This window comes from Halichoerus grypus, chromosome 10 (assembly GCF_964656455.1).
Source record: "Halichoerus grypus chromosome 10, mHalGry1.hap1.1, whole genome shotgun sequence".
NCBI classification, from domain to species: Eukaryota; Metazoa; Chordata; class Mammalia; order Carnivora; family Phocidae; genus Halichoerus; species Halichoerus grypus.
In genome coordinates, this window is record NC_135721.1 from 58,103,593 (window position 1) to 58,583,592 (window position 480,000).

At 40.3% G+C, this 480,000-nt stretch overlaps 4 protein-coding genes, 1 long non-coding RNA gene and 2 pseudogenes across 9 annotated transcripts in view; 4 read left to right on the forward strand and 3 right to left on the reverse strand.

Annotated features, from left to right (window-relative positions):
* Positions 1-26,128: 26,128 nt before the first annotated feature.
* LOC118545241 (ferritin light chain pseudogene) lies at positions 26,129-26,858 on the reverse strand (annotated as a pseudogene).
* Positions 26,859-30,838: 3,980 nt separating this feature from the next.
* B3GNT2 (UDP-GlcNAc:betaGal beta-1,3-N-acetylglucosaminyltransferase 2) lies at positions 30,839-216,184 on the reverse strand. Of its 2 annotated transcripts, none has more exons than XM_078056497.1 (2): positions 216,049-216,184; positions 30,839-33,340 (listed from the first exon to the last, which is right to left on the reverse strand). In XM_078056497.1, exon 2 carries the CDS (start codon positions 33,329-33,331, stop codon positions 32,138-32,140), a length of 1,194 nt encoding a protein of 397 aa, XP_077912623.1. In that variant the 5' UTR covers positions 33,332-33,340; positions 216,049-216,184; the 3' UTR covers positions 30,839-32,137. The 2 variants fall into 2 exon arrangements, with proteins under 2 accessions (XP_077912623.1, XP_035963263.1); XM_036107370.2 differs by lacking the exon at positions 216,049-216,184 and adding an exon at positions 58,431-58,704.
* Positions 125,265-311,686, reverse strand: LOC118545239 (COMM domain-containing protein 1). 3 transcript variants are annotated; one of them, XM_078056501.1, is made up of 3 exons: positions 311,544-311,686; positions 216,049-216,330; positions 125,265-125,505 (listed from the first exon to the last, which is right to left on the reverse strand). In XM_078056501.1, exons 2-3 carry the CDS (start codon positions 216,310-216,312, stop codon positions 125,398-125,400), a joined length of 372 nt encoding a protein of 123 aa, XP_077912627.1. In that variant the 5' UTR covers positions 216,313-216,330; positions 311,544-311,686; the 3' UTR covers positions 125,265-125,397. The 3 variants fall into 3 exon arrangements, with proteins under 3 accessions (XP_077912627.1, XP_077912626.1, XP_077912628.1); XM_078056500.1 differs by lacking the exon at positions 311,544-311,686 and adding an exon at positions 300,328-300,504; XM_078056502.1 differs by lacking the exon at positions 311,544-311,686 and adding an exon at positions 220,088-220,234.
* LOC118553957 (mitochondrial import inner membrane translocase subunit Tim8 B pseudogene) lies at positions 211,694-211,937 on the forward strand (annotated as a pseudogene).
* CCT4 (chaperonin containing TCP1 subunit 4) lies at positions 311,154-325,520 on the forward strand. The gene is made up of 14 exons (XM_036121196.2): positions 311,154-311,432; positions 314,031-314,083; positions 315,360-315,449; positions 316,407-316,515; positions 317,122-317,264; positions 318,549-318,670; positions 319,112-319,244; positions 320,371-320,510; positions 321,992-322,088; positions 322,170-322,280; positions 322,375-322,505; positions 322,632-322,866; positions 324,850-324,963; positions 325,222-325,520. The coding sequence occupies exons 1-14, from the start codon at positions 311,306-311,308 to the stop codon at positions 325,234-325,236; spliced, it is 1,620 nt and encodes a 539-aa protein (XP_035977089.1). The 5' UTR covers positions 311,154-311,305; the 3' UTR covers positions 325,237-325,520.
* Positions 325,521-335,131: 9,611 nt separating this feature from the next.
* On the forward strand, positions 335,132-358,661 carry FAM161A (FAM161 centrosomal protein A). 2 transcript variants are annotated; one of them, XM_036121192.2, is made up of 7 exons: positions 335,132-335,792; positions 343,830-344,068; positions 346,223-347,389; positions 347,749-347,916; positions 349,710-349,809; positions 356,626-356,780; positions 357,216-358,661. In XM_036121192.2, exons 1-7 carry the CDS (start codon positions 335,592-335,594, stop codon positions 357,352-357,354), a joined length of 2,169 nt encoding a protein of 722 aa, XP_035977085.2. In that variant the 5' UTR covers positions 335,132-335,591; the 3' UTR covers positions 357,355-358,661. The 2 variants fall into 2 exon arrangements, with proteins under 2 accessions (XP_035977085.2, XP_035977087.2); XM_036121194.2 differs by lacking the exon at positions 347,749-347,916.
* Positions 358,662-414,840: 56,179 nt separating this feature from the next.
* LOC118530124 (uncharacterized) overlaps positions 414,841-480,000 on the forward strand; it is a 78,983-nt gene continuing 13,823 nt past the window's right edge. The window contains exons 1-2 of the long non-coding RNA XR_013441776.1: positions 414,841-415,077; positions 456,363-456,434. This is a non-coding gene — a long non-coding RNA (uncharacterized LOC118530124). The remainder of the gene's footprint in view (positions 415,078-456,362; positions 456,435-480,000) is intronic.

Sequence of the window (480,000 nt, forward strand, 5' to 3'; positions counted from 1 at the left end):
CAACAGAGAGGTGCAGTCCTAGGACTAAAAGAATCCCCAGGAGGGGAGGACTGAGCAGGCATTCCCTTGTTTTCTTGGAAGTGGCCACCAGCTCTGGGCTCCTTTCCCCAGGTATGACCAACCCCATTGTGCTTGCTCCCAGACTCTGACACTTTAGTTTGGCTGAAGTGAGAAGAATTCTGGAGATGGACATTTTTTAACATATACTTGCATATACGTATGCACATCATTATTCCCACTCACTACTACAACTTGTTCCATATCTGCATATGAATTTACTTCCTTCTTTTTTACAACTGTGTAGCATTCCATTGTATGGATGCACCATAATTTATTTAATGAATCCTCTATTGAGTAACAGGGTGTGTGCTATTACAAATGCAATAAACACCGTTTCAACTGGAATGTTTTAGGGTGAAAGTAACAGAATACCCAACTAAAGGTAGTTTAAACCACAGGATTTATTATCTTATGTAACAAGAGATCTAGAGCTAGGTGGTCTCAGGGTAGATTAATTCAGAGGCATAACAATGTCATTAAGGGACAGATGCTTTCCCTTTTCTCTTGCCATCCTCAGAGTGATGGGGTTTGTTTGTATTTATTTATTTATTGCCCTGGGTTTGTAAGTAAGATGACTGCTCAGCTCCAGACATTCTACCATCATCCAACTCTGTTCAAAGAGAAGTAAATGTCTCCTTACACATCTCCTTTTCTCCAGAAGGAAAACTCTTCCCAGAAGCCGTGCTGTAGACTTCCCATCACATATCATTGACTAGAATGTGCCATCCATAAACCAATCACCGGCAAAGGGGGATAATGATAGAACTATCATTATTGGCTTATTCCAGTCAAACCTGATCCCCCAGGGCTGGGCAAGGACATGCTTTTCCTGAGCATGGTGCTTCCTGATACATGAACCAAACTCAAGGTCCTATAGGCAATAAGAAAGGGTGAAATGTCTATTGGGTAGCAACCGAGAGGGTCCTCCAACTAACACTCTTACATCCAGCTGCATGTATATATGCAAGTATATTCATAGGACAAAGTCCCTGCAATAGACTTGCTGGGTCAAAAGAGTTTGTTCTTTCAAAATGTTGATAGACATCAATGGATGATTGGGTCAACAAAATATGGCACACACATAAAATAGAATATTATTCAGCATTAAAAAAGATGAAATTCCAGCACATGCTACAACAGGGACAGACCATATTATGCTCAGAGAAATAAGCCAGACCCAAAAGGACAAATATTGTATAATTCCACTTATATGAGGTACCTAGAGTAGTCAAATTTATAGACACAGAAAGTAGAATGGGGGTTGCCAGGGTCTACAGGGATGAGGAATGGAGAGTTACTGTTAAAGTTTCAGCTGGGGAAAATGAAGAGTTCTGGAGATGGATGGTGGTGATGGTTGCACAACAGTGTGAATGACCTTAATACCACTAAACTGTACACGTGAAAATGGTTAAATCGGTAAATTTTAGGTTATGTATATTTTATCACAATAAAAAAAATGTTGGTAGATATTGCTAAATTGTCCTCAAAGAGGCTTTAGCATTTAACTCTCCCACCCCTTAGTGGATAGGGCAGTGCTAGGGTTCTCCATTTTTGAGCGTAGTGCTAGATCAAGGGTCCCCGAGTGGCAGTGAGGGTCTTGGTAGATTTAGGAGACCAGCAATATCTTTATAAGATCAGCAACAGAAAGGTGCAGTCCTAGGACTAAAAGAATCCCCAGGAGGGGAGGACTGAGCAGGCATTCCCTTGTTTTCTTGGAGTGGCCACCAGCTCTGGGCTCCTTTCCCCAGGTGTGACCAACCCCATTGTGCTTGCTCCCAGACTCTGACACTTTAGTTCTCTGGCTGAAGTGAGAACAATAGTCTAGTCCCTCACTTCCCTTTGTTAAGAAAAATTATCCAAAAATCAGAAATTCAGCAAAAAGATTACTGGGCACTCTTTCAAAGCCACATGACTGTGAGTCTGTGTAACAATCAGCCTACAAGTCATCTGATTTTTCTGAGGGAGGTAACCGTTTGACCTAATTAGGCTGAGCTCTGTAAAGTTACATCGAATGTGTAAAAGAGAGGCATGTTTTGCAAATGACCTTTTCCCTGGTAGAGATGCAAATGATTTCTGTCTTGTAGAAAAGATGCGCAGTTTGATTGCCCTGTGAGGTGATCCGCTTGTTCCGTATCTAACTCAGCCATCTTATCCTGGCATTCTCTTCACTGACCAGATACACTTCTGTCGATTCTCCTTGGAACTAGCTTTGTCATCATGCCGGTTCCCTCATTAACGAGCTAAATGTTAGCTCAAGGGCTCACTATATGTTCGTATGAGAACTATGTCTTTACCTTTTGGAAAATGATACTTTGACATTCTTAGCCCCGCTGTCGCAGGCTTTCACAATGACTTTGCTAAATATGAAAGTAAGGGAATAACAGGAGGAACTTACGAAGCAGAAAAACAGTCTGGCTTCTGATCCTATCATAGTTAAGGTGTTACCTACTTCACACCTCGTCCCCAGAAATGACAAGTGGCTGCTGCAGAAGGCGGTGGTGACCCTCCTGCGTTTCCTTCCTAGCCCTACACCACCCGCAGAGACAGGGACATCTGACCAGCTGCCAACTCCAGGCCCTCTGGCACCTCCAAATCCAGGCTCTGAGAACATCAAAACCTACCACTCATATTTGGACCCTGTTTTGCAATTTGGGACTTGACTTTCCCCCAGATGTTGAGCAGGACTGAAGAGGCTGGTCATGGCTGTGTCCTCCCTCCTCTGGACCCCTTCTCCCACCCTGGTCAGACAGCACTCCGACTCTTCCAGCACCCAACAATCTACTGCACCCTCACTATGCATGTCTCAGGGGTGGGCTGGGAAGTCCTCAGCCTCAGGGAGTCACCCTGTCCTTTAACCTTTCCATTCACATGGCTCAAGCTGTGCCTTCCCAGGGTTTTCCTTCTCATGGCCACTTCACTCCAATTTCCTGTTCCCATTGAACGCCTGTGTCATGCATGGTGGCTGTTTCCTTCTTTGGTCCCAGCCCAGGAACCCAGTGCCTTCTTGCTTTCCCATCACCTGCCTAAGCAGTGGTGTGCAGCAGACCCTCATACAGGTTTGGAGGTGGTTACGTTACAACACTGTGTGGCCGCCATTTTCACATTTACTAGTAGAGCCCACAGGCCTTCCTGCCTTCTGAATATTTCCCTGGCTCTCCGTTCTCCGGCCTCACGCTGTGCTATCTGGATGGTAAGTCCCTCCCAGTTCCTTTCTCTAAACCTCTCCCTACCCCTCCCTTCTCTTCCCGACCCCTCAGGGCTCTTTCTGGGGAAAGTGTACCCCGAGCTTTCAGCCTGGATCTGACCTAGCGTTCACCTTTAGCATGGAGGCCAGCAAGGTGGTCGCCTGGGACAAAATAAGACATTTCTCTACAATGGGAAGGTGGCAGCAGCTGGTTCTTGTTTTAAAAAGTAAAATTTTCTTCTTCCACCACACATGGGAGAGAATAATACAAATATATAGCAAAATGGAGGGAGGGAAAAGGGAATTTTTTTTCTGTCACATGGCTCTCAGGGAAATTGTTCCTAAATTTGCCGTATTTATATTCTCTCTCTCTCAGAGCCCAAAAAAAGAGCTGGATTCAGAATTGCCCTTTAGGGAAGAACACAGTTTTCCAAAACGCAGAGCAAATCTTTTGGGCACAGTTTGTTTGTGTCCTCCCCCAGGCACATAGTCCAAGGGCTCTTTGCTGTACCGCAAAATGATGGGGGCCTCAGGAGATGCTCTCAGCAGCTATTAGGCTGTTCACTCCTGAAACACCAGCATGAAACCTGTCAAAGACAGCAAAACACTCCTGTGCTGGGTATCAATTCATCATCTCCATACGTTAGCCAGCCAAGCAGTCCCCGCAGTTAAGTTGCATGTTGCAATTTCTAAAAATAAAACTTCCTAGTTTTGAGTTTCACCAAGCCTTAGGTTTGGTTTTGCAATATTATATATGTGTTCCTACTTCTTACATTGTCTCAACTTTCATACTGCTTTTAGGAAACTTCCCTTTGTGTGGAAAGATTGGCCTACAGAAAGCTTCCTGTTGACCTTCAATATGGGAGGATATCAGACCGTATTAGTCTCTTTGGGCCGCCATAACAGAACACCAGTGACTGGGTGGTCTAAACCACAGAAACTTATTTCCCAGCTCTGGAGTCTGGGAAGACCAAGATCGAGGTGCCAGCAAGGTAGGTTTCATTCTGAGGCTCCTTCTCTGGCCTTGTAGGAGACTGCCTTCGCACTGCGAGCTCTCTTCCTTTTGTGCACACAGCAACAGAGAGAGCTCTCTGGTGTCTCTTCTTTGAGGGCACTCATCCCCTCACGAGGGCCCCACCCTCATGAATTCATCTAATCCTGAACACCTCCTGAAGACCCCACCTCCAAATACCATCCCATTGCCAGTTAGGGCTTTAACCTATGAATTTGGGTGGGTGTGGGGGGAAGACAACATTTAGTCTATAGCAGGGTCTCAGCCTTTGGGGCAGTCTCTCCAATTCCCAATCCTGTGATGCGAAGTGACAACCAAGGCCACAGGTTGCATCTTAAGCTCTGCAAAGTCTTCGTCTTATCTTCCATGACTATAAATAGGAAAGTGTATTTAAAATTATTACCCTCGTTTTTAAGGGTTTTTTTTTTTTTTTTTTTTTTACAATCCTCTTCAAATACTTCATTAGAATAGTAGGTAGTAGCATTCCTCTGAATGTCAACAAGTTTCTGCCAAATGTCCTTCTACTGGAGAAAAAGAAATTCATGCTAAATACAGGCAGATGACAGTAAGTTCCTCTCTGTGGTGATCTAAAAATAGCACAGAATGCTGCATGTTAAAATGCAATAAAAATGCACAATGACTTTCTTTTCATCCTTATATCTCCATTTATGGAGTGATTCATACATAAGAATGCTCTGTCACTGGAAGAGCACAAAAATCAAATTTCACCATGGCATATTTATAATTGCTACTAGGAAAATATGCAGTGTTAAGACAGTGGGTGATTCTTTCTCCTTTGGTCTTCTTTTTCTTTCCTGTGTTGTTACAATGTTAATTGTACATTTATTTCTAGAACAATAGTAAATAATGATAGCTCACATTGGTTGAATTCTTAGCATGTGCCAGCAATATGCCAAGTATTTACACTCCCTACCCCTTTTAAGCCTCACAAAAGCCCCACGAGGTAGATATTGTTATTGTTTATGAAACCACACACAAAAAGTTAAATGTTAAGTATTTATAATTGCCTCCCTGCTCTTCACCTCCTAGGAAGGTAGTTTCCTTGGAGGATTCTTTATTTTCCTTGGTGGGTACTGTTGGGGACAGGTAATGGAGAAGCCAGGAGAGAGGGGGCTAATGTGAAATAAAGAGATGGAGACTCTGAGAAGCTAGAGGGAGTGGGGCAGACTAAGGGCTGAAAAGGAAGAGTGAAGAGAAAGTGAGGGTGGGTAGGAGGGATAGGAGGAGCCTGGCAAGGGCCAGCAGGCTGCAAGAGAAGGCTAGAGAGAAAAAGAGCTACATGCCATGGTCACTACAGAGAGGAGAAGAATTTGGGGAAAGAGTGGGAGATTTGGAGAGGATTTTTCAAAGTTCAGGTACACAAAGTATAACTTACTCCTTCATGGCTCCAAGAAAGCCTCAATATAGACTCTGCCAAATATCATCTAATCTAAGACACCACTGCCTATAAGATGTAATCAATGGCAGGGTACATCATTATTTTATGTGCCAGCAAAAAGGTAGGGAGGGAGGGAGAGAGTGAGGGAGGGAGGGAGGGAGAAATTACAAGTCCACACCATTTGAAAACATGTCCTGATTTCAAAGAAACACAATAGATTATTCCATAATCCTCTCTCAGTCAGATTTATGGGTTTTCTTCTTTTTTTAATGCAACATTATTTGGTGAGATCGGATCTGAGCTGCCCAGGAAGGCTTGACTATATTTTATTTTTTTTAATTTTTTAAAGATTTTATTTATTTATTTGACAGAGAGAGACACAGCGAGAGAGGGAACACAAGCAGGGGGAGTGGGAGAAGGAGAAGCAGGCTTCCCGCGGGAGCAGGGAGCCGGATGCAGGACTTGATCCCAGGACCCCGGGATCATGACCTGAGGCAGACACTTAACCGACTGAGCCACCAGGCATCCCTTGACTATATTTTAGTTACATGCATTTTATAGATAAAATTGAACCTCAGAGAAGCTAAGTTACTTACCCCTGGGCTCATAGCTAATAAATGGAGAGCCAAGATCCCAACCCAAGTCAGCTTGATTCCCAAATATGTGTTCTCTACTTTTTAATTAAGATACACAGTCAGTAGTCAGCCAGTATTTTATTAAACCTGTATTTAGTAACAAAAATAACTTTTGAATTAAAAAATAACAGCTTTAGGGGTGCATGGGTAGCTCAGTCTTTTGAGCATCTGACTCTTGATTTCGGTTCAGGTCATGGTGTCAGGGTCATGGGATTCAAGCCCTCTGTGGGGCTCACGCTCAACAGAGTCTGCTTGTCCCTCTGCTCTGCTCCCCCCCTGCTCTCTCTCTCTAATAAGTAAATAAATAAAATCTTTAAAATAACAGCTTTTTGGGGCGCCTGGGTGGCTCAGTCGTTAAGCCTCTGCCTTCAGCTCGGGTCATGATCCCGGGGCCCTGGGATCGAGCCCCGCATCAGGCTCCCTGCTCAGCGGGAAGCCTGCTTCTCTCCCACTCCCCCTGCTTGTGTTCCCTCTCTCGCTGTGTCTCTCTCTGCTAAATAAATAAATAAAATATTAAAAAAAAAATAATAAAATAACAGCTTTATATAACATCATTTACACATCATTGTGATTCAGAACTACCTATCCCATCTGGAACAAATTGTGAGAAACCATGACTTGGGCTTTATGGCTCAAGAATTCCTTTCTCTTTTCAAATTATCTTTAATCAAATAAGGGTAGGATGGTCAAATACCTGAATATTCATCAGGAGGGTCTAAAACCAAAGCAAACTCTGTACTTCTACTAAGCAAACATTTTCTTTTGGCGACAACAAAAGGGAAGCCTTTCTGTGATTCACAGAAATAGAGAAACATCAAGCTCTAGGACCAAGCTCTAAGGACAAGTTCTAGGACCTAGACCAAATATATAAAATGTAGGGTGCCTGGGTGGCTCAGTTGGTTAAGCGACTGCCTTCAGCTCAGGTCATGATCCTGGAGTCCTGGGATCGAGTCCCACATCGGGCTCCCTGCTCGGCAGGGAGTCTGCTTCTCCCTCTGACCCTCTCATGCTCTCTCTGTCTCATTCTCTCTCTCAAATAAATAAATAAAATCTTTAAAAAAAAAAAAATGTTCCAAATATATAAAATGTAAATGGGTGAGCAGACCATGAAATTGGGAAAAAGTGTCCAGTCTCACTAATAATTACAAAAATCCCAGACTCTCTGATTCCACAACAGGTACCTGACAACATAAACATAGTGTTGGTTTTCCAACACTAACTGGCACTTTTAACATACTGGCCCTTCATCCAAGAATGCTCCCCCCACCCCCACTAATGAAAATCCTTCAAGGGGGAATCAAAAGCTTCCTTTTCTGTAAGTCCCTCCCAAATCCTCCAACAGGATTAATAGCTATTTCTGGATTCTCTTCTCATGATTCTGATTTTCTTCCTCCTTGGTTTGCAGGTTGTTGATAAAAGACCTCTTAAGTAGATTATCAGCTCTCTGAAGACAGGCATCATTTGCTTATTTGTTGGCTTGTTTTTAATGAATTCATGCTTGTATAAAGGTTGAGCCCAGTGACTGCTATGTAAAGGGGAGCTGACTGAGGCCCAGAACAAGGACCACTGTAAGAGACCAGAATATGCCACCCCAAATACCTCCTTGAGCTTGTGTTTTTTGATAAACAGCAGATACAGAAGAAGCTCTGAAAGCAGGGTAGAAGTTACCATTTTATAGGGGAAATTTACATTTATAAAGGAAATCTCCATTTGTAAGGGTGTACCAGAAAGAGAAGGAAGACTTTAGATCACAAGAGACTTACCAATAGAGAAGGCACTGCCTTAAATCTATATTAATAAACCTTACACTTGTGACTGTACTCTTCCTGGTCACTTTACCATAACTTCCCTCCCCACACTTCCTTTGTTTTAGCTAAAGATGGTATTTCAGCTCAAGTTCTCACCACCTCTTTGAGTTATTCTTCCCTGAGTTTCTCCCATATATATGAGATACACATGTTAATAAACTTGGGTTTGTTTTTCTTTTGTGCATCAGTCTTTCATAACAGAGGCCCCAGCCAAGAACCTAGAAGAGTAGAAGGAAAAGGTTTTCTTCCCTGCCCTACACCACCTAACAGTTGAACCAGATGGACCTGAGAATGTAACTGCACTTTTCCAAAGAACACTAGCTCCTGCTGCTTCCCCTCCAGTAGCTATTCTTTTTTTTTTTTTTAAGATTTTATTTATTTATTTGAGAGAGAGAATGAGAGACAGAGAGCACGAGAGGGAAGAGGGTCAGAGGGAGAAGCAGACCCCCCGCTGAGCAGGGAGCCCGATGTGGGACTCGATCCCGGGACTCCAGGATCATGACCTGAGCCGAAGGCAGTCGCTTAACCAACTGAGCCACCCAGGCGCCCCTCCAGTAGCTATTCTTGATAGCAGTAACAATAACAACAAACGATATATTAAAAACCAAAAAACTTAGTACATAAGGAATGAAAGAAAACTTTGAGGTGATAATGTTATATCCCTTTTTCTTCAAATGTTATTATGGAAATTGTCAAAAAGTTGAATCAAAAAGTTGAAATAGATAGAGTGAATTTCATCTATATTCATTAGTTGTTAACATTTTTTGCCTTTTTTTTCTGAACAATTTGAAAATAAATTGTACATCCAGACACCACCACTGATTATTTCAGCATGCATCTCCTAAAAATAAGGACATACACCTACATAACCATAATAATACTATCAATAATAAAAATAATTTCCTAACATTATCCAACTCAAATGCAAATTTCCCCAACAACCCCCAAAAATGTCTTTTACAACTAGATTTTGTTTTGTTTTATTCAACTAAGATCTAATCAAGGTTTATACATTACATTTCATTATTTCTCTTTAGCTTCTTTCAATATAGAACAATCCCTCAGTTATTTTAATTATTTATGATATTTACTTTTTAAAAAGTACAGGCCATATATATGTCTTACAGAGTATTCCACTATCTGATTGTGTTTGTGTGTGTGTGTGTGTGTGTGTGCATGTGTAATGCAGTGTAATGTGTCCTTCTACCACCTGTGTTTCTTATTAAATACTGAGGTTGGGTGATTCAGGTTAAAACTTTTTGGTAAAATTGTTTCACAGGTGATGCTTTATATGTCATAGAGTATCTCATCAGAATGCACATATGAGGTGTCCCACTCTTAGTGACTAGGTTGAACTTCATGGTTAAAGTGCTGATCAGCAGACATCTCTCTTTGCAATGAGTAAAGACCTTGTGGAGTACATCCTGTTCTACCTTGTTCATTTTTGCAGCTTTCAGTTCCTAGCACAGGCCACGCCCAGCAGGTGGATGAGTTCTACATTGGCCCTACCAACTAGAGTTGAGCATAAGCATCCAGATCTCATGAAGGTACTTCCTTTAATGGATTATTCTGGAATAATGGAGACCCTGCAGCCCTAGGAGATGGCAGTAGGAATCTCCAGTGCAGGTGCTGAGGGGTATCAAAGTTTCTGCTGATGCCTCAGGCTGAGTTCCCAGGCCCAGACTAAGTGCTTGGGAGGAACTGCCTTCTTTCAGAGACTGCTGGAGGAGGCTGCCCAGAGCTTTGGAAAAGGCAGAAAACCAAAAAAAAATTTTTTAACTGTCATTTCAAAGCTGAGAATACTTTTCTGTTTTGCAGTAAGTGAAGACTTGGAATCTCCCTTAGTTCTTGGAAAACCACCTCCCTAGTTCATTAATGTTATGTAAATTTTAAGCAGGAAATGTTTGAGCTAAATTGCTTATTATAATATAAGAGGTTATCTATGCTTTTGCATAGTCCTATCTCTTCAGAGTTTGTTCCCTTTTTTTTGTTTGTTTGTTTTGGGGTATGTGTGTGTGTGTTGCTTAACCATGGTTTAAAAATTCTCCTCACCTGAAAACTGTTCCTCATTCTGGTGGAGAGGGGTGTAAGGGGCACCCCACGAAATAGTATGTGTGTATTTATCATGTTATCATGAGGGCACCATCCACAGAACCTCCTTCAAACTGAGTGGAAGAATATGAACAGACTGGCTGCAAACAATCTGGGACCAACCCCTGGGCATTCCCAGAAATACCTGGGGCACATTGGCAGGGTAGCTTAAAATCATCTTATCTGGGTGTGAAAGTAAAACATGACCTCACTGTGATGTAGTTTGATACCATGCACAAAATGCTCTTACACCAATATGCACACATAAAACTTCTCTGAAAAAGCAGTGTGGGCAGGGCACCTGGGTGGCTCAGTTGGTTAAGTGTCTGACTTTGGCTCGGGTCCTGATCCCGGAGTCCCAGGATTGAGCCCTGTGCAGGGCTCCCTGCTCAGCAGGGAGTCTGCTTCTCCCTCTGGCCCTCACCCTTCTCTTGTGCTCTTTCTCTCTCCCTCCCTCTCAAATAAATAAATAAAATCTTAAAAAAAAAAAAAAGGAAAAAAGAAAAAGCAGTGGGGGCATAGGAAGTAATGGACACAGAGGTAAGAGACACATAAGAGGCCCCCACCACCATCACTGGCAGCTTTGAGAGAGAACAAAAGGGCACATGTTCGCACCAAATCCTTTCACATTTTTTTTTTTTTTAAGATTTTATTTATTTATTTGACAGAGAGATAGAGAGCACAAGTAGGCAGAGGGAGAGGGAGAAGCAGGCTCTCCGCTGAGCAGGAAGCCGGACATGGGGCTCGATCCCAGGACCCCAAGATCATGACCTGAGCCGAAGGCAGCCGCTTAACCGACTGAGCCACCCAGGTGCCCCCCTTTCACATTTTAAACAGGCAAAGACTGTCTTCTTTGGCCAGGAGTGGAGGGTAGCTATTTATACAATGTCACTAAAAATGAATCAGTGCTAGGTAAATAGCAATTCTGTCATCTGCTGGCCTTGGTATGTTATCAGTGGGTCAGAATGTGGCCACATTAGAGTGGATCTCTTTAGTGGGATGAACACATTATCCAAAAGTATCTTGATTTCTGGAATTCCAGTCTTCTTATTCCTAGAGTTCCTAAATACCTTAAACTTCTTGGCAATAAAGTTTGGGGAACAGTCCACCAATCTCCACTTATCTCAAACCAACCATAAGCCCCCTTCCAAGTCCCCAAAGACAGGCAATGCACTTTGAGGATCCACCCCGTGCAGGGGCTTGGGTAGCCCTGGGACTGATTTTGGTCAGGCAGGTGTGGTAATAGCACAGGGCCCAAGACCTCAAGGTCTTGTCTCCCTTGTCATCTTTCTTTGTTAATTAAATGTTTTTGTCTTGAGAGATTATCTATTAAAATAATCATACTGTTTTTCAGTTTTAATTTGTTAATATGGTGACTTAATGTTGATTCATTTATTAATGTTAACCAATTTTGCAATCCTGGAATAAACCCTACTTGGTTATACTTATCGTTTTTAGGTACTGTTGGATCAATTTGTTAAAATTTTATTTAGAATGTTTGCACCTATCATCATGGTGAATACTGGTCTGTAGTTTTCTTGTAATGTCTTTGCCCAGTTTTGATATTAGAATAATGTTGATCTCATAAAATGAGTTGGGAAATGTGCTGTCCTCTTCAATTTTCTCAAAGAATTTGTGTGGAGTTGTATTTCTGCCTTAAATGTTTGGTAAAATTCACCAGTAAAGCCATCTGGGTCTGGATCTTTCTTTGTGGGAAGGTTTTAAACTACAAATTCAATTTATTTAATAGATTAGCGCTATTAGATAATCCATTTCTTCTTTGGTAGTTTGTGTCTTTTAAGAATTTTTTCCTTTTCATCTGAGTTGTCAAACTTGTTGACATAAAGTTGTTCATTCTTCCTTATGTTCTTGCTAATATCTGCAGAATCGGTAGGGATTTCACCTCTTTCATGCCTGATTGGTAATTGGTATCTTATTTCCTTTATGGTCTGGCAGGAGGTTTATCAATATTATTGATCTCTAATAACCAGCTTTTGATTTCAATGATTTTCTCTATTGTTTTCCATTTCATTTATTTATGCCTTGATCTTCATTATTTCCTTTCTTTTGCTTCCTTTAGTTTAATTTGTCTCATTTTTCTAGTTTCTTAAGGTGGATACCGAGGTCATCGATTTGAGACCTCTCTTTTATTCTACTATGGGCATTTAATGCTACAAATTTCCCCCTACTGCTCCTTTTGCAACATCCCACAAATTCTGTCATGTTTTCATTTTCACTCAGTTCAAAGAAGACTTTCTAATGTCCCTTTTAATTTCTCCTATTACCTATGGCTTATTTAGAAGTATGTTATTTAGTTTATAAGTATTTGAGAATTTTTCCAGAGGTCTGTAATTGATTTCCAATTTAATTCCATTATAACCAGAGAAGATACTTAGTATGACTTTAATCTTATAAAACTTATTGAGACTTGTCTTATGGCCCCAAATATGGCCTACCTTGGTAAATTTTCCATGTGCACTTGAAAATGTATGTTTTGTTTTCTTACACCGTATACAAAAATAAACTCAAAATGGATTAAAGACCTAAATGTGAGATCTGAAACCATAAAATTCCTAGAAGAAAACATAGGCAGTAATCTCTCTGATACCTGCCATAGAAACATTTTTCTAGATATGTCTCCTTTGGTAAGGGAAACAAAAGCAAAATTAAACTATTGTGTCTATACCAAAATAGAAAGCTTTCACACAGAGAAGGAAATCATCAACAAAACAAAAAGGCAACCCACTGAATGGGAGAAAATATTTGCCAATGATATATCTGATAAGAAGTTAATATCCAAAATATATAAATAACTTATACAACTGAACGCAAAACAAATAATCCAATTAAAAAATGAGCAGAAGACATGAACAGACATTTCTCCAAAGAAGACATACAGGTGGCCAATAGACACAAGAAAAGATGCTCAACATCACTAATCATCAGGGAAATATAAATCAAAACCACAATGAGATATCACCTCACACTTGTCAGAATGGCTAGAATCAAAAAGACAAGAAATAAGTGTTGGCCAGGATATGAAGAAGAAGGAACCGTCGTGCACTATTGGTGGGAATGCAAGCTGGTGTAGCCACTGTGGAAAACAGCATGGAGGTTCCTCAAAAAATTAAAAATAGAATTACCATATGATCCAGTAATTCCACTACTGGGTATTTACCCAAAGAAAACAAAAACACTAATTCAAAAAGATATATGCACTCCTATGTTTACTGAAGCCTTATTTATAATAGTCAAGATATGGAAGCAGCCCAAGGTCCATCTATAGATGAATCGATAAAGAAGTGGTATATACATACAATGGAATATTACTCAGCTGTAAAAAAAGAATGAAATCTTGCCATTTGCAACAACAGGGATGGATCTAGAGCGTATAATGCTGTGAAATAAGTCAATCAGAGAAAGACAAACAGCATATGATTTCACTCATATGTGGAATTTAAGAAACAAAACAAACAATGATAAAAAGAAACAAACAAAAAAACAAACTCTTAAATATAGAGAACAAACTAGTGGTTACCAGAGGGGAGATAGGTGGGGGGATGGGTCAAATAGGTGAAAGGAATTAAAAATACACTTGTGATGAGCATGGAGTAATGTATAGAAGTGTTGAATCATTATATTGTACACCTAAAACTAACATAACACTGTATGTTAATTATACTTGAATAAAAAAAAAAAAAGAAAATGTGTGTTTTGCTCTTGTTGGGTGGAATGTTTTAAGTCAAGTTCATTGATAATGTTATTCAAATCTTCTAAATCCTTTAGGATGTTCTATCTTACTGTCCTATCAATTGTGGAAGGATGGGTAATGAGATCTTCAACCATACTTGTGAATTTGTTTATTCCTCCTTGCTTTAGTCTTTGCTTTATGTATTTTGAAGATCTGTTAGGCACAGGGCGCCCGGGTGGCTCAGTTGTTAAGCGTCTGCCTTTGGCTCAGGTCATGATCCCAGGGTCCTGGGATCGAGCCCCGCATTGGGCTCCCTGCTCCGCAGGAAGCCTGCTTCTCCCTCTGCTTCTCCCCCTGCTTGTGTTCCCTCTCTCGCTGTGTCTCTCTCTGTCAAATAAATAAATAAAATCTTCAAAAAAAAAAAATGAAGATCTGTTAGGCACATAAACATTTATGATTTTTATATCTTCTTGATGAATTGACCACTTTGTCACTATAAAATGACTTTATCTCTATGAAATCAACTTTGTCTGATATTAATATAGCCACCCCAGCCTTCTTCTGACTAGAATATGCATGTATATATTTTTCCATTCTTTTACTTTTACCCTAAGTAATTTTATTTTCTTTTTTTTAAAGCCTTGAGGTTTTTTTTTTTAAGATTTTATTTATTTATTTGAGAAACAGAGAGCACAAGCAGGGGGAGGGGCAGAGGCAGAGGGAGAAGCAGACTCCCTGCTGAGCAGGGAGCCCAAGGCGGGGCTGGATCCCAGGACCCTGAGATCATGACCTGAGCTGAAGGCAGATACTTAACCGACTGAGCCACCCAGGTGCCCCGCTAAGTAACTTTATATTTAAGTGTGTTTCATGTAGGCAGCATATCGTTTGGTCTTATTTTGATAACTAATCTGACATTATTATTTTTTTTTTTAAGAGAAAGAGAGAGCATGCATGTGGTGGGATGGGGGGGCAGAGGGAGAGGGAGAGAGAGAGAATCCTAAGCAGGCTCCAAGCACAGCGGGGAGCCCTGCTGTAAGAGGCTTTCTCAGCCTGTGATCTGCAATCTGCATTGGGACTGAGAGTCAGAAAATGCCTGGGGCCCCCAGCCTTTCTCAAGAGCTTCCTATTAGTATTTCTTAGCCAGCATAAAAAGCATGAGAGCCAGCATAATGACAAAGATCAGATTAAGGATACCGCCTTCCTCTTAAACATACTGTTTCTTTTTTTAACATTTTATTTATTTATTTGGCAGAGAACACAAGCAGGGGGAGCAGGAGAGGGAGAAGCAGGCTCCCCACTGAGCAGGAAGCCCGATGCGGGGCTCAATCCCAGGACCCTGGGATCATGACCTGAGCCGAAGGCGCCGAAGGCAGACGATTAACTGACTGAGCCACCCAGACGCCCCTTAAACCTACTGTTCCTGATGGCCTCAAGCAGCTGTCCTTATGTTAAGGAAGAAAGAACTGCCACATAGAGCAACCAGTAAATAACTGAAATTTCAGAATGCTGACCTCTTTAAATGAGATTTTATGCACTATGTGGCCATGGTTACCCAGTCAGATAGCTGTCAGGAGGCCAATAGCTGGAAAGCCTCCTAAGTGTCAGCAGGAACTTGTATTGTCAACAAGACCACACATCAGGCCTGCAAGCTGCTCTTGAACCACAGGATTCCCCATCTGGTTGCCCGAGTCTGACATTTGACTTTGCTCCTTTCAGCACAATACCCTCCTGTAGGCCAGCCTTCTGTTTTACCTGGAGCCTCAAATCTGTCATAGTGACCAAGTTAGACCAGTAGCCTTCTCCACATTTCCCACACCAGATTCCCCTCTGCTACTCCTTACAAGGTCTCCCTGACACTAATCAAGGGCCAGCAGTCTGTGTGCTGGACCAGACTTAGGCTAGGGTCTGCCACCCAGTCTCCACCCTGCCCCGCTGGCAAGTCCAATCTCCAGGTACCAGATCCTCCAGTCGGGCCTGAACTGTTGCCATCACCACCCAGGTGTTGAAAGAGAAGACTTCGGATGAAATCCACCTGCCTGCCCAGGCAGGGTCCTTGATATATGGTCAGCTATTAGTGTTTCTCTCAATTAATTGAAATGTCTCTGAATATGACTTCCACCCAAGGTTCTCAATTCACAAAGAACTTCCCTACTTTCCCCTCCATCCAAACCACCCTTCAGACAGAAGACTTTTTTGATCATGTGTCCCTTTTGCCTTCTCTCCTCAAAACCACAACATTTTCAGTTGAATGAAACCTAGAAAAAATCACTGAGCCCTACTAAGGATATGTAAGATAGAGCTGGACTCAGAGGTAGAAAAGCAGGAAGAAGGAATTCTGATCTCTGCATCAAGGAATTTTTTTCCTACTTGATGGGAAGTGGAGTAGATCCAGGCTCAATGGATCCTGAAGCTTATGCAATTTTGTGGGCCTCTAAGAGAAAGAATACAAAACTCCAAATACACACAAATTTTTTTCTTAAAATAAGGAAGTAAATCACAACAAATTAAAAACTATATAAACTTTAGAAATACAAGGATCATGAAACCCAGAAAAATTACATATTTTTTTAAACAGATATAGCTCTTTAATACTTTTTCCCTACATTTTCTGGCCCACACACTCTCTGGTTGCTCCTTCATATAACAATAAATTTGTGAAATAATTTTTTATAGAAAAAACAGAAGGATAATTTAGTCTTTCCTCTACCATGTTTGAACAAAACTTGTTTTTCATTGACAGTTGAGAAAAGTCTCTTTCAACTTCTCCAGCTCAGCTTCACAATTCATTATTTGTAATATGTATATTGTTGGATTTTTCCCAAATTTGGGGAACACTGTCAAGTTCATTTCGCATAGGAGCTATATATAATTTCAGGGACTTTCAAGTTTTCTTGTTCAGTGACTCATCTTATTCTTCAAATTGACTACACTCACTACCCAGTTTGCCACCAATATTTTCATAGTGGCTTATTATGAGCTATATATCCTTTTATGTTATGCCAATGTTTTATATCAGGACAGCAAAAACTTAGTAAGAATGTGTATAGATGTGCTTGGGAGATGCCATTTCAGGCTGGAGAGCAGTCTGAGCACAAGCAGGCCCAGAAAAGACAAGAATTCCATGGATGAAGCAAAGGGTACATGGATAGTGGTGATGGGTAATAAAGACTAGGGTGTTAGACCAGGCCGGAAAGTGGAAAATAGTGTCAAACAAAGCAAATATCTGAGGACAGACTCTCATGTCTTTAAGTGTAAGAATCAAAGCCTCTGATGAATCACTGAGAATAAGAAAGCCAACGTAGTCTAGTGTTAAGTCCATGAGATGAAACTTGGAATGAATCCTAACTCTGCCAAGTACCAGCCTGTGAAACTTTGCTAGCAACAACATGACTTTACACAGAAACGACTGTAAATCAGGTGAATGTATGCCCCTAAATTCCACTAATGGTACCTCCAAGTCAACTTTCCCTTAGCCAACTCCTCAAAATACCCCAGCCATTCCCACACCACCAGACTCAAGAGGAAGTATGAGGGAGGGGAAGCTAAAGTAGTAAGGGGCACCAAGCCCTAACTGACTGCAGTTAAAAAGTTTTCTGCAAATCTTACAAAAACATATGACCACATGAACACATTGCTAGGGACTCTCCCAGGGCCATGCAAGGGGCTTATGCAAGGGAGGAGCCCAGAAACTTAAGTTTCTCTAGTTTCATAATACATTCATCTCTTGGGGGAGAGCATAAAACAAAAACCACATACACACTATATTAATTATCTCCTCTTGAGTAACAAATTATACCAAAACTTAGTGCTTTCAAACACATACATTTATTATCTCAGTTTCTGAGGGTCAGGAATCCAGACACAGCTCAGTTGGGTCCTCTGCTTCATGGTCTCTCAAAAGGCTGCAGTCAAGGTGTTGGCCTAGGTTCTGCAGTCTCATCTGAAGACTCAACTGGGGTAAGAGTGGCTGCTAAGTCATTCATGTGGTTGTTGGTAGGATTCACTTCCTTGAGGACTCTTAGATGAGTAGCCTCACTTCCTAGTTGGTAGATGGCCAGAGACCACCCTCAGTTCCTTGCCACATAGCTCTTTGCAACATGGCAGCTTGCTTCATTAAAACTAGAAAAGAGAGAGTTTGCTAACATGACAGGAGTCACAATCATTTTGTGACATGGAAGTGACATCTCATTATCTTTGCTGTCCTCTATTGGTTACAAGCAAGCCACTAAGTTTAGATACTTGGAGACTCCATGAAGTGAGCTGGTCTCTAGAATAATTTTCAGTCTCCCTCCACTGGCAGGGACACCAGGCAGGACACAAGCTGCCTGGTTGGCCTACAGGGTGTGGCGGGAAGTAGGAGTGACTCTTATACGCTCTAGACACAGGAAGTGGTGGGGATGGAATGCCAGACTCCAGTCCAAATGGCTCATGCTGAGATTCAGATCTCAAAATGAGTCAGTAAATGCAAGACTGGGACAGATATCAAAGCCAAGAACAGAGGCACATGGGAGTTGGACGAGAAGAAATTCAGGTAGTCCTTTAGGTAAGTGGCCAGCACCTATGGCAGGGTGTTTACCTGTCCTCAGGTTATCTCTGCATAGGCAGTTGGTCCAGTAAGAGGCTGAGATACGACAGACAGAAAGAACATAGTAAAGAGTTAGCACCTATGTGGAGCAAACACTTCCCTGCTTTTTCTTCCTCCTCTCTCTGGAGACCTTCAGAGCGCCCCTCTAGCTTTCAACGAATATTACCATGTTCATCTATTCATTCAGCCAACAACTCTCTACTGAGCTCCTATTATGGAAAGGTATAGAGGTGAACACAACAGGTACCTGCCCTTCAAGAACTTTTCATCCCAAGAAAACTGAGTGGAAAAAACAAAGATTAAATTCAAATTAAATCAGCCAATATGGTTAGTACAAAACCTTAGGAAAAACACTGGAAATCTGAAACCACTGCCTATTCACTCACATACTTCTCCCTTAAATATTCTCTGCATTTATGCATTCATTCAACAACTACTTCTTGAGCTCCTATCATGGGTAAGGTACAGAAGTGAAAAGGGCAGTCACTCCTCTGCCCTATTAGAACTATTACTTCAGTTGGTGGGAGACAATATGCAAGCAAAGAAACCAGTGCTTTGAAGACAAAGGGAGTAACAAGACAGCAGGCACTAGGAGCTCCAGACGGATAAGACAGAACTGGCCTCTACCCTGACCACCTAGTCCAACAGGTGACAGATGGCAGGGCAGCAAACTGACCATGCCCAGTGAACTACAACCCTTTGCCCAGAATGCACCCCGATTCCACACAACTAGTTCACAGACAGGCAGGGGTCTCATGGCATCATGGGATCAGAATTATGGAATTTCAGCATCAGGAAAGCCCTTAGGCTTTTATTTTATCACCAGCACTGGGAAGGAATATATGGACAATTCAGGGAAGGCCCCCGCCTGCAGGGGGAAAGCATTAAAAGGACACTCCTAGTGGGCAGTAAATCCAGTGTAGCCTAATGTGAAGGTCTTGTCTTTTACTGGTATTGGGGGGAGCTCAGAACTGATTGATTCGGTCTGTTTCTTTGCAAGAATTAGAACTGAGTCCCTGCCTTACCCTTTTTTCCCCTTAGATTCAGTGAAATTTTATTTTTAGATAAGTTTCTTGAGATATAACTCAAACACCATGCAATTCACCTATTTCAAGTGTACAAAGTCAATGGTTTTTAGCATATCCACAGAGTTGTGCAACAATTATCACAACGAATTTTAGATCATTTTCGTCATCCCCAAAAGAAACCCCACACTCCTGAGTAGACATGCCCCATTTCCCTCCAGCGGCACCTCCAAGCCCTAGGCAATCACTATCCTGCTTTACCTTTCACAGCTTTTCTGAAATTAAAAGGCCACATGCTCTGTGGGTCTCAGTTTTCTCACCTAATAACACTTCTTCTCAGTGGCCACAAACCTTCCACAAACAGGCAAGTCTGTGAGTAGAACAACAGGCTTTGCATAGTGAGTCACCAGGGCGGGGTGTGGATCAGACTTTGGGATGACAAAGCCTGAGTGAAGCAGCTGATGGAGGCAAAAGTCCCTGGACAGCAGGGTCAAAGGACTGGCAGAAATGCCACAGCACCAGTGGCGCTTTGGTGGGTCATGATAGCCTCCCACATCATCTTCTGGAAGGCCCAGGGAGACAGTCCCGCAGTGGAATAAAGCTCTGGGGCTTTGGAGTCAGAGACCCCAAGTATAAATACTGGCTCCCCACTTGCTAGTTGTGTGAATTTGGGCTGACATAAATTCTCAAGCCTCACCTTCCTCATTGGCCAACTGGAGGAAGAAACCAGGACTGGGATAGGTGGATTGCAGTGTTCAGGCTCACAGAACATCCCCCTCTGCAGCTGAGTGCTTGACACACAGACGGACCCCCAACCCTTTCCCCAGTGAGGCACGGAGGTCCCACCTCCCCATGTCTGCCAATACCAAGAGCATTTTTAAAAGAATGATCACTTGATTATGAAAGCATTGTCCTTTGGCTGTCCCAACCTTTGCAGCTGTGCTGCTGGGCCCCAGCTGCCTCAGGCCTGGGAGAGTCCTGGGCAGCTTGGAGCGCAGAACTTCCTAATGAGCATCCATCCGCCTTCCCCCTCACAGCTGCGCCCGGCTATTCACTACCCCACTATGGAGGAGCCAGGGTCTGGACCCAGGCGCTCCTTCCCTTGACCATAGGACCCCACACAGGGGACCCACACCCCACACTCAGGTTGCATGGGCAGCTAAGCACCTCCCCCTGCCCAATCCTTTCCCACACCACCGGCATTTTCTCCCAAGGAACGGGATTTTACCCATGCAAACACACACAGACACACCCGTCTACCTTTTGTTGTTGTTGGCTCTTCATGTGTCATCAGAGCAAACACAAAAGAACCTATCAAACTGAACCTGAGAGAGAAGCTGTAAACTGTCTCGTCCGGGGATCTCCAGACCTACACTGAATATACCCTGGGAGAAAGGAAGGACTCCCCTGCTTCCTGAGTCTACCCAAATTCTTTGTCCTAAGACAAGTCTATCAACTCCCATCCCCAGCTGCCTACCAGTATCTCAGGGTAGGAACCTGGAGACGCTCGCAGCCGGCCTCAACCTAAAGCTCAGGGAAGGAGCCAGGTTTTCATCGTATCAGCCAGGACCAAGAAACCCAAGCCCAGCAAACCTGAGCAACAACGGGGCTGTCTTGGCTCACAAGGCTGGTGAGGCAGGGGTGGTGCTGGATCCAGGGCTCCACAACCCCCATGTGTCACCTTTACTCTCTCTACTCCCCCCTTTCTGCTTCCATTGTTCTTTGGCCAATGGGAAGCTTTGTGCAGATAGTCAGGGAGCTGGCAGGGTAACTCTGTCAGCCCCATTTAGCAACCCTGAGAAAGAGCGGCTCCTCTCTTCTAGCCCTGGAGGGCTCCAACAGGCCCTGCTTGGTCACGTGCCCAGCCCTCCAGTCCTGGGGCTCGGTCTGTCTCGAGGAGGAGACGCACAGGCGAAAGCATTCTGGGCAGGCAAAAATAGTAGCCACAACAGTCCCCTACCTGGCAGCTGTTTTCAAACATGAGAAACCTCTCCTCTCGGAGTAAAAATAGAGCCTAAATGCTCTAAAGTAGAGGAAGCGTCTGGAAGGCCCAGAAAGCTGCCAAGAACAGCCGTTCTGTAAATAAAGCGCTGTGTGCTAGAGTAGGACAAGGAACCTCCTGAAAAGTCATCGGTAACAGGCTGTCCTTGAGCACCCTGGCATCTCCCGACCATTCTCATGTAGAGGCAACAAGGTTACTTTAACTTGGGTATCCTTGCCCAGTGTGGGAAGAAAGGGCAGACTTTGGTGCTCTTTCCACCCCTGACGTGACTCTCCTTCTCTGGTGGGACCCCTAAAGTTGCCCAGTGCTGCAATCTACCCCCTCATTGGAAAAAACTCCACCACCTTCTACAGGAGGAGGTCCACCTCTGGCCCATTCCAGGCCCATTAGGAGAGTGACTGTGGGTCCTCAGGTTCTGGTCCAGACTCCCACCACAAGGGTATGGGACAGCTTTCCCCCCCAACTATGATTACCTCAGAAGTAAACACATTTTGGGGGTGCCTGGGTGGCACAGTCAGTTAAGCCGCTGACTCTGGGGTTTGGCTCAGGTCTTGATCTCAGCCTGTGCTGGCTCTGTGCTCAGCACGGAGTCGGCTTGAAATTCTCTCTCTCTCCCTCTGCCCCTCCTGCTCATGCTCTCTCTCTCAAATAAATAAATCTTAAAAAAAAAAAAAAGAAGAAGAAGAGGTAAACACATTCTTCGAAGACAGATGAACCCTTCCTCCTGTCAGCCCAGGGGCTTTGCCCTTACCCTGGAGTAATGGTAGGCTCTCGCTCCAACCTGATCCCCACGTGCTGAGGAGCTTTCAGCCCTCTGTACCCTTCTTGAAGCCTCAGATACTTTTTTTTTTTAAAGATTTTATTTATTTATTTGACAGAGAGAGACACAGCAAGAGAGAGAACACAAGAAGGGGGAGTGGGAGAGGGAGAAGCAGGCCTCCCTGAGGAGCAGGGAGCCCAACGCGGGGCTCGATCCCAGGACCGTGGGATCATGACCTGAGCCAAAGGCAGACGCCTAACCATCTGAGCCACCTAGGTGTCCCTCAGATACTTTTTTTAAAGATGTATTTATTTGTTTTAGAGAGAGAGCACAAGTGGGAGGGGCAGAGGGAGAGAGAGAATCAGACTCTGCACTGAGCGCAGAGCCGGAAGCCGGGCTTGATCTCATGGCCCTGAGATCACAATCTGAGCCAAAACCTAGAGTCAGACGCTTAAACCGGCTGAGCACCCAAGGCATCCCAAAGCTTCAGATATTTTGAATGACAGTGCCAACCGCACGGTAGGAAGTGACCAACGAGAGGTGGATCAGCATGGGATGAAGAGGATAATGAGGGAACAGCAACAGTGGCCAACACCAGAGGAGGAAAACCAGAGAAAGAACAGGGACAGAGGGAGCAACACTGATGATGAAATAAGCAACAGCCACAATTCACTGAGCACTTACTACATGCCAGGCTCTAAGCACTTCACATGCGTGAACTTATTTAATTACTTGTACGTTTTAAATGTACAAACTTTTAAATGTACAAATGTTCCCCAAGATATTTTTTAACCACAAAGAGAAAGATAGTAACTTACAGAGGAGAAACCCAGTCAACATGTGAAAAAGCACCAGGAATAGGACATTATTGGCACCAGAAACCCCCAACGTGATGCACCGAGGACAATACATCACTTCTGTGGTATTCTTGCCCAAAATACACAACCTCATTCTAATCGTGAGAAAACATCGGACAAACCCAAAATGAAGGACATTCAACTCTTCAAAAGCACTCTTCAAAAGTATTAAAGTCATAAAAGGCTAGGAAATGTGAAGAAACCGCAACAGATTGGAGGAGTCCAAGGAAAAATAACTCCTTGCCATGTGGGACCTTGAACAGGATCCTGGAACAGAAAATAGTGTAGGCAATAGAATGTTGATTTCCTGTCGTTGGCTTGTCCAGTGCTGACTGTGACCACGGCAACACGGTCAGGGAAAGCTGGGTGGGGGGAGATGGGTACTCCCAGTACTACAACTTGGCAGTAAGTCAAAAATTAATTCAAAATTTAAAATTTTTAATTATTTTTGAATTTAAAGTTTTCTAAGTGCAAGATTTCTCCAAACAAATCAATCCCCCTCAGAAGAGTAACTTTAGAGAACTGGTCTACCAGCAGAGAAAAATGCCCAGACCTTGGATAAGGCAGAGAGATTTTTGTCTGCCATATTGTTAGAAATTCACCACAGCTGGGATTTTACTGCTCTAATAGCCCCTTTTTGTTAAGTGGGTCCTCAGGTGCAGGGACCGTACCAGCACCCACTTCAATAAGCTTTTCTGCAGTTTCTGGAGGTGTGACCGCAAGATGGGCTGCCTCCGACCACGGAATGCTCCTCCCCAGCCTCGGGCACCAGCGGGCTCACAATGAAGTTGTTCTGCATCTTCTGTCTTATTCTTCAACCCAGCAGGACTCAGGGAGTGAGAAAGTTCTCAGCTTTCTTGACAGTGCATCACAGCCCCCCTTCTTCATTCCTTCCATGGTGACTCACTTTTGGAGGCTTTCACAATCAAATAAATAAAGGCATTTCCCACCAACTTCAAGCTCGACAACTTCATCCCTCAATGTCCACCACTCCTTTCTCATATCCCACAGAGGAAAAACCAGTGTGACACTTTTGCTGTCTAAGTGGTTGGGGTCTGCCTACGTTTCATTATCTTCTTTACCTTTCTTTGTGCTTCCCTGGGTTTCTCCCATCTCACCAACCAGGCTGGCAACAGCAGTTCGGAGGTTGCTGCTGAGAATCCTTAGCCCTGGCCTCTGGGCTGACTGCAGCTCCAGGAGCAGACACTTTGGTCCTCAAGTTTCCAGGGAGCAAAACAGGCGGGACTTGCACCTTGTCACTGTGCGTCCGGGACCTTGGCGCACGTCATCTGCCTGCTGGGCGTCTGCCCAGTTAGGTCTCCTGCTAGGCCCCTGCAAGCCTGCCCCTCGGCTGTCTTTGTGCTGAGCCAGCACAGTTCTGTTTTCATTCCCTTCCGTCCACCCCACAGACTGGAAACAAATTATCCAATGATTAGTTAACATCTCATCCTTGTGCCACATTTTGCAAGGAGATGGGACACGTGGACAAAGGAATTCTGACCCCAGAACAAGAGGAGGCAGAGCCCAGGGGGTTATTGATTCAAAGGAGGCGAGGGCTGGGCCTTCCTCTAGTGTCCAAGGACATTTTGGGTGGGGCCAAGTGAGGCTGGGAGGGCTTGATCACTTTGCACCCACCCAGGAATTTTTGGCAGCTGAAGGGGTGCAGCCTGGCTAGGGTCGGCTGTCTGCAAATGAAACCCAGAGCCCCCTTCCAAGGTCACCTCCCTGGCTACTGAGCTTTGCAGAGAGGGCTGCATGAAGCCTAAGGTAGAGGCAAACAGCTCTGCCCCCAGGCCCTTCCAGGCCAGTTCCAGCTGTCACCACCAGCAGATTAACAAACAGGGAGGACAAGGGGCACCATGTCACAGCACAGTGGGGACTGTGTCGAGGGGAGGAGGTCAATGTGGCGAAATGCTACAGAGGTCAGGAATGACGAGAATGACGAGGGCTGGGGCCTCCTGGCCCAGTTCAGGAGAGCGGGCAGTCGTAAGTGCTGGCCTCCACCTCCTACTAAAATCACCTTGAAATGACAATAAAGGGATGTAAAAATGAAGAAACCCAGGCAGCACTGGCGACAAGGATGTTACCATCAACAGAAAGATAGGAAATATACGCAACTGTATTATTGGACAAACTGGATAAGGGGAGGACAGCCCAGAACATGAACGAGGGAACACTGCAGGGATATGGGGTTGGCCTTCCCAGGGGAGCCCCACAAAGGCTCCCAGCTTGGAGAAGACGATGGGGATGACTTACTGGGGGCCTGGCTGCACAACAGCTGGACCAACCCCTCCACACACACACACACACACACACACACACACACAGTTGGGTGATCATGGGCTCAGATGCTTACACGCCAAGAGAAAGGAGAAAAGGCAGCTCCAGCATCTGGGGTCCAGTCTACCTGCTCAATCCCTGAAAAGATATGGGCCTAAACAGGACACTACTTATACAGACCCGCACTCAGCCTTCCAATGCAGAGAAGTAGTCTTTGGGGCAAACAGCCTTGAAAAGAAACCCTTCCCAGGAACTTATACGAGTCAGTTCAGTACATTCATTCACAGAAGTGGCCAAGGATCATTTAGTTTTCTCTTCCATGAAAATTAAGGTGAAAAACAGGCGCTGGGTGGCTCAGTTGGTTAAGCATCTGCCTTCGGCTCAGGTTATGATGCCGGGGTCCTGGGACTGAGCCCAAGGTCAGGCTGCCTGCTCAGCGGGGAGTCTGCTCCTTCTGCCCCTCCACCCGCTCATGTTCTCTCTCATATAAATAAAATCTTTAAGGTGAAAAACAGCATAATTAAGGCCTGAGATACTTCAGTAAGAATTATCAAAATAAAACAGAGCTAACTCATCTAAGTCACTGCATCCACAAAGAACAGGCTGCTATGGAAAGAAGAGTAATAAAAGAACAAGATATTGTTTGGGAAATTAAAAAAGAAAAAACATGGCCAAAATAAAAAAAAAAATCTATAGAGGGCTAAGCAAAAGAATGGTTAAGACTGGAAACGAATTTTTCTTTCTTTTTGCTGCAAAAAAGCTTTATTGTTTCCATTTGGTCCAGGCTTGGGAGAGGGCTCCAGGGTGGCTAAAAAGCTGCCTCGTGGCTTCAGGGAGAGGCTGTGGTACCAGCCCTGGCACCTGGGTGGGAGGGACGCCAGAGGGGCCCCTCAAAGGCTGCTGGGCCCCTCATCGTGTTCGCGGGTGAGCCTCTCCAAGAGATCCTCGCCCAGCCCAGCCTGGGGGCCAGCCGGCCTGTGGAGGTGAGTTAGGTGGCGGCACATCTTCTTGGTTACTTTCTCATCGTGGGTCTCCAGCAAGTCACAGAGATGGGGGCCTGTGTGTGCAGAACCCAGGGCGTGCAGATCCAGACCCGCCTGGTTCGGGTTCCTCTCCAGAACCGGGGCGGCGTCCGTGGTGTCCAGGGTTTTCCAGCACTCCTCTTGGGACCGCTTCCGCACATCCTGGGAGAAAGCACAGCCTCCTCGCTGATTTTGCATCTTCAAGAGACGCTCATCCCCCTTGTGCTTCTCCTCAGCCAACATGCAGAAGTGGCCCGCGCCCTCCAGAGCCACATCGTCGAGGTCAACATAGAAACTTGGAGAGAAGCAGGTGTAGGAGACCTGCAGATGCATGCTGACCACGCGGGTGACGGCGGCCTCCACCTCAGTGGAATAATTCTGAGGAATCTAGGAGCTCGCGGTTGATCGGTAATGAGGAGTTAAACTCAAAATAGCATGTTGGCTCATCCCGGAGGCAGAGGATGGCCGAGAAGATGGCTCTGAAGGTTGTCATTGGAAAAGTTAGAAGGGGGTCGGAGGCTGGTAGAAGGAGAGTCCCTGGGTCTGTTCCGTCCAAACACTGTTGAAGCAAGAGACAGATTGGCAGGACCTCAGGGCGCACTGCCGGAAACCAAATTATTTTTGTATTGGATTGCAATGCAAGTTACAGCACACTCTAATTGACTAAAAAAATCATTGTATACTCAGAATGGGTCACTATCTTGGTGGGAAAATTATACCTCAATAAAGCCATTATAAACAATAGCCCAGCCCCCTCAGCCTTAAGAGGGATCATTCTGGGGCATGTTTCCCACACTGCTGTTCTCCAGAGATGTCCCATGGGCTGAACTCCAGCTCCATGGTAGCAGTTGGCTTAACACACACTCCTTGTTGGTTGCCTTCCTTCCCAACATCACCTCCTCCCCAAACTGTGTAACCAAAAAACTACTCGTGGTAGAATCCTTCTCTTAAGGTCTATTTCTGGAAGAACCCAAACCAAGGGCAGAATATTTTTTCATTTTGCTGCAAGTTAAGAAGAAGTGGTCAAGTTGGTGCAAGGATCAGGGTTACTGATGACATTTCAATAGAATGGTCAGGGAAGCCAATCTGGGGAGGAGCTTGGTGATGAACAGAAAGGGGATGTTAGTTGAAGACAGGCCAAGAAAAGGCATGTCACAGATGGTAGGTTACCAGGGCAATGAGAAGCCCTTGCTAACACTCAGGATGCAATTTCTTCATGTGGCTTACGCTTGAGTATGACAAGGAGGACAGCACTTCCCTGATGCAGGGCAGCTGTCGGGAAGCCGCAAGCACCTTTATTCAACCACCAGGCCGCTGACTTAGAAATAAGCCCTTGGATTACAATCAGATTAGAAACTTTATTTTTGCCGCTTCGAAGAAACCTCCCCTTTCACAATGCACACTAGGCAGGAAGAAAGCAATTGTCAAAGCTCAAAAGCCACCATGGTTTCTTGGGTGGAAATTGCTAAACAGGGAAAGTCACACAAAAAAGTGAGAGAAGCAGAAAATATTCCTCAAAAGGACTCCATTTTTTCAATTTAAGAGTTTTTTCAATTTAAGAGTTGCATATATTATACATATATGCATGCAATGTAACACACAGTAATGCTGTATTTCAATTATTCTAAGATGTAATATTTCACATTTTAGTATCTCTGCAATTGAGGCATATCATACAATATAAATCATATTGAACTGACTTTTAATGGTAAATAAAATATTACATCTTAAAATAATTGTTATCCAATGTCACAAGATTTTTTGGCTCCTTAAATATAAAAAAATGCCTCATTCTTGGCCTCTCCTTTCCAAAGCATTACTTTAAGAACTGAATGAATCAGGACAAATACTTCAATTTTTTAGATTTACTGTTAACTCTAACAAGGTGAAGTTCTGCTTCAAGATTACTTGGCAGATGTTCCTAGCATTTAAAAAATTAACCAATATACAATTAACATTAAGGAAAAACTGAATTTATCCAATAATCACAGCCCAGAGCATGAAAAATGTTTTCAACTGTTCTGAACAAGAATTTTTACTTCATCTGACATTTTTCTTAAGAAGGCAAATCATATTGAATTAACATTTGGCCCAAGTAAAGGTTTCATTCATTTCACTTTTCCTGGAAGTGAGAATAAGTCATCCTTTGCCTTAATAAATGCATTTTCCCCTTTCTGCATCTGAGGGAACCAAGACAACCCAGAACACCAAATATTCTAGACCACTCTCATCAGGGTCAGAAGTAGTAGGAGATGGTCACACTTGGGGAGGCCTTTAAATTTGGATTCAACTTCCAAGGGATGCAAAGTATTCCTTCAACCTCTTGCCCTTCTCTTCCATTCTCCCTTGACCAAATCAAGAAAGGAAACCAGGGTCAAGGATGTCTCCTTCATCCTTTTCCTCTTAACACCTGCCTGGGTTCATGAAAATTTAAAACCAGGCAATGCTCATTCGGTCTTGACCTTCAAACATAAAATCAACATGATTTGGGAGTAGCCAAGAAAAAGGTCCAAACGTGTTTCTGCTGAAGCCTCAATTGAGCAGTTCTCAGTGAATTAGACTGTGATGCTTACATCCATGAGGTGGAGGCTCAAGGGAGAATCCATCTTGTAAGCACCAAGAGAGGGCTTCATGTCCTTAAAGATCAGTTGGTAATCATAATGGAGCCCAATGCATATGTAAAGCTCCAAATATCCCATTGCTAAAAAGGACACAAACCCCAACATGGACATGGATTAGGATAATACAGTCTTTTAAGATGCCCCTTTAGAGGCAAGAATATACAATGGGGAAAAGACAGTCTCTTCAACAAATGGCGCTGGAAAAACTGGACAGCTACATGCAACAGAATGAAACTGAACCACTTTCTCACACCATATACAAAAATAAACTCGAAATGGATTAAGGACCTAAATGTGAGACCTGAAACCATAAAAATCCTGGAAGAAAACATTGGCAGTAATTTCTTTGACATCCATAGCAACATTTTTCTAATAGGTCTCCTGAGGCAAGGGAAAGAAAAGCAAAAACAAACTATAGGGACTACACCAAAATAAAAAGCTTTTGCACAGCAAGGAAATCATCAACAAAACAAAAAAGGCAACCTACTGAATAGGAGAAAATATTTGCATGATATATCCAATAAGTGGTTAGTATCCAAAATATATAAAGAACTTCTACAACACCCAAAAAAAAAAATCCCGTTAAAAAATGGGCACAAGACATGAATAGACATTTTTCCAAAGAAGACCTACATATGGCCAACAGACATATGAAAAGATGCTTAACATCACTAATCATCAGGGAAATGCAAATCAAAACTACAGTAAGAGAGCACCTCACACCTACCAGAATGGCTAGAATCAAAATGACAAGAAATAACCAGTGTTGGCAAGGATGCAGAGAAAAAGGAACCTCCATGCACCACTGATGGGAATGCAAACTGGCGCAGCCACTGTGGAAAAACGGTGTGGAGGTTCCTCAAAAAATTACAAATGCCATACGATCCAGTAATTCCACTACTGGTATTTACCCACAGAAAACAAAAACACTAATTCGAAAAGATCTATGTACTTCTATGTTTACTGAAGTACTGTTTACAGTAGCTAAGATACGGATACCAAGGCATGACACTCAAGTGTCAGTACGTAGATGAATGGGTAAAGATGTGGTAATATACACACGATAGAATATTACCCAACCATAACACACAATGAGATCTTGCTGTGACAACATGGATGGACCTAGACAGCATTATGCTAAGTGAAGTAAGTCACGTACCATATGATTTCACTTAAAGGTACAATCTAAAGAACAAATGAATAAACAAAACACAGAAACAGGCCCATCAACACAGAGAATAACTGATGGTTGTCAGAGGGAAGAAGGTGGGAGGATGGGCAAGATGGGGGGAGGGGAGAGGGAGACACAGGTTTCCAATTATGGAATGAATAAAATTCACAAAGATAAAAGGTATAGCACAGGGAATATAGTCAATGATAAAATAATAGTGTTGTACGGTTGACAGACGGAAGCTACACTTGTGATGAGCACAGCATAATGTATGAAGAAGTTTAATCACTATGTTGTACACCTAAAACTTATAACATGGTATGTCAACTACAGTCAAAAAAATTTTAAAAGGTGCTGCTTTATTTCCAATTACATTTTCTACTCACCACAAATGGAAGCATAAATAAATATTTATTTTCCTCTTTCAAGACTCTAGATGGGAAAGCACTTCTAAGAATTTTAAATGCAAAGACAGAGAACCCACTGAGACAGAGAAAAAGTTATATTCTACTATATAAAAAAAGTTATTATACTACAGTAATAGTTTCTGGGGGGAAATGGTCTCTTTTGGGAAAATGTAATCAAACACAGGAAACAAAAAGAGATCACAGATTATTACACATTACACAGGACAATTAAAAATACAGTGACTTTATTTCCATCTTCTTACAGTCCCCAGTATCACATGTGGTAAGGAGCATCATCTCTATAAACACAAACATTTTTCAAGAAAGCATGTTACAAGATAGGATATGTAAGCAACAGTTTGGCAGAATTTTATCAACTCTAGTAGTTCAGAGCCCCCCTCCCCCACAAAAAAGCCAAGTTTTAAAATGCAAAAATAACAGTTAGCTTTATTTAACATATGTTACACCTTAACACTTAAAATACCATGCTCTAGTTAAATATTTCATCAACAACACTGTATACAAATAAAATATTACACAAAATATATTTAAGAAAATGTTTTGGTCTTTGATCTGAACAATAAATAAAAACACAGGCACTTCTACACTGAGACAGGGAAGCAGTCACTACTCAGAATAATTTTGTATAAGCGGCATGTGAAAATATGGCAAGAATAGAATCCTGGAGTTTTAAACTGACAATCCACTCATGAGAAGGTCTGCAGTTTCCATCTTTTCACTTAAAGTTCAGAAATGACATATGCTTTCCTGGGTCAATTCAATTTTCAGCTGACCATTACAGAATCATACTCATTACCGTCAAATACTAAAATTTGAGAACTATCATGATACCCCCCAGCAACCCAAATACAAGAACAGTTAAACTTTCTCCTTAATACGGCCCCCTAAGACCATAACAAGGTAAACCGGATAAATGTTACACACTGATTCTCATTTTGCAAAATTAACTGACCTGATTAACACAAGAAAATACTGTTGGGGTGGCAGGAAATTATGACAGAAGTTAATTTTTCTAGACAATTTAAAAATTTCATCCAAATTCCATGAAAATAAATGGAATTCCATTCAACAAAAACCACTGGATCGTATAAAACAAAGTCTTTGTAGCCAGTAAGTTTATAAACACCTAAACTGCAGGTAATTCACTCATTATAATGTAAAGTAGGAATATGATGATATGGGGGCAAAACATAAATAATCTAAAACGGTCAAATTCCAGAAACTTATGATTTCAGATAAGAAGGGAGGCAAATTAGAAAATAATGGCCATTAGCCACAGGAAGGATCAGAACCAATCATCCCCACCACATCCTCCATAAAAAAATTATCATCTGCTTTCCCTCTTCAGAAGGTACCACACTAGAGGGTTTAGAGGTCCTCAAATGGATACTACTAATAAAGGCAATTCTGATGGTTTAACATAGAAGTTACCCCTAATGTGAAAGAACACAACATGGGAACTATTCAAGATAGGTCTTTCTATGCAGAACTTAGTTTGTATGTATTTCAGCAATTTAAATGAGCATCTTGCAACCGAGACCAAATATCAATCATCTCTTGAGGTTTTCTACTATGTACTAACATCAAATCTACATAGGAACAAATGTTATTCTTGTTTTTCTCCTCTATATCAAATGTCTTGAAGCCTTTATGTTTCTCCGGAACAAGGCCGAGCTTCTGAAGGCACATTCCAGTATACACATCATCAATGGGGTAAAGAAGGACCTGGTCAGTGATGTTATACAGCCTCAGGGCCAGGTGGCCAGAGTAGAGGAACCCACCTCCCCCCGCATAAGGCGGATAGACGCCAGTGTAAACAACTTCTGGGATGTAGTACTTCAGTTTCTTATCCCGATGGGGTCCAGCATTGTGGATCACATCACCTATAAACAAATCTTTGGCTTTGTTTTTGGGTAAGCTATTCAAGTAATTCAGGATGTGATGGGTATTCACAAAAACATCGTCATCGCCCTTGAAAACGAACTCGGCATTTGGGCAGGAAGTGCTCACCCACCTGAGAAAGAGCACTTCTTTCAGGGACAAGTTGAAGAAAGTGTCTCTGTAGTTCCACATAAGAATGTCTTGGTGCTTCTCACTCTCAAATTTCAGCATGTCTGACAGGTCTGGGTGGTTGTCCTCAGGCGGGGTCTGACCCAGTAAGAAGACTCTCACCACCGTCTGGTTCCCCACATGGGTTTCTCTGCCCCAAGATTCCCGAATTGCTTGCCTTCTAGCAAAATGTGGGATGAGGGACTTTATCGCCAGTATTAAAAAGGGTTTCTTTGCACATTTATCCGGTTGATCTATAAGTAGTGAATAATTTCGACATCTCAAATACAGCAGAAAGTCTTTAAATCTGTCTGGCAAATTGCTGAAACCTGAAACCACTGACATGACCCTCAGGTCAGGTTCACAGAAGTTTAGATGGCTTATGTTGGAAAACCCATATGCGTCCCCTGTGTGGTTGGCCAACGCGTTCAAGATGGGGTTGTACTGCCTGTTCAGCTTCTCTTGTTCTCTGTTCCAGTAAGCCACAGGGGGGTCCGAGATCTTCCAGAACTTTTCTTTGGGTATTATTACTTCCCCCTTTCCATTTTTTTCTTGGCTGCTACTTTTGGAGACTTCCACAATCAAATAAATGAAGACATTAACCATCATCAGGATACCCAACAATTTTATTCTTCGACGTCCAACACTCATTTCTCATATCTGGAATAAAAAGGAGGAGCACTGTATTAATTAGATAATTATTAATTTGCATTTGCGGACATATGTCACTTGTCTCTTTATCTTCTCTGGAATAGTGGTTTAGAACACAGATTCTAGACTTGTACCGCCTAGGTTCAAATCAGGGCACTACCATTCTAGCTCTGTGACTGTGGGCAAATTGTATAACTGACGTCTCAGTTTCTCCATCTCTAAGATGGGGACAATAACCCACTTCATAGGATGGTTGCGAGGGCTCTACGATTTTATATGTAAAGCTTTGGAAACAGTGGCTGGTCCATAGCAAGCAGTACATAAATGACTGTAAATAGTGTGGCTGTCTTAGACACCTGAGGGCAAAGAGATGCATTTACTAAATAACCTCACAGGTGTCCAACTTCCTTGCTTATAAGGACACCCATACAAATCAGTGTGTTGCAAACTGACTTGCTCACAATTCATAGCAAATACATTTTATATTGTGACCTAGTAAACACATGTAACTGTATTTATATGTGTGTTACAACTGTGAGTTGCCATGTAATTCACAAAAATTTTCCATTTTGTTCTATTTCATTTTTTAGAATATGGTGGTCCCAACCCTGAATTGTTTCTCAACCCACCATTTAACAAATGAAGAAAACCAGGCAAGGGAGACAGATTAAGATGCTTGCCCAGGGTTGCAGGGCTAGGAGGTGGAGGAGACACTAACCACACCGAATATTCAGAAAATGGAAAGCCTCACACCGGCTTTAACTGACTGGCCCAAAACTGAGAACGACCCAAATACCATCAATAGAAGAATGGATTATCAAACTGTGGTATATTCATACACTGGAATAACCCTCAGCAATAAAAAAGGAAATGACTTCTACTCGCAGCAACACTACAACACTGTGCATGAAAGACAGACCTCAGGGGCGCCTGGCTGGCTCAGTCAGAGGAGCACGTGACTCTTGATCTTGGGGTCCTACGTTTGATTCCCAGGTTGGGTGTAGGAATTACTTCAAACAAAGAAACAAAGAAGTGTTTATAAAAAAAAAAAGAAGAAGAAGATGACAACTTTGGGGCACCTGGGTGGCTCAGTCGTTAAGCATCTGCCTTCGACTCAGGTCATGATCCCAGGGTCCTGGGATCGAGCCCCGCGTTGGGCTCCCTGCTCAGCGGGGCATCTGCTTCTCCCTCTACCACTCTTCCTCCACCCCCTCATGATCATGCTCTCTTTCTCTCTCAAATAAATTTTTTAAAAAAGAGAGAGAAGAAGAAGACCTGAAATTCCATTTATGTCAGGTTCAAGAAGGCAAGATTAATCTAGGACCTAGAAATCTGAAAATAGATAGGGATCGACATTTTGACTGGGAAAGGGCAGGAGGGAACTTTCTAGGGCATAGAAATGTACTATGTATGTCTTGGCCTGGACGAGGGTTTCATGGATGTATACATTTGTCAAAACTCAAACTGCATACTTAAGAGCCTCTGCTGTTTATAGCAAAATGAAAAAGGGAAATGAAAATGACATTTTCGTGAAATATCAAAGGCCAAGAATAGATTTCAGGCTGTGGGCAACAGCAGAAAAGAAGAAAGAGTAATAAAATAGTTTGCTGGATATAACTCCAGAGTTCTAGCACTACTGAGATAGATAACCGACCATAAGAACAACCATTTAGATAAGCTCGACATTAAAAGACAAGCCATAAAATAATAATAAATAGATAGATAGATAGATAGATAGATAAATAAATAAATAAATAAATAAATAAATAAATAAATAAATAAAAGACAAGCCATTTGGCAATACACTGTAAGGAATTTTCTTATCAGGCTAATTCTACAACTGAGAATCTATACTTAGAATTCCTAAGAACTCTTGCATTCCAGGCACGGTATAGTATCCTCCTTGATATGGTGAATCTACGAAGTAGGCGTTGTTACTTTTATTCCCATTTTATACCTGAGGAAACAGTTTTAAAGAAGTCGCTGTTAAGGGCAGAGATGGGTTCCAAGGCCACCAAGTCAATGAGGTTCCAAGGCCACCGAGTCAAATGGTAGCCACTCTCCTCCGACCTCTAGAAACAAAGCTGGGTGTCCATTTTAATCAAGGGTAGTGTTTATTATTATTTTTTTAATATAAGAGGATTTTTAGGTTTACTGGGTTCTAACAAATAGTCCCAAGGTAGAAATGTCTGTCATGCTGCGAATGTTGCTAAGTTATCACACGCCAGACAGCCCAGATTAGATGGGTTGGAATTCACAAGTTCTTTTGTGTCTCTTAAAATCTGTCTAGTAGATCCCTATCTAGTTGCTTGTGTTTACCACTGCTAAATAGCTTTGGTTATAGACACAGCAGTAAAAGATGTTTAAAAAAAAAAACAAAAAACAACAACCGGGGCGCCTGGGTGGCTCGGTCGTTAAGTGTCTGCCTTCAGCTCAGGTCATGATCCCAGGGTCCTGGGATCGAGCCCCACATCGGGCTCCCTGCTCAGCGGGAAGCCTGCTCCTCCTTCTCCCACTCCCCCTGCTTGTGTTCCCTCTCTCGCTGTGTCTCTGTCAAATAAATAAATAAAATCTTAAAAAAAAAAAAATCCCCTATCCCATACCCCCACACCCCTAAAGCTTTTGCATATCTAGAAAACAAGGCAGATGACAAAGTTATGTGGGAGCCCCCTCAGCTCACCCAGTAAGCAGCTCCCCCATCACCACCCCCATTTCTCCCCTCACTTCTCAACCACTACCCACCTCCACCCCTCAAGAATCCCACCACTTAGCCACCAAGAAAGGGCCATTTTAAAAAATATTTTATTTATTTAATTATTTAGAGAGTGAGCAAGCAGGGGCGGGGGGGGGGGGTGGTAGAGGGAGAGAATCCCAAGCAGACTCCCAAGGCAGGGCTCGATCTTATGCCCCCGAGATCATGACCTGAGCCGAAATCAAGAGTCGGACGCTTAGGGGCGCATGGGCAGCTCAGGATTAAGCGTCTGCCTTTGGCTCGGGTCATGATCCCAGGGTCCTGGGATCGTGCCCCGCATTGGGCTCCTGCTCAGCAGGAAGCCTGCTTCTTCCTCTCCCACTCCCCCTGCTTGTGTTCCCTCTCTCACTGTCTCTCTGTCAAATAAATAAATAAATAATCTTAAAAAAAAAGAGTCGGCTGCTTAACTAAGCCACCCAGGCACCCCAAGAAAGGGCCTTCTTAAACTTCCTCCAGAGAAGGCAGTTTAAAAAAACCACAAGACATTTCTTACTCCTTAATTCCAGTTTGAAAGGGCCCCAAGGCACATACAACCTGAATAATTCAAACACCCACACCCAAGTCTAGGGTCCATATCCTCCTTAGGTCAGCTCCTTTCAAATGAGCTTTTGGGCAAATCTAAGGAGCAAACTGAAGGTCTCAGTCCAAGACACCTTTGGCAACTTAAACCTCTTTGCTCTGGGCCTTACTTATAAGGAGAAGAGAACTCAAATGGACACTCAGAATGTACTTGCATGGGGTACCTCATGCAGGTAAAGAAATCGCCATCTTTTAAGAAAATAAATCATAATTTTAAGGGTTGTTCTTTTTTTTTGGTTTCTAGATGAGACAAAATGGTTTTCAAAAACAAGTGATTCTCTCTAAATTGGGATAACTCTCCTAAAGCTACAGTAGCACTTGACCCCGTACCTCTGATGTCTACGTCTTGGGTGCTTCATGTAAACAGCTTGAAGGAAGGGCAATAAGGAAAAGAATGAGGGTGAATGGAGAAAGCCTACAATGAGGAAAAAGATTTGGAAGGTACTCAGGAAAAAACAGCACACACTGAACAGCTAGCTACTGAAATTTTCAACTCAGAAAAGGAATATGGGTATCAGGAGACTACTTCTGAAAGTTCTAGAGTAAGAGAGATCAGCTTAAGGAAGAAAAAAGGAAAGCACAGAAGTCTACATAGCAGGTTGTGAACCTGTGAGTTAATTTTCCTAGGTAAAGATTCCGGGAGAATAGTATGTGAGATGACTGCAGATAAATGAGCTGGTTGTACATCCAGGTTATGGGGCAGGGTTATGGCTATTTGGAACCCAGCCATAACTGTCTGAGTGATGGTCTGAAGTTTCTGTCATGGAAAGCACCATTCCTTCTTTTGGGAATACTCTGAGGAAAACATTAGGCTTGCCAACCTTGGCCAAGATTTCCAACTTCATCCACTGCAATTCAAGCTTTTATTTCCATGATCAAGACCCAGCTAGGACTTCCATCACCTTGGCCAAGACAGGGCTCTGTGGCTCTCAAAGGGACACCATCCCCACCTTCTATCTGCTCAAGGATTCCAGACCGCAGAGTGTTTTCCTGCGCAATTCTCATTTGCACCCCCTAAGGGAAGCTGAAAGGAGAGCCCCTTAACAGTGAGAAAAATGGGGGCCCACAGACAGTTAACTGAGCTGCCTAAACGTTACACAGGAGTTAAGTGACAAGGGTGACATGATGCAGCTTTCTGGTTACCAACCCAGGGCTCTTTGGATCTCCTTTTTCTACAAGGCACAGCCACATTCTTGTAACCTGACCCAGGCAGGTCAACAGTAAAGTCTCAAGGGCTGGCTCAAGACTAAAAAAAAACCCCAAAGCACAGGAAAACTCTATTTGTTAGCTCAAATGTACCCCAGGTACATTTGATCATTACCAAGACTCTCCAAAGAATGGGAAATGGGAGTGCCTAGAAGCTCCCAGCCCCCCTTCTGAGAATGGGCCAGCCTTCCCGGGTCCAAATTCCCAAACATGCATCTCAGGCTAACTCTTACCACTACTTGCTAAAGGGCATTTCTTCCAACCTGAGAAGGAAGGATGGGAAAACCAAGATTCTCAATTATACATTTCCATCAAGTTGAAATGCCCTCTTTCATTTGTGACCTGGGCACGGTTCCTCGCATGAGAACTCTTAAAACAAACCAAAGTTCATGGAAAGGAGGATAAAACAGTGACCCCCATAAAAATATCTGTGGGAAAAAGCTCTCTGAATATCTGACTAAATATTCCCATTGCAGACATAAAACCAATACGTGTCCTTTTCTGAGCAGGAAATTACATTGCTTAAAAAGAATTTGAGTAAGAAAACTTACCCCAAAGCTGGGGAAGATGTTATACAACCCTTACTGTGAAACACAGAAGTTTTATGGTGAGTAACAGAAATAAGAGAAAATCCCATATGCAAACAAAGAATAACCTTAGCTTTTCACCTTGTGCCTGGGAGGAAAGCCTCCCCCCGATAAGGTCTGAACAGTTTTGAAATTTCTAAAACACTTCAGTTGGTTCTGTTTAATGGAAAAGAACTTCCTTCTTTATTTTGCAGTTAAAATATTTAGAAAAGCAAGGTAGAAACAGGAAAAATACACTTGTTAGCTGAAAATGGATTACAAAACAGCACAGATACTATGCTTAAACTATGTGAAAATTCAGATAAAATAACCACACAAAACCAAAACTGGTTTAATCGGGGTGGTAGGATTGTAGGTTATCTGAACATTCTTTAATGCTGCCACACCATGTCCATCCTTGAACAGCCTCTACCGCACACATCTAGCCCTGGGATGGGGGTGGGGAGTATAGCACACACACAATTCCTGATGCTGGGTCCCCATTTTTATGAAGCTAGCTGAGTTATGGCCTCAGTTCCAAGTCACTCCATCATGTACTGGACCCCACAGGGTTCAGCAGAGGCTCTGTGACAATGTCCATCCCCAGCCCATCTGACAGCTTTCCTTGGGCCTGTGCTCTTTATCTGAAGCCAGCTATTAGGAAGGACTACGAATACACGTGCCCTATTTTAATAAATACTTAGGTACCTGCCAGGCACCAGCAATCCTGTGAGGTAGGTACTCTCAGAGAGGTGATTTAACTTGCCCAAGGTCACACAGCTGGTAAATGGCAGAGCCAGGATTCAAACCCAAGCAGTTTTAAACCCTGATATAAGTGAACGCTGCCGCATAGGGTTATGACTAATGGGACATTAGTCTTATTTTCCATGGCTAATCTCCTTAAAAATTATTAAATATTTTAAAGCTTTACATTTATACATTTGAACTTACAAAACTACCATGAGTCAAAGCCAGATATGGGAGGCAGGGTGGTAAATAAGTAAACTTGATTAATGATTACTGTATAAGCCAAATTCTGGGCAAAACCTTCACATACCTCATTTCATTTCCCAGTATGCAGTCCATGCAATCCCAGTATTTCATTCAGGGACACTAGAGAGGGAACCATGGAAGGGGATGATCCTAAAAGGTTTCCTCCAGTTCTGAAAGCCCTAGAAACACTCAAACAAAGTGCTGGCCAGAAAACATTTTAATGTGGCCATCAACAGCCAGAAGAACGCATTCTCAAAACTCCGACTTGGGGATATTCTCTCTCTCTCTCTCTCTCTCTCTCTCTCTCTCTCTCTCTCTCTCACACACACACACACACACACACACACAGCGCCAAGGTTAAAAAGAAAGGCAAGACCTTCTGGTAACCATTACGTAAAATGAGCAGCCAACCCTGTCCAGCCAGGCTGAGGCAAGGAGGCTTGAAATCCAAGCTCTTGATTCAACCACAGTATGGGTTTGCAGCCTTCATGTCCAGTAGCCCCTGCTTCCTGCTCACTCTCCCGCACAAAGCAGACACACAAACCCTCAAGGGGCAGAGAGCCCAAGTCCACTGCCATATCACAAGGACAGAGGAAACACATACGTACACGCTTTGGAGAACTGGCACATCATTCTGCCGGGCCGCTGCTCTCCCCCACCCTCCAGGAGCCTGGCGAGAGGGGCTCTTCTAAAGCCTTACCTCCCAGGCTGTTCCCATCTGTTGCCTGGTCCCTGCCAGCCCTTTCCAGGCTCTGCTCCGATAGAGAGAGACAGGGACAGTTTGCAGCTAAGTGGTTCTGGGGGAGAGAACTTGTGCAGACAGTGGGGTGATCAGGGTGTGAGGGAAGCAGCTCAGTGGGACCAGAAGAGCTGGGCCATACCTAGAACCTGTTCCTTAATAGGAACAAGAAGCCCGGTCTGGGTTCTTGCCAGGGCTGGGGCAGGGAGGCCCAAGACTTCCCCCATAACCTCACCTAGAAGCTGGCGCAGAGAGAACATGCATGTGTCTCTGACGTTGCTTTCTTATCTCTAAGTCACGGAACAACTACCATCTACATGCAAGGGATCTGGTTCATAGTCAATAGTATGAGTATTAGTACTTCATGTTTGAAATTAAAAGGGAAAAGAACATATAATGAATCTGCTTACCCATACATCCTCACAGGCAACATCATACATGAAAGTGTCCAGTAGGACATGTTCTCGTCCCCAACTGATACACAGTTCTCCAAAGCCCAGCACGGCTGATGTCCTCAAGTGGTATTTATCATTTAAGATAAAATTATCACTAAGTTCATTCTTCAAATAAACATGTACAGAACTTTCAGAAAAGGGGAAAGAAGAAAATTTAGCAAATGATGACAGGGAATTAATCCTTGCAGAGGCCATCTTGACCCTGCCTTTAGTAAAACTGACAACAGTTTTAGATGTTCAGTGTAAAAGATCATGTAGCTATAAAACAAGGCTGGTAGATGTTTGAGGATAGAAATGTCCCAGATCCATTTTCACTTTGAAGGTCAGCCTGGCATCTGGAGTCAGCCCAGAATTAAATTCTGGTTACGCTACCTACTAGTTGTATGACCTTGGGCAAGTTACTTGACTTCTCTGAGTCTGTTTCCTCATTTGTAAAATGGGAAAGATATAACCTACCATTCCAGTCTGTTTTCTACCACTCAATGGGCATTCAATAGTGCTCCTTCAAGGGTTCTGATTCCTCCAACACTAAGCACATTTCTCAAGTTTTGTCGTTCATTGCCCCTTTTATAAATTCTCCCTCTCTAGAAACCCATCTATCCACTACCTTGAACATCACCTCCAAAAGGAAGACCACAGGTCGACTCAGTTAACTCCAGGTATTAGCTTCTAAATGCTTTGTAGGGTCCCTCTTCCCAGGTCCCCTATTTGTAATGGGTCGATTTCACAGGCACCTGGAGGTACACCCCAGAATTCCTTTAAATTGCTGCTTCTTCATGCTCTCCCCGTCCAACCAGGAGCCGAGTCCCGTGTTCCCACAACATGACTTGCACCTCCTCGTCACCTCTCCTCTATTCTATTCAGGCTCTACCACTGGCTACCGCGACAGCCTACTGCCTTACTGTCCAACATGCTCCCAGATACGCCCTCCCCCTCAACTACTCAGTCTTTAGTCCCCTGTACATGCACCCTCTCCCTGCTCATGCTGTTCCCCGGTTTGGTCAAACAACCACCAGCAGGCTACAGCTCCCTCAGAGAGTTAACTACCTGTGTTGTCTTCTAAAACTCCTCTCCTCTCCATCCCCAGGGCTAGAGCTCAGGGCCTCATGGCCTCTTCCCCTCTTCTACAAGATCTCCTGCGAAGTGATATGCCCCGGCCCAAACACCAGCCTCAGTCCTCTCACTCACATGCCCTTCTGGTCCCAGCCAGGGCACTTCCCAATGATTCCTGCTTCCCTCCACCGTCTCCAGCCAACATCCCCCATCATCTGCACACCATCCACACTTGAACATTCAAACACAGCAAACACATTTCTCTTCCAGAAAAATCTCAGCTTCGCTCTGCCATCTGCAGAGTGCCCTCCTTTTGCTAAGGCCTTCCTGAAGAGCTTCTCTTCCTTCCAAATAAATTAGTTCCAGTGTCACCTCCTGGCTGGAGCACCCACCTCCCAGGAGTTAGGGCATCCTCTCCTGCTCGTGTTGGCCTGGGCATATTCCGTATCGAGGTCTTCACACGACACCACCATTACCCCAGCCCCAGCACATGCACCTGAGAGTCATTCCACATTTGCTAAATGCACAGATATTTTGGTCATCTGGTCAAGTTCATTGAATATAGTGAGACAGTCAGTAGAAACTAGATTAAACATATACACCTTTTCTCCAAAGAGATAACACTGGAAAATCACTTACTTAGTGCTCGTAAATGACACACACATGTATTTATATAAATCTCTTTTCAAAGTACTGAAGTACAATAGAAAAAATTTTAAAGGATTTTTTCTAGAGTTAAGAGAGAGATGAATTTCAGGAGTAGTGAGTCTGTATTAAATCTAGGAGTTCGGGGACAAGATCGGAAGAGGTAAATGGGGATGGACACTATGGCCCAGCCCCTCATTTCCCACAGTCAGCCCCAGGCCCACCAATGCACAGGGAATGCACCTGTGCGGGGTGGGGGGAGGAAGGGGGGAATGCATGTGCATGGGATTCAGGTGAGGGCTCCATCCCTGCCCCTGCAGCAGACCCCCTCTCCGTCCTATCCCCAAACAGGGGAGCCTCCATACCTCCTTCCTGGCGAGGGGAGGACCTTGAGCAATTGTTACCCCCATCAAGGCTGTGACAGTAGAGGCCCAGGGCGAACATGCCTCAAGGAAGGAAGGCCCTTGGTACAGACTTAAAATTTGAGGGGCACCCACTTCCCTAGGTGGGAAATCATCTTAGAAAAGAAATGCTGAAAGGCAGGCAGTTGCTTCCTGTGGAGTTTTTTTTTGAGAGAGAGACAGAAACAAAGAAAGAGAGAAAATCTTAAGCAGGCTCTTCGCCCAGTGCAGAGCCCTATGCGGGGCTCAATCTCATGACCCTGAGGTCGTGACCTGAGCCAAAATCAAGAGCTGGACGTTTAACTGACCGAGCCACCCAGGCGCCCCATCCCTGTGGAGCTTAACGTGTGCTGGAAGCCCTTGTTAGGAGCTGTACATGGCTATGCCTTGGTAAGTTTCCACTCCAAGCTCCAGGACCTATCTACAAACAGTGCAGTCTGGCAGGCTCTCAACAGGCCCTCAGAGAAATCCCCAGATTTCTCTCTGATCCATCCTTCTGTTTGCTTAGTTGGGTTACATGGGATGCATTTCAGTCTGGGTCTGACCAGGAGGCAGAAACCACACAAGTTTAAGCACAAGTTTCAGAATCTGGTAACTGAGTAAGTATTAAGATGGAATAGAATTCTAAAGGGTAGGCTTTGGCAGGTGAAAATTACCGGAAAAAGGACAAACGTGGAACAGAGGTTCAGAGCTTATTTGAGAAGATACGGATGGCAGAAAGTTCCCGGGTTCCCAGGCCAAAGATGGTCCAGTGCCCAGGAAAGCAGGCACAACCCTCCGGGATGCAGGAACAAAGCCTGGAACACACAGGGTCACCATCAGGAGAATGAGAGAAAACAAGCCTTAGAGACCGCTGGGTGGGGCATGCAGAGAGAACAAGGGTGCAGAGGGCGTCACCACGCACAGGGAATCAAGAGTGCTGCAGGAACCAGGAAGTAGAAGGGGAGACCCCCTTCTACGGCAGGTTAGCATGTCAACATATGGCTTAGACGAGAGCAGCTCGTGGCCACAGCCTAGGACAAAGACCCGGCGGCCAGGATCATGGAACTCCAGTATGAACATACGTGGGGCTAACGAGGGGGGAGGGGCAGGCAAGGAAGCAGTGACCTGGGGTGAGCCCAGGCTCCCCCATCCTACCACTGTTGCCAGAGCTGGAAAAACCCCTGCCCTGTAGGCCCCTAGGCGTGCAGGCAAAACAGCAGGTTCTACAGGAGCCTGGTTCTAGACTCTGGGAACCAGGAAGGAAAATCCCATGCTTCTGCAACATCCTCTTCAGAGCCTCAACTTACAGAAGGCAAAGGTAAAGTATCTGAAGGCCCTGATCCATTTTCACATATCAGCAACACAGGGTGAATCTGGAGCTGGCACAAGTTCCTGTCTCTAAATCACCGACCCAAATTCGTCTCCAAGCATACTTCTAAGTCTGAAATTAGGAGGAAAGGTTTATCATAAAACATGGGTCTGGTACAGTAAATCGGTAGACAGGCAACACATAGGTGACCGTCCATGAGTGGACAGCAGAGGTCAAGGCAGGACCTGAGTGAGGCACAGGGCGTCTGCAGGCAGAGGTAACACAGCAGGTCTACGGGCTCAGAGACCACACTGGGAAGAGGAGGTAAGCGCTGGTGGGCCCAGGGCCTCCCCACAGAAGAAGAGGACCCATAGTGCGCCTCACTTACAAGTGCAGCCACTGGAGAGGTTGCCGGAATGTGTTCTCTTTCTTTCACAGGCCCTCTATTTAAAAAAATAAAGAAAAGAAAATGCACTAAATCACACAGGAATATGAAATAAGGGAAAATGAAGAACTCCAAATTGATGTCCACGTTGAGAAACAAAATACAGTTGGCTTCTGCATTCACTGAGATTTTTAGTTTTAGTGGGAGGGGGAGGGGACAGAGGGAGAGAGATCTTCAGCAGGCTCCACGCCCAGCACAGAGCCTGATGCGGGGCTCGATCTCACAACTCTTGAGATCGTGACCTGAGCCGAAAGCTGAAATCGAGTCGGATGCTTAACGAACTGAGCCACCCAGGTGCCCCACTGAGATTCAACTTCCGTACAGCAGATGCAGTTCACAGAGGAAAGAGCATGATCTGAGAAGTCTGTCCCCTATCAGCAGAGCTCTCGTGCATCTCTACTGGAACACAGGAATCTGTTCTGGCTTACCAATCACGACCAGTGAGTTGTTTGTGAATTTCCACATAATCAAAAAAAATTGATGAACTACCTCATAAATGCATCTTTTTTGTCTTATTATCTCCTTTGGAAAAACTACAGAGAGAAAGTAAACAATCAAATTATTCTCCTCTCCTCCCCTTCCATCCCCCCACCAAAATGAAAGGCCAGACTGGTTTATCTTCACCGCACACCCAAGAACACGGAGCTATCCATGTGTTGACCGTGGATGCTGCCTTTTTAATCTTTACAAAGAAAGGATGTCTCCCTGTTTTAATTTACACTGTTCTTTTCACATGCTTCCTTCCTGATTTTCCTACTCCTCATGCCCTTTCCCATTTTTCTATGTCGGTGGTTCTCTTCTCATTTAATCTTCGCAAGCTCAAAAATGTGAAGCAATTTGTCTGAGGTTATGGAGCTAATCCCGGTGGAGCCAGCATTTGGACCCTGGACCCTGGACCCTGACCCCAAGACTGAGCTCTCACTCTTTTTACCACACAATGTTGGTGCTCAAGAAGATTTCAAGAATCCCCAAATAAAGTTGGACTTAAAAAAAACCAGTAATTTAGTAATGAAAATCTTAATCAGCATGAGACAGAAATCCTGTAGCTGGCCTGTCAGGAACTGTTCACTGGTTGAAGGTGCCAGAGGTCCTGATCCCGTAAGGCAGGCACCTTCCCAACCAGGGCTGGAGTCCCCGCAGATGTGTGCAGGTATTTATCCACACTAAAGAACAAGGGGCCGGCAGGGGCTTAAACTGGCCCAATCACAAACTCATCCAGGCAAACCCTTTTGTGAGAGCTGTTCACACAGAGAAAATGCTGCCTTCTCATTCCCCTCGCCTCCAGCAGCAGGGCCTAAAGCGAGGGATCCCAGCACGGCCCTGTACCCGGCTACAGGTTAGTGCAGAGCTGGCCCGGAAGTCAGGAGAGGAGAGGATCCCGGCCCATGGCAGAAGAGATGATCAAAGAGTGAGTGCTGGCCCAGAAGTCAGGAGAGGAGAGGATCCCGGCCCATGGCAGAAGAGATGATCAAAGAGTGAGTGCTGGCCCGGAAGTCAGGAGAGGAGAGGATCCCGGCCCATGGCAGAAGAGATGATCAAAGAGTGAGTGCTGGCCGCACACTGTACCGTCTCACCCTCTCACTGGTTTTCTCCATCCCAAGCACACCCGTTCCACACGCACAGATCACAGACCAAGTTTGTTACCACAAAGAAGCCGTAAGAATTTCCTCTCCAGGGCCTGAAAGCTCATCTACTCCAATCACCTCATTTTCAGAAGAGGAAACCAAGGTACCAGGAGGCCCAGAGTCTTAGCTGATGCCCCCGCCCCAGGGAGAATCAGGTGGGTGAGTCCGGCAGTGAGAATTACCGTTAGTGACAAGTCTTTTCCTCACAGTCCGCAGCTTTAATTCTAGGCCTTCAACAGAAGTAAGAAAAAGGCAAAAAGGCCCACCGCCCCCGGACCCCTCTCCCGGGTGTGTTTGTATTACTTCCCCTTTGCTGTTGGAACGCCTAACACACACGTTTATCTGACTTATCCACGCTCGTTGGTAACAAGTCTGACACACCCACAGGATGTGGGGGGCCTCAAGGACAGGGGCGGGCCATATCCACATTCACTTCTGTATCTCTCGTGTCTGCCGCTCAGACAGTATATTGATACTTAGTCAATGAATCTGAGGATGAGGAGGACATAAAAGGGGAGGAGCAGTAAAGAAACAAGGACTAACTAAAATTTTTACCTTTTTGATCAAGAGTCAACATTACTCTAAACAAGTCATTGTTGAATACTTTCACACACAGGCCCTCCATCTCCAGCCCCCCAGAGTCCCGTACCTGGCCCCTGGCTATTTTTGAGTCTAGGCCACTCCTCTTCCCAAGGGCCCTAAGCCTTCTCCAATTCCAGGGCTTTCCCCCTCAAGGCCTCAACCCTCAGCCATCACGGAAGCATTAAAAGGTGTCATATCTCGATGCAGCACATAACCTAAAAACATCTCTAGAAACAGTCTAATATGATTAAATAAATCTATAAACAAACATAGGCCCAAGGGTTGGAAGGCAATTACAAATTAATAAAAATGCACAAGCATAAATTACAGTACTGGACTAGAAAAGAACCCCATTATATAAACTAAGTTACCAAACTGACCTTGTATAAATGCTTCTGGAAATAAGTAGGCCATCAGCATGGCTTGGCAATCTTGGTGTAAAGAGATAGGGAGGGGAGGAGGTAATCCGGTGCCTGGTAATGTGGGCTCCTTTTGTCTACAGACACTTATAAAGAAAAGCTGATGAAATCAAGTTCAGAGAGAATATTTTCGTAGAAGTATCGGAAAAGAGATTACTGTCCTTTTTACATAGTAAAAATACATGAAAATTTCATCTAATGACTAACTTGTTAACAAAATTAAAAGTTGACTCTCATCAAAGTTTTAAAATTAACTTTCAAAATTATGTCATTGCCCCACCACTTAATTCCGTGGGTTGTGATAACTGACCACAAAAAGAAGCAGAACTTTATTTTAAAACAATCACCTTAATGTTAAGCACCTGGACAGCCAAATCCAATCTTCCATTTTCTCTGGCATAGAGATTTATCTAAGTCACTTCCCACAAGCTCTCCAGGCAAACTTTCAAATCAACCACTGTCCTTCCCACTTTTATTAAATTATACTTGGCAATTCTTGACCCTATGAAATGTAGAATGAGAGCATGTCCATCAATTTCCTGCAAAATAAAAGTTTCCATTTGTCTTCCTTCTAATATAAAAATATAACATCCCCAAATCAAGAAAACATTGTTTGAACATGCTGCAAACTGAGATTGCAAATAACGTATCAGACTTCTTTTGTAACTTTAATATTTAAATCAACACCAATGACATTCGTTGTGTTTATGTTAACACTTTCGTAAAGAGCACCTGCCCTTAGTTACAATGAAAGTGACACCAAGGGGCATGAGTACCACGCCCCTGTTTCCAGGACTCCAGTCACACCCATTCAGAGTCCCTTAGAGGAGCAGCCCTGAGTTGACTGCCTGACTCATTCTTCTAAAAAAATGAATGACAATCGTAGAAAGTTGTGCAGAATTGGCTTGTGCAGAGATTTAAATCATGTTGTATTAAAATCGAAGGACCCAACAGACCTAATACCTTGCGGGGAGAGGGGAGACAAGAAATGAAGGAATGGGATAGAAGTACCAGGGACACTCCTTACAATAAGACTAACAAGTGCATACCAGCCTCTACCCATTCACAGAGGGCTTGTCCACATGCCAGGAAGCATGTCAAGGACCCAACTGGGTACTTAGTCCTGTGAAATGGTTCCCGAGGTATCCTCATTTTACAGACAAGTCAACTGCTTCCAAAACTGGCCCGAGGTTCCCAAGATGGAGAGTGAACGGAAGGAGAGTGGCAGGAATTGGGAAGCCGGATGGGTTCACATTCCTGTTGCTGCCAAACTTGAGGACAAACATGGAGCTGCATGGATGGCATGGTTAGGGTACAGGGGAGGTAGGCATCCCCATCCTCATTAAGCACTCTCACAAAGACCTGATCCTAGATTCAAGTATGCTACCCTCACAATCGCCTCTCAGAGAACTCTTAGGGCACCTGCACCCCTTAAGAACAACTCCTGTCCTCCCCTCCCACACCTTTGCTCATGCTAGCTGCCTCCTCCACAAGGACACCCTCATTCCCTCAGTGCCCTGTACTTAATCTTCCCTCCCAGCACTCGGGATTCCCCCAAAACTGGAACCTCCCAAAAGGAATACCAAGAGCTAGTTACCCAGAACCCACCCCTCACCCCTAGCAATGCTTCCCAGCCCAAACGGTCCCAGGTGAGCCAAGATCCTACTCTCCTCAACCCCGGGGGGAGGCGGGACCAAAGCAACCCCCCCAACATGTGCTGTAATCGTGAGGTGAAAGCATCCCAACCACACACTGAGTGCCAGCCACCACTCCTTACACAGAGTATCCAATTAAACGGGGCTGCCCCTGGGATGTCACCTCTCCTCCAGAGTCAGGGACCATCCTCATCCCAGAAGACAACCTTTCTAGTGACAAGTGACCCCAGGGTGGCAACTTCAGAATGGGGTACCAAACAAGCAAACTGCCCCCCCCAGTTCCCTTCTCCTAGATTCCTCTCCCTTTCCTGCCTCTTTTCCCTTCCTCACATGTCAAATTTCAAGAAGTTACTAAAAGAAGCTTAAGGATTGTTTTTTAAAGTTGCTTTTTCAAATATCAAAATAAATCGTATAGATTGAAAATACACATCCTCAAAACGGACATTCTGGCCTTTTATCCAAATGTTCTATTAAAAGGGGGCTGTTCAAGACTTATGTCCACATATTTAAAGAGATGAAATGGTAACACTTCTTTCTTTGGCCACCTGCCAAGAAAAATTTATGTTGCCAAAATAAAAGAGATTATGTTTGCTCAATATATGAGCACAGGACAGAGCAGCTTAGAAACGGGGCCTCTTTTACCAAGCAGCTTAAATCATCTAATTTTAAGTATGTCTGTGAATGTCACCTTCACATGTCATAGGCTATCACCTACTTGGAAATATTAGGGACTGTAGCAATCGTGTATCACCCAGGGTCCACTCTCTGCTCACCTCTCCCTCCCCGTGGGGGGTCCAAACACTCCCATGGTTTCTACTTCTCCAACTGGTGACCTGGAGGTCCAGCAGGACATGCCCTCCCACTCTGGGTGGTGCCCACACAGCCTCCTACTCATGCATGGGGTACGGACAAAAACAGAGAGGCCATCATGCTGAAACCAGTGACAGCCACCTGAGGCTTCATTCTATCACTCTCTGTATCTGCACTGGTTGGAAAATTTCCATTATAAAGAGGATTTTTTTTTTTTAAAGGATCCATCAGAAACTTAAGGAAAAAAAATTCAAAAGAGAGAAACATTCTGTTAAAAATAGGAGTATTCATGAGAGATATTTTAAGTTCATTTGAAGAAAATAATTCCTTATGTGGCAAAGAGAAGAAAAATAAAATGGCTGCATCTCATTTACTTTAAGAATAAAAGCTACGTAAGTTCCTTATAAACAAACGTCAAATTCAGCCATAAAATAATAAATGTAAAATATATTTCGTTAGTTCCAAATGTTAAATATTTAGAAAAGACGGTATTTGTAACAAACCCAATTAGACCCTTGCAATGCTGAACAAATATATTTGATTCTGAAAACATCACTAGGCTTCCCAATGAATAATCTAGAGCTAGACTTGAAGGTTTTATTTTGTTTTGGTTTGGTTTTTTAACACAATTGTGTTACTCTCTGATCGGGACTCAAAAAAGAAGCACTTCAGAGAAGCATTTGTATGTTAAGTGCTTTTCAAAGAAAATAAAAAACAACATAATTCTGAAGCAAAAATTAAAAACCTTAGCAAGTTTATGGTCCATAGAAATAACCTTACTGGAGTGTTAACGCTTTCATGTTCATGACTGCATTGGATTTAAACAATCAACATGTGAGGTTAGCTGTGTAGGTTTTTTCCTATTTTGTGGGGGTGGGGGAGGTAAAAGAAGCTAAGTAGGTTGCCATGGTTACAAAGGTTTTGTTTTTTTGTTTTTAAGTCAGTGCTACAACCAAAATTTACTTCAAGTTCTCCACATGGGCCACTGTCCCCATGGGCCACTACAGTAAGCCACTCCCCAGCCCTCGTAAGATTACTGTGCCCTGTGACAGTGCTTGATGTACCCCTGGGGTCCCGTATGGAGGGTGGATCTCCATTCTCCTTCACCTTCAAAGCTCTCCCTCCCAGTAGCTCCAGGCACAAGCCCCTCTTTCCCTTCTCTGTCAATATCCTGAAAAGGTTCTGCTCCTTGTCATGCCCTGACCCTCCCAATTCCCTTCATCTTCTAGAATCATCATAGTCCTTGGCCTCTCCTGACTTCCCAGGGCACCTAACACCCCAAAATTCACCCCAAATTCAAGAACACTGAACCCAGATTCTCTTCCTTGTTCTCCTGCATCTTCCCAGCTTTGCTCCTGGCCTCATGCCCCCAAATGGATGCTCTCCACAGTTCTGGGCTCAAGCTTACTGCTGGGTCTTCCCTTGCTCCTATCCCCTGGACCCTCAGAGACACCACTACAGCCTCCAATGTCCTAAATGTTAAAAAGATCCCCAATGTACCTCTATCTGTATGATCACCCCTTTCATACTTTCCTGTACTGGTTTCCAAATCCCGTCCCACCAACATGAGTCTTTTTATCTCTCACTCTCTTTCAAATAAATCACATATATACACTTTAATCCTGTACCATCCCTGGCCTGGTTTGGGCACTCACTTTTCCTCCAGAAAGATTAATGAAGTGACCGAATTCAGCAAGTATCAAGCACCTACTCTAACTGAGCAGTGTTTAAAACAGACAACCAAGAATAAAGTTACGTGGCCAATTATCGGAAGGTTGATAAGAACTCAGACAAAATACAAAGGACAGTACAGATGATAAGGGAAACCTCTCTTCTCAAAAAGAAGGTGCAGAAGTGGGGCAGGAAGAGGGAACAGCCAGAGGCAGGAGAGCGCAGAGACCAGTGTGGCTAGAGTCAACGGAACCAAGAGCCTGGGAGGTGACAGAAGAACCCTGGCTTTAGTCTGACAAGAGCAGGAGCCACTGGAGGTGTCTGAGTAGAGAAGTGTATAAAGTAATTTCAGTTTTTAAATATTCCTCCACCTTCTTTCAGAGAACAGACCGTTGAGGGGCAAATGGGAAACCATTCCCCATCAGGAGGCTGTAAAATGACGGCCCATGATCACACCTGCCTTGCATCGACCTGTCAGGCTCAAGCTCATCTTCCTAAATGCAAGCCTGACCCTGACCTGTCACCACATTCTCTCTGCAGGAACTTTCCATGGCTCCCACGACCTCCAGAACTATCCAGTACCACTTCATTGCATGGTCACTAGGGTTGCACCGTGTCCTATTACCCCTTCCTAAACACCCTGGCCTCCAAACCCACAGGATCACCTGCTATTTCCCTGACACACTGCCATAAGCCTGCAATACCTGCCTCTGCCCTCCGAAAAGTTATTAATTCATCCATTAAGGCTAAGCCCAAACACCACTTCCTCAGGAAGCCTTTCTTGGCTGCCCCCCAAACTGCACATTGCTTGCACCTCTACAAGAACACTCTTTCATCAGTTCTGGGTTAGAGTTTCCACAGACTGCTAACTCAAGGGCAGAACTGTGTCTGACCTATCTAGGAATACACATGGGGCCAAGCACAGTGCTAGGCATACAGTAAGTGCTCAATTAATGCATGCTGGCTAAGTGAACAAAATGCTCATCTGATTATACATCATCTTGAGGTCTTAGGGGGAGGGGGGTCCCAAGGACAGGTTTTCTCTCTCAGCTACTGTAATCTGGAAGACAGGGGTCCTGATGGGAGTGTTGGGGGACTGCATGCCCAGCACCCCTGACAATGGTAGAGCCACAAGTAGGGGCCAGAGTGGGGATGGATTTGAACCTAAGCCTTCAAAGCCTCACACCCTCTCAGCCAGATGTATCTCTAGGCAGGCCATACAACCAGTTTTAAATTTGCCCAAAGTATCAGCAATGTGTTTTTCCTAAGCCCATTTTAGAAGTGTACAGATGCAGAGAAAAGAACCTAGAAGGATCCAAACCAAGTTAAGAGTAGTTACAGTGTTAAGAGATGGTGAAATTTTCTTTTCCTTTACCTTACCTTGTTTTTTTCCCCCTAAATAAACATCATAAGAAAAAAAGTCTTTTAGAAAGAATGCCACAGTACCACCCGAGTTATATTTAAAGAGTGGCTCCAAAAATAGAAAGTATCCAAAAAGCCCACCAGAACACTGGGAACATGAGAAACACTGAATACGTAATACTACTTGCAGAGGAAGATTATAGAAGTTGCGAATGTTTTAAAAGGTTTGTCTGAGCATGCTATGGTCTGAGCCTAATAACTGGCCCTGTGCTTTCACTTCTGAAATAATTATTTCACAAAATATAAAGCAGTAAACATTGTTCTGGATATCCCAGGCAGTTCTGTTCCCTCTTATCTAAACTCTTCCATAGATTTCATAATCAAGTGTAAACTGTCACCATTGCACCCTAGCTTATACCATGCAAGTGACAGCAAGTGACTGATCGGCTCTAAATGGGACATTTCAATGACTGTCATTTCATGACTTACAGAGAAAATGTCAATTAAAAATAACAGGAGGGGCGCCTGTGTGCTCAGTCCATTAAGCGTCTGACTCTTGATTTTGGCTCAGGTCTTGGGGAGCCTGCTTGAGATTCTCTCTCTTCCCCTCTGTCCCTCCCCCACTGCTCGCTCGCTCTCTCTTTCCAAAATAAATAATTTTTTAAAAAAATAATAGGTGATCAGTTATCAAGACATAATATGTCTTATTTAAGCTGAAAGCTACATCAACAAAGTGTTGAATCAACAAAGACTTGGCTTCTAACTTTCAGCAAAAGACCAACATAACTTTTATAGTGAAATAGCATTATTAAAACAAGGAAGATATAATTGCTTTAGTTACCACTTTTTTTTTTTAAGATTTATTTATTTATTCCGAGAGAGAGAGAGAGAGAGACCACACACGCATGAGTTGGAGAAGGGGGCAGAGGGAGAGAATCTCAAGCAGATTCCCTGCTGAGTGTGGCTCAATCCCACGGCCCATGAGATCACGACCTGAGCTGAAATCAAGAGCTGGACGCTAAACTAACTGAGCCACCCAGGTGCCCCTTTAGTTATCACCTTTTTAAAGAAATAAAAGGGGGACAAGGAAACCTCATGTCAAGCACAGTGCTAGATATTTTAGGTGCATGATCACATTAATCTTCCTAGTAAATCTGAGATCGTTTCATCTCCCCCATTTCACAAATGAAGAACCTGAGGCTCAGAGAGGTTAAGGAACTTAGTCACAGTAACCACAGTCACACAGTGGCAAAAACCAACTCAAAACCAAGTCTGTTTCACAAAAGACTATACACAGTATGATTCTGTAATTCCACTTCTATTAGGTTCAAGAACAGGCAAAACCGATCTATATGAAAGGAGTCACATCTAAGATGATATGAAAGTTCCCTCTGGAGGGCGGATACTGACTAGAAAGGGCGCAGGCACCTTTTGGGGTACTAAAAATGTTTGCTTCTTGAGCGGGGTGGTGGATATACATTCAGGAGGTACATACAATATTAGAGCACTTCACACTTTACTGTATGCTATTACCTCAAGTTAAAGAAAAAAAAATTCCTCATCTGACTGACTCCAAGTTCATACTCTTAACCACTAAACCACCACTCCGACAGAACGTGGCCACACTCTAGAATTGATTCCCTCGGATTATCATTTTTTAAAAGTATTCTGGTAAGCAACGTACATCCTAATCACATCAGAGTGAAAACACTGGAACAATAAACCTGTTTTTAAATGCCACAGAATGAAAAGTAGAAAGTATCAATTTCCTGGCTACTGGGAATTTCCCCTCTGTAGCCACATCAGAATACAATTTTAAACCCTGCTCTAAGTGAATGTTCACAGATGCACAGAAAATCATTTGTAGCAAAGTCATCTATGGAAACACCTAAAGCTAAAATTACACAAAATATTTCAAAACATGTTACATACAACCTTATCAACAATGCTAACTCTTAAAAGAAATCTGAATTTTGGGGGCACCTGGCTGGCTTAGTCAGTAGAGCATGAGACTCTTGATCTCAGGACTGTGAGTTCAAGCCCCACGCTGGGCATGAAGCCTACTTAAAAAAAAAAGAAATTTGAATTTTGTTACAAAAATTAAGAAAGGCAAGCAGACAAAGCTGATGGGCAAAGAACATCAAGTTCACAGTAGTGGCAACACACAGTAAGTGCAAAATCTCAGCTCAGAGTTCTAACATAGAGAAAACTGGTACAATGAACTTTTTCCAGCAGGAAAGTAATTGTGCCACAAATGCCCTAATAACAAATTCTCCATCAAGTACAAGTGCTTCCCACCGAAGTTCTGTTCAGACTAGCAAAGCCTCATCACCAGGTGATGATGAAATCATTACATCAATTCTCTTAAAGTCTTATACCACACACATATACCTCTTATTTGAGCAGTAATTGCCTCTCCAGAGAGAGGAATTTATTCATCCTACAATTTGGAGAAATCTCTGGCAAGCACCTAGTTAACAGTTATCCCCCCCTGGGGGTGAGTGTGGGGGAAGAGACAGCTGTTTCTACACACCTGTTGGCTACGGGTGCCGGGGTCCTTCCTGGGTGCTTCTGATTAGGTCAGCCGGGAAACCCAACCTTCAAACTGTCAGAGCCTGGTTTAACTCATGTTTTAACATTCTGTATACACTAAAATTACCAGGCAATTGATTGAAATGATTTTAGTTCCCTCTGAGAATCTGCGTATAAGACCAAAAGGCCTTTATGAGAATTTTCCAGCATTTGTAAGTCAGTTATACATCACAATTGGGCATGTTGCAATAGATTATATAACCAAATATTATCCCAGGTGCAAGAATCTTAATGTTTATAAAAGTAACCATTGGCATTTATTAATTGTTAAAGTCTTTAACAAACTGTCCAATAAAACTGACAAAAAAACTAAGTAAAGTCAAATATTGTGGCTATTAAGCAAGTTAGAAAGAATTAAAAGCACTGACCCAGTATGTTAAGAACAGAGGACACTTGAGGCACATTCACAGCCCCGGGTCAGGATCCCTAAATTATGGTTCCAAAAGAAACAAAACAAAAAAACAGGCATTACCAGAAAACATTAAAACTTAAAGTTTCAAAGTTTCTTTAAGAAACAATGGATTCATCTTTTCTCTTATCCTGCATCAGCTGAAAAAGCCTCATGCATTTCTACCCAGAACATCTTAGCTTTGTACCAACAACGCATCACGTAAGGCAGAATGATCCATTTTTTTTAGATTCCTCATTTCCTAATATAACTCCTTTTTCTCCAATGTACCTCTAAAAAAGGCACACATTTAGGAGCGCCTGGGTGGCTCAGTCAGTTAAGCGTCTGCCTTAGGCTCAAGTCATGATCCCAGGGTCCTGGGATGCAGTCCCTCCTCCGACCAACCGCCCAGTCTGTCAGTCCATCGGTTCACAAACTGGTAGGCTTCCGGCTCAGCTCTCCCTCTCCCTCCCCCTGCTTGTGCTTTCTCTCTCATTCTCTCTCTCTCTCTCTCTCTCTCTCTCTCGCCAATAAATACATAAAATTTTAAAAATAATAATAAAAAATTAAAAAGGCACATATTTGAACAACTTGTATAGTGAAAAATCAACCATGAATTATCAGTTCCACTTTCCTGTTTTAGCAAAACTGTAGTGTCTTAGCATTGGAGAAATCTAAATTGTTTTTTTAAACACGGAACTCTTCAAAACTACAAGCCATTACTCAGCTATCCATCAGAAACCCAGGCAAAAAAATCGTAATTTTTACAAGCATATTATGTTTCTTTTCATCAAAAGATTACTTCATTTCTTGGATTTTAAAAACTTTATCTGCATCTGCCAAAACTGGCTGATTTCAGTGTCAGTCAGACCAATCTAACTGGTTCCCAGTTACTGTTTTTGGTAAGGGGAAGTTGATGCCTAGAGGAACTTCTATACTGATTACACAATGACCACCACCCATTAAGTGCTTCTTAATTCCCGTGATGCAGAGCCCGGAGTTGGACAGACATTATCCTATCTGTCTTCAAAAACAATCTTGTAGAGCAGGGGCTGCCATCCCCAAAACCCGTTATGGAAAATAAGACTGGGATGGTCAACAACCTGCCAGAGGTCACGGAACAGTATGTGGCAGATTCGAGACCAGTGAACAGTGAGGGTGGGAACTTGAACTTTTATGGAGAATTAGGCCTTTCATCAACACACATGAAATGAAGAGCAGTGAGCCCCTGCTGTTGGGAGATGGCCGAGGGGAAAAGCAGTATTTCAAACTGAAAAAGTAATTTCAAACATTAGATCCAAAGATACAGACATTCGCAAAGCTGGGCAGGGGGGAAAGGTTTTCTCATGTAGAGAATTCTATAGGGTTCTGCAATTCCCTGGTCTTAAAATCTAATCTGATTTAAGAGCACAGGACTCTGTGTGTAACAGTCTCCCAAATTCCACCAGGCTTAATAACCTCTATTCAAAAGAAAGAGAAGTGAGAACTAGGACAGTGGGAAGAAGTGACCACCCAAGCCTGTCCTCCCACCGGGGTAAGCTGTCAGATCCACATGGGCACGACCAGGAGACAGCTCGGCTCCAGAGCCCTCAGACTGGGTTAGGCTCGGATCCCCCCGCTTTCCTGGTCCCGATCCTGACCCTGTTGACCACCTCCCGAGGCAAAATACACCGGGAAAATGTTATAACAAGTAGACGCCCATATTCACCAACTGGTTTAGCAATCTGCAATCTACAGCAAGGCTCCAACGAGGGAGGGGCCTCCCTTGGTATAATTGTTCTAAAGTATCTTTCCACGAAATTGGGAAGGTTCACGAGGCCATGGGGGATAGGGGAGCAAAGACAAACATACCATCCCTGAGTTTTTAAGCAGGAGAGGGAGCCTCCTCACCAACCCAGGCTTACAATGTGTTAATTTCAGAGATAAGCTTTCATGCCCTGACATTTGTAGGGAGAGAATGGGTTCTGGGGCTCCCCCCTCCTAAGTGCAAAATACCGTGGCCGGGATATTAAGGTGACTTGATTTTACTACCTCCAGAAGGGTCCGCCTGACGTTCCCGGGCAGCCTCCAGGATCTCCGCCCGCAGGGTCCCACCGAGCGCCCCCACGCCCACCCTTCCAGCGAGGTGTTTTGCCAAGGCCTGCCTTACACGCTCCGGGCAGCTCCCACCCATCCCCCTCCCCAGGTCTCAGACTAGTAGCCTGGTTAATCATTCAACGCCGGCGGCGTGGAACAATTTTTTAGAGGTCAAAGCGAAAGGTTCTCCCTAAGTTTCACAGAAACCAGCCTTTGGGGACCCGGAGGTGGCAGCGGCAGGCAGATGGGGGTGGGGAGCGGCGGCTGGCGGCTCTTTGGCTCGCAAAACACCTGATCTCCCCATGCGGCAACCGAGACCAGCGCAGTGCGAGGGTGGGGTGAGGGGGTGCGAGTGAGAAAATACGCACGGCCCCCTACCCAAAACGCGGTGGAAGCCAAGTGAGGACGCCGGCCCCGGACGCCCCTTCCCAATGCCTGCATCACCCCCGCGCGGGCTCCCCCGGAAGTTGGGGTGCAGCGAGGAGGGGGGATGTCCCAGGGCCCCGTGGGGGGTGGGGGTGGAATAGGCAAGAGACTAAAAAGACAGTCCGCTGCTGGTTCCGTTCTCCTCTTCCTCTAGGGTAAGGAAGCCGGAGGAAAGGGGGGACGCCTAAATGCGGCGGGAGCCACCCGGGAACGGTTTCCTCCTGTGGCGCGCCGGTACGAAGCCGGAACTGGCGAGGAACGGGACTGCGAGGGAGAGGAGTCAGTGCGGAGCAGCGGGGAGCGGGAAGCAGAGATGGAAAGGCGGTGGAGACGGGGGGGAGGGGAAGAGGGGCGGGAGGGGACCCTACCTTGTCCGGGAGCCGCTCCTGCTCAGCGGGGCGGGGGAGGGAGATCCCGGCCGCATCCACGTCCCGGCCGCTCGGCGCGGCTCAGCCCGGCGACTGCCGCCGCTCCCGCTCCATACGTTGCTCCGCGAGGGGCGGCCCGGTGGTGTCGGCGGCGGGCAAGTCACCGGCACGGCTCGTCTCTGGCACTTGTTGCCGCCACCGCCACTGCGCCTCTCACTCCCGGCTCCAGCTCCCCGCGCCGCCGCCGCCTCCGGGCGCCCGGGTAGGGCCCCGCCTTCGCCCCCGCCCGGCGCGCCAATCAAGCCCGGCACCACCCCTCACGTCACCGCCCAGCGGGGCCCGCAGCCCGGCGCCCCAAGTTTGGGGAAGGCCGAGCTCCAGCCTGTCTGCCAGTTGGCGCCCAAGATTCGCCCAGGCTGGTGCTCCTCCTAGCTTCCAGAGACCCTCCGGGGCCCCCAGGTCCACACGTGGAAAGTAAAGGGTTAAACTGGGGGGAAGGGGCCCCCAGGAAGTAGACCCCCTCGGAAGCACAGGACAGTTCGACCATATTCCAACCCGGGTCTAACCTAAATCTCTCCAACAGCAGGTCGCCCCTCTTGCGGGGCGCCTCATGTTGGGGGACTAAGCACAGAGCCTGGGTAGGACTCCAGTGACCTTTTCTGGCCAGAACCAGTTTGTGACTGGGCCTAGACCGGACCACGGCCGACGTTCCAGTGTTTGGGTGCGTGCGCCCCTGCAAAACCCGGAGTTCCACTGGGGAAGGGGGAACCAGGGCCACAGTGGGACTTGACCGTTGCTCTCTGCCCACCCATTACTTGTCGCCACCTCTTAGATCCCCAAATAACGCCCTAGAGCCCAAGGCCTAAATGATGCCCTACTTGGCACTGCCACCCGATCTTCAAATTTATGAAGCCGCCCAGGAACTGGTGAGGGAGAAGTTTTAGCTCTCCTCCTTGCGGTGTCTTGCAGAGAATTTCCTCGAGGTTCCACGCGCATCTTGGAAGCCATAAAGGCAAGATGTCCAGACGCTGCGCCTCCAACCCGCGCCGCCGCCCAAAGGGGCAGGGCGGACACCGAGGAGCAGCCTGAATGGCTGAACTCTGACACACACCTTCGGCTCCCCACTGTTGGGTGAGGACACCCACCGGCCGAAACACCTGGAACCACAGACGCACCCTCAGCCCAGCGCCCCCTCTGGCTCGCCAGAGCACTGCATTCTAAGGTGAGTCCCAGCCCAACTTTGGGGGCCCCAGGTAAGCCTAGCGCAACCGGATGGGGAGGTTGCGCAGGTCTGAAAGGCCCGGAGCGGCCAGCTTGTCACGCGCGTGCTCCGTGGGGAGGCAAGCCTGGCCCGAGGCCCATCAGAAAGCACCTCCCTCGCTTGGTCCTTATCTCTTAAGGAAAAAAGAGATCCCCTTTACACAACCAGAGCGATCAATTAAGGACACTCCACCCTCAAATATTTGCATTTTTCAGAAGGCTTTCTGAGGCGGAATTAGCCGAAGGGGAAGGAAATGCAAATGTAGGAATTTCAGGCACCTAGGAGCTCAGCCCTATCGAGTGTGGGCCCCTTACTCTTATCCAAGCTCCGAGCAAAAGACCACTTTGCTGCTGGACGCACTGAGCCACGTGGGTCACGCTAGAAACAGGAATTCAGAGTCAGATCTGGGAAAGTTTTGATTTTCAGCCTTCCGACCTTTTTGCTTTTATGTTGATCACGTGATTCTCCTAAGACTGAAACATAAAAGTCAAAGAAACAAGTTGGATTTGGTCTATTCCTAGAAAAACACAAAGGATGCACACCGACTGCTAACCACGGTTATCCCAAGTGTGGGACTGGAGAGTGGGAAGGAGGGAGATGAATTTTGTACCCTTATACTGACTCTGCATTTTGTATTTTTCCAGTTATATTAACTGTCAATTTAGAAAGCTAATAAAACATTTTTAAAGAAATACAGAAATTAGAAATTCTTCAAGAACTCTAGAGAAAGTATAAATTAATAAACAAAGCCTATGCTTTCATTCTGCATCAAAATAATTATTCCTGAGTCCATGTTCCTTGGTTTAAATAAAGGTATCTCTAGGCTGCTGTTCTGATTAAATGCTGTGGTGGGACAAGACTGACTTCTGAAGATTTTTCTGTGCCGTCAGACTGACATACTGTTTTCTATGCGCGTGTGTCTTCCCTTTAAATGGGCACCCAGTAGCCATAGACATACTTTTAGGGACTGCCTGCCAAGGAGTTTTTTTAGTAAAGGAACTGCTACAGCGTAAGTTGGGATCCAACAAGGAAATTAAGCTTGTGTCCTTCGTAGCTGCCCAGGCCCTGAAATTTAAAAATAAGGGCATTCTCTCCATCCTGCCATTAATTAATGCAGCTGGGAGTGTATCTATAACAGTTAACACTGTACCTTTGGGGGAATTACTCAACGCTAAGTTCTGCACCCACTTGGCTGTAGTCTTTACTCTTGCGTTGGGGCCTGGGTCCATCATCAGTAGGTAAAGATGTATTATTTATTTATTTAACAAATATGTGGTGACACTGGAGTGGTGAACATGACAGACAAACTCTTCCCTCTTGGAGCTCACAGTTTCACTGGGAGAGACAGCTTCACAATTCAATGCACTGTCAATTATATAATGACAATTGCGGAAGTACAAGGTGGTGGGACCATTTGGGAGAGTCCAAGAGGAGGTGACATTTGAGTTGAGCTCTGAAGGGTGAGCAGGATTTACTCAGGCAAAGAGGAAAGTGGAACGGAGTTCCTGGCTGGTTTATACTACAAGGGGATGTGGTTGAGGGAGAAGTTGGAGAGGTAGGCAGGGGCTATGTTTTGTAGGGCCTAGAATACCATTTTCAGTAAGATCACTCTGACCAAATGTGAAGAAGGAATAGGGAAGAGGGAGAAAGGGGGTTGAGGGATAGTTAGGAGGTTGTTGCCAAAATATAAATGAAAGGGTTGGGGCGCCCAGCTGGCTCAGTCGTTAAGCATCTGCCTTCGGCTTAGGTCATGATCCCAGGGTCCTGGGATCGAGCCCCGCATTGGGCTCCTTGCTCAGCGGGAAACCTGCTTCTCCCTCCCCCACTCCCCTTATTTGTATTCCCTCTCTTGCTGTCTCTCTCTCTTTCAAATAAATAAATAAAATCTTTAAAAAATAGGGCTTTTTATCTAAGTGGTAAAGCAAACAGAGAGAAGAATACCAACAGGACTTGGTGATTGCTTAACTAGGGAGGAATCAAGGAAAACTCCCAGTTCCCTGCTTCTTCAACCAGATGGACAGTGGTGCCATTTTATCAGTTGGGGGACCCTCAGGGAAGAGAACCGAGAAAATCTTCCCAAGGTTCACATTTGGTCAAGGTGGGTCTGAGGTGCCTGTGAGGTGCCCAAGTGGAGATGTTGAGTAGGTCATTGGTCGTATGGTCCGGGTCTCTGAAGAGGGGCTGAAACTGAAGTAGTAAGTAGAGGTGGTAATAAAGCCAGGAGAATACGGTGGTCTCCTCGGAGAGTATAGAGCTCGACTGGAAGAGGGCCTAGGACTTACCTAAAGGCTGAACAGAGGCAGACTATCCGCAGATGAAGCAGAGGAGCTGCCAGAGGGGCAGGAAGAAAACTAGGAGCTTGGGGAGGGAGGGATTTCCCAGGGAAAGAACATGTTATAAGGAGGCAGTAGTCAACAGCACTCAAAATGGCTGAGAGACCCTAGGGAGATGAGCACTAAATAACATCCCCTGGATTGACTGACCTTAGTGTCATTGGGAGTTTCACAGAGCAGTGACTGGTATAGTGAAGGGCAAAGAGATAGACTGGAGTGGACTGAGGAGTGAGTGAGTGGTGAAGAAATGAAGAACGGTACTTCATGCAGACAGAAAGGTTTGAAGGGTCAGAGAGAGAAACAGCTGGAGAGGAATGTTCTATCAGCATTGGGTTTAGGATAGAGTAACTTGAGTGTGTTTAAATGCAGATGGGGAGGATCCTATAGAGAAGAGGAAGATGAAGGTATAGCAGTGAGAGGACAATGGACAATAAAGGTTCCTGTGACCATGGGAGAGGACCAGAACCAGAGTATGGGTGGAAAGTCTAACCTCATGCAGGAGGCTACCTCCTCTATTATAACAGGAGGGAGGAAGTTGGAGGAGGACTGAATCAGGCAGGTTTGGTGTGGGACATTGAATCCTTCCACAGGATGACTTTCTCTTGCTCTGTGACATACAGGAGGCTGGGGGTGGGGCAGGGAGAGCTGACAGATTTGAAGAGAGTGGAGAAGGTGTGACAGAGTCCTTGCAGAAAGTGGGAAGGTTGAGGGGTGCCTGGGTGGCTCAGTCGTTAAGCGCTTGCCTTCCACTCAGGTCGTGATCCCAGGGTCCTGGGATCGAGCCCCGCATTGGGCTCCCTGCTTGGCGGGAAGCCTGCTTCTCCCTCTCCCACTCCCCCTGCTTGTGTTCCCTCTCTCGCTGTGTCTCTCTCTCTGTCAAATAAATAAAATCTTTAAAAAAAAAAAAAGAAAAGAAAGTGGGAAGGTTGAAATGGCAGTATGGCAACCCACTTGAGGTTGGTGGTGTGAACTTATAAGGTACCCTTTGGCCCTCCTATGTGATTTCCTCCAGGAGAGCTCAGGTGTCTGCTCTGGTGCAGCTCAGGTGAGGGAATTCCTAGGGTAGAGGAGCAAATTCCTTTTGCCAAGGAATTGAGAACCTTGGCAAAAGTGAGGTTGACATGATGAATGATAAGAGAGAAAGGAATCAGTGGGCTGGAGGTATCAAATGTTTAGTCATGTTGGAAGAAGAGGGGGTTGCTGACTTGGGTCAGCAATCTGGATGCTTAAGTTAGTGGTTCAGGAGGTAGAGAGATTTAATGACAAAGCCAGGATATGATAGGGGAGAGTAGAAGAGAAAGTCACTGGAGAATATGAGGCCAAGGGAATGAGAGGCAGGGTATTGGATAGGTCACCTGTGTGGGCAGTGAAGCCACCCAGGAAGATATGGGCAGGAATTGAAGTCAAGGTCATGGTATGAAGGTCACGGAGCTGGGAGCTCAAGTCTTAAGAAAGTGAGGAAGAGGGAATGACAAGGAGGTTAGAAGATGGGAACCACCAGAAAGGAAGAGGGATATGGCTAGGCAGTGGTCTCCTCAAGAGTGGAAGAACAAGAGTGTTTGTAAGAGGTGGAGGAGAAATGATGAGAGAGAGAGTACTAACCCCACCTCTGGGCCCTGGGAGACACAGAGACGAAAAAATGAGCACCTTCATCTCCTAGAGCTTCAGGGAAGCAAAGAAGGTGGGGATTTCATTCTGAGTAGAGCTTAAGGATAGATGGATGGATGGATGGATGGATGGATGGATGGATGGATGGATGGATGAAGCAACCTTCAATTCAGTTTGCTTGTTGAAGTCTGCAGTCCCAGAGGATTACATAAAAAGATTTGGAGGGTGGGAGTGAGTAGGGGTGGGAGTGAGTAGATGTGGGAGGTCAGATGCTGGGAAAAGCAGAGGATTGTGCCTGATGGTGGATAGAGGATCCATGAGAGAATGATAATGGAAAGAGAAATGAGTGGTCTCAGTGAAGCCTGACCTGGTAGCTCTGTAAAGCAGGGCCACATCCCCCTCACTTGTTTCACCCCAAGATTTCCATCAGGGAAAAGCATGTGAGTCACACCTCCCTTCTCCTTCCCCCTCTTCTCCACTAGGGACTTCGCTGTCAACACATGAGCTCCTATGGGACTCTTGGCCACGAGTCAGGAATCCCAGGCTTATCTCACCTCTGCTACTCACTTTGTCTCTTCCTCAGGCAGGTTGTTGACCTCTTCCGTCTCAGTTTCATTGTATGTAGATGCTAAAACACACACACTTCTCAGGACAACTATAAGGAGTAGAGAAGATAACTTAAGTAAAAGCACTTTCTAGGGGCACCTGGCGGCTCAGTTGGTGGAGTATGTGACTCTTGATCTTAGGGTCATGAGCTTGAGCCCCATGTTGGGTGTAGAGATTAGTTTAAAAAAAAAAAAAGGCACTTTCTAAACTATAAATCACTGTAGGAATGTGAGTGATTTCCCTTGTCCAGAACGCCCTCACATACATCCGTATGTCTCCCAGGAGCCCTCCCAAAAAGATCGCGAGTCTTTGCTCTAAAGGAAGCTGTAATCTTGCTCAGAGACAGGACAAACACACCCAAAACAATTAGAGAGGAATGCACGGCTGTGTCTGATTAAGTGCTAAATTGTAAGGTGCAGACAGTAAGAGCTCTGAGATCAGAAAAGAGAACAATTAGCCAGACTTGGGAAAGTCTGGGAGGCTTCCTGGAGAAGGTGGGGTGAAAGGCACCCAGACTGCTCACTGAAGCTGAGAAGACTATTGGCAAGTGCTCGTTCCTTTGTGGCTACAAAGACTGTCAATGGGACAGTCTGACATGGGTCCACAAAAAGCTTCTAGGTCACAGATGCTCTTTTGGCACCCCTGCTGCCCAACCTGTTGTCACCCCGATGGCCGTGCACCTTCTCAATCATAGTCTGGTGCTCCCGCCAGGTGGTTGGGCAGCCTGGGCTACATGGCTGATCTTCTGGGCTCTGCCCTGGGCCTCTCATGTTTGGTCACCTGTGTGCCTGGTGAAGAAACAGCGGTTGATCTTCAGCAAGTTTCCTGGACCGTCTTTGGCGGCAGCACACGTGCGGTATTTTTGCCCGGCCAGACTGCAGGTTGTGGAAGAAGCGATCCCAGCTGCCCCTCTTGCTGCCATTTGCCTCACTGTACCCAGCCAGCCTAGGGGACCTGCATGTCCACCGAACCAAAGCCTGCACCAGCTCCCACACCTGCCTCCTTTGCTCTTTACTGCCTCTGCTTCATTGTCCAGGAGCACCCATCAGCCCACCATTCGGATACCACCCCACGGAGCTGCCACCCTAGAGCCCAAGAGCTGCAAGCCCAGAGCTCCCTTCGGCCTCCTTGGTTGTATTGGAGCCACGGGAGCCAGCCAACTCCTGCAGCCCACTGGATGTGGTTCAGAACGATGGCCTGCTTCCTCGGTAGCTTGCCCCATGGCCTGGTTGTTCCCTCCTCCTTCCCCACAGACCTGGGAAAGTTCCCATCATGCTTCAGGGGCAAGCGGACACAGGCAGCCGCAGTGGCAGCAGAAATCCCTAAATCTTGTGTATGCTGTGGACTTAGGTTGCTCCAGAAGGACAGCAGTGTTTTGCGAGTCTGTTAATCAGTCCCAGTTGGAGCCATAAAAACCACAGTCACCTCTGTCAATGGCTAAAATATTAATTACTGATGCAAAGTGTGGAATCTGGGCACTGGAATTCTTGGAACTCCAGTCCAAATCCCTTGGCACTTGAAAATGAGAAAAAGGAGGTCCGAAAAGTAGATCTCGGAAGGCCAAACACCTGATACTAGAGATAATCTCTTGAATGTTGGTCAATTAAGTCACAGGTTAAAAATCACCTGGCTTCTAAAGCAGGCCCTTTATCCCAAGATTACTTTGACTTTGCAACAGCAGAAAGACATAAAACCTCATTATCAGATGCAGATACCAGAAACCAATGTTATGATTCCCAGGGGATTTGCTCCATCTCCCGCAGAATCCTGAGGCTAGAAGAACTCAGAATTCCCAGGTGAGTAAAGTCCAGCCTGTGTATGACGTTGTGATGGTGTATAAGGTCAGTAATTTGAAGGGGCACCAACAGCCATCTCTACTAGGGTCGTAATATTGTTTGGGGAATGGAACTCTCATTAAAGAGAAATGCAAAATCATACTTGTAATTATTATCAAACTGCAAAATTACATTCAAGAGGAGAGGCCCATAATTGCAGCATCAAGCATGAGACAGTGCCATTAATATGATTATCAGGGCATAAGCCTATTAGAGAACCTAATGCCTCTTTGCTGGCATCATCCTGCCAGCTACCCCAGGTCTGGAAACCGTCTCAGTTGTAAACAGAACTGTTACAAAACAGGGACTTGCAAGGGGCATAACAAAGATCTGCTGACCTTTACCAAAGGTCAAAGCTGCCCGGCTAAGGAGAACAGAGAACATTTCTGAAAAATGAAGACTTATCTGCCAACTCCAGTTGGCTCTTATTGAGAAAGTAAGTATGCTAAGCTCCAAGTCCTCCCCAGTTGTGCAGCCATCCAGGTATGGGTATAACGGTGAGGCATGTGCCACCTCAGATGGATACAGGAGCCTAAGTCTTGGCTGCTGGTGGCGAAAAATCATGGTATGGAAATCTACAAATCCAAGTTCAAATCCCACTCTGTGTGTCCTCATGGGTATAGTAAAATCTATCTCGAAGAGTTCCCAAGAAGGGGAAATAAGGTCATGCATGACCAAGTGCCTATAGATTCCTGGTGCTTAATAAGTTTGTTTCATCTTTGGCTTTGACAGTGGAACCAAGTCCTCATCAGGATGAAGTACAGGTGGTATCTTGGCATAGAATCCTAGGGATTATCAACATTTGTCCTGGGAGCCCACAAGAGGAATTGCTACTCTCTCTTTATTCCGAAGTGTTTGGATATCATTAATCATCATCACCATTGAGAACAGGAAGATCAATTGGCTATACCTGGGAGGAGCCACCTGATTGGTCTTTTAGGACCCAGTGACTGATGAAACTCACTTGGTAAGATGTGTCATAGCAAAACTATTGCCAGGAGGGGCAGGGCCTTTCCCTTAAGCAGAGAGAAATCAGAGAACAAGGGACCCCACAGATGGTTCTAGTTACTTTCACTGTAAGCGTCTTTGCTGTAGTCATCTTTGCTGTGAGCATTTTTGTCAAATAACTAAGTAGCAATAAGGCAATTTTGCCATTAAAGATTAAAAAGTAGGGGTACTTGGCTGGCTCATTTGGCAGGGCATGCGACTCTTGATCTCAGTGTTGTAAGTTGGAGCCCCATGTTGGGTGTATAGATTACTTAAAAAAATAAAATCTTAGGAGCACCTGGGTGGCTCAGTCGGTTAAGTGGCTGACTCCTGGTTTCAGCTCAGGTCATGATCTCGGGGTCGTGGGATGGAGCCCTGCATGGGGCTCAGTGCTCAGCGGGGAGTCTGCTTGTCCCTCTCCCTCTCTGCCCCTCTCCTCTCTCTCTCTCTCTCTCTCAAATAAATAAATAAAATATTTTTTTAAAATCTTAAAAAAAAAGAAGTAATTGGTTGACAGTTAACTGGTTGACAGTTTGGTTTCATTTCTCAAGGCAGTCCTCACATTTGTATATGCTGTAAATCTTAGCTCTCATAATGGTCTATATGGTGGCATAGAGTTTTGAACCCACATTTCCCTAGAATTCTGGAACATCTATCAATGGACGAGTGACAATATGCCAAGAACAAACAGCAGTATAGAAGGCTTTCCCAACACAATATCCCAGTTACAGATATGCATCCTAGTTTTTGGAATCTGATGCCTCTCTTAATGAAGGAAGAAATTTTAGCAAAAAAAGAAAAAGCATGATGCCAAACAGGGAAACAAATCAACAAGAAAAAAATAAAAGTATACTACTCTGAATGAAAGACTTTGAAGACAACTACTTAGGTACAATCTACAAAATAAAATCAGTTATTGGTGCAGTATTACCATGAATCAACATTATACATTTTGAAGGTATTCAAGTATTTCATATTTTGCAATAAAGTCTTTTAAATCTATTCATTTTCCAAGTTTCATTATGTTCTTTTTAATGAATGTCCCTCTTTTATTTTTTGCCATTTTATCTTTTATGTCAAAATTGTCTTACAGCCAATAACTCATATGGAGGAAATGCTTGAGGCAAAGATGCTTAAGGCAAAAAACCAGCACGCCCATGGATAGTCTTAAAAGGGAAGCAGGATACAAGTAACAAGGTGGATAAATCTCCAAACATGTTGAGTGAAAGAAGCCATACACAAAAGAATATACATGAAGTACAAGAACAGGTAAAAACTAACCTACAGTGATAGAAATCAGAACACCAGTTGCCCCAGGGATAAGAAGAGAATTAAATGAAAAAAGGTGTAAGGGAACTTTCTGAGATGAGAGAAATGTTTCATCTGTTGATTGGAATGATGGCTAAGTGGGAGCACACCATTATCAAAATTTACCACACTGTACACTTTTTTTTTTAAGATTTTATTTATTTATTTGAGAGAGAGAGAACACGAGAAGGGGGAAGGTCAGAGGGAGAAGCAGACTCGACCCCAAGACCCCGGGATCATGACCTGAGCCGAAGGCAGATGCTTAACCAACTAAGCCACCCAGGTGCCCCTCAAAAACATTTCTACTGGCAGGTTTTACTCTAGCTCATACTGCCAATTATCAGCCAAAGGAATTTTATACACTGTATACTTTGAATTTGTGCATTTTACTGTTTATAAATTAGACCTCAACTAGCAAAAAAAAAAAAAAAAAAAAGGCAACAGTGTATAGATGGAGGGAAGTACAGGCAAGTGGGAGAAAGAAGGGGCTCCCACCCACTACCATGCTGGGCAGTTTCTTCAGTGCCAAACTGAGACAGCTACAAACTGACATTTCAGAATCAACTACAGATAGGAGAGGATGCATTTTTCTAAAAATTAGTATCCTCTTCTGAGCCACACATTAGGTTTAAGCCCTTGTTCCTCTGCAAATTGAAATCCTTTTCATTCCATTTCCTTCACTCCTCATCTAAAGCTGTTCTAGGACATGGTTTTCCCGGGGCAGCGCCCTTTAGGAGTCACCCTCCCTCCACTCCCAGCTGCACAGAGACATTTTTGGATTTCATTAACTCTAGAAACTTTGTGCCTATGAAACTATAGAAAAAGGAAGCCAAGTTTAATTGATCAGCCAAAATCAAATTAATGATCATTATAGAAATCAGAAAAAAAGAGTTTGGGTCACCAGGAAACTTTCCGGAAGAATCTTGACAAACCTTTCAGAAAGGGGATACCTGGCTGGCTCAGTCAGTGGGACATATGACTATAGAGCTAGGGGTCGGAAGTTTGGGCCCCATGTTGGGCATGGAGCCTACTTTAAAAAAGAAAAAGAAAGGCATGGAAAGGAAGGGAAAGGAAGGAAAGAGGAGAGGAGAGGAGAAGAGAGGAGAGGAGAGGAAAGGAGAGGAGAAGAGAAGAGGAAAGAGAAGAGAAGAGAGAAAAGGAAAAGAAAAGAAAAAAGAAGCCTATGTGATTTTTCAGGGAGCTCTGGTTCTGGGATATCTCAGAGTTGTCCCAAATTGGGGTGACAGAGCTGGGCCTTTACTCCCGCATCAACCAGCTATTAGATGTGAGCTGCCCTTGGGAAGGGGAACATGGCCATGGGCAAGGTGGCTCTTTTTGGCAGAGAAGTCTCAGAAAGGGGCTCAGCTGCCAGCGGCTGCTGTCAGCTCCCCTCCCAGTAGATGGGGAAACAGGTGCTTCAATCTTGGAGGGAGATCTGGGGGGTACAACATGTCATCCACTATGGGGGGATGGATGTTGCATTTGTGGTCCCACACGTCTCCTAGAGACCAGCTAGGAGTCCACACTCATGTCCAGAGAAAACAATGTATATCGGCCTTTACCAGGACCATCTCTGGAACCCAGTCATCTCACCACCCTTCCAGTTCCTTTGGAAGGGGTGATAGGAGAGCCTTTGTCAGCTACCAGCGTAGTTTTAAGAGTAGGACAGCTAGGAGGTGGCTGTGTGGACTGATTTTGGGTGGGACCTAAGCCTTCAGACTTAAGGGGCATGATGCCCACAAGAATGAAAATCCACCGGCTTAGTCTTGAACAAGCCGAGAGCCTGCTAAGCCCTAGCATCTGCTGAACTTCCCAAATTACACACATTAAGCTGTTCAGTTTCACGTTTCCACCGTGTGCTTCCTGCCAAGCTTCCTAGCGCAGTCTACACAATAAGAAAATCCAAACGAGCAGTTAGAGCAATTATGGATACGCCGGGTCAAACAAATAAGCCTTTATCTAGGACTTAAACAGACATAGTCAACAAGGGTCTAATCCAAAATTGAGTCTTGGACAAAGAAAGGCTTTGCAAAACAAAGAGAGGTGGGGGGTAGAGATATTTGCATTAATTGTTTTCTCTGTCTCCCTGAAAATACTAAAATAACGTATTATTCGGCCTCCCGGTGCGGCTCTGTCCCGCCATCCCCCAACCCTAGCTTCTTGAACATTCTCTAACTCTATTACTTACCTGGCTATAGGGCCAGCTCATAGGAAATGTTATGCTAGGGTATGAAAATAGTCATCACTGAAAGGAGCTGGGAAATTTACTTTGTTCATTGTTATGTACCTAATTAAATACCCAAGAATTAAAGCCGTAAGTGTGAGTGTTGTATATAAATGCAGGAAGTACAGAGACCATGTGTTACAGAAACCCTAAGCGTTTCAGCTAAGTGAGAAATTCTAAGTAAAGTGAGGCGCTTCACTAGTGTAGTGGGGAGCCACGATATGATAGAACTTTATTATTTTGTTATTATTATTTTAACAAGAGAAAGCAAATTTGTACTTACTCATTCTAGCAGTAGAGACCTCTTGTGGATATTCATTGTTCTGTGGAAGGGGGAATACAAAACAGTTCTCTTTTCTTTATCCTTTTTCCCTCTCTGGAGTGACAAAGGCCGCTCCTCCTCATACAGGTCCATAATCCTGTGCAAACCCAAAATCCAACACAGCTCTGGAAAACGAGATGGCGCTAAAACTAACTTGGCAACAAAATCTGACTAGAACTGATGAGAGGGTGGTTCTAGTTTGTATTTATTCTGTCTCACTACCCATATGTTAACGTGTTTGACCGTAGGGGCTGCCGCAGACACATTAATATGAACGACAAGACATATTTTGGGGGAATTATCAGCATATAGACGGTAACTGAAGTCATGGGAATAGCAGAGATGGTCCAGGGAATGAAGAGACTGAGAAGAGAAGAGGGCCCAGGACAGAGCCCCTGGGAACCAGATGTAGGGAATGGGCCCGAGGGAGGATTCAGCAGAAGGAAGTGAAGAAGAAGTGAGATGGGGGGGGAGGAAAACGAGGTGTAGAGATGCAGCGGCCCAGGGAAGAGAAGGTTCCAGCATGGCAGGGTGGTTATCAGCCCTGGCTGCGGAGGTCAGTGGTGGACCAGAAGGCAGCTAAGGCATTTGCAACCTCAGAGATCTTGTCTTCTAGAAGTCTGAGAACATGTCTTAAACCTATATTCTCTTTTGAACAGCACTGAGCTGTGCTTTGCTCATTGTAGGTGCCCAATAAAGACTTGTTAATTAATTGATTATGTCAGTAAAAGCCATCGATCAGAGAGGCAAACCTGCTTTTGTGAGGCCTCATTTCAGATAAAAGCCTGGGAAGACAACAGACAGAGCACAGAGAAAAAGCACGAGAAACCACTAAGAAGTGAGATGGCGAGTTCGCTCACCAACAGGAACAACTGGAAAAGAGAACATTTTGCTTCTTTCTACAGGGAAGAACAGTAGGGCTGGGTAATGAGAAACAGTAAAATTGGTAGGTCTTTAAGGTGGAAAGTGTAAGAACTATGGTGCAGAGAGAAAACAGATTAACCAAATAAATATTTATTCTTCAACTATGGGTCAGGGCAATTTATAGAAACTTAGAGATAATCAAATCAACAATTATTTCACAAATGATATAATAAACAGAGTCTGAGAGACTCTTTTAAGGGAACAGTCAGTTACTGACAAAACCTGGAGTCAAACTGAGGGCTCAGGGTCCAGTCCAGTGCTATTTGATATAAACATAGAACCTCAGTCCCAGGGGCGCCTGGGTGGCTCAATCAGTTAAGCGTCTGCCTTGGGCTCAGGTCCTGATCCCAGAGCCCTGGGATCGAGTCCCACATCAGGCTTCCTGCTCAGCGGGGAGCCTGCTTCTCCCTCTGCCTGCAGCGCCCCCTGCTTGTGCTCTCTCTCTCTTTCTCTGACAAATAAATAAAATCTTAAAAAAAAAAAAATGTGTGACCGTTTCCTACTCTATCATCTAATACCCAGCATGGTGCCTGGGTAGAAAGGACTCAATCAGCCTTCCTGAATGAAAGAATGAGATGTCCATTCTTGAAAAGATGCAGCATTGGGGCGCCTGAGTGGCTCAGTCGTTAAGCGTCTGCCTTCGGCTCAGGTCATGATCCCAGGTTCCTGGGATCGAGCCCCGCATCGGGCTCCCTGCTCTGCGGTAAGCCTGCTTCTCCCTCCCCCACCCCCCCTGCTTGTGTTCCCTCTCTCGCTGTGTCTCTCTCTGTCAAATAAACAAATACAATCTTAAAAAAAAAAGAATGAGATGTCCATTCTTGAAAAGATGCAGCATTGGGGCACCTGGGTGGCTCGGTCAGTTAAGCGTCTGCCTTCGGCTCAGGTCATGATCTCAGGGTCCTGGGATGGAGCCCCGCATTGGGCTCCCTGCTCAGAGGGGAGCCTGCTTCTCCCTCTCCCTCTGCCTGCTCCCCCTGTTCGCTCTTTCTGTCAAATAAATAAATCTTTAGAAAAAAAGAAAAGTAAAGCAAAGATGCAGCACATCCTTTCAGGTGAAAAAGAAGTTCTCATGACTTGACTTTTTTAGATCCATTAGTTCCAACAGGTAATCTCTGCTCTAAGATGTCAGGAAGACCAGGCCTCATGGTACCGAAGGGTCACCATTTCCCCTCTCTAGATATTCAACAGTGCCCAGCTGGCTATTCCATTCACTAGCTGTCCCCCAAAGTCCCAAGCATTGGGAAAAGACCAAGAGCCTACTCGAGCATTGATGGCTAATTAAGCAGTCTGCTCCAAGACCTCCAGGTCCTCATGTCTAAGGTCAAACATGCCATTCTGGCCCTAAAAAGACCCTAGAGACAGTTTCTCCTCTTCAGTGGCAGGTTCAGTCCTGGCTGATGTGCGGTGGCATTAGGGGCCAAAAGCTGTTCTTATTTTGCTTCTAAAGGTCACTTTTAGATACCAGAAAAAGGAAGTTTTAACCTCTACAGCTTGGAACACAACATTCTAAAAACAGTTGAAAACGCCTTGGAAAGTTCTCAGATGAAGTTAATTAAAACCTTCCCCTGTCCTAAGGGTCAATGCTGCTGTTTCAAGTTATCCCGCTGAGTCTCTGGATGAGCAAGTCTCCCAGGGACTGGTGAATTTAGTTTAGAAAGCTAAGCCACGTGGAGAGTGCCAAATGTCCCTGCAAGGGAACCAGTTGTTTTCTGCCTTAAAGTTTCTAGGCCAGAAGTGTAGGAGAACTCAAAAACATTCCCTTTTTCTTTTTTAAGATTTTATTCATTTATTTGACAGAGAGAGAGAGCACAAGCGAGAAAAGGGGCAGAGGGAGAGGGAGAAGCAGGCTTCCCATGAGCAAGGAGCCCGATGCGGGGCTGGATCCCAGGACCCTGAGATCATGACCTAAGCCGAAGGCAGACGCTTAACCGACTGAGCCACCCAGGCGCCCCTCAAAAACATTTCTCCTAGCAGCTTTTACTCTAGCTCATACCTCCAATTATCAGCCAAAGGAATTCTATCCCTCAGAAACAATCAGGAAGAAAACCTCTCTGATACACAGCAGGGAGTACCATGCTCACCATCAGAAGGGCTAGCTTTGCTCTGGGAAGAACTGATGGCGTCAGCCTCTCTGTACAATGTCAATAAGCTCATGTTGCTGAAATGGGACAAGAGGGTTACATAGCAGGAAGGCAGCGCCTCACTTGCTCTCAGGCTACACTCAGAGATTTCTTAGTACAAGGAACTGAGCCCTGCCCGCGCTTGGTGACACACAGCTGGGAGGCATTTCAGGAAGAAGGGAGCCATTGTCCCCAACAGGATGCACACTTCGCCAGCCTGTCTATTTATCAGCCCAGCCCAGGTTGGCTTCTCTGCCTGTGGATCAACAAGGTCCTTCTCAACAAATGTCAAGTGTGTTTGTGCTTTAAGATTCCCAGGAACAGATGTAGTTGAGGTAGCTAGTTGCAACTTAGGGGTTATTTTGCCCAGGCTACTCAGTGAATGCTGACTGAGTGGCTGACTTAAAAGAAACAATGCCATTTTCCGAAACTGGAAAACCAAAGTAAGACCCAGATTCCTGACCTCTAGGAGTTTGTCATCTAGTAGTAGGGGGCCCTGGGAATTCAGCCAGGGGCTCTGCCGTACCCAGTGTCTCCTATACAGGGGAGACTGCCCCCCCTACAGCACTCTGCTCAGAGAGAGAACGCCAAGCTGTTCTAGGGCCAGGAATGGCCACTGTGAGGCTGGGGCCAGGTGGTTAGCCCAAGGGTCACCCCCATAGGCTGGGCAGCGGCCTCTGTGGGCCAGCACAGAAACAGGAGCTGGTCCAAACCTATGGGCAGAAGAGCTAGAATCTGGGTGCAAATGGAGGAGGCAGAGGGCAGACGTACGGGTAGGAGCTGGGTCCTTCAAGGCCATGCCCTGTAGAGAAGCTCCTGTGACCTGGCTTTACCTCTGTTCCTGCCTTTCCTCAGGCCCAGCTCCCTTCCTTTTTCTGGGCTCCTCTGTATATGTGCCCTTCTCATACCCATGCCTAGCACACACCTGCTCATACCCACTACCAGTAGTTACGGTAACAAGAGAATCTTTTTTTTTTTTTTTTTTGCTTGTTCGAATTTTTATTTATTTAGTTAGTTAGTTAAGATTTTATTTTTGTGTAATCTCTACACCCCATGTGGGACTCGAACTTACAACCCCAAGATCAAGAGTCACATGCTCCACTAACTGAGCCAGCCAGACACCCCTCTGTATTTATTTAAAGTATAACAAGAAAATCCTTCTTTATTCCTGACCAAGAGGAAAGAGGGATAAGAGGAGTCAGGCAATAACCATGGTACAAGTTGGAGGGCTTGTGATCCTGAGCGTTCAGTCTGGATGTAGTTTGCAGCTTTGCCTAGGCCTGACATGGCCAGAGGGACTGTCAGCTCCATGAGGGCTGCCTTGCTCACTGCTGTGGCTCCTAGCTCAGTGCCTGCACAAAGCTGGTGATCAGTTAAGGGCTGGCTGAATGAAGAGAGAGAAGCCAGGCAGATTAAGTTTAGCATTCGCTGTTTTCTGTGTGTTACGATCTCTCCACCTGAGGCTCCATGCCCCAGGAGGCTGACCTAGAGTTTCTATATTCAAGGGTTTCTTGGTTCTCTGACTTCCAGTGGGGTTCAGCCAAATGGGGAGCCCTTGCCGGAAATCAAAGGGAAGGAGGCAAGTGATATAGGGCTATCCCTCCCCCCACTGACGGCTACACTGTGTAAGGTGGCCCTCTCTATCCCATCCCTCTGCCTGCCAGGTCTCTCATTCTACAGGCTTAGGCATGGGAGTGACTCCCCATCCAGTGTGATCAGCCCCAGGTAATACCCATCCTTTATGGTGTCCCCACCAACCTTTCTAAATAACCCCTTTATTAAAAGCTCCTCAAAGCATCTGATTTGAAGGTAGCATCTGTTTCCTGCTGAGACCCTGACTGACAGAGTTTCCAAAAATCAATTGTGTACATTTTGCTATCTGGTTTTCTCTATGTACCAGTACATTCTGCTCCACTCTGTCAGCAAATACTCATCGCTTCACAGAGGAGGAGGAGGTTTGCTCAAATTGGCCTAGTATGGGGTGAAGATGGTGGAGTGGCAGAAGGGAACAAGGGAGTATCCTGTCTCAACACTAGCAAATGCATTGCATAAATGCTAAGTGAGGAAGACCACTGGTCGCTACCTTGCTCAGGACAAAGTCTCACCTTCTGTCAGGCAAGAAAGCTTTCCTTCTCAGATAAAATTAGTTTCTTTGGCTAAAAAACCTTTGTTTTGAATTACGCTTTATTGCACAACTACAAAATAATAATCAAAGGTTCTGTTGGTGAGAAGGCCACCGCTCCTCTCTGACCGCACAGTTAATTTACCCAAATTAATGCAGCAGAAGCAGGGGGTGGTGGGTGGGGGAATCTACTTTTCTATGTCATTTTTGCCTTTTAAATTTGATAAGCCCTTGAAAAGCCAGGGTTATTGAGCATGTCAAGCTGTGCTCCTCTTTCAGCTGTTGGTGCTGGGGTAAGCAGAGTAGGTGGAAGGGCGATTTTTATTTTTATGACAATTTATCCTCCCTGAACATACTAATGGGGAAAAGTACATTTTAAATTTTCTAAAAAAAGAGACTAAAAGGGTCTCATATGATCCAAGCTTTCTCTCACCTCTAGGAAAAATATCCTCCCTCAGCTCTTCGGTGCATATTATCTTGTCTACTTGGGATCTGCTTTTAAAACAGGTTTCCTAATAGGGAGATTCAACAGCAGTCTAAGAGAGAAAGGCCTGATTTCCTACCTAAGACTCAAATGGAAAAACATGGGATCTGCATGTATTTGTTCTCTTTTTCCGCCCCCCTCCCTTACCCCTTTAAAAAAGGGGTAGACTAGTTTCTTTAGTTCCCCGTCTTTTGGCAACAGCCATTTGAAAGACAAATCATGTGGTAATTATTAATTTTGCATGGGATCAACTCTGGCCTCAGCTTTCATTTGAGATGCAGTTACATGAAAAACAGACTGAGTTAATTTCATCCCCTCTGGGGTTGCTTGGCAACAAGGCCTAGTTCCCGATCATCTCTTCTCCTTGGCCCAGAGTGATCTCTTTGGGGTGTCACTCATGCTGAGGCAATCATCACCCTGCTGCTGTCACTCCTGAATGTGTCCCTGTGGTCTTGATGGCACAGGGGGTTTGCGGCTTTGCCCCAGTCACACAGCCTGGGGTCTGTGTAAGCCCTGAGCTTGTTAGCACAGAGAATGAACTACGCTTGGGGAATTTGGGATTCAAACAATTGAGGTTAAACAGGAAAGAGAGGGAGCATGAGCAATGTCTGAGGGGATGCTGGAGGGCAGGGGGCTGAAGACCGTTTTTTTTTTTTTTTAAGCATTACTATGTTCTGATCTAGAAATCTTTCTAACTACGTTGTTAAATGATAAATGCAAAGTCCAGAACAGTATGCATAGGATGCTAGCTTTTGGGGGCAGGAAGAAAGAGAAAAGGAGGAGGTATGAAAATATTTTGTTTATGTCTGCATAAAGAAAAATACAGATGGTCACCTGTGAGTGTTTGTGAGGTGTGAGCGTAATAGGGTAGAAAGGGCAGAGGCGATGGGCTCCCTCTACTTGCTAGATGGGATGCTGCCCAATTCATGATTCACTTAAGAAAGTCAATTAGATCTTCAAAAAAGAAAAAAGAAAAAAGAAAAGAAGGGCAGAGGCAAGAACAAGACTTTTCACCTGTGTACCTCTTTATACTATTTCTCTTTAAAAACTAAAAGAATGTGTGTTGTCTGATCAAAAAGATTTCAAAATAAATGTTAAACAAATGTTAGAAACCCAAAGCAAAGTGTTAATGTTTGGTAGAGCTGAGGAAGTTCATTGAGGGTATATGGTAATTCTTTGAAATGTTTTCGCTATTAGTAACCCCAACAAATTTTCTAGCCTTCCCTTCCTGTTTTAACACCATTCTTCCTATCTTTTATAAAGGAGGTCAATAGGCACATTTTGAACATTTTGAATGACTTGGTAGGAGATAGGGGTATCTTTAAGATTTCTGAGCTGCAGAGAAAAGCCGTCAGCTAGGAATATTAGCCTTAATCAGAGTATGCATCCATCCCTGTCCCAAATGGCTTCAGCTGTGGTCCCTGAAGATCTGAGAAGAAAGAAGCGGCAACCTCGTCAGGGACTGGCCTGAGAATGGAACTCCCGTGGTAGAAGCATAGCTCTTCAATTCATACAAGCCCTCAATTGTACCTTCATGGGGCTCTCCTGGATATCTCTCAGTGTCCTCTCATCTCTGCAGCAGGCAGCCATCTCCTCATCTTCCAGATCATTCTGTTGGTACCTTGCTCCACTAGACTAACCTCCTTGAGGATAGGTACAATGGCCGAGTCATCACCACACACAGCTCCCTTGGCATAGTAGAAGTACATACTTTTTTCTTAAATTTTTTATTTCGAAGTAATAATTGATTCACATGAAGTTGAAAAAAATATACAAAGCCAGAAATGCCTGTATTTAAAAAGAAGAAAAAACCTTACATCAGTAACCTAACTTCCCACCTAAAATAACTAGAAAAAGAAGAGCAAACTAAATCCAAGGCAAGAGGAAGGAAAGGAAAAAAGATTAGAGAGGAAATAAATGAAATAGAGAATAGAAAAACAATCGAGAAAATCAATAAAACCAAAAGTTGGTTCTTTGAAAAAAATCAATAAAATTGATAAACCTTTAGCTAGACTGATGAAGATAAAAGGAAAGAAGACTCAAATTACTAAAATCAAAAATGAAAGAGGACGTTACTATCAACTTTACAAAAATAAAAAGGACTATAAGTAAAAATTAAGAATAATTGTATACCAACAATAGATAACATAGATGCCATAGATAAATTCCTAGTAAGAGAGAAGCTACTGAAATTGAGTCAGTAAGAAATAGAAAATCAGGTGTGCCTGGGTGGCTCAGTCAGTTGGGCATCCCCCTCTTGGTTTTGGCTCAGATCATGATCTCTGTGTCGTGGATCAAGCCCTGAGTGGGGCTCTGTGCTCAGCAGGGAGTCTGCTTGAAATTCTCTCTCTCTCCCTCTCCCTCTATCCTTTCCCCTGCTCATGCTCAATCTCTTTATCTCTCTCAAATAAATAAATAAATTTTTTTTTTAAAAAAGAAATAGAAAATCAAAACCACAATGAGATATCACTTCATACCCACTTGGATAGCTATAATCAAAAAGACAGACAATAACATGTTAGTGAGGATGTGGAGAAATTGGAATTCTCATACACTGATGGTGGGAATGTAAAATGGTGCTGCATCCTGGAAAACTGTCAGTCCTTCAAAAAGTTAAAAGAGAGTTATCATATGACCCAAAAACTCCACTCATAGGTACATACGCAAGAAAATTGAAAACATATGTTCAAAAAAGTCTGGACATAAATGTGTATAGCAATATTATTCATAATTGTCAAAAAGCAGAAACCACCTAGATGTCCATTAAGTAATGAATGAATTAACAAAATGTGGTATGTCTATATGATGGAATATTATTCAATCACAGAAAGGAATGTAAAACTCAAACATGCTACAATGTGGATGAATCTCAAAAACATGCTAGGTGAACAAGGCCAGACACAAAAGAACACATATTGTATTGATTCCATGAAAGTGAAATTTCAAGAACAGGCAAATCCACAGAGACAGAAAGTGGATTAGTAGTTTCCAGAGGATAAAGGAGGGGGAAACGGGGAGTGACTGCTCCTGAGGATAGGGTTTCTTTTGTGGTGATGAAAGTGTTCTAGAATTAGTAGTAATGGTTACATATATGTGACCAATATACTAAATTGGACTGTGAATATACTAAAGCCTATTGAATTGTACACTTCAAAAGGGTTAATTTTGTGGTATATGAATTATATGTCAATTAAAAAAAGAATGAATAAAAGCAGCAGCTAATGCCTTTAAATATGTAATGAGAGATTCCATTTACCTTTTACTCAGATCCGCCCTGTGGTGTATAACTCTACACCATATCACAACCAGGAAAATGACATTAGCACAACGCACAAAGCTTATTTAGGATTCACCAGTTGTACATGCCCTTGTGTGTGTGTGTGTGTGTGTGTGTGTGTGTGGAGTTCTACGCAATTTTCTCATGTGTAGATTCATACAAATACCACCACAATCAAGATACGAAACTATTTCATTATCACAAGTGTCCTTCCTGCTACCTGTTTTACTCATGCCCTCCCTCTCCTCCATCCCTAGCCCCTGCCAACCACTGCTCGGTTCTCTCTCTCAATAATTTTGTTATTCCAAACTTAATATAAATTGCTACATAATACATAAATGTAATCTTCTGAGCTGGCTTTTTTCACTCAGCATAATTCCCTTAGGATCCACCCAAGTTGTCACATGTATCAATAGTTCATTCTCTTTATTTATTTTTAATTTTTCTTTGGTAAGGCAGCATTTTATTTACTCTTTCCATTAATAACTAATATTTAAGAACATTTACAATATTAATAGAACTTAATCTAAGAAAAGTTCAACTTACTTTTTTTTAACATCTTGATACTGGGTATTAATAAAAGATAGTCAAAATAATTATAGTCAAAATTATTACATCAAAGATCACAAATAAATACTTGGTGTTAGTATATCTACATACAATTCAGTTTTTGGTGTAAAGTTCTTTGGCTACAAAAAAAGAATATTTGGTTTATGTCACGAACAGTAATCTCGCTTTCTTTTTTTTTTTTTTTTAAGATTTTATTTATTTGACAGAGAGAGACACAGCGAGAGAGGGAACACAAGCAGGGGGAGTGGGAGAGGGAGAAGCAGGCTTCCCGCTGAGCAGGGAGCCCGATGCGGGGCTCGATCCCAGGACCCCGGGACCACAACCCAAGCCAAAGGCAGATGCTTAATGACTGAGCCACCCAGGCGCCCCAGTAATCTCTCTTAATGTTGGGATGGCCTCTTGGTATTTTTCTGCTGTTGATTTTTAGCATAGTTATATCTGTGCCTATAGGAATGGAGTTAGTGGAGAGGTACTCATCATGTACTCCAAATAAAAGGACATAGCTGATTACTGTAGGAGGTAAACAGGCAAGGCAAGTGCCCAATATTTCTGAGGCCAAAAGGTTAAGCCTAAGGAATCTAGTCAAGATTCAGGAATAAAAGTCCATACAAGATATAGTATAAAGCCAAACTGGGAGCTCAAGAGCAAAGCCATAAATCATTCTTTCTGGCAATGATGATAGTGAATTTTCCACCATTTTCCTGATGGGTTTAGGCAGTCTCAGCACTAAGTCCTCTGTTCAAGCACTGCAGAGGGTGGGGGTAAAGAGAGAAAATTGAAAGGCCAAGGTGTGAAGGAAGGTACCTCTAGCCCAGGCATGGGTGCACCAGAACTCTCTCTGGGAGTGGTAGAGGAGACACGTCTATTTCCTTTATTTTAAAATAATTTTTTATTTTCAGAACAGTCTTAGATTTACAGACTTATTATTTAGATAGTACAGAGAGTTCTTATATACACCACACCCAGTTTCCCCTACCATTAGCATCTCTCATTAGGATATTAGTATGGTGTGATTAATGGGCCAATCTTGATACACTCTTAGTAACTGAAGTTCCTACTTTAGATTTCCTCAGTTTTCCCCTAATGTCATTTGTCTATATCAGGATCCCATCTAGGATACTATATGATGGTTTGCAGTTATGTCTCCTTAGGCTCCTTTTGGCTGTGACTATCACTCAGACTTCCCCTGTTTTTGACAACACTTGAGAGTTTTAAGGACTTCTGGTCAGATATTTGTAGAAGGTCCTCCAATTGTGCTTTATCTGATGTTCCCTCATGATTAGACTGGGGAAATGTGTTTTGGGGAGGAAGACCACAGAGAAAAAGCGCCATTATCATCACATCATATCAAGGGTACATACTATCAACATGACTCATCACTGCTGAGATTACATACCCTTGATCAATTGGCTGGGATAGTGTTCGTCAGAATTCTCTACTGTAAACTTTCTCTCTCTTTTTTTTTTTCCTTCCATACTGTATTCTTTGGAAGAAAGTCACCATGCACAGCCCACATTTAAGGAATGGGGAATTATATTTCACACCCTTAAGGGTAGAACATCTATATCAATTATTTACAGTTCTGCATGGGAGATATATCTAATGTCCTCAATTTATTTATTTACTTAATCACGTATTTATATCTGTATGGACTCATGAATATTTATTTTATACTTAGGGTTACAATACAATACTATTTTATTTATTGTGTTGTTCACATTGTTCCAGCTTTGGCCATTAGGAGCTCATCCAGTTGGCCCCTATATCTCCATATGACCATCACTGTGAGGTTGGTTTTCTGGATTTTTTAGCACTCTATTACTTTCTGGCACTACAAGATGCTCTAGGATCAAACTGTATCTTTCCTGTCCCATTCCCAGAATCAGCCTTTTCTCCAAGAAGCCTGATTCCTTTTATTGAAATGGTGTTAATAACCAAGATCTGGGCTCTAGGTGTGTTCCATGCTACTAGGTGTCATTTCTTTTCTTCTTCTTTTTTTTTTTTTCTAAAGATTTATTTATTTACTTTAGAGAGAGAGAGAGAAAGAGAGCATGTGCAAGCAGGGAGAGGGGCAGAGGGCAGAGGGAGAGAGAGAGAATCTCCGGCAGACTAACCGATGAGCATGGAGCCCAAGGCAGGGCTCAATCTCAAAACCCGGAGATCATGACCTGAGCCGAAATCAAGAGTGGGATGCTCAGGGTGCCTGGGTGGCTGTCGTTAAGCATCTGCCTTCAGCTCAGGTCATGATCCCAGGGTCCTGGGATCGAGCCCCACATCGGGCTCCCTGCTCCACGGGAAGCCTGCTTCTCCCTCTTCCACTCCCCCTGCTTGTGTTCCCTCTCTTGCTGTGTCTCTCTCTGTCAAATAAATAAATAAAATCTTAAAAAAAAAAAAAAAAGAGTGGGACACCCAATCAACCGAGCTACCCAGGCGCCTCTGGGCTGTCATTTCTTTTAAGCCCTCTCAGTTGACAGAACAAATAAATATAGGTGTGTATACTAACCTATATATACACATATCTGTAAATATTTATATCTGTAATCATCTGTATCTATGTTAAGCTAAATATGAGTTCATACTGATATTTCCAACTCTAACCCACTACGACATAGATTATTCTAGCTTCTTCCCCTTCCTTATCTGTAACCTCCCACTCCAACAACAACCTGGCTCCTATCACCCATCATTCATTTAATTCTTCAATTCCAGTATACATATATAGTGGTTTCAGAATTGCTAACCCATACCCCCATGGGAAATGGTATTTATGTATAATTCCTTTTGCTGTTAGTTTTATAAATTCCTCTCATTTCCAAAGTTATTGAGATATATTTATATTCTTGGGTCACATTATGTATTCCATTGTGGGATCTCCAACTTCCTAAATGATTTTTTTAAATATGCATACATTAAGATTTACTCTTTGTGGTGCAAAGTTCTATGGGTTTTGAAAATGCTTAATGTCTTGTATTTGCCATTAGAGCATCATACAGAATAGTTTTACTGCCCTAAAAAAAAAATGATTTGTGTTTCACCTTTTCAAGGCTCCCCTCTTCTGAACCCCTGGCAGCCACTGACCTGTTTATCATCTGTATCATTTTGCCTTTTCCAGAATGTTGTATAATTGGACTCATACAATATGTGTTTTTTTCAGACTGGTTTCTTACACTTAGCAGTATACATTTAAGATACATCAATATCTTGAACAGCTCACTTCATTCTATTGCTGCTTAATATTCCATTGTATGGATGTACCACTTTGTTTAGTTATTCACCTACTAAAGGACATCTTGATGAGCTTTTGGTTTGGGGTGATTATGAATAAAGCTGTTATAAACATTTGCATGCAGGTTTTTGTATGGCCATATTTTTCAAATCTGTTGGGACATCAGTTTTCAAGTCAGGAGCATGATTGCTGGCTCATATGGTAAGCCTACTTAAGTTCTCCCTCTATTCCCAGTTTGCTAAGTTTATCATGAATGGCGGTTGTAAATTTTAATTTATTATAGATTCACATGCAGTTTAAGAGGGTACCTGGGTGGTTTAGTTGGTTAACCGTCTGCCTTCGGCTCAAGTCATGATCCCAGAGTCCTGGGATCGTGCCCGCATTGGGCTCCCTGCTCAGCAGAGAGCCTGCTTCTCCCTCTCCTCCCCACTCATGCTCTCTCTCTCAAAAAATAAACAAAATCTTAAAAGAAAGAAAGAGAGAGAGAGAGAGAGGGGAAGGAAGGAAGGAAGGAAGGAAGGAAGGAAGGAAGGAAAGAAAAGAAAGAAAAGAAAGAAAGAAAGAAAGAAGAAAGAAAGAAAGGGAGGGGCGCCTGGGTGGCTCAGTTGGTTGAGCGTCTGCCTTCAGCTTGGCTTTGGTTGTGGTTCCGGGGTCCTGGGATCAAGCCCCACGTCTGGCTCCCTGTGGAGCAGGGAGCCTGCTTCTCCCTCTCCCTCTGCCGCTCCCCCTGTTTGTGCTTTTTTGCTCTCTCTCCTTCAGATAAATAAATGGAATCTGAAAGAAGAAAGAAAGAAAGAAAGAAAGAAAGAAAGAAAGAAAGAAAGAAAGAGAGAGAGAAATACAGAGAGATCCATGTATTGTTTACCAGTTTACCCCAGTGCTAACAGCTTGCAAAACAATATTAAAACCAGAATATTGACATTAATACATTCACCAATCTTACTCAGATTTCTTTAACTTTTGCTCATTTGTGTGTGTTTATACAGTTTAATCTCATGAATAGATTTATATATCCACTACTACAGTCAAGATACAAAAGAGTTAAAGAACCACAAGGATCTCTTTTGTTTCCTTTTACAATCATATCCATTTCCATCCAGCACCTCTTCCCTACATTCCTAATCACTGGCAAATACTAACCTGTTCTCCATTTCTAAAACTTAGTTATTTTAAGAATGTTATATAAGTTGAATCATTCAGTATGTATCTTTTTGGATGGGCTTTTATTTGGACTCAGTATCATTTCCTTGAGATCCATCAAGTTGTTCTGTGTATCAATAGTCTGTTCATTTTCTATCGTTCCATAGTATTCCATGATGTAGAAATACCTAAGTTTGTTTAACCATTCATCTGGTTGAAGGACATTTGGGTTATTTTTGCTTTATGGCTATTATGAATAAAGCTGCTATAAACATTCATGTACAAGTTTTTGTGTGAGCATAGGTTTTTATCACTCTAGGATAAATACTCAAGGAGTGCAATTGCTGGATAATATGGTAAGTGCATGTTTAGGTTTGTAAGAAACTGCCAGACTGGTTTCCAGAATGGCTGTACCATTTTACATTCTCACCAGTGATGTAAAAGTGATTTGGTTTTCCCGCATCCTTGCCAGCATTTGGTGTTATCACTAATTTTGTCTCAGTCATTCTGATAGATGTGTACATACTTTTTTTTGGGAAAGCCATAAATATTTTAAAACAATTGAGTCAGTACCTACTGGTTAACGTTGCCTGTATGCCCAGCTCCAGGTTAGGCTCTTTGAGTGTGGAGGAAACCCAGCTTCCGTGCAAGGACTGGATAGGCAAGACCAGAGTACGAGAGGTGCCAGTTCCTCCCAAGTCATTCTGACAAGCCCTGTGAGCTCACCAGTAATGCTGTGTGTTGGATGATAAACTCTGAGTCCCTAACAGAAACCCGTGTCAGGGAAATCTCTGTGGAGTTCAGAAGGGAAAAAAAAAAAACAACCCAACATCTGAGTTGAAGGCAGATGTATTCTGTGGAAGGGTAGGGGAAGGAAATTATTGGATCCAGTCTGGCTGTTTGAAGCTCCAGGTAAAAATAATGGCATTTACTCTCTGGGTCTCCAAAAAGAGGTTCAGATTCTGCCTGTGTTTTGCAAAGAAATAGGACAAAGCTAACAAAGGCCCACCTGTGGCAAAATGAAACTGATTTTCAACCTGAGAGAGCATCCTATCTTTTTCTAGTAGCTGTTAAAGAAGAGTCCTAGATTATCATCCAAGTTCTCATTGTCCTCAGCTTCTGTCTATTGTATTAAGCCTAGGGCATTAAGTTCCATTTACTGAGAATTGTGAATATGGACTGGACAGTTATTGAATCTCAGTTATCTAAGGAATAGATGACCTTGATATATCAAAAATATTTAGCTTTTTTCTTAAGATTTTATTTATTTGAGAGAGAGCGAGCACACGGGGGGAGGGGGAAGAGAGGAGCAGAGGAAGAGGGAGAAGCAGGGGAGCCAGACAAGGGGCTCTATCCCAGGACCCTGGGATCATGACCTGAGTTGAAGGCAGATGCTTATTCGACTGAGCCACCCAGGTGCGCCAAAAATATTTAGCTTCAAAAAAAAATAATAATGCTTTAGGGGAACCTGGGTGGCTCAGTCGGTTAAGCATCCAACTCCTGATTTTGGCTCAGGTCATGATCTCAGGGCTGTGCGAGAGAGCCCCAAATCAGGTTCCACGCTGGGTGTGGAGCCTGGTTAACATTCTCTCCCTCTCCCTTTGCCCCTCCTCTCTCTCTCTCTCCTCCTCTCTAACAAAAAAAAAAAAGTGCTTTAGACAAAGGTCGATTTTGTCTGAAATGACACAGAACACTGTGCTCAGGATCTCATAGAGGCATAATTCTATCAGGGGACTTTCTGGCCTTCCTGGCATACCTTTCTCCACCCCTGCCCTTCCTGACCTTCACCCCAGGGGACATCTATTGTCTATACTCTGCTCTGATTTTGCTAAAAAGTATTTATTTATACCCCACCCTATTCCAAAAAGGCTTTGAAGAAATTTAAAAATTAAAATATTTTCCTATATAAAACAGAACAACAAAAGGACCAACAGAACTAAAACTAGTTAGTTAAAAGGAGCAGCAAAAGTAGATATGGCCAAATTTGTGTTTATCAGCCACAACAATTATATTTTGCTTTAAAGAATGCTCTTAGCTTCTGATACTCAGCTGCAACAATACTCTTTTAGAAAGTTATCATTTGGGGCGCCTGGGTGGCTCAGATGGTTAAGTGTCTGCCTTCGGCTCAGGTCATGATCCCAGAGTCCTGGGATCGAGTCCCACATCAGGCTCCCTGCTCAGCGGGGAGCCTGCTTCTCCCTCTGCCTCTCTCTCTCTCTCTGTCTCTTATGAATAAATAAATAAAATTAAAAAAAAAAAGAAAGCTATCATTTGAATTTCCCATATGATGTCTTCAAAATTCTAGTTTCAACTTATATGCCCATATTTTCCATTTCACTATTTCATTCTTCAATTACTGAGCTTTTAGTGGCTTATCCACTTAAATAAACATCTTAAGAAGGATTTTCCAGTAGTCTATGACTCCAGCTGATGGCTATTAACCCTTCTGGAAAATTCAACAGATGGTCCCTCTGTTGCTCCCATAGACAAACATTATTCATCTCAAAAACTTTCTGACGATAACTTGCAAAGATGTGATGAAGCCAGTTTTTCAGAGAGAAAAATCAGCTGATGAATAAACATATATTGAGGTACTCCTGTTAATCTATGCTACCTGAGGTTAGGGACCTTGTTTCTCTTGTCCACTAATGTGCCTCATACAGTGCCTAGAACCATAATAGAGTTCTATTTACTAATAGACTATTTACTAAAAATTACTGAGTGCCCTCTCTGCACAGGAGACTCTTCTCAGCCATTCTGGGAATATGCAGAAATAAGGGACTCCAGAGTTCATGACCAGCAACCCTTCACATACACACCCAAGTCCCATCAGCACATATATCCATTTAATGGTGGGTAAAAGCTTTAACTTTCTATGCAAAGGCCTTTCAGAAGACCTGAGATTCCCTTTGTGGTTCCCATCTTCTCTGGAGGTAATAGAAACCCCACACAGGCCCATCATGTGAAAGTGGGAGAGCCATATCCTCTGAAAAGCCTTGGCTAGTTGCATGTAGGGATATTCTAGCATGTAGTCACCCCCTCAACCATTCAGCCTCTGGGAATGGCCACAGTGCCACCATTTCATGAAGGAAACACAGTAGCATGAAGATAGGTTCCAAATGACCTCTTAGATTCTCTAAGTTTTGTGGTTGTGGTTTATCCCAGTGCCATGACAGGGCTGCCTCAAACTGGGACCAGATCTCCCAAGCTACAGGCTTTAGTGCCCCCCTGGGCCATGTTAATGCTGCCACCTGACTTCCCAGCTGCAGCCCCATCATCTTTTCCAAGTACTTAAGTGCCCATTAGTTTATAGTGCTGCTCAGATGCTGTAGCACTTTATGTCTGGCTCCTGTCCTCTTAGGCAACAGGCAAATAAATGTTTATGGTGGGAAAAGACTAATAAATAAACCATGAGATACACAAACTATGCTCCAAAACTCTAACTGGAGAGTAAAATCCCCAGACTATTTTGATCCGACTATAATATTTCTCTTTTTGATAAATACGCACTAAGAGAGTACAGCAAGTTTCTCAATCTTGCTGTTGGCATTTTAGTCCAGATGAGTTTGGGGTTTTCTTTACGATTTTATTTTTAAGTAATGTCTACACCCAATGTGGGGCTTGAACTCACAACCCCGAGATCAAGAGCTGCACGCTCTACAGACTGAGCCAGCCAGGCGCCCCAAGATAAGTTTTTGTTGGGACTGCTGCCCTGTGCATCGTAGGATGTTTAGCACCACCCTGGGTCTGTAACTCACTGGAAGACAGTAGCAGCCCCAGTGTCTCCGGACATTGCCACATGCCCTGAATGAGAACCACTGTTAGAGAGTAACACAATCCAAAACCAAGACCTACGAAAACAGGCGATGAATACATCAACCCAAAGCTGATGATGGAATTTGATCTTAGAAATAGGCAAAATTTCAATAATTGGTGAATCTTGCAACTTTCTGTAACTTAGATTTTTTTTTTCAAATAAAAAGGCTCTTTTTTGTTTTAAATAGTGCAAAAGAGATAGCTTGGGTTCAAGCTCGATTCTTCTTCTTTTTTTAAAGATTTATTGAGATATAATTCACATACTATACTACTGACCCATTTAAAGTGTAAAAATCAATGTTCCTTGTTTGTGCAACCAGCTTTATGCAACCATCACCATAGTTAATTTTAGACATTTCCAGTCTCTCCCCAAGAAATCCTCTACCCATTAGCAGTCATACAGACTGCCCCCAGGCAACCGCTAATCACTTTGTCTCTATAGATTTGCCTGTTCTGGATATGTCATATAAATATAATTATAAATGTAATAAATTTAAATGTAATATGTGGTCTTTTATGACTGGCTTCTTTTATTTAATATGTTTTCAAGGTTCATCCATGCTGTGGCGTGTATCAGTCATTTCTTTTTATTGCTGAAAGATAGTTTTTGGTGAATGTATATTTTCATTTTTTTTAAAGGTTTTATTTATTTATTTGAGAGAGAGAGAGAGAGCATGACCGGGGTGAGGGGCAGAGGGAGAAGCAGACTTCCTACTGAGCAGGGAGCCCCATGTGGGGCTCGATCCTGGGACTCCACAATCATGACCTGAGCCAAAGGCAGATGCTTAACCGACTGAGCCACCCAGGGGCCCCTATATTTTCATTTCTCTTGTGTATATTCCTAGGAATAGAGTTACTGGGTCATGTGATAACTCTAAGTTTATGATTTTGAAGAACTGCCAAGCTGTTTTCAAAAGTGACTGTAGCATTTTACATTCCCACCAGCAGTGTGAAAAGGTTCCAATTTCTCTGCATCCTCCTCAACACTTACTGTCTGGCTTTGCTTATAGCTATCTTATCTCATTGTGGTTTTGAGTAGCATTTCCTTAATGACTCATGACGCCGAGCATTTTTTCATGTACTTACTAGCTATCTGTATATCTTCTTTGGACAAATGTCTATTCAAACCTTTTCCAATTTTCAGAAAATTAAGCTTTTTATTTTGAAGTAATTACACATTTGCATATAGCTGTAAGAAATAGAGAGATCCTATATATCCTGTACTCAGTTTTCCCCATGTAACATCTTGCAAAACTGTACTCCAATATCACAATCAGGATATTGACATTGATACAGTTAAGACACAGAACATTTCCATTACCTCTCTGATCTTTCATGTGCCCTTTTATAGCCACACCCACTTCCCCTCCTGCTCCTACCCCTCCTTACTCCTGGCAACCACCAGTCTGTCCTTCACTTCTATAATTTTGTCATTTCAAGAACAGTATATAACCTTTTGGGATTGCTTTTTTCCACTCAGTATAATTCTCTGGAGATTCATCTAGATTGTTGCATGATCAACAGTTTATTTCCTTTTATTGCTGAGGAATATTCCCTTGTATGGATGTACCAGTTTGTTTAACCATTCACCTGTTGAAGGACATTTGGGTTGTTTCCAGTTTTGAGCTATTACAAATAAAGCTGCTATAAACATATGTGTACAGGTTTTGGTTTGAACATATGTCTTCATTTCTCTGGGATAAATGCCCAGGATTGCAATTGCTGGGTTGTTTGGTAGTTGTATGTTTAGGTTTTAAGAAACTGCCAAACCAATTCCCAGAGTGTCTGTATCATTTTACATTCCTTCCAGCAATGTATGAGTGATCTGGTTTCTATGAGTGAAGACCGAGTGGGGGAAGGGAGACCTGGTCCTCTTTTCTGTGCTTGCCTGCTATGGAGCTTTTGCAACAAGGGGATGTGGGAGAGGGGTGAGAAAACTGGCAGCCTGTCCCTCCTGGGGTTAAACTGTGATCCCAGACTGAGAGATTCTGGAGAGGAGCCTCCGCTTTCTTGGCTGCACTTGTATGGAGTATAATGCCTGAGGTAGAACTTCTAGAACCTGAAGCTGGGAGAAGGGGTATAGGAGCTTGTCCATGTCTCAAATGCCATAGCCTTTTGTTCTTACTGAGATTTAGTAGCTTTTCTTGGATGAATGTTTCTTCATTTGCAGTATGCCCTGAGGACAATTTCCAGAGACTTTAATTTTTACCAAATTGTTGTTTGCTGGGGAGAAGGTCTACTGAGCTCCTTACTCTGCCATTCTGGAAGTCCCAACCCCTCAAGCTTGATTCTTGATTTGATCAAGAATCTGATAGAGGGGAAAATCCCCCAGCCTGCCAAAGAATTCTCAGTTCCTCGAACATTGGATCATCCCAGATCCCCCGTGGCCATGGCCAGCACTAGAAGTGCTGTTGCCTCCCTGCTGTCTTGGCAACCTAGTAGGCTGGCAGAGGTGCACTGCCCAGACAGCTGGGGTCTGGTCTGCCTTGACTAGGAAAATAGATCTTTTTTTTTCCCCCTAAGGGAGAGTGGATATGTTAGATAATGTAAAATGGATTCATGATGGAAGACTGAAACCAGTACTTGAATTTTAAACCCAAAACACTGCCAATTCCAGAAGCATATTGTCTTCATCAACTCAGCTGAGTGGCTTATTAAGCTGGTCACTGACAGAGGAGTCAGTAGATCAGGCTAAAGAAGTAAGGCAGGGACAAGCTTTTCTGTTTGTTTAAATGGATAATACAGTAACATGGTTCACAGAATTGTATATAGTAGGAAGCCTCCCTGGCATTCCTGTCCCTCTACCACCCGTTCTCTTCACCCACAGGTGGGTATTTTATAAAAGCAACTACAGACATTTATCTTGTTTTCCTTAGAAGGGCTTGGGTTTGAATTCCAGTTTTGTCCCTCTCAAAATGAGCTGTGCAATCAGAGATAAGTCACCTCACCTCTTTGAGCCTCAGATTCTTCACCTGAAAAATGGGAATAATAGTACCTACTTCACAAGGTTAGGGTGAGCATTAAGTAAGATTGTGTCTAATGGTGCTTTCTAAAAGTGCTATGCGAGCACCAACTGTTCAAATGGGAGCAGCATCCATGTACCAGTAGTGAGGTAGAGATTGGCTGTACTCAGTAAGTGCTGCGGGATCAGGAATTGGTGGTGCTGGGGAAGCACCTGAAGCTGACTGGGGAAGAGAGAACATGGGCCACAGGGAAACTCCAACATGGCTGAAGTAGGCATGAGATAGGGTGTGACTGATTTGCAAGGCAAAAACTTTGGGAAGCCAGTGACATACAAAAACCACCAGGAGGTCGTTGGAGGACCTTTCCATCTGTCTATCATCCATATACTAAAGGTAGCCAGCAGGGTTCAAGGCTAGCTGTGGCCCTGGGAAGAGGGCCTCTTTTGGACTACTTTAGAGACAATGTTGGGCTTAACCTAAAATAGTTTTGGTAGGCTGGTGTCTTCCAAAGACCATCCAGAAGGACCTGTTCCAAAGATCATCTGGAATCTATTACAGGGCCAACCCAGGACTTCTGATGTAGGCTCAGGCCAGAAATAAAAAAAATAGGACCCAAACTGAGTTAACCTTCCATCTGTTTCCAACTTTTTTCTCTTTGGCAGCAGCAGGAAAAACAAGAGAAACCAGAGGGTCATGACATAGAGTCCAAAAAATGTCTTAGGTCTTTCTCTACCTGGGTTACTACGTTGAAAACACCTTACAGGGAGCCTGTCCTAGATTCTTATTATCCCTTGGAACCAACTCCAAAGGATCATAGAGATGGTGAACTGAGGAAGAGGCCAACAGTCTCTGAATAGGATGTGATAGACAAATCTCTGCCCAGGAGAGACGTGTACAGCAGGAAGATAAGTGGGAGGAGGGTGTAGAGAAAGCCAGTTCAGAGGCTGGAATTCCCATTGCTCGTCCTCTTTTTGGGGGGACTTCTACATGCAACAAGACGAATAGTTACTAGTTGCTATCCTGAGGGCTACTTCTCAGGCCACAGATTCTGCAGCTTCAGCAAGTTTCTCACCAGGTCTGGCTGAGGCAGGGAGGCCTGAGGTTGGATAATGGCTGAGGGAGCACCAAGTCAGACCCCAGAGACCAGCAGAGTTGACTGTCCCTCTGCAAACTCAGAGTTTACTTTTAATGAGAACTGAGTATTTATTTTACAGCCAAAATGAACTTTAGTTGCTGAGGCTGAGGAGCCTGGGTCATTACCACTCTAGCCTCAGGGATACTTCCAAGGAAGGGTCTAAAGCTCCCTGTCATGAACTCTGGTATGTTCTGGAAGCATTCCACCCTCTCTTTCTAACTCTCAGAGACTGATTAAATAAGAAATTGAAGAAGAGGGGTGCCTGGGTGGCTCAGTCCGTTAAGCATTTCACTCTTGGTTTCGGCTCAGGTCGTGATCTCAGGGTCATGAGATTGAGCCGTGCAGGGCTCTGTGCTCAGCAGACAGTCAGCTTGAGACTCTATCTCCCTCTTCCTCTGCTCCTCCCCACCCACGCTTGTGCTCTCTCTCTCTCAAATAAATAAATCTTAAAAAAAAAAAAAAGAAGTTGAAGAAGAAACAGAGGGTTTGAAAGGGATGCATCTGTGAAGGACTGAAGGGTGAAAAGGAGCAAACTGGGAGAGTGAAAAAAAGAACTTTATCTTTTTGTTATTGTTTGCCTTTTAATAACTGTTTGCTTTTTTGTAAAGCTGTCTATGCTTTCCTTTTTCTTCCAGCTTTTTATTATAAAAAGTTTCATTTCTTCAGCAGCCAAAAAGAAAAAAAAAAAAAGAAAAATTCCAAACCCACAGAAAAGTTGAAAAACATGTACAATGACAGTCAAAAGAATCCATAAAAATAAACTGGACTTCATCAAAATTAAAAACTTCTGCTCTTTAAATGACACTGCTAAGAAAAAGACAAGCCACAAATTGGGAGAAAATACTTTTATCTGATAAAGGACTTGCATCCAGAATATATAAAGAACTCACACAACTGAATAATAAGACAACAGATACCCTAATAAAAATGGGCAAAAGACTCGAACAGACATTTTTCCAAAGAAGATATACAAATGGCAAGTGAGCATGTGAAAAGATGCTGAACATCATAAGTCATTAGGGAAATGCAAATTAAAACACATAATGAGACACCATAATGCCCTGAAATGGCTATAATCAGAAAAACTAACAACACCAAGCCTTGTTAAAAATGTGAAGAACAGGGGCATCTGGGTGGCTCAGTGGTTAAGTGTCTGCCTTCAGCTCAGGTCATGATCCCAGGGTCCTAGGATCGAGCCCCGCATCAGGCTCCCTGCTCTGCAGGAAGCCTGCTTCCCTCTCCCACTCTCCCTGCTTGTGTTCCCTCTTTCACTGTCTCTCCCTGTCTCTCGCTCTCTGTCAAATAAATAAAATCTTAAAAAAAAAAATGTGAAGAACAGAAACTCTCATATGTTGCTGATGGAAATGGAAAATGGTACCAGCACTTTGGAAAAGTTTGGCAGTCTCTTATAGAAGAGTTAAGCATCCCACTCCCCGATATTTACCTAGGAAAAGTGAAAATTTGTGTTCACACAAAAATCCATATGCAAATATTTATAGTGGCTTTACTCATAATTGCCTAAAACTGTAAACAACCAAAAGTCCTTCAGCTGATAAATAGATAAGCATTGTGGTACATCCATACAATGGGATACTACATAGCAATAAAATGGTACAAACTACTGATGCATGGGAAAACATGGATGGATCTCAAACATACTATGCTAGACATCATGGGCTCCATTGTGTTTCCCCATCAAAAAATATTAAGTCCTAACCCCTAAACACCTCAAATCGTGAACTTATTTGGAAACAGGGTCATTACAGATATAATTAGTTAAGATACTAGAGTGAGCCCTTGCTCCAACTGACTGGTGTCCTTATAAGAGACACACAGGGAGAACCCATGCAATGACAGAAGCAACACACAGGGAGAATACCATGGGATGACAGAGGGAGAGAGTGGAGTCATGCAGCTGCAAGATATGCAATGCCAAGGATTGCTGGTGATGCCCGAAACTAAGAGAAAGACATGCACAGACTTTTCCCCAAAGCTATTCAGAGAGCATGGCCTTTCTGACACCTTGATTTTGGACTTCTGGCATCCAGACTGTGAGATAATAAATATCTATTGTCTTAAGCCACCTACTTTGTGGTACTTTGTTACAGCAAAGCCAGGAAAGTTAAAATAGACTCAAGGGCATTTATATGACATTCTAGAAAAGTCAAAACTACAAGGATGGAGAATGGATCAGTGGTGCCCAGGGTTGGGGCTAGGATGAGGGGATGACTATAAATAGGTAAGGGAGAATTTTGAGGGTGATATAAATATTCTAGATCTTGATTGTGATGGTAGTTACACGATTGCATGTGTTTGTCAAAATTCATAATACTTTATAGTATATAAATTTTAAAATTGAAGTTTAGTCTATGTAAATCATACCTCAATAAAGCTGATCCCCCTAAATTCATAAACTATAAATAAACAACAACAAAAAAAACATTATACAGTGGCCATCTGTATACCTTCTACCCAGATTCAGTGGTTGTTAATATTTGACCGCATTTGCTTTATCTATATATGTATTTTATTTTTGCTGAATCATTTAAAAATAAATTGCAGATATCATGACACTTCATCCCTAAAAATTTTATCATACATCTTTTAAGAATAAGGACATTTTTCTATGTAAGATATATAAGAAAAGTAACAATAATTCCAAAGTATCATCTAATATAGTCAATATTCCAACTTCTCCAATTGTACTCAAAATGTCTTTTGTAATTGCCTTTTTCTGACCGAGATCCAATCAAGGATCATATAATACATTTGGATGTTATGTCTCCTCAATCTCTTACTCTTAATTAAGATAATCTTCCCATCTTTTTCTTTTGATGACTTTTTGTCTAGGCCAATAGTCTTGCAGAATATTCTACAATTTCTGGATTTGTCTGATTGCTTCCTCATAGTTTTACCAAATTTTCTTCTCTTTATTTCCTATAAACTAGAAGTTAGGGCTGGAGGCTTGATTAGATTCAGGTTAAACACTTTCGGCAAGAACAGTTTACAGGTGATAGAGATCTATTTTTCCATCTGGTTGGCCTCTCTGTAGACCTATCTTCCTGCCTTTCTTTCTCATACCATAGGACTTGTGTACCTATGCAACAAAATCTTGTGGAGGGACTAGTACCAACTAGATATTGAGGCCACAAACACCAGTAAGACAGTTCCTGCCCTAAAGGAGATTAATGAAGGAAATAGCACCTTTTCTCATGAATTTATTTACTCTCATCAAATATATTTACTAACTGCTAGAGGAGCCAGGTACCATGCTAGGTGGTGGGGATACAACAGTAAGCAAAAACAAATATGGTCCCTGCCTCCAAGGAATTTATAGTCTAGTAAGTGAGACAGATATTAATTAAAAAAAAAATCCAGAAATAACTTGTGATAAATGCTATGAAAGAAAAGCATAGAATATGACTCTGTATAATGGGAAGAGCTGAGTGTATCATTTGAGCTAATCAAGATACTAGGCCTAACTTCTGGTTATAGGAAATACTGGGGATAGGAATTTTAAATCACATGGCCTTGAATTAAAAAACCCTAACCAGAGAAGTTCAGAATTATAGCCAGACCAAACCAGTGGTCTGTGCTGTCATCCAAAAGAACAGTGGATCCTGCAAGAAAAGATGGTTTGTTAAAGCCTTTGACTTTATTCTACTTTCCTGAATATTCAGGTTAGACCAAAGGGCTCAAATTTGTGTTGCTTCTCGACGTGGATGGAACTGGAGGGTATTATGCTGAGCGAAATAAGTCAAACAGAGAAAGACATGTATCATATGACCTCACTGATATGAGGAATTCTTAATCTCAGGAAACAAACTGAGGGTTGCTGGAGTGGGGGGGGGGGTGGGAGGGATGGGGTGACTGGGTGATGGACACTGGGGAGGGTATGTGTTCTGGTAAGTGCTGTGAATTGTGCAAGACTGTTGAATCTCAGATCTGTACCTCTGAAACAAATAATGCAATATATGTTAAGAAAGAAAAAAAGAAGAAGAAGAATGTAGCAGGAGGGGAAGAATGAAGGGGGGGAAATTGGAGGGGGAGAAGAACCATGAGAGACAATGGACTCTGAAAAACAAACTGAGGGTTCTAGAGGGGAGGGGGGTGGGAGGATGGGTTAGCCTGGTGATGGGTATTGAGGAGGGCACGTTCTGCATGGAGCACTGGGTGTTATGCACAAACAATGAATCATGGAACACTATATCTAAAACTAATGATGTAATGTATGGGGATTAACATAACAATAAAAAAATTTATTAAAAAAAATTTGTGTTGCTTCTAACAGTAATTATGATAGTTTTTTAAAAATAACTTTTTCCTTAATCCACACAACTAACAAGTAGCAGAGTCAGAATTCAATCCAAAATTGCTGGCTCCCTCCAAAGCACCTGTATTTGACTATGACATAACAATGTCCCCAGAAATAATGATAATGATGCCTACCAAGGTGAAGCTAAGGGAAAAGGGTTTTTTGTAATGTAAGTCAAAAAGGGACAGATAGATATTCTTTTAGCACGACAAGGACACAGGAGTGATGCCAGCAGGAGGTTAATTGGCTCAGTATGAATGATCTGGTTATTTTTAGGTGCTTGAATAGGAGGCCAGACCAAAGTGGCCAGAAGTTTCCACCCCCCACTCTCCTTACCCTCCATCAGGAATAAAAAATGACCGCTTTTAAGAAATAAAAAGCAGGGCGCCTGGGTGGCTCAGTTGGTTAAGCAACTGCCTTCAGCTCAGGTCATGATCCTGGAGTCCCGGGATCGAGGTCCGCATCAGGCTCCCTGCTCAGCGGGGAGTCTGCTTCTCCCTCTGACCCTCCCCCCTCTCATGCTCTCTCTCTCTCATTCTCTCTCTCAAATAAATAAATAAAATCTTAAAAAAAAAAAAAAAGAAATAAAAAGCAGTTGGGATCTGAGGGGGAAGGAATAGAGAAAAGGATTATGGGGAAGGGGAATATGAAAGAGGAGGCAAGGAGAGGTTGAGAGGAAGTCTGCTGACCAGAGTTTGGCTCTATAAGTGCCATGGCCAGTAAACCCCCTTACTCATGGTTGTACAGCTTATGGAAGTTACTCAAATCTCTGTCATGCCATGCACTCTAGTTTGCTTAGAATATGATACATGAGCCTGAAAAAAAAGATTCACTCACCATGCTCCATGATTCTGTGTATTCTTCAACAGCCAACTGGAAGATAGTTTTGTTAGGAACTGTTCCATGTTGGGCTTCTAGTAACTTCCACTAATGTCAGGCACTGTGCTAGGTGCTTTAGATACACTCATCTCTAATGCTCTGAACAGCCCACCAGCAGAGGTCCCCGAGACTAAGCTACTCACCTAAGGTCACAAAACTACCAAGCCAGAAAATTTTTAGTTGTGCCTGTCTGACTTGGACACAGCTAAACTAGCCCAGAACAGTGCTTCTCAAACTATCTGTGAAGGACCAATTTTTATTTCAATCTATCACAGCTTGACAGTTTTGGAAGATACATAATTTTATAAAATATAAAATGAGAAAAGACATGCACAATACAAGCCCAAACTTACAATCAACAGACGTACTCTGTGAAATTGCTGTAAATGTTTCTAAACACTTACTCTGAACGTCTGTCTTCCGAGTGAATCTTGTCACGGAATGACACAAGTAGAGAGTAGTAGTTCTGGTCATGAGGGCACATCAGTATCATTCCTGAACTTTTGCCAAATACACGTGCCTGCACTCCACCCAGACTCTGATTCAGCAGGTTTGACATGTTTAATAGACACTTCCCAGGGGATTCTGATGTCCATCCCTGGTTAAGAACCACTGCTATCCTGACATGTTGCCAAAGCTACTGTTTGCAGCTTGGTACAAAATTCAAAGAACCAAAATCCTCTTTCAGAATTCACTGAAACCAGTACTGGGCATTGTGGTGGGGAAAGGGAGGAAGGGCAAGAATGCCAGGGAATTGAGAAATTCAGGAGTTGCCCTCCCTAACATCTGCATCATCACCTGGTACTATTTCAATATCCTTTCAACTTAAAACTTTTGATGTCTGGTTCAAGTATGAAAACACCCTGAGCAGCAAATTAGAGGCAGTCAAAATTTTATTTTGCAGATAGCCATTCCCATCTAAGGTGACACCTCTATTTTGTTTCCTCCTACTTACACAGCCTTGCCTTTATAAGAACAGGCTATCTCCTGTATCCTGCATTTGAGGGATTCTGGGAACTGTCAACCCCAGAGAAAAACTGTGAGTTCTTAGTTTATCCTAGAGGACAGCAAGCTGGTGGCACAGCCACTAGGGAGAAACAACCTGGGAGAAAAGCACTCCACCTTTTCAGTTCAGGGCCAACAGTGAAAAGAAGATGCAGGATGAGGCCTCACAGGAAGGCTCAGAAGGGACTTCAGTGAGAATAGGAAGTGCTAGTGTGTGTATTCCCTCAAGAAAAAAGTCCAGTGACCTACATGACCCCAAGAGAAGTGAGAGTTGATAAGATGCTTGTGGAAAAAAAAATGACAAGTAGGCTGACTGAACCAAAATACAATTTATTTTTTTCATAGTAATTACTTTTTATTAGTATTGCTGGTATGCACGTGTGTGTTCAATTGACCTTACCACAATGTTAAACAAGTACATACAGAGTTTGATGTACACAATGTGTACTGTTCTCTCTCAGTTCCAGTCCTTGATGGGTATATTCATATAGCAGGTGCTCAATAAAATTTGGAAATATTCTTCCAATTTCATTGTCTGGAATAGACTGAAAACTCCTTTGATGGATGTTTCCAGACTATGTCAAGGGTTGCTACAAATCAATAAGAAAAAGGCAAACAACTCAAAAGAAAAACAGGCAAAAGATATGGACCATTTCACAGAAGAAGAAATAAAAATAGCAAAGAAAAGATGCTCAACCTCACTGATGACTGAGAAAATGCAAGGCAAAATGAAACATTGTTTTTGACTCATTATACTGGCAAAAAGTGTGTTTATATTGAGATACTTTCATACACTGCTTGTGAAAGTATAAGTTGGTTGGGCTACTTTAGAGGGCTATTTGCCAATATCTCTTTGTATCCTGAGTTTGAGGGATTCTGGGAACTGTGCTAGACTCACACCAGCTTGCAAGAACTGATTGTACATATCTCTTCCCAATTCCAAGTTTACTAATGTCACATTAGTAGTTTGAAATCAGCCATGGCGGGAAAACTTACACAATGGAAATGAGCAAATGCTACAATTCAGTCCTTATCCCCCTTTTTAGAAGACTAGTTGCTAAACATTTATCACATTCTACACTCTGTTTACTAGTGTCTAGAATCTAAAAGGCACGTAACCCATGATATAGCAATTCCTGGTGGGTTTGTTTTAAGTAGGCTCCACTCCCAGTGTGAAGCCCAACACAGGATTTGAACTCATGACCCTGAGATCAAGACCTGAGCTGAAATCAAGAGCTGGTCACTTAACCAACTGAGCCACCCAAGTGCCCCAGCAACTCCTGTTTTGTAAGATATCTTTATACATATATACAGAGGGGCATGTGCAAAGCTTTTCACCGCAGCATTTGGGCTTCAAAGGATGGAAGGTTCTGGTGAGACCTGTTTACATTTTTTTTGGAATGTCCCAGCACCCAAGGTCAATGCCTCCTTGACTCAAGAATCAATGGGTTGGTAGGGGAGAATGCTAGCTGCTGACTCTAGTAAAGCTCTATCCTGATCAGATAAGGGAAATTCAGATGAGATTTCTTTCAGCATATTCTGTAGCTAAGATGTTTCCACTTTGAAGTATTCTCTAGACCCGTTTCGTAGGTTGGTGGTCTCTGCAGTACTAATTTGTAAGTCTCAAGACATGTTGTTGAGGATAAAAGCAACTTGCAGGACATGAAAACATACAGTATGATTGTACTTATGTCACAGAAATATATAAAACAATACCGTAAATATGGGCATATAGTGTAAGTAGGTAAAAATGATTAAAAAACTGGAAGGATTTACACTTAAAGTGGCCATAGAGGTTACTGCTTGGGAAGAGGAGGAAACCAGGATAGCTGGTATTGGTCATAGGGGACTTTAGTCTTAATTTGTAAGCATTAAATGCTTTTCAAGGGCAATGTATCCATGTGTTATTTGCATAAAGTTAAAACTAAAACAAAACAACTCCTTGTAGATAGATATGTCCATAAGCTGCCAACCAAATCCAAGATCAGGGTTCTGAGCTCATGGGAGGCACCCTCCTACTCCTGGCATTCAATCCCTCCTTTAGTGGTCCAGGCCTCTTGGGCAGCCCTACACTTGTCCCCCCACCCAGGGCATTCTGGTAACTTTGTGGCATATCTAGTCTGATTAAGACCCCTAATGGCCTCTGAAAAGCACTGAGAAGATTATGATTCTCATCCCTTCTCTGCATTTATAATTTAAAATACTATGAAACGGGGCACCTGGGTGGCTCAGTTGTTAAGCATCTGCCTTCGGCTCAGGTCATGATCCCAGGGTCCTGGGATTGAGCCCCACATCGGGCTCCCTGCTCAGCGGGAAGCCTGCTTCTCCCTCTCCCTCACTTGTGTTCCCTCTCTCGCTGTGTCTCTCTCTGTCAAATAAAGTCTTTAAAAAAAAAAATACTATGAAAGTAAAGAAATACCATAGAGTACTGATTTTTCCTATAACTATGGTGATGCTTTTGATAGTTGAAAAATTTTAAATCTCTCAAGAAGCTTTGAAGTTTAGCTGGGAGCATGTGTTTAATTCTGAATAGCTGGGTGATTTCGCACCTGGCAATGTTAAGGGTGAGAAATGGAACAAATCACCAGCAATCTTCAGTCCTTCTCCAATATAAGATTTAAAAAATGGAAGGGAAGGACAAACGTTTAATCACTGTGTGTCTCCTGAAACTAGCTCAACAAACCATGCACACAGTTAATTGGTCAAACTTCCGGGTGCAAAACTAGGTGTAGTATTTGATCGATAAGGAATGGGCCTGGTGTGATGCACTGCAACCACTTCTGTCCTGGGACTCCCATAAGGCAACAGGGACTTGCTGGGTCTTGCCCCTCCAGCATTGGTTCCCCGGCTGCTTGCCCACAGGAGCTGCAAGTTGATTCTTCCGGGATCGGATCCCCAGGGAAGAGATTTCTCCAGCTCTTCAGGGACCTTCAGAATCAAATTCCCTTAGCTTTTATTCAACTGTTCCCTATGTGTACAGGGAGAGGGAAGGAGACTATTTGTTAAACTTTCACATTATCCTTCTCTATTTACTAAAATTACATGCATGAGCATCAGTGAAGAGAAGGATCAGCTTTTCCCACCTGTCTCAGCAATTGGGTGGAATTGGGTGCATCTGATAGCTTTCTCACTTAGATGCTCCTGGATCCAGATTATCTAGTTGGTTATTATTATTTACTTATTTATTGTTTACTATTTATTTATTTATTTACTTCCTGATACCGGGGGAAAAGATTTTTCTCTAAATTCTCTATAGGACATATTTGAAGTGGTGGTACACTAACTGGCAAATGGCTATTTCTATAGTTTAATGGACCATATAGTAACCTATGAAGTTATTTGCTTTCTTTCAGCTCAGAGGGGATCTGAAGACAGGCACCTTCTCGGTGTATGAGGTCCAAAGCCAGTGGTCCTTCTGTGCCCAGAGGATTTAGCACCTCACCTCTATCCCCTGACCTGGCCAGCCAATCCAAGTCAGATTGGGGCTCCGGGGAAGAAAAAAATGTTACATGGCCCTTCTGCCTTCTTGTGCCATTCTTTGGCTGATATTGGTTAACAGCAAATACAAACCCTTTTGGCAAAGTTCAGTTTTGTATTGATTACCTTCACCCCCTTTAAGTCTTCCACAACCGAACTCTATTTTGAGGGACAGGGCAGATGGGGATTTTTTTAAAGAACCCTCATTCCTTCCTACAAACTGACTGGGGGACATGAACATGAATCTTGTAAGGTTCTTTTTTTATGTTGTAGGGGAGAAAATTTGCCACCCCCCAAATTTGTCTCTTTGGCATATGGATTATTTTAGGCTGATTATTTTTAAGAAACAGAAGGCTCAGGAAGAACCTTTGTCCTTCCCCCTAACTGCCTAAAACGATTTAAATAGAGGATCTCCTCTAGGAAGAGTTATCACCCTAGATAACCACAGCATAAAATGAACCTGGGTGGTGGTCAGGGAGAAACTTGGCAAAGTCTGTTTGTTAAAATTCCGTGTCCTGTTTCTGTATGGTGCAGTGAACATTTGTTTACCAAACATACTTACTCTTTTTCATCTTCCTGTGAATCGTCTTCCTTCCCTTTGAAGTACCAGACCCCTACCTCTTTCTCCTTAGCTCTGGGTGCCATAAAAGCCTCAATTGCCTGACTGCCTGTGAACATCATGTTCCTTTGGAGCCCCTATAGGTAAGGAATTAAATTTGATTTTCTCTTGTTAATGTGTCTCAAGTCAATTTAATTCTTAGACCAGGCAAAAGAATCTTGAAGGGTAAAGTAAAAATTTTCCTTTCCAGCATTTGGAATAGTTCACAGGATAAACTTTAACTGACTGGACGTTACTCACCCTGGGACTGCTATAGCTGAAAGATCCTGGGATTTCTTTTTTTTTTTTTTTAAAGATTTTATTTATTTATTTGAGAGAGAGAGAATGAGAGAGAGCACATGAGAGGGGGGAGGGTCAGAGGGAGAAGCAGACTCCCTGCCGAGCAGGGAGCCTGATGCGGGACTCGATCCAGGGACTGATCCTGGGATTTCTGACAAAAAGTTGGCAGAATATAAGAATTCTTACTACCTCGGTTTCCTGGATCTCTGCCTGCAGGGTCTAATGAAAGTGAGAGTGGTGAGAGGCTTTTTCTTTATCTAAATTTAGATTAGCAGGAAAAAATATGTGTGAAACTAGGTCATTGGGTATAGCAATTTTGGTAAAAATATGTTATGAGTACTCTTTTTCAATCGATCCTTTTCCTCTCAGAGATGGTCACTGTTTTCTTTTGCCTCTTTTTTTTTTTTTTTAAGATTTTATTTATTTATTTGAAAGGGAGCACAAGCCAGGGGAGGGGCAAAGGGAGAAGGAGAAGCAGACTCCCCACTGAGAAGGGAGCCCCACATGGGTCTCAATCCCAGGACTCTGAGATCATGACCTAAGCCAAAGTCAGACGCTTAACCGACTGAGCCACCCAGGCACCCCTGTCTTTTTTTTTTTTTTTAAGAATTTTATATTTTTTATATTATTATTTATTTGAGAGAGAAAGTGAGAGAGGGGAGGGTCAGAGGGAGAAGCAGACTCCCCACTGAGCAGGGAGCCCAATGTGGGACTCGATCCTGGGATTCCAGGATCATGACCTGAACCAAAGGCAGTCACTTAACCAACTGAGCCACCCAAGTGCCCTGCCTCTGTCTTTTGGGTCATTTGTCATAGGTATGGAAAACCATAGGTCTGACTAGGCTTTCCTCTCATCTTGTTCTGTCTAGAAAGCTTAGCTTTATAACCAATGAGAATATTCTCTCTGGTCTCTGCCAACTGGAGGATGCACATACCAGCATGCATCTGGTAAGCAGCCCAACAGGCCGTGGCTCTAATAGTCAGCATTGTCTGTCCAACTGTGCCAGCTCTCAGAGGAATTTGTCATAAGGGGTTCTGGTCCCTAAGGGGCTTTTGTCACCTCAACCTTCCTTGTCACTAATTTGGCCAGAAAGAAACATAGGTTGCATTCCATTTGTGGCTAGATCTTTCTTAGGCTAATTTTGGGAGTAAACTTTCTGGATCTTGTGAGGGCTCCATTTTTGCACTCTCCTTTGGGAATGCCTCTTTGGTCCATGGTTAAGCCATAAAAAGGCTTATTGGTTTAAGTCACTATTGAGACTAATGTAAGATCCTACTTGTCAATGGCCAGATGATGGATCCTCCAAATTGGCTATATTTGAAAGAAAAAAATTCTTTTTAGAGATCTCTCACTGTCTTATTGGTATCACAGCTAGCCTTAGGGACTCCCTTAACAAGATCAAAGAACAGAACTTAGAACAAAAATCAAAGTCCACTCAGACCCCTTCCTATTTGCCTTCAGACATTTGCAGATACTGTAAAAAAAATCAGGACACTGGAAATACAATTGTCCTGCATGTAAGAAGAAAAGAAAAAAAATGAGAGCAACTGTCCTTAACTTTTTTTTTTTGCAACTGTCCTTATCTTACAAATCTTTGCAAAACTAAAAAAATGCGACTCTAGAGGCAATCAAACATCCATCTACTCCTTTTTTTTTTTTTTTTTTACCAATCCTAAAACCTCCCCTATTTATCTCAAATAACTCGCAAATTATTGGCCTTAGAAAACCGAAGTCTCTCTTGGAGAAACTTGCATTCTTTCTCTGTCCCTTGAAGATATAAATCTTACCATGTCTTTGAAATATAAACACCTCAGGAGGTATCTAAAACAACACCCACACTTGCCTAAGACTAAAGAAAAAAAAAAAAAAAAAGAAAGAAAAGAAAATGAAACCTTTTAAAAACACAAACTGCAAAAAGGGCTAAAACTCTAGACCACAGCCTCTTCAAAATTACTTTCAGGAACAAATACAAATCTTAAAAGTCTTCTCCAGAAATAGTAAGAAACCTTAGGCCACTGAGCAAGTAAACTTAAATTATTCCAACTGTTACTTATAATGTAGTGAGTTTTATATTGTTTTAAAAGAGAAGCTATAAGATCTCTGTATTTGTCAATATGTATGTCTATTTCTGTATGCTCTAGATATGGTATTTTTCTACTTCCAATGGTATTGCCAAAATTAATCTGAAAAAGGAGTTCATTTGATTAGCTTAAAGAAAAGGGCTTATATAACTTTAGTATTTATAAAAATTCTCAAAAATAAGATAGAAACTTAATCCAAATGAATTTCAGGTTCACATGATATAGGAAAATATTCAGTATTAAAGCTAATTTAAGGTTGCTGGTTTGATTAAAATAAACATGTCTTAGACTTACCAAGATTGAATATAATACAGACAAACAACTTTTTATTCTATCTGGGTTTCTGAATCAAATAAGTTCATGTTATCTCTAACTTTGAATGGTGGCTGATTTTGTCTAATGTCTCATGAAATTTTCATAGGTAATCTAAACATAATTGTTGAGAGCAAATGATTCAAATAGGTGTAAATGAGTTAAGAGTTTTTCAGTGAACTTTTTAGCAAAAATTATGTTTTATGGGGGGTGTCTGGCTGGCTCAGTCAATACAGCATGCAACTCTTGATCTCAGGGTCATGAGTTCAAGCCTCACAGGGGTTAGAGATTAGCTAAAAAAAAAAATGTTTGTTTTGGGTGCCTGGGTGGCTCAGTTACGCGTCTGCCTTTGGCTCAGGTTATGATTCCAGGGTCCTGGGATTGAGCCCCGTGCATTGGGCTCTCTGCTCAGTGGGGAGCCTGCTTCTCCCTCTCCTCCCCACTTGTGCTCTCTCTCATTATCTCTGTCGCTCTCTCTCTTCAGTAAATAAGTAAAATCTTTAAAAAATTTTTTTGTTTTATGGTATGTGTAGCTAAAAAGTTTCCAAAATCTTTTTGGGAACCTGAAACTTAAAAATTTTGCTTAGTTAAATTAAACAGTAAGTTAAACTCATTAAGTATCCAAATCATTTCCCAATAAGATAAAATACTGAACATTAATTACTGCCCTTTCTGCCTGTGAAAGCCTTCCATTTTACAGATACTTGGAGCTCCTTTCTAGTTGGTAAAAAGAATGCTACTCAATTCATGAATCTTGCCAATTGGATCTTCAAATTTACTTAGTTGAATTTTTTTTTTAAAGATTTTATTTATTTACTTGAGAGAGAGAGAGCACATGAGAGGGGGCAGTGTCAGAGGGAGCAGCAGACTCCCTGCTGAGCAGGGAGCCCGATGCGGGACTCCATCCCGGGACTTCAGGATCATGACCTGAGCCCAAGGCATTCGCTTAACCAACTGAGCCACCCATGCACCCCTAGTTGAATATTTTTTAACACTAATACAGAGCAACAAAAAATATTGTGTTTGTTGGTAAACATGTCTTGTGTTAAGATGAAAGACTGTATTATGAAGCAAGTTTCTAGAAATTATAAAATATATTAGTAAATATGCCAATCTAAAGATTGCTGGTGTAATAGACAATTCACAATTGCTTACTACTTCATTTTCACTAGAAACTAAAGTTTCTATGAGTTAAGAATTCTAATATATGTGATTGACACTACTAGAAATAATAAGGGAAACTCTGTATACAAGGAAATTTGCATATGTTTTGGGTAAGATAAGTTATGAGGTATGGAGATGTTTTTGTTAAGGGAAAGTAAATTTGTCCTAAAGCAAATCTGGTTATAAAAAAGAAAAAGGGAAGTGAGGAGCAAGATGGCGGAGGAGTAGGAGACCTGGATTTCGTCTCCTCTCAGGAATTCAGCTGGATAGGGATCAAACCATTCTGAACACCTACAAACTCAACAGGAGATAGAAGAAAAGAATAGCAACAATTCTCTGAACAGAAAAGCGACCACTTTCTGGAAGGTAGGACGTGCGGAGAAGTGAATCCGAGGCAATATTCGGGAGGATAGACGGTGGGGGAGGGGCCTCCATCGGCCGCTTCTGGCAAGTGATAGAGCCCAGGAGCACAAAATCGGAACTTTTAGAAGTCTGCTCCGCTGAGGGACGTCACTCCGGTGGCCAAGTGGGGGGTGGAACCCTCGCGGGACAGTGTGGTCTCAGGACCCTCGGGGTCACAGAAAGACTGGGGGTGCCTGAGTGTGGCAGAGCTCCCAGGTATCGGAGCAGGGAAGCCGGCTGCAGAGACAGAGCCCAGGCGTGGGCTCTCAGCTCGGGGTTGCCATAAACCGTGATCCGCGGCACAGTCGGGCCACTGCTCCTCCAGCAGGGACCCAACAAGCGGCAGATCCGGGGAGACTCACCTTCTTCCCCCGGGAGGAGAGGCGCGGGAGCGCACCGTGGGGATCTGCTGGGTTTGGAGACTCCACCCAGGGTTGGGTGCCAGAGATAGAAACGCGCAGTCACAGGCTGGGTGAGCACGGGGTGCGGCCGGAGACCGGGGAGACGGGAGTGACTGACTGCTTTTCTCTGGGGGCTCACTGAGGAGTGGGACCCCGAGTTCTCGGCTTCTCCGGGGTGGAGACTGGGAGGCCGCCATTTTCACTCTCCGCCTCCAAAGCTGTATGGAAAGCTTGTAGGGAACAAAAGCTCCCGAGAGCAAACCCGAGCAGATTACTTAGCCCGGACCGGGCAAGGGCAGGGAATTCCGCCTCCGGCAAAGACATTTGGGAACCATGGCAACAGGCCCCTCCCCGAGAAGATCAGCAAGAACAGCCAGCCAAGACCAGGTTTACCGATCAGTGAGAACGGCAGAACTCCAGTGCTAGGGGAATACTGCACATAGAATTCATGGCTTTTTTACCATGATTCTTTAGTCTTTCAAAGTAAATTACTTTTTTTAACTGTCTTTTTTTTTTTCTTTTTTTTTTTTGAATTTTTCTTTTTCCCTTTTTCAACCAACATCTTATCAATCCCTTTTTTAAAAAAACATTTTTATTTTTCATTTTTAGAGTCATATTCTATCCCTTCATAGTAGTTACCCATATTTTTGGCATATATATATAAGTTGTTCTCTCTTTAAAATTTTGAGATAGTTTCTTCTAACAGATCAAAATATACTCTAAATCTCTAGTGTATGGTTTTTTCTACTCCCCTGCCTGATCACATTCTCTCCCTTTTTTCTTTTTTAAATCCTCTTCTTTTTTCAAACAACTTATCAATTCCTTTTATAAAATTTTTTATAATTTCCATCTTTACAGTCATATTCCATCCCTTCATCATATCAACCCTTATTTTTGTACATATATAAGTTTTTCTTTCTTTAAAATTTTGGGAGGCACTTTCTTTTAACAGACCAAAATACACCCAAAATCTAGTGTGTGGCACTGATCTATAAACCAGCCTGATCATATTTGATCACATTCTGTTTTTGTTTTGTTTTGTTCTGTTTTTGTTTGTTTTTATCTTTATCTTTTTCTTTTTTCTTTTTTTCTTTCTTTTTCTTTTTTCTCTCTTTCCCTTTCTTTTCCCACTGCTTCAGGTCTTTTCTGCTTTGTTTAGAGTATATTTTCTGGGGGACGTTGTTACCCTGCTAGCATTTTGTTCTCTCATTAATCTATTCTCCTCTGCACAAAAATGACAAGACGGAAAACATCACCTCAACAAAAAGAACAAGAGGTAGTACTGACTGCCAGGGACCTACTCAATACGGACATTAGTACGATGTCAGATCTAGAGTTCAGAATCATCACTTTAAAGATACTAGCTGGGCTTGAAAAAAACATGGAAGTTATTAGAGAAACCCTTTCTGGAGAAGTAAAAGAACTAAAATCTAACCAAGTAGAAATCAAAAAGGCTATCAATGAGGTGCAATCAAATATGGGGGCGCTAACTGCTAGGATAAATGAGGCAGAAGAAAGAATCAGTGAGATAGAAGACCAAATGATGGAAAATAAAGAAGCTGAGAAAAAGAGAGATAAACAACTACTGGATCACGAGGGCAGAATTCGAGAGATAAACGATACCATAAGACGAAACAACATTAGAATAATTGGGATCCCAGAAGAAGAAGAAAGAGAGAGAGGGGCAGAAGGTATAATGGAGCAAATTATAGCAGAGAACTTCCCTAATTTGGAGAAGGAAACAGGCATCAAAATCCAGGAAGCACAGAGAACCCCTCTCAAAATCAATAAAAATAGGTCAACACCCCGACATCTAATAGTAAAACTTATGAGTCTCAGAGACAAAGAGAAAATCCTGAAAGCAGCTCGGGAGAACAGATATGTAACCTACAACGGTAGAAACATTAGATTGGCAACAGACTTATCCACAGAGATCTGGCAGGCCAGAAAGGACTGGCAGGACATATTCAGAGCACTAAATGAGAAAAATATGCAGCCAAGAATACTATATCCAGCTAGGCTGTCATTGAAAATTGAAGGAGAGATAAAAAGCTTCCAGGACAAACAAAAACTAAAGGAATTTGCAAACACGAAACCAGCCCTACAAGAAATATTGAAAGGGGTCCTCTAAGCAAAGAGAGAGCCTAAAAGCAACATAGACCAGAAAGGAACACAAACAATATACAGTAACAGTCACTTTACAGGCAATACAATGGCACTGAATTCCTATCTTTCAATAGTTACCCTGAATGTAAATGGGCTAAATGCCCCAATCAAAAGACACAGGCTATCAGATTGGATTAAAAAACAGGACCCATCGATATGCTGTCTGCAAGAGACTCATTTTAGAACCAAAGACACCCCCAGATTGAAAGTGAGGGGGTGGAAAACCATTTACCATGCTAATGGACACCAAAAGAAAGCTGGGGTGGCAATCCTTATATCAGACAAATTAGATTTTAAACCAAAGACTGTAATAAGAGATGAGGAAGGACACTATATCCTACTTAAAGGGTCTATCCAACAAGAAGATCTAACAATTGTAAATATCTATGCCCCTAACATGGGAGCAGCCAATTATATAAGGCAATTAATAACAAAAGCAAAGAAACACATCGACAACAATACAATAATAGTGGGGGACTTTAACACACCCCTCACTGAAATGGACAGATCGTCTAAGCAAAAGATCAACAAGGAAATAAAGACTTTAAATGACACACTGGACCAAATGGACTTCACAGACATATTCAGAACATTCCATCCCAAAGCAACGGAATACACATTCTTCTCTAGTGCCCATGGAACATTCTCCAGAATAGATCACATCCTAGGTCATAAATCAGGTCTCAACCGGTACCAAAAGACTGGGATCATTCCCTGCATATTTTTAGACCACAATGCTTTGAAACTAGAACTCCATCACAAGAGGAAAGTCGGAAAGAACTCAAATACATGGAGGCTAAAGAGCATCCTACTGAAGAATGAATGGGTCAACCAGGAAATTAAAGAAGAATTAAAAAAATTCATGGAAACCAATGAAAATGAAAACACAACTATTCAAAATCTTTGGGATACAGCAAAGGCAGTCCTGAGAGGAAAGTATATAGCAATACAAGCCTTTCTCAAGAAACAAGAAAGGTCTCAAGTACACAACCTAACCCTACACCTAAAGGAGCTGGAGAAAGAACAGCAAATAAAGCCTAAACCCAGCAGGAGAAGAGAAATAGTAAAGATCAGAGGAGAAATCAATGAAATAGAAACCAAAAGAACAGTAGAACAGATCAACAAAACTAGGAGCTGGTTCTTTGAAAGAATTAACAAGACTGATAAACCCCTGGCCAGACTTATCAAAAAGAAAAGAGAAATGACCCAAATCAACAAAATCATGAATGAAAGAGGAGAAATCACAACCAACACCAAAGAAATACAAACAATTATAAGAACATATTATGAGCAACTCTATGCCAGCAAATTAGATAACCTGGAAGAAATGGATGCATTCCTAGAGATGTATCAACTACCAAAACTGAACCAGGAAGAAATAGAAAACCTGAACAGACCCATAACCACTAAGGAAATTGAAGCAGTCATCAAAAATCTCCCAACAAACAAAAGCCCAAGGCCAAATGGCTTCCCAGGGGAATGCTACCAAACACTTAAAGAAGAATTAATACCTAGTCTTCTGAAACTGTTCCAAAAAATAGAAATGGAAGGAAAACTTCCAAACTCGTTCTATGAGGCCAGCATTACCTTGATCCCCAAACCAAAGACCCCGTCAAAAAGGAGAATTACAGACCAATATCCTTGATGAACATGGATGCAAAAACTCTCACCAAAATACTAGCCAATAGGATCCAACAGTCCATTAAAAGGATTATTCACCACAACCAAGTGGGATTTATCCCTGAGCTGCAAGGTTGGTTCAACATCTGCAAATCAATCAATGTGATACAATACATTAATAAAAGAAAGAACAAGAATCATATGATCCTCTCAATAGATGCAGAAAAAGCATTTGACAAAGTACAGCATCCTTTCTGGATCAAAACTCTTCAGAGTATAGGGATAGAGGGTACATACCTCAATATCATAAAAGCCATCTATGAAAAACCCACAGCAAATATCATTCTCAATGGGGAAAAACAGAGCTTTCCCCCTAAGGTCAGGAACATGGCAGGGATGTCCACTATCACCACTGCTATTCAACATAGTATTAGAAGTCCTAGCCACAGCATTCAGACAACAAAAAGAAATAAAAGGCATCCGAATCGGCAAGGAAGAAGTCAAACTCTCACTCTTTGCGGATGATATGATACTTTATGTGGAAAACCCAAAAGACTCCACCCCAAAACTGCTAGAACTCATACAGGAATTCAGTAAAGTGGCAGGATATAAAATCAATGCACAGAAATCAGTGGCATTCCTATACACCAACAACAAGACAGAAGAAAGAGAAATTAAGGAGTTGATCCCATTTACAATTGCACTCAAAACCATAAGATACCTAGGAATAAATCTAACCAAAGAGGCAAAGAATCTGTACTCAGAAAACTATAAAATACTCATGAAAGAAATTGAGGAAGACACAAAGAAATGGAAAAGCGTTCCATGCTCATGGATTGGAAGAACAAATATTGTGAAGATGTCAATGCTACCTAGAGCAATCTACACATTTAATGAAATCCCTATCAAAATACCATCCACTTTTTTCAAAGAAATGGAACAAATAATCCTAAAATTTGTATGGAACCAGAAAAGACCCTGCCTGAATAGCCAGAGGAATGTTGAAAAAGAAAAGCAAAGCTGGTGGCATCACAATTCCGGACTTCAAGTTCTACTACAAAGCTGTAATCATCAAGACAGTACGGTGCTGGCACAAAAACAGACACATAGATCAATGGAACAGAATAGAGAGCCCAGAAATGGACCCTTAATTCTATGGTCAACTAATCTTCAACAAAGCAGGAAAGAATGTCCAGTGGAAAAAAGACAATCTCTTCAACAAATGGTGTTGGGAAAATTGGACAGCCACATGCAGAAGAATGAAACTGGACCATTTCCTTACACCACACACAAAAATAGACTCAAAATGGTTGAAAGACCTCAGTGTGAGACAGGAGTCCATCAACGTCCTAAAGGAGAACACAGGCAGCAACCTCTTCGGCCTCAGCCGCAGCAACTTCTTCCTAGAAACATCGCTAAAGGCAAGGGAAGCAAAGGCAAAAATGAACTACTGGGACTTCATCAGGATAAAAAGCTTTTGCACAGCAAAAGAAACAGTCAACAAAACCAAAAGACAACCGACAGAATGGGAGAAGATATTTGCAAATGACATATCAGATAAAGGGCTAATATCCAAAATCTATAAAGAACTTATCAAACTTAAAAAAAAAAAAAAACTTATCAAACTCAACACCCAAAGAACAAATGATCCAATCAAGAAATGGGCAGAAGACATGAACAGACCTTTTTCCAAAGAAGACATCCAAATGGCCAACAGACACATGAAAAAGTGCTCAACATCGCTCGGCATCAGGGAAATCCAAATCAAAACCTCAATGAGATACCACCTCACACCAGTCAGAATGGCTAAAATTAACAAGTCAGGAAACGACAGATGTTGGCAGGGATGCAGAGAAAGGGGAACCCTCCTACACTGTTGGTGGAAATGCAAGCTGGTGCAGCCACTCTGGAAAACAGTATGGAGGTTCCTCAAAAAGTTGAAAATAGAGCTACCATACGACCCAGCAATTGCACTACTGGGTATTTACCCCAAAGATACAAATGTAGGGATCCAAAGGGGTATGTGCACCCCAATGTTTATAGCAGCAATGTCCACAATAGCCAAACTATGGAAAGAGCCAAGATGTCCACTGACAGATGAATGGATAAAGAAGATGTGGTACACACACACACACACACACACACACACACACAGGAATATTACGCAGCCATCAAAAGGAATGAAATCTTGCCATTTGCAATAACGTGGATGGAACTGGAGGGTATTATGCTGAGCGAAATAAGTCAATCAGAGAAAGACGCGTATCATATGATCTCATTGATATGAGGAATTCTTAATCTCAGGAAACAAACTGAGGGTTGCTGGAGTGGTGGGGGGTGGGAGGGATGGGGTGGCTGGGTGATAGACACTGGGGAGGGTATGTGCTATGGTAAGCGCTGTGAATTGTGTAAGACTGTTGAATCACAGACCTGTACCTCTGAAACAAATAATACATTATATGTTAAAAAAAAAAAAAAGAAGATAGCAGCAAGGGCAAAATGAAGGGGGGGACATTGGAGGGGGAGACGAACCATGAGAGACTATGGACTCTGAGAAACAAACTGAGGGTTCTAGAGGGGAGGGGGATGGGGGGATGGGTTATCCTGGGGATGGGTTAGCCTGGTGATGGGTATTAAAGAGGGCACGTACTGAATGGAGCACTGGGTGTTATACGCAAACAATGAATCATGGAACACTACATCAAAAACTAATGATGTAATGTACAGTGATTAACATAACATTAAAAAAAAAACCCTTTTGACATTTTGACAAACTATCTAAAATTTAAACCTTAAATTAAGCTGTTTTAACCTCAAAATAACTTTGGAATTTTTTAGAGCGTTCTTGAAAAATCACAAGATTTTTCTCTCTCCTTATAAAAGATGTTAAACGAACTAGGCTTATTTAATATGTTAAATTACATGAAAAACATTGTCACATAAATGAATAATCTTTTTAAATTATATTGTATGGGTAAATATTAATGTAAGTGTTCTAGAAATTGTATAAAATTCCTAAAAATTCTGATAAGTCCTGGCATGTCATAAGTCATAATTTTAGTTATTACCTTAAAATGTTGTATGTCACAGAAATAACCAAATTTCCTTGTCAATCGCATTGTAATGAACCCTAATCAGAGCTTTAACCAGGCCATTTTAAAGTTTTTTGTCATTTACAGACAGTTATTCTTTTGCTCTAATGCTTTTACAGAAGTGTTCCTGCAAAAATGCTTGTATTGGATTTCTGATAACTTTAAGATCATAAATCTGAACTTGATAAAAATTTCTAGAATAGAGAAACAGGAACTTGTTCAAGAACAAAAATGAATTATATGGGACTGAATAAACTGAGGAAAATGAATATAATTTTTATCAAATTCTGTTTATAATAGTGCTGTTTTGTAATTTTTAATTTTCCAGATAAAAGGAAACATTTCCTCTTTAACTATGCCTTACAGCAACTTGGTAAATTGTACCTGTGCAAGCAGAACTGAAACATGTATCTTTTTCTCCCTACTGTATCCCTCTAGAATTCAAAAGCTCTTAATGAATATTCTTACTCTTATGGCAACATGTTTTTGCATAAGTTCAATAAGAATCTGTTCTTGTAATGACACAACTGGAAACATTGATTATATTACCAAGGCTTTGACTGTAATGTCATATTTGAGAGATGTACATAGATTCATATACGATTGGACAGCTTTAAGAAACTAAGGTTGACTTAATGGAACCAATAAAGCCCTTTGGAAGTATCAGCCAGATGCCTTGCTTACAGTGTTCCCAGCAGCCTTACCAGGTGAGTGAAAAAGGTCACTTCCTGGCAGGTACAGGAACCTCAGGATATTTTGGGGACCTGGAGAAGAGATAAAGTAACCCAAAGCTATAGGTATTGCAGGCAGTCTAATGACAAGTATTTGGCAGCTAAAAGTACAATTTGGAGATTCCTTCTGAAAGGTCCCAGCAAAGTAGATTTAAAAGAAGCTACATGATCAATTGCTCTTCCTGTTGCACTTGCAGAAATAATCAAGCCAAGTTTATTGAAACAAGGCTTAGTTTGCAAACAAATTAGTCTTAATTAGGCTATCTTTGGTAGAAATGAGGGTGACTGTTGAGAGAAAAAAACTGTTTCAATGGCACACCTTGTGGATATTAGATTCTCATTGTAAACTGGACTAAATCCTGAACTCTTGTTTCTTCTAATGTCTGGCTACAGCCCTCCAAAATACCTGCCCTTCTGCCCTTCTGACTTGGAATCATTGAAAACTAAAAGTGTCCTTTCCCCTGAAGCCCTATAAACTGAATATGAATGCCTTTATAAACTTTGAGAAATCACTACAACAGCTCATGTATGGATAATGCTTGTGCCAATTGTTGTGTAGCCACTCAGAATGATCATCGGGGGCATTCATTTGCAACCGAGGAAAATCTAGCAGATTGCCACTGCCTGCCTTCACTCCACCCAAAGATACCTTGAGTTGGACATTTAAAAGTCTCCTAAATTGGCTGCTATCACAACTCAGAAACTGGTTTATAATTTGCTCCACTCGTTACCCACTATTTTTATTTCCTTAGAAATGCCTCGTTTAATACCTGAGTATTTGAACCACAAGCCTACTTTGAAAGTGCACCTGCATCACAGCCTGCTGAAATGAGTTTAACTGAACTGACCTATTCTCAGGACTAAAGGACCAACTCAGTAAGATGAAACAATCTGCCAACTTAACTTGTAAACTGTGAACTTCTTGGAGAAGTTTCAAAGGCCGTACTGTAGGGAAGGAAAATGTGGGTTTTAGGCTGATTATTTTGAAGAAATAGAAGGTTCAGGAAGAATCTTTGACCTTCCTCTCACTGCCTAGAACAATTTAGATGGAGGACCTCCTCCAGGAAGGGAGCTATCATCGTAGATAACCACAGCATAATATAAACTAGGGGTGGCAGACAGGGAGGAACTTGGTAAAGTCTGTTAAAATTCCTGTTCCCACTGTTTCTGTATGGCCTAGCAAACATTTGTTTACCAAACATATTTACTCTTTTTCATCTTCCTGTGAATTGTCTTCCTTCCCTTTGAAGTCCCAGACACGTATCCTATTCTCCTTCATTCAGAATAGCAATATAAGCCTCAATTGCCTGATGTCACCTGTGGGCCTCCTATTCTTATGGAACCCCAATACATACATAATTAAATTTTATTTTCTTCTGTTAATATCTTATGTCAATTTAATTCTTAGACCAGCCAAAAGAATCTTCAATAGTGGAGGAAAATTTTTCCTCCCTAAGAACGTTCTCCTCAATTTCCCTTCCTTTTCTAGAATCTAGGCCCCAGGGGTTCTCTTCAGAAGGAAGATAAGCAACTCTTACAAGAACAACAGACCTCACCTCCCTTCCCAATCAAGTCGGAATGAGTCCACAGCTCTGCTAGGGATGCTACAGAAACTGTTTCTGGCCTCAACTCCCCAAGGACGGAGTGAGCTTTGGGGTTTGCTCACTTGCACAGTCCCATGTCTGTTAGCAGTCAAGGTTCTCTTACTCTGGCTATGTTTAGCTTTGTTTGTCTTCCATGGGAACATAACTGCATTCATCTCCCTTTTCTCAGCTCTCGATTTATAACAGCTCATCACCAAGAACCTGAGCTCCAGATGATGAGCCAGGTATGATCCAGGTTTGTAAACATCCACCAAGGAAAAAAAAAAAGACCCTTTCTATGAAGAGGTGTGACCCCACACATTCCTGGAAATGTGTTTCCTTTCCACCTCCAGATCCAAAGACATACTCCCTATCCTTCACAATTCTGTCTGATCTGCTGATAGATGTGGAGAGTTAAAACCCCTACTATTACTGTATTACTGTCAATTTCTCCCTTTTTGTCTGTTAATATTTGCTTTATATATTTAGGTGATCCTTCACTGGGTGCAGAAATATTTACAAGAGTTTTATCTTCTTGATGGATTGAGCCCTTTATCACTATGTAATGCCCTTCTTTATCTCTTGTTATAGGCTTTATTTTAAAGTCTGTTTGTCTGATAAAAGTATTGCTACCGCAACTTTTATTTCCATTTGCATGGATTATCTTTTTCTATCCCTTCATTTTCACCCTTTGTGTGTCTTTAGATCTGAAGTTAGTCTCTTGTAGGAAGCATACAGATGGGTCTTGTATTTTATCCATTCAGCCACCCTTTGTCTTTCAATTTAAGCATTTAGTCCACTTTCATTTAAAGTAATTATTGATAGGTATGTATTTATTGTCATTTTGTTGTTTTCTGGTTGTTTTTATAGTTCTCTGTTCCTTTCATCTTCTCTTGCACACTTCCCTTGTGATTTAATGATTTTATCTTTAATGTTATGTTTGGATTCTTTTTTCTTTATTTTTTGTGTATCTATTATAGGCTTGTGGTTATCATGAAGTTCACAAAAAACAACCTTATATATAGCAGTCTATTTTAAGTTGGTGGTCACCTAAGTTCAAATGCATTCTAAAAGCATTACATTTTAGCTCCATTTTATGTTTTTGACATCATACTTTACAACTTTTCATTTTGTGTATCCCTTAACTAATTATTGTAGATATAGTTGGTTTCACTACTTTTGTCTTTTAACTTGCATACTAGCTTTATAAATGGTTGATCCACTACCTCTACTATATGTTTGCCTTTATCAGTGATATTTTTTAAAAAATATATTTTCTTATTTCTATTTACAGCCTTTTCTTTTCTGCTTAAAGAAGTCCCTTTAGTATGTCTTGTAAAGCCAGTTTAGTGGTAACAAACTCTTTTAGCTTTTGCTTGTCTGGGAAACTCTGTATCTCCCCTTCAATATGAATGATAACCTTGCCAGTTAGAGTATTCTTGGTTATAAGTTTTTTACTTTCAGTACTTTGAATATATTGTGCCATTCCCTTCTAGCTACAAAGTTCCTGCTGAAAAATTAGCTTATAGTCGTATGGACAATCCGTTATATGTAACTAATTGCTTTTCTGTTATTCCTTTTACTTTTTAATTTTAATTATGATATATTTTGGCGTGGATCTCTTTCGGTTCATCTTGTTTGGAACTCTCTTTGCCTCTTGAACCTGGATATCTGTTCCCAGGTCAGAAAAGTTTTCAGCTATTATTTCTCCAAGTAAGTTTTCTGCCTGCTTCTCTCTCTTTTCCCTCTGAGACCCCTATGATTCAAATGTTATTATGCTTGATGTTGTTCCAGAAGTCCCTTAAACTTATCCTCATTTTTAAAAATCCTTGTTTCTTTTTACTGTTCAGCTTGGGAGATTTCCATTACCATGTCTTCCAGATGACTGATCCATTCTTCTGTATCATCTAATCTCTTATTCCCTGTAGCGTGTTTTTCTTTTTTGTTGTATCTTTCAGCTGTGATCAATGCCTTCTAAAATGATGCTTTGAAAGTATAACTAGTAATATATTTTTGTGTGCATAGAAAGTATCTGGAAGGAAACACACCAAACTGTTATAACAACTACTTCTAGGGATAGAGACTTTTTATTTTTATTTTTTTTTAAAGATTTTTATTTTTAAGTAATCTCTTCACCCAATGTGGGGCTCAGACTAACAACCCTGAGGCCAAGAGTTGCATGATCTACTGACTGAGCCAGCCAGGCACCCCAGGACAGAGTTTTCTTTTTTAAAGCAGAAAGCAAGGGAGAATCATGTTTTGCTCCAGTTTTGCTCTGATTTAAAAATTAAACTATGAAAAAATAAAAAATTATGAGTAATTTTTTAATGAGCATGTATCCATAGTATTTTTTTTTTTTTTTTTTTAGAGAGAGAGAGCAAGGGAGGGACAGAGGGACAGGGAGAGAGAGAATCCAAAGCAGACTCCACACCTAGTGCAGAACCTGATACAGGGCTCGATCTCATGACCCTGAGATCAGGCCCTGAGCCCAAATCAAGAGTTGGGTGTTTAACTGACTGAGCCACCCAGGTCCCCCTAATGAGCATGTATTATTTTTATAATTAAAATGTTAAAAAAATTTTTTTTGATCTCTGTTCCACAGTACCATGGGTAGATCATGTTGAGAAAACCACACTAATGAGGAAGTAGCTGCTACAAAATTCACTACAGACATTGTTACAATGAAGTAATGGCCAAGAGTTATGGTATATTTAGCAAGCTTGGGTCATGGTTGTCCAGGGAGGATAAAGACAATCTGCTGCCTACCTGGGTACTGAGGACAGCCAGGAAGCCCCACGTGGCAACAGACTAATCTTGCACATTGCATCCAAGAATGAGTGGCATTGAGTGGACAGTGAGGCCAAGGTCATCAGAAACATCAGAAACATCATTAGGCTCTACAAAGAGCCTCAGCAGCCTCAGCACAGAAACAGGTCTAACATGGATGCAGGCTGCAAATGACATAGGACCTCACATCCTGTAGGTCATATCTGCATACAAAAGCCATCACTGTAGGAACTGTCACATTGAGCAAGGACACAGGTTTTTTTTTCAAGCACATATTCTTTTGGAGGGTTTGGCAGATAGAATATGGAAATGGAAGATACTGCCCTGAGGTCTCTTCCCGACCATGGCCTTGTGCAAGTCCTCTACCCATCTGTCCAGATGTTTCCGCCCCTTTTTAAAGATGGCAAAATGGCTTCTACCAAAAGCTTCCCAGTCATTTTGAGATCAGTGCCAAATCTTAGCCATGATTCTAAAAACAGCCACTATTTATGAATCATAAAATTCCCCAATTTATTTTTATTTCTCTAATGTAAAAAAATATAATAACAGTATTAAGGATTTTAACTATTTTCATTTTTTAGCCTAAAAAAAATTTTTTTTTAAGATTTTATTTATTTGACAGAGAGAGACACAGCGAGAGAGGGAACACAAGCAGGGAGAGTGGGAGAAGAAGAAGCAGGCTTCCCGCTGAGCAGGGAGCCCGATGCGGGGCTCAAACCCAGGACCTTGGGATCATAACCTGAGCCAAAGGCAGACACTTAACGACTGAGCCACCCAGGCGCCCCTAGCCTAAATTTCTTTTTAAACTAACAGTTTAATTTCTTCCTGCACTTGTGCAATCCATATTTCCCCACTTCCTCCTGTGAATAAACAGAATTTGAAACAGAAATCTAGCCAAGGGGCACCTGGCTGGTTCAGTCGGTAGAGCATGCAACTCTTGATCTCAGGGTTTTGAGTTCAAGCCCCACAATGGGCATGGAGCCTACAAGAAAAGAGAAGAAAAGAAAAGAAAACAAAACTAGCCAAGAGTAGGTAGGTAAAAGAGAAACAAAAAGCCTAATTATAGTCCTTGGTGAGTAAATGATATACTCATATTTTGCAATATGCTCACATATAGGTTTAGTATTTTATTCTGATAATATACGTACCATTTATCTGACAGAAAGCAGGCCTAGGCAGGTTCCCTTATAACAAAAGTTACTTCAGTGCTGTATTCAGTCATGATGCTGTGACAGTCATGGCCATCCCCAGGTAAGGGAGAACTGAGAACTGACTGAACTTAGATAAAAAAAATTGCTATTTCTCGAATTTTGAGGTAAAGAACTGTATACTTTGCAAACTACTTATGTTCTGTTTGGGTTTCCCCTTCCGCTAGCTAAGTCACCATCTAAGATATTGAAAAAATTTTGGCTGGAAAGTTGGGACAGCTAAAGTTATAAGGGGCAATTGTCCTACTAAGACCATCCCTTCCAGCATCCTGTTCTTTTAGAAAAATATCCAATCATTTTTGAGCTGACTCTAGAAGTCTTCCTTCTTATCCTTGTCTCTTCACTGGTTTAGATATTTATTGTGTACTTCAGAAAACATTATATTCCAACATCTGTTTAACATTTAATTTCCATACATATTCTGTTTTCCAAATTTTCACTCAGGTCTAAAAAAAGAATTTCAGTAACTATTAGCTTGACACCGTGTCAGCTATTAAAGATTCAGATACTAAATGTCATCCTTTGCTTTTCACTGCCTTCTTGCATCTCGGAGAGACTAAGTCAAATGAAATTTTTAAGTGCTACAGTTCTTTTTGAATCATCATTAAAGAAGACAAAAAACACAAAATAATCTAAAATGGGCAGAAAACCTGAAAAGACATTTTTTCCAAAAAAGACATACAAATGACCAATAGATCCATGAAAAGATACTCAGCATAATTAATCATCAGGGAAATGCAAATCAAAACAACAATGACATATTACCTCACACTTGTCAGAATGGCTAAAATCAAAAAGACAAGAAATAACAAATGTTGGCAAGAATATGGAGAAAAGGGAAACCTTCTATACTTTCGGTGAGAACGCCAATTGGTGCAGCCACTACGGAAAACAGTATGAAGGTTCCTCAAAAAATTAAAAACAGGTTACCACATGATCTAGTAATTCCACTACTGGATATTTACCCAAAGAAAATATTAATTCAAAAAGATAAATGCACCTCTTTGTTTACTGCAGCATTATTTACAATAGCCAAGATGTGGAAGAAACTCAAGTGTCCATCCATATACAAGTGGATAAAGAAGATGTGGTACACACATGCATGTGCACGCGCACACACACACAAAAATATTATTCAGCCATAAAAGAGAATGAAATCTTTTTTTTTTTTTAAGAGAATGAAATCTTGACATTTGCAGCAACATGGATGGATCTAGAGAGTATAATGCTAAGTGAAATAAGTCAGAGAAAGACAAATATCACATGATTTCACTCATATGTGGAATTTAAAAAATAAAACAAATGAACAAGGAAAAGACAGACTCTTGAATATAGAGAACAAATTGGTGGTTGCCAGAGGGGAGGTGGGTAGACAGGATGAGTGAAATAAAGAGGATTAAAAAAAAAAAAAAACACTACAGGAAGAGAGGTTAAGTAAAGGAAAGGGGAGGCTGTAACGGTAAAATTTAAGCCTTCCCTGATGAAGCCAATAGAAACCAGAGCTTCCAAGAAAAGCCAGGCCTGAGATTAAGGCCAAATCCTTTGCTCCTATCAACATGAAACTACTGAATGCTGAAGTTTCTTTCTGACTCTATTATAAAAGCAAATTTTGGCTTGCCTGGACTGTTTCTAAACAGACTGAAGTTAGAGTGCTTATTGCTCAAGTAGGGACAATTTCTGCAAGGCCTAATTCAGGATAAAGCCTATTTTAATTTTACCCCACATTTCTTGAACTCAAAATAAAGTGATTTTAACCTAGGATTACCAAGGTAGGAAATCTAGTGGCATCTGCTGGGACCCTTATGCCAGTTTTCTCCTTCCCTGGTCCTTTCTCCACGCTTGCACTATTCCCAGGGAGAATTCCTGGTTTAAATGTCCGTTGCAAAGATTTACAAAAACAAGTCAGTCCCCCAGAATTAAAACAAAACAAAACAAAAAAAACCATAATATCCAATTAGGCAAGAAAGGGGGTGATTTATTTTCATACTTTCTTAGAGGTTATACAAACCGATATAACGTTTCTGGAGAACTATTTGGTAATATTTATCAAAGTCTTAAAAACCATGTGTTCCACTTCCAGAAATTTATTTAAGGAAAGGCAACTCTTCACCTAGTTCCAGCCTTCTTTCTGTTGTCTCTGTAGGTTAGGCCGATAGGTCATTTAACTGTCCTTACTGTGGTCTGTATTCTCACAATAGACTATAATAAACATATATTCCTTTGGTAATCAGGTATTTAAAAAATCACCACTAAATATACCACACACAAACACGCGCTGTCTACAACCACTTGTGTTCCAAAATGTTTAGTGTTAAGTGTGGCACCACCTTCAGCAACCAGTTTCTTTTACTACTATTATTATTATGAAAAACTCAGTATCCATTAACAGATTTTCTAATGACCTAGGGTTTGGGGGTTATGATAAAAAGCCTATATCCACTTTTGTGGCTATGAATTTTATAGGATGACCTCAACAGAGCTTCAAACCACAATGATTTCCTCTCCCTGTGAGCCCATGGATTGTTCTTTTAGGCTTTCACAGACTTTCACTGGATATGTGAGTCAATACTAATGTGGTAGCTACAGTTCTTCCTTCCGATGACATCTGGAATCCCACTATATGTTGGGATACTCTTTTCCTCCATTTTATAGTAGAAGACATTACCTAAATTCTCCTGGATCACATGACAGTAGCCCTGGAAACAGAAAGCAAGTTTTAATAGTTCTTTGGCCAAACCACACGCCTTCTCTGAATCTATTTACCATACTGTTTCAAGATGTTTTCTCAAGGGTCCACAGGGGCTACATTTAAGACCTTCTGGTCATTGTTTGCTAACTGCTGGGATGGTTTTAATCAGACAGGAAGCCAATATTTTCAGCTTGGGTGTTGGAAGAGTTCCTAAAATGTCTGCAAACTGATTTAGGAGGAAATGTTTGAAGAGAACTTATTCCTGCCCTAGAATAAACTCATTAGAACTGACATATGGTGTAACCACTGACCAAGAGAACTACATTTTTTGAACACATTACATCTCAAAGGCACCTGGGGTTTCTAAATGTTGTTAGTATCAGACGATAAAACCTGTTAAACAAGGGCCATGGCCTCAATATACTGGTTGACAGCTTCCTCCTTTTAGAGTATTCTTGGTGTTTGGTATAACTTCTCTATGAGGACCTAGTTTTTACACTAGTTTTCTTTCTTTTAACTTTTTAACTTTTTATTTATTTTTTAACTAAACTCTACACCCACAACCCCAAGATCAAGAGTCACATGTTCTACCGACTGAGCCAGTCAGGTGCCCCTACATTCGTTTTCTTGAAGAGGTTTTATTCGATGACCCAAGTAAAATTTTCTGATGTAAAAGATCTCAGCAGACATTTTTCCCTTCATACAATCCTGACTTGAGGTAAGCGAAGGGAGTCCCTTTGTGACAAGGACCGTTTAGTTCTAGGTTCCAGAAAAGCCCAAGTTTCTCAGTGGTTCGGATCAAACCAGACCCCCCAGATTTAGTGAAGATGAATCCAAATGCCTGAATCAGGTCCAGGAGCACTGCAGGTTTTACCAGGGTCAGTAAACCTTTTCTAGGTTAGGCAGGCTCCTCTAAGCCTCAGCTGAAGACACATGGCTTTTGGTCAGCCTTGTATTTGCATGAAAAAAATGTTTTTTTCCAGGGCGCCTGGGTGGCTCAGTTGGTTAAGCGACTGCCTTCAGCTCAGGTCATTAGTGAGCCCCGCATCGGGCTCCCTGCTTGACAGGGGCCTGCTTCTCCCTCTGCCGCTCCCACTACTTGAGCTCTCCTGCTCTCTCTCTGCCAAATAAATAAATAAATAAAATCTTTTTAAAAAAATGTTTTCTTGGGCGCTTGGGTGGCTCAGTCATCAAGCGTCTGCCTTCGGCTCAGGTCATGATCCCAGGGTCCTGGGATCGAGTCCCACATCGGGCTCCCTGCTCCGCGGGGAGCCTGCCTCTCCCTCTCCCACTCCCCCTGCTTGTGTTCCCTCTCTCGCTGTGTCTCTCTCTGTCAAATAAATAAATAAAATCTTTAAAAAAAAAAAAAAGTTTTCTTGCCCTCTTTCTAATTCTTCCATCATTTATCATGTATAAATTCCTAAAATCCTACTCCAGGAACAAACCATCATAGCAAGGGTTTCTAAAGTTGACTCCACCTAGTCCTACAGAATTCAAGTCTCTAGGGATACAGTCCTGGAAGCCTTCTTTTTAAAATGCCTTTATGATGGGGCACCTGGCCGGCTCAGTCAGTGGAGCATGTGACTCTTGACCTCAGGGTTGTGAGTTCGAGCCCCACGCTGGATGTAGAGATTACTTAAAAATAAAATCTTAAAAAAAATAATAAAATGCTTTTATGAGCACCTCTACATGCTGCAAGTAGTACAACTGTAAGAGTGAATGAAAGGGAAAGAGAAAGAAATCCCAGCAAGCAGAGACAGGCAAGATTTGAATTTGAGGATTTAATAGTAATGGGGGGAAAAGATTTTTTAAAAAAACAACAAAACAACAACAAAAAAACCCAGGTCACTGGGGAGCGATCATGAACACCTTTGCTTCAACAACTCCATTTTCAGCTAGGCTGGCTGCATCAGTGTGCTGATACTTTCTTCTACCTCTGAGAGCTTCTTTAGGAGTTGATTGACCTTGACTTCATCAAATTCCAAACACAGAAATTCAGATTCCTGGAAAACATAAAAGGATGTTTTTATGAGAGACCCTCAAGAAAGCCAAGGCTGTGGACCTGGCCTGACCCAGTTCCAAAGGTCCAGGGCCCCCTACCTAGCAAGTCTAACTCAGGCCTCAAAACCTAAATGATATATTAGCCAGCAAAGAAAATCCACACACTTAGTTCCCTAAATAAAACTACTTTGATGAGGTGTTTCATAAATGGTAAAGAGGTATACAAATGTCAGGTGTTCTCATGATGACTCATGTGAGAAGCTCTTTTTGTCTATCATCACATTTGATCCCGTAACAATTTTTAAGGTAAGTACTTAAGTATTGCTGTTATATCGATGATGACGCTGAGGCACAGAGAGGTTAACCTGTATTACAAAATCAGAAAAAGGCAGACTCAGACTGTGAACTCGCAGCTCTGGCTGACTCTAAACTCCATACTGTCTCCATAGCACCATAACAATGGAAGAAGGATTTGGATTGGGTCTGTGTTAGTCTGGTAATTGAGCTACCTTGGATTTAGTGGTTATACTAGAAATTTTAACAAGTTGTGACCAAGTTGCTTGGGAAACATCAACCAGATAATTGAAAGATAACCAGGTCTTGAAATAGCCTTAAACACTTCTGAGGCCTTTCCACTTGCTGCAAGCCAACTCTCCAAGATTTCTATAAACACATTCCCTTCAAACACTGTTAGGATCAATCAACCCTAGATTAGGTAGATATCAAAGAAAAAGGCCTTTGAAGTGTGGTGACAGAAATTTCATGTACAGTGTACAAATCCTTGGTCCACATTGTGTCAAGTGACAAGGGCAAACTATATGTATCCAAGAGTGATTATATTCAAGATTCTTAAGAACAATAATCATGTATTTTAAAGCAGTATGAATTCTCAGAGATCATGTAATTCAACTACCTTGTTTTTTAGATAATGAAATTGAGGCCCCAGGCATGGTAAATGTTGACGGCAGAGACACCACCAGATTCAATGCTCTTTTCTCTACCTTTTCTTCTCTAAATACATGGTATTTCCATCCCTATCCCCAAAGTGGCAGGTAAAAGGAAGACCAATAAGCCTTTTCAGGGGCACCTGGGTGGCTCAGTCATTAAGCATCTGTCTTCTGCTCAGGTCATGATCCCAGGGTCCTGGGATCGAGTCCACATCGGGCTCCCTGCTCCACGGGAAGCCTGCTTCTCCCTCTCCCACTCCCCCTGCTTGTGTTACCCTCTCTCGCTGTGTCTCTCTGTGTCACAAAAATAAATAAATAAAATCTTTAAAAAAAAAAATAAGCCTTTTCAGTGGGACCAAGTTACTCTCTCATTAGCTAGAAGAACTTTCAGGAGATTTTGGAAAAGTATTTTTGCTGTTGCTAAGTTGCTATGCTGAGTGTTTACTGATGGCACTGAACATACCCCAGGAGAAACAAGTGCAGAGGGAAAGGAAGGGCCTCTCAGATGAAAACTTGCCAAAGAGAGAAAAGACTTTCCCTAACTACAGGGAACCTTTTCCTCAAACATGTATTTGGATAGGAGAGGGGTATAGAATGTGAACTTAGAAACTGCCAAGTTTAAAAAAGAAAAGAAAAGAAGAAAAAAGAAAGAACGAAAGAAAGAAAGAAAGAAAGAAAGTCAGGTTTTCACTTAGTTGAAAGTAAACCAATTTAAAGAAAAGAAAGATACTCCTTGTGTTGAGGAGCTGCAGGAGGGATCACCTCCTTTAAGAAAGAAGAACATATTTATGGCAAATTAGATAATTCAGTTAGCTAAATTTAGAACAGGTCTCAGATTTGAAAGCCTCTTATTCTTCATTCAGTTTTATTAGCCTTTAAAACATTTTTGAACATTTGGCCTTTGAAACAATGGTCTAGAGAAAGTAATAATTACCAGTCTAACATATATATTCAGGAAGTTGGCAGAAGATAATGAGATAATGTAACCCATGTTTTACCTCAGTGAAAGTGCATAACAATAACAAATCACCTGGTTTTCCATTTATATGGAAAAGATTATCAAGGACTTTGATCACAGAAATAGGAATACCTGAGCAGAGTTTATTAATAAAAGCCAGGATCTTTTCTGACTAGGGGTCATTACTTTGTTACAGATTTCAGTACTCAAATTATCTTTCCTCAGACATCTAAGTATCAGTGAAGCTATTTATTTATTTATTTTTAAATATTTATTTTTTTATTTGAGAGAGAGAGAAAGAGAGTGCAGGGGGTGGGGGGAGAAGAGGGGCAGAGGGAGCGAGAGAGAGAGAGTCTTAAGCAGACTCTGCACTGAGCACAGAGCCTGACATACGGCTCAATCTTATGACCCTAAGTTAATGACTTGAGTTGAAACCAAGAGTTGGATGCTTAGCTGTGCCACCAAGGCGCCCCTGAAGCTGTTTATTTTTAAGGGAAATCAACTACCAGAGAGACTAGCAGGCTAGAAAAACAGAGTCCAAAGTTAAATTTTCCATCCACTCCTAACTTTTACCTCTCTGCCCTTGAAACAATGCACATTAACAGTGTTAGAAAGACACATGTAACCACTTATGATTCTTGAAGAAACAGTTTATTTGGAACTATTAAAAGGCCTAGCTTTACCTAGTTATGCTATCAAAATATTTTATCAGGTATTCAAGAGCCTTTAAACCGGGGCTTACTACATGGGGCTTTGTTCAGATTTTTGCATTTGGCTGGGGTACACTACAGAAAATACATCTAATGCACTTAAAGATATCTGTAGGAATGCAGATGATGCTTATCAAGCCAGAGACAAAGTATAAGAACAATGTGAAACATCTGATTTAAGTTTGTTTTTTTTTTTTTTTTAAGTAATTTCTACACCTAACAGGGAGCTTGAACTCATGACCCCAAGATCAAGGGTCGCATGCTCTTTCAACTGAGCCAGCAAGGCACTCTTGAAACATTTTTTCCCCCAAAATCATCCAGCCAGGTCTGGGCCTAACTGGTTATAATAACAAGAAATGACAAGACTAAACTCCTGGATTTAAGTATCTGAGTCAAGAGTTAGAACCTGCTTTTTTTTTTTTTTTTTTACATTTTATTTATTTATTTGACACAGAGAAGGAGAGAGAGCACCAGCAGGGTGAGCAGCAGGCAGAGGGAGGGAGGGGAAGAAGCAGGCTCCCTGCTGAGCAGAGACCCCCCCGATGCGGGGCTCGATCCCAGGAGCCTGGAATCATGACCTGAGCCGGAGGGAGACGCTTAACTGACTGAGCCACCCAGGCACCCCGAACCTGCTGCTTTTTAATAGAGTGTAGATACAGCATGTGGTGGAATCAAATCGGTTAGCAGATGAATAAGCAAGCACATCATTATCAAGAATATGTAGTCTGTGATCATGGGGGAGTACAGCAGTGTATTAAATTCAGGGTTTAAATAACTATTCCAAATTAGAAAAGAAAGCAAAGGCAAAATATTAAAATATTCTCTCCAAGTGCAAAAGCTAAAAAGTTATAAAATCCTAAGAGATCTAAGAGGCCACCATCTCAAACCAACAGAAAAACCCAAGCTACCTTTAATGATTTTGGAGAAAGATATCTCCCAGGTTCCTACCTTTCCCAGGTAACCACTCTAATATTCTTCAGGAAACTCTTACTTGCCGAGCCTAGATCTTTAGTGCTTTAGCTTAAACTCATTGCCTAGCAGGGTCAGAGACTATAACTAATTATTAGTTTATATAATAATTGAAGGCTGCCATTAAGCAAGTGTTTGGTTTTCTCCATCTACATGCTAAAACTTCTTTGTGTATAATGTCTACTTAAATGATTTTGATATCTAGGCCCATAAGCATACCAAGAAATTCTTTGGCAAAACAATACTACAGTCACAAAATGCTAAAATAAAAAATAAAAAGAACAATGACTTATTAAATACTTAAGTGGAACCATTTAGAATAAATTAATCATAAAACAAAACAGGGGTGCCTGGCTGGCACAGTCGGTAGAGCATGTGACTCTTAATCTCAGACTTGTGAGTTTAAGCCCCGTGTTGAATGTAGAGCCTACTTAAAATAAATAAATAAAAATTTTAAAAAAAATCTTGAAAAATAATAAAAATTTAAAAAAACAAAATAGAAGTCCTATATCCAATTTTCTCTATTTTTATTATTACCTATGCAAAATTGCCACAAAGCTTTATTCCCCAATTGACTGGTTGTATTTAGCATTATAACATGACTCTGGCAAGTTCTACATGTTGTGGTTTCTTGAAAAAGTACTAAAGTTAGGGGACAGAAGGTGAGAGTGGGAAAAGGTGACCTAGGATCTCCTAACCAAGACTGATTCAAGAAGGCCACATACAGCTGGCCGGATAATATATGGCTTACTTCCCCAATTTTTCTTTTAGCTACATTTATTAACACAAAGGGAATCTTGGCTAAGCCTAAATTTTAGCCATGAAGCCTCCCTCTATTTAGGCTGTCCTTTCATAAACTTAAATTAACCTTTGACCCGCAGCTCTGTCACTCTGTGTCTTCCATGTTTAACAACTTGACAGAGAAAGAGAACATGCAGCAAAGGTCAAAATTGGCAATGGCTTCTTGAAGAGCAATTATATAACAATTGAAAATATAGATATCTATAATAAAGAAACCCATACTTCATGTGGCTTTTTCAGAATTATATTGATACCTTGCTAGAGCTTTTTTTGTAGCAAAGGATCTTCCACGTTCCTTCTTAAGGAAATATTTATCCAAAATTAAAATTTTATAGTTCCCTGAAAACTGTGACTATTAATAAAGATACCCATACTTCATGTGGCTTTTTCAGAATTATATTGATACTTCTCCCAATTCTTTTAGGACACCTTGCTAGAGCCTTTTTTGTAGCAAAGGATCTTCCACGTCCTTCCTTAAGGAACTATTTATCCAAAATTAAAATTTTATACTTCCCTGAAAACTGTGACTATTCTCCACTTGTCCTTTCCTATCCATTCTCCACCCGTCTTTGCCTTGTTCCATGTCCTATGGGGCTGTTCTCTAAGACTGTGTCACTCCCTTATTCTTACAGCTGGGTTCTAGCAAGAGGAATGAGGTCAGGCTATTTATTCCCCAAACCCCAATTCCCTCTCCTCTGTTATTTCCAATATTTTCTATGTGCGGGTATTGTTTCTTCATTTCCTACTTTACTTCCTGGCCTCAATCACTGTTTTCAGTATAAACATAAAGATGAGTCTCTTCAGACTGCCAAAGTACTTATCACCGAACACAAACTCCAAAGATTAGCAGAGCAAGGATTTTCGTCATGCCTAAATTGATAGGAAGGCTGCCCTCCAAGTGGTTATTACCCAAAACCAATATCTGACTTTTTTCTACTATCATTTACTGAAATTTTGTATAGCAGCACTTCGATATTAAGGAAGAACAACAACAATAGCAACAACAGCAGCAACAACCACCATGTAAGATCAGATTTCATTAAGAATTTGCATCAAGGATCTTGATTTCAGAAACGTGGGCTCATCTCTACAACCTGTTCTGATACCCTATATCTAAAGTAATGGATAGCTGGGCACCTGGGTGGCTCAGATGGTTAAGTGTCTGCCTTCCACTCAGGTCATGATCCGAGGGTCCTGGGATGGAGTCCCACATCAGGCTCCCTGCTCCTTGGGGAGCCTGCTTCTCTCTCTGCCTCTCTCTCTCTATCATGAATAAATAAATAAAATCTTTTAAAAAAAAGAATAAAGTAATGGATAGCTTATGCTGCAGCTTAAAACAATACTTCAAAAAAGAAAACTTGTGATTTATAATCTTTTTAAAGTTTGTAATTTATAATTTTTTATTTTTAATTTTAAAAAATTTAAAAAAGATTTTATTTATTATTTGAGAGAAAGAGAGAGAGAAAGCATGGGCGGGGAGGAGCAGAGGGAGAGGGACAAACAGACTCTGGGCTGAGCACAGAGCCTGACACAGGGCTCCATCCCAGGACCCTGAATCACGGCCTGAGTCAAAATCAAGAGTCAGCCGATTAACCGACTAGGCCACCCAGGCGCCCCTATAATCTTTTTTTTTAAACAAAAATTGTTATTTTTATATTACAAACAATGGTCCCTACTCAGGCCATTTTTATGCTGAGGAAATCCTCATTTCAAATACAATAGCTACGAGTTCTACAGCTACTGTGTGAAGGGCCTGCTAACACAATTTTCAAAATGAAAAAAAAATTACAAAGCAAATCATCCTATTGGGGATGAAAAAAGATGAAAATTAGACTCTTTGGGAGGCTGACTGCAATTTAATGACGGAGCAACTAAATTAAAATGATTCATCCCAAAACTCAATAGGTGTCCATAATATGCTAAAAGCTATGTGGGACTAAGACAGGGTCTTCAAGAACTAAAAGAATCCACTCTAATAAATGAAATACAGCACTGCCTCGGCACATAGCAGGTGCTTTCCGAGCGAGAGCAGCTTCGAGAGGAAGTGCTTATCCATCTTCCCACAATCTCCTAGGAGAGCACAGAGTATTACCAGTGTATTACAAAAGCATTAACCATCAATGGACAATAATTACTGAGTTTTCTGGAGTTGTCATTCAGGCATTTCAAAGGACGTTTGTGAAGACAACCTGACAACTCCCACTAATCCTTATTATATTAAGAAAACATGGACTTTTCATTATTTAACTAGCAACTCAAGGGAGAAAAGAGACATCGAATATACAGGAAGTTGCAGATTTACCACTGACTGAAGTTACATCTAAGGCACCACCTAACTTCAACTTTCTATACACAGGTTTTATATAAAGTGACAACATTTTAAAATATAATAATTTCAGGGGCGCCTGGTGGGCACAGTTTGTTAAGTGTCAGACTCTTGGTTTCAGCTCAGGTTGTAATCTCAGGGTCATGAGATCGAGCCCCGTGTCAGGCTCCACATGGAGTCTGCTTCAGATTCTCCCTCTGTCCCTCCCTGCTGTGCTCTTTCTCTCTAAAATAAATAAATAAAATTTAAATATATAAATATATATATAATAATTTCAGATCTTAATCATTCAGAGGCCTGTTATCTGGGTCTCTGCTGCTTCACTTCTTCCTCCTTGTTTTGGTCCTATTTCCACAAGATGGAAAAATGAAGTGAAATTTAAACTGGTTAATCTGACTAAATCATACCAACTCCACAAAAAGTTTTATAGACAAGGAGATTAGAGCTATTAGGAGAAGCTTCAATTGTACCTTCATATGACAACTTTTGAAAATCATACCCATATAGTGCACTTGAAGCCAGAAAGATCTTTTTTCCCAATTTATTTATTTTTAAATTGAAGTATGGTTGATATATAATATTATATAAGTTTCAGGCATACAACATTGTAATTCGACATTTATATACATAATGAAATGCTCACCATCAAACACCATACAATGTTATTATAATATTATTGACTATATTCCCTATGCTGTACTTTATATCCCATGACTTACTTATTCTATAGCTGGAAGTCTGTACCTCCTAATCCCCTTCACTTATTTTGCCTATCCCCACCACCCCAGAAAATACCAGTTTGTTCTCTATATTTATGAGTCTGTTTCTGCTTTATTTTGTTTTTTCAGATTCCACATACAATTGAAATCATACAGTATTTGTCTTCTCTATCTGACTTGATTCACTTAGCATAATACTCTCTAGGTTGATCCACATTATTGCAAATGGCAAATGGCAAGACTTCATTCTTTTTTATGGCTTAGTAATATTTGATGTATATATATCAGGTGTGTGTCATCTTCTTTATCCATTCATCTATCTACAGATACTTAGGTTGCTTCCAAATCTTGGTTTATTGCAAATAATGCTGCAACGAACACAGGAGTGCATAGATCTTTTCAAATTAGTGTTTTTGTTTTTTTTGGGTAAATATCCAGAAGTGGAAATACTGGGTCATATGGTCTTATTCAATTATTTTTAATTTTTTCAGGAAGCTCCATACTGTTTTCCATAGTGGTTGCACCAATTTACATTCCCACCAACAGTGTACATGGGTTCCTTTTTCTCCACATCCTTGCCAACACTTATTTCTTGTCTTTCTTTTTCTTTCTCTTTTTTCTTTCTCTCTCTCTCTCTCTTTCTCTCTCTTTCTCTCAAAGGAGGCTCCATGCCCAACATGGGGCCTAACTCATGACCCTGAGATTAAGAGTCCCATGCTCTACTGACTAAGCCAGCCAGGTGCTCCCTCTTGTCTTTTTTATTTTAGCCATTCTGACAGATGTGAAGTGATAGCTCATTGTGGTTTTGATTTGCATTTTCTTGATGATTAGTGATGTTGAATATCTTTTCATGTGTCTGTTGGCCATCTGTATGTCTTCTTTGAAAAATGTCTATTCATGTCAGAAAGATCTTATTTCCAGATATTTCCCTTCCTTTAGTAACAAGGACTACTGTTCTCAGCCCAGATAATGTCTTCAGAACATAATACTCTCAAGGAGAAGTAATACAAAGAGTCATTAACACCTTTCTATTACTTAAATCATAAGATTTATTTTCTTCCAGGAAGAATGAACCCAAGTAGCCTGCCTTTAAACTCAGGATGCCTAGCATTAAGAGGGACTAGGGGAGGGGAGGGTGTATAGGTAGGGCACAAAACACCAAAAAAGTAGGAAAATACGAAAGGCAAATCCTTCTCCTTACCCTGTAACCCATATCAGATACACAGATCCATAGGTGTGGTATCTTAAACTACTCAGATCCCTGACCCATATTCTCTATGCCTTTTTTTTTTAAGAGATTTTATTTATTTATTTGACAGAGAGAGACACAGCGAGAGAGGGAACACAAGCAGGGAGAGTGGGAGAGGGAGAAGCAGGCTTCCCGCAGAGCAGGGAGCCCAATGCAGGGCTCGATCCCAGGACCCTGGGATCATGACCTGAGCCGAAGGCAGCTGCTTAACCGACTGAGCCACCCAGGCACCCCTCTCTATGCCTTTCTAATCACCTGATCACCAAGGTTGCTAGGCACCAGAAAAACCTAGGGAACTTTATAAAGGGGGCATTAGTAAGATAATCCTCAATGAACCGAAGTTGAATTTACACACACAGAAACACATACACATCCTTCTGCTGCTGTGCTTTCATTTTTATCTGCAGGCTCAGGACCTGTGAACCAACAAGGCAATGAGATTCCAAGAACACTGTCCATTCAAAGTTATCTGAATTTCTAAAAAGACAGAAAATGTCAAGAACAGGACCGTGCAATTGTTTTGGCTTAAGAGTTCTCAGCTGGAAAAAATCTAGAGCTATGATTTAGGAGAAAACTAGAAATGCCTGTCCTGCCAATGTGTGGTCAAAAGGAACATGTATTTTGGCCCAGGCAACCCTGACTTGTTTCTGAAAGGGAGAAAATAGTCTGACCTTGCACGAATGAGTGGTTCTTTCCTTGGCTGAATTATATACTGCTAAACCAGGACTATCACTATTCTTTTTCCTTTAGAGATTTCAAAGCAGCCTGACATATTCTGCTCCCCATTACAGGTCAGTAGATATAATGAAAGGTAGAAGTACCACTGATCTCCATTTTACCACTAGAAAAAAACAAGAAACCTGGAGACTAGCCCCAGTTATGTGAAGGCCAGAATTCCCAGCTCTTTGATTCAATCCACTGCTTGATAATACCCACATTTGACTCGGAATTCAGACACTTTCAAGGCTGACACTACTGTACATTTAACAGAGTAGAATGGGAACTAATTAGAGATATAGGTTTTTGCACTGATTTACATAAGCACCAGGACTTCAGCATTTACAAAGACTATTATTTTATTTTTTTAAGATTTTTTTTATTTATTTGACAGTGAGAGAGACAGCGAGAGAGGGAACATAAGCAGGAGGAGTGGGAGAGGGAGATGCACGCTTCCTGCTGAGCAGAGAGCCCGATGTGGGGCTTGATCCCAGGACCCTGGGATAATGACTTGAGCCGAAGGCAGACGCTTAACGACTGAGCCACCCAGGCGCCCCTACAAAGACTGTTTTAAAAACACACAACAAAAGAAAATAAAATGAAGCTGAGTTATATAAACACTAAAAGCTCAATACAATGAGATCATTGGCTGATTTCTACCTTTTTCAAAACATTGTGCTCTAGTTCATTTTATAACTTTTTTATTTTCAGCAGGACTTAATTTTTAGCTGTTAAGATTTTCTGTATTTTGAAAAACTTTCGGTGAAAAAATATTTGGATAAAAAAACTATTTTTAGGTGCTCTGGTTTGATTTGCAAGAAATCATACTGGCTTTTGGCTAAGTAGAACTAGTTCCCATGTGACAATGGACAGAGAACCAGAGGAACAACTGGTAAACAAGTGAAAATGCAAATCATACTGAAGGAGAAAGAAATTTCACTTAAATCTTAGAGAAAACAAATTGACAAAACTCTTAACACATGAGAAAGAAAGTATTGCTAATATTAGTCTGAAGTTCAAACTGGGGCTCCCTCATCATTCCTAATGAGATACATTGCAGAGAAAACTCATCTGCAAACAACTTTGACAAACAAATTAAATATATTTACATGAAAGGAATAGAGAAGATTAAAAACAAGACAAAACAAAACCCAACCAGAGTTGCTTGTTTAGGTAATACCATTAGGCAGGCAGAAACAAAGTATGCAATGGCACTTGCTTTCTAAGGGTCTCTTGATAATCTACAGATTAAGATGGGGGAAATACCTTAATACATCCATTAAAAAGACCAGAGTGCAGCAATGAATGACAAACTCTGGCAGGGGAGGAAGACAGAAGTGAAACTAATCAAATCCATTCTGGGACTGCAGATTTTCTCCAACTAGAGGTATCATTAACTTGCTCTGCCAACAGCACCATCTATCTATGTCCCAACTGTCTCAATGTGGTTTCTTTTAAGTCATTCATGACAGCACAATTAAGCAGAAATAGGCATAGTTAAAAAGTAAGCACTTCCCTTCACTCTTCTCTTGAGAAAGCAAATAAAACTATGTAAAGAGGGCAAAGGACGAAATGACTTAAGGGTAGGAGGCCTTTCAAATTCAGAAAATGCTGATTTGGGGAGAAAGTTTTGAATAAAATTTTTGGGGGGTCAAGGTTGTGGGGAAGGGCGATTAATTTTGTTGGGTTTCCAACAAACTCCAAATACAGTTACATTCTAAGGCATTGGGGGTTGGGACTTTAATATGAATTGGCAGGGGACACAATTCAGTCCATAATAATCACAAAAGCTTAGAGGGTCGTGTTTATCAAGCATTATGTGTTTGTGGTTGATGATAATGATGATGATCTCACACATAATTCTAGGCTTGCTGTTCTTATTGTACAGAGAAAAATTTCTAATATTCCAGAAACACACACACACATGTACACATGCTATCTCAGGTCTGCCAGCCCAGTTTGGGAGAAACCTCATCTGGCTTCATCCTCACTGAACTCAATTTTGAAATGTCATTTAATCTGTGGGGGCTGACAGGATAAAAGCTGCCAGGAAGGGGATTGGAAAATGGTACAAAAGAAATCTTTGCTAATCCTCATTCCCAGATCCTATGAAGACTTTGCCTGCCATGCTGTGACCCAAAGTCCAGGCCTGAAGACTGACTCAGAATCTGGCACACCATTCTGTGAGAGAATATGGAGATGAGAGAAGAAGAAAGGATGTGCAGTCACTGCATGAAGTTAGTTACTAGCCTTTTTAGCTCAAATAATTTAGTGCAAACTTCTTAAGTGGCAGGAAAAGAGGAGACTGCATCTTTATTACCTAGGATTGGATTCTGATATCACTTAAGTTGCTGGGGCCTTTGTTCATATTTAACAATCATCCCTCACACTAACACAGTGCTTTACAGTTTAGAAAGCCCTTCTGCATGAATGACCTCATCTGATCCTTAGAACAGTCCTATTAACTAGGAAGAAACCAAGCCAGAGTTAAGGTACTTGGAAGAACTATGGAAGTGACAGATCTTATCCATCTGATCCAGATCTTTTCAGCTACATCCAGCAAGAAGACTTCTTCAGATGATGCAATGGATTTTATGGGCTTTGATATACTTCTGGTCCAGTTTGTGGAGGAAAAGAAAGAAAGGCCTCATTTTCTTAAAATTGCCCCAGAGTTCTAGAAACTAGAGATCAGAGTTCAGTCCTTTGCAAAAGACAGAACACGTAGTCAGGTCCTAACTGGCAAAGAAATGGTTTCTTACTTGGTCATCATTTATTCAGTTGACTCTGGAAGCAGTAGAGGAAATAGAAAAGTTTGAGGAGATTGAGAGGATCACCGCTGGACTCTGGGGAAAAATGAAATGCCTAAAAAGTGAAATGCCATAATTGAAAAGAAATTAGTCTGGAAGACAGGAGTAGGAGAAATTGCAGGAGAAGTGCAACAAATCTGAAAACATTAGCAAATTCAGGGGGATACAGAAATTATACTAATGATAATATTAATAGCTATGATAACTATCAATGGTTAACATTTATTGAATGTATACAAAATGTCACGCATTACATGCTAAGTGCTTTACATGCATCATTTCATATTGGTGAGGATAATTTTATCCCATTTTACAGATGAGGAAAGTAAGGAAAGATGAGCAACTTGTTTATTAAGGCCACACAAGTAGTAAGTGGCAGAGCCAGTTTTAAACCCAGGTCTGTCTGGCTTCAGAGTCTGAGCACTTAACCATTTTGCAATCCTGACTCACATTCATATGTAAGATAAACACCATCATTAATAGTCACTAAGTACCCTCCTGTGAAAGTTATTCTATGATTCAGTTAATTTTAGCAAAGACTCAAAGGAAACCTGAGTGTTGACAGTATGATAACCCAAAATCAATCTAAAGTGGCCTGTAAAAACATCTGGATAGACAATGAGTACATCCTAGCTGCCATGGAAGATTTCTAGCATTTTGTTAAGTATAATGGGATGGCAGCATAGTTGAATTAATATGTGCATGAGATCCGGGTAGAGAAACATAAAGAGACTAAGTTCTTATTCTGAGGCAAGATGGCCTTTTATTCCCTCTCTCTGTGAGGGGGGGGGGGGGCAAGGGCATTCAGTTTTATATACAGCTACTTGTCCCCATCACCAGGAAAGGTAGAAGCAATGTTTACCTTAGTCAACTGACTAATACGTGGACTTTTTTTTTTTTTTTTTAAGTAGGCTCCATGCCCAGCATGGAGCCCAATGCAGGGCTTGAACTCAGGACCCTGAGATCAAGACCTGAGCTGAGATCAAGACCTGAGTTGAGATCAAGTCAGCTGCTTAATCGACTAAGCCTCTCAGATGCCCCTGTGTGGAACTTCTTAAGACTTCTCCCAAATCACAGTTAGGAGAAACAAAATACCTGCTTAAACCTGGGTTCTTTCCATCTATAATCAGAAGGAATTCTCAGTTCTGCCTTGCTAACCCAAGAACACCATATTATTCATCTTGAAAAAAAAATCACATCAACATATATAGGTACTTATGGAATGCAAAAAGATAAATATGATCATTTTATGTTGTATGCCTGAAATATGTCAATTATATCTCACATTAAAAAAAAAGAGAGTGAAAAAGTATTGAAAAATATATAAGTATATTAAATTACAAATTCAAACTTTTAACATCCTTCATATTTGGCCTATAGCTATTCTCTGGCCAAGCCAAGAGTAAATAGGACTGGGTGGTGTGAAGGGAAAGACAGCCCTTGATAATGCCCAAAATAGCATAGTTCACTCATACATAATCAAGGCTTGATGATAATCACCTAAAACAGAAAGATGGTGTAGGCAGCATATACACTATTATAAATAAAAATAAACAAACATAAATGATTAGTAAAAGTAAATAATGCTTACTCTACTTCACAGTCTATCCTTTCATTAGAAAGAATACATTTGCCACTCTATCCAAGATTATGTCTAAACAAATCAGAAATACGAACTATCAAAAGGAAGTCAAAAGAAATGGAACAAAAATATTAGTTAAAAGCAAATAACTGTTTTGAAGAAAAGTGAGGTATGTCCCCAATGGAAGTATAAGAAAAACATTTTGACAGTATGACATATATTTCCTCTATGAAATAACAGTCCATGTTTATTTCCTCAACTTGGTTTGGCAAGTTCTTTGCCAAGAGAGGAAGCATGAATAGAAGAATATGGTACCTAATTGCTGGCTGTGATGCCTTCACTGGGATTCCTGGTTTCTGAAGCACTTTAGTCACATTTGTAAAATGTAAGGTGATGTAGAAATGTTGGGGTTTGGAGCAGTCAAGAAAGAATTCTTGAGACGTCTTCACTGCAAAAAGGTGGTTTTATTAAAGCATGGGGACAGGACCTACAAGGCAGAAAGAGCTGTACTGGGGTTGTGATGGATGACTGATTATATGCTTTCAAGTTGGGAGGGGGTTAGGGATAGCATAAGTCCCAAAGGAATTTTGGAGGCAAGGTTTCCAGGACCTTGAGGGGGCTAGCTATTGTTAGGAAAAAGGTCATTTATTACTGTCTAGAAATCCTCAGTCATGAGAACTTTCAGATGTGTATCAGTGGACCATATGCTTGAAGGATGATTGCTAACATGTATCTTGGGGGGCAGAGATAAAGGAAGTTTCCAAAGGAATTTGTATATGTTAAAGAAGACTTACAGGATCCTGGAGGTTGGGATAATGTTAAGCTAAGATTGCTTTTTGCCTCTAGCAAAGTGTCAACATCGAGGCAGCTGAGTTCCCAGAGGAAGGTCACTCTACCTGTTTCAAGGACTTGTCAATGGGCTGTAGGCAGTAAGGAAATATAATTTTTTCTTTTGTCTTTGTTTCCTGTATCACAAGGCATTTCAAGTATACAAAAAATTTGGCAAAAATATGACTCTCTTATACTCTTTCCCCAGATTCACCATTTGTTCAACCGCTTACATTTTGCCACATTCACTTTATGATTCTCTGTCTCTCTCACAACTACTTGAGAGTAAGTAGGGGATGTCATGCCCTTTTATTCCTAAAACTTTAGTGCATATTTCCTAAAGACAAGGGCATTTTCAGGGCACCTGGGTAGCTCAGTCAGTTGAGCGTCTGACTCTTGGTTTCGGCTCAGGTCATGATCTCAGGGTTATGAGATCAAGCCCCGAATGGGGCTTTGTGCTCAGTGTGGAGTCGCTTGAGCTTCTCTCTTGCCCTCTGTCTCTGCCCCTCCCCCAGCTCATGCTGGCTCTCTCCAAAATAAATAAATTAATTAAATTAAATCTAAAAAAAAGACAAGGGCATTTTTTTACATAACCATGGTTACATGATAATGATAAATGATACTATCTAACCCAGTCTATATTCACGTTTTAGCAGATGCCTCAATAGTGCCCTTTATGAAGTTTTTTTCCTGTTCCCAAATCAAATTCATAATCACACATTGACTGCATTTAGATGTCATGCATCTTTAGTCTCCTTTAATCTGGAATAGTTTCTCAGTCAGCCTTTCTTGTGTTTTTTGATCCTGACATTTTTGAAGAGTACAAGCTAGTTATTTTACAGAATGTCAATTTGGGTTTGTCTGATGTTTCCTCATGATGAGATTCTATGTGTGAGGGAATGCCTATCTATTTACTAAGAACCTACCGCCAACAATTAGTGGACACGGCCTTTGAAGTCATACAAACTTAAATTCAAATGTAAATCAAAATACCACTTTCTAGCTGTGTAGCTGGCTAGGTTTAAGCTTTCTACCCTGTAAAACAGTGATTTTAACAGATTTAACTGGTAAGATTGTTGTGAAGATTTAATGAGATAATGCATCTAAAGCAATTTAACACAGTTTTGGGGTGGGTGTAAAACTATCTTACACCTCTCTCGATTTTACCACATTATCTTATGCTCAGCAACAATGAAATAAAATTGACTAAGCAGCATCTCTATTTACTTTCCCAAAGAGAAAAAGTACTGTACTCTGATGTACACGCTGCCTTTGGCAATCTAGTCTGGCCAAGGTACTTCAGTGCCAGCCTGAAACTGGTGGCAGCATCTCGGCTGTCTGGATGCTCCTAAAGGCTGCCTCCAGATACCCTGCTGCTGCCTGTACTAGCCCAAGCAGTACACAAGCACCGGCTAGGGGAAGACTATCCGAAGTACCACATAGAGCATGTTCCTTCCTGCTGAGCTCCCACCATGACACAGGCCAGTGAAGTGGTGTGGAAGAGTATGACAAAGGCACTGAACATGAAGACTCCAGGCTAGAGCTGCCAAGAACATGAACTAGTTTAGGGTATTGATAATGAGCACTCCGACTAAAAACCGAGTCAGGAGCTCAGGTGCAAACTCTGTCCTTCCTGTCAATCCATCACTGTCAATCCTAAGAAAGAAGAGGAGAATACCCAAATCAAGTAATTTTCTTAAAGTCAAATTGAGGGTTTATTTTAATATTCAACAATAACACTGAAAAAATCAGGAAGTCCACAGTTAAGATGCCATTCATACTTCATTTCTATAAATCCCCTGCCCATGCAAGAGGGCAAGGGAGCTGGTATGCACAAAATTCCCAATCTACTGTTTAAGTACGATAATCTCACCCTCCACACTCTCTCTTAGAAAGCACCAATAAAATTATTCTATTTATGCTAAATCACTACTCTATGCCAGAGGTTAAAACAAAATAAAACAAAAAAGGATTATAACAACTGCACCAATTCTTCTAAGTAGAGAAATACAAACTCACTTTTGAGATTTGGAATCTAATTTAATTCGTGTTTTTCTGTTATGAACTTCAGTGTTCCATCATTTTTCTGTTTTTCCCCCTTCCATCAATTAGAACTTCAAATGAAAGTCAAATGATCCCTGAGGGTAAAGAAAATAAAGTGAAACAAACAAGAAAATTCCCGTGTCCCACATTTCAAACTGTGAGAAGCGGCCTCCAGTAAAGCAAATAGAAAATTATACTCTCATCAGTGTGCTGAATAAGAGTTTACATCTATACTCTGAAGAAGAGAAAATTTCTAATGCAAAGCCTTTATTTTATCTTCATTAATGAAAAGTAAAATTCTATAATGTGAGCATTAAGAACTTCTAATTATTCTGTCATAAGTCTGAGTCAGCCTCCAAGAAATACTTAGATTAAAAATAAAACTGCTTAAAAATGGGAATTCTCAGCTAGAGCTTAAATCTAAACATATGACAGTGAAGATGCTATATACCCTGAAAGTCACTAGTAGCCTCTTTTCCTTAGGACATAATGACTCTACTGGAAATTTCAAAGAAATCACATATCCTTTTGCAATCATCTTTCATTTGGGGAGAAAAACACCTCTCATTTCCTCCACTGTATCACTTGTGAGATCTCAGTATTATGTTTAAAAGTTCACGATATTTAAAACATTTTGAAGGTTAGGGTTAGAAAGGAATATGTAAATGCATGTAAATTCTGCCATTTTATACTGTTTCCCTCTCCCTGTATAGGAAAATCAGGAAGTGAGCTCTATTATTACCCATGGAACCCAAAGAAGTATTATGGGGGGAAAATTACTGGTTTGAGAGACAATTTGGATTTAGATCTAGTTCAGTTATTAGCTGTGTGACCTTGGGAAAGTCATTCAAGTTTTCTGAAGTCTTGGTTTCCAAATCTAGAGAATGGAAAAATAATACCTATCTCATAGGACTGTTATAAAGACTAAATAAGATAGCACATATGCAAGCACCCACCACCGTGTCTAGTGTGAAAGAGACTCTCAATAAATACTAGTTTCTCTTTCTATCCTGTTACACACATCCTGTCACCTGGCACTTAATAATAAGGAGTTCTGCTAAACACTTGAACTACCAGCTCTGTTTTCTTCAAAACAGGCACTTGGCTCTTAATAGGGACAAACAGTCATGTGAAAGACTCCTGGGGCCTGACAATGTCCTAGAGAAACAAAAAAGTTCTTATATTGGGGAACAGCACCAACTGCTTCAGGCTATGACAAGCCCCAAACAGTAAATCAACTCCTGCATATTTTTACAGTATTACTTAACATCCTGAGAGCTTTGTGCTCTTTCAAAAGTCTTTTTCTCCCTGCAAGGATCAGGCATGCTATTTGCCCTCTCTTCCCTTCTTAATAGAGGTCTTTATTCAACAAGACCACCCTATGGATTCAAATACTAGGAATCAGAAAAGGCCAGGTTCAACCATGAAGAAACTGGCAAAGTCTTGGGACTAAACAGTAAGCCCTTCTTAACCTTTTAGAATCTGGACTTTTGTGTGCTTTCTGTTCTTGGATATAGCAGACTTGCAGATGCACTGGTTCAAACATGTCTGTGCATTTCCCTCAACTACATTAACACAGAACTCTCACCATAGAAAATGTCTTAGGAAGTCTAGAACCTTAAACTCTGACTACAATCTAAAAAGCAACACTTCCCAACTTCTCCCACTTCATGGTATAGACTGACCTCGATACACAACACCTCTGAACTAAAGGGACTTGAAAGTATTGATGACTACAAAGGGCTAAAGTACAAGCAGCACTGAGAGAAAAAGGTATACAAAGATTAAACCTATTTGCCACCTGACTCAGAGACTTTTACCACATAAACGTAATTGCTTCAACTCCAAGCAGCTCTAGGTCAATGTTCACACTCCTTCACAGGACTGACCACCCCTATTGGACCTAGCAGAGAAAGTGAATGTCAGAAAGCAACCAACATTTGATTTGGGACAGCAGGTCCTCAATGGAGGATCATAAAACACTAAACCAGCAAATTAGGTATCAAATACTTAATTTAAGTGTATTATACTGGCCAGATATATAATTCTAAATACTGAGGGTTCAGTGGCAAACAAGCCAAGAATTTTTACCCTTAAGAAGCTCACATTCTAAACACAAAAAAGACAATATTAAAACAATTTAAAAGTCAATTTCAGTAGGTCATAAAGATCAGTATTTCTGATCTGCAATAATGATGTAAAACAAAACTTTTGGCATAATGAAGAAACCTTAGTCACCTTACAGGTAGTTTATTCAAAGAGTTAAAGAAGACTGAATAAATTACGGATAGAGGTTGACCCAGTTTCAAAATTCAATTCTTACATTATTGTCTCCTTGCTATGGGCTTAGCGTCATTGCCTCTGTCATTTGGTAGCACATACAAAAGCAGGATGAGATTTTTCATAGGAAGATAATGAAGACCAAGACAGTATAAAATTACAAACACAAGGCAAGAAGTCTGAAGATGTGGGATCTACCTCCAATTCTATCAAATAATATTCACATGAACTTGGGTAATTCACTTAAACTCCTAGAGTCTGACTTTCTTCATCTATTCTATCCCACTTTGTAGGGCTTTTTAAAATTTAAATGAGACACTATAAAAAAAGAACTTCAAAATATTTATTTATTTTTAAAGATTTTATTTATTTATTTGACAGAGAGACACACAGTGAGAGAGGGACCACAAGTGGTGGAGAGGGAGAAGCAGGCTTCCCGCTGAGCAGAGAGCCCGATGAGCGGCTCGATCCTAGGACCCTGGGATCATGACCTGAGCCGAAGGCAGACACTTAACGACTGAGCCACCCAGGTGCCCCAGAACTTGAAAATACTTAAAACAATGGACAATTACCAACTATTACTGCCTAATCAAAATGTTTATAGGAAGACTCAGATGAGAAAAGAGACAGGAATAACTACATTTAAGACCAATATGAATTCCTGCTCCTATATATTAGCTGCTTTGAAATCTTTGTTCCCATTCTATTATTCCAAAGCGCTCACCCTGTGGAGGAAATGGATCCTAAAAAGTGACATCAGGGCTCAGACAGCCCTTCTTAGTGATTACTCCCTTATCTGAGCCAAGATAACAAAAATTAAAGGTATTTCATTTCCTGGCATCCTAACCCATGATTAAATACCCTTACTTTATGAGTTATTCTCACTGATTATTATTAATTACAAGATAGGAAGTAAATATGAAGTTACTTCTCTTAGCTGTTAAAACACAGGCCATCAAGGACCTTGATAATCTCTTTTTTTCTTGGAAAACTAGTCATTTTCCTTGGTTATCTCTGTAGCCACCAGCTTAAAGGCAGACGCTTAACGACTGAGCCACACAGGCGCCCCCCCAAAAAAATCTTTAAAAAAAAAAGGGGATAACCATTTCTCAGCTCCAGCCTGTTGTTTGTAGATAAGTGGGCCTAGTGTTGATGGATCTCTGTTATTTCAAAAGATTCCAAAAACTACAGTTTCGTGTTACCCCTGAAATTTTATTTGCAAAATGCCCAGTCACCTAGAGCTTACTATAAATTCATAGTGCAGATTTCTTCTGCCAGTGAAGAGGTAGATCATTTACTTAAAAAGTACTTATTAGTGCTAATATATAATTTACCATTATCCTGATTTGAGGAAATAAATATTAAGTTGGACCTTGCAAACTAGAGATAGGAAAGAGGATATTTCAGGCTAGGCAAACATTATGTGCAAAAACACTGAGGCAGAAATATGCCTGGCATGTTGGGAGGAGAAAGGAGAATGTATAGGCTAGTTTGGCTGAAGAATTCCTTTAGAGAAGGAATAGGACACAGATGGGAAAAAACTGTAAAAGACACTGAATTTTAGAGTAGAGAGCAAAGATTTTTATGGATAATCTTTAAAAGAGAAAGTCTATAGATAATGAGGAGCCATTACGAGGAGGAGGATCACTTCATTTCCTATCTTACCAAGAGTTATATGTTGCTGTTCTTCCCATCTTTTTCAAAATAGAGGATGAGGCTGGATGTTGACCCATGAAACTTGGGAGTTCTGAAAAATTCCCAAATGAATGCCAATTTAACCAACCGCACTATAAATCAACTCCCTTGGCATTGTGGTGGTCAAAGCTTTAAAAAAAAAAAGAAAAATTAAATTGTCTCTAAAGGACTATTTCTTTCTGATCAATAAAAACATTTAGAATTTAAAACTCAAAGAAAAGGTTACTGGACAGTTTGGCACACTGTCAGGTTAATCATCAGAGAGAGCTTTCATGAGACTGCCTATCAGTGGGCAAGAAGCTGGATTGACAAGTCTGGTCTCATAAAAGTCTTCTACCAGGCACAAGCCCCAGAACGCACTACTATCTACATTCAAAATGTAGAGACATGCCTCCAGTAGCTCTTATTTCAACCTCAGAGCCATTCCTGTTTTCTTCTGCAACAAATGATTCTGGGGCTTTTAGTCCAATTGATACTCTCAATAAAATTCCTGAAGACAAATGGTCAGGAGAACAGAGCTACTGACTCTCACCAAGAGCTAGGATACTAAAATACCAAATGTATTGGGGCACCTGGGTGGCTTAGTCAGTTAAGCCTCTGACTCTTGATTTCAGTTCAGGTCCTGATCTCAGAGTCATGGGACTGAGTCCTCCATCTGGCACTGAGCTCAGCAGGGAGTCTGCCTGAGATTCTCTCCCTCTGCTCCCACTTCTCTAAAATAAATAAATAAATAAATCTTTAAAATACCAAATGTATTAAATGTACTTTGTTCTTTCAGACAAAATATCCTATAAGGCACAGTTGAGAAAGGCCATATACATATTGATAAGGAACTTAAACTTTATTATGAAGGTAATGTGGGAAACATTAATGATTTTTGGCGAGATAAATATGATCAGAGCAGATTTTAAGGAACACTAACCTGGTGGCAATATTCAGGATGGCCTGAAGTGGGGAGAAAGACAAAAAGTAGGGAGACTAACTTAAGCAAATGCACAGAGTTGGGAATGAGCATGGTAGGCCTGTAGGAGGGTGAAGAGGACACTGGGCTTCTCAGGGCCTAGGAAACCATCAATAACTGTTGTTACTCTATCACGTATGTGCCTTTCTCTTACATACACACAAACTCTCATTCACACGCATGTGGATATTCCACACACAGTGTCTGCCTCTGTCCATCAGTTCTCTTCTCTTCTCCTTCCCAGAAAACTCTTGCAGTATACACACGGCCAATAAATACTACCCTAATGCAAGCTCTATGTGACCTCTCAGTTACAGTGCTTAACACCATTAAGCAGCTTCCCTACATCAATAAGCTGAAAATCCTAAGGAGAATCTATTTCACCCCAAAACTATTATCTCTGCCTGAGCAGAGCCTGTCAAACCAAATCATGTCACAAATACCTGTTTAGCCTGTGAATGGTAGGCTACCCTTGTTCATCGTTCCCTCTGATCTAATTAGCTGGGCCAGTGGGTAAGACTGAGAAGCTGGCAATGATTTACTACTCATACAGCAAGGACTGTTGGGAAAGTAGCTTATCTTAGGTCAATTGGCAGGGTAGGCCAGGCAATGACAGACATACTTTGCTACAGCAAAAAATAAGCTATGCTAGGTAGAGCATAGAGAACTTTTACAGCCAAATAGATGTGATGGCTGTTTTAAGATTAGCAAACACATTACTTCTCAATAGAACTGGAAAAAAAATACAAACTACTAAAAAAAAAAAAAAAAAAAAAGATTAGCAAATACATAAAATTAACTGGTACCCAATGGAAACAAACTGTTCATCTGATTATGATGTGTGTGTATGTATGTATATGTGTGCACCTACATTCAAGCAAACTACCATATGTATTTACTGTCACACAGTGAAAAATGACTATTTACCTTCTAAAGTTTTTCATCAGTCTTTTTTTTTTTTTTTTTAAGATTTATTTACTAATTTGAGGAGGGGGAGGCTGAGGGCATAGAAAGAAACCCCAAGCAGACTCCGTGCTGACCGCAGAGCCAGATGCCGGACTTGATCCCATGACCTGGAGATCACGACCTGAGCCGAAACCAGGAGTCAGACGCCTAGCTGACGGCACCATTCAGGAACCCCTTTTCATCAGTCTTTTAAAAATTACCCTTTAATGCTGAAAAAAATCAAAATTAAAAAAAAACTGATATTCTTGGGGCACCTGGGTGGCTCAGTCAGTTAAGCAACCGAAGGCTCAGGTCATGATCTCAGGGTCCTGGGATAGAGCCCCACATCTGGCTCTCTGCTCAGCAGGGCGTCTGCTTCTCCCTCTCTCTGCACTCTCTCTCTCAAATAAATAAATAAATAAATAATCTTTAATAAAAAAATTTAAGAATTTGATGCTCATATGATTTTTCTAGGAGCTCACATATTATTTAGCATGAATCACACATTTATTTCAAAAAATTATATTTAAGTTTAATAAATTCTATTTAGATTTAATATTTATACATCACCATGTAATTTAGAACCCAAAATACAAACCCTAACCAAATTTAGCACAGGCAAGGGAAATGATACACAAGCAAGGATTTAAATATAAATTTAAACTCAAAGCAAGCCATTAGCCCAGATTCTGACAATCATACAGAAATAGCATTAGCACTATTACCATTTTGTACAACTCTTAATTTACTACTATATTGTATATATTTGCTTTCTTTACATGACTGTTTCCTAAACCTAGACTGTGTTTGTTTATAGTTGTATCTCTAGCATCTAGAATTGTGCCTGGAACATAGTAGGCAATTCTAAATGATAAAGGAATGGCCGGTGGGAAGGATGTAAGAATGGAAAAAACTAAGTGATGTTTTGAATTCTGTCAGTCTTTATTTATGTCCTACAATAATTTCATAGAAAAGAAGACAGGTAGAACACATATAACTATAAAATTTTACTTTTTTAGAATGTTTATAGGTAATAGAAGATTCCATTTCTATCTACACTATTGACTTCAGGAAACATGTACAAAGACAGCAACTTTTTCCTAAGCTTTTACCACCTATGAAACAAAATTATTTTTTCTAATAATTTTTTAGGGGTAGTATAAAGATGAATCAATTCTTGAAAATGCTCAATTGGTCTGCTCAAATGGATTACAGAATTCAATTAAAAGTTGAAAGCAAAGACTACTACATACAAAGTTATTAAGGTATGACTGTGTTCTATATACAGTTTCCACCCGTAATAAGGTCATGGTAAAATAGAAGAGATGTATATACACAATGAACTACAATTCAGAATAAGATATCATTGATATAACAGAAAAGGCTTAGCCCAGGTATTATAAATGTATATACAAAAGGGATATTAAGCCTCAATGGAAGAATTAAAGAGATTCATGAAGGAAATGGCATCTGAACTAGGATTTTTACAGAAAGAAAGAGGGGAAGGGATATTTCTGAGTAGAGGAACAGTACATGTACAAAAACAGTACAAAAAGTGTTTATATAAAGTTCAAAAGTCTAGACTAATGGAAGGAGTCTCAGGATGGGATACAGTCAAGATAAGATTTCATAATAAAGCGTTAGGACTTCAGGTGATAGAAGCCATTCAAGAAGAGTTAAATGGTCAGATGTGTATTTCAGGAAGCAGTATGAAAGACTAGAAAAGCAAAAGATTAGAGACCAGGAGAAGAGGACCTGATCTAGGGCAGTGGCCATAGGAATGAATGATAGATGGGTACGCAAAGTACTGTAGACATATAGGACCCGTAACCAAATGGACTGGAGGTGAGGAAGAGAAACGTAATGAAGATCATGGATATTTTCAGCCTGGGTTAAAAGTATGACGGTGATGTTATTGACTCAAACAGGAAAGAAGAGAAAGAAATATGTCTGAAATAATAGTAACACATTCCTATGTAGAACGTCTCTATTCAAAAGTTAATAATATTGGGGCACCTGGGTGGCTCAGTTGGTTAAGCATCTGCCTTCGGCTCAGGTCATGATCAGAGGGTCCTGGGATCAAGCCTCACGTCGGGCTTATTGCTCAGCGGGGAGCCTGCTTCTCCCTCTCCCTCTGCCACTCCTCCCCACTCATTCTCTCTCTCAAATAAAATAAATAAAATCTTTTTTAAAAGTTAATAATATTAATAACCTGCACCCTAAATTGGTTTTGGATGCTTGGCATATTCTCTAGTACTAGGGAACATTTAAGAACAAAATGTTATTAACACTGAAAACATTTAGGTGATACATAATAAATGACAATGTGTCCACTGTTCTCTGTAAAGTCTTAGGTATCTTTGATAAGAGGGAACATCATCATTAACTATACAGTAAGCACCCAGTCGAAATGTTTAGTTGAGCATGAAATGCACTAACCAGAACAGACTGAAATTTTCATTTCATATTTTTATCTTTTGACTAGAAAAATTTCAAACACATTACAATAATCCTTATAATTCTGAAAAGAGCAATTGTGGACTTAGAGTGGTCTAGAAAAGATGAAGAAACAGTTTTTAAAATTCTTCCCTACTTTTGCTTTTAACTCTATGTGAAACACCTCTCTAACCTTTTAAAGACCACAACCTACATCTGTAAGTTAGGGTAATAGTATTTCCCTGCCCACTTCAGAGAGCCATTTGAGAATTATGAGACAATGTTCTTGTAGCTCTCTGAACAGCACAGATGAAAGGCCTTAATTATCAATGATCAGTGGAATTATTCTGATGTCATTTTTCCTACCTCAGGTTTACCTAAAGTCTGTGATTGGAAGAGGCTACAAAATTAAAAAAACAAAAACAAAAAACAAACAAAACAAAACTTTAGATAGAAGTCTTTACTTGTCTAACTTAGGTGTAGACCAGTTAAAATTATTATAGAGCCTATGCACAGCATTTAAAAGAATACTACTCAGACAAGATATGTATAGAAATAATGGTTGCCATCTAAAGAACAGAAAACCATTTAGAAAAAAAACTGATGGTGGCACATTTTACCTAATAAAAAAAAGATCAAATGAACCTTTTTGAGATGTCATAAAACTGAACATTTTAATAATGAATTAGGAAGTCACTGCCTAAGCCATCTGTTCTCCTGACTTATGACAACAAAAGTTGTGTTTATTTTTTTTTTTTAAAGATTTTATTTATTTATTTGACAGAGAGAGAGATAGCAAGAGCAGGAACACAAGCAGGGGGAGTGGGAGAGGGAGTAGCAGGCTTCCCGCCGAGCAGGGAGCCCGATGTGGGACTCGATCCCAGGACTCTGGGATCATGACCTGAGCCGAAGGCAGACGCTTAACGACTGAGCCACCCAGGCGCCCAACAAAAGTTGTGTTTAAAGCTGATCCTATAAAGAAAAACAAAACAAAACCAATCCAGAAATCATTCTAAGTTTTAAAATGTGCTTCATTTAGAGGGCACCTGGGTGGCTCAGTCGTTAAGCGTCTGCCTTCGGCTCAGGTCATGATCCCAGGGTCCTGGGATCGAGCCCCGCATCGGGCTCCCTGCTCTGCGGGAGGCCTGCTTCTCCCTCTCCCACTCCCCCTGCTTGTGTTCCCTCTCTCGCTGTCTCTCTCTGTGTCAAAAAATAAATTAAAAAAATCTAAAATGTGCTTCATTTAGGAGAGAATAAAGAGGTATTTAATTAAGTTTTTATAGATTTTATTTATTTATTTGAGAGAGAGAATGAGAGAGAGAGAGCATGAAAGGGGGGAGGGTCAGAGGGAGAAGGAGACTCCCTGATGAGCAGGGAGCCCGATGCGGGACTCGATCCAGGGACTCTAGGATCATGACCTGAGCCGAAGGCAGTTGCTTAATCAACTGAGCCACCCAGGCGCCCCTATTTAATTAAGTTTTTAAATGCCCAAATTTCAGTAGCCAATCAGACTGAATACTTTGAGTGTAATGTGTCCATTAATGAATGATCAATAGATAGGAACGGCTTCATGAAAACTAAAAACCTCTTTGTCTCCAGTACCCAGGGATATTTTCTATTATTCCTAGTGTTCTGGCCAATCTTTCACAGATGCTGGATCCCTTAATAATTTTGGTCTCAATCCACAAAACTCTATAACCTAAAAAAGTTTTTCCTTCTTCCCCTTTAGCAAAACTTCTGCTAAGAACTTCACATACAAATTGAAAAAAAAAAAAAAGTTTAATCTGAAACAAATCAAATCTCTAGACTTAATTTTCATTTTACAGGGAACACAGGAATAAAATGATAAGTTAAATGACACACAAAGAATAGAAGATATCCAGAAAGTAAGCAGTTCTTCTACAAGATCACTGGCTTAGACTCTTGGAGGGGGGATAAAAAAGACAAAAGAAAAAAAAGAGAGAAAGAAAAGAAAAAAAAAAAGAGAAGAAAGGAGGAAAGAAAGAAAGAAAAGAGAAGAGAAAAGAAAAGGAAAGAAAAGGTGGTAGTAATGCATTAGATCAAAAATTGGCAAACTTCAGCCCATGGGCCAAATGTGGCTTGTCCCTGGTTTTTCTTTTCTTTTTATTAAAGTTTTATTGGAAGACAGATTGGTTCCTTTTCATGTTGTCTATAGCTGCATTTGCACTATAATGGCACAGCTGAGTAGTTGTGACAGAGACAAAATGGCCCACTAAAGCCTAAGATATTTATTATCCAGGTCTTTACAGAAAAAAAAATTTCAACCCCTGCTCTAGATGAACAGAGATGGAAGGGACACAAAACAATACAATATGAGAAAATTTATTTGATCCTGGTCCAAGTAGTAGTACAGAACTGGAAGAAAAAAAAAAGTTTTTGTTCTATTCTTCCATCACAGAGAAATAAAACATTCAGCATCACAAATCACAAATTAATATAAACTTTTAGAGTTTGGTCTTTTTTTGAAGGGGTTGTATATCCAATTTTTAACCTCTGATCTAGTGATAAATTATATAAAATTAATGGGTACAGGTTAATTTTGAGGCCCAATAAGTATATATGTTTAAATGACAGTTTTCAAGCTACCAGAAAAGGGAAATTAGACCCTTGACTTACACTATATACAAATTCCTAATGGGTTACAAATTTAATGTTAATGGAAAAAGATAAACAAAAGTGAAAACAAAAATAGGAGAATTTTTAGAGGAGATCTAACAAAAATCAGAAAACCTAAAATCATAAAGAAAAAAGATGGAGATATCTGAATACATAGAAATTTAAAATAAAATATTTCCAAAAAACAAAATCACATTAACAAAATAAAAAAGAACAGCAAATTATACCACTTAACTGATTTAAAATTTCTAATACAAAAGCTTCTCTACATTGATAAAGAAATCATAAGCAATCCAATAGAAAAAACAGGCACGGGGCACCTGACTGGCTCAGTCAGAAGAGCATGAGACTCTATCTCGAGGTCATGAGTTCAAGCCCTACAGTGGGTATAAAGATTACTTAAAAATAAAATTTAAGAAAAAAGAAAAGAAAAGAGAAAAACCAGGCACAAAATGCACATAGGCAGTTAATAAGAGGAAATCCAAATGCTTAATAGACATTTAGGACAACAGACTCAACCTCACTAGTGAGCAAGGAAATGCAGAATAAAGCAACAATGGGGTATCATTTATTAAATTCCAGGATAAGAAAAATTAAAGAATGATAACATTCAGGGATGGTAAAGATGTAGGAATGGAGCAGTCTTACGTACTGCTGGGAGAGGTGTGAATTCTTACAGCCTTTTGAAAAGTAATTAAGCAGTAACTGTTAAGAGTTAAAATACAGGACTTCCAGGGAAGATGGCAGAGTAGAAAGATCCTGGGTTCACCTTGTCCAATGGAAATACCTAGGTAACACCCACATCAGTGTAAATAACTCAGAAAACGACCTGAAGACAAGCAGAACAGACTCTCAACAGCTAAATGTGGACAAGAGGCCACACTGAGGAGGACAGGAAAATTGGAGATGTTCTAGGGAGCCAAACAGACCCAGGACCGTCCAGGAAGGGAAGGGATGCCAGGGACGCAGAGAGGGGAGAAGAGCACATCCTGAGCCAGTCATCCCAGGCACAGGGGACCCACACTGGGAAAACAAATCCCCATAACATTTGCTTATGAAAACCAGAGGGGCCTGCCTTTGCAAGTTCCTACAATCAGTGGGGCTTAGCATCTGGAACTTCATAAATCAGAGGACTCTACCCTGGGAGAGTCCGAGGGCAATAGGAAACTGTCCCCACACTTAAAGAGACAGCACAACAAATAACCCCACTGAGATATAGCACAGAAGTGGTGGTTTGAAAAATGCAAGGGGTATACAGGAAGGAGATTTATTTACTAATCTCAAAGTGTGTGCTGGAGCAGCAGGGATATTTGGAAGACCTATCCAAGGGCAAAGGAGCTGGGAGGCATCATTTTCCTCCCTCACCCCTCAGCCTAGATACACGGACACCTGAGGGAACCAGCACAGAGCCAACACTGTCTACCTAGCTTGCTAACAGTGCACCTCACCCTCTCAGGCTTCTGCAGATCTGACCCTCCAACCTAGCTGGACTCAGCAGGAGTTTTCCCAGGCCGCTGCAGGTCCCCTCTCACAGCAGACCGGCAGGAAACTTGCTGGCACTGTGCCACACCCCACCCCTCCACGTTCTCCTGTGGACTCCTACCCTCCAACATGCCTGTTGCAGGAGTCCATCCAAAGTGGGGCCATAAGGCTAGAAGTGGGCAGGCAGTCCCAAAAGGAACCAGCACCACCCCAAAGTGACTCCTGCCCTGGGAAGAAGGGAAGATAAGCACACACACCAGTCCGACTACAGCCCTAGCAGTAGGCTGCGGGCAGACACCTGGTCTTACTTCAGGCCCTGCCCACCAGTGAAAGCTTCTAAGGGGACAATACAGGGAAAGTGCCCTGTAGTTCAGTGCTATCACAGCTCTGGCAGTTGCCTGGTCTGACTCAACTCAAGCCCAAGGCAGCCCCAGACTGGCCCACTAACAATACAGGGACCAAACCTTGCCCACAATCGGCAAAAAGAGCCACTGCAGATGACTGGACTGAAGGCAAATGTGGCTTAGCCACAACAGAAGGGCACACACAACACACATAGGAGACACCCCTGAAGCAACAGCAACAGGTTTTGGTGAACAGGGGACAATGCACTGCAGGGCATAACAGGACCTATTCTTTATAAGGCCACTACTTGCAAGAGCAGGAGACATAGCTAACATTCCTAACACACAGAAACAGACACAGAGGTAGACAAATTGAGGAGACAAAGGAATATGTCCCAAACAAAAGAAAAGGACAAAATCACAGCAAGAGAACTAAAGGAAACAGAGACAAGTAATATTCCTGGATAGAGAATTTAAAGTAATGATCATAGAGATACTCACTGGACTGGAGAAAAGAGTGGAGGACCTTAGTGAGACCCTCAACAAAAGGACAGAAGATATAAAAAAGAACCAATCAGAGATGAAGAACTCAATAAATGAAATTAAAAATACACTAGATGAAGCATGAGGCCTACTTAAAAAAACAAAACGCTAGATAAAATGAATAGTAGACCAGAGGAAGCAGAAAAACAGATCAGTGATCTAAAGGACAGAGTAATGGAAAGCACAATATATAAATCAATATATAAATATATAAACATATAAATCAAATCAATATGTTGTACACCTTAAATTTACATGTTATATGTCAAATATACTTCAATTTTAAAAGTTCACTATGTCTTTTATAATATTAACTCTAACAAGTATGCTTAAAATTAATTTTGTAACTTTATTACAAAATTGGAACAATGAAAATATCTTCCCCTATCTTAAACCAAGTTAAATATGTACTGTTAGCTAGTGAAAATGACCTTGCCTCGTAAGAATTATTAACAAATAATACATAAAAAATTATTTTTATTCTCCAAAAGGTAAAAAGGATCTTCACTCCTTGTCAGTAAACAGATGTTCAATTTTCTGGCTTTGGATCCTTTAACTTCCTTACTCCTTCCCTGGATAAATGTGAACAAACCAATCACTGTGAACAATCAACTCTCTGCAGATTACTTCCTGATGAATATTTTCTGGCCCAACATATCTCTGGACCACAGTTCCTATATTTCCAGCTATATGCTAGACACTGCCATAAAGCCATTCTGTTAGCGTTTTAAACCTAATAAATATGTCCCTCCCAAATGATCTCTCATGCCACATAATCCTAGGCTGAAATCCTAGTTCCACCACTTATTAGCTATGAGACAATGGATAAATTGCTTAAAATCTCTGAGCCTATTTTCTTCTCTGTAAAACGCAGAAAAGAATAGTTCCTTTAGGAAAAGCTTATTATGTCTAAATAAGGTGATGCATGTAAAAGATATATGAGCACAGTGCTTGACACACAGAAATCATTCAAGATACATTAGCCATTTTGTCTCTTAAATTAGCTCTTTACTCTGTTTTCTATTTCTCCAAAGAGCATCATTACCTTTCCAGTCACCAAACTCAAATTCCCTTGGCCCTCTTTGACATCTTCCTTTTCCTTATGGCTAACATCCAATCAGTTGCCAAATATTTCAATTCTGCTCAAACAAATCCAATTGAAATCAATACTTATCTATGGAAAACCCACTACATTTGTAGGCATTGTGCTAGTGTGTATGGGGCTATAAAGAACAGTAAGGCTTAGAACCTGCCTTTAAGAATGGGCTGAGAGGGCGCCTGGGTGGCTCAGTTGGTTAAGCGACTGCCTTCGGCTCAGGTCATGATCCTGGAGTCCTGGGATCGAGTCCCACATTGGGCTCCCTGCTCAGCAGGGAGTCTGCTTCTCCCTCTGACCCTCCCCCCTCTTGTGCTCTCTCTCTCTCTCTCTCTCATTCTCTCTCTCTCAAATAAATAAAATCTTTAAAAAAAAAAAAAAAAAAGAATGGGCTGAGAGCCAGAGGTATGGGGCCAGGTTAGCAGAACTATAACCAATGAACAAGGGATATGAATTGTAGTTCTTCCACGTATTATGAAGCCTTGGGAAATTTATTTCAGAAATTCTTTAGCCAGTTTCATTTTGTTCAACTATAAAATGGGAGTTACAATGCTTACCTCATAGGATTATATCCAGAATTAACAGAGATGACATAAACAAAGGGCTCCAGCAAGAGGCTGATACATTATACATGGGCTTTTTAAAAATTTTCTTTTTAACTCAGATTCTTTAAAGATCAAGTTGTGGGATAAGTTTAGTGTAATGCCGGCGGGTAAGAACTGTGATAAGCTGTAGAGATTTCTAACTGACCTTTTAAATGGGATGGCCACTATTCCACTTCAGACAAGTACTGCTAAATAGGAACACAGGCCCTGCGATGCTTTTGAGTTTAAGACAAGTCAGAAAGTTCACTTTAATATGAACTTCCAGCTTCTCAAAACTCTGGCATGTAATTCAAAAATAATTTTTTAAAGTGTGCACCAAATAAAACACCTGCTAAAACCTGCAAGTCACCAATTTGCAATCTATGCCTTAATGGCTCAGAGGGAAGGCAGAAGTTGCAAATATAGTTCTCTTGCTAAAAGCTTCAAAGCCTTGGTGGAAGTGGAAGATAATGCTTTTGGTTTCATCACTTGGTTCTTAGTTTTACCTGTGCTGAGAAACTGGTAATAGACAAAATAGAGAAGACAAATTAGATACTGCTCTCCGGGGACAATGCCAGACATAGAAAGCAAAATCCCTGAATACTGTTTAGCTTTCTGGATCCAGAGTATTGCCTAACACAGAATGTGACTGGTCTTTATACCTGGTTCCTTGGACAGAACATCTATAACCTTGGATTTTCCCCAGTGATAAGAATGTCTTGTTATTCATGAGTGGGCTATGACAGTTTGTACTAATGAGGTCACTCACTGTGGGCCTCTAGGTAGCGTATGCTAAAGAGATGGCTGGGGTGGGAACAGGCCAAGCAAGAAAGACCAACCATATGACCACAGGGTTGGGGCTGGCTTTGAGCCACTTAATATCAGCTCAACTTCTGGGCAAGGCAGGACGGCTAGAGACTGAGTTCAATCATGTGGCAAATGATATAATCAATATGGCTAGATAATGCAACCCCAATAAAAACTCTGGACACAGGGGCGCCTGGGTGACTCAGTTGTTAAGCATCTGCCTTCGGCTCAGCAGGAAGCCTGCTTCTCCCTCTCCCACTCCCCCTGCTTATGTTCCCTCTCTCACGGTCTCTGTCAAATAAATAATATCTTAAAAAAAAAAAACACCTCTGGACACAGAAGCTGTGAGGAGCTTGTGCAGGAGGCTGCTGTGCCTTGATTTTAAGGGCAGAGGGCATGAAAGCACTGTGTGTGGAACCCTAATAGATTTCACCTTATGTGTCTTTTCATTTGGCTGGTCCTGATTTGTATCCTGTATAATTAAACTATAATCATTAGTACAGCGCTTTCCTGAATTCTGTGAGTTGTTCTAGCTTCCAGCTATTTATTGAACCTGAGGGGTCTTGCAGGAACCCCCCATATTTGTATCCAGTTGGTTAGAAGTGTGGGTGTTCTGGGACCCCAAAACTTGCAATCAGAGGCTGAAGTGAGGGCAGTCTGTTGGGGACTGTGCTTTTAATCTATAAGGTCTGATTTAACTCTGGGTGGTTATTAGCATCAGAATTGAAGATTGTGTATTGCAAGAGAATATTCTTTAGGTATAAGATTTCACACTACAAATATATTTTGACAGATCTTAATTCTTGGTGCTGGAGAAAATTCTAACCTCAGAACTAATCAGGAACCAACCATTCACTTATATTCTAAACTAAACAGCTTATATTTCAACCATAAATGATGACGTTAGTAAAGCAGATGTCAAATGTTATGAAGAGAAAACAAAGTCAAATTGGAAATTATCACTTTTTTAAAGCAAAATGGAAAACTAACATTTATTCCCCACTGAAAACTTGTCACAGAAAGAAATAAAACCAGAAGGGTTTGTCCTTCATGCCCCAGCGATAATGTATTATTACTTATTTTCATTCACCTTTAGTCTTTGCCCTTCCCACCACTACCACTAGCCCCCTACTCCTTCATATGGTAGGCCTCCTGTCTGAGTTTCTACTCCTAACACCACCTGAGCTCTAATTATTTTCTCAAATCATACTGCCTGGCCATAGTCAATAAGGGCTCTCCTTTCATATATCATTCACTATTAGATTGTTAAATTATTTTAGCTGTGTTACTGAAAACCTCCAACTCAACTATATCTGCCCTTGTTCTGCAGATTCCTAAAACACATAGTTAATATCATGTTAAAACTTGATGTCAACACCAGAAAAATTAAAAGGAAAGCCAGAATATAAATATCTGCCCTCTGTTATAGCAAAGCCAAGTTTTCCTAAATCCCAAATATTACAGCTCTAGACAAAACTATTTAATGAAGTTGGACTGACTGATTTTGACAGTGGTACTCTCACTTTCCAAAAGTCTTTAGTATTCTTACAAAATTAATTAACTTTTATTTGTATTTCTTAATGAAATTTAGTCATGTATTCTGGAAATATATACAACATATATGTAGGACTTGAGTAATAAAGCACAGTGTCCTATCACCTAGCTGAAGAATTAATACAATACCAACATCTTTGAAGCCCCTGCATCCCCCTTCTGATAAGGGAGCAGAAGGCAAGCTGAGGACAAAGCACAAGCTGACACTCCACTAACTCCCCACTCACACACACTCCCAGGTGGGAAATGTGTGACATTCCTCAGGCAAATCATAGTGAGAGTTTGGCTTCTTTGCTGATTCAGATGCCTTTTATTTCTTTTTGTTGTCTGATTGCTAAGGCTAGGACTTCTAGTACTATGTTGAACAGCAGTGGTGAGAGTGGACATCCTGGTTGTGTTCCTGACCTTAGAGAAAAAGCTCTCAGTTTTTCCCTATTGAGAATGATATTCACTGTGTGCTTTTCACAGATGTCTTTTATGATATTGAGGTATGTTCCCTCTATCCATACACTGTGGAGAGTTTTAATCAAGAAAGGATGCTATATTTTATCAAATGCTTTTTCCGCATCTATTGAGAGGATCATACGGTTCTTGTTCTTTCTTTTATTTATGTAGTGTATCACAATGATTGATTTGCAGATGTTGAACAAACCTTGCAGCCCAGGAATAAATCCCACTTGGTTGTGGTGAATAATCCTTTTAATGTACTGTTGGATCCTATTGGCTAGTATTTTGGTGAGAATTTTTGCATCCATGTTCATCAGGGATATTGGTCTGTAATTCTCCTTTTTGGTGGGGTCTTTGTCTGGTTTGGGGATCAAGGTAATGCTGGCCTCATAGAACAAGTTTGGAAGTTTTCCTTCCATTTCTATTTTTTGAAACAGCTTCAGAAGAATAGGTATTAATTCTTCTTTAGATGTTTGGTAGAATTCCCCTGGGAAGCCATCTGGCCCTGGGCTCTTGTTTGTTGGGAGAGTTTTGATTACTGCTTCAGTTTCCTTGCTGGTCTGTTCAGGTTTTCTGTTTCTTCCTGGTTCAGTTTTGGCAGTTTATACGTCTCTAGGAATGCATCCATTTCTTCCAGATTGTCTAATTTGTTGGCATATAGTTGCTCATAGTATGTTCTTATAATTGTATTTCTTCAGTGTTGGTTGTGATCTCTCCTCTTTCATTCATGATTTTACTTACTTGGGTCCTTTCTCTTTTCTTTTTGGTAAGTCTGGCCAGGGGTTTATCGATCTTATTAATTGCTTCAAAGAACCAGCTCCTACTTTTGTTGATCTGTTCTACTGTTCTTTTGGTTTCTATTTCATTGATTTCTGCTCTGATCTTTATTATTTCTCTTCTCCTACTGGGTTTAGGCTTTATTTGCTGTTCTTTCTCCAGCTCCTTTAGATGTAAGGTTAGGTTGTGTATTTGAAAACTTTCTTATTTCTTGAGAAAGGCTTGTATTGGTATATACTTCCCTCTTAGGACTGCCTTTGCTGCATCCCAAAGATTTTGAACAGTTGTGTTTTCATTCTCATTTGTTTCCATGAATTTTTAAAATTCTCCTTCAATTTCCTGGTTGACCCATTCATTCTTTAGTAGGATGCTCTTTAGCCTCCAGGTATTTGACTTTTTTCCAACTTTCCTCTTGTGACTGAGTTCCAGTTTCAAAGCCTTGTGGTCTGAAAATATGCAGGGAATGACCCCAATCTTTTGGTATGGGATCCAGTATGTGATCTATTTGTGACTCAGTATGTGATCTATCCTTGAGAATGTTCCATGTGCATGTGAGAAGAATGTGTATTCTGTTGCTTTAGAATGGAATGCTCTGAATATATCTGTGAACTCCATGTGGTCCAGTGTGTCATTCAAAGCCCTTATTTCCTTGTTGATCTTCTGCTTAGAGGACCTGTCCATTGCAGTAAGGGGGGATTAAAGTCCCCTACTGTTATCGTATTATTATTGCCGTGTATCTTTGATTTTGTTATTAATTGGCTTATATATAATTGGCTGCTCCCATGTTAGGGGCATAAATATTTACAATTGTTAGATCTTCTTGTTGGACAGACCCTTTAAGTATGATATAGTGTCCTTCCTCATCTCTTATTACAGTCTTTGGTTTAAAATCTAATTTGTCTGATATAAGGATTGCCACCTCACCTTTCTTTTGATGTCCATTAACATGATAAATGGTTTTCCACCCCCTCACTTTAAATCTAGAGATGTCTTTGGGTCTAAAAGGAGTCTCTCGAAGACAGCATATCAATGGGTCTTGCTTTTTTATCCAATCTGATACCCTGTGTCTTTTGATTGGGGGCATTTCGCCCACTGACATTCGGAGTAACTACTGAAAGACAGGAATTCAGTGCCATTGTATTGCCTGTAAAGTGACTGTTATTGTATACTGTCTCTATTCCTTTCTGGTCTACATTACTTTTAGGCTCTCTCTTTGCTTAGAGGACCCCTTTCAATATACTTTGTAGGGCTGGTTTGGTGATCACAAATGCTTTTAGTTTCTGTTTGTCCTGGAAGCTTTTTATCTCTCCTTCTATTTTCAGTGACAGCCTAGCTGGATATAGTATTCTTGGCTGCATATTTTTCTCGTTTAGTACCCTGAATATATCATGGCAGTCCTTCCTGGCCTGCCAGGTCTCTGTGGATAGGTCTGCTGCCACTCTAATGTTTCTACCGTCGTAGGTTACAGACCTCTGGTCCTAAGCTGCTTTCAGGATTTTCTCTTTGTCTCTGAGATTTGTAAGTTTTACTATTAGATGTCGGGGTGTTGACCTATTTTTATTGATTTTAAGGGAGGGGGGGTTCTCTGTGCCTCCTGGATTTTGATGCCTGTTTCCTTGCCCAAATTAGGGAAGTTCTCTGCTATAATTTGCTCCAATATACCTTCTGCCCCCTCCCTCTCTCTTCTTCTTCTTCTGGGATCCCAATTATTCTAATATTGTTTCTCTTTAATGGTATCACTTCTCTCTCAAATTCTCCCCTCATAATCCAGTAGTTGTTGAGCTCTCTTTTTCTCAGCTTCTTTATTCTCCATCGTTTGCTCTTCTATATCACTAATTCTCTTTTCTGCCTCATTATTGCATCTCATTAATAACCTTTTTGATTTCAAGTTGGTTAATTTTAGTTCTTTTATTTCTCCAGAAAGGGATTCTCTAGTGTCTTCTATGCTTTTTTTCAAGCCCAGCTAGTATCTTTATAATTGTTATTCTGAACTCTAGCTCCAACATCTTACTAATGTCCATATTGATTAGGACCCTGGCAGTCAGTACTGCCTCTTGTTCTCTTTTTTGAAGTGAGTTTTTCCGTCTTGTCATTCTTGCAGAAAGTGGTCGCTTTTCTATTTGTAGAATTGCATCTATTCTTTTCTTTGATCTCCGGTTGAATTCACAGGTGTTCAGAATGATTTGTTAGCTATCTAGCTGAATTCCTGGAAACAGACGAAATTAAGGTCTCCTACTCCTCCGCCATCTTGGACTCCTCTCATCTGGAAGTCACTTTTAATATCAAATGTTCCTTTGCTCTTTTCATGAAAAGACTACTATTTCTCTGTTGAATCACCCTTGCATCTTTGTTGAAATCAATCGACCATATACATGTGAGTCTATTTCTGGACTCTGTTTTCTTGCATTGACCTGTATGTTCATCCTTTTTCAATTAACTGGGACTACAAATCAAATGACTTTGATTTGGTGGCTATATTGTGGTCAGTGTATTTCTTCATTAACTTGGATAAGAGACAGTAATCAGCATCCTACAAATAGACATGGGACTAAGAATCAATAGAAATTAATTCTAGTAGAAGTCCCATCATCAATGAACTGAAATCATGTATTTCTCTGTGTCCTGGGGGTAATGATACCTCCACATGGGATTGTCAAAGGTCAAGTGAGAAAACAGATAGAAAAATGCCTTGAATGGGCTACACAAAATACTTTTTCTAATTTTTCATTTAGGAGTCTAATTTTAAGTACTTGTAAATACCAGTTTCTATCCTTTTCTCCACATCTGAATATTGAAACTCGAACCTAGGACTTTAAGCAATAACAAATAGCCTATAAAATCTGTATAAATCTGGTCTTGATTTGCATCCCTGAAAAGTCATTATAGGATTGAAGCATATGTAGTCAAAACTTCCCCTCACTGTTCCCTGGGAATTTAGGCATTTTCATAATAACTTCCATGCAGATTTTGCCCCCTTCTCCCTCAGTCTATAGTATAAGTATTGAAATGCTAAACAAAGATCATCTTAAGAGCTGTAAAAGTAAAGTTGTAGAAGTAAAAAAAGGAAGAAAAAAAAAGGTGGGGTAGGGAGTTTCTTTTCTATTGGTAATTTCAGGAAATAACTGTGACATTAGAAATGATAAATAATTCAAGAATCCAATGTCCTTTTACCAACTTTATCTTTCAAAAAAAATCAATTCAAATTAAGTCTGAGTGATGTCAGTTTAACTGCCAATAACCAGTCAAACTGACCAGGAAATAACACTATTAATTCTGCTGTACTTCTAGAGTGGTAAATGGAAAGACCCAAGCACTGCACCAACCCACCGGTTTGTCATACTCCTTCCCTTTTGACTCTCATTTTTACATCTCTCCTTTTTTTTTTTTAAAGATTTTATTTATTTGACAGAGAGAGACACAATGAGAGAGGGAACACAAGCAGGGGGAGTGGGAGAGGGAGAAGCAGGCTTCCCGCTGAGCAGGGAGCCCAATGCGGGGCTCGATCCCAGGACCCTGGGATCATGAACTGAGCCAAAGCAGATGCCTAACAACTGAGCCACCCAGGTGCCCCTTTCTCTTATTTTCTTTCACAGTGTTTTAAAATTCTAATTTAATAATCAAACTACATAACACAATTCAAATCCTCACAAAGAGTTTTCCAGTTAAATGGTTCCTCCTCTTCTGAATTATACAGAAACATCTAGGTTAATTTTTTTTTTTTAAGATTTCATTTATTTGACAGAGAGAGAGACAGCCAGAGAGGGAACACAAGCAGGGGGAGTGGGAGAGGGAGAAGCAGGCTTCCCGCTGAGCAGGGAGCCCAATGCGGGGCTCGATCCCAGGACCCTGGGATCATGAACTGAGCCAAAGCAGATGCCTAACAACTGAGCCACCCAGGTGCCCCTTTCTCTTATTTTCTTTCACAGTGTTTTAAAATTCTAATTTAATAATCAAACTACATAACACAATTCAAATCCTCACAAAGAGTTTTCCAGTTAAATGGTTCCTCCTCTTCTGAATTATACAGAAACATCTAGGTTAATTTTTTTTTTTTAAGATTTCATTTATTTGACAGAGAGAGAGACAGCCAGAGAGGGAACACAAGCAGGGGGAGTGGGAGAGGGAGAAGCAGGCTTCCCGCCGAGCAGGGAGCCCGATGCAGGGCTCGATCCCAGGACCCTGGGATCATGACCTGAGCCGAAGGCAGATGCTTAACGACTGAGCCACCCAGGCACCCCTTTCTAGGTTAATTTTTGCCTTGAGTTACAATCTATCAAAAGTTTTACTCAGTGGACTTTTATTAAAAACAAATTAACAATTATAATAAATATCATATACTTATTATCTAAATATTATTCTTGAAAAAACTTGAAATAACAGTTAAATTCCACATTCCCTTTAAAGTTAGTGCATATAAAATGTCACTATTTTAATTTTCTAGGTCATGTTATCCTAGAGTTATAATTAGTTTGGATTTATATATTTTGAATCTCTGCATCCTATTGATAGTATTTCAAGCTTCATCACCCACGGGCCATGTAAAAATACTGATATAATAACAAGGCTGATTGTGTTCCTTTTAATTACATATTTGCATCCATCCACTGTAGAATAACTTTAACAAAACTATATGGGTTAAAGTAACTGGAAACTTGAGTTTCTGAGAACACAGTGGACAATCTCCCTTAAAAGACATAAAATCAGGGCACCTGGGTGCCTCAGTCACTTAAGTATCCAAATCCTGATCTCCACTCAGGTCTTGATCTCAGGGTTGTGAGTTCAAGCCCCACACTGGGCTCCATGCTGGGCGTGGAGCCTACTTAAAAACAAACAAACAAATAAATAAAAGACATAAAATCTCCCTTAAAGGACAGTTTTAAATGTTGGATAAATATAATATATATCCTTTTAAATAAAGCTAAGTGCACAAAAAAGCAAAAGGGCAAAAACAGAGGGAGCTTAAAATCAGTGGATTTTAATAATCTCACAATACAATGCAGAAGACAAAACCTGGGGCGCCTGGGTGGCTCAGTCGGTTGAGTGTTCAACTCTTGGTTTCGGCTCAGGTCATGATCTCAGGGTCATGAGATCAAGCCCCAAGTTGTGCTCAGCATGGAGTCTGCTTGAGATTCTCTCCCTCTCCCTCCCTCTCTGCCCCTCCCCCTGCTCATGCACACTCTCTCTCTCTCGAATAAATAAAATAAAATCTTAAAAAAAAAAAAGAAGACATAACCTTGGGTCCATCCATAAAAGGCAGGGAGGGAACTGAGACTCTTGGATAAAGTTGCAACTTTCAGAGCTCGTCCTCCTCAGCAAAAGGGTAACAAGCCAAAAATCTGCTCTACCTAAGGGAAGGGAACAATGAGATCACATGAGATGTCAATCCCAAATTATAAAACACAGGAAGAAAAAAGCCACTGTGATGGTTAATTTTATGTGTCAACTTGACTGGGCTAAGGGATACCCAGATAGCCGGTAAAACATTATTTCTGGCTGTGTCTGTGCAGGTATTTCTGGAAGAAATTAGCGTTTGAATCAGTAGACTGAGTAAAGAAAATATTCCTTCAACAATGTGGATAGACATCGTCCAATCCATTGGCCGTCCAATAGTACAAAAAGGAGAAAGAAGCGCGAATCTCTATCTCTTGTCTTGACTTGGGAAATTCAACTTCTGCTTTCAGGCATGGGAGCTCATGGTTCTTAAGCCTTCAGCCTCAGACTGAGAATTATACCATTGGTTCCCCTGGTCCTCGGCTCTTTGGACTCAGACTGAATTATACCACGAGCTTTCCTAGTTCTCCAGCTTGCAGATGACAGATCATGAGACTTCTAGGTCTCCATAACTACATGAACCAATTCCTCTAATATATCTCCTCCTATCTACATATCTGTATATTATCTCACTGGTTCTGTTTCTCTAAAGAACACTGACTAATACAGGAACCATGAGTGAGAGTATGCAGAAACAAATCATAGAATTTAGGCCTTCAAGTACTTCACAAAATGGAGTAAGATACAGAATGAAGAACAATATATCATTTTAAATGATCAGACAGATCGAAAAAGAGCCAAATAGGATTTCTAGGAATGAAATATAATCACTAAATTCAAGTGGCTGCTCTAATTTTGAAGGAAAATGATAAAAATGCCCACATTGATGTCCAAATTTATATAAAAGAGATTCGTAATTTAATTGGAGCATAAAAAATTCTAGCAAACATACAGGCCAAATTCTTTACCCAAAAATATTTAGAGTTATTAATGTAGAAACATTGCTTTAAGGAATATAGTCCCATGCTCTAGAACTTAGTAATTTAATTTTACTGTTAAGAAAAGCTGTTTTGTTCATTCATCTAATCATTTAAGAAATATTTATTAAGCACCTCCTATGTGCTGGGTAGATATAGATAAAATTAAGTTTTAACATCTCTCAGTATGAAAACAAGAGGTAATATTTGGCTTGTTATTGTAAAAGAATTTGATTTTTATGTTAAGGTTCAAATAGACTAAATAATGAAGAAATGCATGATTGGCAATCAGAATACCTTTGCAGCTAATATACTGTCTCTCAATTTTTCATTTACTTACTTTGCTCACTCTACTAACTTCATAAAGAAACTGTTAGGCTAACACAAAAAATAGATGTAAATAAGCTTTAAATGTGCTATATGGGGCGCCTGGGTGGCTCAGTTGGTTAAGCGACTGCCTTCGGCTCAGGTCATGATCCTGGAGTCCCGGGATCGAGTCCCGCATCGGGCTCCCTGCTCAGCAGGGAGTCTGCTTCTCCCTCTGACCCTCCCCCTCCATGCTCTCTCTCTCTCTCATTCTCTCTCAAATAAGTAATAAAATCTTAAAAAAAAAAAAATTAAATAAAAAAATGTGCTATATGGATAGAAGTAACTGGTCAAATAACATTTTAAAAGTAAAAGAATAAAACAGTTATTTATGTGATTTGTCCTATATTGGTTGATCCATCTAAAATATTTTAAGAGAAAATCCTAAAGGACACCATTGGGAGACAATTCTCCATAGGTCTCTCACATTTCTAGATGTTTTCTAAGCCAAAGCCCTGACATCCTTTGTTCTAGACTATCTTTTCAAAAATGATAGTACAGCAAACAGCTTTGGAAGATATTCATCCTTTGGAACAGAGAGCAGGCTTGTTTACTGTCTAGTATTATCTTTATTATACATGCCTAGGGTTCAGGCTTCCTCTCCTACAACAGAATCAACTGCATGTGCAGGTGTCACCTGACCCTCCTGGCATCACTCTGGTAGAACTGGGTCTTGGGCAAATGGTGTAAATGCTGATGCTCTGGCTACAATCACTACTACCATGAGTAAATAAAATCATTGTCTGATCCAGGAACCTGCCAGCATCCACTGAACTGTGGCAGATTAACTTGTTAGTTTGCAAGTAGGGTAAAATCTCAGACTCTTCACGGTTCTTGAGAGACAAGAACCACAGTAATTCTTTATTCCTTAGTCAGCAAGACACTCAAGTACACTGGGACACACTGTTTTGTGTTCACTAACTCTGTAATAACCCAAATTTGCCACAGTGAACAATTTATTCAAATGTCTGTATTCTTCTACTCCAAGATGGTCTTCGGAGACCTTCCAACTCAGTATTATAGACCTATCAGAGCTCTTCAGTGGGGTTAACCCCACACATTATTTCATCATGACTAGAAATATTTAGGATTTAAATTCCTTATCCCTGGCTTTCCTTTACTCTTTTGAAGAAAATGTTTTTATAATATTGGACGCAACTAATGTTAGTATTTGAAACAATCTTTTAAGTCCAGAGAATTTGAGTTGTTAGAATAGAAAAAAAACAGCACAATGAAAAGCAAAGTGTAAAGAACCATATAAATGTGAAGCTGTTAGGTTCTAAAACCTTATTAGAGATTCTTTTCTCATAAACACATGCCACCAGATGCAAGAAAATGTAGAGGAGGGGCACCTGGCTGGCTCAGTTGGTAGAGCATGCAACTCTTGACCTCAGGATTGTGAGTTCAAGCCCCACATTGGGCGTGGAGGCTACCTCAAAAAATTGTAGGGGAGATGTATACAAGTACATGCTTGTTATTGGAAAAACAAGTCAAAGTGCAGGTCTCAACTAGAGTGAGTTGATTATCCAGGGATGGTTCAGGTGTGATGTGTTTAAGAGATTCACCTTTACTCAACAACAGTTACACAGGTGTCCTCTGTTGCTTGTTGCTTTGTATTGTAAATGGAGTACAGTTGGTGGGCAATGTATTATCTTACTAACTAGGTAATGATGACACAAATAGTACAAGTAGCAGATGTATCATTAGCAGCATCAGGATAATGTTTGAAGACTTTAAGAAGTCTCATAAATTCATAGGCTCCATAGGATGAGAAAAATGTAAAAATCTAAACTGCAATATTTTTTCTGTTGATTTCTGATGAGACTCAAATAATTTAAGTCTAAAAATTGAGTTAATTATAGAGATTAATTTTACCGGTATTAATAGTGTCAAAATGCTTCTCCCTCTCCCACTACCCCTGCTTGTGTTCTCTCTCTCTGTCAGGTGAATGAACAAAATCTTAAAATAAAATAAAATTTAAAAAGACAGCTACAGATAAGAACCCTACATTGTGCATATAAACTCTACTGAATTGACCGACAAGTAAACCGCATGCATGGGACAGATTCTAGGCAGCTCAGAAAAAGCTAAAAGATCTGAACTGAAGCTTTAAATGCTACCCATTACAAGGAAGAGTTTGGTGTTGGACATAGCCAAGTTAACTGCCTGACAACACACACACAAAATCAACATTCCTCAGAGACTCATAATAGGATCCATAGTACTTACAATGCATTATTCATAATGCCCATTATACAATAAAATTATTAGACATATGAAGAAACAAGAGGTTTCTTCAGAAACAGAAAATGTAATATACTCAAAAGAAAGGACAATGGAGAGAGACTAAACCTGGAATGCCCAGTTGTTGGAATTAACAGATATAGCTACAATGATACCTATGTTTAAAAATGTAAAGAAAAAGATGTTTGAAATTAACACAGAGACAGGAAATCTCAGCAGAGAAACAGAAACTATAAAATAAACAAATTGAAATCTAATACTAAAAAATTTAGTATCTGAAGTAAAAAAATCAACAAATGGTCAAAACAGCAGATTGGAGATAAAAGAAGAGTCAGTTAACTTGAAGACAGATTGATAGAAATTATCCAGTTTGAAGAACTCTAGAGGGGGGAAAAAAAACTGGGGAAAAAAGGAAGGGAAAGAAAGAAACTAAGGAACAGATAGGACAATGTTAAAACTTTTAACATATGTGTAAATGGACTTCCATAAGAAAAATGAGGCAGAAAAAGTACTTGAAAAAATAATAATTAAAAGTTTCCCAAATTTTTTGAAGCTATAAACATACAAATTCAAGAAGAACAATAAATTGCAAGGATAAATACAAAGAAATCCACACCTACACATATCATATTCAAATTGTGGAAAGATAAACATAAAGAGAAAATCGTGAAAGTAGTCAATGAAAAATAGCACATGACATAATACACATGACAACTGACATTACACTGGAAAGAATGGAAATCTAAAACAGCTGAACAATAGACGTAAAATCCCGAAAGAAAAACACAGAATTCCATATTCAGCAAAAATATCTATCAAAAATAAATATGAATAAAGATACTTTCAGACAGACAAAACCTAAGCAAACTCACTGCCCACATACCTGCACAATAAGAAATGCTACAGGAAATTCTTCAAACTAATGAGAAAGTAAACCAGATGGAGAAATAAATCTTCAAAAAGAAATGAAAAGCAGTGAAGTAATAAAAATATGGTTAAATATAAGGCTATTGTTTTATTCTCTCTTCTTAGGAATACGTATGACTACTTAAAGCAAAAGTTATAAATATTGAAATATGGGTCTTATCACATATGAAGATGAAAAGCTATACCAATTACTGTATAAAAGATGAGACATAAACAGAATTCTATAGCTGTAAGTCATCTTCTACACAAAATGGTAGTTTCATTTTAAATATACTGTGAAAAGTTAAGGATGTATGTAATGCAATCTCTAGTGTAACCCTTTAAAAAGATGTAGCTAAAAAGACAATAGAGAAATTAGAATTCCCCCCAAAATTTTTCAAGTCAAACGAAGTCAGGAAGAATAAACAGTAATTAAAAAAAAATAGATGGAAAAAAATAGGAGGAAACCAAGGAAAAAAAGCAAAACAAGTAGACTAAAATACTTATAATAATTACACTAAACATAAATAGATAAAGAACTTCAAAAGCCAGACTAACCTATATGCAGTTTACAATAGATGCATCTTCAAAGATGAAGACGGGTCAAAAGCAATGCTCAGATATATGATGCAAAAAGTAAGCATAACAATGCTGTGGTGGCTATATTATTATCACGTAAAATAGACTCTAAGATAGAGTACTACAGAGAGTGACATTTCATAATGAAAAAATGGACAATTCATCAGAAAGATATAATCATAAATGTGTATATGTCTGATACAGAGCTTCAACCTTCAAGAAGAAAATTTGAAAGAATTATAGGGTAAAACAGATTTTTTTTTTTTAAAACTCCCAACTATGATTGTTAACACCTATCTCATGGTAACTGAAATAATGGCTAGACAAAAAAAATCAGTTATGGACACAGATGTGAACAGGACTATTAACCAGCTTAATCCAATTAACATTTGTAAAATACTCCAGACAACATATCTTTTCAAGTGTGTATGGTCTAATTCAACAATATAGATCAAATACTAAGCCAGAAGCTAAGTTTCACGAAATATCAAAAGACTTATTGAAAACTTATATCAAATACGTTCTCTGAACAAACTGAATTACATCATTAAGTATTTAATAACATGCCTAAAAGAACATCAAGTATTTGGAAATAAAGCATAATATATTTTTTTAAGATTTTATTTATTTGTCAGAGAGAGAGAAAGATTGAGAGCACAAGCAGTGGGGAGAGGCAGGCAGAGGGAGAAGAAGGCTTCCCACTCAGCAGGGAGCCCGATGTGGGACTCCATCCCAGGACCCTGGGAATATGACCTGAGCCGAAGGCAGATGCTTAACCGACTGAGCCACCCAGGTGTCCCTAAGCATAATATTTTTAAATAAACCATGATTCAAGAAGAAATCACAGTATTTTGAAAAAATAGTATTTTGAACTGAATAATGAAAATGTAACATATGAAAATTTATGTTAAAGTTTAAAACAAAGCTCAAAGAGAAAATAATAGCTTTAAATAAAATTCTTCATAAACACAAATGCAAAAACCCTTCATGGAACATTAGCAAAGCAAATCTAGCAATATATTAAAAAGACAATATATCTTGAGCTAGGAATACAAGGTAGTTTAACATTGTAAGATCACACACATATACATATACAGATATCTGTTTATGGTATTTTAATTTTTAGCTATTATATATCTCATAGCCAAAAACTGCAAATAGCCTAGATGGCCATCAATAGTATGGATGAATAAGCAACAGTGTATTCATACAATGTAATACTACTCAGCAATGAAAAAGAATGAACTGACACATGTAACAATATATGATGAATCTCAAAAATATTGAGAGAAGCCTTTCATAAAAAATAAATACTGTGATTCCATTTAAATGAAGGTCTATGTTAGGCAAACTAATCTATGATTTTTAAAAAAAATCAGAATAGCAATTGTTTCTGGGAGCTGGGATTAACTAGGAAGAGGCAAGAAGGAACTTTCTAAGATGATGGAAATCTATGTTTTGACAGGGAATTGGTTACACAAGTATAAGCTATGATTAAGATTTAAGCACTTTCGTGCATGCAAACTCTACCTAAAAAAACATAAACAAACCTAGTTAATGGAATGTATACAGAAGATTTAGGGAAGAAGCATACTGATGCCTACAGCTTACTTTTGAAAAATATTTAAAAAACAGGTGGGGGCGCCTGGGTGGTTCAGTCAGTTAATCATCCTACTCTTGATTTTGGCTCAGGTCAGATCTCAGGGTTGTTGAGATCCTCCAGCCTGGCATTGGGCTCTGCACTCAGTAAGGAGTCTGCTTGAGATTCTCTCTCCCTCTCCCTCCGCCCCTACCCCTGCTCATGCACGCTCTCGCTCTCTCTCTCTCTAAAATAAATAAATAAATAAATAAATAAATAAATAAATAAATAAATAAATAAATAAAATCTTTAAAAAAAAAATAGATGGAAGGGTGCCTGGATGGCTCAGTCGGTTGAGCCTCCCACTCTTGGTTTCAGCTCAGGTCATGATCTTGCAGTCACGGGATTGAGCCCTGCGTCAGGCTCTATGCTCAGCGTGGAGTCTGCTTAGGATTCTCTCTCCTGCTCACTCTCTCTCTCTCTCAAATAAATAAATAGATAAAAATCTTTAAAAAAAAATCGTTTTAAATAAAAAAAACAGGTGGATGGGTGGAGAGACAGTGATAAAGCAAAAACAGCAAAATGTTTATAATTATAGAATATCCATAGTAGGTATATAGGTGTTGCCAGCATAATTCTTTCAACTTTTCTGTATGTTTAAAAATTTTTCAAAACAAAAATCATGGGGAAATTACTTTCAAAAAAATCAAGGTAGATGGGCAGCCATCTGTGGTATGTAGACCTAACTGTGTGGTAGGCAGACCTAACAACAGGTTTACATTCTTCTACCCCATTCATGATAAACAGATTTACGTTTCTTAGAATTTGGTTAACATATCCACTAGTTCCTTGGATTTATTTTAGATTTATAATGTGTTTTCTTTCATTCTTTCTTAAGTATAACAACTCTACATTGTCTTGGGAAAGTTAACTTAAATTCATTTAAATTTCTGTATACAAAAATTATTTTTAAAACACTTAGAGATATCTGAAAGGTGCTCCATGAGTAGGAAATGTGCCTTTCGGCTTGCCTTAGAATTATTTTCTAAAAGATCTGCAATTTAATAAAGGACATTAAAATTCTTGGTTTTCCAGGCCTCATTTTATTTTAATTTTTTTTAAGATTTTATTTATTTATTTGACAGAGAGTGAGAGAGCACAAGCAGGGGGAGTGGGAGAGGGAGAGGAAGCAGGCTCCCCACTGAGCAGGGAACCCAATGAGGGGCTTGATCCCAGGACCCTGAGATCATGACCTGAGCCAAAGGCAGCCGCTTAACTGACTAAGCCACCCAGGCACCCCAAGGCCTCATTTTAAATGAACAAAAATTAAAATGAAACACCCCATGATATGTAACTACTCTTAAGTACATAAAAAATATGACAGCCATAATACCTCATTCACATTGAGATCTTTTCTCTGTGGTCAGGGTATATCAATGTGATATCCATAGATATGCCCATTGCTCCTTGAAATTTGATCAAATGTGTTTCCCGATGTCTTGCTGGACTATATTATGGCCCAGTCAACCATTTCATTCATCCCTGAAATTTAAATGCTGAAGCAATTCCCTATGGTCTCACTGAGCTAATTCAGACAACTGAAAAGAAGGAACTGGCCCTCTCTATTCTTTTTTCTCAAAGTCCCAACCTAAGAGCTTGTTAGTCTCAAAAATACATTCGGATCATTAGGAGTCGAGAATATTGTTTCTCTCATCCACTAGAAAAGCAAAATGGAAGTATCAGCCCGTTTCTTTTCATTGTACCACACCCTATTAATAAAAATTTGACACTTAAAAAGAAAGATAAGTACTTCTCAAAATACAGGGACAGGAGCGCCTGGGTGGCTCAGATAGCTAAGCATCTACCTTCAGCTCACGTCATTATTTCCAGGTCCTGGGATCGAGCCCCACGTTGGGCTCCCAGCTCAGTGGGGAGTCTGCTTCTCCCTCTGCCTCTCCCCCCTGCTCATGCTCTCTCTCTCTCAAATGAATAAACAAAATCTTTAAAAAAAAAATACAGGGACAAATTATTTCCCATTAGCTGCTCTTGGTCTTCATTTCTTTTCTAGGGATCCTAATTTCTCCTGATTCCATATTCTGTTTCTATGGATAGTATCCTGGCCTTACATGCCCTGCATTACTAGGAAAACTTTTCTATTAAAAACATTTGCGTCATTTTTCTCCCTGTAACTGCTCCCACACTCATTTTCCTCTCATTATTTTGTGACTCATATTTTAATACTCTGATGCATTCAGGAGTGTACACCTTTCTAAGGAGGTGAGGTGGCATCAGAATTTAAAAAGGCATTGAAAATGATACTTTTAATCAGTCTAGGTTTCATGCCCAGGAGTCTGAAGACTAGATGGATCTTCCATTAACATGACTTCTGGTCAGCTGTCTCTTTGGACCAACTGATTAAGAAAGTATAGTGATTAGTGAGAAAACAAATTGTATTGATATGTGGAAATTAGAAAAGAGAAGAGCTGTGTAAATACACTTACAAAGCTCATGTCGGTTCTATTTCTTCCCCCAATCTTAGTCTACCATAACCAAACTTCTTATTAATAATATCCCAAAGATATTATGCTAAAATTGGGATATACTGTCTTAAAATTTTTTCTGCTCGATGACAGTGGACGAAACAGAAATCATGGACAGTGTGACAAACTGCTAACTGTTCCTCAATATCCATTGTCCCTTCTATACTAAATTGGACATGTAGCTACGCAGAATAAAAAAAAAACTTGTCTTTCCCTTCCTCGCAGCTAAGTATGGCCATGTGACTAAGTTCTAATCAAAAGGATGGAAGTGGAAGAACAGTTGTGGCACCTTCAAAGAATCTTCCTTAAAGGATAGAAAATATGTACCTTTTGCCCCTTTCTTCTTTGACCCTTTCCTACACCCTATTGCCTAAGATGTGAATATAATGGTTTCTTGGGTCATGAAGACAAGGATCACACCCAAGGGACAATGGAATGATCCAACAGAAAAGTCTGGGACTCTAAGGTCTGTGTAGAACAGAGCCTATCTTGGGACTTTCAAATAAAAGAGAAATAAACTTTAATCTTTTTAAAGCTTTTGTTAATTTGGATTTCAGTGAAAGACAGCTGAACTTAATACCAACTAATGCAATAAGTAAAGAAAAATAGAATAGTAAAGAGATTTTTTTTTTCTTTTTTTGTGGGGGAGGGGCAGAGGGAGAAGGAGAGAGAAAATCTTAAGCAGGCTCCACGTCCAGTGAGGAGCCTGATGTGGGGCTCAATCTCACAACACTGAGATCATGACCTAGGCCGAAATCAAAGTTGGATGCTTAATCAACTGAGCCACGCAGGTGCCCTGAGATTCCTTTTGATTGAGTTGTAGAATCATCCCACTAAAGCAGAATGAGATGATATATTCTCTAAGAAAGGAGATGAGGAAATTTTAATTACTATTCCTCCAATATAATGAGGCAGATCTGAAGAGTTGTTTGTATAACATAAGTTAGAGTCCTTTAAGGAGGGAACTCAGCTAAGTGAATGAGCTAAGTCTTTGGCATATTCACAGAATGCTGATAGTTGCTATGAAGCTTAATCATGTTGAAATGTTGAATACTTGATAAGAGTACATGAGCTTACCAAACCATTAACAGGCTTTACTGAACATATGGCTTTAAAAACCTCTGGACTATTTACAGTGTTGCTTTCAATCAATTCCAGGAGGCTCAAATGGAACTAATTATGATATAACCATAGGAGACATAAAAATCAATTTCTGAAGGAGTCACAAGCTAAGGAAATCTGTAAAAGAATCACTCTCAGCGTAACAGGGCTAAATAACCAATGGGATACATTATATGATCACTTTCAGAAAATTGTCAATTTAGAGAAAGTATCAAGAGGCTTGAAAGATTTAAATGTCACAGAAAACAAAGACTGAAGATAAGTGGAAGAAAGTTTTATAAATCATTGACTTAGACTAACAAGATGCAATATGAAAAAATGGTAAACTTTTCAGCACAGCAATAAAATTTCTTACAACTCTATAAAATGACCCTACAATTTAAAAAAAACCTGATGTTTCTACAAATTACAAATTGGGATTAGAGAAGTCTGTATGATTCACTGAAACTTCAGAGGGCTCAAATGGCTTAGAAGTAAAACAGACTTTTAAAATAATCAAAAACTCGGGGCGCCTGGGTGGCTCAGTCGTTAAGCGTCTGCCTTTGGCTCAGGTCATGATCCCAGGGTGCTGGGATCGAGCCCCACATCAGACTCCCTGCTCAGCGGGAAGCCTGCTTCTCCCTCTCCCACTCCCCCTGCTTGTGTTCCCTCTCTGGCTGTGTCTCTTTCTAATAAATAAAATTTAAAAAAATAAAAAATAAAAAACTCGGGGCGCCTGGCTGGCTCAGTTGGTTAAGCGTCTGCCTTGGGCTCAGGTCATGATCCCAGTGTCCTGGGATGGAGCCCCACATCAAGTCCGGCTTCCTGCTCAGTGGGAAGCCTGCTTCTCCCTCTGCCCAACCCCCCTCCCGGCAAGCCTCTCTCTCTTCCTCTCTCAAATAAATAAAATCTTAAAATAGACAAAATAATCAAAAACTCCAAAGTATAGGGGCACCTGGGTGGCTCAGTCGGTTAAGCGTCTGCCTTCGGCTCAGGTCATGATCCCAGGGTCCTGGGATCGAGCCCCGCATTGGGCTCCCTGCTCTGCGGGAAGCCTGCTTCTCCCTCTCCCACTCCCCCTGCTTGTGTTCCCTCTCTCGCTGTGTCTCTCTCTGTCAAATAAATAAATAAAATCTTAACACAACAACAACAACAACAACTCCTAAGTATAAACTAATTGCTTGTCAATCTAGAAGCCTATCAGATACACTGAGCCTACCTAAGGTGAGTAGGTAATAAGATAAATAAGCTGCATCAAACGCATAGAGCAAAGGGTATTTTCTCTAGTAATCTGTAAATTTCCTTATAATCTTCTCATTAGAGTGTTTCTGAACCAGTAATATAACTAAATGGAAAATAAGAATCACAATCACAAATATTCAACTCACAGATTTTCCGTAATTGCTTATTTCAAGGTACACTTGTACTTTAATTTCACATTTGTTACTGATCTTCCAATTACAAGGAAGAAAAGTTAGTTCCTTAAGGAAAAAAAAATATGTCCAATTTCAAATAGCAATGGCACATTCCTTGACTAGGTCAAGTTCCAGAGTATCAGTTATACATCCCCAAGGAGAAAGAAAATTAAATGTAAAAAAAGAGGCAAACTTTCCTCAGCTTTGTTTTCTCCAATGATGAGAAATATATTTTTAACCACCACGTGACATAAGTCATCTTACAAAATGAAGTCTTTATAGCAAGGCATGTGATCCTTTATCCCTCTCAGCAGGCCTCTTCCTAAGTGATAAATTCTTTCCTAAACTGAATTATTCAAAGTTAAACAATAAAATGCATTAGGAGAGAGGACAAGGAAAGTGAGGAAAAAATAAAGGGGAATGTTTTCCCTTTCCTTTTTTTCAATAAAAGCAGATACAAAATTGTATAATGCATACATTATAAGTATATTTTTTATTTTTTTAATTTTTTAAAAAAATTTTTTAAAGATTTTATTTGAGAGAGAAAGAGCCCAGCAGGGGCAGGGGCAAAGGGAGAGGGAGACAAGCAGACTCCTCACTGAGCAAGGAGCCTGACACAGGGCTCCGATCCCGGGGAAGGCAGATGCTTAACTAACTGAGCCACCCAGGCACCCCTAAGTATATTTTTTGAAGCTCTTAGGATAAAATAACTGAAAGAAAATGTACAAAATACTAGCAACTTCATTGGGGTGGTAGAAATCCGTACTAGAGATTTCCCTTTTTTCTGTATTTCAAATTTTCTCCAACATTAGTTTTATCACTTTTATAACTGAACAGTGAAATTACAAGTAACTTAAAAGCAGGAAAAGCCTTTTAAAAATTAATCTTCTCTGTTGGGAGAATAGTGACACTTCAAGCATACTTATTTTGTGCTACGAACTAATGCTTCATCTAGGCTTGTCACCCAAAATCTTGATAGAAATAGAGAATCTCAGGGGCGCCTGGGTGGCTCAGTCGGTTAAGCATCTGCCGTCCACTCAGGTCATGATCCCAGGGTTCCAGGATCAAGTCCCACAACAAGCTGCCTGCTCAGTGGGGAGTCGGCTTCTCCCTCTGCCCCTCCACCCACTTGTGTCTGCTCTCACTCTCAAATAAGTAAATAAAACCTTAAAAAAAAAAAAAAATAGAGAATCTCAGGCCTCACCTCAGATGTGTTGAACCTACATTTTAATATGATTTCTAGGTGTTTATATGCACATTAAGCTAGTGAAGCACTGTTACAGAGTATTCATCTAAGAGTAAACACCTATGTTGATTGCTAAGTTCCTCCTATATGTTAGTCTACAATGATATTTTTCGACCTACTTGTTAAGTTTATTCATGCAATTCAGTAAATATTGACAATAAGAGATAATGAAAATAGGAATATATTAATCATACCACTACATTTTGGGTAATATTTTAAAGGAAAGCATAGTTCCAAATTTCAAACCCAAGCCATTATTCCTTATTTCATTAACCACAACCACTGAGATGAACCAAAAGCAGAATATGAATTTACCAGAGAATCTTTTAATAAAGGCTGAAACCTACCAATGAGGAAACACTAGAGGGTAGTTAGTGTGGCATGATATTGCAGTACTAGAATGCCTGAGTGAGCCCTGCCTCTATCTTATCAAGGCCTTTCAGAAACTTTGTTCATTTACTTTGAAATGTCCATTTAGAGCAGGGTTTCTCAATCTCAGCATTATTGTCAGTTTGGGCTGGTTAATTCTTTGTTGTGGAGGCTGGCCTGTATATCGTAGGAGCTTTAGCATCATTCCTGGCCCCTGCCTACTAGATGTCAGTAGTATCTCCCCAGCTGGAGATACAAACCAAAAATGTTTCCTACATTGCCAAATATCCTCTGGGGGCAACCCCTCTGCTGCAAGCCCCAATAAAAACCACTGATCTAGGAAAAGAGCAATCATCAGAAAGGGGTCCTGTTAATAGAGGTCAATGATCTTACTTGGGATTTTCCCAAAAAGACACACTGAAGAGTATAACTGAATTTATAAATTATGGACAAATTTGTGAGCTTTGTTTTGAAAGCTCCATGAGAGGAAGGGCTAAGTCCATTTTTCTCTGGCTATTGTATTCACAGCAGTTCCTGGCCCATGATAGTGTTTGACGATGTTTGTTAAATGAAGTGAACATGTAGATACTATACTCTCAGTATTGGGCAATCAATTCCTATTAAATTTTCAGATTAAACTCTCATGGTTTCTACTATGTGTGTTGTCATTTCTTAAATGTATTTCTCTCACTTTAACTACAAAAAAAATTATACTAGTTAAGTCACATCTAAAAATTAATTATTAAGAACTATGATGTAACTACTATATCCAAACCAATTATGACTCTTGGAGCATGGGAGATAGCAAAGGGAAGCAGGAACAATGCCATGGAAAATTAGCATAAGAAAGAAAGTAAGCCCCATCAGGAATCTGTGAAGATCTAGAAACTCAGGAAATTACTATTTAAAGAAATTTTAGGTGTTGTCACCTTTTTGTGCAGATGCTTTCTCTTTGCTTGGCTTATTGTTCAGATCTCATCTCAAGGCCTCACTCCCTTCCGTGTTCTCCAAATAATCTAGACAAATAGTTTTAAACTCTTTTTTGGAGCCACAAACTCACTTTCAAAATCCGATGAAATAAATGGCTATTATACATCAATTGAAGAAAAAAAAAAATCTGATGAACACTCTTCCTAGGAAAATGCACTCATATACAAACATTACCACATAATTTCAGGGAGTTTGTGAATCTCCTAAAATCTACTGAGGGACAATGGTTTCTTTCATTCCTGCATGCCCATTAGTATTTGTTGTCCATACCATAAAATGTAGTAATTCCATGAGCAACTGAATAAAGGAAATTTCATTTAAAATGGAGTCAGGAAACCAGAAAGGGGAGTTCTCTCGCCCTACCACTCACCCTCAATTGCAGACCCCAACAGGAAGATGCCTACAATTTCCTGCCCCAGCAAGAGGAAGATTTTCTTTTTGCCTAGCAACAGTCTAGCCAATGAGAAAGTGTCACAATTCAGCCAATGAAAAGCCACCACACTTGAAGCTTCACAGGCAACGTTTTGTTTGTAACAGCTCCTCCTGACTCCCTCCTATTCTCTATAAAAGAGCCTTCCTCTCCTTTGTTCTCAGGACTTGCCTATGGTTTGCCATAGCTTACATATCTTGAATTGCAATTCCTCTGCTATTCCCAAATAAATCAATAGTGGCTGTGTTATTTTTAAGGTCAACATCAAGTAAACCAGTTCTATTAGAAGACAAGGGGCTCTGGAAAATTCTACCCTCTTTTGGAGTCCAGCTCAAGTCACCATTTCATGAACTCTTTTTTTAACTAGCTTCATTTCCCTTGACTGAGTTGTGTAGTATTTTTGTCCATAGTTGTTCAAGTCATGTTTTCATAAATTTTACTGGTCAGAACTGCGTACACAGTACCTATCTTATCTCCTTATCCAAACCAGGTTCTGTGTAGTATATCTGAGTAGCACAGATTAGATACATATTTAGTATCTGCTAAAGGACAGCTAAAATAGAATGAAGTTATATGACTAATCTAGGACTCAATTTCTTCTTCTATAAAAACAATACTAACGACCCCAGTGCTCCAATGTCTGACAGATCACATCAATGTGCATGTGGTGATAGAAGGCCTCTAATAGTTTATATAGGAAGAAAATAGGCCATTCTTCTCATGGTCAGGAGCCTGTTCCTTGGAGGTCTTATACACAAATGACCAGAAGCCTATTCTCTCAACCAGATTGTTTCTTTGGTAGATGATGGGAGAAGGAATGGAACTAAAGTCCTATTCTGTCACTTCACTTTTCTTTGACACTGCTACATCACAATGCTTGGTTCACGCTTTGAAAAAAAAAAGTAAAAAAACAGAATAATTCCAGTCCTTTAAAATCTTTTTTGCAAAGACGCCACCAAGAAAACAAGGAAGACACTTAAAATCAGCAAGCACTTTGGAGTTTGCACTATGCAAACAAAATATATCAAAGAGCTACTTTCACATTTCTAAATTCTGTGCCTAATTTCCAATTTAAATTGGTACTTTTTAAAAATGAGGCTATCAAAGAAATCAGTAAAAAAGCAAAAAACTGAAATCAACAGAAAGCAAAAGCAAGAGATTAACCAGGATGTAGATTAGAAGGTTATCAGAAATAAGATAAAGACTTCTCCCTTCAAAACAGCACCTCTCTTCTACCTAAAAGACTAATTGGAGAGAATGAAGCTCTGTTACACAGCCACAAATTCAGGTAAATCTGCAAATTAAAATCTAGTCTTGATTAATCATAATGAAGGAAAAGAATAAATGGATTACAAATCTGCTGCCAAAATTTACAAAAGTTTTGTAATTTAATTACTGGTATATTTAATACAAACAAGAGAGCAGCCAAAAGGCAGAAAGAACACCTGGAAGTTAGCAGCAGGAAGGCCATAAAAACAGCAAAAACCAAAACCTTACTACTAGAGGATCATGGTTTTTCTGTGGAAAATGTTTTGATGCTGCCTCTCTCTAGAGAAACAAAAATATCCTAGAAATGATATAATATTCCTAAATGCCACAATGAGTGATACAGGGCTATTGTAAACAACAACACTTATTATTTAAGACATGGTTTAAAGGGTCATTTAAGTAAGTATTTTGTTTTCTTTCCCATTGCTCTGGCTCTACCCACACACAAATGTACCTACACTCTGCTAGTTACTATGGTGAAAACCTATATAAACCTGTAATCCCTTTTATAAATCAAACCAATGAATGCTCAGAACAAAAATCAGAAGCTGAAATGCGTATCCAAGAAAAAACTGATGTAGAGCCTAACCAGAAAGAAGTAGAAAAAATAAAATACATACACTCAAAAAACCCATCACAATAAATTTAGGGGAAAAAAATGACTCACTGCACTTATGGTTATTAAAAGTAAGTTACTATACTTACTTTGGAAAATCATATAGGACCTTCCTTCAAACAGCTTACTCCATAATCAATCTTAGTTCTTCTCTCAATCTCTGCTTAAACAAAGTACAGTTGATCCTTGAACAACATGGGTTTGAAATGCAAATGTTCACTTATATGCAGATTGTTTTCAATAAATATGCATATCATACTATAAATGTATTTACTCTCCCTTATGAATTTAATAACACTTTTTTTCTCAAGCTTACTTTATTAGAAGAACACAGTATATGATACATACAACAAAATACGTGTTAATCAACTTTTTGTTATTGGTAAGACTTCTGGTCAACAGTAGGCTATTAGTTAAGTTTTTAGGGAATCAGAAATTATACACAGATAACTGACTGTATGGGGGTTTGGAGCCCCTAACCCCAGCATTGTTCAAAGGTCAACTGTAGTTCTAAGATTTTGGTGGGGAATTCTTCATTTAGGGAACTAAAATTCTGGGGAGAATGAGTTAGGCAAGTCCTTACCCAGAATTACTAGCCTTTCATAACATCTGGTCATTCCTCTGATCATTAATGCAACAAGTTTCTATTTGGCATCACTATGCCTGATGATGTCATAAGTACGTGTGATTCAACAAGGAACAAGAATAGCATAATTCCTACTTTTGTGGCCCTTCAGTCTGGTGAGACATAGTAAACATGCAACTACAAATGAGACAGGCATTACAAAAAGGGAAAGGGAGGAGCTATGGAAGGTAGTATAAGGGTAACTAATCCAGACAGGGAAGTCAAGGAAAAAATCTCCATAATCAAGGGACATCTGAGATTTGAAGGATAAAAAGGACTTAATTAGGGCTTTCGTGCATGCCGCTGAAGAAGGAGGGTGCATGAGGCATCACTGGCCATGTAGGCTGGGCAGCAGTGCTTGCCAGCCAGTCACTGAGCTCTTCGAGGTGCAACAGAGCCTATGAGATGAAGGTTGTCCTGACATTTTCCAAAAACACACCTCATAGAGGATGGCTGTGACAAAACCAACAGGAGCACCATCACATGTAACAAGCATATCAGTAGCTGCAGATGAATACTCAGGTCCATAACCATGGTGGTTAAAAATTCTTCAATGCCTCAAAGGCATGCAATTGTAAGGAAAAATGAAGAACTGGTCAAGAAGACATAAACTGAAGCAGATGATGAAAATTAATTATTTTATTTAACATCGATCACCTCACAATAAGTTATGTAGAAAAATACATGTTTGAATACTTTTAATTGCTGGACAATTAAGTCTGTTATCTCTAAAATTTAAAAAAAAAGAATTAGTTACGTTTCCCAGGATAATCAATACACTTCCTCCTTGCTATTCATATGAAGAATAATAGTACTCTTTCACTTTCTCTCTTCCACCAGTTTGCCATCTTTGTTTCAGGTTCATGGTGTTTCAAATCACCGGACATCCTGATAGCTTGTATATATGAGCAGAAAGGAGAACACTACAGAAAAGTCTATTCTGGGATGCCTGGCTGGCTCAGTGGGTTAAACGTTTGCCTTAGGCTCAGGTCATGATCCTAGGGTCTTGGGGTCAAGTCCCACATCAGGCTCCTTGTTCAGCGGGGAGTCTGCTTCCTCTCCCTCTGCCTGCCACTCCCCCTGCTTGTGCATACTCTCTCTTGTCTGACAAAGAAATCAAATCTTTAAGAAAAAGAAAAAAAAAGTCTATTCTGCTACTGTTCCAATCATTTGGCAGGTAGACTTAGTTGGACCTAACTTCCAGAAATAAAGTTCAAGTTAAATTTAGAGGTAAAGGACAGAGGAAATAGGGACATACTTTCAGTATATAATACAAAATGACAACAATAACATCCAAAAACCTTTCTTTATGAAATTTAAAACTGATTTCAAAGAGAATTGGTTCTAAAAATGCAGAGAAATATAAAGAACTGAAGAGAGGACAGCTAATAAAGAAATACGAAATAAAGCAGTGAACTCAAGTCTGAGAATGTAGAGACACCCTTAGATCACTGAGTCATTATTAAGTAGAGGCATCTTCAGTGAACAGCAACTGCTACTCTTGTTTAATCTCCAAATGGTGAAGATATAAACTATTCTCTTTGCCTAAAGCTATAACCAGTATCCCTGGTTTAGCTAGTATTCCCAAAGGCTCTTGACTCATAGGCAAACCTCAAGATGATGGATGACAGGGCTTCAGCCCCTTTGAATAAAACTGTGTGTGTTCAGTAGGTGAAAGACTGAACATTCAGTGTTCCTTTATCCAAAGTTAAAGGATAATTGACAATCTTCTCAAGTGTCTAAATCTTCAAAGAAAAATAGGTTTGGAGTATTGTTTGGCCTTAAAAATAAAATAAGGTATTTTAATTGCTCCTAAATACCTTCGGACTATAAAAGCATTGGCTGGCCTAATATCTCACCTTCATTCAAGGGTTATTTTTATCAGTGGCACCATTACCCCAGTGCCAACATATAAAATACATAAAAACAGCTCAGGATTACTCAACTCCTTTTATTAATAAAACAGGAAGAAGAAAATACATATCAATTTTACAAATATAATTTATCAAAGAAAACTAGAAGTATTTTTCATTATAAACAAATCAGAGGCCCAAAATGTTTGATCCAGAGAACAGAAATGGATTCATTTAAAATAAACCAAAGCTATAAATAAAAGAAATTTCAGGTGAAGCACATCATATGTTAGATGATGGCACCTAATGACTAAATGTAATATTGCATCACTGCATTAGTCATGGATATCTGCAGCAAGAGCACTTTTTGGTGGTGTGTGTAGAGGCCGCTTCTAGGCAACAAGTTTGAGCAATGGAATGTCGAAAGGCCCACAGTGACCCCCTGACTGAATACAGACAAGCCGATCAGGCAACCCACCTCAAAATATCCATAGGCCCTACCTAACCAATGGGTTACTTACAACCAGCCACAGTTCCCCAAAAAAGGAAAACTCCACATGGGGCCATGCCTTCTCACCTCCCCTCTTTAAAAAAAGCCCCCACCCACTGCCTCCTTGCAGACAGTCTCCTTTGCTGTCCTGCCCCCCATTCCCTTGCAGTGTATTCACCATGAATTCTTTCATGGCCTGGACCACTGGCCCCCTATCCAATCGGGAGAGACACCACAGTGTGGATCAAAAAGATCCCCATAATTTCTTAGGGGTAGAGAGTATAGCAGTGTGAAGAGGAAGATGGTGATCAATGGCCAAGGAAAAATCTCATACTAAAGAACATAAGACAAACAAGAAGCAGGCTGACATGGATGTACTACAACTCTCAGCAAGGTAAGTCAATGCTGGGCATATATAATTCCAAGGATGCCAACCTTACTTTCTTCTTGAAATATTTTAATTTAGTCTTTTGGATTTTTAGGTATATTATGTCTAATTTCACCATGAAAAGTAAAAGTAAAGTAGGATTCACTTGACATAAACTGTTTTAAAGAGAAACTGTACTCCAAAAAGGAAGAGATGTATTTCCTAAATGATTCTTCAGCGAGAGCATGGGTTTAGGGAAAGAATAGGAGTTGTACAGCTGGGGAGCATTGTGTTCAACTCTCCAGCTCTCTTGAGTTGAACAACCTTGAGTACATTATTTTAACATCTCTGAACCTTAATTCCTCAGTTACATACCTTAAAATATTATTTTAAGAAGAGGCCCATAGGAGGTACTCAACAAATGGCTATTGATGAAATTATTATGGGGGTGCCTGCGTGGCTCAGTCAGTAAGCCTTCGGCTCAGGTCATGATACCAGGATCCTGGGATGGAGCCCTGCATCAGACTCCTTGCTCAGCAGGGAGCCTGCTTCTCCCTCTGCCTGCCGCTCCCCATGCTTGTGCGCTCACTAGCTCTCTCTGTCAAATAAATAAATAAAATCTTAAAAAAAAAAAAAAAAAGAAAGAAGGAAGGAAATTATTATGGAATTGCTAAATTTCTCCCAGGAGGACTTTGGTCAATAAAACTACATGTTACTGTGCCAGAAAATAAGTGACCAGTTAAAAGTTTCTTAACTCCTATGGAATTCCTGGTTCTAGGATATTTTTGGTTCAGTGGAAAGGGTTTTAAATACAGAAAAATAATATTTCATTTCAGATATTTAATTTTGTTAATAACTTCAGAAGATAGGAACTACTACTCTTCTGGCATATCTCACATTTAATAGTCCATAGGCAGATAGATATATTCCTCTGTCAGATAGGACTGTGCTTTCCTATATGTCCATAATTACCTACCAGAAACTGGCCAGCTATGCTCAAAATTGTAACTTGGGCTGTTCAACTCAGGTGATGCAATACAAGGAGCAGCTTACTTGCTCAATATTTAACATGTATATACTGTGTAAAAGCTAAAAATCAGCTAAAAAGTAACCCTATAGTGTTATTCTTACCTCCAATCAAGTTGGCTAATCAACTCCTTAAAGAGAGGCCATTCTAACACTCCACTAGAAGAGAAGAACAAAGGCTTGTTCTCTTCAAGGCTAGGACACAATTAGGCCTTTTCTGAATAGGATCTACCTTTATGCTTGTCCCATGATTTCACAAGGTGTGGGATTTAAATAAATATACAGACTAGGGATGGTTTCCTGAAAAAGCTGAAATTCTCTGCTTAAAGGAAAGAGGAAAGAAAAGAAATGGTATCCAACCCAACTATGCAGAGTAACTTAACATCAGATGTAGAAATGTGCTAATCCAATTTCAGGTGCAATTTTCTAGCCTTTCAAGGATTGGAAATGAATGCAAGCATCCTGGACTTGATTTCTCTTGGAAATGTAGGGAAAGGTAAAAGTTTTCTCCAAACTAAGCTTTATATTATGTTCTTAGAAACTGAAAGAAAATCAATATAAAATTTTCAAAATATACACATACACACACATCTGTGTGTATGAGTACGTTTTTAAATAGTCATTCCATTAGAAATCAAGTTGTAAGGAAGGCTGCCAACAAATCTTATTTTTTTTAAAGAAAAACAATGTCCTAAATCACAGAAAATTGGAAAAAGAAAACCCACAGTTATTATTATAAGTTCTATAACGAAATTCAAAACCATTTCAGATTTCTGGGAATTGCTGATATTATTAACAGTATTTTTATTATTTTTTAATTCAATTTTTTAAAAAGATTTTATTTATTTGTTTATTTGACAGTGAGAGAGAGAGAGAGCACAAGCAGGGGAGCGGCAGGCAGAGGGAGAGGGAGAAGCAGGCTTTCTGCTAAGCATAGAGCCCGATGTGGGGCTTGATCCCAGGACCCTGAGATCATGACCTGAGCCGAAGGCAGCCATTTAACCTGACTGAGCCACCCAGGAGCCCCTAATTCAATTTTTAAAACCACTATCTGAAAACAGTTCTATGAGGGAGACAAAATTATTTTTATTTTATATATGAAAAACTGGGAAAAATACGTCAAATGATTTGCCTACATTATGAAACTAATTAATGGGATAGCCAGAAATGGACCCGAGGTTTCCTAACTTCTAGGTCTTACTACAAATCTGATGCTTTCAAATTTTAGCCCCAGAATCCTCTTTCAAATTAAATCTTTTGTGGAACCCCACTAATTCAACAGATACAACTGCAGCTGCTCCAAATGAAGTGGATATTGGGCTAGAGCCCTGTACACCTAAAGCTCTATGTTTCCTCATCCACAATAGACTTTGAGGCATTTCTGGGGATCATCATAACTCCAAAGGACACACTGAAAAAATACCACCATCAAAGGTCATCTCTTCTGACTCATTCCCTATGGGAAATCCATAAAGTTAAATTCAAATCCAAACATGAATATCACTAATAAAATAACACCTGTCACAGCTACCATATCTAAGATTTTTAAAGTCACAAATACATATTGATGGAAGTAAAAGTAAAAGTTACATCCCATTTGTACCATCCAAAAATAATGGGCAGATAGGGTTTACTAATTACTGAATTACTCCCATGCACTGTGTGATACGATAGGAAGAGAGAAATATTTCATTGCTTTAACATAACTGTTACCTCATTCACAATTGTGACATGAAAACACTAAGCTACTTATTTCCAAAGTTAAATATAGATACCTTTCTTCAAATAAAATTTAAATAAAATCTTATATTGAAGGCATTTTATAAGCTATTCTAGTTAAATGGGGCAAAGCATGGGGCATGTCAAGAAGATGCAGCTCAGCCGAAGGCTGTAGGAACACTAAAATGGAGGAAGAGCTGACAAAAGTAAAGGATTATTTCAAGGTTTTTGAGCAGTTCCTGAAATATAAATGGTGAACAGCATACACTGCTGATGAACTGACATCTGAAGCAGAGGCAACAACATTTACAGTGTAGGGGAGCAAAATTTACCACTCCAAAATGTGTCTCTTTGGCATGTGGATTATTTTAGGCTGATTATTTTTATGAAAGAAAAGTCTTGGAACACCTCGGTGGCTCAGTAGTTAAGCGTCTGCCTTTAGCTCAGGTCATCCAGCCCTGCATCGGGCTCCCTGCTCGGCGGGAAGCCTGCTTCTCCCTCACCCACTCCCCCTGCTTGTGTTCCTGCTCTCACTATCTCTCTCTGTCAAATAAATAAAATCTTAAAAAAAAACAAAAAAAAGCCTTAGGAAGAACCAAACTTTGATCTTCCCCCTATACTGCCTAAAACAATTTAGATAGAGGACCTCCTCCACGAAGGGTGCTATCACCACAGATTGACTACAGCCTAATATGGACCAGGTGTGGTAGACAGGGAAGAATTTAGCAGTCTGTTAAAATTCCTCTCTGTGTCCCACTGTTTCTGTATGGCCCAGCAAACACTTGTTTACTAAACATTTTATTGTTTTCATCTTTCTGTGAATTATCTCCTTCCCTTGAAGTCCCAGACCCTTACCCCTTTCTCCTTAGCTCTGGGTGCCATATAAGCCTCATTTGCTTTACTGCCTGTGGGCCTCAAGCCCCCTTATGGAAGTAATTAAATTTGATTTTTCTCCTGTTAACCTATCTCATGTCAATTTAATTCTTAGATCACCCAAAAGAACCTTCAAGAGTAAAGGAAAACTTTTCCTCCTCAACAATAGGCATAAATAAATGTACTTGGGGGCAAAGTAGAGCTTTGAGTATAAACTTCTTGTCCACACCCACCTGAGTAAACCATTATAATACCAGTTCCTTGTGAACTTCTGCAAAAGGATTACTGCCAGAGGCACAAACAAGGCTCATCAAACAAAGAAGTATTATTTTTTAAAATATCAGCACAAGCTATCCAGGGTTCAAGCAGTAATCAACCAGCAGGTCAAGTTTATTAATCCCAAGTGCCAAATAGAAAGCAGACCTCAAACTTAATTTACCTTTGAAAATAAACCTTAAATTCAGAAGAGAACCAGGATGGAGATGATTAGTAGTATATACACAAAACCACCGAACAATGAGAACAACATATACAAAAAGCATCAGGGAAGAGCTGGTGATGTCAAAGTTTAAATCATACAAAGTCAGAAAAACCCCTATGGCCCTTGCGTCAGCTCCAGAGAAGGCATTATCTGCTCCACTCCCTTCTTACTACCAAATACGTTATGTCCAATAAACTAGCTGTTTACCCAAAAATATTCACTACAGTTGTAATATTTAATATTCCTAAAGTTGTAACACCCTATACTTTAAAAGACTGTGGTCTTCCACTCCTGTCCCGCCACCTTTCACACAGCTCACCCCTGGAAACTGTGAGGCTCTCTCACGTGGGGACGGGCGTGGACAGCTGGCTGATGGGGTCTGCGGCAGAGGCCTGCGGCCCAGAAGGCTGCTCCCACCGGCAGACCCGGGTGGTTGGGGCAGAGGGGCCTGAGCTGGGCTGTAGGCAGCCTGGGAAGAAAGTGTGTAGCAATGCTGCTAGCAAAATATTTGTGTGAGCCATTTTATGCTGGGTTTTTGTTGTTTCTTCTTAAAATAAGACCTAGAAGGAAAAAAAAAAAAGACTGTGGTCTTCCAAAAAGAATAGCAAACTGGAATGTAACTATTTTCTTCTTGCCTGTGCTACAAATCACCCATGGGAGCTGAAGCAAATACTATTTTCTGTCTCTCAGCCTTTTCATTTGTTAATAAGGGATTCTAACAGCCATACCACTTACCTCATAATATTATTATAATAATCTGATAATATACATCAAAGCATGATTTAAAATCCTAAATATCATGTAACCTGTACATTGTGAAAGATACCCATTTTACCAACCAGTCATTGCAAATAGAAGGTTTAATTTATCTTTGTTAACTAAACTTGAACAGATTCCATATTAACTTACCATTAACTAAAGAAGAAAGATCCCTATACCTTTATGCTGAGAAACCATCCTATACTAATAATAGCCAAGATAGCTTGCGTATAACAAGCTCTTGCTCTCTTTCAACATTACAGATATAGAACTGAAAATCTTCACCGATCAGAGGTCAATGTCAATAAAAACTTATTTCAATTGCCTGAGCAGTTTTTCAGTTGAGCTTTCAATTCTAACATAACAAATTATGTATTAAAGTAAGAGTGGGGAGATATATAATGAAAACTTTCAGAGAAAGCATTAAATGAGAGGTGTTATCTTGTTGAAAGAATACATATCAGTATACAAAATGATACAATTCATTCAAGCATGGCAGGGAATTCCTACTCCACTCTGTCCAAGGCCCTGTGCTGCAGAGGTCTGTGCTGTAGTGACTTGGACCTGCAAGCAGTTTAACACACACACACAAATTTTTAAAGTAGGCTCCACACCCAACATGGGACTTGAATTCACCACCTTGACGAGGTCGAGTCACATGCTCCACTGACTCAGCCAGCCAGGCGCCCCTGACACAAACTGTTATCAAAACCAAATACTGAAATCTTGTTCTAAGTTCCTGCTTGTTCGAAGAACTGAAAGAATTAAACATGTGAAATGTCTTACACAGAACAGTTTTTGGCTGTTTTGAGCACAAAAAGTATGATGATAAAGCATGTGAACTGGGTTTCATGTGCTAACTGCCTAGAGTATGACTTCTTATTTAGTATATGGCTGAACTGGAGCTCTAACAGTCTAGCATTCAAAATCATAGGATGAGACTTTTCATTTTTTTTTTTAAATGATTTCTCCTTATAAATCAAAGGGCAAAGACACTTCCAAGGTTATGTACATTGAGAAAACTTTACCAGTGATCCATGAAACATATCTTTGGGGACTAACCATTATACTGCAACTGCTGTGTATTTTATACTCTAACAACTTCCTGGTCAAGGTTAGATATGGCCCAATTATAAAATGATGAGCTGAGCCCTGAACATCTGGAAACATGTGGGAAATACTGAAGGAGAGTTTATTAGTTACTAGTGGAAGGTTAAACTAAAAGGTGTGAAGGGGAAAAGGGCTGGAAAAGACAAGAGAATTATATATACAGCAGCTATGATGGAGCAAGCAAAAGCAGCCAGTTCAAAGGGAGAGGAGAACGGAGTGCGTGTGCAGAGAGAAAGTGTCCATAAAGAAAAGAGAAGAAAAGAAAGTGATAGAAACAGAGAGAATAAAAAATAGAGGGTCAAAAAGAGATTTGAATCCTGGAGCAATCCTGGGGCTAACTAGGCTCAGTTCCAGTCCACATGTGCCCTTATAATAAATCCTCTATACTTTGACATAATTTGAGCGTGACTATTAGGGAAACCAAAAGGACCAAACTTAAATCCATCTCCTACCTGACATTTCCACCCCAACAGGCTGAATTTCTAAATTCATAATCTCTTTTGGTACATTTTCTAACTTCAGGTTTTTTTTTTTTTAAGATTTATTTATTTATTTGAGAGAGAGAGGGAGGGAGGAAGGAGCTGAGGGAGAGAGAGAATCTCAAGCAGACTCCCTGCTGAGCGTGGAGCCTGATGCAGCCCCATTCCCACGACCTGAGCCAAAATCATGACCTGAGCCGAAATCAAGTTGGACACCTAACCAAATGAGCCACCCAGGCACCCCTCTATAACTTCAGTTTTTATCAAAACTTAGAGGTTGGTGGTCACACCCTTTTATGGGTGTCCCTCCTATAACGTGATGACTACTATATACACTAGCTGACCACCTAAGATTCAAATTTAACAACCTAATGTAGCAACTTGAGAGCAGGGCAATTTAACCAGTCAAATGCTTGAGTCCTTACTATGCAAGGCACTTCTTTTTAAGGAGTAACTTTTAGGGGCACCTGGGTGGCTCAGTCGGTTAAGTGACTACCTTTGGCTCAGGTCATGATCCCAGGGTCCTGGGATCCAGCCCTACATCGGGCTCTCCACTCAGCAGCAAGTCTGCTTCTCCCTCTCCCTCTGTGATCTCTCTCACTTTCATTCTCTCTCAAATAAAATCTTTAAAGAAAAAACAGAGTAACTTTTTTTTTTTTTTTTTTTTTTTTTTTTTTTAAGATTTTATTTATTTGACAGAGAGAGAGACACAGTGAGAGAGGGAACACAAGCAGGGGGAGTGGGAGAGGGAGAAGCAGGCTTCCCGCGGAGCAGGGAGCCCGATGCGGGGCTCGATCCCAGGACCCTGGGATCATGACCTGAGCCGAAGGCAGACACTTAACGCCTGAGCCACCCAGGCGCCCCCAGAGTAACTTTTAAAGAAGAGATTTTTCTGTTCTTCCCTCTCCTGATTCAACATTTTCACTCCCCCCAAAATATGCAACACCTGCCTTTGTTTATTAATCGAGGAGAAAAGTGAGTAGAAGTGTAACTAAAGCATATCTTCTCCGCAGAAATCATTTAAGAACTATGGTTTCCTCATCACCTCTGGTAAATTAGTCCTTATACCGGATATTCTTCTTTATAAAATTTTTTATTATTATTAACATATAATGTATTATTTGTTTCAGGGGTACAGGTCTGTGATTCATCAGTCTTACACAATTCACAGCCCTCACCACAACACACCCTCCCCAATGTCAATCACCCAGCCACCCCATCCCTCCCACCCCCTCCATTCCAGCAACCCTCAGTTTATTTCCTGAGATTAAGAGTCTCTAATGGGGGGTGCCTGGGTGGCTCAGTCGTTAAGCGGTTGCCTTTGGCTCAGGTCATGATCCCAGGGTCCTGGGATCGAGCCCCACGTCGGGCTCCCTGCTCTGCGGAGAGCCTGCTTCTCCCTCTCCCTCTGCCCCTGCTTGTGTTCCCTCTCTCACTGTGTCTCTCTCTCTCAGATAAATAAATAAAATCTTAAAAAAAAGAGTCTTTTATGGTTTGTCTTCCTCTCTGGTTTCATCTTGTTTCATTTTTCCCTCCCTTCCCCTGTGATCCTCTGTCTTTTTTCTCAAATTCCTTGTATCAGTGAGATCATATGATACTTGTCTTTCTCTGATTGACTTATTTCGCTTAGCATAATACCCTCTAGTTCCATCCACGTCGTTGCAAATGGCAAGATTTCAAATTTCTGATGGCTGCATAATATTCCATTGTGTATATATATATATATATATATATATATATATATACATCACACCTTCTTTATCCATTCATCGGTCAATGGATATCTGGGCTCTTTCCATAGTTTGGCTATTGTGGACATTGCTGCTATAAACATTGGGGTGCAGGTGCCCCTTCGGATTACTACATTTGTATTTTTGGGGTAAATACCCAGTAGTATACCAGAGATTCTTGTTTCCAAAGAAATAGGGAAGTAAATCAGGTCCTTCTATATTTATGCTTTTTTTAAAGTTAGTAAAACAAAACAGAACAGAACAAAAACTAAATACAGAGAAGTCATAAATGACCCAGGAATCTAAAAAGAAGATTTAAGGTAATATACTTTTATTTCTGCCCTGTTTTAAAGAGGCTAAACCAATATAAGAAGAGCAAGAAGGGGAAGTCTATATGAGCCTATTAGGTTCCACTAAAGTAAACAATTTCCAATTTCAAAGAATGTACTTTGGGCTTTGGAAAAGCATATATAGCACTTTTACTAATATGAGTCAATGGTTTTTAGAACAGTCAAATTTGAGGTAATTCTTCCTAAAACCAATTTCACAAAATCTGAGTATTATGGGCAGTTTTAAATTTGCTAATCAATCAAAAGCATATTCTGAGTATTTTCTATCTATTCAGTGTAAGATATGTATCAGACAATTCCTGTACTCAAAAAATTTTAAATTTGGGGGCACCTGGGTGGCTCAGTTGGTTAAGCATCTGCCTTCAGCTCAAGTCGTGATCCCAGGGTCCTGGGATTGAGCCCTGCATCGGGCTCCCTGCTCCCTGCCTGCTTCTGCCACTCCCCCTTGCTTGTGTGCTCTCTCTGTGTGTGTGTGTCTGTGTCAAATAAATAAATAAAATCTTTAAAAAAAAATTTTTTTAATTAAAAAAATTTTAAATTTAACTAGAGAAATAAGAAACCATATTGTGAAAGAACTTACAAATTATAAAGGGACATGTAACTAAGTGATAGACAGTGTCATACAAACCAAAGTGCCTGTATAGGCACTGGAGACTGTAAAAAGAAAATGAACCATGTAGTAAAAAAGATCATTCCACAGCAGCAATAATCAACTGTTGTCAATGTGAGAGCAGATGTTCTTAAAAGCAAATTTAAAGGAAGCTAAAGCAACGCAGTTTCTATTTCTGTCAGACAAATGATCACGAAGGACGGATGGAGTCCCACCATCCTTTTCTTCATAATTCATTAGAGATTAAATTCTGTTTCTCAAAACACAAAACCATTTTTATTTAAAGACCCACAAAAAATCATAAAAGTCTTCAAAAACAAAATTCAGTGCAAATGTGGCATCATTAAAATAAGTAACCAAATAAAATTTAGTTTAACATAAATGGCAATAGGATCCAGAGAAAAAGTAAACCAAATGAAAGATGATACCCTGGCTCTTCAGTTTAATGTAAAAATGAAAAACCAGATATGAATTAATAAATTTTTAATTACCAACAACTTTCACTGGTGAAGCACATTTAGGGACAAGTAGTATTTTTTTGTTTTTATCCTACCAATGACTATTATGCTTCTTAAAATGTTTCAGTCAAGCCAATAACTGGGATTAAAAAGTATCTATGATCTTTAATAACAGAATTCGGTACTTAAAGGATGAAATATGAAACAGTACCTACTGAATGCATTTGGGTTTCCAGGTAAACTTGATTAAAAAAGAAAAAGTACTCATTAACACAGCGGCATTCATTTAGGACTTAATCATATTTTATCTTATGAGGACTGGTTCACTAGAATCAGGGTTGGTTGTGTCTAACTACTGTAAGGATTTACAGAGGGAAGTAAAAAAATAAATCTAAAAGCAAAGGCAACCCAACCAGAGCTGAGGCTGGCAGGTGTGGGGCCAGACTGAGTACAGTTCCTTAGAGGAAAGATAAAGGCAAAGAGAGGCAGATAGTGAGATGAATGTGATGCCTTTTTTTATTTTTTTTACTGGGACAAGCAAGTTCTCAGTGCTATAAAAGATGAAAGGGATAGTCAGTTAAGAGGTCAAGAAACCAAGATCAATTGCTAAGAAAGCTAAAAGAGTAGTGAGGCAATGACCAACATGGCCAGGAGATGAAACACTGAGAAAACATTTTACAACATCTCAAAGATAAACTTAGCCTGTATACTCCCCTTTATTAATCATTTGAAATTCTAATTAATGATACTAGCTATCAACACTTTTTGAATAACCAGTCCTTTGTTAAGATAATACTAAAAAAAGAGAATCACCTGCATATATAAACTGTAAACCTACACTGAAATCCTGGAGGCTTGTAAATACGTTGGTTCTTTCTAAAGCTCAAAATAAATGGCAAAATAATATATTTTGGATATTACTAAATAATATGCTCAAATAAATGCCAAATGTTAAAATTAAGGCTTCTAAAGCATCAGGGAATATTTTCAGTATATGCTCTGTTAAAAGACTATGTATATGACAAAAAAAGATAAAAAATGGTGCTCAGAAAAGAGAGGAAACACCACCACCACAGATGAATTCTTCCCAAGACACTGAAACTAAATCTGATCAAGCCTCTTAAATTAGTGGTTCTCCATGGGGGCAATTTTTGCCCCTGGGGGACATTTGGCAATATCAATAGATATTTTTGGTTGTCACAACCAGGGAGGTGGGGAAGGTGCTATTGGTACCTAGTGGCTAGAGATAAGCAATGCTGCTAAACATTATCCTACAATGCACAGGGACAGTTCCCCACAACAAAAAATTATTCAGCAATCAATCAATAAATAGCAAGAGTGGAGATTGAGAAACCCTTCTCTAGATCTAACAGGAAATACAGGGGTCAGAGAAACATGCAATTAAGAACTTCATGGGGGAAAAAAAAAAAAAGAACTTCATGGGGATGCAATCAGCAAAATCTGGAACTTGGGAAACTTTACAGGACAAATGACCCAATTTCTTCAACAAATAAATTACAAGGGAGAAAAACAGGACAGGGGGATCTCCAGAGTAAAGGAGACTTAAAAATCATATCAACTGGGGGCCTGGGTGGCTCAGTCAGTTAAGCAACTGACTTGGTTTCAGCTTAGGCTGTGATCTCAGGGTCATGAGATCAAGCCCCATGTTGGGCTCCGTGCTTAGCGCAGAGTCTGCTTGGGACTCTCTCTCCCTCTGCCCCTCCCCCCTGCTCGCTTTCCCCCTCTCAGATAAATAAATAAATAATCTTTTTTTAAAAAGCAGGGGGAGCGGCAGGCAGGGGGAGAAGCAGGCTCCCCGCTGAGCAAGGAGCCTGATGCGGAACTTGATCCCAGGACCCTGATAATCATTTTACAATATATACAGGTATCAATCATCATGCTTACACCTTAAATTAAGTCAGTATCTCAATAAAATTGGGGGAAAAAAACTTAGTTAACAGGAAAAGAAATAATAGGTCAGAGTGATAGTAGTATAAGTTTGGGTAGAAAAGAATATTATAGTAAATATTCTAAATTTTCAAAATACTGTGCTGATATAGAGCTGACAGGCCCTGAAGAAGATACTCTGACATATACATAGAATAACTTCAAAGTTCTTCCCAAAAGATTCAATACAAAATTCCTATTTAAGCTCTCTGTAATGTAACCATCAACAGCAAAGGATCTATGTATAATTTACTTATGTATAGAGTACAATCACATACACTATAAGGAAATTCACTAGGCTTATAATTTAAAAATTTGTAGGCATTCCCTTTAGTTGAAAAAGATTGTAGGTCTAGCTTTTCTTTGTGCAGATTGCAAGTAAAATAAAATACTGTCTCCAGAAGATTTAAATCCAAACACAGTGCAAAGATTTCTTCCACAAGCTCATCACCTAAATACTGATAATTATAGTATAAAACATATAGGGAGAGCATTTTATGACCAAAAAATATTAAAATATTTATTAATATTTTATATATAAGTATATATATCACAAATATTAATAAATTTGAAAACATCAATGAAATAGTAATCTTAACTTCTTAGACTGTTGTCCAACATCCAAGAAAAAAATCCGAAATGTTATATCAGAGTCTAATGCCAAACCTCACTAAACTTCTCAATTAACCTTTCTGCTTATTATTAACCTAATATAGTAAACCATTTTCTTGGACACAAGCCAAAAAGCCCTCTAGCCTTTTATATAACATTTTAAGTAAACAAAATGAAAATAAACATTTTATTAAAGTGATTAAAAATAAGAGAAATAAGGGGCACCTGGGTGGCTCAGTCTGTTAAGCATCTGCCTTCAGCTCAGGTCGTGATCCCGGGGTCCTGGTATTGAGCCCTGCATTCGGCTCCCTGCTCATTGGGGAGTCTGCTTCTCCCTCTCCCTCTCCCTCTGCCCCTCTCCCCATTCGTGTTCTCTCTCCTTGTGTTCTTCCTCTCTCTCTCAAATAAATAAATTCTTTAAATAAAAAAAATTAAAAATAAGAGAACTAATTATTATTTAGGCTTAGAATTACTTTTTAGGAATAGGAAAGCAAAGCATTTTCACCACAAAAAATACAGAAAAGGTGGCGCCTGGGTGGCTCAGTCGTTAAGCGTCTGCCTTCGGCTCAGGTCATGATCCCGGGTCCTAGGATCGAGCCCCGCATCGGGCTCCCTGCTCCGCGGGGAGCCTGCTTCTCCCTCTCCCACTCCCCCTGCTTGTGTTCCCTCTCTCGCTGTGTCTCTCTCTGTCAAATAAATAAATAAAATCTTTAAAAAAAAAAAAAAAAAAAAAATACAGAAAATACTAAAAAGGATATAGAATAAAAAATACACACATCCCCTCACCCAAAAATAATCTTCTAGAACATTTTTTGTGTATTATTTTGGCATTTTTTTTCCCTGTGCAAGTACATATGTATTTATAAAATTTGTATTGTGATGGTTGCTTAACACTGTGAATGTACTAAAATGTCATTAATGGTCAATTTTGTTAGGTGCATTTTACCAGAACAAAAAATTTTTAAATTTTGATTACACTATGTATACAGATATGTATCTTGCTTTTTTCCCCATACTGAACATAATTTCATGAATATTTTCCAATAAAAAATTACAAATAGGGGCACCTGAGTGGCTCAGATGGTTAAGTGTCTGCCTTCGGCTCAGGTCATGATCCCAGGGCCCTGGGATCGAGCCCCATGTCGGGCTCTCCGCTCAGTGGGGAGTCTGCTTCTCCCTCTGCCTCTCCCCCTGCTTGTGCTCTCTCTGTCTCTCTCTCAAATGAGTAACAAAAATTTATAAATAATTGTTCATTAAATAATTTGTAAAAACAATTTTTTTAATGCCTAGGGTATTTATTTGTAGAGTGGGTATAACCATTTATATGGTTATTCCTTTATTTTCCCTCACTGGCCCATTCACTCCTCTATTAATGGGCATTCAGTTGTTTCTAATTTCCTACCACATAAATTTCATAATAAATATTTGCATAAATAAATATTTGCTGAATCTCAGATTGTTTCCTTAGGCTAAATTCCTATGAGTACCCCTTTACCCCCACAACACACACACACAACTCATGTTTTTTAAGTAATAAAAGTTTACACTGTTAAAGCCATTATGTTTTTTTTTCCTCCCTTGTCCCATTTTCCTCTCTCTACTCTTCAGGTACCTACTATTCTGAATTTTGTTTAACATTCCCATGCATATTTTTAAGTGATCTGGATATTTTTTAAAACTGTATATAAATGGTGTCCATGAAGAGCATCTACTTCCCCTGACTGCACAGAAACCAAACCCTCAGCTACCAACACTTACAATGGAGATCAAAAGACCCATAACTTTAGCCCCACTCATCACTTCGCTCTGATTCCATTTCAGGTTCACAGATAAGTTTATCTTTTTTAATGTGACTATGTCTTTTGAGTTTCTATTTTTTATTTTGTCACTTCTATTGGAGCAAGGGGGTATAAAGTATGAATTTACAAGAATTATGTTATTCAGAAGTATCCCCCACTCAGTTGTTAAAAGCAAATAAAAGCTGGAGACTAGAATTAAAGCATTCCAAAGACAAGGTCTAAATATACTGCTAGAAATACTTTACCCTCATGATTTGTTCACCAAGTACACTGGTCCCCATTCCATGTGAAGGGAAAGGAAGCACTGGTAAATAATAGTAGAAAACTGATCCTAGAATATCTGACTTATACTTTCTAGAACCATCCTCCTTCACAATCAAAATTCAAAAGGTTAAAAAAAGGCAAAAACAAATTTCAAGAACTATTGTTTAGCAACTTTCTTAGGGACCTACAGAAGAATTAAAAACTCCATTATAGAAAAAAATTAATAAATAATCTACACCCTGAATTAGATACTGCCTGTCCTCCATGTATAAGAGCAAACTTACACATTCACAGGTTGGGGTTCCTTTACCTAAAATATATGGCAAAAAGAAAAATTCATTCAACCCCTACCTCATTCCATATACCAAATTAACTCAAATGGATCAAAGACCTAACTCTAAGAGTTACATAGGAGTATATCTTTGTAGCACAGATTTGGCAATGGATTCTTAGGTGTGACATCAAAAGCATGAACAACAAAAGAAAAACTAGGTAAACTGGAAAGAACCAAAGTTGTGTTGGTGTTTTCATCTTTCCTCTTAATAGAAAGGCTAATGTTAGAAACTTTATGATATAAAAGGCATTAATCTCCTTGACTCAGAGTTTATATGAAGAGGAAACAGAAAATTTTCCCACCAAATCCAGCATATAAAATAACTGAGGCCATGCCATTGTCAATACTTCTCCAATTCTATACTCTTCATTTCTCTAATCTATCACTGACCCCCTCCAACTTTACCTCCCTCACAGTCTTTATTCACTTGCCCATTAAAGGTCCACATTTCTCAAAGTTCTGCTCTTGGCCTACCTTCTGTTCCTCAATACTCTCTTGAATTCAATGACCACTAAACAAATGCTCATAATTCCCAGACCTCTCCTTTTACCAAGCCTACACCACTGAAACCCAGACCACAGATTTCCAAATTCCTAATAAAAATCTCAAGAACAATTCAGCAAAAAAGTAGCCAGAACTTGTTGGTTCTGAAGGCTCTCAGTCTCTCTAGATGCAAACAATATTAAAATAAGAAATGGCTTCCAAGCAAAATTCAAATCCAAGGCATTGCCAAGAAAACATGGTCTAAAAGATGAGGTTGAGAATGTAGCTATAAAATTCTTTGTCATAACTTCAGAAAGCTCTGAGATGGTGCTTCTAAGTACTATTCAGTTAGACAAAAGGCCTTTTAAAGATTTTAAAGTACAACTCACAGATTCTTTTAATCAAACACTAGAGCTTCCAACAAGCTAAAAGCCATTGTCCCTTAGCAGAGACCCAAGATAGAAAATGGCTTATCTCACAGAGATTTCTAAGTGTGGCTTCTAACTAATGGAGTGAGTTCAAATAAGAATTTATAGAAGATCCATAAGGTTTTTTAAGAGAATTATATGGGCAGAAACACTGCCCATTTGGACCAAAAGAAACATGAACTGTACAAAATGAAGAGTCCTTTAGACTTCCAAACATCTGTAGGCAGGAAATGGGGAGCGGAAACTATACAACTGCATATACAGGCTACCTTTCACAGAAAAGGAAAGATAACTCAAAGTGTAGAACCAAAAGCCCAGGAGACAAACCTAAGAGCCATGGAGAAATTCCCAGACTTTGAATTCTAATCAAAGAACTACCAACCTATGTCTAGTTGAATTTCAGAAGTGGCATGAAGTAATGGCACCTCTGTGACAACATTTTCCCTCTTTTTTAACAAGACAGCCTATAGTCTATAGGGTTATCTTTGTCTGGCCTGACCACTGTATTCTGGGTGTGTAGGGAACAGATAATTTGCCTCTTTGGTTTCACAGATCTTCAAATAGAGAGGTAATGTACTCAAGGAGCTGAAATTAAGGAACTACACCTAATGAGGCCTACACCTAGACTTGATTTAGATAATGATATCCTGGACCATAAGCTGATATTATAAAAGGAGAGAGTTGCAGGATATTGGGAGGGGGCAAGTATATTTTACATGTGAGAGGAACATCAATAATTTTGACCAGGAATGTACTATAGTGACTTAAAATATGTTCACAAATTCTTTGACACTTGCTTCAAAAGGTGGAGCCTAGTTCCTTCCCCTTGAGTGTGGGCTAGACTTAGTGACTCAGTGCCAAACAATAATAAAAAAGTAACTTCCAAAGAACAGAGTAGGTAAAGGGAGAAACGGTTAACTTTACAATGGAGAAACTTGGTAAACACTAACCTTAATATGTGATGACAGTTAACATCAACAGTCAGGTCATGTGGATTGTATGTACCCTCTAATATGGTGTGACGAGAAAGGCCCTTCACCTCTGTTGTAATTTTTCCCAAAACCCGTAAATCCAGTCTCACCATGAGAAAAACAATAGACAAGCCCAGATTAGGGGACATTCTACAGGATATCTAGCTGGTATGCTTCAAGACTGTATGGTCATAAAAAATAAGGAAAGATGAGAGACTGACACAGACCAGAGGAAACTAGGGAGATACAACAACTAAATGCAATTTAGGTAGTTTAGTCAGCAACTTAGTGGTACCCTGAATTGGATCCTGGAACAGAAAGAGAACATTAATGGAAAAACTGGTGAAATACAAATAAAATCTGTAGTTTAATTAGTAACAATGTACCAGTATTAGTTTGTTATTTTTACAAATGTACCATGGTAATACAAATGTTAACAAGGAAAACTGGATGAAGAGAATAAGGGAACTCGTTGTACTATCTCTGCAACTTCTGTGTAAATCTAAAATTATTAAAAAATAAAGTTAATCTATAACCTTCTCACCCCCTGCCCCCAAAATCATACCTATTTCAGAGGTTGGTAAGAGGACTGAATAAATCAATGCACAGAACAGTGCTTGAAGCCATGATGAGAATATAATAAATAACAGCAATTACTGTTCTTATATTAAATATTAGTAGATATTTGCTAAATGGATGAATATTAAAACACGACAACAAACCAAAAAGAGCTAACTTCATTAATTCCATACTTGTTATACTGCTCTATTCCTCATTATTTCCCAGCAAAAATAAACTATGACATATACTTACTTTTTTTTTTTTAAAGCAGAAGTTATGGTGTACAAGTCAGTGACTAAGTCATACAAGGCACTGTGGCCTCCTGCTTGCTTTTTCTTTCTTGGATCACTCACTATGGAAGAAACCAGTTGCTATGTCACTCTATGGCCAACAACCAGAAGGGATCGGAGGCCTCTTCCAACAGTCACATGGGTGAACCTGGAGGCAGATCCTCTAGCCCCAATCCCTGGGGTAGCTATAGCTCTGGCCAATATCCAGTGCAACTCAATAGGAACCCTGAGCTAGAATCACTTAACTAAGCTCCTCCCAAATTTTTATCCCAACTCCTTTGTGAGATAATAAATGCTTGTTATTTTATGACCCTAATTTTAGGGGTAATTTGTTATACAGCAGTAGATAACTAATATATGGATTCTCTCCCTCATTAATTCATTCAAAAATTTATTGAAGGTATAAACTACCAAGACACTGCAGTAGACCATATATTGATTTTGCCTGTACAGTATGCCTAATTCCTCTGGGAAACTACTCCTCACCTATTCCATGTAGTATCAGCTGTCAACCTACACCCTACCTTGCCCTTGGTCAAAGAGCTGGACAAATACTACAAGCTTAAAATACCCTAATTCCTGTAAATAGTGACTTCTCCATGAGTAGCTATGTGATCTACACAGGAAAAATAAGAATCAGTCTTTAATCAATACACATATATTGGTAAGAGAGAAACATCTCTTTCCCCTGGTATTTCTAAGCTGAAAAGATGAATCTGGACCTGATAACCATCATCTTACCTCCATGGGGAGTAAGCTTGTTTACAGAATGACATGAACAAAGCCAAGAGATATCTAAAGCCAGGAACCATGTTTGGGCTTCTTAAGTACATAACCCACTACCCTCCTTTTTTGCTTAATTAAGTTAGACACTAATATAGGTGCTTTGTTTTATCTTTTAAATCTAAGTTGTATCAAATGCTAAAGAAAAGTTCAAAATATCCTGAGAATTCAGATTATCAGAGCCAGATGATATAAATGGAGAGAAATTCAAAAGAGAGGTATTCAGTATTTCGGACTGTGAAGAAGAGAGATCTTACTAAGTGAAAATGGGGAGTGGATAAAGAACATTCCAAGCAGCAACAGGAAAGGTTATGCATGTATGGAAAATATAGTCCTGCTTGGTTGGACTGTACAATATAAATAGGTGATTGGGCATGGGAGCTTAAATTATATCCTTAGACGACTAGGCTGTTTCCTTTAAACTAAGAGAGTATATGAGGGGGAGGTATCACAGGATGACAGATCAAATTCATTTTGTGATCAATATTGTTTGAATGTGACCACTCATTTAGCCACGTACTCACTAGCTTTATCATCATAATTCAGTTCATGCTTCTCTACTGTATCCATAATACTATTAAATGACTTATTAAAATTCAGATATACTTCCTTTGTTTTTTACTTCCTCTAATCTACTTACATTAATAACCCTGGCAATAAACAGGAAGTTGAACTTATTCAGCAGTTAATCTGAGCTGGTTCCTAGTGACTACCACTCATCATTTACTGCTACCTGCATCTTGGGTGATACTACTAAGCTCTCTTTAATTAATTACACATAGAGCTATCAGGAAAGTTCAAAAAAATGAGAAACCTGAAACTTAGCTTCCAAGTTCAAAAGTCCTACTTTCTACTTCCCCAAAGGGGAAATCATTTTTTTAAAAACCCATACAAAAGTGCTAAGAATGGCCTTAAACCATATATAAAAATTAACCAAAATGGATCAAAGACCTAAATGTAAGAGCTAAAACTATAAAACTCTTACAAGAAAACACAGGGGAAAAAGTTCAATGACGCTGGATTTGGCAATGATTTCTTAGATATGACACCAAAAGCACAGGAAACAAAAGAAAAAATAGATAAATTGGACTACATTAAAATTAAAAATTTCTGTGCATCTAAAAAGTGATTCACCAACTGAATGTGAGAGAATATTTGCAAGTCATGTATCTGTAGGGATTGATACCCAGAATTTATATATAAGGAGCTCCTACAACTCAATAATGACACCAAAAGCAACAACAAAAAACAGGTTAAAAAATGGGCATAGGTCTTGAATAGATAATTCTCCAAAGAAGATTTACAAATGGCCCATAAGCATACGGAAAGATGCTCAACATCACTAATCATTAGAGAGTCAAAACCACAATACCACTTTGCACCCATTTGGATGGCTATTTATTTATCTAATTACTTATTTATATTTTTGAGAGAGAGAGAGCATGCAAGCAGGTGGGGGGTGCAGAGGGAGAGGGAGAGAGAGAATCTTAAGTAGGCTCCATGCCCAGCACAGAGCCTAGCCTCAAGACCCTGAGATCATGACCAGAGCCATAATCAAGAGTCGGATGCTTAACTGACTGAGCCACCGAGGCATAGATGGTAATTCATTAAAATAAAGAAGGAAAGTGGAAGAAGGAAAGAGGAAGGAAGGAAGGGAGGGAAGAAAGGGGAGTGGAGGGGAGGGAAAGGGGAGGAAGGGGAGGGAGAGGGGAAGAAGGGAGGGAGGGAGAGAGGGAGGAAAGGAGGAAGGGAGGAAAGGAGGGAGGGAGTGTTGACAAAGATGTGCAAAATTTTGAATACTCATGCATTACTAGAAAGAATGTAAAATGGCGCGGCCACTGTGGAAAACAATTTGGTAGTTCCTCAAAAATGTAAACACAGAATTACCATATGATCCAACATTTCCACTCCTAGGTATACACCCAAAAGAATTACAAGCAGGGATTCAAACAGATATTTGTACATCCATGTCCATAGTAACATTATTCACAATAGCCAAAAGGTGGAAACAACTCAAATGTCTATCAATATATTAAAGGATAAATAAAATCTGCCAATACATACAATGAAATAACTCAGCCTTAAAAAGGAATGAAATTCTGACACATGCTATGACATGGACAAAGCTTAAGATATTATTCTAAGCAAAATAAGCCAGACACAAAAGGGCAAATATTGTATGATTCCACTTATACAAGGTATCTAGAGTAGGGAAATTCATAGATACAGAAAGTAAACAGAAGTTACTAAGGGCCAGAGAGAGGTAGGAATGGGGAATTACTGTTCAATGGATGTAGCATTCCTGTTAGGGATGATGAAAAAGTTCTGGAAATAGAGAGTAGTGATGCTCACACAACACTGTGAATGTGCTTAAAACCAATGAACTATACACTTAAAAATGGTTAAATGATAAATTCTATGTTATGTATATTTTACACGATAAAAAACAAGAGCTAAGAATGAGCTTGGGCCAGAGGCCTTCTACATTCATCTTGGCAGTAGAGCAGTGGCATACATGGAATTTAGCCCACAGCCAACCAGCCAATATACAAATACTAGCCAAACACAAGCAGTTTCAACATTGCTGAGGAGGATAGACTGTCACCCTGGGTTCGGCATAAAGAACTTACATCTAAAAATTATTTCCAAGTCCTATTAAGGCTTGGTTTCCTGGCTTCCTTTCAAGCACCCCATCTGTCCACAAGAACAGAACCAGAGAGTCTGAACAGCAACAATCTGAAAGAAGTCCAACACCAGAGGCTTTCTGTTGGCAGGCTACTAGTCAGAAGCTGAGGATTTCAGCAGTGCCAAAGCCCCATTCTCACAGGGTCAATGAGCTTACAAAGACAAACACTCAAATCTCTCTCTCCCTCTTTAAATCATTTTACTGAAGTATAATATACATACAGAAATGGGCATACCATAAGAAACAATGATTTCTTTCAAAGCCTATTAGGAAAAATTTAAGCTCAGTAATCTCAAATGCATCTCTTTATAAATTTGGAGTTTAAAAATAAAATTACTTCAGCACAAACAGCATTTTTTTGTTTGTGCCAAATATTAAATCATTACTTTTAATTCATTTTTTTTCCTAAGTGGAAGGGCTAATTATAGCTATCAAAAAACTCAAGTTCTGTATTGGATGGTCACCTTAGCAATAAGACTATTTAAAGACAAGGATCATCAATTTATACTAACATACATGCAAAAAACTCAAGAGTTATCGCTAATTCCTCACTTTCTTTCCTTTTCCACATGCTTTCCAACTCATCTCAAAGCAACTCATCTACATTCAAAACATTTCTTCTGTCTGCTCACTTCTTTCTACCTTGACTGCTAAAATTATCTCCCTCTGCTCTGCCAACATCATCTCACCTGGACCACTACAATAACTCCAAGTGTTCTCCTGGCTTCAATTTTTTTGGGGGGAGGGGGCACAATACTGATTTTTATGTTATCCCTAGGCTTAACAAACAAATTTTGAAACATGTTACAATGAATTTTAAAAAGGAAGAGAACTGTCAAAATTGTGGAACAGAGGTGGAAATGTGGAATGGAGATTATCAGAGGTCTACATAACCCCATTTGGAAATGGAAGTATTAATTTTGACTCTGTTCATTCTGGATACTTAGCCTTTGGTAACAGAATGAGGGATGGAGTGTTTTGGTTTTTGCTTTGTTTTCACCTTGAGATCCCATTTTACCTACATATTATCACACAGAGATCTGGAAGCAAAAAAGAGAATTGCTTTTAATGTGCAAAAAACCAATTCCAACCTCAGTGATATGGGCGGGGGGGAGGGTGGGGATCTTGGTGTCATGGCTTCACTCTGAACTGTGCTATAATCCATCCTTCACACATGAGTCAAAGTGATCCTATAAGAACATATCACATTGCATCATTCCTTTGTTTGAAACCTTCTAATTATTTCCTATTATACTTAGAATAAAAATCCAAATTTCTTACCAAAGCCAACTTCTTGCCTTTCCTGTTTCCTCTGCGTTTTGCACTTCTAGATCAGCCTGCCTCCTCAGAAAGCCTTTCCTCACTCAAGCTAAAGCAGTAGCCCCTTACTTTGAGGTGAGATCTGGGCATCCATAATTTTTTAAAGCTTCCTGGGTGAGTCTGATATTCCGTGATGCTAAGACCAGTGCACTAAGAGTCTTACTTTTGCTTGCAATAATTTTTCTGTCAATTTACTTCTTGCTACTTCTTACTGCCTGTGGGTTGAGAAACTGGAAAACCAACATGTAGGACGTGATAAAAAAAGAAATGACAATCATCAGGAACCTGTACTAAACCCTACCAAAGGTCGTACCTAGCTGTTAAATGCAAGTGGTATGTTCATAAACTCTAAAGAATCTGTACTGCCTGTACCAACTTTTCTTAGTTCATGACTCTCAGCTCTGAATAGGAGAGCTGAAGTTGTCAGAGAAATCAAATGCAAATGTTACCTGCTCACAACTGCCTTCCCTAACTTCCTGGGTAAAGAGGGTTATTCCCTCTTCTGTGCTTTGGTAAGGTTCTTCAGTTTCTGATATACTTTCTTACACTAATTACTACTATTTTTCTTTTTCTGTCAGCTCCATAAGATAAAGGATTTGTCTATGTTGTTCACTGATATATCCCCAACACCTACTGAGAGTCTGACACACGGTAGATGCTTTGTAAATAATGGATTCAGTGATTCATTTACTCATTCAACTAATATTTACTGAACATCACGTGCCAGACAGCATCCTAGACCTTGAGGATACATCAGTGAACAAAACACTAAAAATCCTTGCTCCCTTATATGCTAATGTGGAGCACAGGCAAGATTAATAAGTAAAACAAAATATACAGTATGCTAGTTAGAATAAGTGGCAGGAAGAAAAAATACAGAAAAAAAAACTAATCTATGATAACAGAAGGTACATCACTGGTTGCCTAGGAGTTGGGGTAGAGAGAGGGATGAACTATAAAGGGGCACAAGGAAACTTCTGGGGGCTGATAGACACATTCTGCCTCTTGACTATAGTGGTAATTTTACAAGTGTATACACCAGCCAAAATTAATCAAATTGGACACTTCAAATGGATACAGATTATTGTATGGATATTATGGCTCAATGAAGTTTCAAACAATAAAGCAGGAAGTGGAGGACGGAACTTTTAGAAAGATGGTCAGTGAAAACATTAATGAGAAGGTGAATTAGGAAGAAAAAAAAAAGATGTCAGAAAAGTGGAAAAGCTATTATTGCAGATATCTGAGGGAAGATCAATCCAGAGAGAAGGAACAGCAAATGCACAGACATGTTCCACATGCTTGACATGTTCCACAAATCAGCAAGGAAGCCACTGGGTCTAGTTAGAGAAGAGTGAGTAAGGGAAAGAGCTATTAATCTAATTGAGATAGGAAGTCACTAATAAGATAAGAGCCATGAATACATGATTTGCTCTGTTGATATACTACTGTGTGTTGAGAATAAGTTAAAGAGCAGATGCAAATAGACCAGTTGGGAGAATGTTGTTAACGATCTAGGAGAGCAGTGTTGGTGATCTGAACAGAATAGTGGGGAGGGAGGGTGTTAGTGAGAAGTAATAAAATTTAAGCCATATTTTAAAATTAAACCTAGCAGGATTTGATGATGGACTTGATGTGGGTGTGAGAAAATGAAAGGATATAAATTGGAAGAATGGATGTGTCACTAACTGAGATGAAAAAAATGAAGGAGGAACAGGTTTAGGAGGCTTATGAGGAACTTAATTTGGGGCATATTCAATTTTTTGATACCCTTTTCACATTTAAGTAGAATTCTCAAGTATGTCATAAATATATATCTGGAATTTAGGGGAAAAATCTAGTTTGAAGATATAATTCAGGAGCTGTTAGCATATAGATGATATTTAAATCCATGAAAATGGATAGGATAACCTAGGAAGTGTGTTGTACGTAAGAAGAAAAGAGGACCAAGGACCCAAGGCCAGGGACACTCCAACTTTTAGATGTTGGGGAAATGAGAAGGAGCCAGCAAAAGAGATCTAAAAGGGGGAAAGAAAAGAGCAGACTAGATAGCTAAAAGGTAAATCAGGCAAATGTGGTATCCTGGAAGGACAAGTGTTTCAAAGAAAAGAGAACTCAAGTAGGTCAAATGCTCATGGGTCAAGTAACTGCAATCTCAAAAGGCTGTTACTTAAGACCAAAATAAATGCAAATGCAAAACACTGTATAAATTTTTAAACAACGACTTGGCTAAGAAAACCAAGGACTACATTAATAGTAGAGCAAACTAATATTTAACACATTAAAAATATGAAATACCACTTATTACACAATAAGAAGTATAATATATAAAACATACTCAAAATGTCTACTTTTCAATTGGTAAATTATCAACTACTGAATAATTCTGATTTTAATCTTTCATAACTAGATGACCACTTTAAACTTACATTTTCCCCCATTAACTATAACCTATTCTGTTATGTAACTATCCATTTTAATTTATAACAGTAAAAGCTTTTTTTGCAACTTTTTTTTGTTTTGGTAAACATTTCCTCTGTACAAGGTATTTTTTTGCAAATAGCTAATTCAGAGTTAGAATTTAAATTTTAAGCTTTAGATCTCCATGTTTGTTTTTTAGCAAACATGAACACAGTAAAAATCACAGTGGCTTTCAAGGGAGACAAAACTTCTTATTCTTTTTCTTTTCTGTGTGGTTACAGACTTTAGGCATTGTCTTCTATAAATGATTATCTTGGAACTGTAAATTTAGGACCTCAACTTTAGAACACAAACTATTATGAAACACACCTTAGAGCTACAAAAAAGGGTTGGCCCATTCAGAACTAAAGTTTAAATAAACTCCATGTTCTAAACCTGATATAAAATATAAAATGAAAAATTTATTTTAAAAACTCCATTCTAAACTGATTTAATAATCCCCAAGTTGTTAAATTTCATCAATCCTTAGCGACAAAAGGTGGTTTATTACATTACCTTCACTAATTTCTGTGGAAGTTATCCTTTATTACATCGCTAAAAGTGAAAACAAGCTTAAATATAAGAATTACCAGAAATAGGCCAACCACTACAGCTTATATAACCAAATGAGATATCTAAGCTCCCCTTGGTAGGTATTTGGAGTAAGGCAATATGATCTTAAAATGGTGACTGAGCATTGATAAAAACAATGGCATTTTATTTATTCTCTATATTCTATCCTTATATTTCATTTTTTAAAAAGATTTTATGTATGTATGTACGTATGTATGTTTTGAAAGCGGGAGAGAATCTCAAGCAGACTCCACACCAAGCACAGAGCCCCAAGTGGGGCTTGATCCCATGACCCCGAGATCATGACCTGAACCAAAATCAAGAGTTGGATGCCTGACTGAGCCACCCAGGCACCCCTATCCTTTTATTTCTCCATATATTTATACACACACACATAAAACCTATGTATGTACATACGTGTTTATGTAAGTGAGAAAGAGTGTCAGAGAATGTGTATGTGTTTTAATCTTTGCTTCTTTTCCTATGACACAAACCAGGGAGTTGTGGCGGCATTGCTCAAGCTGGTGAAGCTACAGTGGTATAACAGAGCTCAGCTGTTAATAATAATAATAAACTGGTTATTAATCACCCAAGCTCGAGAAGGATAATGGCAGACCTGCGTGAGGCACATGAAGCAGAGTTGGTGGCAGCCAAACAACAAAAGGTGCATGCAGTTCACTGCACGGGTGTATCACATCTTGGAGCTGTGCTGGGATAAATGTGTGGAGAAGCCAGAGAATCGCCTAGACTCTCCCACTGAAAATTCTCTCTCTAGCTGTGTGGGCTGCTTCACTGACACTACTCTTGCTATCACCAGTCAGGCTGCCCAGACTGTACAGAAAGAACAGTAGGCCATCCCCAGGGAGAGTGACAGAAGCAGCAAAGGACTTGTTATTAAGCAGACTGAAGGGCAGGGGAGGGGAGGTTGTCTTCCCTACGTCTGCTGAAAACAGACCCAAACCTAGAGGAGTGCTTGGTACACTAAATCCTAGTCTAGAAAAGGCAGTAACATTAGCCATTTTTTAGAAAGGCAAAAAGAAACAGAGCTTTGTATTTCTGATCTCTACAGGCAGGGCACTTCAAAATGTATACCAAAGAACAATTTGGTGGAAGATAAGAGGAACAATTTATCACTAAACGGTTCAGCACTGAGGTTGTGGCTAAATGTTTCCTCACAAAATGTTTTATTGGTCTTGAAAAACAAGAAGTCACAAAAAAGGGGTGCTTAGCTGGCTCAGTCAGAAGAGCATGTAAATCTTGATCTCAGGGTTGTGAGTTCGAGCCCCATGTTGGGTGTTGAGATTACTAACAAAAATAAATTCTAAAAAAAAAAGTCACAAAGGAAAAACCAACACATCTTTAAAAAATACCAAAATTCAATCTTTAAAAAAGAAATAACCATAAATGAGACTTCACTAAACATATAAATTATCCCCCCAAAAGTTACTATTTAAAAAAGAAGACATTCTATGATAATTACATTCCAGAAGAAAACCACAACATGGAGTTAATAAGTACATTAAATAATAAAACTTTCCTAAAGACACATACCAGATTCCAATAGTCCTCAAGGCTTGGGGACCCTCAGTGATTTATGCCCAAATATGATAGGATCTCAACTGTACAAGTAAAGCACTTGTTCTTTTCTTTGTACATGAAATGTTCACCTCAAAGTGTTCTATGTTCTTTCACCATTGAATTCATGTTTTATTCTTGCAAAATTTTTTATTTCTGTTGGAGAAAAACATTCTAAGAAAAGTAATTAGTTCACTAGTTCATACTCATTTTCTCTAGCTCTGTAGATTTCCATAAATGTATACTGCTTTAGTTACTTCTCTATTACTTCGGCTTCCTCATCTTCCAAAAGTCTATTATATTGTGTTAATAGAAAAAAGCCAGTGCCTGTACTTGGTCACTTATCACCAAATGTAGTTTTTGGACTAAAGAAAGAAGTAACACAGACAAACTAGCAGGAGAAAGCAATTTAAATAGAGAAGGGAAGACAAAAAACCCACCACTACCACATCTAGTTCCTGAAGAGAGTCCCCAAGCACTCCATACATTATGGTAACTAGAAGTACTATGCCAATGTATATTGAATTCTCACTGTAAAAATTTGATACCAAGCTCTATTTACACTTCAATTCACATTGTTTGGCTACCTTTAATACAGTGGTTCTCAACTCTGGATGAATACCGGAATCACTAACTTTAACGAATACTGATACCCAGGTCCCATCCCCACAGATTCTTATTTAATTGGTCTCAACACTGTCCTAAGCATGAAAAATTTTAAAGCCCCACAAGCGATTCTTATGTGCAGCTATCATTGAGAACAACTGATTTAAAATGACATAAACTGAAGACAGTAATTTAGTTACTTTGGGGTATATCAATACACACATATGCACACACACAGAGTTCAAAAAAGTTGGTCATTCTTCTTGGAAGCAACCTCCCAGTATCTTAGAATCATTAATTCCCTCACAAGTTCATTCAATGTCTACATATGAAAATAACTTTGACTTTGTTGCCTATAGATGTTCTAAAAACTGGAAATTTGATATAGTGGAGTACTTCATAAATAATATTTACTTAGAGGCTGACAGAAGTACTAACCAAGGATCCAGGTCTCACAAAAACATTTCCTGTAGGATTTGGGCTGTATGTATTATTGCCAGCCTAGGTTGTATTATTGTTTACTTTTTTTTACAACTTTTCTTAAGAATATATTTGCAGTCAAAGGATTTTGTGGGTTAAAGAGCAATTTCAGTATCAATGCTGTCGACTACCTTATTTTATTATGAACATGTTTTTTTGGCTCCTAAACGTTGGTATCAATGGTTTTTGGGGAAAAAAAAAAATCAATTTAGTGATTTCCATTTTAGTTTTCATTTTACCACATAGTACCTCTGTCTAAAGGAAATCATATCTATCTCAGATACCTTCTCTAGAAAATGGGGATAGACTACTTTACCTGTGTAATTCATCAGGTAAGTGCTTAAGGACTCTCTGACTTCTAAGATCTGTTGATTATATTGTGATAGGTAAACTTTCTAGAAACATCAATGTCCATTTATTTACATATTGTCTGTTGCTGCTTTTGAGCTACAACAACAAAGTTGAGTACTTATGACAGAAACTATACGGTTGTCAAGCACAAACTATCTGGCCACTTAAAAAAAAATTTACCAACTCGTTCCAACTGATCACAAAATATCCCTGAAGCTAGCCAACATTATTTGTAATGTTTAGATTTACTGTTGGCAAAATCATTCTACACTTAAAAAAACAAACAGTTGAATGCCACTTTGGGTAACAAGATCAAAGAAAAAACTTTACAGATTTTCAAGTAGATTTAAAAAATCCCTGTGGTGATACCCAATAAATCCAGATGATATAAGTTACTAAAATCAAAAGGCAGTTTAAGAAATAATAGGAAAATAGCAAGTTAAAGTATTTTTTTATTAAAAATTTTATTTTATTTATTTATCTGACAGAGAGAGAGAGAGCAAGCACACAAGCAAGGTGGGGGGGCAGCAGAGGAAGAGAGAGAAGCAGGCTCTCTGCTGAGCAGGGAGCCCAACGCAGGGCTCGATCCCAGGACCCAGGTATCATGACCTGAGCCGAAGGCAGACACTTAACCGACTGAGCCACCCAGGCGCCCCTGCTCAAGTTAAAGAAGTATTATAACAGCTTTCTAGGAATGTCTTAAAATAGATATGCATGTTTTCATATTCCTGCCCAAATTATAAAAACTTAAAGACAAAATGAAATAATCACTACTGCCAAATAAAAAATGAATAGCCTATACAAATGGCTAGTTAAACTTAGATATCCAAGTATACTTAACACATAACACACCTTTGTAATCTGTCAGATTTTTGACCTTGGAACAGTAGGAGGAAGGCCATGTATGACAATGGTTAAGAGAACGGACTTTAGGGTCAGACAAACCAAAGTCAAAAAAGGCAATAGCACTATTTTACAATAACTGTATAAAAGATTCTCCAAATGTATTTTGAAAAAGAATTATTTTTTAAAGGAATTACCTTTTAAATTAAAATTAGTGTTATTATGGAACTACAAACACTGAAAAATCCTAAGAAACTTAAGAAAGGAATATGTAAGGGAAACTGACAGCTAAAAAAATGCTCTCATCTGTAGAAAAAAAATAAATTTCTATTATAGGATGTAACAGAAGCACTTATTTGATTATTTATCTGAAAATAAATCTAGTTAGCTAATTCAGTGATCTGGGTTTTCTCTTCCCAATTATGGGTTGCTGCTTTTTTCTTTTTTTCTCAAAAGGCATACACCAGGTCATTAAAAGTCTGATCTGGCAGTCATCTGAAGCACAAACTGAATGACTTCAAGAAAAACAATGTAGATGCCAAAATCATCTGCTATAATGACGATGGAAACTGCAAGAAAAAGAGGACTGTTTTGTAAATAATCAAGATCAAATTAAAAATTATTTGTGGGCTCAAGGATAGAGATAGCACACTTAGGGTCTTTAGGAACAAATACTGTAATTAAGATACACTGCCAAAAAAGATGACTTGGTGAGACAGTTTTGTTCTGTGTTGTTTAATCTCAATTTCTGCTCTTTATTTAGCATCTCTATCATTGCTTTAAAGATTCTGACCAAACGCCAAGAATTCTGAGATCTAACCAAAATGGAGTAGTAGCCAACTTCTGTGCAATCACCCCAATGACCCATTTTGTACTTCTGAGATAACTGCCAGGACCATGAGGCTGGTTTCCAGATTCTATCCAAAACTGGGAATATCCAAATTTTCAGATGATTCCATATCTGAAAAGGGATTCTAGGAAACAGGGTCTTTTCCTATTATTCTTATTATCTCTGCAAAGAAGACTGTTACATAAAATCAATCTGAATATATAGCTAACATGTAATGAGAAATATAGTTTACAGAAGGAAATTAAAGTTTGATTTACCTGTCCACTTTTCCCTATTTCCAGCTCCATTATAGCAACAGGGGTGTGAATTTGAGCTGAATGCCTTGACTGCGACTTGCCGTCAATTCTCCAACTCAGGCCCCGAAGCCCACTGTCCCAACGGCTCTGGTTCATTAGGCTCTCTCGAATTTTTGTCTTGTGGCTCTTCCAGAATTTGGAAATGACAGCAGCTTGGTCAGATGTGATCCCACCTTGCTTTTTGGTTTGAGCGGTCAAGAATGCCTCCAGCTGGTTGAAATCCATGTCTGCAGATGCAATAGACTATAATGACAGAAAAAAAAATAAATTTGAATTTGGTAAATAAACAGAAAAAGATAGCTTCTTAACTACAGATCATATTTTGAATGATTATTAAATTGCCATTGCTGTTTTTATTTATTTATTTATTTAATTTTTTTTTTTTTTTTTGACAGAGAGAGACACAGCGAGAGAGGGAACACAAGCAGGGAGAGCAGGAGAGGGAGAAGCAGGCTCCCCGCCGAGCAGGGAGCCCGATGCGGGGCTCGATCCCAGGACCCCGGGATCATGACCCAAGCCAAAGGCAGACGCCCAACAACTGAGCCACCCAGGTGCCCCGCCATTGCTGTTTTTAATTATTTTATTTATTTATTTGAGAGAGAGAGTAAGTGAGAGAGAGCAAGCTCGAGTAGAGGAGGAGCAGAGGGAGAGGGAGAAGCAGACTCCCCACTGAGCAGGGAGCCCAACATGGGGCTCGATCCTGGGACTCCAGGATCATGACCTGAGCCCAAGGCAGACGCTTAACCGACTGAGCCATCCAGGCGCCCCGCCATTGCTGTTTTGAGAACAGTAAGCTGCTACATAAACTGAAGTGGAAAATCATCAAAGGTCTGTGGCAATGGAGCCTTCGAGAGGACAGTGACTGTTAATTATCTGGTCTCAAGACAAGATTTTCCTTGCCTCTTCTTTGGTATTTCCTTATCCTCCCCTGGCCATTGGGGTTGGCATGAGCTCCAAACCAGACAAATCATAGTTATCCTCCTTTCTCTGGACACAACAGCTGATCCAAATCAATCTCCTAATTTAGAGCAGGAAAAGAAATGGTCTTGCCTCTTGGGGTCATGGTATCAGAAAAACATGAGGCTAGGATGCAGACTGCTCTCTTTGATCTTTTGGCAAAGGCCTGATTGCAATAAAAAGAATGAAGCCAAGCAGAGTTGAGAGTGGGTTCTAAAGGAGTGATATCCCTGCTCTATAATCCCCAAGGCCCTGGTTCCTGTAAACCTTCCTTCAATTCCGTATGCTATCTCAGCATCCTTTCCACCTTCAGGTACCAAAAAATTTGATTTACTATTCAAGATAGTTTAAGCTATATTCCTATCATTTAGAACCAACAGTTCTGACTAAACTTGGGCAGTAGCATTGAGAACAGTGAGTGTGAAGACAGTATACAAGCATAGTATAGGTAGAGGAAGTAGGACGGGGCTGACAGACAAACATACTGCCTTTCATTCTTCAATTAATGTAAAAAAAAAAACTATATGATAAATGTAACAATGTTTGATAAAGATATTTCACAGTATAATTCAAATAAACATCATCATAAACACCCAAATTCTCTAAGCCACTCAACAGAAACATCAATTTGTATAATATACTATAATTAAGTCAAATTATTTCTACTAGCACTTTGCTTCACAATATCACATCACAATGTAGATGATTCATATCATACTTTTCCTCAAATCATATGAAGGTATCTATTTTGATATAACCTCACCTGTGACAATTTATTTTGGTTGGGTCCCAGTCAATAATATATTGAACTGGGATCAATTCATCCAAATTTAGAATAATCAGAAATTAAATAAGGAACTGATTGTGGTTCGAGTTCAAAGTCATCAATTTTCATTTATTCAAGAAATATTTGAATAGGTACCATGGAATAGACACTGTTCAAGGCATGCCACCTCTATCCACCAGGAGCCTCAGCTGGCAGCCTGGTACTCACTTATTCCTGATTCTTGCCCCCTCCTCCACAACTTGAATTAGTGGTTTTCAACACTGGCTGCACATTAGAATAATGAGGTACATTTTTTTTTTTAAGATTTACTTATTTATTTGAGAGAGAGAGAACTCGAGTGAGCAGGGGGAGGGGCAGAGGAAGAGAAAAGAAGAGTCTTAAGCAGACTCCACACTGAGCACGGAGCCCCCATGTGGGGGTTCAATTCCATGACCCTGAGTTCATGACCTGAGCTGAAACCAGGAGTCTGATGCTTAACCAGCTGTACACCCAGGCGCCCCATGAGGTACATTTTTAAAATATCAATGCCCAGACTCTGGGCAGAAATTCTGATTTCTAAAAATTCTAAAACAGGGCCTAGGCAGTGGCATTGTTTAAAAGCTTCCCAAATCATTCTAATGAGCAACAAAGGTTAAGAACTAAGCCTATATAACATTTTGTTCATCAACTTCTACTGATTCTTATATCTGAAATAATTCTCTAATAATGTGTCCCTTCTGCTCTGTCCCTACTACCCAGTATTGAGTACTTGAGAGCAATCATTCTCTTGTACCTAAACTAGGCTTCTACCTTGTACCTCCTCAACTCTTATCTTCTATACCCCACCAAAGTAATCTAAATGTCAGGGCACCTGGGTACTCAGTCGGTTAAGCCTCCGACTCTTGATTTTGGCTCAGGTCATTGTCTCAGGGTTCTGAGAACAAGCCTCACTTTGGGCTCGGCACTCAGCGCAGAGCCTGCTTGTCCCTCCCCTCTGCTCTTCCTCTCACTCTTTCTCTATCTCTAAAATAAAATCTTTTAAAAAGAAAAAAAATTAATAAAATGTCAATAGGATACTATCACTTCCCTGTGTTAAGGTTTCCAACAGTTGGCTATTACCTGCTATAGTGGTTATCAATTGTAAAAATTCCTGTGTAAGTTATAAGTTACAAATAATGTTATTATTAGTAGTAAAAGAATTAAAGTTTGTAAAATTTATTTTTATAAACATAAATTGGGAGGGTTTTCAAGGTTAACTTTATATTAACAATTCTTGCCTCATTTTAACTGTTTCCTTGAATAGAAGAAAAAAAGAAAATTACAAACACAAGAAACCTACATCAGAATAAATCATGCATATTACTGTTAAGTGTGTCACAGAGGAATAAAATATTGAAAACTGATCATCTAGGGTAGTGGTCCTCAACAAGGTAGTACTGCCCTCCGAAGTAACTTGAAAAATGTTGGAGCTGTGTTTGGTTTCATAGTGATTGCAGTGCTTACTGGCATCTAGTGAGCAGGACCTAGGAATGCTAGGCATCCTACAATGCTCAAGAAAATGAGTTGGCAAACTTTCTGTAAAGTTGTTATTATATATTCCTCTTTTTTTTTTTTTTTTTGGTCCAACTCTAAAAATATACAAACCTAAGATTCTTAGCTCATGAGCTATACAAAAATAGGCAGTGTGGCTCTGGGATGTAGTTTACCAGTCCCTGCTCAAGAACATTCCACAAAACAAACTGACTCATGCCCCACATGACTTGGTAACGTCCCATTTAACATTATGTGGAAAAACCTGTTTATAATTACCCGAACCTAGAAATTAATTTTTTCTTTTTTCATAAAAATATTTTGCAGTTTTAATAAATACCAAATTTTATAGGAATGAAAGTAATATAATTTGTACTTTGGTCAGAACTTTACAAACAGTTGTCGAACATTTTGGAAAATCTCATTACCAATGGCAATACCAGTTAAAATATCTGAATTATCAATATATCTATATAAGTCTGTGTTTATTGTTGCACATTCACAGGGATTCTACATATAGGTACAAGTATATGTTTGATTCACTATATGTTCTAATGCAGTAATGCTTGAATATTTACATTTTAAAATACATTATTTCAAATTATTTTATTATAAATGGACTATATTAGATTTATGTCATGATGTTGATTTGTTAGAAATTATGCATGTTAATTTTATTATATATGAATTATAATTATACATAAATTCTATTTAAGAATAAATAAAGGGGCATTAGAAAATATTTACTGTAGTGCGCCTGGGTGGCTCAGTAGGTTAAGCGTCTGCCTTCGGCTCAGGTCATGATGCCAGGGTCTTAGGATCGAGTCCTGCATCGGGCTCTCTGCTCAGTGGCAAGTCTGCTTCTCCCTCTCCCCTTCTGCTCGTTCTCTCTCTCTCAAATAAGTAAATAAATAAAATCTTAAAAAAGAGAGAAAATATTTACTATAGAAAGGAAACAATGGACATAATAGGTTTGAGAACCACTTGCTCATATCTTACAGCTTCCTGCTTTCCTCACTTGTCATTCACACAGCACTAACCTATTTGAAATTCCCCTACGAGAAATCCTAACATGCTACTTCTTTCTATGTGTCTTTGTCCATTATTCTAACTGCTTGAAATGTCCTTCCGTCACATTAACTTCCACCAGATTAAATGTCCTTCACCAGATTAACTCCTATTTACCATTCAAGACTCATTTCAAGCATGGCTTCTCCAATATTCCTCCTCCCCTAAAAAGGTAAGGGCCCCTTTCTATTCCAGAAATGCCCTAATATCTCTGTCATCACACTTACCTCAATGTAATGGAATTATCTGTTTACAAGTTTATTTCACCCAACAGATTCTAATCTGTGAGGGCAGGGTCTACATTATCTCTGCAATTATAGCATCTAACACAACCCCTAGAATTCATGTTTTTTTTTTTTTTTTTTTTTAGATTTTATTTATTTATTTGAAAGAGAATGAGAGAGAAAGAGCACATGAGAGGGGGGAGGGTCAGAGGGAGAAGCAGACTCCCTGCCGAGCAGGGAGCCTGATGCGGGACTCGATCTCGGACTCCAGGATCATGACCTGAGCCAAAGGCAGTCGCTTAACCAACTGAGCCACCCAGGTGCCCTAGAATTCATGTTCTAAAAAGCACTCACAACCTTAACAACAACTTTTTAAACCAAAAATAATAAATGCTGCAGATCAACATAAAGTCTAGAATTATTAAAAGTTACCAACTTCTTTACAAAATCCTCTCATGTATATCACAAACCATAAACTCCTAGATAAAGATAAAAAATAATCCCAAAGTGATGATTTGTTTGCCTAATCTAGCCTTGCTAAGCAAGGGACTCTGAGCCAAAGGTAATTTAGGCTACGAAATCAGAGGAAAGGGAGAATTTGAATAAAAAATAAAAATGTAAACCATCATATTATTATTATTGGCAAAACTGCTGCTGCTAGAATATAATCACTGAGTGAAGCCACATTATGTCACTGACGGTAGGCAGCTTAGAGAAACTGCTGGTCTCCTAGTCAACATAGATCAGCATTATGCTAAAGATATACTTGACTGGAACATGATGATCCAAAAACAATTTTTATGTTAAAAATTAATAACTATAAATCTGAAACTGAAATTTCAAATAAACACAAAAAGGTAGTAGGAGAGAGAAGGAAGTAAACCCATGCCAAGTTATTCATGGCTACTTCAGAGAAAAGAAACAGACTGATAATTATATATATCTGTGTGTGTGTATATATATAATTCCTATCAAAATTCTAGCAAGAAATTTTGTATATATACACAAAATTATTCTAAAATTTATATGGAAAGCCAAACGAAACAGAATAGATAAAAACAACTTTTGAAAACAAAAACAATAAAGTGGGAGAAAGCAGTCTTCCTCATTTCAAGACTTAAGATGTAGCTACAATAATCAAGACTGTGGTATGTGCAGCAGAGAGGAGACATAAGCTAATGGAATAGAATAACACAAAAACAGACCCACACAAACATGAACAACTGATTTTTGACAAAGGTACAAAAGCAATTCAATGGAGAAAAGAAACGCAGCCTTTTCAACAAAAGGTAGTTAAGTGAGTAGATATACTTAAGTTAAAAAAAAAAGGAACCTCAACATAAATTTCCTAACTTATATAAAAACTAACTTAAAATAGATCGTGGGCTTAGATATAATACAAAACCATAAATCTTTTTTTAAAAATAGAAGACAATCTTTGATATCTACGTAGAACTAGGCAAAGAGGTCCTAGATTCAACACCAAAGCATGATCCATAAAAGGAAAAACTACTATATTCGACCTTATCAAAATTAACTTTGTCCTGTGCAAAAAAAACACTGAAGGGAGGAAAAGGCAGCCTACAAACTGGGAGAAAAAATTTCAAAACAAATATTTGACAAAGGACTAATATCTAAAATATATAAAGAACTTTCTAATTTCAACATTAAAAAACAAATAATCCCATTAGAAACTGGACAAAAGATGAGAAACATTTGACCAGAGTGGATATATAAATGGCAAATAAGTACACGAAAAATGTCCAACATCATTACCCATCAGAAAAATGTGAATTAAAACCACAATGAGGGACACCTGGCTGGCTCAAGTTGGTAAAGCATTTGACTCTTGATCTCAGGGTCATGAGTTTGAGCCCCATATTGAGTGTAGAGATTATTTTTTAAAAATAATATTTAAATAAAATAAATAAAACCACAATGAATTAGAATGGTTACAATTTAAAAACAGTGACAAGACCAAATGCTGCCAGGGATATAGAGAAATTCAATCACTCATACATTGCTTGTGGGAATGTAAAATGGTACACACACAGTGAAAAAGTCTGTCAATTTACTAAAGAAATGAAACATACAATTACCATATGACCTAGCAATATCATTTCTGTGAATTTATCCTATAGAAAGGAGGACTTGGGTCCACAGAAAAAGCTTTAATACACAAATATTTCCCACAGCTTTATTTGTAATACCCCAAAATTAGAAATAAGCCAGATGTCCTTCAACAGGTAAATGGTTAGATAAACTATGATACATCCATACCATGGAATACTTATCTGCAGTAAAAAGGAACTGGACCATTGATATCACAACCTGCATGAATTCCCAGAGAATTACGCTGAATGAAAAACGCCAATCAGAAAAGGTTATACACTGTATTATTCCATGTATATAATATTTTTGAAAGGATAAAATTACAGAAATGGAAAACAGATTAGTGGTTGTCAGGGGTTAAAAAAGGAGTGAGGGCTTTGAGAAAGACATGGTCACAGCTACAGGAGAGATCAGGTCCACAGTCTCCTGCTTCTGACTCACCACTGTTCACGCTTGCCCAGGAACAAGTTGGTCAGGAAGCCACATCACAGCCATGGTTTTAAAAAGATACTAGAAAGACATCTGTGGAACTGGAGGTGTTGATGCACCAAATTAGAATTACCCTAACCAGTCACAGTGTAAAATCTCTGGATAAGGTGTATGCTCAAAGAGAAAAAGAACCAGTTCAGATGCCTACTAGGACTCAGAATCAGTACAAGAAAAACTCCTTAGGCTGGAGAGTCTAAGATGTTTGTTTTTTTTTTTTAAGATGAGGATCCATTAGGGACTCACTGACTCCCACAGTCCTTCTGAAACTGTTAAACCGATTACTTCCATCAGTATTTAACCAGGAGTCAAGGTTGAAGTCACCACTGCAGATATTATCAACTATTTTAATAAATTGATTATCGGTTGTTTGAAAATAAAGGAAGGGGTGAGGATGGGTGGGAGGAAAATGAATATGGCTATAAAACTTCAACATGAGGGATCCTACTAGTAATGGAAAGTTCTACATCCTGACTGAATCAATGTCAATATAGTACTATAGTGGGTTTTCTTTTAGATTTTTTATTTATTCATTTGAGAGTGACCAAGCGAGAGCATGAGCAGGGGGAGGGTCAGAGAGAGAGGGAGAAGCAGACTCCCCGCTGAGCAGGGAGCCTGATGTGGGGCTTTGATCCCAGGACGCTGGGATCATGACCTGAGCTGAAGGCAGATGCTTAACCAACTGACTCACTCAGGTGCCCCAGAAAGTACTACAGTTTTACAAGAGGTTGCCATTGGGAGAAGTGCTCAAGTGTACAAGGATATCTTTTTCTACTATTTCTTACAGCTGCATATGAATCTATAATTATCTCTAAATAAAAAGCTTAATTAAAAAAAAAAACCTGGGGGCACCTGGGTGGCTCAGGCATTAAGCGTCTGCCTTTGGGTCAGGTCATGATCCCAGGATCCTGGGATCTAGCCCCACATCGGGCTCCATGCTCCGTGGGAAGCCTGCTTCTCCCTCTCCCACTCCCCCTGCTTGTGTTCCCTCTCTCGCTGTGTCTCTCTCTCTCTGTCAAAATAAATAAAATCTTTAAAAAAAAAACCTGTAAAGACTTCTCTAGCTTCCAGATTTCAGTTCTAATTCTTCAATACGGTTTACAAGGTGAATCATAAACAGGTACCTCCCTCTACCTCTCTAGCTTTGTGTCTCTTCATCTTCCCCTACCTCTTACAATCTTCCACCCACTCAATCTCCCTCCATCCATACTGAACTCATTTTAGCTCATAAAACTGCTGTTCTTCCACTACCCTCTGGATCTTTGCCTATGTTGTTCCTTCTGCCTAGAACATCTTAGTTGCTGTTCCTTCAACCCCTTTTTTGACACTACCTTGTTTTCAGGCTTTAACACAGATGTTACTTTGTAGGCTGCATAGTAAATTAGTGGTATTTATCACAATGTAGGGGAACTGCCAGGCCCATACCTCACTCTAACATGTGAGCACTTCTAGAGGGCACAGACCTTGCCCCACCTGTTTATCTTTAATCTCTAGGTCCTAGCATAGTGACTGGGTCCTAGCTAGTGACTGATCACATAGTAGGTGATCAGTAAATATATGATGAATGAGTGAATCTGGACTCCCAAAACACCTGGTCTTGACTACTCATTTGACTGCAGGAAAATCTTTTAGTCTTGTTGCACCTGGGTTTCCTTATTTACAATATAGAAATATAGAATGTGACAATTTTAAAACCTGGCTACAATATTCTTGACCCCTCTCCAAATGAAAGTTAAGAGTCTATATCCCAATCCCTAGAATATGGGCTGTGTGACTGCTTGTCCAAAGGTCACGGCAATTCCAACTAAAGTTGACCCCTCAGTAACACAGGGGTTGGGGCACTGACACCCCCAGCACAATCAAAAGTCCACATAAAACTTTTGATTCCCTAAAAACTTAACTACTAATAGCCTAAAGCTGACTGGAAGCCTTACCTTCCCATTAACATAAACAATTAACACATATTTTGTATGTTATATGTACTATATACCATATTCTTACAATAAAGTAAGGCAGAGAAAAGAAAATGTTATTAAGAAAATTCTAAGGAAGAGCAAACACATTTACAGTACTGTACAAAACCTGCATTACCCACAGTAAGTAGACCCATACAGTTTAAACCCTTGTTGTTCAAGGATCAACTGTATATGACATTTTGGAAAAGGCAAAATTATAAAGTTCTAACAGTAAAAAGATCATGGTTGCCAGGGGTTGGGGGGAAAGGAAGGGATAAACAGAACACAGGATTTTTAGGGCAGTGAAACTATTCTATATGATAATGTAATGGTAGATACACATCATTATACATTTGCCAAAATCCATTAAATGTACAACAGTAAGAGTGAACCCTAAAGTAAACTATGGACTTTGGGTGACGTTGGTTCATCCACTATAACAAATTCACCACTCTGGTGCAGGATATTGATTGTTGGGGAGGCTGTGCATATGTGGGGACAGGGGCAGACGGAAAATCTATACTTTCTGCTCAATTTTGCTGTGAACCTGAAACTACTATAAAAACTAAAGTCCTTTAAAAAAAAAAAAAAGGTTCAAAAAAGATCATGGCAGAATGATGCTGTGTCAATTTTCAGGCTCAGGTTTTAAGAAACTGGCAACTTCCATTTTGTCCCTTGTAAGAGGTTTGCTCATAGAACCCAGGTACTAAGCTATAGGGAGCTCATACAGACTATCTCATAAGGACTCTGGCCTCCAGCCCTCAGTCTATCACTAAGCTTCTAGCCAATAGCCAGCACCAAATAGCCAGTTAATGATGCATTTTGGGAAGTGGATCAGACAGCCTCCAGTTGAGTAAACACCTTATGAAAAGAGCCTTCCCCTCTGAGTTCTGCCTAAAGTTCAGATTCATTAGCTAAATAAATGACTGCTATTGTTTTAATAAATAAATAAAAGGGGCGCCTGGGTGGCACAGTCAGTTAAGCATCTGACTCTTGGTTTTGGCTCAGGTCATCATCTCAGGGTCATGAGACTGAGCCCTACATCGGGCTCAGTGCAGAGTTTGCTTGAGATTCTTTATCCCTCCTTCTCTGCTCCTCCTGCTCATGCTCTCTTTCTAAAATAAATAAATAAATCTTTAAATTAAATTAAATTAAATCAAAAAATAAAATAATAAACAAATAATAAATAATCAACTGAACTGAATGATGCCCTTTTTTAATAAACTGCTCATTATCAAGTATATTACTTATTTAAGTAATTAAAGTTAAAAGGCTAATATTTGAAAATTGGAAACTTTGATATTAATCAACCCCAAAGCATTTTAGTCCTAAAGCAATCTATTGTATTTTAATACTTACATACAATCATTAATCTCTTCTTCCTGCTTGAAAGCAAGAGTATTTACAGTTGGCACTAAAGATTAAACCACAGAGAATTCCTATTATTCGCTGGTAGACAAAACATAGCTTTTTCCATTAAGCTTCTAGTTTATTAGAGTGGTATTTCAAACAAAGGCCCAGTGCTTAAAACAAACACAGATAAATGGTATTTAGTGAAATACATACTTTCATACAATGTAAACTTCATATATCAGAGCAAAGTGATTCCATATTATCACCTAATATGAATGCTTCAATGACACACACTTCTGCCTCGGGTTTTTCAATAAAAATGGCAACCTCTCTGAAAAAATAAACCAGAAAACACCTTTAGAAATTACTAGGTTCCAGATGCACTTGTTCTCATTTTTAACTAAGAAACTTTACACAGCAAAACTAACCAAAAAGTAGAGTTACCACATACTCACAATCCCTCCACCCATGCACATACAGCTTTCCCTACCATCAATATCCACATCAGTGTGGTACTTTGTTACAAAGGACAAATCAATACTGACACATCATTATTAACCAAAGTCTATAGTTTACATTATGGTTCATTCTTGTTGTACATTCTATAAGTTTTGTCAAAAGTATAAACAACATGTATAGTTACACTGCTCTAAAACCTCTTGTGTTCTACCTCTTCATCTCTCCCTCCCTCCCCCACCAAAACAATCTATAAATGTCAATTAGATCTAGTTAACTGATTGACCTGTTTGGCTCAACTACGTCCTTATTGATCTTCTGCCTGATGGATCTGTCTATTATGAATAGCAGGGTGTTGAAGTCTCCCAACTACAATAGTGGATTTGTCTATTTCTCCTTGCAGTTCTACAACTTTCTGCTTCATGTATTTTGACAATATGCTGCTAGGTGCATACATGTTGAGGAAGATGTCCTCAACATCTTCTTGAAGATTTGACCCCTTTATTATTATGTAATGTCCCTCTTTATCCATAACAATTTTCCTTGCTCTAAAGTCTACTTCAGAGGTGCCTGGGTGGCTCAGTCAGTTAAGCATCTACCTTCAGCTCAGGTGGGCTCCCTGCTCAGGGGTGAGCTTGCTTCTCCCTCTCCCTCTGCCTGCCACTCTCCCTGCTCGTCCTCACTCTGTCTATATATATATCAAATAAATAAATAAAATCTTAAAAAATAAATAAACTCTGAGGTGCCTGGGTAGCTCAGTCAGTTAAGAGTCTGCCTTCAGCTTGGGTCATGATCCCAGGGTCCTGGGATCGAGCCCTGCATCGGGCTCCCTGCTCAGTGGTGAGTCTGCTTCTCCCTCTCCCTCTGCCCCCACCCCCCATCTTGTGCTCTCTCTCTCAAATAAATAAATAAAATCTTAAATAAATAAATAAATAAACTCTGTTTTATCTGAATTAATATAGCGACTCCAGTTTTCATTTGATTAGTGTTATCATGGTATATCTTCCTCCATCTTTTTACTTTTAATCAGTATGTGTCATATTTAAAATGGGTTTCTAATAGTCAACATACAGTTGAGTCTTGTTTTTTTCATCTACTCTAATAGTCTCAGTCTTTTAATTGGTGTAAAACACATATGGTATAAAAACTGATACAACTGCAAAGAGAAATACATGAATCCACTATTATAGTGGGAGAATTAAACACCCCTCTATTGGTAATTAAAAGATCCAGTACGCAGAACACAGTTTAAATAAACAATACTATCAACTGGATCTAACTGACATCTATAGAGTACTTCATCCAACAACAGCATGATACACATTCTTCTCAACCTCACACAGAACACTGACCAAGATAGACCACATTCTCAGCTACACAACACACCTTAATACATTTAAAAGAATAGATATCATACATGTCTGGGGTGCCTGGATGGCTCAGTCAGTTAAGCACCTGCCTTCAGCAGAGGTCATGTTCTCAGGATCCTAGAAGAGAGCCCTGTGTTGGGCTCCCTGTTCAGCAAGGAGTCTGCTTCTCCCTCTCCCTCTACCCACCCCCCACCTCCGGCTCATACTCTCTCGCTCTCAAATAAATAAATAAATAAATAATCTTTTTTAAAAAAAGAAATCATACATGTCTGCTCTCAGACAACAATGGAATTAAACTAGAAATCAGTAACAGAAAGGTAGCTGAAAAATCCCAAAATGGTTGGAAATTAAATAACACACTTTTATTTAAGATTTTATTTATTTGAGAGAGAGAACACAAATGAGAGAGAGAGTGCATGCTAGCAGCGGGCAGGGGGAGAAGGAAAGGACAAGCAGACTCTGGGCTAAGCACGGAGCCCGATGTGGGCTTGATTCCAGTACCCTGGAATCATGACCTGAGCTGAAGGCAGACACTTAACTGACCGAGCCACCCAGGTGCCCCAAATAACACACTTTTAAATAACACATATGTCAAACAAATACCAAAAGAAAATTTAACATATTTTAAACAAATTTAAAATGAAAATACCTAATTTGTGGGATGCAATGAAGGCAAGTGTTACAAAGAAATTTATAGCACTGAATACATATATTAGAAAAGAAGAAAAATCTGAATGAATAATCTAAACTTTCACTTTAGGAAACTAGAAAAAGAAGAGCAAATTAATCCAAAGTAAGCAGAAGAAAAGAAATAATAAATATTAGAGCAAAAATCAATGAAATTGAAAGCAGGAAATCAACTGAGGAAATGAATTAAACCAAAAGCTGGTTCTTCAAAAAGATCAATAAAAGTAATAAACCTCTAGCCAGGTAAACTAAGAAAAAAAAAGAGAAGAAATAAATTACTAACATTAGAAAAGAAAGACGGGCCATCATTAACGACCCCATGGACATTAAAAAGATAATAAAGGACTATTATGAACAACTATATGCCCACAAATTTGATAACCTGGAAGAAATGGAACAGTTTCTGGAAACTCACAGTCTACAAAAACTCAGGAGAAATGAATCATCTGACTGGGCCTTCGTCTATTAAAGAAATGGAATCAATAATTAATAACTTTCCAAAACAGAAAGTACCAGGTCCAGATCGGTTTACTGGTGAGTTTCACCAAACATTTAAGGAAGGAATTATACCAATTTTCTACACTCTTTCAGAAAATAGAAGCAGAAGGAATAGGGCACCTGTGTGGCTCAGTTGGTTAAGCATCTGCCCTTGGCTCAAGTCACGACCCCAGTGTCCTGGGATCGAGTCCTGCATCAGGCTCCCAGCTCCACGGGAAGCCTAGTTCTCCCTCTGCTTCTGCTTCCCTCTCTCTGTGTGTCTCTCATGAATAAATAAATAAAATATTTTTTAAAAAAGAAGCAGAAGGAATACTTCCAAACTCATTCCATGAGACAAGCATTATTCTAATACCAAAACCAGACAAAGATGTTATAAGAAAAACAGCCATAAACTAGTATCTCTCATGAACATAAATACAAAAATCCTCAACAACCTATTAGCAAATCGAATCCAATAATGTCTAAAAAGATTTATACATCACAACCAACTGGGATTTATGCAAGGATGGTTCAATATTCAAAATTCAATTAATGTAATCCATCATATCAACAGGCTAAAAAAGAAAAATTACATGTTCACATCAATAGATGCAGAAAAAGCAACAACAAATGCTGACAAGGATATGGAATAAAAGAAATCTTACTCATTACAGGTAGAAATGCAAAATGGAATATCCACTTTAGATGACATTGGCAGTTTCTTACAAAACTAAACATATTCTTACCATACAATCCAGCAATCACACTATTTAACCAAATGAGTTAAAAGCTTATATCCAAACAAAACTTAAACATGGATTTTTTTTTTTTTTAAGATTTTATTTATTTGACAGAGAGAGACACAGCAAGAGAGGGAACACAAGCAGGGGGACTGGGAGAGGGAGAAGCAGGCTTCCTGTGAAGCAGGGAGCCCAATGTGGGGATCGATCCCAGGACCCCAGAATCATGACCTGAGCTGAAGGCAGACGCTTAACGACTAAGTCACCCAGGCGCCCCTACACATGGATATTTATAGCAGCTTTAATCATAACTGCCAGAGCCGGGAAGCAACCAAGACGTCCTTTAGTAGGGGAATGGCTAGATAAACTGTAGTATATCCAGACAATGGACTATTATTCACTACTATTAAAATAAAAAATAAAAAATAAATTTAAAAAAAGAGCTATCAAGCCATGAAAAACATAAAAGAAACTTAAATGCCTATTACCAAATGAAAGAAGTCAATATGGAAAAGCTATATACTTTATGATTCCAATTATATGACATTCCAGAAAAGGCAAAACCATGGACACAGTAAAAAATCAGTGGCTGCCAAGGGTTCAGAGGGAGAGAAGGACGAATAGGTGGGGCACAAGGGATTTTTAGGCAGTAATACTATTCTGTATATTGTACAGAATCTGACACTATAAAGGTGGACACAAGCCGTTATACGTTTGTAGAGATGGAATGTACCAACAAAATGTACAACACAAGGAGTGAACTCTAATGCAAACTATTAACTTTAGTTAATAATAATGTAATCAACATCAGCTCATCAACTGTAACAAATACACTACACTAATGCAAGATGCTAATAATAGGGGATATTGCAAGGAGAAGGAGTGTGAGGGGCTGTAAAGTAATTCTCTGTACATTCCACCCAATTTTTCTGTATAAAACTGATCTAAAAAGTAGTCTATTTTTAAAAAATGACTGACAGATATAACATGCATAAATTTTAGATATGCTAAAATAAGAGTCAAATACAAAGAATATAGATTGTATGATTCCATTTAGGAAGTTCAGTAAATGAATTAGAATTATATCTATCAACATGGATAGAGTACAAACAGAATGCTGAACAATAATAAAAAAAGGCAAATGCACACAAACACATAAAGTATGATGCTATTTATATGAAAATATTAGATGACAAATACTGTAAATTTAAAAAATATGTAGTAAGACTGTAAAGTCATGCATGAGATTGTTAAACACTTAATGCAGGATATTGATTACTTCAGAGAACAGGGAGAATGAAATCTGAGAGATATAGAGAGGGCTCTAATAGGATCTATAATTTTCTTTGTTATGTTTTCAATAAAACTTTAAAAAAATAGAAAAAGTTGTGAAGACAGGACAGAGTTTCAATACACCAATTTCCCAGTTTATTAACATCTTCCATTACTATGGTACACTTACGACAATTAATGAACCAATATTGATACATTATTTTAATTTAAAAAAATTTTTTAAGCATGGAGCCCAACGTGGAGCTTGAACTCATGACCCTGAGATCAAGACCTGACCTAAAATAGTCGGATGCTTAACCAACTGAGCTACCCAGGCACCCCGATACAATTTTATTAACTACAGTCTATATTCATACTTTCTTAGTTGTTTTTTTTTTTTAAGTTTATTTATTTTTTTAGTAATCTCTACACCCAACGTGGGACTGGAACTCACAACCCGGAGATTAAGAGTACTCTGCTCTTCAAACTAAGCCAGCCAGGCACCTCCACAGTTTGTTATTTAGTTGTTTTTTGGGTTTGTTTTTTTTTTAAGATTTTATTTTTAAGTAATCTCTACACCCAACATGGGGCTCAAACTTACAACCCTAATCAAGAGTTGCATGTTCTACCTACAAGACAGCCAGGTGCCCCGCATACTTTCTTAGTTTTGATCTAACATCCTCTTAATGTTCCAAGATCCCATCCAAGTTACATTACATTTAGTCCTCATTTCTCCTTAAGTTCAAGTGGCAGTGATAGTTTCTCAAACTTTCCTTGTTTTTGTTAACTTGACAGTTTTGAGGAGTACTGGTCAGTTATTTTGTAGAGTGCCCTTTAGCTGGAATCTGCCTGATGATTTTCTCATAGTTAGACTGGGGTTATGGGTTTTGGGGAGGAAGACCACAGAGGTAAATTGCCATTCTCATCACACCATATCAAGGGTACATGCTATCAACATGGCTTATCACTGTTAAAGACACCTGGCTGAGGTAATGTTTGTCAGCTTTCTCTACTGTAAAATAATTTTCCCAACTTCCTCCTCTTTGGAAGGTGTCACTATGAGAGGCCCACACTTAAGAAACAGGAAGTTATGATCTATCTCCTTAAGGACAAAGCACCTACATAAATCATGTGGAATTCTATATGAGCCTATAATGTTGTAAAGTATATAAAAAAAAGATTAAAGGCCTCTTGCCTCCCTTTCTTCCCCCACAGCACACACACAAAGGGAAAGAAAAATATCAAAGTTGTTATCACTGTTAAAATTAGAGTTTTTAAATTTTTTTTCATTTTTTAGCACTTTCCAAATTTTCTTTAATGAGCATTTTCTGCCTAGATAATGAGGTTTCTTTTACTTTACTTTTTTTTTTAAAGATTTTATTTGAGAGACAGCGCGCACTCGAGAGAGAAAGAGAGAGAGAGCGAGCAAACGCACAAGCAGAGGGAAAAGCAGTCTCCCCACCGAGCAGCGAGCCCGATGCAGGACTCAAATTCCAGGATTCTGGGATCATGACCTGAGCTAAAGGCAGACGCTTAACTGACTGAGCCACCCAGGCACCCGGATTTCTTTTACTTTAACCATGCCTATTGTCATTTATAGTCATTATAATCTAAGAATTACTAATTTCTCCAGTTTTATTCCCTATCAAAAATATAATAAATCTAGATCAATATGAATGGTTCTGGGAGCACCCGGGTGGCACAGTCAGTTAAGCATCTGCCTTCAGCTCAATCATGATCCCAGGGTCATGGGATCCCGCCCCCATGGGGCTCCCTGCTCAGTTGAGAGCCTGCTTCTCCTTCTCCCTCTGCCCCTCCCCCCCTGCTCGTGCTCTCTCTCTCTTTCTCAAATAAATAAAATCTTAAAAAAAAAAAAAGAAAGAAAAATCTTGGTTCTTATGACCAAGAATAAATATTAGGGACATGAATTCAATGACCCAAAGCACTATTTTTTAAAAGTTCACCAAACATAAGCAGTAAATGCAACTTCACAACTTATAGCTATTTTTAATGAACTAGACAAATATTGCCAAAGATAAATAATAAACTTCTAGGATAAGTATCTTATTGACTAAAATACAAGATGACCTTGAATTTGGGTAATTATATTTTCCCAAGAATGAAAAAAAAAATTTAATTATAGGAAATTTTCTTTGTCATGGTCAGTACTGCTAGTAACTCATAAATATACTTAAAAAAAAAAAGCAGAAAATCCTCAACCACAAATAGTATATTTATAACCACAAATAGTAAATAACTAAGTCTTCTACCAGTCATATTATATGTGGGGTTTTTAATACTATAAGGAAAAAAATATTGCTGGAGGGGCGCCTGGGTGGCTCAGTCAGTTAAGCCGCTGCCTTCGGCTCAGGTCATGATCCCAGGGTCCTGGGATCGAGCCCTGCGTCAGGCTCCCTGCTCAGTGGAGAGTCTGCTTCTCCCTCTCTCTCTGCCTACTTGTGCTCTCTCTCTATCTCTCTGTCAAATAAATAAATAAAATCTTTAAAAAAAAAAAAAATATTGCTGGAATAATGCAAGGGAGTTGTCTGAATAAAGGATAGTTATTTCTTTAGTGGCTATGTTGTGTCTAAGAAAAAAAGAATGATTATTAGTGGCTACCTTATGTCTCAGAAAAAAAAGAATGATTATTAATTAAGATAACATATCAAATATAAATACTTGCTTCTCCAACCACTTAATGGGAACAGTAATTAAGGATTTCAAAAAGCTATCCACTCCCCTAATCTCCATTAAGTAAGTAAACTGGAACACATCATGCAGATTTAAATTCATCATCACTTCTGAAGAAAACAGACTGACAAGCATAGAAGGCTACCAAGTACTAACAATAGTTCACCCCCATAGAAACTACTCATGGTAACCAAAAACAAATCTTTACTTGTCAACAGTTCTGTCAAGGTCCCAAGCATTTGCTGATAAAATGTGTAGTTAAGCCTATAAACTACAGAATGCTGCCAGTTGTTAGCACAAAGAAATTAAGACCTTGAAAAATTAAAGCAATTTGCCTCTAAAGACAATTAATATTAGCTTGTTAGTAAAGGGTCTTAAAGAGAATGATTTTTCTCCTGATTTATTCCATCAGAATTTTTTTGTCAGAAATATATATTTACACAATAAAAGACCAAATATCAGGTAAAAAGTACGTAGTTGCATTTCTATAATCTCCTGAAATAAAATTTATATAATGAGCTAAAGCAAGTAAAACTGTCTAAAAAACAGTTTAAAAATTAGCATTTTCTAAAGCTCTTAAAAATTTTGTTTTACTTTTATTTTTTTTAAAGATTTTATTTATTTATGTGAGAGAGAGACAGAAAGAGAGAGAGAGCATGGGCAGGGGGAGGGACAGAGGGAGAAGCCGACTCCCTGCTGAGCAGGGAGTCCACAATGGGCTCGAAACCAGGGCCCCAGGATCACGACCTGAGCCCAAGGCAAACACTTAACTGACTGAGCCACCCAGGCACCCCGAAAATTTTCTTGTTTTAAAAAACTAAGTACTTCCCTTGAAATTGTTTATGCTGTTATTTTAAGTAGAACCTGGTCCAAAACTTAAGTAAAAATAGTCCAAAAGAAAAGCAACTCAGTTTTGTCCTTTACCTTTAGTAAATTAGTGAAATCTGATTTATTGCTCTTAATAGTTAATTAGAAAAAGGTTTTGTGGCTTCAAGCATATTTCTCTTGGCTTCAGTTTCCATAAAATTAAACAAAAGGGATGGTGTTAAACAATTTCTGGGTACCCCCCAAATAATAATGTTCCATGCTGCTATATCTATAGACTGAGCTATATAAAATTACTAGTATTCAATGGTTTTTGACTTATAGAAATGGTAATTTGAAATGGCTCAAATTACTAAATCTCCTAGGTTTTATTCCCTCCTAGGCACTATCTCTGACATCAATTTTTTAAAGTAGAGCAAAATGTTTAAAAGCCAGTAATGACAGCTGGCTCCCAGATGCCATTCAGAACTGAATATACTTTATTAGAATTTTTTAGAGGGGGGAGGGGGACAAGGAGAGAGAGAATCTTAAGCAGGCTCCATGCCCAGCACAGAGCCCCACATGGGGCTTGAGCTCACAACCCTGAGATCATGACCTGAGCTGAAATCAAGAGTCGGCCACTTAACTGACTGAGCCACCTAGGTACCCCAAAAATTTTTTTAAAGCCTATTTTATCCCTGAAGAAAAAGATGATAATCTGATATGGAAACCCTCCTAAATTACTATTTCACAATTCAGTTTTGAATATTTGCAGACTTTGTATTAGCCCATTCGGTTTTATGACATCTCTTAGTTATCACCATATAATCACTATCACTGAGTTTCCACCACCTATCAGGGCCAGTCCTAAGCTCTCAAATAAGATAAATAACATATGAACCTGCCCTTAAAGAGCATTCAATCTACTGTGTTAACCAAAAGCATCCTTGGCTTTCCCAATTTGCCAGAATATCTAGAGCAATGATGCCCAAAGCGCAACTGGCAAACCAATGCCAGCCCACAAACTTCATTACCAGTCTTCTATGATGTGATTATAGAAACGGATAGTAAAGATTTATAACTTTTGTGGTAATGTGATGGTAATTTTATGAATTTTATGTCAATTAATCTAATAAAATAACTAGAGCTTATAATTTTATGTTTTTGGTGAGAAATTAAAAAATGTTTAAAAACAACACACACATGCACACGCACATGTACACACACACACAAAAAAACTAGTCCTCAATGTACATTATTTAAGAAGCACTAAGATTGGTCGGGGCCGGGGGGGCAGGGGGTGGCGCAGGAAGGGAAGGGTCAGTCCAAGATGGTGGTGAAAGAAGGTCCTAAGCTTAGCTTCTCCCATAGACACACCAAATCTGTACCTACATATGGAACAATTCCCTGTGAAAAATAACTGAAAACTAGTAGCAGTTTGAAAGATGCCTAGATGATATGTGAAGATTCATTTGCTAATCTTAAAGCATCTGCTGGAGAGACAGGGTAAAGCTGATACTCTCTTTAGAGACAGAGTGCTGGAGGATGTCATTTTTGCATTCTCCCTCTGTCCTGCTGGGACAAGTGGGTATGCGTTGATGTGGCACCATCCCACTACCTTGCTAAGGCCAGTGGGAGCAAAAGGATGCATCACTTTCCAGATCCCTGGCAGGGGCCAGTGGGCCCCAACTGTCATGGCATTCTCCCACTCCCCTGTTTAAAGCCAGTGAGCTTGGGCAGCTGCAGCACTCCCCTGCTCCTTGGTTGGGACAGCAAGCACAAATGGTCATGGCATTCTCCCACACCCTTGCTAAAGCCAGTGAGTGCTGGTGGTTGCAGCACTGCCCCATTCCCTGACTGGGGTTGACAAAGTGCAAGTAAGTAGTCATGGCACTCTCCCACTGCCTTGCTAAAGCCCTAAAGCTGGCAGGGGCACAGACAAGGCACTCTTCCCGATGTATCACTGAAGCTGGTGGGCATGTAGTCAAGGTATTTTCCTTCTACCTTGCTAAAGCCAGTGAGCTTGCCCTACTCCCTATGCTCTCCACCTACTCCACTAAAGCCGACAGGCACATGTAATCCACAGAGGGGACACCCCTTGATCACCTGGCCTTGGTGGCCAAGGGGGTTTGTGTTTGTGGGCTCCACAGGACTGCAGTAATCAAACAGTTCTTGGTAGTGTCCAGGGCACTGTATAAACAGCAGACAAAAACATACCCCCATTCTTCCTGAGAAAAAGGCCCCCAGTCTTCCTGAAGCACTAGCTCAGCACTTCAGTCTGAGCAGGTTCAAGTCTGCCACACATTCTAGAAACTACTGAGGTCCTCTCAGAGAATGTAAGACAGGAGACACCAACCTTGCATACTCCCCTGGCCTCACTACAGCTCAACAATACCTCCCAAAAAGAATATACACATATCTGGAAGCCTGATTTTTGCAACTATCTCCCAGGGGACACCTCCAGATCTTCTGGTCTAAAGGCCAGCAAGGTTTACAATTATGGCCCCACAAGACAGTATATATTTTTAGGCTGCTGCCTTAGGGTCTGGTTTCTTATCAGCCTGAAATTAAGGTGCTAAATAAGATCCCTCCTGTTGGAATACTGACAGATCCCCCTGGAACACCCTCAACAATGGGGACCTATCCAGAACAAATCACGCTGTTTAGAAAACCACAAAGGTTCAAGAGCAAGGGAAAGGTTGAACAATAAGGTTCATCATCTATAAAAGGTCACTCCTCCAAGAAAGGCAGAGGTAGCTGTTTTGTCTAATACACAGAAACACAGAATCAAACAAACTGAGGAAACAAAGAATATGTTCCAAATGAAAGAAAAGATAAAACCTCAGAAACAGACCTTAAGAAAATGGAGAGAAGTAATTTACCTGATAAAGAATTCAAAGTAATGGTTATAAAGATGGTCACCAAACTTGGGAGAAGAATGGACTAACACAGTGAGAACTTTTACAAAGTGACAGAAAATATAAGAAAGTACCAAACAGAAGTCACAGAGCTGAAAAATAAATCTTAAAAAAAAAAAAAAAGGAAGAAAGAAAGTCAAACCACAAGGGAAAGAAAGCAAAATAAGAAGAAAGGAACAGAGAGGAACTACAAAATTGTCCAGGAAACAATTAAAAAATTGGCAGTAAGTACATAATATGAATAATTATTTTAAATGTAAATGGACTAAATCTGCCAATCAAAAGACACAGAGTGGATGAATGGATTAAAAAACTCTTTTATATGCTGCATACAAGAGAGTCACTTCAGATGTAAGGACACATACAGACTGAAAGAGAAGGGATGCAAAAAAATACTCTATGCAAACAAAAATAAAAAGAAAGCTGGTGTAGCCACACTCAAATGAGACAAAATAGATTTTAAAACAAAGAAGTGCATTATATAATGATAAAGCAGTCAATTCAATAAGAAGATATAACATTTGTAAATATATATGAACCCAACATAGGAGCACTAAAATGTATAATACAAAGATTAACAGGTCTAAAGAGGTAAACTAACAGCAATACAATAACTGTAGAGGACTTTAACACTCCACTTATATCAACAGATAGATCAGCCAGACTAAAAAATCAGTAAGAAAACATCAACCTTAAACAACACACTAGACCAAATGGACTTTAAATAGATACATATAGAACATTCCATCTAAAAGCAGAACAGGGGCACCTGGGTGGCTCAGCTGGTTGAGCATCCAACTCTTGGTTTTGGCTGAGGTCATGATCTCAGAGTCATGAGATCAAGCCCTGCTTCAAGCTCTGCTGGATAGTCTCTCCGTCTTCTTCTCCCTGTGCCCCTCCCCTGCTCTCTCGCGCACACTCTCCCTCTCTCTCTAAAATAAGTAAATGAATCTTTAAAAAAATAAAATAAAAGCAGCAGAATAGGAGGTCACTGGCTGGCTCAGTCAGTAGAGCATGTGACTCTTGATCTCAGGGTCATGAGTTCAAGCCCCACATTGGGAACTGAGCTTACTTTAAATAAATACAGAACTTTAAAAAATAAAATAAAATAAAGTAAAATAAAATAAAATAAAAGCAGCAGAACACACATTCTTCTCAAGTGCACATGGAACATTTTCCAGGACAGAGCACATGTTAGACCACAATACAAGTCACAACAAATTTAAGAAGACTGAAATCATATCAAGCTTCTTTTCCAACCAGAAAGGTACGAAACGTGAAATTAACTACAAAAAGAAAATTGGAAAAATCACAAATATGTGAAGATTAAACAATATGCTACTAAACAACTATTAGATCAAAAAAGAAACCAAAAGGGATAAAAATGCCTAAAGACAAATGGAAATACAACATACCAAAATCTATGGGATGCAGCAAGAGCAGTTCTAAGAGGGAAGTTCATAGCAATACAGGCCTACCTCAAGAAACAAGAAAAATCTCAAACAATCTGTATTTTACACCTAAAGGAACTAGAAAAAGAATAAACAAACTCCAAAGTTAGTAGAAGGGGAAAAAAAGGTCAGAGATGAAACAGAGGCTCAAAAAAACAATAGAAAAGATGAATGATACTAAGAACTTGTTCTTTGAAAAGAAAATTGACAAACCCTTAGCTAGACTTAGCAAGAAAAAAAAAGGGGGGGAGAAGGCTCAAATAAAATCAGAAATGAAAGAAGTTACAACACATACCACAGAAATAAAAAGGATCATAAGAGACTACTATGAACAATTACATGGCAACAAACTGGACACACTAAAAAAGACAGGTAAATTCCTAAAAACATCCTGAATAGGGGTGCCTGGGTAGCAAAGTTGGTTGGGCATCCAACTCTTGGTTTCAGTTCAGGTCCTGACCAGGTCATGAGACTGAGCCCTGAGTCGGGCTCCACACCCATCATGGAGTCTGCTTGAGTTTCTCTCTCCCTCTCCCTCTGCTTCTCCCCACAGCAGCCCCCCCAAATAAATAAATCATTTTAAAATGGACATTAAGGAGGATATGTGATGTAATGAGCACTGGGTATTATATAAGACTGATGAATCAACTGGGGCACCTGGGTGGCTCAGTTGGTTAAGTGAGTGCCTTTGGCTCAGGTCATGATCCCAAGGTCCTGGGATCGAGCCCCATATCGGGCTCCCTGCTCAGTGGGGAGCCTGCTTCTCCCTCTTCTGCTCCCCCTGCTTGTGCTCTCTTTCTCTCTCTTGCTCTGTCAAATAAATAAATAAAATCTTAAAAAAAAAAAAGACTGATGAATCACTGACCTCTACCTCTGAAACTAATAATACATTATATGTTAATTAACTGAATTTAAATTTAAAAAGAAACTAAAAAAATAAAATGAATGGCTACTGATAAAAATAAATAAAATTTTTTTTTTTTAAAGATTTTATTTATTTGACAGAGAGAGACACAGCAAGAGAGGGAACACAAGCAGGGGGTGTGGGAGAGGGAGAAGCAGGCTTCCCACAGAGCAGGGAACCTGATGCAGGGCTCGATCCCAGGACCCCGGGACCATGACCTGAGCCGAAGGCAGACGCTTAACGACTGAGCCACCCAGGTGACCCAATAAATAAATATTTTTAAATTAAATAAATAAATGAAATCACCCTGAATAAGGAATAAATAGAAAAATCTAAAAAGACTGATTACTAGTAAGGAGATTAAATTAGTAATCAAAAAGCTGTCAAACAAACAGAAGTTTAGGACCAGACAGCTTCCCTAGTGATTTCCACCAAACATTTATAGAAGATTAAATACGGGGCGCCTGGGTGGCTCAGTCATTAAGCGTCTGCCTTCGGCTCAGGTCATGATCCCAGGGTCCTGGGATCGAGCCCCGCATCGGGCTCCCTGCTCTGCGGGAAACCTGCTTCTCCCTCTCCCACTCCCCCTGCTTGTGTTCCCTCTCTGTGTCTCTCTCTGTCAAATAAATAAATAAAAATCTTTAAAAAAAAAAAAAGAAGATTAAATATGTTTTCTTCTAAAACTCCTCCAAAAAACTGAAGAGGAAGGAACACTTCAGTACTTATTTTACAAGGCCAGCATTATCCTGACACCAAAACCAGACAAGGACATCACAAAATAGAAAATTACAGGCCAATATCCCTAATGAAAACAAATGCAAAAATCCTCAAAAAAATATTTGTAAACCAAATTCAACATTACATTTAAAAAATCATACATATGATCCAGTAGGATTTATTCCTGTGATGCAAAAATGGTTCAATATTTGCAAATCAATCAACATGACATAACACATTAACAGAATGAAGAATAAAAATCATATTATCATCTCAATAGGTACAGAAAAAGCATTTGACAAAATTCATTATCTATTTATAAAAATTCTCAACAAAGTGGATAATGAGAACGTACCTCAACATAATATGACAAGCCTACAACTAACATCATACTCAACAGTGAAAAGCTAAAAGCTTTTTCTCTAAGATCAGAAACAAGAAAAGGATGCCCTCTCCCCACTTTTATTCAACATAGTATTGGAAATCCTTGCCAGAGCAATTAGGTAAGAAAAAGAAACAAACAACATCCAAAGTGGAAAGGAAGAAGTAAAATGGTCACTATTTGTGGAAGACATAATTTTATATAGAGAAAACCTTAAAGACACCAACAAGAGACTGTTAGAACTAATAAATAAATTCAATGAAGTGGCAGGATACAAAATCAAACTACAAAATCAGTTGTGCTTCTATACACTAACAACAAAATATCAGAAAGAGAAATGAAGAAAACAATCCCATTTACAATTACATCAAAAAGAATAAAATACCTAGGAATAAATTTAGCTAAGGTGAAAGACCTGTAAAATGAAAACTGTAAATCACTGATGAAAGAAATTGAAGAAGACCCAAAGAAATGGAAAAATATTTTGTGCTCATGGACTGGAAGAATTAATAGGGTTAAAACATCCATATTACCCAAAACATTATACAGATTCAAAGCAATCCCCATTAAAATACTAAAGGCATCTTTCACAGAACTAGAAAAAATAATGCTAAAAATGTATATAACCACAAAAGACTTAGCCAAAGCAATTTGAGAAAGTACAAATCACGCTCCCTGATTTTAAACTATATTACAAAACTATAGTAACCAAAACAGTATGGTATTGGCATAAAAACAGAAACACAGATCAATAGAACAGAATAGAGAAGCCAGAAATAAACCCATGTATTACGGTCTATTAATTTATGACAAAGGAGGCAAGAATACACAGTGGGAAAATGACAGTCTCTTCAATAAGTGGTGCTAGGAAAACTGGACAGCAACACCCAAAACTGAAACTATACCACTATCATATACTATACACAGAAATTAACTCAAAATGGATTGAGGACTTGAATGTAAGACCTGAAATCATAATACTCCCAAAAGAACACATAGGTGGTAAACTACCTGACATCAGTCTTGGCAGTGAATTTTTGGATCTGACTACAAAAGTGAAGACAAAAACAGAAATAAATAAGTGGGGTGGGGCACCTGGGTAGCTCAGTCAGTTAAGCATCTGACCTGATTTCAGCTCAGGTCATGATCTCAGGGTCATGAGATTGAGCCCATTAGTCTCTGCGCTCAGCACAAAGTTTGCTTGCCCCTCTCTCTCCCCCTCTGCCCCTCCCTCCACTCTCGCATGCATACATTTTCTCTCTCTCTCTCTAAAATAAGTAAATAAAAATCTTAAATAAGTAAACAAACAAACAAATGGGATATCAAACTAAAAAGCTTCTGCAGAACAGAGGAAATGATCAACAAAATAACAAGACAACCTATGATTGGGAGAAAATATTTGTAAAAGATATATCTTGATAAGGGATTAATAGCCAAAATATATAAGAAACTCTTATACAAAAAGAATACAACAACTGAATAAAAAACTGGGCCAAGGATCTAACACATTTTTTCCAAAGAAGACATACAATGAACAATATGGTCAATATCACTAATCAGGAGGGAAATGAAAATCAAAGCCATTATGAAGTTATCACCTTACCCCTGTCAGAATGACTATTAAAAAGACAAGAAATAACTAGTGTTGTCAAAGATGTGGAGAACAGGGGACCCTTGTGCACTATTAGTGGGAATGTAAATTGGTACAGCCACCATGGAAAACAGTATGAAGGTTCCTCAAAAAGTTAAAAATAGGGGCTCCTGGGTGGCTCAGTCGGTTAAGCGGCTGCCTTCGGCTCAGGTCATGATCCTGGGGTCCTGGGATCAAGCCCCACGTCTGGCTCCCTGCTCAGCAGAGAGCCTGCTTCTCCCTCTCCCTCTGCCTGCCACTCTGCCTACTTGTGCTCTCTCTCTATCTCTCTGTCAAATAAATAAATAAAATCTTTAAAAAAAAAAAAAAAAGTTAAAAATAGAGCTATCACACAATCCAGCACTTCCACTTCTGGGTATTTATCTGATAAAAATTAAAACACTAATTCAAAAAGATATATGTACCTCTATGTTCATCACAACATTATTTACAGTAGTCAAAATATGGTGTCCACTGATGGATGAATGGATAAAGAAGATGTGGGGTATGTGTGTGAGAGAGAGAACGAACAGTACCCGTAAAAGAAAAAAATGAAATCTTGCCATTTGAGACATGGATGGACTTTGAGGGAATTACGTGAAGTGAAATATGTCAAACAATGAAAAACAAATATCATGATTTCACTTGTATGTGGAATCTTAAAGAAAAAAATGAACAAAATAAAACAAAAATCACAGAAATGGAGAACAGAATATTGGTTGGGGAGTAGGTGAAACAGATGAAGGAGGTCAAGAGGTACAAAATTTCAGTTACAAGATAAATCATGGGATGCAATGTACACCATGGTGAATATAGTCAATAATATTGTAGAGCATTCTTCAAAGCTGTCAATACAGTAAATCCTAAAAGTTAAACTTTATATGGTGACAGTAACTAGATTTATGGTGGTGATCATTATGTAATGAATACAAATGTTGAATCATTATGCTGTACACTTAAAACCAATATAATGTTTTATGTCAATTATAACTCAATAAAAAAAATTTAAGTCACTGTACTGAGAATAAACATACTGGAAGATTCTACTGTCTTTGCAATTTAGCTCAGCTGCATTTTAAAGTAAAACTACTCATATAAGACTTCATCAACTAATAGCTGATTGAACCCATTTCCACTTACAATAAAGATCCTGGGGGTGTGTGGGTGGTTCAGTCAGTTAAGTGTCCAACTCTTGATTTCAGCTCAGGTCATGATCTCAGGGTCATGAGATCCAGCCCTGCGTCAGGCTCTGCACTGAGCATGGAACCTGCTTAAGATTCTCTCAAAAAACAAAACAAAACAAACAAACAAACAAACCCTCTGGTTACTTTTGAACAAAGGCAAAAAGGTACTCATGATACCACAAAGTAAATAAGGCGCTGGCTATGGACAAGTTGGAAAGAAATAAGAAAAGAGTAAAATGCTATTACTCTTCACTGAGAAGAAAGAAAAATATTTTAAGTTGACAGCAAATTTATAAACCGCTATTGTCTATCCCTGGCTCTTCTTATACGAAAAAAAAAATAGCTATAATCATTTAGAATTTCTCAACTTAAACAATTCATCAATTGAAAATTGCCAATATCGGTCAGTTAAGCATCTGCTTTTGACTCGGGTCATGATCCCAGGGTCCTGGGATGGAGCCCCATGTCAGGCTCCTTGCTTGGAGCCTGCTTCTTTCTTTCCCTCTGCCACTCCCCCTGCTTGTGCTCTCTCACTCTCATTCGCTCTCAAATAAATAAAATCTTTAAAAAAAAAAGAAAAGAAAAGAAAATTGCCAATAAAAGGAAACTGCAGCAAAAAATGAGCTATGGAGTGGATAGACAAATTCATTCCTCACAAATCTGTGTAATTAGTCCTATTCGTTGCCATCTGTGCAATAAAGTCTCTGTTCATCTGATGTCTCTACACCCTGGGAAATTACTGGAGCCTTGGTACACAAAGTCCAACCTTGTTTAATTTGACAGAACTAAAAACAGAAGTTAAATCATATTTCAAAGACAAATTCATATGTCCCATTAAGAAGTTTAATATACAACTGACTAGTGCTTCTGTTGGGAATTACTGCCAAATTCTGCAAGGTAATTTAACAAATTTACACATTAAAAACCAAGAAACAGGGGCGCCTGCGTGGTTCAGTTGGTTAAGTGTCTGCCTTCGGCTCTGGGATCGAGCCCCACATCGGGCTCCCTGCTCAGCGGGGAGCCTGCTTCTCCCTCTCCCTCTGCCTGCCACTGCCCCTGCTTGTGCTCGCGCATGCTCTCTCTGTCAAATAAATAAATAAAATCTTTAAAAAAAAAAAAGACAAGAAACTAATTTAAACTTTGTTTCATAAAACAAAAATGTGGCCAATGACAGACTCACCTACAGCAACTCAGGACACATTTTAAAGCTGAATGACTTATGTGACTATTAAAAGATACTGTACAAAACTTTACAGTTTACTGGCTGCTCTAATGTTCCATAAAGGGAGACCGTTGAACACTTAACCAGGCCCAAATGGTGATGAGAGCTAGGCGGGAATGAGAAAAAATAAAAGTATACAGTGTATTGGAGTGTGGAATCTGGTTAAATACATTCACGTAGCATGTAATAGAACATTCATGACATCTAAAGACTGAACATCCACAATTTCAAAACAACCTTAAGCAATTGGGAAGGTTTTCATACACAGCAGTTGGTCTCTGCTCAGATAGAAATTTTAATCATGTATTTTAGGAGGTATGCTTAGCTATTAGGCAAACCTAGTCAACTTCCTGGCATTTTTCAGGGCAGTTTTACAGAATTTACTTGCTTCCTTAGTGAAATCAAGTCTTTAATACTTCATTATCAGCAATTTATTTACCTTTTTGTATGCCTGAAAATTCTTAGTCAAGTTTTTTTAAGGTAAAAAATTAACAAAATACTGAAAATTCTCCACCTGGCTTTTTAAGATCTTTCTTGGTCATATACAAGACTTCGTAAACTTTATTCAGAATTGATCAACTGATCACCAACTATTTACTAAGGGTCCATAATGCTTGACACCATGTTAAAATACTTGCTCAAACTATGTTTACAGCCTAGTGGAAGGCCTACAGATCATATATCTGTGATTTTCTGTGTTGAAATAGTTTTAGCTCTGGTTTTGGAAACAGTCTCACTTGGTAGTTAGACCTAGCAGACAAATCAAAGTGTTAATACAAATAGTCTTCTCCAGGGGCGCCTGGGTGGCTCAGATGGTTAAGCGTCTGCCTTTGGCTCAGGTCATGATTCCAGGGTCCTGGGATCAAGCCCCACATCGGGCTCCTGGCTTAGCGGGGAGCCTGCTTCTCCCTCTCCCTCTGCCTCTCCCCCTGCTTCCCCCCCTGCTCATGCTTGCTCTCTCTCTGTATCTCTGTGTCTCAAATTAATAATAAAAAAAAAAAAAAAATACAATTAGTCTTCTCCATTAAATAAGATACTTATAATTGTCACCTTGAAATTACAGAAATTGAAGAAAAAATATTTCAGAACATTTTTACATGAAATTTATTGCAATGTTTGCTTCCATATTAATAAAAACATAATCATAGTCATTTCAGAATTTTTAATTATAGTCACCTACAGCAAAGTAAATACACCTAGCCACCTGCTATTCTAAATATTAACAGAACATTTATTTACATCTCAAATACTCTAAAACAACTAGCTGAAAGCAGAAAACTCAAGTAATAATGGGTACTTAACCTAGCCAGCACCCCATCAACAAACCCCTGGTGGAAGACTGTGAGTTTCCATGCTACAGAGTGATCCAGAGGGCTCTGGACTCAAGGACTCTAGGCACAACTCAGGGCAAGGGATTCACTCTGAAAACTGAGAGATGAAGTGTAATTCTACATACTGAATGATGGGGTACCCAGCTTCCTTCCCTCATTGACTTTGCAATGCAATTGTGACACAAACTAGCCAGCGTAGGCCAAACTTCACAATGGCACAATGCTTCACAAGGAGGACACAACTTCAGACGCCAGCCATGCAGCGGGAGGATTCTAAGCCACCTGTACTGCAGACCAACTGGCTATACATTTGGGGATTCCCACTGGCCCCTTAAGTTCAATAATTAAGCAAAACAAGTCAGAGAACTCAGAAAAGCACTATACTTTAGAGTTTTACTATATAAAGAAAGGACATAAAATCAAGACTGGCTGAAATAAGAGATGCATAGGGCAGGGTCTAAGAGAGTCCCAAATGCAAAGTTTCCAGTTCTTCTCCCAAGAGAGTCAAGATGCACCACCCTCCTGGCATATCAATGTATAATACACACACAGTATTGGGTTTTTTCTTTTTTTTTTTAAGATTTCATTTATTTACTTGAGAGAGAGCAAGCATAAGTGGGGGCAGAGGGAGAGGGAAGAGAAGCAGACTCCACGCTCAGCAAGGAGCCTCACATGGGCCCCGATTCCAAGACCCCAAGATCACTACCCGAGCTAAAGTCAGATGCCTAACCAAGTGAGCCACCTAGGTGCCCCCACACAGAGTACTGTTTGTCAGGAAAACCCACCCTAGGATAAAAAGTTCAGAGTTTTTATTAGGGTTTCATTACAAAGGCATGGTTGATTAAATCATTGGCCATGTGATTTAATTCAATCTCCAACCCCCCTCTCCTCCCTGGAGGTGGAGCTGATATCACGTGGGTCAAAGCCCTAACCCTCTAACCAAGTGATTGGTCTTTCCAGAGTTAAAAGCCCCTGTCTGGAGTCATCTTAGCATAAACATCTAGCGCTCACTATGAGTCACCTTGATAGCAAAAACTATCAAGTCTGGTCTGAGAGGCCTACTATTAATAACAAAAACACTCCTACCACTCCAGAAGTTTCAGGATTTAAAGCCTCTCTCCCAAGAACTAAGATCAATGACCAACCAAATACTTCATTATACAACAGGCTCCAAGAAAACTGGCAGTTAGACTTCTGGAGTATTAGAAGATTCCTCTCTACAGAACAACCTGACCAAAAGAATGGACTTATAGAGGGGCACCTGGCTGGCTCAGGTTGGTGAAGCATGTGACTCTTGATCTCAGGGTTGTGAGTTCAAGCTCCACACTGGGTGGAGATATAACTATAAAAAATTAATAAATAAAATAAAAATCTTAAAAGGGGGGGAGGGGCTCTGGGTGGCTCAGTCAGTTAAGCGTCTGCCTTCAGCTCAGGTCATGATCCCAGAGTCCTGGGATCAAGTCCCACATCAGGTTCCCTGCTCAGCGGGGACCTGTTTCTCCCATTCCCTCTGCCACTCCCCTCTGCTCGTTCTCTCTCTCCCTCCCTCTCTCTGTCTCTCTTCCTCCCTCCCTCAAATAAATAAATAAAATGTTAAAAAAAAAAAAAAGAATGGACTTATAGATACTGACTGCAGGGTACATACATGAGCACCTTATAACTAAGTTCAGTAGGATATAAGCCCTACTCATACTCACAAGGCTTCCAGTCAATCTTTTAATGCATCACTCTTAAATATTAACAACAGTAAAGACATGCCAAATATTTGAGGAAAGCATCTCACATGAAAGACAGAGATCAAAATAAACAGAGAAAACAAACTCAAAAAATAGGAAATTCAGGAAACTTTTTGAAATTCAGAAAATGGCCTATTAACATTATCAGAAATACACAAGGAATTGCCCACACAACAAATACTAACTCCTTTTTTTTTAAAGGAACATTAAGAACAACTAAAAATTCCTGGAAATCAATTAAATAGCAGAAATAGAAAATTCAAAAGAGGACAGTTGAGAAAATTTCAGAAAGTTGCTAAAAAAGGCAAAGACATAAAAAGATAGGAGAAAAATAGATTAAGAACATGAAAGGAATCTGGCAAGAAGGCCTAACCCTGAGTTCTAAAGTTAGAAAAGAAAAAAAAAATGGTGTGAAGGAAATTAGATTTCTTACAACTAAAAGCCATGCGTTTCTAGATTCAAAGTGTACAGATTACGGGTAATATTTCTCAGCCATGAAGAAATTAACCAATTCACTAATAGTGTTTTTTGTTTTTTTTTTTTTTAAAGATTTTTATTTATTTATTTAACAGAGATAGAGAGAGCACAAGTAGGAAGAGCAGCAGACAGAGGGAGGGGGAGAAGCAGGCTCTCTGCCGAGCAGGGAGCCCGATGCGGGGCTCGATCCCAGGACCCTGGGATCATGACCTGAGCCGAAGGCAGCCGCCCAACCGACTGAGCCACCCAGGCGCCCCACTAATAGTGTTTTTATGATCAACTTTGTGTAACCTAAAAAAAAAGCTGCTTAAATCTCAGTTTCCTCATCTGTAAAACAGAAATATCAAGCTTGAAGTGCTATAAGAATTAAATAAAATAACATTTATAGTGCCTGCCCTAATGTTCAACCAAACCAGGGTTTCAAAAAATATTAATTGCCTTGCATTATTCTTATTAATCATGCATTATTTCCTACAAATAAAAATCTTCTTTTTCCAATACTCATAGTTATGTTCTATAGCCTATATATAAAAGATTTCTAATGTATCGTACATCTTTTCCTTGTCCTAGCATCATTTCCTTTCCTGAGAATCTTTATAAGTTAAAAAAAAAGTTAATATCACCATTTTAATGTAAGACTTTAAGATTTCAATGCACAAAGAGAGGAAGGATATGAAAAGACAATTCACATGAGAGAATATACAATTAATAAACACTTGGGGAAACAATATTCAGCAGTATTAAGACAAAAGTATTAATATGGGAGGAAAATGTTTTCCTCAACCCTCTTAGGTTCCCTGGCTGGATATGAAAATTAAACTAAAAAAAAAAAAAGATTCAGAAGAGAAAAGCACAAATTTATTTAACATAAGTTTTACGTGACATTGGAGGCTTCACAAGAAAATGAAGGCCCCTTCCCCCTGCAAAAAAAAAAAAAGAAAAGAAAATGAAGGCCCAAAGAAAGAGAACAGTTACACCTGTGTCCTTTTATATTAGGTTTGATGAAGAGTGGACATTCATGGAGGAATATGATATGTTAAGGAGTAAGAAGTAATTGCACTAAACTGTTGGAAACTTAGCAAGGCCTGTTTGTCAGGATTCTTTTTGGCATCCCTTTGTCTTTGGTTACAAGAATGCTCCTTTCCTCTGGGTTTAGAGTGGGCACCTGTCACATGAAGGTTAATGGCCTGTTTCAGGGAAGAAGGGAAGGGAGAGGTCAGAGTGACCTTCCTACTCTGCCTTTTCTCAAACTCCTTTAGCTTAAAATAATCAATATGCTAACATGCCATATTTTGGGGTAGCATGTGCTGAACCCCATCATAGATTTACGAAATCTTAAGATGCCCTACAACACTATATGAACAAAAACCACACACACACACAAATTTTTTAACAATATTGACCAAAAACAGTAAAGCCAGTACAGTGAGTTATTTATAAAGTGGAAAAACTTCAATAAAAACACAGTATGTTCATGAGCTTTCATCTAATAACCCATTCCTAAAAAATAAACCAAATACATAATTCAACAGAAGCAAAAACTACATATAAAAACACTAACTGGAAGATTATCCATTAGAAATTCTAGACATAATCCAAACAGGTACTAAACAATAAAATATGAGTACAATAAAATGTTAAATGGTGAATAAAAATAATTACTAACACTAAGAGAAACATGAAAAAGGTTATTTCTAAACCAAAAAATTATTTAATTTCTAATTTAATATTCTGACAGCGGGATAACAAAAATAAGGTCTGTCCTCAGAAAAATCTAAGCTGGAACTCTGCATTTTAGTATAAAAACCAGATTAGGGGGTGCTTGGGTGGCACAGTCAGTCAAGCATCCAGCTCTTGGTTTTAGATCAGGTCATGAGATGGAGCCCTGAGTTGGGCTTTGTGCTCAGCATGGAGTCTACTTAAGTTTCTCTCTCCTCTCCCTCTGCTCCTAAGCCCCATACACGCTCTCTCGCATGCACTCTCTCTCTCTAAATAAATCTTTTTAAAAATCAGATTACATGGGCGCCTGGGTGGCTCAGTGGTTAAGTGTCGGCCTTCGTCTCAGGTCATGATCCCGGGGTCCTGGGATTGAGCCCCGCATCGGGCTCCCTGCTCTGCGGGAAAGCCTGCTTCTCCCTCTCCCACACCCCCTGCTTGTGTTCCCTTTCTCGCTGTGTCTGTCAAATAAATAAAATCTTTAAAAAACAAAAAAATCAGATTACAATTCATATATTATGACTGCTACTACATAAAAATTAATGTTAACATGTAAATAAAGACTAGAAAAAATTATTACAATGTAAACTTCTTTGGTAGACGAGTGCCTGGGGGGCTCAGTTGGTTAAGTGTCCAACTCCTGATTTCAGCTCAGGTCATGACCTCAGAGTCATGGGATCAAGTCCTGCGTTGGGCTCTGCGCTCAGCAAGGAGTCTGCTTGTCCCTCTCCCTCTGCTCCTCCCCCTACTCTATCTCTCTATAATAAATAAATTAATTTAAAAAATAAAATCTTTAAAAAAAACTGCTTTGGTAGAATGATGAAACTGTGGATAGGCAGGGGTGCCTGGGGGTCTCAGTTGGTTAACCATCTGTCTTTGGCTCAGGTCATGATCCCAGAATCCAAGGACTGAGCCCGGTTTCAGGCTCCCTGCTCAGTGGAGAATCTGCTTCTTTCTCTCCCTCTGCCCCTACTCATGCCCCCCCACTTGGGCTCGCTCTCTTTCTCAAATAAATAATAAATCTTTAAAAACATAAAAAATAATAAAAAAAGAAATTGTGGATAGTTAATCTTTCACCAAAATTGTCATAAGTGGTGTTTAGGGGCTATATTTTTCCATCTGCAATATAATATGAACCAGTCTTCATGATTTTAGTAAAACCAATGTAATGAATTGCTGCCTGCTTCTAAGCAATTTCTGTTCAAACTCTTAAAATTTTTAATATGCCTCAGTTTATCTTTTAACAGTTTGGGTGTCAGAAGAGGAATCTAAGAGAGACCACTGACAGTCTCAGTGAGTGATGGGCAATGAAACCCGTTAAGTACCCACTGAGCCCATATGCTCACTGCTTTCTCCCTGAATCTGGAAGTCGTAAAGAAGTCCCTCTGGGATATTTGAGTTCCACAGCTTTTGTGTTTTGACCTCTCAGACACTATTAGAGCATTTCTTTGTCCAGACTGGGTCCAGAGTCACACTGGGTCTAATAAACAGGACTAGGTCCAGCATGAGGCCTCAGGAAAATAAAATTTTATTTTAAGGAAAAAAAGAGAGAAAGAGAGAAAACAAGTTCCTCTGAGTCCAAAGAGTCTAAGGTCTCTTCTACCTGGGACTCCAGCTAACTGTATGTATAAAAATTATAGGCCGAGACCTGTGTTTTTCTGAACAAGTGGGTTAACTTTACCAAAAATAATCTTGAATTACAGGGGCCAGAGTGGAAAACTTTTAACCTAGATAAATTTATTCATGTATGAGGTACCCTAGAGATAAAAGGGTCTCAGCCAGGGTAGACAGATTATTTTTCTTCCTCTATATATTCTGATGACCAGGACAGGACCTACCAAGACACCCTAGTCACTCTGGAGCTTGCAAATGAGATCCTGGGAAAACTGGCAGAAGCCAGAAAAGGGTAAGAACTCTTACAAAAGAAGCTCTCTCGATCACTGTCTACAGTGACCAGTCAAGAGAGGAAGGTATATTTCATTGTCCGTTCCTTTCCAAATTCATACTTTGTGAATTCGGTTTGGGGGTACTCATTATTTATCAATCCTTTCCTACTGGGGAACCGCAGTTACTCTCGTTTGTCTTGTTTTGTGTCCTGTGAACTTGGCTTAACTTTCCACGTGTCTGGGCATGTAGGCCAGCAATTCTTGTATGTGCAGGAAGCTTAACCACAGAGTTGGGGGGGCCCCAAGAATCTGACCAGATGGAAGCAACACAACTGCAGCTGGTAACCTCTCAACTACTCCCAGCTCTCATAGGAACTCTCTAAGTCTTTCTTTGTTTTGGTTATCTTTGGAAATGGTTCTGGATCTTGGGAGGGCTGCATCTTTTGTATCCTCTATGGGGACACCACTTGTGTCCATGGTTAGGCCATAAAAGGCTTATTGGTTTTGGTTTTGAGTCACAGGACAGGGATGCCTGTAGTCTAAAAGAAAAAGAGAAAAATAATTTTTTAAAAAGAGTTCAGTACTACAGGAATATTTTGTTTGGCCAAAATTTGACAGTAAGATATTTGAAAAGATTTTTAATGAGCTCTATGGACAGAAGTGGCCAAACTGGAAACTGATACTCAGATACTGATAGGAACTTTTGTTTTAGACCTTCTCCCCTAAGATAAAATGCACAGTGGAATCTTTTGAATTCCATATTTTGGAAATCTCCCAAATCTAAAGAAGCAAATTAAAGATAATGTAGTTGGGTGAGTGGGTGAGCCCCATGATATCACTCAGGTTGCAACCCAATTCTTTGAAGAATTAAAAACAACTGCTCTTGTCTTACAAATCATATCCTTACAAGAACAGAAATCCAATTCTAGAAGCAATTCAAAACCCACCTATCCTTTTTCTCAATCCCAAACCTCCCCTATTCATCTCAAAATGCTTACAGATATTGTAAAAGATCTGGCCATCGTAAACAAAACTCCTTTTTGGAGAAAACTTACAATCTTTCCCTGTGCCGTTGAGATGTAAGTATTCTACCTGGTCTTCTGTACAAACCAAAAGCCATCTCTCCGAAATGCAAACTTCAGGGAGACCATTCTTATCAGGACAAAAAGGAAGCTATCTGGAAACTAGGTGAATGAAAACTGTTAAAAGTCTTCTCTACAAATAACAGTAAAAAGCTTAAGCCATCTGAGCAGGTAATCTTATTTCATCTGCCAGAAACACAATTTGGATCCAACTGTTCTTTTATAAACTAGTAAAAATTTTAAAATAAAGCTATAAAATATCTGCATATGTCTGTATGTTTATGTATGCCTATATATGTATGTTATAGATATGTGCATTTTTCTACCTCCAAATGGTACTGCCAAAATTAATTTAGAAAAGAGCTCTATTTAACTGGCTTAAAGAAAAATAAGTGCTTATATTAAGTATTGTCTCAGAAATATAGAAACCCAAATGTTTTTCAAGTTCATATGATCTAGGATAATCTTTGGTAAATAAAGGCTAGTTTATGTTTGTTGGCTTAATTAAAACAGGCATATCTTCAGGCTTATCAACATTAAATATAACATAGACATACGATTTTTATTCTACCTGGGTTTACTAAAAATTTAGTAAGTCCATGCTATCTCTGTTACAGAATTTGTAAGCAAAGAAACACAACTTAAGAAGATGGCTAGCTGTTTAATATCTGATAAAACTTTCATGATTAAGTTAAACATAACAAGAATAAATTACATTAAAAAGATGTAAGACAAAAATTTATAAATGAAATTTTCAACAATTATGTTTTATAGTATGTCCACTTAAAAAGAGTTTCCAAAATCTTTTTGATAACTTGAAACCTTAAAGTTATACCAAATCAAGTTAAGTGATAAATATTTATTGACTATCTATTTTCAAATAGGATAAAATACTTAAACATTAATTACTGAACATAGGCTTATCTACTTTTGGCTCATTATTGAGGAACTAAAAATATTTGGGTCTATTAGTAAATATGTCATATGCTACACTAAAAAACTTACTATGAGAAAGATATACTTCTAGAAACCATGAAATGTATTTAAGAATTTGTATTTAAAATTTAAAAATACAAAACAGGCTGCTTTATATAACATACTCCACAATTGCTTGCTTCTTAGTTTTCACTAGAAATTAAGGTTTCTAAGAGTTAAGATTTTAATTAATATATGTAATTAAAACTACTGGAAATAATAAGGGTGAAAGGAAACAACTATGTATGAAAAGTTGGTAAAGAAAGGAGAATGGGCGGCGCCTGGGTGGCTCAGCCATTAAGCGTCTGCCTTCGGCTCAGGTCATGGTCCCAGGGTCCTGGGATCAAGCCCCACATCGGGCTCCCTGTTCGGCGGGACGCCTGCTTCTCCCTCTCCCACCCCCCCTGCTTGTGTTCCCTCTCTCGCTGTGTCTCTCTCTGTCAAATAAATAAAATCTTAAAAAAAAAAAAAAAAGTAGAATAGGGGCACCTGGGTGGCTCAGTTTTTAAGTGTCTGCCTTCGGCTCAGGTCATAATCCCAGGGAAGCTTGCTTCTCCCTCTCCCACTCCACCTGCTTGTGTTCCCTCTGTCACTGTCTCTCTGTCAAATAAATAAATAAAATCTTTAAAAAAAAAGAGAGAGAGAAAGTAGAATAAGTATTTGGGATAAAGAAAGTTACAAAGGACATATTTTGGTTAAGGGAAAACAGAGTAATTTTGTCCTGAAGTAGAATGACTGCATGTTACAGAATGAGAAAGAGGAAAAAATATAGGCCAAAACCCAAACAGATATAAAAGAAAGTTGTAGAAAGTTGGTGGAGAAGGAATCTTGGTAAAGAAATTTACGTGTGGTCAAGATGGCCAAGACTGAGAAGAATTTCTCTGAGTTTTTAAAGAATGAGTTTTAATGAGTTTTGTACATTAGTGCAAAATTAGAACTTGGTTTTCTCCCTGTAAAAGGACAAAGTTTTCTTGGACTATTGGTCTGCTCTTGATAAGAGATTTTAAGAGGTATTTCTTTACCTTTTGGGTAATCTGCCTAGAAGGCAAAGATTTTGTGTCTTACCAAGTTAATTTCCTATGCTTCATGTTGTCTTTATCAGATCTTTGATCACTTGGAAAAATGGAGGCTTCTCAATATTAAAAAAGCAAAGTTTTGTAACCTTCTATCTTTGCCTTTAAAATCTATTGTCACTTTAGTTAAAAGATAATTATTTTTTTAAAGAATTTTCTTTTTTCTTTCTTTTTTTTTTAAGATTTTATTTATTTATTTGTCAGAGAAAGAGAGAGCACAAGCAGGGGGAGCAGCAGACAGAGGGAGAAACAGGCTCCCTGCTGAACAAGGAGCCTGATGAGGGGCTCAATCCCAGAACCCTGGGATCGTGACCTGAGCCGAGGGCAGATGCTTAATCAACTGAGCCACCCAGGCGTCCCTAAACAGATAATTATTTCATAATGATCTATGATCATATTTAATCAAATGTTCAAACCTTTTAACACTGTTGACAACTTCCCAAATCAAATTCTAAATAGAGTCTTCCTGACCTCAAACTAACTTTAAGATTTCCCAGAGGGTCCCTAGAAAATCTCAAAGAATTTCTCTCACCTTGGAAAAGGGAGATGTTAAATTAATTAGGTTTACTTGCCATGTTAAATTAGTTGGGAGGCACTGTTGTATATATATGGATATATGTATAGGTATTCCAGAAATTGTTTGAAGATCATAGACATTGTCAATACCCATTGTCAATACCCTCCTTATCCAATTATCTTAAATTGTTGTATGTAACAGAAATAAATTTCCTTATCAAATAAACTCTCATCAGATCTTTAACGATGGCCAGTTTCATAAGCCTTTTTGTCATTTACAGACAGTTACTGTTTTACTTTGACGCATTTGCAAAAGTACTTAATCTTCAGAAAACTTTATAGAAAAGACTGACAAGTACCCTAGAATACAGGTTTCTGATAACTTTAAGATCATACCACTAAACTGGGTAATAATTTCTGTAATTCTAATGGAAAAACTGGGTTCAATTAGAATAACATGAGAGTGAATGAAGTGAAAAGGATGATTACAATTTAATGACTTTCTGTTTGAAACATTACCAGCTCTTTAATGCTTTGATTTTCCAAGTTTAAAGAAACCTTTCTTTCTTTCCTCTTAAGCCTTTTACGACATAAAGCAATTTGGTAAAGTATATCTCTGTGAACAGAATTGAAACATTTACTTTTCCTCCATACCTGATCCCTCCAGAATTTGGAAACTTACTCTTATTTTAATGGCAATATAGTTATTTGCATAAGTGCAAGGAAAACCTATTTTCCTTGTAAGAGGGCACAATTAGAAATATTGGTTATATTACCAAGGCTTTGACTGGAATGTTATCTTTGATAATGATGTTCATAAAATCAGATATGTCCAAACATTTTTAAGAAACTGATGTTGACTTTATGGAACCAATAAAGCCCCTTGAAAAACTGTGTGGTACCTTGCTTAGACTACTTGGTTTCCAAGTCTTACTAGGTAAGTAGAAAGGTCACTTCCTGGCATCCCCAGTAACATCAGGATATTTTGGGGGCCCCAAGAAGAGAGGAATTCACTTAAATCTATAGGTATTCTAGACAATGACAGATGACGAGTCTTTGGTTTGTCTTCCTAGCCTCACGAGGCTCCTTAAAAGTCCAATCCAGGATTCCTTATGAAAAGTTAGAGCAAAGCTGATTAAAAAAAAACCTTTGTGGGGCGCCTGGGTGGCTCAGTTGGTTAAGCGACTGCCTTCGGCTCAGGTCATGATCCTGGAGTCCCTGGATCGAGTCCCGCATCGGGCTCCCTGCTCGGCAGGGAGTCTGCTTCTCCCTCTGACCCTCCCCCCTCTCATGTGCTTGCTCTCTCTCATTCTCTCTCTCTCAAATAAATAAATAAATAAATCTTTAAAAAAAAAAAAAAAAAAACCTTTGTGGTCAATTTTCATTCTTACTACACTTATGTAAACAATCAGGACAAATAGAGACTAGACTTATTTTGCAAACAAATGAGTCTTACTTTTTTATTACATCTGATAGAAATGGGGGTAACAGTACAGAGAAAAAGTATGTTTCAACGGAAAACTATAGCACACCCTTGCGGATATTAGGTTCTGGTCCTGTTCACTGTCTTTGAGGCTCTGCTATCTACCTGTAAACTGGACTGGACCCTGAATTCTTCCAGTTTCCTGTAATATCTGGCTACAGCTCTCCAAACTAATGTTTCCAATTTTCTCCCATCCTCTGACTTGAAAGCACTAAAAACAAAGACTGCCCTCAAACCTCATTAGAGGGGACCATACCTGGTCACTACCCAGACAGCAGCCCTAAGTTCAGGACCTTGAACATTGGGTTCACATCTCCCAATCACAAAGGGCTCCTCCAAACTATTAGAACTGCAACTAACTGGAGATCTAAAATTAAAATTGACTGGATAGGTTCCTCTCCAGAAGCAAAGCTCTCCCAATAAAACAGATCAAGATCTTCATTACCAATATGAAACTGTATGTCGTTTGCTGTTCTACCACTTGCTTCTCTACTCTGTTAATGCACAAGAAGACAATGCTACTTAACTCTGACAACCATCACTGAATCTACTCCTAAGGACAAATATACAATAAAAATCCCTAGACTCCCTGGCTGAGATGGTATTAGATAATTGAATTGTTTTAGATTGCGTTTTGGCTGGACAAAGAGGAGTCTGTACCATAACAAAACCCTCTTGCTATACCAGGACTTAAGCACCTTTGGTGTCATACAAATATAAGAAATCAACAAAAAATTCACTTGTCACATTCTTTTATTTATTTCATATCAACTAGTCTGGTTCATGGGGGTCATGATTAAAGAGAATACTTCAGTCTCTTGGTATTATTCTCCTGACAGTCATCATTGTATATTCTCCCTGGTGTGCTGTGTTCTCTCAAAGGTCTTAAATACTGGGGCTCCTGGGTGGTTCAGTTGGTTAAGCGTCTGCCTTCAGGTCAGGTCATGATCCCGGGGTCCCGGGATAGAGCCCCACATTGGGCTCCCTGCTCAACAGGGAGTCTGCTTCTCTCTCCCTCTGCCCTTCCCCCCTGCTCATTCTCTCTCTCTCTTAAATAAATAAAATCTTTTTAAAAAATTTTAAAAATAAAGGTCTTAAATACATGTTCACAGCCATGAGATGGTCTCACTGCACTTGGAGAAACAGAAACGGGATGGAGAACAAGATGAAGAACAAAAACAATTCTCTGGAAGATAGCCAAGTAGAAGGATCCTAAATTTACCTCGTCCCATGGATACAACTAGATTACACCCACCTCACTATAAGTAACCCAGAAAATGACCAAATGACTGGTAGAACACTCTCCACAGCTAAATGTAGAGAAGAGGCCATACTGAAGAGAGTAGGAAAGGCAGGGATATAGTCAGGGAGCAAAACAGACCCATGGGACTGTCTGCAGGAGGGAGCGACATGAGAGGCACACAGGGAAAAGGAGCAGAAACATACCCCAGGCACCCCAGGCACAGGTTATTGGCACTGGGAAAATGAATACCCATAACATGTGGCTTCAAAAACCAGAGAGGCCTACTTTGCAAGTTCTTACAATCAGTGGGACTTAACACCTGGAGCTTTAAAAATCATTGCTCTAGGAGAGCCAGGAGGGCAACAGGAAACTGAGTCTTCACCATTAAAGACACAGCACAGCAAACAGCACTGCTAAGACACAGTTTAAAAGCAGTAGTGTGAAAAACACCTGGGTTACACAAGAGGGAGATTTGTTTACTAACCTCAGAGTGTGTGCTGGAGGGGCAGGGATCCTTGGGAGAATTCTCCCAATAACAAAAGGGCTGGCAGGTGTCATTTCCCTGCCCCACCCTGAAGGCTAGATACACAAACACCTGCAGGAAACAGCACAGCACCAACAATCTCCAGCTACCTTACTAAAAAACATTGCATACCACCCCCACACACTTCTGTGCATCTGCCCCCTCTAACCCAGCTGGCTGCGGGTATTTCCCTGGCGGCTGCAGGTCCCCTCCTATAGCAGACCTGCAGGAACTTTCCTGGAAGCATTCTCCCACAGACCAGCTCCCTCCAGTACACCCCTGGCCAGAGCACATCCAAAGTGGTGTGACAAGCTGGGCGGTGTGCAAGCAGCCCAGACAGGGGCCAGCACCACTCCGAAGTGACTCCTGCCCTGGGGAGAGGGGAAGATAACCACAAAGCACTAGTCTGACTGCAGCCCTGGCAGCAGGCTGGGGCAGACATCTGCAGGCCCCGCCTACCAATGGAAGCTTCTCAGGGAACAACACAGGGAAACTACCCTGCAGTTCAGTGCTACTATGTCTCTGGCAAATGCCTAGCATGACTCAACTCAAGCCCAAGGCAGCTCCAGACTGGCCCACTAACAATACAGGGACCAAACCCTGCCCACCACAGGCAAAAAGAGCCATTGCAGATGACTGGACTGAACACAAATGCGGCTCAGCCACAACAGTAGGGAGCATGCAACACACATAGGAGACACCCCTGAACTGCCAGGTTGTGATGAACAGGGGACATTGCACTGCAGATTACTACAGGACCTATTCTTCATAAGGCCAAATTTTCAAAAGAGGAGACATAGCTGAATTTCCTAAAACACAGAAACAGACACAAATAATAGCTGAAAACATCCCTAATCTGGAGAACGAAAGAGAAATCTAGAAATCTAGATCCAGTAGGCACAGAGAGCCCCCAATAAATTCAAACCAAAGAGGTCCACACCAAGACACACAGTTACTAAAATAGCAAAAAGTGATAGAGAATTTTAAAAGCAGCAAGAGAAAAAGAATACAGTTACATAAAAGAGACACCCTTAAACTTATCAGCTGATTTTTCAACAGAAACTTTGCAGGCCAGTAGAGAGTGGCATGACATATTCAAAGTACTGAAAGAAAAAAACCTGAAATGAAGAATACTCTATCCAACAAGGCTATCATTCAGAATAGGACAGAAAGAGTTTCTAAGACAAACAAAAGTTAAAGGAATTCATCACCAATGAACCAGCCCTACAAGAAATGTTAAGGGGGGCACCTGGCTGGCTCAGTTGGTGGAGCATGCAACTCTTAATCTTGGGGTTGTGAGTCTGAGTCCCACACTGGGTGTAAAGATTACTTAAAAATAAAAATCTTTTAAAAAAATATTAAGGGGACTCTTTGAACAGAAAGGAAAGACCATAAGCAGGAGTAAAAAATGTAGGAAGCACAAAAGCAGTAAAATTTTATCTAGAAAAATCAGTCCAGGGATTCACAAAATAAAAGGATGTAAAGTCTGACACCATAAACCTAAAATGTGGGGGGAGAGGAGTAAAGAACGGATTCAAACTTAAGCAACCATCAACTTAATACAGACTTTTATATATAAATGTCATGGTAACCACAAATTAAAAACCAGTAATACATATACCAAAAATGAAGAGAAAGGAATCCAAGTATATCACTAAAGAAAGCCAGAAAACCATGAGAAGAGAGCACATTATAACAATTATAAATATACACCCAACATGGGAGGACCCAAATACATAAGAACAACTAATAACAAACATAAAGAAAGTAATCAAGGGGTGACACCTGGGTGGCTCAGTCGGTTAAGCGTCTGCCTTCGGCTCAGATCATGATCCCAGGGTCCTGGGATCGAGTCCCACATCAGGCTCCTTGCTCAGCAGGGAGCCTGCTTCTCCCTCTGCCTGCCACTCCCTCTGCTTGTGCTCTTTCTCTCTCTGACAATTAAATAAATAAAATCTTAACGAAAAAAAAAAAGAATCTAGGAGGACAAATTAAAAAAAAAAGAAAGTAATCAAGGAGCGCCTGGCTGACTCAGTACAGTGAGCAACTCTTAATCCCAGGGCTGTGAGTTTGAGACCCAAGTTGGGTGTAGAGATTACTTAAAAATAAAATCTTTAGGGGTGTCTGGGTGGCTCAGCTGATTAAGCGTCCAACTCTTGGTTTCGGCTCAGGTCCTGATTTCCTGGGTCGTGAGATCAAGCCCCACATGGGGCTCATCACTCAGGAGGGGTGTGCTTGGATATTCTTCTCTCCCTATGCCCCTTCACCCACTCATGCTCTCTCTCTCTCAAATAAATAAATAAAATCTTTTTAAAAAAATAAATAAAACAATAAAATGAAATCCTTAAAGAAAGAAAAAATAAAGTAATCAATAGTAATACAAGAATAGCAGGGGACTTTAACACCCAACTTATATCAATGGACAGATCATCCAAACAGAAAATCAAGGAAACAGTGGCTTTAAATGATACACTGGACCAAATGGATTTAACAGATATATTCAGAACATTCCATCCTAAAATAACGGAATACACATTCTTTTCAAGTGCATATGGAACATTCCCCAAAAGAGATCACATATTAGGCCACAAAACAAATCTCAACAAATTCAAAAAGATCGAAGTCATACCATGCATCTTTTCTGATCACAACACTGTGAAACTAGAAGTCAACTGCCTGAAAAAAATCTGGAAAAAATACAAATATATGGAGGTTAAATAATATGCTACTAAACAATGAATGGGTCAAGCAAGAAATCAAAGAGGCAATCAAAAAATACGCAGAGACGAATGAAAATGAAAACACAATGGTCAGGGCTCCTGGGTGGCTCAGTTGGTTAAGTGTCTGCCTTCGGCTTGGGTCATGATCTCAGGGTCCTGAAATCAAGTCCCACATCAGGCTCCCTGCTCAGCGGGTAGTCTGCTTCTCCCTCTGCCTCTGCCTGCTGCTCTGCCTACTTGTGCTCTCTCTATCTCTCTGTCAAATAAATAAAATCTTAAAAAAAAAAAAATACAAGAAGCAACAAGTGTTGGCAAGGATATGTAGAAAAAGGAACGCTCATGCTTTGTTGGTGGGACTATAAGCTGATACTGCCACTGTGGGAAATTGCATGAAGGTTCCTCAAAAAATTAAGAATAGAATTACCACATGATCCAGTAATTCCATTACTGGGTGTTTACCCAAAGAATTTGAAAACACTAATTCAAAAAGATCTATACATCCCAATTTTTACTGCAGCATTATTTACAACAGTCAAACTATGGAAACAGCGCATATGTCCCTCAACAGATGAATGGATAAAGAAGATGTGATACACACACACACACACACACACACACACACACACACATACACACACACAGAGGATTATTACTCTGCCATAAAAAAAAAGAATGAAGGGGTGCCTGGGTGGGTCAGTCGGTTAAATGTCTGCCTTTGGCTCAGGTCATGATCTCGGATCGAGCCCCACGTCAGGCTCCCTGCTCAGTGGGGAGTCTGCTTCTTCCTCTCCCTCTGCCCCTCCCCCCGACTCATGCTCGCTCTTTTTCTCTCTCTCAAATAAATAAAATCTTAAAAAAAAAAAAAATGAAATCTTGCCATTTGCAACAACATGGATGGATATAGAGGGCATAATGCTTAGTGCAGTAAGTTAAAGAAAGATAAATACCTTATGATTTCACTCATCTGTGGAATTTAAGAAATAAACAAAGAATAAAAGAGACAAACCAAAAAACAGATTCTTAACTATAGAGAACTGATAGTTACCACCAGGGAGGTATGTGGGGAGATGGGTGAAACAGGTGAATGGATTAATAGTACACTTCACATGATGAGCACTGAGTAATGTATAGAAATGGTGAATCACTATATTGTATACATAAAACTAAACATTGTATGTTAACTACAATGGAATTAAAATAAAATTTAAGAAATTCTTCCACAGACCTGACATCATAACCTACAACTTTCATGACAAGAACAACTTAACCATGATCATGACTAAGAATGACTCTCATACCAAATTGTTCAATCTCTCATGTATGAGATGACCAAAAAGGAATAACTGTTTAATGAAATAAGGAGGCCATTAGATTGAGGTGGCTTTAATGCCTTAGTAGCCTCCATAAGCAAACCAAAACCTAAGTTTGAAATGCCTCAAGTCTAAGAAATCAAAACCTATGTACAACAAATCACAAACAGCCAACCAGTCTTTCCCAAATATGGCAACTGCTTAAGCTATAGTCAATCAAATAATTTCCCTGCTTTGCTTCCACCTCTTCTCTATAAAAACCTTTCCCCTAGTTCCTGTCAGTAGAGTACTCCTAACTACTTCAGGCTGGGCACTGTCAAACTGGAATCAATTTTCGTTCAATTAAACTCTTAAAATTTTTAACATGCCTCAGTTTATCTTTTAACAGCAGTTACTGTGTCTTTGTGCGTGTGTACATTTGTGTGTGTGCACCCATGCGCACACACATTCACATATTTGTGTGTCCTTTCTATGAAAAAGAAAGCAAGATACCTTCTTTGCTCCACTGCTTAATTACTTCTAAAATGATCCGAATAGAAATAAGTATTCTGTACAGGCATGAGCCATGAGGGGACAAAAGATTCAGGTTTTAGATTTCCTCTTAGCTTTAATATAGTATCAACAGTAACTTGCAAAGTGGGCAGAAACACTGCATCTACTAACGAAACTACCTGAAAGTGCTCTCAACAGCAAATAACTACTGGCCTGCATTTGTTTGTTCAAATTTTTCAAATAAAGCACATGAAACACAATATGGAAAACAGAATTGAATATGTAATTTGTTCTTGTTCCCAACTTTAATTTTTGTGAAATATTTTATCTCTGTTTAAAAGACTCAGCCCAAGAATACCCCAGAATGAGGACACAGGCTTCAGGGTTAAAAAAATCTTTTTACCAAATGCAAAATCCTAAACAAGTTAACAAATTTCTCTGAGCCTCCATTTCTTCCATTTTCAAATGGAACCAGTAATACTAATCTCAAATGACAGTGGCAAGATTTAAATGAGATAATGTATAAAAGCATGGGATAGTATCCAGCACATGGTAGGCACTCGAGAAACTCCTTTTTTGCTTCCTTCCCTCATTCACAGTTATTCCATTAGCAGTTTCCTGTTTCTTAAGGGCAGATAATTCTTTAGAAATCTTTACTTACAGGGCGCCTAGGTGGCTCAGTCGGTTAAGCATCTGCCTTCAGCTCGGTTGGTGGTTCTGGGGTCCTGGGGTCCTGGGACCGAGCCCCATGTTGGGCTCCCTGCTCAGTCTCCCTTTCCCTCTGCCCCTCCTCCTGCTCATCCTCTCTCTCGCTAACTCTCTCTCTCTCAAATGAATAAAGTCTTTAAAAATAAAGAAATCTTGGGGCGCCTGGGTGGCTCAGTCGTTAAGCATCTGCCTTCGGCTCAGGTCATGATCCCAGGGTCCTGGGATCGAGCCCCGCATCGGGCTCCCTGTTCGGCGGGAAGCCTGCTTCTCCCTCTCCCACTCCCCCTGCTGTGTTCCCTCTCTCGCTGTGTCTCTGTCAAATAAATAAAATCTTTAAAAAAATAAAAATAAAAAAGTAAAGAAATCTTTACTTACAACTCTTAATGGCAACTAAAGAAAAGACTACAGTCATTTGGATTTGTTAGAGAATGGGTTCAATAATAAAATCAAAATCCTAAAATAGAAATGATAGGCAATTTGGTTTTTTTAATGTCAAAGAAATTCAGTAAAATTATTGACAAGTGGAATGCCCTTTTCCTTTAAATTTCAAATCTTTTATTGGTCTGCCTTTATTTTAAGATCAAGATTTTACAGATGACATTAGTTTATGGAGATTTCAACTCAGCCAGCTAAGCAGGCAATCCAAAAAAGCTGAGGTAAAAATCTTTGGCAAAAGTGGAAAACCAGTCTCCAAAAAAGACTGCAAATCCTGTCCTTATACAGAAAATAAACAATTTTACTCAAACCTAGATGGCAATTTAAAATATTTCAGTACGGTAGTTCAAAGGGGTACACAGAAGTAAAACTTACAAACACCATGCTATAATAAAACAAGAAAAGTTATTATCACAGGAATGAATCCAGAAAGCTATGTGTTTTGTTTTAATGGGTGAGGGGGACTTCAACATGTGCTTCTACCTTCATTTTTAATTTTCTTCACTAATTATCTTAAAGTGAATATTAGGGATGGTTTTTTGGGGGGGGTTGTTTGTTTTACTTTTTAAAATAACAAAGCTTAGGGGCGCCTGGGTGGCTCAGTCGTTGGGCGTCTGCCTTCGGCTCAGGTCATAATCCCAGGGTTCTGGGATCGAGCCCCGCATCGGGCTCCCTGCTCGGCGGGAAGCCTGCTTCTCCCTCTTCCACTCCCCCTGCTTGTGTTCCCTCTCTCGCTGTGTCTCTCTCTGTCAAATAAATAAATAAAATCTTTAAAAAAATAAAAATAAAAATAAAATAAAATAAAATAACAAAGCTTAAGGGGACTATTTAAATCTTTTCCCTAGAGTCCCTTCCCCAATGATCTTTTTTTTTTTTGAGAGAGAGCAAGCATGCGCACTTGCACATGCCCAAGCTGGGAGAAAGTGGTGGTACTGGGCAGAGGGAGAGGAGGAGGGAGAGAGAATCTTAAGCAGGCTCCACACCCAGCGCAGAGTCCAACACCAGACTTGATTTTATGACCCTGAGATCATGACCCGAGCTGAAATCAAGAGTCAGATGCTTAAACAACTGAGTTACCCAGGCATCCCTCCCTAATGTTCTTTTATGGATTTGAATTAATATTAAATGAATAAATATTTGGAAGAAATCTAAATAATGTCATTCTTAAAGTAAAAATTAAATTGTTTCCTGACCTTGTAAAACAGATTTGAAAAAAAAATTTTTAAGATTTTATTTATTTATTTGACAGAGCACAAGCAGGCAGAACAGCAGGCAGAGGGAGAAGCAGACTCCGCACAGAGCAGGGAGCCCAACATGGGGCTTGATCCCAGGACCCTGGGATCATGACCTGGACCCAAGGCAGCCGCTTAACTGACTGAGCCACCCAGATGTCTCTAATTTGGCAGTTTCTTAAAAAGTTAAATATATACCTACCAGTTGATCCAGCCATTTCACTCTTAGGTATTTACCTAAGAAAACTGAAAAGCATATATCCATAAGGAAGAGGTTGAGGGGTTATGTGCAAGAGATCAGGCAGAGTGCACATGATCATATGTAGGGGTTGGTATGTGTTCAGCCTAGAATCATGGGCAGGGAAGGGGATGCATGTGGTATGGTCTTCTAAGCATCCTGTTGCTACCAGGGCTTTTCTGGCCTGGCAGTTAGAATGTTCCAGTCATTGTCAATGCCTCAAGAAAGTGCAGTAAGAAGTAACTGTTGGGGTCTACAGTTGAGGAAGAGGGATCACTGAAAATATCATACAATGGAATATCACTCAGCAATAAAAAGGAATGAGCTATTTATAGAAGCAACATGAATGAATCTCAAAATAATTTATTATGCTAAGTGAAGGTAGCCAGACTAAAAAAAAGTATATATGGTATGCTTCTATTTACATAAAACTCTAGAAAATTTAAACTATAGTAACAAAAAGCAGTGGTTTCCTAGAAAGGAAGGAATGGGGAAAGGTACGAAGAAAGAATTAAAAAGGGACACTTGGGAAAATTCTAGGAATGATAAGTTTACTATATTAATCATGTTTACAGTTTCATGGGTATATATACATATCACTTTATTGAATTATATGTTTTAAATATGTATAATTTATTATACATCCATTATATTATAATAAATCTGTTTAAAAAAAATAAGTGAAGGTCCCAGATAAGAGTTTTAATATATTTGAGAAAGATTCCAACATTGTGGAGACCCATTCAGACTCTTGGTATAAAGATTATATTAAAGTGAAAACATCTGAGCTAAAGAAGATACAAAAAAACCTTATTTGAATTTTCCTTATCTGAATAAACTAGAGCCTCTAAAAAATACAGCTGCCATTAACCATGCCCCCACCCTAATCCCCCCAAAAATATGAATTCAAAGGGATACGTGCACCCAAATATTCATAGCATTATCTACAATAGCCAAATTAGGGAAATAGCCCAAGCATCCATCAACTGATGAATGGATAATGGAGATACAGGTATCTATATAGACAGACAGATAGATAGATACACACACACACACACACACACACACACACACACACACACACACTGGAATATTGTTCAGCCATAAACAAGAATGAAATCATGCCATTTGCAACAATGTGAATGGAGCTAAAGAGTATTACTGCTAAATAAAATAAGTCAGTCAGAGAAAGACAAATACCATATGATTTCACTCATATGTGGAATTTAAGAAACAAAACAAATGAGCAAAGGGTAAAAGAGAGGCAAACCAAGAAACTGACTCTTAGCTCTAGAGAACAAACTGACGGTTACCAGAGGGTCGAGGGGGTTGGGTTAAATAGGTGATGGGGATTAAGGAATGTACTTGTTATGATGAGCACCATGTGTTGTATGGAAGTGTTGAATCACTATATTGTATACCTGAAAATAATATTACACTGCATGTTAACTAACTGGAATTTAAATAAAAACTTAAAAAAAAAAAAAAAAGTCCAACAGAACCTTCTGTATCTTCCCACTGAAGCCTAAACTCCATCCCAACTTTGTAGTATATAAACTTTTTATCTGTGGCTACTGAGTAAGTTACAACTGAGCACCATCTTATCAATGACAAATAAAACTTGTCTTTTCTGTTAATCTGCCAATTGTCAGTTAATTTGCAGGCCTCCAAGTAATGGACCAACCTGGGACATTGGAAGAGAGAGAGTTTTCCTCCCAACAGTTTTGGCAATGAGGATGGGATTACTGGAACTCCTTGCTCACTCTGGAGACTACAGCTGAGATCTCAAGCCTTCTGATCAAGCAGGTATGGTTAACTTTTTTACTACTCCGACTCTCGTATCCCTGCACAGGGTCTAGTGAGCAAGGATAGCAAAAGCCTTTCCTGGTCTTTTCTAAAAGGAATTTTCCAAAACTTAGATTTACAAGAGAAACACTGGTAGAAACTAATTCTTTGGTATTGTGACGCCTGGTCTGAGTAATCTTGTTATAGATCCATTACCTCCCAGGGATAGCCACTGTGTCCCATCTGTTTTGTTTTGTGTCCTGAGAGCATGGCTTGGATTCTGTGAGAAAGCTCACTGATTTTCCACCTTCTGCAGGGTGCAGATTGTTGGGCATGTGTCTACGAGCAGCCAGCCACCAGCTGGCGGACCAAGACACTTTCCTACCAACTGTACTAGCTCTGAGGGGAGTTTTTCTAAGTAAAGGGTCTCAGTCCATAAGGACCTATATCCTCTCACTCCTTGTTGATAAGTCCCATCTCAGTATCACTTGTCAGTGTCACAGATTAGAAGATCAGTGGTCAGACGTGTCTCACTTTTATGGGAAAAGGGAGACAAGTTTTCACAAATACCATTCTTACTGCCTTTGGCACCAGGGTCTTTGTTTTCTCTCTCTTTGGCTATCTTTGAGAATGACTAGATTATGGTGGCTGTACCCTTTTTGAGATGCCTCTTGGATCCACAGTTAAGCCATAAAAATAAAAAGGCTTATAGTTTCAGTCACATTTTAAATGAGTATACTCTCCGAAGCTGGGTTACAGTCCGAGGCTTCTTCATTTGGAATTAACTCTTGGGCTCAAAGTTGTTCCTGGCTTTGGTTTCAAGGCCCCTCTGTTCTCTTCTCTCATGCTGCAAATTCTTGGATTTTTGTTTTAAGCCCTCGCTGTTCTCCTTTCTTGATCCTGCTCCTGTCATAGAAACTTGGTTGACTGAAACCCTCCTTCTCAAACTGCTGACTACATTCTCTGTCACCATAGCACTAACTCTGACTGCTTCCTATCTTGTCGGCATGACTTTACTAAGAAGAATTTAGAACTTAAATAGCTTTTTTGAGAAAACTTAAAATGACTCCTGCAAGACCTTTCCCTCCCTGCTCCAGCCCCTCAAACCTGTACAATCACTGAAACTTTAGGCTCTGGCCCATCCCTGTAGGGACTCAGGGACCCCCCAAGAGCAATAGCCTACGTAAAAAGGTTAACTGGAGGGGCGCCTGGGTGGCTCAGTCGTTAAGCATCTGCCTTCGGCTCAGGTCATGGTCCCAGGGTCCTGGGATCGAGCCCCGCATCGGGCTCCCTGCTCAGCGGGAGGCCTGCTTCTCCCTCTCCCACTCCTCCTGCTTGTGTTCCCTCTCTCACTGTGTCTCTCTCTGTCAAATAAATAAATAAAATCTTTAAAAAAAAAAAAAAAAAGGTTAACTGGAACAAATCTTAGTCCACAGCCTCTATAAGATTATACACTAGGAAAAAAGAAAATCTTAAAAATCTCTCCCACCAATATTGATAAAAAGCTTAGCCTTTAGGGCGCCTGGGTGGCTCAGTTGGTTAAGCTACTGCCTTCGGCTCAGGTCATGATCCTGGAGTCCCAGAATCGAGTCCCGCATCATGATGGCTCCCTGCTCAGCAGGAAGTCTGCTTCTCCCTCTGACCCTCCCCCCTCTCATGTGCTCTCTCTCATTCTGTCTCTCAAATAAATAAAACCTTAAAAAAAAAAAAAAAGCTTAGCCTTTATATTGAGCAAGTAACAACTTATTCCATCCACTACAAACACAATTCAGATAAAAATATAAAGCAAGACAAAGATGAGAACCAACTCTTATATATAAACTAGTGAATTCCATATTACCATATTTATGCCTGACTCATGGCTAAAATTTTAAAATCTCTACTTGTGTCTGTCTGTGTATATATATGCTATATATTATATGTATATACAATATTTATATATATAAAATATACGTAAAACATATATTTTCCCCACCTGCAGACAGTATTACTAAATTAATAAAAGACTATTCTAATTGGCTTAGAGAAAAAGTGCTCATATAAAGTTTTTTAAAATTCTCAGAAATATGGGCACTAACCCAAATGTTTTTCAAGTCCATGTGATTTGGATAAAGCTTTGATAAATAGCACTAGTTTAATATTGTTGGTTTAGTAAAACAGGAATGTCCTCAGAGTTATCAGCATTGAGTATAATGAATATATACATACATTTTATTCTACTTGGATTTAGTAGTCAAATAAGCTAAATGTCTAAGATTATAAAACTAATAGTTTTGGGGCACCTGCATCACTCAGTTGGTTACGCGTCTGACTCTTGATTTCTGTTCAGGTCATGATCTCAGGGTCCTGGGATTGAGCCCCGTATTGGACACCACGCTCAGCGGGGAGCCTGCTTGAGGATTCTCTTGCCCTCTCCCTCTGCCCTTCCCCTAACTCGTGTTTTCTCTCTCTTAAATAAATAAATCTTTTTAAAAAAGATTTTATTTATTTATTTGAAAGAGAGACAGAGGTAGTGACAGAGATAGCAAGAGAGACCACAAGCAGGGAGGAGAGGGAGAAGCAGGCTCCCCACTGAGCAGTGAGCCCAATGCAGAGCTCAATCCCGGGACCCCGGGATCATGACCTGAGCTGAAGGCAGACACTTAACCAACTGAGCCACCCGGGCACCCCTAAACAAATCTTTTTTAAAGATAAATAAATAAAAATAGTTTTGATTTTAATCAAACGGAGTCACTATTCTGACAAACTTTATTTCAACAATATTTTTTTTAAAGATTTTATTTATTTATTTGACAGAGAGAGGGGGAGAGAGAGAGAGAGAGAGCACACAAGCAGGAGAAGCAGCAGGCAGAGGGAGAGGGAGAAGCAGGCTCCCGGCTGAGCAGAGAGCCCGATGCGGGGCTCGATCCCAGGACCCTGGGATCACGACCTGAGCCGAAGGCAGATGCCTAACCGACTAAGCCAGCCAGGAGCCCCAACAATAATTATTTTATAACATGACTGCTTAGAAGTAGTTTCCAAAATATTTTTGGTAACTTGAAACTTAAAAGTTATCCTAAGTTATGTTTAATGATAGACATTTACTGAATATCCAGATCATTTCTAAATAAGATAAAACAGGGGCGCCCGGGTGGCTCAGTTGTTAAGCATCTGCCTTCAGCTCAGGTCATGATCCCAGGGTCCTGGGATCGAGCCCCGCATCGGGTTCCCTGCTCAGCGGGAAGCCTGCTTCTCCCTCTCCCACTCCCCCTGCTTGTGTTCCCTCTCTTGCTGTGTCTCTCTCTGTCAAATAACTAAAATCTTTAAAAATAGGGGCGCCTGGGTGGCTCAGTTGGTTAAGCGACTGCCTTCGGCTCAGGTCATGATCCTGGAGTCCCGGGATCGAGTCCCGCATCGGACTCCCTGCTGAGCAGGGAGTCTGCTTCTCCCTCTGATCCTTCCCCCTCTCATGCTCTCTCTCTCTCTGTCTCATTCTCTCTCTCAAATAAATAAATAAAATCTTTAAAAAATAAAATAAAATAAAATAAAATCTTTATAAATAAATAAATAAATAAATAAGATAAAACACTGAAACATTAATTACTGAATATAAGTTTAAGCTTTTTTGGGTTTTTTGTTGTTGTTGTTGTTTTAAGTAAACTCTACATACACCCATTGTTGGGCTCAAACTCACAACCCGAGATCAAGAGTCACATGCTCTACCAACTGACCCAGCCAGATGCCCCTAAGTTTCTATATTTTTGGATTCGAATTTTTTACAGAGAGACTAAAGATACTTAGGACTGTTAATAAACATGTTCTTTTTTCCACATTGAGAAGTTGTACTATGAAGAATATACATATAGAAGTTATAAGATAGCATATTCATAAAATGTGCTAATCTGCTACAAAATGCTGGTATATGACAGGCAATTCAGTTGTCTACTGAAACTATAAAATAAAGGTTGCAAGTAGTTAAAAAATATAATCCATTTTATATGTAAATGGAATTACTAGAAACAGTAAAGTTTAAGTAAAACATATCTGGATAAGAAGTATTCAAGGAATTTAGGATATGTTTCTGTTAAGGGGGAAAAAGGATAATTTTGTCCTAAAATAGTTGTTTAGAGATTGTTTAAAAGTTGTTGTTCCAGAATGGGCAGCAGCTCTTTCTGCCAGTGGGTCCTGTCCCCATGCTTTCATAAAATCACCTTTTTGCACTAAATTAATAAATAAACAAATGTTGTTCCAGAATGAGAAAGAGGAAAGTAGAAGAAAAAACTAAAATTGATATCAAAAGTTATAAACGGTCTGTAGAAAAATAAAGCAAGAGCAAGAGCAATTTATCTCACATGGTCAAGCTGGCTAAGACTGAATGGATTTATTATAAGGTTTTAAAATGAGCTTTGATAACAATAGTGTATAGTTGCAAACCAGACTTTGTTTTTTTCTCTTAAAAGGACAAAGCTTCTTGGATTATTGGTCTGCTTTTAAGAGAATGTGACAAGTTTTTCTTGAGCTTTTCTGTAATTCACCCAATGAAACAAAGATTCTATATCTTACTAGAATAATTTCCATTGCTTTATCATGTCTCCAGTCATTTAGGAGAATGGAGTCTTCTTTTTTAAAAAGTGATCTATGATCCTATTAAATCAACTGTTCAAACCTTTTGACAACTTTGATATTTTGTTTTCCCAAAATCAAACCCTAAATAAAATCTTTATCTTGAACTGATTTTGAGATTTCCAGGAGAGCATCTGGAAAATCTCAATAGGTTTGTTCTTTCACCTTTTAAAAAGAGAGATGTTTAAAATAATTCAGCTTGGGGAGCCTGGGTGGCTCAGTCAGTTAAACATCTGCCTTCAGCTCAGGTCATGATCTCAGGATCCTGGGATCAAGCCCCACATCAGACTCCCTGCTCAGCGGGCAGTCTGCTTCTCCCTCTTCCTCTGCCCCTCCCCCTCACTTGTGTGTGTGCATGCACGCGCACGCTCTCTCTCTGTCTCAAATAAATAAAATCTTTAAGAATAAAATAAAATAATTCAGCTTACTTGATATGTTAAACTGCATGGTTATGTCACAGAAATAACCAAATTTCTTGTCAACTGCATTATTTTTATAATGATCTCTCATCAAATCTTTAACCACGGCTGTTTTAAGTCCTTTGTCATTCACAAAAAATTGTCTTATTCTGATGCTTTCTTGAAAGTTCTTCAGGGGTGCCTGGGTGGCTCAATCAGTTAAGCGCCCGACTCCTGATTTTGGCTCAGGTCATGATCTGAGGGTTGTGGGACTGAGCCCCGGGTCTGGCTCCATGCTCAGCACAGTCTGCATGGGATTCTCTCTCTCCCTCTCCTTCTGCCCCTCCCTCTGCTCGCACAAGCACTCTCTCTTTCTCCCTCTCAAATAAATAAATACTTAAAAAACAAAAAACAAAAAAAAGAAAGTTCTTCAATCACCTACAAACCAAAATGTTTCACTGTCAACAACAGAACTGTTTCAGAGACCTATGGAAAAGACTAGGACAAGTAATCTGAGATACAGGCTTTTGATGGCATTGCTTAAAAAATTTTGAGATCATACCACTGGACTGAGCAAGGATTTTCAGAACTCTAGTGGAGAACCTGATGGGTTCATAAAACTGATAACCCAAGATTAAGCTTTTAAAACGAGAATTAATTACATGGAACTAAATCAACTGACAAAGAATGACTGTAATTGTTATGGCTTTTTTTGTTTGGAACATTGCTGGTTATTTAATGTTCTATTCTCTGGATCTGAGCAACCCCTTTCTCTTTTCTCTTAAGCTACTGATAACTCACAACAATTTAGTAGATTATACCATTGTAAACAAGAATGATCCCTCCAAATTTTGGAAACTCTTATTGAATGTTCTTATTTTCATGGCAATATAGCTATTTTCATAAGTTCAATAAATGTGTTATCCTTGTATCAGGACACAATTGGAAATACTGGTTATATTACCAAGGCTTGGACCGGAATGCCATGTTTAAGAATGATGTGCATAGAATCAGATATGACCAGACAGTTTTAAGGAACTACAGTTGACTTTAGAGAGCTAATGCTTATAAAGCCCTCTTGGGAAAACCAGCCTAGGAGCGTCTGGGTTGCACAGGTGGTTAAAAGTCCGACTCTTGGTTTTGGCTCAGTTCATTCATGATCTCAGGGTTGTGAGATCAAGCCCCATCCGGGGCTCCACACTCAGCATGGAGTCTGCTTAAGACTCTCCCTCTCCCTCTGTCCCTCCTCCCTACATGCACTTCCTCTCTCTCTCTCCTTCCCTCCCAAATAAATAAATCTTAAAAAAAAAAAAAAAAAAACAGCCTAGTACCTTACTTAACAGGGTTCCAGCCTTATAGGTGATTAAGGGAAGGTCATTGAACTTTAAGATATTTTGGGGACCTCAAAAAAGAGGGATTCATCCAAATCTACAGATTACTGCAGGTGAAATCCAATGGGGAGTTCTTGGCTTTACTTCCTAGCCTTGAGAGAGTTTTTAAATATAATCTGAGATTCCTTATAAAAGTCCCAGCAAAGCACATTTAAAAAGGCCTTTGTGATCAGGTATCATTCTTGCTACACTTATGTATACAGTTACTCCAGATTTAATGAGACTAGACTTATTTTATAAACAAGGATTATCTTAGTTTGATATCATTGATCAAAATGGAAGTGACTATAGAGGGAAATTTTATGATTGTAGAGAGAAAATTTTTCAATAGGAAACTATAACCCACTGGGTTATATCAGATACTAGTTCTATTCATTGTCTTTGAGCTATTTTTTCATCTCCTTGTAAAATGGATCCTGCCATTTTGGACATTTTGTTAGTAATTAATGTTTACAATTTTCCTCTCACTCTCTGACTTGACATCACTGAGAACTAAAACCTGACTTCCCAGATCCTTATTCAGACTCTAAGTTGTCTTGTCCCAAATCCCTGCACACTGATGTTGGATGACTTGATATTAACTTCAAATAGCTTGTTACTACAACAGTTTGGGCCACTCAGGAATTTCAAACACCCATACCTTCCACGCTGTCCTCTGGGAAATGACCAGAAGCTGATGTCTTCTGTACCATCTAAAGATGCTTTGAGCCCTAGAAATCTTCTCAACTGGCTGCCTTCTGGACTCAAAAAATAGATTACAGTCTATTGCAACCATTAATCTTTGTTTTCCTTTTTGTTTCCTCATTTTAATCTATGTTTTTCTTTCTCTTTGCCCATCTCTTACCTCTCAATTTCTAACTCAAATCTTCTCTCCATAGCAATCAACCTAGCTTCTTTTTTTGGTGAAACTTCTAGGGAAGTTTCAGATGGAGGAAATGTGGGGACTCACTCAGACCCTTAGAACTGATATAAAGATTATATTAAAGTGAAAGCATTTGAGCTAAAGAAGATGCAAGAAGAAATCTTATCTAAACTGTCCTTATCCGACTTAAAGCAGAGCCTCCTGCAAACATAGCTGCCATTAATCCTACTCTCACCACCACCCTCCCCCCAAGTTTACTGCAAATACAGCTGTCATGGAGATAGACAGTGCATAAACTTAGTCTTCTGTCCTGTTGATATGTCTACTGTCAGTTAATCTGCAGGCCCCAACCACTGCACCCAAGTTTAAGTTTTACTCTCAACATCAAGCAATGAAACAGGAAAGATAATTCTTCTCAATACAGTCTAGTAGATACAAATAACCTCAACACTCTGAAGACTATGAACACTCTGGAGAATAATATTTGACTCTGGTGGATCCTTCACAAATTCATAAAACCTAACTGACGAACCAGTAAATGCTACACTACCCTAGTCATTTGTCTATCTTGTTTACTTCTCAATTTCATAATCCCTGACCTTCTCCCTTCATTGAAAATTTCAATCCATAACTTGTTAAGCCTTTCAAAAGAGAAAAATAAGTCTTATTTATGAGCTTATTACTTCATTTGACAGCCTAGAAGAGCACAAGCCTGAGACAAAACTCATTTAATGTGTGTGGGATGAGTATGCCCTAGTTCTCTTTATAAAGCAGCACGCCCATGGCCCCTCTAGGGCAGCTTTCCCAACTGTCCCATCTAAGGGATAGACCTACTAATAACGAAAACTTATTTTTCACTCTACTTCCACTCACATCATATCCATCACACTCACATATACACACGTACACACACACACACAACACCCCTCCAATTCATTTTGCTCTTAAATGTATAGCTGTTCATGCTTAAACTGGACTTAAGTATTTTAGCATTATACCAAAAAAGAAAAACAAAAGTTGCATGTTCCCTTGTTTTTCTTTGCTCCTTATGATGTGGGAAACAAAGGCAAAAGAAAAATGTTAACTTCCTTGCCACTTACAGCCCATTGACAAGTCCTTGAAACAGGCAGAGTGACATTCCTCTAGGGATTCAGCTGCCTCGATGTTAATACTTTGCTTAGCCCTACCCGCCAGGATCTTGTGAGTCTACTTTAACATATAAAAATTCCTTTGGAAATTTCCTTTATTTCCAACCCCCCAAGACAGATGTTAGCAATCATCCTCCAAGCATATGGCCCACTCATACACATCTGAAGGGTCTTATGACTAAGGTTTTACTAGATAGTAATAAATGACCTTTTCCTAACAATAGCTAGCCCCCTCAAGGTCCTGGAAACCTTGCTTCCAAAATTCCTTGAGACTTACACTATCCCTACCCCCTCCCAACTTGAAAGTATATAATCAATTGCTCCTCATAATCCCAGTGCAGCTCTTTCTGCCCTTGGGTCCTGTCCAGGTGCTTTAATAAAACCACCTTTCTGTACCAAAGTCATCTCAAGAATTCTTTCTTGACCATTTGCTCCAAACCCCAACATTTCCACATCACTTAGACTTAGTGTCAGCGTTGGCAATGTCTGTGGTGAACCAAGAACTGAAAAGAGGGAGCAGAGACTATAAAGCCAACAGGTTTTTACTTCACCTGTCTCATTTGAGTTCCGTACATGGAATACAGCTGCCTGTTTTACTATTGAGGGGTCTGTAAAACATAGGTGGTATTTTAATCTCTTAGCAATTCAGACAAACTGAAATACCAACAAGGAAATGCCAGGAATGAGTGTAGTATTTTATAGAAATCCACTTGTGGCTTTCATGTACGTTTGATCCAAAGAACTTTGCAAACTTAGACATTACTGTCAGATAAGAATTAAGGATGTCAGCAGAAAAGGAAAAAAAGATTTACAGCCATTTATTCTGACAAAGGAGACAAGCTCTCTTAAACTGTCAGGGTTTGCAGAGAAGGTGGTTTTCATTCTCATCAATGTCAAATTTCCAAAGTTAAATAGTAAGAGAAAGACACAGGTACAGTCTCTGCAATGCTACCTGGAGTTTCTATGTATATAATGGATAAAAGAAGGAAATTTTAAATCATAAAAAACAAATAGAGAAAGAGAATGCTTTCTGTTAAAGGAATATACTCTTATTTATAATCTACTAAACTTTAACTTGAGAATAACTACACAGTCAAATGGGAGTGTTCAGACTGAAATCTAGGGCCTTATTCCAGGAAAATGGAGAACCTGGTTTTGGTGACCTGAAGACCTGTAGTCTACCTCTAGAACTACACCAGTAGACCCCAAGATATTGACATGGAACAGAAACAATGGAAGACAAAGAAAGGGTTATCTGAACCAACGAAGACCCTGAAGCTATGAGTATTTCACTATCTACTACAAATTAAAATGTTTAGGAGCGCCTGGGTGGCTCAGGCGGTTAAGCAGCCAACTCTTGATTTAGGCTCAGGTCATGATCTCAGTGTCCTGGGATCAATCGAGCCTGAGATGGGCTCCCCACTCAGCAGGGAGTCTGCTTCAGGATTCTCTCTCCCTCTGCTCCCCCCCCACCCCCCGTTCACACACACTCTCTCGCGCTCTCTCTCAAATAAATAAATAAATCTTGTTTTTTAAAATGGCAGGAAGAGCAGAGGGAGAGGGAGAAGCAGGCTCCCCTCAGAGCAGGGAGCCCAAAGCAGGGCTCGATCCCACGACCCTGAGATCACAACCTGAGCCGAAGGCAGACACTTTACCGACTGAGCCACCCAGGCACCCCAATAAATAAATCTTTAAAAAAATAAAATAAAATAAAATGTTTATTCATTTATCAAATGTTTGAGTATGCCTATTGTTCAAGCCACTGAAGTTGATAAAGACCATGGATAGCTTCAAGGGTCTTAGAGACACAATCTGGACAGAAATCTTGCAGTACCCAGCTCCATTCTCAAATACCAAGTTCCTTTGGCACATATCTTCTCGAGATTTTAATTCCCCAAGCTGCCTTTACTAACTGAAGCTAACACTTTCACCAAGCCTTCTGGAACTTTATCCAGTTTTCAACCAAGTCTCCTAGATCCTCAGCATACTATAGAACCCCAAAAGCCCACACTGCCTCAACTCCCTCTGTTGCAATGCAAGCAACCATCCAATTATTATCTTAACCCTCCATGTAACATGATGCAAGAAAGAGGGGTCTCAAATGATGGACACAAATATTTTAATTAATGAACAGGTGAGCTCAACCATAAGGTGCCAAAAATGCCTTCTGGCCTATCTAGCGGTCTCTTAGAAGTCTACTTAAATCATTCTCAGGGCACCTGGGTGGCTCAGTCGGCTAAGCATCTGCCTTCAGCTTGGGTCATAATCCCAGAGTCCTGGGATCGAGCCCTGCATGGGGTTCCCTGCTCAGTGGGGAGTTGGCTTCTCCCTCTGCCCCTCCCCCTGCTCATGCTCTCACGCTCTCTCTCTCTCTCTAATAAATGATATCTTTAAAAAAAAAAATCATTCTCTGAGAAACTGACCAGTTCTGGATGCCAGGACAAAAGAGTAAATTTGTAGAGTATCAAAGCTGAATCCTGATGATTCTTCAAGTTCTGCCCTGCAAAGATGACTGTCCTGGAAGCTGGCTAGCTTCTATCTGTTGGGGGTAATTCCCACTTTTCTTGAACTTCAATAGCAGTCACTTGGAATTTTAATAACATTGTGGTCATGATTATATAGCTAGGGTGGTACTCCCCCCCCAAAAAAACAGTAATACATGACAAATTCCTTCTCCAAAACTGAAAAACTTAGTTAGCTCTTCAGGATATTGAAAAAAGATATTTAAAAGCCATGGAGAATTAACCTCTAACAGGACTGTTACTATTGGGTCTAAAACTCTATTCCACTGAAGAGAGACATGCTCTTAAAGACAAATAACTAAAATCTAGCTATATAATGAGGAAAGTCTTACTTGTACATTTATGCAAAGCTTATGTTTAATTTTAAAAACACTAACTTTACAACTGACCTCTTTTAGCTATCAAAGACCCTTGTAATATATTATCTATCCAGTGGATCTAAATGCACATCTCTGAAGTAAATGACTTTCCTAAAGGAGTAAAGAGAATTAACACTTTACCACACAGAATTTTATTTTTTTTACCACACAGAATTTTAATACAATAACAGATTCAATTATTAAATATAAACCATATGCCAAATGCTATTTAGGAAGCATATATATATTATGCATATGTTAGATATATTACTAATTGCAGCTGAATCATAAATTATTTTTCTTATTCTTCATACGAAGAAACTGAGGCTCAGAAAGATTAAGCAACTCGCCCAACTTTACCCAATTAATAAACTATAGTATTGAGATTCTTAACTAAGGTATTTCTGGTTCCTAGATCCTATGATTTCCATAATAACTGCCTCCTAAAATTCACAAATTCATTAAAAAGAGTTAGGTGGCCTCCAAACCTTTTCTCCAGTCACCAACAGAATATATTCTTCTTATAAGTAGGAAGATGGGAGTTTCTGACATTTCTTTCTACTTATTGTTTCCCAAATATCCCATGATTTTTTTCCATTTCAATGCTGTGGTTCATGCTGCTTCCTCTAGCTGTGATACCCTCTACAAGCCCCATGTTTTCTCCAACTCCTTTAGAACACAGCTCAGGAAACTAGTGGTTTCCTCCTCTTTATCTACACGGTACCATTTCCATATCTGTTTTGAGTGATTAAAACTACAAATTAAGAGTCAAAATAATCTGTGTTCAGTACTAACTCCACTTCCCTAAATAAGATCTTGAGCAAGTTATTTATCTACTCTAAACCTCAATTTTGTCATTTCTTATATGGAGATAAGAACATCTCCCTTATTGGATTGTAGTGAGAATTAACTGAGAAACACAGAACAAATCCTATGTACCCTATGTATCCTTTACAACACACTCTTCCAAGCTATCAGATTCTAGTCCAGTTCAGTGCCTTTGAGCTATCTAGCAACTCTTTCTACGTGGTAGATTACTGATATATAAATTATGTCCTGTCAAATAGTAATTTAATTGACATCTCCCCTCCTCCCTAAGGGAGTAGGAAAACATCACTTTTGTCTGGTCTCAATCAGCAATTCATCTCCATTCCTTTACTCTATATAAATGTGGGCTGTTTTGATTTTTTCCTTTGACTATCTGCCCGGTTGCCTCATATAATATGAATAAAATAAATTCTTTAACGTGTTCACTTGGAGTCACGATTTTGATCTTTTTTGGAAAATTACATTTTAACAGTACTAATGATGTAGGAAATGTTCAGGTTCAGAGCTGATGGCCAAAAAAGAATTCTTTTTTTTTTAAAGATTTTATTTATTCATTTGACAGAGATAGATACAGCTAGGGACGGAACACAAGGAGGGGGAGTGGGAGAGGTAGAAGCAGGCTTCCCACGGAGCGGGTAGCCCGATGTGGGGCCCGATCCCAGGACCCTGGGATCACGACCTGAGCTAAAGGCAGATGCTTAACGACTGAGCCACCCAGGCGCCCCCCAAAAAAGAATTCTTAAGATGCCTTTGGTGCAGAAAGGTGGTATTAAAGCACAAGGACAGGACCCATGCGCAGAAAGAGCTGCACTAGGGTGGTGAAGGAGTGGCTGACTATATACTTTCAAGTTGGGAGGGGGTAGGGATAGTGTTAAGTCTCTAAGGAATTTTGGAAGCAAGGTTTCCAGGACCTTGAGGGGGCGAGCTATTGTTAGGAAAAGGTCATTTATTACTGTCTAGTAAAACCTTAATCATGAGACCCTTCAGATGTGTATGAGTGGGCCATATGCTTGGAGGATGATTGCTAACATTTACCTTGGGGGGTAGAGATAAAGGAAGTTTCCAAGGAATTTTTGTATGTTAAAGTAGACTCAGGATCCTGGGGGGCTGGATAAGATTGCCTTTTGCCCTTAGCAAAGTATTAATATCGAGGCAGCTGAGTTCCTAGAGGAATGTCACTGCCCGTTCAAAGACTTGTCAATGGGCTGTAAGCAGTAAGGAAATTTTTTTCTTTTTCTATTGTTTCCCACATCACTATCATCATTGTTATCATGATGACTTCCAATCTTGATCTTTCCTAAATTCTGTATTCCTTATATTTAAGCCCACTAGAATCTTCACTTGAATATCCCAAAATAAATGGTTTTCTTTACTTAGAAAATTTGTTCCTCCTTACAGTAGCCAGCCTCCAAGATTACTCCCAATGATCCTGTTTTCTCCTGACTTTTTGAAGAGTCTAGGTTGGCTGCTTTGCAAGGATTATTCATTAGAATCAGTTTATACATTTTTTTGAGCAGAAATATTATGTAAGAAGCAGAGATGTCACTTTGTCTCTTGAGGATGCTGAGTTTGATCATCTAATTATTGACTCTCAGTGCTTCTGTTGCTAGACTTTCTTGTTCACCAGAGCTACCTAGTATCTATTTCTCAATTTCTAACTATATTTATTCTAAGTCTTTTCCAGTTTCTCCAGGCTCCAAATCCTCCTTCGTATTCTTCAGTCTCTGCAGGGAATCCAGGTGCTACTTCATCACTAAAATTCAAAAACGGCTGGGGCACCTGGGTGGCTCAGTTGGTTGGGCATCCGACTCTCAGTTTCCGCTCAGGTCATGATCTCAGGTCGTGATATGGAGCCCTACATTGGGCTCCACCCTCAGCCTGGAGTCTGCTCGAGATTTTCTCTCTTCCTCTCCCTCCCCCTCTGCGCCCCCCAACCTGTGTGCACACATGTGCTCACTAAACAAAATTTTAAAAATCAAATCAAATCAAATCCAAAAATGGCTCCCTCAACCTCATCTCTACTTCTAAATTTCCTTTCAGACATAACAACCAAATGCAATGTGTGGTCTGTGCTCAGATACGGGGTTTTTGTTTGTATTTTTGGGGGTCTTTTTGGATACGGGTTTGAATAAATCAGCAATAAAAGACATTTCTAGGGGCAATTAGGGGAACTCTGAATATTAAGGAATTATTGTTAATTGTGTTGTTATATAATCATATTGTGGTTATGTAGAGGTACACACTAAAGTTAAAGTGAAATATGACATATACTTTAAAATATTCCAGTAAAAAAAGGAAAATATAGGAAAATGTTAACAATCGTTAAATTACATGAAAGGTATACTATTCTCTATTTTTCTTATGTCTGAACTGTTAAAAAAAGAAACAGGCACAAAATGGAGTCACTTGGGCTAAGCCCCACATGAAGACTTAATATATAACCTAACTGCAGTTTCAGCCTCTCCCAGAAATCTAACTTTTAACCAGTCAAACTGGTATTACCTGGATAAAACCTGTGAGCTAATCCACCCAACAGACCCTTCCATACCCTATAGGAAGGTAACCTTACCTGAAACAATCTACTCTTTGCTAGAAAATTCCTTTTACCACCCCCTTCTGCCTGTAAAAACCTTCCATTTTGCACAGCTCCTCAGAGTTCCTTTCTATTTGCTAGATGAAATGCTGCTCAATTTATGAATTGTTGAATAAAGCTAATTAGATCTTTACATTTATTCAGTTGAATTTTGTTTAAAAGATTTTTATAACTCAAAATTTTTTGTTTCTATCTTTAAAAAACTGAAGCACAGATTAAGTGACTTGCTCAAGATCAAAAACTGCAAATGGCATAGCTAGGATTCTAATCCAAATCTGGGCCTAGCTCCAAATCTGGGTTCTTGGCTTTTATACTACACTGCCTCTGGTTTCATGGATCACAGTTTGTGAGGCACTAGTACCTGGAGCAGGGAGGAAAAGAATATAGGACTAGGCATAGCAAAGATTAACAAGCTAATTATATGTAAAGCACTTAAAACAACGCCCAGCATATAGTAGGAACTATACAAATATTAACTATTACAGACAACTTGTTCCACAGTAAAACTATGGTTGTGGGGGCGAGGGGGGGGGGGGAGAGATGAAGAAAGGTTCCATGGATTAAATAAGTTTGAGAAACCCTGAGTCAAAGAAAGTTAAACATGCTTCTTTATGCAGAACATCTTGGGGTCTTTAATATGTTAATGCCCATCTCTGAGAAAGGAATACAGTATGTAGCATATTCCAATGATAATTGATCACTGAATGCTTTTTGTTTTTCAAAAAAAAAAAAAAGGAACTTGGGGGGTCTGTATTCTGTGGAAACTTTGGTATTGCCTGAATTACATGAAAAACTCAGGTCCTCCATAATAAAACAGTAAAATGTCAATGGTTAAAGAAAGAAAAGGAATTAAATAGTAGATAAATCTGTAATGTTTTACTAGACAAACACAATTTTTTTTCCAAATATTTGTTATCAGTCTGTTTAACAGTCTTTTTTCAAGTTTGCTAACATAAGACTCCTGGCTCCATCTCTGCCCCTTTTCCAAGGCTGAGTATCATGAGATCTCACGTCCTCTACCTGAGATTCAAGTCTCCTCTTTCCAACCTGAGGGTCAGGTAGGAATCAATTCACTCTCCATGCCCCCATACACACATGAAGAAAAGGTCTCCTATTAAAAAAATATAATTTGGGACACCTGGGTGGCTCAGTCAGTTAAGTGTCTGGGGCTCAGGTCATCATCCTAGGGTCCTGGGATCAAGCCCTGCATGAGCAGGGAGCCTGCTTCTCCCTCTACCTGCTGCTCCCCCTGCTTCCTGTGCTCTCTCTCTCTAACAAATAAATAGAATCTTTAAAAAGATTATATATTTTTTATATATATAATTATATATATATAATTTGATGTACTAAGGAAATGGGGTGATAATCTTCAATCTGTAACTCGTGAGCACCCCCCTTCTTCTTTCCTACAATGTAATTCTTAGAATAGCAAAAATCTCTATTTTTAAATTGTGAATCTGTGGTCTTCTTCTCTTTCAACAAGACTTAGTACACTGCTGACATAACTCGTTTTCAAGTCTTAGTCTTGCTTTGTTTGAAGAAAAACACAATCCAGGAGAACATTTGTCAAATTTTGAAGGAACCTAAAAATACATGTAAGAGTGAATTAAGAATTTTAAGGTGAGAAGTCATTACAACCTGAATTACAGACCCATGGGTATGGTATTTTAGGTATTTTAGGCATCATTTATATTTTAAATGTACAAAGTCATTAAAATCCATGGAAGCCCATATCCCATTTTCTCTCAAGTTGCCATATTTCTGGAATATAATCAAACATACAGTAAAAAATGACCAAGTTTTTAAAAAGTTTGCAAATGTGTATCTAAAAAAAACAAATGTCACAAAGACTTCACAAATGGTCTGGACTGTAACTAAAATCAACTCAAATATCAAATATTTAAAACACATCCTAAAAGGTAAACTATTCAACCTTTACTTTCCTTTCCTTTACAAACATTAGAACTCTAAAGAAAACAGAAGGTAGGCCAACAAACACTTTAAGTTCCCTTCTAGCTCTTGTCTATATGCTATATATAACACATAATCATAGCACAGATATACTTTAAAGCAATATAAACATTTAGACACAACTCCAGACTATTTGGCACTTGCAAATAGATTCTACTCTGGGTAAATATACTTGTCTATGTCATGAAAGATATAAACACTTTCACACAATCAAGCAGTCCCCAGGACTTCCAGAAACAAATTGCCAATCAAAAAGTTAACAGCAACACACCTACTAGAATGGACAAAATCCAAATGCTGGCGAAACAACACAAACTCTCATTCATTGCTGGTAGGAATATAAAATGGTACAGCCTCTTCGGAAGACAATTTGGTGGTTTCTTACAAAACTAAAGATACTCTTATCCGATGATCCAGCAATTACACTCCTTGGTATATACCCAAATGACAAAACAACACAAACTCTCATTCATTGCTGGTAGGAATATAAAATGGTACAGCCTCTTCGGAAGACAATTTGGTGGTTTCTTACAAAACTAAACATACTCTTATCCTATGATCCAGCACTTACACTCCTTGGTATATACCCAAATGACAAAACCTGCACACAACATTTATAGCAGCTTTATTCATAATTACCAAAACTTGGAAGCAGCCAAGAAATCCTTCAGTAGGTAAATGAATAAACAAACTAGTATATCCAGATAATGGAATATTATTCAGTACTAAAAACAAATGAGTCCTTTTCCTCTTAAAAAAAAAAAAAAAAAAAAACACAGAGGCGCCTGGGTGGCTTAGTTAGTTAGGCATCCGACTCTTGATTTCATCTCAGGTCATAATCTCAGGCTTGTGAGATCGAGCCCAGCATCAGGGCTTGAGTTTCTCTCTCTCTCTCTCTCTTTCTCTCTCCCTCTGCTGCCCCCACTTCCCCCCTGCTCACATACACTATAAATCAATCAATCCCCAAAAAGGAGCTATCAAGCCACAAAAAAACATGGAGGAACCTTAAATGCATATTACTAAGTGAAAGAAGACAATCAGAAAAGGCTACATATTCTAAGATTTCAATTATATACTTTCTGGAAAAGGCAAAACTGTGGAGACAATAAAAAGATCAGTGGTTGCCAAGGGAAAAAGGGGAAGGAGTGATGAATAGATGAAACAGAGGATTTTTTAGTGCAGTGAATCCATTCTGTATGACACTATAATGCTAGATATACATTATTATACATTTGTCAAAACCCATCCAAGGTCGGGGGGGGGACACCTGGCTGGCTCAGTTGGTAGAGCATGTGACTCCTGATCTTGGGGTTGTGAGTTCAAGCCCCACACTGGGCATAGAGCTTAAAAAAAAAAAAAAGACCATAATGAAAATGCAACACCAAGAATGAACTCTAATGTAAACTATGGTATCTGAGTGATTATGATGCATCAGTGTAGGTTCATCTACTGGAATAAATGTACCACTCGGAAGTGGGATATTGAGAATGGGGGAGGCTGTGCAGACATGGGAACAGGGAATATATGAGAACTCTGTACTTTCTGCTTGATTTTGCTGTGAACTTAAAACTACTCCCAAAATTAAGTCTAGTTACATTTTTTTTTAAGTAACAGTAATTGTTTCAATGATCCCAGTTACCGTGAAAAAATTAAATGCATGTTCTCATGTCAGGAGACATACATGGTCAAAAGAAAAATTTCCATGGTTTCATTTTTTAAAGGGAGCAGAAGACTGAGTTGTTTCCCAGGAACTAACATTATTACCTACCTCTAGCAAAATCAAAAGATAAGAACAAGCCAGCACTACAGCTTAAATACCTATCTAGCTCTTGTTCTGTTTACTGCTTGTTCTCTCTGTGCAGTAAAACAATTTAAACTTAGTAGACTTCAGAATGAGAGCAGCCCACAGGTTTTAACTATGTAAATCTGAGAAATGTCAAACTCATTAGCTAAAAGATTCTGATGGCTATTAACTTCCCAGAAAGAAATTTATATACAAACTAAAAAGTAAGCATAAAGATTAATTTCTTCCTCAAACTTGTGGTATCAAAACAACTTATTATTATAGAGGCAAAATGTCTTCAGTGTGTTATAAACTAAACGTGTGTATCCTCCCAAAATTCATACGGTGAAGCCCTAAGCTCCAGTGTGATGGTATTTGGAGATGGGGCTTCTGTGAGGTAATTAGGGTTACATGAGGTAGGACCCTCATTATGGTATTAATGCCTTTATAAGAAGAGACACCATGAGGTGCCTGGGTGGCTCAGTCAGTTAAGCATCTGACTCTTTTAATTTCAGCTCAGTTCATGATCTCAGGGTCATGAGATCGAGCCCCGAGTTGGGCTCCACGCTCAGCAAGGAGTCTACTTGAGATTCTCTCCCTTTGCCTCTGCCCTTCCCCCTGCTCATTCTCTAATAAATAAATAACACTTTTTTTAAAAAGAAGACACATCAGAGAGCTTGCCCTCTCTCCTGTATGTGTGCACAAAGAGGTTATATATGCACAGTCAGATGGCAGATGCCTGCAAGCCAAAAGAAACCTATCTTACCAGCACCTTGACCTTAGACTTCCCAGCCTCCAGAACCATGAGAAATAAATTTCTGTTGTTTAAGCCTCCCAGTCTATGGAATTTTGTTATGGCAGCCCAAGGAGACTAAGAAATAAAGGGAACTAAAAGCAATTCTACTGGCTTGTCCCAATTACAGCCTAACCCGTTTCGGCACTCTTTAGGCACTTTAGGCCTAACTCTTTAGGCACATGACTTCCAGATTTATATTAATTTTTTTTATTTTATTTATTTATTTGACAGAGAGAGAGAGAGACAGCACAAGCAGGCAGAGAGGCAGGCAGAGTGAGAGGAAGAAGCAGGCTCCCCTGTGAGCAAAAAGCCCAACGCGGGATCCCAGGACCCTGGGATCATGACCTGAGCCGAAGGCAGACGCTTAACCAACTGAGCCACCCAGGCGCCCCTATATTCACTAATTTTTTATGTGAATTTCTTATACAATGAATACAAATTCACAATAGGAATAAAAGTTAATATATTAAGGGTAATCAAAAAATTCAGTATTTGTACTGTAGAAACATCAACTTCACAATTCAGGATCAATCTCCCATCTTGTAGGAGAGTTATCAGTTACTTTGTTTCCTTCTGCTGCACCCATGTGCCCATTTTGTTGTTTACTGAAAATTTGAGCTGAGTAAGTAGCAATAGGAGGTGGTGAAATGTAAACTAATTAATTTGGATCCTTCTAAGCAACCTTAATAATGAAAATGAAGCCTTATTGACCCAAGCATGGCAGGTCAGGTATTTTAAACATTTTTAATCTGGAATCGTGATGTGGGTCAGTATAAAAGGGCAGATGTGTACCAAGAATTAAGTTTTTAGGCAGAGAAACAATTGTGGCCAAAAGAAGCCAAGGTGAAAGGTGTTTGCATTTTTCTCCTGCATTTCATGACCACTTTCCCACAGAAAGAGATTTTGTATCCTTGGCTAAGTAAATCAGGAATTTAATCTAATCTTAAAATGAGTAAGGGTAGGTGGGTCATGTGGTCTACTCACCAATAAGTTTATCTACCTGAAACACGGGAGAGCTACATCACTTGGTAGCTACACTGAAGTAGTTCATGCTTCAGATAACATAAGAAGTTTCCTTTCTAGGGACCCCTGGATAGCTCAGGCAGTTAATCACCTGACTCAATTTCAGCTCAGGTCATGATCTCAGGTTCATGAAATTAAGCCCCTCATTGGGCTCTGCACTGGGCATGGAGCCTTCTTAAGATTCTCTCTCTCCCCCTCTCCCTCGGCCCCTCCCCCATGTGTGCACACACGTGCTCTAAATAAATATATATATACACATATGTATATATATAAATAGTTTTCTTTCTAAATATAAATCAGATTTTATGTTGCTTACCCAATCGAAACCTTTCACTGGCTCCTTTCAAACCACAGAATAAAGTCCAAATGCATTAAGCAAAGCATTCTTGACATCAGGTCCCCTTTATCATACTGCATCTCACATGTCTGAGAGTGACCTTGCCAGTTCTTGAACTCAACACACATTTCCATATTTACATGGATGTCTTAATGTTGTTCTCTACATAGAACCCCTTATTCTGCTTGTGGAAATATTACCTTCTAGACCAAACTTAAATGTTGTTACATCCTAATAACTGAAATTAATTACAAATCATTGATTAGGTTTTATATTTTGCTGCTTTTTTTGTTTGTTTGTTTTTGTTGTTGTGGTTTTGGTTTTGGTTTTTTGTATATTTTGCTTTTAATTCTTATCATTTACATACATGTTCACCTACCCCAGTAAACTACAGGCTCCTTGTGAAATACAAACCGTCTTACTCATTTTATATTTCCCTTAATACTGAGCACAATACTTTGCACACAGTTTAATGAACAGAGAAATGAATGAAATAACGCATACTTATTTCATCACCTGATTAAAATGAATAATTTAAGGCACCTGGGTGGCTCAGTCGATCAAGCATCTGCCTTTGGCTCAGGTCATGATCCCAGGGTCCTGGGATCGAGCTCCGCATTGGGCTCTCTGCTCAGTAGGGAGTCCACTTCTCCCTCTCCCTCTGCCCCTCCCCCTAGCTTGTGCTCTCTCTCTCTCTCTCTCTCTCTCTCAAATAAATAAAAGCTTTTAAAAAATAAAAAAATTAAATTAAATTAATAACTCTGTATCATCCATCATTCAGTTTACCCACCTAGACAGAATAAAATTAATGATCAGGCCTAACCTCACAGAGTACTAAAAGAGTTTATAATTTAATAATGAAAAAATCTTGAGATATATTCTATAAAAAGTGATGTTTTCTGTTTTCAAGTCCACTGATCAAGCCAGTTTTCAAATCTTACTATTCTGAATGCCCAAAAAAGCAACCTAATTACCTGCTTCAGCAAAATCTCTTGAGGCCATGTATCCTGAAAGCAATTTTGCCTTCCATATTACCAAAGTCTAATTACTTAACATCAACATTAGGATTATATTAAAATTACATTGTTATTCAACAAAAAGATCTACAGTTTTAGTCACTCTGGAACAAATTTACGTGCTATGCCAGAAATCATACAAAGCAAAGTCAATGGTGATTCTATGAATTTGATTCTTAATCATTTTCTTCCAACCAGATGTCTATTCCCATCTTAACCTTCTCCTACATAGGTAATACACAATCTTTGGCTAGATGCCTATAAAGGGTCTTTTAAAGTAATTCTAATTAATAGCACCTCTGGAACAGTCCACATTTATTTTAATTAAATTCAAGTTCCCTAAAATTCTTTTTTTTTTTTTTAAGATTTTATTTGACAGAGACACAGCGAGAGAGGGAACACAAACAAGGGGAGTGGGAGAGGGAGAAGCAAGCTCCCCGCTGAGCAGGGAGCCCGATGGGGGGCTCAATCCCAGAACCCCGGGATCATGACCTGAGCCGAAGGCAGACGCTTAACCGACTGAGCCACCCAGGCACCCCTTATTCAGACTTTAAAAAGAAGGAAATTTTGGAGTGGCTGGCTGGCTCAATCAGTGGAAGAGGCAACTCTTGATCTCATCGTTGTAAGTTGGAGCCCCACACTGGGTGTAGAGATTACTCAAAAATAAAATCTAAAAAAAAAAAGAATAATATCTTTAAAAAAAAAAAAGAAGAAGGAAATGTTGGGGCACCTGGCTGGCTCAATCGGTAGTGCATGTGACTCTTAATCTCAGGGTTTTTTGTTTTTGTTTTTTTTAAAGATTTTATTTATTTATTCATGAGAGACAGACAGAGAGAGAGGGAGGCAGAGGGAGAAGCAGGCTCCCCAAGGGGCAGGGAGCCCAATGCGGGACTCGATCCCAGGACCCTGGGATCATGACCTGAGCCGAAGGCAGACGCTTAACCATCTGAGGCACCCCTTAATCTCGGGGTTTTAAGTTTGAGCCCCACAATAGGTGGTAGAGATAACTTACAAATAAAATCTTTAAAAAAAAAAAAAGAAGGAAATTTTGCAAATATGCAACATCATGAATCAACCTTGAGGACAATATGCTAAATGAAATAAGCCAGTCACAGAAAGACTAACACTGCATGATTCCCTTTATATAAGGCATCTAAAATAGTCAAATTCATGGAATCCCAGTATTGGCTGGTGGTAGCAGAGGTTGGGGAGAGGGGAAAATGGTGAATCACTAATCAGCAGGCATAAAGTTTCAATTAAGCAAGATGAATAAGCTCTTGCGATCTGCTGTACAACATTGCAAATATAGTCAGCAATACTGTACTTAAACTTTTGTTTGGTCTTCTTATCACAATAAAGTAAAATTAAAAAACGAATTAAAACAGTTCTCGGGGCGCCTGGGTGGCTCAGTCATTAAGTGTCTGCCTTTGGCTCAGGTCATGATCCCAGGGTGCTGGGATCGAGCCCGGCATCGAGCCCGGCATCGAGCTCCCTGCTCAGCGGGAAGCCTGCTTCTCCCTCCCTCACTCCCCCTGCTTGTGTTCCCTCTCTCGCTGTGTCTCTCTCTGTCAGATAAATAAATAAAATCTTAAAAAAATAAAAAATAAAAATAAAAATAAAAATAAATAAAGTTCACAAACAGGTGAAACTAAATGTGGTATTAGAAGTAAGTAAAGTGGAATGAGGCACCTGGGTAGTACAGTTGCTTGAGCCTTCAGCTCTTGGTTTTGGCTCAGGTCATGATCTTAGGGTCCTGGGATTGAGTCCCGCATTGGGCTCCCTGCTCAGCGGGGCGTCTGCTTCTCCCTCTGCCCCTTCTCCCTGCTTGTGCTCTCTCTCTCTATCTCAAATAAATAAATCTTAAAAAAAAAAAAAAGGATACCCCTGCCTCCCTTGAATGATACATCTAGGAGATAGGAAAATTTTCTATTTGGTTCACTGATGTTTCCAGTGCCAGGCACAAGATCTGGCAGATAGGTGCTCAATAAATGTTTATTTAAAAAAATGAACACATTTTAAACAAATGATAAATGATTTCATTACTTCTCAAGTAACATACCCTCAGGATAAACATAATGGAAATTTAAGGATTTCATAAATGGTAGCTTTGTTTAGAAATAGGTCTGTAGAAAATTGTGCAAGAAAGCTATACCATGATCAAATATCATGACAAAGAATAATACACAGAATACCTTTCAGAGATAATTCCATACTGGCATACAAAAACATTAAAAGTTTATCATATGTAAAGTACACATAACACAACCCACACCAAAATTTCTTCAATTTAGTATAATATGGCTTTTTTAAAAAAGGAATTAGTTGAAACAAATAATGAAGTCAAAATTTACAAAAATTACATTCTAAAAAAAAAAAAATGACATTCTAAGTTAACACAAAGCCAAAAATGAAGTTATTTTATTAGGACAAAAAAAAATGATTTTTCATGTTTCTGTAAAAAATAAGGATCCACTTCATGAGAACACATCATTGATACCTTTCTTATAGCATTTACCATGTAATACGGGATTCTTTGTGATATTCACCTTTGTGTACAGAGCCAGGTATAGCACAATTATGGGCTCAGTAAATATGTGATAGATAAATCAAAGATAGAAATTCTCTTTAGGGGTGCCTGGTTGGCTCAGATCATGATCCCAGGGTGCTGGGATCAAGCCCTGCATTGGGCTCCCTGCTCAGTGGGGAGTTTGCTTATCCCTCTCCCAGTGAGCCCTGCCCTGCTTATACTCTCTGTCTCACTCACTCTCTCTCAAATAAATAAAAAAAATCTTCTAAAAAAATTTTCTCTTTAAAAATCTCTCTACCCAAGAACTCTTTCAACCCAAGTCAAGTGTGCAGACCCAAAACACTTTGAGAAGAGAACCAAATGGATCTTCAATTAATATTGGGGGGGGGGGGTTAAGGTTGTTTTTTTTTATTTAAGTAAATTTAAAAATGTGGGACTCGAACTCACAACCCCACGATGAAGAGTTGTGTGCTCCTCCAACTGAGCCAGCCAAACTTTTAGAACACCTCATACTGGTCGTTTGATTTCTCTTGTTTTTTTTTTTTTTTTTTTTAAAGTAGGCTCCATGCACAAAGTCGGGCTTGAACTCACAACCCCGAGATCAAGAGTTGCATGCTCTACTGACTGAGCCAGCCAGGTGCCCCTCATACAGGTCATCTGAGCCCATTAAAATAAACTCCAGCTGGTAATCTGCAATTGCTACTTTATCATGTGACATCCAGTGACATAAAAAAAGTAACATCTTACCAAACAATTGCTTGCCAATCCTTTGGAGAAGTAGAAATGTATCTCACGAGTTATCATCTAAATTCTCAAAACTGTTCAATGAAATTAGTAAAATTTAGTTATACAAAAACCAGAGAACTATAGCAAAAGGAATCTGATTATAGAGCTTTAAATTTCCCAGAAAATGGTGTTTCTAAATTCAAAATATCAAACCAACTATTTAGACTTCTTTTGGATAAGAAATTCTTATTGTTGAGTAGCCAACTTTGTTTTCTGAACTAGAACATTCAAAAGAACATTTGAAACATTACCTTGCTTCCAGCAGCGTGTGAGCAAGCCAATATTCTACTGCCACCTAGTGTAGAAAAGCAGAACTACTACTGCTTATAGTTAATAATGAAGACAGAAGGCAAATGAATCCTGAAAGTATGTCAGAATAAATCAATGTTTTCAGTCTCTTCTATTCATGTCTCCTAATCTACACATTTCAAGACCAGATATTTTGCATTCTTTTTTATAATCAAGTTAATTTCTCATTATTTAATATTTACCATCTGAAATGTGTAAGGGTGAAGTTCATTCTTAACACTGGTCAAAAAGATATTGCTTTACATTTTTCATTGTAAAGAAAGACCAATAATATATTTATATTAAAAAGTATCTTACACAGGGCATCTGGGTGGCTCAGTCGTTAAGCAGCTGCCTTCAGCTCAAGTCTTGATCCCAGAGTCCTGGGATCAAGTCCCACATCAGGCTCCCTGCTCAGCGGGAAGGCTGCTCCTCCCTCTCCCACTCCCCCTGCTTGTGTTCCTGCTCTCACTGTCTCTGTCTCTGTCAAATAAATAAATAAAATCTTTAAAAAAAAAAAAAGTATCTTACACAGTAAAATCTTTCTACATTATATAATAAATGCTGAAACCCTATTGCAACACAAGGAAGTTCAATATTAAAAAGCATTCTGAAAAAAACTAAAAATAAATAAAACTAAAAAGTATTCTGGCTTTTTCACAAGAATGAGGTACTAGATACATTCCACAAGATAAATCTTAAACAGAAGCTGAAAATACCATTCTTTGACAATAAAAAAAATCATTACTAATGGGCAGTCAACTTAAGTCACTTTATAAACTTAATACCAAATGTACTTCTAAGCTTCTGCTTTTACTATAAATACGTTCCACAAAATTTTCCAGGTTATCTGGAAACTAGGATCAAATTGTGCTTTTAAAATAATATGAACAGGGGCGCCTGGGTGGCTCAGTCATTAAGTGTCTGCCTTCGGCTCAGGTCACGATCCCAGGGTCCTGGGATCGAGCCCCGCATCGGGCACCCTGCTCAGCGGGAAGCCTGCTTCTCCCTCTCCCACTCCCCCTGCTTGTGTTCCTGCTCTCGCTCTCTCTCTCTGTCAAATAAATAAATAAAATCTTTAAAAAAAAAAAGACCTGAGCTGAAACCAAGAGTCAGATGCTTAACCACCCAGGCGTCCCTCTCATGCTTATCTTTTTAATGGAAATCTCCGTATTTAAGCACTATCCACTCATTCACTTACTCTACAGATTTTTACTATTATATGCTAGAAACAGCATTAGAAGTTAGGAATAAAAAAGGAAAAAAATAATAAAGTCCTGCCCTCTTAATGCTTACATTCCAATAGTGAAATTTAAAAACAAAACAAACAAGTGAAGGGGAAAAAAAAGAGAGAGAGAAACCAAGAAACAGACTCTTAACTATAGAGAACAAACTGATGGGGGGGGTAAAATAGGTAATGGGGACTAAGGAGTGCAATTGTTGTGATGAGCACTGGGTGATGTATGGAATTGCTGAATCACTGTATTGCACACCTGAAACTAATATGTAACACTGCATGTTAACTATACTGGAATTAAAATAAGGGGGTGCCTGGGTGGCTCAGTCAGTTAAGCGTCTGCATTCAGCTCAGGTCATGATCCCAGGGTCCTGGGATTGAGCCCCACATCAGGCTCCCTACGCAGCAGGGGAGTCTGTTTCTCCCTCTCTCTCTCTCTCTCCACCCCTCCCCCGATTGTGCGTGTGCTCTCTCTCTCTCTAATAAATAAAATAAAAACAATTAAAAAAATTTTAATATGAAATTTCAGTGAGGGAACACAAAATTATCACCAAAAGAGGGGAGTAGTGAATACAGAACATAAATATACAAAAGGTGATCTAGCTTCAGTTAAGTAAGATCTTTCGCTAGAATTCCAGTAAACTAGAATAAGGAGCATCCCTTGCAAGGTTAACAGCAGAGGCAAGAAATAGAGAATATGCAAATGCATACCTAGAAGAAGTTGAAATTATAAATATAAACCAAAAAGATAGGTTAAAATGGCAGAGTATTTATATACAATGTCATCTCCCTAACTAAACACATCTACTCTCAATTCACTGGTTTCACTGCTCCTCAGGAGCTACCAAAAATAAAACTAGAGCAAATGAATGGCCAGCTTCATGTATCTACAAACAAATGAAAGGTTTGCCCTTTTGTGAGCAACAGGTAAAGCTAGAGAGGATCAATGTCCGCCAAGTAGGGTAGGAAAACTTCCATGTGGAAAACAGAGACTAGTACAAATGCCGCAATCAGTACATTACATCTGGGCACACAATGTGAAGGTTAGAGGGAAAGACTGCAGCTCGAGATGTCTGAAACACAGCCTATGAATGAATGCAGGCAGCTGGCAATAAGGAGCCTAACATGTATATCCTGCTCCCTGTACGGAGTTATACATCCTTTCCTCCTAGCCCTGTTGTCCTCTCACTTTCACTTTCTTCACAGAACCTGATTCTCTACAGATGACTGAAAGGTGTGGCCACCAAATGAGATGAGGTACTACTCCACTTTCATCCTCGGTTTGTTTCCCTTTGCTCAGACTCCTGCATTTTTTTTGGTATTTTCCTCTCTGCTCTTTTAGCCTGCATGTTGAATTCAAGATAGCTGAGACTCCACAAAGACAAAAGAAAAAAATGTTTTGATTTCTGCTGTTATCTACATGTAAAATGTACACCCTGCCCACCTTTATACTCATTAGGACAGCTAGTATCAAAACAAAACAAACAAAACAAAACCAGAAAATATCAAGTGTTGGCAAGGGTATAAAGAAATCAGAACTGTTATGCACTGTTGGTGGAAATGTAAAATGGTATAGCCACTGGGGAAAACAGTTGGCAGTTCCTCAAAAAATTACAAATAGAATTACCATATGACCCAGCAATCCCACCTCTGGATATATACCCCAAAGAATTGAAAGCAGGGTCTCAAAGAGATATCTGCACCCTGTGTTCACAGCAACATCATTCACAATAGCTAAAACATGGAAGCAACCCAAGTGTCCAATGACATGAATGCATAAAGCAAGTGTGATATATACACACAATGGAGTATTATTCAGCCTTTAAAAGGAAGGAAATTCTGACATATGCAACATGAACCTTGATGACATTATGCTAAGCAAAGTAAGTCAGCCAAAAAAAAAAAGACAAATACTGTATGATTCCACTTAGATGAGATACTCAGAGTAGTCAAAATCATAGAAACAGTAGAATGGTGGTTGCCAGAGGCTTGGGGGGGAGGGAGGTTGTTATGGGGAGTTATTGTTTAATGGGTATAGAATTCCAGTTTTACAAGATGAAAAGAGTTATAGATATGGATGGTAATGGATGCACAACATTATAAGTGTATTTAATACCACTGAACTGTATACTTTAAAATGGTTACAATTTTTTTTCTTTTTTTAAAGATGTATTCATTTATTTTAGAGAGAGAGAGAGCGTGCGCAAGGGGAGAGGAGCTGAGGGAGAGGTGGAGAGAGAGTCCCAAGCTGACTTCCCACTGAGTGGGAAGCCTGATGTAGGGCTTGATCCCACAACCCTGATATCGTGACCCAAGCTGAAACCAAGAGATGGATACTTAACAGCCTGTGCTACCCAGATGCCCCCAATGATAAATTTTATGTTATTAAGTATTTTAGCACAATAAAAAAAAGTATGCCCTGTTCAAGAGCAGGAATTATGGTTAGCAGAAATAAAGAAATAAAAGGCTGCTTCATGGGGAGGGGAGTCGGAGGGATGGGGTGGCTGGGTGATGGACATTGGGGAGGGTATGTACTATGGTGAGCACTGTGAATTGTGTAAGACTGATGAATAGCAGACCTGTACCCCTGAAACAAATAATACATTATGTGTTAATTTAAAAAAAAATTTTTTTTTTTAAAAGGGTTGCTTCATTTTTTTCTTGACTCCTCCACCAATACATATTGGGTACCACCATGCCATGGTTAAATTAAACTATTTACCATTTCCTGAACCTGTTCCATTGGATTATTTACCATTTTCCTGCCTCACTCCTGCTATTTTCTTAACCTAGAATGCCCTATATGGCTGCCCCTTGTTTCAGTCTGAAATATTCTACACTTTCTTCAAGAGCAGCAAAAATGGCATTTCCAAGAACCTGCCCAAAAGAGCTAATGCCTCTTTCTGTCCACAGTAGCTTACGCAGACCCCTATTTCCAAATACTACAACATCCTTGTATCATGATTGCTTGTGTGTGTTCTCTTTTACTGCAGGACATGCTCAAAGCCTTTTGTGTAAAAATCTTGTTTGCTTTTTATGTTTTCTTAAAAATCAGAGATATTTATACCTCAGTGTTGCTTAAAAGGTAAATGAAGATTGGAACTAGATGTCATCTAGAACCCATAGTTTCAGCCCTAAGTCAAACAATCAAAGGCTTTTTCCCTTGGTATCTCAATTGGCTATACAGAGGCTGTGCTGCAAAGCACAGGCAAATCTTCTGTTCTACTCCCAACACCAAGTGAGCCAAGCCAGCTCTTCAACCCAGAATTACTCAGAAAACTGAAGTATTCCATCCTCAGGCAGAAGACTGACAGCAGAAAGAGCAATACTTGGATATTATTCAGCAATATATTTAAAAGTAAGTAAGAGAGAGAATTTCCAGGCAATGTCTTCTCTGGGTAGCCTGAAATTTTTACCCCATTACCAAACAAAATAATCATATTGTCCACCTAGAGAGCAGTAGTCCCCAATGTTTGGAGTTCCTAAGACACTGCCTACACACGTGCTGTTCTTACTTCTTGGCCTGCAGTCCCTCATCCTCATCCCCCCATAGGCTTAGAAAACACCTCAAAAACCCAGGTAAGAAGTCAAATTCTCTAGGAAACCTTTTCTGACCACTCTTTGGAGAATAAGATTTGATAGAAACAAAAGGCATAGGGGCGGCTAGGTGGCTCAGTCGTTAAGCGTCTCCCTTCAGCTCAGGTCATGATCACAGGGTCCTGGGATCGAGCCCCACGTCGGGCTCCCTGCTCAGCAGAAGCCTGCTTCTCCCTCCCCCACTCCCCCTACTTGTGTTCCCTCTCTCACTGTGTCTCTCTCTGTCAAATAAATAAATAAAATCTTTAAAAAAAAAAAAAGAAAAAGAAACAAAAGGCATTCATTAGTGTTTATGGTATCAATTAAAATTAGAATGGGGTGCCTGAATGGCTTAGTCAGTAGAGCATGCAATTCTTGATCTTGGGGTTGTGAGTTCAAGCCCCACATTGGGTGTAGAGATTACTTTAAAATCTTTAAAATAAAATAATATTACTCAGAATGTCTAGTATCTCACCTGAGATAATACCTCTAATATTTCCATGAGACAGTCCATTTACTTTTTGTGAAATAATTGTTTTGCCTTTTTTTTTCCTGGATTCAAATCCTATAAGCAAAAGTAGTTAAAAAAAAGAAAAAAAGAACTGCCTCTTAAAGCCTAAGCAGTTTTGGGTGTCTGGATGGCTCAGATGGCTGGGCGTCTGCCTTCAGCTCAGGTCATGATCCGAGGGTCCTCGGATCGAACCCCGCATCAGGCTCCCCGCTAGGCGGGGGGCCTGCTTCTCCCCCTTCCTCTGCTTCTCCCCCTGCTCATATTCTCTCTCTCTGTATCTCTGTGTCTCGAATGAATAAATTAAAAAATCTTAAAAAAAAAAAAAAAAAGCCTAAGCAGTTTTGAAACAAATAGCAGATGCAAAAAAGAGATGAAATTTCAACACTGCCTTTGTAATCAAAGTGTGATTTTAGACTAACTAGAGTTAGACTCACCCTGAGCCTGTTTCCTATTCTTTAAAATGGGTGTCCACCTAGTACAGTTCCTAACACACAGAAGGCCCACAAAACTCGAAAATCATTTTTATAGTCTATCTCTAGAGTATACTTCGGCACCAGATTCATTCCTATGACTAGCTCTCAGTCTGAAACAGTGTTGTTCAACAGCCGCAGGTAACTACTGGTCACTTGAAATCTGGCCAGTACAAAATAACGTGCTTTAAGTGTAAAATACACATACTATTTCAAAGACTTGGTGAAAAAAATATAAAATACCTTATTAACATTTTGTATATCGATTACATGAAAAGAGATACTTCGGATACATTGGGTTAAATGAAATAAAATTAATTTCCTCCGCTTTTTAACTTTCTTAATGTGGCTTTTAGAAAATCTTAAATTATATGTTTAGCTCTCATTATATTTCTACTGGACAGGCTGACTTATACTTTGACTTCAAGCTAGTAAATGCGCTCTCTTAACCATACCGTGCACTACTTGACAGGGGTTCACTCCGGCGAATTCACGCGCTATCCCAGCATGCAATGGCTCACTTTAACACTCCCCACTTCCACAACCCGGGAAAGCTAGATTTAATAGCTGTTTAATTTTAATTTTAATCTGGAGCGCACAGATCCGCCGAAGCAACTCGAAATTGCCGCTCACACAACAGAGAAAAAGTTGAGAAAAAACCCAGAGTCCTCTCCGGTTCGTGTCTGCTGCGGGGCTGGGAGCTTGAGCAGAAAGGGGTCACCCTTAAGAAAGTGAGAGGAGGCGACGGAGCGAGCGCCCCGGATCTGAAGGAGTATAATGTAGAGCCCACGGAGTGGAAGTGTAAGGAGGAAAGCCTTCTCAGCTTCTGAGGGGCCCAATCTGAGGGCGGAGGGGAAGGGGTTGGGCTCCGCGGCCGCAGCTGCAGGGAGGACCGGTACCTTAAGAATCCCCCTCATCTTCGCCAGAAAGGGGCGGAACTCCTCGAGTGACACCTCCGGATAGAGCTGGCTCCGCAGCAGCTCCTCCGTGATGCCCTGGTGCCCATGGAAAGCTTCCTGGGCCAGGCCGCTCAGCAGCCCGCTCAGAGCTTTAGAGCCCTCAAGCTCGCCCGCCATGGTCAGCGGCAGCCCCGCCCCCCAACAGCTGAGCGCGGCCCCCGCTACGGCACCTGGGATGGGCCTAAATGGCTTGGGCAAAGGCGCGCGGGACAAATGGCGGCCAAGTTCCACCAGAGGTTGGTATTGGCAGCTACCAGTTTTGCTCCGCAAAACCCATCCTCTTAGGTTGCACCCAGGGAGCTATCCATTCAGTTCCAGAAGAATCACTTTACTTAACGCTGATTCCCTTCCTCACTCCAGGCCCTGCTGAAAGGAAAGATCACTTGGTGGAGATCACTTGAGATGGGGAACTATCCTATGAAGGCGGCAGTTTAACTTCGGAATGGCTGCATCTCATTCCAGGCCTTGCCAATCCCCGAACTGAGTAGGATCTATCACTTATATCGATCTACCACTCATATCTAATCTCTGCCTAATCATTACCTGTCCACCTTTTGTCCCATAAAATTTAACTATCCCCTGATAACGTAGTGTGTTTGCTAGGATTGTTACTTGCCTTTTTACATTAATGTGTCTTGTCTTTCTGGCTAGCTCAGTGTGGCTCTGATCCAATGCTCCTTTCTATAACAAAGATTTTGCTAACACTTTCTTTACAATCCTGAAATGAAATGCATAGGTTATATAACTTTCTGCCCATATGATTTCAAAAAATCAATATATTATTCACCCATGAAAAGGAATGAGGTACTGATACACGCTACAACATGGATGAATCTTAAAAACATGCTAAGTGAAAGAAGACAGACACAAAAGGTGAAGTAGTATATGATCCTATCTACGTGAAATGTCCAGAAAAGACAAATCCATGGAGACAGAAAATGGTTGCCAGAGACCAAGAGGAAAGGGGAATGGATTAATGGGTACTAGATTTCTTTCAGGGGTGATGAAAATGTTCTAGAATTAGATAGTGGTATGGTTACATAACTTTGTGAATATACTAAACCCACCGAATTATACACGTTAAAAGATGAATCGCACAGTATGTGAACTATATTTCAATTTAAAAGTCAACATAATGACCTAATTATAATTTAAAATAAAAATAAAAGGAAATTAATTTAAAACATCCGTATTTCAGTGTGTAAGTGTTGGGGCACAACTATACTGGTGACTAGGAGACGTATGGGATAGCCAAATGCCTGCAGCTTTATGTTGAACCTCCTGTGACAAATACAAATTGACACCGGTATGCTGTATTGGTGATTCCAGAGAGAAAGAGAGAGCAGCTCTCTGCTACTGGTAACTTGATCTTCTGAAATGTGAACAAAGGTTGGTAATGTTCAGAACAAAAAACATTCTTTCCTCACTTTACCCAGTAACTGTAAACCAGGAATGTTCTGTGTATACTAAAGCCTGCTAAGAACATAAACACAATGGTATAACTGAGTTCCATTTCAGACAATAATAAACATGTAGGTTTTTCACAAAGGTGAATATCCCCCTTCATGGCAGGATGTCTAATACACCTGGCCCCTGTCCAGCCTGGGCCATCCCTCCCCTTCCGTTGTCAGGACAACTGACATCCCCTCTCAAGGTAGTGCCACCTTGTTGCAGTGTTGAGAATCACCAATCTAGACTGATTTAATTAATGTTTATCCAGCGTTTGCCTGAAGTCAAGAGGCATTCTTTACAATCCTGAAATGAAATGCATAGGTTATATAACTTTCTACCCATCTTTATAATAGAAAAGATGTATTTCTTTCCCTAGAGGAATTTTCTTTTTTTTAAGATTTTATTTATTTATTTATCTATTTGACAGAGAGAGAGAGCGCGCGCACAAGTAGACAGAGCAGCAGGCAGAGGGAGAAGGAGAAGCAGGCTCCCTGCTGAGCAGAGAGCCCGATGCGGGGCTTAATCCCAGGACCCTAGGATCATGACCTGAGCCGACAGCAGCCGCCTAACCAACTGAGCCATCCAGGCACCCCAGGAATTAATTTTCTAAAAGGCAAATTCAGAGATGCTTTTACAGCTCCAAGAAAAGCAAACCTAGGGATAAATTATATATTGTGTTAAGTATGTCTACAGGAATTGCAGAGAATGGTCAACATAAGAGGGAAAAGGGTTGTGAGTGGAAACAGCACTATTAAGCACATGACTTGCAAATTACCTACCAGAAAGGCTGTACCATTTATTTCCATGAAACCTTCCTAACACTGACTGATATTATTCTATATAATCTTTGCCATCTGATAGATGAGAAATATTCTTATTGTTTTCATTTGTACTTCTTAAATTTGAGAATGAATACTTTTTTATATATATTTATTGACTACTTGTATTTCCTCCCATTTTCTTGACAATTCTCTATAGGGTTTCTGTCACTTCAGTGATTTCTTTTTTTTTTTTTTTGAAGATTTTATTTATTTTTTTGACACAGTGAGAGAGGGAACACAAGCAGGGGGAGTGGGAGAGGGAGAAGCAGGCTTCCCGCTGAGCAGGGAGCCCGATGTGGGGCTTGATTCCAGGACCCTGGGATCATGACCTGAGCTGAAGGTAGACACTTAACCGACTGAGCCACTCAGGCGCCCACTTCAGTGATTTCTAAGAGCTCTTTTACACTGGGAATATTAATGATTTTCACCTATATTGAGACATTTTCCTCAGGTTTAGATGGTTGGCTCTGTCAACCTGCATAGAAGTCTGGAAGGTTGTTCACTGACATGCTATAGAGTGTATCTCTGAATAATTGAGAATGGGTTTTTGTTTGTTTGTTTTTGTTTTTAGAGAGGGAGAGAGGTCAGAAGGACAGGGAGAAGGAGAATGCCAAGCAGTCTCCACGCCCAGTGCAGATCTCACAACCCTGAGATCATGACCTGAGCTGAAATCAAGAGTCAGATACTTAACCGACTGAGTCACCCAGGCACCCCAAAAATGGTTTTTATTTGCTTCTTTCTGCTTACCTAATTTTTCTAAATGTCTACAATGCACATGCAGTACTATTGTAATAAAAAGTTATGTAATGAAAAGATAAGTAGTATGTCCTAAAATCAAAATCCTTTTAATAAAAAGCTTTAAAGAACATACGTGTTCTACATGACTGAGAAAAGCCATATACCTTACATAGTGTTTCTTGAATGTTTTGATAACATAAGATGCTCTCAGAATCCAATAGAAGCCTCAGATACTTTCCCCAAAAAATACACACCAAATGTAGCCTACAATATCTAGGGGTTAATTTACCCCTCTGAAGTCTTTCTATAAACCTACTTTTTTACTGGCCCTAAGAACTCCCTCTCAACATTCCCAGGTCTAATTAAAACTCACAAGAAATAGGGGTGCCTGGGTGGCTCAGTTGGTTAAGTGACTGCCTTCGGCTCAGGTCATGATCCTGGAGTCCCAGGATCGAGTCCCGCATCAGGCTCCCTGCTCGGCAGGGAGTCTGCTTCTCCCTCTGACCCTCCCCCGTCTCATGCTCTCTCTCTCAAATAAATAAATAAAATCTTTAAAAAAAAAAAAAACTCACAAGAAATAGATGACTCTTTTGGAAGCAGCGGAAACTACTATACATCACTACCACTCCTTAACTCTTATCCCATTGTATGTATTACCTGGACATATCACTGCCTGCTTGAGCCTACAGCGAATTCCAAAACACCAATGTGATCAATAAAAGAAAATCATCCTGTGCCACCAGGAGCTGCTATTGCCAATGCAGCTGTTCAAGGTTGGTTAACAGCTGCATTGCTGGAATGCCTTTCAAACAAAAGTATCAAAGCACAAAGTTTTATTTTATTAAATTTCAAAACACAACATGTTTACAGATAACCTGGGCACAGTCCCATTAAAAGGATCGTCTAAGGCGAGGCAGCAGCAAAGACCCTGAAGCCTTGGCTCAGATGGAAAATACAAGCACCTAAAACAGCCTTCCCAGAAAATAGGTTTCCATTCTAAGTTCCATTAAGCAACTGGTCACTTCCCTTAAACTCCTTTTATGGCTCATGGGCTGTTTGATCCAGGGTCAGAAATAGGTGTTTTTGTAAGATTTTCCATTTCTGAAAATGTTAAAATAAGAAATGTGGACCAAAATAATGTACAAACACAAGGGCCCAAAGTTTTGCAAGAAACTCTCCCTGCTCCCGGTCTCCACTCTACCTTTTCAAATTCTATTTTAATTACCATTCACTCCACTTGGCCAGCCACTCAGCAGCTATTAGTGGAGAGCTTTGTGCCATTCTGCTAGGCTCTACGGGATACAGAAATGAACAAAACAGTCTCTGCCCTAAAATCTTATATTCTGGTAAGGGAAAATGATATGTAAATGAAGGGCAGCAGAATATGCCACCTTAAAATATGCCACTTTGGCATAAGGATTATTTTGAGCTAAAGGCAATGAGAAGAAGCAGATATAAGGAAAGCTTCTGGCCCTCCCATTTGCCTGAAAGCAGGACATAAATTTTCAAAGGTATCCTTCCTCTGTCTACCAGGAAAGAAAAAAGTTAATCCCAGGAGACAACTTTAGACTCTTACCAATGAAGAAGGCATGGAATTAAAACTGCATAACAAATCTTACTCTTGTTTACTGGGCTTTGCCTGGTCATCACCCCATAACTGACTGGTCTTCCTGACCTTTTTTTTTTTGCTTAAGATGGCATATAAACTGGAGTTCTAAGCCATTGCTTTGAGTTACTCATTTTTCCCTGGGCATCTCACATGTATACATGAGGTATACATGTTAATAAACTTCTGTTTTTCTCATTAATCTGTCTTTTATTATAGGGGGTCCCAGCCAAGAACTTACAAGAATAGAGGCAAAATTATTTTTTCCTCCCTTACTTAACAAATGCTTAAAATACAAGGAACTAAGGGTTACTACTACTAAGTACCTAGAAGTAACTATCAGATTTGGTAGTAGAAGAAAAAAGATTAACTCAGCCTGTATAGGTCAGACAGAGTAGCTTAATGGTGAATAGTGTTGAAGGAGGTAATCAAGAGGACATGACACTAGTTGACCCATGAGCTGGATGCAGGCAATCAGAGGTTCCTCACCCCCACCCATCTTTGGAATGTTCATTCTGCCCGGCTCCCACAGTGGGAGCTATTCCAAGGACATAGTCTGTAGAGAATAAGGTGTTGTTGAGACCATCTGGATGGTGTATGTGACTGAGCCCAGTTACGGCCTCTATATAAACTTTAAGATGATAGGTGCAGAGATCTACTCATCTTGCAGCCACCCAAGACAAGCCTCATAAATTTCCTTGCTTATTAAAACTGCTACCTGCTAGATGTGAGTGGTGTGCCTCTTTCTTCAGTCTCTCCTGCCCTCCATGTATGGGGCCTGGTTTCAGATTTTACCCAGGAAACTCTGAGGTTGCAAACCAACAAATAACCAGACATGTTGCAGGGGAAATAGCATGTTCTGTGTATGGAGGCATGAAACAGAATGGTATGTTGAGGTACACTATGAACCCCATAGTGTAATGATGGGGTACAGGACATACTACACCAAAATATGGAACCTTGGGGTAGTGAATATGTGAAGAAACATGAGAAAAAAACTTGAGAAATAACAGGTACAGGAAGAACTCCCTGATCTCCCCCTTCTTTTCTGAAGTAGGTCAGAAGACTCTCATGTGAGAGTTGTCCTCTCTGTACCCAGAGCATTATTATCTCCAAAGATGGAGGGATGCCAAGAGGAATCTGAAAAAACAGGCCTTGCTGAATTTTCCCAGTTTACAACCCTTAGCTCTTATCTTTTTGTCCTATCACATTTTTTCCCACAACTTTCCACTCCTCATCAAATCTAACATAAAGTTTAACCACTTCTTCAGGTCTTGTCCTTATCAAGCCTCCCATGTCACATGAAACTTATATTAAATAAATTTGTATGCTTTTCTCTTGTTAATAAATCTTTTGTTACAGAGCTCCAGCCAAGAAGCTAGAAGGGCAGAAGGAAAAAGATATTTTTCCTCCCCTACAGTAGCATGAATAGGAGGAGCCTAGAGTAATAAATCTGGAAAGATAAACAGAGTCTGTGTCATAGAGATGGAGAATTTACATATAATGCTAACTTTTATACTTGGTCAAGGTGTAACTGAATAGTTGTAAGCAGGGAAGTAATAAGATCAGATTTGGGGGTGCCTGGGTGGCTCAGTCATTAAGCGTCTGCCTTCAGCTCAGGTCATGATCTCAGAGTCCTGGGATAGAGCCCCACATCAGGCTCCCTGCTCGGCGGGAAGCCTGCTTCTCCCTCTCCCACTCCACCTGCTGTGTTCCCTCTCTCGCTGTGTCTCTCTGTCAAATAAATAAAATCTAAAAAAAATTAAAATTAAAATTAAAAAAAAAAGATCAGATTTGCAGTGTTTTTTTTTTTTTTTAAGATTTATTTATTCATTTGAGTGGTGCCTGGGTGGCTCAGTCAGTTAACCATCTGCCTTTGTCTGAGGTCATGATCCCAGGGTCCTGGGATGGGGCCCCACATAGCGCTCCCTGCTCAGCAGAGAGCCTGCTTCTCCCTCTCCCACTGCTGCTCCCCTTGCTTGTGCTCTCCCTCTCTCTCTCTCTGTGTCAAATAAATAAAATCTTAAAAAAAAAAAAGATTACTTATTTGAGAGAGTGCACACGCATGCAAGCTCACACGGGTGGGGGGCGGGGCAGAGGGAAAAATCTTCAAGCAGACTCCGCATTGATCATGGATCCCAACATGGGGCTCGATCCCAGGACCCAAGGGATCATGACCCATGAGGTCATGACCTGAGCCAAAGGTTTAACCGACTGAGTCACACAAGGTGCCCCATCAGATTTGCGTTTTCAAAAGATTCCTCTGGGGGCGCCTGGGTGGCTCAGATGGTTAAGCATCTGCCTTTGGCTCAGGTCATGATCCCAGGGTCCTGGAATCGAGCCCCACGTCCGGCTCCTGGCTCAGCGGGAAGCCTGCTTCTCCCTCTGTCTCTCCCCCTGCTCGTGCTCTTTCTCTCTCTCTCTGTATCTCTGTGTCTCAAATGAATAAATAAAATCTTTAAAAAAAAAAAGATTCCTCCATGTGGCAGTGTAGCAAACTGAAGAAGCGGGGAAGGCCAAGGCTAGACTATCTCCGTAAGCAAACAGATGATGATGTGGGTCTGACCTAAGGAGTTCCACACTGGGCTCCCTGCTCAGTGAGGATCCTGCTTCTCCCTCTGCCTGCTGCCTCCCCTGTTTGTGCTTTCTCTATCTCTCTCTCTCTACCAAATAAATAAATAAATAAAATCTTAAAAAAAACTTTATTGGTAAATATTTCATTGTTTCTCTAAAAGATAGACATTAAAAAAAAACCATAATAATGATTCACATAAAATACAACTTTGTTAACTATAAATCCATACTCAAATGTCTGTCTCACAAACTTCATTTTTTTTTTTAAAGATTTTATTTTATTTATTTGACAGAGAGAGAGAGAGAGACAGCTAGAGAAGGAACACAAGCAGGGGGAGTAGGAGAGGGAGAAGCAGGCTCCTGGCCCAGCAGGGAGCCCGATGCGGGGCTCGATCCCAGGACCCTGGGATCATAACCTGAGCCGAAGGCAGACGCTTAACCACTGAGCCACCCAGGCGCCCCAAACTTCATATTTTTTAATTGCCTGTCTGAATATTTAAGTACTTGATTAACCAGCAAGGAACAATTAGTTTTCTTCTCCCTTGCACAGTTTGTTATTGAGACCACCATTAAGCCCTATTTTATTAAGCCATATTGCTTGCATCATTCTTTTAATTTTTTTAAGTTTATTTACTTATTTAAGTAATCTCTACACCCAACGAGGGGCTCGAACTCAGGACCCCGAGATCAAGAGTCACACACTCCTGATTAAGCCAGCCATGCACCCCCGTTCCTTTTTTTTAATCTGAAGTTTCTTTTAATCTATAAGTTCCCCTTCCATCTTGTTTTTGTTTTTCTTTTCTTGCAACGTATTTGCAGGTCATTTATCCTAAAGAGTTTCTCACATTCTATGTCTTATTGATTGTATCCTCATGGGTTATCATTTTTAAAAACTATAATCTATCCTGTATGTCCTGTAAACCTGTGAATTAGAAATTACATCTAGGAACTTGATTAGACTCGGGTTCAATTCTTTTTTTCTTCCATTGGGAAATATCTAATGTCTGCTTGCCTCTCTTTTTGTGTTGTGCCCCACATCTTGACCCCCAAAACAACAATCATTTATTTTGCCTACAAATTTGCAATAATTAGTATTAAGTTGATTCCTATTTTTAGACAGAAAATCTGGTTTACTTAAAACAGGTCATGAAGCTTCTAAGTTTGCCAGCCCCCTTTTTTGGTTTTTCCTCTTCCCATTTTCAGACATCTTTTCAGTGGGAAGCTTACAAAGTGATAAAAATGTCAACTAGAAATCTTTCAGGGAAAATCAGAAAAATCAAAGTATATTTAAGGAAAACAGGCCTCTGCTTCATGTAACATTGGAAGGCAAACAAAAGAATGATGCGAGCAATATGGCTTAGGAAAAATAGGGCTTAATGGTTGTCTCAATGACATAAACTCACACAAAGGAGAAGAAAAATAGATTATACATAATAACAATAAAAACCATTGTCTTTGGTGTGAAAAATTAAGAGAGGACATATACACAACCCTCTCCCCTTTTCCAACCCCAACAGACCCTAGCTCAGTCTTGTTATTAGGGGCTTAGCAAGTGGTTCAGCATCTGTCCTAGGGAAGACAACCCTCACCTGGATGGATGGCCAAGTACTACTGTTTTATGAAACCTACTTTACAAATCTTTAGAGAAATTCTATAAGGCTAGTGATATTGCCAAATTCTCACATATGCTTCGTGTCTGCTTGGATCTGACAGGATTTTTTTCAGTATTTCCATCCTTCCACTAGCAACAGTGCTTTGCATAGCATACAAAAGTTTGCACATTTTAATACTTAACGTAATCCCATTCTAATGGGGAATTAATGTATATTGACACTTTTAAGCAATCAAATTTTCAGCACTTATTTATTGCGTAAGTTGGGGGGGTAAAAAGTAATTCCGATTTGTCACAGAAAAAGAAAAGATATATTTAGGACTTGAAAACTTTAAGATAATTAAAGCAATTGTCTTACTCATGGGGACTGTCCAAAAAAGCCAGTAATGGCATCTTCCAAATTCTGCTCTGTCTTTTATGGCTAATAGGTCTACTCCTTACACTAATAAAACTAGTAGAATCTAACTCGCCTTTAGAGATCATGTAATTTAATCCTACTATTACATAGGTGAGGAAAATGAGACCCAGAGAACTTAAATGACTTGCCCAAGATCACATAGTTAATAAGTAGCAGAGTAGAACTCTGAAGCCAGGATTTTGGATCCCCAAATTAATGGTATTTCCATCATCACACACTTGTTTCCATGATCGCACATCAGTTGTCTTAACAAGTAATCACAGGATATTTATGGGCTACATCAAAGAGTCTGGTACTTTCAAAAGAGAAATCAGCTTGGTTTTGGCTTGGGTCATGATTTCGGGGGTCATAAATGGAGACTCCTGTGGGCTCTGCACTCAGCAGGGATTCTGCTAGATTTTCTCTCTCCCTCTCTCTCTGCCCCTGCTCACTCACGCACTCAGGCTCTCTCTAAAATAAGTAAATGAATCTTAAGAAAAAAATAAAAAAGAAGTCAGCACCAGAAGCATTTGAATTAGAGAGCACTTAGGAAGGTTCAACTTCTAGTGCTCATTTCCTCACAGCGTGTTAAAGCGCCTGGTGATCACGGGATTAAGTACTTTTAACATATCCCAGACATCCCTGCTTTATGAGCGCTTAATATTTATTTGTGAAAGAACATTGAATGAACTTAACTTACATGAACTTCTATAGTAAAAACAGTGGTAACAAGAGCCCAGCAGTTTAGCTCATGACCTGGCAAGTCGTTGCTCTCTAAGGAAATACAGTTTCAATCTTCTTACCGGTTTACCTTGGGCTTCAGTTCTCTGTGTTTCGGTTACCTTACCTACTAAATATAATAATTATAATAATAATGGCTCCCACTTCATCGAATTATTGTGAAGATTAAATGAGATAAAACGTCTAAAGGGTTTAACAATGCACCTAGCACAAAATTGAACTAAAATGATCATAACTAAAATGCCTAGGCTCCCCGTGAGTGGCTCATGTTTATGTAAGAAACTAGTATACAGCGAGGGCGTTGTATCAGACAGGCAATCTGGTTTGGCAGGCAATCATAGCTTCAAAACTTGTTAAGATTCTCTGCAATTTAACGAGGACGTATTTAAATCTCTACCCCTCAGTATCAATCAACAGGAGACAATCAACACTTAAACCAAATGAAAACAGACACCCATCTCAAACCTCTCTCTTCCAACACGAACAAAACTCAACAAAATACAAGACTAAGCGGCCCAGCAAAAACCGCCTCAGCCCCGCCCGTTCAGGAGTAATCCGGGAGCCCACAAGCCCTCGTAGACGCGTCGGGTTTGAATTAACGGAAGGGACCTCACGGCCGAGGCCAGGGCAGGGGCGATGTGGGTGCCCAACACCCGCCTTTAAAATCATGGGTTGCCTGTCTGCCTTGCAAGCGTCCGCCCCCAGCGCGCCCCACCCCCGGAGCCCGGGGCTAACACTCCGGGTAACCCCCCAGCTCCCCGCCACAGCCACCTCAACCGGCGCGCGGCGGGCAGCCCGCTACGTCATGTCGGCGCCGCGCCGCTTCGCAGGCCCCCTCTCCCCCTCCTCCTCCCGGCGTCCGCGCCGCTTTCTGGAAGCTTCGTGAAAGGCGTGGGAGCGTTCCGTTGCTCCGCGGCCGCCTGGAATCCGCGTCCATCCGTCCTTCCCAAGCCCACGCAGACCCAGCCAAGTTTGCCATGCCCGAGAACGTGGCACCTCGGAGCGGGGCGCCCGCCGGGTATGCCGGCGGCCGCAACAAAACCGCCTATCAGGACCGTGACAAGCCGGCCCAGATCCGCTTCAGCAACATCTCCGCGGCCAAAGGTACTGCTCCCTGAGTCTGACCCGAGGCCGTGCGGGTCGAGCTCTGCACTCTCAGCCTGAACTTGGGTTGCTAAAGCTCATTTTCTGTTACTTAAGACGATCTTGTCTTACCAGGGAGAGCAGCTCTGTGGAGGGATCTTTACTGTTTTCTGCCGGTAATTCCCAACGCCAAGTGTGGAGACCTTTGGGCTGGCCCTATTCTGGGTCTTAGGCGCCCGTAATTTTTCATCCTCGGTCGCTCATCACGTTTCAGGAGAAAGATGTCGAGGACCGAACGTAGCGGTCTCTTGGGATCTGACACATATCTGACACTGTCGTTTATCTGCTTATTGGTTCCACTGGTAGAATGTTGTTTGCAAAATACATTTTAGTTTTAAGTGTTCTTATAAAAATAGCATTTAAAGAAGCTCTCGGCGCAACTAGTGAAACGAATTGGGTAAACTTCGCGCTTACCTTGGGGCGGGGCCCTTTGTATTGGGCTGTGGGGAAGACTCACCCGTCCTGATTGAGCAGATGGAAAGCTAGGTTGTGCTTTTCTGTTCTCCCTGCATGTGCAACCAAGCACAAGCAAGTCTAGAAATATGGACGATTTATTGATGTTTCGTTGTTTTGTAGAATACTTTGGTATATGATAGAAATGAAAACCTGAGTTGCCATTCTCTGTTACCAAGTGGTTTTGTGACCTTCGACCTTTAGCTAACGTTTCCTCAGCCATAAAATTGAGGAAAGTGTTCGCTGTTTTTTTTTTGGAGTTGTGAGAATTAAGAGTAGCTGTTGAGACAGAAGAGTCTGGAAGGAAAAATGAGAACGAAGGCTTAGAGATCTTAGATGATGAATATTGAGTGTTGAAATACAGTATTTCATTACAGTTAGAGAATAAAGTGGAAGAAGACAGGAGAGGTGAGACTGGAAGGGTAGGATGGGGCCAAATCTTGAAGGGCCTGGTGAGCAGAGGCCACGTGAATTATCTGTGAACCTGACCTTTTTAAATGAGAAGTCAGAACAGAGGAGCACAACTAGTGTTTCCAAGTCAGACAAAACCCAACAAGCTTGATAAAGAAAAGTTGCTTTAGTTTAGATGCATTTTCAGTTGAGCCAGTTTTTTACTTAGATGTTATCCCAAAAAAGTGACCCCCAAAATTGGTTGATAACGTAAAAACCACATACACACACAGGAAATGATACTAGTTCTAGTACTCTTCATGAGTCCTTTAACATAGACCCTACTGTGTGCCACACAGTATCTTAAACATCAGACACTTTTGGAGGTGTGAGCAGTCTAAAATCTTTTATTATTTTGGATAGGGTGTGTTTTCCTAACTTCTTCATGTAAATGAATGTGAGGGCATTCTTAAAGTGAACTGGTCTGCTTGTAGAATCATGCCCATGTAGGTCCACTAAAATCGCTTGAAAGCATAACATTGACTGGATAATTAGGAATAGCAGTCCAAAGTTATGAAACAATTAAATAGAAAATAATTTTTTTTTTTTTTTTAAGATTTTTATTTATTTATTTGACAGAGAGAGACACAGCGAGAGAGGGAACACAAGCAGGGGGAATGGGAGAGGGAGAAGCAGGCTTCCCGCAGAGCGGGGAGCCCAATGCGGGGCTCGATCCCAGGACCCTGGGATCATGACCTGAGCCGAAGGCAGACGCTTAACGACTGAGCCACCCAGGCGCCCCTAGAAAATAATTTTTAATTATAGCAAATATTTTTTTTCTTAGGATCTTTATTATTCACGCAGTAAAGGGGGAGGTATGCTGGTTGTGGAGTATACAATAATTAGGGCACAATCTCAGCCCTGTGTATATGGGGTGAGGTGGTGTGTGAGGAAGGGGAAGGTCTAATTACTTGTCCTGGGCTTCTCAAAGAAAAGGGGATTTGACTTGACTGTTCATCAAATCCAGGTTCCCTTAAGTGGACTAATAAAACAGAAACATTCTTAGGGAAGTTAATAAGAATAAGTAACTTTGGAATGGTAGGCTATATACCCAGCGATGTTTCATAATGTACCGTTGATGACTGAAAGCTAGGGTTTTTGTTTGGTGTAAGGTTTGGGGTTTTTTGTTTGTTTTGGTTTATTTGGTGGCAGGGTGGAGGGTGTCAAAGGGTGTTTTACTATGGGCCATCTTTATGCCAGCTTCACATTGGTGGACAAGTCTTTGCTTTCAAAAATTATAGTTAGGGGAGACAGAATAGACAAGGGGAATTATATAGTAGGAAGTCTTGCCTCTCCTGTTGCTGCTTGTGTTCTTTTAAGGAATGGAGAAAAGAATGCAGTCTCCATTTTGAACTCATAACTACATTGTGCTTATTTTGATATTTAGAGGAAGATTAGGTAAATCCTCAAAATTTATTCTACCATAGGCAGGGCACAAGTATTACGTACATTGACTTTAACAACAGAAGGTGAGTGTTATACAATTAAAGGAATAAATTATTGTGTTTCCAGTAGGTTATTATTAGACAATAAATTTTCATTAATGGACACAGTAAATGGTTGTACACCATATCCTAATAAGGACAAGTGATCATTTGAGAGGAGAAATACTTTGCTTTTTTTAAAGGGGTCTTGATTTCTTCCTTCTGTTTACAGCTGTTGCTGATGCTATTAGAACAAGCCTCGGACCAAAAGGAATGGATAAAATGGTAAAAGACCGAATTATTCATTACTTACTGAGTGCTATGTCCACACTGCAGAATCTCAATAGGGGGTTAAGATGTGCTGCTTAAAAAGTAAAAAGTGTTAGAAGGGTACTTTGAGAGTTTAGAAGAATAATAGATGCTCTGGGGTGAGCAGGACTTAAGTATAATTCATATTTTTTAAATGATTTTTGAACAATGAAAATACATACACAAAAGTAGTTATCTGTTGTGTTGTTACATGGAAAGTAGAGTAAGGCTATAGCCATAAGTGCTTGAGTTCAGTGTTCCTTATTGATACAACTGTGACGCTACATGGGTCTGTAGAATTTCACTTGTTATTCTGGTGTGGTTGACTGGCAGCATAAAACATTCCAATGCATTCCAGTAACTTTTGAGAAATATACCCTCATATTCAGTGCTAATTAACATCCAAAATGAGAGATAAACAATATGAAGGATTGTCTGGATGATATACAGATTATTTTTCTCTCTGGATATTTTAAAATCTGTCCTTGCTAGTAAGGCGGTTTTTGTGTTTTTTTTTTTTTTTTTTTTCTCCCCGATTTTTTTTTTTCTTTTTTTTTTTTTTATTTGACAGAGGGGGACACAGTGAGAGAGGGAGCACAAGCAGGGGAAGTGGGAGAGGGAGAAGCAGGCTTCCCGCAGAGCAGAGAGCCTGATATGGGGCTCGATCCCAGGACCCTGGGATCATGACCTGAGCCGAAGGCAGACGCTTAACGACTGAGCCACCCAGGCGCCCCGCTAGTAAGGCGGTTTACCCTTTGTTGAAAATACTAAGACATAAGTTACCGTATTGACTGTGAGAATTGTATTCACTACATTTGTGGTGCTTTTTTGGAGATCCGTGGTATCGTTTCTTACTATGGATATGAACCCAATAATGTTAGTAATTCTTCATAGTATTATTTCTACTTTGTGTTGTATGTGTGTCTAGATTTCCTTCACTTTTTTTTTAAGATTTTATTTATTTATCTGACAGATAGAGAGACAGTGAGAGAGGGAACACAAACAGGAGGAGTGGGAGAGGGAGAGGGAGAAGCAGGCTTCCCGCGGAGCAGGGAGCCCGATGCGGGGCTCGATCCCAGGACCCTGGGATCATGACCCGAGCCGGAGGCAGACGCTTAATGACTGAGCCACCCAGGCGCCCCTCTCTACTAAGAAGCTTTAAAATTTAGTAGAGTTTTCAGGATGTCATAATGCTTGGTAAAGAAAACAATTTTTGAAATACAGCTTTTTTTAAAAAAACGAAACTTCACAGATTCAAGATGGAAAAGGCGATGTGACCATTACAAATGATGGGGCCACCATTCTGAAACAAATGCAGGTGTTACATCCAGCAGCCAGAATGGTAAGTATGATTTTAGATGAGGTGGTTTTTTCTGTTCTTTAAGTGTATTGCTTGATATTTGTGAACAGTTAAATTTGTTTTATTTGATCACACTGTGTAATTTAAGCATTGTGAATTCTTTTTCTCTGTGTTAAACAGGCATGTTTTTAGGATACATTGTGTGCCTAACATTGTGCTCTTCAGTGCAAGGTTGTAATAAAACATGAATCTCCTTGTCCACAGGAATGTGCTGTATAGTTGAGGAAGAAAAAGATAACATGAAATGGCTTAAATTATTAGTTCAGTGGGTGTTAGTTGGAAGAGAGCAGTGTAATATTAATTGTGTGCAAAATCGCGTGTCTAAACTTAACACTGAGGTTTATTAAAAACAGTTACCAATTCAACTTCAGTGTAATTTTACGATGATTCCAGTATCAAGTGAGAAGTCACCATATCTGCAAAAAAGAAATCCCTGTCAAAAAGTTATGTTTGATTATGTAAAGATGACTTTCGAAATGAATCAGATAATGCTTATCTGATAATTATATACCTTCAGATAAACTTCCAAAGGACTCCAAACTGACACTTGTTTCTTCCAGAATCCCCTATTTTTTTTTAGCTTCCAAGTATACAGGGTACCTTTGGTGCAACATCATTTACACTTTCTGACAGGTACTTTTAATAGCTGGGAAGAAAAAATGTATAACCCATGGTCTGAACCAGAAATCATAACATAGATTCTTATAGAGAGTATATGAGCAGAATTTTGTGTGTCACAAATGTATCAATCATTTTAAAATGAAACTCATAAATAAAATGGAACCCAAGAAGTCAAGAATTATACTGAATCTTACAGTGTTGATAATAATCAAATTGTTTTTGACACTGATATGAAGGCCATTCGTTTTATATTTCAGTTAGATGTTACTGTGTCCTCACATTTCTCACTGAGCAACTTAGCATGTTCTGTTTACTTAGCTGGTGGAGCTGTCTAAGGCGCAAGATATAGAAGCAGGAGATGGTACCACATCAGTGGTCATCATTGCTGGCTCGCTCTTAGATTCCTGTACCAAGCTTCTTCAGAAAGGTAGGTAGGACATAGGACATGTTTTATTACTAAGTAAAGGTCAAAAGTTATTAAGTAATAGATTTGGTATTTGATTTGGAATAACTAATTTTATTAGGAATTTTTAGGTTAAATTTTGCTGTATCGTATGAATAAGAAAATTTTCTCTTTTTGTTTCTTTATTTTTTTTTTCCACCAGGCTTCATTTTGAATGGAACTTGATAAAATTTTGCTTTTCTAAAATAAGTTGTAGTGGTACTAAATCTTAGGCTCTAGATGAGAATGGTGATTTGGGAGAGGTAGTATGGGTTCTTATTCTGGTAAATAGTGCTTAATCATAGTGGAGACTCTCTAGTCACTTACTCTATTTCTTACCTAGATTTGTGGTGTTTTAAAAAGTATAAATATCACATGAGTGCAGAATTGACTGTTCCAAATTAATGGAAATAAGTTACTAGTCATAACAGCAGTTAAGGTTATTCAGACTGTTTTATTTATAATTGAAGCCTAAGTTAATTTAGATGATTTAAAAATTATGACTACTTTGAAATTATAATGAATAAAAAATTTTAAGAGGTGTCATATGTAGTTTATGTGTTATAATAACTAAATTTTAACAAACAACAGGGATTCATCCAACCATCATTTCTGAGTCATTCCAGAAGGCTTTGGAAAAGGGTATAGAAGTCTTGACTGACATGTCTCGACCTGTGGAACTGAGTGACAGAGAAACTTTATTAAATAGTGCCACCACTTCACTGAACTCAAAGGTGAGACCAGTACTAAGGGATCATTATAAAATTACTTCTTAAAGCTCGTTAAGAATTGTAACTCTTAGGGTGCCTGGGTGGCTCAGTCGTTGGGCGTCTGCCTTCAGCTCGGGTCGTGATCCCAGGATCCTGGGATCAAGCCCTGCATCGGGCTCCCTGCTCGGCGGGAAGCCCGCTTCTCCCTCTCCCGCTCCCTCTGCTTGTGTTCCCTCTCGCTGTGTCTCTCTCTGTCAAATAAATAAAATCTTTAAAAAAAAAAATTGTAACTCTTAGGTTGTGATTTTTTATGCTATACAGTTCATAAACGTTAGGTCTGGAGTGTCTGGGTAACTGAGGTAATTTGTATAACTGAATAAGTTCACGTCAAATTTCTTCCTTCAGGGCTGTCAAATAAACTGTATGCCCATTTTACAGATGGGAAAATAGATCTAATGAAGTTAAGTAACTAATCCAAGACTATCAGTAAGGGATAAGTGCAGATTGGAACCATGACAGGTTTGCCCATCAGTGGTCCCTCTTAACTAATAATCATTGCTGCTTTTCTTAGTTTTCAAATTTAAACCATTGATTTTTTTTAATTTCTTGCAAACTTAATGTTCTTGTTTTCTGTCAGGTCCTGTGTCACCACCCACCCCCCCATTTTTTTAGCAGCATTATATTGATACATTCATCTTCTTTCACTGTTACATGGAGAGCTAGATAGTGTTAGTGACATACATGATATTGTTGAATGTCCCCAGATCTAATATAGACAGAATAGCAGGATTAACAGGCATTGGTCATAGACTTGGGTTTAGTGCTGGGCTCATCACTTGACTAAGCTGTGTGACTCTTTGAATTTCTTCCTCTGAAGATTGAATGCATATATAATGTGAAGGGCTAAGACCACCGTCTCATGTACAATAAGTGCTTAGTAAAGTGTTAGCTACTAGTTTTTATTAGCCCCTCAGTATTAGGGGTGCACATATATAGCATTTGCTCAGAAATTCATTTTAGATAAGAAATGTCTGCATATAATTTGATTTTCGGATTTTCTATAGAATTAGTAATCTAGACAGTCCTATCTATTAGGTTAATAAAAAGGAAAAGAAGCCTCCATATCTTGTGCCCTTGGTGACTGACAGCCTGAGTGGAGAAGACAGTTGGTATGGAATGTTGTCTCATGTTCCCACTCTCCTCATCACCCCAAAAAAGTAGTTAAGATTACTTCTTGAAGATCTTTATCACTAAAGAACTAGGACTTTTTCTGTTGTGAAGCTGACTTTATTATTTTTTTAATTCTAGGTTGTCTCTCAGTATTCAAGTCTGCTTTCTCCAATGAGTGTAAATGCAGTGATGAAAGTGATTGACCCAGCCACCGCTACTGGTGTAGATCTTAGAGACATTAAAATTGTTAAGAAACTTGGGTGAGCATTTCTAATTATAATTTTAATAAAAACTACTCTAAAGGGACCCCTGGGTAGCTCAGTTGGTTAAGTGTCTGCCTTTGGCTCAGGTCATGATCCCAGGGTCCTGGGATCGAGTCTCATATCGGGCTCCTTGCTCAGCAGGGAGCCTGCTTCTCCCCGTTTGTGCATTCTCTCTGCCTCTGACAAATAAGTAAACAAATCTTTTTTAAAAAGTAATCTAAGGACTTGTATTAATGTGGGAATCTGAAGAATTTGTTTATATTCCATTATGATGGCAAGGTGGTAGCATGATCAAAGAAGTTGAGGAATTAGGGCACTAATAAATGTGAGACTGACTCACATTTTATTGGACTGGTGATTTTTAACGTTAGCAACCTATTAAACTCAAAGATTTCCATCCTTTGTTAATGGTTTCTTCCTTGTTTCCCTTTTTCTTAGTGGGACAATTGATGACTGTGAGCTGGTCGAAGGGCTGGTACTTACTCAAAAGGTGGCAAATTCTGGCATAACCAGAGTTGAAAAGGCTAAGATTGGGCTTATCCAGTTTTGCTTATCTGCTCCCAAAACAGATGTAAGTAAAACCAAATGAAATTGGTTCCTTGTTTATGTGCGTAACTTTCTAATAGCTTGGACCTTTGTTCGATATTATAAAAATAGAAAATACAGTGATACTAGTGATAAAGATCATAGATTACAAAATAATTAGTAAGATTGAGACAAAAGTAGAAATTGTTGGATGCCAGACATGACAAATCTATAGCTTCAGTTGGCTATCATTGAAATTGAGCATTGACTTCATAGTTGAAGGCAAATAACAGTAGGGACCCTATGTATGAAATAATAAAAATAGGTTATCTAAAAGTTACAGTATAAGTGGAATTTCCAGTTTCTTTGTAGGTTTCTGAGAAACCTCCATCCCTCCTATAGCAGCAGGCAGATCTTTTGTCCTACATTTGCACAAATGAAAGTTGAAACCAGCTTACTATTTATATTCCAAATAAATGTTTTTAAAGGTATTTTCATGTCTTTTCATCATAAGTGCTATTTCCAAAAGGGAGTGGTTGATCTTGTCACTTGCTCAGATTTGCTCTCCTTTTACATTGTATTGGCGTATAGGCTTCCTGTTGACTCAGTCATGTGTTTCACAAAAGTTCAACCCATAGAAAAATTAATGTTTTATACACCTTTGATTAACAAGATTTGTCCCTGGTACCTCCTTTCAGCATACCAGTTTTTATAACAAGCCATAGAGTTAAAAGGATGCAACTGAAATTATTTCAGTAACGCATATATTTGTATGAAGAAAATTGACATGTTCAGGAACTAGAGTAACCATTTTACAATTACCAAAAATGTACTTGCAAATAATGTAAATAAGACGGTAAGGTGTATAGATGAAAGTTAAAGACCTGAGTTAAGGTTGGTGTATATTCATTTTCCTAGACCTTTTCTTTGTATGCCTCTGTAATTTGTTATTAGGTATGATTTTGGTTGAATTTACATGATACATAATATTTTTCATTAAAAGTCTGTTCTTTTCACTTAACTCTTACACTGCAATTTTTTTCCTATTTATTTATTTATTTTGATGCAGTGTTCCATGATGAAACTGGACCATTTCCTTATACCACACACAAAAATAGACTCAAAATGGATACAATGCAATTTATTAATACGATGTTCTTTTTTCTCAACAGATGGATAATCAAATAGTAGTTTCTGACTATGTCCAGATGGACCGTGTGCTGCGGGAGGAGAGAGCCTATATTCTCAATTTAGTGAAGCAAATTAAAAAAACAGGATGTAATGTCCTTCTCATACAGAAGTCTATTCTGAGGTGTGGGGCTCTTTATTTTGTTCACCTTTTAATGACAATTTATTTTGGATCCTCTAGCAGTTTTTTAAGAAACATTTGGAGTGGATAAATCACTAGAAATCTAGAATGAATCTGCATTTTGGGACAGCACTGTATTCTGATAAATCCTCTGAAGTGGGCTCTCTTCCCATTGTGATGATTTAAATGTGTGGGATATACAGTTGACCCTTGAACAACTCAGGTTTAAATTGTGTGGGTCCACTTACGTGTGGATTTTTTTTTTTTATTACAGTACAGTACTATAAGTGTATTTTCCTCATGGTTTTTAAGTTACTTTTATTTAATCTCTACACCCAGCATGGGTCTAGACCTCATGACCCTGAGATCAAGAGTTGCATATTCTTCCAACTAAGCCAGCCAGGCGCCCCTCCTCATGGTTTCCTTAACATTTTCTTTTCTCTAGCTTTATTGTAAGAATATAGCATATGATACATGCACATACAAAATATTGGTTAACTATGTTATCAGTAAGGCTTTGGTCAGCAGGTTATTAGGTAGTCAAGTTTTGGGGAAGTCAAATTATATGCATATTTTTGACTGGAGAGGGGGCGTTGGTGCCCCTAACTAACTCGTTAGTTCCAGGGTCAACTGTATGTTCTTTCTAGACCAAGATTCTAAATATCAAACAAATGGAATGCTTTGTTTTTGAAGAGGTAAGTTTGATCTAGAATTGATTAGCTAGCTGAAAGGCATTTATTTAAAGGTCCATGAAATTGCTTGCCTTGAAATTTAGTTCTTTTGAAGGGAATGCAGGATAGTTCATGGATCAAAAGAATTTTTCAAAGTTCGAACTGGTCCTTTTTTTTTTTTCCTTCAGTGTTTTCTTCTAGTAAGTACACACATTCCGTTGTACTCTACTAATAATGTTATGCAAGAAAGTACTGTGGGTGATTATTTTATATAGAAACTTCGATGAAGAGTTTGATTACCTGGTTCTCCTACCAAGTCATATTATAGGTAGTGACCTTAAGTAAACTTCTCAAAATTTAGTTAGCTTATCTGTAGAACAGGGATCGTAATATCTACCCTTCCAGTGTCACAGGGTTGTCAGAAGTATCACAGTGTCACAGGGTTGTCCAGATAATTTGTGAGAAAGTGTAAATTTGTGGAGTCTTGAATTAATCATACTTCTAAATTCATGAAATATCAATAAAGTTTTATTATCAAAGATATACTCGTTTAGTATTAAAAACTATGACAATAGTTACCTTTTATGGTGTCCTTTACAAATAGTGTTGCTGGGGTACATTTTAATATCCATTAGAAATCTTCAAAGAGTTTTGAGCTCATAAACTTGGTCAACTAAATTTAAAGCATCTTCCTATACAAATAATTTGATTTATTCATCATTTAAACAATAATAAAATGACAAAAAGCTTAAAAAGTTGAACAAATTATTTTTTTAATCTAGCATTGACCTAATCACTGATTTTATATTTTAGAGATGCTCTTAGTGATCTTGCATTACATTTCCTAAACAAAATGAAGATTATGGTGGTTAAGGATATTGAAAGAGAAGACATCGAATTCATTTGTAAGGTAAAATATTCCTAGCTTCTGTGTGAGAATATCCAGTAATCAAATGTTGTCTTAATCTGTGGGTTTGATATTTTTCCCCAGACAATTGGAACCAAGCCAGTTGCTCATATTGACCAATTCACTGCTGACATGCTGGGATCAGCTGAGTTAGCTGAGGAGGTCAATTTAAATGGTTCTGGCAAACTGCTTAAGGTAATAGTATTGTAATACAGCTTTTATTTACCTGGGTTTTTTGTTTGTTTTAACCCTTATTTCAAATACCTAATTTGGAGTTTGTTTACTACAGATTACAGGGTGTACAAGCCCTGGAAAAACAGTTACAATTGTTGTTCGGGGATCTAACAAATTGGTGATTGAAGAAGCTGAGCGCTCCATTCATGATGCCCTATGTGTTATTCGCTGTTTAGTGAAGAAGAGGTAATATAAGTTACTGAGTAAAATTTTGAACATTAACATTTCTATACTTTTAACTATTTTTAAGGTATAAAGAGTAAGTTATTAAAGATAGCTAAAATAAGCTAAAAATGTGTTTGTGAATTTCAGAGCTCTTATTGCAGGAGGTGGTGCTCCAGAGATAGAATTGGCCCTACGGTTAACTGAATATTCACGAACATTGAGTGGCATGGAATCCTACTGCATTCGTGCTTTTGCAGATGCTATGGAAGTCATTCCATCTACACTAGCTGAAAATGCAGGCCTGAATCCTATTTCTACAGTAACAGAACTAAGAAACCGGCATGCCCAAGGAGAAAAAACTACTGGCATTAATGTCCGAAAGGTAATAATTTAATTATTGTAGAAAATGTTGATTGAAATGTTAAAAACTTCATAATTATCTGTTGAATGAAAAGCCTTTTTTTTTTTTTGGTGGGCAGCAAAGCAAGGTTTATTGATCGATAATAAAGTTTGTTGAATGATAGAGTACAAAGCTCCCAAAGAGGGAGGGGACCCAAGAGGATTGCCTGGATGAAAAGCTTTTTAGTCAAAAGTAATCTTGGGGGTCACCTGGGTGGCTCAGTCGATTAAACGTCTGACTCTTGATTTTGACTCAGGTCATGATCTTGGGGTTGTGGGATCGAGCCCTGTGTTGGGCTCCCCGCTCAGTGGAGAGTTTGCTTGAGATGCCCTCTCCCTCTGCCCCTACCCACCTGTGCTCACTCTCTCTCAAATAAGTAAGTCTTTTTTTTTTAAAAAAAGTAATCTTGGGTTTAGGGGTGCCTGGCTGGCTCAGTTGGAAGAGCATATGACTCTTGATCTCCATGTCATGAGTTCAAAGCCCCACATTAGGTGTAGAGATGACTTAAAAAAAAAAGTAATCTCGGATCCAAATATGAGAACTGCAGGTTAACTAATTTATGCCATTGAGTAAGAATGAAGAGGATGTGTTAAGGTAAAGTATTATTTGTTCGGCGGGTTATTAGGTAGTCAAGTTTTGGGGAAATTACACTGATTGTGTAATTCTTAGTGGGTTTAGTCTGTGCTTGTTTCCTCAGTTGTAAAAACAGGGACAATTAATCAAAGTTCTCTTGTGAGGATTAAATGTACTACCAGCTAGAAGACTCTTACTAAGTTGCCTGGCATAGAGTAAACATTACATAAATATTAATCATTGCTGCTGTTGTGGCCAGTAGCCTAGTATAGTTGTGTAGGGTAAACACATATAACAGTAATAATCTCTCCTTTTGTATTAGTGCTTTATTAATGTCTCCTTTTACTGAAGAGACTAATTACACATAATGGAAAATAACTGACAATCCAAAGTAATATTTTTTTGAATGATGACTCAAAAGGAAGGGCATTGCCTGGTTAGGGAAAGCTTTATGAAGGTGCAACTTTGGTAGGAGATGAGGAAATTCCACGTGGGGAAGCAAATGTTTTATGGGTGAAAGGAACCAAGAAATTGCTTGTTTTGTCTAGAGGATTATATGTTGGTAATAGAGTGGACTTTAAGGTCGGAAAGCTCCCATAAGAGCTAGAATAAGGAGGCCTTTGAGTATTGGGGCAGTTACTGGGGAGTTTTGTTTTTATTCCAGTAGTTGGGAACTACTACTGTTTTTTTAACCAAGGCTAAGATGATGAAAAAGAGTATTTTAAGGAGGGAAGGCTGGAGGCATGGTTGCCTGTTATGGCCATCATCACATAATGCAGTAACCCTGAGAGAAGGGGGACTAAGATCGTGCCAGTAACAATTTAAAAGTGGGATTTAAGAGATGTAAAAGCAAGGCAGACCAGACTTGCCCATATTCAGTATTAGGGTTCAGGGATGATTTAAACATGAAAGATCTTACAAATTTTTTTTTTTTTAAGATGTTATTTATTTGTCAGAGAGAGACAGCACAAGAACGGAGAGGGGCAGAGAGAGAGGAGCAGACTCCCCACTGAGCAGGGAGCCCAATGTGGGACTTGATCCCAGGACCTGAGCCAAAGGCAGCCGTTTAACCAACTGAGCCACCCAGCTGTCCCAAGATCTTAAAATTTTTAATGAGTATGATTACCTAATTTTTGCCTGGGTACTTTTAAGTTAAAGGTAATTAGGAGTTGTTTTGGGGTTGGAATTGGGGGAATGTAGCATTAATTCAGTTTTTCCAAATTTTTGTTAAATGGAACCTACAATATAGAGAGAGCTTAGTAGAGAGTATTTTACTTTTGACTAAAACAAGGGAAAACTAGGTTCGAAAGGCCTTGTGTCCTACTGGTAACAGTGTGTAGTTGGTAAGGTGTATAATTACAGACACTAAAAGCAATTTATGCTATTTGGCAGGGTGGTATTTCCAATATTTTGGAGGAACTGGTTGTCCAGCCTTTGTTGGTTTCAGTCAGTGCACTGACTCTAGCAACTGAAACTGTCCGGAGCATTCTGAAAATTGATGATGTGGTAAGTGTAAATAGAATGTGAATTTCCCTACAGGGCCGAAAAGGCGGGTTTTTTTTTTTTTTTTTTTTTTTTTCCAAGAGTTTTGGGAGGGGAGCAGGGTGGTAAATGTTACTTTGTTGGTCAACAAGGTGATAACAATACATACTTTTTACAGTCTTTTCGCACTTGTAAAATAGGCTTTGGTAATTGCCCAAAACCTCTTTGATCATTAAAATTCTATCATTACAAGTTGTGGAACTCAAGTTTTTTTCTTGTCAGGTAAACACTCGGTAATTGGATAAACACTGGCCAACTGGCACCACTGTGGCCACTAACAGTGCATCTGAAGTGGAAGATCACCTTGGTGTTCCTTGCTGTTTGGAAGATTGTTTCCTTTGTGAATTCCTAGGCCTGGTCTTCAGTTGGCACTTGCTTGAAATTGTATTGACAAAACTTAATTAAAATATTAAATGTTTGGTTTCAAAAAGCAAATTAATTTATTGGGCCTTCTCCCCCAACATTCTGTTACTTCTGATATTCTTGAAAAATATATGTAAGAAGAGAAAAAAATGAGTTCACATTTGCCTGTTGACTTTCTTAGGTCTCAATCCTGAGTGCTTTAAGTTTTGTGGTTTTTTGTTTGTTTGTTTTTTAACTGAAGTTTTGAGAATTTTTAAATGGCCCAGTATGCTCATCACCCTGATAAATCCCCATTTACACAAAAATATCGTATCAAAGTGGTATATATGCTATTTTAAAAGGTAACAGTAAGGGGGTACCTGGGTGGCTCAGTTGGTTAAGTGTCTGACTGGCTCCGGTCATGATTACAGGGTTGTGAGATGGAGCCCTGTGTCAGGCTCTTTGGGGAGTCTGCTCGAGATTCTTTCTCCCTCTCCCCTTGCTTGTGCGTGTGTGTGCATGCTTTCACATTCTTTTTCTCTCAAAAAGTTAACAGTACAGGAAGATATTAAGTGAAAAATGAAAAGTTCCCTCCACCCTATCATCCCAATCCTTGTCTTCAAGAATATAACCATTATTGTGTTAATTGGGAGTCCTTTTACAAATAAAACTATATGTATATATGTAGCAAATCTTATACATAGGGATTCTTAATATGTCATTTCAGTAGTTTGGAACCTCTTCATTGCCTCTGTCCTAACACAGGCATCGTCTATTGACATGAATTGTGTAAGATCTCCAAACTAGTCTCATGCTCTGGCTTCCTTACAGTCAGTTCTGCACACTCTAGGTCAGGCACAAGTTTTCATGGATAAAGGCCAGCCTTTGATGTGGACCATAAATTGGGCCTATGCATTGTGGTACCACTTGGCCTACCATCTCCTGGCCTGTATTTCACAAGGAGTATTATGAAAACAACCGGGACTCCGCATTTGTGGAGCAATGATTTCAGCCAGCCAGTCAGAAGTTTCTTTTGCATCTGACAAGTAGTTGATTAAAATGATTTGGTAAGTGGGAGGGCTTAGTGTGCTTATTAGCTATTTCTGGATTATCTGGAATTTAGTAATTCAGTTTACTCCCATTATAATGGATATTAGCTTGTTGTAAAATACACTTTTTTAGCTGGTACAAAATGAAGTATATTCTAAATTTTAAGTCAAAATACTGTAATCCAAATGATTTATATTTGAATTTATCCATTAATTACACAGCACAAGGTTTGTAGGCTATATCTAAATAATAGAAATTGGTTATGTAACAATTTTTTTTTGACGGAAAATAGTAAAGATAGAAATCCATCATGATCTAAGCAACATTCCAACACGTGGTCTTTACAGCCAACTTCCCTAAGAAACGGTCCCTAGTTGGGCTTTAATTCCATCGGGTACTGGTTTCGGCCAGCTCCCAGTGAAGGTCCCGCAGCCAGAAGTGGGTAGACCAGGGATGTGAAGGGGATCAATTAGATCAATCAGGAGGAAACCTCACACAGGAATCTTAAGATTGTCAGCTGTCTTGGTGACTTAGGTGGCTGTCCCATGCTCAAGACAGACGACTTCATATAAAGACAGCAGTAAAGAGAGGGCATCAAGTTTCTGGGTCTTATTACCATCCCGGCCAGGGTACCAACTTCCAGCCAAAAGGCAGACTTTCTCCTCATAGAGCAGCCTGGCCAATTGACATGAAAGTTCCAATAAGACCGTACTCCTTGAAGGTCCCCTGGAATGAGAGTAAAGGAAAAGGAAAGTACCAATTCTGCACCAAAGCTCAGAGTCCACATGTAAAGACTGAAAGCTCCACGTTCAGGCGCCAAATGAGGTTTTGGAATATCCGTGAGATTCAGTGGGGTAGAGTCTGGAGCCGACGACTAAGAAAATTCTTGAGACACCTTTGGTGCAAAACGGCGGTTTATTAAAGCACGGGGACAGGACCCGTGGGCAGAAAGAGCTGCTGCCAATATAAAATTCTTAGAGGGAACTCTTCCAAGGAAATATTTCTTGTTTTTCTGTTAAATTTGTTTTGATATAAATTAGACCACTAACCACTTTGTGTAGGGTTTGACTCAGGTTTTACAACAGTTGATGAAATAATCTAAGCCAGTTCTATTTTAGGTAATGGGAGACCAAATGAGACTGCTCAAAAAGGGTTTTATTTATTTATTAAGATTTTATTTACTTGACAGAGAGGGAACACAAGTGGGGGAGTGGGAGAGGGAAAAGCAGGCTTCCCGCGGAGCAGGGAGCCAGACGTGGGGCTTGATCCCAGGACCCTGAGATCATGACCTGAGCCAAAGGCAGACGCTTAACAACTGAGCCACCCACGCACCCCCAAAAAGAGGGTTTTATATAGTTCTGTAATTCTAAAAGGGAGATGTATCTTGTTAAATATTTAAAAGGTATGCTTTTTAATAATGAGAAGGGATAGTATTGTGCCCTAGTGGGGCAGAGATTTTGTATACTTGTTTTTTTTTCTCGAGTGCTATTTATTCGTAACCCTTAACCTTTTATTATGAAAATTTTCAAATACATGAAGTTTAAAGAACGTCCTGAACATTAAATACTCTCCACCTAAACAATTACTGACATTTTGCCATATAGTCAGATCTGTAAATGACGTTCCTAAAAATCATGATAATGCAAAATTATGTGATAGAAACCATAGGACTTAGAGGACAAATGTGGTTAAGGGCACAAAACTCAAAAACTTCATCAGGAACAAAAAAAAACACCTAATAGAAACAGATCTACATGTGTTAAACGGTTAAGAAATACATACTATATTAAATATGCCACTTTACCTTGAGAAACACCTAAAGCTTGCTTGGCAGTGGATATTGTAAGTTGCAGCTGTCATTGCAAAGTGGTAGGAGGAGGGTTATCTGAAACATGACCAAGTTGCAACACCTGATGGGGATGGATGTAGCTTAACGGTGAATTGATGTACCAACGTATATTGAGGTTTTGTGTGTTTTGTATGTTATTAGGCAGTTTAATTCAGCTGGGTGCATTTTTCTTGCGTTCACCTTTTTCCAAGCAAATCTGAAATTAGCGTTTTGCTCAAATTGTTTACTTGTGCTTTAAGATTTCTCTTGACGTTTTTACTACCATATGTCTTAAGTGTGGATCCCTTTGAGTTTTTTGGCCTTGGATATACAGATTATTTTTCCAGTGGTCTTGCTCAGTTGAGATAGGGATCAAAGATCAGAATGACTAAGGTGGCTATAAGTTGGACAAAGTACTACAAAAGGAAGCTTGTAGTGTGGAGTAGTAGTCTTGAGTTCTTGGCTGAGTACTTATTTTTCTATCTGGGGGGGTAAAACTCTATAGAGTTCATGGAACAACCACTGGAAAGTAGTAGACCAAAGTTTACAGAGGGCCAGGAATAGTTCAGTAGAGCCTACAGAGGGGCGCCTGGGTGGCTCAGTCATTAGGCTCGGTTAAGTGCCTGCCTTCAGCTCAGGTCGTGGTCCTAGAGTCCTGGGATTGAGCCCTGCTCAGCGGGCAGCCTGCTTTTCCCTCTGTCCCTCCCCTTGCTTGTGCTCTCTGTCAAATAAATAAATCTTTTTAAAAAATGAAAAAAAAATAGACTGGACTTCACAAAAATTAAGTTTTGTGCATCAAAAGACACTATCAACAGAGTAAAAAGCAACCTACAGAAAGGGGAAAAATATTCACAAATCTCTTATTTGATAAGGGATTAAATTCCAGAATATGTAGAGAACTCCTAAAACTAAGCAGTAATAAGCAATAAAAAAAAATAAACAACTTGCAAACCCAGTTCAAAAATGGGCAAAGGACTTGAATAGACATTTCTCCAAGGAAGATGTATACACAAATGGCCAATAAGCACATGAAAAGATGTCCAACATCACTAAACATTAGGGAAATGCAAATTAAAAACAATGAGATACCACCTCACACCCATTAGGATGGCTACTATCAAAACAAAACCAGAAAGGATGTAAAGAAATTGGAACCCTTGTGCACTGTTGATGGGAATGTGAAATGATATAGCTGCTGTTGAAAATACTATGACAGTTCCTCAGAAAATTAAAACTAGGATTACCATATGATCCAGCAATTCTACGTCTGGGTGTATACCCAAAAGAATTAAAAGCAGGGTCTCAAAGAGATATTTGTACACCCCCATTCATAGTAACATTATTCACAATAGCTAAAACATGGAAGCAACCCAAGTGGCCACTGATGAATGAATGGAAAATAAAAATGTAGTATGTACATACAGTGGAAGATTATTCAGGCTTAAAAGGAAGGAATTTCTGACAGATGCTACAACATACATGAACCTCGGGGACATTATGCTGGGTGAGATAAATCAGTCACAAAAAAGATAAATATGATCCCACTTATATGAGGTTTTTGAGTACTTAAAAACAGAAACAAAGTAAGAATGGTGGTTGCCAGGGTTGGAAGGATTGGAGAATGGGAAGTTCTCATTCTGAGAGTATGGCATTTCAGTTTTACAAGAAGAAAAGTTCTGGGGATGGTTGGTGGTGATGGTTACATAATAGTGTAAATGTATTTAATACCACTGAACTATATACTTAGAAATTGTTAAGATGGCAAATTTTATGTATATTTTGCCACAATAAAAACAAATTGAAAACATATTGGTCACATAAAGAAGCAGCTAACTATGCATAATGGAGGAAAAAATCAAGAGAAACAGACCCAGAAATGGCAGAAATGATAGAATTGTCAGACAGACCTAAAACAGCGTTTTTGTTTGTTTTTTTTTTTAAAGATTTTATTTGTCAGAGAGAGAAAGAGCACAAGCAGGGGAAGCAGCAGGCAGAGGGAGAAGCAGGCTCCCTTCTAAATAGCCCGATGCAGGGCTCGATCCCAGGACCTCGAGATCATGACCTGAGCCAAAAACAGATGCTTAACCGACTGAGCCCCCTAAAAACAGCTTTTATAAATTTTCCGTATATACTCAAGCACGTAAAAGAAAATATGAACACAATGAGGAGAGAAATGAAGGATATACGATAGATTCAAATGAAATGTTTACAAATGAAAAATCCAGTACTCTGGATAGGACTAATAGCAGTTTAGATTTTTTTTTTTTTAACAATAGCAGTTTAGATATTGCTAAAGAAAGGAGAGTAAACTTGAGGGCATGACCTCAGAAATTACCCAAAATAAAGCACAGAAAGAAATGGAATTGATTTTGAAAATTAATTTTGTATCCACCATCCTTGTAAATTTATATACTACTCTAGGGATGCCTAGGTGGCTCAGTCAGTTAAGCATCTGCCTTCGGCTCAGGTCATGATCCCTGGGTCCTGGGATCGAGCCCCACGTCCAGCTCCTGGCTCAGCGGGGAGCCTGCTTCTCCTTCTGTCTCTCCCCCTGCTGTGCTCTCTCTCTGTGTGTCAAATAAATAAAAATCATGGGGCGCCTGGGTGGCTCAGTCATTAAGCGTCTATCTTCAGCTCAGGTCATGATCCCAGGGTCCTGGGATGGGAGTCCCACATCAGGCTCCCTGCTCAGCAGGGAGTCTGCTTCTCCCTCTCCCTCTCCCTCTGCTTGTGTTCCCTCTGTTCCTTCTTTTTTTTTTTTTTTTAAGATTTTATTTATTTGACAGAGAGGGAGACACAGCGAGAGACAGAACACAAGCACGGGGAGTGGGAGAGGGAGAAGCAGGCTTTCCGCCTGGATCCTCCTCTCTTTCCCTCCTCTGTTCCTTCTTTCTCTCTCTCAAATGAATAAATAAAATCTTAAAATAAATAAATAAATAAATAAATAAATAAAATCTTTAAAAAAATTTATATACTACTCTTATAATTTACCTCTCTCTTTTTGAGAGATCTTCTACACAATTAAATCATTTATAAGTATTGAGAATTTTCCCCCCTTTCTTTCATATACCTTTCATTTCTTCTTCTTTCTTTCCGTTCTTGCTGGCTAGGACCTAGAGTACAAATGCAGAATAGAAATGATCACAGTGTGTGTGGTCGCCAGCCTCTGGAATAGAACCTAATCATTCCTGCCTTCTGGTATTCATCTTGTGTAATCCCCACCCTCTCCCATATTATACCACGGTTTGATGAGAGCATATGATCAATAAGCATGGAACAGAAGTGGTATGTCACTTCCAGGATTAGATTATAAAACACTGTGGCTTCTGTCTTGGACACCCTGGTTTTTGCTCTCTCCTGAATTATTTGATCTGAGAGGAACAAGCTGCTATGGTTGGAGAAGCTTTATGGACACAGGCCTTCAGCAAATAGCCAGCAAGGAACTAAGGCCTGTCAACAATCACATGAATGAGCTTGGAAGCAGATTCTCCGATCTCAGTAGAGCCTTTGAAATGACTGTATCCCTAATCAACAACTTGACTTACCCTTGCAAGAAATCCTGAGCCTGAACCATTCAGCTGAGCAATGCCAAATTTCTGACCCTTAGAAACTAGATGAAGTAATAATGTTTATTGTTTTAGGGAAGTACATTACACAGCATGACATAGGTAACTGATAGAGTGGGCATCTTTGTTTTGCCCATCTTTTCGCCATTAAGTATGATTGCTATTTTGTTTTATTTTTTGTTTGCTAGATGTCCTTTATCGAGTTAAGGAATTTTCCTTTTATTCCTAGTTTCTTTCTTTTTTCTTTTAAGATTTTATTTATTTGAGAGAGAGAGAGTGAGAGAGCACAAGCAGGGGAGGGGGTAGAGGACGAAGCAGACTCCCCGCTGAGCAGGGAGCCCAATGCAGGACTCAATCCCAGGACCCTGGGATCATGAACTGAGCTGAAGGCAGATGCTTAACCAACTCAGCTACCCAGGCACCCTTATTCCTAGTTTCTTGAGATTTGTTTTAAACATGTATGGATGTCAACTTTTGTCAAATACATTTTTTTATATTTATTGAGATTATTATATGACTTTTCTGCTTATATTAGTCTTTTCAAAGAATTAATTTGGGCTCCGTTGATCTTCTCTATTGCACATTTGTCTTCCATTTCTTTAATCTGACATGCTTATTATTTCCTTACTTCTACTTTCTTTGGGTATTTTCATACTTCTACTTTTTCTTCTTAAGTTGGATTATTCATTAATTTTGAGCCTTTTTTTTTTTTAGTCTTTTCTAACATAAGCATTTAAGATTACATATTTTCCTAGGACACTGCTTTAGCAACATCCTATACAAAACGCTTTTTAAAAGTTTATTATTGGGGCGCCTGGGTGACTCAGTCGGTTAAGCGTCTGCCTCCTGCTCAGGTCATGATCCCGGAGTCCTGGGATCAAGTCCTGCATTGAGCTCTCTGCTCATCGGGGAGCCCCACCCCCACTGTGCTCGCTCGCTCTCTCAAATAAATAAAATCTTTAAAAAAAAACGAAAATTTTTCCAGTATTGGAAAACTATTATCTCTTTCAACAAAGAATACTATTCAGCACTTTAAAAGGAACAGACTGCTTAAATACACAACATGGATGAATTAAAAACAAAAGAAACTAGTATGCTGAGCAAAAAATCTGAAAACAAAAAGAGTACATACTGTATGATTCAATTTATATGAAGTTTTAGAACAGTCAAAGGGATGGAATGGGGGATAGGGTGGGAAGGGGCACAAGAGATCTTTCTGGGATGATGGGAATATTCTATATCTTTTTTTGTTGTTTCAAATTTTTATTTAAATTCTAGATAGTTAACATATAGTGTAATATTGGTTTCAGGAGTAGAATTTAGTGATTCATCAGTTACATATAACACCCAATGCTCGTCATAACAAGTGCCCTCTTTAATACCCATCACCCATTTAGCCCATCCCCCACCCACATCCCTCCATCGACCCTCAGTCCGTTCTTTATGGTAAAGAGTCTCTTGGTGGGGCACCTGGGTGGCTCAGTCATTGGGCATCTGCCTTCAGCTCAGGTCATGATCCCAGAATCCTGGGATGGAGCCCCGCATTGGGCTCCCTGCTCAGCGGGAAGCCTGCTTCTCCCTCTCCCACTCCCCCTGCTTGTGTTCCCTCTGTCGCTGTGTCTCTCTCTGTCAAATAAATAAATAAATAAAATCTTAAAAAAAAAAGAGTCTCATGGTTTGCTTCCCTCTGCCTCTTTTTTTTTCTCTTTCCCATATGTTCATCTGTTTTGTTTCTTAAATTCCACATATGAGTGAAATCATGGTATTTGTCTTTCTCTGCAAATGCTCTATATCTTAATAGTGGTATGATTTCATGAGTGTACGCATTTGTCAAAATTCATCCAACTATGCATTTAAGTTCTATTCATTTCACTGTGTATGTTACATCTCAATACAAAAGTACAAAAACAATTCTTCTTGTGATGATGTAAGATTTGTCATTTTGTTCTTGTAGATCTGTCTTTCCATTTCTGCTCTACATACTTTGCAGCTGTATCATTAGATATCTGCAAATATAGAATATTATTGGTGAATGGAAACTTTTCTGCTCTTCTACACACACACACACACACACACACACACACACAGAGACCGTGTCCTCCACACTCATTCCTTCTATTCTTTCCTAATCTTTTTTTTTTTTAAGATTTTATTTATTTATTTGACAGAGAGAGACACAGCGAGAGAGGGAACACAAGCAGGGGGAGTGGGAGAGGGAGAAGCAGGCTCCCCGCTGATCAGGGAGCCCCATGCGGGGATCGATCCCAGGACCCCGAGATCATGACCTGAGCCGAAGGCAGACGCTTAACGACTGAGCCACCCAGGCGCCCCATATTCTTTCCTAATCTTCCATTTGCAGTGCTTCAGCATATAGGCCTGTCTTGCTGTTTTGGGGTCAGGCTTACACCAAATCCCAAGAGGGGCACGTGTGGCCACGGAACCATCTGCATGTGAATGACTAGAAGTCCCTACTCTGGTCACTTAGGGCATCCATACCTCATGAGCTTCTAGCTCTGGCTTCTGCTCAGAATCAAGCCAGTATCTGTTCCATTAGGCAAAGCAAGTCTCAGCCAAAACAAAGAACAGCCTGAAGGAGGTGGGGAAATAGGGGATTTTGCAGGTGCTCACACTCCAGTCCCCTGACCAAGAAAGATTTGGTAAGAAGGGCTCGGGGGTACCTGGCTGGCACAGTCAGTAGAGCATGTGACTCTAGATCTCACCTGAGTTCAATCTCCATGATGAGTGTAAAGCTTGGTTAAAAAAAAGAAAAGAAAAGATTAAAAAAGAAAAAGGGCTCAGACCTCAGACCTCAGAGGTTCTAGTAAGCACAAGCTGCATACCTTAACTTTATGGTGGCGATGGCTGGTTGTAGGGCAAGGGGTCGGGAGGAGGCTAAAGGATATGAAGGAGAGGGTGAGGGCAGCCTCAGCCTGAGGGAGTAGGGATTTAGGTAGCAGGTGGCTGAGACTGCACCACAGGCACATGGCGTAGAGGGAAGGCGCCATTTGAAACGCCCAAATCCTGAGTGGGGAGCTGTTGATAGGGTGAGGTGGAGATAGGGTGTGTCTGTGGTTACTGTCGGGCGCTTGCACCCTTCAACCCCACCACTGTAAAGTTGATGGACCCAACCAGCAAACCCCCGTTCATAGACCGGCAGTATCACTCAGCGGTGGGTGGGCCAGGCTCCACCCAACTCTGGGCTATTATTGGTCAAACTAAGAAAAAAACCGCGTGTGATAACTAGCAGCCTCCTTCGGGTTGGTTGATTCCTGCGAGCTCTCAAGTCAATCAAAATAGAATATACCTCACTCCTTCCCATTCTCTGGCTCCCGGGGGAGCCATGTTAGGTAAGAGATGCATACTGTGTCAGTGTTTCTGAGATCTCCACACAGTAACATCTCCTGCTTTCCTCTGCCGCCGCCTTCAACAAACGTGTTATTTCAATGAATGAAAATGCGCTATTTTTTTTTTTCTACAAAGCGAGTTGTTTCACTGGTATAATGTGAGAAGTGTGCGTTTAGGCGGTGAGGCGCGAAGCTGGCGAAGATGCCCTGTTCTGCTCGCCAACCCTCTAAACCAGCAAAGATTCAGTACTCACTCCCACCATCCAGGAAGCGCCCATCTCGGGTTTCCAGCGGCCGGAAGGGAGTGTGAGTGATTCTGGCCCCTCGCGGCCCCTGTAGCGTCCCTAGTTACTAGGCCCCTAGTAACCGCCCGCCCCAAGCCAGGAGCCGCCGGGTGGCCTGAGTCGGCCCAGCTTCCCCGCCCCGGGCCAGCGCGGGCGCTCAGGCCTCGGCGGCGCGCTGATGGCCGCCTCGCACCGAGCGGCGAAGCTGGAGGCCTCCAGTCTCCAAACCCCGGAAAATCCCAGCACCGGAGCGCAGGTCGCCCAGTACGAACGCGAAGACCCTTTAGAGGCCTTGGCGGCGGGGGCGGTGGCTGCGGCCTTAGAGGAGGAGGAAGAAGACGAAGAGAAGGAGAAGGCGGTGCTGCCGGCGCGGGCGCGGGTAATGCAGGGGCGGGTCGTAGGCTGGGGCTGGGTGTCCGCCGGGTGCTGGCTGAGGGCTGGTCCGCGTCCCCGCTGGGCTGAGGGACCGGCTGGGAAACGCGGCGCCCTGTCCAGCTCCTCCCTACCCAGTAAACCTGGCCCACCACCTCTCTGCCCCACGGAAGAGCCTCAAAACCGAGGCGTTGGAAAATCTTTTAATTTTTAACAAAGAGATTGTAAAAATTTCTTGGAGAGCATTTATTTCTAGGGAGTATAAAGTACAGAAGTTTACTCCTTTTGCTCCAGCATCTGTTGGAAGTAGTTACTGCTTTTTCTTTTCAACTTGGGGAAAACTGATGTTGATATACCCCATAGTGGATAGCCCATAAAACTCAGGTGAATCAACTGTGCTGTCGGGTGTGGTTTATTGTCACCTTAAAGTCTTGGTTAGTGCATTTTAACACAACATTGTACATGAGAGGCGGTGTTTAAAATCGTTTAAGAGTTCAGTGGGCAGATCATACACAGATTAAAGTTAAACATCCGGAGAAGCAAATTACTGAGGTTCCAATTTCCTAAACGACTCTTCAGGGTGAGAAAGCCTTTTCACTGATCAATTTTCAGTGTCAAATGTGTCGTGAACACCTGCCCATCAGGTAGAGGGCTGAGTCTGCCATCTACTCTATTCACTTAAAAGATGGGAACAGTGAATTTTAACAAGCAGTGTGCAGATACAAACCTCCTTACCCCCAGTTAAAGATTTTTTTTTTTTTAAGATTTTATTTATTTATTTGACAGAGAGAGAGAGAGCACAAGCAGGGGGAGCTACAGGCAGAGGGAGAGGGAGAAACAGACTCCCCGCTGAGCAGGGAGCCTGAAGCGAGGCTTGATCCCAGGACCCTGGCATCATGACCTGAGCTGAAGGCAGACGCTTAACCAACTGAGCCACCCCGGCGCCCCTCAGTTAAAGATTCTTAATACCATTTGTCCAAAGCTTCTCTGATACAAAACACTGGTCTGTGGCTAATAAAATCACTGGATATTTTGGAATTCTAACCGTTTTACACTAAAACTGTTAATGAGAAAATCTGTAGCAACCCTTTTATGGTCAGTATTTCACCAACAGACAAACACCTTGAGGTTCTCCAGAGTAAGGCAGATTGAGACCCTGAACATGAACCAGGGTCAGAGTCCTGGGAACAGTTTCATTCATGATAAAGTTTCTCCACAACACAAATCTCAGTACCCGACAAAGGAGGCAAAGTGATAGAGGAAAAAGATTTGAATGGAGGAAGAGGATTGGGAGTCCTGGATTAGGATCCATTCTCTGCCATTTGCTAGGTGATATTAAGATGTAACTTTCTTCGATCTCATTTTCCTTATATGTAAAAGAACTATAATAAATGTCTCTCTTGTCTCACCGGGATATTAGGAGAACCAAATGAGAAAATGTGTGTCGTATCTAAAGAACAGTTTATATAAATTCGTAATAATAATAACAACTGCCAGTGAGACTGTTATTTGAACAACTCACCCAAAGATTAAATAAATCTCCTTTGGCTTGCTGCACTAGAGGAGTCCGTCATTTCTGTAGTGGCAGGCATACTTCCAGAGTGCCCTGCTGAACTGCAAATTTGTATTAGAAATTTAGTACCTTAGGAGACATTAGTTTATCTAATAAGCTAGTTTTAAAGGGACAGGATCCTACCAAGCAAACAAAAGGGAGCTAAGTCTTATGGGTTTGACACTGTTCTTAAGACTTACCACACTTGGAGGATCCACAAGCAAACCTGGATGAGCTGCCGCAGTAGACCTGATAATCAGAGGGTACTGGTTGGAGGAAGAAGCCCTGAAAAGGCAGGAAAGGGTGCAGGAGCCAAGCTTGTCTTCTTCCCAGTTTGTCTTGGGTCTCTACCTTGATTTTTATTTTTTTATTTTTTATTTTATTATTTTTTAAAGATTTTATTTATTTGACAGAGAGAGCACAAGTAGGCAGAGCTGCAGGCAGTGGGGAGAGGGAGAAGCAGGCTCCCTGCCGAGCAGGGACCCCGAAGTGGGGCTTGATCCCAGGAACCCTGGGATCATGACCTGAGCCGAAGGCAGACACTTAACTGACTGAGCCACCCAGGTGCCCCTCTGCCTTGTTTTTTAAAGATTAATTTGTCTCAACTTTGTCATCTATAAAACGTAGTAAGCTCAGATACTATATGCACCACACAAGACTGATTAGGGGGCGCCTGGGTGGCTCAGTTGGTTAAGTGTCTGACTCCTCATTTCAGCTCAGGCCTTGATCTCAGGTCTTGATCTCAGGGTTGTGAATTCAAGCCTCATGCTGGGTTCCACGCTGGGCATGGAGCCTACTTAAAAAAAAAAAAAAGACTGATTACAGAGAACCAACTGTCACAGTAGGCTCCTTTCAGTCCTTTGGTTTGCCAAAACCAACCCCATCCCCCTCTTGAACACACCCCTTGCAGGACTCTGAGCCCATACTGGGCTCTGAGGCATGTTCCTTGAATCTAGCCTCAGTTGAAGATAGCACTCCATAGGCCTTGTTACGTGGTTGATGATAACATGGGTAAAGCAATATTCTTTAATTCACAGTTAAAGTTTCACTGACTTTCCTAATGGGGTAACCTTTTTCAACAAATATCAAGCAGTTATTAAGTGCTAGTTACTGACTGTTCATTCAGTTGTGAGTGAAGCAGACATAGAGCACATCATCACCAACCTTCCAGTCGGTGGGGAAGTTAGATAATACAAAACGAATAGTCAAATGTTTATAAGATGAGAAATGCTGGGAAAGAAATGAACAGGTTTCTATGATTAAAAAAAGAACTAGCCGGGAACCTACTTAAATGAATTAACATTTAAATCAATGCCTGGTAGATGAGAAAGAGCAACCATCTGAAGACTAGGGGTAGAAAAAACATTCCAGGCAGAGGGAACAGCATGTGCAGAGGCCCTAAGATAGGAAGAGAAATTGCTTTGTGTGATTGAGGATCTGAAAAGAGAGAAGGTGGGGGAGAGAGGAAGGTGTTGGGGAAGGAGACGAGGTCGGAGAGGTCAGCTGGGCCTGATCATTCACGACCTTTAAGATCAAGGTAAGGAGTTTAGTGTTATTGTTGGTACAGGTACAGCAGGAGGTCCTTGAAAACTTTTAAGAGATCCGACATGTTTCTGTTTACATTTTTAAAAGATGACTGATGGCTCTGTGGAGAATGATTGGAGACTTTGACAAAGCAGAAGGAAGGCACCACGTTGGGTGTGGAGCCTACTTAAAAATATATATATTTTTAATAATAAAAAAAAAGGTGCCTGGGTGGCTTAGTCGGCAGAGTGTCTGACTCTTAGACTCAGCAGGGAGTCGGCTTGAGATTCTCTCCTTCTCCCTCTGCTCCTCCACCACTCGCTTACGCTCACACTCTCTCTAAAATAAATAAATAAATCTTAAAAAAAAAAAAAAGAACCTAGTGTTTAATAGTCAGGTAGAGAGGGGCGCCTAGGTGGCTCAGTCGTTAAGCATCTGCCTCCTCAGGTCATGATCCCAGGGCCCTGGGATCCAGTCCCACATCGGGCTCCCTGCTCAGTGGGAAGCCTGCTGCTCCCTCTCCCACTCCCCCTGCTTGTGCTGTGTCTCTCTCTGTCAAACAGATAAAATCTTTAAAAATAAATAAATAAAATAAATAAAATTTCAAATGCTACAAGGGTGCCTGGCTGGCTCAGTCAGTAGAGTATGTGACTTGATCTTGGGGTTGTGAGTTTGAGCCCATTTTGGGTGTAGAGATTACTTAAAATCTTAAAAAATTTCAATGCTACAAATAAGGCACAGGCCCTTTTAACACTTCTCCCCCCAGAAAGAAAATCTGACACCCCCCTACCCCCCACCACTGGTAGCCACTGTTTTGAAACCAATATATAGTCTTCTGGGTTTTTTTCTGTTTCCTGTGTACATAATATTTTAATATATGGTCACATTTTATATATACGTATTATTCTGCAGCTTGTATTTTCTCTTACATTTATTGGGGGGTTTATCCATGTTAGTATATGTATCTACCTTATTCCTTAGAAATCTTTTCTTTTTTTTTTTTTTTTTTTTTTATTTGAGAGAGAGAGAATGAGAGAGAGAGCACATGAGAGGGGGGAGGGTCAGAGGGAGAAGCAGACTCCCCGCCGAGCAGGGAGCCCGATGCGGGACTCGATCCAGGGGCTCCAGGATCATGACCCGAGCCGAAGGCAGTCGCTTAACCAACTGAGCCACCCAGGCGCCCCTCTTAGAAATCTTTTCAATGCAAAGAAGTTTTTAAATAAAAATTCCAGAACTGCCGATGATACTACATAGACAAGAACACAAATAATAATGAGTGCTGGTTACTAATGAAGCAACATGTGCTGGAAGGAGTCATTATCTAAATGGGTCAAGCCAATCTAGGGAAGATTATCCTCTAATCTGGTGGCTACATGTACAACATTCCATAGAAAGCTGACAATTAAAGGGAAAGGGTGCTATTTCAGGTTCCTGGAAAATAATGTCGGCCTATGTTATTTGATATACTAAATATTTTCTTCTGTGTGGATATAATTAAAGGTGACATTAGAATTGGAAGTTGCTTATTAACCATTCACCTGTTTTAGATAAAACACTGAGAGATCACTTTATCTGAAAAATTAAAAGTATTAAGCTGAAATGGAATGGCTACTGTGCAGAAGTCAGTGCCTGAGTTTTTGATACCTGCACCATCTCGTCAGAAGCTACTCATCCTTCTATAACTTTTTCAGTTTTTCCAGGTCCAAATACATTTTATCCTTTTTGTGGAAATGATTGTTATAAGGCCTCCTTTTAAGTGATGTTCTAAAAGAATGAATGAAGAGCGTATGGATGCTTTTGCCAAAAATAGTTCTTTGGAATATCCTCCGATTTTAATTTTAGTTTTTGGAAAATAATCCCTTTCCTTAATACTGAGTAGAATATAGCTCTTTAGGGCAGCCAGTAATTCTTCAAAAGATTCAGTCCTCTGTGAGGGAATACCTATCTTCTTCCCCCTGTGGAAACTTAATATTTTTTTTAGCTTATATTCATTCATCCAACAAATATTTCTTGAGTATTTGCCATTGGCCAAGAACTTTCTAGGCACTGGGAACACAGCCATGAACAAAGCAGACAAATCCTTGTCTTTGTGACACTTCCGTTTTGGTAGGAACAGGCATACAACACACAAATAAGTAAAGTCATGTAGAATGTCAGTTGGTGGTGAGTACTTATGAAAAAAATAAAGCAGAAAAGGGAGGCTGACAATGAGTGGGGGGAGAGGTTGTAATTTCAAATCAGGTAGTCAGTGAAGACCTTATTGAGGAGATAACATTTCTTTTTTTTTTTTTTCTTAAAGATTTTATTTATTTATTTTGACAGAGAGAGGGAACACAGGCAGGGGGAGTGGGAGAAGCAGGCTTCCTGCTGAGCAGGGAGCCCGATGCAGGGCTCGGGCCCAGGACCCTGGGATCATGACCTGAGCCGAAGGCAGATGCTTAACGACTGAGCCACCCAGGCGCTCCTGAGAAGATAACATTTCATTAAGACCTAAAGGAGTGAGCAAGTGGGCCGTGCAAATATCTGGAGGAAGAGCATCCCACGGAGAGGGAACAGCAAGTGCAAAGGTTCTGACATGGTTTTGCTGATTCTGTGAGCATTGGAAAACCCGCAAATTGGAAGCAGCTGCTGCTTCTAGAAGGACCTGCTGCTGCCCAGGGGAAGAACCGTTGCTGGGGAGGCTCAAGCAGACAGAGAACTAACAGGAAGGAATAAAGTCCCTTTCTCTTCCAGCCTTGCAGTTTCCCTCTAGTCTTACCTTTGGCAGAGCCTAATGGGGAACAGCTGGCAAGGCAGAAACACTGCGCAGAATCCCATCCCCAGCATCACATAGCAGGGGCTAGATGGGTGGCATTGGAGCCAAGAGACAATAGTTTAACACCTGGCTCACCTACTTTATGTGTCATAAAATTGATGTTCAGAAGGTAAGTGCCCATGTCACATGGCTAAGAAGGGCAGAACCTAGGCTTGAATGAGAATGCTGATGCCATGCCTGTAATCTTTCTCCCAAGGCATGACAACGCTCCAAACTGAAAGTTATTTAACTTCCATACGGGTGTTTATTATTGAAGGGTTATAAGGAAGCTGAAACCAGGTAACCAGTGAGTGGTTGGGAGCCAGTAGTTAAATGAGAAACTTCCTGCTTGCTCCCTAAATTGCTTTATGCATTTTACTCTCCTCTTATCCTGCAACTTTGTGCACCTTGCTCCCCACCATATTGTCCGACCCAGCTGCTTTTACTAATGTCATTTAGCTTCAACTGGAAGTTTATCTGGAGTATCCTTTTCCTTTTGCCCCCTACACTCTTTCTGACCCCCCAGATTCTTCCATTCTTTGACTCATCTCAAATATCATCTCCTCCAGGAAGCCTTCCTTTATCTTCCAAACTCAAACCAAACTAAAGCTCCTTTTGTTTGAATACCCTTGTCACTTGGTCTTTATATCTCTCCTGACCACTTTCTCCTTCATATCAGTCCTCCTCTCCCTGCTTATTTTTTTTTTAATTTTTTAATTTTTTTTAAAGATTTTATTTATTTATTTGGCAGAGAGAGAGAGTGAGCACGAACACAAGTAGGCAGAGCGGCAGGCAGAAGAGGGAGAAGCAGGCTCCCCGCTGAGCAGAGAGCTGGATGCGGGGCTCGATCCCAGGACCCTGGGATCATGACCCGAGCCGAAGGCAGACGCCCAACCAACTGAACCACCAAGGCACCCCTTATTTATTTATTTATTTTTAAGATTTTATTTATTTGACAGAGAGAGCACAAGCAGGGGGAGCAACAGACAGAGGGAGAAGCAGGCTCCCCACTGAGCAGGGAGCCCAATGTGGGGCTTGATCCCAGGACCCTGGGATCATGACCTGAGCTGAACACAGACACTTAACCGACTGAGCCACCCAGGTGCCCCTCTCCCTGCTTATTTAGATGTTGGTGTTTGTCAGCATTTCCATCCTCAGGTTTTCTTTCTTTTTTTTTTTTTTTTAAGATTTTATTTATTTATTTAACACAGAGAGAGAGAGAGAGAGAGAGAGAGAGCACAAGCAGGGTGAGCGGGAGAGGGAGAAGCAGGCTCCCTGCTAAGAAGGGAGCCTGATGCAGGACTCGATCCCAGGACCCCGGGATCATGACCTGAGCCAAAGGCAGACACCTAACCATCTGAGCCACCCAGGCACCCCATCCTCAGGTTTTCATCTCTCATTGCTCCATTCTCCCTAGTCAACCTTATCCACGTCCAAAGCTGTACCTGTCACTTCTGTGTGCACTGGTACCTGCCATACCTCCCTCTCCAGCCCAGCCTTATTACCAGCTCTCCACATACATTCCCCTCTCCCCCTCCCCATTTCCTGGACATCTAGCTGCCCTGCTATCCCTTCAAACTCAGTGTTTCTAAGACAGAGATTAGTTTCCTTTCCCTAAAACACTCTTTTCCACTGTATTCCCTATATTGATGCATGGCAGCACCACCATCTGCCTAGACAGACAGCACTCCAAACAGAAATCTTTTTACTTTCTTGCCCACAACCCAGGCCATTATCAAGCTGATACTTCAGCCTCCTAAATCTCCCAAGGCAGCCTCCTTGCTTTTGTCCCTGGCACTGCTCCCTTTATTTTGCCTTTAATATCTCTAACTCAGACCTTTGCAATAGCCCATTAACTACTGCCAAACTTACCTTCCTTCACTCTCTCCCACTTGCTACGAGAAGACTCCTTCTGAGCATTACTATGTCACTCCTCTGCTCACATACTTCAACGTTCCTGTTGGCTATGGCCTGGCCACCTGGGCTCTTGGTTGGGGCTCTTGACATTGTACATAGTTCACAAGTAACTTATAATCCATTATGTGTATGTAGCCTACAAGTAACATATAACCGAATTAAGTGTACACTTTCAGAAGCAGCATTGGGAATCGGTGTCAATTTAATTTGTCTTTCAGTTTTAACACCATATGACAGGTTTTTTTTCCTCTTACCAGGCTGATTTTAACACCAACATTTCTGAGGTGGATGAACAAACACATATAAGCAATGAGGACTTTGTGGACTTTTCTGATATATACCACTCTAATGAAGAGTATTTTAGGAAGCTAGAAGAGCTGAAAGCTGCCCACTTGGACACTATGGCAAAGTTAGAGAAGATGTACCAGAATAAATTAAATTTAAAAGAAGTTCAGCCAGTGACCATCAGGGAAGAAGCTTCTAGTGTCTCTTCTAGGTGAGTTTGTACATAACGTTATTTGTGGGCTGTAAAATGTATTCTTAAAAGTGCAGAACAAAACTATTTCAGAATATTTTCTCTCAACTATCCCTTTGTACTTTTAATGATATACAGAGGTTGGATTTTATTCGAAATGTGTGATGGCTTATCCACCAATGGCTTCTTGTTTTGAGAGTCATTTGGTGGTCATTTAGTCTTTTCTCTCTGACCTGCCACTCACAGAACTATAGATATGTATCAACATATTTAGTCTGGGCCATTTTTAAATTTTTATTTATTTTTATTTTTTATTTTTTTAAAGATTTTATTTTTAAATAGTCTCTACACCTAACGTGGGCTTGAACTTAAAACCTGAGCTCAAGAGTTGCATGCTCTACCAGCTGAGCCAACCAGGCACCCCTAGTCTGGGCCATTTTTAAATGATAAATATTAAAATTTAATTTTAAAATCCTTTACATTATGTGGATTAACATGAGTTCAGGGGCACCTGGGTGGCTCAGTCAGTTAAGCATCCTACCCTTGATTTCAACTCAGGTCTTGATCTCAGGGTTGTGAGTTCAAGCCCCGTGTTGGGCTCCATGCTAGGCATGGAGCTTATAAAACAAAACAGCAACAACAACAAAAAACCTGAGCTCATTAAAAATATAAAGTACAGGTACAGCTCTCTCTCTTGAGTGCGCCCGCTCTTGTATCTCAAGAGTGTACTTTTTGCTTTGATAAACTTTCCCATTTCTGTTACTCAAAAAAATAAATAAGTAAATAAATAAATTATACTATGCACACACACACACACAAAGAGTTCAGGACTAAGACATAAATCTGATTCAGGTTTTCAAAATAGTCTGTAATTTCTGGACCCATTTCTGCTATGAACTCTCTTGTTTGAAACTTGAGGCAGGTCCCTTAACTCATCCCGTTGGTCAGTGCTAATTGTGCATCTCCTGTGTGCCAGAAGTTGCCTGGGCACTGAGGAGTCAAAAATCGAGATGCCCGGGGCACCTGGGTGGCTCAGTTGTTAAGCGTCTGCCTTCGGCTCAGGTCATGGTCCCAGGGTCCTGGGATAGGGCCCCGCATTGGGCTCCCTGCTTAGCGGAAAGCCTGCTTCTCCCTCTCCCACTCCCCCTGCTTGTGTTCCCTCTCTCGCTGTGTCTCTCTCTGTCAAATAAATAAATAAAATCTTAAAAAAAAAAAAAAAATCAAGATGCCCTTAAGGAGCTCAAAGACTAGCTGAGAGCCAAAAATTGTGATACAACATGATGTAACAGTGCTTTGGAGACAGAGGAAGAAGCGATTGATCATGTCATGGTGTTGGTAGAGGGACGCAGGCAGGAATTTTCTATGGAACTGTCATATCCAAGTTCAGTATTAAAGGAGGAGTAGCTGTAGCAGATGCAGGAAACAAGGAGTGGGCTTCTAGGCAACAGAAACCATGTGTGCAGAGGCATGGCGGCATGAGAAATCATGGTGTGTGTGAGGAACTTCCTGTGGTTGGATATGACTTAAGATTGGTAACTGGAGGTAGAGAGAGGCAAGAGGTGAAACAGGAAAGGTAAACGGGGACTAGTCTTTTTTTTTTTTAAGATTTATTTATTTATTTATTTGAGAGAGAAAGAGTGAGCAAGAGACAGCACAAGCTCAGGGGAGAGTCAGAGGGAGAGGGTGGAGGAGAAGCAGATTCCCCACTGAGCAGGGAGCCTGACACAGGGCTTGAGCTCAGGACCCTGGGATCCTGACCTGAGCCAAAGGCAGACGCTTAACTGACTAAGCCACCCAGGCGCCCCAGACAGGGTCTAGTCTTGAAGGACTTTATAATCTAGACTTTGTTACAATGGCAAATCATAGAAAAGTTTCGAGAAGGGGAGTGACATGACTAGATGTATGTTTTAAGATGGTGACTCTGGAAAACATGTGGGGAATTTAATAGAGCTTAGCCACAAGGAGCCTCTGTTGCCTCCGGTTCCCCTGTAAAAAGAGGGAGTTGAATTAGATAAATTATAGGCATCTCTTAGCTCTATTCTAAATAAAAGTGATAATTATAAGGCCTATCTATCCAGCTCCTATCTTCTGATTATACCTTGATTTTATAGTTCTTAATTTTTATATTTGGTCACATGCAACTGAGAGTGTAACTTAATTATTCTTCTCTTTTAGGTCTGAATCAGAAAAAAACTTCTATCACCCTATCTCGTTAATGACATCATTTTCAGAACCTGATTTAGGACAGTGTTCCTCCTTGATTATGTCTTCCTCTGAAGATGAGTTGCCCAACTCAGAAAAAGAGTATCCTGAGAAAAAGAGGATGATGAGCTATGCTAAAGAACTCATCAACAACATGTGGACAAACTTCTCTGTTGAAGATTATATTCAGTGTAAAGATGCTAACTTCCCAGCAGTTGAAAAAACAAAGAAGAAACCAAGAGAATGGGTGCCAAAGATTACAGTACCTGAGCCTTTTCAAATGATGATTAGGGAACAGAGGAAAAAAGAAGAGAACATGAAATCTGAATCCAATATTGAAATGGTACGCCAACTGCTCAAAGAACAAGAAGAAGAATCAGAGTGTAAGAAAAAATTCCGCGCCAATCCAGTTCCTGCATTCGTCTTTCTCCCCCTTTATCATGACATAGTCAAGCAAAATGAAGAACGCAGGAGACGTTTGAAGGAAAAAACCAAAGCAGCTCTTTTGGCCTCACAAAAGCCGTTTAAGTTTATTGCAAGGGAGGAACAGAAGCAAGCAATCCGGGAAAAGCAGTTGAGAGACTTGTGTAAGTCTAAAAAGAAAACAAATCGATTTAAGGCCAGACCTGTACCTCGATCTACTTATGGCTCAACCTCCAATGAAAAGTTAAAAGAAAAAGAGCTCTCTAGAGACCTTATGACGCAGCGGAGAGCCCAAGAGCTTTTACAGAATTCATCCCCTCTGCCTTCTAGGTCAGGTCACAGAAGCTGTGCTCCGAGGAAGCTCAAGTGTCCTGAACAGGCTGAAAAGTTGAAGTGTAAACACAAGTTTAGATGCCAGAGTGCTGATTTTGAAGGCCTTCCTGAGAGATACCAGAAACACCTCTCAGAACAGAAGTGTTCAAAACTCCTAACTGGCCGTAAGGCATCTGATCTTCATGCAGCTTCCAGTGCATCCACTAAAAGAGAGAAGATGTTGGCAGACATTGCAGCAGATGTAGAACGTTTAGAAGAAACACGGCCTGATCTGTCTCCAAGGCACAAGTCGTCAGGAGGAAGTGCAAGTGCAAAGCCTGTGCCTTGTAACTGCAACCCTCCGATGCCCACAGTATCTTCTAGAGGCCGAGCGCAAGCCACGAGGTAAATGGCTAGGATGTAGTACCAGCTGACTCATGGTTGCTGAAACAGTGTTTGTAGCTCTATTGATTTTATGTCTGTCAACTTGAAAACATGAAGAAATTATATTTGCTAATATATTTTACTATATTAGATAGAGCATTTTGCCAGAGGGTGTCCTTCTAAGAAATGAATGTATTTTCCAGTTTATGAATCTTCGGGGATAGAAAAGATTAGTTAGCCTGTCGATTTCCTGTTTCACAAGTCAGAGCCTTCTCAAAAGGTTGCCTTTTTTCAACGTTTGAATTTTCCCATGTTAAATCTTTGCTAAACAACATTCTCATTGGCTTAAAGGGAATTAAGCCTTAGTTTGTTGCCCTCAGGAGATCACTTGAGGAAAAGAAAATGTTGGAAGAAGAGAGAAATCGGATCCTAACTAAGCAGAAGCAAAGAATGAAAGAGTTGCAGAAACTCCTGACAATCCGGGCTAAGGCTTATGACTCACATCAAAGTTTAGCTCAAATGTCTAAATCCAGAGTCAAATCTCTCAGGTACCATAAAAGAATCCTGAACCTCTAGATCATTGGTTTTCAAACTTTCTTTTTTAATCAGCGGATATAATATATGAACAGATTAATTAGTATTTTAGTTTCTGGGTTCAAGTTGCTATCACTTACACTCAACGTACACACACATACACATTCACACTCACCTTACCTCACGGTGAGGATCATAATGCCATGTTGATGAACAGAAACGTTTTATATTGTGGCCATAGTTAATAGTTGTAACTGTATGTCAGCATGTAATCTTTTCTTTTTCTTTATACTATTTTTTTTTTTGTTTAAGTAGGCTCCATGCCCAATGTGGGGCCTGAACGTGACATGACCTGAGACCAAGAGTTCTATGCTCTACTGATTGAGCCAGCCACGGGCCCCTTCTTTATACTATTTTTGATTGTACAGTACAATATTGAGAAAAATCTTTTTTTTTTAAGTTTTTTATTTTAATTCCAGTATAGTTAACATCGAAAAATCTTGATTCATACAGATAAAGCTCTTTTTTAATAGTTTGCCATGTAATCTCAGAATATTCTTCAACAAATAGATCTGTCAAAGACCTTTGTTCTAAGGTCTGCATGAAATCTGATATCACAAATTAACACATTGATGTCAATTAACACCAATTAACACATGTGTATAAGTGTTTAGTGGTGTATGTTGCATTTCATTGCAGTTTTAATATAAATAAATATAATATAAATAAATAAAAATATTTGCAGAACCCCTTCACAGAACACTGGAATTCTGCAGTACAAAGTTTGAAAACCAGTGTTCCAGAGGAACATTTTTCTGTAAAAATGTTCATGTTTAAGTAGGAAAATATCTCCCCCAAAGCTGGGTAAGTAATATGATTTATTAATTTTTAATCTGATTTATAAATAACCCCCCAAATTTATATTTGCTTTTAATTATGAGTATTCCTTTTTAAATACATAGTGTTTATAATAATTATATTCCTTTATAATGTATATTATGTTTATATTCCTTATAATGTATATCAGTGTAATTCATGATAGAGGGAGAAATTTGATGAACTTGAACAAAAATTTTTTAGAAATATACTATTCACCCTAAGAAAGTAAACTGGATTTTTCATAATACCAATTTTGTGTATAATTAAGCATAATTATCTTTCTATAGTACAATTATTTTCTCTAATCCATGAAATCTTATTATCTTAGTAGAGTTAGTATGTTTTACATAGAGGAAAAAGCATATTTTAATCATTATAGGATCTTGTGCAAATAGTAAGTACATTTACTGTGAATTTATGTATTTTGGTTCCTTTTCCTCTAGATGTTCTATTCCCTTACTCCCTATTTTCCCCTGACCTGCTCCCATTTAATTAACTTTGCCACCAACCTATGGGAGATCTCATTTAGGGGGAAAAAGAAGAGCAGGGTCTTGTTTTTCAGAATAAATTCCTTAAAGAGAAGATATCTAATTTGGACTAAATTTTCTTGGTTTTCTGCACTTAAAAGTGAGTCAAGAGGGCATTTATTCATCTCTCCAAGACAGTTTAAAGCATTTTTAATACATTATGTCTTAAAAATTTCAGAAACATCAGAGTATCCAGACTGTTCCCAGGATGTAAAATGTGTGCTCTCACAACCTAGGGTTTTTATTCTGCATTCCATAAAAATTTACCAGTCTAGGAAAGGAATTGTGGTAAATTGTAAGCCGTGCTCATAATTTAATTTCTGATTTGTCGTCTAAGCTAAATGTTATATGTGTAAGTTATTATTTCTTTTTAAAATTCCATTCCTTTTATTTGATTTTAGAAAAAGTGAAAAGGAAAGGATGAGAGAATACCGACAAGAACTAGAAGAAAGAGAAGAAAAATTAAAACACAGGCCGCTACTATTTGAAAGAGTTGCTCAGGTTGTGTTTGTTGGAATTTAAGAGCTACAGTCAGCTTTTTTTTTTTTTTTAACATCTCTAACTCCTAACTTACAGTCCATTTTTCTTATATGTTATATAATTTATTGAGACATACTGTCGTTTCTGTGACAGCTTCATCAAATCAGTCAAGTAAGTTTGTGCTTAAATCTGAACATCAAATCTTGTTGAGGCGGCATGTCAGCTTGGTACAGAGCATGCTGCTAATGCAGTCATAGTCAAAATAAGAGTTTCACAACCTGTTTTTTGTGGCTGGTCTTTTTTTTTTTTTTTTTAGTACCAACTTAGCCATATATTAAGGTGAGTCTTCATGATATGATTTGGAAGTTCTTGAAGAATTAAAAAATGAAACAAAATGTTAATGGAATCAGATTTATTACTGCCAGATTTTTTTTTTCAGTTTCATCGAGATATAACTGATTTAGAGCACTGTGTGAATTTAAGATGTACAGCATGTGACTTGACATACATATATGACAAAACAATTACTACCATAAGTTTAGTTAATAACCCACATGTCATATAGATACCAAACTTTTAGGATTTACTAAAATCTGAGCTTTTAGGATTACTCTTTTAGCAACTTTCAAATATGCCATACAGTGATATTAACTACCGTCATCACGTTGTACATTGTATTCCCAGTGTTTATTTATCTTATACTTAGAGGTTTATACCTTTAACCACCTTCATCCAATTCCCCTGGTAACCACAAATATGATCTGTTTCTCTGTGAGTTTGTTTTGTTTTTGTTTTTAGATTCCACATATAAGTGAGATCTATAGCATTTGTCTCCCTTGTCTGACTTATTTCACTTAGCATAAAGTCCTCAAAGTCTATCCATATCGTTGCATATGGTAGGACTTCCTTTTTTTTTTTTTTAGGACTTCCTTTTTTATGGCTGAATAGTATTCCTTTGCCCATATACCACATTTTCTTTACCTATTCATCTTTTGATGGATACTTACGTCTTGGCTATTATAAATAATGCTTGGCTATTATAAATAATGCTTGGCTATTATAAATAATGCTTCAGTGAATGTGGGGGTGCAGATATCTCTTCAACATAGTGATTTTGTTTCCTTCAGATAAATACCCAGAAGTTGGATATGGCTGGATTGTATCGTATTTCTGTTTTTAACTTTTTGAGAAACCTCCGTACTGTTTTCCGTAACGGCCGTTCTATTTTACATTCCTACCAGCAGTGCACAAGGGCCCCATTTTCTCCACATCCTCACTAGTATAGCATTTGTTATCTCTTGTCTTTTTGATACGAGCCATTCTAACAAGTGTGAGGTGATACCTCATTGTGGTTTTGATTTGCATTTCCCTGATGATTAGTGATGTTGAGCACCTTTTCAGGTACCTGTTGGCCATTTGAATATCTTCTTTGGAAAAATGTCTATTCAGATCCTTTGCCCATTTTAAATTGGATTATTTGGTTTTTTGCTATTGACTTGAATGAGTTCTTTATACCTTTTGGGTGTTAACCCCTTATCAGATATATCATTTGTAAATATTTCCTCCATTCAGTAGGTTGCCTTTTCATTTTGTTGATCGTTTTTTTAAGTGAGTCTATAATTTTCATTCTTATCCACAACTGCTGAAAGGACTTCCTTTTTTTTCATTGGGAAAATAATTTGGTCCTGTGGACAGTGAGTCCTGATTTTACTAAATTTATAGTCGGTTTTACAATCTTACCCTAAGAGATACCTGTCCATTTCGCATCATCTTCGTTGTACTCACAAGGGAGGTGTTCTTGTGGGTGACATGGCTTAACAATAGAATCACTGGAGCTTACAGGTGCTGTGTTGGGAATTTCAAGCTGTCGCATTTGGAGCTTCCTGCCAGCATTATAGGACTGCCCTTCTCAATGATGTGCTGAGGACAGGGACAGGTATTATAGGTGAATTTATATATTCAATCTCGCAAAGTTATGGGAACCCTTTACTTACAGATTTGGATATAATTTTATGTGATGCTTTTCATTGTAGAGGGTGGGTTTCTTTTTTAGTATCTCAGTTTCAACTTTAGAGGGAAAAATACAGAAAAATTCTGTATTAACCTAGCAGAAAGTGATTGACTTTTAGCTCAAGGTAGTTATTTCCTGCTCCCAACTGCAGGCTGTTACATCTGTTTGTCTGGTGGTTGTACCTACACAGACTTCGCACAGACATCTTACATTCATCTTGCCTCAAACTAGATCTTCCTCTTTGATTTCCTGTTTTTGTTGGGCCACAATTTTGGTGACTGGGAACCACTTTTCGTCCCTCTTTCAGTTGCCACTGAGAGACCTGACAAGTTTTCTTCCTAAATAATTTTTGGATCTGTCTTTCTCTATTCCTGATGGTGAAATGCTATGTGAAGCCTCTATTATGTCCTCTCTGAGTTATTGTAATGGTTTGACTGGTTTTTCTGGCCTTGCTCTTTGCAAAGCCACCCATTATATTTTCACTTTACCATTCCTGTTCTTTTGCCAAAATGTTAATCCTGGGTAGGTAGTAAATAACCTCTGGTAACAGTGACAGTCATGCATTTTCACTGATTCTACTCGTTCTCATTTTCAACGAATGGTATCAAGAGGTCTTGTCACTGACTTCTTCAAACAGTACTTCAAAGTGGGTATTCCTGTATTACAGAGGAAAAAGCTGAAGTTCAAAGAAGGTAAGTAACTAGTAAGGTTTATAGTTAGTCAATAATGGAACTAAGATTGGACCCAAGCCAGTCTGCTTCCAAACACTTAAGACTAAGCTGTCCAGCTTTCTCCCAGAAGATAACTCTGTGAGTCTTAGCATAGTGTATAGAACTCTCTACACTCCGATCCCTGTTAACCTCTAATTGAGTAGATTCTAAATTCTAAACCAAATTAATCAACCACAGCACTCCCCCCAACCCCCCCACCATGGACACCCTTTACTTTCAGACCGTACCAGACTACTAGTTTCAAACTTGAAATCTTTATTCATGCTATTTCTGAACACTCTTAGAGCCTCTTCCTGTTTTTCCTCCTGATCTTTCAAGTCTTCGTATAAAATCACTTCTTGCATTGTTTCCCAGGTTGGATTGGGTGCCGTTTCCTGTGTTTTTCATTACCGTCTCCATACCTCTGTCTTCACTCCTGCTGCACTGTGTGGGAATTAGCTGTTTCAGGATCTCTGTTCCCTTTTAGCTAGTTACTTTTAAAGGTTGTGGTCAAATCTTTGTATTCCCAATACCTAGCACCTAGGATAACGTCTGGCACAGAGGAGATGTTAATAAACATTTGTTGAACCAAAACTGAACTGTCAAGATCAAATTAGCCAGATAATGACCTCTTGTTTTTTTTCTGGGATTAGCCGGGCGTGAGAGCGCCGAGCTGACCTGTTAGTGATGAGTCTCAGCCTGAGTAAGCCATTGTGCCTTGCTGTGAATTCCTGCTTCCAAGCACCAGAGAAAGTGAGGCAAAATAAGCAGCGTGTGTGAAATTAAACCCATAGAGAAATTTTAACTGTTGAAAACATAGGTCAGTTTCACAGCTGATTTCTACTTTTGCCACTTCTGGCCCTCACATATGCTGGTCCCTTTGTCCAAAAACACTTTTCTCTCTCCATATATATACCCCCCTTACCTCCCATGAGGACTTGTTACAAAAGAAGTATTCAGTAATTAAATAAATGAAAGAATTACTATAAATGAAACTTATAGTTATGAAAAATAAGTATTTTCCCCCTTCAAATGAGGGCACTGATTGTAGACAAACTTTCATCGTTGCATGTTATTTTGGTTTCCTGAAGAAGCAACACTAATTTTTTTTGTGTGATCTTTGATAGCAAAATAAAATAATCATAATTATTTTGTTTTATTATTTTTTTTTTAAGATTTTATTTATTTGTCAGAGAGAGAACGCAAGCAGGGGGGGAGCGGCAGGCAGAAGGAGAGGGAGAAGCAGGCTTCCCACCGAGCAGGGAGCCCAACGCGGGCTCAATCCCAGGACCCTGGGATCATGATCTGAGCCAAAGGCAGACGCTTAACCGACTGAGCCACCAGGCACCCCCATACAGTTATTTTAATTGTTCCTCTTATCTCATAGTCTGTGCAATTAATTCTTTGCATGGTAAAATGAAAGGAGGAAATGTTTATTTCAATTAAGAATAATTATATACTATTCACCTTGATATAAAATATTAAAAGGTAATTCTATGTATAGAGTGACTGGCAGTGACTCACCATTGCTTTGGTTTTGTTAACATAAATTCGTGCAGTTTTTTCTTGCAGTCTGTTTTGCTGTGACTATTGCTGCTAATTAACAGCTGTTATTTAATAAATTCACTCACAACTTTGTGCACTATCCATTTATTAGTGTTAATTGTGATCTTGCTGCTGTTGAGTTATTCTCTAGCAGAGTAAGCCTCTGATCCAGGACAGAACAAACCATGTTGTCCTGTTTCTTGGAAATCACAGGGTTTATTAATTGAGTAGATTCTAAATTCTAAACCAAATTCAAACGAAGACTTAATGAGCACTGACTTTGGTATTTTAATTTCTTTTATATTTAATTTGTTTACATCAGAATATACTGTTCTTAATGCATTTAGAGTTAGGTTTGGGGTTTCTTTATTCTGCTTTACCGTCTTTGGGGCATAGTTCTTATCTTCTCACTTTGCCATGACTTTCAGGTCCTCAAGGCTTGTGTGTTGGTGTTCATAGCTTCTGGATGCATTTTTTTTTTTTAAGATTTTATTTATTTACTTAGAGAGAGTGAGAGAGAACACGAGCAAGGGGGAGAGAGAAGCAGATTCCCCGCTGAGCAGGGAGCCTGATGCCAGACTCGATCCCAGGACCCTGGGATCATGACCTGAGCCAAAGGCAGATGCTTAACTGACTGAGGCACCCAGGCGCCCCTCTGGATGCATTTTTATTAACTTTTCTAAAAATCGTTTTTAGGGCGCCTGGGTGGCTCAGTTGGTTAAGCGACTGCCTTCGGCTCAGGTCATTATCCTGGAGTCCCTGGATCGAGTCCCACATTGGGCTCCCTGCTCGGCAGGGAGTCTGCTTCTCCCTCTGACCCTCCCCCCTCTCATGTGCTTGCTCTCTCTCATTCTCTCTCTCTCAAATAAAAAATCTTTAAAAATAAATAAAAAAAATAAAAATAAAAAAATAAAAATAAAAATCGTTTTTATTCATAGTGGGTGCATTTTAGCAACAGTTTGAGTGCGTTTTCAGTTTTCCAGAGCATCAGGAAATCACTGGTGATGGTTTATCCATTGTAATCGGTCTTTGCTATTTTGGTTTCTCCCGTGGAACACTAGATGCTATAGTCCCTCATTATGCTGGAGTCCCTAGGTTAGGCAAATAAATATCTGACACCTGCATTGCTGGAGTCAGGTTTAAGCTACCTTCAAACTCCGGGATGAGCACTACTACTTAGAGAAAGCAGCATGGTGCAGTGGAAAAGACCCAGGAAATGGTCAAGAGACTTGGTTCTACCACTCACTATCCTTGTGACCTTAAGCAAACTGCTTAACCTTAGTGACAGTGGGGAGTGTTTTGGTTTCCTTATTTGTTAAATCTGGGGGTGACACTGGGTGCTCTCCCACACCTTTTCCAATATGGGGTGCCATTGGTGCCCTGGAACTGGCCCATTCCAAGTCACCTTGCTTCAGTTGGAGGTCCAGATGGCAATTCTTGGCCCTATACTCATAGGAGGTAAAAGGTGACCAAAGCTGAGGCACTAGTGTGAACCCCAGTCATCCTGTGACCGACCCTGGAAAGCCCGTTTTCTCAGGAACTGTGATGACTCCTGTCTTGCTTCAGATGTGAGAGGGTCATCACAATTTCACCGGTCCCAAAGTCAGGAAACAACATTCTGGAGACTTGAACCGAGTTCTAAATTCTTGTTCTTTTTGCTGTATCCATTGATTCCTCCAGAGTAAAGATAACAACAGTGATGAATTTATCATCTTTGATGGATTAGAGATATGGCATGTAAAGAATAAAAATTACAGTAGGTACATAAACTAAAAGAACCATCTGACAACTATCACAAACTTATTTTCTCCCTGGTTTTTCCAGATAGTCTTCAACAGTCATAAAAGTATTTTTTAAAAAGTATATAAAACAGGTATAGTGTAAAGAATAAACTATAGGCCAAAACTCATGTGGCTAGTACCTAGGTTAACAAACAGAACATTGCCAGCACTCCAGAAACCCTTTGTGCCCTTCCCAGATCAAAACCCTCTCCCACTCCCCTAGAGGTAACCACCATTCTAATTTTTGAAATTAGTATTTCCTTGTTTTTATTATTGTTGTTTGTGTTTTGCAGTTTTACCATCCTATGTACCTATCCCTACACAGTATAGTTTGGTTTTACCCATTTGGGGACTTTATGTAAATGAATCATACATACTATATGTATTCTCTTGTGTTTTGCTTCTTTTGCTTAGTAGTATGTTCATGAGATCCATCCATATTGTCATGTACAACTAGAGTTCATTCATTGTCATTGCTTTATTTTATTCTGTTGTATGAATAGACCACTATTTATCCATCCTATTGTTGAGAGATATTTGGGTTGTTTCCAGTTTGGGGTTGTTACAAACAGTACTGTCCCGAGTATTTTGGTACAGGTCTTCTTGGGCACATACGTAGGAGCTTCTCTGCGTATATGCCTGGGAGTGGGATTGCTGGTCAGAAGGTCTGCATACAGTCAGCCAACTGTGATTATTGGATTTAATTTTCACTGGAGCTTTTAACCCATACATTTTTAATGGAAATTTAAAGTCTTTTGTTCTCTTCTAAAAAGGTTTGTCTTTCCTATAGAAAAATGCAAGAATGGCAGCAGAAAAGCATTATTCTAACACCCTAAAAGCACTAGGACTATCTGATGAGTTTGTTTCAAAGAAAGGCCAAAGTGGAAAAATAATTGAGTACTTCAGCAATCAAGAGAGGAAGAGTTTCACTGAAGATAAAGAAAGGTAACATATATAAGATGTCTAAATGGTTTACCTTTGAAAAAATTCTTACCTGGCAGAAAGCATAAAATTCTGTCCTATATTTTTAAAAGATCTTTTAACCTAACAAAATGCATGCGAACTGTTGTAAAACATTGATATTTTAACACTTGGCACATTCAAAATATTACATGGTGATGAAGTAAAGCAGAATGATTTAACTTTCTGACTGACATAAATGATGTAAATAATAAGATGCTTTCAAATGAAGTTTAAAGAGTCAATCAAGGTTTGAAATAGATTAGTTCCCACTTGGCACTTTTGTAGAGTTTTCTTGATAAATCGGAGCTCATACACTTGAGGAAGGAAGACTGCGTGATGGCGTACGTTGCAAAGGGTTTGTTGACCTTTAAACCAAATCATTTTTCCTTTGAAAGACTAATAAATTTCTTCCTCCAGCTTTGATGAAGAAGAAAAAATAGAAGAAAGAGAGAATGGGGAAGAAAATCATTTTACTGATACGAACAGCCAGGATTCTTACAAGGAAAAAGAGGAAACTGATGAAGAGAGCAGAGAAGAGCAATCTGTTAAGGGGTAACACGGACTCAGCGGGCCGCCTGTCTGTGCCTGTGCTAAGGGCAGCCGCGGGCCTTAGCGTACGTGCTTGTGGTGTTCAGGACATCCATGAGAGCCCTCCAGTAGGTGCAGGGCTCCTGGGCAAAGTCATCTGCAGCCTGAAAAGGCCAAGTCCAGCAGAAAGGCTGTGGGGTCAGTTAACGTAAGGCTTTGCCTAGTCAGGTTTTTAATCACTCCATATGGTTTGCAACTTTGACCTTACTTGTATTTTTAAAAAAGCATTTGAGAATCATAGTTGTCACAAACTGATTAGTTATAACAGTATATGTTACTTCCTTATTTGGGGTGGAAACAAATGGCATGGCATCGAGAGCAGAGAGAAGTATTGGCTTTTGGTGATTTGAAAAAATTTTTCTGGGAAGTCTGAATCAATAAATAGCTTTAAATTATACTATTTGCCCATTCTTTTCCTCTGCAATACATCTCACAGAATGAATCCTCACACTTGTTTTACTGGGTATGTTAAGTTTCTTATTTGAGCCATTTTTGTAAAAAGTAATAAAATATAGGAAAAAATAGGTACTTAAAATTGGTGTTCATTTCTGCACTGTTTGCTGTTAAATTATCCACACTATCATGACTTTTTCTTTTTATCCCTAGTTTTATTCCAAATTATTTTTGATATGTAAATTATTAGAAAAGTTTTTATACCAGGTTTTTTTTTAACCCTATGTATTATGACAGAAGTAATTATAAATATCTGAGTTATAATCTTAATTGGGGGTAAATATCAACACCGTTGTATATATGATGAAATTGTGCATAATAACTTGTCCGAGGCAAATCTCCAAAGTAATTCAGATTTAACTCTTTAATAGTAGACCCAGTTGTGCTCAAATTTTTATACATTATTGCAGATGTATTTTGTCTTTCTGTGTATGATGTATGAATCTATCATTTTTCCTCTTTAAGCAAATTTTTGTTTTAAAAATTCAAACCAGACATAAAGATGTGATAGGATAAGACATTTTCTTTTCTAAAAACAACTTCCTTTAAAGAGCATGAACTAATTAAGGTGTTTTATAATAGCAGTGTTTCCCAGCTGGAAATTTATGCTTTAAATTAAGAAATAAGGTGATTTTTCTCAAGGGCACATGTTTCCTTGTAATTCCTTCCTACAGTTTGTGTTAAAACTATTTGTCACTATAATTAGATTGTAAACTCTTTGAGAGTTGGCACCATTTTAAAATTCATCTTTGTATTCCTTTAATATTTTGCACCAGATTGTGCATATGGTGGGGACTTAATAAAGGCTTGGATGAGTAAGTAGATGAATATGGTTTTTAATTATAATTATTTCAGAATGAGTACACATGGGATTAAAATCATCTCCCTTCTAATTTATTGAAAGCCTGTGAAATATAACCCACAAATTATAATATTTAAAACATGACTTGCTAACAATAAAAAAATTTAAAAAAAAAAGAAATTATCTGACTTACATTTAAAAAAAACAAAACAAAACATGACTTGCTTCCAAGGATTTGCTCCTCATTCTGTCCCTTCTCAGTTCCATGGGAATAGTGTGGGACTTGGTTTCAGGACCAATGTTCAGTTTTCTTTTCTCTAAAAATGGGAGTAGTACTATTTGGGTGGCTGTAGGAAGGATTGGATGATATCATGTATGGAAAAAAACTCTTTGGAAACTAGGCTATTCGAATGATTAGTGTCAGAAGAAAGAATATTCCTGGGGCGCCTGGGTGGCTCAGTCGTTAAGCGTCTGCCTTCGGCTCAGGTCATGATCCCAGGGTCCTGGGATCCAGCCCTGCATCGGGCTCGCCATGCTCTGCGGGGAGCCTGCTTCTCCCTCTGCCTCTGCCTGCTGCTCCCCCTGTTTGTGCTCTCTCCCTGACAAATAAATAAAATCTTAAAAAAAAAAAAAAAGACATTGGTGCTAGCAGCCTGCCATGCCAAAAGAATTTAAAAAAAAAAAATAATGTTTGGAGGCGCTTTGGTGACTCAGTCGGCTCAGGTCATTATCTCAGGGTCATGGGATCGAGCCCCGCTTAGGGCTCCACACTCACCAGGGAGTCCGCTTGAGATTCTCTCTCTTCCTCTCCCTCTGCCCTTCCTCCACACCCCCCCCCCGCATGCTCTCTCCCTGTCTTTCTCTTAAATAAATAGATAACTTTGAAAAAAAAAAAAAGAAATAATGTTTGAACCACTTTTTAAAAAAAATATTTTATTTATTTATTAGAGAGAGAGAGAGAGAGAGAGAGAGAGAGCATGAGCGGGGGAGGGGCAGAGGGAGAGGGAGAAGCAGACTCCCCGTTGAGTTCAGAGCCCCATGCGGGCCTCAATCCCAGGATCCCGAGATCATGATCTGAGCAGAATTCAGATGCTTAACTGACTGAGCCACCCAGGCACTCCCAAACTGTAAATATAGTTCTCAGGTGGTAGGTAACTGAAAATGTGCATTTGTATCATCAGAATTGGCTCCATAATTCTTTTCAGTTATGGGATTGTCTGTTATTCATGATTAGCCTAGCATCAAGAAGAAGGTTATGCTCCTTTCCCCTTAAATAAGAAAAATATTACTGGGTTACCTAGTGGCCTCAAACACATATTTCTTCAGAAGAAATCATCTGGGTAATGGAGGATTAAGTGATTATATATATATAGATAGATATATAATAACATAATTATATACTTATATAATATAACTTTAATATACTTATATATACTAAATTTTTATATTCATATAATATATAGTATATACAAAATATATATTATGTATACTGCATATGCACATACAAGTATATGTATGTATATGATAGAAAATTTTAGAAATTACTTTTATTCCATTTATTTAGTCTACACAATAAAACAAATTCACATGCCTCAGAGGCATTATTTTCATGGACAATATTTTTAAGTTATTTCTAATAATTTGAGAGTAGCAAAGATTTCAACATTTAGACCTAGGCCATAAAAATCATCAGCCTTAAAATATTGCCTTACTGCTCAAGGAAAATTTTTTTTTTTACCCTTCTCAACTTTCATATGACTATGTATAGATGTGTGTTCTTGGTGGTTGTTTTAGAAGGAAACAAGGTTTTGTGAAATGAAGTTTTGGTCAATAAAGCTTTATCAATATATTATGGTCTAAAGAAAGTGATTACTTTGTCCTACATGCTCTAGGCATTCTCAATTCTTATAGTTTATAAGTTGTGCTGATGTGGCCTGTGGTTGGCCAATTTATCTGTATCATCCTTTGGAAAAATTATAGGTATAACTTTTATAGAAATTTTTTTGTGGCGTGCCTGGGTGGCTCAGTCGTTAAGCGGCTGCCTTCGGCTCGGGTCATGATTCCAGGGTCCTGGGATCGAGCCCCACATCGGGCTCCCTGCTCAGCAGGAAACCTGCTTCTCCCTCTGCCTCTGCCTCTCCCCCTGCTTGTGCTCTCTCTCTGTCAAATAAAGAAATAAAATCTTAAAAAAAAAAAGAAATTTTGTTTGTTTCTACAGAGGGAAAAAAAAACCAGTATACAGTATGTTTTTTAAATTCTACTTTTAAAAAATCCCAATATTCAGAATCTGTCTAGCAACTAATATAGGTTGAATAAATGAAAAAATAAAACCATGGTTTCTAAGATTTCCTAACTATGAAAGCAGATATGTTAACATTTAGAGTATCTACTTACTCCAGTTATTTTTTTCTTAAGATTTTATTTATTTATTTGACAGAGAGAGCGAGAGAGCACAAATGGGGAATGTTAGAGGGAGAGGGAGAAGCAGGCTCCCTGCCAAGCAGGGAGCCCAATGAGGGGCTCGATCCCAGTGTCCTGGGATAGTGACCTGAGCTGAAGGCAGATGCTTAACCATCTGAGCCACCCAGGCGCCCCCTTACTCTAGTTATTTTTTCCTTATTTCTTTTGGGGTTTTTTTTTTCCAGTTTTATTGCAATAAAGTTGACATTGAGCACTCTGTAAATTTAAGGTATATAGCATAATGACGTCCATATATTGTGAAATAACTACCACAATAAATTTAGTTAACATCATCTCATATGGATACCAAAAAAAAGTTTTTTTTCTTTGTGTTGAGAACTTTTAGGATTTACTCTCTTAGCAACTTTCAAATACACCATATAGTAGTGTTAACTATAGTCACCATATACATAATATCCCCAGTACTTATTTATAAAAGTTTGTACCTTTTTTTTTTTTAAGATTTTATTTATTTATTCATGAGAGACAGAGAGAGAGAGAGAGAGAGAAGCAGGCTCCCAAGGAGCAGGGAGCCCGATGTGGGACTCAATCCCAGGACCCTGGGATCATGACCTGAGCCGAAGGCAGACGCTTAACCATCTGAGCCACCCAGGTGCCCAAAAGTTTGTACCTTTTGACCAGCTTTCCCAACTCCCCCATCCCCTACTTTTGTCCTTTCTGTAATAACCAAGACTTTGTGCTCTTTAGTAAGTTCTGAATCTCAATAAGAGAAGGAGATAAAAATTTGAGAATAAAAATAGTAAAGTCTATTCTATAACTGCCAAAAGTCAAGGAATAATATGCATGTTTATATTTAGCTCTGAAAAGGTGGTAATACCAAAAAATGATAACAGAATTTGCCTCTGGGAACAGTCTGGGTGTGGGCAGCGGAAGACTTAGTTTTTTGTTTTGTTTTTTCCTTTTTAACATATATTAAAGAAAAATAAAATGAGTCTTGTTGGAAGCTATTTTCTAGTCATGGATTTATAGTGTCCTGGTATCAAGAAAAGAGAAAAACACCTTTTTCTTGGTACTAAAAAAAACCTTATTATGAAATATTTTGGACATATACAAAAGCAGAGTGAATGAACCCCATATACCCATCACCCAATGTCAATAATTATCAACTCACAATTATTTCCTCTGTACTCCCATCCACTACTCCCTAATTGTTTTGAAGCAAATCATAGTCATATTTCATGTGTACATATTTCAGTATATATCTTGAAAAGGTAAAAATCTTCCCATTACACAATTCTCATACCTTAACACACACACAAAATAATTCCTTAATACCAGTTATCTACTAGTGTTCACATTTAACCTATTGTCTTAGACATTTTATACCGTCTATTTGAATCAGGATCCAAACATTGCAATTGGTTAATATGCCTCTGAAGTCTCTTTTTTAAAAAAGATTTATTTATTTGAGACAGAGTGCAAATGTGTGCACACACGTGTGTGGGGGAAGGGGTAGAGGGAGAGAAGCTTCTGGCGGACTCTCCACTGAGCATGGAACACAACACCGGGCTCAATCTCATGACCCTGAGATCATGACTTGAGTCAAAACCAAAAGTCCGACGGTCAAATGACTGAGCCACCCAGGTGCCCCTCGGAAGTCTCTTTTTAATATATCTCTTTTTTCTTGCAATTTTGTTGTTAAAGAGACCAGGTCCTTTGTCCTGCTGAGTATCCCACTATAAATTTTGTCATTTAATGTGTTCCTCTGTTCTTTGTATTTCCTGTAAATTAGTAGTTAGATCTAGGCTTGATCAGATTCATATTTGGTGTTTTTGACAAGATTATTTCATAGGTGATGGTGCACATTTCCATCAGGAAGAGATATCTAATGATTATTTTATTTGGTGATGTAATCCACCATTGCTGAACATTGCTACAATTCCTCATGCCAGTATCTCTCCACTCACTGGTTATCTGAAGCTCTCTTCTCTAGTAGATTCCTTAGGAAGGGCTCATGGAGAGAATAGTCCCTGATTCCTTAACATCTTCGTAACTGTTTGTCTATGGGTCTTTGTATTTGAAAATCAGTTTGGCTGGATATAAAAGCTTTACCTCATATTAAGTGTCTTAAATATGTCTCTATTGTCTTCTGGCATAAAATATGATATGGTTTGATAGAAATCTTATTTTTCTTGCCTTTGTAAGTGACTTGGTGTAGCCAAAGTTTTTGTTTTTCTTTTTGTTGAAGTCCAGTACTTTTACTAGATTGTGTCTCAATGTTGGCCTCCTGACCCAGTTTCCCCAGGTATATGGTGTGCCCTTTTATTTATTTATTTATTTATTTATTTTTGTAATCTCTGTACCCAACGTGGGGCTTGAACCCACGCCCTCAAGATCAAGAGTCCCATGCTCTTCTGACTGAGCCAGCTGGCACCCCTTAACACATTATTTTTTGTGTTTTATTCTCTCTAGCCTTCATTTTTGAAATGATTATTTTCATTTACTTCTGATCTTTCATGGGTTTTTACTTTTTTTTTTGTTTTAAAGATTTTGTTTATTTGACAGAGAGAGACACAGCAAGAGAGGGAACACAAGCAGGGGGAGTGGGAGAGGGAGAAGCAGGCTTCCCGCTGAGCAGGGAGCCTGATGCGGGGCTCGATCCCAGGACCCTGGGACAATGACCTGAGCCGAAGGCAGACGCTTAATGACTGAGCCACACAGGCGCCCCTTAAATCTTTTTCAAATCATTTTACTTCAAAATTTTTCTCACTGGGGGCACCTGGGTGGCTCAGTTGTTAAGCGTCTGCCTTTGGCTCAGGTCATGATCCCAGGGTCCTGGGATCAAGCCCCGCATCGGGCTCCCTTCTCCGCGGGAAGCCTGCCTCTCCCTCTCCCACTCCCCCTGCTTGTGTTCCCTCTTTCGCTGTCTCTCTCTGTCAAATAAATAAATAAAATCTTAAAAAAAAATTTTTTTTTCTCAGTGTATGAATATTTTCTCTTATAATTTTTAGCATTTTCTTTTAGCTCATTCTGAAATATGATGGCTATAGTTTTCATTTCTTTTGTGGGTATTTTTTTCTCATGTGCTTCATTGTTCAAAGAGACATTATTATTCTCTTGTTCTCTTATTTAAAAAAAATTTTTTTAATAGGATTCAATTGTGGTCCTTTTCCCTTGCTAATATTTTAAGTGAAATGAGTTATACCATACTCCTAGAAGAGAGAAGCAGCCCAGGACAGCTTTTCTAGCTTCTATTAAGAACTGGGCAGGGTCTAGGATTTTACACTTGTTGTAAGTTCATGAGATAGCATGCCATAATTTCATGGATGTTGACAGAAAACATGAGAATCCTGGGTCAAAGACAAAGGACTGTTACTCATGGAAAGCCATAGCTGAAATGTCTGCATGATGTTCATTTGAGCTGGTTCCCTTTGTCCCCTGAGTTCCATGGAGGGGATGCATAGGGACCATCACACTGGAGTGGCCTATGTTAGAAGAGAAGAATTGAGATTGGGGGAGTTGCAACTTTCACAGTAGGTGGAAACAAGACTGTAATTTGTCTGGAGGTAGAGGTGGGAGGGATGTTACTTCACCCCTTAAGGTTGCTTGCTACAAACAAAACCCTGAGAAAATGGCCCTGGGGAAAGAGTGGTCAGGACCTTGCATCCTGGCATACCTAGCAAGAATGTGTTTGGACTCTCCGGGCCTGTGGTGGATTGCCTCCTCCAACAGCCTTTTTTTTTTTTTTTTTTTTAATTAAAGTAGGCTCCACACCCAGCGTGGCCCAACACAAAGCTTGAACTCAGGACCCTGAGATCAGGACCAGAGCTGAGATCAAGAGTCAGACACTTGGGGCGCCGGGGTGGCTCAGTCGGTTAAGCGTCTGCCTTTGGCTCAGGTCATGATCTCAGGGTCCCAGGACGGAGTCCCACATCGGGCTCCCTTCTCTGCAGGGAGCCTGTTTCTCCCTCTGCCCCCCTCTCTCTCTCATGAATAAATAAATAAAATCTTAAAAAAAAAGTCAGACACTTCACCGACTGAGCCACCCAGGCGCCCCTTCTCCATCAGCTTTAAACTCTGCTGTTTGTATGATGTTATTAAAATAAAATATGGGCTTGAACTTTCTGAGATTTTCTACTCTGCTCACCCATGAGCTTTTATGCGACTCTCCGACTTTCTTTGCCCCTGTTGTCCCTACTCATAGTTTCTCCTCAGGGGCTCCTGGCTGGCTCAGTCGGTAGAGCGTCCGACTCAGGATTGTGAGTTCAAGCCCCACGTCAGGGGTAGAGTTTGTTTAAAGACAAAAACAATGTTTTCTCCTCACTGTGGGACTTTTCCTGGAAGGGGGCTTTGGTCATTCGGGCCCCCAGGCCACTGCAGCATTCTCAGAGCTTCCTGTGCCTCTTCATACTCAGCTGCGTGTAGGCGCCTGCAGTCTGTCCTCAGCCTGCTCCACGGTGGGCAGTTTCAGGGCTCGGAGTCTCAGCGCCTCCAGAAGTGCCTCTGACTTCTCTGCTTCTTTTCACATTCTCCCTGACACCACGAGGGTCTTATTTTTCCATTTTGGAACCGGTGGCTCTATCTTATCCCCTGATTTTATTGTAGATGTCAGCTGAGGGTTTTTGGTTTTGTCATCGTCCTTTTACACGCGTGGATAAGGGAAGATGTCACCACCAGGCGGCGGGCACTGCCTCTTCTCCACACTCAGTTTTCCTGTGTACTGTTTGAACTCTTTGATTTTTTTTTTCTTACCGTATTACTTAGAAAAAATAATAAAAAGGAGATACTGGACTAGGAGTAAACGTTTTAGTTCCCTTCTACCACTTAAATGAAATGAAAAGATGGTGGCGATAAATTCAAGTGCCACAGGAAACAGATGAAGCAGAGAAGGGAGATTGCGGGGGGAGCTCATGCTACAGATTGATTTTTTTTACAGATTTATTTATTTATTTGAGAGAGAGTGAGCGCACGTGGGAGCGAGGGAGGGGCAGAGAATCCCGAGCAGACTCCACGCTGATGGCAGAGCCAGACCCCGGGCTCCATCTCACCACCCTGAGAGCATGATCCCAGCTGAAACCAAGAGTCGGATGCTTAACTGACTACCACCCAGGTGCCCCTCATGCTGCAAATTTAAATGGTTAAGGAGCCCTGGAAGCGTGAGGGGTGGATCCGGTGGCCATCAGTGTGGAAAGTGCTGCAGGCAAAGAGCCAGTGCAGAGCTCTGAGTGGAGTGTGCTTGGGATGTTTGAGGAACAGCAAGGAGGCCAGGGTGGCTGGAGCAGAGGGAGGAGGAGGAAAGACAGGAGATGAGGCCAGAAAGACACGGGGCAGGGCGGGGGCGGGGGTGAGGGGGAACAGAGAAGCAGGGGATCTTGAAAGCCATTGCAAGGATTTTGGCTTCAAGTGAGATGGGGAGCCACGGGGTGAATGATCTGATGGATGAGAATGGCCTGTGAGTGCAAGGGCAAAAGCAGGAAGGTCACTTAAGAGACTTTTAAAATAGCCCATAGTGCAAATCCGGGTGTGTCTAATTTCAAAGCCGGTTCTCCTTCCCTTATACCTTATGTCCTAAAGTGGTCATAAGGGAGATTATACTTCTGCTGTGTGGGTAGCTACTTTTTCCTCAAAACCACCCTATTACAAATAAGCCACGAATATATCCTTTCCAAAGAAAAACAAAAATCCTCTCAAGATCCCCCAACTACAGTTTTGAGTATATAATATTTCCATTAGAAACTACTCCCCCAAAACAAGATAACTAACTTGCTTTAGTGATAGCATTGAGAAATTCAAACCAGCCCTTACAACTCATATGTTGTTGTTATAATTAGAAAATAACCATTAGTTTGTAGACATAACCTTGAGATGGTGATATTTTTCCAAGAAAAGGATGTAGTAGAAACTGCCAATTGCTTGGCCAAACTATTTTTCCCTTCCTTCCTTATTATCAGTTCCCTGCTTTTGCTGGAGGTGGCAATACGCCCAGGTGAAAACAAAACAAAACAAAATTATACTTCCCAACCTTCCTTGCAGCTCGGTGGTCACAAGGAGCAGAGTCACGCCCTGCCATCCTGGGCAGAGAGAGGTAAGTGGGTTTTCAGGTAAGGCCTTCAGGAGGGAAAGATTTGGCTGGCTTGGCCTTTTGGTCTTTGCCTTTTCTCTTTTTCTCCTTTTTCCTTCCTGGAACTTGAATGTGATGGTTAGAGCCAGAGTGGTCATCTCATCAGCATGAGGGGAAGGCCCAGGGAAATCTGAGAAACTATGGCCTCACTTGAGCCACAGAATCAACAAAGCAATTGCTAACCTCCAGAAGCTGTGTTAATCTTGTTTGGGCCTTGTTGTGTCTTGTTTAAGCCTCAGTCATTCACATGTGGCAGACAGAACACAGTTCCCAATTCAAGAGCTATCCCCAGCCCATCATTAAACATCCTTCAGAAAGAAGTAACATTTCTGAATTTCCACAAGCTACAAGCCCCTGTGATGTGAAACACGTACACTGAGGCCCGTATTTTACTTCTCCTTGAAGAACCTCACTTTTTTCCAAAAAGAAAATATCCCCTGCATTTACCTATGAGGGAAGAAATGCAAAATGAATTAACATTATAAAGAAAAACAACAATGGAGCCCTTCTCAAACAAATATTTCTGTTCATCCTGAATTTTTTTTTTTTTAAGTAATCTCTGCCCAACGTGGGGCTTGATCTCGAGATCAAGAGTCCAATGCCTTACCGACAGGGCCAGCCAGGCGCCCTTGTTCATCCTGAAGTATTAATAAAAAGAAGCATGGTATCTTTTATTAAGAAAATAAGCTCTCCTGTGGCACTGTGATAATGCTCAGATGGATTGAGTAAGCTACAGTGTCCTTTTGCCAACCCCAAACGTTATGTTCTTGAAAACCAGGCCAAGAGAAAGTGTGGCTGAGGGACTGAAATACTTCATGAGAAATATGGAGACAGAGGAACCAAAATAGGCCAGGAGGAAGCCAAACAAAGTACATTTCTAAAAATGTTCACCAATTTAAAACAGCCCATTAATAAAGGTGGTATCGATGACATTATGGACATACATATGTAATTAATAATGAGTACCATATAATTCATTCTCTTATTTTCCTTGTTCGTCAAGAAATTTTCAGAACTTCTCTTTCTCCTATATTTTGGATGGGATCTTGTAAATTTGCTTTGCTCTCGGGGGAGTAGAGAGCAAAGCAAAGTATTTTGCCTCAGCATTTCTTTCTTTCACAAGGAGACTCTGAACCAGTATTTCCAGATCAGATGGGCAGGTGCACTAGCTGAGAAGGCTCTGCAGGGCCCACCATCACTTCTGGAACCCCTTGGGAAGTACACATGTTAAAAAAAGAGGAAAGGAGTAGAGTTTAAAAACAGCAAATAATAAACAAGAATCCAAGAATCTTTTATTTGTATAACTCTGTAGTTTCCAATGTATTTCATATTATATCATTGGAGATTCCCATCCAACCTGTGAGGCAGGTAGAGTATCCTTTCCATTTTGCAGAGGAAGAAATTAAATAACCCAGGCAAAGGCTATATTGTGCAACTAGTTAATGACAAAACCTGGCCCAGAGTCCTCTGCTGCTTCAACTGCCCCCACCCCCGCTGCCCCTACACTTTACGGAATGTTACCTTCAAAACAGAAGACACAATCAGTTCATGTTCTGAGTTGACTCAGAAACAAAACAATAGTTTCTTTCAAGGAAAGTACAGGGTTTTTTGGTCCTTAGAATAGATCCCACTAGGGGTGCCTGGCTGGCTCAGTAGGAAGAGCACGGACTCTTGATCTCAGGATTGTGAGTTCGAGCCACACGGGCTGGGTGTATAGATTACTTAAAAGTAAAATCTTAGGGACACCTGGGTGGCTCAATTGGTTAAGCGTCTGCCTCGGCTCAGGTCATGGTCCCAGGGTCTTGGGATAGAGCCCCGCATCGGGCTCCCTGCTCAGCGGGGAGCCTGGTTCTCCCTTTCCCACTCCCCCTGCTTGTGCTCTCTCTGACAAATAAATAAAATCTTAAAAAAAAAAGGACACCCACTAAAGGTGTCCAAAAACATTTGTGTTCAAAAGCTTCAGAATCTAGGGGCACCTGGGTGGCTTAGTTAAGTGTCTTCCCTCGGCTGATGTCATGATCCCAGCGTCCTGGGATCAAGTCCCACCTCTAGCTCCGTGCTCAGTGGGGAGTCTGCTTCTCCCTCTCCCTCTGCTGCTCCCCCTGCTCATGCTCTCACTCTCTCCCTGTCTCTCTCTCTTAAATGAATAAATAAAAATCTTTTTTTTTTTTAAGATTTTATTTATTTATTTGACAGAGAGAGACACAGTGAGAGAGGGAACACAAGCAAGGGGAGTGGGAGAGGGAGAAGCAGACTTCCCGCAGAGCAGGGAGCCTGATGTGGGGCTCGATCCCAGGACCCTGGGATCATGACCTGAGCTGAAGGCAGACGCTTAACGACTGAGCCACCCAGGCGCCCCTGAATAAATAAAAATCTTAAAAAAAAAAAAAACTTCAGAATCTAGAAACTTAAACATTACCCCAAATGTTGTTAGATAGGTATAACTAGGGGCGCCTGGGTGGCTCAGTCATTAAGCATCTGCCTTCGGCTCAGGTCATGATCCCAGGGTCCTGGGACCGAGCCCCGCATCAGGCTCCCTGCTCCGCGGAAAGCCTGCTTCTCCCTCTCTCACTCCCCCTGCTTGTGTTCCCTCTCTGTGTCTCTCTCCGTCAAATAAATAAATAAAATATTTTAAAAAAAAAGATAGGTATAAATAAGAAAGTTGTTACAGTCATGATATGAAAACTATCAGGAGGAATTATTGAAAAACTTTTTCTTTTTTTTTTTTTAAGATTATTTATTTATTTATTTGACACAGAGAGAGACCATGAGAGAGGGAACACAAGCAGGGGGAGTGGGAGAGGGAGAAGCAGGCTTCCCACAGAGCAAGGAGCCCAATGCAGGGCTCGATCCCAGGATCCTGGGATCATGACCTGAGCCAAAGGCAGATGCTTAACAACTGAGCCACCCAGGCGCCCCTTCTTATTTTTTTTAAAGACTTATTTATTTATTTGAGAGAGAGAGTGTGTGTGTGAGCAGGGGGAGGGGCAGAGGGAGAGGGAGAGAGAATCCTCAAGCAGACTCCCTGTTGAGCGTGGAGCCCAACATGGGCTTCAATCCCAGGACCCTGAGATCATGACCTGAGTGGAAATCAAGAGTCAGACACTTAACCGACAGAGCCACCCAGGCACCCCAAACTTTTTCTTATTTTAAAAGTATCCTAGGGGGCACCTGGCTGGCTCAGTCAGTAGAGGATGCAACTCTTGATCTTGGGGTCATGAGTTTGAGCCCCAAGCTGGGTGCAGAGATTACTTGAAAAAAATAAAAAAGTATCCTTTAAGTTTGTGGTAAATACTCTCAATAATATAGAAGGGGCTAAATTTTTAAAAACAGCTTTGTGTGTATTCTTCCAGAAATGTTATGTGTGTTTATATAAATATTCTGTAATACATATGTATAAATTCTATAAGGTATAAATTCTACATTATATGTGATCTTTGTCTACATCCCACGAATGCTATCAGATTTCATATATGCCTGTTACCATCTGCATCATTCTCAGAGACGTCACTTCTTTGCAGACAACGTGTCCTTCCCCAGACCTCTTAGACTTTAGACCTGGACTGCCTCATCCCCAAGACCTCTTCTCTTCCACCTCATTCAGAGGTGCCAAAATCATTCCTTTGAACCCCACACTAAAAAGATTACAACTTCTACTGACTTCTACCTTAGTTGCTACTTCTCTTTTCTGTTTACATCTTTCCAAATGTTGTTAAGCTCAAGATTCATCCACTCTTGTTTCTTCTCTTGCTTTCTTTGTTCTTGTGGTTTTATACTTGTTTTATTCCTTCAGTGCCATTTTGGTAGAGTTTCAGAAGACCAGATGGCCAGACCATTCCTCCTTTTGGAATGTTTCTTCTTCTCTTGGGTATTTTCCTGTCTTTTTTTTTTTTTGCCAGTGACTTCCATTCCATTTGCCCTCTTTTGTCTCCATCATTGATACTGCCCTTTCCCATAACATCTACAGTGGAAAACTCTCAAATCCATATCTCAATCTCAGGCCCCTCCCCAGAGGTTTACCTTTTCAGGACTCAAATACATCTCAAATGCAATATGTCCAGAACTAATTTAGATTTTCTTACTTTTCCATTAGGTGGCATTGCCATCCTCCCAGTTACTCAAGCCAGAGACCTAGTTTTCATTTTTGGTTCCTGCTTCTCTCTTACCTCCTATATCCAGGCCTTCAGCAAGTCCTTTTGGAAGTCCCTTCACAATATATCTAAGATCAGATTGCTTCTTTCCGTTTCCACCTGCCCAGCTCTAGTCTAGGTCACTATCACCGCTCACCTACAGCAGTGGAATGCAGCCTTTTATGATTGTGGACCCTATGAGAAAAAGGAACTTGAGCATGCATCTCCAATGTATTTTTATTTTTATATAATCTTTATATTTTAATATATTTTATTTCATATTTATAGTTTATAAATGTTTGTATTATATATATTTTAAAGATTTTATTTATTTATTTATTTTAAGATTTTATTTATGTGAGACAGCGAGAGCACAAGCAGGGGGAGCAGAGGGCGAGGGAGAAGCAGGCTCCCCCCTGAGCAGGGAGCCTGATGTGGGGCTCCATCCCAGGACCCTGGGATCATGACCTGAGCCGAGGGCAGATGCTTAACCGGCTGAGCCTCTCAGGTGCCCCTAAAGATTTTATTTTTAAGTAATCTCTACACCCAACATGGGGTTCGAACTTCCAACCCCAAGATGAAGAGTTGCATGCTCTACCGAGGAAGATAGTAAGGTGCCCCTATTTTATATATTTATAGTTTTATATTATGCTTATTTATTATGTGTGCTACTATACTAGCATATTATATATGTTATAAAACATGTACAAAAATGTATTTTAAAAATAAGATTAGAATATAACATTATCCTGAAAGTAATTTTTTAAATGTATAATCATATAAAAACTTTTGTTCCATGAGAGGAAGGTGATTGAATATGGTCCTTTACTTTTGGAAACGTTGGTTGAATACTTTGTCATAAAGCAATTTGAAAGATTGGTTCCAAGTTGAGTGTACCTCAATGCTGGGCTTGAATGCCTGTCATGCTGAGAAAGATACCCTCCAAGGCTCAATGCTCGGTATCCAATATTCACATAGGGTAAGCTTTGTTGTTAATTACAGTGGCTAGGACTCCTTATTTCAATAGGCTTCTTGGGATGCCTGGGTGGCTCAGTTGGTTAAGGGTCTGCCTTCGGCTGAGATCATGATCCCAGGGTCCTGAGATTGAGCCCCATGTTGGGCTCCTTGCTCAGCGGGGGTCTGTTTCTCCCTCTCCCTCGGTGCTCTCTTTCTCAAGTAAATAAATACAATCTTTAAAAAATGTATATTCTTCTTGATAATTTTGCACTTTTTGGCTTACTCTAGGAAAGACTGATTAGATCACCATTGTTTTTGCCTCCTTTTGTGACTGATTAAGAGCTCATATCAGGTACAGGAGAAGCGCTCTGGTATTTTCTTGCTCCCTTGTGCTTGTGTTAAGAGTATTATCCTTAGTCTGGAGGTTTCTTTGTCGGATTTTTCTTTTAAAGCCGCTTGTCGGTTTTGTGAGGCTTCGTTTTGGAAAGGTGCTAATATAACCTTTGAAGCTCCCTAACAGGGCACTCACAACCTAAGACATAGCCACGAGGTCCACGTGAACAGAATTGAAAGGCCCTTTCCCATTGTGGCACTTGGGTGTCCGAGGACCAGACCATGTGAGCAGCCCGTGACAATCCATATATTGTTTTGGTAAAGCTTTCTTTCTTTTTTAGACAAGATAAGTAGAAATGTTCTAGTAGTAGTTTCTTTCTGTACCTACGGGGCATCTTGCTCCCCTCCCACCCTGAGTACGTACGCATCCCATGCGGGGAGTAACTGGCCTGGGCCCCTGCTCTCTCTCTCACTGGAGCTGTTAGTGTGGCCGGAAGGAAGAGTGCGAATGCTTGTAGGAATGTGGTTGCCAAAGCAAGTAGGACAGAGAATGAAGAGCCCCTTGTTCTAAGTCAAGGATGGCGCGCATATCATCCAACTTGTTGATAAACCCACCATACAACAGGGCAGCAGAGAGGTAGGGTAAACCAGAACTCCGAGCTCAGTCCACCCCTGCCCCTGGTGATCCTTAAGGATTTGGGCAGAGAAGGAAGGGATGACTTTGCTGTCATTCAAGGTCAGCGTGCTTTAATGTGACCCAGGCAGGGGGGAGGGCAAATATAACGTAATGAGGTGAGAGAATGTGTGAATAGGAGTAAGATTCTTTGTGCAGATGAGTGTAGGCCTTCCGAAGAACATCCATCCTTCCGTGTGGAGGTGTGTTTGGTTTTATCCTCTGGAAGGAAGCCAGCGTGGAGTGCAGGTCTCACTGGCAGGCTAGGATCCAGAACTTACCCCTCCTCAAGAGGTGGGGGTGGGGGAAGCAAGCAAAGCCTGAGCTTCCTTTTTTTCCTGGTGGAGCCAGCAGAAATGGGATTAAGGGCTCAGGAGAAGATACTGATTTTCAGTAGAAGCCCAAGGATGCAAAATTTGCAAGACAGAAGGAAGAAGAGGATAAGAGTTCCATTATTTTTGTTGGGAGTATTGGTTTGCCTTAGGTAACAAAGGGTGTAGTGGGGAAGAAGGGACAGAAAATAGAGAGAGGTTAAAGGAGGGACTTTGGGAAATAAGGGAGAGAAGAATTAAAGGAAAACCAGCATTTATGGATCCAAAAGAGCAGGGCTTAGGGCCTGATTTTCCACTCCCTGCTCTCCTTTACTTGGAAAAGAACCTTTTAAACCTTGTCAGAGGCTCTCTGTGTGTTTTCCCAGTAAGGAGGTAAACTATAGACACTTGCTAAAATTCCTCAGTTAAGCCTAATTTCGTTCTTTCTCCCCCTCCTCCCCACCCCACCCTCCCTTTTGTGAAAAAATGATATGGTGGAATTTTCAGGACAGCATGAGGCCTAGAGACCAATCAAAGGATTATTCAGTTGTTCTGCCTTCTCTCCACAAAATATAGTACATAATGTTTAGATTTTACCACCTGGTTTCCACTCTGCAGTAAGATCTGTTTATCTTCAAATGTCTGAAGAGATGTAGCAACACACACACACACACACGCACACGCACACACACACACACATTTTTCAGAGGGTGGGCAGTCGGCTTCTGAGAGGAGAGACCCTGACACCCCCTCCCACCCCCACCCACACCCCCGTGTGTGCTCCCTGGGAACAGAACAACTGGCCACCGGATGTTAGTCCCGACCCATCCCCGCCCCCTCCAGGCTCATTCTGGGGGCAGGTTCCCTTCTGCTCTCCCCGTACCTCACACCTCGTGAAGCAGCTTGCCAGCAGGGCTTTTAGACAAAGTTTTTTTTCCACATAACTTTGTAATTATGCAGAATCTGAGAAAGGTCCTCCCAGAACCTGGAGTGATTTACTAGAGAACAATCATTTATAGCCATAGTGTGCGAGTCCCACGTGTATCCCCAGAGGGAGGGAAAATGTTGATTGGAAGGCTAAGGGATTTGGGCCCACAGAGAGTCAGCCCAGGACTGTCCCTCCCTGCCCCAGGCTCATCTTTAAATGGTCATACTGGCTGTTGCCATAATCCAAATGAGAGATGATGGAGATTTCGACTTGAAGTTGTCATGAGGGAGATAATGAGAAATATTCGGATTCCGGATATATTTTAAAGGTAACATTAGAAGGATTCTAGTGTGGAGCGTGAAATAAATCAGTGAGTGCAAGGATGGAGTTTCTACCTTGAACAAGAGGAGAATGGGGTTGCCACTTACTGGATTAGAGAAGATTTGGGAAGAAATGGGTTTGGGGAGTTAGCAAATGCTACTGATGCCTTGTCTCCCATTGACCTACTTCAGAGCTTACCTGCAGCGTGGCAAACAGTCCACCCTCATCCCTCTGCTTCCCTGCCTTGGGGACCCCCCGTTGCTGGGGGACTTGTTCAGCCGAGCTGAGGTACTGGGGAACTTGGCTTAGACTTTCTGGGATAACCTGTATAAGTTAGCTTTTGCTGCGGAACCAACTACCTCAAAACGTAGTGGCTTAAAACAACTATTATTTTTGCTCACAATTCTGTGGGTCAGCAATTTGGTCTAGACTTGGCTGGGTGACCCTTCTGCTGGACTTGCCCACGTCCCTTCGTGGCCACAGTCATCTGGCAGCTTGACTGGTGCTGAGTGGTTTAAGATGAACCCTGCTGGTAGATGGTAGATGCTAGTCGTCAGTGGGTGCTTTAAGAGGCTTCAGATAGAATGGCTCATCTACGCCCCCGGTCCTCATATCCTCCACTAGCATACACTGGGACTCTCTACAGGGCAGTCTCAGAGCAACATCCTAAGGGGAGCTAAAGTAGAAGCCACAAAGCATCCTGCGGCCTGGGGTCAGAAGTCCCACGCTGTCACTTCTCCCACATTCTTTTGGTCAAAGCAAGTCACTGTGCAGGGCCAGATTCAAAGGGTAAAGTGATAAATCCCACTTCTTATTGGAAGGGAGCTCAGAGTCACCTTGCAGAGGAGCAGGCACACAGGAAGGAGGAAAGCTTAGCCATCTTCGCACACAATCTACCCATCTCCCCCACTCCCCAAGGTAACCACTGCTCTAGGTCCCTGTTTCAGAGTCTGCTCTTTGGGGAATAGAAACTAAGATGGGCGAGGGTAGGAATCAAAGCTCTGGTTTGGATATGCAAAGTGTGAGATGCTTGTTGGAGAAAGCCAAAGAGAGATTTTGAATTAGCACCTGGATATATGCGTCTGGAATTCAGAACAGAGTTCTGGGCTAGAGATACTCCGTTGGGAGTCATTGAAATAGACATAAATATTGAAAGTCTTGGACCCGGATAAGAGCATATAAGGAACATGTGTAGAGAGAAGAGGTCAGAAGACTAAGTCCTGAGCTACCAGTGATGAGAAGTTGAGGAGAGGGTGAGGGGCCAGCAAAGGACACCAAGAAGGAGCATCCATGGTGTCCTGGATGCCAAGGAAAGAGTGTTTCTAAGAAGGGAGATGAACAGTGGCGGGGAAGCTTCCATATACTCTCTGAATAACGTGACCTGGGCTCACTGATTCATATGGGTCAGCATTTTATATTGTTTTAAAAAAAAACCCCACAGGCCCTAAATGCTGTTATTTAGACTGAGTTCCCAAACTGATGCTTAATAACCTAATTTCAATTTCAACCTCCCCCAGAAATACAGTCTTAACCTGTCCGCTGGGAATATTTCAGTCCCTGTGGATGAGTCTGCCACCTGGGCCCCTCCATCCCCCAAAGAAGATGAAGTAATCTGCGTGATAAAACACCTTGCTTTCCCCCCTAAAAAGCAGCCTCTCTTAATTCTTTTCTTTTCCTAATAACTTTCTTGCCTCCACCCTCTTTCTAGAAAAACCTTGCATTTTGTGTAACTCCTTGGAGTGCCTCTCTATTTGCCAAATGGGATGCTGCCCAATCCATGAAACATTTAATAAAGCCAATTAGAACTTCAAATTTACTTGATTGAATTTTGTCATTTAACAATATCCATCTTCATTATTTTTTTATTCATTCACTTTTAAGAATTATTGTGCGGAGCGTCTGGGTGGCTCAGTCAGTTAAATGTCTGCCTTTGGCTCAGGTCATGATCTTGCGGTCCTGGGATCAAGCCCCGCGTTGGGCTCATGCTCAAACAGCGAGTTTTCTTCTCTCTCTTTCTCTACCCCTCCCCCTGCTCCTGCTCTCGTGCTCTCTCTCTCTATTTGAGAGCAGGAACACAAGCAGGGGGAGTGGCAGAGGGAGAAGAAGGCTTCCCGCTGAGCAGGGAGCCGGATGTGGGACTCGATCCCAGGACCCTGAGATCATGACCTGAGCCGAAGGCAGATGCTTAATGACTGAGCCACCCAGGCGCCCCAATAAATAAAATCTTAAAAAAAAAAAAATTATTTTGCAACTCAAAGACGGAAGTAAGCAGAACATGTAGCTTGGGGGCAGGTGTGTAAATCAAGATGGAGTTGAGAAGGAAGCCAAGGAGGGAGAAGTGCTCAGACTCAGCCCAGTACCACGTCCTACGTACAGGCGTTACCACGGGCTCTCCACAGGAGCTAGAGGATCAAACCATTTTAAACTTCACACTTAAAAGGAAATCAGCATTGTATTTCTTGTTTAGAATTAGTTGGTGATCAGGTATTACCAACTGCCCCCCCAATCCTGCTGTGCTATTCACACCTCATTTTATTATTTTTTTAAATTAATTTTTATTAAACAACAGAACTAATGCCTTTCTTGGCCTGTTTGGGGATGGGATCGAACGCACAGAGTTCATGTTATCAGAGTCACATTCTACCAACTGAGCTAACCAACTAGCTGGGGACGTCATTTTTGAGTGGTTTTGTCCTCTTCCTTCCCCCAGGAGTAACAGTTTACCTCTCTGGGATGGGCCGGTAGGCGTCTGGGTTTGCAATCCTGCACACGTTAACACATAGGTAAGGGGAGGTCTTTCTTTTCTACATTTTTTAGTAATCTCTACACCCAACGTGCGGCTTGAATTTACAACCCCGAGATCAAGAGTCACATGCTCTTCTGACTGAGCCAGCCAGGCGCCCCTCTTTTTTACATTTTAAAGCAGGGAGAGAACACATTTTACAACTTCCTTTATTATTATTATTATTTTTTTTTTTTTTGAGAGAGAGAGAGAGCGAGAAAGCGTGTGCATGGGGGGGTGGGTAGAGGGAGAGGAAGAGAAGAGAATCTTAAACAGGCTCCACACCCAGCACGGAGCCTGACTTGGGCTCAATCTCATGACCCTGAGATCATGACCCAGCTGAAATCAAGACGCTTAACCTTAAGGCTGAGCCATCCGGACAGCCCCCACATCTTACAACTTCAAAACCATAGTACAATCTATGCAATGCATGTAATCGAAAAAGCCAAATAGATAATTAAACAAAAAATATTTCCTTTTTTTTAATTTTTTTAAAAAGATTTTATTTATTTGACAGAGAGACACACAGTGAGAGAGGGAACACAAGCAGGGGGAGTGGGAGAGGGAGAAGCAGGCCTCCTGCGGAGCAGGGAGCCCGATGCGGGGCTCGATCCCAGGACCCCGAGATCATGACCTGAGCCGAAGGCAGTCACTTAACCGACTGAGCCACCCAGGCGCCCCCAAAAATATTTCTTTCATAAGCACCTCATAGTCTGTCCTTTTTTCTCTTTCTAATTTTTTTCTTTTCCTGCTTCTTTATTTTCTCAAGTTGGGGTTTTAAGAGTTTCATTTCAAGAACTAACTTGATTTGCTTAATTTTTGTCCTCCGGGTTTTTGTTACCTCATTAGCTTGAGTGCTTTCAGGAGGACATTTAATGCTTCAACTTCAATTAGCAAGCTCTCCTGGAATAAAACACATACCGCTGTCATTTCTAAATTAATTCTACGACCTTACAAAATTTGATTTCCACAAAAGAATGTGAAAATCATCTTCGATAATTTAGGCAGCAATTACATCTGACAAATGTGAGATTTGATTCTTTCAAACAAGAAGACGTGAAAGGCAAATTGCTTTCATGTGAAAAATACATACCCACGATTTAAGCTGTTTAATATCAATTACTCATAAAAATCTTCTTTCCCTAGATTTACTTCTAAATAGAATCTGAGACTTAGTATTACATTTCCAAGACTGCTTGTCTTTTCCTTGATTTTAAGGCATAGTTAATTTTCCCGTTTCCTAGGTGTTTAAAATGAACATTTCCCATTGACAGTGCTAGAATAATAGCCAACTGCCGTCACCGCCACGTCCAAAGCCTGCTCGTTGTAAAGTAATGCCCGATTCGTGCACCGTGACTGAAAAATAATGTGAGTTTCCAGTAGAACTTCAACAGGCACTTATTTAAGTGGTGATGGCTCCTTCAAAAGAATGGTTCTCAGTATATTCTGAGCCACGGTGGATCAAAACATACTTAGAACCATCTTTCTGGATTGAAATTGCTTTCTGAGCCCAGGGTATATTCTTTTCTTTTTTTCAAGATTTATTGATTTATTTATTTGAGAGAAAGAGAGCGGGAGAGTGGGGGTGGGGCAGAGGGAGAGACTCTCAAGCAGATTCCCCGCTGAGCATGGAGCCAGCTCGGGGCTCCATCCCATGACCCATGAGATCAAGCTAGGAGTTGGCTGCTCAACTGACTGAGCTACCCAGGTGTCCTCCAGGGTATTTCTTTTGAGTATCTCAATAGTGTGCCAAATATTTCTTCTTTGAGAACTGGTTACTTTTTTTAAAAACTGACCAAGGGAATTTGATAATAAGTCTAGTGAGTGAGATGGGCGATTATAGCAGTGGCATTGACTTAGCAAACAAAGCCTAGCAGGACAAATAATGAGACAGGTGTTCCTGCCTTGCTCAGACACTGCCTCTGGGATGAGTCTGTTGTGCCCAGAGTGTTCTGGGCACTGCAGCAGCATAGCTGGCCGGGACAGCTCCCTTAGGGTGGTGTGCGTGACCCATCTGGCAGTCACTGTACCCCAGCACCTACTCTGGTGACGGGTACACAGCAGGTGCTCAATAAACATTGGTTGGATGAATGAATCAACGCAAACATTCACAGGGATACTAACTCAAAGTACCTGACATTCATTTAATGCATATATTTGAAATAGTTGTGGGGGTTTTTTGTTTTGTTTTGGGGGGGAGGGGCAGAGGGAGACACTTCAGCAGGCTCCACGCCCAGCACAGAGCCACTATGCAGGCGCGATCTCACAGCCCTGAGATCATGACCAGAGCCGAAACCAAGAGTCAGATGGCCAACCGACTGAGCACCCAGGCGCCCCTGAAATAGCTGTTTTTCAAAATAGTTTCCATAATTTGTAAATCCAACAATAATCTGATAGTTTATTGGAAATGCCCAAGCTACTCAGTGTAATTTTATTTTGGCATAATACCCCCTTCTAGATACAGTCCATTTTATAAAATAAAATAGCACTTTTACAGTGATTATGTTGGATAGATAGGGAAGACAATACCACCCCCATTTTATAGATTAAACATTGGGATGATAGGCAGCTAAGTAATTTGTTCAACATTTGTGTTATTAGTTAGAATATTTTTGGCCAGGGACACCTGGGTGGCTCAGTCAGTTAAGCATCTGCCTTCGGCTCAGGTCATGATCCCAGGATCCTGGGATCGAGTCCCGCATCAGGCTCCTTGCTCAGCGGGAAGCCTGCTTCTCCCTCTACCTACTGCCTGCTGCTCCCCCTGCTTGTGCTCTCTCTCTCTCTCTCTGTCAAATAAATAAATAAAATCTTAAAAAAGAAAAAAAGAATATTTTTGGCCACTAATAATAGAAATCCTAAGTTATACTGACTAATGCACATTTCTGACCAAACTACTAAGCAAGGGAAGGGGGATTGCTCGTGCTGTGGATCGGGTCAGCTTTTCCTAAGGCACTAGGGCTGGGTGGGGCAAGATGGTTCCTGAGTAAGACTGGGGTCCTACTGGGACGGAGGAAGGTGGGAGTGCATCCTGGGTCAGTACTGTGTCCCCTACGGTCGCCAACTGGCACTCAAACCCAGCTCTCCTAAAATCTAATGTAGTTTGTTTTAAGGGAACATGCTGTAACAAAGTTACATTTTACAAGTTCATTTTACAACAAGTTTTCAGGGATTAATAGATTTTACCCTGAGAGCATATCAGCGTTTTATTCTGGCTGAAAGTTAAATTTGATTTATGTGTCTTATGTGTTTTGATTCAGTTTAATAGAGTTCATAAATAAAGAGTTGTGGGGAGAATGCCAATTATACAAGTTTTTGTGTTTGTCATTTTGATTCTTTTTTTTTTTTTTTTTAAGATTTTATTTATTTATTTGACAGAGAGAGACACAGCGAGAGAGGGAACACAAGAAGGGGGAGTGGGAGAGGGAGAAGCAGGCTTCCCGCTGAGCAGGGAGTCTGATGTGGGGCTCGATCCCAGGACCCTGTGATCATGACCGGAGCCGAAGGCAGATGCTTAATGACTGAGCCACCCAGGTGCCCCTGTCATTTTGATTCTTAATTTAAAGTTGTATTACATTCCTAGAGTCCTTCTGGTGGCGCTATTCTAAGTCCCTTAGTAACGTTATTTAAGAGAGTCTGCAGAATGTATTCCAGTAATTTTTGAAGTGGTGTTCTTTAATGTTTGCCCACAGAGAAGAATTAATGTTTCATATGAGCTTCTACCCTAAGTCCCCCTAAGAAATTCCAGAGATCAATAAATATCAGATTTGTGGTTAGCATCCTTAAGATACATAATATGCCAATGTGGCAGACACTGTGAGTGGCTTGCCCAATAGCCATTGTTTTTATTCACAGAATACCATTTTATTCTAGGCACAGAGTGCCCAGTTAAAATATTGAACTCTCAGCCTCTCTGGTAGTTGTGGGTACCCTATAACATGGTTCTGGCCAATTCTCAAGTCTATAAACAGTGGATCGGTGGAGCTTCTGAGAACATACCCATTGCCTTTCCCCTCTTCTTCCCGCCTGACTCAGGACATGATACTTGACAGTGGAGGGGCCATCTTGCCACCATTAAGATGGAAGAAACATCCTAAGGATGGAGGACCAGGAAGCTAGGAGGAACCTATGCTCTTGGTGACTTCCTTGAGCAGCTGCTGCAGACTGGACTGCCCACCTTTACTCTTACCCTGTGAAAAACAAATCCCTATTTGGTGAAGCCACTGTAGTTGGGTTTCTGTTTACATGTGTCCAGATGCAATGCCTGAGAGACACAGTCAGTATTTCCATTTTTTGCATTCTTTATTTTTATTTTATTTATTTATTTTTAAAAGATTTTATTTATTTATTTGACAGAGAGAGAGAGCGAGAGCAGGAACACAAGCAGGGGGAGTAGGAGAGGGAGAAGCAGGCTTCCTGCTGAGCAGGGAGCCTGATGTGGGGCTCGATCCCAGGACCCTGGGACCATGACCTGAGCCGAAGGCAGACGCTTAACAACTGAGCCACCCAGGCGCCCCCCATTTTTTGCATTCTTTAAAGCTCCAGTGAGAAGACTGAACAACAGGACCATTACTACACGAAGTCTTCCCCTTCCTAACCTACTAACTACAATTCATTCTTCTCTGACATCTGGGACAGTCGTTCACTCATATGCAATTGGCCGATAGGGAAATGAGGACAGCATGACGTGGAAGTCGCATTGATTTATACACTATTTTTCACAGCACATTAATATTTTGAAGCAACACATGAAGATCTTAAGGGGAAAACTCAAAATCTTACAGAAATGCCTTTCTTTAATACAAGTAGTGGCAATTTCATGGCCTCAAGGACCACCAATCTTCCCCCAATGTTAAACTGTCCTGGAAAAGGCGACCAAAGGGCAGCTGAAGAAGCTGGGCATACATATAATTCATTTAATTCCAGAAGAGTCGTTTCCTCCAGTGAAGATCTCTAATTTCATCGTGTGCATCTCAGAGGAGGCCATGTGAGCCCTGGGGATTGGTGCTGCAAAAGCTGACAGGGTAGGGGCTCCCGGGTGGCTCAGTCAGTTAAGTGTCTGCCTTTGGCTCAGGTCATAATCCCAGGGTCCTGGGATCAAGTTCTGCATGGGGTTCTCTGCTCCGCGGGGAGCCTGCTTCTCCCTCTGCCTGCAACTCCCCCTGCTTGTGCTCTCTTACTCTCTCCCTGATAAATACATACATACATACATACATACATACATACATACATACATACATAACATCTTTAAAAAAAACCTGACAAGGCATGAAGGTGGGTACAGATTGGATGTGCTAATATTTTTATCAGAATTCTTATTGTTTTCATTAGTGCTCCTACAACATTGCATAGAATTTTAAAAGTTTGCACCAGGCCCATTTTCCCCCTAAGTCCAACTGATTTTTAGAGTATGATATTGTAATATTCAATTTTTAGAAAAGAAATGCATATATCCACTAAAGCAGAAATGTCTGATTCTTAGAAACAGATAATTAACCCTTGTCAGGACTGCCATTAATAGTCTGGATAGATAAAAAAAGAAAAACAAAAACATATCATTAGGGCTTCTAAAACAAATGTGCTGAATAATGGAAATAAAAATATGATGCAAATGGCCTGGCCACAGAGAAACGTCTTGTGCATAGTAGTGTTTTCTATATAAAGGAAGTCATTTCACACCTTTGCAAGTAACCATATGTTCTATTTGCGATGAATTCTGGAAACAAATTACCCCACAGAACAAGTCTTTTCTAGTTCCTGTCTCCCTAAATAATCTCTAAACAAAGTGAGCAAGCATGGGCTGAGCAGAATCTTTCACGCATCTTTAATGTGTCATGATGAACAACAGTACTACTCATTTAAAGACAACACCACTATAAGCCTTAGAAAGTCCAAGCTCCACTCCTACTAGAAGAAACAACCTAAACTCTCCATCCATCTGTAAAACTGAATAGCATACTAAAAAATTAGAGCCCGGAAGAAGAAAAGAGTGAGGAGAAAGGTAGATATGTAAAACCTCCCTGTTTCTTTTAACTAGATGAAGTTCAGAAAATTTGGATCACTTATAAATCCTTTGTAGAAACTTGGTGTAGTTTTTTTCCCCTCCTATTTCAGCCAAGTCCTAACCCAAAACATGTCCCTTATGATCTGGCTCTTTCCCTGCCCATCTCTGATCTAATTTCCCACAGTTCCACTGTTCTACATTCCACTCCAAAGCCACACCGGTCATTTTGCTCTTCCTCTGGTTCCTCTTATACACCAAGCCCTTTCCCACCACAGGATCTTTGCACATGACTTTCCCTCTGCCTAGAACACTTTTTCCTCAGTCACAAGACTTGCTCTCTCACCTCATTCAGACCATTGTTCAAATGTCACCTCCTCTGAGAAGCCTTCCTAACTCCCATATCTAAAATGGCACCACCTCACAATTCTGGTCTCTCTCTACCCCCTTATTCTGTTTTTCCCACATAGCATTTATCATTACTAGGCATTATGTAATATACTTATTTGCTTATTTATTATCTTTCGTCCGCTAGAATGGAAGCTCCACAAGTGCGGAGACATCATCTATTTTGTTCGCTGCTATATCCCAGGGCCTAGAGGAGTGGCTAGCAAACACCTTTCAAAAACATTTACTGAGCATCTGCTAGATGCTCAGTACATAGCAGGGAACAAAACTGAAAAATCTCTGCCCGATGGAGCTTATATTCTAGTGATACGTAGTAAGTGTTTGATAAATATTTGTTGAACAAATCCTCAGGATTGCAATCAAAATCCACTGAAATAAACATTTTGCCCCATAAGCTCATTACAATGCACGTTAATGAGACCCTCGTCGTATTAGTGCCCTGTGGCTCTGTAACAAAGGACCACAAACTGGGTGGCTTAAAACAACAAAAATTTATTTTCTCACAGTTCTGGAGGCCAGGAGTAGGAAATCAGTATCACTGGGCTCAAATCGAGGTGTCGGCAGGGGCTTCTCCCTCTGCAGGCTCTGGGGGAGACTCCATTCCTCGCCTCTTCCAACTTCTGGTGGCTGCTGGCCTTCTGTCTTCACGTCACCTTCTCCTCTATGTCTACATCAAATATGTCTGCCTTTCTCTTGTGAGGAAGTATATGATGGCTTTTGGGGCCCACCGGATAATCCAACATAATCTCCCCATCTGAAAAACATCACATCTGCAAAGACCTTTTTCCCAGATAAGGTAACGTTTGCAGGTTGTGGGGAAAAGAACTGATGTCTTTGGGGGGCCATCGTTCAGCCTACCGCCTTAATGTTCTCATAGCTGGAGGGAAGTCCCTGTCGGGAGAATACCAGGACGTACCTTTATCTTTCTGCTTTTGTCTTTTCCCCTCCTTGGAAAACATGTTTATTTCTGGAAAACTAAAAAAGGCGATGACTCTTTATTTTCATCTTAACAATAGAATTCTATTTTCCAAAGAATCAGTGGAGTAGTATTTGTGACTCACTCATAAATGTGTTTGATTGTCTTCCATCAAGAAACTCCCACAAAATTAAGTTAATCAACAGTGGAGGTGGCAAAGCAATATTTGAGAACAAATTGTTTTATACCTTGTACCGTGAGGTCTCATCATGATTTGCAGACAGAATATGAAATCCTTACCGTTCACCACTTAGAGTCATAATCTTCACCTCGTAAAAGAAGGCTGTGACCTTAGGGTACTTGTCAAATGCCAATGAACAAAGTAATGTCCAGCTTCACAGGTCAAGCTGGAGCCCTTTAGCCTTTGGTGTGTTTGGGAGCCCCTATGATGAAGGACAAACAGGCATAGTTAACAAATAAGGCCATTTTGATGCAATTAAGCCTCTGGAATTTTTTTTTTTTAAAGATTTTATTTATTTATTTGACAGAGAGAGAGATAGCGAGAGAGGGAACACAAGCAGGGGGAGTGGGAGAGGGAGAAGCAGGCTTCCCGCTGAGCAGGGAGCCTGATGCGGGGCTCGATCCCAGGACCCTGGGATCATGACCTGAGCCCAAGGCAGATACTTAACCGACTGAGTCACCCAGGAGCCCCAGGCCTCTCTGGAATTTGATTTGGAAGCCCAGAATTAATACTTGCCCTGCTTTTTGGCTTCTTTTTTTTTTTTTTTTTAAGATTTTTATTTATTTATTTATTTGAGAGAGAGAGAGAGAGAGCAGGGGAGAGGCAGAGGGAGAAGCAGGCTCCCCACTGAGCAGGGAGCCAGATGCGGGACTCCATCCCAGGACCCTGAGATCATGACCCGAGGCAAAGGCAGACGCTCAACCGACAGAGCCACACAGGCACCCCAAGATTTTTGGCTTCTTAAAAGGAAAAAAAAAGTATTCTATAACTTTTTTCTTCCTTTTAGGAAGCCAAAAATCTTTTAAGAAGCCAAAAATACTAAAGTTGTAGGGAAAAAAAAGTATTCTATAACTTTTTTCTTCCTACAACTTTAGTATTTTCATTGCTTCTTTAGTGGGAAAGAATATTCTTAGTTAGTGGGATATATTTAAAATGGTCAAATTTAATCAGTGTATAAAGTCACTTATTTTTCATAATAGTATTTTGCTCTTATAAAAATCTCATTATTAAGTAATATATTCTATTGAGAAAGTCAGGTCTAACAAAAAAAGTTTGAATGATTCTCATGAGTCTTATTTCATTTATAATGAATTCAGAGGAACATTTTAATATTGTTTAATTTTATTTTTGCCTTAGTATTTTTCAAAATAAAATGAGAGTAGATTTTGAATTTCTCCTTTATCAGAAAACCTAGTTTTAAAGACTTCGATCCTGATTAGGTCCATAAAATTGACAGCATACATATTTTTCTTGGGGATTAAAATTTTTTCAAGTATCCTGTTTCATTTATTCACATAACATTTATTTTTTGAACACCTATCATGTGCCAGGGATGGTACTAGGAACCGGGGATACCAAAGTAAACAAGACTCAGTCCCTGCCCTCAGGAAGCCTGTGGTGTAAAGGGGATGGGGACAAGGACATGGATTCTCACAGAGTGGTAGGGGTACCCGGCAGGGGGGTAGGAAGATGGAGCAGAGGTCCACTGGCCTCCAGGACCCGGGGCACCCCTCATGAATGGAAGCTGAGGCCTAAAGCATGGTTGAAAGTAGACAGTTGCTCAGAGACCGCAGTGTGCGTACATGCGTGTGCGTGTGTGTGTGTGTGTGTGTGTGTGCGTGAAGGCCCAGAATTAAGAGAAAGGCTAGGGCTTGGGAAATGGAAGTGGTTTAACATGGCTAGATCTGAGAGTGACAGGGCCAGGTTAGAAGAAGAGGGGAAGCCAGACCCTCCATGGCCCCTAAGCTTATTAAAGAGACTGGACTTCAAAAACCATTGAAGGACTTTATTTATTTAATTTCATTAATTAATTAATTTAAAGATTTTATTTTTAAGTAATCACTACCCAATAAGGGACTCGAACTTATAACTCCGAGGTCAAGAGTTGCATGTTCAACTGACTGAGCCAGCCAGGCACCCCCACCACTGAAGGATTTTAAAGAAGGGCAGTGGTATGCAGAGATCTGTATATTAGAATGATTAGCCTAGTTGCAGGGAGAGAATAGATTGGAGGTTGGCAAGACTGGAGGCAGAGGTCGGTCAGGATGCGGCAGGGGGCGGGGGCGGGGGGGGGTGGTCCATGGGACAGTGTATTTACCTGAATTGGAGCTCGGTGAGGAAGTTGGCAGATTTGAAAAATAGTTTCCCCTAGTGACATTTTTTTTTTTTTTTTAATTACTACAGTTTGTACAAAGGTCCCTTTCTGCAAGTATAATTGTGAGTCTCAGAGCCAGGATTATTCAATTGCAGAGGATGAAATAGAACCCCTGGTTTTAGTATGTAAACATAACCTTGACTTCTTTGGGGTGAGTTGGACATACCATGATCTGATGATACTGACGGCAACACTTCCCTCGTACCAACTTTTTGGACCCTCGCCCGTTCCTTTGACTTTGGTGAACGCGGCACAAGCCCTGGTCCCCCCTTTGGGGGCGGGGGTCCGCTGTCTAGGGGGGCCGCAGGGCCTGGGCGATGAGGCCAGGTGCGCGGGTGGGCCCAGGGAGTGCACTCCCCTAGTAACATTCTTAAAACAAATAATAAAGTTAAATACTTTCGTGGATCCGTGAAAAATTTTAGTGGTCTGTGGTGAATGAGTTTTCAAATCTCTTGCTCATTAGCCTAATTTTATATCCATAAAGAACACGATTGACAAGAGCTTTCTGTAATTCTTATTCCAAGGTCATCTGATACAAGCCTAAATAAGTAAACCTAACCTGCCCACAGAGTATAGAAACATATCAAAGCTGCTCTGATCCCCAAAACTGTAGGTATTGAAGTAGCCAATAGTATTAAATAGTATTACCACTGGCACTTCTCTTGGCTCTCAGAACCCAAAGGTGAATTTCCTTGCTGTTTTCCCAGCTCATCTTAGTGTCCACTCCAACACCTCCTATTCTCTTGAGGTAAAAGGGATGGATGCAGCTTGCAGGACATTCTCAGGAATGGAAAATCTGAGAACCTACTTCTCCCTGAGTCCAACCACACACATTCCTGTGCCTTCACCTGGGGCAATAGGGGCTACTCCTTTGAGGGCAAAGTAGGATTTCCACGCAAAGCGTTCAATTGCACTTCTTCTCTTCTCCAGCAGGTGGCAACCTGTAAGTGACAAAACTCCAAAGAGGCCCATTCATGGCCAAAGCCAGAAGGGCGCTGAATGTTTAAAATTCTTTTTCTTCTCTTTCTTTTTTTTAAGATTTTATTTATTTATTTGACAGAGAGAGACACAGCGAGAGAGGGAACACAAGCAGGGGGAGTGGGAGAGGGAGAAGCAGGCTTCCCGCAGAGCAGGGAGCTCTACACAGGGCTCCATCCCAGGACCCTGGGATCATGACCCGAGTCGAAGGCAGACGCTTAACCGACTGAGCCACCCAGGTGCCCCGAATGTTTAAAATTCTTAACTAAATTCCAACTGTTAAAATATTTAAATTTTGTTTAAATTGGCACAAAATGGGAGGCCTACATAAGGTCCTTGGGATGACAAATAATTGTGGCAGAAGCAAGCACCTCAAAATTTTTTATAAAAACAGAATCCTAAATTTTCTGGTTTTTTATATAAAAAGATGATGCTACTAACCAATGCCAGTGGTCACTAGTCTGCAGATGATCCCAGGAGATCACTCTGGGTTTCCTGGACAATGAACCATCTGTGACCAACAGTCTCCCTTTGCTGTTTCTTCCAAACTCAGCTTCCCATGGCACCGGTGGCTTTTTCCCTCCCAGCAGGAGGGGCTGTGACCTCCCAAAGACACCCACCAAGTCCAGATACAGGCAGCTGGTTCTCTCAGATAACTCCTGACAGTTGACATCTAAACCCTGACAGCCTGATACCAAACAGTCTGTGTGGACCCCACTAACAAGAATGTTCACAGCTTTGGTCACGGAGAGAGCAAAAGGGAAGAGGATGTCCCTTCTCTAGAATGCTCACTTATGACATGTCCAACAGGGCACCCTGCCCCCAGTGTGTCCCCTGTGCCTTCTCTTGCAGACTCTTGGCTTGCAACTTTCCCAGTAAAGCCTGTTCCTTCGTCTGTGACACTGAATTTGCCTCAGCCCTGTTGATGACAACATAGGCTTTAAGTTGCTTTCCAGATGATGAGTGTTCCTTATGCGGTCCATGGTCTCACCGTTGTAATCTCTCTGGGGATCAACAATATATAGAATAAGACAGGAATCTTTCTAATTAGAAGGAGGCAAGTAAAATCATGATCTGTTTCTTAGTGGAATGTCTTTAAAGCTGCCTTTTTTTTTTTTAAAGATTTTATTTATTTATTTGATAGAGAGAGAGAGCACAAGTAGGCAGAGCGGCAGGCCGAGGGAGAGGGAGAAGCCCAACGCGGGACTCGATCCCAGGACCCTGGGATCACAACCTGAGCCGAAGGCAGATGCTTAACCAATTGAGCCACCCAGGCACCCCTTTAAAGGTCTTAAAAAGCACCATTAGGATTTGTTGTGAGATTTAAGAAATCTTTAATTTTTATTTCCCTCTTCTTCTATGGCACTATGGGTTTAATAGATTTGTAAAATTTACCCTGACATTTTCTGTCCCACAAGACTATGGAAACATCATTTACTGAACAGCCCCTTTTCTGTGGACTTGTTGGGAGTACTGAGAGGCTGAGATCAACCGTAGGAAAGGAAGTCCTCCACTGTGACATCCATTTTTAGTTTTCCATGCTTCAAAATAAAGTGTGAAAGACCCTACGATCATTCAACAATAAGTGTTGTGATTTCACAACTCTTTGTGATATGTTTGTACAAGGAAAATCTTTTCTCTTTGGCCTACCCAACTAATGACTGAAAAATGAAGAGAGAATAGCTCTTGAAGGTTAAATTATGAAAATATTTATTTCACCAGCATACAAAAATGATTATTCTCTTGAATATGGTTAAGATATTGTGTTTGTGAGGCTTGAGGGCTCAATTTATTTTTTTGTCACACCGTGTGACTAAATCCCATAAGTCACTGCTGATTACCTTAACGTGTAAAATTACACAGAAAACCTTCACAAGTTATTTTTTTTTACTTTCTAAAACCCATCATACTATAAGTTTAATTGATTACCTTTTCAGAACAAGAAATTAGACTTGCAGACAGAGCAATTATGGAAAACCTTAACATAGCTACAAGGTTGAATAAAGATTATCTACTTAAATAGAAAAAGATCATACCATCTAATATAGAAACGAAAACAAACCTATGAATTTTAGTAGTAATTTTAAAAAGTAAAGTAATAGCTATCTGTTAGCGTAGGTTAAGGCAATGTTTTTTATTTATTGACTTACTATTGGACTTACAAAAAATGGAATCATACTTTTTTGTTTTTTTAAACTTTTTTTTTTTAAGATTTTATTTTTCTATTTGACAGAGAGAGAAAGAAAGCGCACAAGTAGGGGGAGCAGCAGAGGGAGAGGGAGAAGCAGGCTCCCTGCTGAGCAGAGAGCCTGATGTGGTCATGCCGCGATGCTGCGCTCCATCTCAGAACCCTGAAATCACAACCTGGGCCAAAGGCAGATGCTTAACCAACTAAGCCACCCAGGTGCCCCAGAATCATACTGTTTTATAACACTTTTTCCACTTACCAGTATATCTTGGACAACTTTCCATGTCATTCTTTTAAAAGAATGTAGTATCCCAATACATGAATATCCCAATACATGAATATCCCAATACATGAATATCATTACGTTAACCAATTCCGTATTTATAGATACTTGCATTGTTTTCAATCTTTTGCTATTATAAACGATGTTGCAATAAATATATATTGTATGTATATATATATATATATATATATATATATATATATATATATATATCTTTGTGCTCCTGAATGATTATTTAAAATTGCTGGAGGTAAAATTACTGAGTCCGACAGTATGACTGTTTGGATTTTAACAGATATTGCCAAATAGTCCCTCCAAAGGTTTGAACCACTAAATATTCTTGCATAAATACTGTATCCAGCTAAGGCAGTGATTTTCAGACTTGTGTACTGTGGGAACTCTTTCTTTGAAAGAAATCCTTTTCAGAATCCAGAATGTAAAGCAGAAAAGGAGCTTTGTTTTGGTGGAAGCTGATACCCGGGTGGGAGGCCTGCAGCTCTGCTGGCTTGGCCCTCACCTTAGCCTCTTGGCGGCTCCAGGCAGCCTCCTGGGGCACAAAGCAATAGAGACAGTTCCCTTCTTTCTAACAATGTGTCCTCAAATATCTTTGACCGGCTGAAAGTAGAACTAACATGATCTAAGACCTAAAGCACCTATTACCCTAGGTTTCTTTCTTTTCTTTCTTTCTTTTTCTTTCTTTCTTTCTTTTCTTTTCTTTTCTTTCAGATTTTATGTATTTATTTGTCAGAGAGAGAGCACAAGCAGGGGGAGCGGCAGGCAGAGGGAGAAGGAGACTCCCCGCTAAGTAAGGAGCCAGATGCGGGGCTGGATCCCAGGACCCTGGGGCCATGACCTGAGCCGAAGGCAGGCGCTTAACCAACTGAGCCACCCAGGCATCCCTACCCTTGGTTTCTGACACAATTTTCAGTAATTTAGCCCTAGCACTTGATATGTGTGCTTTCATTGCTTTCTTTTCCTTTGCTATGAACATTTGATTATGGCTAAATTATTATCATTTTTTAAATATTTTATTTTTAAGTAATCTCTATACCCAGCATGGGGCTCAAACTCAGAACCCAAATATTATGCTCTACTGACAGCCAGCCAGGTGCCCCTAATTTTTTTTTCTTTTTGGTTTTTCTTTTTAAATTTTTTTAAAAGTGATCTCTACGGGGCGCCTGGGTGGCTCAGTCATTAAGTGTCTGCCTTCGGCTCAGGTCATGATCCCAGGATGCTGGGATCGAGCCCCACATCAGGCTCCCTGCTCAGCGGGAGGCCTGCTTCTCCCTCTCCCACTCCCCCTGCTTGTGTTCACTCTCTCGTTGTGTCTCTCTCTGTCAAATAAATAAATAAATAAATCTTTAAAAAAAAAATAATAATCTCTACACCTAATGTGGGGCTTGAACTCACAACCCCAAGATCAAGAGTCGCATGCTCTACTGAGCCAGCCAAGCACCCCGATTATAGCTAAGTTCTGTTCCTTTTTTTTAAGATTTTATTTACTTATTTGTTTGTTTGTTTATTTATTATTTGACAGAGAGAGTGAGCAAGAGCAGGCAGAGAAGCAGAGGGAGAAGGAGAGAAGCGGGCTCCCCATGGAGCAGGGAGTCTGATGAGGGGCCCGATCCCAGGACCCTGGAATCATGACCTGAGCCAAAGGCAGACGATTAACCAACTGAGACACCCAGGTGCCCCTAAGTTCTGTTCCTTTGAGATAGTTGAGTGATTTCCATCTGTCTTAATTGTACTAAGTATATGAAATCGAAACTTGCTTTCACTGGGACCCGCACTTTCATTTTTGTTTCTCTTCATTTTTAAGATTTAAAAAAAAAAATTTTTTTTTAAGATTTTATTTATTTATTTGACAGAGAGACACAGCGAGAGAGGGAACATAAGCAGGGGGAGTGGGAGAGGGAGAAGCAGGCTTCCCGCCCAGCAGGGAGCCCGATGCGGGGCTCGATGCATGGCTCGATCTCGGGACCCTGGGATCATGACCTGAGCCTAAGGCAGACGCTTAATGACTGAGCCACCCAGGCGCCTCGTTTTTGTTTTTTTTTTTTTTAATTTATTCATTAGAGAGAGCACAAGCAGGGGGAGAGGGAGAAGCAGACTCCCTGCTGAGCTGGGAACCTGACACAAGGGCTCTATTACAGGACCCTGGGATCATGACCTGAGCCAAAGGCAGATGCCTGACCATCTGAACCACCCAGGTGCCCCTGTTTCTCTTCATTTTAATAAGATAAGGACAAGATGCAATAAAATATTCAAATAATTACACAAACTCATTGACAGTGGTAGTGACTGTGACTGTCAGAACTGAAACGAAAGTCTTGGCTGTCTCACCATATAATATTTCGAAATATTAATTCATTAACTGATATTTAAGAACCTGAACTGAAGGAAAGGTGGGATGGGGTGTGACTATAATACATAGAAGGACAGGTGGTAAAAATGTGAAGAACCACCTATATATCATTGCAATCAGTGACTCTATTCAGGGGTTTAGAAGCCTATTTTCAATGTTTTCTTAACAGATTTGTCAGACTTTAACAAATCTATGCTCCCAGAGAAACAATGAAAGAAGAGAGCACCGGCTAAGAATACATAAATGTCCAGTGAGGCTAGGGAGCCATTTGTCCTGGTCATCTCTGAAACTAGATGTCCTGCTCAGAGCTCTCACTCCAGACACAAGCTTCTCTGAGATTCCTCTAAATGGAGACCTCTGCTTCCCCTGATTTCCCAAGAGAATCCTCACCCCTCCCCCCCTCCATTTTTTTCCCTCTAAACCTTTTCACTTTTATTCCCATTTTTGTCAGATCGAAATCATGCAAGGTTTCTTTCAAGGTTGCTTCACAGAGGCATAATTAGGCTTATTATTTTTAGCCAACCAGGTATTGTCCCCTTTTCATAATTATGTAATGCTTCTTAGAAGCATCCAGAAATCCTGGCTCTTAGAGACAAGGATGGAACACATTCAACCATCTAAAAGGAGCAGATCTTTAGCCTCTCAATCAGATGCTTATTGTGAAGGAGGAAACAACTCAGGAGAAAACACACAGAATGCTAGAATGATTTTATTCGGTGAGTCAACAGATACATGAGGCCCTATGAAGCAATGCGCTAGTTGCTAAGAGAGTGCAGAATGTACAAACCGCGGTCACTATGCTGAGCCTGTGATCTCACCGGGGCAACTAGGCATACACACCCAAGAAGTTCCATGATCAGAAGGTAGTTTTTGAATAAAATGTGAAATGTGTGGTACAGATGATAGTTGCTGTAGAAGACCCCCCCTTTCAGTGTCTGTTTATTACCCCCTTTAGAATTTCACATGCCCTTGTTCCTGGTGAAGGAACATTAATTACATCAGCATCTCAGAATCCTTTGCCCACTTGATCTTTCATATCTGCCTTATCAATCCTCAATCCTGGATAAACGCCACTATCTGCTTTCTCAGCTTACTCTCCTGGGGTGTTAAGCATCGCTGGAGAGAACGATGTTCTTTGTTTCACCTGATTCTCTGTGTGGTGTCTCACAGTGGCTCTTCCAATTTTTCCTGCTCTCCTGGAGCTCCTGGATCTGAATTTTTTTCTGATCCTTACTCTTCCTTTCCAAAAATAACTTCTCCATCCTTCCCTGATATGATTTTCTCCCCTACAAACTTCCTCCAGAATTTGACCTAACCATGATTTTCCCTCTTCTGCAGCATCTGCAGTCTTTCAGACTCTTGGCTTCTTCTTCTCAACCCACAAACATGTTCAAGACTGCCCTATTCCCTTACCTCCTGCATTAGTTATTGTTGCATAACAAATTACCTCAAAATTTAGCAGATTAAAACAATACTTATCTCACAGTTTCTGTAGGTCAGGAATATAAGATCAGCTTAGCTGGTGGTCCTTCTGGCTCTGGGTCTCTCCTGCGGCTGCGATCACGATGTCAGCCAGAGCTTGGCTTGGGGCTACAGAATCCACTTCCAAGATTGAGTTTCCTCACAACATGGCAGCTGGCTTCCCCCAGGGCCACTGATCCAAGAAGGCAAGAGGGAAGCCCCAGTGCCTTTTAGGAGTCTCAGAAGTGTCATACCATCACTTCTGCCTTATTCAATTTACTAGAAGTGAGTCACCAAATCCAGCCCACACTCAAAGGAGCAGAATTGTCTCCACCTCTCAAAGAAAGGAATATCAAAAAAGTTGTAGACATATTTTAAACCCACCACATCTCTCAAACTGTTTTTTTTTAAGATTTATTTATTTTTGCGAGACAGAAAGTGTGCACGAGTTGCAGGGGAGGGGCAGAGAGAGAAGCAGATGCCCTGCTGAGCAGGGAGCCCAACGTGGGGCTCGATCCCAGGACCCTGGGTTCATGACCTGAGTCAAAGGCAGATGCTTAACCGACAGAGCCACCCAGGTGCCCTCAAACTGTTTTTTTTTAAACCTGCCTGTTCTTCAAGCTACTTTGATGCTTCCTTACTCCTTTCATTACCATGCTTCTCAAAGCAGTGATTCGTTCCCTTCCCCCACTGTCTCATTACCTAGTACTCAACTGTTGACAGTCCAGATGATTATTGCCTTCCCGAACACTATTGCCATTGAGCATAATATCTGAATTAGCATGGCATCCAAGGCCCTACAAAACCTAGCCACAGCCTAGCTTTACATTTCCTCTCCCCCAGTTCCCCTTACACCTCAGCTAGGTGGATTTCTCATCATTATTCTCCAAACATGACCTCTGCTTCCCACTACCGTGCTTTTGCTCAGATGGTTTCCCTCACTAGAAAGGTCCTCTCCTCACGTTCTCATTGTTCAAGACCCAGTTTAAATGCCTTTTCATCCAAGAAGATGTCCTTGCTCTTCCCCTTCCTCCTCTCTACTCCCAGAGCGGGTTGTTATTCCATTTCTATACCACACCACTACTGTGTTGGTATACATCTTTGTATTCCTTTCAGCACCCCAACAATACCTGGCTCATACTAAGTCCTTAATCTTTTTTGAATGAACAAATTTACCTAAATCATTAAGATTTAATTTTACTCTTATCAAAAGGCAAATTAAAGTCCCTATAATCTCTAACTCTATTGGACTAATATATTGAGCTAAGGGAAATTGCAGAATGGTCTCTGCTAAAGAATAGTCTTTTCTATTATTTGAACAATTTTAATGGAGTGGCTCAAATTAAATCACGATTATTCTCCAAAAAGGTTTGCTTCTGAGATATGTTTGCATATAGTATTTTTACAGTTCCTGGTCAACATGAAATTTCCATGGAAACAGATCACACACACTGGAGAAGAATTGAATTGTGTTTGAGCTGCATTTTGTCATCTCCATGGAGCTATTTGTGCTAAATATTTGAGTGCGTAGGGAAACTATAATTTAAAATCACCCAAGTAAAGACATAATATTTAATGCTTTTTAAAAATGATAATATCTGCTACTAGTTTTAAAGATTTTTATTAATATGCAGAGATACTATAAAAAGAAGTTTGAATATTTCTCAAATCATACATTAATATCAGCAAATAAAATACCCTTTTGCCTTTTTGCCAGTGCAGAAAAGGGAAGAAATTAAATGCCAGCATGGAAAGGGTGGTGGTCCTGGTTTTGGTCAATAGAATAATTTCCCCTGGATATCATTCAGCTTCTAGTCTAGGTTCGTGTCTAGCAATGAACTATCTAACAATTTTGATTCCAAATATGACTAATTAATTAGAGACAGTTTAAAATATATGTATAGAAACTAAAAGATAAAAAACTTTTTTTCCTCACTAAATAGTACTGTAAACCTTTATGATTTAAGAAATGTATTCTTTTCCTAAGCACTGTAAAACCTACCCAGGAACTTAAAATCACTAGAAATACTGTATCTTGATGATTATCTTTTTCTAAATCTGTCTTTGGAATATAGATCTTCGTACAACAAAATTATTAGAAATTTATTCAAACAACTCAAAATGTTCAAGAGGAATCAGAAACATCGCAGGATTTTCTTTAAATTCTCATTCAATGGGATGCCTGGGTGGCTCAGTCGTTAAGCGTCTGCCTTCAGCTCAGGTCATGATCCCAGACTCCTGGGATGGAGCCCCGCATCCAGCTCCCTGCTCAGCGGGGAGCCTGCTTCTCCCTCTGCCTCTGCTCCTCCCCTACTTAGGAGCTCTCGAGCTCTCTTGCTCTCTCGCTCTCTGACAAATAAACAAAATAAAATCTTCAAAAAAAGAGAGAGAGAGAGAGAGATCTATTTAAAAAAATAAATTCTCATTCAACATCGGCTGTTGACTTTTTTTTACATTTCAATGAGCATAATCAGAACAAACATAAGAGAAAAAAGGAAAAGAATTACAAAAGTTGTATATCCTTTTGTGCACATAGGCTATTCACAAAAAAGTTACATCACGCTTATTCTACATATTACTTGCTCCACAATTACAACTGTTGGTTTTATTTATTTATTTATTATTTTTTTTTATTTCAATTGTTGGTTTTTAATGTTAATGAAAGAATGTATTGGTAAGAAGGCAATTTTAGTGTGTCAGTAATGTAGAGGCCACTTTTAGGCAAACAGGCTTGAGCAATGGAATGTCGAAAGGCCCACAGTGACCCCCTGGCTGAACACAGACCAGCCCATCGGGTGACCCACCTCAAAATATCTGTAGGTCCTCAGTAACCAGTGGGTTACTTATAGCCGGGCACAGTTACCAAAAAAGGGAAAATTCCATACCTCGTGATACCTCCTTCTTTCCCCTTTAATAACTGCCCCGCCCCGGTCCCACTGCCCCCGCGAGGACGCCTCGTCTCTGCCGTCTTGCCCGCGCCCCCCTTGCGGTGTATTCACTGACCTTCTGTCTCCTGTGTTCTCCCTCGGGTGAATTCTTCACCTCCTGCCCCACGGGCCCCCACCCCATTTAGGCACCACAAGTAACACACTGAGCTTGTTCTTTATCGATCAACTCTCTACACCAACATTTATCTTACAAAAAAGACCAGGTCTCTTACTTTGCCAGGGACAAAAACTGTGACAAAGCAAGCAAAGTCAAAAAAGCAGCAGAAAGTGGTCCATGGAGTATCCCTTCCATTTAGCCAGTTTTAATTATTTTCTGATACTTTTGTTCCGGTGGAAATTTGAACCAATCTCTACCTGGTTGTTCGAGTGATAATAACCCCATCGGACGGATAGGTTTGGGGTAAGCGAACTTTGTCCAGTTGGAGGGCTGGCTTCTGGGGTCTGATTGTTTCTTCACAGGCCTGCAGGACTTAACCTAAATTACTGGCAACCATGTTGAAAGAAGCTCTAGCGTGAGGCTTTGTCCTTCTTACAAGATCCCGCTTTCCTTCTCCGGGGCAGCCGTAGCTTTGATTGGCATCAACAGCAGCTCAGAGGTGATCATACTTCGACTCTTCCGCGGGGTGTGCGGTCCACTTCAGTGGACAGAGGGCCGTACGCCCGAAAGAAGGTAAGCCTAAAATCCAAATGTGACGGAGGCAAAAAAAAAAAAAAGGATGAAAAAGCCAAAATACTCAGGCCTGGCAAGTGACACTTTGATTAATCTTAATGAGAACCGACGCACCGTAGATAATCTGTTTTTCCTTTCAGATTCATTCTGCAGCCTACCCTGTGCCCCAGAGGCTGACTATATGTTCTGCAGCACTGGGCTCCCTGCCTTCCGATTTCCATTTGGGTTCAGCGAATGGGAGGGGGTGCTGGTACTGGTGGGAAGTTGGTGAGAGGGTGAGGAAGGGATGTTTATTTCCCCGGCTCCCTCCTTCCACATTGCCATTGGTTGAGTGTTTCCCTTTGCGAAAATTACTGCTCCTGTTAGGTTGCCCTCACAACGAAGTTCACCCCCAAGGGTTCAGCAACCATTCCTTCCCCTTGTTCTTTCAAGCATTAGTCTGGAAATTGTTCGGCGCTGTTACTAGCCTTGGAGTACTACACCATCCCTTCTTTTTTTCCCCTAAATCTTGCCTTTATAAAAACCCCTTTATTAAACTCTCCTTAATGACTCCGTTTAATGGTGCCATCTGCTTCCTGGATCCTGACTGATACAGATGGTATTGATTTTCAACAAGAAATCTCAGAAACATGATTCTACATTGCAGTTTGACTGTACAATACCATTCATATTATGGAGGCATTTCCTTGTTCACGGCCTATTTTATGACCAAAACCTTCCCACGCCTCCAAGCTGACCCTTGATATACACTGCCTTCTCTCTGCACAAGTGAGAGGGATTTAGAACAGTTCTTCCTTCCTTCCTGGGAATGAACTGAGACCCTAGGCATATTCATGAACAATGAGACTGTAGCTTTCCCTCAAGTTGCGGCCAGTCTGTCCCAACTAATCTTCAGTGCTGGTTATTGGTTTTCAAATTAGGCTCCCTGCTGGGACTGGAGTCTGACCTTGAACCCCAGCCTTGTAAATCTGGCCTATACTTTTCCCAGACATTTAATGTTTTTCCCCATTGTCTTTCAGCAGCTGGCTGCTTCCTATGTCACTAAGATGGACCTTCTTATCACTCTGTCTTTGGCCTGCTCCTGAACCTAAAAATTGTCTGTCTCAAAATCCCTTCTATTACACTATACCTGTTTCTTAGATAGGAATCATATTCACTGATTGTCCTGGAATTTCCTTTTTGGACTGCTGGACCCTCCTTAGAGGCCATGCCTGTTGGGTGTATTCATCCCCCAGGTCTCATGCCTCTTACATGCGCTACTGGCAGTGGGATTCTGAAATAGTTCATGGCCATGGTTACATCACTCATGATCAATACAAACTGAAGGGGAATGGACAATACAATGTTAAAAATAGAGACACACAAAGCAAGAATCAGTAAGCGTGCTTTCAGCAAAATACTAAGGATAACACGTTCTAAGCAACCAATACACATATTGATCAGTTTATTAACGAATTGGCATTTTGATTTACAAGTCAGCCCTTATAAGTCAATTCCCTAAGGCTTAATCACCCTACATAAACTTCAAAATAAGGAACTTAAAAGCCTAAGGATCAAGATCCTGAAAAGGGAGTAATAATTCTTGGATTCCAACATAAAGACTCTGCCAAGAAACAATGTTAAATGTCCAAAAATAGGAGAAAGGTTAAAATTATGGTATTAATAACAGCTATTTTGTTGGACACCTACTATGTGCCAGGTATTTTACATATATCACTTTATTTAACTCTTAACAACCCTGAAATTTTGGTATTTTACTAATGACCAAGGCTGAGAAAAGTTAACTGCCTTTAGTCACACTGCTAGTATTTGGGGAACTGGAATTTGAATTCAGGCTTGTTTAAAAGCTCATTCTTCTCTCTATACTTCTCCCTATATTATGCTATTACATCAATATGATAGAATATTGGCCTGCCCTTAAAATAATTAATATGATGACTATCGATATAGAAGAAAATGTATATGAAAAATGTAAATGCAATATAATATAAAAAGATAAAAATTCAATGACCTTAAAATCATTTACAAAAGGGAACTTGGAGAAATTAAAGTAGTTCAATGAGATTATGTTTTGATAATTTTTGAAAGATTTATTTATTTATTTGAAAGAGAGAGAGAGACAAAGAACAAGAATGCATGTGGGGAGGGAGAGAATCTCAAGCAGACTCCCTGCTGACCGCAGAGCCTGATGCGGGCTTGATCTCATGATCCTGAGATCATGACTTGAGCCCAAACAAAGTCATTCGCTCAACCGAGGTGCCTCTTGTTTTGATAAATTTATACCTACGTGTTTCTTTTTTTTTTCTGAACAGTTATAAATATTATTTTAAAAATTTTGGTTTACATCTGTTAGTATATATATATATATTTCTAAATAGACTTTATTTTATTTTTTAAAAATATTTTATTTATTTATTTGACAGAGAGAGAGATAGCGAGAGCAGGAACACAAGCAGGGGGAGTGGGAGAGGGAGAAGCAGGCTTCCTGCCAAGCAGGGAGCCCGATGTGGGACTCGATCCCAGGACCCTGGGATCATGACCTGAGCTGAAGGCAGACGCTTAACGACTGAGCCACCCAGGCGCCCTACATCTGTTAGTATATAGAAACAACAGTTGACTTTTGTGTGTTGACCTTGTTGTATCTTGCAAATTGCTAAACTTACTCATTAGTTATAGATTTTCTTTTTGAGGGTAGATTCCTTGGAGTTTTCTTTGTAGACAATCCCTTCATCTGCAAATAGGGAAGATTTTATTTCTTCCTTCCCAATCTGTATGCCTGTTATTTCTTTTTCTTACTTCCCCTGGCTAGGACTTCCAGTATGTTGTTGAACAGAAGTAGTGAGATGGACAGCTTTGACTTGTTCTCTATCGTAGGAAGAAGCACACAGCCTTTCATCATTAAGTATGATGTTAGCTGGGGCGCCTGGGTGGCTCAGTCGTTAAGCATCTGCCTTTGGCTCGGGTCATGATCCCAGGGTCCTGGGATCGAGTCCCACATCGGGCTCCCTCCTCAGCAGAGAGCCTGCTTCTCCGTCTCGCACTCCCCCCTGCTTGTGTTCCTGCTCTCGCTGTGTCTCTCTCTGTCAAATAAATAAATAAATCTTTAAAAAAAAAAAAAAGTATGATGTTAGCTGTAGGGTTTTTTGTGTTTTTTTTAAAGATTTTATTTATTTATTTGAGAGACAGAGAGAGCATGAGTGGGGGGAGAAGCAGAGGGAGAGGGAGAAGCAGACACCCTGCTGAGCAGGGAGCCCCCTGGGGGGCTCAATCCCAGGACCCTGAGATTAGGACCTGAACCGAAGTCGGATGCTTAACCCACTGAGCTACCCAGGTGCCCTTAGCTGTAGGTTTTTTGAAGATGCTTTTACCATGTTGAGGAAAGTCCCTTCTATCCCTAGTTTGCTGAGAGTTTTTTTTTTAATCATGAATTGATGCTTAATGTTTCAAATTCTTTTTCTGCATCAATTAATACAGTCACGTGATTTTTCTTCTATAGACTGTCAAACTGATTATTTTAATTTTCTAATATTGAACAAACTTTGCATTCTCAGAATAAACCCCACTTGGTCATGATGTGGTATTCTATTTTTATATTACTGGATTCAATTTTCAAATATTTTGTTGAAGATTTTTCAGGGCTCATGAGGGACATGAACATAGTTTTCTTTTCCTGTAATGTTTTTGGTTTTAGTACCATGGCAATAATACCTGCATCTTCTATGTTCTTGTTGATTTTCTGTTTGCTACTCTATTACCAGAGGGGAGTACTGAGTCCCCAACTATGACATGAACTTGTATATTTCTTTTTCACTTCTGGCAGATTTTGCTTCCTGTATTTTGAAATGCTATGGTTAGATGCATAAACAATTAGAATTCTTACACCCTCTCAATGAACTGACTCCTCTATGGCTATGAAATGAACTTCTTCTTTTTTTAGATTTTATTTATTTATTTGACAGAGAGAGACACAGCAAGAGAGGGAAGACAAGCAGGGGGAGTGGGAGAGGGAGAAGCAGGCTTCCTGCGCAGCAGGGAGCCTGATGAGGGGCTCAATCTCAGGACCCTGAGACCATGACCTGAGCTGAAGGCAGATGCCCAACCGACTGAGCCACCCAGGCGCCCCAAAATGACCTTGGTAAAGTATCCCTGCTCATTGTCTTTGCTGTGAACTCTACCTTGTCTGATATCAATCTAGCTGTTCCAGTTTTCTTTCAATTAGAGTTTTCAAAGCATATCTTTTTTCATTCATTAGCATTTAATCTATAGATATTTGAAATGATTTTCTCATTTATAGCAGATGGTTTTGTTGTTTTTTGGTTTTTGTCCATTTTGACAAATCTGTCATATTTCATTGGCTCAAATTTCACTTTAGCCAAGGAAAATACTGGGCACTGATTTGCTTAAGCCTGGCGATTATTGTGACAAGAGGGATAAAATCACCTGACTGGGTAGCAAATTAGAGAATAAATCAATAAGTAGAATTGAGTCTCCCTTATCCCGCAATTACATGACTGCTACACAGCTGGGCAGATCCGCTCACAATGTCCAGGACAAGCTTCAACTAACATAACGCTAGAAACATTTAGTATTTATAAAGCTGAACCCTTAAATGATACCAACTGACCTTGGATCCCAAAAGAAAAACAAAAGTTCTAGAGAGGGAAAATGGTTCTCTCATAGAAAAGTGTTTTAACAGATATTTGTGCAGAGATCATAGCTCAAGATAGGCTGGCACAAAACTAACTCTTGTATTCACACAATAGCAGTTGTATACTGCATTAGTGCTGAAGTAAGGTTAAATGTAATTTTAAGTAATCTCATCGATAACTTCAGTCTTTATGTGTAGATTGAATAGTATTGACTCATCCTTGGTGCTCTTTTTGTGGTGCCCCTCCCATAGGAGGGATCATAGCCCCATCCTGCAGAAATCAGGCAGTCATGTGATTTGCTTTGACCAGTGAAATACGAGTGAACAGGATATGCATCAACTTATAAGAGGAAGTTTTAAGAGCCAGTGGCTCACTATGTTCTCTTTTTCCTCTGCCATCAGGACCATCAGTGTTCCAAAGCAGTATGAGTAAGAAACAAATTTGTAAGTCCCTGAGATCTTGGAGGCATTTGTTACTAATAACTAATAATAATTAGCCTATCTTGACTGATATTTTTTACATATTCTTTACTGCCTCCAAACTTGCCTTTCTAAGTCTCATCTCTCTCCTACTTCCATTTCTTTGTGCTTAGTTTCTCCCTTTTTTATACCTTTATATTTTTCCATTATCCTATCCCTGAGAATTGTTTTTATTTATTTTATTTATTTATCTTTTTAACTGTCCTTGAGAATTTGAATCAACAAAAAGCAGAGAAACAGTTAATTAGACTGGAGCCTTGAAGGCTTTTAATTTTCCTCTTGTCCTACAAAGTCCAGGTAGGGTTTTTTGGTTTTTTTTAAGATTTTATTTATTTATTTGCGAGAGAAAGTGAGTGAGTGAGAGAGAGAGAGCACAGGAGCAAGGGCAGAGGGAGAGGGAGAAGCAGACTCCCGGGCTGAGCAGTGTCTTTTGTTACATTAAATATGGTGACTATTGAACCTCACCAAAGAATGGGGGCTGGTAGCCAGGAGAACCAACACTGATTGGAACTTTCAGTCCCAGTCCCCTGACCTTCTGGGAGGTGAGAGGGGCTGGAGGTTGATTCAGTCATCAGTGGTCAATGATTAATCAATCATGCCTATGTAATGAAACCTCCATAAAAACCCCAAAGGATGGGGTTTGGAGAGCTTCTAGGTTGGGGAACTTCATGTGCCACTGTGCTGGGCTCCAAACTCCACAAGGACAAAAGCTCCTTTGTTTGGGAAATACCGTCTGCCTCTTCATCTCCTTGTTGATTCGTATTCCTTACTATACTTTGCAATAAATGAGTAATCTAATGAGTAAATGGTTTCCTGAGTTCTGTGAGCTGCTTTAGCAAATTAATCAAACCAAAGGAGAGAGTAGCAGGAATCTCCAATTTCTAGCCAGTCCGTCACAAGTACAGGTGACAACCTGGGTTGTGCTTGGCATCTGAAATGGAGGGCAGTCTTGTAAGACAGAGCCCTTAACCTGTGGAATCTGTGCTATTAGTGAGTGGGTAGTGATGTAGTTTGGAATGTAGGTGAGGTTTGCTGGGGTGAGGTCTGGAGCCCATGGTCAAGAATTCCTGAGCTGTCTTTTGTTAAAGCACCAGGACAGGACTAGTGGGCAGAAAGAAGGGCACTGAGGTTGTAAGGAGTGACTGATTATGTAGTATGGGGTTGGGGAAGGTAAGGAAAAAGGGAGGTGTCCAAAAGGACTTTCATATGCTAAGGAAGACCCTCAAGATACTGGAGGCCTTGCTATTATCAAGCTAAGGTTGTTTTTCCCTCTAGCAAAGCATAGTTGGAAGTTTCTTGGAGGAATGTCACACACATCTCACCCAGGAGTTGGGGTGGGGTGGGGGTGGGCGGGAAAGGTTGCAGGGTGTCAGCATGTGCTTTGTCCTCAGCTAGCCTTCTGCTCCCTCATCAGATAGTGTCAGAATTGAGTTAAATTGTAGGACACCCAGCTGGTGTGGAAGAGTTGTTGGTGGCATGGAAAACCCCCCACAAGTTGAAATTGGGAGCAGAACCATTATTCCTAGTCGCCCCCTTAAAATTATTAAATTCATGGGTAGAGCACAGGAATAATTTTTTTTTTAATTAATAGACTTAATTTTTTAGAACAGTTTTAGGATTACAGAAAAATTGAGCAGATAGTACAGATCCCATATTTTATCCTTAGATCTATACAATCTTCCTCATTATTAGCTCTTTACATTAGTATGTAATATATTAATTAGTGCAATTAATGAGCCAATACTGATACATTACTAATAACTAAAGTCCATAGTTTATTCAGATTTGCTTAGTTTTTACCTAATGTCCTTTTTATGTTCCAGAATCCCATCCTGGATGCCATGTTACATTTAGATGGTATGTCAGCTTTTTTTTTTTAAGGATTTATTTATTTATTTATTTATTTGAGAGAGAGAGTGTGCGCGAGCAGGGGGGAAGAGCAGACTCCCCGCTGAGCAGGGAGCCTGATGCAGGGCCCGATCCCAAGACCCTGAGATCATGATCTGAGCTGAAGGCAGATGCTTAACTGACTGAGCCACCCAGGCACCCCACATTTAGATGGTATGTCATCTTAAGCTCCTCTTAATTGTGACACTTTCTCAGACTTTCCTTGTTTTTGATGACCTTGACAATGTTGAGAAGTACTCATCAGGTATATTGTGTCATTCTGTTCTACCGGAATTTGTCTTAAATTTTCTCATGATTAGACTAAGGTTATGAGTTTTGGGGAGGAAGTTCACAAGGCATTTTTAACAGGGACTCAGGTGATTTTTATGATTTTTGATTTTATGATTTTTACAGTAGTTAGAGGCCCTGCTATTCATTTGTGTATTATCTAGTAGTTGTGACTTTAAATGCAGTTTTGTGTATTATATTGCTATACTGATATTTTCAAGGACAGAAACCATGTCTTACTCACCTTTGAATTCTTAGGGTTCAGCATAGGACTTATCATATCCCATAGTACCTAATACAAGTATTATAATATACTTGTATATTACTTGTTATTATAATTATGTAAGACCATTCATATTAGAAAAGGTAACTAAATATAAGGAAAGAAATAATTGTTCTTCTGAAAACAAAAATGAACACGAATAACCAAAAATAATGGGTATGGACTGAATGTTTGTGTCCCTCAAATGAATATGTTGAACCCCAACCACCAACAGTGGTTAAAAGATAGGGCTTTTATGGAGGTAATTAAGGTTAAATAATGTCATAAGGGTGGGGCCGTGATCCAATAGGATTAGTGTCCTTATAAGAAGAACAAGAGACATCAGAGAACTCATTCTATTTCTTTCCATACCATGTGAGGACACAGCAAAAAGGTGGCCATCTGTACACCAGGAAAAAAATTCTCACCAGAATCTTACCGTGCTGGCTCCTTGATCTAGGACTTCCAGCTTCCAGACTGTGGGAGAATAAATTTTTGTCAAGCCATCCAGTTGGTAGTATTGTATTATGGCAACCTGAGCAAACTAAAACAGGTTTGGTACCAAGAAGTGGGATGTTGCTATTGTAACAAAAACCTAAAAGTGTGGAAGTGGCTTTGAAACTGGATTATGGGTAGAGGACAGAAGAGTTTTGAGGTGCATGTTACAAAAAGCCTAGATTGTCATGAAGGTACTTTTGGTAGAAATATGTATATTAAAGGTGATTATGGTGAGAGCTTAGAAAGAAAAAAAGAGCTAGAGGGGCGCCTGGGTGGCTCAGTCAGTTAAACATCTACCATCAGCTCAGGTCATGATCCCGGAGTCCTGAGATCCAGCCCCATATCGGGCTCCCTGCTCAGCGGGGAGTCTGCCTCTCCCTCTGCCTCTGCCCCCCACCCCTCTCATGCTCTCTCTCACTCTCACTCTGTCTCTCTTTCAAATAAATAAATAAATAAATAAATAAATAATAAAATCTTTAAAAAAAGAAAAAAAGCTAGAGAGAAGGCCTCAGTCTTCTTAGAGAATATATGAATAGTCATAAACAGAATGTAGTAGAAATATGAATGCTAAAGGCCATTCTGGTGAGGTCTCAGAAATGAGGAACAGTTACTGGGAAATGAAGAAAGGGTGATTTCTGTTGTAAAGCAGCGAAGAACTTGGCTGAATTGGTTCTACTGTTTTGTGGAAGAAACAACTTGTGAACAATGAAATTGAATATTTGGCTGAGGAGATTTTTTTTTATTGTTTTTTTTTTTAAGATTTTATTTATTTTAGAGAGAGAGAGAGAGAGAGAGAGAGCGCACAAGGGGGGGGAGGGGCAGAGGGAGAGAGAGAAGCAGACTCCCCGCCAAGCAGGGAGCCCAACATGGGCCTCAATCCCAGGACCCTGACAGAGCCGAAGGCAGACACTTAATCAACTGAGCCACCCAGGTGCCCAGGCTGAGGAGGTTTCTAAGCAAAATGTTAAAGGCGTAGCCTGGGTCCTCCTGACTACCACTAGTGAAGTGTGAGAAGGGAGAGATGATGAATTGAAGAAATTGTTAAAACCAAAAGAACCAGAACTTAAAGCTTTGGAAAATTCTAAGGCTATCCATGATGCAAAATAGGAGAAAGCTTGTTCTGAGGACAACACTAAAGGTGTGGCTGAACAACCATTTGGTAAAGTATGGGTGTGAACCCTGAATTTAATCATCAGCAAAACAGACAGGCAGGAATAGAGATGGGATTATACCAGCAGGGACACTGCCAGTTGGCACTAATAGGGACAGAAAAAAAGAGGAAATGAAGGAAGGCTGCTGGACTTTTTGTATTGTACAAAACTTGATGATAGAGCTCTTCTGCTGGAACATGGTTTATTCTTTAAGAAAAAGGAAGAATGACCTTGAAGGTAGTTCAGAGATCATTGGGACTTCCATAGCCACCACGGGCCCGGAGTGCAAGTTTGTTTTCTACTTGGTTTCAGAGGTTGGGGTCCTTGTAGAGTAGCAGAGCATTGGACCAAAAAGGATTATTCTCAAGCCTTAAGATCTAATGGAATTATATAAGTCCTGGGAATGTAATGTACAGCATGGTGACTATAATTAATACCATATTGTATATTGGATAGATACTAAGTGAGTAGATCTTAAAAGTTCTCATCACAAGGAAACAAAATTATAATTATGTGTGGTGATGGATGTTAACTAAACTTATTGTGGTAATTATTTTGCAACATTACATATATCAAATCATGTCGTACACCTAAAACTAATACAATTTATATGTATCTCAATTGAAAAAAATCTCTTTTGGGTGCCTGGGTGGCTCAGATGGTTGAGCGTCTGCCTTCAGCTCAGGTCATGGTCCCAGGGTCCTGGGATCGAGTCCCACATCGGGCTCCCTGCTCAGCGGGAAGCTTGTTCCTCCCTCTGACTCTCTCTCTCTCTGTCTCTTATGAATAAATAAAATCTTTAAAGAAGAAAAGAAAAGAAGAAAAAAGGAAAAAAAAAAATCTTTTAATTAAAAATAAGATCTAATGGGACTTACCTTGCTAGGTTTAGACTTGCTTGGGACTCACACCCTGCCCCCCCTTCTTTCCTCTTTCTCCTTTTTGGAATGGGAATGTCTATCTGGCCCATTATTGTACTTTGGAAGCATATAACTGGTTTCACAGATTCATAGCTGGAGAGGAATTCTGCCTCAGGATGAATCGTACCTCTTGAGTCTTACCAATATCTGATTTAGATGATAATTAAATGAGACTTCGGACTTTAGATTTTAGAGTTGATGCTGGAACAAGTTAAGACTTTTGGGGTTACTGGAATAGACTGAATGTATTATGCATGCAAGAAGGACATGAATTTGGGGGGCCCAGTGGCAGACTAATGTAGTAACTGTCAACTTGGTTTAGGGCAAGAGAATATTAAAAGATGAGAGAAAAAAATGTAGAAATCTAGAATTCTGCACTCAGATTGCTCTATATCTTTAAGTTCTTAACCCACATGGAAGAAATTCAAACTTGCAACAACAGACAGTGCATTATGGGTATTGTTCATGGAAGTATACTGATGAACTCCAATCAGAACCCAAATTCAAAAAGTCTTGACCCTACATCAAAGCACTGATAAATATTCATATACTTTAAGTTAAAATAAAATGTTTAAGTATACATGTATCAATTAGGAATTACATTTGACTGTTAGTATCCACAATCCACATTTATTTTGTAATAAGTAAGTCACACAAGGGCTTACTTTCTCACTGAAAAGAAGGCCGGAGATAGGCAGCAAAGTTATCAACAACCATACTCCTTCTATACCATCCCTGGTGGCATATAAGCTGGCACTTAGAGCTCTAGCCATCATAAATGAATTCCAGACAGGAAGCAAGAGAAAAGGGAGAACAAGAAAGGTCTCTCCCAGAAATCAAACTCAACAGAGTCCATTTATATCTCATTGACCAGCTCTAACTGCAAAGGTGGCTGAGAAGTGTCTTTTGTTTATACACTGCCTATGCAGAATGAAATCTCAGTTTTATTGGTAAGGATGAAGGGGAGAATGAACTTCTTTTTTAAAATTCAAGTATAAGTAACATACAGTGTTACATTAGTTTCAGGTGTAAAGAATGGAAATTATTTGGGCAACTAACAGACCCTGCCAGTGTAGATAATTTTGTAATGATTCTTTGTTTTAGTGACTTGAAATTAATTGACCAATTAACTGGTCCTAATGGCACTGGATAGAAGAGCATCTACTCTACAGCCTATTCAAATGGGATATGTGGGATGCTCTGATGGGATGGGGGGGACACCAAATGTGGGGTGCCCTGATTGGGTGGAAGCCAGAGATGCAGGGGCAGTGAAAGAATTCACCCAAGGCAGAACAAAGGAGATAGAAGTTTATTGAATACACCAGCAGGGAGCAATGGGCAGGACAGCAGAGCAGAGACTGTCTGCAACAAGGTGGTGGTGAGGGGCTGCAGTTATAAGGCAGAATGAGAGAGTATGGGAACATAAAGAATTTTCCCTTTTTAGGTAATCTTAGGAACTGTGCCTGTTTGTATTTGGTGAGGGCCTATGGTTATTTTGAGGTGGGTCGCTTAATGAGCCTGTTTGCATTCAGCTTGGTGGTCACTGTGAGCCCTTTTACCTTACTCAGGTTTCCATTACTCAAGCTTGTTGCCTAAAAGCCACCTCTACAGGATACTGCAAAGCTGATTTGGAGTACTTTTTTACCCATGTGGCATCCAAAAGGAATAGATTCAGTAAAAGTCTGAAAATATGAGACTTGAAGGTTGGTTAGAGTTTAGCACTAGAGATGCAGATTTAAGTGAGTCCTAATCCGTGTTACAGACAGCCTGTTGGATGAACTCATAGAAAGGTAGAAAGAAGCAAGCCTAGGACATCAGCTTAAGCAATCACAGTTAAACAGAATAAGAGTGAAGAAAATAAAGAAAAATCAGGATAGAAAGTTATATCATGAAGATGAAGAGAAAAGGGGGTGACCAGCATCAAATGAGATAAAAAGGTAAATGCGGATTCAGAGAGCAAGCAGTGGAAAGGGGCTGGGGTGGGTCTCACTAGCCAGTATATAGACTTTCTCATTTAATCTTTTTTTTGCTTGACCTGGTGTGCCTAAATCTCCTCTGGTTCAAACTCTACCAATTCTAGGGGTAAGCTACTCACTTGGTTATTTGTCCTAAGGATGGTGACCTAGATCTAGAAGTCTAACTACTCTGTACAGATTTTCAATCAATCCTCTGGTCTTTCCTTCCACACCCTCCCATTGATGTGACATCTGCAATTTAGGAGTCTGTAGTATTATAAGGCATGTTTTGGGGTCTTTGTCTCCTGTTCCTAGCAAAGAGCTCCTAAAACCTTTGGAATTTCCTGAGTGATAGGAGTATCTTTTGTTATTCAGGAGGCCCCCCTTTTTTGGGGGGGGGGGTGCAGAGGGAGAGAATCTTTTTTTTTTTAATTTTTTAAAAGATTTTATTTATTTGACAGAGAGAGAGAGAGAGAGAGGACAAGCAGGGGGAGCAGCAGACTCTCCACTGAGGAGGGAGCCTGGTGTAGCATTCGATCCCAGGTTCCCAGGATCATGACCTGAGCTGAAGGCAGACACTTAACGACTGAGCCACCCAGGTGCCCCTGGGAGAGAGAGAGAGAATCTTAAGCAAGCTCCATGCCCAGCCCACCTTGGGGGCTCAATCTCATGACCCTGAGATCATGACCTGAGCCGAAATCAAGAGTCAGACACTTAACCGACTTAGCCACCCAGGTGCCCCCAAGAGGCTCCTCTTTTCAGTACACTTGAGTTTATGCTAATAAAATAATTTGGGGGAGGGCCCCTCGATAGCCTCAGAATGGTGCTGGTCACCAAAAAGACCAAGTGACTAGAGGGTTAGGACTTTCAGCCCCACCCACAGACCTCCAGGAAAGGGAGAGGGGGTTTAGAGATTAAGCTCTATAAAAACTCTTAAGGACTACATCAAAAACTAATGTCTGGTGATTAACATAACAATAAAAAATTAAAAAAAAACTCTTAAGGAAATTTGGTGAGTTTCTGGGTTGGTGAACATCATGGAGGTGCTGGGAGGGTGGTGCATAGAGGGCATGGAAATCCTGTGCCCCTTCCCCCTTTCTTTGCCCTATGCATCTTTCCATGTGGCTGTTGTGTTACAACAAATCAATAAATGTAAGTAAATATTTCCCTAAGTTCTGTGAGCCGTTCTAGCAAATTACTGAACTAGAGAAGGGAGTCATGGGAACTCCAATTTATGGCTATTTGGTCAGAAGTACAAGTAACAATCTGGACTTGCAATTGGCATCTGAGGCAGAGGTAGTTTTGAGGGCTGAGTCAGGGTTCTCCAGAGAAACAGAATCAATAGGAAAGACAGTTGATAGATAGGTAGGTAGATTATAGATAGATAGATGAGATTTACTGTAGGAATTGGCTCAGATGGTTATGGAGGGCAAGAAGTCCTACGCCTGCTGTCTGCAAGCTTTAGAAATAGGAAAGCTGGTGATAAAATTCTGTTTGAGTCTGAATGATGCAGGCAGGCCTGGTCCGAGGACCTAGAGAGGGGGTCCCACAGGCCTAGCCAAGAGGGTCCTTGGCTTCTTGCAGGATGGAAATCAAATGAGCCAGCAGAAGTGAAAACAGAGTTTATTGAAGATATGTATGTAGAGACAGAGAGATACAGACAAGAGTATCCTAGAGACTCAGAAAGGTAAAAGCATGAGTCTTGTCTTTGCTTGGGGCCTGGGGTTTTTATTGCCAATTGTGGTCTGGTGCACAGTCTTTAACCTCTGGGATCTGATGCTGTCTCCAGGTAGGTAGTGTCATAATTGAGTTAAATTTGTAGGACACCCAGTCAGTGTCCACTGGAAATTGGAGAATTGATGTGGGATAATCCCCCCACATCTGGTGTCAAAAGTATTGAGAGTAGAGTGAGGAAAACAGAATTTTCCTTTACGGAGCCTTCCTGGAGTTCTGAATTATGAATTACTGTACTTCTAATTGCCATTCCGCTCTGCATTCAGCTTTCTTAGTTGTTTTTGTTTGTTTGTTTGTTTTTTTCTAACAATTTCTTTATCCTCTTTCTTTCTTCCACTAAGAGTACTCCAACTCTCTCATTCCCTTTCCCACTTTCTTAGTCCTTGTGGGTTTTTATATTTTCTCATTTCAGTGGGGTTTCATAGGGAAACAAGACAAATATGTTTGATCTCTCATGTTAAAAGTCACTCTGTAGAATATGTTTTAAAAATTATGAATTCTTTTAAAATCAATTATGTGGTTATAAAATACTTAAGTGATATCCTTTCTTTTCAATACAGTAGTTCTCCCTTACCCACAGTTTCACTTTCTGAGATTTCAGTTACCAAGGCAATCCTTAGATCAATCCTAAGGCAGATGATCCTTCTCCTGATGTACAGTCAGGTCAATAGTCTAATTTAGCCTAATGCCACATCACAATACAAACATCATTCACTTCACTTCATGTCATCCCATAGGCATTTTACCATCTCACATCCTCAGAAAAAGGGTGAGTACCAGAATAAGGTATTTTGAGAGAGACCAACATTCATGTAACTTTTATTACAGTATATTCTTGTAATTGTTCTATCTTATTACTTATTAATCTCTTGCTGTGCCTAATTTATAAATTAAACTTTATCATAGCTATGTATGCATAGGAAAAAAACAGTATATGTAGGGCTTGGTACCATTGCCAGTTTCAGGCATTTAGTTGGGGTCTTGAACGTGTGCCCTGCAGATAAAGGGGCAGTACTGAATCTTTGGTTTTTTTCTGATTAGAAATGTTTGCTCATTGGGGCGCCTGGGTGGCTCAGTGGGTTAAGCGTCTGCCTTGGGCTCAGGTCACGATCCTGGGGTCCTGGGATTGAGCCCCACATCAGGCTCCCCCGGCTCAGCCTTTTCAGAATTTTGATGGCCTTTTTCATTTTTCTCCCTCTTCCCCTCCCCCCTGCTCATGCTTTCGCTCTCTCTCCCTCTCTCTCTCAAATGAATAAATTTTAAAAAAGTAATTATATTCAAACTTTTGCCATTTTTGAAATAAAATTTTCATTTAATAATCCAAGAATAAAAAAAAAAATTCCAAGAATAGTAAAAGGCTCTCTGATAGCTACAGATTAAAAGAATTTTAAAATTATAATAGTCAAAGAATCAATAGAATCTAGCATACAGTTTCCATCACCTTAATTATATAATTTGTGTTTAAGACAGGTACTTAAGCCTTAAGAGTTTCATAGATGAGCAAACTCTTAATTTTCCCTTTTAACATCATTCACCAGATGGTCTAGAAATCTTTGATCTGCAAGCCTTGCCCGGTTCTCAGGCCTCCAGCTGAGGTGTTATTTCCCCAAAACTTTGTGTGGTTCCTGTCCAGAGCAAACAGAGCAGGGAGGAAAGGGAGAAGCAGGCTCCCCCCTGAGCAGGGAGCCCCATGAGGGGTTGGATCCCAGGACCTCGAGATCATGACCTGAGCCGAAGGTAGACGCTTAACTAACTGAGCCACTCAGGGTAACAAATCAGGGACCTATTTTCTACACGGTAATTCACAAAGATTGCCTTAAAAGACTTCATGTCAACCTTTCCACCTAAATGTCCTATTGATACCTCAAACCCAAAGATAATTTATTTTGAATGATAATCATTCAAAAATTGGTTATCAACTTTCAACCCAAACATAAGCTTAGTCAGTTCTATCTGGTTCCTACCCGAGTACTGGGGCGTGGGCCTGTTCATCTCTCGGGCCTCTCCACCTAACCGTCTCTCTTAGCCGTTTCGCTGGCCAAGAGAGCTCCTCGAAGGATTATTCGGTGCTGTCGGTCCCTCCCCTCCCTCCTTCCCTGCCCTTGGCTACCCAGGCAGCGGCCGGTAGCTGACCCGACCCTTCAGCCTGGGCCTCGCCTTGCCTTCCTCCTCCTCAGCAGTCCCACGTCTGCAGTGGCCTCAAGGGGAACCTCGCTTGACTCCTGCAGCCCACTCACGACGGGTGCGAGAAAGATTAAGCCGCTTCCAACTCAAGGACAAGCGTGAACCACTCCCCTCCCTCCGCCCAGTTCCCAGACAGGAGACCCCACAGGGCCGTGAGTAAGACGGGTCGGCGCGCGCCTACGACTTTGCGCACGCGCGCGCTCCCGCCCGCCCAGCCGGCGCGCGCCGGGCCTGAGGAGCCGGGCCAATCAGAGCGTGCCTCGCCTCTACGCCCCCAGCTCCGCGCGCGTCCGTCTTCCTTTAAGGGCGGCTTTCGAATACAATAGCCTGCTAGCCTACATTCCCTTTCTTGTATACTCTTCAGTCGTCGCCCATAGAAACGCCCTCGAAGCCCCTCCCGAGGGAGGGAAAGCGCGTGGTGGGGGAAGGGTAGGAAGTGAGGAAGTGAGGGAGGCTTTTTCGCTTTCAAGAAAACCCCTTTCACCCCCCCGCTCGCCTCTCGGGTTAGAAACGTCCGTACACCGGCTTAAGTCAATAGAAAATGTTGTGTTAAAGGAAAGCGGTATTAGTTTTTCTTTCAAATAATAAGTTCTCGTGAAGTAATGCGCCTCCGTGCGTTACCCAGAATTCCCGAGGTCCCGCGTGGCGTGTTTCCGGTCTGCGTGCTGCCAGGGAGCAGCAAGGCGAGGCTCCAGCGTTCGCGAGCCTTTTCGCCGTGCCCCGCTGCTGTGGGTCCTCGCCCAGTGCCCGCTTTCCCCCACAAAGTATTTTATGTATTTTTGTATTTTATGACTGTAAGAAGAAAACTGCTTTCAAAAAGTGCCTGCTCCCAGCAAAACTGATAGTAAGTACATAAATGTTCATAAAAGAAAGTTGAACTCACCACTCACCCACAACCTCACCACCCAGAAATAACAGAATTAACACCCTTCTATATAAACTTGGGAAACTTCACATATACACATAAAGTGTTGTTTTTTGTTTTTGTTTTTTTTTAAGGCAATAGTGTCATAGCTTTCCAGGTAAATTTAAATAATCATTTTTAATGACTGTATGGATATAAGGCCATTTAATGCTTGTATGGATATAATTTGTTCAACCAGTCCCTAAATTGTTGGACTTTTAGGGTATTTACAGTTTTTCACGTGTACAAACAATACTAGATGTCATCAAAAAGAATGAAATCTTGCCATTTGCAATGATGTGGATGGAGTTAGAGTGTATTATGCTAAGTAAGTCAATCAGAGAAAGACAAATACCATATGATTTCACTCATGTGGAATTTAAGAAACAAAACAGATGAACATAGAAGGGAGGGAAAGGAGAGGGAGGCAAACCATAAGAGACTCTTACCTATAGAGAACAAACTGAGGGCTGCCAGAGGGAAGTGGGTGGAGGATGGGCAAAATGGGTGATGGGTATTAAGGAGGGCACTTGTGATGAGCACTGGGTGTTAAAGACTATTTATTTATTTTGAGAGGGAGAGTGTGTGTGTGTATGCAAGCAGGATAGGAGCAGAGGGAGAGGGAGAGAGAAAATCCCAAGCAGGCTCTGTGCTCACTGAGCACGGAATACCATGCGGGGCTTGATCTTACTACCCTGGGATCATGACCTGAGGGGAAATCAAGAGTCTGCTGCTTAACTGACTGAGCCACCCAGGTGTCCCTGTACTGGGTGTTATATGTAAGTGATGAATCACTAAATTCTACTTCTGAAACCAATATTACCCTACATGTTAACTAACTAGAATTTAAATAAAAACTTAAAAAATAATCATACTCATTAAAAAAACACTATGTGATTATTCTTGTACATAAACTTGTACATATTCCTGATTATTTCCTTTTTTTTAATTTTTTTTTTTTTTTTTTTTGACAGAGAGAGATAGCTAGAGGGGGAACACAAGCAGGGGGAGTGGGAGAGGGAGAAGCAGCCTTCCTGCTGAGCAAGGAGCCGGATGCAGGGCTTGATCCCAGAACCCTGGGATCCTGACCTGAGCGGAAGGCAGGTGCTTAACGACTGAGCCACCCAGGTGCCCCTGATTATTTCCTTATAATAATTTCATGGAAATATAATTACTGGATCAAAGGAATGCACTCCTATAAGATGCTAGATGATGTTACCAGACTCTCCCCTTGGAATGTATGTATTACTTTTCCACCTGTATCTTATCTTGTTGCTAATCTTGAGTACTGTCAGGCTTTGAGATCTTTATCACCTTTTGAACATTTTTATCATCTTTGTCATCTTGTTTTAATTTGCATTTTATTGACTATGTATAAAACATCATTCATATATTTATTGGCTCTATTTTGTGCATTGCCAGTAAATTACTCCTGTTTTAAAATTGAAGTATTTACATTTAAATATTACAAGTGTTTTTGTATATTAGGAATATTAACCTTTGTCTGAAATATAATTACAAATATTATTACCATATTTTTAAAGATTTTATTTATTTTACACAGAGAGCGTGAGAGAGCACAAGCAGTGGGGGGAGGGGTAGTGGGAGAATCAGGCTCCCCACTGAGCTAGGAGCCCAATGTGGGGCACAGTCCCAGGACCCTGGGATCATGACCTGAGCCGAAGGCAGACGCTTAACCCACTGAGCCACCCAGGCACCCCATTATTACCATTTTTTAATTCATTTTTTAATATGGCCTCTGGTGGTCATTTGCTGAAGGAAAAAAAGAAAAGTCTTACAAAAAGAAAGAACATGATGCCAGATGGACTAACATAGCAAAGAATACAATTCATCTCTAAGTTATTTGTATATTCAAAGTTTATTTATTTATTTTTAAAGATTTTATTTATTATTTATTTGACAGAGAGAGAGCACAAGCAAGGGGAGCAGCAGGGGGAGAGGGAGAAGCAGACTCCCCGCTGAGCAGAGAGCCTGATGTGGGGCTTGCCCCCAGGACCCTGGGATCATGACCTGAGCCTAAGGCAGATGCTTAACCAACTGAGCCACCCAGGCACCCCGAAAAATTTAAATGCAGAAAAAATATAGATCTCAAGAAAATGATACTAAAATTCACTTGAGAAAGTACAGTTGACCCTTGAACAACACAGATTTGAACTGCTTCCATTCACTTATATGTGGATTTTTTTGGGATACAATACAGTACTATAAATGTATTTTCTCTTCCTTATGATTTTCTTAATATTTTTCTCTGGCTTTATTGTAAGAATACAGTATATAATACATGTAACATGCAAAATATGTGTTAACAGTTTATGTTGTCAGTAAGGGCAGTCAGTTTATTATTAATAAAGTTTTTTGGGGTGCCTGGGTGGCTCAGTTGGTTAGGTTTCCAACTCTTGACCTCAGCTCAGGTCTTGATCTCAGGGTCGTGAATTCAGGCCCTGTGTTGGGCTCCACATTGGGCATGGAGCCTACTTAAAAAATAATAATAGGGGCACCTGGGTGGCTCAGTCATTAAGCGTCTGCCTTTGGCTCAGGTCATGATCCCAGGGTCCTGGATCAAGCCCAGCATTGGGCTTCCTGCTTGGGGGGAAGCCTGCTTCTCCCTCTCCCACTCCCCATGCTTGTGTTCCTGCTCTTGCTATCTCTCTCTGTCAAATAAATAAATAAAATCTTTTAAAAATAATAATAATAAAGTTTTTGGGAAGTCAAGAGTTACATGTGGATTTTCTACCTGGGAGGGGTTGGTGCCCCTAACTCCTATATTGTTAGGGGACAACTGTAAATGGTCATAACTTTCTTTTTTTTTTTTTTTAAAGCTTTTATTTATTTATTTGTCAGAGAGAGAGGAGAGAGAGAGAGAGCACAAGCCGAGGGAGTGGCAGGCAGAGGGAGAAGCAAGCTCCCCGCTGAGCAAGGAGACTGATGCAGGACCCAATCCTGGGACCCTGGGATCATGACCTGAGCCAAAGGCAGACGCTTAACTAGATGAGCCACCCAGGCATCCCTGGTCATAACTTTCAAAGAAAGTTATTTAAAAGAGGGAGAGGGAAGTGGAGTGGAGGAGAATGGACTCTCCTGACATGATTTGTAGGCTAAATATAAAGTTAACTAGGAGTACAAGAAAAAATATGTGGTAAGGTTATATGAAGTGTATACCATAAAATTATGCACAATTTTGTACTATGTAAAAACTCAGTTTATGGAGAATTAATCAGAATCAGAACCCATAAGGAAGTAAAATAAGTAGAAGTTTAAGGTGATGGGATTTTTTTTTTTTTTTAAAGATTTTATTTATTTATTTAACAGAGAGAGAGAGCACAAGTGGGGAGGAGGGGCAGAGGTAGAGGGAGAAGCAGACTCCCCCCTGAGCAGGGAGCCCGACTCAGGGCTCAATCCCAGGACCCTGAGATCATGACCTGAGCTGAAGGCAGACGCTTAACCGACTGAGCCACCCAGGCACCCCAAGGAGATGGGATTTTTGTTGGAAAGTTTCTCATTTTTATGTAGGCATATCTGTTAGTCTTTTCCTTTGTTTCTAGCTTTGATGTCATATTTATCTGTGTGTTCTTCTAGCATTTTTGTTATCTTTTAAGAAATTTTTCCATTTTGAGGGCACCTGGGTGGCTCAGTCGTTAAGCGTCTGCCTTCGGCTCAGGTCGTGATCCCAGGATCCTGGGATTGAGCCCCGCATTGGGCTCCCTGCTGGGCGGGAAGCCTGCTTCTCCCTCTCCCACTCCCCCTGCTTGTGTTCCCTCTCTCGCTGTGTCTCTCTCTGTCAAATAAATAAATAAAATCTTAGAAAAAAAAAAGAAATTTTTCCATTTTTAATCCATCTAAAATTTATGTATGAGGAGAAAGGGAAGAATCTAGGTTGATTTTTTTTTTTATCCTCAAAGACTTGCTGGTTGCCCACACACCATTTATTGAATACTCAATCTTCCCTATAGATTTAAAATCTGTACAGCACCAAGTTTCCATATGTACTTTATTTTCTGTAACATTGATTTATTTGTTACTGGACAGCAATATTATTATTTTAATATATTTTAAAATTGTTTTTAAATTTCTGGTAGGGTAAATTCCTGCTTCTTTTTCAGAGTATTCTTTAAGAATTGTCTTTTTAAAATCTATTTGATATATATAAAACTTAAAAAATATAACATGAAGCAAACTGCCAACCTAAGAACTACAACGTTACCAAAAACTTGCATCAGTCTATGTTGTCTCCCCATTCTACTCTGTGTCATCCTTGCCATAGATATATTGTTTCATTGTTTCTTTCATAGTAACTTTAAACTTACTTTGTCAAATTAAAAGAGTTTTGATTTTGATTGGAATTGCATTAATTTTTTGGATTAATTTAGGGAAAATGGGCATATTTATAAAAATAATTCTGTAGTTTTTACTTAGTGCTCTTTTTGTGTTATTTAATCTACACAACTTGATTATTACCACTCTCATTTTACAGATGAGGAAGCTCATGCATAAAGAGATTACTTGTTGAAGGTCAGGAAACAGAGCCTATGCTCTTAATGTCTATGTCATATTGCCTCTCCACAATATGGAATCTGCTCATCTATAATGGACATGCCATTCAACCTGTCTGCACTACTCCCCCATGTCCCAGTCTGCATTTTTATCTTCTATTAATGAGTAGATACATTCTTGACCCTCCCCTCCTCTGCTATAGCTGATTAGACTAGCAGGTAGGTAGAAAAGCTGGTCCAATCAGATTGTTTCTCCCAGAAATTTGCAATTAGTCTTACCTGGTCTCTTGACCTAGAAAGTGATGACACAAGGGTAAAGCAGGGAGAGAGGTTTGACCCACACAAAGGTAGCACAGAGAAAGCAGGCCTGCAGAGAGGCAGTCAGAAGAGAAGCAGAGGGGTGCCTGGGTGGCTCAGTCGTTAAGCGTCTGCCTTCAGCTCAGGTCATGGTCCCAGGGTCCTGGGAATCCCGGCATCGAGCTCCCTGCTCTGCGGGAAGCCTGCTTCTCCCTCTCCCACTCGCCCTGCTTGTGTTCCCTCTCTCGCTGTGTCTCTCTCTGTCAAATAAATAAATAAAATCTTTAAAAATATATATATATATTTAAAAAAGAAGAAGAAGAAGAAGAGAAGCAGAGCTAAGAAGCCCAGAAGAGGGTGGCAGAGTAGTGTTCTGGGGATTTCCATGGCCTGGTTTGCCCCTACTAAGACCCTACTGCCCTTTCTGCTCTTGGGGATCTAGACAAGGTACCTCTCTTCCTTCAAATAAACTTCTTTCACTTTAAATTCACCTGAATGACTTCTCTTCCTTTTGAAACAAATTATGCCATCTAAAAACATGCCCCCTTGATTTACCCATTTTCTTTTGGTTTCCCAGTAGGATTTTCTTTACATAAATCCTGCACATTTCTTGTTCAATTCATTCCTAAATATATTTTAGTTGTTTTTTGCTCTTTATAATGATAATATGTTTATTGTTGCTCCCTTTATATCTTAATCTATAAAAATTCTACTTTCATCTATTGAGACTGCTAAATGTCAGTGGTTTATAAATGTGAATTAGTCTTTCAAATGCGTTTTGAAATAATGTTTCCTACTAGATATATTTTTTAGTTCTATACTCTCAGTTGTTCTGCTGATGATTCATGTGAGGATGATGATGATTCATCTAATGGAAATGAGCCCACAAGGATCCCAAGAAGTATAGAATTTCCTGTAACCTGATTTAAAAAGAAAGTCTCATATATGAATAGAAACATGGAGTTTTCAACAATGGTTAGCTGATATTAAAACAGATAAAATGAGGAAAGCTGTTTTCAATAAGACCACTTTTTCAGATACAAAATAATAAAACAGTAGAGGGCATTAATTGGGTAAATATTTTGAATACAGTAGATAAAAAAATAGAGATTAAGAGAAATTAAAATCTCATACTTAATATAGGCATTCTCCTTTATCTAAAACCTTTGGGCCGGATGTGTTTCAGAACTCAGAATTGTTGGGATTTTAGCCAGGAATATAATGCATATACCATATTTTCTGTAACACCTCAGTGGGGTGTGGAGTAGCATCTTTTTTTTTTTTTTTAAGATTTTTATTTATTTATTTATTTGAGAGAGAGAGACACAGCGAGAGAGGGAACACAAGCAGGGGGAGTGGGAGAAGGAGAAGCAGACTCCCCGCTGAGCAGGGAGCCTGATGTGGAGTAGCATCTTATAATCAAACATACTAATATTCATGCCAACAAGAATGCATTAGTATGGGGCGCCTGGGTGGCTCAGTCGTTAAGCGTCTGCCTTCGGCTCAGGTCATGATCCCAGGGTCCCAGGATCGAGCCCCGCATCGGGCTCCCTGCTCCACGGGAAGCCTGCTTCTCCCTCTCCCACTCCCCCTGCTTGTGTTCCCTCTCTCGCTGTGTCTCTCTCTGTCAAATAAATAAAATCTTTAAAAAAAAAAAAAAAAGAATGCATTAGTATTAACCCTAAATAGGATAAAATAAAGGCTATATAACATATATAATATCTGTATATACGTTCAGGTCAGATTTGCCATAACCTTATGCAAAACTTGAGGTTTCTAAAACTTTTCTGGATTTTGGAATTTTAGATAATGGTTTATAGACCTATGCAAGCAAATATGTTCAGACTTCAACATCTGGCCAGCTCTGGGGTCAGTGAAAGAGTTCTTTGAAGTCCTGGCTCTGTTAGATAGTCCTGTGGTTTAGGGATGTTTAGTCTGAAGGCAAAGGAGTACATTTTTAGAAGAATAAAATACAGACTTTGAAGTACTTATTGAAAAAGTAGTGGGTAAAGTATCTTAACTTGCATTCTTTTCTTTCTTTTTTTTTTTTTTTTTTTTAAGATTTTGCTTATTTATTTGAGAGAGAGAGAGTGAGCCCAGGGGAGGGGGCAGAGGAAGAGAGAGAATCTCAAGCAGACTTTGTGCTGAGCCCAGAGCTTGGAGCCTGGAGCTGGACTTGATCCCAGGACCCTGAGATCATAACCTGAGCCAAAACCAAGAGTCAGACGCTAAATGCTCAACCGACTGAGCCACCCAGGTGCCCCATTAACTTGCATTCTTGAGCTTTGTCATCAGTCATTATTTCAATGTGTGGTGTTTTGGTTGAAAAGAATTACAATAAGCACTAACAGTTCCTAGAAAATCTTAAAGAGTTGCTGTATTTTTCCTTCAACCTATCAGTGAAGGAATCCTTCATGTTTTTATTTCTAGCACATAGACTCCCTTCCTTCTAAATATCCTCTGACTGTGAAGATACTGTTTCGGTTGACTCTTTTAAAGTACCCCAATTAAGGAACCTATTCAGTCATCATATACATTGAGTGCCTACTCTGTGTCAAACTGTGCTAGGTGCTGAGGATACAGTCTGGTAGTAGAGAAGCACACACAAATAGGATATTATAATATGGTGAGATACGTGATGTGATAGGGTAAGTACAGTATGCCATGGAACACCATGTTCTGGGATGAGGGAAGGACTGAAGGTTAAGTAAAAAATTAGGCAGGTGAATGGGGGAGGGAAATAAAAAATGTTCTAACAGGGATTTTCAAAGTGTGGTTGGTTCATGGACCAGCAACATCAACATCACCTGGGAACTTGTCAGAAATACAGATTCTCAGGCCCTATCATTGGTCTACTTAATCAAAAACTCTGGGGGTGAAGCCTAACAATCTGTGTTTTAATAAGCCTGACCATCCAGGGCACCTGGGTGGCTCAGTTGGTTAAGCCTCAGACTCTTGGTTTCAGCTCAGGTCGTGATCTCAGGGTCCTAAGATCAAGCGCCACATCAGGCTCTGCCCTCAATGTGGAGTCTGCTTGAGATTGTCTCCCTTTCCCTATGTCCCTCCCCCTGCACACACAGACACACACACACACACACTCATTCTCTCTCTCTCAAGTAAGTAAATAAATAAGTAAAATCTTTTTTTTTTTTTAAGGTTTTATTTATTTATTTGACAGAGAGAGACACAGCGAGAGAGGGAACACAGGCAGGGGGAGTGGGAGAGGGAGAAGCAGGCTTCCCGCCCAGCAGGGAGCCCGATGCGGGGCTCGATGCGTGGCTTGATCTCAGGACCCTGGGATCATGACCTGAGCCTAAGGCAGACGCTCAACGACTGAGCCACCCAGGTGCCCCTAAATAAGTAAAATCTTAAAAAAAATAAAAAAGCCTGACCATCCAAGTGAGTCTCATGCACACCAAAGTTTGAGAACCCACTGTTCTAAACAGCAAATGTGATAAGACCAAGAGTGTGTAGTCAATCTTGCCATAAATGGGATCTGAATGGGAATGGGGTGGCAGAGTAGGGGGTGTCAGGGAAGTGACAGATGAGGTTGGAAAGGTAAGCGTGCTTCATTTGGGGACTTATAGGCCATTTTAAAGAGTTTGAACTTCATTTATTCAACAAATATTTATAGTATGTCTACACTATGAGTATAATGTACAGAATGGTTTCCCTGCTCTCAGGGAACTTAGCCAGATAAGCAAATAAATGTATATGTCAGGTGGTAAAAAAAAAATGCTATGACACAACTTGGATGAATCTCCAGAGAATTATGCTGACTAGAAAAAGGCAGTCCCAAAAGGTTAATACTGTATAATTCCATTTATATAACATTCTTGAAATAACAAAACTATAGAAATGGAGAACAGATTAGTGGTTGTCAGGGGTTACGGAGGGGGTGGAGGTTGGAGGGAAGTGGGTGTGGCTATAAAAGGGCATCAGGAAGCCCTGCTGTGATGGAATTGTGGAAATGTTCTGTATCTTAACTGTATCAATGTCAATATCCTAGTTGTGATATTGTACTATAGTTTTATAAAATGTGACCATTGGAGGAAACTGAGTAAAGGTATGCAGAATCTATCTGTATTATTTCTTACAACTGCCTATGAATCTACAGTTGTTTCAAAATAAAGTTGTGGGGTTTTTTTAAAAGATTTTAATTATTTATTTATTTGACAGAGAGAGAGAGAGCACAATCCGGGGAGAGTCAGGCAGGGGGAGTGGGAGAGGAAGAAGCAGGCTCCCTGCTGAACAGAGAGCCTGACATGGGGCTCAATCCCAGGACCCTGGGATCATGACCTGAGCCAAAGGCAGACGCTTAACCGACTGAGCCACCCAGGTGCCCCAATAAAGTGTTTTTTTTAATGCTATAAATATAAATTGAGATAAGGGATTGAAAGAGATGAAAGGATTTATTTTATTTGGGATACTTAGGAAAAGCCTAGCTGATAAAGGAAGTTAGAGAATTACATATGAACATCTGGAAAATATTAGAAGCATGAAGGCCCTGAGAATATGTTTGGTGTGGGTAAGGAATAGCAAGGACACCATTGTGGATAGAGTGGGGTGAGCAAGAAGGAGAGCAATGGGAAGTGAAAGCAGAGAATTGATACAGATGGTGGTTGTAGAGACAGATCATATAGGGGCTTATAGGTCACAATTAAGGACTTCATTCTGAGTAAAATGGGAAAACTATAGAAGAGTTTTAAGCAGAAAAGTAACAATCGAATTTACTTTTTTTTTTTTTTAAGATTTTAATTATTTATTTGACAGAGACACAGCGAGAGAGAGAGCACAAGCGGGGGGAGAGGGAGAGGGAGAAGCAGGCTTCCCGCGGAGCAGGGAGCCTGATGCGGGGCTCGATCCCAGGACCCTGGGATCATGACCTGAGCCGAAGGCAGACGCTTAACGACTGAGCCACCCAGGCGCCCCTCGAATTTACATTTTTAAAAAAATTTTTTGAGGGGGGTGGAGAGCACAGAGGGAGAGTGAGAGGGAGAAGCAGAATCCCTGCTGAGCAGGGAGCCCAATGTGGGGCTCGATCCCAGGACCCTGGGATCATGACCTGAGCCAAAGTCACTAACTGAGCCACCCAGGCACCTCTTGAATTTACATTTTAAAAGTATCACTTCACTGGGTAAAAAATTGAGTGAGGGGAGCATGAGATTATGGGGGTTTGGATTAAGGTGGCAGAAGAGGAGGTAATGAAAAATAGTGTGATTATGAATAAATTTTGTGAGTACAGCCAATTGGATGTTCTGATGGATTGGATGTGGGATGTGAGAAGAGAGGAGTCAAGAATGATCCAAGGTTTGGGCCTGAGCAAGTGGAAGAATGGTGTTACTACTTTTATGAAATGGAGAATATGAAAGAAGAGCATTATATGGCAGAAGGTTAGCGGTTTAGTTTTGGGCTTGTTGAGTTGCCTGCAGACATCCCAGTGGAGATATTATATAGCCTGTTGGATATGTAAACATGTCTGGAGTTTGGATAGGAATTGGGCTAGATATATTAATTGGGGAGGCAATAGCATATAGATACTTAAAGTTATGGTCTGGATGAGTGAGTGTATATAGATTGGAAAGAGAAGAGGTCTATGGAATGAGACCTGTACACTCCAATTTTTAGAGGTTGGGAAGATAAAGGAGAACTCAACAGAGAATGCAGAGAAGAAAAGGCCAACAGAGAATGCAGAGAAGAAAAGGCCATTGACGTAGGAGAAGAACCAAGGGAGGAGGGTATCTTGGAGACTAAGTGAAGAAAGTGTTTCAGGAAGAAAAGAACAACCAAATAAGTCAATTGCTACCTATAGGTATGAAATAATAACTGAGATTTGTCGTTTAGATTTGACTGCATGGAGGTCATTGGTGATTTTGATAAGTGCAGTTTTGATGACAGTAGGAGGAAGACCTGGTTGGAGTGGGCTCAAGAGAGAAAGGAGAGTCACTAGAGATTAAGTATAGGCAATTCTTTGGAAGAACTTTGATCACAGGAAAGGAGGTGCAAAAAGAAGAAGTAGTAGTTTTATCCTAAGAACAATGGGGGAGTCAATGAAGAACTCTTGGTGTGCACCCTTTCAAGGACAGTTTAAATTCTTGATATGACTGGGAGCCTGGCTGACTCAGTAGGAAGAGCATGCGATACCTGATCTTGGGGGTTGTGAGTTTGAGCCCCACGTTGGGTGTAGAGGTTACTAAAAAATTAAGTAAACTTAAAAAGTACTAAACAAACAAGCAAATAAAATACTTGATACGACTGCTTCATTAATGTGTATTTATTAGCTATTATATGTGAGGAGAGATTATGCTAGCTAACATCTTTATGTACAATGAAACAATGTCATCAAAAGTGAACAACTCACTAAAGATCATTGGATATCAGATTTTGACTGTCTGCTTTAAGTAGTAAGATTTGTTCTATATCTCTGTGTTCATATGCATATACATTTATACATATATGTTTATACACACTCAATATATGTACTATATACGTATACATATATATATAGTGTATGTATATACATATATACAAATATACATACATATATTTGCCAAAAAAATATTTTAAAAACCCTTTAATGTAGATTAGCCTTAAAATACTCTTTGGTTCCAGAGAGAAATAGCGAAGTAGAACGAATTTTAGTAATTTTTTTTTCTTAGAAAGGGAGAGAGAGAGGTGGTGGGGGAGGAGAGGCAGAGGGAGGAGAGAGAGAATCTTTTTTTTTTTTTATTTTTTTTTTTTCATTTACTTGACAGAGAGAGAGCACAAGCAGGGGGAGCTGCAGGTGGAGGGTGAAGCAGGCTCCCTGCAGGGAGCCCGATGTGGGACTCAGTCCCAGGCGGGATCATGACCTGAGCCAAAGGTAGACGCTTAACCGCTTAACCAACTAAGCCATCCAGGTGTCCCATGAGAGAGATAATCTTAAGCAGGCTCCACGTCCAACGCAGGGCTTGATCTCACAACCCTGAGATCATGACTGACCTGAGCCGAAATCAAGAGTCAGATGCTTAACCAACTAAGCCACCCAGGTGCCCCAGTAATTGTTTTCTAAATTAGATCATTATCTTATTGGTTAGAATTCTACTTTTAATGGACTAGTCTCTTAAAAGGTACAGATATAAAAACTAGAGGTGGGAGGAAGGGAAGGGGGGATACTGTGGGAGGAAGGGAGGATCCTCCTCCTGTGAGGCAGGAGTTTTTGGACATTTCTGCCATGTGGGCTGAATAGTATATAAGCCAGTTTTCAGAGAAAATAGTTACATGTAACATTTACCAAAAATGTACTGTCAAATTACAAGGCTTTGTGCAGAGAGGTAACCTGCCCAAAGCCCTACAGTTATAAGTAGTAGAATTAGGATTTGAACCCAGGCACTCTGGGTCAGGAACCTAGGAGTTTCACCATCACTCTCAGCAGATAAACAGAAATTGAGACAACAAATGGAAGGAGTATGCTTCAAATTGCCTAAGCAGAAAGCAAAAAGCGAAGTAATTACAAAGACAGCAAACTTGGGTGCCTCCCAGGATCCAAGAGCAGGACCAGGGCAAAGTCTCTGGAAGGACTGAGTTGGTGATTCATCAGGAAGCAGGCAGGATGTTCTAATTCCCAAACGGCAGACTCCATATGTGCTTCAAGCGATACATGTTTTGGGCTTCTACACATAAACTGTTTTATCTTCAATTATGTTCTTCTCCATAAATGTACAACAGCACACAACAGGCACGAATAACATACAAAAGCATAGACTTTCATCAAATATAAGAGAAGCAACATCACCCTAGGAGTCTAAAGATTTGGGTTTTGTTCATTCATAAATGCTCATGGAAACTTTTGGGAGTGATAGATATGCTTGATATATTTAATACCTTGATTATGGTGTTAGTTTCACAGATGTGTACATATGTCAGAACTTAACACTTTAAATATGTGCAACTTACTATAAGTCATTTATAGCTCAGTAAATCTGTTTAAGATATTGACGGAGTGCCCATAGGGTTGCTGGCACTGGCCCACAAAGAGAATACAGGCAGAACCCCATCCCTCAAAGGGCTTTAATTCAAGTGTGGGGCCCAGACATGGAAGCACACAACTCACAGAACAACAGAGAGAGGCTGTAACATAGAGACCATGTGCTGTGCCTCCATTTCCTTTTCTATCATATCTGCTCCCTACCTCAAAGGATGTAGTAAAAATCCAATGAAAACACTTTGTGATAAATGCTATAAAAATATAAAGGGGTTGTTTTCAAAACGGGATGATTCCTTTTTTTTTTTTTTTAAAGATTTACTTATTTGACACAGAGAGAGCACAAGCAGGGGAAGAGGCAGGCAGAGGGAGAGGGAGAAACAGGCTTCCCGCTGAGCAATATAAATGCAAATATAAAAAACGGTAATATATATACTATACATATAGTAATATATATATATATATTATATCTTCTTTATCCATTTATCTATTGATGGACAGTTAGGTCGCTTCAGATCCTTTGTTCATGCTGTTTCTTCTGACTGGAATGCCCTTCTCCTTGAATGGTTAGCATCCTTTTGATTCAATTTGTATATTATCTCCTTATTCATTTACTGAGTGTCTACTACATTCCAGGCATGTTCTAGATGCTTGGGAGAGAGCAGTAAAGCGAAGATCCCTGCCCTCAGAGACCTCCCCTAATTACCCAAATGAAGAGCTTCCTTGCCCCCTTCCCTGTTATTGTCCGCCTTCCATCCTTGTTTGTGTCCCTTTTTAGTACTCATTGCAGTTTGCAACTATTTTACTTCTTTGCTTGTCTGCCTCCTCCCTCAACTGAGATACAAGCTCCGTGATGGCTGGACCCTTATCCATTTGCTATTGTATCCCCCATGCCTGGGATATGATAGGTCTCAATAGATACTGAATGAAGAATCATCAGCATTTGAAGAAATTTTACAATGTCATCTGTTAAGAACTAAAGCTAAAGAAGATGTAAATTATATTATAAATTATATTTAGTGCAGATTCAACGTAGAATATGAGTAGTTAAAAAAATGAGTAGTTAATCTATAGCAAAGTCCTAACTCATAATAAATGCCCATCAAGATAGTATTTGAATGTATAAATGAATGAATAAATTTGAATTTATTGCCATATGTCCCATATGCGACATTTATAATAACTTGAATACCAACCAGTAATTTTTTTTTTTCATCTCACCTGATTCTATCTCATTTAAAGTTCAAAGTCTTGGCCAAGGAGCCAGCAAGTGCAATAATTCCCTTTAATAAACCCATAAATTTCTTTCTTTTTTTTTTTTTAAGATTTTATTTATTTATTATTTGAGAGAGAAAGATTGAGAGAATGAGTAGGAGGAGGGGCAGAGGGAGAAACAGGCCTCCTGCTGAGCAGGGAGCCTGATTCAGGGCTCGATCCCAGGACCCTGAGATCATGACCTGAGCCAAAGGCAGACGCTTAACTGACTGAGCCACCCAGGCACCCCGTAAATTTATTTTCTATGATACTTTTTTTTTTTTAAGATTTTATTTTAAGGTTATCTCTACATCCAATGTGGGGCTCAAATTTACAACCCCAAGATCAAGAGTCACATGGTCCACCAACTAAGCAAGCCAGGTGCCCCTTCTATTGTATTTTTTTTTTTTTTTAAAGTAGGCTCTACTGGCTGATGGACATTGGGGAGGGTATGTATTGTAATAAGCACTGAGTATTATATAAGACTAATGAATCACAGACCTGTAGCCCTGAAACAAATAATACATTATATGTTACTGAATTTAAATTTTAAAAAAAGTAAGAAAGAAAAAAGTAGGCTCTATGCCCAGTGTGGAGCCCAACACAGGGCTTACATTCATGACCCTGAGATCAAGACCTGAGATGAAATCAAGAGTGGGACACTTAACCAACTGAGCCACCCCGGTGACCTGAAAATCACCACTTTTTGCCATCTTAGCGATAACTGATTCAGGCTATATTCACCAGTGGATACTAAGGCAACTGGATGAAAGACTGCTAGAGCACAGGATATTCAAACAATCTTACTTTCACTCCACTGATCAGGTATTAATTAATTAATTAACACATATGAAGATAAGCAGATAAAAGAATCATCAAAATTTTATGGAAAACTAACCCCATGTAAGAAAATCACTGAATTTGGGGCACCTGGGTGGCTCAGTCGGTTAAGCGTCTGCCTTCGGCTCAGGTGCTGATCCCAGGGTCCTGGGATTGAGCCCTGCATCAGGCTCTCTGCTAAGTGGGGAGCCTGCTTCTCCCTCTCCCTCTGCCTGCTGCTTTCCTTGCTTGTGCTCTCTCTCTCTTTCTCTCTCTCTCCGTCAAATAAATAAAATCTTAAAAAAAAGTACTGAATTCAACAAATGGAACTGAACACTCAAGAGAGTTGATATAGCAAACAGAAGGACTCGGGGTGAATACACAAAATTAGTATTTTTAGTATGTTGTGAAAGGATACTGCAACCACATCAAAGAGTCAGTTTGAGATCTTGGAAATTAAATTTTTGGTTTTGAAATAAATCAATAGAAGGTTTATTAATAGGAGAGAGGTGGCTGAAGAATAAATTAGTGAGTGGAAGGTAGAGACCAAAGAATTCTCCTTCAGCGCATTTCAAAATAGATCTGAAAGTTTAAATATTCGTATATAGAGGCACTAGAAAGAGAAAGGAGAGAATGTAGAGGAGAAAATAAAGTAATGATAAAAGTAGATTTCTCAGGGGCGCCTGGGTGGCTCAGTCGTTAAGCCTCTGCCTTTGGCTCAAGTCATGGTCCCAGGGTCCTGGGATCAAGCCCCACATCAGGCTCCCTGCTCAGCGGGAAGCCTGCTTCTCCCTCTCCCTCTCCCCCTGCTTATGTTCCCTCTCTTGCTATGTCTCTATCTGTCAAATAAATAAATAAAATCTTTAAAAAAAAAAACGTAGATTTCTCAGAGTTTAAGAAAGATACAAGTCAGGGGCTAGAGGGAAGGGCAAAATGGGTGAAGGGGAATGGGAGATACAGGCCTCCAGTTATGGAATGAATAAGTCATGGTGATAAAAGGTACAGCATAGGGAATATAGTCAATGGTATTGTAATGATGTCATTTGGTGACAGGTGGTAGCTACACTTGTGGTGAGCATGGTATATAGACTTGTCAAATCACTATGTTGTACACTTGAAACTAATGTAACATTGTATGTCAAACTGTATTTCAATGAAAATAAAAGGTACAAATCTTCAAATTGAAAATGTTAAACAAGATGAATGAAATAGAACCACCACCTAGACTTTTCATAGTGAAATTTTAGAAAACTAGGAATAAAGATCAAATCCTAAAAGCTTCCAGAACCGTAAACAGGTTAAGCTTAAAGGAATGCAAATCATGGCATCAGGTTTCTCATTGACAACACTGCTGGAAGATGATGGAACAGTATCTTCAAAGATGTGTGAAAGAATGATACTGAGAAAAACTAGGTTTTAAGTAGGAGTACAAAATATAATTTCTTTTGTATACCCAAAGATCCAGAAATTTTACCTCCTACAGATCTTTGTTGAAATAACTAGTTGGGAATGTACTCTAGCAAAGTGAACAATGAATCCAAGAAAAAGGAAGATGTAGGATTGTGAAAGGGAGAGTGGGTAGGCTTTAAGTACAGTGTATTCTGAGTTACTGCTAATTATCCTGTCTTCAGGACCTCCAAGGCCACACCAGATAGGACCCATTCCAATCCTAGATGGCACTTAGGATTTTCATCACCAAAAAGCTTCTCTTTTATAAAGATAATTAGAAATTTTGTTGGATGTAAGGGACTCTTCCAACTTAGAACTAACCTCTGGAATATGGCTTTACTCTATTGTTTCTTACAGGATTAGAGTTAAGGTCACATTTGCTGTGAAAATAATTACATGATATTTTACTCATCACTGCATTTTGCCAATTACAAAAGTTTGCATTAAAAGGTTGTTCTTGGGACACGTGGGTGGCTCAGTCGGTTAAATGTCTGCCTTTGGCTCAGGTCATGATCCTGGGATCGAGTCCCTCACGGGACTCCCTGCTCAGTGGAGAGTCTGCTTCTCCCTCTGCCTGCCACTCCCCCTGCTTGTGCTCTCTCTCTCTCTGACAAATAAATAAAATCTTTTTTTAAAAAAAAAGGTTTTTTTTTAAAAAAAGGTTCCTTCTTATAGAGGCATATAAAGTTGGGAACTGGTATAGTAAAGTGTTCTGTGAAGTCAGACTCATCTGGGTTTGAATTATGACTCTGTGATTTCATCTTGAGTAAAATACTTAACCTCTCTGAACCTTGGTTTATTCACATATAACAGTCATAAGACCTCCCTCTCAGGTTTGTGTAAGGATTTAAGAAGTTAACATATGTAAAGTAGTATAGTGTGCCAAGAGTTTCAACCCTCATTGCACATTAGAATCATCTGTGGGGCTTTTAGAAACTATAGATACTCAAGCCCCACCCCTAGAGATTTAGTTTCAGTGGGTTCCAGGTTGGTATATTTTACATTTTAAAAAATTGAAGTATAATTAACATGCAGTGTTATATTAGTCTCAGGTATATAATATAATGATTCAACAATTCTATACATGCTATACATACTCAGTGCTTATCACAATAAGTGTACTTTTAATCCTCTTTATCTATTTCACTCATTCCCCCACCCACCTCCCCTTTGGCAACCACCAGTTTGTTCTCTGTATTTAAGAGTCTGTTTTTTGGTCTCTTTTTTCTTTGTTTTCTTAAATTCCACATATGAGTGAAATTATATGGTATTTGTCTTTTTCTGTCTGACTTATTTCACTTAGCATAATATCCTTTAGGTCATGTTGTTGCAAATGGCAAGATCTTATTCTTTTTTATGGCTGGGCAATATTCCATTTTATATATATATATATATATATATATATATATATATGTCTCACATTTTCTTTATTCATCTGTGGGTGGACACTTGGATTCCTTCCATATCATGCCTATTGTAAATAATGCTGCAGTAAACATAGGAATACATATATGTTTTTGAATTGGTGTTTTAATTTTCCTTGGGTAAATACCCAGTAGTGAAATTACTGGATCATATGGTAATTCTATTTTTAATTTTTTGAGCAACCTCCATGCTGTTTTCCACAATGGCTGCACCAATTTCATTCCCACCAACAGTGCATGAAGGTCCTTTTTTCCTACATCCTCGTCAACACTTGTTATTTCTTGTCTTTTTTATTTTAGCTATTCTGACAGGTGTGAGCTGTTATCTCATTGTGGTTTTGATTTGCATTTCCTTAATGATTACTGATACTGAACATCTTTTCATGTGTCTGTCAACCATTTGTATGTCTTCTTTAGAAAAATGTTTATTGAGGTCCTCTGCCCATTTTATTAATTGAATTTTTTTGGTTTTGAGTTGTATAAGTTCTTTATATATTTTGGATATTAACCCTTTACAGATACATCATTTGCAAATATCTTCTCCCATTCAGTAGGTTGCCTTGTTGTTTTGTTGATGGTGTCCTTTGCTGTGCAGAAACTTCTTATTTTGATATAGTCCCAATAGTTTAATTTTACTTTTATTTCTCTTGCCTAAGGAGACATATCCATAAATATGTTGCTAAGGCCTATGTCCAAGAGACTACTGCCTATGTTTTCTTTGAGGAGTTTCATGATTTCAGGTCTCACATTTAGGTTTTTAATCCATTTTGAATTTATTTTTTGGTTGCTAAATTTTAAAAGCTTCCCAAGTGATTCTAATGTATTGACAAGGTTGAGAAAAATTGACAAATATATATATGGCTGGCACAAAGTAAGCACCCAATAAATGGCAACTTAAAAAAATTGGGGAAAATGTAATAGAAAACTTTTAGAGGTGGATTTAATTTGAAGCAAATGAGGCTTATGATTCATGACCCTTAACCAGCACAGGCTCCTTCTAAGGCTCAGTGAGGTCTCCCTGTAGTGAGGAGAGTAGTCAGCCTCCCCAGGCCTGTGGAGAGCTGCCCTACCCAGGGCCACCTGCCTATGCTATCTAATTCTCTTTCACTTCCCGTTTCGGTTTCTTTCAACTGCAGAAGGAACTTTTCTTTTTTTTAAGATTTTATTTATTTATTTGACAGAGAGAGTGAGAGAGCACAAGCAGGGGGAGTGGCAGAGGGAGAAGCAGGTTCCCCACTTCGCAGGGAGCCTGATGCGGGGCTCAGTCCCAGGACTCTAGAATCATCACCTGAGCTGAAGGCAGACAGCTGAGCCACCCAGGTGCCCAGAACGAACTTTAGATAATAGAAGGGATCAGCAAGATTTCAGAACAAGGATAAAAATTATTTCTGTGTGAAGACCTCAGTATACCCCACAAATAGGTAATTTTTTATTCTATTTTACTAGTGTTGAAACCAACACCCGGAGATGATATGATCTGCCTCAAGTCACAGATCAGCAAATAGTAGCAGTAGCAGCCGCACAGTAATAGAATCTGTGAGTCTTGTCTTACAGCCCTGTGCCTAAGCGCACGAATATATCTCTTGAGAGACTGTGCAGGTCTGTGCTGGCTGATCATGCATAAACTCCAGAGGATGGTGTCATTGACCTTTCAAAACTTGCCCCATTCCTTGAGTAATTGATATGTCTTCACACCTTACTAGCTTATGACCTCAAAACAAGGCCATGTGCCTTAATATCCAAACCATAGCTCTGAGCCCTAGGAGCCAAGGATTCTGTTCCTTTGCTGAATCCACATGCTCCTCCCCACCTCCCCCAAATCCAAGGAGTGCTTAGGAGTACTTGTCATCTCCATCAGTCCCTCGCTTCCGAAGTGGCCTCTTCCAAGGCCCTGGTAGAAGCCCTCGCAGTACATTCAAATGGGTGTATGTTTTTGTAAAAGTTGTATTTTAATTGCAATCATTTCAGACTTCTGTCTGTTTCTACTACTACTTTTGCTCTTTCATACTCTCCCTGTCTGGGGTGATATTGGAGTGGCTGTGGGCCTTTTTATAGGATCTGGCTAAGAGGAAAGTGAATACTATATATGTTGTGCCTCATTTTTTTTTTTTTTAAAGAGCAAGTTAACTTGGAAACATGCTGTTTTTAACACCTTTAATGTCAGATACTGACATACAATAAAGGGCTCATATTTATTTACTTATTTATTTATTTTTAAATATTTTATTTATTTATTTGACAGAGAGAGAGACAGCAAGAGAAGGAACACAAGCAGGGGGAATAGGAGAGAGGGCGAAGCAAGCTTCCCGCCGAGCAGGGAGACCGATGCGGGGCTCGATCCCAGGACCCTGGGATCATGACCTGAGCTGAAGGCAGATGCTTAATGACTGAGCCACCCAGGCACTCCTAAAGGGCTCATATTTAAAGTGTACAGTTTGATATGTTTTGACTTATGTATAGCCTGAGAAACCATCACCAAATCAAGATAATGAACAGACCCATCACCCTTAAAAGGTTTCCTCATGCCTTTTTGTAATTTCTCCCCCTTGTTCTCACTCCCATCCTTAAGCACTGATTTCTGTCAGTTTAGTTTGCATTTTCTGTAACTTTTTATAAGTGGTATCATATAGAATACTCCTTTTTGTTTGGCTTTGTTTGCTCAACATAGTTATTTTAAGATTCATCCATGTTGTGTGTATCAATAGTTTGTTCCTTTTTATTACTATTATATTCCATTTTATGAATATGCTGCAATTTCCTTATCCTTTCTACTGTTGGGACATTTGGATTGTTTCTATTTTAAGGGTTATTACAAATCTGCTGTGAAGATTTGTATATAATTCTTTGTACGATCATGTATTTTCATCTCTCTTGGTTAAATACATGGAAGTAGAATGACTGGGTCAGATGGTAGGTTTATAGTTAATTTTTAAGAAATCGCCAAGTCTTCCAAAGTGATTGTATCATTTTGCATTCCCACTAGCAATGTATGAAAGTTCTAGTTGATCTATATTCTTGCTAATTCTTAGTATGGTTAGTCTTATATTTTAGCCATTCTAATAAGGGTAGCAGAATCTCACTGTGATTTTAATTGACATTTCCCTAATAGCTAATGATGTTAGAATATATTTTCAATGTGCTTATTTGCCATCGTTATATCTTCTCAGAGAAGTGTCTTTTCAGATGTTTTCCCATTTAAAAAATTTTAGTGTTATTTGTTTCCTTATTATTGAGTTTTGAGAGTTCTTTATATATTCTGGATATTCCCAGATGTAATCTGGCTCCAATTGTCCAGAATGAAGCAGTCACTGTGGATGACAGAGTATTTCCAAAGCTGATTACTGTGTCTTGAATAATGCCACTGTGGGACACCCCCTACCCCAACTGGCCATGTAGTCCATGCAGCACTGGGCCAAAATACCGTGTATGGGAAAAATACTCCCTGTGTTTTTCCTCTACTCTCACAATACTACTGCACTCACTTCACTTCTGACACCAGAAGTGTGGATTTCCCACACATCAGGCAATTCTCTGACACCAGCTGGGTGTCCCACAATTTAACTCAATTCTGACACTATCTATTTGGAATTAATATCAGATCCCACAGGTTAAGGTCTCAGTCCCGCAAGACTGCCCACCCCCCCTTCAGATGCTGACCTCAAGTCCCAGGCGGTCATCTGTACTTCTGACTGATCATCTATAAATCTCACGTCACATTCCTTGGGTTTGAAAATTTGCTAGTGACTCACAGAACTCAGGGAAATAGCTAAATTACCTTTACCAGTTTATTATAAAAGGATATGATAAAGGATACAAATTGACATCCAGATGGAAGAGATGCCTAAGGCAAGCTATGGGGGAAGGGTGCAGAGCTTTCATGTCCTTGCCAGGTGTGCCACCTTCCCAGTACCTCCATCCTCCACCTGCAGTGTGGTCAGCAAGCCAGAAGCTCTCTGGACCTCATACTTTTGGCTTAATGGAGGCATCATCATGTATGCATCATTGATCAATACCTCAATTTCCAGCCTCCTCTTCTTGGAGGGTAGGAGAGTGGGGCTGAAAGTTCTAAGTTTCTAATCATGGCTTGGTCTTTCTGGTGACCAGCCCCCATCTGGAGCCCACCAACCACTGCCTCATGAGTACAAAAGATACTCCTATCACTTAGGAAATTATAAGGGTTTTAGGAGTTCTGTGCTAGGAACCAGGGACAGAGGCCAATATATACATTTGCTATTATTTCACATACTCCACGTCCTTTTCACAGCTTTTCTTCTAGCCTAGGGGAAAGAGAAGTTCAGACCTGCACGTTATCCTGCCTACTGTCTAGTCTTAAAATCTCCCATGAGCAAATACTTTAACAAAAATACAAATACCTCTTGCAAGAACCATCACTTTCAGGGACATTCCAGTCTACATAGGCAATTAGAAAAACAAAAGACAAAAACAACTCTCTTACTCTGAAAGCATATAGTCCTGCTAATAATACTCCCAATTTGTATCCCTAAATGAAAGGCTTAACGTTTTAAGTTTTCAAATGCTTTACAACAGGCTGCACTTGTCTTTACAGTTGTCTCCAAGAACAGTTGATGGATTCCTGCTTGTCGTTTACATTTTGCAGGTTCCATTTTCTTTTTCTTTTCTTTTCTTTTTTTTTAATATTTTACTTATTTATTTGACAGAGAGAGACACACAGTGAGAGAGGGAACACAAGCAGGGGGAGTGGGAGAGGGAGAAGCAGGCTTCCCACGGAGCAGGGAGCCCAATGCGGGGCTTGATCCCAGGACCCTGAGATCATGACCTGAGCCGAAGGCAGACGCTTAACGACTGAGCCGCCCAGGCGCCCCTGCAGGTTCCATTTTCATCTTTACTTCTAGAGACAGAACATTTGTAATAAATACCACTTCTTCAGTTTCTCAAAACACTAAACTTTCTTATCCACTGGATACTGAAATGCACATACACATATGTTCAATATGTACATGTTGTACATACATATGTATATGTATGTGTGTATGTACACACATGTATATATTACTTCATATATATATGTATATGAGTTGCGAATGTTCCATATAGATAAATATATGTATTTGCAACTTTCCCTTCAACTTCTGGTTGAGGAGGTGTTGGAAAGTCTCTGGATCAATGAACAAGTATTTTGGAGGTTCCTAATGCTCCTAAATGTGTGAGCCTAACGTCTAGCTATTTCAAAACACTGGTAAAACTGATAGAGGAGTAAGGGAGTGACCCTAAATGGGGCCAAGCAGTGGGTGGCAGAATGTTCTTTCCATCCTAAACTTGTCCTTGCTGCTATAACCTTTAGTTATGTAAAAACAAAGGTTTTACACAGGGGCGTAGAAAGGAACGTTTATTGCAGAATGATGAAAGACTTTGGAAACTAAAACCAAGTCAACCAAAGGAATTTTTAAAATCCCAGTTGTTTGCAGAACATTTACTATAGGATCAAAAAGCATTATACCCCTCAACATCCTCTGACTACCTTGTCATATTCATTATAGCACTGTCATCATCGTCATCATCATTATCACATAAGTATTGGTCTTGTTTATTAGCATTAGCTGTCTGCCAGTCACCAAACTACATGCTTTATACATTTATCTTTCAGTAACTCAGAACAGCCCTATGTGTTAGATATTATTATCCCTTTTCACAGATTAAAAAGCAGAAGTATGGAGAAATGAATTTCCTCGCAGTCACAAACTAGTGAACGAAGTTAAAAATCAAACACAAACCCATTTAACCAGAGTCATGCTCATAATAAGCTTACCATATTCACCCCTTCCCTCAATAATTGATATTTGTAGAAGCAGATTTACCGTGAACTAGTGAAACTTAAGTTTCAGGCCCTTGATTTGTACAAACCCCTTCCAAAGCCTTGGGCATGGGGTCTCTAATGATGTGTCCACATGCCCATGTGCCTTTGTAAAATGAGCTATCAGTTAAGATGCTTTTCCTTCCATTCAACTCCTCCTCCGTCACACTTTCCTTTACATCATGGGGCATTGGAATGGCTGTGGACATTTTTATACTGAATTGGGGATTTGGGGATACATTTAGTTTGGGTTTTGTGTGATATCTTATGTAGTCACAATCACTTGTGTACAGTCAAGCAATTGCTATCTATGTTGGTATAGGAATGGCTTTTAGTAATACTCTAATCACTGATGGTGCCAACTCACCTGGTGTTGTGACATTTAAATGAAAAGAGTTAAGCAGTGGGGGGAATCAAAGAAAATGGAATTAGAGTGAAAATTACATTTTTGACATCTTAAACTAGTATAAGAATTCATAAATCTTAAAATTAAGCTCCTTACTATTAGCGTTAACTCATTAAACCATTAATGAAATTAGGTACAGTATAATCTCTAATACATTTTAGAGAGATTTTTATTAAGTGGTTTATATAAATGAGCATCATTTTTCTGAGTAATGTGCTTATAAGAAGCTTCATTCCCCTGTGGTACCTGATGAAGCATAAATTTGATGAGAAAGAACCCTGGCATATGATCATATGTGATGTGTGATGAATTTGTAACATTGGCCCTCCCAGTTTAAACTGTCAGATAAGCAGTGAGAAACCTGTCTGGCACATACTTAATGAAGCATTTGTCAAATGAATAAGCAAATAAATGAGTGAATGAATCATTAAATTTATAGGGTTTACATATCATTGGATTTACATGATCAAGACCCCTGGGTTCAGAGAGGCTGAGTGATTTACTTCTTAACATTCAGTGGCAGGGTGAGACAAGGACTCAGGTTTCCTGACTTTCAATCCTATGTTCTTTTTTTTTTTTTTAGGTTTTATTTATTCATTTGAGAGAGAGAGAGAGAGCACAAGTGGAAGGGAGGTGGAGGGGAGAGGCAGAGGGAGAGGGAGAAGTGGGCTCCCTGCCCATACAACCTGATCCCAGGACCTAGAGATCATAACCTGAGCCGAAGGCAGACGCTTAACCATCTGAGCCACCCAGGCGCCCCTCAATCTTAACGTTCTTTAATAAGATTTCAGATTATGGGGCGCCTGGGTGGCTCAGTTGGTTAAGCGACTGCCTTCGGCTCAGGTCATGATCCTGGAGTCCCTGGATCCAGTCCCGCATCGGGCTCCCTGCTCGGCAGGGAGCCTGCTTCTCCCTCTGACCCTCCCCCCTCTCATGTGCTCTCTCTCATTCTCTCTCTCTCAAATAAATAAATAAAATCTTTAAAAAAAAAAAATAAGATTTCAGATTGTGAAAATTTTCTAGAAGGCTTTAAAAAAGTCTCTACCAATTCCAACAACTAAAAGTACCTCTTTTATATCCTAGAGAGATTGTTGTCCTTCTATGGAAAATAATTCTTCCTTAGAAAATCCAAGAAAATAGGTAGTGATTATTTTAAATATGCCTTCATGTTATCTGGCCTGGTTCTGATAAACAAGATGCCAAAAGAGTCTTGGGAGGCCATTTTATTTTGTTTTATCTCATTTTACTTTATTTTAAAGATTTTATTTATTTGAGAGAGAGCACAAGCAGGGGGAGTGGTAGGCAGAGGGAGAGGGAGAAGTGGGCTCCCTGCCAAGTGGGGAGCCTGACGCAGGACTCAATCCCAGCACCCTGGGATCATGACCTAAGCCAAAGGCAGACACTTAACTGGCTGAGCCACCCAGGTGCCCCTTTTATTTTATTTTATTTTTAAAGAATGGGATGCCCTTTAGATCAAGGGTTTTCAACTGAGGGTCTTGACCTGTTAGTGGTTAGTGAAATCAATTTAGTGGCTGAAATTTTTCACTAGAATAAAAAAGAAAATATCAGATTGTATTGCCACATGGTAAGAGACTAAGTATTGTTTAGGGAAAACTTTTGTATGCAACTGGTCAAAATATAATTTTGTTTGTTTGTTTTGTTTTGTTTACTGTGGGTCATGGTCAAAATTGAAAAAAACAAAAAACCCCAAAAAACTAAGGGTGGTGACCCAAGTGTCTAGAACAGAATAAGAATGTGACATCAGCGAGTCGCCTGGGTGGCTCAGTCATTAAGCGTCTGCCTTTGGCTCAGGTCATGATCCCAGGGCCCTGGGATCCAGTCCCATATCCAGCTCCTTGCTCAGCGGGGAGCCTGCTTCTCCCTCTGCCTGCCGCTCCCCCCTGCTTGTGCTCTCTGACAAATAAATAAATTTCTTTCTTTCTTTCTTTTTTTTTTTTAAACCAATGTCCTTTTTTTTTTTAAGATTATTTATATATTATTTGAGAGAGAGAGTGTGTGAGAGAGAGAGAGATCATGAACAGGGGGGAGGGGAGAAGGGGGAAAGGGAGAAGCAGACTCCCCACAGAGCAAGGAGCCCGATGTGGGACTGGATCCCAGGACCCTGGGATCATGACCTGAGCTGAAGGCAGATGCTTAACAACTGAGCCACCCAGGCGCCCCTCTCTGACAAATAAATTTTAAAAATCTTAAAAAAAAAAAAAGGTAACATCAGCATAATATGTATTTGGGGGGAATAAGCCTGGGGGCATAAATTTAATTATTTGGGGTTGAGGGGAAGAGGAGGGAGGAGGACTACCACAGTTAGGCCAGCCCTTAAAAGATACTCAGAGGAGGAAAAGCTCAGAGCGGTTGTGGTATGGCTGGATATCAAGACCTGGAGGTCTCTACATAATTGGTTGGTGACTTAGGACCTTGGGAAGTCTCTCATTGGGTCCAGATTCAGCCTGAGCTTGGGCCTGTAATGGAATCTGATATAGACAGGCTTGCAAGGGGCCAGTTTTGGGCAGAGATCTCACTGCGCTTGGAGGATGATCAAGGTTGTTGACTTTAACATTGTTTGAGTTCGTTATAAGTGTAGTTGGGGGGCACCTGGATGGCTCAGTCAGTTAGGTGTTTGCCTTCAGCTCTGGTCATGATCTCAGAGTCCTAGGATTGAGCCCCACGTCAGGCTCCTTACTCAGCAGGGAGTCTGCTTCTCCCTCTCCCTCTGGCCCTCCCCACCGCTTGTGCTCTCTCTCTCTCCCTCTGTCTCAAATAGGTAAGTAAAATCTTAAAAAAAAAAACAAAACCATAGTTGGTTTTATTCAGTGCTAGATTTGAAGGAGAGGCATAAAGGGATGTGTCTACAGAGTTGTGGAGGATCCTATAGACATTGGAGTGGGGGTAGGCAAGGATGATACAATGGGCTTAAGAAGTTATCACTATTACCTGTTTTTCTTCAGACTGCTTACTTAGTACATAGAACAGTGATATATTTATAATACTGCAGTGCTATCCAGAATAATATCCAAGTAGAAAAGTGATAATAAAAGTGCTATATATCCACCTTTTCATTAACATTTTCCTAGTGAATCTTTTTCCATTCCTTTATTTTTTTCCTTTTTTTGGACACTTTTTTTTTAAGATTTTATTTATTTATTTGACAGAGAGAGACACAGCAAGAGAGGGAACACAAGCAGAGGGAGTGGGAGAGGGAGAAGCAGGCTTCCCGCAGAGCGGGGAACCCGGTGCGGGGCTCGATCCCAGGACCCTGGGATCATGACCTGAGCCGAAGGCAGACGCTTAACAACTGAGCCACCCAGGCGCCCCTTTGACATGTTGTTTTAAGTGTGTCTCTTGTAAATAGGAGATAGTTATTTTTATTTAATTAAAAATATATAAAAATGTTGAGTATTTTGATTAGGAAGGTGACTACCTGTCAAGGTTCAAATATCTTAAAGAAGCAATTATAAGAAAATAATTTAAAGTGTTAATTATAGGGGCACCTGGCTGGCTTGGTCAGTACAGCATGCAACTCTTGATCTCAGGGATGTGAGTTTGAGCCCCATGTTAGTTGTAGAGATTCCTTTTTTTTTTTTTTAAGATTTTATTTATTTGTTAGAGAGAGAGAGCACAAGCAGGGGGAATGGCAGGCAGAGGGAGAAGCAGGCTTCCCGCTGAGCAAGGAGCCTGATGTGGGACTGGATCCCAGGGCCCTGGGATCATGACCTGAGCCAAAGGCAGACGCTTAACCGACTGAGCCACCCAGGCATCCCGGGTGTAGAGATTACTTAAAAATAAAATCTTTAAAATAAGTAAATAGATAAAATCTTTTTTTTTTTAAGATTTTATTTATTTATTTGACAGAGAGAGACTGCAAAAGGGGGAACACAGGGAGGCGCAGTGGGAGAGGGAGAAGCAGGCTTCCCGCTGAGCAGGGAGCCAGTCACGGGGCTCTATCCCAGGACCCCGGTATCACGACCTGAGCTGCAGGCAGATGCTTAAGGACTGAGCCACCCAGGCGCCCCAATTAGATAAAATCTTAATTATAAAACTGGGTGGGTTAAAACAAATAATTCACCCACTAGTTTCAAATACAACTTGGAAACTTGAATCTATGAAATTATAATTACTATAGAGTAAGTGACCACAAAAGAAAGAAGGGTGGGAGCAAATAGTATTATCAGGTCATATTAAACCAATTTCAGGGCGCCTGGGTGGCTCAGTTGGTTGGGCGACTGCCTTCAGCTCAGGTCATGATCCTGGAGTCCCTGGATCGAGTCCCACATCAGGCTGCTTGCTCGGCGGGGAGTCTGCTTCTCCCTCTGACCCTCCCCCGTCTCATGTGCTTTCTGTCTCTCATTCTCTCTCTCTCAAATAAAAATAAAATCTTAAAAAAAAAAACCAATTTCAGATTATTAGGGATTTGACATCTACCAATATAACTGAGAAGAAAAATAAAAAGATATTAAAAATATAAAAAGTGTGGCTATTATATTTATATAAAAATACAGTTTTATGATTCCACTCTCAAGAATGCAGAGTTGAGTGCAGTTTTTTTGTTACTGTTTTTACTTGCTTTATCCAGTAGCAGGATAGATTTGGGTTGAAATATTCATGCTCTTTTACCTGATCCACTTTGTCATGTTGTGAAGAAGGCTGGCTAAGGATCAGAACCAGGAAAGTCACCTGGCCCACACTGGCATTGAACTTGTGGGATTATACGCATCAGATAACTCGGGGCGCCTGGGTGGCTCAGTCAGTTAAGCATCTGCCTTCGGCTTAGGTCATGGTCCCAGGGTCCTGGGATTGAGCCCTGCATTCAGCTCCCTGCTCATTGGGGAGTCTGCTTCTCCCTCTCCTCTGTGTGCTGCTCTCTCTTTCTATCTCTTTCTCTCAAATAAATAAATAAATCTTAAAAAAAAAAAAAGAAAAACAACCATCAGGTAACTCTCTAAATGGACCCACTACAAATAGCTATGAAATATATTATTATGCACACTGCCATAATTCCAGCAGCTACATTTTCTGTTCTGATTATCTTTGCAGAGGATAAATTTCTTCTCTGTTTCAGTGTTAACAGAAAGAGGATTAAAATTGGATGGTCAGTGTGGTTAAACATGGACCAGTCCAATGGGGGCAACAGATATCAAACAGATTCATTTTCAAACCCAAGCTAAGGCAAAACCTAAAACTCATAACAATCATATTTCCAGGTAAAACAGAAATACCTTGTGGGCTCTAGTGAGCTAACTTAAACAATAGCATTTAATAGTATATCAAATGTCCCCTGCAACAGCCATGGTTAATTAGTATAAGGCAGTAATTGTGCCAATGATAAGGAAACACCAAGATAATATCTGAATGAAGTAGTAATTATAAAGGATTTAAGAGATAACTCTATCAGAAATCATGTCATCAAACTTATTGGGGAAATGATCATTGTTGAAGCTGAATGATGCTCAGAGGTTTAATTCTCTCTACTTTTGTGTATCTTCAGAATTTTCCATTAAAGAAGTGATAAATAAACAAAAGTGTGAAAAAACCTAAATCACTTTTTTACTTCTGTGAAAGTAAAAATAAAGTTTTAAGTGACTGGTTCTAGAAAAAGTGAATACTACATAAGTATAACTGACCTTTACCACAAATCGAATTCATATTCATTAAAATTTTTGCATTGATTTTTGTGTGTATATGTGTGGGCTTCAGTGCTCATAATATATGTGGCAAGTCTGAGTAAAGTGTTTTTATAAAGTGTTTATCACAATATAAATGTCAGATATTCTTATTTATTTTGAAAATTACCAGTGGCCAACGTCACTGAAGCTGATAGATAGAGGGCAGCATGGTTTTGTCATTTTAGCAAGACCTCCTAAGAGATGGGCTGTGATCCCAGTTTTGCTTACTAAAGAAACAGACCAATCTAATCATTATTTAAATGACAATAAGGGTTCAACACGGTACTGGAGCAGTGTGATAAAATGGGTATGGCGTAATGATAGTTTTGGAGTCACACTTGGGCTAGAATCCTAGCTTGGCCACTTACAGCCATGTGATCTTGGGCAAATTAATTTAAACTTACTAGACCAGGCTCAGTTTCCTCTTCTCTAAACAATAATAGCTAACTCAGAGGGTTGTGGTAAGGATAAAATGAGATACAGCTCATTAAGTAACTAGAACAGTGTCTGGCATATGGTATGTGCAATAAATGGTGATGGTTATTATTATTATCTGCCCCATCGAATATGATATATTCTCTCCATAGTGGTAAGTAGAATGTAGAAATATCCATGGTGGTAAGTAGAATATACAAATAGAAATGTTTTTCTATTGCACTAGGCATTCTAAGATAGACCACGTATGCAGGACAACCTAGCTCTTGACATGAACAGCATTATTCAGGTGCAGTTTCTTTGTGTCAGCCTATTAGGCATCTGTACTTTTGGATATCTTAACATCTAGGTGCCTGCAGCCTCCTAAGGCTTGCATTTTGAGAAATCAAAGTAGGAAGCAGGCCTCCTAAAACCTGTTCCACCCTCTAACTTTGCACCTGCCATCTCCATAGCTGGATTGGTCTTCTAGGCACCCTCAGTTCCAATTGATCTGGGTCCAGGTCTGCCCCTGGTGCTATGACAATTGCCCAGAGTTCCCAAAGCCAGATGTCACCACTCCCATCTTACCTCTCAGATCAGATCATCCCTTGCATGCCATTGTCTGGCTGCGAGTTTAGCCACTCTCCCTGGGCTTAGATGTTAAGACTTCGATACATCTCTCCAGCTAAGAGAGGGTCCACCTTTTCAATCAGTTGCTTTCCTACTGCTGCCTTATCCCAGGCTCTGTTTCCCACCCAACTCAACCCATCCTAGCGTGCCGCATGACACGAATAAGTACCTGTCCTGTAAAAGATACTCACTAAATATTTGTTGAATTAATGATGTTCATGTTAATGATGGGGATGGGAGGATATTCAGCTGGTATGGGCATGGGTGTGAGTAATTCTATATGTAATTGTATATTTAATACTTAGCACTAGACCTTATCTTGATGTCTTTCTTGTCATTTTGATTTCTGAATCTCATTCTCTGGTATATTCCTGGGAAAGGCACATGAGAACAGCACTCCTTGATAGCAGTTTATTTGTGCCCTTTATATATATTTTTTTCTCATTAAACTTTTGTTTTAATGGGTTCAAAATTCTTTTTTTTTTTTAATTTAATTTATTTATTTGTGTGTGTGAGAGAGAGAGAACACAAGCAGGGAGAGTGGCAGGCAGAGGGAGAAGCAGGCCCCCGCTGAGCAAGGAGCCAATGTGGGACTTGATCCCAGGACCCTGGGATCATGACCTGAGCCGAAGGCAGACGCTTAACCAACTGAGCCACCCAGGCTTCCCAGGGTCTCAAAATTCTGTGACAGATTTTTGGTCAAGTTGTTTCCATTAAAAAGCACTGATTTTAAAAACTAATAACTTAAAACTGCCACGCACATAAAAAAACAAATGGTCCACAAAACATTTTCCTTTCCTTCTGGGTTTTACGATGCATTATTATCATTAACCAGTGTTTTACTATTAAACTTAAATGGCCAGTTGACACAAACAGTTCTGAGACTGTTCTTCCACCACTGATTAAGACTGGGGTGGCAGGTATTGGGGATAATATTTGTTTAGCCTTCTGAGCTTTCTGGGCAGACTTGGTGACCTTGCCAGCTCCAGCTGCCTTCTTGTCCACTGCTTTGATGACACCCACAGCAAGTGTCTGTCTCATGTCAGGAACAGCAAAACAGCCCAGAGGAGGATAGTCAGAGAAGCTCTCAATACACATAGGCTTGCCAGGAACCATATCAACAATGGCAGCATCACCAGATTTCAAGAACTTGGGACCATCTTCCAGCTTTTTCCCACAACGACGATCTGTCTTCTCCTTCAGCTCAGCAAACTTGCAAGCAATGTGAGCTTGTGTGACAGTCCAGCACAGGTGCATATCCAGCACTGATTTGGCCTGGATGGTTCAGGATAATCACCTGAGCCGTGAAGCCAGCTGCTTCCATGGGTGGGTCATTTTTGCTGTCACCAGCCACATTGCCACAACGAACATCTTTGACAGAAACAGTCTTTTTTTTTTTCTAAATATATTTTAATTCCAAACCAATAACATTATTAACACTCACTCATAAATCAATAACAATGCAGTGGTTACATATAAAACTTTCTTCTGTGACCTGAAGTTAGAATAAAGGACTAAGTAGCTTCAGGATTTCTTTATATAGAAACCCTGTCTACCAGATTATCGTACTATAAAGCTGAAATAAATCCTTTCTCAAGAATCTTAACATACAGCCTTAAGTCTTTCCTGTACTCAATTTTAAGGCCGCAAAGTCAAGGATGTTTTCCCTGAGAACCCAAGTAAACTTTCTCCAGTGTGACAAAATGGGTGCTACCAGACCTTCCTATACAGGTACCTCAATCATAGGAGTAGGCTAGACTTTTTTTTTTTTTAATTTTATTATGTTATGTTAGTCACCGTACATTACATCATTTGTTTTTTGGTGTTTTCTTTTTTAAAAAAGATTTTATTTATTTATTTGACAGAGAGAGCAAAAGAGCACAAGCAGGGGGAGCAGCAGAGGGAGAGGAAGAAGCAGGCCCCCTTCCGAGCAGGGAGCCTGATGCGGGACTTGATCCCAGGACCCTGGGATCATGACCTGAGCCGAAGGCAGATGCTTAACCATCTGAGCCACCCAGGCGCCCACATCATTAGTTTTTGATGTAGTGTTCCATGACTCATTGTTTGCGTATAACACCCAGTGCTCCATGCAGTATGTGCCCTCCTTAATACCCATCACTGGGCTAACCCATTCCCCTACCCCCCTACCCTCTAAAACCCTCAGTTTGTTTCTCAGAGTCCATAGTCTCTCATGGTTCATCTCCCCCTCCGATTCCCCCCCCTTCATTTTTCCCTTCCTAATACCATTTTTTTTTTTTAACATATAATGTATTATTTGTTTCAGAGGTGCAGGTCTGTGATTCATCAGTCTTACACAATTCACAGCACTCACCATAGCACATATCCTCCCCAATGTCCATCACCCAGCCACCCCATCCCTCCCACCCCCCACCACTCCAGCAACCCTCAGTTTCCTGAGATTAAGAGTCTCTTATGGTTTGTCTCCCTCTCTGGTTTCATCTTGTTTCATTTTTCCCTCCCTTCCCCTATGGTCCTCTAACTTGTTTCTCAAATTCCTCATATCAGTGAGATCATATGATACTTGTCTTTCTCTGATTGACTTATTTCACTTAACATACTACCGTCTAGTTCCATCCATGTCATTGCAAATGGCAAGATTTTGGGCTTTTTGATGGCTGCATAATATTCCTCTGTGTGTGTGTGTGTGTGTGTGTGTGTGTGTGTGTGTGTGTGTGTATACCACATCTTCTTTATCCATTCATCTGTTGATGGACATCTTGGCTCTTTCCATAGTTTGGCTATTGTGGACATTGCCACTATAAACATTGGGGTGCATGTACCCCTTCGGATCACTACATTTGTATCTTTGAGGTAAATACCCAGTAGTGCAATTGCTGGGTCATAGGGTAGCTCAATTTTCAACTTTTTGAGGAACCTCCATACTGTTTTCCAGAGTGGCTGCACCAGCTTGCATTCCCACCAACAGTGTAGGAGGGTTCCCCTTTCTCCCCATCCTTGCCAACATCTGTCATTTCCTGACTTGTTAATTTTAGCCATTCTGGGGGCGTCTAGGTGGCTCAGTCATTAAGTGTCTGTCTTCGGCTCGGGTCATGATCCCAGAGTTCTGGGATCGAGCCCCGCATTGGGCTCCCTGCTTCGTGGGAAGCCTGCTTCTCCCTCTCTCACTCCCCCTGCTTGTGTTCCCTCTCTCGCTGTATCTCTCTCTGTCAAATAAATAAATAAAATCTTTTAAAAAAAATTTAGCCATTCTGACTGGTGTGAGGTGCAGGTCATTGAAATTTTGATTTGGATTTCCCTGATGCCGACTGATGTTGAACACTTTTTCATGTGTCTGTTGACCATTTGGATGTCTTCTTTGCAGAAATGTCTGTGCATGTCTTCTGCCCATTTCTTGATTGGATTATTTGTTCTTTGGGTGTTGAGTTTGATAAGTTCTTTATAGTTTTTGGATACTACCCCTTTATCTGATATGTCATTTGCAAATATCTTCTCCCATTCTGACAGATACATTCTTGACATTGAAGCCCACACTGTCCCCAGTAAGAGCCTCACTCACAGATTCATGGTGCATTTCAACAGACTTTACTTCAGTTGTAACATTGACTGGAGCAAAGGTGACCACCATGCCAGGTTTAAGAACACCAGTCTCCACTTGGCCCACAGGGACAGTACCAATACCACCAATTTTGTAGACATCCTGGAGAGGCAGAGGCAAGGGCTTGTCAGTTGGAAGAGCTGGTGGCAGAATGCAATCCGAGCTTCAAGCAGCGTGGTTCCACTAGCATTCCCATCTTTATGGGTAACTTTCCATCCCTTGAACCAAGGCATGTTAGCACTTGGCTCCAGCATGTTGTCACCATTCCAACCAGAAGTTGGCACAAATGCTACTATGTCAGGGTTGTAAACGATTTTATTAATGTAGGTGCTGACTTCCTTAATGATTTCCTTGTATCTCTTTTGGCTATAGGGTGGCTCAGTGGAATCCATTTTGTTAACACCAGCAATTAGTTGTTTTACACCCAGTGTGTAAGCCAGAGGGCATGCTCAAATTCACCAACACCAGTAGCAACAATCAGGACAGCACAGTCACCCTGAGATGTGCCTGTAATCATGTTTTTGATAAAGTCTGTGTCCTGGGGCATCAGTGATGGTCACATAATACTTGCTGGTCTCGAATTTCCACAGGGAGATATCAATGGTGATACCATGTTCATGTTCAGCTTTCAGTTTATCCAAGACCCAGGCATAATTGAAGGAGCCCTTTCCCCTCTCAGGAGTCTCCTTCTCAAATTTTTCGATAGTTCTTTTGCCGATCCCACCACATTTGTAGATCAGATGACCAGTAGTGGTAGATTTGCCTGAATCTAGTTGTCCAATGATGACAATGTTGATGTGAGACTTTTCCTTTCCATTTTGGTTTAGGCTGAGTGGTGGTTTTCACAACACCTGTGTTCTGGCGGCAAACCCATTGCAAAAAAAAACTGTGCCCTTTATATTTGAGTCAGTTTTGCCCCACAATGGTGATTTCAGCCTTCAACATCTCAAACTTCTCAAAGCTCTGGTCACTCCCTTCTACCCTCTTTGGAAATAGCAAACCTACCTCCTATACAATAGAAGAAATAGATGCCCCATTTTCCCAATATAAAATATAAGCCTACTTCCCTCCTTCCTATTGTTACAAGAGAGAGCCCATCCTTATTGCTCTTTAAAGTTAATCCCTTAGCATCTGGGTGGCTCCATCATTAAGCATCTGCCTTCGGCTCAGGTTGTGATCCCAGGGTCCTGGGATCAAGCCCCGAATCAGGCTCCCTGCTCAATGGGAAGCCTGCTTCTCCCTCTCCCACTACCCCTGCTTGTGTTCCTTCTCTCACTGTGTCTCTCTCTGTCAAATAAATAAATAAAATCTTAAAATAAATACATAAAGTTAATCCCTCTTCTCTTTGTTTAGATTCCACTCCCTCTCTCTAAAGAACATTACACTGTCAGTTATCCTTTTCTGTTCTTGTATGTTCAAACTTTCTCTCTCCTGATTAGACCCTTCTTATCAAGTTTTAAATACATTCAAGTCATCCCCAGTTTTTTGAAAAGGTCACTCAATCCCATATCCACCTCCAACTATCATCTTATAATCTTCCCTTGTGGACACACTTTTTCAACATATGATTTGTACATGTTATGTAGCTGCTATGGGTGCCTTCTCAATATCCATCTCCTCTGTTTGCTACAGAAACTGATTCTGTTAGGAACACTAATGATTCAAACTAAAGAGCTACATTTCCCAGCTGCCCTTATAGCTAGGAGTAGCCATATGACACAGTTCTGGCCAATGATAAGTAAGCTGAAGTCAGCTGAAGATTTACAGAAAATGTTTGCTTTCCTGGTATAGGTACCAGACCTTTCCCCTTGATGTTTCTTTCTTCTGCCTATCTGAAACACTGGGTTGAGAGTTAGCAGCCATCTTGCATGCACAATGGGAAAAAGCCACATACTGGGGATGACAGAGCATAAAGAAGGACTCTAGGACATTGGTGACATCATGGAGTCATGGCACCAGTCTTAACTGTCTCCCTCCGTCATTCTTGTTATATGAGGAAAATAACCCTATTTAGTTAAGCAACCAACTGTCATCAGGATCCATTACATGTGACCAAATGCAATTCTTAATCTATACTCTTGCTCCCTACATTTCCTCACCTTCTACTCACTCTCAAAGCATTCCATTCTGGCTTCTGGCCCATCATTCCACTGGGCTCACCAATGACCTGCATGTTGTGAAATCCAGGGGATATTTTCAGTTCTCATATTTCTTAACCTCTCAGCAGCATTTGACTCTTGTCCATGGCCTCCTCTTTGAAACACTGTCTTCCCGTGGCTTCCATGACCAGTACTCTCTGAGTTTGTTCCTTCACCTCCAGCTGCTCCCTCTCTGTTTCCTTTGTGGATTACTCTTCCTCTTCTAGCCACACTCACAGTCTCTCGGCCTCTAAGACAGACCATAGCCTTAGTCACATGCTCTTCCCTGTGTTATGAATGTTCTCCTCTCCTTCCTTTTGCCGGCTTAGTCTTCCTTATCCCTCAGTTCTCCATCCATTCTTCATTTCCTCAGGGAAGCTTCCTCTGACTTCCTTGTGAGGTCATATTTCCCTATTGTATATTCCTTCATAGCTCTTACATAGTTACAACTTCACCTTTTTTAGTGTGACTGAGTAAGCTGCCTACCTCAGAATGTAGACTCCATGAAGACAGGGATGGTCTACTTTTGCTCATCATTTTATCCTGAGAATGCAAAATGTTCCCCAACACATAATATGTGCTCAATAATTAGTTCCTGAATGCATAGATAGATGAATGTATAATTATGTGGGGATTTATTTGCCTACCTGTTTATCACCTATCTTCTTCCAGCCCCATGAGAGAAGGAAACATACCTATTTTGTTCACAACCACATGTGCATTACCTAACACATACTGCATGGCACATAGTAGGAAACACAATACATTTTTTAACGAATTAAAGAATGAAAGAGAGAGACATTCCAATAGTTCTTTCCCTAACATGTCAGTGTTTGGATATTATTTTACTATCTTTTCATAAAGTTTCTGGTTATAATAGAGTACCAAATACCTTTGTTGTCTCTAGAGAAGAGTCTTCTGGAAGATATTATCTGCTACCTTGTTCTCCTTACAATATGTCATGTCTAAAATAGGTCGTCTATAAAAATCTTGAATCTATACACTTCTTCCCCTCTTCGTTGCCACCACCCTAGTCAAGCTCACATATTTCCCCTGAACTGAATTTGGACCATACACCTTTCCTTAAGCATGATTTATTAAACTATATATAAACTTGGTTGATTCAGAGTTTTGACTGTACCTCAGGGCCAAGGATCATATCTGTTCATGTTATCTCCAAAGAAACCTAAATATGGCATATACATAATTTTTTATTTTGTTGTGGCAGAGAATTATTTCTGTTCAACATTTGACAAAATATTTCATTTACTTAAGGAAAAGAAGTATTTTTAAACTAGCAACAAATCTTAGTTTTCAAATGACCAAACTGAAAACATTAAAAAAAAAGCCAATAACCTTTTAAGTCCCCCTACCTTCCTGCCCCATGAATTCTTAGTCATTGAGGTACCCGAGATGTTCACTGAGGTTGACAAGAAGAGTAATTTATGCAATGTGACAGATTTGAGAATGCCCTCAGCCTTGTCATCAGCGTATCTGGATTCTCCCCTTCCACCAAGGCCAAGCACCTGTCTTTCTTCCTCGACAGATCTTCCTTTCACTCACTCATCTAATAAACGTATGTTTGTATATATCTCTTCTCTCCAGTCAGCCTGGGAAGGATGCAACCCATATCTTACACCTTGTTGTATCCTTAGGACCTAGTACAAAGTCTCGTTGATACAATGTTTTGCTGATGCTGATGCTTATTTTCTTTTTGCTAATAAGATTTACCGAGCACCTACTACTGTCCCAGGCACTATGTTATGCTCAGTAGGTGCTCTTTTCACTGATGAGAGTTGAAGGAACTTGCACAAGTCTTGTAGCTAGTGAGTAACAGACCCAGGACTCAAACACAGGTTACCAGATTCCAGAGCTGGTGCTCTTAACCACTAGGCAATCCTGCCTTCCATGAATATTCATAGGTTACAAACTCCAGCCAGGCTGCATTTGCTCCTAACTTTCAGAGGGCAGCAAGTGATCAGCTTTGCTTACAACTGATCAGAAGCATTTCAAGTTGTTTTCTTTTTTTTTTTTTTTTTTTAAAGATTTTATTTATTTATCTGAGAGAGAGAATGGGAAACAGAGAGCATGAGAGGGGAAGGGTCAGAGGGAGAAGCAGACCCCCCGCTGAGCAGGGAGCCCAATGCGGGACTCGATCCTGGGACTCCAGAATCATGACCTGAGCCGAAGGCAGTTGCTTAACCAACTGAGCCACCCAGGCGCCCCTTCAAGTTGTTTTCAAATGAAGTTGTAAGTCTGAAGATAATTAAGAAAGAAACCATTTTTGGAAACAGCAGGAAGGGGTGATGTGTAGAGCCCCACTTTGACATTTTGAAGTGCATTTAAACACATAGCTCAGGGCTATGAAAAGTCACTACACTGAGATTGCAGAAGTATTAAAAATCAAATTGCCTTATTAATTTTTTAGAGAACTGTAAATGACAACCTTTCGTCTCTGGAGAAATCTTTCCCTAAAGCTCCAAGCCTCATGTTGACTAGGATGAATAAGTTGGCCTCCATCCTTGTCATGTATCCATTCTCTGTCCCAGAGGGTCAAAGAAAACCATCTCATTTTAAAATGTAAGCTTTATTTGTTGAAGTTTCTAGCCAGTTAAACTAGAAGCAGGAAAATCCATTTCATGTGGCATGAGAGTAGAAAGCATTTTGCCACAGTCCAGCATAATGAGGGAAGACTAGTCAAGGTTATTATTAGGTTTAATCTCCTCATCTAATTGATAAAGTCAATTAATACTCTTCCTGTCAAGAAAAAAGAAAAAAGCTTTATGAAGTCTTGACCGTTGATACTTTAACCAGCTTACCCTTTTGTATTTTGAGTGAGAGGCTCTATATCATGAACCACTGAGTTTCCTTGAAAGCTCCGGAGAATCCAACACTTGCAGAAATGTCCAGGAGTAAGATAACCCAGAGACTTGAACCTGCAGCAAAATGGAGTTTCTCCAAATTAGGCATCAGAAGCAGCAGATAAGAGCAACTGGCAACTGGAGATATCCTTGTTACTGTCTGGGCTACAGTCATGCTGGCAGAAGCTTTAACCAACTAAATTTACTTGTGAGTTCTCCAAAGGGAGTGACTGTGTTGCACCAGGGTCATTTTTCATAACATACTACTTTGCAAATAAGTTCCTAGGACCTTGTAAAATATTTGACTTCTGAACCTCAGTATAAGTATTAAAATGCCAGCATGTCCATTCCATATCCCAGCTACAAAAAATATGAGTTTAACTGTTCGCTGGAAATAGAAACTTCAATAATATTTATGACTTATTTGAGCATACAGTCTTCATTTTGAAAGACTTAAAGCCTCTAGGAGGTAATTAGCATCCAGTAACAACACCTTGGGATATCCCTGTTTTGGCAGCATCTGTAGCCAGATCTGGTTACAGTTAATAAACTAATACTGGAGCTGTTGACCTTAGGAGGACAGGTGTCCTCCCTAACAATAGGTCCATATTCTGGTCAATAAGGAATTTACTTGCTTGATTAAATTGGCTTGAGGCCTGGTCTGTTTGCTCCGATATCGGACCAACATTGTAGCCTCTTCACAAAGTCTTAATGGAGTTTTCATCTCTTTCTCACATAATGTGCTCTGTAATTAATTGAGCATTACATTTCCTGAAAGAAATATTGTTTTATGGCTGAATACATAATACCATTCACTAATTTATTAATTAATCCAATATATATTGAATACCTCGTATGTGTCAAGTACTTGGCAGGTCATGGAGATACAAAAATTAATGACAAGGAATCTAGGGGCGCCTGGGTGGCTCAGTCGTTGAGTGCCTGCCTTCGGCTCAGGTCATGATCTCAGGGTCTTGGGATCGGGCCCCACATCGGGCTCCCTGCTCAGGGGGGGAGCCTGCTTCTCCCCCTCACACTCCCTCTGCTTGTGTTCCCTCTCTCGCTGTTTCTCTCTCTCTCAGATAAATAAATAAATAAAAATCTTAAAAAAAAATGACAAGGAATCTCTACTAATAGCTCAACTTAGTAGCCCAATATTTGTTTGAAGGATCCAGATCTTTCTATCTATATTTTATCCAGGCAGCCCAATCTGCAAAGCCCAGTTCAGGTCTTATCTCCTCATTTATTCATTTAGGAAAACTTTATTAGGTTCCCTAAACTGTGAGGCACTGGAATGAAAAAGATGAGGAGAATAAGTCTCCAAATCACCAGGAGCTTCCAGCTTTGTAGGGAGATAAGCAACGTAGAAAGGACCAGATTGTGGAAGATGTTTCAAGTCAGGCTAATCAAGGAATATGGGTTTTATCCTATAACAGTGAGGAGCTAAGAGATAGTATAAAGGAAAACAGAAGCATGGTTAAATTTCCATTTTAGAAAAATCAGTTTAACAATGACAAGGAAGAGTGACCAGAAGGAAGGAAATCAGAGGGAGGAGAAATCAAATTCCAAAGCAATTGAAGAAATAGAAATAACAAGATTTTAATAACAAATTGAATGTGAAGACTGAGGGAGAGGATAAAGTCTAGAAAGACTTCTAAGATTCTGGTCTAAGTGACATTAGCAGCAGGAGAAAGAGAACAGGGTTAGTAGAAAAATGAGTTCAATTTTGAATGTATTTTGGGGTGCTTTCATGGCTCAATCAGTTAAGTGTCTGACTCTTGATTTTGGCTCAGGTCATGATCTCAGGGTCATGAGATCGAGCCCCGCTTTGGACTCTGCACTGAACAGGGAGTCTGCTTGAGGATTTTCTCCCTCTCCCTCTGCCCCTCCCCCTGCTCATGCTCTTTCTGTCTCTCTCTCAAATAAATAAATCTTTAAAAAAAATTTTTTTTGGAATGTGTTTTGTTGCAGGTGCCTTTGAAACATCCATGTGTCAACATCAAGTTTGCTGTTGTAAATGTTTTTCTGAAACTCATGAAAGAGGTAAGGATTCAGGACTCGTCACCTTATAGATTGTAACTGAAACATAATTACGAATGATATTGCCAGTTCTGTAGCCATCCCGTACTACTCCCTAGTCTCAAATGTCTTGTACTCATCCAGCATTCATTTTTTAATTTATTTATTATTCATTAATTCATTCTTTTACTTGGTTGACTAATATAGAAGGAACTCCAATATCATACTCCTGGTGACATTAAAGATTCTGGGTGTACACAGATAAATAAGCTTTAATTCCCTACCCTAAAGGTAACCTGGCTGTTGATTATAGACTAATTCTCTAATTCTTTGTGCAACTTATTCTCTAAGAAGAAGATAAACTCTCAAAGTAAGATACTCCCTTAAGCTCCTTAAAAAAATCCCCATAAAGACCTAGCACAAGTTCTGCTCTTTGTAGATGCTTAATGTGAACCTTGAGTGATAGATTACTTATTTAAAAACATGGACCAGTTGGGGCGCCTGGGTGGCTCAAACGGTTAAGTGTCTGCCTTTGGCTCAGGTTGTGATCCCGGAGTTCTGGGATCAAGCTCCACATCAGGCTCCCTGCTGAGCAGGGAACCTGCTTCTCCCTTTCCCTCTGCCTGCCGCTCCCCCTGCTTGTACTTTCTTTCTCTAATAAAGAAAAAAAAACTTTAAAAACATGGACCACTTTAGGAGCTGTCCGGGTGGCTCAGTCAGTTAAGGTCTCAGCAGAGAGCCTGCTTGTCCCTCTCCCTCTGCCTGCTTCTCCCCCTGCTCGTGTGCATGCTCTCTCTCTCTCTTCCTCTCTCTCTCTCTCTTTCTGTGTGTCAAATAAATAAATAAAATCTTAAAAAAAAAAAAGACTATTTAGAGGCCAAAGGCAGAGACCTATGACTTTTTAAAAATAAAACGATAGCATGTATACATAAAAGTAAGCTTGATAAAATTTTATAAAATGAGCACATGTACATGAAACCTAGGCTAAGAAACAGATAATTACCAAAATCCCAGAAGCCATCTTCTGCCTTCTAGTTACTACACACCATGGCCACTTTCTTCCCAGGACGCTCTCTGTCAATGCCTGAGCGTGGTATAGATGCTAGTGCCTGGACATTTCTGCCCAACGTGGGCCCCCTCTATGAGCTGGCCGAGATTTTCATGGAGCTTCTTCCTACTCTGAGGCTCTTCCTACTCAGTCCTCTTTTCTCTCCCGTCTCCTTTCCCAGGTGTCAAACCTGCATCATGGTCTAAAGATTTACCCTGTCTACTCCTTTACTCCTTTAATAGATGTTACCAGCAATAAATCTCTTGCAATTCTAACTCTGCCTTGATGTCTGCTGCCCAGAGAACCCATCAACACAGATGGTACTGGAAGTGGTCTGCAATGACAAGCTCAGTTTGGGGACTGGACCACACACCTCCCTGCTGGCTAGGAGGACCCCATTCAAGTAGTATGTGGGCACAGATAGTCTCAGATAAAAGTGGTTGTCCAATTGCTAAAAATATCACCAGTCTTGACTTGGGAGTGACATCCCAGGGGAGAATGCCCTGGTGAGATGATTCAAACCCTTTCTTTTTTTTTTTTTTTTTTAAGATCTTATTTATTTATTTGAGAGAGAGAGTGAAAGAGCACAGGCAGGGGGAGCGGCAGAGGGAGAGGGAGAAGCAGGCTCCCTGCTAAGCAGGGAGCCCAACGTGGGGCTCCATCCCAGGACCCTGGGATCATAACCTGAGCTGAAGACAGACAATTAATTGACTGAGTCACCTAGGCGCCCTGATTCAAACCCTTTTAAATGCAGGCGGTCAGGGAAGGGAGAGACTACACATAAGGATGATGGAATTCGCTGGGTATTAAACAGTTGCGTTGACAGCCTGCAGAAGAAAAATTGGAAATGGAGGGCAGTTAACAGACAGTTATGGCTAAATATGAGAGCCAGCAGGCCTCTTTGGTAGCTTATAAAGTAGAAAAGCTAGTACAACCGAGGACCAAATTCAGGATTTGACAGTTGAGAGCCCCCCAAACAGTGGAATGCTCTGCCATAGCAGGTCTGTTATACCCTGGTTGAGAAAACGTGGGACCCTGAAACGGGATGGGAACATCTGGGTGGATACTCTCAAAGATACTGGCTCTGCAGTCTTTCCTGGACCTTCAGCATCTACAGAGGTTGCCAACCCCTCCCTGTGCAGGAAGACACTGCAGAGGCCTCTCTTCAAGGCAATAGATGCCTCCCCCCCGCCACCACCACCACACACACACACCGGGAACTGTGCCCACCTCCTCTTCTGGCTGCCAGGTTGATAATTACCCTTAAATCCCCACATAACTTACTGGGACACAGCGGACCTGATGAGGGCACTAGTGTTCCTCCCTCAGCTCATACCTGTGGCTGTAGGGGCCATCCAGGATAATCAGCTGAAGGAGAAGGAAAAAGTCCAACCTTGGTTTACAGATGGGTCAGCTCAGTTGTGAGTGCAAGCTTTGTCATTGGAACTGGCACAATGGGCACATGAGCGGAGTGGCCACGGTAGCAGAGACAGAAGCTACATATGGGCCTAAAAGCATGGACTCCCACTTATCAAAGCTGGCCTCACTATCACTGCCTCTGAATATCTAACCTGTCAGCAACAGAGACCAACACTCAGCCCATAATATGGCTCTATTCCTTGAGGAGACCCACTGGTAATAAGTAGACTAACTGGGCCCTGTGGACCCCAGATGACACAGTGATTCATTCTCACATAAATAGACACTTACTCAAATATGGATTTGCTTTTCCTGTCTTCAAGAGCTGCAGCCATTACCACTTTCCAGGGGCTTACAGAGTGATCCACAGGCATGGAATCCCACATGACAGCATCTGACCAGGGGACCCTGTTCTGAACACAGGAGGGATGGATATGGGGCCATGACCTTGGGATTCACTGCAGCATCCAGAAGCTGCTGACCTGGTAGAGTGATGGGATGACCTGCTGAAAGCATAACTGAAATGTTACCTTGGAGACAAGACTCTTAATGACTGGGCACTCCTCCGGAATGCAGTCTATGCACTGAATCAGAGGCTTCTAAATGGTACTGTGTTCCCGGGAAGAAGAAAACTGTTGCCTAGGAATCAAGAAGTGGAAGCAGGAGGGGTTCCACTTACCATCACTCCAGTGACCCACCGGAAGATTTTATGTTGTCTATCCCTGCAACTCTGGGCTCTCAGGATTAGAGGGCCTGATAAGGGGATGCACTCTTGCCACTGGGCACAGTGAACTACAAGCTGTGGCTGCTACTTGGGCGCCTTGGATTCCTGTGTCTAGGGGCCAGCAGGCCAGAAGAGTCACCATCTTGGCAGAGGTCATTGTCCCTGATCAGCAAGTAGAGGCAGAGCTCCTGTTACACGATGAGGACAGGGAAGAATATGTGTAGAATTCAGGTGACCCACGTGGGTGCCTCTTGGCACTTTATTGTTGAATTGCAAACCTGGGTGGACGAGTGCAGCAATCCCGGCCTAAGAAGGATATGGTTAACAAAACTCAGACCCTTCCAAGTGGAGCAGCTGCTCCCTGGATCTGTGGAGAGAAGTAAATCTGTGCGGCACAAGGGTGGGCTGTGGCAACCACGGATGGGTGTGCTGTTCAAATGTCCCTTCAAGAAAGAACTTAGTGAGCAATTGCGAGAGGAGCAGTTTACTGACAGCCTCAGGTTACAGCACCTTTGGGCTCTGTAGTTTTTGAGCTGAGGCCAGGCTTTTCCTCAGCCAGCCCCAGCCAATGATTGAGCATGTGCCCAGCACTCTCTCTTACATTTGGGAACTTCTCTACCCGAACCCCAACTGTAGGGTTCCAAAAGGAGAAACCATGCTCTTCTATGTCCTGGCTCCCACCACCAAAGTTGATTGGTCTAAGGATGAGTGCCTAATTGAAGATAGGCGGTCACTCATAGTCCTTCCCTTGGATTTTTTTTCTTTTTTTTAAATTTTTTTTTTTTTTTAAGATTTTATTTATTTGCGAGAGAGAGAATGAGAGACAGAGAGCATGAGAGGGAGGAGGGTCAGAGGGAGAAGCAGACTCCCTGCTGAGCAGGGAGCCTGATGTGGGACTCGATCCTGGGACTCCAGGATCATGACCTGAGCTGAAGGCAGTCACTTAACCAACTGAGCCACCCAGGCGCCCTCTTTTTTTTTTTTTTTTTTAACTGTAACTGAGAAAAGAGTGTCTCTAGTGGGGAAGGTGTAAGAGGTAGACTCCGGAGTTATTGGTTTCTGGCCATGTGAAGAAGTCCATCTACAGTGAGTGAGAATGAAGTCAACACACAGAGAAGTTCAAAGACAAGAGACAGAGAGTGCTTGCAGCATTCAATTGCTTGAGGTCCACCTGTATCCGGCTCTTCTAGGTTTGATTGTTTTAACCTTTTCCTTCTATTGGGTAAGATAGTCTAGTATGTTTCCAATAAATAATCTGATCGGAATCAGACATCCATGATATGTGATCGCCTAAGAGGTTCTGGCATTTAGGAGTATCCTATACCTATTTTATATTAAAAGGTAACATTGATAGAGTTGAGGGTTTATTATGTTCCAGAGAATGGTCTAAGCACTTTACATATCTGAATTCATTTAATATTCTCAGCAACAATGAGTCTAACCTAATGTCCTCTATTGTTTTTCCCAATTTACATATAAAGAAATCGAGGCTACTTTATTTTAAAATAAAAAATAAATAAGGGATTCCACATGTCCTTTTAATAAGGGCTCCAGAGAGCCAACTTTAGAGATGTACAATCTTTAGCATTTTAGTCTCTCACCTAGTGATGACAGCTCTGATTTATGGCCTGAGCAAGACAGGTTTGCAGCTGCAGATCCCTTCAACTTCTCAGAAAGGCATGTTTTTAAGAATAGGGAGAGTAGGGGCATCTGGGTGGCTCAGATGGTTAAGCGTCTGCCTTCGGCTCAGGTCATCATCCCATAGACCTGGGATCGAGTCCTGCATCGGGCTCCCTGCTCAGTGCAGAGCCTGCTTCTCCCTCTCCCTCTGCCATTCCCTCTGCTTGTGCTCTTCTGTCTATCTCTCTGTCAAATAAATAAATAAAATCTTAAAAAAAAAAAAAAAAGGAATAGGGAGAGTAGCTTTACAGTAGTCCCCCGTTATCTGCTGTTTTGCTTTCCACAGTCTCAGTTACCCATGCAAGCAGATGATCCTCCTTCTGACAATCATCAGAAGGTTAATAGTCGCCTAATGCTGGGTCACAAGCCTGTGTTATTCACCTCATTTCATCTTATCACATAGGCATTTTATCATCTCAGTTATCACAAAAAAGGTGAATACAGTACAATAAGGCATTTTGAGAGTAAGACACATATGCACACTTATATAACTTATTATAGTATATTGTTATAATTCTTTTATTGTAGTATTATTGTTAATCTCTTACTGTGCCAAATTTATAAATTAAACTTGATCATAGGTATGTATACATAGGGAGACACATAGTATATAGGGTTCTATACTATCTGTGGTTTCAGGCATCCACTGAGGGTCTTGGAACATATCCCTCCCCGATATGGGGTCAACTATATAAATAAGTAGAACTGATAATTTCCTATATGTACACATTTTGGAACCATAAAACCGGGGTTCAAGGTTTGACAACTAGGAGTACTAATATGGTCAGAACGTGTAAGTGGAGACAATCCTGGAAGAATGCCACTGGTACCTATCAACAGAGACTCCTAGAAGGCCAAATACCTTCATCACCAAGGCTTGAAATACAATGACAGTGAGTCACTTCTTCATGTGAAACATCCACATGACCTCTCCTGTCTTTTAAAATTGAACACTCTGGAGGGGTATAACTGGGTACTTAATACGTTCCCTACTTCAAGGGTGAGAAGAATGGAGGGGAAGAAAGAATGGAGAGACCTAGAGTAGTAAAAGGCAGGGAAATGCCTTCCAAACCCACCACTTAATGGAAACTTCTGTTAGTGCCAGGACCCTGCCTCTAGAACAAGGCTGTCCAACAGAAATATAATGCTTGCCACACATTTAATTAACATTTTTCTAGTAGCCACATTAAAATTTGTTTTCTAAAAACAGGTGAAATTAATTTTAAAAAATAATTATTTGAACCACCATATCAAAAATATTGTCATTTCCACATGTAGCCAATTAAAAATTAATAAGCTATTTTACATTAATTTATTTTATGTCTTTGAAATCTAGTGTATATTACATGTTTAGCAAATAACAATTCAGATGCTCGCTGTACTTAGATTTCACAAAATTTTAAATGGAAAGAGTAGTTTCATAGACTAAGCTGTTCAAAACATACTTAAAATTTTCCAATAACTGAATCAAGTATCAGTTTTTAAATTTAAACTAAAATTAAATAAAATTTAAAATTTGGTTTTTCAATCACAGTAGCCACACTTCAAGTGCTCATTAGCCATGTGTGGCTAGTGACAACCACATTAGCACAGATAGAGAACATTCCACCAGTGCAGAAAGTGTTATGGGGCTATGCAGGTCTAGATGGTTCTAGCCTTTAGTGTAAACTTAATTCACTACTTAGCCGGACAGAGTCAGGGAAGTAGGTTATGTACACAAAACAGATTCCTTAACTTCCCAGAAGCCTTGAGATGCCTCTCCCTTGACTCTCAAACTGACTTCTCTAGGTCCCTTCTCTCACTCCATCCCCCCTCCTTCAAGCCAATAAAGAGCAAGGACTCTGGAGTCAAAGATCCCAATTTTAATCTCAGCTCATCACTTACTGGTTGACTTCCAACAGGTTAATTAACTTCTCTGAGCCTTAGTTTTCTCATTAATAAATTGGTGACAGTATTTTAAAGGATTGTTGTGAGTAGTAAGAGAAGTAATGTGCACAAGACATTTAGCACACTGCCTGCCACACAGAAAGAAGAATAAATGGTAGTTATTAAAAAACGAATTCTCTGTATACACTTTGTATATGTCTCCACCACTCTGCCATCCATGCCTGGTTATTCCTTGGTATTCTTAAGCAGGGCAGGAGTTAGTGAAGATGGCAGTGAGAAGTAGGGAAGGACCTGAGCATCTGGGTCCTGGCATGCACCCCAGCTCAGGCCTGTGGTTAATTTATGAACACTGTTTGCTGCTACTGTTATCTTCAGCTCTTCCCTCCCCCTTATCTGTTCAGATGGCTTTTGCTCTGGAACTCTAAGTCCTACATGCCCCCCCCCCCCACTTTCTACTCTGAACTAGAACAAATGATTAACCACACAAAGCAGTCATCAACACTCTTTCCAAGGACATCAATGACCTCATTAAGTCCAAGCTAAGGGGCACTTTCTCCTCGACCTCTGCAGTGTGTGACACTGTTGCTTCTCCCTCCTCATCCTGGTTCTCCTCTAACATCCTACAGACATTCCTCCTTCTCCTCCTCCTCCTTTTCAAAGGCAAATCTCTTTACTGTTCTCTAGGCCTGAGCCTTCCCGGCACGATCTCATTTACTCCTAAGCTCAGTTCTCCTAAACTGATGGCTCCCAAACCTGTACTGCCAGCTTCCACTTCAGCTTCAGGCCCAACCTACTGCTCCCTGCTGGCCCCTCCTCCCTCATGACCCACCTCTGAACTCAGCCTTGTTCCCCTCAAACCGGGTTCCCTGGTTGCTGTCAGTGGGGGAAGAGAACACACACTGACTCCAAGCTCCTGTGGCCACATCCTGTGCTGCGTACTTCCTTTAATCTTCACAACAACTCTGTGAGGAAGGAACTGTGATCTACATTTTACATCTGGGGGAAAAAAGACTCAGAAGAAGAAGAAACCAAAATTAGGTCTGTCTGAATCCATACTCCATTTTCTTTCCAATCCATAGGGCCACCTCCCATAATTCATTCAATGAATTGATGCTTTCTGCCAGGATGGGTAATATACCATCTACCGCCAAACAGTTTGCAGTTTAGTGAGAGAGACAGAAAAGATACAGGTAAATTCAATGGTGTGGCAGTGCTATGATAGGATCCAATGGGAATGTGCAGAGGGGAACCTACCTCAGGCTTTGGGGTCAGAAAAAGCTGCTACCAAAGAGAAAATATCTCTGCTGAATCAAGAAAGACTAGTAAGAATCACAAAGGAAGAGACTGGGGTAGGAAGCATGATCTCAGGCAGAGGGAGTAATGAGAGCAAATGCCTGAAATCCGGGGAGAGAGAGTTGGGAGGCTGCAAGCAGTTCAGTGTGGCAGGAGCCAGACCAGAGGCAGCGTGAGACAGAGGTGATCAAGGCCAGCTGGAATCTAGGTTGAGGGTACAGGAAGCCATTAAATCCTTTTAGCAGAGGAGAAGCAGGTTCAGATTTGCATATGAGAAAGAATCACTCTGGCTGGAAGGTAACCAATGGACTCTAGAGGGAACCAAAAAGGAGAGGGCAGGGAGAACAATTAACAGGCCACGGCCACAGTCCAGGTAGGAGATGATGACAGTGCAAATTAAGGTAATGGCCCCCTAGATAAGGAGGGGTAGAAAAAAATCCAGGATGGAGACTGCATGGGACTTTGTGGTTGATTAGATGTTATTAGATGTGGAAGGCAGCTAAGGAATCAAGGATAATATTCATATTTGGAAGTGGGCAACTATGTGGATGGTACAATTAAGAGTGAGAGATACACAAGAAAGGACAAGTATGAAGGAATGTTGATGCATTTCACTTGAGACATGTGGAGGTGAGGTGCCAGTGAGACACCCAAATCCGGATGTCTGATAGACAGTGGTCTATGGGTTTGTAGCTCAGGAGAAGGAACTGCGGGGGAGAGACAGAGGTTTGAGTTTCATCAGTGGTAACTTAAGCAATAAGAGTATATGAATACTCCAAAGAGATATAAAATGAGAGGAAAAGCAGGTTGAAAAAGGAATTGAGACAAACAAACATTTAGGAGTTAAGTAGGAGAAGAAAGACCTTAAAGGAAATGGAGAAGAAGCCAGTGAAGCAGGAGGAAAAACAAAAAAAGTGTAGTCTTGTGGAAGCAAAGGGAGGATAGGAGTAGAGGTAAAGATGCTGACAGTATAACTAGTTTCAATAGTAGGGAGGTTATGGGTGCACTTTTTGAGAGCAATCTAAGCCAGTCTGCAGTGGATTGAGGGAAGACTGGATGGTAAGCAAATGTAGATGGTGAACATAGAAAACTCCTTCAAGTTCGAGCTCCACGTTGGGTGTAGAGATTACTTAAATGAATAAAACTTTTAAAAAGAAAAGAAAAAAACTCCTTCAAAGTATCTGTTTGCAATAAGTTCACTGTAAAGATTAAACGAGGTGGTGAAAGTAAAGCAATTAGCACAGTGCGTGGCACATAACAATAATTCAGTAAATGTTAGCTACTACTACTATTATTATATATTAAGGAATATATCTTGGGGTGGATGGTTGGCTCAGTCAGTTAAGTGTTCAACTCCTGATCTCAGCTCAGGTCTTGATCTCCTAGTGGTGAATTTGAGCCCAATGTGTGGAGCCTAGTTAAAAGGGAAAAAAAGGAATATAGCTCAAGGAAGAGGAGAGAGAGTGGTAAGCCCTGAGATGTAAGTTTAGGGAGGGTTTTTTTTAAGGCCTCTCTCTTTACCATATTGAAAAAAAAGGAAAAAAAAGTTTTTAAAACCTCATTAAAGAAATACATGCAAATGGTTAAAAAAAAGCAACAATCCTCTGAGCCACTCTTTGCCAGTCCAGAGGCAACCACTTAGAGCTGCTTCTGTGTTATGGTAACCTCCTTATCACTAATTAACCTCATAATGACTGTTTCTTGATTTATCAGCCTTAGACATTATCTATTAACTTCCTGCTATGCTAAATGAGAATTTAGTTCACTTATACTTCTCTCTTCTTTATCATCCAAAGTGGTGGTGTCACCATCCACTGGCCACAAAACCTACATAAACTCTATTTTTCATTCCATTAATCACAGCATTTCTTGACTCCCTACATTTAAGATGAGGATGTTAGTAGCCTAGTCTTCTCACCACCTCTCAAGGGGAGAGGTTTGTTTTGTTTTGTTTTTTAAATGTGAGAGATTCTTTTTTTTTTTTTTAAGATTTTATTTATTTATTTGTCAGAGAGAGAGAGCACAAACAGGGGAAGCAGCAGGCAGAGGGAGAAGCAGGCTCCCCACTGAGCAAGGAGCCCGATGCGGGACTTGATCCTAGAACCCTGAGATCATGACCTGAGCCGAAGGCAGACACTTGACCTACTGAGCCACCCAGGCATCCCATTTGTGAGAGATTCTTGAACAGGGTTAAATGGGAAGGGATCAGTGAAAGTGAACAACTGAAGATAGATGGCAAAACAGTTGTTGCCCTGAGGTCCCTGGAGAGACAGAAGAGGATGAGTTCAGAGTCCAGTATGGGACATCTCCTCCATAATGGCACAAGTCTAGGAAATTTCTGGAATGTGTGGAACTCCTTTGTACCCTAGATCCAATCAGCTATAAAATTCCATAGATTCCAACGCTTCAGTTACCATCTTTCTATTCATTTCTCTTCTGCCAATGTCTTTAGTTTGGCCTTTCAATATTTCTGACTTGGACAGCAGACTTCTAACTGATTACTTTCCCCACTCACACAATGGGTCCCAGCCCAACAGGGGTTATTGAAAAGGTACAAGCTGGGTGGAATGGGTTGGAGGCCAGGGCAAATGGAGCATGTCCCCCAGGTACAAGCATAGTTTCTCAGGATTGCCCAGAGCTTCAGGACCTTACCAGAAGAGATAAAGGCTGGTTAGGCAGCCCAAATGGGCCCATTGCAAAATCAAATAACCATAGCAGGGGCTGTGATTGAGAAAATCTCTTCATGCTTCCTTCAGAATATCAAAAAGAAGAAATACAAATAGCCAACCAACATTTAAATGTTCAACATCACTAGTGTAGAGTGACATCCATGAGAAAAGGTGTGTATTATTTTTTGAAGGGCTTCCTTTGTGCCCATTATTAAATTAAATTAGTAACTGGACAGCTCAGCTGGCAGCTGGTTTCCCCTCCTTTTCTGGTCTCAGTCCTTTGGGAACTGGATATGCCTGGCATAGGGCACTAACTGCGGAGAACATGTGAAGCATGTACCTCTGTGTCACGGAAGCTCTGACACTGAGCAAGATTATTTTTAGAGGTGACCTTCTAGGTTCCAAGGAAAAGTAAACAGACAGATGCACATGTTTTCCTCTGAGAGACTCGCGGTAAACAAATTGGCATGTGTGCACTCACTATTATCCTGTGTTCTGAATCCAGGGCTCTTAAAGAGCAAGCTCAGGTGAAAAGCTTTAGTGAAAGCCATTACCAACCAGAATGAACAAAGGGGAAACTTAGTGAAAGTTCAGTTTCTAGCTGCTGGGTTAGAAAACCACAGATGAAACACCTTATCTAGTCCAAATTCTTGGAAAACATGTTGTTTGAAATAACATTTCAACACTTTCTCATAAAAACAATGTTAAAATGTATTATTTAATTTCTTGCCTTTTATTTTGTATTATTCTATTTGTGTTACCTTTGAGGTTTTTCCTGTGTGATGTTCATTATTTTTAAGTGAACATTGTAAAAAAATGTAGAAAGGAAAAAAATCTCCATAATCCTTCTCCTTATTAATACTTTGTTGTATAAAAAAATACTTTGTGGGCGCCTGGGTGGCTCAGTTGGTTAAGCGACTGCCTTCGGCTCAGGTCATGATCCTGGAGTCCCTGGATCGAGTCCCACATTGGGCTCCCTGCTCAGCAGGGAGTCTGCTTCTCCCTCTGACCCTCCCCCCTCTCATGTGCTCTCTCTCATTCTCTCTCTCTCAAATAAATAAATAAAATCTTTAAAAAAAAAAATACTTTGTTATATATCCTTGAGATTTTCTTTGCACATACTTATATCTATATATCAACAAAAGAAAAACGTACTGTCTTACAACGTTCTTTTGTCATCCAGGACTGTGTCTTGCCATCTTTTCATGTTGGTATGTATAGGTCTCTCTCATTCTATCGATGGTCGTGTAGGTCATTTCCAGTGCTTTACTGTTACAAACAATATGCATAAGGAAGCATCTTTGAGCACTTGCATGAAACTTTCTGTTGGACAGCTTGTGGGAAGAATTTCTGGATCAAAACCTTTATACATTTTTTAAATTTTGCTTTAGTTATTGCGTTCCACCTGTCCTGCGAAACATGAAAATAAGCTCATTTCTCATGAAGACTTAGCACCTAACACAGTGCCTGGCACATGTTTATTAACTGCTGGTTAGATTAAAGCATCAAATATTAGTTATTGTTCTGGGTGTGAAAAAGTGATGCCTTTGCTCTACTGAAGCGCATTGCCCTGCCTGCGTACTCTTAACTGTCATAGACAATGGAGGTGTTTAAGTGCTGGTAAAATGCTAGATTCATAGTAATAGTTGTCATCGTAATAAATATAATAAACAAGTGCATTCCAGAATACATAGCACTTCTGATTGTCTCCTTGGTGACAAGCTATTGTTGTCACCTGAAATCATAGAATTCTATCATAAACAGGAGTCTAGACATCAAATAGTCTTTTTTATTTTTTATTTATTTATTTTTAAGATTATTTATTTGACAGAGAGAGACACAGCGAGAGACGGAACACAAGCAGGGAGAGTGGCAGGCAGAGGGAGAAGCAGGCTTCCCGTTGAGCAGGGAGCCCGATGTGGAACTCAATCCCAGGACCCTGGGATCCTGACCTGAACTGAAGACAGACGCTTAATGACTGAGCCACACAGGCACCCCTAAATAGTCTTTTTTAAAATATATATATGAAGAAGCAAAAACTCAGAGAGGTAGTGATTGGCCAAAGGTTTGAGAACTAATAGATTCTACTTAAAACACCTCTTATTCCCCACCATCCTTTCTTGAATGCACAGATTTAGTATAATTTTATTTCATTTAACTATGTCATATAAACAAGGCACATTATTGACTGAGATATGTTTCTTAAGGTCTTCTTGGTTCTGTCAATGTACCTGCGTAGAGCTTTTTTTCTTGTCCTTCGAATTTCCTACTTCAAGTCAGCCAAGGATTAGAAATAAGATAGGCTTAATAGAATTATATGTCAAGTGGTGGGATCTGAGTGTAAGTCTAAGGTTTTCTTGTGAGTGAAACACGGGAGTCTTGGTACAACTTTTTGTCAGCTATTTTAGCTACTCAGGACAGCTTGTGTGTGTGTGTGTGTGTGTGTGTGTGTGTGTACATGTACATGCATATGCACTTCCTAAGTTTTAGCAGCTTAGGAACATGTTGCCATGTTCTGGAGAGATGAGATGGTATTGTATATAAATATTTATATGGCCTGGAATACCTGGAAGATACTCAGAACCCTTTATATTTAAAAATTTGCCCAATTCTAAGGAAACAAATAGCCAAAGGGTTTGTCTTCAAATGCTCTTAGCATTTGGCCAAGGTCTATTTAAAGGACAGTGAAATAATCTTTTTTCATCCTTTTGCTGATACATAATGCAACTTTGGTTTCATCATCAGTAATTTCAGGAATGGTATCTGTGTCAGGCAGAATAATGGCTGGTCCTAATTCCTGACAACCAGGTCCTAATTCCTGAAATCTGTGAATAGGTTACCTTATATGGCAAAGGGACTTTGCAGATATGATTAAATTGAGGATCTTGAGGTGGGGAGATTATCCTGGATCATCCAGGTGAGCCCAGAGAAATTACAAGGGTCCTTAAAGAGGGAGTCAGAGTCAGAAAAGGAAATATGCCGACAAAAGCAGAGGTCAGAGTGATACTATTGCTGGAGGAAAAGACCATGAGCCAGGGAATGCAGGTGGCCTTTAGAAGCTGGAAAAGGCAGGGAAATGGATTCTCCCTGAGAGCTTCCAGAAGGGAATGCGGCCCACTGCCAACACCTTGATCTTAGTTCAGTGAGAACTCTTTAGATTTCTGACCTCCAGAACCGTAAGATAATAAATTTGTGGGTTTTTTTAAGTCCCTGAGTTTATGGTAATTTGTCGTAACAGCAATAGGAAATTAACAGAGTGTCTTACCATAAGGTAGTACAAATTTGAGTTTTGATTGAAAGACGCTGTTCTTTTGTATTTTAATAAAATATTTAAAGAATGTGAAAATGTTTAAAGAAAAAAAGTTGAAAAAAATAACCACATAATAATAGTTAACATTTACTGACCACTTACTATATACCCGACATTGTGATTCACAAAATTTCATTTAAGGCTTACTATGTTATAATGGCACTAATCTGTTTATTTGACAGATAAGAAAGTAAATATAAAAGAGGTGAAGAATTTAATTAACTTCAAAAAGCAAAGAGATTAGCTGAACTCTCCAGTGGGAAAGTACAAAATTTCATCCTCTCAAATCAAGCAGGGAAAAGTTGAAGGTAGTTACCATAAAAATCAGGCAAAGGTAAAACTTGCAAGGGATAGATGATGCCCTAGGTTGTAAAAATAAATCCCCTCTGAAATGCTTTGAGTTCCTACCACATGGCAGGCAGTTCCCAGCTATTACAAGCTATTACAAGTTCCCAGCAATTACAAGCTGGGTCTGCCAGCTTGTTAATTGGCAGACCTGGTAGAACCCTCAGAAGGTGCACCCCTTCCTCTCCCACCTAACCTTCCCCCGTCTGGAATCTTTGACCAAAACCCCCCAAACCATAACCCCAATCTCACGTGTTTGAACCCTGAACATATCAGATTAACAGTGCCAAAATAAATCTCCTGCCGTCTTCCTTGGATAATGTCATTGGATAATGACTGCAGCCCTATTAACATACACATGCTGATGAAATTAACATCATTCTAATGCCACCTTCTATTTACAAGATGTAGTAACAAACTTTTAACTCACTGTGTTGCTTGTGTACGTATTCTCTGTATTTGAGTTACTTGGAATATTTTAGAGAGCCTCATAGGTTGGGGAAAAACTCTGACATTAGATTGATTTTTAATTCAAATATTTAGGATTTGACCAATTAGGGATGTAGTGAGTATTTCAATACTTAAGTGAATTTGACCTAATGTATAAGGTTTGATTTTTATGCTGCACAGATGCCTAAGAGAATTTGATCTAGTAGATTTACACTAACACCGTAACATTTGTTGAGCACTTAGTACCCACCAGACACTGTTTTAAGTGCTTTGCATGCACTAACTCAGGTAAGGCTCACAACAACTCTGGGAGTTGTGTACTGTTGCTACCCCTACTTTCAGGTGATAAAGCAGAGGCACAAAGAGTTACATGACTTAACCAAGGTCACACAGCCAGTCAGTAGCAGAGCAGTCTGGCTGGCAGCCCACTCTTCTAACCAGTGTCCTTTCAGTGCTCAGGAGGACTCAGGAATACTCTGTAAGTGCTCTGGAGTGGGCAGAAAATGGGCCAAGATGATTTAGAGTGTAAATCTGCCTTGTAAGGGGCGTAAAGTACCTGAGACAATCAGAGAGCAATGTGTGAATTTGACATATTTTAAGGGAATTTAATAAATTAAGTTTATAAACAGTGCAAATGTGTAAGACAATTTGGTTTGTTGGATTTGGATGCATTTGTTACTTTAATATGTAATGCTTAAGAAAATTCTATCACATTTATAGCAGTGTTTAAATAGAAAGTTTAATGTGTCAAATTAATAAGTTCACTGAACATTTAGCAAAGAACAAGTGAAAGTGTTTCATTTTTAACATAAAATTGATAGATTTATAAATGAATTTGAGATTTGTGTTTACATGCTTAATAACAGCTAGGCTTAAAATTTATAACACTAATAAATTTAAATATCAATTAAAAAACAAGCAGCTTTTTTGGGTTCTTTCCCATGCATAAAAAGTCCCTTCTGACATTTAAAATCTCCAGGGAGAGGGCGCCTGGGTGGCTCAGTTGGTTAAGCTACTGCCTTCGGCTCAGGTCATGATCCTGGAGTCCCGGGATGGAGTCCTGCATTGGGCTCCCTGCTCAGCAGGGAGTCTGCTTCTCCCTCTGACCCTCCCCCCTCTCATGCTCTCTCTATCTCATTCTCTTTCTCAAAAAAAAAAAAAAAAAAAAGGAATCATGGGGAAAAAAGCCATGAATTCTAAAAAAATAAAATAAAATAAAATCTCCAGTGACAGTTGGTAAAGTTAAAGACCTATTCTACAGAGGGGAAAACTGAGATAAAGAGAAGTAACTTCCCAAGTGGGAAGTGGTGGATCCTGCTTTCTGGCCCAGGCAACACCAGACCGCCAAAGCCAGCACACTCAACCATTTTCCTGTACTGCTTCAATGTGTGGGGAGTCTGTTTTTATAGAAAACAATGTCAGTTCCAAATACATAACCTGGAGAAATATACACCGATATAACAACGCTGGTTTTGCCTGGAGTGTAATTCTAAAGGGCTCTTATTTTAATTTTTATATTACTTAAGATTTGAGTAAAAGGAGTTCTCTACCCTTTCACCCCATTTTTCAACTAATCTTTTGCTGCCAATTTAAAACTAATAGGATTCTGTACCTCTTTATATTTTAATTTATTCTGTGTTGTCAATCAGCATTTTGTAATCATTTATTAATATCTACTTCATGAGCTTTTTTTTTTTAACATTTCTGCTTATGTTTCATTGTTTCAAAAACCCCTCAAATGGACATCATTCCTCAGTCAAACCTTTTCTTATACCCTCATCCGCATAAACCTCGCAGAATTAGTCACTCCTTCAGTTAGGCTACTTTTGTACCTAGCATATGCTTTTATTAAACATATAACACTGAATTAGTTGTTTTTCCATTTATAGGCCCATCTTCCCTATTAGTGTCTGTGATATATATTTCTTTTTATTTTTTTTATTTTAAAGATTTTATTTATTTATTTGAGAGAGAGAGCACATGAGGGGCGTGGAGGGTCAGAGGGAGAAGCAGACTCCCCGCAGAGCAGGGAGCCCGATGCGGAACTCGATCCTGGGACTCCAGGATCATGACCTGAGCCGAAGGCAGTCGCTTAACCAGCTGAGCCACCCAGGCGCCCTGTGATATATATTTCTTTTCCCTGGATCTAGCACAGAATTTGGTTGGTTAAACCAAACTTTTTTTTTTTTTTTTTTGGTGCAAAAAAGGTGGTTTTATTAAAGCATGAGGACAGGATCCATGGGCAGAAAGAGCTGCTAAGCCAAACATATTTTGCAATTACAGACGCTGAAGAATGGTTCAGTTAAGTAAGCAGAGGTATTTTGTTTTTTGTTTTTGTTTATATTTTTTCTTATTCTCTAGGAAGATTCACTTTATTAGTCTCTGAATGATATATATTATATATATTGTATTTTCATAAGGGTTATTTTAGAGTCTGTTCAGAGCCAGTGATAAAGACAATGTGGTTGTGGTTTATGAGGTATAGGAAGAGATGCTTAACAGTGGGTTTCCACTGACTACTGAGTGGAACATCCTCAAAGAATTGATAAAGCCACTCACTGTCCTTTGAGCAATTGTCAACACCCTAACAGGTACGGAGAAAGGGGAAACCAACAGAAAGGGGCTGCCATCCTGGGTGTGGCTTAGTCCAGTATTGTGCATTGTTTTGGGTGCTTGTCTTTAGGAATCTCAAATGTCAGGGTGCTTTAATTTTGCTCTTAGAGTTTTTGAGTTGAAGTATGCTTTGCATAGACAATTATATACTCTCCCTGCCCTTAAAAGGCTTATCAGTCTCCTTTAGTCCTTTAACTCTTTGGTCTAGCATTGGGGTAGATGACACAATCAAGACTAAGTTAGACTAAACGTGGAGGAATTCAATTAAGAAGCTGTTCCAAAGCCAGAAAAAACGAATTCTCAGAAAACACCGATCATTTGCAAGGAGAGTGGAGCCCTGTCACATTTTAACAACTTGGGAGGGAGGGAGAATCTTGTTTTTGCTTTCCTTGAGGTGCTCCCTGTCCAGCTGCTTTCAAACTAGTCTAGCCACCACATCTGGTATGTATTTCTAAGGGTCCGGCTTTCTATTTAAAAGAAGAAAAGTTAACCACTTAACCAGAACAGTATTTTTAGATAGTTGGGGGCCGGGAATACTTCAGTTACTTATCGTGGCCCCAGTACGTTTGCATTTTTATCCCCTACTGTTTCAGAGGTGGAAATCTTGGGAGTAGAGTAGTGTTTTGTATGGTACAGCCCTGCAGACCATCTAACCCCCACACCACTGCCTCTGCGCCCTTTCGTGCCGCAGTTAGGAGGCCGGCCTGGGGGCGGAGACGGGGACACCAGGGCTGGCCCCCGCCACTTTCTCCACTCCAAGTCTGCGGCCCGATCGGGAAAGTGAAAATGAAAACAGAAGCTACCCTGATTGCCTCCTATCTGGCTGACTACCCGCACTGGTCACTTAGGCTGTGTGATAGGTTGGGAAGCGCCACGTGTGCCTTCTCCTCTGGGTAGAGGTGTGCGCGCCTCTGCCGGCGCGGGGTGGGGGGCGGGTCTCCTTTCTCCTTTCTTCCTGCGCGGAAGGGTGCAGCCTGACCACCCATTTTGGGGAGGTATGATGACCCCCGCTCCCCGCCCCCACCCCCACCCCGCCTCGCTGATTCCCGGCCCAATGCGTATCCACCCCAACGTGTTTCCGCCCGCGCTCTGCTTCCGCCCTTGAGGCCACGCCTCCTGGGAAGCCCAAGCCAGCGGGGGGCGGAGCTTCAACGGGGGCACTTCCTTTTCTTCCTCCTCGCCTGTTCCGTCTACTCCTCTGCGCTGCGGGTAATATTGGAATCCCGAAGGCCTGGCAGAGACTGGGACCAGGAGAACCCAGGGTATTTTCTCATTAGGGCCCCGTCTAGGCCTGGTCATCCGGACGTGGCGGGTTGAGTCTCTTTCTCCCGGGCGCATCTCTGCATTGAGAACCTGTCAGGGAGGGTGATCCTGAAGAACCGTTTGGGCACTTCTTCCTCCTGATGCGCCAGCCCCACCCAAGTGGAAGTGATAAGAAGGGGTAGGTAAATAGATTGTTGAAAGGAAAATGCCCCTGAATTGCGAAGTGCCTAGCCGAAGGAAAGTCAGGGAGCAAGGACATGACAGTACTAAAATTTTTTGAGGTGAGTTCAGTTAAAAAATACGAATGGCTGGAATCACCATTAAAGTATTGCTAATTTCAAACTAATTAATTACAGCTAACAGGATGCCTGTTAATTACAGTTGACACCAATCCTAATACTTGCAGACCAAGTTCAGATCGGATTATATAGAGAAATGCAGGTAGGAAGCAGGAAAATAGGGTACTGACGTTTTCAGAGTTCCTTTCAGGTATCTGAAAGAGTGGGGGGGAAACCTCCAACGAATATATATCCCAGGCATAATCACGAACAACATAAAGCCACTGTCATCTGTGTTTCTCTGTGTCTGACATCAGGTTGTATTCACAAGTTATTCATTGGCTGGAGTAAGCCCTTGTGATCAAAATGAAGCCAGATGATTTAGCACATACAGTTGTTTGCCTATGTAGGGAGTTTAAAGGAAAAAAAAACACCTGCTTCAAGTGCTTAGAATTGTACTTGAACAATTATAGAAGCTATCCTTCAGCTTCTGTGAATTTTTGCATAAGGAAATGTGTAGTTCTGAGACTTCATAACTACCTATTCGTTGTGAAACTTTGTCCTTTAGAAATTCTTCAGCAGTGGTTGGTGGCAGAGTGAAAGGTACACACAACCATATATGCCTGTCAGTGCTAACAAGGATACACTGAAAATTCTGAGCATTGTGGGCAAATGAGTTATAAGATCATGCTGTTTCTCCAATGTTGCTTCTGCCTCTGACATAAAGAATAAACGAATATGGCAGTCCCAGACAATTCAGGAGGTGCAGCCTTCATGCAGACATGGCCAAGTCGAAGAACTACACCACACACAACCAGTCATGAAAATGGCATAGAAACAGCATTAAAAAAAAAAACCCCGGTCACAAAGATCAGAATCTCTTAAGGGGATAGACCCCAAGATCCTGAGGAGCATGTAGTTTGCCAGGAAGCATAACAAGAAGGGCCTGAAGAAGATGCAGGACTACTCCACCAAGGCCATGAGTGCACGTGCTGAGGCTATCAAGGCCCTCGTCAAGCCCAAGGAGATCAAACCCAAGATCCTAAATGGTGGCAGCTGCAAGCTCAGTCAACTTGCCTACATTGCTCACCCCAAGGTCAGGAAACGTGCCAGTGCCATATTGCCAAGGGTCTCAGGCTCTATGGGCCAAAGGCCAAGGCTCAAACCAAGGCCCAGGCTCCCAAAGGTGCTCCCAAGCCCCCATAAAGGCTATAGTGTAGAGGCTTCTGTCTGTCAATGTGAGGATACAAGTTCTGGTGTGACACACTCTCCCTCCCCGGGCTTCTAGTTGCATGGGGCTGGTGTCCTCCTGTGCTATAGGTACAAGTAAACATGAGGCAGGATCTGTCAAGAAAAATAATAAAACAAATGAATATGGTGAACAGCCAGAAGTGAGGAAGAAATGATGAGTTCATAGATTTCTATTTGAAAGACCCCAGGTAGAAATTTAGAAATACAAAGTTTATTTTTTATCTCACCTAGTAATAAAAGGTGAAGTGAGAATAGGCTATATTCTGGACATTTACTGTTCTTTTTTTTTTTTTTTTTAAGATTTTATTTACTTATTTGACAGAGAGAGACACAGCAAGAGAGGGAACACAAGCAGGGGGAGTGGGAGAGGGAGAAGCAGGCCCCCCCGCGGAGCAGGGAGCCCGACCCTGGGATCATGACCTGAGCCGAAGGCAGACGCTTCACGACTGAGCCACCCAGGCGCCCCTACTGTTCATTATTTTACTGTACCTTTACAATTCTGTGAGATCATCATCCTCATTTTACAGGGAGAAGAATCAAGGCTTTGAGAAGTTAAGGTAACTTTCCCAAGGTCACACGGTTAGTAAGTGACCAGTTTAGGATTGAACTCAGGTCACCCATTTCTCCAAATTAGAAACCATGCAGAGGGGCTCCTGGGTGGCTCAGTCAGTTGAGTGTCTGCCTTCTGCTCAGGTCATGATCCCAGTTGACACCAATCCTAATACTTGCAGACCAAGTTCAGATCGTCCTGGGATGGAGCCCCATGTCAGGCTCCCTGCTCAGTGCAGAGTCTGCTTCTCCCTCTCCCTCTGACCCTCCCCGCTGCTTTGCTCTCACACACTCTCTCTCTCAAATGAATAAATAAAAAATCTTAAAAACACCCAGAATGTGGGTGTATCATTTATCTAACTGCATCACAATGTACAATTTAAATGGATACATTTTATGTAAATTATACCCCAGTAAAGTTAATTTTAAAAAATCATGTGGGGGGCGGGGGGGGGGGTGCAGAGTCTGCTTATCCCTCTCCCTCTGCTCCTTCCCCTGCACTTTCTCTCTCTCTCTCTCAAATAAATAAAATCTTGTTTAAAAAACCAACATTATGATGATTTCATACGTGATAGTTTCAGAGGAAAAAGAGATGGAGGTGAGATATATATATAGAGAGAGAGAGAGAAGGAGAGAGAGAGAGAGATAGAATTAACATACTGAAAGATTGGTGACACCACAGTTAAAGATTGTTCATTTAGTTGATCTTCCTAAACTTAAGATACAGATGTATAGAAATAACAACCAGGTTGCTACCATGGCTAAGGGGCATGCAAGTCTGTTGTGGAAATCAACCAAGCAAACTTTCCAACAAAACTGGAAAAGACATCTGAAGTATGTGGTGTCAAATCTGTATAACAAAAGTATGTTCCAAGGACAGGACATTAAAAAGTTAGACACTTTGGGGGCAGCTGGACTGTGCAGTCAGTTAAGCATCCAGCTCTTGGTTTTGGCTCAGGTCGTTTTCTTTTCTTTTCTTTTCTTTTTTTAAGATTTTATTGATTTATTTGACAGAGTTGGAGAGGGAACACAGCATGGGGAGTGGGAGAGGGAGAAGCAGGTTTCCTGCTGAGTAGGGAGCCCAATGCGGGGCTCGATCCCAGCACCCTGGGATCATGACCTGAGCTGAAGGCAGTCGCTTAACAACTGAGCCACCCAGGCACCCCCATTTTCTTTTCTTTAAAAATGGGACTGGTACCTCTTTGGGTGGTTGTAGGAAGGATTGGATGATAGTGTGTATGGGAAAAGCTCTTTGGAAACTAGTCTATTCAAATGACAGTGTCAGAGGACAGAATATTCCTGAAGAAACGTTTAACTAACCATACTTTTATTTCAATGAGATACAAAGTGATTTAAATATTTTTTTAAGATTTTATTTATTTATTTGAGACAGAGAGAGAGAGAGAGAGAGAGAGAGAGAGAGAATGAGTGGGGGAGGGGCAAAGGGAGAGGGAGAAACAGAATCCCAGGACCCAGAGATCATGATCTGAGCTGAAGTCAGATGCTTAACTGACTGAGCCACCCAGGCAACCCCAAAGTGATTTAAATACTGTATTAGAAATAATGTTTAGGGGCATTTGGATGGCTCAGTTGTTTGGGCATCTGACTCGATTTGGGCTCAGGTTGTGATCTCAGGTCCTGGGATATAGCCCCGCCTCTGGTTGGAGGGGAGTCTGCTTGAGATTCTCTCTCCCTCTCCCTCTCCTCCTCCTCCTCCTCCGCAACACTAAAATAAATAAATAAATCTTTTTTTAAAAAGGTGAGATACTTTTGCTGGTAGTATGCATTAAAGTCACATTTTCTGTGTATAATAATGTACTGTACTAAGCACTGTGATTGTAAGCTGTGTAGCAGTATTTACACATTTTTATTTTCAATTAAAACTTACTTGATTCCCTAAAAATAAATAAATAAATCTTTTTAAAAAGCTTATTTGAGCAGTTTTTGAAACAAGCAAGGCACACAATTGCGTTTGTGTTTAAAAGCTATGTTTGGCTGTTTAAAAAGAATATATTGACTCCTTTTTCATTGTATGACGCTCCATTTTGAAGTTTCACCAATTTCAGAAACATTTTGAATTTAAGGCTTTAATTACAATTTACAAATCAAATATTTTGTGAATTGGGTATTCTGAACAATTATGGTCACTTACGCACATGTAGAAACAGGGCACAAAATAGCTCAGTTCCTCCCAGAAGTAATAAAACTGGCTTTTTTAGGATGCTTAAACTGATAGTGGCCGTCCCCACCCAATACAGATACGTATGTATTGGTCAATTTAACAGCCCCAGTAATGACAAACTCCACAAGGCCTCAGGATAGGATATGACCAATGCGATTTCATGGTTAGGAATTCTGCACTTTAAGTTTTCCAAGAGAATAGTCTCTTCAGTGGCTATCGTGAAGACAGTGACATATCTTGGTGAAAAAGAAAATGATGGAGAAAGCATGAGTCAGGGCAATTTGATTAGGATGCATATTTAGCGCCCTTTGTGAAATGCAGGAGGAAACTGACCCAGTGCTGCCATAAGGAGAGTTCTTCGCAAGTTTGAGCCTAACAGTAGAAAATCACCTTTCTTGTTAATTAGATATAACCAGGATGGGTAGTTGGGGAACAGCACGGAGCCTGAGATGAGACCTCTGTGTGGAGCACCTAGCCTTCCTGATGGTAGTTACTCTCTTTACTATTTTACTTCCTTAACATTTGTTTAATATTAGTGCAACTTAATTGGCAATGAAAGCAGCTGCATCTTCTCAGACATGCATAAGCCTATGATTGATAAACTACTAAAAATGTTTCTACTCCAACTA

What these genes read in the sequence shown, in the direction of transcription:
- B3GNT2 (XM_078056497.1), bottom strand. Translation starts at nt 33,331, where the DNA reads ATGAGTGTTGGACGTCGAAGAATAAAATTGTTGGGTATCCTGATGATG.
- LOC118545239 (XM_078056500.1), bottom strand. Translation starts at nt 300,504, where the DNA reads ATGGCGGGCGAGCTTGAGGGCTCTAAAGCTCTGAGCGGGCTGCTGAGC. An exon ending in AGATGAGGGGGATTCTTAAG is followed by an intron (nt 216,331 to 300,327) that starts GTACCGGTCCTC and finishes CTGTCATTATAG; the next exon opens with TCTATTGCATCTGCAGACAT. An exon ending in AAATAGGGAAAAGTGGACAG is followed by an intron (nt 125,506 to 216,048) that starts GTAAATCAAACT and finishes TATGTTTTCCAG; the next exon opens with GAATCTGAATTTCTGTGTTT.
- CCT4 (XM_036121196.2), top strand. Translation starts at nt 311,306, where the DNA reads ATGCCCGAGAACGTGGCACCTCGGAGCGGGGCGCCCGCCGGGTATGCC. An exon ending in CAACATCTCCGCGGCCAAAG is followed by an intron (nt 311,433 to 314,030) that starts GTACTGCTCCCT and finishes TTCTGTTTACAG; the next exon opens with CTGTTGCTGATGCTATTAGA. An exon ending in GTTCTGGCAAACTGCTTAAG is followed by an intron (nt 322,281 to 322,374) that starts GTAATAGTATTG and finishes TGTTTACTACAG; the next exon opens with ATTACAGGGTGTACAAGCCC.
- FAM161A (XM_036121192.2), top strand. Translation starts at nt 335,592, where the DNA reads ATGGCCGCCTCGCACCGAGCGGCGAAGCTGGAGGCCTCCAGTCTCCAA. An exon ending in GGCCGAGCGCAAGCCACGAG is followed by an intron (nt 347,390 to 347,748) that starts GTAAATGGCTAG and finishes TGTTGCCCTCAG; the next exon opens with GAGATCACTTGAGGAAAAGA. An exon ending in TATTTGAAAGAGTTGCTCAG is followed by an intron (nt 349,810 to 356,625) that starts GTTGTGTTTGTT and finishes TCTTTCCTATAG; the next exon opens with AAAAATGCAAGAATGGCAGC.